The following is a 576,716-nucleotide window of genomic DNA, read 5'->3' as shown; positions in this document are numbered from 1 at the left end:
GGCTCCTCTCCTCATATAGTAGTAATCCTCACTATAGATACGGACCTGTGGGCTACCGCTGCAGGTGGATGTAGAGGATTCCGCACACAAAGACCAGCATCCTCTCACACAGGTGGCCAGTTGGAATAGTGAGCCACCGGAGGGGTCCAAGGAGCAGTGTCCACCAATTTATTGGAGCAAGGAGGAGGCAATGATGGATGTTTGGGAGCCAAAGTCCAATTGTCCACACTGGAATGGGGGTCCACAATGATTTCTTTCTTAATGGTCTGATTATTGGCATGTGTGAGAATCAAACACCAGCACAAATAAACATAATATATCATAAAAACACAGTTTTATATGGAGACAGATGTACATTATTTTGATAGTATTGTACTTGTTTCCTAGCACGGCGCCCGTCGGGTCCCATCGCATACCTTAACTTAAGGTATGCGATGGGACCCGCCCGGCCCGATTTTCGGGCATTAAACACGTTTTTAACGCACTTTGAAAATCGGTCGCATCGCATGCCATTATAATGGCATGCGATGCAATGACCCGATTTTTACATTGGAGCCAATGTTAAATGCCTCTCAGACCCGATTTTTAATCCCCCCATTGTTAACGTCACGCCACGATCAACGTGAACCCGAAGCATGGCGAGCGCAGCGAGCCCGCAAAGGGCAGCGGTATGCGTCCGCCGACCTTTTCATACCCCCACTATCCACATCGGCGTGGAGTTCATTTTATATAGTGTGGTGAGCGCAGCGAGCCACCGAGCCCGAACCGTGGCGAATGCACGCGTAATACGTCTGAAGTAATGCGCAGGTCTCGCTGTGCTCACCACGCTTCGGGCTCGGTGGCTCGCTGCGCTCGCCACACTATACATATTCAACTCCACGCCGACGTGGATAGTGGGGGTATGAAAAGGTCAGAGGACGCGTACCGCCGCCCCTCGCGGGCTTGCTGCGCTCGCCACGCTTTGAGTTGATGTTGATCGTGGCGTGGCGTTAGCAATGGGGGGGGGGCATACAATGAAAAATGGTGTCTGGGGGGGGGGCATTTAACATTGGGGCCAATGTAAAATCGGGTCTCGGGGACCATTTAACATTGGTTCCAATGTAAAAATCGGGTCGGTCGGGTCGATCGCATCGCATGCGATTTGGTTGCATGCGATGCGATCGACCCGATTTTTGCGACCCGATTTCATAGGAAACACGTACTGATAGTATTATAATACAATTGGTAAAAGCAGAAAATAAAATGAATAAACACACTTTAAGAAGATGTTAGTTTCTTATGAAAAGGGGGCGGGTCACATGATCGGCACCTATATTATGTGTATGGGTACCTTCTGGTGCACTTCTCGTAGGCTCGGAGAGGTTAGGAGAGATTCCGCTAGTAAATGTAGAGAGTTACTGCCACAATTAGATAAGAATATGAACATAAAACATAAACATAAAACATAAAACTACTGTTGAAAGTGCTTGGAACGCAAATGCGTTCAAACTGCGAATTAGAATGACTTCCGCCGTCATCCCGGAAGTATAGATGAAGCGGCGGGTCTGATAGTAATAGAACATTGTATTGAGTAAAGAGCGGGTGCTGGAACGCATATGTGCTCCACCCACCCGGAAGCGATGTCACTTCCCCCACACAATGAGGTTCGAATATAGAAGGTGTAATAGAACACTGTGTTGAAAAGAGAGCAGGTGCTGGAACGCATATGCGCTCCATCCACCAGGAAGCACCGTCACTTCCCCCCACATAGTGAGGCTCAAATATAGAAGGTGGGGGGCAAGTATATGTCATATGGACTAAGCTAGTCCATATGACATATACATGCCCCCCACCTTCTATATTTAAGCCTCGCTATGTGGAGGATGTGACGGTGCTTCCGGGTGGATGGAGCGCATATGTTCATAGTCTTATCTAATTGTGGCGGTAACTCTCTACATTTACTAGCGGAATCTCTCCTAACCTCTCCGAGCCTCCCAGAAGTGCACCAGAAGGTACAAGTGTACCGATGCACATAATATAGGTGCCGATCACGTGACCTGCCCCCTTTTCGTAAGAAATTAACATCTTCTTAAAGTATCTTTATTCATTTAATTTTCTGCTTTTAACAATTATATTATAATACTATACGAATAATGTACGTCTGTCTCCATATAAAACTGTTTTTATGATATATTATGTTTATTTGTGCTGCTGTTTGTTTCTTACACATGCCAATAATCAGACCATTAAGAAGGTATAAATACCCAGACTGGATACAATGTCAGACACCTTTGATAAAGCTGCAGTTGGCAGTGAAATGCATTAGGTGCTCCTTCCACGCTGGGGACCTATCATTGTGGACCCTCATTACAGTGTGGACAAATGGACTTCCCAAACATCCGTCATTGCCTCCTCCTTGCTCCAAAAAATTGGCTGACACTGGACCCCTCCAGTGGCTCACTATTCCAACTGGCCACCTGTGTGCAGAAGCCTCTACATCCACCTCCAGCGGTAGCCCACAGGTCCGTATATCTAGTGAGGATTACTACTATATGAGGAGAGGAGCCAATCACATTGTAATTGACACGTAAGAACGGTAAAGTGCACTTACCTGTGACCCAGTTCCAACCGGGCCCGAATACAAACCCCTTTTGTCCTGAGTCGTGAAAGTTGCTATATTACATTTATCCGATTTTATCTTTCATTGCATGTTTTTTATGTGATATATGTATTTATTTTAATTTGTTCCTTTTATGTGGTCTATTAATTCAAGTTAAGATATTGATTTTTCAAACACCAGCGATATAATTTATTTTATGCAATAGTGCTGCTCACATGGCTTGTGCATGATTGTTTGTGTCTTTTGTCTTGGTGGGGACTGACTGTACCCCCTCCTGAGCAGCTGCTTCCTTATAAATCCAGCTCTAGCTAAAGCGCCGGATTATTCCTTGTGGATTTTCCCTGTGTTATGGGAAAATAACCATATTTGAAGATATTTCCTAATAGAATCGTTCTTAGAACTAATCCACAGTTTTTACCTAAAGTTGTGTCATCATTCCACATTAATCAGGAAATAATATTACGATCATTCTTTACGCAGCCAAAGAATACAAATTAAGTGGATCTGCATACCTTGGATGTGGTCAGAGCAGTTTCTGTGTATTTAACCAGAGTTGAAAGCTTCAGAAAGGATAAGACTTTGTTGTTACTTTCGTTAGGGGTCAAGAAAGGATTGACTCCTTCAAAACAGACCATCTCTAGATGGCTTAAAGAAATTATTATTTTTGCATACAAGAAAAGGGGTCGTGAAGTCCTTAATAAAGGCACATTTGGCAAGGGCAATGGCGGTATCATGGGCAAGAGAGGCAAAGATGTCAGTGAAGGATATTTGTTCAGCTGCCACTTGGACGTCTGTGCACACTTTTTTAAAGCATTATGTTTTGGATGTGGCCAGAGAACACTTCGGGGACCATGTTCTTAGCCAAGTTATGGTTTAAGGTATTGTACCCACCCTTATCCTGCTTTGGTATATACCAATGTTAATGCTGCCATGAAGTAGGAAGAAGTAAATAGCGGATTACACTCACGATAATTCCTTTTCTTCGGAATACTTAAGGGCAGCCTATGATTTCCCTCCCTGGTATGTATTATGTTTTTTTTTCTAGGATCAAGGGAGGAGACATTCAAAGACCAGGGACGAAGGGGTGGAGTTTACCTTTTATACGTGGAGTGGGCGGATCCTAGAGAAAAAACCTGACCTATCTATAGAGAAGAAAGTGAGTAAAACCCAATGTTAAGGCTGCCATCAAGTATTCCAAAGAAAAGGAATTATCGTGAGTATAATCCGCTATTTTTACAGTCTTTATAGTCAAATGTGCTGCTTGATGGTGACTGGATCCTAGGTTTTCTACCACATTTCTGTATGATATTCTGTTTATTATCTTATATAACCTCGTACAGTTTAGTATGTGCAGGCCTTTAAGCAGTTAATTATTGAACAAATTTCTTACTGAATAGAGATTATGGCCTATATTAGCTTTCTCATGCACTTTTTGCAGCACATTCCACATTTATCTTTTACTGTCACATCTACGCATATAGACAATCTGACCTTCATCTGCACTATTATACACTGGCACCCTGTGCTCTTCACAGATAAAAGCAGGTTCACACTGAGCATGTGACAGACGTGACAGAGTCTTGAGATGCCTGCAACATCCTCCAGCATGACCAGTTTGGCAGTGGGTCAGTAATGGTGTGGGGTGTCATTTCTTTGGGGGGCCGCACAGCCCTCCATGTGCTCACCAGAGGTAGCCTGACTGCCATTAGGTACCGAGATGAGATTCTCAGACCCCTTGTGAGACCATATGCTGGTGCAGTTGGCCCTGGGTTTCTCCTAATGCAAAACTATGGTAGACCTCATGTGGCTGGAGTGTGTCAGCACTTCCTTCAAGATGAAGGCATTGATGCTATGGACTGGCCCACACGTTCCCCAGACCTGAATCCAATTGATCACATCTTGGACATCATGTCTCGCTCCATCCATCAAAGCCACGTTGCACCACAGACTGTCCAGGAGTTGTCAGATGCTTTAGTCCAGGTCTGGGAGTAGATCCTAGACCCAGGCGTTGTAGGAAGGTCATACAGGCACGTGGAGGCCGCACACACTACTGAGCCTCATTTTGACTTGTTTTAAGGACATTACATCAAAGTTGGTTCAGCCTGTTGAGTGTTTTTCCACTTTAATTTTGAGTGTGACTGCAAATCCAGACCTCCATGGGTTAATAAATGTGATGCCCATTGATAATTTGTGGGTGATTTTGTTGTCAGCACATTCAACTATGTAAAGAACAAAGTATTTAATAAGAATATTTAATTCATTCAGATCTAGCATGTGTTATGTTAGTGTTCCCTTTATTTTTTTGAGCAGTGTATTATACGTGGGCTTTTTGTGGTTAGGCCAGTCTTAGCCTCTTGTATACATTTCCGCATACCAACTCTTATGAGCAGTATATGTCCATGTAAAATACTGTAATTCTGGTGACGTTTTAGTTACTGCACAGACAGCTCAGCCATTTTCTTTTACTGAGATTATGACTTTTAAAACTTTTCTTTCTGCTGCCCTGAGCTCATACCCATTTACATAGGAGCAGTAAAATGTATAACCAAACAACTGTTTATGTATTATTAGGATCAAACACATGCTCCAATCTGGAAACACTACATAAACATAATAGGGCTAATGCGCAGTTGAATGTAATTTCATTTTTGTAGTGCAATTGAATGTTTTTATTCCCAATGTACATGCCAAGGAAGCATGCATATGCAACCACTGGCAATGCAGAGTTTATTGCATCTCATGCACACCTCCACTCATTACTACATAGGTGTAAATGAAATGTAATAGGGCTACTTGCCTACTGTACATTTATAGTTTCTTCTCAGAGCCCAGAGAGATGTAGGTGGGTGATGATGGTGGTAGGGCCTTGCTATTTGTTCCATTAGGATTCATCCCTAGATAGTACATTTACATGAATTCTTTATATTTGCATAGGGGATGGGATTACCATACTTTCACATGACTAAAGACCACCCAGTCTGCTCAGACTATGGATTCCCTATATTATTATCCCCATTCTGCCCACTGAAGTAGGCAGAATGCAGGAGCAGTGCCTACCCGTACATGGGTGTGAATGGCTACCCAAAAACTTGGGAGTCTTTTGCAGGTTCCATAAGTAAGGAGTAAGGAGTAAGGGCTAACCTCAGTGAGGACATGTCAATGGAATAGACACCGCAATTACATTCTATTTTATGTAAACCACAGATTACTATATTGTATAGTGTGCATTGTGTTTCAACACTGCTTAAATAAAAAAAAGTAATATTAAATTTAAAAAAAAAGGTTATGTTTTTTTTCAGAATATTTCAGTATTTCTCACCTCATGATATTTAAGCCCTACTATTCCCTTCTATTTCACTTATTTTATGTTCCAAAACTATAAACCTTGCAAACATCTTGGAAAAAAGAAATGTCAAGAGAAGTGTATGTGATATTTTAACAAGTTTGCAGCAGATGCAAAAACTGATTTCAAAACCTCAATCTTTCAAAAGAAAAAAAATACCCTAAATGTTAATCCCTTATTTAAAGGACACAGTACAGAAGAAAAAGGCACTGCTAGACAAGACAAATATAATTCCTTTATCTCAGATATTTGTGATATCTGTATTGTATTTGAACTCTTGTAAAGTATATATAAGCACAAATATTTATATTTATGTAAATAATGCTAATCTTTTATTTCCTATTCCTTTTTGCAGATAATTTTTAGAATTCCTGTACATGCAGCCATTGCGAAAAATATATAAAGTTTCACATAACCTGCCTTATATAAATGCTTCAGTGAAGTCTAAAAGTGTGCAGGTTTTTTTTATATATATATTACCACAATTGCTAACAAGTTCAGCCAATGATACCCTTACTTTTAATTGATGTATAATAATGGTACAGCCACATGTACTGTATGTGGATGGCTCTACAGTTGGAAACTCCCACAGCCAAATCAACAAAAAAATGCAGCACTTTAAATAACTCACACTCTTATGGCATTCCATTATTATCTACTTCAGACTTCCTTCATGATGACTCATGTTTACTCATGTGTTACAGTGGTTCCCAAACTGTCTGCTTATTCACCCTGGAGTGCCATGACAGTTTTGCGACAGTGCCTCTGTTTAGTGGTCAAGAACCAAATTAAATTATTTATAGTCAAAGTGAGAGGCAAAACTGTACTAACAGCTGCCATAAAGCATGTGGATAAAAAGAACAGCTGTGCAACAACACATAAAACTGACCGCAGGGATAACAGGTAGGCACATTTTATTTAATTTTATATATTTTAGAAATGTATCAAAAACCTTTTATCCTGGCAGTTACATGAAAGAAATGCTGATACTCTATCAGTGGCGCACGCAGGGGGGGGGTTCTGAGTACCCAGAAATGCCCCCAGGAGCCTAAGGGTCCAAGGCTGAAAGCTGGGGTCCCCTCTTTCCATGGGTACAAGAATTTTAAAAATCGGCCCTGGGGAACCGGAGATACCTGACTTCAAAGCAGTGGTCCCCATTCAAGCCTGTTAATTGCTCTTCCCAGTCAGATATTTAAGGTTCTGTCTGACGTCTGAGGGTATATTCCAAAAGCTAGTACTCTCCCACCTTGATGGACACTAGTAGCTTGTCTCTACTGTTCTCAGAACCAGAGATATCAGCCTTCCAGCAGCTGGTTACTGCTCCAGCTCCACACACCTGGTATGTAGTTTTATATTCTCGTTGGCAGATTGCTCTGCCTCCTGAAATCTGATCCCCTAGTCCCCAGTATCATTTGGTAGGTGGGATTCTCTAGTTTTTATTTCCAAAATCTAAGAAATCTATTTTTTGGAACTGGCAATATCTGCAGTCAAGCAAGCTGTCCTCCCACCAGAAAAGTATGAATAATAAGCCCACTCCACTATACACCCCTCCTCTGCATATTAAACATCCTCTACCACCCTGGAAGTTATGTATCAGGGCCCCTTTATTCAGCCCAATGCCCCCTTCTCCCACCATCTGTGCAGTAAAGGAGTAATTAGTGGAAATTACTGATCCAGGCCCTACATGCTGAGCAGTTGATATAATACCCCCTACCACCCACGGAACATCAAAGCTTCCCCGACCCCTACTGCTGGTGGATCGGTAGGGGCCCCAATACATTGCTATGCCCAGGGGTCTACACTGCTGTTGACACCCCTGTATGTATATATATGTGTGTGTGTGTGTATATATTTATTTATTTATTTACAGTTTCTTATATAGCGCAGCAGATTCTGTTGTGCTTTACAATAGTAGACAGTGATAAGACAAACTGGGTAACAACAGACAGACTTGGAGGTAGGAGGGCCCTGCTGCAAGCTTACAATCTATAGGGATATAGGGGGGAAACATAAGGACAGGCACCAGTAATAGCATACTACACACATATATATATGTACACACATATATATAGCAAATGGGGGAACCCTTTCTGCGCTCGAAAAAGTGGGAGCAGCACCTCTGGGGGGTCCTCTGTTAGGAAAGACCCAGAATAGAAATGGAAAAAAGGGGGGTTTTCAGAGGGCGCTATCCAATATCCAACAAGTACAAATCGGATTTAACCGTTTAATATAAAAATAGAAAAAAAAACCTTAATGGGGTATCACAAATACATATAGTATACACATACAAATAAAAACTGCTTAATACAGAAGATGGCGCATATGCTGTACAGATTCACATGAATATTGTTCAATTCAGTAGAAGATAGGCCACGCGTGGCCTATACGGTGGACGCAATAACGTCATTCTGTGTGATTGTCTGGAGACGGAGATCGAGACGGAGCGTGGAGACCAGCGTTATTTCAGCGTGAGAGGCTGTCTGAGACCGAGTACCTCCTGTGACCGTGTCCTGTGAACTCGTCCGTTCCTACATCACATCACTAGCTTGGCAAGCTGTTATATCCTAACCCACATGTATGTGAGCATATATTATCAGTAAAGGAACTGTGTTGTACCTTGCTCATTGTGCGCTTCTCCCTCTTTTTGCATATATATATATATATATATATATATATATAATTATTTATATACCTTTGGTCTATCTATAATACTTTAACTGACATGGCATATACTGGGTCAACTAAGTGTCCATCTCCGTGCTTTGCTCCGCCACTCTGGAAACCCCCTTCTGAAAATCCTGTGTTTGCCCCTGTCCATGGCTCCACAATTTAACAACGTTTGGGAACCACTGCTCTATTACTTAAGTCATAATCACTCTTAATACTGCAATTAATAGAAAGATTGGATATGTTATGTGTACTTATATGTTATGTGTACTTATATGTTGTGTACTTTCCAAGAAGCAGATAGTGTATCTAGTTTTGTGGAGTCCCACTAGTACTTCATGGTTCCCCTCAGGCAGGCAATGCTAACATAACAACCAAAAGTATACTTCAGGTAATTTTATTTAAAGTGCATTATCATTATAACGAGTTCTATATATGAAACAAAATGAAACAAAGTAGCATAGAACAAGAAATCAATCACAATGTAATAGCAGTTAGTTAGTTTGAAATCAATATTCAATTATGTGCTAACAGAACATAAAATAAATTGAAAGTCTCAATACACATATATTTAACACTGACAAATTAAGAAAGCATAATCTAGCATTCCTCTCATCCTTTTTTCCAAGCCAAGCATTGGGATAGTGTCAATGTTCTGAAAAAAGACACAATTAGGAAAGAGAAAACAAAGTATCTATTCTCTCTTTTAGTTAAGGTGCATACACACTGGGTGATTTTGCCCAGGGCTATGCACAGCGATGATGGGGAAAATCACTGGGATGGAAATCACTCAGTGCATACACACTGAACAATTTTCGCATGTCCAAACGATTTTCCCCAGGGTGGATGGCTTTCCATAGCTGAACGGTATGGAAAGTCATCTACCCCACTGCTCATCAGAAGCTGATGAGGTGAGAAGTGAGGTGCTTTCAGCTTAAAATCGCCCAGTGTGTATGGGCTTTTACACTATACATTGTACCGGTAACCTGCAATGTTAAAGAAAATAAGCATTGTCTATTTGTAAAATAAAAAAAATAGACTTCTATCATTAGGACAAAACAAAACACAGTGGGAGCGACAAAATTATGGACCAATCAAAATTAATGAATTAATTAATATCAATCCATTTAATAGAATAGGAGAGTATCAATATTGATGATACAATATATGTATCGACCGATATACAAAAAGAGAAGGGAAAAAAAGACTAAAAATATGGTTTCAAAAATATATAGTTAATCCACTTGATAATTAGAATTAATAATAGGAAAGAAGCTGTCTTAGTATGGTTAGTACAGTCGCAATGCTTCTTGAGAATTGCCAAGCACTCGCTGAGAAAAGGTTAATAGCTTGTTAGTATCGTTATCTAGTATTCAGCACTTAGAATAGAAAGATAAGTTATCTATTATTAGGATGCTTTTTCATTTTTATCTATGTATGTGAAGGGCAGGATGGGCATTTCTTGACTAATTTGGGAGCCCCTCATGTGTCAGCATATGATCTTCCAAAACGCCATTCTAAAAACCTGCAGAATGTTGGCAACCATACCACAAGGATTAACACCACCACTTAACGCCAGAGAGGACATGTACATTACACCTATCACATACTGCAGGACATATGCAATGACCTTTGCCATTTTCAAGACAGACCCCTTTCCAATATGAGTCACAAGTGACAACACAAAACAGTATGAGAAGTATAATGGAGTGACAGGCGGAAGCTACACACGAACTTAATGCCAAAATTGAGGCTCCTTTTTGCAGCATGTTGGTCTGCTGGCTACCAGACATCAGGGGTTAAAACCCCAGGCACAACACCTGTCCATTTCCCAGGCCACAGGGGCCAAATGGGAGGAGCACAACCCAGTGCTCCATCTTACTCCCTAGCCCACACAAAATAACACAGACTGTCCTGCTGTGAGAACAATATGTGCTTTGTTATACAGGTTGAGTATCCCTTATCCGAGTATCCATTAACCGAAATATTCCGAAAAACATACATTCCAGAAAGTGAAAATATATATATATTGTTTTTGCTAAAAACTTACTGGGGGCATTTGTAACAGCACTACTGGGGACATGATATGTAACTGCCACTATATATGTGCAGTAAAATGATTGCTTGGCATTCAAATTCAGTGCCTGTGATTGTACACAAATTTTGTTTCATGATTTGAAAACTTGTTATTTGAACAAATAAAATATATTTGTATTTATTTCATGTGGTTGATGTGTTTATACAGCATAAATGCAAGATACGTCAAAATACATAATTGAAATATTAAAATATTCCGAAATATGGAATAATCTGTTATCCAAAATTCTCCTGGTCCTGAGCATTTTGGATAAGGGATACTCAACATGTAGTTGTTTTTTTTACTGCACATACCATTTAAAAAATGATCATCCACAAACGTATGTGTTCAAACAGTACAGTAAACAATGTCAAATTCAAACATTGGTCCTTATTCTAGTTGGTGCGGATATGTCCGCGTGCGTTCGTTCCGCCGATGTTTTGTGTTTGCGCATGTGCAGAGGCATATCTGCGCATGTGCGAAAGGGACATACGTCCAAATTCCGCATGAATTGTTTACACTACGAACAGGGGGAGGAGAGGGGCGTGAAGGGCTGTTTGGCCTCATTAACATATGCATACACCCCGCGTTTCATGGGCGTTCCCATGAAAACGCTGGGCGTACATATGGTAATGCGGCCGTGACGCACGTGTAGGGGGCGGACATATGACATTGCCGGATGTCAGCTGCCCAGATCCCTGCTTTTGCACTGAGAAATGCCCGAGTGGTCTGAGCTCGCGGGAGCTGCCTGACCACTCGGTTCTGCATTCGATGGTCTGCGACCATCGAATGATGGGGGAGGTTCCCAGAGAAGGAGGAGGTGTATACATGAGAAATCCACTCGTGCTCCGTGCGGTCAGCGGCTTACCGCATTCGGACGGAGTGAGCGATCCGTACGGAAGGCAGGGTTTAGGACGCATATTCGGCTCCCGCCGCACAGACCAAAATAAGGCCCATTGTGTTACTTTTAACATACTATTTTTTTCTCCAATATGTTGAAGATGCCAAACATAATTGCTGTATTTTTAGTAGTATTGCTTAAAAATTCAGTAAAGTGCATGTCTGTGCTTAATGGCCTTTTATAGGCAAAACAGGTGAGCTATGGAGTGATTTTTTTATAGTTTCACATTTGAAACTCGCATCAAATAACTCTGGGGTATTTGAAATTATTATTATTATTTTTTTTACTAATTTTCGTGTATTATGACTATATTATGAATGTAATTTGGAATACAAATCAAAGTAAATTTGCTGTACCTATTAAAGTGTATGGAAAAATACATCTGAGTTCTATCAATGGTGTATTAATTGGTAAAGCTGTTTTCGGCTGAGTTTGCTGTTCATAAGCACAGCCATTCCTATTAATTTGTCTGTTTCTAAATTAGCCGAACACGTGTTTATGGACATATTAACTATGAATGGGTAAGAATGGATGCATTCATACCCATTCAATCTTAGTATATTGTTTTTGTAAAATACTCAATATTCATAACTTACTAGATAATGAGGTTTACAACAAAACAGTTTATGATCCCCACAACTGTTCGAAATTCATGCGTATAGCCACGTGGTTGCGCACACTCACATCAGGTGCAGGCCTGGTGCTCATCTTGAACCGTTTTGTCAACACAAACAGAGCTGAGGAACTCTTCTGTTATTTTTAGTGTATATTTTTGAGTACCACCAATGTGTTATGAATAAAGGGTCACAAGAAGGAGTTATAGATTGAAGAACAATCTGATATTGTCACTTTGAGAAAGGCAGGCTTTAGTTTACAACAATTCATCCTACAAGAGATTTCCCTTGGTGGAGTGCAGTCGACTCTGAAGAGACATGCTGGAACCAACATTGTGAGTGATTACCAGTGACCTGGACAGCCTTGTGTTGATCAGCCTTGTGTTGATATTACAGTTAGCAGTGGATGGGAAAGGTTCCAAACCGCCCCACTGTCCACAATGCACACATGACAACACAAGAGCAGAGTCCAAAGAATGCCAAAATGTGATCTAAAACATGGTTTGGCCACCCCAGAGTCCAGATTGTAACCCAATTGAACTCTGTTATAATAACAGAGTAATAACATTGACAGATGTGTTCAATAAGAGCAAATTATGAGTAAAGAATCATCTGTGGGAGGTACTCTTGAGCTCCAGCATATGCGAAGGACCTTCATGAAACTACCAACATTCCTGCATAAAGACTTTCCTCCTACTCCAAAGTTAAGCCCTATACACATTAAATGAGATTTTAAAAGATATATTTAATAATAAACATCTTGTGTGAATTCTCAATATTGTTAATGATGTTATTTATAAATATATCTTTTAAAATCTCATTTACTGTGTATGGTGCTTAAGATTGGAGTAGGAGGAAAGTCTTTATGCAACAGTTTTGGTAGTTTCATGAAGTTCCTTTGCATATACTGGAGCTAAAGAATTGCTGTGGGAATTCCAGGAAATACTGGAGTAATAGGTATCTGCTTATGCTGGTGGACCATGGAGCTTGGAATGACTGAACTAGACAAAGCCAGTGAAGATTGAAGAAGGTCTAGTTGTGACATGAGATGAGAGCATCATTAAGGATGCTGTCATCTGTGCATGTAGCTCAATCTGACTTGCAAGTGAATTTATGCACAGCAGCACACCCAGTGACGTCACTGAACAATATCGGTAACTGATATCTTTCAGTGTTGTGCACTATATTGTTTGACAAGCAGCATCCATGATATAGATATTGTTAACAATCTGGGCGCAAACTCACCGTTGGGGTACTGTGACAGGAAGGTGGATGATGGTGGTGGGCTGAGCCGCTGTTTAGGACGGCCACAGCGCACCTTACACTAACTCTATTGGCCTTCCATGACAGGTTACCGTAGACTGTGGATTTCTAGGCTTCTCCTGTAGTCGTTCGAAGGAGCGAGTTAAGCCCGCTCAAACCCATATGCAACCAGGTTTTAAGGTGTTTACAAGTCTACGGCGACGACCAGAGATAGAACCAAGAGGAGGATCTAACTACAGGCGCTAGCTTGACAGGACACCCTGGCTAACGGCACCACGCCAAGGACAAGGAGTGTACCTGAGTCATAAAGTAACGATACCCCAAAACAGGCGTGAACCCACAGCCGTGGGCTTCTCCGAACCACGGAGAGCTGAACAAGAACAATGACAATAACAACTAAGGAAGAAGGGCCACTTGCCCGCAGAGGTAAAGAATAAAGAACCAGGCTCCACTGGAGCACTTATGTTACCGGACCGAACCCACCGGCAGCACTGGATAGCAATGGGCACACCGGGAGTGAGTTGGCAGGACTGGATGAGGCCGCACTGACCAAGACGGAACTGGATCTTGACCAAGACGGGACTGGACACTGACTGCCGCAAGATGGCAGCGGGACAACGGCTGAACCACAGTTGCACGGTGACCGCAACAAGATGGCAGCTGGATACCAGCTAAACCACGGCTGAACGGTGACCATAGCAGGATGGCAGCTGAACAATACTTGGACCACAACCAGACCGAGACGGGACCCGGAAAGGACCGGATCAGGACGGAACCAGGACAGGATAGAGACTGGACTGTGACTGGACCAGGACAGTGACTGGACGATGATTGGACCCAGACTGCAGGGAGACTAGACACTTGACAGGACCAGGACAAGACACTTGACAGGACCAGGACTGAAGCAGAACAAGACTCTGACAAGAAGGACAGGGACAGACCAGGACAGGTTAAGACACCAGAGAACTCTCTGGATTCACCAATATCACTGGCGGGGCTGAACTGGGCCAGATCCCTTAAGAGGGATAGCGCAGCCAATCAGCCCCTGCCGTGCGCCAAGTCCACAGTGATTAGAATCACAGTCAGCTGGCTGGGCGCGTGCCACCCGGCGTCTCCTGGTTACTAAGCAATCGTCGGGCGACACAATCCCCGGCATCCCCTGTTGCCTGGCAACCCCTGGGCGGCTGCTGGGGAACGCCGAGGGCACTCTGTGCTGCTGCCCGGCCGGGCGATGACGAGCACCGGCCGGGCGGAAGTGACATCATCCGCCGGGCAGAGGTCCATCTAAGGCCAGTCCTTTGAACAAATCTACATTTACTTCCAACTCCTTTGAGGAGCACCGTTACTAATTATACTATCGATACAGCTGATAACACTGAAAGTGAGTTACTCCGTCCCATCTAAATTATTAATATATTGCTGGACTCAGTAGTTCAAAGGTTATAATCAGGAATTATCAATTTAATGCTTGACTTTTGTGATAATCAGATTATTTATATGTTTCTTTGGGAAGAATAGCAAATGTCAATATTTTTTATATATGTGATTAATTCTTTATGCTATTTTTTTAAGATATGCAACATTTAAACGCATTAATAAAATAATTTTTACGAGATATTTGATTTCCAATTATGTGGTGCTTTCTGTGTTATATGCAGGGGAGTTATCCTCTGCGTATAGACTAACTAGCTTGGTATATAATTTGATTATTTGGCTTAAGTAAGGCTATTGATCTGGCTTGGACAAGAGGTGGACACTTTTACTGGCTTGGTAAAGTAATAATTTGAGCCTCTAACATTTCTGAAGGAAAGTACCCTGACCAGAGCCAAAACTACATAAATAAGTATGAGAGCAACTGTATCCACAGAGCATTTGTGGATTGAGTTAGTAAAGCCATCAGCATCACCAACCTTTTTTTAGTGATTTAATTATGGCAGGAGTTTCCTGTTCTGTTCATTGGTCATTTATGGTAGCCAGGCAGTCCCTATCAAATTGTGGATAAAGAAGGCTATAGAAGTTGTAAATGGATTGACAATATATCTCTTTAAATGTGAATTATAATTATTATAGCAATTATAATTATAATTAGCAAAAGCATTAGCAAGATCATACAGATTACAAGCTCAACAGGGTTGATTAATTTGTCTTCTGGGGGTCATAATATATTTATTAAGCTAGGTGGTCACCTGCAATTTATATGGAAAAAATATTCTTTTAATAAATTGATATTATTATGCATAATTGTGTGATGGTAATTCAGAAAATCATGCACCCAGAATTTAAGCACAGTTTTTAGGTTAGCTTCCCAGCGCTGGTCTATTCTTCTAAATGTTATCCTGCAATCAATTCAGGATATATTCCCGGGGTGTGTTGCCCATGGGACCACACTGACCTTGGTGTTGGTCCCTATATGCAAAACAAGGTTTCTTTTAAGCGTTCCTCAAATCCGATCCCTCTGTTATACAGTGAAGTGGGATAAGTTGTGAACCAACGTGACTGACCTGATGGTTATTCCCTATATGCACATCATGGTATCTTTTATGTCTTCAAAAAACCTTCTGTTTGTTCTGCTATCCACCACTAGTAAGTTATAAAAACCGTACTGACCTGGCACCAAGGCCCTATGTTCATATCAGGGTTTCTTTGGTGTGTCCCAGGATGCGAAGCAGATGTCCAACATAAAACGTCAAAGGTTTCCAAATATTGAATGATTTATTTAAAACATGGTATAAAATTCCAAAAATCCAAAAAACAACTAATAAAAGTAAGTATGGAGAGGGACGGAAAAACTCCAAAACTACACCCAAAAAACAACTCACTCTTCCGGAACAGAGGAGAATGTCTAGGGGTGGGACCGATGGATTTGGTCTTTACCAGGAAGTTGTCCGTACCTCACCCACACCACACCAACGCGTTTCAAAGTAAATTCTTCCTCAGGGTGTGTTAGTGGTATCACTGCTTGTGGTTTATATACCCTAGCCACTCATTTGGGGGTGGGAACCATCCTGCCCCAATTCCGGGTGGGTATTGAAAACCAGGCTAGTACTACTTATTATGGATGCCCACATAAATAATATTTAACCCCTTCCCGACATTTGACGTACATGTACGTCATGGTCGGGAAGTACTTCCCGACATTTGACGTACATGTACGTCATGGCTTCTAACTGTCACTGCGTCTATAGACGCGGTGACAGTTAGGAGATGTCTGCTGTCCCTGACAGCAGACATCCCCCCTCGCCGCCCAGGGGGGGCAGGGGTGCCCCCCCCGGTCGGCGATCGCTGTGATTGGCTGTTCAGATTTGAACAGCCAATCACAGCGTTTCCTGTTTTACCGGCGGCTAAGCCGCTCGGTAACACAGAAAACGGTGGTGATCGGTGCAGCACCGATCACCACCGATGAGCAGCACCCCCCTCCCACCCACCCGACACTCACCCGGCAGCTCCGGGGCAGCAGGCTCACCCGGCTCCCCCTGCAGCAGCAACAGCCTCAGCGCACGCAGCGCTTCCCCCCTCCCACCCCCCCCCGCAAGCCGCAGCAGCAGCAGTAAAGAATAAAATTGAATGGAATGAGATATATATATATATATATAAATATATATATATATATATATATATGTGTGTGTATGTGTATATATATATATACACATATATGTATGTGTATATATGTATATATATATACACACATATATATGTATATATATATATATACACATATATATATGTGTATATATATATGTGTATATATATGTATATATATATATATATATTCCAAAGACAAAAAACCTTACGGTTTTACATGTCCCATTAAGGCTTCTTACACATGATCTGGCATTTCTGAACCCTGTTGTAACTCTTCCACTCAAACGCCAAAAAGCAATGAAATTCCGATCATTAAGGCTGACGCCTTAATGGACGTGTTCCTTGCGCAATACAGATATGGTACGCCATCACAGCCTGTGGGTAAGTGCAGATTCAGCACTCTCACAGAGTGAGATTGCTGTCACTCACACAATGGTGGAGCTGCTAATTCACAGATTTGTGTGCTCATTGGAATACACACATGCAGTCTATGCAACTGAAGGTCTGAGCAGTGATGTGGCGCACTCATCCTAATAAGTACCCACAATCATCTAAAACTGTCTATCCCACTGAATTACTATAGTGTTCATTCTAGCACCCGCCATCTTTGAAAACCCATGCAGTTCCTCTTCCCTGTCTGGGGTGTAGCGGTCTGCTGTAGTGCTTCTAGCACAGTGTGATCTGTATATCAGCGCTGCAAACCAGACCTGTGTTAGAAACACTACAGCAGACAGCAACACCCCAGACAGGGTAGAGGAACTGCATGGGTTTTCAAAGATAGCGGGTGCTAGAATAAACACTATTACTAGAGCTATCCCACTGAGGGTCCAACATCTTTCACACTCACTACCTATTTCCATTTCATTTAGTATTCACATACAGTTACCAGAAACATCTTTCATAATTGCAAAAACTATAATACTCCCAACTACTATGCATCTACACTTTCTTCTCCTATACGCCTTCATGCTGCTCTGTCTTCTCCGATACCTACTGCTGTGTGTATTCCCTCATCTGCACCAATGTGTCTTTCGCCATCTGCGCTGCCCTGTCTTTCCACACAGATGCCACTGTTTCCTTCTACCTGTGCCACTGGCTTCCCCTCTATTAGTGATACTCTGTCTCCCCCTCCATCCATGGCACTCTGCCCGCCTCATGCATGACACAGTTTCCTTCCATCTGTACTGCCGTCTCCCCTCTCCATCTGTACTGCTCTGGTTTCCCTTTATCCCCTTTGCTCCGAACCCCCTCCCCCATCCCTGCTGTCTTTCCTCCAACTGCTCCTCTGTTTCCCACCCAATCGCATCACTCTGCCTTACCTTCCCCAATCTGTGCCACTCTTTTCCACCCATCTGCTTCGTTAGTCCCCCATCAGCGCTGCTTAGCCTTCTACGCATTTCTATTCCTCCCCATCTGCACCACACTGCCTCCTACCCCAATCAACACCACTTTTACCCCATCCTAATGGCTCTGTTTACTGCTCAGACCTTCAGTTGCATAGACTGCATGTGTGTATTCCAATGAGCACACAAATCTGTGAATTAGCAGCTCCACCATTGTGTGAGTGACAGCAATCTCACTCTGTGAGAGTGCTGAATCTGCACTTACCCACAGGCTGTGATGGCGTACCATATCTGTATTGCGCAAGGAACACGTCCATTAAGGCGTCAGCCTTAATGATCGGAATTTCATTGCTTTTTGGCGTTTGAGTGGAAGAGTTACAACAGGGTTCAGAAATGCCAGATCATGTGTAAGAAGCCTTAATGGGACATGTAAAACCGTAAGGTTTTTTGTCTTTGGAATTTCATAGCTTTTTTTCAATTTATTTTTTTAAATTCAGAATTGTAAAATTTAACTGTAAGAATAAACATTGGATTTTTAAAAATGTTTAACAATAACACAACCTTGTCAACGAGCATTACCACTGGCTACAAGCATTACAAACCCCTGGCAATGAGTATGACACCCATCCCAGAGCATGGAAGCCCTGGCAATGAAGACACCCATCCCATGAAACCCCTGGCAATGAGCATGACACCCAGTGTGTAGAAGCTATACTGTAGGGCATAATGTATCACGGGCATTGCAGTGTGGGGCATATGGTGCAGGGGAAATTACTGTATGGGGCTTAATATGGTGAAAAAAATGTTCTTCCTGTGGTGGCAAAGGTCTGTAAGTGCAGGGCAAAAAACTGGGTTGTAAGGTAGTCTTCTCCGGTGAGGCCATGCCCATTTTAATGAGACCACGCCCCTTGCCTGGGGCAGAGAACAAATTACAAATGTATGGATAGGGTTAGGCTGCGAGTGTGTGTGTGTGTGTCTGTATGGACAGGGTTAGGCTATGGGTCTATGAATTGATAGGGTTATGCTGCAGGTGTGTGTGTGTATAGAGTGTGCGGATGGGCGTGTGTGCAGATAGGGTAGGCTACATGTGTGTGTGGATGGTGTTAGGCTATGTTTGTATGGATACTGTTAGGCTACGTGTGTGTGTATGGATAGGGTTAGGCTACATGTGTGTGTGTGCATATATGGATAGGCTATGGGTGTGTGTGTGTTTGGGAACCGTGTTATAACCCTGCACACACATACACAGAGTCAATGATGCCTATCCCTAGATATACATGACATGCTGACCCTACCAGGTCATGGATCAGCTGCGGGTGTGTGAGTATGTATGTATGGATGCATAGGGTTAGGCTACATATATGTGTGTGCACGCATATGTATGAATGTATGGATAGGATATGACTGTGTGTGTGTGTGTGTGCAGGGTTAGGATACAGGTGCCAGAGTCAATGATGCCTACCTGTACATGACACGCTGACCCTACCAGGACATGGAACTCCACCAGGCTGAGTGTTCCTCCCGGGGATGGCGATCAATCTGTTCCTTCTGTCTAACTTGATGGTTTCCCCACCAGCAGCGAGTTCCCGGTGTCCGCAGATGCTGAGCAGGAACACAGAGCCAGTCCTCCTTCTTCTGGCATGGCAGTGGTGCGGTCTCCAAAATGGATCGCCGGAGTTAAAGGGAGGGTCGATGGGGGGCTGCTGCGCATGTGCCTCCTCCCATGGTCCTCCCTGCAAAGGACCGTGGGAGGAGCTACACACGACTGTGCATGCGCAGCAGCCCTCCCGGAGCCATTTTGGCTTTCTGCAATGATAACATTTGTTTTTTGGGTACAATCAAATTCTAATAAGAGAAATGTGACCTATTTTAGTCTAAAAAAAAAGGGAGGGAGGCAGTGAGTCACACCATACCTCTGGTGCTACAGTATATTGAATAAAATAATAATAGCCAAGGAAAGCCGCATATGACAACAAGCAAACCAGCTTGTAAGAAATAAAAGATAACAATTGGAAAGCTGTCACAGCATTAGCAATTATACCTTTGATTAAAGTTAAAAATTAAATGTAATATAGGTCCCCCTTTTCAATAATAACACAAGTCTCAGTTCATTTCAAATAACAAAAATATTTTATAAACACATAATAAAATCATATACAAAAATATACATAAATCACATGTAATTAATTGTAAAACAATGGAACTTAAGGTGCTGGAGTCCAAATTAATTAAAAGAATTGAACATAGGAGCAGCAGACCTCACTTGAAGCTCAGGCAGGATGGTGATTGAGCCGTCGGAAAAGAGCTGGGTGTATGTATGGTAAGGGTTATAGGCTGCGTTGTGTGTATGGTTAGGGTTATAGGCTGCGGTGTGTGTGTATGGTTAGGGTTATAGGCTGCGGGTTGTGTGTATGGTTAGGGTTATAGGCTGCAGGGTGTGTGTGTGGTTAGGGTTATAGGCTGCAGGGTGTGTGTATGGTTAGGGCTGTTTCACACAGTACGGTTCCTGCCGCACGGTGAAATCCCGTACGGTCAGGGAGCCGCGCCGCACTCAGAATTTTATAATGGCAGGGATGGCCACAGCCCGGCAGCCGTCCCTTCCAGTGGGGGGATCCGGCTGCAGCCGTGCGGCCGGGCCGTGGCCGTCCCGTGTGAATGGACACAATAGTGTCCATTCACAACTGCTGAGTGCGGCACGGCTCCCTGGCCGTACGGGATTTCACCGTGCGGCAGGAACCGTACTGTGTGAAACAGCCCTTAGGGTTATAGGCTGCGGGGTGTGAATGGTTAGGGTTATAGGCTGCAGGGTGTGTGTATGGTTAGGGTTATAGGCTGCGTTGTGTGTATGGTTAGGGTTATAGGCTGTGGGTGGTGTGTATGGTTAGGGTTATAGGCTGCGTTGTGTGTATGGTTAGGGTTAAAGGCTGCAGGGTGTGTGTATGGTTAGGGTTATAGGCTGCAGGGTGTGTGTATGGTTAGGGTTATAGGCTGCGGGTGGTGTGTATGGTTAGAGTTAAAGGCTGCAGGGTGTGTGTGTATGGTTAGGGTTATAGGCTGCAGGGTGTGTGTGTATGGTTAGGGTTATAGGCTGCAGGGTGTGTGTATGGTTAGGGTTATAGGCTGTGGGGTGTGTGTATGGTTAGGGTTATAGGCTGCAGGGTGTGTGTATGGTTAGGGTTATAGGCTGCAGGGGGTGTGTGCATGGTTTGGGTTATAGGCTGCGGGGGTGTGCATGGTTAGGGTTATAGGCTGCGGGGGGTGTATATGGTTAGGGTTATAGGCTGCAGGGTGTGTGTATGGTTAGGGTTATAGGCTGCAGGGTGTGTGTATGGTTAGGGTTATAGGCTGCGGTGTGTGTGTATGGTTAGGGTTATAGGCTGCGGTGTGTGTGTATGGTTAGGGTTATAGGCTGCAGGGTGTGTGCATGGTTAAGGTTATAGGCTGAGGGGGGTGTATATGGTTAGGGTTATAGGCTGTGGGGGGGGTGTATGGTTAGGGTTATAGGCTGCAGTGTGTGTGTGTATGGTTAGGGTTATAGGCTGGGGGGGGGTACGGTTAGAGTTATAGGCTGTCGGGTGTGTGTATGGTAAAGGGTTATAGGCTGCAGGGTGTGTGTGTATGGTTAGGGTTATAGGCTGCAGGGTGTGTGTATAGTTAGTGTCATAGGCTGTGGGGTGTGTGTATGGTTTGGGTTATAGGCTGCGGGGTGTGTATGGTTAGGGTTATAGGCTGCAGTGTGTGTGTGTATGGTTATAGGCAGCAGGGTGTGTGTATGGTTAGGGTTATAGGCTGCGTTGTGTGTATGGTTAGGGTTATAGGCTGCGGTGTGTGTGTGTGTGTATGGTTAGGGTTATAGGCTGCGGTGTGTGTGTATGGTTAGGGTTATAGGCTGCGGTGTGTGTGTGTGTGTGTATGGTTAGGGTTATAGGCTGCAGGGTGTGTGTATGGTTAGGGTTATAGGCTGCAGGGTGTGTGTATGGTTAGGGTTATAGGCTGCAGGGTGTGTGTATGGTTAGGGTTATATCCTGCAGGGTGTGTGTATGGTTAGGGTTATAGGCTGCAGGGTGTGTGCATGGTTAAGGTTATAGGCTGCGGGGGGTGTATATGGTTAAGGTTATAGGCTGCGGGGGGTGTATATGGTTAGGGTTATAGGCTGCAGTGTGTGTGTGTATGGTTAGGGTTATAGGCTGCAGTGTGTGTGTGTATGGTTAGGGTTATAGGCTGGGGGGGTGTGTGTATGGTTAGGGTTATAGGCTGTGGGGTGTGTGTATGGTAAAGGGTTATAGGCTGCGGGGAGTGTGTGTGTATGGTTAGGGTTATAGGCTGCGGGGTGTGTGTGCGTGTATGGTTAGGGTTATAGGCTACGGGGTGTGTGTGTATGGTTAGGGTTATAGGCTGCGTTGTGTGTATGGTTAGGGTTATAGGCTGCGGTGTGTGTGTATGGTTAGGGTTATAGGCTGCGGGTTGTGTGTATGGTTAGGGTTATAGGCTGCAGGGTGTGTGTGTGGTTAGGGTTATAGGCTGCAGGGTGTGTGTATGGTTAGGGTTATAGGCTGCGGGGTGTGAATGGTTAGGGTTATAGGCTGCAGGGTGTGTGTATGGTTAGGGTTATAGGCTGCGTTGTGTGTATGGTTAGGGTTATAGGCTGTGGGTGGTGTGTATGGTTAGGGTTATAGGCTGCGTTGTGTGTATGGTTAGGGTTATAGGCTGTGGGTGGTGTGTATGGTTAGGGTTAAAGGCTGCAGGGTGTGTGTATGGTTAGGGTTATAGGCTGCAGGGTGTGTGTATGGTTAGGGTTATAGGCTGCGGGTGGTGTGTATGGTTAGAGTTAAAGGCTGCAGGGTGTGTGTGTATGGTTAGGGTTATAGGCTGCAGGGTGTGTGTGTATGGTTAGGGTTATAGGCTGCAGGGTGTGTGTATGGTTAGGGTTATAGGCTGTGGGGTGTGTGTATGGTTAGGGTTATAGGCTGCAGGGTGTGTGTATGGTTAGGGTTATAGGCTGCAGGGGGTGTGTGCATGGTTTGGGTTATAGGCTGCGGGGGTGTGCATGGTTAGGGTTATAGGCTGCGGGGGGTGTATATGGTTAGGGTTATAGGCTGCAGGGTGTGTGTATGGTTAGGGTTATAGGCTGCAGGGTGTGTGTATGGTTAGGGTTATAGGCTGCGGTGTGTGTGTATGGTTAGGGTTATAGGCTGCGGTGTGTGTGTATGGTTAGGGTTATAGGCTGCAGGGTGTGTGCATGGTTAAGGTTATAGGCTGAGGGGGGTGTATATGGTTAGGGTTATAGGCTGTGGGGGGGGTGTATGGTTAGGGTTATAGGCTGCAGTGTGTGTGTGTATGGTTAGGGTTATAGGCTGGGGGGGGGGTACGGTTAGAGTTATAGGCTGTCGGGTGTGTGTATGGTAAAGGGTTATAGGCTGCAGGGTGTGTGTGTATGGTTAGGGTTATAGGCTGCAGGGTGTGTGTATAGTTAGTGTCATAGGCTGTGGGGTGTGTGTATGGTTAGGGTTATAGGCTGCGGGGTGTGTATGGTTAGGGTTATAGGCTGCAGTGTGTGTGTGTATGGTTATAGGCAGCAGGGTGTGTGTATGGTTAGGGTTATAGGCTGCGTTGTGTGTATGGTTAGGGTTATAGGCTGCGGTGTGTGTGTGTGTGTATGGTTAGGGTTAAAGGCTGCGGTGTGTGTGTATGGTTAGGGTTATAGGCTGCGGTGTGTGTGTGTGTGTGTATGGTTAGGGTTATAGGCTGCAGGGTGTGTGTATGGTTAGGGTTATAGGCTGCAGGGTGTGTGTATGGTTAGGGTTATAGGCTGCAGGGTGTGTGTATGGTTAGGGTTATATCCTGCAGGGTGTGTGTATGGTTAGGGTTATAGGCTGCAGGGTGTGTGCATGGTTAAGGTTATAGGCTGCGGGGGGTGTATATGGTTAAGGTTATAGGCTGCGGGGGGTGTATATGGTTAGGGTTATAGGCTGCAGTGTGTGTGTGTATGGTTAGGGTTATAGGCTGCAGTGTGTGTGTGTATGGTTAGGGTTATAGGCTGGGGGGGTGTGTGTATGGTTAGGGTTATAGGCTGTGGGGTGTGTGTATGGTAAAGGGTTATAGGCTGCGGGGAGTGTGTGTGTATGGTTAGGGTTATAGGCTGCGGGGTGTGTGTGCGTGTATGGTTAGGGTTATAGGCTACGGGGTGTGTGTGTATGGTTAGGGTTATAGGCTGAGGGGGGTGTATATGGTTAGGGTTATAGGCGGTGGGGTGTGTGTATGGTTAGGGATATAGGCTGCGGTGTGTGTGTGTGTGTATGGTTAGGGTTATAGGCTGCGGTGTGTGTGTGTATGGTTAGGGTTATAGGCTGCCGGGGGTGTGTATGGTTAGGGTTAAAGGCTGCAGGGTGTGTGTATGGTTAGGGTTATAGGCTGCAGGGTGTGTGTATGGTTAGGGTTATAGGCTGCGGGTGGTGTGTATGGTTAGAGTTAAAGGCTGCAGGGTGTGTGTGTATGGTTAGGGTTATAGGCTGCAGGGTGTGTGTGTATGGTTAGGGTTATAGGCTGCAGGGTGTGTGTATGGTTAGGGCTATAGGCTGCAGGGTGTGTGTATGGTTAGGGTTATAGGCTGCAGGGTGTGTGTATGGTAAGGGTTATAGGCTGCAGGGTGTGTGTGTATGGTTAGGGTTATAGGCTGCGGTGTGTGTGTGTATGGTTAGGGTTATAGGATGCGGGGTGTATGGTTAGGGTTATAGGCTGCGGGGTGTCTGTGGTTAGTGTTATAGGCTGTGGGGTGTGTGTATGGTTAGGGTTATAGGCTGCAGGGTGTGTGTGTGGTTAGTGTTATAGGCTGTGGGGTGTGTGTACAGATGGAGCGGGTCTTATTGTTGCTGGCGAATCGCCAGCAGCACGTTGCTGGTGATCCGCCAGCAACACGGCGCTCCATCTGACTGAGACGTGCGTGCGTCCCCCCACGCACGCGCGTCTCAGTATTCGGGCGGCGAGGCAGACGCAATCCTGTCCGCCACACGCTTCAGGGTGTAGATACCGGGTAACCGCCGGCAGCACCGTCGGAAGAGGACGCGCGCGCACCTCATGCGCACGCGTCCCCTTCCGGCATACAGATGGCGCGGGGAAGGGGATGGCAGCTGGCGTCGCCATCCCCTGGATAGATAAGTCCCGCTCCATCTGTATGGTTAGTGTTATAGGCTGCGGTGTGTGTGTATAGTTAGGGTTATAGGATGCGGGTGTGTGTATGGTTAGGGTTATAGGCTGCAGGGTGTGTGTATGGTTAGGGTTATAGGCTGCAGGGTGTGTGTATGGTTAGGGTTATAGGCTGAGGGGGGTGTGTATGGTTAGGGTTATAGGCTGCAGGGTGTGTGTATGGTTAGGGTTATAGGCTGAGGGGGGTGTGTATGGTTAGGGTTATAGGCTGCAGGGTGTGTGTGTATGGTTAGGGTTATAGGCTGCAGGGTGTGTGTGTATGGTTAGGGTTATAGGCTGAGGGGGGTGTGTATGGTTAGGGTTATAGGCTGCAGGGTGTGTGTATGGTTAGGGTTATAGGCTGTGCGGTGTGTGTATGGTTAGGGTTATAGGCTGAGGGGGGTGTGTATGGTTAGGGTTATAGGCTGCAGGGTGTGTGTGTATGGTTAGGGTTATAGGCTGCAGTGTGTGTGTGTGTATGGTTAGGGTTATAGGCTGAGGGGGGTGTGTATGGTTAGGGTTATAGGCTGCAGGGTGTGTGTATGGTTAGGGTTATAGGCTGCAGTGTGTGTGTATGGTTAGGGTTATAGGCTGCAGTGTGTGTGTGTGTGTATGGTTAGGGTTATAGGCTGGGGGGGTGTGTGTATGGTTAGGGTTATAGGCTGTGGGGTGTGTGTATGGTTAGGGTTATAGGCTGCGGTGTGTGTGTGTGTATGGTTAGGGTTATAGGCTGCAGGGTGTGTGTATGGTTAGGGTTATAGGCTGCAGGGTGTGTGTACGGTTAGGGTTATAGGCTGCAGGGTGTGTGTATGGTTAGGGTTATAGGCTGCAGGGTGTGTGTGTATGGTTAGGGTGATAGGCTGCGTTGTGTGTATGGTTAGGGTTATAGGCTGCAGGGTGTGTGTATGGTTAGGGTTATAGGCTGCAGGGTGTGTGTATGGTTAGGGTTATAGGCTGCAGGGTGTGTGTATGGTTAGGGTTATAGGCTGCAGGGTGTGTGTATGGTTAGGGTTATATCCTGCAGGGTGTGTGTATGGTTAGGGTTATAGGCTGCAGGGTGTGTGCATGGTTAAGGTTATAGACTGCGGGGGGTGTATATGGTTAAGGTTATAGGCTGCGGGGGGTGTATATGGTTAGGGTTATAGGCTGCAGTGTGTGTGTGTATGGTTAGGGTTATAGGCTGGGGGGGGGGTGTATGGTTAGGGTTATAGGCTGTGGGGTGTGTGTATGGTAAAGGATTATAGGCTGCGGGGTGTGTGTGTGTGTATGGTTAGGGTTATAGGCTGCGGGGTTTGTGTGTATATTAGGGTTATAGGCTGAGGGGGGTGTATATGGTTAGGGTTATAGGCTGCAGGGTGTGTGTATGGTTAGGGTCAGAGGCTGGGGTGTGTGTGTATGGTTAGGGTTATAGGCTGCAGGGTGTGTGTATGGTTAGGGTCAGAGGCTGGGGTGTGTGTGTGTGGTTAGTGTTATAGGCTGGGGTGTGTGTATGGTTAGGGTCATAGGCTGGGGTGTGTGTGTATGGTTAGGGTTATAGGCTGCGGTGTGTGTGTGTATGGTTAGGGTTATAGGATGCGGGGTGTATGGTTAGGGTTATAGGCTGCGGGTTGTCTGTGGTTAGTGTTATAGGCTGTGGGGTGTGTGTATGGTTAGGGTTATAGCCTGCAGTGTGTGTGTGTATGGTTAGGGTTATAGGATGCGGGGTGTATGTATGGTTAGGGTTATAGGCTGCGGGGTGTCTGTGGTTAGTGTTATAGGCTGTGGGGTGTGTGTATGGTTAGGGTTATAGGCTGCAGGGTGTGTGTGTATGGTTAGGGTTATAGGATGCGGGGTGTATGTATGGTTAGGGTTATAGGATGCGGGGTGTATGGTTAGGGTTATAGGATGCGGGGTGTATGGTTAGGGTTATAGGCTGCGGGGTGTCTGTGGTTAGTGTTATAGGCTGTGGGGTGTGTGTATGGTTAGGGTTATAGGCTGCAGGGTGTGTGTGTGGTTAGTGTTATAGGCTGTGGGGTGTGTGTACAGATGGAGCGGGTCTTATTGCTGCTGGCGAATCGCCAGCAGCACGTTGCTGGCGATCCGCCAGCAACACGGCGCTCCATCTGACTGAGACGCGCATGCGTCCCCCACGCACGCGCGTCTCAGTATCCGTGCGTCGAGGCGGACGCAATCCTGTCCGCCACCCGCTTCAGGGGGCTGCGGGGACCCGGTGTAGACACCGGGTGACCGCCGGCAGCACCGTCGGAAGGGGACTCGTGCGCGCGCGTCCCCTTCCGGCATACAGATGGCGCGGGGCAGGGGATGGCAGCTGGCGTCGCCATCCCCTGGATAGATAAGTCCCGCTCCATCTGTATGGTTAGGGTTATAGGATGCGGGTGTGTATATGGTTAGGGTTATAGGCTGAGGGGGGTGTATATGGTTAGGGTTATATGCTGCGGGGTGTGTATGGTTAGGGTTATATGCTGTGGGGTGTGTGTATGGTTAGGGTTATATGCTGCGGGGTGTGTGTGTGTATGGTTAGGGTTATAGGCTGCAGGGTGTGTGTGTATATGGTTAGGGCTATCGGCTGCGGTGTGTGCGTGTATGGTTAGGGTTATATGCTGCGGGGTGTGTGTGTATATGGTTAGGGCTATCGGCTGCGGTGTGTGCGTGTATGGTTAGGGTTATATGCTGCGGTGTGTGCGTGTATGGTTAGGGTTATATGCTGCGGGGTGTGTGTATGGTTAGGGTTATAGGCTGCAGGGTGTGTATATGGTTAGGGTTATAGGCTGCAGGGTGTGTATATGGTTAGGGTTATAGGCTGAGGGGGGTGTATATGGTTAGGGTTATATGCTGCGGGGTGTGTATGGTTAGGGTTATAGGCTGCAGGGTGTGTGCATGGTTAGGGCTATCAGCTGCGGTGTGTGCGTGTATGGTTAGGGTTATAGGCTGCAGGGTGTGTGCATGGTTAGGGTTATAGGCTGCAGGGTGTGTATATGGTTAGGGTTATAGGCTGCAGGGTGTGTATATGGTTAGGGTTATAGGCTGAGGGGGGTGTATATGGTTAGGGTTATATGCTGCGGGGTGTGTATGGTTAGGGTTATATGCTGCAGGGTGTGTATATGGTTAGGGTTATAGGCTGCAGGGTGTGTATATGGTTAGGGTTATAGGCTGAGGGGGGTGTATATGGTTAGGGTTATATGCTGCGGGGTGTGTATGGTTAGGGTTATATGCTGCAGGGTGTGTGCATGGTTAGGGTTATAGGCTGCAGGGTGTGTATATGGTTAGGGTTATAGGCTGCAGGGTGTGTATATGGTTAGGGTTATAGGCTGAGGGGGGTGTATATGGTTAGGGTTATATGCTGCGGGGTGTGTATGGTTAGGGTTATATGCTGCAGGGTGTGTATATGGTTAGGGTTATAGGCTGCAGGGTGTGTATATGGTTAGGGTTATAGGCTGAGGGGTGTGTATATGGTTAGGGTTATAGGCTGAGGGGGGTGTATATGGTTAGGGTTATATGCTGCGGGGTGTGTATGGTTAGGGTTATATGCTGCAGGGTGTGTGCATGGTTAGGGTTATAGGCTGCAGGGTGTGTATATGGTTAGGGTTATAGGCTGCAGGGTGTGTATATGGTTAGGGTTATAGGCTGAGGGGGGTGTATATGGTTAGGGTTATATGCTGCGGGGTGTGTATGGTTAGGGTTATATGCTGCAGGGTGTGTATATGGTTAGGGTTATAGGCTGCAGGGTGTGTATATGGTTAGGGTTATAGGCTGAGGGGGGTGTATATGGTTAGGGTTATATGCTGCGGGGTGTGTATGGTTAGGGTTATATGCTGTGGGGTGTGTGTATGGTTAGGGTTATATGCTGTGGGGTGTGTGTATGGTTAGGGTTATAGGCTGTGGGGTGTGTGTCTGTGTGATTAGTGTTATAGGCTGAAGCGGGATGTATGGTTAGGCTGCGGAGGGGAGTGTATGTTAGGTTTAGGCTGTGGGGATGGGTGGGGTTAGGCTGCAGGTGGGAGGAGAATGGTTGGGTTGTGGGGAGTGGGATGTATAGTGAGTGTTAAGGTGCCCACAGACGCTACAATAATCGAATGCGTTTTGTACTTTTTAAGCACAAATTGCATCTTATGTACAATGATTGGATGGTGTTTATGGGCTTGTGCGATGTGATGCGCGTTCCCGGGAGCCCGATATTATATGTCTACAAAAGGACGTGCTGCACGTACTTTTTAGACTACACCTGAAATTTAACATTACAAACATGGGTTCATCACATCGCATCGCATGCATCCAAGTGCACATCGCATCGCAAGCTGGAAGAAAAATTGCATAGAACCATTGTACAGACAAAAACGCATAGCACAGTACAATTGTAGCGTCTGTGGGCACCTTTAGACTGCGGGGAGCGGGGTGTATAGTTAGTGTTAGGCTGGTGGGCAGTGGGATGAATAGTTATAGTTACCCTGTGGGGGAGGGGGGTATATAGTTAGAGTTAGGCTGGGGGGTGGGGGGATAGTGTTAGCATACCTTCCAACTGTCTCACAGTGTCCCGTGGTGGTGGTGGGGGGGGGGGTAGCAGTTGGGAGACGGCCGGGACGCGATGTGTCCCTCTTAATGGCAGGTTTGGGGAGGTATGGTGTTAGACTTCAGGGTGTATGTAGTAGCTACTAACCTGGCCCACTGTGTTTCAAAGGAGGCTGCTTTTTTGGGGGACACTCTGAATGATTCACCTCTCTGCAACTCTTCCTTTATCCTGTCCGGACCTCTGGTTCCAGGTTCCCCGCAGCCGTCTTCCCCCTCCTCCACTCCTCAGTGCACTCTCCTGAGCTTCCTAACCTTCTGCTGCTGGCACCGCGTGGTTCTCCTCTTCTGCTCCCCTCCAGCTGCCAGCATCGGGACTGGAACGGCACAGATCAGGGTGACACGTGTCCTGTGCAGGAGTAGAGACAATGAAGATATGCCAGATATGCCCCCACAGTGCTTGGTATGCCCCCACAGTGCCACACATATGCCCAGACAGTACCAGATATGCCCCCACAGTGCCAGATATGCCCCCAGTGCCAGCCATATGCCCACACAGTGCCAGACAGTACCAGATATGCCCCCACAGTGCCAGATATGCCCCCACAGTGCCAGACAGTACCAGATATGCCCCCACAGTGCCAGACAGTACCAGATATGCCCCCAGTGCCAGATATGCCCTCAACAGTGCTAGGTATGCCCCCCACAGTGCCAGGTTTGCCCCAGGTGTGCGATATGCCCCCCACAGTGCCATGCCCCCCACGGTGCCAGATATGCCCCCAGTGTGCCATATGCCCTCCCCAGTGCCAGATATTCCCCCCACAGTGCCATATATGACCCCAGTGTGCGATATGCCCCCCACAGTGCCAGGTATGCCCCCCACAGTGCCAGGTATGACCCCAGTGTGCGATATGCCCCCCACAGTGCCAGATATGACCCCAGTGTGCGATATGCCCCCTACAGTGCCAGATATGCCCCCCACAGTGCCAGATATGCGCCCCACAGTGCCAGATATGCGCCCCACAGTGCCAGATATGACCCCAGTGTGCGATATGCCGCCGACAGTGCCAGGTATGTCCTCCACAGTGCCAGATATTCCCCCCACAGTTCCAGATATGACCCCAGTGTGCAATATGCCACCCCCCCAGTGCCAGATATGCCCCCCACAGTGCCAGATATGCCCCTAACTTCTGTAGCATTTATCTTTGTATCGGTCAGCATAACTATAGATGACCATAGTGCATGTAGCCCTCGGATGTGATACAAAAGAGAGGTACTTACTCTGCTAGGGTTAACATGCTCTGCCAGGGGATACATGCTTGTTGTCATGGAGTTACTTGCTCTGCCAGGGGTTCACATGATATGCGTTTTTACTGTTAGTTTGTTTGCAGACAGTGACCAGTGAGCTCAGGCTTGCTGAGCTCCTCCGGCTCCACAGCACTTCCCCCCTCTCATGTGCAGACAGCATCCGGCCCCAGGCTACTGCAGTCTGCAGACACACAGTAAGACTCGAGTGATGATGAAATCATCATCTCGTGAGAGTGTCTCTGCAGAAGCTCCGCAGCGGTGGACGCCTCTGCCACTGTCTGCACACAGTGACAGGCTGCCGCTGTGCTGCTGACCCGCTCTCCTGCTCCAGATGAGTCCAATAATTAATCCTCGATCCCCCGGCACCCAGTCTTTTGGATCCCAGGGTGGAAGGTCCTGCATGGGGTTAGTCAGCATAATGTGAACTGCCTCATTAAAGCTTGATGCAATATGTCGATAGCCAGGGGCGGATTGGGGCCTAAAAGTGGCCCTGGAAAATATCTGGAAGTGGCCTCATGTGGGCAGAGCCAGCATAACAATAGGCGGCGCCACAACCAGCAGCACCGGGCCTTATATTTACTGCGGTGTATGGAGAAGGAGGTGGGGTGGGAGGAGGTGGGGACGCATCCAGCAGCAGGGCCCTGTGCGGCGTTGCCTCCACTGATACATTGCCCGTCAGGTGTGGCTCCAGAACACAATTACAGGAGGACACCATAACAGGGAAGGGAGGGGGGTTATTTGCGCATATTCCCAAAACAGTTGGCGTTGCCTCAAAACAAGGGCATGGCCTCAAAGGGAATGACAAGAGAGACAGTGGGTAACAGTGAACAGATGATTGAGAGAAGCAGAGGGTGATGTCTTGGAAAGGCAGAGTGACAGGAGAGAGAGGAAATGGGGAGATAGTACCACAGGGGAGAGGTAGATGGTGATGCAGTGGGTGATGGGGAGAGACAGAGAGACAAAGGTGGCTACAGGGAGAGACATAGGGAGCTAGGGAAGGTGGACAAAGGGATTGGAGTCAGAGTGGGGAGAGGTACAGGGGGTGGTAGAGGAGGAGAGGGGGTTTTAGAGGAGGAGAGGGGGTGGTAGAGGAGGGGACAGGGGTGGTAGGAGGAGGAGATGTGGGTGGTAGAGGAAGAGACGTGGGTGGTAGAGGGGGAGATGCGATGTAGATGAAGAGAAGGAGTGGTATAGGAGTAGAGGGGGGGGGTGTAGAGGAGGAGAGGGGGTGGTGGAGGAGGAGAGGGGGGAGAAGGGTGGTGGTAGAGGAGGAGAAGGGGGGTGGTAGAGGGGGAGTGGTAGAGGAGGAGATGGAGGGTTGTAGAGGAGGAGAAGGGATGGCAGAGGAGGAGAGGGTTCTTATAGGGGGAGAGGGGATGGAATAGGAGGAAAGGGGGGTGTAGAGGAGGAGAGGGGTGGTAAAGGGGGAGAGGGGATGGTATAGGAGGAGTAGGGGTGGTAGAGGCGGAGAAGGGGGTGGTAGAGGAGGAGAGGGGGGTGGTAGAGAAGGGAGAGCAGAAGCAGGCAGGTGTTTGAAAGTTACAGAAATTACTTTGCGCCTCCTAATCCTTCCTCCCCCTCAATCAAAGTGGAGAGTGTACCTCGGGCAGCTCTCCCTCTCTTCGGCGACGGACCTCCTCCTCCCACACCGGCGTGCCGGGCCTCTTGTCTGTTTTCCCCTGGTGCAGAGCCTCAACCTCCTATCTGCGGTGCAAGACTTTTTCTCGTGATCCCTGGCGCTGGGCCTCCTCCTTCCAATCCACGGTGACAGGCTTCCCCCCCGCTATCCACAGCAGTGGGCCTCCTCCTGATCCGCGGTGCTGGCAGCAGAGGGCTGCATCTCCTTGTTGGAGCATGAGACTGGGTTGTAGAGGAGACAGGGGTTAGAGGAGGAGACAGGGGTGGTAAAAAAGAGGAGGTGGTAGAGGAGGAGAGGGGTTGTATAGCAGAGGGGGGTGTAGGGGCAGGGCCATCTTAACAGCATTATGGGCCCCCGGGCAAAGAGGTGCAGTGGGGCCCCTACCTAAACAACTAGCGCCCCGGTGCCGGGGGGGGGGGGGGGTACCTGTCGTTCGGCGCTGTCTATTTAAATCTGGCGGCGGAGGCAGCGGGGGTCCCTGCAGTCCATTAAAAATCACGAGCGCTATCCGCCGGGCTATGCGGAAGCGCTTCTAGTGTGAAAACACTGGCAGCACGCTGATTGGCTGAGATCAGCGTGCGCCGTGCTGCCAGAGTTTTCACACTAGAAGCGCTTCCGCATAGCCCGGCGGATAGCGCTCGTGATTTTTAATGGACTGCAGGGACCCCCGCTGCCTCCGCCGCCAGATTTAAATAGACAGCGCCGTAGGACAGGTACCCGGGCGGCACAAAATGCCGCCCTCCAGTGGCCGGCGCCCTAGGCAAATGCCTAGATTTGCCTAGTGGTGGCGCCGGCCCTGCTTATATAGCACAGCATATTGACTTGCGCTTTACAATAGGAGACAGTGATACAACAAACTGGGTATTTACAGTCAGACAAAGGTATGAGGGCCCTGCTCACAAGCTTACAATCTATCAATTGATTTATTATTATGCAGCAAGCATATCACAGCACCTTACAAAGGGCCTGATTCAGTTGTGGATGCAGACATTTGCACAGTTTATTTCTGTGCAGTGATTTATTAGTAACAGCGGACGCAGATACAGGTACAGTAGTTTCTATTTGAGGGAGGGGATGGGGGCTGGTTTGTCAAACGCAGATGTGTTTCAAACATTAATTTGCAGTTGCACTGGCTCCAGCATCTTTGTTCTGATGGTTATTCTAAGCAACAATAGGGTTGCTCATATGTTTGATGTTGGCAATGTTGCATCTTTTATACTTAAGTGGTGGATTTGAGAGTGCAACTGCACCCAGCCCAACAAGATAAACTTAATAGAGGGAATATTTATCATTTCAGAAGCTTATTAGTGTATTCTATGCTTTGGTAACCAGTTTATTTTAAAAAATATCGAAACATCGGTTGACATCGGTTAACATCGGGTTCACAGTACCAATGTTTAGGTCTAAATGATGTTTTGCAACCAATGTTGAAAAACATCATTTGACCGATGTTTTCGTTCGATGTCCCATCCCTAGCGCCAGAAGCCACACTCTCACTTACTCACATGAGGAGAAGGGCACTGGGCAGTAGAACGAAGCAGCCTGTCTTCTGACACCACACCACCTTGGTCACCCACGTTGCCGACAGCCTGGACTGCGCCCGCCCTGCACAGGATTACTGGGAGAGTGGGAGGGGTCGCGGTCACGCGGCGGCGCGCTATCCAATGGCGGGGAGGCGGCCACTGCGTAACAGCGTCTCCTCCCATACTCCAAGTCCCAGTAATGCTGTGCGGTGCGGTAGCTGTTGGGTATCGGCGGCACCCGGGCAGCACCGCACACGCACCACACATACTGTGAAACTGTCTTGTTGTTGCGGCCGGAATCCGGAGGGGGGGGGGGTGTTGGAAGGCTTTGGGCCCTTAACGCTGTGGGGCCCTAGGGCAACTGCCCATAAAGCCCATGCGTTAAGACGGCCCTGTGTAGGGGAGGAAACAGGGGTTAGAGGAGAAGACGTGAGGTGGTAGAGGAGGAGAGGGGGTTTAGAAGAGGAGGAGATGGGGGTGGTAGAGGAGGAGAGGGGTGGTATAGGGAGAGAGAGGATGGTATAGGGGGAGAGGGGATGTTATAGGAGGGAAGGGGGTGGTAAAGGAGGAGGAGGAGAAGGGGGTGGTAGAGGATGGAGGAGAAGGGGGTGGTAGAGGAGAAGAGGGGTGGTATAGGGGGAGAGAGGGGGGTAGAGGAGGAGAGGGGGTGGTAGAGGAGGAGAGGGGGTGGTAGAGGAGGGGACAGGGGTGGTAGGAGGAGGAGATGTAGGTGGTAGAGGAAGAGACGTGGGTGGTAGAGGGGGAGATGGGATGTAGATGAAGAGAAGGAGTGGTATAGGAGTAGAGGGGGGGGGGTGTAGAGGAGGAGAGGGGGTGGTGGAGGAGGAGAGGGGGGAGAAGGGTGGTGGTAGAGGAGGAGAAGGGGGTGGTAGAGGAGGAGTGGTAGAGGAGGAGATGGAGGGTGGTAGAGGAGGAGATGGGGGGTGGTTGAGGAGGAGAATGGGGGGTTGTAGAGGAGGAGAGGGTTGGTATAGGGGGAGAGGGGATGGAATAGGAGGAAAGGGGGGTGTAGAGGAGGAGAGGGGTGGTAAAGGGGGAGAGGGGATGGTATAGGAGGAGTAGGGGTGGTAGAGGCGGAGAAGGGGGTGGTAGAGGAGGAGAGGGGGGTGGTAGAGAAGGGAGAGCAGAAGCAGGCAGGTGTTTGAAAGTTACAGAAATTACTTTGCGCCTCCTAATCCTTCCTCCCCCTCAATCAAAGTGGAGAGTGTACCTCGGGCAGCTCTCCCTCTCTTCGGCGACGGGCCTCCTCCTCCCACACCGGCGTGCCGGGCCTCTTGTCTGTTTTCCCCTGGTGCAGAGCCTCAACCTCCTATCTGCGGTGCAAGACTTTTTCTCGTGATCCCTGGCGCTGGGCCTCCTCCTTCCAATCCACGGTGACAGGCTTCCTCCCCGCTATCCACAGCAGTGGGCCTCCTCCTGATCCGCGGTGCTGGCAGCAGAGGGCTGCATCTCCTTGTTGGAGCATGAGACTGGGTTGTAGAGGAGACAGGGGTTAGAGGAGGAGACAGGGGTGGTAAAAGAGAGGAGGTGGTAGAGGAGGAGAGGGGTTGTATAGCAGAGGGGGGTGTAGGGGAGGAAACAGGGGTTAGAGGAGAAGACGTGAGGTGGTAGAGGAGGAGAGGGGGTTTAGAAGAGGAGGAGATGGGGGTGGTAGAGGAGGAGAGGGGTGGTATAGGGGGAGAGAGGATGGTATAGGGGGAGAGAGGATGGTATAGGGGGAGAGGGGATGTTATAGGAGGGAAGGGGGTGGTAAAGGAGGAGAAGGGGGGGGATGGTAAAGGATGGAGGAGAAGGGGGTGGTAGAGAAGAAGAGGGGTGGTATAGGGGGAGAGAGGGGGGTAGAGGAGGAGAGGGGGTGGTAGAGAAGGGAGAGCAGGCAGTTGTTACATAAATTACTTTGCACCTCCTAATCCTTACGAGTGAAAAAAGGGGTCGATTCAGACACATTATTTTTGATCCAAATTCGTCCCTATCCCTGATGGTCGGAGTCTGTACATGTGCAGGTGTGAGAATGCACAGACCCTGAGAGCCAATGAGAGGGGGGCTGCAACAAGCATCACTGTATCTCTCCACACCCCCAGCAGAGGTATTCATGTGCTGAACCAAACCTCTCTACCTCCCCTCACAATACACGCGGGGTACCCCTGTCACTAATGCTTTCGGCAGCTGGAGTATCTGTAATTAGCATCGACGGCAGTGGCTCCCAGTGCAGCGATGACAATGGGTCCCTGTCACAAGCGCAGATGGCAGCGGGTCCCGTTATTAATGCAGGCGGCAGTGTGTATTATCTTTACCACTGCACCAGCAGGTACCAGTCATTAGCGGCAGTGGGGGTACCTGTCATCGGGATGCGGTCATCTATTAGAATGAACTTAGGTCTACAGTCATTAGGTCTACCCCACTAGGTCGACTCCATAAAGGTCGACATGAGGAAGGTCGACTGGTCATAAGGTCGACATGGGTTTTTCACTGTTTTTTGAGCCGACATGTGCCGACAGGCGGTATTTCATGCCCTACCATCCACTAGGGCGTGGTGGGAGAATAAAATAGTGTGCCGAGCGTAGCGAGGCACCGTGCCCGAAGCATCGCGAGCGAAGCGAGTGATGCGAGGGTCCGGTTCTCATTGCCAACTGTGTCCATGTCGACTGTGTCGACATTCGGATCAAAAAACAGTGAAAAACCCATGTCGAACTTATGACCAGTCGACCTTCCTCATGTCGACATTTATGCAAATTCGACCTTAAGTCATGTCGACCTTCCTGCCAGTCGACCTAGTGGGGTAGACCTAATGACTGTAGACCTAAGTTCATTCTGACAGATGTCCCGATTCCCTGTCATCAGGGGTGTAACTATAACTTTTTGGGCCCCATAGCAAATTTTTTAAGGGGCCCCCCCTTACACTTAATAGCGCTCTCATTTATTCATACATGCATGCACTGTCGCTCTTATACATACATACACTGCCTCTATGATTCATACATACATACGCTGCCTCTATCATTCATACTGTACATACATGCACTGCCCCTATCATTCATACTGTACATATATACACTGCCCCTATCATTCATACTGTACATACATACACTGCCCCTATCATTCATACTGTACATACATACACTGCCCCTATCATTCATACATACATGCACTGTCGCTCTTATACATGCATACACTGCCTCTATCATTCATGCATGCACTGACACTCTCATTCATACATGCATGCACTGCCGCTCTCATTCATATATACATGCACTGTCACTTCCATTCATACATGTACTGCCGCTCTGATTCATACATACTTACACCATCACTCTCATTCATGCATACATGTACTGCTGCTCTGATACAGACATAAATACATGCACAGACAGCCTCGTTCATACATGCACTGTCACTCTCATTCAAATATATATACACGCACTGACTGCCTCAATCATACATACATACATACATACATACATACATACATACATACAAACATACATACGTGCACTGACAGTCTCATTCATACATACACTGCTGCCATACACCCCCGCGCCATGGCACACAGACTACTACCTCCTTCCCCCAGGAAGTTACTCCAGGCAGCCACTACTGGGGGCACCAACTCCTACCAACGAGGCAATCTTACCGCTGGGTGGGTTGATGTGGCATTTCAGAAGTTTGGATACAAACACACATGCATGCACCTGGGCCTCGGTTCTAAATCTTCATACACAATGGGCATTTTTGCCCAGCTTGTATGGTGAGAAATGATGGAGAAAATCGCTCGGCTGAAAAATGCTCAGTTCATACACAACTGAGCGTCTTTCGTCCATTCTAGCGATTTTCCCCGGGGGTGGTCGACTTCCCATAGCCGGACACTATGGAAGGCTGTCCACTCCATCACTCATCTGCTGATAATACCAGCAGATGAGCAGTGGTGGCCAGCGATGATGTGAGAACGTGCAGCAGCGCTCACCACTGATCACTGCCCCATACGCATAGGGTGGCTTTTGAGATGAAAGCAGCTATAGACAAACTGAGCTGCTTTCAGCTCAAAGTGAACCAGTGTGTATGGACCTGAAGACCAAATGATGGAGCACAGGGCAAAAATTTCCTTTGCTGACAGAAAAAAATAGCATACCTCAGTTTAAACATTGCGGTATGTGGTGCGCGGCATTACACAGTTCACGCATATCTGACCTCTGAGTTTGCTACCCCTCCTTTTTATTTTAACCCACATTGCATACCTTTTCCTGTATTTTGATGCTGAATTAAATTTTAGTGTATGAAGGATTAGTATTTGTACTGACTTCTTAGACCCTGCACTACATCACTGCCCCCTCTATACCCGCCACTACATCACTGACCCCTCTATTCCCGCCACTACATCACTGACCCCTCTATTCCCGCCACTACATCACTGACCCCTCTATTCCCGCCACTACATCACTGACCCCTCTATTCCCGCCACTACATCACTGACCCCTCTATTCCCGCCACTACATCACTGACCCCTCTATCCCCGCCACTACATCACTGACCCTCCTATACCCTACACTACATCACTGACCATCACTGACCACTCTCTACCCGCCACTACATCACTGACCCCTCTATCCCCACCACTACATCACAGACCCCTCTATAACCACCACTACATCACAGACCCCTCTATACCCACCACTACATCACAGACCCCTCTATACCCACCACTACATCACTGACCCCTCTGTACCCGCCACTACATCACTGACCCCTCTGTACCCGCCACTACATCACTGACCCCTCTATATCCACCACTACATCACTGACCCCTCTGTACCCACCACTACATCACTGACCCCTCTGTACCCACCACTACATCACTGACCCCTCTGTACCCACGACTACATCACTGACCCCTCTGTACCCGCCACTACATCACTGACCCCTCTGTACCCGCCACTACATCACTGACCCCTCTATATCCACCACTACATCACTGACCCCTCTATTCCCGCCACTACATCATTGACCCCTCTATACCCGCCACTACATCACTGACCCCTCTGTACCCGCCACTACATCACTGACCCCTCTGTACCCGCCACTACATCACAGATCCCTCTGTACCCGCCACTACATCACAGACCCCTCTGTACCCGCCACTACATCACAGACCCCTCTATAAGCTACACTAATGAACTCTGTACACCCTTGTACATCAATGACCCTTCTAAACCCACTACATTACATACCCTTCTAAACCCTATGCTACTGAACTAATATACTGTCCATAGTTACACATATTGTATATAAACACAAACACTCATATATACACTGTCCATAGGTACACATATTGTATATCAATATATATAGGCTTGTATATAAACACAAACACTCATATATACATATAAACCTTGGAATATACAGATTGTATACACATATACAATTACCAGAAACACATATACAAATGGCACATATACACACATAACTATTCCAGTTTATATATAGTTACAGATGCTAATATCTATATACAAGTACCAGATACTGTAACAACAGCCAACCCCCCCCCCCACACACACACACACACACACACACACACACACACACACACACACACACACACACACACACAAACAAACAAACAAACCACTGACATGTATTTTTCCACACAATCACATGCAGACACACACACACACATTTAATGAAAGCAACAGGGCCCACCCACATATGTTACACATAGTTTTACACACACAGAGACATACTTAGTCCATTCCACACACATAAGCACTGACACATGTTTCTAACATAACAACTATTTTGGGATAGCCCCAACCATGTCCCCTCACAAAAGCACTCACCCAGGCCAGCAGCTCCTGTGCTGTGATTTGTGACTGTGGACCGTGGAGAAGGGAGGAAGCAGTTGAAGCTACCCGGGAGGAGAGAAGAGGAGGAGCCTGAGGTCAGGACAGTGGACACAGGAGGGGAGGGGCTAGCCTGCGTGAGCTCAGTTAGCTCATTGGTGGCTGTCCCAGGCAAAGAGGGACTGCACAGTGACAGGTCCTGTCGTGACTGTGTACAATACAGTCACAGTGCAGCAGCACTTTGTCTCCCCACTGATGCCTGTCAGAGCAGTCAGGAGCACACGCTGCACTGCATACCGGCCACATGTCTACATGTGCACGGCACATCTGCAGCCACAAACAGTTCTATTGCAGTGGCCTGGGGGGGCAGCTGGCACCCTGCCCAGCATGCCGCCCCTGCCCAGCCCGCCACTGATGTTGATAACCGCCACTGCTGGCTCATGGAGCTGCGCTACTACTAGAGGAGGAGGCGGGGCAGTGGCGGGAGGAGGCTGAGACGCATTCAGCAGCGGAGCAGCTGCTGAATGATAAAATACCTACTGTACATGTGAAGGAGACTGTATTTCGGCGGCGGGCGGCCTCACTATGATCTGCCTCCTCCTGTGAAGGGACGGAGGAAGGCATGTAACTACGAGCGTGTAACCCTAATCTGTAAAGCGTGGGAGGCAGCAGCGGCGGCAGCAGGGGAGTCTCTCTGCATCTTGGGTTATGCTCTGCAACGTCAGCATCATGAACCCACTCTCACTGGCTGCTCCCTTAACTATCCACTACAGAGAGGGAAAGTCAGACATGCAGGTCACTATTGCTGGCTGGCTGACTGACACTGACAGAGTCACAGCAGTGTCTGCTGCTCCCACTGATAGAGCAGCACTGACTGTAAGATTTGAATTTCCCGGCAGTGCAGTGAATAAATTAATGACGTCACTCACTCAGTTTACAGCCGTCACTGGCACAGCACGGACCTTACAAAACTATATAATTACAGCCATGTCAGGGCTAATGATCACCCAGCACCCATCCTTACACCCACCCACACTCCCATGTATAACATAAACACTGCAAATTCCACTTACACAAAAGAATTTCTGTTTGCGAGCAGGAGTCGGCCATCTTGGTACACCCAAGTGAAGCCTCTCTGTGTACTCCCCCAGCTGATTGAATCTGCGGCTGCGCAACAAGTTGGAGCTCCTATCTTTATAATGGGGGACGTTTCACTAAATTATAAAAAAACTGTACCTATCTGAAAATCCTCAACCCCAAAAGGCACTCCACTGGGACAATATCTACCTAATAAAACAAACCCCAAGTCTCAATTGTTCCCCTACCCCGAGTTATGCCTTCCCAAAAAAACCCTCATAGACTAACATGGGTGACAAAGTGTCATTTCGCGAGTGTCAGAAAAAAACTGGCAGTTGGAAGTTTAGATCGCTCCCAATTGCTCATTTTTTAATATTTCTCCCTGAAATTTGGCACGCAGCACCGGTTGACGATTCTACGCGTACATGCCAAATTTCAGCTCAGTACGCCCAGTCACTTTTGAGGTACAGTCCCTCAAACACCATGCCCCCATCCGAAAAGTTCCCTATGGGAAAAATCCGTTCGTTGGATTCAGCCTTAATATAAGGGCACTACCGTGCCCTTATAATATATATATGTATGTATATGTATATATATATATATATATATATATATATATATATATATATATGCTTCCAGACAGATATTCCCAACATATGACGTATATATACGTCATGGTCGGGAGGTACTTCCCGACCGAAGACGTATATATACGTCATGGTTTTATAAACTGTCACCGCGTCTATAGACGCGGTGACAGTTTGGAGATGTCTGCTGTCCCTGACAGCAGACATCCCCCCTTGCGGCGATCGCTGCGATTGGCTGTTCAAATGTGAACAGCCAATTGCAGCGTTTTCTGTGTTACCGGCGGCTAAGCCGCTCGGTAACACAGTGATCGGTGGTGACCGGTGCTGTTAAGTACAGCACCGATCACCACCGATCGCCAGCCCCCCCCCCCTCCCACCCGGCAGCCCCCCTCCCTCCCACCCACCCAGCTGCCGCAGCGCCAGCACCCCTCCCAACCCCCCACCAGCCGCAGCGCCAGCCCCCCTCCCAAAGCTGGTGACCAAAATGGGGTCACATGTGGGGGGGTTCCACTGTATTGGTGCTTCGGGGGTCTTGCTAATGCGACATAGCACCCACCATTCATTCCACCACCAAAAATCACTCCTTCCCTTCTGAGTCCAGCCATTCACCCAAATGGTATTTTTGGGTCACATATGAGGCATTGCCGTACTGGGGAGAAATTGGGGCACAGATTTTGGGGTGCTTTGTCTCCTTCATTCCTTGCGAAAATGAAAAATTTTGAGCCAGAACTGCATTTTTGTGTAAAAAATTACATTTTTTTACACAAAAATGCAGATCTGGCTCAAAATTTTTCATTTTCACAAGGAATGAAGGAGACAAAGCACCCCAAAATCTGTGCCCCAATTTCTCCCGAGTATGGCAATGCCTCACATGTGACCAAAAAATACCAGTTGGGTGCATGGCAGGACTCAGAAGGGAAGGAGTGATTTTTGGATTTTGCAGCACAGATTCTGGTTGAATGACCCCTGAAGCACCCATACAGTGGAACCCCCCCACAAGTGACCCCATTTTGCAAACTACACCCTTCAGGGAATTCATCAGGGGGTATAGTGTACATTTCAAACCCCCAGGGGCTTCACCAATTTTGATACAACTGAGCTGTGAAAATGAAAAATTAAATTTTTTCATTTTCACAGCCCAGTTGTATCAAAATTGGTGAAACCCCTGGGGGTTTGAAATGTACACTATACCCCTAAATGAATTCCCTGAAGGGTGTAGTTTGCAAAATGGGGTGACTTGTGGGGGAGGTTCCTAACTTTTAGCACTTATGGTGCCTAGAAACCTACATGGTGCCTAAAAAAAAATCTCATAAAAAGGAGGCTCCAAAATCAAGTAGGTGCTCCTTCTATTATGAAGCCTGTGGTTTGGTCAACGTGCACACTAGGGCCACATATAGGATATTTATGAAAACAAAAGAATTGGGGGAATCAATTTTTAGTCACATTTCTCTAGTAAAATCTACTGTGTTCGTTAGAAAAATGTATTAAAATTGAAACTCTGCAAAAAAAAAGAAATTTTGAAATTTCACCTACACTTTGTTTTAATTCCTGTGAAACACATAAAGGGTTAACAAACTTCCAAAATGCTGTTTTGAATACTGTGAGGGGTGCAGTTTTTGAAATGGCATCATTTATGGGGGTGTCTCACATACAAGTCCCTCAAAGTCACATCAGAACTGAACTGGTCCCTAAAAAAATCAGTGTTTGAAATTTTCTTGAAAATTTGAGAATTTGCTATTCATATTTGAAGCCTCCTAGTGTCCAAAAAAATGAAAAGGAGGTTGAAATAATGATTGCAACATAAAGTAGACATATGGTCTTTGTTAGTTATTAACTATTTTGAGTGGTATGTTTATTTGTCTCACAAGCAGAAAATGTGACATTTTGCAAATTGCAAAACTTTCCATTTTTTCACGACATTTTGGTATTTTTCACAAAAAAACACAGACTGTATCGACCCAAATTTACCACTAACTTGAAGTACAATGTGTCACGAGAAAACAATCTCAAAATCACTGGGATAAGTAAAAGCAAAAAAAAGTTATCCCCACTTAAGTGAAACATGTCAGATTTGAAAAAAATGGCTCTGTCAGGAACGCAAAAACTGGCTCTGTCAGGAAGGGGTTAAAATCCAAAATTCATCAGCAATAACTTATGTGCAGACAATATAAAAGATATATAAAATACATCAGGAATAACATATAAAATACATACAATCCAATAGAATAACATTGTGCAAACTTTATAATGTATAGGAGTCCATCGCGGGTTTCCATGTATACGCAGTCATATCTTCTAGCGCGCCACTCGTTTGGCGCTGCTGCTGGCAGCGTGTGCAGCCTCACTGTAGCTTCCGGCAGGGAACGCATTCTTCTCCTGAACGTTCCGTAACCGGAAGTGCGGCCGCGTCATTTCCGCTTCAATGGAGCGCATAGTTGTACTTCATTTGACACGCAAGCCGCGTATTGCGGAAGTTCACTATAGCCCCTCAATTTCTCAATGGGGTTGTGTTACACATCATATAAAAAAGAAAAACAGAGTGTAAGTTATATAGATCGACAGTCTCAGCAATGATAACAAGTACATTGGGGCATTTTAGGGATTTTAAAACATTATCCTTACTGCGATGATATGTATGGTAGGCAGGATGAGAGCAATGGTTCAAAGGAACCATTTAAGCTCAAACTCGGCGTTGAGCCCCTGTGGAACCAGGGTCCTCAACTCATATATGGTGCGCATCTCGAGTTTGGCTAAAAGTGTGCCTCTATCATCCTGCCTCCATATTTTAGGTGCTGTTTTGATTCCACAGAAAAAAGATATATGGTTCACATCACCACTATGTACATTTTTGAAATGATTGGGGATAGTGTGTGTCTCAAGGCAATTTTTAATATTTCTAGCATGCTCTGCCAGTCTTATTTTTAATAGTCTCTTCGTGCGCCCCCAAAAATATGGATCGAGCAACTATGCTTTCTAACAACATAAGTACTCACCAAACTGGCAATTCTAATATACCCTTCATAACCCAATATAATTCCCAGTACAGACAAGTTGAGTCTGTGATTAAAAAACATTGGGGAATATTGGCTAAAGATCCACTATTGAAAGGTATGATAGAGGACAAACCAAGGTTTGTGTTTAGACGGGCGAAAAATATTAAAGAGAATATTGTCCGCAGTGCAATAAATACACCGAACCTAAAGGGTAATATTTTATCTACCGGGTTTTACCGATGTGGCATATGTAGCTTATGTAAAATTTGCAAACATAGCACAAGTAAAATAACACACTATAAATCCAATCAAACCGGTAAACAATATGAGATCAAAGATTTTATTACCTGTAATTCGAAATACTGCATCTATCTCATAGAATGCACATGTGGGATGCAATATGTGGGGCGCACGAAGAGACTATTAAAAATAAGACTGGCAGAGCATGCTAGAAATATTAAAAATTGCCTTGAGACACACACTATCCCCAATCATTTCAAAAATGTACATAGTGGTGATGTGAATCATATATCTTTTTTCTGTGGAATCAAAACAGCACCTAAAATATGGAGGCAGGATGATAGAGACACACTTTTAGCCAAACTCGAGATGCGCACCATATATGAGTTGAGGACCCTGGTTCCACAGGGGCTCAACGCCGAGTTTGAGCTTAAATGGTTCCTTTGAACCATTGCTCTCATCCTGCCTACCATACATATCATCGCAGTAAGGATAATGTTTTAAAATCCCTAAAATGCCCCTATGTACTTGTTATCATTGCTGAGACTGTCGATCTATATAACTTACACTCTGTTTTTCTTTTTTATATGATGTGTAACACAACCCCATTGAGAAATTGAGGGGCTATAGTAAACTTCCGCAATACGCGGCTTGCGTGTCAAATGAAGTACAACTATGCGCTCCATTGAAGCGGAAATGACGCGGCCGCACTTCCGGTTACGGAACGTTCAGGAGAAGAATGCGTTCCCTGCCGGAAGCTACAGTGAGGCTGCACACGCTGCCAGCAGCAGCGCCAAACGAGTGGCGCGCTAGAAGATATGACTGGGTATACATGGAAACCCGCGATGGACTCCTATACATTATAAAGTTTGCACAATGTTATTCTATTGGATTGTATGTATTTTATATGTTATTCCTGATGTATTTTATATATCTTTTATATTGTCTGCACATAAGTTATTGCTGATGAATTTTGGATTTTAAATATTATTTATGTTGGCATCCATAATAAGTAGTACTAGCCTGGTTTTCAATACCCACCCGGAATTGGGGCAGGATGGTTCCCACCCCCAAATGAGTGGCTAGGGTATATAAACCACAAACAGTGATACCACTAACACACCCTGAGGAAGAATTTACTTTGAAACGCGTTGGTGTGGTGTGGGTGAGGTACGGACAACTTCCTGGTAAAGACCAAATCCATCGGTCCCACCCCTAGACATTCTCCTCTGTTCCGGAAGAGTGAGTTGTTTTTTGGGTGTAGTTTTGGAGTTTTTCCGTCCCTCTCCATACTTACTTTTATTAGTTGTTTTTTGGATTTTTGGAATTTTATACCATGTTTTAAATAAATCATTCAATATTTGGAAACCTTTGACGTTTTATGTTGGACATCTGCTTCGCATCCTGGGACACACCAAAGAAACCCTGATATGAACATAGGGCCTTGGTGCCAGGTCAGTACGGTTTTTATAACTTACTAGTGGTGGATAGCAGAACAAACAGAAGGTTTTTTGAAGACATAAAAGATACCATGATGTGCATATAGGGAATAACCATCAGGTCAGTCACGTTGGTTCACAACTTATCCCACTTCACTGTATAACAGAGGGATCGGATTTGAGGAACGCTTAAAAGAAACCTTGTTTTGCATATAGGGACCAACACCAAGGTCAGTGTGGTCCCATGGGCAACACACCCCGGGAATATATCCTGAATTGATTGCAGGATAACATTTAGAAGAATAGACCAGCGCTGGGAAGCTACTCTATATTTTGTTTTTGTTTGTATCTTTAGGAGTGGTGCTCCTGGTTAGCGACCCAGCAGCGGTCTGGTTTAGCGCTGTTAAATCGAGGAAAAAATTGTTTGGAACAGTTTTTAGGTTGTTTAGATTCTTTGGAATTGGTGACCTGCTTTGTGCAGGTTTCATCAATTGATTAGGGGTGATTTCATAGTCACACTGTAAATCTGCTGCTAAATATTTGATTGACTATCAATTAGGGTTATAAACTGTTAAATCCAAGCATTATCCTGCTTAATTATTTATTCAGTGCTTAATTTTTGAGGGTAACCTCAAGGTTGTTTTTTTTCTTATTAAGTTAATTAAGAGCAGATTCCATATGGGCCAACTATTCTATTTATAAAACTCTACTCCTAAATGTATCGAACGCCTTGCCATTATGTTTCTGTTATCAGAGTCCTATTCTAAATATATAAGATACTATTCAAATAGTAGTAGTAGTGGGTTTATTTACTTCATTAAGAATAGATTGGAGAGGGACGAGGCAGGCAAGAGGTAACCCAGAGAGAAGGATGTTGCAGTAGTCGCCTTGACTGATGACAAGAGAGTGAATGAGAATTTTGGTTGCGTCAGTGGAGAGGAAAGGTCGAGAGGATGCGCGAGATGTTGTGGAGGTGAAAGCGGCAAGACTGTGAGAGAGCATGAATGTGGGGGGGTGAAAGAGAGGGAGGAGTCCATGATGACACAGAGGCTGCGCCTTTGTTTGGTGGAGGTGATCGCGGTTTCACCAATGCTGATGGAGATAGTGGGAGAAGAGTGGATGTTCGGGGGATGGAAGATTAGAAGTTCAGTTTTAGCCATGTTTAGTTTCAGGAAGCGTTGGGTCATCCAGGCTGAGAAGGCCGTGAGGCATTCGGAGACCTTGGACAGGAGTGATGGGGATAGTTCGGGGGAGGAGAGATAGATTAGGATATCATCAGCATAAAGGTGGTAATGGAAGCTGTAGGAGCTGATGAGGGTTCCCAGAGAGGTGGTAGGAGTAGGGGAGGAGGAGCTCGGAGTGGAGACGGAGAAGGAGCGATTGGAGAGGTATGAGGTGAACCAGGAGAAGACCGTGCCAGTGATGCCAAAGGAGCGGGGGTGTTGAGCAGGAGAGGGTTGTCAACAGTGTCAAAGGCAGCCGACATATCAAGCTGGATGAGGATAGAGAAGAGGCCTTTGGATTTAGCTGATAGAAGATTGTTAGTGAAACAGGGCAGTTTCAGTGGAATGTAAAAAGAGGAACCCAGATTGGAGGGAGTCTAGAATTGAGTTAGCAGTAAGGTGGCTTAGGAGATGATTATAGGCCAGACATTCTAGGACCTTGAAAGCAAAAGGGAGGAGGGAGATGGGCCTGTAGTTGGACGGAGAGTTGGGGTCCGGATTCGTTTTTTGAGAATTGAGGAGACAAGAGCGTGTTTGAAGGAGGAGGGGAAGATCCCAGATTATAGGGAAAGATTAAAGAGATGAGCCAGGTGAGAGCAGTCCGACGGACTGAGATGACGAATAATATTGTAGGGGATAGGATCGAGCGGGGAGGTGGAGGGAGAAGCGGATTGAAAGATAGAATGGACTTCAGCGGCAGTGGTGGGGTAAAATGAGGACAGGGGTGGGAAAGAGGGGAGTGGAGATGTTGGAGGGGAGGAGGGAGAGGGTGAGGTCATGGCAGCAGTGGTGGCAGTCCTGAGATAGGAGATTTTGGTTGAAAAGTAGGTAGCAAAATCAGCGGCTACAATGGAGGACGGAAGAGCTGGACGAGGGGGGGAGCAAGGAGTTGAAGGTGGCGAAGAGCCTGCGGGGGTTGGATGATTGGGAAAGGATGAGGGACTTAAAGTAGGATTCCTTTGCCAGAGCAAGGGCAGAGCTGAAGGAGGAAAGAATTTATTTGAAATGGAGATAATCCGCGAGGGAGCATGATTTCTTCCAGAAGCGCTCAGCAGTGCGAGAGCACTTTTTAAGGAATCGGGTGATAGGCAAGTGCCACGGTTGGGGGTTGGAGCATCAAAGGTGGATAGAGGAGAGAGGGCAGGCAGAGTCCAATGCCGAAGATAGGGTGTTGTTATAGAGGGAGGCGGCGAGGTTTGGGCAGGAAATGGCGGCGATTGGGGCGAGAAGAGGACACAGCGTGTCCGAGAAGGCAGCAATGTCAAGTGTGTTGACGTTATGCCATGAGACAATGCGCTTGGGAGAGGGGGAAGCAGTGAGGGAGAAGGAGATGAGGTGATGGTCAGAAAGAGGAAAAGCTGAGATAGTGTAGTCGGTAAGAGAACAAGAGCAGGAGAAGACTAGATCAAGGGAGTGTTCTTGGATGTGGGTGGGAGAGGGAGTCCACTGACATAGGCCAAGAGAGGAGCAGAGAGAGAGGAGTTTGGAGGTGCCAGGATTAGCGGGTTTATCCAAGGGGATATTAAAGTCACCAAGAATGACAGAAGGTAGGTCAGAGGAGAGGAAGTTTGGAAGCCAGGCGGCAAAGTTGTCAATAAATTGGGAGATAGGGCCAGGGGGACGGTAGATTGCAGCGACATGGAGGTGGTAGGGGTAGTTCAGACGGATGGAGAGAGACTCAAAGGAGGAGAAGAGCAGAGAGGGTCCAGGGTGAATGACACTGTAGGTGCAGGAGGCTGAGAGGAGAAAGCCCACGCCACCACTTTGGCGACCATCGGGCCTGGGGGTGTGAGAGAAAGAGAGGCTACCATGGGAGAGAGCAGATGGAGAGACAGAATGAGAGGTGGAGAGCCAGGTCTCAGTGATAGCAAGGAGGTGGAATGCACTAGAGATAATTAGGTCACGGATGGCAGGGAGTTTGTTGCAGATGGATATGGTGTTCCATAGGGCACAGGAAAGAGGGGGTGGGTTGTGTATTTATGTGGATAAGGTTTTTGGGATTGCAGAAGTGAGGGGGGAGGTCCTTGGGAGGGTGGGGGGGGGGGCGAGGGGTCAGGATAGGTAAGGGATGGGGGAGGTGCCGAAGGAGAAAGTGAAGTGGGGAGATTAATAGCCATGAGGACCAGAGGTGAGAAGGTAGATTAGTGAAAGCAGACAGAGAGCAGGGATTTGGGAAGACAGACAGCATCTGTAGTAGATAGCAAGGATATGGTAGATAGAGTGAGATAGCTAGGGATATGAAAGAGGAGAGAAGATAACAGGCAAGGAACAGCTGTCAGAAAGGAGACAAGTGGGTAAATGGATTAGACAGGTTGATTGAGTAATCCAATTAAGTATGAAGCAACAACACTAAAAGCATATCAACAATGCCTAAACATGTTTGGAAATTTTTATTTCATATCTTTAAAGTGGTAGTAACTCAACCATAAATTATAGTCTGAGAGTGGATTTGTAATAATTTATGGTACGATACAGCACTACACTCATATAGATACATTACTTCTCTGCTTCAACTTTCGATCCCTCCATGTCAGTCATCCAAAATCACAGTGCTCTGAGCACTGTAGTAATAACCTGGTACATCACTCCAAAACCCTTCCTTTTATACTGTCTGTCCAGTGTTTTAAAAATATCCTCACAAAAAGGTAAGTACAGTACATTATACATTATCCAATAACATAGTAACAAAAATCTAGAATTTTTAATTCTTGGTAAAAAAAAAAAATTAACACTACTAGGGTGAAATTTAATAGGATTAGAGATTCAGAAAGTGAGAGATTTGGTAAGAAATCGCCAGTTTTTTTTAAAGCGTCAATCATATACACTTCAAAATCAAGTTGGTTTTGCAGTGTAAATGAATACCGCTTTAAAAAAACTCTAATTTTCTGAATATCTCTTCCTATTAATTTATTTATTGTGTTATATTATGTGGAATAGTGAATCCCCTGTTTTTTTTTAGTTTTGTGTTTTAAATATGAGGATATTAAAAGTTACCAAAAAGAATACCTTTGTAATAGCTAACATTCATGAATCTAACAGCAATGGGATAATTTTTTCTGTATTTTCTTAATTAACCAAAAATATAGTATGCCTTAAAGCAGAAATATAAGCAAAACGTTATTATAATTTAGAAGAGAGGGACTCTTTCAAAATTCAAATAATTATTAATCAGTCAAATTAAGTAGCTAAATGTGTAACTCTAAAAAAAGATTTAGAAAATTGTCATTTAAAAAAGCTTTCATGGACATACATGTTCACCTATTTTTTCTCACCTCCTTCACCATGTTTCTCTGGTGCGAACACTAGAAATGGAGAGTAAAACACATTGTTTTTCAGCTGTTGCTATTTACATTTTTAAATATAGAGTATAATTAAAATGTATTACATTGAGTATATATATTATATTGATTACAATTAAACAAACAAACTAAATAGTAATACTACAGAAGTATTGTACATATGATACATTGATTTTATTCCCCAAAAACATTATTAATATAAACACTGAATAATTACAAAAATTATGTGTCTTCAGATCTTTATTAGATGTTTGTTAGATTAGATGTTTAGTGTTTTGATTTATTCAGTGTTGGTTAATAAATGTCCATATTTTAACTATTCACTGTTCAATTAAATTCACTTTCAGCCCTATATATATATAAAGTACATTCAGTACATACTACAAATGATGAACTATTGCAAATATACCAGTTGATTAAAAGTTGGAAAAAAATCAAATATAACAATTCATATAGCTCTTCACCATTTTCTATGCATAAATTATTGGGTTATGTTGCTTTTTTCATTCTGAATTCCATTTCCCATAATTTAGGCATCATATACATTTAATATATAATTACAATAAACACACTTAAAACTGAAATGTATTGTGATACTGTATCTGAAATCATAACTACCATACAATTTTATTTCAGTTATTTGACATGTTCATAGAAAAGCTTTATTTTGTTATTACAGTAATGCTATATTTTTAGAAGTAGTGTGGAGTCGATTTATTAAACTTACTAAAGAATAAATGTGTAAATGTATGAATTGTTATCAACCAACTGAATTCTAGTTATCAGTATTTGTAGACTCTGATTGGTTGCAATGGGTAACACTTCCACTTTTCCTTTTTTAGAATCTCTGGGGCAGATTTATTGAGCTCGGTGAAGTGATAATGTGGCTGATCTTTATCACCGGCCAATCAGCTCCTAACTGTGACGTTATAGGCTTGGTTTGAAAAATGACAGGTAGATACTGATTGGCAGGTGATAAAGACCAGACACTTTATCACTTCACAAAGCTTAATAAATCTACCCCATATTACTGTAAATCTACCCTTTAATGAGTTTGAGTAGAAACCTGCCATTTTCAGAACTAGAAGCTGATTAGTGCATTTAGAGTACACAAGCGTACCCTACATTTAACCATCCATTCATAACATTCTATTTAAAACTAGGTATTGCAGGGGAAAGCTTTCGCTGATCAAACCAAGAAGACCAAGTTAGATGTCTACATTTTTCTCAACAAAGACTGTAAAGTGTAGAGTTCTGAAATTTCAAAAGCAAAATAATCTAAAAATAACAAATGTGTGCAATTTTCATACAGTAACAATGCCACATACAGTAGCAGTTGACAACTATTATAAGAGTTTTTTATGTTAAAATTCCAGCAGAATGCACACTAGAAGTAGAAAACTATTAGAGGCGAAAGTAAGTTTAATGATAAACTATTCACATTTTAATTCTTTGAGGGCTGTGAATATATGACAAGAACACAAGTCCCTAATTCACTAAAACATAGCTACAGAGGTGTATAAAGAGCTAATTCATGAATATGTCACATTTTAGGTGGGATTACAGTGTGATTTGTTAGATACTTGTCTGCAATCATGAGACTTTTAGTGAGTCAAGTGATTACATTTGTAGCTGATAGATTGTTCTCATCTACTGCACCAGCAATTTCTCAGTCTTCTAATGGAGTTTTAATGAAAATTAGTTAGTAATGGGAATTATAACACTGAATATTGTACTTCATTTGTTCTTTATATTTTATAACAGTGACTGAGTCATAGCTTTAATATGTATTAACTGTTGAACAGCACGGGAAGACATTACATTCACTGAAGTACAGAAGCTCAGAACAAAACTTCACACATTTGTAGAAATATTGTCCCAACAAATGAAATGCAGCTTACAGTATGCACATTTAAGTCACTTGTGAAGTGAATTTTTTTTTTATTTCTAGGACTATTCCCTGCTAAGAGAGTCAAGAGCATGCTGTATTTCAGCATCTACCTATCCATCTGCTGATGTTACTTGCTTAAGCATTGCAGGAAAAAAAAGTTCTTATAAATAATGTACATTTTATACCAGGCTCTCAAAGTGTCTTAATGTACTCTCTCCACTGAAATCGAAACAGATATATCAGGTGGACAGGAAGAAATTAAATATCTTATCTTGAAGGCTGTGATTCTGGAAACTTCCTTCACAAACAGACCACAGATTGTTTAAGCAGCCACACAAACATTAATCTTTTTTAGTTCGGGCAAGTCAGGGTTTCAGAAAAGTTTAGTACAATAACTAGACATATATTTTTCACTAAAGCTTACAGTCTGTGGAATTGGATCAAATAACACAATTTAACCAATCTCTTTGTAAGTTAGTTTCTGTTTATTTCTTAAAGTTAATACATTGTATCTTCAAAATACATTTTTGTTGGACAACTGAAGTTTACTAACATAAATATAAGAATTTTATGTTAAGGTTCCTTATATTTATCATTATACTGAATGACTGAAAAAATAAAAACTACATATTAATAACTATTTATCATGAACTTAAATATTTAAATAATATTCAGTCTAGAGTGATTTAGAAAGTATACTAAAAAAGTTAAACCAACAGCCAAAAAACAGGATCATTGTTCAATTTGGGTGAGTACAATATGAAACATGGAAAAATTAAATGCGATTAGGTCATTCAGCAGTTGGATTTGGATTTCTCTAAGGCTTGAAAGACAACTGCACATCATAGAGGTAAATTCCAGCTACATTATTCCCTTTCCCTGATTATAACTACATATGTAGCGGCTCTCAGCCAGTGCTGGGAATTGACAGAATCACTGCATCTGATGGGGATATGCAAGCGTCTCACACGCATGCACGTCACCTGCACTCGGCGGCGGGGAGCAGAAACCCTGCCCATTTCTGCTTCAGGGAGAAAAGCAGGGTTAGTGAGGGGGTCTGGGCAGCTATGGAGGGGCAGCAGGGAGGCAGTGGAGAGCGGCTGCAGGCTCAGTCAGAATGGGGCATGCAAGCATCATGTGCACGCACACCCCTTCTAGTGGATGGCAAGTGGTGGTGGACAGTGCTAGAATTGCCAGGAGCAGCTCTAATGAGAGCTGTTCCATCTGTATGTACATTTTTAAAATATCAATACTAATACTGGATCATATGCTAGTTATCAACTGTGGTACTGCAATGTAATAAATTGATAATAGCAATATTTTATGTGTCAAAATAATTGCTCTCATTTCATACGAGCTACATAACCTCCCACCTACAAGGATAACAATCACTGGTTCCACTCATAAAGCACCTCAATATACCTGTCAAGACTCCATCGCTTTGCACTTTTTCACCCCAAAAATTACATGTAATTATTGGTCTATTAAAATTAAGTCAAAAATTTAAAGTGTCTAATTAGTCATTAGGTCATGGGGCTGGTGGTTATGGCCCAGGGGTTCTGACCAAAATCCCGACATTTTTACCTTCAATTAGAGATTTTCCCCAACTTTGCAACTGCTCTGAGTTGGTGAAGTTAAATTCACTGTAAAATTATTGTCAAGCTAATTAAATTAATTAGATTGCAACTAATTGAAAAGGGGTTTTAACAATGTACTGTACAATATCAGTTTTTCACAAGAAAATGGGTTATCATGACTAATTGAATATGAGTATTTATATAGAAATATACAATTTAAAGTACTCCCCAGGCTGGCAAAATTAGGATACCTTTCATTTTTAAAGAGAGAAGCGGTTGCCTAGGCAACGGAGACGCCAGGCAGCCGCCGGCAGGCGGGAAATAAGTGCACACATGGGGGGTAATTAATAAGAGGCCGGTCCCCGCTCTAGTTGATTGGTCCAGGCCCCTTTATATACCTTTTCCTGACCTCAGACCGACGCCGGATATAGTGAGTCTTCCTGGTCTCCAGTCTGTCTTGCTGAGTCGTGTCTGGCTTCCTGTGGGTCGTTGTTCTGCTGCACCGTCTGTTTCCTGAGACACCAGCTGCTTATATCCTGAGAACCTATCACCATCTTGAGTGTTCCATACCTGGGAAGGAAGCAGTGGTGCCGTGGTCCTTGTGTGTCCCTGTCTGAGACACCCGTCTCATCGTGAGTCCCGGTGGGACGCCCTCGGGGGTCCTCACAAATATATATCCTTTACTCTTGTATATATATTGGATATCATTGTTCTTATTATTGGTACCAGCTTTTAGCATTGTTGCTGTTTTCTATTGGGTTACTCCATCTAGGCCCTATAGTCTTTTGGTATTACTTTATAAGACCTATATTGTTGCGTCCACCTGTACTCCCCGTAGTCAGGTCATTAGGGGATCTACCACTGTGTCGCCATCTTCCTGTGTCGACCATTCCGCAGGGGCTCTGAGCTTCCCCGCCATTGCTGGTTCCAGCTAGTTTTCCCCTTGTCCTCTCCTGGCCTTGGCGGATGTGTTGTCCATACATAAGACCTGCCTGTAGCGGAGTGGGGTGGACCTAATTCGTCCTTCAGCCGAGACGGGCCCAGGTGAAGCCTAGCCTTGCACACAGCCGTCGATTCCAGCTTGAGGCAACGGAGTTAGGGTTGGTGGGGATACTCTCAGATCCTAACATTATATCCGGCCATACTGACACTATCACCTGGGAAGATGGATCCCTCTCAGTCATCACCTGCTCAGGTTCTAGCCGGCCAGATGCATAACCTTACACAGAGGTTGCAGGACCTCACCCTCCGGGTTAATGCACAAGATGAAAAGGTGGCCCATTCCCTATCTACGTAACGTGCAGTAGAGCCCAAGATTAATCTCCCAGATCGTTTCTCAGGAGACCGCTCTCAGTTCTTTAATTTCCGGGAGGCCTGTAAATTATATTTCAAATTGAGCCCCTTGTCGTCCGGCTCCGAGACGCAAAGAGTGGGTATAATTATTTCTCAGGGGATCCCCAGACATGGGCCTTTGGCCTCCCCGCGGATGCCGAGGCTCTATCCTCGGTAAACAATTTATTTTCAGCCATGGGTCTCCTATATGATGATCCAGATCGTACTGCCTCGGCTGAGGCTAATCTGCGTTCCCTTAAGCAGGGTCGGGGCCGAGTTCAGGAGGTGGGCAGTTGATTCCGGCTGGAATGATCCCGCACTTCGCAGCCAGTTCCGGATCGGACTATCGGAACGTATCAAGGACTCCCTTGTGCAATATCCAGCGCCCACTTCTTTGGATGAGTTAATGAAATTAACCATTAAAGTTGACCGACCCATGCAACTGGGGGCAATGTGGTTGACCATGGCTGAAAAGAATCGCAGAAGAAGTAAAGGTCTATGTCTCTATTGTGGTGGCCAAGGCCATCTGGCCATGAGCTGCCCTCTCAAATCGGTAAAAGATCAAGCCTAAGTGAGGGTGGGGAGCTTCACTTGGGTTTAGCAGGCTTCTCCCCCTTAAACTCTGTACTTGTGCCCGTAGAGGTTAGGTTTTCTGTAGTCACCAGGGAGGTCAATGCCTTTCTGGACAGTGGCGCCGCTGGAAACTTTATGGATTTAGGTTTAGCCTTCACCTTAGGTATCCCACTTCTATCCCTAAATTCACCTATCTCAGTTTGCGGTCTTGATGGTTTACCTCTCGTCAATGGAACCATTACCCAACAAACCCCACTTCTTAGATAATCCGTTGGGGCGCTTCATTCCGAAGATATTTCCTTTTTTCTTCTCCATTGCCCCATGGCACAACTGGTACTGGGGTTGCCTTGGATGAAAAAACATAACCCCAACATAAACTGGGAATCAGGGGAGATAGTCGGATAGAGTCCCAGTTGTCGAGAGAAGTGTCTGTCTCTTCCCCTTCGCCTTACTCAGCCTACTCAGCCTCTTCTTCCCATGTTACCTCCGCAGTATCAAGAGTTTTCAGATGTTTTCTAAAAAAGAGGCAGACACTTTACCTCCGCACCGACCGTTCGATTGTGCCATTGAACTTGTCCCTGGTGCTTCCTTGCCCAAAGGCCGCCTATATGCCCTCTCTATACCGGAAACCCAAGCCATGGATTCATACATTCAGGAAAACCTAGCCAAGGACTTTATTCGCCCGTCCAAATCTCCTGTAGGGGCAGGATTTTTTTTTGTCGAGAAAAAAGACGGGTCTTTACGCCCGTGCATTGATTATTGGGCCCTGAATAAAATCACTGTAAAAAATTCATATCCTTTACCCTTAATTTCGGTGCTTTTTGATCAAGTCCGGGAGGCGGTGGTGTTTTCAAAAATTGATTTGAGAGGGGCATACAACCTCATTAGGATCCGCAAGGGAGACGAATGGAAGATAGCATTTAACACGCATACGGGCCATTACAAATACCTCGTAATGCCGTTCGGGTTGTCCAATGCCCTTGCCGTCTTCCAGGATCTTATTAATGAAGTCCTCCGGCCCTTCCTAGGGCTCTTCACCGTGGTCTACCTCAATGATATTCTCATTTACTCTAAGAGCCTTCAGGAACATCGGCAACATGTGAAAATGGTGCTCCAAAAACTTTGTGAGAATGATTTATTCGCCAAGTTGGAAAAATGTGAGTTCGAGGTAGACCGAGTCGCATTTTTGGGATACATTATTTCCCCTGAAGGATTCTCTATGGACCCGAATAAGGTTCAGGCCGTTCTCTCTTTCGCTCGCCCTTCTAGTCTCAAAGCCATTCAGCGATTCTTGGGCTTCGCAAATTATTATCGCCGCTTCATTCGCTCATTCTCGGACATTGTGGCTCCTATCGTGGACCTAACAAAAAAAGGAGCTGACCAACAAAATTGGTCTTCACAAGCCATGGCCGCCTTTGAGACTTTGAAAAAAGCCTTCTGCTCGGCTCCCATCTTGAGGAATCCTGGTCCTAAGGTACCTTTTTTGGTGGAAGTAGATGCTTCGGAAATCGGGGCTGGGGCCGTCCTCTCGCAAAGGGATTCCGGGGACCTTAAAGTCCACCCTTGTGCATATCTCTCCCGTAAATTCTCCTCTGCGGAGAGGAACTACGACGTGGGCAACCGTGAACTTTTGGCCATTAAGTGGGCATTTCAGGAATGGCGTCACTGGCTAGAAGGGGCAAAACATATTGTCACTGTCATTACCGACCATAAAAATCTGGCCTATATTGAAGCCGCCAAACATCTGAACCCCAGACAAGCTAGGTGGGCCTTATTTTTTACCCGGTTTAACTTTGTAATCACGTTCAGGCCAGGTCCTAAGAATATTAAAGCGGATGCCCTGTCCCATAGCTTTTAGCCTGTCCAAGAACCCAGACCCGTTGAAGTACCGATTGTGCCACCTTCCATTATTATGGCAGGGCTCACTCAAGATTTGGCCTCTCGGGTCATAGCGTCTCAGACTCAGGCTCCTAAAAACACGCCAGCCGGACGCCTTTTTGTTCCTAAAAGTCTGCGCAAACTAGTCCTCAAAGATTTCCACTCCACCAAAGTTTCTGGCCATCCTGGTATAAAGAAGACTCTGGAATCCCTGTCCAGAGCCGTCTGGTGGCCTAGCATTCATCAAGATGCGTACCAGTTTGTGATGTCTTGCGAAATCTGTGCTCAAACTAAGTCCTCCAGAAGGTCACCTATTGGACAGCTCTACCCTTTGCCCATTCCTCATAGACCCTGGTCCCACGTCTCTATGGACTTTATTGTTACATTACCTCCATCTTCTTCCTACAATACCATCTGGGTTACCATAGATCGGTTTAGTAAGATGGCGCATTTTGTGGCGTTACGGAAAATTCCCAGTGCTCAAGAACTGGCTCACCTGTTCGTCCGACACATCTTTCGTCTCCATGGTCTGCCAGTGGATATAGTCTCAGACAGGGGATCACAATTTGTCGCCCGATTCTGGAAATCCTTTTGTACTACTCTGGGCATCCATGTAAGTCTCTCTTCCGGGTATCACCCTCAATCCAACGGCCAGACAGAGAGGGTGAATCAAACTTTAGAACAGTACTTAAGGTGTTTTGTCTCTAAATGCCAGAGTGATTGGGCGGAGCTACTCCTGCTGGCAGAATTTTCCTACAACAATTCCTGCCATGCAGCATTAGGAAAAAAACCTTTTTTCTGTAACACAGGGATGCATCCTAAACACAATGCATTTGAGGTCTCTTCAGATGCTCCTTCTTCTTCTTCTTCTTTTGTAACTCAACTAAGGAGGTCTTGGAAGAAGATTCATGCGGCCCTGAGACGGGCATCACTCGTCTCTAAAGTATACGCAGACAAGCACAGGAGACCGTGTCGGTTTAGGGTAGGTCAAAGGGTGTGGCTTTCTACCCAAAATATTAAGCTCCGTCAGACCACCTCGAAACTTGGTCCCAAATTCATTGGGCCATTTTTAATCCTGGAAAAAGTGAATCCTGTATCTTTCAAATTATTGTTACCACAATCCCTGAGGATCAATAATGTGTTTCACTCTTCTCTTCTTAAACCCGTGTTTTCCTCTACTCAGTCTAGGGTCAGACAGGTTAATAAACCCAGATCAGTCTTGGTTCAGGGACACAGAGAGTTTGTGGTAGAAAAAATTTTGGATTCCAAAAAGGTTCGGGGACAGCTTAGGTTTCTTGTACACTGGAAGAACTACGGGGTAGAAGAGAGGTCCTGGGTTCCGGAGAAATTCCTCCATGCTCCTAGGTTAAAAGAAGCCTTTTTCCAACAGTTTCCTGGGAAACCTGGCGTTAAGGGTTCATTGACCCCCTCCTCAAGGGGAGGGGGGGTTCTGTTGGGACCCGCTGCGTCAGTTTCCCTGACGCTCCGTCGGGTCCCGGAGTATGCGTCCCGACTGTTGCTAAGCAGCCGGGACGTCAGCGTACTTCTGGGCCCGAACTTCCGGCTGCGGTCGACAGGCAACCGCGACGCAGACCGGCTCCTGTCTCCCCGCTGCCGCAGCGGTTGACTAGGCAACGGAGACGCCAGGCAGCCGCAGGCAGGCGGGAAATAAGTGCACACATGGGGGGTAATTAATTAGAGGCCGGTCCCCGCTCTAGTTGATTGGTCCAGGCCCCTTTATATACCTTTTCCTGACCTCAGACCGACGCCGAATATAGTGAGTCTTCCTGGTCTCCATTCTGTCTTGCTGAGTCGTGTCTGGCTTCCTGTGGGTCGTTGTTCTGCTGCACCGTCTGTTTCCTGAGACACCAGCTCCTTATATCCTGAGCTCAAGAACTGGCTCACCTGTTCGTCCGACACATCTTTCGTCTCCATGGTCTGCCAGTGGATATAGTCTCAGACAGGGGATCACAATTTGTCGCCCGATTCTGGAAATCCTTTTGTACTACTCTGGGCATCCATGTAAGTCTCTCTTCCGGGTATCACCCTCAATCCAACGGCCAGACAGAGAGGGTGAATCAAACTTTAGAACAGTACTTAAGGTGTTTTGTCTCTAAATGCCAGAGTGATTGGGCGGAGCTACTCCTGCTGGCAGAATTTTCCTACAACAATTCCTGCCATGCAGCATTAGGAAAAAAACCTTTTTTCTGTAACACAGGGATGCATCCTAAACACAATGCATTTGAGGTCTCTTCAGATGCTCCTTCTTCTTCTTTTGTAACTCAACTAAGGAGGTCTTGGAAGAAGATTCATGCGGCCCTGAGACGGGCATCACTCGTCTCTAAAGTATACGCAGACAAGCACAGGAGACCGTGTCGGTTTAGGGTAGGTCAAAGGGTGTGGCTTTCTACCCAAAATATTAAGCTCCGTCAGACCACCTCGAAACTTGGTCCCAAATTCATTGGGCCATTTTTAATCCTGGAAAAAGTGAATCCTGTATCTTTCAAATTATTGTTACCACAATCCCTGAGGATCAATAATGTGTTTCACTCTTCTCTCCTTAAACCCGTGTTTTCCTCTACTCAGTCTAGGGTCAGACAGGTTAATAAACCCAGATCAGTCTTGGTTCAGGGACACAGAGAGTTTGTGGTAGAAAAAATTTTGGATTCCAAAAAGGTTCGGGGACAGCTTAGGTTTCTTGTACACTGGAAGAACTACGGGGTAGAAGAGAGGTCCTGGGTTCCGGAGAAATTCCTCCATGCTCCTAGGTTAAAAGAAGCCTTTTTCCAACAGTTTCCTGGGAAACCTGGCGTTAAGGGTTCATTGACCCCCTCCTCAAGGGGAGGGGGGGTTCTGTTGGGACCCGCTGCGTCAGTTTCCCTGACGCTCCGTCGGGTCCCGGAGTATGCGTCCCGACTGTTGCTAAGCAGCCGGGACGTCAGCGTACTTCTGGGCCCGAACTTCCGGCTGCGGTCGACAGGCAACCGCGACGCAGACCGGCTCCTGTCTCCCCGCTGCCGCAGCGGTTGACTAGGCAACGGAGACGCCAGGTAGCCGCCGGCAGGCGGGAAATAAGTGCACACATGGGGGGTAATTAATTAGAGGCCGGTCCCCGCTCTAGTTGATTGGTCCAGGCCCCTTTATATACCTTTTCCTGACCTCAGACCGACGCCGCATATAGTTAGTCTTCCTGGTCTCCATTCTGTCTTGCTGAGTCGTGTCTGGCTTCCTGTGGGTCGTTGTTCTGCTGCACCGTCTGTTTCCTGAGACACCAGCTGCTTATATCCTGAGAACCTATCACCATCTTGAGTGTTCCATACCTGGGAAGGAAGCAGTGGTGCCGTGGTCCTTGTGTGTCCCTGTCTGAGACACCCGTCTCATTGTGAGTCCCGGTGGGACGCCCTCGGGGGACCTCCCAAATATATATCCTTTACTCTTGTATATATATATTGGATATCATTGTTCTTATTATTGGTACCAGCTTTTAGCATTGTTGCTGTTTTCTATTGGGTTACTCCATCTAGGCCCTATAGTCTTTTGATATTACTTTATAAGACCTATACGCATTGTTGTGTCCACCTGTACTCCCCGTAGTCAGGTCATTAGGGGATCTACCACTGTGTCGCCATCTTCCTGTGTTGACCATTCCGCAGGGGCTCTGAGCTTCCCCGCCATTGCTGGTTCTAGCTAGTTTTCCCCTTGTCCTCTCCTGGCCTCGGCGGACGTGTTGTCCATACATAAGACCTGCCTGTAGCGGAGTGGGGCGGACCTAATTCACCCTTCAGCCGAGACGGGCCCAGGTGAAGCCTAGCCTTGCACACAGCCGTCGATTCCAGCTTGAGACAACGGAGTTAGGGTTGGCGGGGATACTCTCAGATCCTAACAGTATGAAGGGAGAAAAATGGAGTGTCACGAAAAATGACCTTTTAGAAATAATATATATGATAGGCTATATTCATGGAAGAACACCTTTGGTGCTATGTTCACTCTATTGCCTAAAGAATGAATTGTTCCTCAATGGTGGAGTACATTCTAAATATATGGATGTATGTTGGTGGGATGGTAGGTCTGCGGCAGACTGAGGAGAATAGAAGAAGTAATTGAAAAGAAGAGAAAATCAACAAGAGGGATCAACAAGATAATGAACATTATAATAGAAACTGGCAAGAAAAAAACACCTCATCCACAGAGAGAATGAAAGCTCACACTATATGGAATTAATATATATACAAGATATCTCCAGGAGAAGAGCAAATCGGGCAAGATTTTCTGAATGGACATTCAATCATCAAGAAAAGAAGATACTACACCACAAAGGCAAAGCTATGCATATAACAACAGAAAAAAAGATGGATACACACAAAGAATAAATAAAGAAGCTGCCAAACGAAGTAGGGAAAGGAAGGAGTGGACATCAGGAAGAAAAAAACAAGATGTACAATAACAAGCAAATGGAACACACCATAGAGCTTATCAATGAAGTAGAAGAGGTACACTACAAGAGATAAGAAAAGATCAGAGAAAATACATGATAACAGTACCCTACTTAAAGAGAAGAAAAATGAGGTAGGGCTAGGACCAATGAGGAGTTTGTAAATGCTTTTAACTATATCTTCATTTTAATATTTTATTTTGCATTTATTAATATTTTATGTGTACCAATAAATGTTAATTTTTCAACTAAAAACTCCTTATTGGTCCTAGCGCTACCTCATTTTTCTTCTGTTTTTAGCTCATTATTGGGACCTACTCAGTCTTACTGGTAGCTGCTTGACAGAGCACCCCTTGCCAGTGCCCTTCTAGCTACTCAGTAGCTTTCCTTCCATCCTACTTAGAGAGAGCTTCAATAATGGTGTAAGAGAAAGATCAGGCAGATCTGGATTCATATGCCTGCACCTTTATAAATCAGATTAACAACAAAGTAGAAAAAGGGAATCAAAGAGAAGAAGAACATACAAAAATCAGTATATTATCTGAAAAAAACACAGGGGTTATAGAGAACAGAGAAGGAAAATAAGGTCAAGTTTAAGAAAGAAAAGCAGGAAAGAAAAACAAAAACAATGAAGGAAAAAGAAAAAGGTGTCAATGAGACCCCAACCTAAGCAAACACCACCTTACATATACAGAAAAGATTGTCCTCTCAAAAAGGATTGAAGTTCGCACCCACAAACAGATTGAATAAAATTTATACATTTATTAACCTACAAACATGTATACACAAGATCACCTTGAGGAACATTCGCCCACACTAAGGCCTTTATTCTGGTTGATGTGGACGGACCGCGGGCGGACAGAACGGAGGTTTTTGTCTTCTGCGCATACGTACCATTCGCTATGCGCATGTGCGGCGACAGCACAACACTCAAGCAGGGACCGCTCCGATCAAAAAATGTTGGGCGTGATGTGGGCGTTTTTAGGGGAGAGGCCAGAAAAGTGGGCCAAACTGGGCGTATACCTGGGTGTACACAGGGATGTGCACTAAAACTGCAACCGCGTCGATCAGCCAGCGTACGGTGCATTTTTGGCCCAAAACAGTCGGACGCCAAAGAGTGCTCATTACCACTCTTAGAGTTTCCGCCTGAGTGCGGACGCCCTCGATCTGCTAATTAACGCCAAATACAAGTAAATTACATCCACCTGATTGCAATATTAACCAATGCTGCAGGCCATTTAGTTAAATACCTAATTTCAGTACCTGCAAGCCATACACAGCCCAGGAATACATAGGAAGGTTCTCTTTCTACACTTGTCACCATTTCAAGGTAGGTTTATTTTTATGTTTTATTACTCCAGATACACATGTTGCAATAAGTGAAATTTAGTTTTTTTGGAACCATCTACACCCTTAATGTGCTTATCATGTTCGGAAAAAAGGATACAATATTGATAGGAGTCGACATGTGTCAACTTTTCCACCTCAACACAAACATACACTTCACATTATTTATTTACACACCTCAATCACGTCTAACAGCAACAATGTGTCTTTGTTTCACCTTTTCTACTTGCAATGTTTGTTTAATGTGTTCTGCTAATGCACACAATTTTGCCCATGATTCTTACAAAAATTGATCTTGGACATTGATGTTTAAATAGGATATCTGCTCCTAATTTTATTTTTTACACTCTGTATGTAAGATGCCAGGTAGCACATTATTTACAAAACATATATCTTGCAAACATGGGAAGGGAGGACTCATATGTATTCCTCTCTTACAAATGTCTCATTAACACCATGGTTGCCTACCTGACCCTCTCCATGAGGGAGCCAATGCTCTGTTCCAGGACTTAACTGGTAATGTATGATTAACATCACCTGCATTGAAACACCTTTCTCAGCTATTAAGTAGCTCACTACAGGTGCTGGCAATCATAAATTACCTGGTAAATGCTGGACCCAAACATTTTTGTCCTCATAGAAATAATTTATATATAAAAAAGGCTACAGTGTGTCCTGCATTCATCTTTATACGGTCACCTAGTGTATAATTATCTATAATCAGCAGCGCAATTCACTCCTACCCCCCCTATCCATTTCTTCTCTCTCTGTGCGCATGACGGGCTCACGGGAGTGTATGCTGCAGCTGAAGGATTTCCATATGTAAACTCTTTTTTGATCTATCTAAATTAAAAATACTGGAATTGCCGAGCGCCAGGTAGTGTGTACATAGGTGCCTCTCTTAGGGCCACTCTATTTCACACAACACCCCTCATAGAGAGGGTCAGCTAGGCAACCATGATCAAGCCATCACTACATCCACTCAACAGCATACTCAATGGTGTGTATGTACACACAAATAATGTAATGATGTTACACAATGAAACACAAAACATCAAACACATTCATTTAATGTTTTAAAATAATATTTATTGCTGTTAAGCATCACAGCTCAAATATTTTTTAGATAAGAATGCAAATAATAATTAGACTGTTAATGTAAAAAAGCACCCAGACAGAACAAAAAGTGCCATTACATGGAACATGTGAGACACAGCAGGTGCATGGTGAAATCAAAGGCCACACCAGAATCCAAACTGCATCATCCAGGAATAATGCTAGCCAGGATCCACACCATCAAACCAATACTCAGCATTTCAAGAGTGAGAATTACAGATTGTAGTACCCTTTGTACGGGAATGAATAGAGTTCACATACAGGGAGTGGCCCACCCGAGCAAAGGACAAGATTTGGGGCAAACCACAGACAAAGACAATAAGGTGACACCACATAATTTCTTACCTCCTCTTTTCCCCTTGGATGGTGGGGGCTTTGGGGCAGCAGGTTTGCTTCCTTTTCGGACACTGGGCTGAGGAGCCTCGGCTTATGATGCAGGTGGTGGTGCAGCTTTGGGAGGGGCAGCTGATGGGATTGCTGCCTGGCCCGCCACAAGCGCCCTGGCTGAGGTGGCTAGGTACACCAGAATTTCATTCTGGCAGCTGGTTTGCTGGGCCAGGTTGTTAATGGCAGCCACCAGACTGTCATTCTGGCGGCTGAACTGCTATGACATAGTAGTCATGGCAGGCACCAGCTTCTCCGCCAATGCCAGCTGACGCTCATGACGGGTCCCAGTCTCCACCCCTTGCTGCAAGATGGTATTTAGCAGCAGGATCCTCAGCCTGTGTGGTAGCCTGTGATGGAGCCTGTGGTGGAGGCTTCTGTAGTGGTGGGCATGAAGAGGAAGCTTCGGGAGATTCAGGAGTCTAAACCTCAGCGATGGAGAAAAAATAATGTCACTATCACATCAATAAACAATGTATCTTACCAACAACAATCCAGTTTCCAAATTTACCTATTAATTCAGCAGCAAAAACCTCCACCGGGAGCTCACTATCCATGTTGGATACCCCCTGACCTCGACCTCATCGATGACATCTAAGGCCTCGGACTCAAGGGTGGTACACTCCAGGCTGGAGGGCATAGGGCAACTCCCGGTGGTCATGCTATGAATATAGCGATCACTCATCTTCCTCATCGTCCGATTTGAAATCCGTCCACCTAAAAAAAACAGAAAAGTATGTTTAGTTACTACATATCTCATGGACTCTGCTACTACACAGCATGACTACTGTTAATTTGTTATTGTGGCTGGTATAGTATGTATCTGTATACATTTGCAGGTCACACATTTCTGTAACCATTAGAAAGCATCACACTATCACATATTTAACTCTATTGAAGGATAACGGCAACAACATATATCTGTATGTTTTAGTAAGAGGATTCTAATGACACATTATTCTGATACTACATTTGAGACCCACAATTATGGAATACCCATCACATACTTCACATGACATCAAAAGCGGCCCACAACTCATCTCACACCAATGGTGCAGGTGTCACCTATATATGTTGCTTATCACAGATGCTGAAATTTAAATCTCTATTTAGGAAATCTATTCACCTCTAGCAGAGCACTCCCCTCTATGAATGCGTTCACATGTGTAATTTAAGTTTTCTAAATATCTACAAACACACCTATATATTTTAAATACTATAGACAAATTTACCATATTCTCACAAGTATATATCAGGAGAAACATCACACTTACCTTTTCCTCACAGACTTCACATCCCTCTGCAGTGGTGCCACCTTATTGACTTCATCTGTAATTCAATCCCAACTCTTGTCATTCGCAGAGGGGATCAGCTTCCTGTTGCTTAACTCTATCCATTCCCGTGCTCGGGGGACCAAAATCAGTAATTCTCGCTCCTGAAATGCTGGGTTTTTGGCTTTTTTGGTGGGATCCTGGCTAGCACACTTCCTAGATGATGCACCCCATTTCCTGGGGCGACCAGTCACCTCACCATGCACCTGCTGGTTCTGAGATGTTCCAAGCAATGGCACATCTTGTTTTGCCTGGTTGCTTGGCCCTGCTTGAGGCATAGCACTTGGGCCTGGTGAGCTGGTCCCTTGGTCTGGCTGGCTCATTTGGGTGCGGTTCTCTCTCCTCCTCCCCCGCTCCTCTGCCTTCCTCTCTATAGCCTCTGTCATGGATTGTAGCTTTGCAAGAATGACCTCATTCTCAGAGCTTGATACAGACCCAGAGTCTGGCATGTTAGCAGCAATTGTGCATTGAAGCTGGTGAGCTATATATATAGTGAAGACTCAGCCCCCTTTTTTTCCTACCTTGGTTTCATTGGATTTTAAAGGGGAAGGATTGATTGAAATTCCCACCGAAAGTTCTGCGTACAGTAAGTGCGGCATAAGTACGGTGTAAGTGCAGGGTAAGGACGGCGTAAATTACACGCCTATAATGTGGCCTATAATGTGCAAAATCCGGCGCAGTACGGGGGTTTGACAATCCGTCACTCAGCTCGAGCGGCGATGGTCGGACCTAAGGAGGAGGCAGCCTGAGCTGCTAGAGAGAATCCACCGTCATGTCCGCCACTGTAAGTATAGTATATACATTTATGTACATGCGAATGTTTGCAAATGTATGCATAATGTGTGTGTATGCATGTATATGTGTATATGCATATAAGTATGTATGTATATGTGTATATGTGTATATGTATATATCTATGTATATTAGGGCGGAGTGAAAAAACTGAAATTTAGAAATTCAAAATCGGCTAGTGTGGGAAAGTTGTGACTTGACCTGAATAAGAAACGTGCAAAAGCATTTTGATCTGAGTCAACATCTTCTGTTCTGGCAAGAGGCCTAAAGTTTCACCTTTTAGGAAAAAATGACGAAACCTATGAAGATGCTCCAATCTAGTTATAATTATGTCAGGATGTCTTAGAGTGGTTCATTAATATACTTTAGCATAGTAAAAAACAGTACGAGCTTGTCCTAGTGCAAAGTGACTGACTGGCGGGAGAAAAAATCCCTAATAATTGACCCATTTTCATGGTCACAATTGTGAATATTGTGTGTTTTCTCTTGAACGTGTTTATAATAGAAGAAGCACAAATACTCTAAATGGAATTTCATTGACACTGTGTGAAATATAACACTGCATAATAGCCCTTAATCAGACCTGATCGCAGTACAAATTTGTTCTCAAAATGGGCAAAACAAATGCTGCATTGCAGGTGGGGCAGATGGAACGTGCTGAGAGAGTTAAATTTGGGTGGGGTGTGTTGAAACTGAAATCTAAATTGCAGTGTAAAAATAATGCAGCAGGTATTTACCCTGCACAGAAACAAAATAACTCAACACAAATCTAAAGGTGGCCATACATCTACAGATCGATTGTCAGATCTGGCTGGTTGGAACAAATACCTGGTAATATCTGAATGACAGTTTTTGGCAGTTTTCCAGCATTTCAAAGCAAAGTGCTCTCATCCATTACCAGTATTTTCTTCCAAACAGACAGATCGGACAATAAATCTGTAGATGTATGGCCACATTAACTCCCTCTGCACATGTTACATCTGCCCCACCTGCAGCTGCATTACAGCATATAATTATGCCAAAGATAAGCCAATATATTAACAGTTAAATACATTAAAGTGCATTATGCTGTAATAAGTATTGCTGATCAATCCTGCCTAGCAGGGCTGTCTTTTTGTATGGGCTTAATGGGCACTTGCCCGGGGGCCCCAGGCGTATAAGGGCTCTATGTTGATAGCTGAGGATCCCCTTTTTCCAGGGATACCAGAATTTTGAAAATCGGCCCTGGGGAACTGCAGATATCCAACTTCAAAGCAGCAGTCCACATCCGACCTGTTAATTACAATTTCCAGTCATATTTCTCAGGTTCTCTCTGACACTAGCGGCTTGTCTCTATCATGCCCAGAACCAGAGATATCAGCCTTCAAGCAGCCAGTGCCTGCTCCAGCTCCAAATGTCTGGTGTAGTTTTATATTTTTGTCAATGAATTGCTCTGGCTCCTGATCTCTGATACCCAAGATCCCAGCACCTACTGAAAGTTGGAACTCTAGGTTTTTATACTAGGCTAAGAAATCTATTTCCAGATAATGGCGATATCTGCAGTCAAACAAGCTGCCCTTCCACCGGAAAATTACGAATATTAAGCCCACTCCATTATCCAACCGTCCCCTGTGTATAAAACACCCCCTACCTCCCTGGAAGTCATTTACAAGGGACCCTTCATTCAGTTCAGTGCCCCCTTCCGCTTTTTAGTGTTCTCCCTCCCACCACCTGTGCAGTAAAGGAGTAATTAGCAGAAGTTACTGCTCCAGGTCCTACATGTTGAATGGAAGATAGAGCACCCCCTGCCACCCGTGGGACATCAAAGCTGCTGCTGATACCACCCCCCACCCCTAGGAGGGGAGAATGGGTAAGGGCCCCAGTGCATTGCTTTGCCCAGGTGCCCACACTGCTGTTAAGACGGCCCTGCTGCCTAGAAATGAACACAGTGATTGGCATATATGTACTGCTGGACACCACTAATAGAATGATTAACCTGTTATTTTTTGAATCAATGTTCTTGTTTTTTTTCCCCAAAACATTAGATGTATTTGTTTATTTATTTATTTACAGTTTCTTATATAGATCAGCAGATTCCTTTACCCTTTACAATAGTAGACAGTGATAAAACAAACTGGGTAATGACAGACAGACTTGGGGGTTAGAGGGCCCTGCTGCAAGCTTACAATTTATTACATCATAATACACTTCAACGTATTTAACAGTTAAATTGGGCTGTAATGCAGCCCAATCATGTTCCCAGTATAGGGGATGCAACACTGTTTTTCTGTCAATAAACAGAAGTGATATGTAAAATGATACATTAGACAGTTTACACTTACTTGTAATACTTATTGTAACAGTTACTGTTTTTCAATAACAGACTGCAACAGTTATTTCTTATTTATATACACAGGATTGTCTATCTTTGTATATGCACTGCAAAGAGAGCAGCATAAATCCAATTTCATGTATTTCAGTGACACTGTGTGAAATATAACACTGCATAATGGCCCTTAATCAGACCTGATCGCAGTGCAAATTTGTTCACAAAATGGGCAAAAAAATGCTGGACTGCAGGTGGGGCAGATGTAACATGTGCAGAGAGATTTAAGGTGGCCATACATCTACAGATTTATTGTCCGATCTGTCTGGTTGGAACAAAATCCCGGTAAAAGATGAGAGCAAATGACAGTTGACCATTTGCTTTGAAATGCTGAAAAACTGTCATTCAGATATTACCAGCTGTTTGTTCCAACCGGCCCAATCTGACAATCGATCTGTAGATGTATGGCCACCTTTAGATTTGTGTGAGTTATTTTGTTTCTGTGCAAGGTAAATACCGGCTGCATTATTTTTACACTGTAATTTAGATTTCAGTTTCAACACACCCCACCCAAATTTAACTCTCTCAGCACGTTACATCTGCCCCACCTGCAATGCAGCATTTGTTTTGCCCATTTTGAGAACAAATTTGTACTGGGATCAGGTCTGATTAAGGGCTATTATGCAGTGTTATATTTCAAACAGTGTCACCGAAATTCCATTTAAAGTATTTGTGCTTCTTCTATTATAAACACGTTCAGGAGAAAACACACAATATTCACAATTGTGACCATGAAAATGGGTCAATTATTAGGGATTTTTTCTCCCACCAAAGTCATTCACTTTGCACTAGGACAAGCTCGTACTCTCTTTTACTATGCTAAAGTATATTAATGAACCACTCTAAGACATCCTGACATAATTTTAACTAGATCGGAGCATCTTCATAGTTTTCGTCATTTTCACCAAAAAAGTGAAACTTCAGGCCTCTTGCCAGAACAGAAGATGTTGACTCAGATCAAAATGCTTTTGCATGTTTCTTATTCAAGTCAAGTCACAACTTTTCCACACTAGCCGATTTTGAATTTCTCAATTTCAGTTTTTTCACTCCGCCCTAATGTATATGTATAAATGTGTATATGTATGTGCAGTGGCGTAACTAGATACATGTGGGCCCCATAGCAAAAGCGTGTAAGGGCCCCTTATTTATCACCTAATGCTGAAAAATATATACAGCACATGTAACTTTGACAGGCAAAATGGGCCCCTCTCAGCTCTGGGCCCCATAGCAGCTGCACCAATGATAGTTACACCCTTGTGTATGTGTATGGGTGTATATGTGTTGTTTGTTGCTATTTTATTTAAGTATGCTAATTTTCCACTTAATAATAGACTGGATTCTAAAGTACATTTATAAATGTAACAAATTATTTGTATTTAATTTTTTTAAAGAGGCAATCATTTGCACTGCAAAATCAAACTGGTTTTGCGGTGTAAATGATTGCTGCTTTAAAAAAAACTGGAGATTTCTTACCAAATCTCTCACTTTCTGAATCTCTCATCATATTAAATTTCACTTCTAGAGTTTATTTACTGGGATCTCTTCTGGATTCTTCTCACATAGGGACATTCCACCTCGCGTGGTTTCCTACCACTCACCCATGCCTGTCCTCTCCTAAGACTCACACCTCCCATCCTGCTTTTGGGGATCCTCCTGGTTCTCTTCCACGCCTGCTGTTGCTGCCTTTACACTGCAATCTCACTCTCTGAAGTTGCTGATTCCCATGTTACTATGCTCAGTTGCTGCTCTCGTCTCTGGCTGTGTGGCTCTGCGCAATGAGATGTGGTGAGAGGTCTTGCTGCACACGCTTCCGGCCGCACTACTACAACCCCACTCAGCCGCTCCGGGCTGCACCACCTGCCATCTATGTGAGTAAATGTGTGGGACAGCCAGTTTGGGGGGATGGGCATTTTTCTCTATTAGGGAGGCCAATCCTGGGATTTAAATAATGCCCCAGGATTTGCATCCCTAGTTACTACAAAGTGATTTGTTTTGCAGTCATTAATGATAATAAAAATACAAAGCATAGGTTTACTATTATATATTTACCAATGTTATTGTGTGGGAAATCTGCTGATGCCCTTTAAGTAATAGCTAGGGGAAACTTTCCTTTTATAAATAAACTGTTTTGGGGACATACAGTATGCAAAAAAAACGTATCCCCTAGATGTAATAAGAGACTACAGGTGGCATTAGGCATCCGGAGGTCAGCAAACCGCTAATGCAGAGCACAATCAGTTTACTATTCCATATTTTCTGGGATTTTTTATTTCTTATTGCTGTGATTAGAAATTTTAATTATTAGGTCTAAAACATAGAAACATAGAATTTGACGGCAGGTAAGAACCACTTGGCCCATCTAGTCTGCCCCTTTTTAAAACATGTTACCTTAAACCAGGCATGTCCAAAGTCAGGCCCGGGGGCCAAATGCGGCCCATGCTGTCATTTCAAGCGGCCCGCAGCCTCCAGCTGGAAGCGGGCAGAGCATCAGATGTGGGAAGCACAGCACAGGACACAAGGTGGGGCCCTGGCAAGTGTGCCTTTACCTTGCTGTCTGCTGCAGTGAAGAGGTGCCGGCCGCCACAGTCAGATGTGTTTGGTGTCCTACCGCTGCTGCAATCGTATATCACCCTACTCCACAATCACAGTGACAGCAGTGTTTGGGGAGGGGGGCTGCAAAGGGGAAGCTTGCTCCCGTAACATGCACAGTGGAGGAGGGCGGCAGCGGGAGCCCAATCATCTCCTGTCCTTGCAGTTCCTGCTTTGCCTCTCCATCCTCTAGCTCACACAAGGGGCTGTATAACATAAAGAGAAGGGAGGGGGCAGGCAGAGGGACATACAGTCAATGGGGGCAGAGTGGGGGACATACAGTGAAGGAGGGTCAGGCTGGGGTACATACAGTGAATGGAGGCAGAGTGGGGTACATAGTGAATGGGAGTGGCTGTCTGTCAGGGACTTCCTTTTATCCTGGCAGACAAGCCAGCCAATTTCCTGCCTGTCTCTTTAAAACTGTGCACGAGCGGCGCGCGCGCCCCTAACGAGCGCGTGCCCGCCGCGCAGAGGAACACAGGCAGCACGCGCTCTGAGCGTGCTGCTGCTGCATCTACAGCCGACGGCTAGGAGCGTGTCCCTGGAGCCTGTACACACTCCCTGCCGCGGCTACACCCGCCGCCGACCAGACCCCCGCCTCTGCCTGCACCACACGCGCCCCCGGACCCGGTAAGTCACACTAGGAGTCCGGAGGGCTGTGACATTACCCCCTCCCCTAGGGGTGGGCACCGAACACCCTAAGAATGGTTTTGTGGGGTATTTACAATTGAATTCTCGTAATAGCTTGGGAGCATGAATCTCAGAAGATTTAACCCAAGAGCGTTCCTCCGGGCCGTACCCTTTCCAGTCAACGAGAAATTGCACCTCCCCTCTAGATGTTTTGGAATCCAGAATCCGGTGGATCTCATATTCTTCATGACCCCCTACCACGATGGGTGATGGAGGTTGCCTGAGTTTGGAAAATCTATTGATGACTAGAGGCTTGAGGAGAGATACATGAAAAACATCAGGGACCTTCACCGATTTGGGAAGCTTGAGTCTGACAGCGACTGGATTAATCACTTGAAGGATGGTGAACGGACCGATGAATCTTTGGGCCAATTTCATGGACGGAACTCTAAGACGCAGGTGTCTGGTAGAGAGCCAGACCCTCTCTCCCGGTTTGTACCTGGGGGCTTCTCTTCTCTTTGAGTTGGCGGAACAACAGTAGCGGTCAGAGGTCCTCCTCAAACTCTTTTTTACCATAGTCCAGATGTTTTGAAAATTTTTAATTGTGTGTTGCACTGCTGGGAGAGCCTCATTGCCTTTGGAGAAGAATTCCGGTAGCTTGGGGTGAAATCCATTTTGAACAAAGAATGGAGAGAACCCTGATGACTCATGAAGAAGATTATTATGAGCGAATTCGGCCCAAGGGAGCAGAGATAACCAGTCATCTTGGCTTGCCGACACATAAATTCTCAAAAATTTCTCCAAGTCCTGGTTTACCCTCTCCGTCTGTCCATTGCTTTGAGGGTGGTAAGCTGACGAGAAATTAAGCTTAATATTGAAAGCTGCACATAAGGATTGCCAAAATCTGGATGTGAACTGGACTCCTCTATCAGAAACGATACTACGAGGGAAACCATGAAGACGAAAAATCTCCCTGATAAAAATTTTTGCCAACTCAGGAGCAGAAGGAAGACCCTTTAAAGGAATGAAGTGAGCTGCTTTGGAAAAGCGATCCACCACTACCCAAATGGTATTGTAGCCCTGACTGGATGGTAGATCCGCTATAAAGTCCATCGAAATATCTTCCCACGGATGATGAGGAATAGGAAGAGGATGGAGCAACCCGGCTGGAGCTTGAGTAGCGGATTTATGCTGAGCACAGGCACTGCATGCTGCCACAAAGTTTTTGACATCGACCCTTAGGGATGGCCACCAGTAGTCGCGTTTAATGAATTCAAAGGTTTTGCTGAACCCTGCATGGCCGGTGAACCGGGAGGCATGAAACCACTGCATGAGACCGATTCTGGACTTTGCCGGAACAAATGTTTTACCGGGAGGAATCTTGATCCTCTTGGTGGCTGCGATGAAACAGGAGGGCTTCAGAATGAGTTTTTGGTCACTTACTTCCTCTGACGTAGCGGAACCGTGAGCTCTGGAAAGAGCGTCTGCCTTGACATTCTTGTCTCCCGGTCGGTATGTTATAATTAAATGGAATCGGTCAAAAAACAGGGACCACCTTGCTTGCCGATAATTGAGACAGTGTGCTGTTTTGAGGTATAATAAATTTTTATGGTCAGTGTAGACCGTCACTGGGAATTTTGCCCCTTCCAAAACGTGACGCCATTCCTGCAAGGCCAATTTGATTGCCAATAATTCTTTGTCACCAACAGCATAGTTGTGTTCTGCTGGTTGAAATTTCTTGGAGAAGAAACCACAGGAATACCACTTGCTGGCAATGTCTTTCTGGGAAAGAACCGCACCTACTCCTACTGAAGAAGCGTCTACCTCCAAGAAAAAGGGTTTGTCAGGATCTGGGCGTCTCAGAATAGGAGCGCACATGAAGAGCTGTTTTAAAAGAGAAAAGGCTTGTTTAGCTTCCATTGGCCATTCTTTAGAATTCTCGCCTTTACGGGTTAACTTGATGATTGGTGCCACCACCGAAGAATAACCCCTGATGAACTGCCTGTAGAAATTGCAGAAACCCAGGAACCGTTGAATGGCCTTCAATCCCACTGGTTGGGGCCAATCTGCGATAGCGGATAGTTTTTGTGGATCCATTCGTAGCTCAGTACTCGTAACAATGTATCCCAAGAAGGGCATCTCCGGTTGTTCAAATGAACATTTCTCCAGCTTGCAATAGAGTTGGTATTTACGGAGACGGGATAACACTTCTCGTACTTGGTCTCGATGTACCTGGATATTCTCAGAAAAGATTAATATATCGTCCAGATATACCACCATGAATTTGTTCAGCAGGTCTTGGAAAATGGAGTTCATAAATCTTTGGAAAACTGCTGGGGCATTGCTTAACCCGAATGGCATTACCAAATATTCAAAGTGTCCGTCTCGGGTGTTGAATGCTGTTTTCCATTCATCCCCCTGTTTAATACGAATCAGATTGTAAGCCCCACGAAGGTCTAACTTGGTAAAGACCTGAGCTCCCTTGATTCTGTCGAACAGTTCGGAGATCAGTGGTAGAGGGAAGCGGTCCTTCACAGTAATGGCGTTGAGGCCTCTATAATCGATGCAAGGTCTCAAACCCCCATCCTTCTTTTTGACGAAGAATAGACCTGCTCCGGCTGGTGACTTGGACTCACGAATGAAGCCACGTTCCAGGTTCTCCTTAATGTATTCAGACACTGCTTGTGATTCGGTCAATGACAACGGAAAAACTCGACCTCGGGGAGGTGTCTTCCCTGGGATTAATTCAATGGCACAATCCCATTCTCGATGAGCCGGTAGTTTCTCTGCCTCTTTTTTACTGAAGACGTCGGCATACGCCCGGTAGGGTTCGGGCACTTTGCTTTCCGACATAGACCCTATTACGGGAAGGGCATACCGGAGGCGCTTAACCGGAGATATACAATGCCCATGGCACTCCTCTCCCCATGCGAGAATCTGAGGCTTTTTCCAATCAATAACTGGAGAATGTTGTTGGAGCCAAGGCAGGCCTAAAATGATAGGGTTTTCGGCTGAGGGAAGAACAAAAAAAGGAATGGACTCTTGATGCAGGGCTCCAACTTTCAGAATTACAGGTTGAGTTGAAGTCTGGATGCTGGTAAACGGCAATCGATTACCATCAACCCCGACGATGTGTAAGGGGGGAGTCAAGTCCTGGCAAGGAATCTCTAAATCCCTGACGGTTTGAGCGGTAATGAAATTCCCATCTGCGCCTGAGTCGATGAAGGCTTTGAGGAACCGGGAGGAATTTTGACTTTGGAGCGTAACAATAATGGTAAATTGGGTTGCGGGAGCTCGGGAAGGGGCATATGTGATGGTACCTAGACTGACCCCCTTGCCATCAGTTAGGTCCTGTCGTTTCCCGGCCTCTTAGGACACTTAGAAAGAAGATGCCCAGCCTCTCCACAGTACAGGCATAGATGATTTTTAAACCTGCGCTCTCTTTCAGCGGTTGGCAGACGAGCCTTCCCAATTTGCATAGGTTCCTCTGTGGATTGACTGGTAGTCGTCACTGGTGCTGGGACTGAACTGACCCCAGGAGGAATGAAACGAGGAGCCAACTTGAAGCTAAACTTGCGGGATTGCTCTCGCTCTCTCTCCCTCTCTCGATGGCGGAGGTCAATCCGATTACACAGTGAAATCAATTCATCCAATGAAGCTGGAGGATCACGAGATGCCAACTCGTCTTTGATTCGGTCGGATAGACCCTGTGTAAAAGCCGCAACCAAAGCCTCCTCATTCCAACCCAGTTCGGAAGCCAGGGTTCGAAATTGGACGGTGTACTGACCCACTGATTGAGTTCCTTGTCTCAGCCGAAGAATCGCTGATGCGGAGGACGTTACTTGCCCAGGTTCATCGAACACCTTGCGGAATTCGGTGATGAAGTCGGCACTCTGGTTGACGACAGCGTGGTTCCTTTCCCAGAGTGGGGAGGCCCAGGATAAGGCTTGACCGGTCAACAAGGAAATTATATAAGCCACCTTTGTCCTTTCTGACGGGAAGGAGGCCGCTTGTACTTCGAATTGGATTAGGCACTGATTTAAGAACCCACGACATTCCTTGGGATTACCGTCAAACTTAGCCGGGTTAGGAAATCGCAGGGATGATGCACCAGCTGTTACTGTTGGCGGGGCTGGAGCAGGAGGTCCGGGCGGGGGTGACTCTACCCGTTGCATCAAGGTTTGGAGACATTGCATAATCTGAGCTTGGTCTTGCTCCTGCTTCTCTACTCTCGCTAAGAGGTGTTCTAGGAGCTCTTTCAGAGATGGTCCTGTTGCGGGATCCATATTCGACTCCTTTTTGGGCCAGAGTATTCTGTCACGCACTCAATACCCTGAAGGCTCGGGAATTGGCTTGACCTATCACAGAGGCGCGGAGTCTAACCGTGCCGGTGGTGTTCTGCCAGTGACCCCTCCAATTGGGATTTGGGCTTTTGCGGCTTCCGACACGTCGGTCGCGGCCCTCTGGATAGGTTTCCCTTTTTAGAGCCTGGGTGCGGAGCGAGTATGGATGTGCCCGTCTAACCGGGTCGGAACCAGGAAGGCAGAGCGGGTACCTCAGGACGTGGCGTAGAGTAGTCAGGACTAGCCGGATCAGAACCGAATGAACAGGTCAGGTACACAATGACGTGGCGGAGAATAGTCGAGGCAAGCCGGGTCAATAACCGTAGGATCAAGCGAAAGCAGCAGACGGGTAACGGAGAGTCAGAATCAGGCAGGATCGGTACACGGGAGTTCACGTTCAAGTACAGGGGCAACACAAGAGAATAGTCAGGGAATAGCCAAGGATCAATAACACTGGAAGTCACAAGATAACTGGAACGCTGGAGTAGGCTAATGTGAACCTATACTCTGGCGCTGGCTGTCTGTCAGGGACTTCCTTTTATCCTGGCAGACAAGCCAGCCAATTTCCTGCCTGTCTCTTTAAAACTGTGCACGAGCGGCACGCGCGCCCCTAACGAGCGCGTGCCCGCCGCGCAGAGGAACACAGGCAGCACGCGCTCTGAGCGTGCTGCTGCTGCATCTACAGCCGACGGCTAGGAGCGTGTCCCTGGAGCCTGTACACACTCCCCGCCGCCGACCAGACCCCCGCCTCTGCCTGCACCACACGCGCCCCCGGACCCGGTAAGTCACACTAGGAGTCCGGAGGGCTGTGACAGGGACATACAATGAATGGAGGCACTGATGGACATTAAGAGAAGGGGAGCAGGCTGGGGGACAGAGTGAATGGGTGCAGAGTGGGGAACATACAGTGAATGGGGGACATACAGTGATGGAGGGGCAGGCTGGGGGACATACAGTGAATGGGGGTAGGCTGAGGGAAATACAGTGAATGGGGGCAGGCTGGAGGACATAGAGTGAATGGGGGCAGAGTGGGGGACCATTCTGATGTGATTAATGATTCAAAGAATGTCAGGCTGAATGGTCGGCCCCCACACATTTACACTTCACCAAATCTGGCCCTCGTCGCAAAAAGTTTGGACACCCCTGCCTTAAACCATATTTGATCCTTATTTTTTTGTAAGGATATCAATATGCCTATCCCAAGCATGTTTAAATTGTACTACTGTATTTGACTCTACCACCTCTGATGGGAGGCTATTCCACTTATCTACTACTCTTTCTGTGAAGTAATTCTTCCTCAAATATCCCCTGAATCTTCCTCCCTCTAGTTTCACTCCATGTCCTCTTGTTCTGTTGCTCCTCTTCTTGTGAAGAATGTCTCCCACCTGTACCTTGTTAAAGCTCTTGATATATTTGAAAGTTTCTATCATGTCCCCCCTTTCCTTTCTCTGCTCCAAAGTATACATATTAAGATATTTTAGTCTTTCCTGGTATGTTTTGTGATGTAGGCCATGCACCATTTTAGTTGCCCTTCTTTGTACAGTCTCTAGTGTATTTATATCCTTCTGGAGATATGGCCTCCAGAACTAAACACAGAACTCTAGATGAGGTCGTACCAATGACCTATACAGTGGCATTATTACTCTCCCTATGCAACCAATCATCTGACTTGCCTTCTTCATTGCTTTGTTACATTGCCTACCTGCTTTTAAGTCCCATCTAGATCCCTCTAGATCCCTCTCTTCCTCAGTAGTTTCCATTATAGTGCCATTTATACTATATGTAGTCTTTGGATTTTTGAGACCCAAGTGCATGATTTTGCATTTTTTTGCATTAAACTGTAGTTGCTATGCTCTTGACCATTTCTCTAATCTACCTAGATCAGGCACGGTCCTCAAGGCACACCAACAGTGCAGGTTTTAGTGATATGCAGGCTTCAGCACCGATGGTTTAATCAGAATCCCTCAGATACTAATTAAGTCACCTGTGCTCAAGCCTGGATATCTAGAAAACCTGCACTGTTGGTGTGCCTTGAGGACCGTGGTTGGGAATGCCTGACCTAGATCATCAATCATTTGTTTTACCCCTCCTGGTGTGTCTACCCTGTTGCATACCTTTGTGTCATCTGCAAAAAGGCACATTTTACCCTCAATTCCATTTGCAATATCCCCAATAAAGATATTAAAAAGCACTGGTCCAAGTACAGATCCCTGGGGTACCCCACTTGTAAAACCTGCTACTTAATAAATATTAACTGTATGCATGTTTGTGTGTATATATATATATATATATATATATATATATATATATATATATATATTTAAGTATGTACCTGTATGTATGGTTTTTTTTTCATCTATTTTGCCAACTTACCAAGTGTAATAAGTGCTAGTCCACCTTTCCTAGCAGGATGGGGCATGCAGTGCCAAGTGCTATTCCACCTATCCTAGCAGGATGGCGCATGCAGAACAGACAGCTACAGGCTAAAGACCAAGACAGAACTTCACTCTCCTGACATTTGAAGTGTGACATTTTTACACATAGTCATTACAAGAATGGATTATGACAATGCTGATGGCACTGTTGACTGCGGTATTTGAAAGTTGTAACTAGTGCTAGTGACACAATGTCATTGATCCTAAACAATACAAGATCTCGACCATTAAAGCATTGCCTAATGATGTAGCATTGTTTCAATCTATTTACCTTGAATGTGTGTGTAAAAGCTTTTCTATAGCCAGAAAGTTTAAAATGATTCTATAGAATAACCTGTAAATAATCAATGTATATTTCACAATTGAAATTTCATGCACAAATGTTCACTGAATGCTTAATGGAAAATAGCATTTTTAGAATTAATCATTAATATGTGTTAAACTTCTCTACCAATATAGCAGTATAGAATGTTGAAATCACTTTATTTTCCTAATATTGTGTCCAGGTTTTAGAATGTATACAATATATTCACACATAACTTTTTTCACATAGCACCAAGCATATATGGAACGTAACTTATTAGTTAAATATAGGCTACACTTGAAGATACACCACATTCGTTCTAGCATTTAAAAACACTGCATTACCATAAGAGCTTACAAGGCTACAAGCCCAGATCATCCTTACTGCAGTCACCAATTCAAACTTGTAATACTGCATGATAGCAAGAAGGCAACACACTGACATGCTGTATTGCAGGACGTAGTACAGTATAACATAAGAAACACACTTACCAACTGATGCTTCCCATGTAATAGGTCAGTATACAGCTTCTTGCTTATTGCAGAATGGTGAAACTGATTCTATGTGAGGCTCTGAGAGATTTAACTGTAGTTTCTATGTGGTAAACTCTCCCAGAGAATTCCCCAACATGTAACAATTTATTTCCAAGTTTCGTCTTGCTTCTGTATAGCAAACTCAAGCAGTGAGATTACTGACATATGAAAATTCTTCTCTATTGCAACCTGCCTTCATTCTGTTCATCGCTAACAAAGGGTCCACTAGTGAACTGATTTGCCATCCTCATTCTTCTGTTTCCTGTACCTTTTTGATTCATGCAATGAAAAGCAGTTTGTTATGTACTGTGCTACATTACTGCCCTCTTGTGGACACTTTAAAGAATGACACTAGAAGTTTAGCATTTTTAGGCAAATGAAAACTCAGCGTTGGAACAATACTTTGGGTGGGGGAGGGGGGGTAACCTGTGAAAAATGATTGGGAATGAAAAATGGAAATATTTCCTAATTTTTAGACATTTTTCAACTTTGGGGGGGGGGGGGGGGCAATATTATTAGGATGCCTGAATAACAGAAATTCTCGCGAAAACAGTTTCTGTGAAAAGCCTGATTTTGAAGTCACAGCCTGATGCACTCCCTTACCATGCTGCTTGTGCTCTATCACACTGACATGCTCCCTCACTCGCGGCCTGTGCTCTATGACACTGACATGCTCCCTCACCCTGTGGCCTGCACTCTTGCGCTCCCTACCCTTGCGACATGCGCTCTATAATACTGTTGAAATACCACACCCTGCACTCTATCACACTGATGCGCTCCTTCACCCTGTGGCATTAGATCTTTCACACTGACACACTCATGTCATATGAACATGCTTTAGACCTGGTGTTAATATTGCTAAGGCTTTTTGATACTGTGCCAGATACAGTATGCGCATGTGCCACGCATGGTCTCCGTAGTCGTTCTCACTAATACCGTACAGAAATGTCCACCGAATTGACTCTGGAAATATGGGCGTAATATGGGCGTAATATGGGCGTCATTCGGACTTACACAAGGGCGTGGTTTCAAAGTGGGAAAAAACTGGGAGTAAATATGAGCGTACACAAGGGAGTGCACTAGCTGTGGTAGGCGTGCATTGGGACAGCACACCGACTGCAAACGAACCAACACGCATGAAATATGCGGTCTTCATAAGCAAGTTTCACTTTGCGGAGACCACTTGTTCATGTGCTAGGCATTCGGTTCACCCAATTAGTACGCCCGCACCTGAAGCACTGTCAGCTGAACACAATACAATCCACTCCTCTACTCATTTGTCATTAATTACACTCTTTTCATTGCTTCAATTGGAAGCATTGCTGCCTAAATGGAGCATTAATAAATACACAAATATAAGCTAAAACACCACTGCATGTTTGCTATTTTACCCACATTTACACTGCAAGCAATGGACACAAATTGGTACCAATAATATAATTTTACTTTTACATTCAGCAATAACAGCACACATTTGGGGGTAAAAAGAACATTTATTAAATTGGTGGAAAACATATGATTTTTCTTGCATGTTATTTGTAGAGATGTGCAGGCTCTGATTTACTCTGATTTACTCTGATTTCAAAGCAGGATCTTATTGGCTATCAACTGTCAACAACTGTCATGTGATTTGGGATAGCCAATAAGATCCTGCTTTGAAATCAGAGTAAATCAGAGTAAATCAGAACCTGCACATCTCTAGTTATTTGGCACATGGCAAAAAAGAAAGGTAACATACAAATAATTCTCAAACAAAAAAAAATGTATACAATTTTTGCCATTTCATACATAGCCACAGCAGAATCATTAGGAACACATCAGGTGGCTTCACAACAAAAGTATATGACCAACACTTCAAGAACAGCAGACCGTAATGGTAGCAGAAAGAGGGCAACAGGGGAACCAACCAAAACATTCCAACCGAAGGAACCACAAATTAGTGTACCCTTTGCACGGGATTGGGTTGCACACATGAGGTTGACACACACAGCAAAATGAAAGATTTGGGAAGACATAAGGGTGGAGATTAATGCGGAGGCCACTTCACTTTCGTGACCGTTTGGCCCTGGTAGGGGCCTTGCCACATGCAGCAGCTCCTCGGCCACGGCCACGTTGTGATGGTGGGTCAGGTGGAGCAGATGATGTGGAAGGGGGGATGGTCTTCCCCTTCTGCCAGCAGGGAGTGCTGGTGGTGGGAATGCACCAGAAACGACTGACAATAGGGCCCTATTGGTGTTAAGTACCTCCGCCACAAGTTCATTATGGCGGAGGAGGAGGTCATTTTGGCGCAGGGCTTGATCTGCCAACACCTGCAGGCTGCCAGCTATGGCCTGCTGGGTGCCAGCCATGGCCTGCTGGGTGTCAGCGATTGTCTGCTGGCTCCCAGCTATTGCCTGCTGGGTGCTGACAATACCCTGCATGACCTCCTCGGTCCTAATCAGCCGCTCTGATGCTAACTCTCCCTGCTGGTGAATGTGGCTAAGCATCTGCAACCACCTGTCCACATCTTGTGTGGCCGTTGGCTGCTGCTGTTGCACATGGCTTCCACTGGTGGCAGGTGGCACTGTCTCCTCCTCCTCCTCCTTCTCAAGAGTATCACTCCCACACGTTGGAGATGGTGCTGAAAGAGAAACGTACAATTACAACACATTCCTTTAAAATTAATACTATAACTACTTATGCCATGTTAACAAATTATCTTCTAGTTTAGCCGCAAAAACTTCCACTGGGGCCTCACTGTCCATGTTGCTCACCCCCGGACCTCCTCAATAGCTATACAGTCCACAGCCAACTCCTCCAGGGGGGTGAACTTCAGTCACCCTGGCATGGGGCCAGCCCCAGTGGTGTGGCTGTGTTCCCAACGTGCGGTCATTTTCTTCTTGAGGTTGGATTTGAAGTCATGCCACCTGCAACCAAAGTGTAAATATTATTACATGTCACCCCTGACGTTTTAATTCGCATGCATTGTTATCTGCTACAGATTTTTAAGTCTGCTTCATTCCACATAACTTACATTAGTTTAAAGTTTCAAATAATCACCTTGAACATACATTCACACTCACCATATAATATATATTGAATAAGTGACATGGCAATCATGTCTGTTGCTCCTAGCAACGTGACCGGCCATTTAACAATTGCATCTACCTTCTAATACACACATTACTGGTATTGGTGAACTGTCATTTCAAACACTTGAACTTGCCTTTTTTTCATGTGCTCTGCCTCACGAACTTATGGAGCCACCGCATTAATCTCCACAGTTATGTCCTCCCAAATCCTCCATCTCATTGTGGGTGTCAACCTAACCTCGGTCAACTCAATCAAATCCCGTGCACGGGGTACAAGAATTTGCAGTTCCTCCAGTTGGAATGCCTTGTTCTTGGTGGTTGGTACTTCTGTTGGCCTCTTCCGGCCACGGCCACGGCTACCTGTTGCTGTACTTGAAATGCTGGCCAGGCTACTCTCTTGTGAAGCCACCTGCTGTGTTCCCAAATGTGAAGTTATCAGACTCACTGTAAGACTGTAATTATTATATTTTATTAGGTGTAGTGATTAATGTACTTTTTAGTCCGTCTGTACCCTCTTATTCTCCATAGATGTTTCTATCCCCCAAATCTGTGTGTATTTCCAGAACCATAGTATTAGACTGTATGTTGCCCAAATATGGTCGGACAGGAAATACCCAGGAAAGAATTCACCAAAAGGTTATGTCCAATTACCATACTATTGTTCCTGCTATCACAGGAGGGTGATAGCTGAGGGACAATCTTCACAGGGTGTGATCAGCACATAACGCAATCAGCTGGTTATTGTTCATTGTATTGATACTCCCTTGCATATCTCTGGTCACTAGCAGACTTACTGGAACCGAACCCAGCAGGGGGAGGCAGCAGCAGTAGCTGGGAGGGGGATATACCTGAATCTTGAATCCACCAATCAAGATCCACTGCAAGCCCACTTTTGGTTTGTGCACCGTGGGAATTTAGAAGTTTTTAAAATGACTTGCACACAAGCCAGGAGGAAGATTTTTGGACTGTCCTAGACTAAGAGGTTGTACTCTGTCTAGGTATCGTGTGGACTTATCTGCTATCACTGCTGTGTGGAGGAGTGATAGTTTTGTGTTTTGGAACTGCTGCTACAAGGAATGCCATTTTGGACTGCTACCCGATAACGTTTATATGCTACATTTGCCTCTTGTTCCTGTGTTTGTCTACGTGTGTGTGCTGTGATAAAAATAAACCATATTTTGGTTTCATCTGCTCGGTGTCTGAGTGATTGAAGAACCCGTATCTTCACATTTGGCGGCAGCGACAGTGGGATCATTCAGACACCAACCATCGAGCACAGAAAGCACAGAGTACAGAGGATCAGACCATATGTAAGGAAACGAAAAATGCACTAAGGTGAAGTTCAGCAAGGGAGCAGGTGTCATTCCTGTGAAAGGGAAAATGTTTCCAAGGAAAGAAAATTGATGCCACAAGACCCCTGGAGCAGAGGAGCTCAGGGATGGAGGTTCTTCAGTGTATCGGCAGGCTGGGAAGCCGGATCTGTTATTTATTGTCAGAAAAATGCAGTATATCTGGGAGTACTGGGAAGAAGCTCAGCAGATGATCAGCGGGTGGAGAGTATCCAGCATACAGGACAAGTTGTGTTACCTGGGGGATGCATTCCTGCACTGTAAAGGTGAGGCCACCTCGTGGAATCTGCTGGGGGAGCCAGAGTTTGTAGAATTTACAGAGGAAGTGATTGCTACAGTTACCCAGATGCTACAAAGAGGACAATATTCTGAGGCTGAAGGACAAGTCCAGAATAAATTGATGCCCCAGATAGAACCAGAGGAAATGTCCAGAACGGGGCTACTGCAATCTGGGCAGACAACCGAGGGGTCTGCCACAGAATTATTTGTTACCACAAGAGAAGGGTCGTTGTCAGGGGGGCCCCTAACTGCCCTTGAAGAAATGAGTATGGAGGAGCTGATAGCAGAATGTCAGCTGCGAGGTATACCCATCTGATCCTGCACTCGGGGGGAAATCCTTCAGCAGATCCTTCAAGATCAGGGGGATCCTACAAAAGCATTTACTGATTATCGGGCATGGATCCTCAATTTCGGTGCTCAGTTGAGTGTGTGGGAACAATTGGAGTGTCTGGAGGAGTGCTTCGTGGTGGCAGAGGAAGAGGCAATTGATTGTGGGCTCTTGGATACCCCAGCATGGCGAGACCAATGTCGCAGGGTGGCTGATGAAAGGCACCGCCTGCAACAGCTTCTCCCACAGCCTAGGGAAGAAGCTGCTCAGTGTTCTATACAGGGGGAGGTTATCCCCAAAATGAAGGAAGTGGGGCCTGTGAGCCAGGCACCCCAGGAGGAGCTGCACTACAGCTTCCCTTTTGCTGAGGTGGAAGATGGAGAATTATTATCCTGCTGCCAGGGGATCTATGAGGACTGCGTCCAAGAAGAGATCACCGTGGTTAGAGGAGTATTCGCAAACATCCAGGCCACAAGCATACCAGTCACAGATGGCATCTTGTTTCAGGCTGCCCAGCATATTCAGCTGGGGAAGGAGGTTGTCCAGGAGAAGGAGGTGTGCGCAGAAGTGGCTGCAGGTGAGCAACTGGCTTGTAAGGGGATAGAGCTGATACGGCCTGTCCTGCAGCCACCAGCGGAATTGTTCCTGATGGAGGGTCCCTTCTCAGCCCTGGGCATTGAGACCAAATGCTGTAGTGAAATTTGCCATGCCCCTAGTTTGGGTTTGAGGGAAGGATGTGACAGAGTGGCGGAAGTGCCAGGGCCAAAGTCCCTATATTGGCCTGCTGTTGGACAGCTGTTCCTTGTGCAAGAGGGGGAGGTGGAAAGTGCTCCCTGCCCCATTATGCCAGAGGCAAAAGTATTAGTACACCCTATAGGTGTACCCAGTGTAAAAGGTTACAATGTTGCAGAGGGGGGGTACCCAGCATCTGAAGAGGAGGAATTGCTAAATCCCTTGTTAGTTCAAATGTATAACTTAGATTGTGATATTGCACTTGCTGATTCTGCAAACCAGCCGCCTCTTACAAGATGGGTTTGGTATGATGTCACACTGTGGGACTCAGGTGGTGCGCCTCTAGCCCAGATTCTCTGCTCTGAATCACACTGCTCCAGGTTGCCTGAACAACTTGGTACAGGGACTAAAATAGTAGGGGAAGGAATGTGAAGTTATCAGACTCACTGTAAGACTGTAATTATTATATTTTATTAGGTGTAGTGATTAATGTACTTTTTAGTCCGTCTGTACCCTCTTATTCTCCATAGATGTTTCTATCCCCCAAATCTGTGTGTATTTCCAGAACCATAGTATTAGACTGTATGTTGCCCAAATATGGTCGGACAGGAAATACCCAGGAAAGAATTCACCAAAAGATTATGTCCAATTACCATACTATTGTTCCTGCTATCACAGGAGGGTGATAGCTGAGGGACAATCTTCACAGGGGGTGATCAGCACATAACGCAATCAGCTGGTTATTGTTCGTTGTATTGATACTCCCTTGCATATCTCTGGTCACTAGCAGACTTACTGGAACCGAACCCAGCAGGGGGGGGGGGGGGCAGCAGCAGTAGCTGGGAGGGGGATATACCTGACTCTTGAATCCACCAATCAAGATCCACTGCAAGCCCACTTTTGGTTTGTGCACCGTGGGAATTTAGAAGTTTTTAAAATGACTTGCACACAAGCCAGGAGGAAGATTTTTGGACTGTCCTAGACTAAGAGGTTGTACTCTGTCTAGGTATCGTGTGGACTTATCTGCTATCACTGCTGTGTGGAGGAGTGATAGTTTTGTGTTTTGGAACTGCTGCTACAAGGACTGCCATTTTGGACTGCTACCCGATAACGTTTATATGCTACATTTGCCTCTTGTTCCTGTGTTTGTCTACGTGTGTGTGCTGTGATAAAAATAAACCATATTTTGGTTTCATCTGCTCGGTGTCTGAGTGATTGAAGAACCCGTATCTTCACACCAATGATTCTGCTGAGGCAGAAGATGGCCCAGCTGAAGATGGCCCAGCTGAAGATGGCCCTGCAGCCTGGTCACCTCCCAATGGCTGGTCTCTGGTCAGGTGCACATTGGAGGTGATGGAGTCCAGCTGAGCTAGGAGGAGCTGATGCTCCTGTTCTCCCTCTGATTGTGAACCAGACATGTTTGCAGCACAATCTTGTTTTTCTTGCACACCTTTATATACCCATTTATGTAATTGGCGTACATCAGCCCCACCCTGCGTTCTGTGCGGCAGCGTACCGTACGGCTGCGTACACCGTGGTGTTTGTGCCGCGCAAACGCCACGCCCATACCAGCGGCAATTATAGTGTACAAAACCTGGCGTACATTCCAAGTCTGATTTAGTACAAATTTTCTGAATTTATATACAATGACCAGCTACAACTTTTGCAAGACATAAATGCTATATGTGAATGTTCATTTGTACTGTGCACTTGTTTTGTATGTACAACAAATGTTACTAACCCATTCCATATTTAAATCCAGTCCACAACTCATGCAATAGTAATCACTGATGGCATCCACATCTCATGTGATAGGCCTATAAATAGTGGCTTGATGCTAGGTACATTTGAATCCAGATCTCTATTGTGGCCCGGTGTAAGGTAAGGTTTGACATGTTTATTGTAGAGATGATATACATGTACTATGTTAGTGTACTCCTTTAGGCACAAGTTGTTAACATATCACACTCTATTTTTGCTGGCAATCGTTGTTAGCATAAATGATTCATGTTACCTGGCCACCCTTTAACACACAGGTGTTCAACCTGTGGCCCTCCATATGTTGTGGAACTACATGTCCCAGCAAGACCTGACAGTTTTGGCATGCTGTTATAGTTAACAATGTGGCTATGCATGTTAGAACATGTACTTTCACAACATCTGAAGGCGCACACGTTGATGACCCATGCTTTAACATCTTTAATTATTATAAATATTCATCCTTCATGTGTATGACTACATGATTTCACTAACTTTATGTTTTCAATATATTACTTAATGATTGTTTCAGTTTTACATGTAAGATACATATTTATATTACAATTGTTGTGTGAGGTTATATTATTTTTGCATAATTGTAGATCATTATGGATATTCGGGACCTGAGCGGGCGCCCTTCAGTTGTACGTATGGATCCATATGTTTCTACTATAGTTTATTGTGGGCCATTCTTTGCTTAGGTGTACCTATTTATTGTGGTAATTTTATTGTAGGCTCCACCCCCTCGTCGCCAAAGGAGGCCAGGACGTGCAAGAATCTTTTGCACACGGGTGACACTCTTTGGGATGCCTGATGATGAGGTACTTACTAGGTACCGGTTACCCCCACATGTCATTCTAGATATACTCTCTTTAATTGAGAGTGATCTAGAACCTCTTCATCGGCTCATGACGGCAATTCCACCTCACACTCAGCTGCTGGCGGTGTTGCATTTCTGCGCCTCAGGATCATTCCAACAAGTAGTGGCAGTACTTGCTGGAATATACCAGCCTGCTTTCAGCAGAATCCTGAGGCGTGTGATGTCAGCCATGTTTAGGCACAAGGGGCACTTCATGGCCATGTCTTTTGCACAAGAGACCCTTCACAGAAGTCAGCAGGCATTCCATCAAATTGCTGGCTTCCCTAATGTGATAGGAGAATAGGAGCTGTGTATGGCACCCATGTACCATTCGTGCCTCCATCACGCAGTGAGAAGATCTATAGGAACCGAAAAATGTTCCACTCACTCAACATGATGGTGGTATGTGGACCATCCATGGAAATTCTTGCCTTCAACTCAAAGTTTCCCGGAAGTGCCCATGACTCTCATGTTATCCGACAAACCGGGATTTGGCATAGACTCCAAGAGCTTGAAGGCCGTGATGCCTGGGTTCTGGGTGACTCCGGTTACCTATGTACGCCCTGGCTGCTTATGCTGTATAGCTCCTCAACACCGGGCCCACAGGAGGCATTCAATAGGGCGCATGTTGCCACCAGGCAAGTGGTGGAGTGCTCAATTGGCCTGTTAAAGGGTCGATTTAGAGTGCTCCACCGCACTGGTGGTGACTTACAGTATGCGCCTGAAATGGTGTTGAGGATTGTGGGATTATGTGTATTCTTTCATATCATAGCTGTGAGGCGTAATATCCCTTTTGATGAGTGGGAGGTACCATCTGAGCCGCAAGAGGCTCCCCTACGCCCATCCCGCTCCCCGGAAAGCCGCAGGGGATACCAGCTGCGGGACTCTGTGGTCAGACGTTTCTTCAGGTACATTTTTGAATGTTGCACAGACCATCCAAAATGTTTCCCAATTAAACCCATCAACTATGAAAAATATGTAATTATTGTGGTTTAGGAAGGAAACATTAGGCACCATGGCCTATTAATGCAAAATGCTATTGCACTATGTTTAATGTTTGAAGTGTATTGGTTTGACTCCAATATTGGAGTTCACATTTATACCTTGTAGAGGTATGTTAAACTGTTTAATTTTTTTCCAATATTTTAGCTGATGTTATCATCCATGTTTGGTGAGTATATTGATTTCCCTACTTCTTTCACCCTGCCTACTTTGTATGTTTTGGTGATGATTTAATTTGTGCACATATTATTTGGTATCACATATATATATCTTTTAATATATTTGAAGTAGCAGGCAGGCAGGCAGGCAGGCAGCCAGCTGAGGTCTATAATGTGTCCAATATAATGGTGTAGGCTGGAGAACTGCACGTATGTGTATGTGATTATTTTAATAAATGTACGTATATACATAAATGCATGCTGTCAGTCCATGAAGATGGACTGACAGCATGCCAGATATATCTTGAGTCCAATGGGATTGCTCCTGGTCCTGCAATACAGCTTACAAAATTCATCCTTACACACAATTATTTTTCCTTTGGCAAAGAAATATTTCTACAGCGCACCGGGACCGCCATGGGCAGTAAAATGGCACCGCAATACGCCAATCTGTTCATGGCAAAACTCGAGAGTGACTTCCTGGCATCCTGCCCAATAAAACCCTTGGCTTACTTCCGTTACATCGATGATATTCTGATCATCTGGACTGACTCTGAACAAGAACTCATACATTTCCATGAAAAATTTAACAGATTTCATCCAACAATAAACCTGACAATGAATTACTCATATACCGAGATAAACTTCCTTGACACCACTATAACAATTCAAAACAACGCAATACAGACAACCCTATACCGAAAACCCGTGGATCGGCCTTCATACCTCAGATGGGACAGCTTCCACCCGAAACACATCAAAAAATCCATTGTCTACAGCCAGGCCATCAGATATCATCGCATCTGCTCCAGCCCAGCAGATAGAGATGTCCACTTAAAACAACTTAAAGGGACTTTTTTAAATCAGGGATATCATCCCACATCAATCAACGATCAGATTATCAGAGCCATCAGGATACCCAGAAATCAACTTCTCCAATATAAAGAAAGAGAAAGAAACAACCGTGTACCTCTGGTAGTCACCTACAACCCACAGCTTGAGGTGCTAAGAAAAACTGCAAAAAAACTACATCACATCATACACAAAGATGACCGCCTGAAAACAATATTCCCAGACCCTCCACTACTGTTACCGACAACCTGCAAACCTGAAAAATATTATAATCCGAAGTTCACTGCCATCCATTACACAAAGAGGAACCTATCCCTGCAATGTAAGGAGCTGCAAAACCTGTGCCCATATCCTCACTACAGACAGTGTACGGATCCCCAACACACAACAGGACTATAAGATCCCAGGGACATTCACATGTTCTACTACCAATGTAGTGTACCTGATTCTGTGCACCAAATGTCCTATTGGGGGTCTGTATGTTGGAGAAACAGGACAAAAACTTAAGGCAAGGATGAGGTCCCATCGCCACACTATAAAGGAAAAAAAGACACACTTTCCTGTGGCCAAACATTTCTGCAGCCCAGGACACAATCAGGATCATATGAAAGTGATTATACTAAAAGGAAATTTCAAATCACAAAGGGACAGGAGGGTCTGGGAATACAAATTAATGACAACGTTTGACACCCTTAACACAGGACTGAATCTATCCGAGGGATTTATGGCCCACTACAACATCTGAGGAATCTGGCCCAGAGAAAGTGAGGGCATCGGAGCTCTAACTCTGGTCTGTCATCAACTTAGAGACAATAAAACTTTCACACTACTTATCTACAAACTAATTAAGGACTCAATTTACAAGCTCATTCTGTTATTTTGTTTTGTTTTGATCTTAAGAATGTCCATCTATCACATCTTGTTCCTACTCTGCTGTGTATATATATGTGTTTCTTCACACACCTTGTTATACCATGCCTGAGGAAGAGACCTAAGTAGTCTCGAAAGCTTGCATTTTAACAACATTTATTTTTGTTAGCCATTAAAAGGTATCATATTTGCTAGATTGCTATTTTGTTTTTCTCACTGAGGAACAATAAAACTTTGCATACAGTAAGTAATGCGAAAGACAGCTATGCGATGCCAAGCTATAGCAAAGCATTGTTTGGCGGTGTGATGTTTTCGCCGATTGTTGTAGCGCATACACACTGTTCCTGTAAAAATGATCAATAAAGTTAGTACCAAATAACAATCTTACCAACCAATTACAGTACATCAAAATGAAGTGTGTGGAGACTGTGATTCCCCACTAGATGGCGCTGCCACACTCAACAATTTCCACAATAAACTTTCAATAGAGAATTGCTTTTTATATATTCTTTCTTTTATTAAAAAACCATGGTATACATTTTTAAGATGAATAGTGCGCACTTTTACATATATATAATTACACTCAAATAGGACATACTAGACATACAACATATAACATATAAGGCTGTTTATACACGGGCTGGCTATGAGGCTCACAACTGCATGTGAATATTTATGAGACAATAGGCTTTTAAGCAAATATTTACCAGTCCACATGGATTGTCCCTCTAGGTGTGCTGGGTATCGATATGGAAGCCAGGTCCTATATCAGAGCCAGAGGTAGCTTTGGATCTCCACAGTGGGTGTCCACTCCGTTTATTGAAAGGAGTATGGATCCAGGCGCTGGTTCCGTTTGTAATCAGTGTCCCAATCCCAAGTGGGATATTTGTAATCCAAAACGATCGTGGTGGCTGGTAATGGTATGGCTCGAGCAGGCTCCAGAACGCGTTTCTCCGCCTTCAGTATAATCGGCGGCTTCCTCAGCTGGATGCCCTGTCTCTCCACTCACCGGTTTTTATAGTGTTTCCCTTCGCGGGCTTCCGCGACTTCCGCATTCCGCGGGTCAAGCCTCGTTTCCATAGTCTTATATTGCGGCGGCCATTTTTGCCTCAGACTTCCGCCTTCTGCGGGTCAAGCCTCACTCTCATTTGCGGTGGCCATCTTTAATTGAGCTTTATATATCAGGCCTATATTGATGTGTTCGTGACTTCCGCATTCTGCGGGTCACGCCTCGCTTTCATATTCATACTGCGGCAGCCATATCTCTTTTTTGTTGTTTGTTTTGTAAACCAGACTTATATAAACGTAATCGCAGCCATCTTTATTTCAATCAGCATACAACACCTCGGCGGCCATTTTATTGGTAAGTAATACATCGGCGGCCATTTTTCTGGTTTCTTCATGTAACATCCATCCTAATAATATAAGCCAATACACATGCAGTATTAATTCTTTATTTATACATTTATTTAGCCTCTCATGCCTCATGAATAGCCGCTCAGCCCAAATATTTGCTCATCTATTGTCCCATATCAACATGCCAGCTCCGTGTCTACACAGTTCCACATATCATAATTTTACATATTAAATATTAAATTTACACAGCTTAGCCCTAAAGAGTACATATATACACCAATCTCTTTTCATCAGCATTTTGTTGCTGTTTTTATTTTATTTTATTTATATTTATATTGGGGTGCATCTGTGTACTAATGGAAAACATCAGATTTATCTAAAATATTCATGAAATGAATATTAGTAATAATAAAAATAAGGATAAATATAAAAATAAATATAAAAACAATAATAATTCATAAATAACTAAGATAGTCATGAATCATATTATCTCAGTATACTAGTAAATGACCATGTATATTTTAATTTATTTCATTCCATTTAAAACTTTTTGTCCTAGTATACCCCGACATCATTGCATTTCTCTATTCTATATTTTTAGTATTGTTGGTGAGTATGGAGATCACTGAGTACATTAACTTGGGTCCTATCAGGATATATATATTCGAGACCAGATGATACCTATATATCTCAAATTTAACCATACTAAGGATGAGGAAGAGAAATGGGGGGGGGGAGAGGAGGGAAAGGGGGGGGGGGGAATTATAGGATTGGAGAGGGGGGAGGATTGGAGAGGGGGGAGGAGTATCAATAGGCGGAAGGATCCACCTATCTTCTGGGGAGGGAAAAACAGCTAGGAGACTATCCCTGTTTTCCACTCAACCACTCGGACAAGAACACAGAAATAGCAGAAGAGATCTAGCCCGCTATGAACCCTCTTAGACCGGAAATTTCATTACTAAGTCAATTTAACATCTAGTTATCCTATATGCCATTCATCTCAATCGTATCATTCAAACCATGTGGGGTCAATGTTCTCAAACAGAAAATCCAGTAGGCTTCCTTTCTGCACAACTGGGTATATCTATCTCCCCCCTCTGGCCGTATGTTTAACTTGTTCAATCCCTATCATTGTGATGTTTTTTGTTTCACCTATTTGACAAGTAGTCATATGTTTGTAGAGACTGTTGGTTCTTGACATTCCCATAATATGTCTTCTGTGCTCCATATACCTAATATGGAGGTTTCTTATTGTTCTACCGACGTATTGAAGCCCGCATCCGCAGGTCAATACGTATATTATGTAATCAGTTCTACAATTAATTAAATTTTTTATAGGGAATATTTCTTTTGTTGTTTGTGATTTGAAATTTACATATTTTCTATCTAGATTTTTACATGAAAGGCACTTTTCATTGCCACATACGTGGTAACCCACCGGTTTTTCGGGGAGCCATGATGGTTTTAGACTATTATTTTTATCTTTATACATACTGGGGGCCAGTTTAGTTTTCAGATTTTTTTGATTTTCTGAAAACTACTGTATTATTGATATTTATTTCCGGTTTAATATATTCGTCAAGTTCAAGCAGGTGCATATTTTTCTTTACAATCTTTTTTATTTTGTTGGCCTGTGTGTTAAACTGTGTGACAAAAAACGGCCCTCCTCCTCTTTCACTTTTTTGTTGTTTTTGTGGGTTAGATTTCAATAAATCCCCTCTCTCCATCTTTTCTACTACTTCAAGAGATTCTTTTAATAGTCTGTCCGGATAGTCCTGTTCGGCAAATGCATCATACAGATTTTTACTCTGGGCTTTGAAGGCAGTGTGTGACGAACAATTCCTTTTAATTCTCATGAATTGACTTTTGGGGATATTATTTTTCCATTTGTCATAATGATTGCTCTTATAATTCAAGTAACGGTTCTGGTCAACACTCTTCACATACGTTTCCGTAGTGATGACCCCTTCTTTTACAGTGAGAGCGATATCCAGGAAATTAACCTTCTCTTTGTGAAATGTGCTAGTGAATTTAAGACCAAATGAATTTGTATTTAAATTATTAGTGAAATAAGTGACCGATTCCAAATCCCCATCCCAAACAAAAATTAAATCATCAATATATCTGCCATAGAGGACCAGGCTCGCCCCCCAGTCCGCCCCCCCAAATGTGCCGCTCCTCAAAGCGACCCATAAAGAGGTTGGCAAAACTCGGGGCGAACCTGGTCCCCATGGCAGTCCCCCGTGACTGTAAATAATAATGTGAATCAAAAATGAAATAATTGTGTGTTAATATAAACTTAATTGCCTGTAAAATAAACGTGCGGAGTTGGGGTGTCATGTCTTTATCCATAGATAAATAATATTCTACTGCTGATATTCCTAAAGTATGATCAATGTTTGAATACAGTGACTCTACATCACACGTGATAAAATAATAACCTTCTTTCCACACCACTTCATTAATTTTACTTAAAAAATGTGTTGTGTCTTTGATATGTGAATTTAGCTCTATTACATACTTCTGAAGGTGGCTGTCCACAAAAAATGATAAATTGTTGGTCATTGACCCTATCCCGGCAATAATGGGTCTGCCGGGGGGATTAATTAAAGTTTTATGGATTTTTGGCAGAAAATAATATGTGGATGTGACCGGGTGCGGAATGAACAAAAAAGTGCTGGTTTCTCTGGATATCGCTCCCACTGCAATACCTTCATCTAATAGATGCCTAAATTCCCCCTGAAATTTAACCGTTGGGTTTTCAGAAAGTTTTGTATAATAATCTTCATTATTCAATTGTCTGTATGCCTCCTTGAGGTAGTCCTCCGTTTCCATGAGGACCACCCCCCCTCCCTTGTCTGCCTGTTTTATAGTAAGGTTAGGGTCGTCACACATTGCCCTCATTGCCTCCCTTTCAGGTTTAGTGAGATTATCTTTTACTTTCATCTTATCTGTTTCAGTGCATAACTCTCTAAACTCCTACAGGGTATTCTTGTAAAAGCTTTCGATAAAGGGCCCTCTATATTGGAGGGGATAAAATTCTGGGGCGAAATGTAATAGGGTGCGTTTTTTTAGACTAAAAAAAAATCGCACCAAATCGCACCTTTAAAAATCGCGTTTTTTGCCGCGAATTCGCATATGTAATGAGATGCGAATTAGCGGCAAAAAATGCGATTTGCCGCGATTTGCCGCGATTTTTAGTCATGAAAATGTGCGCATTTTCAGTCATGAAAATGTGCGCATTTTCATAAATGCGATTTTGTGCTAAAAAAAAAAAGTAAAAAAAAAAATGGCGTGGGGTCCCCCCTCCTAAGCATAACCAGCCCCGGGCTCATTGAGCCGGACCTGGTTCCAAAAATACGGGGGGACAAAAAGCATAGGGGTCCCCCGTATTTCTGAAACCAGCCCCGGACTCTTGGACCGGTCCTGGTTCCAAAAATACGGGGGACAAAAAATCTGGGGGTCCCCCGTATTTTGAAACCAGCACCGGGCTCCAACAGCCCGCGGTGTCATGCCACAGCCGGGGGACACTTTTTATACAAGGTCCCCCGGCCAAAACATGAGCACCGTGGCTGGTCAGCCTTGGACGGGGTACCTGGAGGAGTGGGGACCCCCCCAATAAAGGGGTCCCCCCCCCCCAGGCTTCACCCGTCCAGGGCTGAAGCCCGGGGCTGTCACCGGCGTCCGTGGCCAGTGGACGCCGGCCTGATAGGGTTAAATCCATCATACATATCATTACATTGCTTTTTACCGGCGAACTACAAGTGCCAGCAGACCTCCCCCGCATGCTGGGACTTGGAGAACCACAAGTCCCAGCATGCAGGGCATTAATGGGCCCGCTGGGACTTGTAGTCCACCTGTAAAAAGAATGTTTATAAAAAACACACACACAGAGAAGTACAAGTTTATTACACACACACACCTCAATTTTACACCAGCGTTACTTACCATTCCTGGATCCAGCGCTGGTCTGGCTGCTTTACAGCCGGCTCCCCCCGCACTGACAGGCAGCGGGGAGAACCGCTTTCTCCGTTGCCTGTCACCGGCTTTCTCCGTAGCTTCTGTAGCTCTGTCCCAGTGCTACAGAGGCTGAGAGCGTGATTGGCTGAGCTACAGTATGCGTCTCCATGGAGACGCATAGCTCAGTCCTGATTGGCTGAGCTATGCGTCTCCATGGAGACGCATACTGTAGCTCAGCCAATCACGCTCTCAGCCTCTGTAGCACTGGGACAGAGCTACAGAAGCTACGGAGAAAGCCGGTGACAGGCAACGGAGAAAGCGGTTCTCCCCGCTGCCTGTCAGTGCGGGGGGAGCCGGCTGTAAAGCAGCCAGACCAGCGCTGGATCCAGGAATGGTAAGTAACGCTGGTGTAAAATTGAGGTGTGTGTGTGTAATAAACTTGTACTTCTCTGTGTGTGTGTTTTTTATAAACATTCTTTTTACAGGTGGACTACAAGTCCCAGCGGGCCCATTAATGCCCTGCATGCTGGGACTTGTGGTTCTCCAAGTCCCAGCATGCGGGGGAGGTCTGCTGGCACTTGTAGTTCGCCGGTAAAAAGCAATGTAATGATATGTATGATGGATTTAACCCTATCAGGCCGGCGTCCACTGGCCACGGACGCCGGTGACAGCCCCGGGCTTCAGCCCTGGACGGGTGAAGCCTGGGGGGGGGGACCCCTTTATTGGGGGGGTCCCCACTCCTCCAGGTACCCCGTCCAAGGCTGACCAGCCACGGTGCTCATGTTTTGGCCGGGGGACCTTGTATAAAAAGTGTCCCCCGGCTGTGGCATGACACCGCGGGCTGTTGGAGCCCGGTGCTGGTTTCAAAATACGGGGGACCCCAGATTTTTTGTCCCCCGTATTTTTGGAACCAGGACCGGTCCAAGAGTCCGGGGCTGGTTTCAGAAATACGGGGGACCCCTATGCTTTTTGTTCCCCCGTATTTTTGGAACCAGGTCCGGCTCAATGAGCCTGGGGCTGGTTATGCTTAGGAGGGGGGACCCCACGCCGTTTTTTTTTTTATAAAAACACTTTTACACATTTTTATTAACAGAACCATGCACAGATCTCAATGTCAAATTCGCCTGTCAGAACCTGGTCTATTTTTTTTGCGATTTTTGGTAACATTGACCAAAAATCGCACCCTATTACATTTGCGAGTTGTATACTTTATAATGGGAAAACATCTGGATGCGAATTGAAATGTGACTAAAAATCGCACTTCTAAAAGTGCGATTTCGCGGTAAAAAGTGCGATTTTTTACCGCGATTTTCAACCTATTAAATGTGCGATTTTCGGAAAATGTGCGATTTCGGCCGTTTTTGACCAAAAATCGCACATGTCTAAAAAATCGCACTCTATTACATTTCGCCCCTGATTTCTTTTTAAACCTCATTCTTGAGGTACCCTCATTCAGACTAAAAATTTGGACATTATCTCCTTCTGCTTGATTATTTTCCTCAGAGAGGGTTTCCAAAATTTTTATCATTTCTGTATCCTCCTGATTTAGAGTTATAGAGAGATCCTCATTAACTGTAAATTTTTCCTTTTTAAGGGCGAAGTATCTTTTTTGGCTCAGTGACCTCGTAAACCTATTTAAATCGATAAAAAGTTCGAAGAGATTAGGTCTGTTCGCAGGGGCGAAATTCAGCCCTTTTTGTAACAGACTCTTCTCTTCCTCCGTCAGAATTTTTTTGGATAAGTTAAAGATCCCTTTCCCCTTTACTGTCTCTTTCCTCTTCCGTTTCCTTCCTCCTCGTTTTCCCCTTGGTCGTATTCCCTTGCTCTTTTTAGTGTTCCTTTTCGACTCTCTGCTCTGTACGGGGCATAATTCGATCTTGGTGTCCCCCGTAAAAAAACTGGTTTGTCTCTTCTATATGGAGTATAATTAGTTCCTTCCTTTCTCCTAGCTCCTCCTCTATCTTCCTCATATGACCTTTCAGTTCTTCTGTAGTTATGGCCATTCTCTTGATTTTTTGGGGTATCATATTCTGATAGGGGTTCATATCTGTTTTTTGTAACCAATGGATATTTCTATCTATCCTCTCCCATATATATATATATATATATATATATATATATATATATATATATATATTATATTGGGTATATGGAGCACAGAAGACATATTATGGGAATGTCAAGAACCAACAGTCTCTACAAACATATGACTACTTGTCAAAAAGGTGAAACAAAAAACATCACAATGATAGGGATTGAACAAGTTAAACATACGGCCAGAGGGGGAGATAGATATACCCAGTTGTGCAGAAAGGAAGCCTACTGGATTTTCTGTTTGAGAACATTGACCCCACATGGTTTGAATGATACGATTGAGATGAATGGCATATAGGATAACTAGATGTTAAATTGACTTAGTAATGAAATTTCCGGTCTAAGAGGGTTCATAGCGGGCTAGATCTTGTCTGCTATTTCTGTGTTCTTGTCCGAGTGGTTGAGTGGAAAACAGGGATAGTCTCCTAGCTGTTTTTCCCTCCCCAGAAGATAGGTGGATCCTTCCGCCTATTGATACTCCTCCCCCCTCTCCAATCCTCTAATTCCCCCCCCCTCCCCCCCTTTCCCTCCTCCCCCCCCCATTTCTCTTCCTCATCCTTAGTATGGTTAAATTTGAGATATATAGGTATCATCTGGTCTCGAATATATATATCCTGATAGGACCCAAGTTAATGTACTCCATACTCACCAACAATACCAAAAATATAGAATAGAGAAATGCAATGATGTCGGGGTATACTAGGACAAAAAGTTTTAAATGGAATGAAATGAAATAAAATATACATGGTCATTTACTAGTATACTGAGATAATATGATTCATGACTATCTTAGTTATTTATGAATTATTATTTTTTTTATATTTATTTTTATATTTATCCTTATTTTTATTATTACTAATATTCATTTCATGAATATTTTAGATAAATCTGATGTTTTCCATTAGTACACAGATGCACCCCAATATAAATATAAATAAAATAAAAACAGCAACAAAATGCTGATGAAAAGAGATTGGTGTATATATGTACTCTTTAGGGCTAAGCTGTGTAAATTTAATATTTAATATGTAAAATTATGATATGTGGAACTGTGTAGACACGGAGCTGGCATGTTGATATGGGACAATAGATGAGCAAATATTTGGGCTGAGCGGCTATTAATGAGGCATGAGAGGCTAAATAAATGTATAAATAAAGAATGAATACTGCATGTGTATTGGCTTATATTATTAGGATGGATGTTACATGAAGAAACCAGAAAAATGGCCGCCGATGTATTACTAACCAATAAAATGGCCGCCGAGGTGTTGTATGCCGATTGAAATAAAGATGGCTGCGATTACATTTATATAAGTCTGGTTTACAAAACAAACAACAAAAAAGAGATATGGCTGCCGCAGTATGAATATGAAAGCGAGGCGTGACCCGCAGAATGCGGAAGTCACGAACACATCAATATAGGCCTGATATATAAAGCTAAATTAAAGATGGCCACCGCAAATGAGAGTGAGGCTTGACCCGCAGAAGGCGGAAGTCTGAGGCAAAAATGGCCGCCGCAATATAAGACTATGGAAACGAAGCTTGACCCGCGGAATGCGGAAGTCACGGAAGCCCGCGAAGGGAAACACTATAAAAACCAGTGAGTGGAGAGACAGGGCATCCAGCTGAGGAAGCCGCCGATTATACTGAAGGCGGAGAAACGCGTTCTGGAGCCTGCTCGAGCCATACCATTACCAGCCACCACGATCGTTTTGGATTACAAATATCCCACTTGGGATTGGGACACTGATCACAAACGGAACCAGCGCCTGGAGCCATACTCCTTTCAATAAACGGAGTGGACACCCACTGTGGAGATCCAAAGCTACCTCTGGCTCTGATATAGGACTTGGCTTCCATATCGATACCCAGCACACCTAGAGGGACAATCCATGTGGACTGGTAAATATTTGCTTAAAAGCCTATTGTCTCATAAATATTCACATGCAGTTGTGAGCCTCATAGCCAGCCCGTGTCTAAACAGCCTTATATGTTATATGTTGTATGTCTAGTATGTCCTATTTGAGTGTAATTATATATATGTAAAAGTGCGCACTATTCATCTTAAAAATGTATACCATGGTTTTTTATTAAACGAAAGAATATATAAAAAGTAATTCTCTATTGAAAGTTTATTGTGGAAATTGTTGAGTGTGGCAGCGCCATCTAGTGGGGAATCCCAGTCTCCACACACTTCGTTTTGTCTTGCTGCACAGAGAAAACACAATCTCTCTGATAAGGTGGCAGCAGCCATACTCAAAATTCTAAATTAAATATTGGATGTCATCTTAGATCCCCAGTGTACCAGCCAGCGCTACTGAGTGAATCTTCTCACTCCCCCCCCCCTGCTTAATTACAGTACATGATTGTTTGTGATGCGCCATTGCTAACATGGCGACCTACCAACGAGCTGCACCATTCAGCACAGCTGAGCTGAGGGCCCTGGTCTCTGTCATGGAGACCAGGCTGGGGCGTGCGGGGCCCTTTATAACCAACCGCGATGCCCGCTGCCCGGCACCGAATTTTTGTGCGGACCCAGGTGCGGAGGTCCGTTGCGCAGCTCGAGCGACGCTGGTCGGATCTGCGCCGACGCCAGCCCGACCTTCTGCAGCGTCTAAGGCAGCAGAAAGAAAGATGTGAGTTTTTATGCAAACATTACATATTTACCAGTGAATGATTTAAGTAGATTATTTATGTAAATGTGGTTACATGGCTGTTAATGAGTAGAAAATGGCATACACTATGTGTATTATGTGTGTTACTTCCTCTTTGACATGCTGTCATGTGGATATAATATGTCATTGTTTTTTTTTCCATAAAATAATGACCCTTAATTGACACTCAGCCTTCTAGTTTTTTTAACAGCACGTGACCGAGCAAGGCAGGCCCGGGAGGAGGCTCACCAGGCCCAGGAGCCGTAGAACCAGGGGCTGGAGGAGGAGCAGGCCCAGGAGCCGGAGAACCAGGGGCTGGAGGAGGCTCACCAGGCCCAGGAGCCGGAGATCCAGGGGCTGGAGGAGGTGGAGCAGGCCCAGGAGCCGGAGAACCAGGGGCTGGAGGAGGTGGAGCAGGCCCAGGAGCCGGAGAACCAGGGGCTGGAAGAGGTGGAGCAGGCCCAGGAGCCGGAGAACCAGGGGCTGGAGGAGGAGCAGGCCCAGGAGGAGGAGGACCAGGCACAGGAGGCAGAGGAGGCCTGTGAGGTGCCGCAGGAGGACGAGGCCTGGGCGGATGTGATGGAGGAGTCCCCTCAGGAGGTGGAGGTCGTGGAAAGTGGTAGGTATACATAATGCATCATTGTCTTGTTTGACTACTGTTTATTATGTCGCAATGCTGAATTATTTGTGATTAACTATTGTAAAAATTATGAAAAGTAAGTGGGTAACAACAGACACACTTAGGGGTTAGATAGGGTGTGCAAATCATCACTATCATCCAGAACACATCTTAATTACACAGGTTCTGGGGATGGCTTTCACCTCGATTTAAAATGCCACAGAACCTGTGTAGTTAATCTGTATCCCGGATTAAAGGGATGAGTGGGTTAGTGCTGCAGCTTCACCTAACTGGCAATATGAAAATGATTAATGGAGTAGAACATCGGCAGCAAAGCCATCCGTTATTGCGCAAGCTTACTGTGCATTATTGAGACTTGACTAAGTCCCATGCCACGTTGCAGCAGAGATCATAGCCTGATAGGTTTTTTATGAGTTGAGATTGGTGGAGCTCAGTGCATGCTTCTCTGGTCCAAGGACAAAAGCTGAAGCAGCTTAGTCATGGGTGGGTTTGGATTCAGAGGGAACACTATGACTGTGAGGTCTCCTACAGAGTAAGTGTTAGAGTGACAAAACCAGCCTTTTCATGTGGTATGTATGTATGTATGTATGTATGTGTGTGATTATATATATATATATATATATATATATATATATATACAGGTTGAGTATCCCGTAGCCGAGTATCCGTTATCCGAATTATTCCGAAAACCATACATTCCAGAAAGTGAAAAAAAAAATATTTTTTTTGCTAAAAACTCACTGGAGACATTTGTAACAGCACTACTGGTGACATGATATGTAACTGGCACTATATATGTGCAAGAAAATGATTGCTTGGCATTCAAATTCAATATCTGAGATAGTACACAAATTTTGTTACATGTTTTGAAACCTTGTTTTTTGAACAAATAACATTTATTTGTGTGTATTTTATGTGGTAATAAAATATATTTGTGTGTATTTTATGTGTTTATACAGCATACATGCAAGATACTTTAAAATACATAATTGAAATATTAAAATATTCCGAAATACGGAATAATCCGTTATCCAAAATTCTCCTGGTCCCGAGCATTTTGGATACGGGATACTCAACCTGTATATATATACACACATACATACCTGCAGGTAACCATTGAGCAGTGACATGAAGGATTATATTTATGCAGAAATGTGAAAAGTTATAGTGGATGTAGGTTTATAGTACAATGGTGAGTTTTAAGCCATGACAATTCTGAATGAGGCTCAAGTGTTGGTGTGCTTTGGAAACATACATTGACAATGGTATAAGTAACATATTGTATAGTGTAAACCATTGTGTGTATGTCACCATCATAGTATTTATTTTCATTTGGGAAACTGAAGCCTATGTAAATTTGTGTATGTATGATTTATAATGCTGTAGGTAGTTTGTATTGAATTTTTAAATCACAATGTAAAATTTCAACATTATTATTATTAAAGTTTACCCCCCTTTAACATGCCCACAGATGACCAGAGGGAACGTCATGAAGGCGTCCGCAGAGCCCTCCGCCGGATGAGGGAGCACCTTCTGCTTGTAACAGCAGATCTGCATAAATAGTTCATAACAGTTAGAAGTTGTCTGTGTGTTTTTTTTTGTAATTTTACAGTATATGTGTAACTAGTTTAATATATTTCTCATTGTTTCCGATAGGAACAGGAGAATGTGCTTATAATCTAGGATTCCCTTTGTCTACCATGGATGAGTTCAGATGATCAAGAACAATGGAGACTGTTTGCAATGTAAAAGCAATAATTTGCAATTTATTTTTAAATAGACATTAATATTAAAAAGACATAGGCGGCCACCTAAAACATTTCATGTACATGTACAATATAAATATTAAAGGAAAAATGGAATGAAAAAGTGTCGACACAATGGTCAACACAAAAAATGTATACACTGATGGTTTGGTATAATATACTTTGTGAGATGGGGAAAGCCAAGGGACTTTCAGATAAATGTTCCACACTCAATGTAGTTGGAAGGTCAAACTATAAACGCCATATCTACATCAGTATAGGGAAAACTATACATTTAAAACAACAAGAGATGCCAAATTACCCCCCAAAGTTTTTTTAGGGAGTTCCCAGAGGAACGAAATTCTGCCCCATCCAAATCGATATGCCCCAATAAGGGTACACACACCAAAAAGAAATCGAGACCCAGAGGAACTAGAGGAGGAAGAAAACTTAGGAAGAAGACAGAGATACAATTAGAGGAAATAGGAATATTTAATCTCACATCCAAAACACTGAGTAATGAACAAATCAGACTTTTACAAAAGGGACTAAATTTTGCCCCCACAAAAGAATCCAATTTATTCGATCTGTTCATAGAACTGAATCAATTTGTATGTGGCCTATGTAGACAGCGCTATTTTGCATCAAAAAAGCTAATAAACAACGAAAAAGAACAAATTTTGCTAGATAGAACAGACTTAGAAACTCTAACACTACTAGAGGAAATGTGGGGTGAAAATAATACTATGGATACAGGAAAATTATCACCCAAAAAAGTGTACGATCTATCTGAAAAAAGTAGCCACTTCAAGTAAAAATCCAGTTTTTATCCAGACCAGCATAAATCCAATACCATTGTGTATTTTTATAAAAAAACATTGGAAGAACTCCAGAAAGTATGCTCCAAAAAATCCAAATGGAGCAATCTAACTAAAAGAGAACAAATAGCCCTGATGACCCTAAAACAGGACACCTCCCTAATAATAAAGAGCGCTGATAAGGGGGGAGGGGTGGTCCTTTTAGACCGAGCCTATTATGTGGATGAGGCATATAGGCAATTGCATGACAAAAAGTTCTACAGAAGTTTGAAAGCCGATCCAACTCAAGCATACCAAATTGAAATTAAGAATTTGTTTGATGAGGCTCTCCATGGAGATATAATAACCAAGGATGAATATAATTTTTTATTTATTAAATACCCCATCACACCTATTTGTTATCACATACCCAAGATTCACGAGTCACTTGAAGCACCACCCGGGAGACCTATAATTTCGGGAATAGGGGGTCTCACATCTAATTTGTCACAGTATATTGATCACTTTTTACAAAAATATGTTATTAATTTAAAATCGCACATTCGGGACACTATGCACATTTTGAACAAGATGGAGGAGATTGAGTGGCAATCTAATTATTCATTTATTTCAATGGATGTGAGTGCACTATACACTCACATTCCACATGGAAAAGGAGTAGAAACAGTAAACAGTTTTTTGAATACAGATACATCTATCTCAGACAAATTGAAAATCTTTATTTTGGATTCGATCTCCTTCATTTTAACCCACAATTATTATTTGTTTGATGAGCACTTTTTTCTTCAGGTGTTGGGGACGGCCATGGGTACCAGATTCACGCCAAGTTTTGCAAATCTATATATGGGGAAATTTGAGGATGAGTACATCTGGAATGGACCATTTGGCGCGGATCTGGTATTCAATGGCCGTTACATAGACGATTTAATTATAATTTGGCAAGGGGATTCAAATAGAGCACAGGAATTTGTTTCATTTCTAAACACAAACGACTATAATCTCACCTTCACTTCTTGCTTTGATCACCGCACTGTTAACTTTCTTGATTTGAACATCTCCTCGGAGAGCCTCACAAAAACAATTGTAACATCGAATTATAAAAAGAAAGTTGATACCAACAACTTTCTACATTTCTCTAGTGCCCATTACAAACCGTGGCTGACTAATATACCACAAAGCCAACTAAACCGGTTACGTAGAAACTGTTCAAATACAGACACCTACAGAGAACAAGCAGGACAAATGTGTAGAGACTTTGAAAGTAGAGGATACCCTAAAGAACTTTTGGAAAAATCATACAATAGAAGTTTAAATCTAGAAAGGATAAAGTTATTAATACCAAAGGAAAGGGAAAAAAACAAAATATTAGGACAAACCACAGATAATTCAAAAACCACTATGGTTTTATATGGTTTTATATCAAAATTAAATTCTAAATCAGACAAAATCAAAACAATCATAAAGAAAAACTTCTCTATAATAGAACAAGACCTGATCTTAAGCAAAGCCATTAATCCAAATGTGAAAATAGTATTCAAGAAAAATACTAATTTAAAATCCCTAATAGCGCCAAGTAATTTGAAAACAGAAAAAGGAGCTAAATTGGACAAAGATAAGGAATCCTGGATAAAAAGTAAAGCCCTTAAAGGAAGCTACAAGTGCAATCAAACAAGATGTCTGACCTGTAAATTTGTACCCAGAAAAACCACAGCAGTAGAGTCGTACGTAAATAAGAAAAGGTTCGAGATTGCCAGTTTCCTGAACTGTAATTCCACATATTGTATATATGTCCTACAGTGTGTGTGCGGCCTACAATACGTGGGCCATACCACACGAAAACTTAAAGATAGATTTAGAGAACATCAATTAAATATCTTGAAAAAATGTCCACATCATAGCGTCTCACGGCATATAGCAGAATGCCACCAAGGTAGTTTAGAGGGGTCCAATTTTTTGGAGTACACCAAGTTAGCAAAACTACAAGGGGGGAGACAGATATAGGGAACTGGCAGAAAAAGAGGCTTATTGGATATTTCAATTACAAACTCTAACACCTCTGGGGCTTAATGCCAATATAGATTTAGAATCATTTGTATGATATAACCCTGGTACCCTACAACCTTTTGTAGGTTGTAAGGGGAAAGTGATGTATCAAATACAGTCCCCCTATATCCCCATTTCCTTATTCCTTATTTCCTATTCCCTATTTCACATGGGTACTTTTTGTATTTATATAATATATAAAAAATTGTATATCAGTTATAAGTGTATGTTTAGTCTTCTACCCGGCTTTTGGGATGTTTTGACGTCAGGTGGGGGGGGGGGCACTGTGACTCCCATATCCTGCACCTAAAACCCCACAGATCGGCACTGTGGGTGAAGCTTGAATGGACCCACCTGACTAAGACCATCCAAAAATTCGGGGAAACCCTATAAAAAAAGAATTAATCACATGAAAAGTTTGCTCTGACCATCTATTAAATATGAAGATTCCCCTGTATTTTAAAATATGTAGACATGCCCAGAGGGGTATTATGAAATATGTGTATTGAATCATATGGACATGTTCCATTAAAATCCTCCACCATTGAATGTTTAAAACTGTTTGAAATTGTCTTATTATTCTTATAATGAGAAACACTCAAGTAAACTATATGGAAAAGGAAAAGAGTCCAAAGCACAGGTAGCTCAGTAGGTAAGGTCATGGACCTCAGCACAGTGAACCTAGGGTTCAAATCCAATGGAGACTGTTTTTATAACATATAAAAATGAAACAGAGTTTTTTTAAATTTGTTATATTATTTCATATATATTTTGATCATATTAATTTATGTATGTTTTTGGTTTATTCATTTTGGAGTTATTTTATTTTATTGATATGTTATCAGAGTTAAATCACATTATATATATTTTTGAAATAACTATTGTGTGGACGAAGGGTTAACGTGCAGCTGGACTCATTATAGTGCACACAGAGAACCCTGTATGGAGACACACCTGTGTAATTAAAATTTGAACCAATGAGAAACAAAGGAGCTGGGTATAAATAAGCATTTGCCACAAACGAAAATTATTCTTTGAAAAAGCCCCCTAGTCGGGCGAAACGCGTTAGAAGGTGGACCCAGCCTGCTTCTTTCAAGTGCAGACACAGCCCGTATCATTCCTGACAGCCTGTGGATGACATTTCACCTTACCCACAGACTGCATCATTTGTGTTCATCCAGCCGCAGCACAAACTAGGAGAACGCCAGGAGGAGGAGGTGCGGCAAACGTGAGAGGTACCTGCCGCCAGCGCCCGTCCACAAACCAGCAGCAGCGGGAGTGAGAGACCCGCTAGCTGCCTCCAACGCTCGGACTGGTACGCTGACCCCCCTCCCAGCGGGACACTCCATCAACCACAACCACCGGACTAAGGGTGAGATTCACGTGCTAAACGCACGCAATTGCAGCTAAAAACCCAGCAAACAAAGTGTCCTCTGGTGAGAAAAATTATTTTCCTTTAAAATCTCTGCATGTGGCTAACCTGACTTATTCACCAATAAGTCGGCACTTCCAACTACATTGAGTGTGGAACATTTATCTGAAAGTCCCGTGGCTTTCCCCATCTCACAAAGTATATTATACTAAACCATCAGTGTATACATTTTTTGTGTTGACTATTGTCACTTTTTCATTCCATTTTTCCTTTTTTTTTATATTTATATTGTACATGTACATGAAATGTTTTAGGTGGCCGCCTATGTCTTTTTAATATTAATGTCTATTTAAAAATAAATTGCAAATTATTGCTTTTATATTGCAAACAGTCTCCATTGTTCTTGATCATCTGAACTCATCCATGGTAGACAAAGGGAATCCTAGATTATAAGCGCATTCTCCTGTTCCTATAGGAAACAAATATATTTTTCTGTGTATTTCCACGGTAACACATGGACATACACAGCTTTTTGTACTCACACTAGTACAATTTTTGAGAATTGCAGCTAAATAAACAAAAATTACCAGTATTATATGAAATACTAATATATATATATATATATATTATTTATCTATATATTTTTCCTGTGTATGGTCTATTAGCGCCTAATCTCCCCCTGTTTCCCTGGGGTATTCTAATATATTTTTCACTTGCAAAAGGTCGATATTGTATATAGATGTGTGTTATTGTAGTGTGCACATCCTTGCAAAACACAAATGTAATATAATTGTAGTCCAAATAACATGAGGCAAAATACATAATACACACACTGTGATTATAACTGTAGGTACAGTAAGTGAGCTTTAGTATGTGTTAGTAATAATTAGCACATTGAAGCATATTGCATTTGACGTGCAATTATTATATAATATGCATACATAAAACATAGGTAAAGGGGTAACAGTGAATGAATAGCACTTCACATGATGTAAGGGTTAATGTAAAGTGGTAGTAATGTGTTTAAATATCAATTAGGATTTGATTTATGACAATTACAAACAATCCATTTTTTATGAGGTTGGCTAATTGCATAAGTGTGTCATGTATGAGTTCAGATAAGAGTCGTGAGTTTTGCGGACATACCCCGCATCGGTGCGTACGGGCAGCTTCCCGTCCGTTCTGACGCTGTAAGACCGTGCAGAATCTTTGTGTACCCATCGCACACGCACGGTTTGGATGTTGTCCGAAAACACACTCTCTTCTTAGAGAGTACGTCCGTCCGAATGCGGAGGACCTGTGGGCGTTTGTTCTTAGAATGTCTGCACAGCGTGGCATTCGGTCAGCTCCGAAAGAATTCAGAACGGACTGCACCAACCAGAATAACCTCCTGAGAGACAACTAAAACCGAAATATCTAAGAAGGAAAAGACAAAGTAAAGACTACCCTAACTATCCCCTGGCCAGATGAAGAAAGGAGCAGCAGGCAGAAGATGAAAACCTTACTTTGTTCCTGTTTTCTCATCTCTTTTCTCCCCAAGGTGTTGCGTGGCTACCAAAGGGTGGATAAGGAAAAGCGGAGTTCTGACAGCAGGTTGGCGGATCATAATCAAGCCATGTTAGGATCCCTGAGTAGTCCTGATATTTTGCTCAACCCTGAAGTTGGTAAGGAGTCTGAAGAATATTTAGGGTGAAGGTAATGTGAGGGGTTGTCCTCTGATGAATATTTGCAGGAGGGGTAGCCCTGATATGGAGGAAACTTGTATCCACACATGTCAACATAACTTGACAGCTGCCACAAAGCAACATCCTTTGGGCGAGTATCACTCGCTCGTAGGAAGAGTTTTAAATCAGACAGAATGTTGAGTATGTTCGCAAGTACCCCAGAAACGGAGTAGTAGGGAAACGGAGTAGTAGGGATCTAGTCCCATACCCTCTATCTCTGGCGGAAATCTAAGCAAAGGAAAATCCTTGCATAAGAAATACGTATGCACCAGGTCTCCTGCACTTGGATTGCAACCATATCAGGTAGACAAGTCCCTTATATGTTGGAAATTCACTAGTTCAAAGGTACAAGGGATATGGGAAGCGACATGGTATAATCAGACGATAACCTACTCACAGCATCCAGATGGAGAGCCAATAGACCAAGAAAATATTGTCAGAAATCCGCACAAGCAGAAGGCAGTATAAACATATCTAACCAGTGAAACAGAAGACTATAGCCAATAGAGTGCCTACAGCCAGACTCTTGTGCAAGTCAGGTCGGGAAGAAGGGAATGGGAATGTTCATGTGGATATTGTATAACAAGGTTATGAAATTCTCTGTACCTCACTTACTTCCAGATAACGTTTATTTTATTTGTGACAGACGAGCATCTAAATGTGCTCTATGAATCAAATTGGATGGTGTTATTTAAGTGGAGTGATGACCCTTACACATGACTCAATGGTAAAAATCCACGAATGTATACCCTCTCCTTGTACACACACTTCAAACAATTCCATAGAAAAGATATGAGTATTAGAAAGAAACCTCTAGCCTCAGATCTAGTCCATGAGACCTTCAGGTGTCAAATTCCCCTCGCATTAAATATCACCCATACTGCCAGGAGAATAATTATCTTTAAATACTTACAAGTATTGACAGACATAATGGAGACATATGATGACACATTCTGATACACCAGAAAAGAGCTACAAGCCTATAAAAGAATTGGTTCTGCACAGGAGGTTATAAACAGATTAGAAAAGGGACCTCCTGGTAGAGCCCAATGCATTGGTTTAAGAATGGTCCCACAAGATCATAGATAACATAGAGAAACTGTTGCTCTGTATCAGTGGTGTCATCATATTATTCGGCGTGTTATTTAAATGTATGCAGTGGGTAACCCGGGATAGAAAGAAACACACTGAAATAATGAGTATAAGGACGTGGTCCTATGGAAGACTCAGGACTTGAATATAATCCACAAATAGAGACCATTATCCAATAAGGGATACCATACTTAGAAATGCATGTCTGTTTTGTTCTCTTACTCTTATTATTATATATCTCCTCCTTTAAAATTTTCCCTTTCCTTTCGTTTTTATTCTAGTAGTGTAATGCCCCTTTCCCACTGCAGCTCAAAAACGGTAAATTGCCGATTTGTCAGTGCAATATACAGTTTAAGGCTGCAGTGGGAAAGTGCCAGAGTTGAAATACCTTTTAAAGTTAAATGGTATTTCAACCCGTTTTAAAAGCAGAGTCCTACACGCTAAAATAACGTTTTTGAGGCAGTGGGAATGCCTCTTAAACGTTATTTAGTGATAACAACAGGCTACAATTCAGGGTACTTGTTTCCTAGCACGGCCACACCGATTTACATCGGGGGGGTCGTGTCGGAAAATTCGGGTCGATCGCATCGCATGCGATTTGGTCGCATGCGATGCGACCGACCGATTTTGGACCCGATTTTTTTTTTTAATGAAATGTAAATCGGGTCCCTGGGACCCGATTTTACATTGGATTCAATGTAAAATATTCCCAACCCCCCCAAATTTAACGGCGTACACCGGACCCCACGATAGACGCCAACCCGAAGCGTGGCGAGCTATCCCCTACTATCCACGTCGGCGTGGAGTTGAGAATAGAATAGTGTGGCGAGCACAGCGAGCCACCGAGCCCGAAGCGTGGCGAGGGGCCGCGTATACCTGTGAAGTTATGCGCGTCCCCTCGCGGGGCTCGCTGCGCTCGCCACGCTTCGGGCTCGGTGGCTCGCCACACTATTCTATTCTCACCTCCACGCCGACGTGGATAGTAGGGGAATGAAAAGGTCGGAGGACGCGCACCGCCGCCCCTCGCGGGCTCGCTGCGCTCGCCACGCTTCGGGTTGGCGTCTATCGTGGGGTGACGACGGGGACATCTATAATGTGAAATGGGTCATATTGGCCCATTTCACATTTTTCAAATTTTCTCACTATTTCAATGTTAAAAAATATTTTAACATTGAAGCCTATGGAAAAATCGGGGGCATCGCGTCGGGACCATTGTTAATGGTCCCGACCGACGCGATGCCCCCGATATTTTACCTTTCCCGACACGATTTCAATGTTAAAATATTTTTTAACATTGAAGCCTATGGGGAAATCGGGGGCATCGCGTCGGTCGCGTCGTGACCATTGTTAATGGTCCCGACCGACGCGATGCCCCCGATATTTTGTCCTAGCCGGCCAAATGGACCTGATTTCAAAGGAAATCGGGTCCAACTTAAAGGTACACGATCCATACGATTGTGGCCGTGCTAGGAAACAAGTACCCAATTCAGTGATAGGCTGTTGACTGTGTTCTGACCCTCCCCACAACCAGGAAGTTTGTGGGGAGAAGATTGTAGAAGAGTGCACATGTTTTTGGAGCATTGCTGGTGATATTTAATTAATCAAACAGCAGAATGTAAGGAGCTGCAAGACCCTCTCACATGCTGAATCAATCAGCATTACAGCAGAAACAATGACAAAATCCACAGAGACATGTGCTCTGCCAGCCATGGTGATTGTAGGGATGGCCATCGACCATCGATGATTCAAAATCATCGATGGTTCATGGCCGATGTTGAATACTTTAGCCATCGATGGGGGAGAACCAGATGGTTTCCCTCCTTCGATGGAACAGCAAAACGATGTTTTGATTTTTTTTTAAGTGCCGGGACACGGAGCATAGCTCCGCCCCCGACACCCGCAAAGCCCCGCCCCGTGTTTTGATTGGCCCACAGGCCAATCAAACAAACATAATGGATGACCATCGATATGTAAAAATATCGATGGTCAACCATAGCATAGTTTAGCACTATCGATGGCCAGTTGCAGAATTGCCATCGATGGCAACCATCAATGACAATGGCAACGATGGCCATCCCTAGGTGATTGCTGCACTAATCCGTCCTGGCCCCTCCCCCTCCTTTTATACTGTGAAAACATCATAGGTGTGCCTTTTTAACCCTGAAAAGCCCATTTAAAATGACAGGCACTCATTTCTTCTGTAAAACGTTTTGAACAGCTTAAACGTTTTACCTGCAATGGGAATGGTACTTAAATGGTATTTAAAACGGTAATCTGCTGCAGTGGTAATGCCATTACCGTTTTAAATACCATTTAAGATTACCAGTACTTTAAACGGGTCTGCAGTGGGAAAGCAGCATAATAGGGTCCCTATGACTCCTCCTTGCTTTCTTCTTAAACCTGGAAAATTTAAATAAATGTAACACACGTTTTTATTTTGGTCCCCAAAATTTGTATATTATTACCCCTGGTCACCACTGAGTAAATTGTTAGGTAAATGTGCTCCCCATTTATCCATAATCTAGGATTGGACATAGCGCACGACGGTTTATTTCCCTTTTATGTATAATCCTGTAACTCAAATAATTTTATTAGGGTTATGAATTATTCTGTTTGTGTTTCCAGGTATTTTGAAATGTGAGTTTTATTTTACTGTCAAAGGGTGGACTGTGGAAAACGAAATTGCACCTCTACACTATTAACCCCTTACCGACGCAGCCTGTTTTTGCCTTCCTGACCGAGGCCTTTTTTTCAAATCTGACATGTATCACTTAAGTGGGGATAACTTTTTTTTGCTTTTACTTATCCCAGTGATTTTGAGATTGTTTTCTCGTGACACATTGTACTTTAAGTTAGTGGTAAATTTTGGTCGATACAGTTTTTTTTTTTTTTTGTGAAAAATACCAAAATGTCGTAAAAAAATTGAACATTTTGCAATTTGCAAAATGTTAAATTTTCTGCTTGTGAGACAAATAATCATACCACTCAAAATAGTTCATAACTAACATAGACCATATGTAAACTTTATGTTTCATTCATTATTTCAACTTTCTTTTATTTTTTTGGGACACTAGGGGGCAGCAGAGTCAAAATTATATACATAACACAGTAAACGCTGCAATTGGCTGTTCACATTTGAACAGCCAATTGCAACGATCGCCGATCGGGGGGGCATCGCTGCCCCCCCTGGGCAATGAGGGAAGATGTCTGCTGTCAGGGACAGCAGACATCGTCCCTCTGTCACCGCGTCTCTAGACAGGTGACAGTTTAAAGTCATGACGTACATTTACGTCATGTGTCGGGAAGTACATCCCGACCATGACGTAAATGTACGTCAAATGTCGGGAAGGGGTTAAGGTATTGCAATGTCCTTTTACGCCATTTTATCAACGCTATCTGCGTAGTTCTAGTTTTAATCAAAAAGAGTCGTTAATAGATCCAGGACAGACATAATGCATTAATGACTAAATCATAGTGATATTCATTTTTATATGTACATGTGTGTATTCCCCCAAAGTATTGGAATATGATCGTCCATACTTTATGTGTACTAATGTTGTAATTGCCGCCACAGATGCAAGGTCAGTATGTTGATTGTAATTTGATCACAATACATGACCTTAGATATATTTGGACTGTGTTAGCTAGTAAATCATTATGTGGGACACCAAACACAGGAACAAAGGAATTATCAGCCAAACTGGTTTTCCTCCTCATGGCCGGAATAAAGGAAACATCTACAGGAAATGCATCATGATAACAGGAAGATATCCCTGTGGAAAGAAGAGCCAATGAAGAGATGCCCAGTCTCTTTGTTTTACCCAATGACCACCAAGATTGACTCTCCCGCCCCTTACCTTTTCCCTTGACCATACTGTGTTGCTCAGTATCTCCAACTCTCTGATCTCACACACACACCAAAACGATGTGATCCAAGGAGGACTCTTTTTTCTTGTCTCTGTGGCGGTAATTGATATTCAAATGTGTGTCTACTTGTGTTAGGATGGCTGGCCTGCGTTCATTTAAGGTATTGCTGTAACCTTTTTATAGTCCAAACCATATTATGTAAAGTGTACTATGTAAATATCTGTTACCCTTTGTGAACCATTGTCCCATAAGGATTTATAAATATACTAACAAATGGGGTTATTCCTGTGATCTCAAACATAACTGTGTGTCTATGTGCATCATTTCTTTATAATTATAATGGCGTCTCATACGCTCTAGGAAGATTTATTATTATAAAGTGTGTATAGCGATTATCACTAAAAGATAATCAGCAGTAACCTGAAGATTGTATTGTATGGTATTTTTCAGTACATATATTCTTAGGAGACTCAGTTGCATTAGCGACTGAATCACATGCATAGTTACATGTGCGACTGCATTAGACATACAGTATAGGTTTATATCTGGATAAGCATATACAGTAGTAATGTGTATAGGTTTATTTCTCATAAAGCCATTGAATAGGTTAAACTAGATAAGGACACAATACAATAGAGTCTGTAGCATCTAGTCATATGCTAATGTCTTTTACAGCCATTCACATTGCCAGTGAATGGAGAAGCTTCACTTAGAACTACTGATTGCTAAAATCACAGTGGCAACCTGCAGTTGCCAGGGGTAACAGGATGCATTATTTAGAAGGTAAATGAATACAGCGTATTGTCCACTGGTCCATTAATATTATGATTTCAATAGAGGAGAATATACAAACTCCGCACAGTTAGAGCCATGGTGGGAATCGAACCAATAACCTCAGCGCTGTGCGGCACTAATGCTAATCATTACACCATCTGTACTGCCCACAGAAGAAAACTACTCTTGGAAAAAGAACCTTTGAAAGGGCGAAACGCGTTAGGAAGTTTACCCAGCCATTTGTACCCCCGATCACCAATCCGGAACTAGCTGATCCACACTTCCAATTCTTCCATGCTCGAGTGACGATCACCTACCATCCGGAAGACAGCATTGATCAGTCCAGCATTTTACACAGCCGCTTATGAGTCTGTAGAAAACACATGTGAGAGCGGAAGCACATGGCAGTGCAGGTGAGTGATGCAATTGCCGCACCTTCCGAATACCATCTTCCGGCAGCGTGGGTGAAAGACGTGTTAGCCGTACTATCCACACGGCAACTCCATAAGCCTCTCACCGGAGGGGCACTCTATTACAAATAGATCAGGCATAACAGTCCTACATGGCAGCGCAGGTAAGAGACACATCTACCATGTACAGATGGAGTGGCTCTGATCCTTGGGCGGGGATCGCCAGCATGACTGAGCTGGCGATCGCCAGCGCAGAGGCGCTCCATCTGACTGGCACGTGCGTGCATCTCTCACGCACGCGCGTCCCAGTTTCAGGACGGTGCCGCGGCAGCATCCTGCCCATCTCCTCTTCAGGGAGACGGGCAGGGATGGGGGGGGGGGGGGGGGGGGGGCGGCGAGGGGCACAGGGAGGCGGCGCTCCGTAGCCACGGTGCGTGCGTGAGCGTCTCGTGTGCCCCTGGCGAGAGCCGGACGCATGCAGGGGCTGATGATACAATCGCCAGCCCCTGCAAAGATGGAACCTGCTCCATCTGTACATGCAGCATTATTTTTGCTAAATCTTCCACTCTGGTGAACGGTTGTTTACTAAAAGACTCCCTGGTGTGGGTGCCGTGACCCAGCACCTCTGCAGGTACTGCTGGACAATTGACTTCCTGTATTGTAGTACTTGTTGAAATATAAAATGGCAAGTGTTTCAACATTCATCATTACAAAAGTAACAGTGTGAATGAATCTGTAGTTGGAATACGGACTTTATTGCAATTTATTTAAAAGCCCGCAACAGCCCATAGTACACCTGCATGTTGGTGAAAAATAGAAAATGTGCAGATATGTGTTTGAGGCCTGTTCCCTTCTGCACACTAGCTTCACGCTGTGACAAATGTGTATTTAAAAAAAAAAAAAAGCATATTTTACTGTGTAACATTGGTGTGTGCCAAAGCATTCAATAAACTTACTGTTGGAAAGTAACTGTGGATGTGGAGTCTCGGTTTGTTGCGTCACTTAAGGGGCTGCACTGGTGTCGGTGAAGGCACTGGTGACGCTGGACCCGGTGAAGAATGTTGCGACTGAAGTGACGTACTAAGGATGTCATCTTGCACTGAGCAGGAATCCATGTCACAACTGCCTGAGGCCTCCCTATCAATGGGTGATGCTGCAGCATTTTCATAGCACTCACTTGCTGCACTGTCGGCAAAACAGCTAGAGGAGGACAGTGAAATTGGGTTAGCCAGGGCTAAGTTACCAAAGATGATGTTGCACTGCTCACCACCACTCTTCCTCTGATTAAGGTCCTGAACCTTGGGGTACTGCTTATGAAGTGCTTTGAGTTTGGTAACTACCTGTTGCTGGGTATTAACCACTTCAGTGTTGGGGCTTTATAGGTAGCGCTCCCCACTGGTTGAGTTTTGTAGGGGGAGCACTCCCTAAAAAACCCCCACCACCATCTTTCCCGGGGCCGGGCAGCATCGCTGAGCACAATATCAGCCACTACCTGACCCTGCCAACCCTGGCTGTGTGCGGTGTGACGTTAGCAAGCCACGCCGCACACAGCAAGGGGGAAGGAGGTGGGGCTGGGCAGCCGGAGCCGGGCAGCACCACTCAGCTGATCGCTGAGCATCACCCGGCATTAAACATCACAGACAGTGGTAATCCCGAGAATTTTTCGGACTTGCCAGTCTCTGCACAGAAGCATAGCCTGGAAAATTCTCGGTAGTACCACTAAAGGGGTTAATGATGCTATGGGCAGACAGGATTTTTTAGATGTTATAGTACACTGTGGAAGCCTTCCCAGTGCCAGTCACTTTTTTTTTTATCTCCTCCTTCCCTCTCACAGCCAGCAGCTCCAAAGCTTCCTCATCCCTTAAGTGCGCCATCTCTGCGCTCCTCTCTGCAGCATTAACCCCTTCAGTGGTGTTTTTTTTTAGAGAGCGCTCCCTAAAAGAAACAACCCACCACTCTCTCCCTGGGTCCGAGCAGCGCCGCTGAACTGTCAATCAGCCGCTGCCCGGCCCTGCGCTAGTCCCTGCCCCCGGCAGCTGACTTGTCGTAAGCCGGCGCCAGAGACGTCAATAGAAAACCCGGAGGGGGGAGAAGGCGCGGCAGAGGGGAGGGAGCCGGGCAGCTCCGAAGCTGCCTGAGTTCAGCGTTTGAACTCAGAAGCGCCCGGCTCTAAACAGTGGCAATCCCAAGAATTTTCTGGGATTGCCAGACTGGGCACTGACGTACAGCCTGGAAAATTCTCGGGATTTCCTCTGAAGGGGTTAATGGGACATCATATGTCACCTGATTTCATTCCTCAATCAGCTTGCTTTTTCAGATCCTTTACCATGAAAAAATCTGTGTGAAATTACCGGGGCATTACACTCGGGAATTTCACTCACACGAGACACGACATGGAAATTTACCGCTTGCCCTGGCAAATACCTGGGTTTTTACATCAATGAGAACGGGGTATAACAGACGTTTTGAAACTGTTGATTTGGTGTGGGATAAGCCCAGAGTCCCATACACACTCCCACACCTCATTATGCACTTGTCTATCTGATCCTCTCCATGAGGGAAAAAAATGCTCTGTTCCTCGGCTTCCCTGGTAATGTAGGATTGCCATCACCTGTGGGGAGCTAGGTAATTGATAAGAAAGATGTTTCACCACAGGTGATGACAATCCTACATTACCAGGGAAGTCCAGGAACAGAGCATTTTCTCGCTCCTAAGCTGTGTACAGACGGGGGCGATAGGGGCTGAAATCGCTGGAAATATGGTCGCTGGTGACCATATTGCCAGTGATTGGAGTGTGCCCCGGCGATAAATCGCTGGGTGCGCGCTCCCGTTTTCAGCCCCGTTCGAATCCCTGCGACCAGCTGATTACCTCTGCGGCTCCCCTGGCAGAGGTTCCTTCTCATCAGCGACCATCTCTGGTGGCTGATGAAAAAGGAGAAACTGAGCAATGTATTGCTAGCAATATATCTCCCCCCGTGTGTACGCACCTATAGAGAGGGTCAGGTAAGCAAGTATGCTGCAGCCACAATATGACCATTGCTGCCCCACTGTCGCTTTCTTTTCCCCCTTGGCATACCGGACAATTTCTCAGTGTGGAGCATATTCTGCAGTTTCCAGCTGTGTTGAGTTCCAAAAAGGTAAAGCAATGCTTTTATTATCAAAATTCCCTGATCCTGAAATGTGGTCTGCACAAGGGTAATTATGTGGACACTAAACATGTGAAATTACACGATTTACAGAAATAACTAAAGCGGTTCCATTTTTATCAATAAATGTGTCAGCACTTTCCAGGCACACTAGAGCGCTCCTCTATCACCACATGGGCACACTAACAGGAGGACCCCCGCCGCAATTACTGTAGTAAGCTTCCTAATCCTTCTCCAATCTGCAGCCGAAAAGAGTAGATAAAGACTGGGCGTTCGCAGATAACACGTGACCCGCAGCTATACTTCGACCGGAAATGCTGGATATCCTCATCACGTGATGTAAGCACTGCAGCGGTACAGCCGGGTGATCTCGGACTGCTAGCTTCGGGGACGCCATGACTGAGATGTACCTAAGTAGAGCGGCCGCCGCTATGAGAGACACGTGTCCCGGTCTCTCCCGGCACCTGATGTGAGTACAGCAACTCGCTGTGTACCTGCGCCTGTAGCGCAGCGATATCTAAATTTGGTTTCATAAAGTTGCAAAACTGAAGTACGGCTCAGAAAAACTCACTGGCCGCATGTTATTCCGCCCACTGTGTGACCTATCAGGTCCTGCCTTCTTCTGATTGGCTTCCTTTGTATTGGCTCTGTGTTTACCCGGCAGCTGTGTCACTCATCAGTACTTTGTGTAATAGGCAAACGGAGCTACCGGGGATGAGATCTGACAGTGATGGCCATCGGTTGGCTCTAGGCATCGATGGTTAACTTCGAAGATCTAAAACCATCGTCAGATGAACTATCTCTGCACAGTTATTTAATTATTTATACCTATATATTATACTTGTGTAATGTAATATTTCCAGTTTTCTTTTATTTTATGTTTGTGTTTAATATACTTTAAATTTTATTTATTATTTTAATTTTATTTAATATACTTCTTTATAATGTACCTAGGAATCTTCTGAACTTTTCAGTATGGAAAGACTGTTACTCCTGAAATTATGTAACATGTACGCTCCCTCCCTCTAACTCCCCCTGAGCGTCCCTGCCCTTGCGCTCCCTCCCTCTAACTCTCAGATTCTCTGTGCTGTGCCTGTGCGCGGGAGCACTCATCATATCGCACCCAAAAAACGCACCGTGTATGGGCACCTTACCTCCCCCTGAGTGTCCCTTCCCTCGCGCTCCCTCAAACTCCCCCTGAGTGTCCCTTCCCTCGCGCTCCCTCAAACTCCCCCTGAGCGTCCCTGCCCTCGGGCTCCCTCCCTCTAACTCCCCCTGAGCGTCCCTGCCCTTGCGCTCCCTCCCTCTCTCTAACTCCCCCTAAGCGTCCCTGCCCTCGCGCTCCCTCCCTCTAACTCCCCCTGAGCGTCCCTGCGCTCCCTCCCTCTAACTCCCCCTGAGCGTCCCTGCGCTCCCTCCCTCTAACTCCCCCTGAGCGTCCCTGCGCTCCCTCCCTCTAACTCCCCCTGAGCGTCCCTGCGCTCCCTCCCTCTAACTCCCCCTGAGCGTCCCTGCGCTCCCTCCCTCTAACTCCCCCTGAGCGTCCCTGCGCTCCCTCCCTCTAACTCCCCCTGAGCGTCCCTGCGCTCCCTCCCTCTAACTCCCCCTGAGCGTCCCTGCGCTCCCTCCCTCCCTCTAACTCCCCCTGAGCGTCCCTGCGCTCCCTCCCTCCCTCTAACTCCCCCTGAGCATCCCTGCGCTCCCTCCCTCCCTCTAACTCCCCCTGAGCGTCCCTGCGCTCCCTCCCTCCCTCTAACTCCCCCTGAGCGTCCCTGCCCTCGCGCTCCCTCCCTCCCTCTAACTCCCCCTGAGCGTCCCTGCCCTTGCGCTTCCTCCCTCTAACTCCCCCTGAGCGTCCCTGCCCTTGCGCTTCCTCCCTCTAACTCCCCCTGAGCGTCCCTGCCCTTGCGCTCCCTCCCTCCCTCTAACTCCCCCTGAGCGTCCCTGCCCTCGCGCTCCCTCCCTCCCTCTAACTCCCCCTGAGCGTCCCTGCCCTCGCGCTCCCTCCCTCCCTCCCTCTAACTCCCCCTGAGCGTCCCTGCCCTTGTGCTCCCTCCCTCCTTCTAACTCCCCCTGAGCGTCCCTGCCCTCGCGCTCCCTCCTTCTAACTCCCCCTGAGCGTCCCTGCCCTCGCGCTCCCTCCCTCCCTCTAACTCCCCCTGAGCGTCCCTGCCCTCGCGCTCCCTCCCTCCCTCTAACTCCCCCTGAGCGTCCCTGCCCTTGCGCTCCCTCCCTCTAACTCCCCCTGAGCGTCCCTGCCCTTGCGCTCCCTCCCTCTAACTCCCCCTGAGCGTCCCTGCCCTCGCGCTCCCTCCCTCCCTGCCTCTAACTCCCCCTGAGCGTCCCTGCCCTCGCGCTCCCTCCCTCTAACTCCCCCTGAGCGTCCCTGCCCTCGCGCTCCCTCCCTCCCTCTAACTCCCCCTGAGCGTCCCTGCCCTCGCGCTCCCTCCCTCCCTCTAACTCCCCCTGAGCGTCCCTGCCCTCGCGCTCCCTCCCTCTAACTCCCCCTGAGCGTCCCTGCCCTCGCGCTCCCTCCCTCTAACTCCCCCTGAGCGTCCCTGCCCTCGCGCTCCCTCCCTCTAACTCCCCCTGAGCGTCCCTGCCCTCGCGCTCCCTCCCTCTAACTCCCCCTGAGCGTCCCTGCCCTCGCGCTCCCTCCCTCTAACTCCCCCTGAGCGTCCCTGCCCTCGCGCTTCCTCCCTCTAACTCCCCCTGAGCGTCCCTGCCCTCGCGCTTCCTCCCTCTAACTCCCCCTGAGCGTCCCTGCCCTCGCGCTCCCTCCCTCTAACTCCCCCTGAGCGTCCCTGCCCTCGCGCTCCCTCCCTCTAACTCCCCCTGAGCGTCCTTGCCCTCGCGCTCCCTCCCTCTAACTCCCCCTGAGCGTCCCTGCCCTTGCGCTCCCTCCCTCCCTCTAACTCCCCCTGAGCGTCCCTGCCCTCGCGCTCCCTCCCTCCCTCTCTCTAACTCCCCCTGAGCGTCCCTGCCCTCGCGCTCCCTCCCTCCCTCTAACTCCCCCTGAGCGTCCCTGCCCTCGCGCTCCCTCCCTCTAACTCCCCCTGATCGTCCCTGCCCTCGCGCTCCCTCCCTCTAACTCCCCCTGAGCGTCCCTGCCCTCGCGCTCCCTCCCTCTAACTCCCCCTGAGCGTCCCTGCCCTCGCGCTCCCTCCCTCTAACTCCCCCTGAGCGTCCCTGCCCTCGCGCTCCCTCCCTCTAACTCCCCCTGAGCGTCCTTGCCCTCGCGCTCCCTCCCTCCCTCTAACTCCCCCTGAGCGTCCTTGCCCTCGCGCTCCCTCCCTCCCTCTAACTCCCCCTGAGCGTCCCTGCCCTCGCGCTCCCTCCCTCCCTCTAACTCCCCCTGAGCGTCCCTGCCCTCGCGCTCCCTCCCTCCCTCTAACTCCCCCTGAGCGTCCCTGCCCTCGCGCTCCCTCCCTCTAACTCCCCCTGAGCGTCCCTGCCCTCGCGCTCCCTCCCTCTCTCTAACTCCCCCTGAGCGTCCCTGCCCTCGCGCTCCCTCCCTCCCTCTAACTCCCCCTGAGCGTCCCTGCCCTCGCGCTCCCTCCCTCCCTCTAACTCCCCCTGAGCGTCCCTGCCCTCGCGCTCCCTCCCTCCCTCTAACTCCCCCTGAGCGTCCCTGCCCTCGCGCTCCCTCCCTCCCTCTAACTCCCCCTGAGCGTCCCTGCCCTCGCGCTCCCTCCCTCTAACTCCCCCTGAGCGTCCCTGCCCTTGCGCTCCCTCCCTCCTAACTCCCCCTGAGCGTCCCTGCCCTTGCGCTCCCTCCCTCCTAACTCCCCCTGAGCGTCCCTGCCCTTGCGCTCCCTCCCTCCTAACTCCCCCTGAGCGTCCCTGCCCTTGCGCTCCCTCCCTCCTAACTCCCCCTGAGCGTCCCTGCCCTTGCGCTCCCTCCCTCCCTTTAACTCCCCCTGAGCGTCCCTGCTCTCGCGCTCCCTCTAACTAATTTTTTAGCATATGGAATCTCACAGGGTGATCTCCTTCTATGGCTTGTGAAATTTTTAGGGGTTACATTTTTTTGACATACGTACACACAGCATATACTGTGACGTGCAAATGCATGAAAGAAAGAAATTGATGTTTAAAGGGATTAAAAATAGTTTCCCTTAGGCTAGTTACAAATGATACTATGGTTTAATTAGGTCCTTGTGAGAGAAGAAAAGTATATCGTGTCCCTTCTTAGGGGTTAAGTCACCAATCAAGATGGGTTTATTTTACATCCCTTCTTGGGGATTCAGTCTCCACTCAAGATATGTTTATTTCATGTATTTTAGTTTGTCAACACTTTGGATAATCCCTTTTATCTACTGGATATTTATCGAAGGTTACATGCATATTCTTATTTGGTTACACAGAGATGATTTATTGATATCTGATGTGTTCACTCTCCTGGGCCTTCCTTTATCTGGATAGATTTCACCGAGCTATTGGTGCACCTAGATATGTGTTTGGCAGCTTTTCCCAGAGTTCCCACTCATCAATGGTTTTATTATCACTAAACTTAAAAACCATAACTGTTTAGTGATATTAAAACCATTGATGGAGTTGCTGTAGACAGAAAAATCCCAAACCGTATTGAGAGAGAGGAGAAAAAAGAGAGTAGAAAAAAATAGACTGAGGCCGGTTTCACACACTCCGGCTCCTGCCGGACGGTGAAATCCCGCACGGCCATCGAGCCGTGCCGCACACATTAGTTGTGAATGGACACTATTGTGTCCATTCACACGGGACGGCCCCGGCCCGGCCGCACAGCTGCAGCCGGATCCCGCCACTGGAAGGGTCGGCTGCCAGGCTGTGGCCATCCCCTACATGATAAACTACTGTGTGCGGCACGGCTCCCTGGCTGTGCGGGATTTCACCGTCCGGCAGGAGCCGGAGTGTGTGAAACCGGCCTCAGGCTGGTTTCACACACTCCGGCTCCTGCCGGACGGCGAAAACCCACACGGCCAGGGAGCCGTGCCGCACTCAGCAGATTACAATGGTGGGGATGGCCACAGCCCGGCAGCCGTCCCTTCCAGTGATGGGATCCAGCTGCAGCCGTGCGGCCGGGCCGTGGCCGTCCCGTGTGAATGGACACAATAGTGTCCATTCACAACTAATGTGTGCGGCACGGCTTCCTGGCCGTGCGGGATTTCACCGTCTGGCAGCAGCCGGAGTGTGTGAAACCAGCCTCAGGCAGTGCTGGGGATAATAGTTCAAAAAAATAAAAAAAACCTGGGCAATACTTGGCTTTACATCTAGTGTGTGTGTGTGTGTGTGTGGTCTTGAAATAACCGTCAGTGGTTTCTAAGTCTGTATTAGGGAGTGCTTCCCAGCTGGGTCTTTATCAGAGATCCAGAATGATATACAAGAACAGAGGGTTTTAAAAGCAATGGTTTCTCCTTTAGTAATCAATACGTTCAATGTCAACATTTCGGGCCCATAAGGACCTTTGTCAAGACCACAATACTCCAGTTACTGGAGTATTATAGGCGCAGCAGAACAGGCATATTCTTCTGTTTGAACTTTACTGCTAGGGTGGGCTTGAGCGCTGCCTGTGTGTGGGATGAGTGTTTAATTGCTGCTGTTGAATGGAAAGATGAGAAGAGAGGGTTTGTGTGGGCGATTGCTTTTTAATGTTTAATACAATATGGTGTGAATCATTAATAATAATAAAAAAAAAAAGTTTCTAAATGGGGTGTTCAATTGCTTGGTGTTTGTCGTACACATATTTGGGGTCCCCTGCGGAGGTTTTTTTTTCAGAGCAGTGTCACTTTCAGGAGATCCCCGACAGGGGTTCAGGTAACCTCTTTGGGGTTCCTTTATCCTCCGTAGGTCCCTTAGATTGGGATCTACGGTCTCCCTGGGTGCAGTGAAAAATGGAATTAGTTTGGGTTGAGAAAGGAACCCCTCTACAATCTCATAGGCTCTTGTGCCTATGTCCTTTCTCTCCTCCTGTGGGGAAATAGTATAGTCAGTATTGTCTCCACTGGGTTGTGGTGCAATTTCTGTGGTATGGTTGCTTGTGCTGAGTAGGAGAGAGCCTATGAAGGCTTCAGGCGATCAGGTTGACCCCTTTACAATCTCCTAGGTGTGTGCCTATGTGCTCTCCTCCTCGCGCTGTGTCTCAGTAATTGTTTGCGGCTCAGCCTGTGTTGTGTGTGTGTGTGTGTGTGGTGTAGGTGTTAAGTTCACACTCACGCTTTGCTGGGCTGGTTTGTTGTTATTGTGTCCCGGTCATCCGTGCTCGTTTCTAGGGAGATGAGAAGTCTCTGCCACCAGAGTTGACTGCGCCGCAGGCGTTCATGTCCCGGCTCGCGCTTCTTGATGATGTCACCTGGTGACGGAACTCTGCTGGCGGAGATCTGTGTCCGGCTGTGTGGATTGCAGACCTCCCTCCTGTTGGTGTGGGAGAGGTTTTGAGTGCATGTAGTGTCTCCTACACGTTTCGGCTTAGGAAAGCCTTTTTCAAGGATATTCTTCTGTTTCCACCTTAAGTATCTAGTACAGGTGGCTGCATGGGGCTTACATCCGCCAACACTGGAAGTTACCTTCAGGTCACATGCCAAAGGTTTGCATTCAGGTGACCAGAATTATTTTACTAATTTGTGCACTCATCCCACAAGTGCCTAGATCGGAAGTGCTCAGTCCGGTCGTCGGAACAATTCAAAAGTTTATTCAAAACACATCTCTTTACCAGGTTAAAGCCGCTTTGTACCTATTATGTGTCCATCTGTATCTTTAATGTGCACACTTAACCAGGCGATCTTATATTAGCCAATGCTCCACACTTCTGGTCAATCTTGGCTCCCCCCTACTGGCCATTGTATATATTACAGGTTGAGTATACCGTATCCAAAATGCTCGGGACCAGGAGAATTTTGGATAACGGATTATTCCGTATTTCGGAATATTTTAATATTTCAATTATGTATTTTGAAGTATCTTGCATGTATGCTGTATAAACACATAAAATACACACAAATATATTTTATTACCACATAAAATATACACAAATATATTTTATTTGTTCAAAAAACAAGGTTTCAAAACAGTACACAAATTTTGTTTCATATCTCAGATATTGAATTTGAATGCCAAGCAATCATTTTCTTGCACATATATAGTGCCAGTTACATATCATGTCACTAGTAGTGCTGTTACAAATGTCCCCAGTGAGTTTTTAGCAAAAAAAATATTTTTTATTCACTTTCTGGAATGTATGGTTTTCGGAATAATTCGGATAACGGATACTCGGATACGGGATACTCAACCTGTACTGTATGCGTCATTATTTTTAATAAATAGGTGTTACGACAGAATCTAGGATATACTCCCGTTGATATATAGAATCATATATACATATATAATGTTACAGACAAAAACACAAAAAGAATAAAAAAAAACAATTATTATTAAAATATTGATATTTTAATATATCAATATAATAAAGTGGTATATACGACTATTGAATATAATGATCGTTGGTCACATAATAATACATTTTAAGGAATTCTGAAAAGCAAATATCGATAGAAATTGTGATGCCTATTCAATAAATTCCAAATGCGATTTTTCCTTGTCTGATTTATTGATAAGCATATAGGTATCTTTTTCGGTTTATTAGATGTTATTTTATTGTAAATACTGGACTATCTGCATCTTGTAGGCACTACCTACATTTACTGGATATGTTGTTTTCCATACTATTATAGCATTAACCAAATCATAACAGACACCAGATACTCTAATTAAAGAAATGTGTTTAACCCCTTCCTGACAGAGCCAGTTTTTGCGTTCCTGACAGAGCCCTTTTTTTCAAATCTGACATGTCTCACTTAAGTGGGTATAACTTTTTTTTGCTTTTACTTATCCCAGTGATTTTGAGATTGTTTTCTCGTGACACATTGTACTTCAAATTAGTGGTAAATTTGGGTCGATACAGTCTGTGTTTTTTTGTGAAAAATACCAAAATATCGTGAAAAAATGGAAAATTTAGCGATTTGCAAAATGTTAAATTTTCTGCTTGTGAGACAAATAATCTTACCACTCAAAATAGTGAATAACTAACATAGGCCATATGTCTACTTTATGTTGACATCATTATTTCAACTTCCTTTTAATTTTTTGGGACACTAGGAGGCTTACAATATGAATAGCAAATTCTCAAATTTTCAAGAAAATTTCAAACACTGATTTTTTTAGGGACCAGTTCAGTTCTGATGTAACTTTGAGGGACTTGTATGTGAGACACCCCCATAAATGATGCCATTTCAAAAACTGCACCCCTCACAGTATTCAAAACAGCATTTTGGAAGTTTGTTAACCCTTTAGGTGTTTCACAGGAATTAAAACAAAGTGCAGGTGAAATTTCAAAATTTCTTTTTTTTTGCAGATTTGCAATTTTAATACATTTTTATAAGGAACACAGTACATTTTACTAGAGAAATGTGACTAAAAATTGATTCCCCCAATTCTTTTGTTTTCATAAATATCCTATATGTGGCCCTAGTGTGCACGGTGACCAAACCACAGGCTTCATAATAGAAGGAGCACCTACTTGATTTTGGAGCCTCCTTTTTATGAGATTATTTTTTAGGCACCATGTAGGTTTCAAGGCACCATAAGATGCTAAAAGTTAGGAACCCCCCCACAAGTGACCCCATTTTGCAAACTACACCCCTCAGGGAATTCATCTAGGGGTATAGTGTACATTTCAAACCCCCAGGGGTTTCACCAATTGTGGTACAACTGGGCAGTGAAAATGAAAAATTATTTTTTTTACACAAAAATGCAGTTCTGGCTCCAAATTTGTCATTTTCAGAAGGTATGAAGGAGACAAAGCACCCCAAAATCTGTGCCCCAATTTCTCCCGAGTACGGCAATGCCTCACATGTGACCAAAAAATACCAGTTGGGTGCATGGCAGGACTCAGAAGGGAAGGAGTGATTTTTGGATTTTGCAGCTCAGATTCTGGTGGAATTTTGGTGGGTGCTATGTCGCATTAGCAAGACCCCCCAAGCACCAATACAGTGGAACCCCCCCACAAGTCACCCCATTTTGAAAACTACACCCCTCAGGGAATTCATCTAGGGGTATAGTGTACATTTCAAACCCCCAGGGGTTTCACCAATTTTGATACAAGTGGGCAGTGAAAATGAAAAATTACATTTTTTTACACAAAAATGCAGTTCTGGCTCAAAATTTTTCATTTTCAGAAGGTATGAAGGAGAAAAAGCACCCCAAAATCTGTGCCCCAATTTCTCCCGAGTACGGCAATGCCTCACATGTGACCAAAAAATACCAGTTGGGTGCATGGCAGGACTCAGAAGGGAAGGAGTGATTTTTGGATTTTGCAGCACAGATTCTGGTGGAATGAATGGTGGGTGCTATGTTGCACCAATACAGTGGAACCCCCCCACAAGTCACCCCATTTTGCAAAGTACACCCCTCAGGGAATTCATCTAGGGGTATAGTGTACATTTCAAACCCCCAGGGGTTTCACCAATTTTGATACAAGTGGGCAGTGAAAATGAAAAATTACATTTTTTTACACAAAAATGCAGTTCTGGCTCAAAATTTTTCATTTTCAGAAGGTATGAAGGAGAAAAAGCACCCCAAAATATGTGCCCCAATTTCTCCCGAGTACGGCAATGCCTCACATGTGACCAAAAAATACCAGTTGGGTGCATGGCAGGACTCAGAACGGAAGGAGTGATTTTTGGATTTTGCGGCTCAGATTCTGGTGGAATTTTGGTGGGTGCTATGTCGCATTAGCAAGACCCCCCAAGCACCAATACAGTGGAACCCCCCCACAAGTCACCCCATTTTGAAAACTACACCCCTCAGGGAATTCATCTAGGGGTATAGTGTACATTTCAAACCCCCAGGGGTTTCACCAATTTTGATACAAGTGGGCAGTGAACATGAAAAATTACATTTTTTACACAAAAATGCAGTTCTGGCTCAAAATTTTTCATTTTCAGAAGGTATGAAGGAGAAAAAGCACCCCAAAATCTGTGCCCCAATTTCTCCCGAGTACGGCAATGCCTCACATGTGACCAAAAAATACCAGTTGGGTGCATGGCAGGACTCAAAAGGGAAGGAGTGATTTTTGGATTTTGCAGCTCAGATTCTGGTGGAATTTTGGTGGGTGCTATGTCGCATTAGCAAGACCCCCCAAGCACCAATACAGTGGAACCCCCCCACAAGTCACCCCATTTTGAAAACTACACCCCTCAGGGAATTCATCTAGGGGTATAGTGTACATTTCAAACCCCCAGGGGTTTCACCAATTTTGATACAAGTGGGCAGTGAAAATGAAAAATTACATTTTTTTACACAAAAATGCAGTTCTGGCTCAAAATTTTTCATTTTCAGAAGGTATGAAGGAGAAAAAGCACCCCAAAATATGTGCCCCAATTTCTCCCGAGTACGGCAATGCCTCACATGTGACCAAAAAATACCAGTTGGGTGCATGGCAGGACTCAGAAGGGAAGGAGTGATTTTTGGATTTTGCGGCTCAGATTCTGGTGGAATGAATGGTGGGTGCTATGTGGCATTAGCAAGACCCCCGAAGCACGGTGAAATTATGAACCTAATATTCCATAGATGTGTGGTATATTTTAAAACACTCCTTTATACATAGGCCGGGTTTGTCGGGGCAAGTGTCACACTGGAAAATAGTTTGCTTTCTTATTCCCTTTTTATAGCAAACTTTGCACCTTTTTTGTGTCCTGCCCTTTTTTCCAGTGGAGGGGATTTCATCAGGAAAATGCTGCCCTGGTACAATACGGGGGCCAGTACTAGAAGTACTGGGGCCCTCTGCCTGCTGGTTCCCAAATATTAGGCCCTTTATGACTTCCTCTTGAAAGTGCATAAATGTCCCCCTCTGGCCGGTAGAACGGAATAGCACGTAAGCGTTATACAGTGCCATCTGGATGATATACACGGCCACCTTCTTGTACCAGATTTTTGTTTTCCGCAGGGCACTGTACGGCTTCAGTACCTGATCTGAAAGATCCACTCCGCCCATGTACCTATTGTAATCCAGGATACAATTAGGTTTGGAGGTGTGGGTACTGGTACCTCGTACAGGGACGGAGGTGGTACTGTCTCCGTGAATTGTTGTCAGTATAAGGACATCCCTCTTGTCCTTATATTTGACCAACAACATATTTTCGGTGCATATTCCCCTGCTTTCACCCCTTCTCATTACTTGGGCAATGTGCGTTTTTGGGAGGCCTCTTTGGTTCTTGCGCACAGTACCGCAAGCTGCTGTACCTCTTGAACCAAGGGCCTTAAACAGGGGGATGCTGGTGTAAAAGTTATCCACATAGAGGTGATAACCTTTATCCAGGAAGGGGTGCACTAAATCCCAGACAATTTTCCCACTAACACCTATGAGGGAGGGGGGGCATTCTGGCGGTTCAATTCTTGAATCCTTCCCTTCATAAACCCTAAACCTGTGGGTGTACCCTGAGGTGCTTTCACACAGTTTGTACATTTTTATGCCATACCTTGCCCTCTTACTGGGAAGGTACTGGCGGAATTTAACCCTTCCTTTAAAATGTATAAGGGACTCGTCGATACAAATAAATTTTTCAGGGATGTACACCTCTTCAAATTTGGCACTGAAATGATCAATGACCGGCCTGACTTTGAATAGCCGGTCAAAGGTGGGATCATCTCTGGGTGGGCACTGTGCATTATCGGTGTAATGTATAAATTTAAGAATTGTCTCAAATCGAGTCCGGGGCATGGCCATACGGTAAAATGGAGTACTGTACAGAACATCTGTACTCCAATATTGCCTAATTTCTGGCTTTTTTACTATGCCCATATGAAACACCAGACCCCAAAACGTCATCATCTCTACTGCATCTACAGGGGTCCACCTAGCAAATGATGACGTGGGGTTTTGAGCAATAAACTGCTGGGCATATAAATTAGTTTGGTCCACCATTAAATTTATAAAATCATCAGAGAAAAATAATTTGAAAAAGTCAATTTCTCTGAGACCTGTGGAATCAAATTGGATTCCTGGCATGGCCAAAAACTCAGGAACCTGGGGCTCAAAATTGTCTGGTGGTGGGGTCCATACGAGATCAATTATTGGGGGGGGGGTCTCAGCTGCTCTACGGGGGCGTCTTTGAGGGGGTCCCTCATCACCAGAGGAGGAAGAGGAGCTTAAGGCGAATCCTTCAAATTCCCCGCTTGCATCACTGGCTGTGTCAGAGTCAGAAGCAAGCAGGGCATATGCCTCCTCCGCTGAATACATTCTCCTGGATGACTGGGAGGACATTTGGGAGGACATTTGGGAGGACATTTGGGAGGACATTTGGGATGCCATTTTTATTTTTGTGTTACTGGTAGTGAAATGTTTCAACACGTGTATAGTGTAGGGGGGGGTACAAACTTTATTTCAATCCGGGGGGTATGTAGTGTGTAGTGTGTATGTGGTGCAGAAAAAAAAAAAAATACTTTATACCAATAAAAAAAAAAAAAATGAAGGGGTTAAAAATAAAAAATTTAAGGGGTTAAAAAAAAAAAAAGGTCCTGCGCCAAAAATTGAGCACAGATGTTGGTCAGTAACGTCTGTCACTGAACAGCGCTCAAAGGCAACAGGAATTTGATCAAAAAAAAAAAAATATAGATCAACCCTGTACCGAAAAAGATGATCAGTGATGTACGTCACTGATCAGCGCACAGCGGCCACAGGACACCCACAAAATCACAGTGTGTGTAAAAAAAAAATTAAAAAAAGACCCCACAGCACACACACAAAAAAAAAAAAGGTGATCAGTGATGCGACACTGATTACCAGTGAGGTGCAGCAGGTGCACAACCTTTGGTGCAACTGACAGGTATATATAAAAAAAAAAAAACCTCTGTACCCCCAAAAAAGTTGCTGATCACCTCAGATATAGTGATCAGCACAAAAGGCGGGGGCAGCAGACAAAAAATTTAGCACTCTCTATCACTCTCTGTCACTATCTCTCTCTATCTCTCTATCTCTCACTATCTATCACTCTATGACACTGCAGCAGCAGCACTGACAGGTATATCTATATATAAAAAAAAACCTGCGCCCCCAAAAAGTTGCTGATCAGTTAATTTATACTGATCAGCACAAAAGGAGGGGGCAGCAGTCAGTTATATCAAAAATATATAGCACAATCTGTCACTATCTCTCTCTATCTCTCTCTCTCTATCTCTCTATAACTATCACACTGCAGCAGCACAAAATATAGCACTCTGTCACTAGGCCTCTCTATCTATCTCTCTCTCTCTATCTCTCTCTATCTATAACTATATCACACTGCAGCAGCACAAAATATAGCACTCTCTGACACTATCTCTCTCTATCTCTCTATAACTATCACACTGCAGCAGCACAAAATATAGCACTCTGTCACTAGGCCTCTCTATCTATCTCTCTCTCTCTATCTCTCTCTATCTCTCTATCTATCTCTCTATCTAGCTAGTACACTGCAGCAGCACAATTTCACAGGAAGGCACAAGTAGCAACAGGATCCAGGAAGCAGTGATGAAGCAGCGATCAGCACTCTCTGACACTATCTCTCTCTCTATCTCTCTCTATCTCTCTCTATCTCTCTCTATCTCTCTATCTCTCTATCTCTCTATCTCTCTATCTCTCTATCTATCTAGCTAGTACACTGCAGCAGCACAATTTCACAGGAAGGCACAAGTAGTAACAGGATCCAGGAAGCAGTGATGAAGCAGCGATCAGGTAAGTATGGAGCAAGCTATGGAGCAAGGTTCTGGTCAGTATGGCGGCAGGGAGGTACGGTGACCGCACTGCACGCTATTCCAGACCGGAATGGCGTCTGCAGTGCAGTCACCGTTAGTTTAAATCCCCCTCCTTGGCTGTGATTGGTCCGTCGGTCCGACGAACCAATCACGGCCTTTGGGGGCGGGCGGGGTGCGGTGGGGTGACACCAGTGTCACCCTCACACCCCGCGGTGATTGGTGCTGTACTTTACAGCACCAATCACCTCTGATCCCGTGTCACCGGCGAACGTTATTCGCCGGTGACACAGGAAAACGCTGTAATTGGCTGTTCACACTGAACAGCCAATCACAGCGATCGCCGACGGGGGGGCGGCATCGCAGCCCCCCCTGGGCATGCACGGACATGTCTGCTGTCAGGGACAGCAGACATGTTGAAACTGTCACCGCGTCTATAGACGCGGTGACAGTTAAATGCCATGACGTACATTTACGCCATGTGTCGGGAAGTACTTCCCGACCATGACGTAAATGTACGTCAAATGTCGGGAAGGGGTTAACTGAAGAGAGAACAATTCTTCATAATAATAATTTTGGTACTTATATGTTAGTTGGGCGCCCATTATAGTTAGTACGCTCATACCCCCACTATCCATGTCGGCATGGAGTTGATTTTATATAGTGTGACAAGCGCAGCAAGCCCGAAGCGTGGCGAGCGGACGCGGAAAACTAAGCAAATAGCTTAGTGGGCACCCAACTAACATATAAGTACCAGAATTTTTTCCCTTAAATGTTATGTGCCTTATAGTTGCCACCATCCTGTTTGTGTGGTCACTTACAATATGATAATTACCATTTTTTTATGTCTTTAATGTGTATATTTTTACTATTTATTTATTTATATCCTATTTTATTTAATTTCTCAAATTTTAAGATTTCACATGTATTTGTTAGCAATTTTGTTAAATATTAGACAAAAACATATATCAAATACATTATTAGAGTAATAAAGATTAAAAAAAAAGTATTTATTTGTATTCTTTGCTGTTTTTTCAGGTCCCTTTGCCCATCTCTCAAAAGTGAGTATGTTTGCACTGGTTGTGTGTGAGTGTGTGTGTGTGTGTGTGTGTGTGTGTGTGTGTATATCTATATCTATATCTATATATATATATATATATATTTATATATATATATATATATATATATATATATATATATATATATATATATATATATATATATATATATATATATATAATTATTTTTTTTTTCTTTTCTGGAACAAAAGAAAGACAGAGGGGGGCGCCTATTGGTTTAGCCGCTACCGTCATCAAAGGGGGCGGGCCCGGCTGTCGCCGTCAGCAATGGGGGCGGTCCCGGCCCCTCCGAAGTCACTGTGCTGCCGGGGAAGCAGCTGTGCTACGGCGTCGCTGGGCTTCCTCGTAAGGCTGTTTTAGCGGGGTGCTGCTAGAGGGGCAGGGCACATTTTGCCCTTTCAAAATTGGGCAGGGCGCAGCTCCCCGCTAAAACAGCATAGTGGGAACACTAATATGTATGTATGTATGTGTGTGTCCAGGCAGCACCCCACTGACTTATTTTAAAATGAAAGTGCTTTTATTCCATAAAGTGCTATCGACATATCAAGGCAAGAATTGCTTTTTCATCAGTATATACAGTGCATGAAAAGCAATTCCTGCCTTGAAACATTAATTGCACTTTATGGAATAAAAGCACTTTAACTTTAAAAGAAGTCCGTGGAGTGCCACCTGTTTTTGCCGGGACAAACTCCTACCATTATCTAATTATTACGAAGGCACGCCAGCTTATTACCAATTTTCACATATTTATAGATAGATACTGTATATACATAGCTATATAACAATATTTTCCCCTAAATAACGATTTGATATTAGTAATATTATAGCGCCAGCAATTTGAATTGCTTTTTTTATATAATGGAAATTAAAATGAGCTAAATTGTGTAAATTGAAATCAATAACTTGTTAGATATTTGTGATCTTAAAAACAAAATTAATAAAAGTAGACTAGCATTCTGTGTAGGATATAGTGTGAAATTCTTCCATTTATCTTTCACACTGGTAGCAAATGGTGCCTAAAGATTTGTCCAAATACATCTATCCTCCATGCGATACAAGTGGCTTAGCCACTTGTATTGTGTGAGCTCCGTGTGACTCTGTAGTGCTGGGCATCCTTTTTGCTAAATTTTCAGTTAAATCGCATGAAGCACAAGCAGCTTCTGCTGTTTTAAATAATATGCGCCATGCTTATATTCAGTGTATGACTACAGTTGTATCTGCATAAGAAATGGAACATTGCATTTCCAATGCAGTTACCACCTCAGTCGCTCCATTTTGCAAATAAGATGCTTTTTAATGGAAAAATATGCCTATCCATACCATGGCATGGTGTGACTAGAAGGGCTGCTTAAAGCTAAAGGAGGCTGATTGTACATGGACACCTCTGCACTTCTGATCTATACAGCATAATACTTGATGTTCATTTCAATCTGTTTTACTATTTTTATCTAGACCTCTTGTCTCAGAGTTGATAGACTTTGCATAAATTAAGGCTTGACATGAATTTGTCCACTTCTTGTAAATGCATATTAGCTAGTGTGCGCACAATTTAAATGGTGCAAATATTTGGAATTCTTTTTTTTAACCTTTTTAAAATTTAATTTTTGCTGTAGGTGTTAAAATTAAAGAAAAAGGAATTTGTACATTCTGCTTCCAAATACTCATGCCTGGTAACCACAAAGTTCGTCTAAGGCCAAAAATGAAAATAACACCACGTATTGAAAGGCTATTAAGAAAAGAAGCAAAAAGTCACAGAATGAACCTCAAGCAAACAAGGATCCTTACTAAATACAAATGTGCAAGGAGTGTCTTGGTAATAATTTATTAAACAATTCATTATTATCTGTAAATATATTTAATTGTGCAAAATGTTTCAAACCTTCTAAAGAGCTGACAAGCTTCCATTAGCAACCACACAATTTCTAGCTACCAAATATAAAGTGCATTCAATTAAGTAGGTACAAGCTGATTGGTTGCCATAAACATCTCCACTTTACAAAGTTGTTTTTTTATATACATTTTTCCCTAAACCAACCCCCTCTCCCCCTACTGTGTTTCCAGGGGCCGGGCAGCACGGCGCACTATATCGGCCGCTGCCTCGCCCTGCCCCCGGCAACCTGGCTTTTTTGTGGCGTGATGTTAGCATGGTCACATCGCACACAGTCAGGGGGGAAGGCATCAGGGCCGGGCAGCAGTTGAAGCTGAGCCAAGTGCTGATCTCAGCGCTTAACTCAGTGGCGCTGCCCGGAAGAAGGGAGCGCAGACAGTGGCACTCCCAATGCTTTTCCAGGTTTGCCAGTCTGGGCACTGGCACATAGCCCGGAAAATTCTCTGGAGTGCCAGTAAAGGGGTTAATATTATGCAACGCCAATAATAAAAGACTTAGCACAATGCCCTGCTGCAACTTCTTTGGTGTGGTTGGTGGGGCAAGAGGCCGTTATGACATGACTTACATAGTTCTGGTCACGTTTGCTGCAAAAAAACAGATCATTCATAGCTGTGCTACAAGCTATAAGTCTCTCAACAGTGTAATTTCTTATAAAATTGAGAGACCATATTCTGTAAAATGAAGGATCTGTTTCCTACATATAACATTGTCCTTGATTAAATTAAAGGTAACCATATCATTTATCTAAAAGTCCATACACACTGGGCGATTTTGCCCAGCGTGTATGGACAGCGATGACCGTTGTCATCGCTGGGGGAAAGCCGCTCAGTACATACCCATTGCCCGGCACTGTCAGCGGGGGGCAGATGGCTTTCCATAGCGCAGCGCTCATCGCTGCCCTGTACACACTGGGTGGCTTTCATGCTGAAAGCCGCTCAGATGAGAAAAGTGAGCGGCTTTCACATGAAAGTCGCCCAGTGTGTATGGGCCTTTAGACTGTAAAGCTCTGCCAAGCAGGTATTGCCATTTATAATATACCTTTGTTATATTATGAACATATGAATGTTTTTTTGTTGGATTTGAAGTAGTATTGTAGATGTACTTAGTTTTATTGAAGTCTGGTTGTGATTCTGCATTCTTACATTTGGATAGATTTTGTTGTTTTTGTGAAATAAAAAAAAAAAGTGTGATGTTTTTTGACCTTCACATACAGTACATAGTTAATCCATTTTCTTGGCGCTTATCTATGTAACATCCTTTTACATTCTCCATTTATGTAACTTGCGGGATGTCCGATTATACCAACAGGGTTTTCCTGCCAGATCAATTTTCATTAGTTTGACAGGCAGACATTGGGATCTCTCCATTCTCCTGTGTGTCAGTGTAATGTATATAGATTTCAAGGACAGATATGACTAGAGGGAACTTTCTTGTTTGCCACTCTATCATGACAATACATAGTAATGGTCAGTCTGTGTGTGTATCAGTGAGACATGTCTCCTCAGATTTCTGCATTTATATGTGGCATAATACTTTTTGTTTTCTTACCTAATTTTTTATATACCATTGAATATACTTATTTTACTTCTTTGCAGTAAGTAATCGTCTAATATAGCACAATCCCTAAAGCTGCACTCCTCTAATGTAACAATCTTAATAACTCTGCAGCCTTCGATAAACTGCATGCAGGAATCGGGTATTATAAATCCTCTTGATGGTGAAACTCAAAATAACAACAATAGGTTGCGTAGTTATACCAACATTTTAATGCTATATTCCTTGCATTTTTGTCAAGGTGCTTACAATGTTGTCGTTATTTTGAGTGTCAGCATTGAGAGGATTTATTTTTATAAAAAAAAAAAAAATTGTGTGTGCGCAGAACCCTTTTATCACGCTGTATTGGATAATTTTGCATATGTGGCTGCCTGGCCTACTTTGATTCCCTGTTGGAACCAAAAACAAATATGAACAACAATATTGGATTGGGGGAAAAAAAATCAGTTAAAAAAATAAATAAATAAAAAAAATGTTTTATTGCATTAACCTTTTTAATGAAAAGAAAATGTAATCCTGTTCTAATAATACTGTGGTGTGTGTGTGTGTGTATATGTATGTATGTATGTTTATGTGTATGCATGCATATATATATGTATATATGTATGTATATGTGTGTGTATATATATATATGTGTATATAAATTATCCACAATGGACCGGCACTCGGCGGGCTTAGAGTAAACAGCAAACGACCATACTGTGCTTTTGCAACGTTTCGAACTTTAATACAGTTCGTCCTCAGGCAGCGTACAGACAACAAATAATGCATAAAACTGACCTTATATCCCTGTGCTCGTCCATTCCTCCTTCGCGCCGGGTTGTCCACGCACTTCCTGTCCAGGTACCGGAAGTCCTTCTCTCCCCAGTGCAGCTATTCAGGGTTGCTATGGAGACCCAGCGTCCAGGTCCTGGGGCGAGAATATACAATACAGAAAAACAGAAAATCACCAAAGAGTGCCATATAAAAATTAAAAATATACACAGTGGCAGCTTCCTTCAATATGAATGCCATAAGGCTCTAATAGGTAAAATGTGACGGGCAGATAGTTGACACAAAGCTCCGTGTCCATCAATAAGGTTCTGTACTTAATGTCTACTAATAATCTATAAACACACATTCAGATTTAACTGGTCGTTGAGACCCCTTGGTTTTACAGTGTCCAAGTGATAAATCCATTTCGCCTCCAGTGCCAGTAATTTTTTATTTCTATCACCACCCCTGTTATCATCTGTTATGTGGTCTATTACCATATGCTTGAACGTAGCCATAGAGTGTTTGGCTTCGGGACACCGGTTGCTCCGATGGTTTCCCACCTAGTGCAGCCCTGATTGCCTCCCTGTGCAGAGCCATCCTCTCCCTGACTGTTCTAATGGTCTTCCCCACATAACAGAGACCACAGGGGCATTTTATAAGGTATATAACATGCGTGCTCAAGCACGACAAGGCATGTCGGATCTCTAATCTTTTTCCTGTGTGTGTGGGTGCGTAAAGAATCTTCCTGTAAGCATGTGGTTGCAGGTTGTGCATCCCACACAGGTGAAGCATCCTTTCTTTTTGGTCTGTACTCCTTTTATAAACTGCATGTGCTCCGTGACGTCAGATTTGACCACCCAGTCTCTGATATTTTTCCCACGCTTATAACATGGCATGATCCTGCTGTTCTTGAGGCTTCTCATTTTCTTTTCATTTTGAATTATTGGCCAGAGCTCACGGGTCCGTTGTTCTACTGTATCATGTGCTAAGTTGTAACTCTGTACCCATCTGACCACTTCTCTCTGTTCTTTCGTTTGTTTAGATGTAAGAGTGTCTTCTCTAGTGGTACTGTCCACCCTGGCTCTGGCTTCTCGGATCACCTTTTGTGTATAGCCTCTTTCTTTAAATTTTTCTTCCATGTTGTTCAAACTAGTAACTAGTGTAGTTTCATCGCTAGTTATTCTTTTGACTCGCAAAAGTTGTGAGTACGGGAGACTATGGATGGTTGCTCTAGGGTGACAACTGTCTGCCCTGAGCAGAGTATTTCTGTCTGTGTCCTTGACATAAATAGATGTCACCAACTTACTGTCCACCACAGAAATGTTGACGTCAAGGAAAGCTACTTTTTCTAGGCTTAGGGAGTATGTGAACTTGATGGTGCTGTCTCTGTTGTTAATATCCTCCATAAGATCCACAAATTCTCCATGTGAGCCTCTCCAGAAGATAATCACGTCATCTATATATCTTCTGTAGAAATATATCTTATCTCTGGTCTCTCTGTTGAAAAAGAAAGTCCTTTCTGTAGCATCCATAAAAGCATTTGCATATGTCGGAGCGACATGAGAACCCATCGCTACTCCCGCCTTCTGCAGGTAGTAGCGACCGTTATAATAGAAGTAATTCCTGTGGAGCACCAGGTATAGTAACTTCATGAAAAAATCAAGATTGGGTCCTGAATAATTATCATTATCAGTTAGTAGTGTCCTGATGGCTAACAAACCTTCCATGTGAGGAATGTTGGTGTACAGGCTGGAGATATCCAGAGTACACAACCAGGTGCCTGTTGGCACTTCTCCCATTTGCTGTAATAATAGTAGTAATTGGGTTGTGTCTTTGAGATATGACTCTCCAGCCTGTACACAGAGCTGTAGGAAAAAATCACAAAACTTTGATATGTTATCAAAAAGTGAACTTTTTGCGGATATAATGGGCCTTCCCGGCGGATCCACCAGACTCTTGTGGATCTTTGGGAGGCTATACAGAAGAGGCACTCTGGGAAAGTCCACCGTTAGGTAAAGTTTAGTGTCCTTGTCCAGGTGTCCTCTGCTGAAAGCATTCTCCAGCACTGCATCAACTTCCATTTTGTAACCAATTGTGGGATCTTTGTTTAGTCTCTCATAGACATCTTTGTCCGCCAGTTGTCTATTGATCTCACTGTTATATTTTTCCACATCCATCGCCACTATGCCTCCCCCTTTGTCCGCAGCCCGTAGGACAATATCTCTATAGTTACTAAGATCTTTGAGAGCTCCCCACTCCTCTTTTGTGAGGTTGTTACGGTGGGGTTCACGTTGTTGTTGGCTCACTGTAACCTGTACATCTAATGCCTTCATAAAGCTCAGGATAGATTGATTCCTGGTTTGGGATTAGATTTTCTTTTGAAGGTTTTCTGTGGTTCTGGAGCAACTATTGGTTCAGTTTCTTGTTCAAAATGTTCTTTGAGTTTAAGTTGTCTGAAGAGGCGGTACTGGTCCACTTTCCAATTAAATCCATCAAAATTATTTGTAGGTACATAACCCAAGCCTTTACTTAGGACAGATATTTCGGGCGCTGTAAATGTTCTACTGGATAGATTGTAGATTAAGTCCCTTTGCGACCCTTCTTTGTTTTGGCCGTTGTTCCGCCTGGTTTGGCCACCTCTCCTCGTCCGGCCCCTCCTGCTCCCCTGCCGGTTCGGGTTCTCACCCCTAAAGGGGGCAGTTGTCTTCCTCTGCCGGTACTGGTACTTGTCGTTGCTTCTTCACCAGAAGATGTTTCTATATCACTCCCGGAGCGGGCCAACCTGCGATCCTCATCATTGCGCCTCCTGAATCTGTTGCCCCATTGTCTGGGGTTTGACTGTCCAGATAGCCAAAGGTACACTTTTCCTTCTGCGTAATCTTTATTCACCGCCTCAAATTTTTGTCTTTTGAAGCTGGTTAATTCTTTTTTATATTCCGCTACTTGTTTATTCAGCTTTTCCATTAGTTGTACACCGGTGTCCATCGAAAAGGTAGTTTGGTGTTTAATTTTTATCTCGTTGATCTTACTTTGCATCACCGCCATTTCTCTAGCTGATTCTTCAATGACCAGCGTGATCAGATCTAGCGAGCATTTATTCAATACTGCAATCCAGCGTCTCACGAAGTCCTTATTGTACCGGCCTATTGTGGGCGAGTTTTTAACTCGAAAGCCCCTAGGTATTTTCTTTTCTCGCACGTATTCTGATAGTGTGATACCGTGCATCAAAAAGTCTATCTCCTTCTTTTTACATTTTAGCAGGAATGGTGGTCTCTGTTATGTGGGGAAGACCATTAGAACAGTCAGGGAGAGGATGGCTCTGCACAGGGGGGCAATCAGGGCTGCACTAGGTGGGAAACCATCGGAGCAACCGGTGGCCCGCCATTTTGCGGAAGCCAAACACTCTATGGCTACGTTCAAGCATATGGTAATAGACCACATAACAGATGATAACAGGGGTGGTGAGAGAAATAAAAAATTACTGGCACTGGAGGCGAAATGGATTTATCACTTGGACACTGTAAAACCAAGGGGTCTCAACGACCAGTTAAATCTGAATGTGTGTTTATAGATTAATAGTAGACATTAAGTACAGAACCTTATTGATGGACACGGAGCTTTGTGTCAACTATCTGCCCGTCACATTTTACCTATTAGAGCCTTATGGCATTCATATTGAAGGAAGCTGCCACTGTGTATATTTTTAATTTTTATATGGCACTCTTTGGTGATTTTCTGTTTTTCTGTATTGTATATTCTCGCCCCAGGACCTGGACGCTGGGTCTCCATAGCAACCCTGAATAGCTGCACTGGGGAGAGAAGGACTTCCGGTACCTGGACAGGAAGTGCGTGGACAACCCGGCGCGAAGGAGGAATGGACGAGCACAGGGATATAAGGTCAGGTTTATGCATTATTTGTTGTCTGTACGCTGCCTGAGGACGAACTGTATTAAAGTTCGAAACGTTGCAAAAGCACAGTATGGTCGTTTGCTGTTTACTCTAAGCCCGCCGAGTGCCGGTCCATTGTGGATAATTTGTATGCTGCACCCCCGACAAGGCACCCCGGCACGAGACGCTGTGATAGAGAGAGTGCCTGCTACTCGCAAGTTATATTTGTGTGTATATATATGTGTGTGTGTGTGTGTGTGTGTGTGTGTGTGTGTGTGTGTGTGTGGATATATATAGATATATATAGATATATATAGATATATATAGATATATATAGATATATATAGATATATATAGATATATATAGATATATATAGATATATATAGATATATATAGATATATATAGATATATATAGATATATATAGATATATATATATATAGATAGCAAACAGGAACACAATGGCGGCACTCGTAGGCTTAGTGACAAAATTCTTTATCAAAGCATTAGGTTGTGCAAAAGTATATCCGACGTTTCGGGGATCAACCCCGTTTTCAAGGTGCAGAAAAAAACAACAACAGTACAGCGTGTAAGATCTCTTACCTATGTAGGCTCAGAGAAGACTGAGGCGGGAGCCTGTCCCCCACGTCCGTGGCCGGCGTCTCACAGGAAGTCGCTGGTGTTGCGCTTCCGGTTCTTCCGCCGGACAACGCGACTAGGGTTCCCTAGGCAACCTGCGTAAACATATACACAATAAGTGACAGTGAAAAATAATCGTACCGCAGTGAAACAAATATTAAACATTAAAACAGCAGCGCTTAGGAGATGTTGCATGATCTGCAAAGTCAGTAGCTGAATGTACTCATTGTAAAGGTATGCGACGTATTGCGCATCTATGACATATATGTCCTATATTTGAAGTTGAGTCCCCATCGGATAAATAAGCCTTATAGTTAGTACTGCAACCTCTATGAATAAGCTAAAGTCCAGCTCATAGAGTGAATCAGTGGGGACATAGTTGGTCAGAAATCACTAGATATGTAAAAGGGGTTGTCCAGAAAATTGATTGAAGATGCGGGCTGGTATTGTTTCATTTAAGAAACACATTCCACGGCATTCTCTCATTAAGTCCCTGGGGATGGGTGGTCTTCAGCCTAAAGATCCAACCAGCTTCCGACTGAAGCAATTTGGTGTCTCTATCGCCTCCTCTTAATTGGGCTGGGATGTGTTCAATGATGAGGTGTCTAAGGTCATTGAGGGAATGGTCCATCTTGGCAAAATGCCTGGCCACTGGGTGTTCATATTTCTTGCCTTTGGTCTTGTTGGCCAGTGCTGTTTTTATTGTGGAACGATGCATTGCTGCCCGCTCCCTGAAGGGCCTAATAGTTTTGCCCACATAGCCTTTGATGCAGGGGCATGTTAATAAATACACCACATATGCGGTGGTGCATGTGACAACCTGGTTGATTCTGAATGTTCCTATGGCCGATGGTAATGAGAATGATGCCCCGGTCTTCATATACTGGCATGTTGTGCATTGAACACATTTGTAGCAGCCTGGAACCTTGGTGAGGAAAGTGCCACCTTTCTGCGCCCGCTGGATGTCTGCCGCAAAGCCTGTTATGTCGGTGTGGACAACTAGATCTTTAATGCTTTTGTTTCTAGTGAAACAAGTCATGGGCCTTTTATCTCTGAAACGGGGGAGCCCGCTGTCCGTACTGACAATAGGCCAGAGTGCTCGTGTTGCCCTTGATATCACCGGGCTGGTGGTTGAATATCTATTGGTCCAGGGAATGACTTTGGAGCTTGGCTTGGTATGGCCATCCAGTAATATTTGTCTGGGGGTATTTAATACCTCTTGTTTTTGTTTCTCCAATGTCTTACCATCGTATCCCTTAGCAATACATTTTTTAACCACGATATCCAGGGCCTCCTCGGTCCTGTCAGGGTTGCTGGTAATTCTAGCACTGCGAATCAATTGTGATTTCGATATGCCAATCTTCAAAGCCCTGGGATGATGACTCGAGGCTTTGAGCAGTGTGTTTTTGCTCGTGGGCTTAAAGTAGACTGAAGTGTCCAGCATTCCATTCCTTTTGGTGACAAGGACATCCAAATAGTTGATCGCTGTGTCCTCAATCTGTGAGGTGACCCTGATCGGAGAGTCTCTTGTATTGATGAAATGGATCAGTTCCTCAAGACTGGCCTTCCCACCCTGCCACAGTAGGAAGACGTCGTCTATATAGCGACAGTATAGGTCAATTTTGGACGCCCAAGCAGTTGTGGAGAAGAACATGTTTTGCTCCTCTTGCATGAACACATTCGCGTACGATGGGGAGACATTGCTCCCCATCGCACACCCACTGACCTGTAAATAATACTGGCCATCGAAGAGGAAATAGTTCCTTTTGAGAATAAGTTCCAGCAGTTGCAGAAACAGGTCGATGTCTACAGAGAGGCTGGGTTCATTGGTTAGAAACCTTTTCATGGCCATTAGCCCCTCATCATGGGGGATAGCCGTGTAGAGGCTACATATGTCCATGGTGCACAACCAGGTGTCCTCTTTAATTGTAGAGCAGCTCTGTATTCTTTTCAGGAAACTTGTAGTATCCTTAATGTGGTTAGGTTGTTTTAATATAAGAGGCTGTAGGATCCCGTCAAGGAAGGCTGAGATGGGATGATATAGGCCATTCCTGGCCGATATAATGGTCCTGCTAGGCGGGTGTTCACTGTCCTTGTGCATCTTAGGCACTGTGAAAAACACCGGGCAAATGGGGAAGTCCTGTTTGAGGGCTGCTACTAATTTAGAGGATATTTTGTTGTTCTTGCAAGCTTCGTCCAGTATGTGGTCCAGTTCGCCCTTATATTCCTTAGTAGGATCCTTAGAGAGCTTCTGGTAGGTTTTTTTATCGTTCAGCTGGAGGAGGGCCTCATTACGATAATCATCAGTATTCAAGATAACGATGCCCCCCCCTTTGTCCGCTGGACGTATGATGACATTTTTGTTGTTGCCCAAATTGCGAATGGCAGAACGCTCTTCATTGGACAAGTTTGAATGGGTGACTTTATTGGCTTCCGTGTATTTGGTAACGGAATCGCCAAGGAGCCTCATAAATGTTCTAATAGATGGATTCGTGGAGGGAGGGTCAAAGTTCGACCGCTTTCTGGCATTGATGAATGCTTGGTGGTTGTCAGCCATGGCTGGAGTTTCAGAGTGTTGAAAAAATTCACCCAGTCTTAATTTACGACCCAATTTGTAGGAGTCGATGCCCCATTGTAGGTCATTATGTTTGCTAGTGGGTATAAAAGACAGTCCTCTTTCTAGGGCAGATTTTTCAGCTGGGGACAACACGTGAGATGATAGATTGTAAATTACCGATTCCTCGGCGTGGATCTGGTTGGCGTGCCTTTTGTTTTGCCCGCCCCGGCGGGTGGCCTGCCTCTTCCTCTTGGAGTGGGTGTGGGTATATGCTGGTCGTCTCTTAAAGGGCCAGCCGTTGAGGACTCTGGAACTGTATCCATATCGTTATATGCAAATTCACTGTCGCTGTTGGATGTGGCGACTTCACGTCCTTGACCCTCTCGCCGCCTGCGCCAATGATGTTTGGCCCTGGCATTGTATGGGCGTTGCGTGGATTGTTCACCCCCCATAGCCCAACGATATACTTTATTGGTATCGTAATCTTCCGTTACAATGGCGTGTTTGGATCGTTTAAATTTAACCAAATCCCGATGGTATTTGTCGACTTGAAGTTGCAGTTTATTGAGCCATTGCTGGCTTGGGTCCTCCTGTGCTGCTGCCTTGAAGGTAGGTTCGACCTGGCTGATCTTGTCTCGGGTCAATGCTAATTCGCATCCTGCCTCCTCTATGACGAGGAGGACCAGGTCCAGACTGCAGCGATTTAATATCCCCACCCATTTGCTGCAGAATTCAGGGTTGTAACGCCCGATGGTCGGGACGTTACGAATCCTGAACCCCCTGGGAATCATTTTGTCTCTGAAGTAGTCCGACAACGCTATGCCATGCAATAGGAAGTCAGACTCCCTCTTCTTAAGGCGTAGCAGTTGTTGAAACAGGTCCTCAGCGCCCTTATTATCTTCTTGCGCTGACAGCTGGCTGGTGAATAGGACTTTGGATATGTCCTCCTCAGAGAATCCGTATGTGTAGCCCCTGGAAAGCTGAATATTGGTGTAGCCCCTTGTATCACTTGGTTGCTGCATGTCGATGACTGTAGACAGTTGACACCAAGTACTGGATGGTGTTGACTGGGAGATCCGGGGGTGCAGGTACTGCTATGCTGATTGTTACAGCCAGATGGTACAAAACTCTAAGGAGCTGCTGGTGTCCGTGAATGAGTGAAGGGAAAGTATTCCCTTATCCAGTAGTGCTGCCGGTGTGTCGACTGGTGCTGTCGACTATCACCGTGAAGTGAGCGGGTGCAGGTTAAAAGGTTGCTCCGTTCTCTGCCTTGTAAATGTTCTGAAGGAAAAATGGTCGGGGTGCCTTGTCCCAAGCGGAGACCCTGGAGGGGGGATCCAATCTGTACAAGTGTGGGGCGGACTGGCACTCAATTCCTAAGTGCATATAGATTGCTGCGGTGCCTTCCGATACATAGCATAGCAAACAGGAACACAATAGCGGCACTCGTAGGCTTAGTGACAAAATTCTTTATCAAAGCATTAGGTTGTGCAAAAGTATATCCGACGTTTCGGGGATCAACCCCGTTTTCAAGGTGCAGAAAAAAAACAACAACAGTACAGCGTGTAAGATCTCTTACCTATGTAGGCTCAGAGAAGACTGAGGCGGGAGCCTGTCCCCCACGTCCGTGGCCGGCGTCTCACAGGAAGTCGCTGGTGTTGCGCTTCCGGTTCTTCCGCCGGACAACGCGACTAGGGTTCCCTAGGCAACCTGCGTAAACATATACACAATAAGTGACAGTGAAAAATAATCGTACCGCAGTGAAACAAATATTAAACATTAAAACAGCAGCGCTTAGGAGATGTTGCATGATCTGCAAAGTCAGTAGCTGAATGTACTCATTGTAAAGGTATGCGACGTATTGCGCATCTATGACATATATGTCCTATATTTGAAGTTGAGTCCCCATCGGATAAATAAGCCTTATAGTTAGTACTGCAACCTCTATGAATAAGCTAAAGTCCAGCTCATAGAGTGAATCAGTGGGGACATAGTTGGTCAGAAATCACTAGATATGTAAAAGGGGTTGTCCAGAAAATTGATTGAAGATGCGGGCTGGTATTGTTTCATTTAAGAAACACATTCCACGGCATTCTCTCATTAAGTCCCTGGGGATGGGTGGTCTTCAGCCTAAAGATCCAACCAGCTTCCGACTGAAGCAATTTGGTGTCTCTATCGCCTCCTCTTAATTGGGCTGGGATGTGTTCAATGATGAGGTGTCTAAGGTCATTGAGGGAATGGTCCATCTTGGCAAAATGCCTGGCCACTGGGTGTTCATATTTCTTGCCTTTGGTCTTGTTGGCCAGTGCTGTTTTTATTGTGGAACGATGCATTGCTGCCCGCTCCCTGAAGGGCCTAATAGTTTTGCCCACATAGCCTTTGATGCAGGGGCATGTTAATAAATACACCACATATGCGGTGGTGCATGTGACAACCTGGTTGATTCTGAATGTTCCTATGGCCGATGGTAATGAGAATGATGCCCCGGTCTTCATATACTGGCATGTTGTGCATTGAACACATTTGTAGCAGCCTGGAACCTTGGTGACTTGTTTCACTAGAAACAAAAGCATTAAAGATCTAGTTGTCCACACCGACATAACAGGCTTTGCGGCAGACATCCAGCGGGCGCAGAAAGGTGGCACTTTCCTCACCAAGGTTCCAGGCTGCTACAAATGTGTACCGAGCCCGAAGCGTGGCGAGCGAATGCATATTTCTTAAAAAGTATTCTGTGTCCGCTCGCCACGCTTCGGGCTCGCTACACTCGCCACAGGTTTATATCCAACTCCATGCCCACTTGGATAGTGGGGAAAGGAAAAGGACCCCTTTTTCCCATTGAATTCTATGTTAAAATGTACTCAGACCATTTTAACATTGAATCCTATGGAAAAATCTTGACCATCGCATCGCATACGATTTGGTCGCATGCGATGCGATCCGATTTCTAAATCGGACGCCCAGATACTACATAAGTACATATATATATGTGTGTGTATGTATGTATGTATGTATGTATGTGTATGTATATATATATATGTATGTATGTGTGTGTGTGTATATATGTATATATATATATATATATATATATATATATATATATATATATATATATATATATATATATATATAATGCAGGAAAATCCGCACTCCCATCCAGGTAATGTCCACAACAGGGGGTGCTCCTAATAAGGAAAGTCACTTCCAAATACAAATGTACGGTTCCAGTGTAGATCACCAGAGAGGGCACTCACCACCAATAGCAGGTAAAAGAATTGATTTATTTGACAGAAGTCAGCATAAGATGTCGACGTGGTGGTAATTTTAGCGCACTCCGATAAAATATATTATACATGCAGAGAGGCACTAGAGGCAGAGATACTACCAACATATGCAACCAGGAGTGCTGACTCCAAAAAAAAATAAAATATATATATATATATGACGGGGTCGCAGTATAAGGGATATGCTGGTTAAATCCAACCTCACCCCGATCCCCACGGAGACGTTCCTACCTATCCGCAATCGAGGCTGTGTAAGATGCCCCACATGTGTCACCTGCAGCTATATGGAGCCAGGAATGTACGTTAAAAATCCACATTCTGGCCAAAAGCACAAGTTGAAACGGACCTTGACCTGCACTACGACATATATTATATATATTATCATCTGCCCGTGCGGACTCATATATGTTGGACAAACCATCCGGGACCTCCGTACTAGAATGGCCCAACATCGATCATCAATAGGAGCTCTACTGGAAGGAAAGGAATCAAAAGGAGTGGAACAACCAGTCGCAAAACATTTTAAATCATTGGGACATTCTTTAGTGAGTTTGTGATGCAAGGTCATATCGATCACGTACCCCCCTCATTCGGGGTGGTGACCGCCAAAAAAAAATTATCGCAATGTGAATCCAAATGGATACACACGCTTAATACACTGGTCCCACACGGCCTTAACGATAAATTCACTTGGAACATTTTTTTGTAACCTTTTTAAAACTTTTTCACGATTTTTTCTATAACTTGTTATGATGTTTGAACAGAACCTCTTTATTGCTATTTATATGTGTTTATATGTATTCAACTCTTACCGGCCGCACATGGCTGACCTAGCAAGATTATCCTTTATGGGTCAAATATCACTACATAAATTCAATATAACATTAAATATGCTTGGCGTCCGCATACAATTATATACAGCAGCCATAGTCACAGTGGCCAGGAGGGAAGATCCACATAAGTTGGAACCCCACACCGGCGTACCTGTTGGACGAAAAGACTGCGGGAGCTGACCTTTTTTCCTGTCATTAACTCATAATTTGATACCCCGTTAAGTTAGTGTTTTAATTTACATTAATTTTCTCTATATACATGTGTACTTCTTTATTTTCACTTGTTTTGCACAATTTTATGTATTCGTTTTAAGAACTGCATGTTTTTAATACACTTCTTATGTACACACAGAGCGATGTCTGGTGGTGTGATGACGTCACGGAGGCAACACCCACGGGGCGTCCCTGAGTGTCCAGCCTCCCGGAAGTCGGAGCGCCCCGGCATCGCTACTCCACGCTTCACGCTCCTACACCTTATATATATATATGTCTCATCGAGAGGTAAGAAACTGTTTATTGCCATTTTTGCACTGTATGCACGACCTGATGAAAAGACCGCACCGGTCTTGAAACGTTGTCTATCATGCTATAAATTCGTTTAAATATATTTGCACCTGAAATCAAACCCGTTGGAGTGCCGCTTCTTTTTCTCAAGCATCCCTGTACAAAGGTTTAGGCGAGAATCCAAATATATATTGATACTCTTTACCTAGAAGGGCGCCCGTCGCGGGCATCGCGGGTACATTTATGTATGGCCGCGACGCGACCGTCGCGATGCCCGCGATTTCCCATTGAAACCAATGTTAAACATGGAAATCGTGTCGGTCGCGTCGCGGCCGGCCATAAATGTACCCGCGATGCGATGCTCCCGATTTCCCATAGGAATCAATGTTAAAAGGCGCGATGGACCCGATTTTACTGTTAAATGGCTCAATCCTCCCGATTTGGCCATAGGAATCAATGTTAAATGGGCCACAGAGCCCATTAACCCTTAAATGTCCCCCCAAATTTTTAACGCCACCCCACGATCCACGCCAACCCGAAGCGTGGCGAGCGCAGCGAGCCCGCGAGGGGCGGCGGTACGCGTCCTCCGACCTTTTCATGCCCTACTATCCACTAGGGCGTGGTGTGAGAATATAATAGTGTGGCGAGCGCAGCGAGCGGACGCGGATACCTTCACAGGTAGACGCGTCCCCTCGCGGGCTTCACAGGTGTCCGCCTCGCCACGGACACCTGTGAAGCCCGCGAGGGGACGCGCATAACTGTGAAGGTATCCGCGTCCCCTCGCGGGGCTCGCTGCGCTCGCCACACTATTATATTCTCACACCACGCCCTAGTGGATAGTAGGGCATGAAAAGGTCGGAGGACGCGTACCGCCGCCCCTCGCGGGCTCGCTGCGCTCGCCACGCTTCGGGTTGGCGTGGATCGTGGGGTGGCGTTAAAAAATTTGGGGGGACATTTAAGGGTTAATTTGGCCTATTTGGCCCCAAATCGGGTCCATTGAGGCATTTAACATTAAAATCGCGGTCAATCAGCCGTTTTAACATTGTTCCCTATGGGAAAATCGCGGTGATCGCGGGCATCGCGATTTTTACCCCCGACGCCCGCGATTTCAATCGCTGGCGCCGTTCTAGGTAAAGAGTATATATATATATATATATATATATAATGACAGACAGACCGACAGACAGTGGATAGCCGCGGCACTGGGGACTTCAATGAATAAGACAGACAGCCCAGCTTGATCTGTGACGTTTCAGCCTTTAATACAGGCTTTTCTCAAACAGCTTACATGTTAAAGCAGTGAACACTCACCTCTTAAATACAGTGCGGCATCACCCTGGCTTCCAGGGACAGCGTGCGCTTCCGGGCGTCTGTAACCGGCGCCTGTGTCTGACGTCACTCTCAGATTAATGGTTACCGCAGTAACCATCCGATCTGTGAGCTAAACAAAATGGTTAATAAAGATTTGTTGAAAAAAAACCCTTGTTCCGTGCATACAATGGATTAAACACCTAACTAGAAAAAATGAAAAATACAAAAACTACTGTAATAGGCGCATAGCCCTACTGTAGAAACTCCGCTGTCCCTGCAAACAAAAGTGATACTGCAAAACAAACAAAATAATGTGAACAATATTAAATGGCAGCGGAATATCTAATGAGGCAGATGATTTGCGCCTGTGCTTCATAGTGAATGTGGCTAACAATATCAGACAAAATATTATAACCCACGAACAAGAAAATCTATAGCGAGATAGTGATAAATTACATACTAATAGACAACTGTGGACAAACATTGGTGAAACAAAAAAATGTATAATGTTAATTTTCACAGATGCTGGGTTATAACCCAGACTCTGTGAATGAATGAATAAAAAATAAATGACTGGATCGCACCTTAACAAACTCTAGGCATTATACCTGATTGTTATCCTGTACATGTTATTGTAATAAACCTACTAGATATATTGGTTAAACCCCTATAGGAAACGACAGAGGCCTAACTGTTCGTTTAACCCCTTCGGGGCCAAGGTGTCTAACTTAAATATCCACCTTGTTTCTAACTGGAGGAGTTTCTTCCCTCTGTCCCCTCCCCTGGGCAATGGTGGTACGTGATCTATAATCATACATCGTATGGAGGCCAGAGGGTGTCGAGCTTGGAGAGCGCCATTTTTTGACGTTTGGTTAATTGGTATCCCCTGGCAACGTACCGTGACACGGCGTTGAGGGGTGATGACATCACTCTGTGGAGACTGTGGGGCTGGGCATGGGCTTGACTCCCGCTTCACACAGCACACACTGCTATTTAAATCTCTTTCACTTGCCTATTTGTTAGCCTGAAGACCACATGTAAATGTTGAAACGTAGCTGAGAGCTAATTCTATTAAAACCACTGTTTCACAAGGCTGGAGTGCTGCATCATTGTCTCCTATACACGCTGTTCCAGTAGTGGATGCGGGCACCCGCCGAGAAATTTCTGACAGCTTTGGAGTGCCGGACATTAGATAGATAGATATATATATATATATATATATATATATATATATATATATATATATATATATATATATATATATATATATATATATATATATATATATATATATATATATATATATATATATATATATAAACACCAACTTACTCCAGCAGAGATATCTCTTCTAAATAGAGGACTATCGTTTGTGCCTACTCTGAGACAAGATCCCTTTTAAGTGGCAAATCGACATGTTCAAACTAGGACGCCAACTGCGACTTAGAGATTACTTTGCCAAGAATCCAACACCACCAACCATGTCGACCTACAGCGACACCCATCAACATGCCTTAAAGCGCAAAAGCACTTTTGACCCCCCCACACTGAATCCTTCAATCAATACTTTTATGAGGGTTCTCAAAAGGGACACCAACCCCTTTATCAATAACCAGAAAATTTCACACCACAATTTTAGCAAAGAAGAAAAAGATGCCATCAGGACTCTTTCGGAAGAGTGATCTTATCATTAGATCTGCAGATAAGGGAGGAGGTATTGTACTCCTGGACCGCGACTACTATGTAGCAGAAGCACTGTCACAACTCTCTGACGGAACGTGCTATGAAAAACTAGATTTTGATCCTACCTGGCAGTATAAGAAGCAGATTGATCAAATTATCATTCTGGGAAGAAACAACAACTATATCTTGAAAGAAACAGCTGATTTTCTAACACAGCAGCACCCTAAGATACCAATACTCTACACACTCCCCAAGATTCACAAGTCGCTTACATCCCCCCCAGGGAGGCCGATCATTTCGGCTAGGGACCCATTGTGCCAACCACTCTCTCAATTAGTAGACTTCCATCTACAACCAGTGGTTAAAGGATTGGAGAGTTTTATTGCGGACACCCCTGATTTTCTTAGAAAAATTAATGATGTTGTCGACATCCCAGTAGACACTTTGCTGGTCACACTAGATGTATCTAGCCTCTATACCAATATTCCACATGCACTTGGTATAGAGGCCTGCCGACAAAAACTGTCCAGATGCTCTGAGTATAGAGGGCCACCCATTGAATTTCTTTTGCTGTTGATTGAGACCATACTCACTAAGAACTACTTCTTATTTGAAAACAGATTTTATCTTCAGAAGCAGGGCACAGCGATGGGGTCAAATATGGCCCCATCATATGCCAACATATTCATGGCGGACTATGAACAGAAGCATATCATTGGCAATGATACATATAAAGATGATATCATGCTATATGTACGATACATCAATGATCTCTTCCTCTTATGGACTGCCGGTGAAGAGAAACTCCTTTCCTTTCTAGATCATTTGAATTCGATACCTGGCACCATCCGTTTTACTGCTACCTTTAGCAGGAATACTATCAATTTTCTGGACACAACCCTGACCTTGATTGATTCCACAATACAGACCAGCATCTACACAAAGGAGTCGGATAAGAACACACTCCTACATGCGACCAGCTATCACCCTGAACCCCTAAAGAAGGGCCTTCCATACTCCCAACTACTAAGGGTAGCACGGACTACCTCCAACATAGCTCTATTACCAGCGGCTTTCGAGAACATGAAATTGAAATTCTTGGAAAGAGGATATGATGGGAGAGAAATTGATGCAGCCATCACCAGAGTCCTAGCTCAAGATCGGAGTGATCTCATACAATCACGGGACAGAACGGACACTAAGGTTGACAAAAGACTTAACCTTTGCAGCACCTATACGGTGGCATCTAACCACATACGCAAGAATGTGAAAGAACATTGGCATCTGTTGTTCTCTGACCCTGTACTTGGTACAGAGATCTCCCAATTGCCTCGATTCGCATACAGACGGGGGCCCAATCTGAAGGACTTACTGGTAGTTACGGACTGTACAGCAACTAAACCCATCAAAAATAGCTGGCTCTATCGCAAAAAGGGCACTTACAAATGTGCCGGGTGTTCAAACTGTCCTTTTATGCTCACAGGCACTGAATTCACTAACCCAGGAGATGGGATCAAATATACCAGCAGATTCCACTTAGACTGCAATAGTAAATTTGTGATTTACGTTCTTCAATGCCCATGTAAATTGCTATACATAGGTAAAACTACGAGAATGATGAAAGAAAGACTAAGCCAGCATAGATCTTCTATCAAGAAGAGCTACACCAGCTTGAGCTCCCAGAACTTAAAAACTTACCTGTGGCCAAACACTTTTTGGAAAAATCGCATAGTATTAACCAATTACGTTGGGCACTGCTTGATCACATCCCACCTCTCAAGAGAGGAGGGGATAGAGATAAACTACTGTTACAGAGGGAACTCCAATGGATCTATCGACTTGATACCCTCTCCCCGAAGGGCCTTAATGAGGACTTCAAAATGGGATGTTTTCTCTAATTGATCATAATTCTTTCTGAGCGATTTTTCCATGTACTTTTGTCCCCTTTTTTTTCACTTAAACTATTTTCTATTATTCACCCTTACATTACCTATCCAGTTATGTGACACCGCCGCGTGCCACTGATCAAATGTCTAAACAGTTGACACGGGTTGTCGACATGTGACTCACCGCCGGGTGTGTCCAGATTGGGCTACTGCTATTTGACATATTTACATGCATGCTATCTCTGCCCAGATGTCTATTCAGTTGACATGGGTTGTCGACATGTGACTCACCGCCGTGTGTGTCTCTATTGGGCTATTTGAATTTGCCATGATGTTTGTGTAACCACTGCTACCTCTGCCCAGCAGACTGATTGAACCGCCGTGTGCTAAGTCTGTACAGTGTGCGAGGATCACCACGGGCAACGGTGGACTGACTGTTGTATGTCAGACCACTTTAATTGTCATGTAAAATCTGTAGACAGCAGCCTTACCATGCCCCCCTGCAACCCGCACACTTCCACTACCCCGGACATCCCGCTCCTGGATATATTATCCTCAACGCTAGTTCTCACGGTGACTACGGCATCAGCCGCAATCATTCACCTTGGATACTTTTAACACCACTTGTAACCATAGCCGTGATGCTGCAGCACACTACAACTGCTACTTTAACATCTCACACCACGGTCCGTGATAGCCATATCAGACAGTACGTCACTGTGCTGATGACGCTACAGGACCAATCCCGGGATTCCCTGTGACGCGCCCATCCACACGCCCCCTGTCAAGCGGCCAGAGTGAGGCTGCTGTCAGTTAGAATTTTGAAAATCTTGGCACAATTGATTACCTTTATAAGGGTTCAGCACCCTTTGTGAGGTGACCCCTGATGAAGACTGCCTGAGTGCAGTTGAAACGGCCGTCGGGCCAAGTAAGCTGTTTATGTTACTGCACAGCATGGAATAAAACTTCTTTTCTTCACCTACGTTTGTGTGCTGATCTGGATCCTTCACCAAGAGTGTGGGGGGTAAGTGCTTTCTATATATATATATATATATATATATTAGATAGAGATATATTCGTGTTGGCGGCACTTGGTATAATTGGAGACCACACAAGGTTTTACCGACGTTTCTGTGCCCAGCGGCACTTTTATCAAGGTGCAGGAACCTTGATAACCGTTCCTGCACCTTGATAAAAGTGCCGCTGGGCACAGAAACGTTGGTAAAACCTCGTGTGGTCTCCAGTTATACCAAGTGCAGCCAACCCCCCTCTACATTATCTGCTCCAGCTGATCAACACCCCAGAGGGCACCGGACTTTGTATTTCACTTCTACTGCGTTACCCTTTGATTCCATTGGAGTGCCTCCTCACAGAACTGTGTGTGTGTGTGTGTGTGTGTGTATATCTATCCAAGTTAAATTTCTTCACAATTATTTGACTCTCTCTCTGATAGAGATCATTATCCTCCTTACCTTATTAATGGGAGTACACCTAATATATTTTATCACGTTTTTCTTTTCACGTTATTTTTGCAGTGATCACAGTTTTTTCACAAAACCCCCCTCCCCCTCCCCCCCCCACCACCTTCCCCTCTCCTCTACCCCCTCTCCTCTACCCCCTGCCCCTCCCCATTCCCCCATACATAATATAAAAATATGTATATCATATCTAGGGGGGGGAATATAGATACACACAAACCCAATTTTTGTATCATTTGTATTTGGTTATAAAAGATAATCATAAAGTATGCACCTAGGAATATGTATAAGGATTAATGCACCCAGATAGACATTTGTGAACATAATATGAAATAATGCTGCTGCCACAATGTTTGTCTGTGTACATCTAATATAAAGGCATAAATCTGACAACACTATGCAGCTATAAAATATTACCACTACCAATCAAGATACCCCAAAAGAAAAATATACTATTAAGACATAAATGGAGAAATAAGCACTATAACAAAATACTTTATTAGCAATACAGATACGATATGGAGGATGACCAATTGGTAACATCACTGAAAAAACATTATAAAATACCCCGATAAATACAATTCATAGATTAAATGGAACTTTAGGGACTAAAGACAAAAGAAATAGCAATACGAAATTGATACTCAAAATGAATTATAATGATAAAAACCCGTTTTTGCAGAAATGATTAAAGTATACTGATTCCGGGGTTAGGGCTGAGAATAATATCATGACACTTGCGGGCAGGGCTGTGGAGTCGGAGTTGGAGTCTGAGGAAATTTTGCGCACCTGGGGTCGGAGTCGGCAAACAATGCACCGACTCCGAAAATTATAATTAATGACTTCTCTACTGTAAGAATAAAGACCAATGCATGCAGTGCCTCACGTAACCGCAAAACGAACATGTTAAGTGACCGTGAAAAAACATGCTTTTCATGTGCTTCACTATATGGCACGCAACGCAAATTTCAGAGCACCAATACTTATAATTGTATTCTCCCTTGTAGTTTACAACTTATTTCCAACGTACAATAAGGTTTTCAATACCTCGTTGGTAGAAATCACCTGGTGTAGACTCGAAAAATTCATTCAACCAAGCTCTCCCACCATACGCACAACATCTTTTTACGCGGATGAAGATCTTGTTTCATGCGTGGGGTCGTTTGTTTACCTTGGCTAAGCCATTCCTTACGCTGGTTCATATTGATGTACAGGCACCATTTTTCGTCGCCAGTAACAATTCGGTAAAGAAATCGTTCCTTGTGTCCATGAATTGAACGGTGACGAGCAAGCAAACCAGCGGATTGTGGCTCGTTGATTTTTGTTGTCACAAAGCATGCGGAACTCATGCTCCACACTTCTGAACCTTTCCTATTGTATTTGTTCCCAAAACAACCAAATAATGTGGTTTTTATCTTTGAACTGGTAAAGTTCCTGTTCCTGATGTTTATGCCTACTGCTACTATCCAGCCATTTAATTAATTAATAAAAAAATTAATAAAACTTTGTTTTCATTGTGTCCTTTGCTTAAACTGTTCAATACAATAGACTGTTGGCTTCCCAGCCTCTAGTTTCTGTAGTAATAATATGTATGTTGCCTTTCTTTCCTTCAAGGAATGTATCAAATACATTCGCATATTAATACAGAGGAGTCTGTGTCAGAAGTGCGTGAAGTCGGAACATTTATCTACCGACTCCACAGCCCTGCTTGCGGGTAGTCCCGGGTAAGCCCGATGATTGGACACCGGAGTCAGATGCTACATCACCTCACCGCCAACGTGATCTGCAATACTGATCACATGGGCGAGAATAGACAGAGCCCAAAATGACGCCGGACAATCACATGGTGTGACGCACAGATCACGTGATGCCGCCCACGTGACCATTCTGCGGACCATACAGACTGGGATAGACCAAGCCTGGGATGATGCCGGGCAATCATGTGACGTGACGCGGGACGCCTCCCACCTGATGCCGACAGGGGCGGGATTAACACCAAAGGAGGGAGTAATTACTCATGATAATGAGATCGAACAGGTCCAAGATTGGACATATTACACACGTGATATCCAGCTAACACTCTGATTGGTGAACCATTATGAATAAATATGAGCCAGCTGGGCCAGTCAGGTTGGACTTGACAAAGCTGTTTTCAGACCGTGAAACGTGCGCGTTGGCATAGACCCTGTCTGAGATGCATATTTATTTATTTCCAGTTTCTTATATAGCGCAGCAGATTCCGTTGCGCTTTACAATAGTAGACCGTGATAAAACAAACTGGGTAACAGACAGACTTGGGGGTTAGAGGGCCCTGCTGCAAGCTTACAAATTATAGCCTTACTAGAAATGTGATTGTTTGTTTGTAGCATTATTCTTAAACGGTCCCTAGAAGGCAGAAAACTAGTTGTGGAAATTAAACTGAGTGGAAGGTGCCTGAGAGAGCCCAGCAGTGGGACTCCAGGAACCTCTACTTAGTCCATATATATATATATATATATATATATATATATATATATATATATATATATATATATATATATATATATATATATATATATTTTATTGTATGCCTCATGATCAGGCTTATATGCCTGCTAAATGCACTTCTGATAGCTATTCAGCTACATATCATTAAAAATTATATGAAATACTGCTGAATGTCCAGCAGATGGCACCAAAGTTCCACTATATATAGACAGTGATAAACCCTGTTATACTATATTGGAAGTGAACTCTGGAACCATCCATTGTGAAGTGCAGTGTATGTGTGTTACTATACATATAACAACACACTTTGAAGGGGCCCAATACCTATGAAAAACCACTCACAGGCTATAATATAACAATTCATCTCTCAGACTGGTCTCTGTGTAAATTTTAAACACACTAATTTCTTTCTTTATACACATCTACTGTTCGTGTTTGTATGTCCATGATTTTACCTTCATTTTTCACTGTTGTGTCAAACTTTCCTTATTGAGATATTGAAAATATTAAATTAACCAATAAAGGTTATACTTTAATTCTGTATATTCTTTAGTGCGTTCCCCATCAAACAGTCCCTTTCCTTCTTTCTCTTACATTGTATAATTGACTGTGAGGAAACAGCACCCCCACAAGTTATACAAAAATTAGGGGTCTCTCCAAAAACACCACTTACAACCAACGGTGTGCAGACGCGTAACTCGCTCCCTAGAGGAGCAAAACAAGGGACAAATGTAATAGAGCCCAAGTTCAGCTGCCATGTGGGATGCCAACATATTCAGGCTTTTGTTTAAAGGGGCAGTCATTTATAAGGCAAAACCATGTATTGCAAATAATTGCTGCTTAAAAAAAGTCCGGGTTTGGCCAGCATCCTGCATGGCCGCCAAACTCGGACTCCATTACATTTGGGCCAAAGTCTTTTTAAATAAACCCCCAAAGGAACTAATTGTGGTAGACTTGAGCCAGATATGTGGATTTATGGATCATCCTTACCCATTTGGCCTGACTATTTTAGTATGTATGCTGTGTTGGAGCTGGCAAATGTAATGTGATATAATGTTTTTCTTAGAGTTTTTGTTTAATCATGTTGTATTCACAACTGATTTGGAAGTTTTTGAAAGCTACGTTCCTATCCGATTTCCATATTTATTTACATAAATTCCTAACTTTTTTACATTTTCTAAAGACTATACTTAAGGAATGTAATTTTTTTTTATTTTTTAAATGCAGTATGTTCAGTTTTAACAACATTTTTAATATCAAAACTTATACCTGCTTTATATAGCATTTTAGTGATCATTTTACTATTTGCAACTACTTTATCAGCCTTATATATACTATATATATATATATATATATATATACTATATACTATATATATATATATATATATATATATATATATATATATATATATATATATATATATATATATATATATATATATATATATATATATATATATATATACTTAATGGAAAATTGGTGTGAATATTTCAAATTTACCATCATTACATTGATAGTACTAGCTATGCTAATTGCCATTACAGTACAGCTTGCGTAATTTTAGCTTTTCCTCGCTTAATATTGACCCAATATGGTTTCCATCAATACTTCAATTTAAATGTGTGACTCTTGTCTGAATACCAGACAGAGCTGAGTGCTGAACTGATTCCTGAATACCTTTCTATATGATGGCAACTTTTGCTTCGGTATTTATTTTTTGTTGTGTTGATCATTTATGTTTATTTCTGAAATAATTTGTTTTGGTGTCTGGGCAATATGTCTGTTTATGGCAGTTGTTAATGTAGCATGATGTCTTAGTAGTACTACTGCAGACTTTAAGTTGTCACATTTTATTTTTACAGTAGTAACAACTTAAAAAAACAAACAAAAACTCTTCCTTCCCATTACTGTTTTTGTTCATTGTTTAATGTAATACATATTTTGTTTTAGGTGGTTACATGCAATACATGCAAAATGGTTTCCAAGTATCCTGGTGAGAGCAGATCTATTCTCTCAAATGGCGCTGGCACACCCAAGACTAAGCGAAGTTTCGGGTCTCCTGACTTGAGAACACCTGCATCAAGTAGAAAAGTAAACCTTTCATACAGTGATGAAAAGCTCCGCTCTAAAGGCAAGAGCCCTGTGCTTACACCCAGGTATGTAACAGGCTTTCTATATATAAACTGATATGGTTATTTCTATTGTTAAATATTGAATAGTTATGTACTTAACATCATTGTGATTATGGTTATGTTCTGCCACTGTATTTATGATGTTTACAATGGAGCAGTTACATACCTCCCAACATGACCCTCTCCAGGAGGGGACACATTGCTCTGTTTTGGGACTTCTTCTTTAATTTATGATTGCCATCACCTGTGGTGAAACACCTTTCTTATCTATTAACCTGTTCAAAACAGGTGATGGCAATCATACATTAAGAGGGAAGTCCAGGTACAAATCATTGTGTCCCTCCTGGAGGGAAATCTGTTGAAGAATGAAGTTATTTATAGCCGTGGTCCTCAACCATGGGCCTCTGAGGTATAAATTAAGTTGCCTGTGCCTAAGCCTGGATAGCCATAAAACCTAGACTGTTGGTGTGCTCTGGGGACCACTGATCTATAGGTACTGTTTTTCCAATAATTAATTTTCATATATCACTAAAGAATAATAATAATAATATATACACACACAAATACAGGGGGCCAGCAAACAGTCACCATAATAAACTAACTCCCCTTAATATACAAATAATCAAATAAATAATGGGGTTTTAGATCATGAATTGATCATTGCATTTAAGCTTGCAGCCCATCGCCAAGGGACCCCATTTCACTGCAAGTCCTATACTAACACAGTCTCTTAAGAAGATGGCAACTGCTGACACATCGTAGCTAAAATGAACATGTGTTTGTTTCTAGTTTAAAGCTCACCTGCCAATCACCTTATGGCTTTTAAAGGTTTTAAAGGTGAGACATATTATATATAAAAATATGATTTTTGCATGTTGTTGCTAATAGCCTATTGGGTAATACAAATATATGGCATATGTCTTAATAGTCTATTTTAAGCTATATCATTCTTGTATTGCATGGGAGATCAAAGTGTATGTCAAAAACCCAGCAGCCTCAATTCTTATACACCTGGCTTGTGTGTCCCCTACGGCACAGGTAATACTGCCTAAGCTTTTCTCCCTGTGTACTTTTTTTCCGAATTCTGCATATTTAATTCGCTAATAGGATATTAAATACTCGGGATTTGTATTTATTTTGTTGCAAAGGAAGTATAAAGTAGTAAATTAAGTAGCATATATTAAGAAAAAGTAGCATGACCGAGTAATTTTAAATGTTGGAATTATTGTGAAAGTGTTATAATTAAGCACATTTAGCATATAGTACCTTCATTTCCATCAGCATTGTAAACCTCACTGTGACAGCTGTACATCCGTAGTAACATGTAAAAAAGCTCTTCTATATTTTATAGGTCGTACATTATTTTGTTGGTTGCTCAATCTAATTATGTATTTTGGCACTTTTTTCCCTATTAACACTCATATATATATATTTTGTAGGTCATGTGCGTCTGCCCATTCCTCACCAGCTACAGCAGTAAAGTCTACAAAGAAGGGTAAATTTCAGTTTTCAAGATTGAAAATCCTTCTCGGTCAAGAGAAGAAGGAACCAAAAAAAAAGGGAGATTTGCAGAATTTCTTAACCTCTCTTTCCTAATGGATATACAGGAAATATAGTAATGAACATTTTACATTGTAAGTGATTTTCTAAGTGATTTTCGCCGTGTAGCAAATCACCACCTTTTCATGGAGAAGTGGAAAGTGAACTTTTAAAATAAAGTTGTTGTTTTACATTTGGTGTCAAACAATCTGGAATTTATTCTGTGAAGGGGCATGCTATTTTTATTCATGTGCTTATAGCACATGAATATATATTTAATTTAAAAAAATTTTTTTTTTTACACATAGCAGCCAGCAGGGGGCCTGGAGCAGAGAGCCGCTCATTACATATTTATATATTCACTGCTCCCGATCATTACATATGCACGATCGGGAGCAGTGCATATTTGGTCCCGGGGGGCAGCTTGTGCTGCCTGGCTTCCGGGGAGCCCACCTCCCCCCACATACGTTCTGGGGCAGGCAGGGAGACTTCCATCTCCCTGCCTGCTGCCGTCCTCAGGCTCCCTGCGGCGGTTCACAATCACCGTCAGGGGCAGCGAGCCCCTGCCTTGTTGAATACGGGGATAGCAGTGGGACAGCGAGGCTCCGGAACACGGTGACTGTGCAGCGAATCCTAAACAGGATTCGCTGCACGCCGTGAATATTTTCATTGAATACCGCCCTATGTATGAAAGAAAAAACGCCTAACAAAACAATAAAGCTACAGTACATGTTTTGATGTAATACAGATCACTATAGGGGCCCTCATTCAGTTAGTCAAGCAAGCTATACTGGGGTGCTCACCACTGATGTATAGCAAACCACTAATCTATAGCTTGTTAGATTTATTGTAACAATATTGTTACACTTTGAAACTGACAAGGATCCCTATACTATTTGGATCATTTTTACATTGCTCTGGGGAAATAGTGAAAGTGAAATATTTTCTACATTCTTCCTGATAGGTGCTTTCGGTACTCTTTACCTAGAACGGCGCCCACGATGTCCATCGCGGTCATCGGGGGTAAAAAATCGCGGGCATCGCATGCACTATAAAAACGGGTGCGACGCGATGCCCGCGATTTTCCATAGGGATCAATGTTAAACGTGTGATTGGACGCGATTTTAGTGTTCAATGCCTCAATGCCCGCGATTTTTCCATAGGAAACCATGTTAAATGGGCCACAGAGCCCTAATAGTCCCCCTGAAGTCTTAAATGGCCCCCACAAGTGTTAGCGCCACCCCACGATCAACGTCAACCCGAAGCGTGGCGAGCGCAGCGAGCCCGCGAGGGGTGGCGGTACGCGTCCTCCGACCTTTTCATACCCCCACTATCCACGTCGGCGTGGAGTTGAGAATAGAATAGTGTGGCAAGCGCAGCGAGCCACCGAGCCCGAAGCGTGGCGAGCGCAGCGGATACCTGTGAAGCCCGCGAAGGGACGCGTTTACCTGTGAAGGTATCCGCGTCCCCGCGTGGGGCTCGCTGCGCTCGCCACGCTTCGGGCTCGCTGCGCTCGCCACACTATTCTATTCTCAACTCCACGCCGACGTGGATAGTGGGGGTATGAAAAGGTCGGAGGACGCGTACCGCCACGCTTCGGGTTCACGTTGATCGTGGGGTGGCGTTAACAATTGTGGGGGCCATTTCAGACTTCAGGGGGACTATTTGGGCTCTGTGGCCCATTTAACATTATTTCCTATGGAAAAATCGCGGGCATTGAACAGTAAAATCGCGTCCAATCACACTTTTAACATTGTTCCCTATGGGAAATCGCGGGCATCGCGTCGCACCCGTTTTTTAGTGCATTTGATGGCCGCGATGCCCGCGATGGGCGCCGTGCTAGGTAAAGAGTACCGTGCTTTCTATTAATATTGTCTTGGATTGGTTTAGAATGTAATTCGATCTTCATGAAAAGTTATATCTCCCAAATATGTATTTTTATTATTTTGAATAAATTTTAAAAAATTGTACACAAGGGACTCTACTTTATTGACGATAAATTACCTGGAATTTATTAAGTTGCAGTCATTTTATTGTTTGGAAAAAGAAAACTTGTGGCGCTGAGGTATGTTAAACCCATTTGATTCTATAGAATTATAGACAAAGGACAATCAATCCATAATTGGTTTATAAAATAGTTGTGGCTGTAGCAATCACTCTTCTGCAGGAGCTTTGGGTGCAACAATTACTTGTTGCAAGTTGATGAGCTGGAAAACCAATTTATGAAAAGCTGCGCTGGTGGGTGATGATACAGGTGTTCCACAATATATATAGTAAGGTAAACAAATAAGATGTTTTGAAATTTCTATTGTACTGATTGCACTGTAAAATCAATATAATAACATATAAACAATGGAGGAGAATACAGCAATACTGCTGCAGAATCTCTCCATCTGTGTTTCAGTCACTGGCTACCACTAAAGCCGCTTCTTTGCGACCTGCTGCAACTGGCCAATTGTTTCATTTTCCATGCCGATGCACATTCAGTGCATCCTCCAGTCCCACACATCGAGCAGCTGGTCGTACCTGCATGCTGGGTGACAAACAGCCACCCCTGCAACCTCCCGCAGCAACTACATGCAGGAAGGAGCTCCATCTAGTCAGTGACTTTGGAGCACTCACAGAAAATTAGTCTAACCATCAATCCCTATAGATTGTACACTTGCGAGCAGGGCCCTCCTACCTTTTGACTGTCTGTAAATACCATTTGTTGTATCACTGTCTCCTTTTGTAAAGCGCAACGGAATATGCTCCGCTATAGAAGAAACTGTTATAAATAAATAATCCCGATCAGTGTCACAGCTGACAGTTTATGCTACTGTTCACTTGGGTACATTGGATAACAGCTATCCTACCTTGAGTCTTAATATTTACAATTGTAGGTCAACAACTACAGATATATATGTGTGTGTGTGTGTGTGTGTGTGTATACACACCTGTGAAAAACCTCTGAAAATTGATTTTATGGTGCAATCAGTACAATATTAATAACTCTTTTGATTTTATTTGTTAACCTTACTATATACACTCTGGAATACCTGTATCATTATTCACCCACCTGTTGATTAGATAAATTCAACTTTGCATTACAATTTTTTTTCCCCAATTAACAGGTGCAATAAAGTCCCATAGCCAGACCTTTTCCCTGCTATGTCCAATACTGTGCGAGAGTTGTAGGCAAGTATGGAAAAAATGCTGCAAAGTATAAGATTGCTTTCAAAAATGAAGTGTATATTTTTAGGAATTTACAAAATGCAAAGTGGATCAGAGATGGCTGGGAAGTACATTTAATTTGCACATGTAAATTGGGTCCCTTTTTTTTGCCATTTCTAGAACAGTGAGTGGGATATGGTTCATTGCTGAAAGAATAATACATACTGTATGTCCCTCTAAAGTTAAAAAAATCTGGACTTCCCGGTCTTCACCAACTTAAGTATGTACTATTGCATTCATACTAATACTAATTGTATATCAAAATTTGAATAAAATATGTTGAAACTTACTAATGTGCCAGATGTAAATATGATGGAAAAACCATTCAACACATACTAGCAGTTTAGTTTTTACTACTTGACTACAATAATCTTTATTATAATTAATCCTTTACAGTACATCTTCTTTGTTGTTCATATATGAGAATTGACATGAAAATCGGTGTACATATATGAGAATTGACATGAAAATTGATGCAGTGTAAAAATTTGTGTTAAAATAGAGGGTACTTGTGTATTAGCACGGCGCCCGGCTATGCTACGTTTTCAGCGTAGCCCAAGCTAACCTGTCAGCATAGGCCAAAGGCTGCCTAGCGTAGTAACTCTGCGGCAGCCCAATGGCTGCCTAGTGTAGTTAGCGTAGGAACTCCGTGGCAGCCCGGCTCTGTCCTTGTCATCCATGGCTCTCTCCCCATTGTCCATGGCAAGCCTAGTGAGTGCCGGTAACTGCCAGATCCCCTGTGCTGGCAGACACTGGAGGAGAGGCGCCTTTAGCTGTCTGAGACGCTCCTGCGTCTCAGTAATTATTGGGGCAGGGTATGGCAACGCTGTCCGTGTCTGCAAGTGCGTCTTATGCACAATAAACGAGGCATTTGCCAGTGCTCAATGTTACATATTGACAAATGCCTCCTTTTCAAACCCCCACTATCCACGCCAGCCGGAAGCATGGCGCGCGCACGTGTTACCCACACTATCCAAGTCCGCTTGGAGTTGATTTTATAAAGTGAGGCGAGCAGACACGGAACACATGTAAAGTAATCCGCGTGCGCTCGCCACGCTTCGGGCACTTTATAAAATCAACTCCACGTCGATGGTGGGGGTATGAAAAGGTCTGGAGGACGTGTCGGGCTGGCATGGATAGTGGGGGTGTTTCAGGGACACATTCACACCTGTAATGTCAGCCAGGTTTAAATGGTCAATGGTGCCCACACAATGTAATAAGCGCTGACTGAGTACGATAACTACGTAAGCTCCGGCTGGCTGCGAACGGGCGGGAACACAATGCTGATACGAACAGGGACGTCTGACTACGCTAACTATGTAAGCTCCGGCTAGGCGCAAACGGGTGGGAACACTACACTACAGTATACTGCCTGCGCTGGGCGTGTGAACACTACGCTGATTCTGACAGCACCGCTATGGGCGCCTTGCTAATACACAAGTACCAAATAGAGTACTAGTGTGCCATCACCGTGCAGCTACAATACTGGTCTCGTACCAAAAGTGCTATATATAATGAAATAAGTATGTTCAATAAACAGGTCTACGATTAAATACAAAACCTGATGTTTTAAAACAAGCAAAATACATCAGCAGAAAAAGCTATGGAACAAGCTACTTTTTGTTTAGTAAAAATACATTTCAGAATCTAGCTGTGGACTGGATTGCTGCTTATATACTGAAGAAGATATTGAAAGGATTACTACAATCTACAGTGAGCTCCTGTTCATTTGCCTTTAAAGTAAATTGGTATAATTCATATTTACTGTATATCTATTGGACACCATTCTTACAGTGGGCACGTCCACCAACTGTTAGCAAACTGTGCATACACCACACCATGCATAATGTACCCCAACCGAGATTCTGTGTGCATTTGTTTCTCTACAAATGGGCAGGAACTGGGTATCCTAACCACCAAAACCTGCAAAAGAGAAGGTAGTGCTAATATGCATATGCATGTTTTGCACCACGCATGGGTTAGGTATACGAGGTGTGGAAATACTTTTGATGACTGTAGGCGGAATGACTGTATGCCTAAAGTAGTATAATGGATGAATACCCACAGGTAGTAGCATGGAATAAATTTACTAAAGCTTCTAAAAATGAAAATAGTGATTTTGCACATGGGTGTGGTATGGTGGTCCGATAATCCCACCATCAGAATATCCTGACATCGGAATCCCGAATACCAGGAGCACTCGCCACGCTGCGGGCTCAGTGAGGATCGTGGACCCCTAAGGAAGAATAGCCCCTGTCAGCATCCCAACTGTTGGCATTTAACCAGTCGGGATGTCGAAGTACTGACAGTCATCTGGCACCCATTGCACATAGCAACCAATCAGACACTGACTTATCATTTTCTAGGATACACTAGAGAAATTCTAAATTCTTTTCACTTTTAGAAGCTTTAGTAAATTTACCCCCTTATAATTTGTGATTTGTTTACTAATAGTTTTGTTCAGTTACTAATACATTCTCACGGAGGTTATAGCCATACTACATGTACTTGTGCACAATGAACAGAGTACAGGTTATTTTGGGGAACTTTATTGGTGCTTACATGCTATTAAACCTACAATGATTAGGAACCATACAAATTAATATTTTTTTTAAATTCGCAATCTGTTGCAAAATATAGGTACACAGGAGCAGGACATGAGTTCACCGACACATTTAACTGTGTATGCACATGACTGTTTACACTCAGCCACTACTGATATGTCCATTCGGTATACAGATGTTTTTAATATGAAAACAATTCAAATGGCATTTCAAAATGCATGGTCAATATACTACCCTGAATAAAACATTATTGTATATATTATTAAAAAAATTAGTTTGTTGCCTAAAACCAAAAGCATCATATTATGTTAATCCTAAATCCATTTGAGAAAATTCTGTATTTGTCTTTCTGTGTGCAATTAAAATAAACACCAGGTGATTGCACTGATTTTCTACATGGCAACTATACATCCTAAAATATGTCATTGTAACTTTCTGAAACTTTGATACTTCTTGCAAACTGTATTCCAGCATCTACCAACTACTGATTGTAAAGATAGGGCAATTATTTGTATTCCTTTCACTTCCATCATTCAAAAAATAAGCAAATGAAATGTAAATCAATGGTACCTCTAACTTTGACATACTCCAGTTCTTCTGTAATTATCATTTGCAGAAAACATTGCATACTGTACATTTGAAAAAAAAATCTAAATAAATGATATTCTAAAAATATAAATTAAATCTTATATCATGATGTATTATTTTGTACTTGCTGAAATGATGGCATTGGTTATGCGGTATACATATAGATGACCGGCAGAAGCAATGGCAGCAGTATACTTACCTTCGCCCTGCCCACCCTAACTATCCCGATATCCAGTCAATAAGTTGGCACATGAAAAATGGTCGATAAGGAGAAAATGACACAATTTCTAATTATTATTACTTGTTCTTACTTCCCGATCCAAGTGGGAATAGAGGGAGAATATAACAGTGGGTCGATCGCAGCAAAGCTCTACACTAGTATGGTGTCCATGTTGTCAAATGTCGACACAGACACTAAAAACCTGTGTACAACTCATATCAACCTTTTTAAGTGTCGACAATTTCCATGTCAACCTTTTGTCAATATAGACCTAGGCCATGTTGACTGTTTCATGTGTCGACCAATAGTGGCAGACCTATTGATTCCCCAACCATCCCACCCTGCAGCCTAACCCTAACCTTCACCCAACAGTTCCTAAACCTAACCCCCCCCCCCCCAACATACTGCAGGATTCCAGCAGTTTGGATTCTGGCATCAGCATCCTCGTCAATGTCAAATTTCCAGTGCCAGTCTTCTGCTGGCAAGAAAGAGGGAAGGGAAGAGGGGAGAGGCCGAGGGCACTGGGCTATAATGACGGAGGGTAAGAAGGCGTACTCCAATCAATGTAATAAAGTATAATTGTATGTGATAGAGTTGTGGAGGTGCTCCCTGGGAGTAGGGTAATCGTAATAAAAAGGTTTGATATCCAAGAGAGGATATCGAAAAAAGACTCCCGGGTGGGGCACAGCCTTCTAGTGAAAATAGATTGTCTTTTGTTTTCTCTTGACCCATTATTAGGGCCATGTTTTAACTAATAAAGTCTGTATTAACAGTAATCTATTTTCACTAGAAGGCTGTGCCCCACCCGGGAGTCTTTTTTCGATATCCTCTCTTGGATATCAAACCTTTTTATTACCAGTCTTCTGCTGGCAAGATTGGATGTTTGGTAATTTGACTGCTGGCATCCTGTCAGCCAGGATGTTAACCACATCCCAATTAGGCAAAAAATGTCACAGCTACATTTTACTAAAATACATGCAAAGTTTATGCAATTCGTCTCTGAACAGCATATTCTGGAAATGGGAGTGAAGTAAAAACAAGCACATTTGTATCACATGGTTGGTGGAAAATTCATTATTTACAGCCATTAAATAATTCGTTGCATTGCACAATATATATATAAGAAAATAGTATTTGAAATTATTTTTTGTTATAAATATGCACATATTTAAAAACTTGTAGAACATATTTTAACTGAACAGAAAAACAGTAAATGAGTCAGTAGTTTACTATACTGTATTAACTGTATTGTGTTTTTAAATTAGTGTTTCTTATGTAGCTTTCACATCACACTTTTAAAACGGTATACTGCCGTTTTTTTGCCTTTTAAAATGTTAAAGGCTGCAGTGTGAAAGTGTCATAGTTGAAATACCATTTAAAGTTAACTGGTATTTCAACACGTTTAAAAAGCAGAGTCCTACCCGTTTTAAAGCCAATTCAGAGCCGTTTTTTGTGCTGTCTGAATGGCACTGAAATGGTATTTAGTAAAAAATAAAGGTTAGAGCACTGTGATAGGCTGTCCCTTGTCTTGTGTCCCTTCCCTGAACCAGGAAATAAGCTGTGGGTGGAAACGTGTTCAGAGGTTAAACGGCTTGACTGGTGATGTGAATGGTACTTAACCCCTTCCCGACATTTGACGTACATTTACGTCATGGTCGGGAAGTACTTCCCGACACATGGCATAAATGTACGTCATGGTTTCTAACTGTCACTGCGTCTAGAGACGCAGTGACAGTTAGGTGATGTCTGCTGTCCCTGACAGCAGACATCCCCCCTCGTCGCCCAGGGGGGGCAGGGGTGCCCCCCCCGGTCGGCGATCGCTGTGATTGGCTGTTCAAATCTGAACAGTCAATCACAGCGTTTCCTGTGTTACCGGCGGCTAAGCCGCTCGGTAACACAGAAAACGGTGGTGATCGGTGCAGCACCGATCACCACCGAGCGGCAGCACCCCCCTCCCACCCGCCGGGCACTCACCCGGCAGCAGCAGCAGCTCCAGCGGCTCAACCGCTACGTCCGGAGCGCACGCTGCGCTCCCCTCCTCCCCCCTCCCCCCCGCAGCAGCAGCAGCAGCATCATGCTGCTGCTGGAAAAGTTAAAAATAAAATAAAATAAAAAAATGTGCAAATGTGTGTGTATATATATATATATATACACACATATATATATATATATGTGTGTGTGTGTGTGTGTGTGTGTGCGTATACCGCACCGATCACCAACGATCGCCAGCCCCCCCCCCCCTCCCACCCGGCAGCCCCCCTCCCTCCCACCCACCCGGCTGCCGCAGCGCCAGCACCCCTCCCACCCCCCCGCCAGCCGCAGCGCCAGCCCCCCTCCCAAAGCTGGTGACCAAAATGGGGTCACTTGTGGGGGGGTTCCACTGTATTGGTGCTTCGGGGGTCTTGCTAATGCGACATAGCACCCACCATTCATTCCGCCACCAAAAATCACTCCTTCCCTTCTGAGTCCTGCCATGCACCCAACTGGTATTTTTTGGTCACACGTGAGGCATTGCCGTACTCGGGAGAAATTGGGGCACAGATTTTGGGGTGCTTTGTCTCCTTCATTCCTTGTGAAAATAAAAAATTTTGAGCCAGAACTGCATTTTTGTGTAAAAAATTACATTTTTTTACACAAAAATGCAGATCTGGCTCAAAATTTTTCATTTTCACAAGGAATGAAGGAGACAAAGCACCCAAAATCTGTGCCCCAATTTCTCCCGAGTACGGCAATGCCTCATGTGTGACCAAAAAATACCAGTTGGGTGCATGGCAGGACTCAGAAGGGAAGGAGTGATTTTTGGATTTTGCAGCACAGATTCTGGTTGAATGACCCCCGAAACACCCATACAGTGGAACCCCCCCACAAGTGACCCCATTTTGCAAACTACACCCTTCAGGGAATTCATCAAGGGGTATAGTGTACATTTCAAACCCCCCGGGGTTTCACCAATTTTGATACAACTGAGCTGTGAAAATGAAAAATTTATTTTTTTCATTTTCACTGCCCAGTTGTATCAAAATTGGTGAAACCCCTGGGGGTTTGAAATGTACACTATACCCCTAGATGAATTCCCTGAAGGGTGTAGTTTGCAAAATGGGGTCACTTGTGGGGGGGTTCCACTGTATTGGTGCTTCGGGGGTCTTGCTAATGCGACATAGCACCCACCATTCATTCCGCCACCAAAAATCACTCCTTCCCTTCTGAGTCCTGCCATGCACCCAACTGGTATTTTTTGGTCACACGTGAGGCATTGCCGTACTCGGGAGAAATTGGGGCACAGATTTTGGGGTGCTTTGTCTCCTTCATTCCTTGTGAAAATAAAAAATTTTGAGCCAGAACTGCATTTTTGTGTAAAAAATTACATTTTTTTACACAAAAATGCAGATCTGGCTCAAAATTTTTCATTTTCACAAGGAATGAAGGAGACAAAGCACCCCAAAATCTGTGCCCCAATTTCTCCCGAGTACGGCAATGCCTCATGTGTGACCAAAAAATACCAGTTGGGTGCATGGCAGGACTCAGAAGGGAAGGAGTGATTTTTGGATTTTGCAGCACAGATTCTGGTTGAATGACCCCCGAAACACCCATACAGTGGAACCCCCCCACAAGTGACCCCATTTTGCAAACTACACCCTTCAGGGAATTCATCAAGGGGTATAGTGTACATTTCAAACCCCCAGGGGTTTCACCAATTTTGATACAACTGAGCTGTGAAAATGAAAATTTTTTTTTTTTCATTTTCACTGCCCAGTTGTACCACAATTGGTGAAACCCCTGGGGGTTTGAAATGTACACTATACCCCTAGATGAATTCCCTGAAGGGTGTAGTTTGCAAAATGGGGTCACTTGTGGGGGGGTACCTAACTTTTAGCATCTTATGGTGCCTAGAAACCTACATGGTTCCTAAAAAATAATCTCATAAAAAGGAGGCTCCAAAATCAAGTAGGTGCTCCTTCTATTATGAAGCCTGTGGTTTGGTCACCGTGCACACTAGGGCCACATATAGGATATTTATGAAAACCAAAGAATTGGGGGAATCAATTTTTAGTCACATTTCTCTAGTAAAATGTACTGTGTTCCTTAGAAAAATGTATTAAATTTGCAAATCTGCAAAAAAAATGAAATTTTGAAATTTCACCTACACTTTGTTTTAATTCCTGTGAAACACCTAAAGGGTTAACAAACTTCCAAAATGCTGTTTTGAATACTGTGAGGGGTGCAGTTTTTGAAATGGCATCATTTATGGGGGTGTCTCACATACAAGTCCCTCAAAGTCACATCAGAACTGAACTGGTCCCTAAAAAAATCAGTGTTTGAAATTTTCTTGAAAATTTGAGAATTTGCTATTCATATTTGAAGCCTCCTAGTGTCCAAAAAAATTAAAAGGAAGTTGAAATAATGATGGCAACATAAAGTAGACATATGGTCTATGTTAGTTATTAACTATTTTGAGTGGTATGATTATTTGTCTCACAAGCAGAAAATTTAACATTTTGCAAATCGCTAAATTTTCCATTTTTTCACGACATTTTGGTATTTTTCACAAAAAAACACAGACTGTATCGACCCAAATTTACCACTAATTTGAAGTACAATGTGTCACGAAAAAACAATCTCAAAATCACTGGGATAAGTAAAAGCAAAAAAAAGTTATCCCCACTTAAGTGAGACATGTCAGATTTGAAAAAAATGGCTCTGTCAGGAACGCAAAAACTAGCTCTGTCAGGAAGGGGTTAAATGGTATTTTTAAATGGTAATCTGCTGCAATATGAACACTAGACCCATTTAAAATACCATTTAAAATTACAGTTTTTCAAAACGTTTCAAAATGTTTTATGTGATGTGAAAGCTACATCATAGAATCAACATTACTTCCAACACATGTTTTTACAAGGTTTAGAAATACAAAATTAATAGTTTGCAGATTTAGAGACAAAACACAGTTTTAAGACCAAACACAAAAACGCTACACAAGTTGTTAAAAATATAAGTTGTGACCGTTCACAATGTACTTGAAATATACTGTAGATGAAGCCAATACGCATGTAAACAATCTGCAAATGTAAAAACACGATAACAAAGAAAAAGCAATTTGCAGTATGAGAATGGATAGGCTTAAATAGTCTAGTACACATTGTAGAGGAAATCAGCACCATTAGAATGTGTTTCCATGTAAGTTTGTGGGGGAAATTTACTAAGATGGGAGTTCTATTTCACATGGGATGTTGTTTTGGGCAACCAATCAGATACTATCTATTATCTTCTAGAAGGTGTAAAATAAAATAAGTAAGTTCTGATTGGTTGCCCATCACAACATCCTATGTACTTATGTGTTAGTTGGGCGCATACTATAGTTAGTACGCTCATACCCCCACTATCCATGTCGGCATGGAGTTGATTTTATATAGTGTGGCGAGCGCGAAGCGTGGCGAGCGTACGCGGAAAACTAAGCAAATACCTTAGTAGGCGCCCAACTAACATATAAGTACCCTCCCATCTTATCACATTTTCCGCATATGTCTAGCACTTTTATACAGAAACAACAGTGCAATTGTAAAAGTAAAGAATTCTGCAGAAAATACACATCTATGGGAACATTGAATTGCCGGTGACTTGTTTGCACTGACTATCTCCTATGCCCCCTGCACTTTACTGCAACAGGATTTTGCTCAAAAGTGTTCACTCCCACATAGGGTAAAAATTACTTTTGAAAGAAAGAGATGCGAATTACCCACCAGCTATTGTCTCTTTCATCCACAATTGAATTCCCCCTTAGAATAGATATCCAGAAAAATGTTCTACCTAAAACTTGCAGGCTAACTCAGTTTTATGAAAATATATAAATATTTTAATAATTTTTTAGCCAACATCTAATTTGCATAACAGAATTACACATATGTCTACATACACCTTTCCCCATTCAGCTATATGGCCAAATTAGCCATGCAATGGAATTGACGATTTGGCCACTTTCCTGCCAAATGAAGCAAAAAGGGAAAGGCATAGCAGGACACATCTGTATGTATGTGTTCATTCTAGAGTTTATGGGGGAAATTAACTTAGACGGTTCTGTTTCAGATGGGATGCTGCTATGGGCAACCAATCATATTTTATCTATCCTAGAAGGTGCTAAATTAATAAGTAGATTCTGATTGGTTGCCCATAGCAGCATCCCATCTGAAATAGAACTCCCATCATAGTAAATTTACCTTTATGGCTCCTATTTCCTAAACCATTTCAGGGCAAAAAAACTTTGACAAAATGTATATTCAGCAAACACTGAAGTAGTGAATGCACCTGGAACACACTGCTTCCTGTATGATGCAGCCTAAGTATAGACAAAATTTATTTTACTTTATTTATGTATTTTTTGTGTTTGTGTGTGTCCTAATGCAAGTTGAGAGGGCATCCTTGTGAGTTTAATTATAAACGTTATACGATAAGTAATGTTTCGGCAATATGTCCTGGGGAGTACAACTGTATCTAGAACAAGCTGGCCAAAACAGAAACATTTTTGCAAAAAGTTATTTGATTAAAATTATGAGAATATCGGTAGTTTAATAAAAAATTACTTACACCCAAATTCCCTTTCACCTAGTCATATCTATGTCTATGCAGAAATTCAGTTACATAATTTACATTAAACTGCAAAAACATATGTTGATATACTGTACTCTGTACAATGTCAACTAAAGCAGTTCAAACCTATTACATATACATATATATATATATATATATATATATATATATATTATATATATATATACTATTCACAGCATAGTAGTACCATTTTTTGTAATCCATCATACATGTACAGTTCATGTGGCTTTTGACGATAATATAGATAACATTACTGTAACACAATGTGAAGGGTTTGCTTTATGTTAAAATTAAACCACACTTTATACAATATACAAAAAATACTAATAAGATTCACTTATTCAAAACCAGAAATCTTTAGCCATTCATCAGCTTCTTGTCAGTCATCATTGTAAAGATCCCCAGCATATGGCAAATGGACTCTGCTGCCTGTAACATTTGGAAGACGTGACAGATCTGGCAGATTTTGGATATGTAGTCGCAGCTCTTTTCGGACCAGGGATACTCTTGCTAGTTTGCGCTTGTATTCCTAAAAGCCAAACAACAACATAATGTCAGCAATATAGTATTGTGCAACTAATTGAAGTGTGAACACAATCTAGTTTTTAAGGCCTGTAATTAAAAAAGAAAATATCACTTATACAATATTATATTTATTTTGAGATTTACATGCCAGGTCACTTCAGCACCACCTCTTTCCATCCCCTCTTCAGTAGAAAGGTCATTAAAATATTAATGAAGTACAGTATCTTCCATGGTAACAGCAGTGTTATATGGTAATACAGCAGAAGGTGTCTGTTATGTAGATGCTTCCTGCTGCAGTAGTTATCTGACCTGTGTCCTAGGAGGCAGACATCGGATCACACTTACACACCTTCAGGCAGCTTGTGGCACCCATGATGATGTGAAGCTGCCCACTGCTTAGGCCAGAAAATAATCATGCAGCGACAAAGATCCTGGCCTCTACCCACCATCTAAATGGTGGTGATACACCTGTTTTCACAAATGGAGGCCATCACCACCCCCCAAACAACAACAGAATATAAATCATTGACAGACTGATGCCATCCCTGCATCACAGGACCCATTTCTGCCCATGCAGAACGTGTCCTGCACATGTGCAAAATACCAAATGTTCAATCTGACCTAAATGAGGTCCTATACTGGCCAATCCTCTCCTAGAGGATGGCTGTCTTGTTTCACGTAGTGGGAATCCCCACAACCATTTATTTTATAGATATAGATTGCATTCACTCCATATTGCTATATATTTATAATGCGTGTATAAGGTAATTACCACAAAGAACATTGAGCCTGTTCCAATTTGTTTGCAAAAGCCAATGTAGCTGTGAGTTTTGAAACTATCAACAACAGAAATTGCACCACTGCAAAATTTCAGAAACTGTGTACCATTAACAGCATTGATGCAAGTCCGAGGAACTTCAAATCTATGAGTGAGTCTATGGTCTCCTAGAATGCTAATGAAAGCTGCAACGCTGGCACCATGTTTTCTGCATATGTGACAAAGATGTAGGTAGAAACATGCCCTTAAATTGGTTATGATATGCCTATATTTTTGCTGCAACTCCACATTCCTTCCTAATGGTTTATGACCATCAATCGATGAGAATAAATGTTCACTGCAACCAGCCGTGCAAAGATACCTTGGCAGATGTGCAGTCTTCCAAGATTTGCCCAGTTGCGTAAATATTGGCACAAATGGAAATTATGCCTATTATATAATTTTGGGGTAGATCTGAAAGCTAAAAATGAAAGTTTTGATGTAGCCCATAGCAACTAGATTTACGTTAAGAGGACTTTGGTGGTCCACATTCTATGGTGAAGCTGCACGGACTCTAGTTGCGCCTTGTTTCTTATTTCTCATATCCTTAAGCTATCATTTCTCTATAGCAATCCACAAGATAGACATAACACTGGTTGCTATTGGCAACATCTTACATGTTCTTAACATGATCTTTACATGTTTGTTTTATATTTATATTTGTTTTTATACTAACATAAGTTTTTCCCGCAGTGGCAATTTGTGATCACAGGTGTCAATTTTTCATATAGTTTGTATATTTTTTTTAGAATTCACACTTTCTTTTGGAATAAGATGATAATGGTTATCAAAAGTGATACCTAGTGAAGCAACCTATGGTACTATTCCTTGGGTTTCCCACTAAACCATAATTTGTGGCTGTACGCTCATATGTACTGCATGTTCCAGCATTACACCAGAATGGCTGGAACAATTTACACAAAACTTGGTACACACATGATTTACAATCTGTGAACAAACACTGTGGGGAAACACACCCCTAGAACCACTAGGGGTGATGCAGTAGCACAGAGTATTTTAGTAGACAGCATAACTCTGGAATGACTGGAGCAATTTACACCAAAACTTGGTACACATATCAATTACAATTTGTGAACAAATACTGTGGGGGTAACATACGCCTAGGGGTGGGGCAGCAGCACAGACTAGGACATGCATGATATGTCAGTGATGACAGAGGTGCATATGACAGGGAAGTGACATGATGTGAGGAGGGAAAAAACATCATTTGTTTTAATAAATAGTTATTGATTAATACATGTGTATTGGATGGTAATTCAGACCTTTCCTTTGTATAAGCGCAGTGTTTTTGTTGTTCAGATGATGTGAGGAGGGGAATGGAGATAGCATGAACCCACACAACGAGTTATATAGTGGCAGTAACAGCAGGGCCGGATTATAATGGGGGCACAAGGGGTCAGTACCCCTGGGCCCCCCTCTATCTAGGGGCCCCCTGTGGTTGGCATGTATTTTTAGAAATAGTGCTGCAGCTTCACCTATCTGCCAATGGGCCTTATTCTAGTTCACTCTTTCTGACAAAATCCTTCTTAGATGGACAAAACCATGTGCACTGCAGGGGGGCAGATGTAAAAATGTGCAGAGAGAATTAGATTTGGGTGAGTTATTTTGTATCTGTGCAGGGTAAATACTGGCTGCTTTATAGATCTCACTTTGAAGTAAAACCACACCCAAATCTAATTCTCTCTGCACAAGTAACATCTGCTCCCCTGCAGTGCACATGGTTTTGTCCATCTAAGAAGGATATTGTCAGGTAAAGTGAACTAGAATATGGCCCAATGTGACAATGATTAATGGTGCTGAGCATAAGGAGTCAAGGCACACTGACTGCAAAAGTGTGCAGTGCATTACTTGGAGTTGACTAAGTCCCATAAGACATTGCACAAGAGGTCAGAGGCTGAGTGGCTTGTGCTGAGCTCTGCTTGGTGGAGCTCACCATATGGTTCTCAGGCCCATGAAGGATAGCAGCAGCAGCTGCCTTGTTATGGGAGGGTTTTTAATCAGAGGCAGCGCTGAGCCTGTCAGGGCTCCTACAGAGGGACAAACACAGGCTTTGCATGCGGTATATATATATATATATATATATATATATATATATATATATATATATATATATATATATATATATATATATATATATATATATATATATAGGCAGTAAAAGAAAAGAAAAAGGTGCGCTCCATAGTGCATTAAAAGAGACAAATTTATTGAGGAAATAAAAAATTCCCGGGTACAGCAATATAAAAGCCTCGTACCAAGTATTGAAGCTCTGTGGACTGGTTACCACATGACATGTACATACTATCCAAGGCAAGACAGCTCACACGATCAGCCCCTCTGGAACTCCCTTTCAGAACGCCGCCAGGCTGGATTGCCGTGCAGAGGACGGGGGAAGCCACCAGAGTACAGCGTCACAGGAGGGAAGGTGGATGAGCGACGTAAGCCACGCCCTGACGCGTTTCGTCACTAAGACTTCGTCAGAGGGCGTGGCTATTACGTCCGCTCGTTCGGGTTTTATGGTGTAATCACCAGAAGCCAGAGCCCGTGAATGGACAGCGGGAGATAACACAGGCGCGCGCTAGAGCGCGTCTGAGTAGTAACATATGTGAGGAAAATCATAGTTCCTAATAGGCCCAAGAGAGAGGGTGCGCCCGTAGGGTAACCAATGAGGAAGCTCAAGACCAGAGCTTTGCTGTGCACGGAACTATTTTGCCATGGATTTACAATAAAAAAAACTGACAAATTAAAAATATATGAAGTGCATACATGACATTACAACCATTAATACAATACAACTATACATATATAAAGTGCATTCGGTTTTGTATAAAAAGTTAGCAGCAGTAGGACATCGTAATTCAAACGGCACAGTATCGTTGAAAACATCGTAATTCAAATTAGCACAACATTGTGTGTCTAATGACGTTTTTAGATCAATTGAATATCAATCCAAGCCTGTAACACACAAATATACATGTACAGAGAATTTATAATATATGCAGAAAATATATATAGTCATATAAAAATCAACCAATAAATTGGCTCGTGTGGATAGCCCAATTTTCAATAAATCATGGACTATACAATAAAAAGGAGCAGCAATTGATAAAGATACAGTAATTAATAAGAGAACACACAAAATAAGCAGAAAAATTAATTAATGAAGGGTGTTACTTCATAACCTTCGTTTAAACCTGTGGGGGCGAGAGTGTTAAGTTTGAGGATCCACATAGTCTCTCTTTTAATTAAGAGTCTATCGTGGTCTCCCCCTCTCTTCCCTTTTAAAACAAGTTCAATCCCTTGAAAAGATAAACTACTCGGGTCGCAATTATGTTTTTCTTTAAAGTGTCGGGGAACACTATGATTAAGTACCCCGTGTTTTATGTTCCTCAGATGTTCGAGGATTCTCACTTTCAGGCAACGTTTAGTTTTACCGATGTAGAAATTGAAGTGTAGCATGGCTCCTCCCCCTCTAACCTCCCCTCAGACCCCAGTCTTAGTTAAGTGCCCGGAGAAGTCGGATCCCTGGGCTAGGGCTCCTCATAAAGGGGCTCTTATAATTTTTTATTTCATTCAAAGAAGTGTATACAGGCAGCCAGAGGACCCTACTGACTGCCTGCTCTGTGGGATGCCCTCTGGGGGGTCAGAACGGCACTGCCTGCGGCGAACACTTCTGACGCTGGTCACCAGCGCATTGGCGCTGGGGACCAGCCACAGCCTCCCGCGGCCAGCATTATGGGTCCGTGGCCGCGTCTCCCGCCGGAGGTGCAGGGGCAGAGCACGGGTGACGGCTGGACCAGAGTGCGCACTGGTCCAGCGAGGAAGGCAGATGTCACTCAGCGCCGCTGTTCACAGCACGCGCTGAGTGGAGCGACAGAAGGGGGCGGAGCTTCTCCCCTTCTCCTACACTGAGTGCCATTTTACAGCCCACGCTGCCTCTCCCTGCTGGTGTGCCTCGACGGATCTCCTGCACAGAGCATCAGAGCGCTTCCTCCACCTCATCGGCTGGTTCACTGCGCTGGGTGAGTGAAAGGGTTTCCCACTGGGATTCTTGCTGGAGTGTATTCTGTGTGTTGGGCTTAATTCGGGGAAAGTGGGCTCCTCTCCCCCTATTATTTCTTTCTCTCCCTCACTGCTACCTATCATTGTGTGTGGTCAGTTTGGGTGCTGTGAGATTGAGTGAGAACTCCTTGCAGTCATATTGAAAACAACAGACAAAGGCCTCTCAAAAACTGTTTGTATGCACCTAGTGCAATCTACAGTTTACTCAGCACATTAAGGGTGTAACCCTGTGCAGGTAATGCCATGAAGGGGAAGAAGCAGACAAAGACCATTCTCCCCTCCTCAATGTGGAGGGGGTCACTAGTGTTTTATCCACCCTGGCAGCAGAACTAGCTGCATCCTGCAGGGATAGGGAGGTGTTACACACCCAACTAGCTTCTATGGGTTCAGCTGAACCTTCCTGGGCCAGGGACCTTATCAAATCAGTGGATTCCCTAGTCAGGGCTACAACCACGCAGCCTGCAAGCACACCACCTCCACCTTTAAAAAGGAGTATTCCCTTGTTATTGTGGGAAGACTCATCTGGGGATGAGCAGGACGATCCCCTGGGGCATGTGCAGGATGACCCCCTCCCTCAGGCAGATGGGCGGGATGATGAGGTCCCAGAAGGGTCACAAGGTTTAGAGGCCCTTATACAGGCCGTTAAGTTCACTTTAAATGTAACAGAACCGGAACCCCCGGCCTTTGTCCCTATCTTTGGCAGGCCCACTAAGGCGGTGGTGTGTTTTCCTGAATCCATTGAGTTAGATAAGCCAATATTGGACGTTTGGAAATCTCCAGAAAAGAAGTTCCAGCTGTCTAAACGGTTTAAAGGAACTTATCCCTTCTCTCCAGAGAGGAGAGGGATAAGTGGGAAAATCCACCCTTAGCGGACGCTTTGGTGTCTAAGCTTTCCAAAAAAGTGGCCCTTCCTATATCAGGGGCAGTAGCTTTAAAAGACGCTCCAGATAGGCGTCTGGAAGCGGGGCTAAAACATATTTTTACCACAGCGAGGGTTACTTAACGCCCTATTTTGGCCATTTCCTGGGTTAGCAGAGCCATGGAAACATGGGCAGAGGAGTTATCTAAAGGTATTGAAGAACAAAGGTCTGTGGAGGACCTGTCCTTGCTATCTGCCCATATACGCGAGTCTGCTGCGTACATAGGGGAAGCCGCCAGAGATTCAGCGGCTTTCGTTGCCAGCGTTTCCACCTTGTCCATCACAGCTAGACGCTCTTTGTGGCTCAAGTCATGGCAGGCGGAAGCGGATATAAAGAAGGCCGTAGAGGGACTGCCTTTAACAGGTGACATTCTATTTGGTCCTGAGCTGGACAAACTGATTGCTCAGGCCACGGGGGGAAGTCCACCTTCCTTCCCACCTCAGCTCCGCCTCCAAAAAAGCCTTACCAAGGCCCTTCTTTCCGTTCCTTTCGAGGAGCACCGAAGTTTAGGGGAAAATCCAGAGGCTCCTTTACCCCTTCCAGAGGCAGAGGTGTCGGAGGCGCGGCCACTTCCTCAACTGCAGGATCCCGCCGTCCTGACACAAAACAACCAGACCGCAGCATGACTGTCTCCCATCCTATCTGGGGGATCCCAGAGTAGGGGGCCATCTGTGGGATATTCACCAGCACTGGATTGCGTCCTGTACAGACAAATGGGTTCTGTCAATTGTCTCTCAGGGCTACAAGCTGGAATTCGCTTACAAACCCCCCCTCCAATTTTTCACAATGGGTCTCCCTCATGTCGAAAACACCGCCTGCTTCTGCTCCAAGTGATTCAAAAACTGTTGGCGGCCCGAGTCCAAATACCAGTCCCGGCAGCTGAATGCACAGAAGGCTTCTATTCGCCTCTTTTTCTGGTGCCGAAACCAGACGGGTCAGTTCGCCCAATTTTGAATTTAAAAACTTTGAACAGGTACATAGCCTACCAAAAGTTCAAGATGGAATCGCTGTGATCAGTAGTCGCTGGGCTGGAAACGGAATATTTGGCTTTAGACATCAAACGTGCCTATTTACATGTACGTATACACGAGCATCACCAAAAGTTCCTTCGCTTTGCAATCAATTTTAGGGCACTGCCCTTTGGCCTGGCGTCCGCTCCGCACCTCTTCACAAAGATCATGTCGGTAATGGTATCTTTACTACACGCAAAGGGGGTGAATATTGTTCCTTACTTGGACGATCTTTTGATCAAGGCCCTGTCCAAGGAGCTGCTACTTCAGAGCATTCATGTTTGTTGTCAAGTATTACTGCAACATGGGTGGGCTCTGAATTACAAAAAGTCCCAACTGACTCCGTCCCAACGGATACTTTTCTTGGGACGGACTCTGGACACATCCTTCCGATGGACAAGATTCTCTCTCTTCAAGAGCTGACCAGACAGGTCCTCACAGAGTGTCAGTGCATCTGTGCATCTGCCTGTTAGGCAAAATGGTTGCCTCCTTCGAGGCACTCCCCTTTGGCTGTCATTCCCGGACTTTTCAGCTAGACCTTCTCAAACAATGGTCAGGTTTGCATTTATTTAATTATTCTGTCCGCATGCAGTCGACTATCACTGCAATGGTGGCTCCACACACCAAATCTGTTGGAGGGCTGCCGTTTCGGGGTCTGGGAATGGACTATTGTCACAACAGATCAGCCTCAGTGGTTGGGGGGCTGTTGTGATGGACCAACATTTCCAGGTTGGTGGTCTCCACTAGAGGCAAACCTCCCGATCAACATCCTGGAGCTTCGGGCAATTCAACTGGCTTTGCTCCATGCGGATCTGCTCCTGCTTGGACGCGCAGTGCGGATTCAATCAGACAATGCCACAGCTGTGGCATATGTCAATCGCAAAGGTGGGACCCGCAGCCGCAAGGCTATGCAGGAAGTCAGACGGATCCTCCAGTGGGCGGAACGTCAGGCCCTGGCCTTCTCAAAGGTGTTCATACCAGGAGTGGACAACTGGGAGGCCGATTACTTAAGCCACCAGGAAGTCCACCCAGGGGAATGGGCCTTACACCCGGAGGTCTTCTGGCAGATTGTCCACCGTTGGGGAGTTCCCCAAATAGACTTACGACTTGCTCCTGAGGAAGCTGGACTCAAAATTATCTGGGGAAACGCGTTGAGCCAATCAAACTATACTTGGACCCATCCATCCCAAGTGACCTGTCCATTCTCCCACCGACGTTCTCTACTCCAAAAAATACTGGACTGCTTACTGGGACTTGTGCATGTTCCTAATTCTAGCACAAAAAGGAGGTACAATACGCTAAATCGGGAGGCTCCCCATAGGGCACCCAAGGACACTTGCAGTCACTTCTAATGGACTCACAATATTCCAGCAGACCCAAACAGATGGTAATTGATCACACAATCCTATTATTTTCAAAAGTTGGAGGTTCTAATTTGCTCAAATTCTCAACTCTGAGTATTCTCTCCTATATTGCTCTTTTTAATCATATATGCTTTTATGATATTTGTTAGATGTACATTTAGTATGTTAGAATATATGGTACTTGTGAGTTATCCGGGCTGCCGATTTCTAAATCGGGTCGGATCGGGCACATCGCATCGCATGCGACCATCGGATGCGATGCGATGCGATGACCCGATTTTTCCATAGGAATCAATGTTAAAATGGACTGAGTCCATTTTAACATGGAATTCAATGGGAAAAAGGGGTCCTTTTCATACCCCTACTATCCAAGTGGGCATGGAGTTGGATATAAACCTGTGGCGAGCGTAGCGAGCCACCGAGCCCGAAGCGTGGCGAGCGTAGCGAGCCCCGCGAGGGGACACAGAATACCGGCCCCTCGCGGGGCTCGCTTCGCTCGCCACGCTTCGGGCTCGGTGGCTCGCTACGCTCGCCACAGGTTTATATCCAACTCCATGCCCACTTGGATAGTAGGGGTATGAAAAGGACCCCTTTTTCCCATTGAATTCCATGTTAAAATGGACTCAGTCCATTTTAACATTGATTCCTATGGAAAAATCGGGTCATCGCATCCGATGATCGCATGCGATGCGATGCGATATCGCATCGCATCGCATCTGATTGTATGCCTTAACTTAAGGCATACAATCAAAAAATCGGCAGCCCAGATAACTCACAAGTACCGAATATATTAATTATTAAAAATTATTAATTAAGAACCGTCTTGTCTTAATCATTGGAACGGCTCCACCTATTGCTAAGAACAACATCCTCTTCTATGATATTTACATGGCTTGGCAACAGATCAATAAACAGCTACACAGGAATCCACTCTATTCTCAAAAAATCCCCTTATGGGGCAACCCAGCATTCCCGCCCTCATGCTCAAACACTCTCTTTCAATCCTGGAGACTCCTCTATGGTTTTTGATCCTGGAGGACAATTGAAATCCTTTGACCAATTACGTACGGAATTCTTGTTGCCCCAGTCGAATTTTTTCATGTACCTCCAGACTAGACACTACCTGACGGCCCTCCAGCCGGGCATTATCTCTAGGACCCCCCCTCCTCTCTTGGATCCTCTACAAGACATTATAAATAAAGGTTCAATACACACATTCCGACTAAAGCCCCTATATTTGTTACTAATTTCCACATCCTCAGAGTCCAGATGGACCAAACTTAAGTTGCAGTGGTCGAGTGACATTATATCTATTGAGGCCCCTGAGCCACTTAGCAAATACTATACCCGAACAATGAGGTTCCAACAATCCTCCTATTTACAGGAGGTCCACCTCAAAACGTTGCAGCGGTCTTATATATCTCCAGCCAGATTAGCCCACTTTGTCCCCTCAGTTACGGGAGAATGCCCTAAATGCCACATCGCAAGGGCACCTTTTTTCCATTGTCTCTGGGAATGTGGAAAAGTCAAAAGGTTCTGGAATAAACTTATATCCACTATAGCAGGGATGGGGAACCTTCGGCTCTCCAGATGTGGTTGAACTACACATCCCAGCATGCACTGCAACAGTTTTGCTATTTGGCCATACTGAAACTGTTGCAGGGCATGCTGGGATGTGTAGTTCAACCACATCTGGAGAGCCGAAGGTTCCCCATCCCTGCACTATAGGGACCCAATACAAAATATGGATCGCTCCCAACCCCCTAGCTTGTGAATGTGCTAACTTTGACTCCTGGGTTGGAAAAAAAGAGGCTTATCCCTCTTCTTACCATTATAGTCACCCTAGCGAAAAAAGTCATACTCTCACATTGGGTCTCACCCTTCTCCCCCACGATGACTGAGTTGAACACTAAACTGCTTCAACAGATGTACTTTGATAGGAAATCAGCTATGACAAATATTGAAACTGGAATAGTTTCATTCTATAAAAAATGGGGTCTTTACATTGACACTCTGCCCCAACATACTCAGGATCAGGTTTTCTGAATATTTGAATCCACGGAATAGTATCTACATAGGCAACTCCTGACACATAAAGAATAAGTGGTTGGAGCTCCATTCCCCTTCATAATCCTCCTCTTCCATGGCCGACTGGATATATGACTCATATTTACGCGAGCCACCTAGCCTATGCCCGGGTTTTCCCAGCTTCTACCCCCCTTCCCCCTCCAGCATCCCTATGTGTCTTATGTCTGTTGTCCTTGTCTTGTCTTCCCCTATTATTATTGTCTGGAATAGTCCATATTTGTGTATTAGTGAAATGTATGCATGTCAAGCAATATTCAATTTAATGAAAAAGGTCATCTACCAAGACGGATGGCAGATAAGAAGATCACACTTCTACCACAACTCCTTCTTGTACACCAAGTATTATGTCTACTGTCATGTATACTCTCTTGTCATATTGTACCTACTCAATAAAAAGATTTAACAAAAAAAATCATTGGAACGGCTAGCGCTGGCACACCCTATATTTGTTCATATATATATTTTTTGGGTGTGACAACCTAGTGCCAGCTGCTATTGATAGCGCACCATCTTATTTCCATTGGAGTTCCCCAAAAAGATATGATGGCCTTGAAACATAATTGCAAGGTGCCCCAATATTGCTCCAGGTCAAGGGATCCGGCGGCAGTGGCAACAGATGCCCTAACCGCGGCCTGGGATTATTCTCTGATTTATCTATTCCGGCGGTTTCCGTTGCTGCCGCGAGTAATCAAACGGATCAAGAGGGAATCAGCAACAGTCATATTGGTGGTACACCGATCTTCAAGGGCTCCTGATGGACCAGCCTTGGCATCTTCCTCCAAGGGACGATCTTCTTCTACAGGGGCCATTTGTCTACCAAGGCTTACAGCGGTTGCGTTTGACTGCGTGGCTGTTGAAGCCACGCTGTTAAGCAGACGTGGTAGTCCAAAATCGGTCATTCCAACGATGCTCAGAGCCAGGAAGGAGGTCACTTCATGTCACTATTTTGGTATTTGGAAGGCTTATGTGGCATGGTGTGAACGCTTTATCTACCCACATCTGTTTTCTGTCTTTCACGGTGACTCCGATTCCTACAGGCGGGCCTCCGACTAGGCACGCTTAAAGTACAAGTGTCAGCCTTGTCGATATTTTTTTCATCGACGCTTGGCAGTCATTCTGGAGGTCCAGTCCTTCCTGAATGGAGTCCTCAGGCTCCAGCCACCTGTTCGGGCCCCGGAGGAGCCTTGGAATTTGCCTCTGGTACTTGATTATCTCGAGTCCAGTGTTTTGGAACCATTGGACTCCATTGATCTCCGTCTTCTCACGTGGAAAACAATTATGCTCCTGGCTCTTGCCTCGGCACAATGGGTGTGGGACCTTAGTGCCCTGTCGTGCCGGTCTCCTTATCTGGTATTTCACCAGGATAGAGCTGAACTTCAGACCAGAATGGATTACCTTCCAAAGGTTGTGTCGGCGTATCATCTCAACCAACCTATTGTTGTTCTGGTACTGACGGGTGATTCACAATCACTGGATGCAGTTCGCACTTTACAGGTTTATGTGAACAGAACCAAGGAGATCCGGAAGTCAGACTCACTCTTTGTTCTGTATGCTACTCCCAAGAGGGGTTGGCCGGCCATCAAACAAACTCTGGCAAGATGGATCTGTCTTACCATAAAGCAAGCTTATGTGCAGGCAGCTCAGGTTCTGCCTTCCAAGGTTTCGGCCCATTCCACACGTTCAGTGGGACCCTCTTGGGCAACAGCTAGAGGTGTTTCTCTGACTCAGCTGTGTAGAGCAGCAACGTGGTCTGGTCCAAACACATTTATAAAATTTTACAAGTTTAATACTTTTGCGGCCTCTCCTTCTAATTTCGGCTATACTGCAGAATGCCCAGTGCCTTCCCGTCCGTGGGGATGGCTTTGGGACGTCCCCAGCGTAGTGACTTTAGTGTCCCCTTGGATGAAGGAGAAAATAGGAATTTGGTACTCACCGTTTATTCCCTTTCTCCGAATCCATAGGGGACACTGAACGCCCTCCCGGGGCTATGGGTGTGTTCAGTCTGCATGTGTGTTTGGTTGTGCATGCGATTGTCTGCAGTTTACTCCTATACTTACGATATGTTTGCTGTTCTTAACACTCTCTCTCTCTCTCTCTCTCTGTCAGAGATTCCCTGGTCTCTTCTCTCCTCTCAGGCACAGTTAACTAAGACTGGGGTCTGAGGGGAGGATAGAGGGGGAGGAGCCAGGGAACCCGGTTCCCCGGGAACACAGAATATATCAGGAGATGCATATTGTGTTCCACTCCAATGTAAATTAATGAACAACTAATGTTATTTATACTGTTTCATAATTTAATTTATTTTTGTAAAAAACATTCTTAAAATCCCGGGCAACACCAGGTACTCCAGCTAGTACATAAATAAAATAAACAAAATGCACACAACAATACAAATAAATGAATAACATATTGTAAATTGCATAAGAGCTTTATAAAAACAACATTTTTTTTTAAGTAAATGCAGTAGAACAAATGTCAAAACAACTAGAAGATACTAACACATACTCCAAGCTGGCATCCAACCCAATGAATAAGTTTGCAAAAGAATTGGGGACCCTGTTGAAAGTAGGGCTGGAGATTATATAACTATTTAATACCAAAAAAAAAAACATCATACCAGTACTATACCACCTACCGAAAATCCATAAAGATACTGCAAACCCACCAGGACGTCCCATAGTAGCAGGCATTGGGTCTATTACTTCAAACCTGTCTGAATATATTGACCAGTTCCTACAACCAATCGTCACGAAACAGAAAGGGTACATCAGACACACCACGCATATTCAAACAATGCTAGAAGAAATAGAGTGGAAGGACTCCTACAGATTGGCAACATGCGATATAAAAGCATTATATACATGCATAAACCATCAAGACAACTGCAAAAAAGGGATTTTTGTAAGAACTTACCGTTCGAATCCCTTTCTCTGATATGGTCCTGGTGACACAGCTCAACATTGGGATGTAGGCGGGTCCGTAGGAGCCAGGCACCTATCCTAAAGCTTTTGGAGGGTAGGCTCCTCCCTTCTGCATCCCAGACTCCTCAGTTCAATCTTTCAAAGCCACTGGAATACATGAACTCAGTACAAACGCCTGCACATATTATATGCACAATTTCAAAAATAACTTTTCAACCATATATAACATGAAACATCATGAACACTGGCAGACTTACTGAGCGTAAGGGAGGGATCGCTGTGTCACCAGGACCATATCAGAGAAAGGGATTCGAACGGTAAGTTCTTACAAAAATCCCTTTTTCTCTTTCAATGGTCCTGGTGACACAGCTCAACATCGGGACATTCCAGAGCCGGTCCTTTGGGTGGGTATGCTCAGGTCTGCAGCTCTCATCACTGCTCGCCCGAATGATGCGTCCTCCGACGCGAACTCATGGAACCTATAGAATTTGACAAAAGTGTGAACAGATGACCAAGTGGCGGCCCTGCAAACATGCTCAGCTGTGGCCCCATGTCGAACCGCCCAAGAGGTGGCGACCGACCTGGTGGTATGCGCATTAATCCTGGCCGGCACAGGCCTACCAACCTTAGTATATGCAAAGGCAATGACAGAACGCAACCACCTAGCAATGGTCTGCTTAGAGGCAGGCCAACCAATTTTGTGCACATCATACAAGACTAGCAAAGTGTCAGTCTTCCTGACACCCTTCACCCTGTCCACATAAATGCGCAAGGCGCGCACAACATCCAAATTCCTCAATTTGTCCCTTTTTCTTGAACCCTCTGGGGGTTGAAACACAGGCAGAACTATCTCCTGATTCAGATGAAAAGCAGAGACTACTTTTGGCAAAAATTGGGGTACTGTTCGAAGAACAGCCCTGTCATCATGAAAAATAAGAAAAGGAGACTTGCATGACAACGCTCCCAACTCTGATACTCTCTTTGCTGACATAACAGCCAACAAAAAACAAAAATACAAGCTTCCATGTAAGGAACTTAAGGTCAGCCGACCTCAGCGGCTCAAAGGGTGCCTTTTGAAGACACTCCAGTACCAGCGATAAATCCCATGGAGCCACTGGTTGCTTGTAGGGAGGTTTCAATCGTGAAACCCCTTGCAGGAAAGTTTGCACCTCTGGTAGCAAAGCTATCCTTTTCTGGAAATAAATCGACAAGGCAAATATCTGTACCTTGAATGATTGAAGGCTTAACCCAGATGAAAAACCATCCTGCAAAAACTCCAACAATTTTGAAAGTCGAAACCGCGATGTATGCGACTTCTGCGACCCTATAATAGTTTGCTGAAGACACTGACTTCCTAGCTTTTACCATGGTGTTAACCACAGCCTCCGAGAAACCCTTGCTCTTCAAGATGGCGGTTTCAATAGCCAAGCCGTCAAATTTAGCCGAGCTGAATCCATGTGTAAGAACGGCCCTTGGTTTAACAGATCTGACCTCAGAGGTAGACGCTACGAGTCCACAGACAATCGCTGAAGCCTCGAGTACCAGGACCTCCTTGGCCAATCCGGGGCTACGAGAATCACCGGAATTCCTTGGGACAGGATTCTTTTCAATACTCTCGCCAGCATGGGAAACGGCGGAAAGGCATAAAGCAGATTCCCCTCCCAGGGAAAAGTCATTGCATCCACTGCTTCGGCCAGTGGATCTCTTGTCCTGGCATAGAACCTGGGCACCTGATGATTTAACCTCGATGCCATCAGGTCCACCTCCGGAGTTCCCCACTTCAGTGTAATCTGATGAAACACCTGTGGGTTCAGGCTCCATTCCCCTTCTAGCAGCTCCTCCCTGCTCAGGAAATCGGCCTCGATATTCTCCACCCCCGGGATGAATATCGCTGACAACACTGGAACATTCTGTTCCGCCCACAAGAAGATCCGGGAAACCTCCCACATGGCCAGCTTGCTGCGTGTGCCTCCCTGATGATTCAGGTACGCCACAGCCGTGGCGTTGTCGGTCTGAATCCTTAAAGGAAGACCCTGCAATCTTTCTCCTGCCAGAGATATCACTTTCCACACAGCCCGCAGTTCCATGATATTGATCGGCAAGGCAGACTCCTCCGAGGTCCATAAGCCCTGGAGGCGCAGGTCCAAAACCACTGCCCCCCAGCCCCTGAGACTGGCGTCGGTAGTGACTACCAGCCAGTCCCAGGACTGCAGAGACCGACCCCACTGAAGGGAATCCACCTCCATCCACCAATGCAGGGAAGACCGTGTCTCTGGAGACAACACTATATGCTCTGACTTCATGGTCTGAGTATTCCCTGACCAATATGTCAGGATGTTCCACTGGAACACTCGAGAGTGGAACCTGGCGAACTGTAGCGTCTCGAAAGTCACCACCATTTTCCCCAACAGTTTGAGACACCACCAAACCGATGGGCTCTGAGACGCCAGGATCTCCCGCACCAAGCTGGCCAGGTCCCTGGCCTTTGTCTCTGGTAGGAATACCCGATGTAGATGGGTATCCAGGACAACTCCCAGGAACTGGAGTCTCTGTGACGGCACCAACTGAGACTTTTGTAAATTTAAAAGCCAACCGTGAGCCTGCAAAAACCTGATAGCTTCTGCCAAGTGACTCTGCAACTTTTTCGCTGACTCTGCTTTGAACAGCAGGTCGTCCAAATACGGAATCACAGTGATTCCCCTCAGTCGGAGGGCCGCCGCCATTACTGACATTATTTTGGTGAATACCCTTGGTGCTGTGGCCAGACCAAAGGGCAACGCCTGGAATTGCAAATGCAGGTCTATCACAAACCTCAAGAGAGCCTGATATTCCAGATGGATTGGCACATGAAGATATGCGTCCTGGACATCCATGGACGCCAAAAATTCTCCCTGGTCCAGGCTTAGCAGCACAGACCGTAGAGATTCCATCTTGAAATGGTCTACCCACAGATGGAGATTCATGGACTTTAGATTTAAGATTGGTCTGAAAGACACGTCTGGCTTGGGCACCAAAAACAGAGTGGAATAAAAGCCTTTCTTCCACTCCGCTCGAGGGACCGGGATAACCACCCCTTTCTCTAAGAGAGATTGAGCCGCCGCCAAAAGAGCAACACAAAGCCGCGACTCCTTTGGCAGTGGTGTAGGAATGAATCTTCTCGGAGGAAGACCTTTGAAGGGAATTCTGTAACCCTGGGATACAATGTCTAGCACCTGGGAATCCCGGTCCAACAATGCCCACACAGCCCTGAACCATCTCAGACGCCCCCCCCCCCCCACCTTGACCACCGCTGGGGTATTCCCCAGGTAGTCATGCAGAGGGCTTGTCCTCTCCTTTGGTGCTTGGTTTCTTATGAAAGGAACTGAACTTTGACTTTGGGGCCTTGCCCCTGGAGGACTGAAACTTTCCCCTAAAAGACTGTCCTCGAAAGGACGCACCCCCTCTAGGTGAGGGCCGAAAGGATGGCCTAAAAGCAGAAAACCTTGAGGCCTGCTTAGCTGCAGGAGCCGGCAGGAAGGTACTTTTGCCTCCCGTGGCCTGCTTAATCATTTCTTCCAGCTCTGAACCAAACAACAGCTTTCCTTTAAAAGCTAATGCCTCTAAGGCCTTTTTTGATTCATTATCCGCCTCCCAGGCTTTAAGCCAAAGCACTCTCCTGGCCTTGACGGACACTGTGGAAACTCTGGAGGCCATTTTGAGAGCTTCCTCCTCAGCCTCAAGCACATACTCTGCAGCTGCTTTAAGCTTCTCAGCAAGCAGCAACACACATGGATCAGCATGTAAAATTGTACACAGGTCATTGGCCCACACAATCATGGCCTTAGAGACCCAGGCTGATGCTATAAGAGGGCGTAAAGTGTAGCCTACCCCTCAAATATTGCCTTGAGGTTACCTTCCAGCTTCTTGTCTATGGGGTCCTTAAAGGCTGCCCCCCCCCCTGGACAGGTAGCACCGTGGCTTTAGAAAGCCGTGCCACAGAAGCATCTACCACTGGAACTTTTTCCCAGAGGTCTGCATGAGCCTCAGGCATGGGGTATAGACTTAAAAATCTCCTAGGCATCTGCAGCCTTTTATCAGGCGTTTTCCAAGCCCCTTCCAATAAATCCTGTAAACCTTCATCTGCAGGAAAGGTAACAGTTTCCTTACGCTGCCTTTTAAAAACACCTTTTGCAGGAGTTTTATCCTCCACAGACAAGTTCAAAGCCTGTTTAACAGCAGTAATCAAATCCTCCACCCCTGAGGAATCCTCAGAGTCATCACCCTGATCCCAGGGGATGTCTGTGTACTCTCCCTCCTCTTCAGCAACAAGCAATGGCACTGAATAAGACCTTTTAGGGGTCCCCACAGTATCAGCATCAAATTTGTCTAACAAATCATTAAACCTGCTGATCCCCTTAGCAGTATCCTGCATGACCTGTAAGAAGCCAGGATCTGCTTGGGTCAGAGACAAGGAGCCAGAGGACTGCTGAGATGATGACATAGGTCTCGGGGAAGCTACCAACACATCACTCTGCCTGTCCAGCAATTGCACTAAGGCATTAACAGACCTGCCCAGGGCACTGGCCCACGCAGGTTCCGATTGCTCTACCCTCTCGGGTTCACTCCCCATGGGTCTCACAGCAGCGCAAGTAATACACAAGCCCCCCTTGAGCATCTGCTCAGGGACAAAATTCAGTGTACAAACACTGCAGGCGCTCAATGCATTAAGGGCTCCCTCCCCCAAAGCCACAGACTGTTGCTCAGACAGCGCAAAATGTACAGGCGTTTTATACAGAGCCAATGTACTCAGTCACTTATCTGTCTGAAGCGTTCACAGTGGGGAAAACGATACCCAGGAAATCCAATCACTCTGCCAGGATCTGTCAGCTAGCTCAGCTCCGCTGCAAGCGTTCCGAATGGCGCCAAAACAGAGTGAGGGAAGAGACCAAGTCCCTGCTGCTGCGGGGTCCGTGGCTTTTGGCGCCAACCACCCCCAGACAGCTGCACCCACTGCAGGATCTCCAAGTTCCAGTGTCTCCCCCTCTGCTGGGGACCACTTGGAACATGCCTGTAACACACTGCTGTCCTCTCATATAGGAGCTCAGTGTGTAAGCTCCGCAGAAAATGGCCGCCGCCATCACATAGCGCCTGCCCCCCATGATCCCAACCTAGCATGAAGCCGGTTTCAGAGCGCTCCGGAGCCCAGGCAGCTTCTTAATAGAAGCTGTAAGCGCTGCACAGGGAGACCAGACAGCTTCTCCCCCGTGCACAGTGAGCTGACAGGACGCGCTTCTGTCAGCTCCTGTTGCGCTGTCAGTGTGAGGATTCAGTGAGAATCCTCACACTGTGCCTACCTAGCTAGTGTAAAAGTTAATAAAATAAAAAAACTCCTAACTAACTCTAATCCTTTGGCTGCTCCAGCAGCCCTTTAGAATAGCACCCACTCCAGTGGGCACCTAACACGAACTGAGGAGTCTGGGATGCAGAAGGGAGGAGCCTACCCTCCAAAAGCTTTAGGATAGGTGCGTGGCTCCTACGGACCCTCCTACATCCCAATGTTGAGCTGTGTCACCAGGACCATTGAAAGAGAAAATTTGAGGAATAGACTAGAAGAAGATACTGATTTGAACCAGGCCCAAAGAGAATTTATCATAGAGGCAATACGCTTTATTCTAATGCACAACTACTTCTGTTATGGAGAGACCTTTTATTTGCAGTGCAGGGGCACTGCAATGGGGACTAAGTTCATCCCCTCATATGTGAACCTTTTCCTGGCCCAGTGGGAAAAAAGAGACCATCTGGAAAGAGGATGAAGACAGTGGAAACCTGATACTCTGGGCTAGGTACATCGACAATGTAATTATCATCTGGGATGGGAATGAAGAGGATCTCAAACAATTCTTAGGAATGATAAAAAGAAATTCAATCAATCTTGAATTTACCAGCACCGTAAGTGATACAACCATTAACTTCCTAGACCTCAACATCTTTATCAAAGATGGGAAAATTGAGGCCAAAACATACATGAAATCGACCGACTGCAACAGCTACCTTGAAGCAACCAGCAATCATCATCGGCAGTGGCTCAAGAATATCCCAGGGGGTCAACTAAGACGGGTCCGAAGGAAATGCTCTAGAACAGAAGATTACAAGATACAAGCATAACTCATCAATAACTTCAAGGAAAATAAGTTCGATCCAGGATTCTTGCAGGAAGAGAAGAGGAGAGTGGGAAAAAAATAAAAGGAAAGAACTGCTGGCTACTAGAGAAAATAAGAAGGAAAATAAAGAGGAGAGAAATAAAAGATCTGACCTTTATTTCAGAGTATTCTTCACAAAGTGGGTGGCTAGAGAAAAGCCTAAAGAAACATTGGCATATACTTCGAGTTGATGAAGAACTTAGAGAATTCCTGCCAAAATATCCTCGAATGGTCTACAGGAGAACAGGAAATATCAGGAACACACTTGTACGCAGTTACCTTAAACCAACCACAGACATGCCAACGACAAGAACTAGAATGATAGGAACAAGAACTATAACACGGACCAAAGGCTTCTCAAGATGCGGGGACTGCAATGCATGTAAGAAAACCCACAGTATAGACACTAAGATCGAGAATAAAGTTACATCATTCTCCAAAGGGAAAGTACACAAAATAGAAGATCGGATTACATGCAACACCACAGGGGCCATATATATGTTAGAATGCCCGTGCGGTATGCAGTATATTGGTAAGACCAAAAGAAAACTCTATGTGAGAATACAAGAACATCTATGTAATATCAAGAATAGCAAAGAAAATCATAGTGTCCCCTTGCACTACAAAGAAAAACATAACAGTAATGCTAACTTGCTGAAGTTTATAGGCCTGAAGAAAGTGACAACACCATGGAGAGGGGGCGATCAAGATCTACTACTGACTAAGGAAGAGACAAGACTTATATACCACATGTGAACCCTGACACCGAAGGGTATGAACGTGGATTTTGAGATTGCGGCCTTTCTGTAATGTGTACGATTACCGATAAAACAAGAACAAATAAAATCCATGTCAGAGACGAAAGCTATCATCAATTATGGCAACCCTATCACTACGCTTGGACCAAGATTACCCTGGTGGGTTTGACTACTCCTCTCTAGAGCGATACCACATCATAGATCTTGTTTAACCAATAAAATAGTTACAGCCATGCACCTGTTTTCAATATTCTCCCAAACTTATAGACAGAAAGAACAGAGGAATAGTATATGCAGATAACTTTTGTTACCAAAATATTATGTATATATTTATATTTTTTTTAAATAATGCTGGCCCACAACCATCACTGTTTTCCCCCTCTGTTAAATGTTCCCCCTACCTCCACCATCCCCCCTATTTTATAATTATGCTTATTTTCATTCATCATTTTTTTCCTTATTCCTCACCCTCATCTATGTTTTACACACTCAGTGAAATTACATGCATATTAGAATCTGTAACAAATAGACCGTACAATAATTGGAAAACACCCATATGGACTTGTTGAAAGTAAAACTGGGCAAAGTACCAAGGATATGTGCATAGGAATACCCGGGTGGAGTCTGGGCGCATATAGGAGAAATTTTGAACCTGCAGTCGCATGGCAGGAGTGGCGCGATCCCCGAGGGCAGGGGGGGGAGAAGTGAACGCCGATCTTATTGATATGAAAATGCGGAAGTGACATGACGCCCCTGAAAGGAAGAGTGAAAATGATGCCGCGACGTAAGAAAAGGACGTGACGCCCTTACAAAGGGAGGGCAGAAGTGACATCATGCGTCTGTGGAACACCGGGAACCACGAACCACAGAAGCACTGCAAGGGCGGAAGTGACTATATACACCGGGTGGAAGTAACGCCATGGCACACATGTAGGGCGGAAATAAGCAGTAATGAGTGGGGAGGTGGGCGTAAGCACAACCAATCCCCTATAAAAGACCTGGAGGAGGAATTTCCAGTCTCTGCAACCATCCTGAAGAAGCCATTCATTTGGTGAAACTAGTCGATGCGAGTACCCTGGACCCTTGGGACGCTGAAGTGCACAGAGACAGCGCGAAAGGGAGTCTGCTGGCAGACATTCCACCTCCAGGCCAGGAGCAAGGTCCCTTGCCCATTTGGGGCAATAAAGATCACAGACTTCCAGTCACCCATAAAGACCTGTCCAATTGAGACTCACATATCCATACACTTACACTGTCTGTCTGTTTCCCATCCCACCCACCCCTCTGTGTATGTCTACCGGTATTAGCAGGTCACATTTAGATTCTGGAACTCAATTTTGCAGCAAATGTCTCTCACATCATTTATTTTGAAATTTTAATTCATAACCATTTTTTTTAGATTTACGTTAACTTTTGGTTTATTTATTGTCATTTGTCGATGCTTTATATGCAAATTTTAATAGATCAATAAAAGATAATCTTTTTATAATCACAGTATTGGTAATTGTGCTCTCAAACACTAGTGGGACAAGTTTTGTTGGGTTCAAACAGACTGACACCATTAGGTGGGGATGCGGTCATTTGGTCTACAGCATTATGGTAGACAGTCATTAGGTCGACATGGGAAAAGGTCAACATAGGTCTAGGTCGACATAGGAAAAGGTTGACATGGTTCTAGTTCGACAGTGGTCTACATGGGGTTTTTCACAGTTTTTTGAGCCAACATGTGCTCAAAAAAAATGTCATGCCCTACCATCCACTAGGGAACGGTGGGAGAATAAAATAGTGTGCCGAGCGTAGTGAGGCACCGTTTCCTAGACGCATAGTGATCGCAGCGAGCGATGCACTTTAAACTGTGTCCATGTTGACATTCAGGTAGAAAAAACTGTGAAAAACCCCATGTCGACCTAGACATTTTTGACCTAATGACTGTCGACCATCATGCTGTAGACCAAATGATCCCAACCCCGTGAGGTGTACCCCAGTACTTTCCCATATTCTGCAAGGTATTAGTAGTATACCTAATATACACTCTGCCTCCCAAACATTAGCACAGTCCACAGCACAGCAGCTTCCCACCACCCTGCCCTCAAATGTCATAAACCATATTAAAAAATCAATAAGAATCCAAAAGGAAAGGTACAATCAATTATAAAAACACCTATATGGGTAAAATAGTAGAACAATAATAATGAATAATTATTAGAAGGGAGTATAAAAATTAACATTATCTGAACTCCGTAATACTGTATATGGTATCAACAACATTCATGAAGTATAACTTTCCCTAAATGATACATTTGTACAGGCTTCTGTAACTTTTCTCTTCTCTCCCCCCACCCCCTACCCTCCCTTTCCACTTATCTTCAGTGTTCTAAGGGTTTATTTCTAAAATATTTTATTTTTGGAGAAAAAGATAAACATGTTTTCTTGATGTTTATTGTGACTTGCTACTGTTTATTTTACAAAATATAAAGTTAAAAAATCTATATGTTCCTCTAAGAAAGGTTTTTTTTGGTTGTCCATATATTGACCTAGGTCAGTGATGGCTAGCCTTGACACTCCAGCTGTTGTTGAACTACACATCCCAGCATGCCCTGCTCCAGTTTTACTATTTGTCCATACTAAAACTGATTCAGGGCATGCTAGGATGCGTAGTTCAACAACAGCTGGAGTGTCAAGGTTAGCCATCACTGGCCTAGGTCAATATATGGACAACCAATCAGAATCTACTTCTATTTTATTTTGCACCTTCTAGAAGATAATAGAATCTGATTGCTTGCCGATAGCAACATCCCATCTAAAACAGAACTCCCATCTTAGTAAATAAACCTCATGGTATAAAAAAAATTGTATGGGCTATACAGATTCTTGAGTTGTTGGAAATAGTATAAACTGCCTCCAGGGTCAAAGATGTTCTGTATAGCTGCAAACCCTTTTTGTTTCCACAACAGGTAATGTGAAATTGTGAGGGGGGAAATTCAAAACATTTGAGTCTAAATGCTTATGAATAAAAGTCCATTCCAGGGCCTGTAAAGGTTCTAGGTGCCCTAGGCTAATACACATGTATCTCCCCTTGTAATGCTGCTAAACACCCGTGTATGGGTGCTCAGTGACTTCCCATTCATACTGTTTAGATGCATGTAACAAAGGTTATACAACTGGCATGTATGATCTAAAGCTTTTGGTGTTGAAGGAGACTTTGGCTTTAGGCTGCCCAGCTGGCACTGTAGCACAATGTACATAAAGTAATGGTACCATCAGTAAGTTACATTGGTACAGCCATCTGGCAGTCATCTAAAGAACTTTACCCCCCACAGTACATTGGGACAGGTGATAGCGAACAAACATTGAATAATTTAGGCCTTCATTTTATTCCTGGGATGTCACCTGTAAGGTGCCCCCAAATCAAAGAGCCAGAGGTTGCAGCCTTATCAGTCTATTGGTTAATCATACTGTTGCACGCAGCAGGCGTGCAGCGGGGAGGATGGGGCTGCGCTCCCTTCCGGCCACCTGTTCTTCCGGGTCTAGCGTCAGGTTGCCAGGCAACCAGAGACGCCAGAGAACAGAGCGGCTGGACGCAGTTTCCGCCCTCTCATCTCCCGGCAACCAGGGACGCCGGAATGCGGCCGGGGAACTGCCCCCTCACGGCGGCGCCGTTGCCTAGCAACGGCTGACGCCGCCAGGTTAAATAAAAGCACGGCCTCTATAAGGCCAAATAGCAGGCGGACCACAGGTGTCCGAGGGGCTGATAATTAAGGCTGGGCTCAGCTGGGATTGGCCACAGCATTCCTTTTAAGGGAGCCAGCCCAGTATCCCCTGCCGGTGATAGCTTCTGCTGACTCTTTCCACCTGCCTCAGCTCATTCCTGTGCTCCCTGTGGTTCTTCCCAGTGGAACGCTGTTCCTTCCGTTCTCCTGGTTCCGTGAGTTGCCCCAGCAGGGGGTTATATTTTGTTCCTTTATTCATTCCCTGCCTTGTTTATTCATTTCCTGCCGGTCAGGCTATTCTCTGTTTGTTGTGGGGCCTAGCAGGCATTTCCTTCCTGCTTTCCGTTCCCACGGGGCATCCCACTCCTTGGTTCTCCTTTATTGTGTATTTGCTTTTGTTGTTTGGTTTTATGGTGTCTGCGACAGGTGTCGCAAGTCGTAGTGACTAGGTCGCTGGTGCTTAGTGGCGTTAGCCAGGGTCCGGCAAGCCGCCGTTTGGTTAAACTTCAGTTAGGTTCCTTAGTTAGTTTGTCCGGTTGACTGTACCCTGGGGGGGTCCCCGGCTCCTTGTCCGTACCTAACACCTGGCTGTACCGGAGTTAGGGCGGGCTTAATTCGCCCTTCCAAACGTGACGGCTACAGGCGAAGACTAGAGCACCTGCAGGAGTCGGTCACCCAGCCTGGGGGGTACAACAGAGTCAGAATAGGGTTTTGCTGCGGCTGTCCTGAACAGCAGTCCCGGCTGCGGGGTAACACCCGATACCTAACACAGGCACCGGTCCATTCCCTGTATATATCCATAAAAATAAGCTGTTTGATCCCTTGCAACAATTTTGAACAAGTTAAATGAAGCAGAGCAAGGCATATAGAGCAAACAACTCCTCTTCTATGTAGTTTTGAAATTAGTTTGGTTTAGACACCAATCCGAGATGTACCCGAAGGCTGCAGCACAAGAAAAGGTAAAGATATCTGGAAGGCCTACCCCTTGGGTTTTTTGGGGAAAAGTAGACGATTCCTGTCAATTGCAGTTTTTTTTTTTTTACAGTTCTACAAAAAGTAGAATTATGCTAATTTAAGGAATAGGACACTTTTGATAACAGCCACCCTACCCAGCAATAAAAGAGGAAGCAAAATCCAATTATTAATTTTATGTAAATCTTTATTAATACTTTATAAGAAATTAGCTGAATAGATTTGTCGGATTGTTGGAGTGGTAAAAATACTGACGTATTTGAATCTCAAAGAAATGACTCTGGAAAGGAGTAAACATTGAGGCACCAATTCAGTTGTAGATATTGGGAGTACTTTGGATTTACTAACATTTATTTTGTAACTGGCAAATTAACTAAAGGTTGCAATGAGTTGCAGAATGGCTGGGATGGAGGGGACATGAAATAAACAGCAACACATTGCCATCAAATATTGATAATCTAAGTTATGGTATGACCACCCTGCTACCCGGAAATTGGGGGAATGATCTCAAGGAAATTGCTAAAGGTTTCAAAACTAAGTGGTGAAAAGGGCCAACCTTGTCTGGTGCCTTGTTTAATTAGATGGGGCAGAGATATACTTATTAACCATAATTTGAGAAGAAGAGACTGAGTTTAATGTACAAATGAGTGCCAAAAACTAGTAGGGGAAACCAAACCTGCGGAGAGACTCATAAAGGTGATCCCACACTACTAAATCAAATGCTACAGTATTTCTATGTCATGAAGGTCATTTATATTAACATCTTTAAAATGATGAATAACATGTACTTTGCAGCTATTAACTCCAGTCGGGTCAGGGTATACCAGACTGGGGGTCACCAATTTAGGTATCAATTAAAATAGGTATCACTTCAAATATCAATTAAATTTGGTCTTTGGCTAAACAAGGAAATGCGATCTCAAAATGCTGACTTGTTGGTCAGATTAGTGAGACTCTGTGAATATAATTTAGAGTAGAAACAATGTAAAATATGCAATATTGCAGAGCCTAAAGTCTGTATTGAGCCTGAATCATCAGTTAAGGCCAGGATGGCTGAGCTAGTTCTGTATCCACAAAGCAGGTTACTATTCTTGTTACCTTGTAAGTGAAGTTGAGCATCATTGAGAGATGGTGACAGCTACAGATAAAATATGGAAAAAAAACATCCCATACATCCCATTGTTAATGTTACTGTTAACTGTTATTAAGCAGCTGTGCTTTAGAATTTATTAAAAAATAAATTGTTACTAGTAGATTGTGTTAAAGGAGGAGCCCTTCAATGGAACATCTCAACTAAATGCTAAGTAGAACTTTAACTAAACATGAGACAAAAGACTAACGTAAATATAAAACATAAAAAAAAAGAAAAACCCAATATTGGACAAATTGTGAGTATAAAAGACCTAAGTTATACTTAAAACCTAAAAAACACAATATGATGAGAGATAATTATATAGGTAGAGTTGGTCCTCATTTGGGCTCCACACTAGAAAATGATTGTCTATTCAAAAGTCAAAGTTTCTCTATCTAGTTGATGCCGACACGTTTCTAGCATCCCATGCTCTTTGGAGCCTACCAATATGTTACGTATATCCAGAAGAACACTCGGTTTTCAACACCAGTGGCTCACAATTTTGCTTACTGTGTATGAGTGTGTCCCTTTGAATTTAAAATTATTTTGATACAAATATATTACTTGATCAATATTTGAAAGCTCATATGCAATATTTTATTTAATTTGTTTTTATTTTATTGTGTGCATATAATTTATATATCCATATCTTTTCAGAGTATATATTATGAATAAATGTAATGTGGGGATATAACCAGCACTTATGGGTCATTTATTTGTATGTGTCATTCTTTTAGGGATTAAATTATTTTAGAAAGTGAGATTGGGAACAAGAACACAAACTGCAGGAGGTTTTACATATATTCAATAATTTTTTTTTACTTCAATTTTAATTTATAGTGGGAGTTTGATCAGACTATCAACGCTTCAATGGACAAAAAACACTGCTAAGTAAGAATTCTTTTAAAAATAGAACTGAAATAGTTTATTTTATCAATTAGCAAAGTGAATGTACAAAAGATAAATTCAACATTTGATGTGGCCACCGTTTGCCTTCAAAACAACACATTCTTCTAGGTACCCTTAGGCTGGTTTCACACCCTCCGGCTCCTGCCGGACGGTGAAATCCTGCATGACCAGGGAGCCGTGCCGCACACAGTAGTTTATCATGGAGGGGATGGCCACAGCCCGGCAGCCGTCCCTTCCAGTGGCGGGATCCGGCTGCAGCCATGCGGCCGGGCCGTGGCCGTCCCGTGTGAATGGACACAATAGTGTCCATTCACAACTAATGTGTGCGGCATGGCTCCAGGGCCGTGCAGGATTTCACCGTCCGGCAGGAGCCGGAGTGTGTGAAACCAGCCTAACACACAGTTTTTGAAGAAACTTGGCAGGTAGTTTGTTCCAAATGGGTGTGGCATGACTACCAGACAATCAATATACCGACATTGGAATCCCAACTGCCAGTGCGCCAACAAGGAGGCGAGTGCAACAAAGCCCCTTGCGTGCTCGGTGGCTCACCAGATGTTCTGTTCTCCCTCTATGGGGGTGGTGGACCCCCACAAGGGAGAATAGCCCCTGTTAGTCAGGATCCCCCGTCAGAGCACCGGCAGTCAGGATTCCGATGTTGGTATACAGACTGTCAGGATCCCAATTGTCGGGCAGTCATCCAACACCCTTTTCAAACATCTTGGAGAAATAACCACATATCTTCTGCTGATGTAGGCTTCCTCAAATCCTTTTGTCTCTTTATGTAATCATAGACAATGATGGTAAGATAGTTCTTAAAGAGTGTGGGGCAGATGTATTTTAGCGGCACTTATCGTGCAGCTATAATACTTCCTCCTTCGCCTCATTAGCGACGCGAAGCTGGTGGGGAGACTGACAAGATGTATTAACATCTTGTCCGCCGAAGCGGGGGAGCGCTAACTTCCCCCTCTGGCGATGTCCCCTCCTAGAGATAGCGCATCAGTTTACACTGATGCGCTTATAGACAGGTGGGGTGGGACACCCTGCGCTTAGTAACCAAAATAAAATCAAGATGAAATTCCAAATATAAGTAAAAATAAAGAATAAAATTGCCTTACGCCGTAATTTGGTAAAACAAAAAGTGATAATTTATTTAAACTGGTATAGTGCACAATTAGCACAACATTTAAAAAATGATATTCTGGTAGCTCACCATTATGACAATCCTAGTAGAGTATTAATCTAAAACATCTAGTACCGGTATACAAGTGAACACATTAGGACTGGGGAACACAAACAAGACAATACATGCAAAAGTCCATTACCGGTTTCCTGGTGCAGCAACAGCTAAATATGACTCCTTTGGTGGAAGTGTACAAATGTCAAATAAGCGTGAGTACCTGGTATTCCAAGGTGCAGGGGTGTCTGCCGGCAGACTTACCCTTCTATGCCGTGTGTATGCAGCGGCAGTAGCAGGGTATCCACAAACATAAACTAGTTTCGCCCAAAGGCTTCCTCAGGATGGTGTGAGGGAGATGCAGTTAAAATCCCGGCGGTCGGGATCCCGGCGTTCAGAATCCCGACCGCCAAAATCCCGCCACTTTCTCCCTCCGGGGGTGTCGTGGACACCCCCGGAGGGAGAATAAATTAGTGTAGCGAGGCACCGGGCCCGCTGCGTGGCGAGCGCAGCGAGCCCGCAAGGGGGGGTGGGGCGATGCACGTCCCCCCCTTGTCGGGATTTCGGCGTCGGGATTTTGAACACCGGGATCCCGACCGCCGGGATTTCATACTGAATCCGTGTGAGGAAGCCTTTGGGCGAAACTAGTTGATGTTTGTGGATAATACTCTATTAGGATTGTCATAATGGTAAACTACCAGAATATAATTTTTTAAATGTTGTGCTAATTGTGCACGATACCAGTTTAAATAAATGATCACTTTCTGTTTTACCAAATTACGGCGTAAGGCAATTTTATTCTTTATTTTACTTATATTTGTAATTTCATCTTGATTTTATTTTGGTTACTAAGCACAGGGTGTCCCACCCCCACCTGTCTATACTCACATCTATCCGGTATTAAGTAGTGTACCCGTACACCCAGCTGCTATAACCAGAATAACAGGTCTGTGGCGCAGTATTCTCACCACCCACTCGAAACCTATACACTGATGCGCTGTCTCCTGTCCCCCGGCCGGCTGCACTGGATCTCGCTGCTCACGCGTGAACTCCAGCGCAGCCCAGACCTAACAGCAGGGACAGCGCTGTCCCTGCTGTTTAGATAGGGCTTCGCCAGCCTGCTGCTGGCGAAGCCAAAAGCAGCAGCGGGTGGAACAGCCAGCGATGCTGACCGTTCATACATTTGGCCTGCTATTATTTAGATAGCAGCGCCGATATGGACAGGGGCGCATAGCACCCCTGTCCATTACTGCACGCTGGCGCCATCATACATGGGGGAGAAGCGGTATCAGTGCACATAACGTGCGCTGATACCCTTCTCCCCCATATTGTCTGATCATACATTTGCCCCATTGACTGTAAGTTTGAAGTTTTGCTGCAGAATAAACTTGGAAGCAATCAGAAACTTCCCTGATGGTATTCCATGATAGATAACATTTATATGTATTTCTCAGCAATAATGACACCATTAATCCTGACCAAAGCCTCAGCTTCATTGCTAAAATGCAGCACCAAACTCCACCATACTTGATTGTTGCCTGCACACTCTCATTATTGTACTACTTACAAAATATCCTTTGCCAACCTCTGTGTCTATGGTTCTCAACATTGCCTGTTTATTTGTGCTTCTTTAACAAGCTTTAACAGCATAACTTGAAACCCCAGTCAGTTTTGAAATCTTTGCCTGGGGGAGTCCTTGCTGATGCGGTATCAGTACTTTGTGTCTTGTTGGTGTGCCATGGTGTTTGACCAGTAACAGGAAATGGTCTGCCTTTGTAGCAGAGATTGTATGTTCCTTACCTAGTTTTAAGCCTCAAACAGCTGTTTCTGTTTCAACTTACATATGAAAATAATGATCATTATCACCTGTTTGGAATGATTGGTTAGTCATACACCTGCCTATAATCCTACAAAATCCCGGACTTTGTGCAAGTGTACCAAGAAAACCTGATGATGTTTTGAAGGCAAGGAAGGTCACACCATATACTGATTTAATACCTCTTCTGTTCACTGGCTTTGAATTTTAACAATTATATTTTTTAAAACAATCTTACTTTGCAGCATTTTTTACACACATGATTTGTTCCTATTTTTTTATCCTCTCACACTGATCACCCATCCTTATATATTTTTATTGCGGTGTCATCTATGGCACTAACCTTGACACCTAGAGTAGGAAGGGTCTTCTATATACATCTAATTTGAAAAGTAGAATCTGTATCACTTTGGGGGTTTTCTAGTCCATTCTTTCTGACAAAATCCTTCTTAGATGGACAAAACCATGTGCACTGCGGGTGGGGCAGATGTAACTTGTGCAGAGAGAATTAGATTTGGGTGGGGTTTTTCTTCAAAGTGAGATCTATATTGAAGTGTAAAATCATGCAGTCAGTATTTTCCCTGCACAGAAACAAAATAACTCACCCAAATCTAATTCTCTCTGCACATGTTACATCTGCCCCCCTGCAGTGCACATGGTTTTGTCCATCTAAGAAGGATTTTGTCAGAAAGAATGAACTAGAATAAACCCCTTTATGAGGTTTGAGAATATTGTCTGTGGGGGACATCTACATGGAAAAGAAGGTCATACAATCACGGATACACATTATGCTGATTAAAGTGAACAACTGGTGATCAAATTTCACTAATTAATCTCAGGGTCAATTACATACCTCCCAACATTACCCTCTCCACGAGGGACACATTGCTCTGTTCCTGGACTTCCCTCTTAATTATGATTGCCCTCACCTGTGGTGAACAGGGTAATTGATGAGAAAAATGTTTCACCACAGGTGATGGCAATCAATACTTAAGAGGGAAGTCCAGGAACAGAGCATTTTGTCCCTCCTGGAGAGGGTAATGTTGGGAGGTATGCAATTATAAAGTAAATATGTGGGTAGATTCAAGATGTAATGTAGTAAATGTTTGAGTAACAATTGAGCCACATAGCAGATGGCCTGCTGTGGCTTTTTCTTATACTTTTAATAACTTAGTTGTACCTTTATGCATCTTGAAGTATGAAGCACAGACAAAACACATTGGGATGCCAATGGTTTGAACAGATACACTGTAAGTCTTATGTTTGCCGCTAACTATATGTCTGTTTTGTGTGCGCTTTAAATGGATGTTAAGTCTATTTAAATCATTAAGTATCTAATTATTATGACAAAGAAGGTCAACGGACGAAAAAGGTTGAAAATGCATTAGGTCGACAGGTTAAAATGGCTGAAAGGATCAAAAGGTCAACTCACACAAAAAGTCTAGATGGGTTTTTTTTGTGTCTGTTAACATAGGTCAACATGGACACTGTATAAGTATACTGCTGCACTCGCCATATTCCCCCTCCACATCCACTGGGGTGGTAATGTATGAACAAGTCCTTTTTTTTAAAAGAAAATTGAAAAACGCATGTTAACATTTTGACCATGTAGACCTAATGCATGTTGACCTTGTTCATGTGTTGACCTATTTCCTGACGACCAATTGTGGTCAACCTAATGACTGTCCACCTAAACCTACCGGATATATAACAAGCTGGGCGTTCCTCTGGGAACGCAGACAGGCCGATGCCTGATCGGGGTAGGCGGCTGGTGTCACATGACTTTACTATTACTCATGGTAGCATTTTTACATCTAAAGTTGGAACCAAAGAATGATTTCCCATTTAGGAGTTACTACCTGTACTTTATTACATACTGTAATGTAAACATTTTATATTTACTGAAATGCAGTAAGAACACCAACTACAACAAGAAGAGGCCCGCTTTTACGGGGCAATTGAATTGGGCGTTAGAATGCAATTTGGACTTACAGATGCCTATGTGAGAGTATCTGGTTTATGAATCACATCCGGCCTTCCACTTCCTTGCTGTAATGCATTTAGGTTTTTGTTTTTTTTTAAGGGAATTTCAAACAAAATTTCAAAACAGAGGAACAATCATTGACTGGAGAAGAACATTTGAAACAATTTAAAATATATACTAAAGTCTCGAAACACACAGGTTCAGAAATATTTGTAAGAAGTTGAATGCAAAGGCCAGTGGGTCTAGAGGGAAGCAGAAATACATTACATTTGACAAATTCCATAGAACCCTGTGTTTTGGTATAGAATACAGTACTGTATATATTAAATAATAAAAAATATATTTCCTTTAGGTTGGACTACACACTGTGTTTTAGCAGGAGGCAGTTGAACAGGAGCGGTTTAGCAGGATGCTGCTTCTTGTGTTCACACATGTGGACACATTTTGTTTTAGCAGAATGCTGTTGAACTGGAACTTTTTGGCAGTGAAAACCTTCTTGTGTTCGCATAATAGGGGCTATTCTGGTTGATTCTTTCGGATGCGAATTTGCATCCTTTCGATTCAACCAGAAACCACCGTGCAAATAATGGTAAGCCAGCCCACCACTGCGTCTGCATGGCATGCGGATGGATGATTTATATATACATTTATTCGCATGCCAGTAGGAACCTCCCACATCTTTCGATGGTCACCGACCATTGAAAGATGTGGTGTGCACATGCATATATAAATTGACCCTTAGGTCACTTTTATATGAATGTACGTTCTCGCTGAAATGGGTGGGCAGCTGACATCCATCGATGCCAGCTGGCTGCCCCCGGGGCCCATGTCACCGGATAACTACCATGGGAATGCCCAGCGATTTCATGGGAACGAGGCGTGTACCCTCAGCCCACCACCACCACCCCCCCCACCAACCGTGAGTGCATGCACCCAGCATCTACACATGTGCAGAAGCTAAACATCGCCCGCGTGTGGACGCCTATGCACTAACAAAGAGAATATGGTCCAATGTTTTTGGCAGGAAAAATGGTTGAGGGTCTCCCATATTTTAGCACCAGTACAGGACTCATGGAGCTGGTCCTGGTTCCCAAAATAAGGGCAACAAAATGAGAGGTCCTCCATATTTTAGGGACCAGCACCAGGATCCACTAGCAGGGGGTGTAACCCCATAGCCAGGGGACACTTTTCACCGGTTCCCATGGCCAAAGCATTATCCACCCTTACTAGTCAGCATAGGCCAGGAGTCTTTGGGAGTTTGGGACCCCCCAAATAAAGGGGTCCCCCCTCTCCAGGGCTCCCCAGGCCTGAACTGAAGACTGTGGCTATACCCCACAACCCTGGGTGTTGGTTGCGGGGTTGATAGCTGTTTTAAAAGTAATATTGTGTTTACAGTGGAGCTAAAGATCCCAGCTAGCCTGCCCCACATGCTGGCACTTGGGAGAAGCACAGGTTCCAGCATGTGGGGTATTTAAGGCCCTATAGCCCTCCTCTATAGGATATGTTAAAATTAAAACACACCACCTGTTTTTTAAATATTTTATTTATCTGCTCCTTCACCTATGGATGGCGGCCATTAAGCTCTTTATCATGGCTGCCGCCGCCCCAGGGCTTCCACTAGGATTCTTCATCTGTGTTTTTTACCCGGTGCAGCGGCCTTTTAAGCTCTTTTGCATGGTCGCCACCTCCCAGGACTTCAGCATCTACCTGAGCTCTTCTCAGCTCCTCCTCCGTCGTCGGACTGCCTGCCCCATATTGCGCTGGCTAATATAGCCAGTTCAAGGGATGGGGCATAATGCAGCAAGCCTTAATTGGCTAGTCATGGCCATTTTGAAATATAAAAAGCTGCTGCTCTTAACGCCACAAGGGGACAAGGACCATCAGCGCCGAGGATAATGGATACCCAGACTACTGCTGCTTTGGGACTCCAGGCCACTGCTGTAAATTCTTCCCCTAAAGTAGATGTGTTCACACAGTGTGGTACAGCAAATGTATATGTTCACCTTGAAATCATGCCATACCACATCCTGTCAAATTGCCACATTCTGGGGTAAGACCCTACTGTTGTAGCCCCACTACATGTGTGTGGGCGACCGCACAGGATACCATCTCCCTCCAGATGAGCAAATCCCGCTAAAACCCTACGTGTAGCCCCTGCCTTACATTCGCTCTTGCTTTCAAGGAGGTAAACTTGTAGCCAACAAGTACACCAAGGCAAGAGGAAGTTCTATTTGAAAAGTACACGTATTCCAATACATTTAAGAAACTTCTTAATCTGTAAATTCACAGGCTAGGACAATACTTGTAGAAACATTCCTACAATTGCTTCCAATATGGTACACCATCAAGTTATAGCATGTGCAAAGAGGAGCTATTGATTTCTTAGGGCCTTTAGGTTCCAATTCGAGCTTTACACACCAGTAAATGTGACATATATTGATACGGTTATGCAAGACCTCAAGATCAAGCAAAAAGGGGGAGAGATTGACACAGGAAATTGATAAACAAAGCTATGAATATAAAAATTGTTGGAGTAGGCAATTTGAACTCTGGACTGGAAAAAGAAATCAGCATAACTCCAAGAAATTTTAGTATGGCCCAGAACACAACTTGCAGGACAAAACTTTTATCAAGGTCAGTAACAAGTCATTGTTTCTTGCTCTTCTATAACTGTTGTCAACATAAGTGTTGCATATTCTGTAGACCAATGGTTCTCAAACTTGGTCCTCAGGACCCCACACAATTCACATTTTCCTGGTACACAGGTTTAATCATTACTCACTGACACATTTTCTAAAGGTCCACTAGTGGAGCTAATTATTTCACTTGTGATTCTACAGGACCTGCACGGTGTGGGGTCCTGAGGACCAAATTTGAGGTACTGTACTGTTCTTTGGATGTTGGCACAGCTCACTTTAAAATGTATATGATTATACACACTAACTAAATGTTGTATTCCATTTTTAATATGGGAAAGGCAGATGAGAGATTCTTTTTTTTCCTGTTATTAATAGATTTGAAAGAATACACATTAGGCATCTTTTAAGCTTGAAATGTCAAAAACATTTTATGGTACTTGTGTATTATCACGGCACCCACGAAATCGGCCGCAAATCGCATGCGATTTTGCGGCCGATTTTTCACCTTTTCCGGCCGATTTGCATGCTGTTCCATCATTGTACACCTTGCACTCCCCCGATTTCCATCGTAATGCATCGCAGCATGCCATGCGATGCATGTGAAGCGATTCGATTTGTAATTGTACAATCACCCTGATGGGTGCTTACAATGTTAAATGCACCCCCATTGTCAACACCACCCCCACTATCAACGCCAACCCGAAGCGTGGCGAGCAGTGGCGGTACATGTCCTTTCGACCTTTTCATACCCCCACTATCCACGTCGGCGTGGAGTTGATTTTAGATAGTGTGGCGAGCGCAGCGAGCCCGAAGCGTGGCGAGCGGACACGGAATACATGTAAAGTAATCCGCGTCCGCACGCCATGCTTCAGGTTCGGTGGCTGGCTGCGCTCGACACACTATCTAAAATCAACTCCACGCCGACGTGGATAGTGGGGGTATGAAAAGGTCGGAGGACGCGTACCGCTGCGCTCGCCACGCTTCGGGTTGGCGTTGATAGTGGGGGTGGCGTTAACAATGGGGGTGCATTTAACATTGCGAATCACATCGCATCGCATGCCAGTTGCTGGCATGCAATGCTATGCGATATTTAATTGTACAATCAGGGTCATCGCATAGTACCTGGGGGTGTGCAAGGATGGAATAACATGCAAATCGGCAGGAAATGGCCGAAAATCGAAAAAAAAAATAGGCCGAAAAATCGCATCACAGATCGAATCGGACAAAAAAAAAACCGGCCGGAAATCGTATGCGATATCGTATGCGATTTAGATTAAATCGGGCGCCGTGATAATACACAAGTACCCATTTTATAAATGTATTAACTTTATTTGCGTCATCCAGTCGCACATCATTATATCTTGCTGTATTTTTCCCTACTTCTAATCCTAAACAATCACTGCCACAGTCTAACCCTAACCTCCTTCTCTTGCAACCTATTCCTAACCTCCACAACCCAAGAAGGATAACTCTAATGGTGTGTACACACTTGTACAATGTGCATGAGATTTTGACTATATAGTCAAAATCTCATCTGGATCTCATGCAGATTGTATAGGTTTTAACCCTTGCAATCCCGATGAACGCTTCCGTATCACAGCCAGAAAGTCTTGGCTGCATAGACTATATAGTGCAGATCTGCACTATATAGTCTAAATTGTATGCAGATAGTCTAAATTGTACAAGTGTGTACACCACTTAACCCTCACCCTATTACCTAAACCTAACCCCAAGTGCAGTACTAACCTTCGAGATCCCATTGTCTGTTTTCTGACTGCCAGAATACTGCTATCTTTATTGTCACCAACGGGACCCCATTGTGAGTTAAGTGATCCCAACTGCTAGGATCCACACTAAATTCCCTCCAAATATCTCCCTTTTTTATGGTCCTGTCCTCCCTTTCTTGTTTGCCTCATTTAAATTATCTGGCCATTTGGGCAATCACCTGTTTTATCCTATTACTGGGGGTGATTTGAAATGTACAGATCTGTCCACATACATCCTCTATGCCATGGGTCTTCAACCTGTGGCCCTCCAGATGTTGTGAAACAACATGTTCCAACATGCATTGCCACATTTTTTCCTATAAGAGCATGCCAAAAAACCTCAGGGCATGCTGGGACATGTAGTTCCACAACATCTGGAGGGCCACAGGTTGAAGACCTGTGCTCTAATGCAATACTAGTCGTGTTATACATGAGCTCCTTGTGACTGTGTAGCACCAGTCTTTTTGAGCCAACATGCTGCATTTGATGCCCTACTATCTATTAGGGCATGGAGCAGAGGCAGAACTCTGGGAGGCAATGGAGTCATCTGCCGCCGGGCTCCTGCTCTCAAGGGGGCACCTCTCCACCACTGCCAGTTTAAATCCATTAATTGAAAGCTATCAAAATTGCTTCTGTGGCTGAGTTCTGAAATATATATATATATATATATATATATATATATATATATGTTCTCCCTCTGTTTCTGTATATACATACAGTATATAATATATATTTCATAACAGACTATATATATTTTGAATAACATTGTGTGTGTGTGTGTGGGGGGGGGGGGGGGGGGCACCAAGATTCATCTTGCCTCCGGGCATCTGGGACGAACTTACGCCACTGGCATGGAGGGAGAATAGAATAGTGTGCAGAGCATGGCGAGCAGAGCGAGCCATGCGAGGGGATGTGGCGCACCAACACAGTGCCCATGTTGACATTCCACAAAAAAGATGCGAAAAATCCATGTTGATCTTTTGACTGTCGACCTTCCCAAGGTCGGTATAATGTGTGTGTCAACCTAAGGCCCCTGTCGACTTAAAGCCATGTCAACCTTTGTCATGTATAGACAAAGCAACATTCCATATGAAATACAACTCCCATTTTAGTAAATTCCCCCTTATGTCTTACCACCCAATAGGCTGACCAGATTATCCTGCTGCCCTCTTTTGGTTAAAATCTCATTAATCTGTAGAATGTGTCAGTTAAGAATGAATGCAGCACATGTTTGAAAATGAGAGTTAAGCTCCATACACACAGATTGGTCAATAATCGATATATATCGCTCAGTAACCTGTTTTCATCAGTGACCATCGATGCTCACTGATGAAAACTAAACACTCTGCCGGAGGAAACCGCTGGTCTCTGGGAAACCGTGAGGGAGAAGCTTCTGATCACTTCAGGACTGGCCGCGGGAGAGTCGCTCAGTGACCATATCCATGGCGAGTCATGCTGAAATCACCCCGTGTGTAAGGGGCTAACGTAATGACTACACCTGTATACCATAGATATTGAGGACCAGTTTGGCCAGCACTTGTCTATAATCATCACCTAAAAGCTATTTATAATAGTTCTGACACATAAAATTATACAATGCCCAGTCATAGATATGTAACTAAAATGGAGAGTTTGTAACTCAACATGTAATGTATGGCCCCCTTGAATAATAATGGCTTACAAGAGGTCCTTGGAATGTTAATGTCATATTGCCTAGTACATTTATAAAGGAGGAAAGCTTTAGATAATTTTAGGATTAAAAAAGAAAAAAAAAATTTAAACATTCAACTGGGCGTATTTAAAATGTTATTTTTTATAAAAGTTTAAATTGAATGATTTTCCAGAAAGAGTATAACATATTACACAGTTCTACTGTTACAAACAGAAGGCAGCATGTGTGCAAGGATTTATGCTTTATTATGATTTAACAGGACTGGTGTTTATGAATAAATTATTTTTGTAGATATATCCATATTCACCACCTGCAATAGAATCTACGAGGGGTAAACAGAGCAAGAGCTTTAAGTGCTGTTCATACTTACTGTTTTGCAGAGCGGACCTGTGCTGCCTATCCTGAGTTTCCTTTGTGACTTTCGTTAACATAAACGTTACAAAGAACACTCATGGCTAGGCAGCACAAAAGTATAGTTTTTGATAAAAAAAAAAATAATTATAATGTGAAAAGAAAATACATGTATTATTGGTAAATTTGTGGCAGGTAATTAAATGTTTGAAGTTGGCAAGACTGCCTTGTGAGTCTGAATGTAAAACTATATATGCGTTACGGCCTGATTCAAAGGTGGATGCAGTTGTATTTGCTAATGTTGGAGATAGTTTCCTGACATGAAACAGGGATAATATGCAAATGCCATCTTCAATCTTGCCCTTTGTGCACCAGAGAGTATTAACACTGAAACACTCATTTATCTGTGAACAGAGCAACTAAATCCATGGTTCTGAAAACGGCACCATTGACACTTGCGACTAGCAGGGCCTGCTATATCAACCATATGTTCTGTTGCATGTACGTAATATATGTGCTGGCTGCTTCCTCCATGAATCGGCAGAACTGTGCAAGTCAGACTCCATGAAGCACCTGGGACTCCGTATAAGGCATCACATTTCATCTAAGCCAGTCCCCAAACTCCTGTGAAACTAGTCAATTGGAGTCTGGGCAGTGGCGTAACTAAAACATATTGCCCCCCCCCCCCCCCCCCTGTCCACTCCTTGCTCCAGCGTCTTATGCAAACGGCCCATCATAAAATGTCTGCCCCCATACAGCAGACACTTTTCTGCTGTATGGGGGCAGACATTTTTTGATAGTCTATTTGGTACTCTTTACCTAGAAGGGCGCCCACGATTTTGATCTTGGGCATCGTAAGGAAAAAAAATTGCGTCGGTCGCATCGCATGCGACCAAAAAAATCGCATGCGATGCGACCGACGCGATTACCCATAGGGAACAATGTTAAATGTCCCAATTGACCCCCCCAATTGTTAATGCCACCCCATGATCAACGTCAACCCGAAGCGTGGCGAGCGGCGGCGGTACGTGTCCTACGACCTTTTCATACCCCCACTATCCACGTCGGCGTGGAGTTGAGAATAGAAAGTGTGGCGAGTGCAGCGTGCCACCAAGCCCGAAGCGCAGCGAGCCCCGCGAGGGGACGCGGACACCTGTGAAGCCCGCGAGGGGACGCGTATACCTGTGAAGGTGTCCGCATCCGCTTGCCATGCTTTGGGCTCGGTGGCTCACTGCACTCGCCACACTTTCTATTCTCAACTCCACGCCGACGTGGATAGTGGGGGTATGAAAAGGTCGTAGGACGTGTACCGCCGCCGCTCGCCATGCTTCGGGTTGACGTTGATCGTGGGGTGGCGTTAACAATTGGGGGGGCCATTTCACACTTCAGGGTGGCTATTTGGCCTCTGTGGACCATTTAACATTGTTCCCTATGGAAAATCAGGTCAATTGGGACATTTAACATTGTTCCCTATGGGAAATCGCGGTAATCGCGTCGGTCACATTGCATGCGATTTTTTGGTACATGCGATGCCCGCGATGGGCGCCCTTCTAGGTAAAGAGTACCGTCCATTTAGATTAGAAGCAGAAGTCAGGAGGCCGGGACCACAGACAAATCTTCTGTGGGTCCCGGGCTCCGATCACGGGTGAGCTCCCGGCAGGCGGCAGTGGTATTACAATCGCCCTGCAGACCCCAGCGCACACACCTTTAAAGCTCCTCCCCGCCACCGCGGGGCTATTGTTATGCCAAGTCTGGGAATGGGCTTAGAAATAGGATGAGGCATTATACGGAGTACCGTGTGTTGGATGGCACCTAATGCACGCAATGCTGCTGATCCCCAAGGGAAACCATAGGGAGTGATAAAGAGGACACTGAGTCTAAAATTTGATCCTAACTAACATTTTTTTTAAATCCAACCTGTACCAGGGCAGGTAGGATATTACTTACTGGTATAGTGGAGTACCTATAATGGGTGCAGAATGTGCACGCCCTATACCCAATACTTACCTCCCGGGAGACCAGCGGCAGTGACACAGAGTATAAGTGGAGAGAGAGTAGGGATTGTCACAGGTGTGGTGCACCAAAGAAGAAATTAATTAATTGACTCTTAAAACATACCTTTTAATAGGTTCATTTAAAACTGCGAAATATACAAACTAACATAAAACATAGAACAGTGAGTACAGTGATTTTTAAAAGATGCACGTGCGGTATTTGCCCGCAATACCTCCTATCAAATAGATCACCTCTCCTAATACCGCCTCTTATTATTTCCCTTAACGTGTCTGGTGGCTGGGATAGCCTGTATGACAGATACCGTTGGGTGTGAGTACTTAAGGTTGGTATGGTCGGTGATCCTTGCTAGTGCCAATGGGTGTCTGAAATAATGCTACATGCGGTTATGTCCCTGAATATATGTCAGGGGTGACAGCAGTTGATCAGTATTACGCGAGGAAATTAATAGTAATGATAGTAAGCACAGATTGGTCAGATTTCCAAATCTCCTGGTGTGTGTGGACTTAATCCTAATTATACACCCAGATTGGAGATTCCCAATTTGTGTGCTACGTTGGATTAAATTTCCTTCTTTCTCAAAATATGTGGGTATGTTCTTATTCACACCTTACATATATATATTGAGTTTTGTTTGTTACAGATATGTGCACAAAAGTTGATTCTTGTGTGGTTAAGGTCTGAATTTTATAGGGGGGTTAGGTTGCCCTGAGGAAGATCTGCGAAGCGTACGCCGGCCACAAAGCCGTGCGGTCGCCTTGCTCGCATACCTCCTGCCTGTGCCTAGACTCAGTCCTTTTTAGGACTCCTACTGTTACATACTGTGTCTGAAATTTCTAGTCCTTATCAGGACTCTAATGTTATATTGTCATATTGCTACTATGCCAGCCTATCTATCACACACGCAAGGGACTCCGTTGAGCTCCCGCGAGTAATTTAGGATCTGCTCTCTCACCGCGCACGGCAGAGCTAACTGCCGTGTACAGCTTATATAGAGCGGTCATAGCCTTTGGTCATTATAACACTGTGTATACCTATACCCAATACTGCTCTGCCATCCGGGGCTAACAAACCCAGTACCCCTTATACCGACCGCTCGATTAGTTCAGAATGGGTCGAGTTATCTGCAGTTAACATTTATCTATTATATGGTGAACATTCCACCTATCAATTGCACATAACAGTATACTCTGAATGAACGGCAGTTGAAATTTACGTGGATACAGGTTGATATTACACGTACTGAAAGTCTGAAGTAATAAATGAGAGGGGACCCATCTGGGATAATTCTCCCCCCATATATATCTCTTAATAAAGAATATACCAGACTGCACATGACCTTTACTCGTGGTTAAACAATCCTTTAACCGACCGTTAGTTCAATTAACACAGAACTGGTTGGGCAATTGACAGATTAGCACCAATCAATTGAACGGTGTGTATCCCTTACTATAAATTGTGTGTATATTAATTATTGACCTAAACAGCAGTTGTTAGGTACTCAAATGTCCTAAAGTGCATGTTATCTAAACTGCACAGAACATCTACCTTTTTGAGATAGTGCAAATAATATGTAACAGTACATTAATACGGGACCCTATTGGGATATTCTTCCCTCCACACAAACTTCTGACTGCGCTCACGGTCAAATTTATCAGTGACCTATCCGCATGAGACCATTGCTCACTAAAACCTGCGGATTAACCAGCAGTCAAATACTGTTCCTTTTTGGTTCTTTTTTTTGTGTATGATGTATTAGTGCACGTTAAACTCAATCGCCGTATTTTAAAGGGGACCTGATAAGGATATTTCTTCCCCTTCATTACCTAGGCAAATGAGATAGTGCAAAATCAACACGGTCGTTCTAATACATGAGAGGGGACCCTTTGGGACATTCTGCCCCCCTATAAAATTCAGACCTTAACCACACAAGAATCAACTTTTGTGCACATATCTGTAACAAACAAAACTCAATATATATATGTAAGGTGTGAATAAGAACATACCCACATATTTTGAGAAAGAAGGAAATTTAATCCAACGTAGCACACAAATTGGGAATCTCCAATCTGGGTGTATAATTAGGATTAAGTCCACACACACCAGGAGATTTGGAAATCTGACCAATCTGTGCTTACTATCATTACTATTAATTTCCTCGCGTAATACTGATCAACTGCTGTCACCCCTGACATATATTCAGGGACATAACCGCATGTAGCATTATTTCAGACACCCATTGGCACTAGCAAGGATCACCGACCATACCAACCTTAAGTACTCACACCCAACGGTATCTGTCATACAGGCTATCCCAGCCACCAGACACGTTAAGGGAAATAATAAGAGGCGGTATTAGGAGAGGTGATCTATTTGATAGGAGGTATTGCGGGCAAATACCGCACGTGCATCTTTTAAAAATCACTGTACTCACTGTTCTATGTTTTATGTTAGTTTGTATATTTCGCAGTTTTAAATGAACCTATTAAAAGGTATGTTTTAAGAGTCAATTAATTAATTTCTTCTTTGGTGCACCACACCTGTGACAATCCCTACTCTCTCTCCACTTATACTTTGCTCAAAATTGTCTGTGGTTGCACACCCCTGTGTTTATAACTAACACGACTACCAATACTTACAGGGGGCCTATCTCAACATTGTAGATCTATATGTTTAAGTCTTGTGCGATCGAACCCCAAAAAAAACCCGATCTCGCAGTGACACAGAGCACTGGCTGGTGCAAAGGTCTCTCGGAAAATGATGCAGGGTCCATTTTACTGGCAATGTGTGTATGCACCGTAGGGAAAATTGCTATGAAAATCTACGTTGTGCCACTTTCCCGGTGACCTGCCTACCACCTACTACAATGTTGCTGCCTCCTATAGAAGAGGAGGCACAGACAGAGATTGCAAACGGGCCACTGCTTGTTCTTTATCTCTTTCCACGTTAAAACTGTTGCTCATACAAATTGGTCGAATTTGTGATTTTACCAATTTGAATGACTTGGTTTTGTCCATTTTCCATTGCTTGGGAGCATATGGTAGATTGTCACTTACTCTCATGCATTACTAGATTTTCTTTCCAACTAGCCAGATCTGGCAGATGATTTGCCAGATAATTGTGTAGTGTATAGCCAGCTTAACTGACGCATTCTACAGTTCCACAGGTGGTTTGTAAAATACTGTATGAACTGTTGGTACAGTAGATCTCAAGGACTCTTTGGTCACCCCTGACACAGACTAATCTAAAGGTGCATACACACGACGTGGTGATGTAAGCCCTAGTTCTAATGCTGCCCATACACGCCCTGATACGGGCGTGAGTTCCGTGCTTAACAAGCAGGGATCACATTGCATTGCATGTGCATGCGTTGTGCATGCAATGTGATGCAATGTGATGAAAACAAAGTACAAAAAGTATGTGCAAGCACATACTTTTTGTACTGTGCAATGAGGTGCCACAGGAGCGCGCACCTCAAAGCACAGAACGCACAGCCCGGCATCGCAGCGTGTATGGGCAGCTTATGTGTTCTCATACAGCTACTTGTGAAACCAGTGAAAATATCGCATACCCTGCCACTGTTATAGTGCATACTTTGTAGTGTTACTATATTGTAAAACATTCATATACAAAATAATAAAAAATATTATCATATAAAAATAAAAGCAAATGTTCTGGAATAGGCAATAATGTGTAGCATTAAGAAAATAGACACAAACCAATATGCAAAGTGGCTCCACAAAAAAAACCATGTCAACAAAATGCCCCAATATTTATCAAACTTTAAATAACAGACTTTTCCTACAGATCTACAGCACCCACAATTTAGACTTGGTTTGTAATTTTGAATTAATGTTGTGAGACATGATGGAGCTTATGTAAAAGTCCACGAGAGGCAGGCACAGGTGCAATTCAGTTAGCCTGTATTGTTAAAGCAGCAGTAATTAATAGATAAAATTAACCTGCCTTTTTTCTTCATTTACTGCAGCTTTTGAAAATACTGTCTCACTAGAATTACACACCTCTCTGCATCTCTCAGGTTACATCATTTCCAATTTTATTTAACATCCTTTTACTGTAAATACCTTTTGTTTCCAGCATTTGCGCAATAACGTTAATCTAAAACAACATTTGCTGTTACAAAGTACTAATTGTGGGTGTAGATGGGGCGTGGGTTGGCACAGGCTAAGAAAATGATGTATTTGCGTAGACAGTCAGAAATAATAATTAGTACTGACCAACATAGACAACAGCTATCCAGGAAAGACCTGATCAGAAATCATTGGTTGGTGGTGCTCCCAAAATTAGTTCAGAAAGTACACTGAAAAGGGAAGTCAAAGAGATGACTCAAGGGAACCAATAAGGTTTTTTGGGGCACACTTACAGATTTTTTTTTTTATTGTAATACGTAATGAATGGTAAATATTAAAATATAACTTTTAATGATAAGCCTTATTAAAATACAATTATGTTTAGAATAAATATAATCACACCTTGTAAGTAATTTGAAGAATATCAAGCCGATTTTCGGCTAATCACTTAGAACTTTTGGCGAAAATGATTAGTCGACTCGTTTGCCAAATTACCTTATTTATATATAATATTGGTAATTCATGAGTGGCAAACGTTTGTCACACTGTACACATCTCACCACCACTAAAACAAACATTTCAATTTGGGGTGTCAGTGCCGTTGGATTTAGGCAATGTAAAGAGAGGGGAGGATAGAGTGATAGGGAGATGGTGGGACTGCACCCTTGTAAACACAGCAAGCGTACTTACCTAGTGGTGAAATACAGCACCAGATATTCCCTATTGGTCTTCCATATAGGTACTGACCCAGCCTATCACTGCTTAGCTGCTGAGTTCGGATGGATTTCATGCGACCCAGTGAAGTATGGCTGTATGCTACCCTTCTAGGTGTTTCCGGTGCCAGTTAGGGGTGAGCCCAAGTGGGCTTCTGCTGTTCGTCCAGATCAGTGTGTTCCAAGCCTGATACCATATGTCATTGCAGGGGTGGTCGTAGAGATTCAGCGAATGAGAGAGCCCAGAATATGGATAGATCTAGAAAGGTGTGGTGCTAACAGGCATCATCCCCATCTCTGCGGTCCACCATCATACTCGTATTGGATGGTTAATGAGAGTCAGGGGGTCATGCGATAGCTCCTCAGAATATATAGTATGGAGAGAAAATAAATATATGCATGTACCCACGGTCCACACTGAGGGAAATGTTTTTCTGGTGTCCGTGTACAATCACATCGAACACCCAAGTCACACCGGGGTTTTAGGTATACTGATTGGGGATTGTTTGACTTTAGACAATAATTGTATAGTCCTTTTGTCCAGGGATACAGTGGATATCCGGTTTTATGTTAACATCAAAGATTAGTACCAGGAATTTATACCAAAAATTTTTTTACCAAAGTTTTTTGTCGTTTTGAAGAGTCTACCTTTCTAGTGTCGATACCTAGGTACGTTTTCACTAGGATGAGCATAGAAATACGTTAACATAAAAGATTAGTCCCAAGAATTTGTACCAAAATTTTGCAGTTTTGAAGAGTATACACTGCTAGTGTTGACACATAATTCAATAGTACAGAGCACCGCAATGCATATCTACACAATTATTTCCCAGCAGGGATACAGTGAGAGCAATGTATTCTAGAGTTGAGTGTTTCACTATCGCCCACTGGATGGTTATGCAAATAAACAGTTAGATAATGGTACTCTACTGGTTAATGCACCCAGTGTGATCCAGCAGGTAACCAACACCCGGTATATGTCAATTCCAATACCAACACTTGTCAGTGTCATCATTGCAAGACAGGAGAAAAAAAGTATACAGGTAGGAGAAAAAAAAAAAAAATATATATATATATATATATATATATACATATACACACACTGTATAATTTAGCCTTCACTCTGCTGTGTAGCAGAGAAACGGGCAGCTTTCAAATAGGTATGACAGTCAAAATTGGGTAACCAATAAAAATATTCTATGTCTATTCTGGCATAGACAATTCATACAGATAAATATCAGGAGGAAGGAATGCGCAGGGTTGCCCCCGTTACCTATGCCGGCTACGGCCGGCGGAGCTTCAATGCTGCTGTCTGCCCGAAGTTGGGAGGGCGGGTGAGGAAGTGTTACCCCTCCAGGCAGCGGGAGGTGCGGGTAGAGCTGGGTGACGGCTGGGTAATGGCTCTGATGTGCCGTTAGTGAGGTCTCATGGCGGTGGGTAGGAGAGACGGATGGAGCGCTGGTTCCATTTGTATCTCCTCTCTCTCTCTGACAATGTTTGGAGTGGTGGGGGCGTGTGTACAGGTGTGTCCTGACACGTGTTTCGCAGGTAGCTTGTTCACAGGGGTGTGTAGGAGGAAGGAAAGGGAAGGGGTATTTGAAGGTAGAGTGGACCAATGAATAAGCTAGTATGTCAATTTGCGCATTACCGTTAGGTAGTGCTGATGTTCTGGATAATGGATAACGCTGCCTAGAAGATATGTGTTGCCCGGTTAATGTTTATATTGCAGGTTGGTTGCCTATGTGTTAAAGACACAAACGGCCATGTCCGTTTGTGGACGCTTAATGCCTCCATTACAAATTGGAGGGTGGAGCGATTAATGCTCGGAGTTAGAATGCAGATAAGGGATATCATTAGGGTGGTTGTAGAATGGAGGGGCGGGCGGAGGGCAGGACGGCTAATGGCATCGATGTATATCTGATCCAGTGCTGGATGGGGTATAGCCTGATATGCCAGAGTGGGATAGGTCTGGAATAGCCCAAGTGCTGCTATTGGGATGTGGGGGATATTTGTGATGAATAAACAAACAGTGATGTCATGGGAAGATGTATGTGTGTTTAAAGGCGCGAGTATGAATATGCTAAGACTGGGTATAAGTGAGGATCACTGACAGGTTGCCTTGGTAATAATATGGGAGAGCCGGGCTGTGAAGTGAATAGCAGGAATACACTGGTCGCAGAGGTAATAAAGAAGGCAGCATAATTGATGTATAATTCGATCTTAATGACTATGTTTAATGTGGTATGATTGTAATAGGTTGAATGAGAATATAGAGGGGGTGTCTATAGTAAAGGGGTACTGAGCTAAATAATATATGTAACAACACGGATAGACATAGTGTGATGCATGAAAAGCAAAAGAATAAAGAGGTGTTACACATTATAATAATTAGACAAAGGTCTATGCGGATTGATAACCGCTGGGGAGGTGTAACCGCATTGTTAAATGTGGTTACAAAGAATAATAACTAGGTTATAGGTCATTGTGGTATAAATCTAGTATAGTGCAGAGAAGACAGCACAGTAGATTGTAGGTTGAACAGAGGCTGCATAGATCATATGTGTCACTCAGAGGAATTAAATTTGATTGTTACATATTTAATTGGTATACTTGTAACTTAATTTAATGAGCCGGAGAATCCTATTCAGGAAGGATTTTGGAATAGATATCATTCCCTTAGGAAAACAAGTTACAAGGACCAAAAAGTACAAGTGTGTATATACACATATACATGTATGTATGTATGTATATATACACCTGCACATACATGTGACATGGGATTCAAAGGAAGGCACTGAAATTGATACCCTCATTGAGGCCCTTGGGGGCAAGTGTTCCTAATTGGAAAATCCACCAGCTTTCCCTGCGAAGGAGTGCTTGATTAGTATCACCTCCTCTTCTGCCCAAATGGATTTGTTCCAGGCCTGAGAATTTCAGATCCTCGGTTTTAGAGGCATGTACTCTGTAGAAGTGTCGGGCTACTGAGGTGAGGGTTTTGAAATTCTCTTTATCCTTAGAGGCATTTCTGATGTTGCCTACATGCTCAAGGATCCTTTGTTTCAAAGGACGGGACGTCATCCCTATGTACTTCATTTGGCAGGGGCAGGTGATGCAGTAGATGATGTTTTGGCATTTGCAATTGTAGAACCCTCTGATTCTGATTTCATCACCATATCTGTCTTTGATGGTCAGGGTGTTGGTAATGTGTTTGCATGCCTTGCAACTGCCGCATGGGTAGCTGCCCACTACTGTGGGTTTTGTTGATCGTTTAGCTACAAAATTACTGCGGACCAGGTTATCCTTCAAGTTGGATGCCCTTCACCAACTCATGTCAACCTTGGAATTCAGGTTTGTGGCCAGATCATCATCAGTAAGGAGGATGTGCCAATGTTTTTGAATAGAATCTCTTACATCTTTCCATTCATTACAGAAGTCACCAACCATTCTGATGGTATGTGTAGTTTCTTCTTGTGCCTTTGGATGAAAAAGGATCTCTTCCCGGGTTTTCTGTTGGACAGCCTTCATGGATTTTTTGATAAGCCTTTTTGAGTAGCCTCTTTCATGTAGTCTATTGGTTAGATCTTTACACAATAGAGCATATGTGGCATCATCCGAGCAGTTGCGCCGTAGTCTGAGAAATTCTCCTTTGGGTAAGTTGGTGACTGTAGGAGGGAAATGGGAGCTACTCCTGTGTAGCAAACTGTTGGTGGAAGTAGTCTTTCTGTGTAGTTCTGCAGATAGGATATTGTTGGTACCTCAATATATGCGTAGATCAAGGAAAGTTATGCTGTCTGGGCTCCATTCGTAGGTGAATTTAAGATTGAGATTATTCACATTAAGGGGGGTATTCAATGTCAGAGGCACGGCTGTCGAGCTAGCGCGACAGCCGTGCCCCTGTCCCGTTCTCGCTTACCTCGACTGGAGCTCGGCAGTTGGGATTCAATGTCCCGGCCGCCGAGTGGCGAGAAGGGGGCGTGGTCGCGAGTTGCGGCCGGGAAGTGACGAGCTGCAGCCGGCAGCTCGTCACTTCCCGGCTGTTCTCGGCAGAACGAACCCGACAGCTAGAGATGTCGGGCTCGTTCTGACAGAAAACCCTGTTCAATGCTGTCGGGGAAGACAGCATTGAATAGGGCCCGTCGAGCATCTCCCCCACGGGAGATGCTCGACGGCGATTGAATCTCCCCCTTTGTCTTTGAATGAAGTTGACGAGATGTTCCGATGTTCCCTTCCAAATTATCAGGATGTCGTCTATATACCGCATCCACATGTGAATGCAATCAATATAGGTATCATCCTGTAGGACAACAAGAAAGGAGGTGAGTGGTGCGCTATCAACAGCTGCTGGCACTGGGTTGTCAGACCCAAAAATAATTGTATGAAGAAAAAGGAATGTGCCAGCGCTGGCTGAATAATTAGGAAGACCAGACGGTATCTCAAAAATATTGCACAAATTTATTTATACATATATAAAAACAATCAAGAAAAATAATAAACACATAAAATAAATGATTGGATAAAAATGAGCACAGGATGCTTAGCTGGTATTGCGGAGCTCCACATGTGTGGAATTTATGAAATAAAGTTAATGATATCTGTTGTACTCTGGTGTGAATGATGGGTGCACCAGGAAAAGGGTGATGATGGAGTCCCATATGATGGTTCCCTGTGAAGGGGTACAGGTGATTCTCCCTATTTGGCGTCTTCTCCTTTTTTGCTGGATGGTTAGGAACTTGGCTTGAGTCCCATAAAGAATTTGTAATCCAATGGAGTATTAGGAGATAATGGACGTCTGTGGGAGAAGGGACATCACTTGAAGAGATGGAAGATGGTAGATTATTCAGTAGCTCAACGCGTTTCCCCGGATGTTTGCTGTCCGGCTTCCTCAGGTGCAAGTGTATGAGGTGAGCTCTGGGCTCAGTTTAAATAGCAGAGAGCTAATTGCTCATTAGGTGCATCTGTGCATGGGTGCTCAGGTTTAAAAAACAAAATAATGCAAATAACAATTGAAATACAATAAAATGAGAACCGTCTGGATAATTGAATAAATAATCTAATGATATAGGTGGCAGCATAAAGAAATTGTAATCACTTTTAACACCTTTAGAGTGTGGGTACGGAGTATTGACCTTTGACCCGTGGGTCACATGACCCAAAACATAATATCATATGAGAATGTAAACGTGCATAGATCTAGCACACAGTAATGATCTTACTAGAATGGAGTATAGGGTTTGTTCCTGTGCTGGCTGAGGTGCGCGGGAGTCCCCCGCCCGCCGCCGATTGCCGGTATCGACGGTACGGGAGGTGAGATCCACACACGCATCCCCGCCAGCATCTGCCGCGTTGCTAGGTGACGGCGCCCGTATGACGCGACAACGTGTCGCGTCACACGGCGTCGCCCGGCAACTGAGCCTGTGCCCCGCCCGCCGCCCAGTCTACCAGGCGGGCCGTCGTGAGCCCGATCACATGGGGCACATACGTATGCGGTCCACCTGCTGCTAGGCAACGGGAAGGGACGCAAGCTGTGGTGAGATGTAAACACCACCCGGAGATTAATCCACCACGAGGGATTCAGGAAACAAAACATAGTGACTCCATAGAATGAATGAAGAAAGGCTGGATATAATGGGGAATAATAATTCACTGTACTAGTATTCACAAAAGGATATAAATAAAAAACATACAATAGAAAATTGGTGGAAAGATATTGAATATGTAGACAGAGAATGTATGAGATACATGGATACAATATAACATGACAGAGAATATACAATTATATATCGATAAATCGATTCTTTTACTTATAGTATATAGTTTAAATCAGGATGCAAATAAAGAAGTAACAGATATAAAATACAATTGAAGACATGTGTGTAACATATTATATAGAAAAGAGCGGTCTAGAGGACAGAATTCAATTCTATTGTTTCATTTAGACCCTCAGGATGCAGGGAATTGAATTTTAAGGTCCAATAGACCTCTCTTTTGCACAATAAGTTTTCTCTCAAGTTTCCAACTGCCTCGCTGCCATCTCTACCTGGATGTCTGAGCGATTTCTGAAGCTGAATATGGACAAAACCGAACTTATTATCTTTCCCCCACCCAGAGCTATGCCCCCTACTAATATCTCTATCACTGTTAACAACACCATCATCTCCCCTGTTCTCCAACTCCGCTGCCTGGGTGTCACACTTGACTCCTCCCTCTCCTTTGCACCCCACATCCAAGCCCTGGCCCATTCTTGCCGGTTCCAGTTACGCAACATTGCTCGCATCAGGCCCTTTCTCTCACAGAGTGCAACTAAGCTGATCATCCACTCATTAGTCATCTCACGGCTTGACTACTGTAATGCTCTTCTCACTGGCCTCGCTCAATCCCAACTAGCTCCTCTCCAATCTGTCCTAATGCTGCAGCCAGGCTTATCTTCCTCTCCCGCCGCTCTAACTCTGCTACTCCCCTTCAACAAAATCTGCACTGGCTTCCATTCCCCTACAGAATCCTCTTCAAACACCTCACACTCACATACAGGGCCATCTCTAATTCCATTGCTCCATATATCTCTAACCTCATCTCCATTCATACACCCTCCCGCCCTCTACGGTCAGCTGACGACTGTCGTCTCTCCTCCACCCTGATCACTGCTTCCCATGCTAGAGTACAGGACTTTGCCCGTGCTGCACCCCTTCAGTGGAACGCACTCCCTCGCTCCATTAGACTCTCCCCGACCTTGCAAAGCTTCAAACGGGCACTGAAAACTCACCTATTCATCAAAGCGTACCCTTCCACTGCATAAACCAGCTGGTTCTCCGACCCCTTGCCTGTTTCCTGTTTACATCCTGCTATCTAACCACCACCCCCTCGCTTGCACCTCTTGTAATCTGTCTGTCTCCCCTTCCTACTAGATTGTAAGCTCCTCCGAGTAGGGCCCTCTTCCCTCCTGTTGGCAAAGCCCACTTCTCTTCACATTTCACTCACAGCTCTCCTTTACTCCAAAACTCAGTGACCATCTTCATACTCATCTCCATCATTGGCCTCAAGCCTCTAGTTGTATGTTGATTGGGTCCTCACTACTTACATTTAAGCTGTAATGTGTATTGAACTGTGGTGCTCTTTATTTGTACTGTATTTTTGTTATTTATTCAATGTTATGCCAAGTTTTTGTCTCCCTGTATTGTTCCTTTGTACGGCGCTGCGAAACACTTGTGGCGCCTTATAAATAAAATTATAATAATAATAATAATAAGTTGTATCTGTCCCCTCCTCGTGCTGTGGAGGCAACATGTTCGAGACCTAGAATTTTAAAACAAGTGGGATCAGATGAATGTTCAGTTTTATAATGGCGAGACACGCTATGTAGCATATAACCCTTCAGGATAATTCTCCTGTGTTCCATAAATCTGGTACGTAGATTACGAGTTGTTCTACCAATGTAGGACAAGTTACAACTACATTTCATAAGATAAATAATATATGTAGAATCACAATTCATGAAACTTTTAGGTATTAAGGGAGGTTCCGATGGTGATATAATCACTGGTGTTTTGTTTTTAGGAACATGATTACACATGGTACAGCACGGATGGTGTAATGGTTAGCATTACTGCCTCACAGCGCTGAGGTCATGGGTTCAATACCCACCATGGCTCTAACTGTGCGGAGTTTGTATATTCTCCCCGTGTTTGCGTGGGTTTACTCCGGGTACTCCGGTTTCCTCCCACAATCCAAAAATATACTGGTAGGCTAATTGGCTCCCAACAAAAAAATTAACCCTAGAATGTCTGTGTGTGTGTGTACATGTGGTAGGGAATATAGATTGTAAGCTCCACTGGGGCAGGGACTGATGTGAATGAGCAACTATACTCTGTAAAGCGCTGCGGAATCTGTATGCGCTATATAAGAAACTGTTAATAAATAAATAAATAAATAATGGTACACTTGTTCTTCCCACATTTAAAAAAACCCTTTGGTTTATTAGGGAACCATGACAAACGGTCTTCTGTTCTGATGATAGTGTCAGGTTTGTTTTTGGATAGATGACTTGGAGCTAATATGGTTTTAAGTGTTTTGTTCTTTTTATAGATGACTACAGGTTGTTTTGGGATAATGTTAGACAGTACTTTGTCTTGTAACAACACTCTATAGTTGCGACGTACTATGTTTTTTATATCTTTTGCACAACTGTTAAATTTGCTTATAAATGCAATATCTCTTCCTTCCTGTTTCATCTTATTGTTAGGAATTTTGGGTCTCAGTAGAGTTTTCCTGTCTATTCCCAAGACTTGGCTATAGGCATTCTGTATCAAGTCTTCAGGATATTCTCTATCACGGACATGGATAGAGTTTGGGCCTGACTGATAAATTTATCTGTATTGGTGCAATTGCGCCGTAAACGCATGAATTGTCCCTTGGGGATGTTGGTTTTCCAAGGGCTATGATGTGCACTTTTATAGTGAATGTATGAATTTGTGTTGACAGGTTTAATATAATTAGAAGAAATAATTTTATCTTGACAAATCTCGAGAGTGACGTCCAGGAAGTCCACAGAGGTCTTGTTGAAAGTATGAGTGAAGGACAAATTATAAAGATTGGAATTAAGTGAACTAACAAATAGTGATGCTGAGTGAATATCCCCATCCCAAATGATAATCAAATCATCGATGTAACGGCCATAGAAGACCAGGCTCGCCCCCCAGTCGCCACCCCACACATGGGTCTCCTCCACCTCACCCATGTATAGGTTTGCATAGCTGGGTGCGAACCTGGTCCCCATGGCCGTCCCCATCGTCTGTAAATAATAATCACCGTGAAAAGTGAAATAATTATGAGTGAAAATATAAGTGACACTGTCCAAAATGAACCTATGTTCCGATGACAATGACTCGTCCCTCATAAGTCTCCTCTGCATAACTTCACATCCTAATTGGTGGGGTATGTGAGTATACAGGGCATTGACATCTAGCGTGAGGAAGGCATAATTTTCCCTCCACACAATGGGTTCCAATTTAGTTAATAGATCGGTCGTATCTTTTATGTAGGACTTCATAGTCGGAACATAGGGCTGGAGAAAAAAATCAACAGGTGGTGCAGAAAGACTTTTGTGTATTTTAGGAAGAAAATAAAAAGTGGGGGTGATGGGGTGTAGGGGTGAAAGAAATCTGTGTTCCTCCCTGGACGTCACTCCCGAGAGTGAAGCACCATCCAATAGAATTCCCAATTCTTTCAGAAAATCATTTGTGGGGTCTTTATCCAAAATTTTGTAAAAATTGGGATCGTGTAATTGTCTATAGGACTCTGATAAGTAGTATTGTTTATTGAGGAGGACAACGCCTCCCCCCTTATCAGCCTCCTTGATGACGAGCTGGTCATCATTTTGTAGTTCCCTAAGTGCATTTTTTTCTTTTTTAGTTAGGTTGGATGGTCTAAAAGTTTTTTTCTGTTCTTTTATGCAGAGTTCTTTGAAGTCCTCTAACGTGATTTTGTAAAAGGACTCAATGCTGGAACTCTTGGCGCTAATGGGAAAAAAACTCTGATGGATTATGAAAAGGAGTTCTGGAAGATGTTTTGAGATAAAAAATCTGTTTGGGGAGATCTTGTGAAGTAGTGTGGTTTTGCTCCCATAATTCTTCCAAACTAGACAAAAGTAGTTCATCATTTTTATCAAGAACAATTGGAAGTGAGTCATCATCTCGCATTTTTAGAGATTTTGATGCAAAATATCGTTTGCGACAAAGTGCGAACAAAGCGATTAAGTTCCACGAACAAATCGAAGATGTTGGGTTCACTTGTAGGGCTAAATTTTAGGCCCTTTTGTAATACAGACAGGTGACTTTCTTCCAATTGTTTGTCCGACAGGTTAAATACACATGGGATACTGGGGGATTTTAATGGTAATGTGGGTTTCTTTTTGAGGCGTTTGCCTCCTCTATTTCCCCTGGACTTCCTTCCCTTTGTCGTTTTGGGGAGTCTCTGATGTGTTGGGAATTCAGATCCCATCGGGAAGTTTTTGGGCGTGCCCCCAAAAAAGATTCTCTAGTGTCTTTTCTATTTTGAACTGGATCTAGATGGATTTTTTTGTTGTGATAAGGTGTAACATTTTGGGGCTTTTCAGTTTGTCCAAAATGGCATTTTTTATAACCATTTTGTGAAAAATGTGGTGAACGGTCTCTTTTATATTCAAATCTTCCCCGGCTATTATAGGTGGGTTTATATTGGTTATTCCCCTCTGCATCTGAATTTTCTCTAGTATTTTCCACACGTCTGTTATAAGTTCTAACTTTGTCATTCTGGTAATCGTACAGATCACGTTTGAACTTTTTTTGTTTAGTGAAGACAAGATCTTTTTCGAATTTTAGAACTCTGTCATTAATCAATTGATCTTTCTCCATAAATTTCTCGTCTGTCTTAAATCTGTCTAGTGATTTTTTCAGTTCCTCGATATCTTTTTCTAATTTGTTAACTTTATTCATTCTGTATTTAATTATTAACTTCATTAGTACAAATGAGCAAGATTCTAAAGCTTGGTCCCACTCAGATTGGAAAGAGGGATCATCATGAAAGATGGACAACTTCCTTTTCCCACCATCCAAGGAAGAGGTTAGCATATGTGGGCGCGCACGCGGCCCCCAATGCTGACCACGTTCCCTGGATGTAGTAATGGTTTTTCGAAAACAAAGTAGTTCTTATGGAGTACGAAATCCAGCAGATCTAATAAGAACTCATGGAACGGTGTAATGCCTTCTATCTCCAAGAAATAGCGCACATCCAATACGAGTATGATGGTGGACAGCAGAGATGGGGATGATGCCTGTTAGCACCACACCTTTCTAGATCTATCCATATTCTGGGCTCTCTCATTCGCTGAATCTCTGCGACCACCCCTGCAATGCCATATGGTATCAGGCTTGGGACACACTGATCTGGACGAACAGCAGAAGCCCACTTGGGCTCACCCCTAACTGGCACCAGAAACACCTAGAAGGGTAGCATACAGCCATACTTCACTGGGTCGCCCGAAATCCATCCGAGCTAAGCAGTGATAGGCTGGATCAGTACCTATATGGGAGACCAATAGGGAATATCTGGTGCTGTATTTCACCACTAGGTAAGTACGCTTGCTGTGTTTACAAGGGTGCAGTCCCACCATCTCCCTATCACTCTATCCTCCCCTCTCTTTACATTGCCTAAATCCAACGGCACTGACACCCCAAATGTAAATGTTTGTTTTAGTGGTGGTGAGATGTGTACAGTGTGACAAACGTTTGCCACTCATGAATTACCAATATTATATATAAATAAGGTCATTTGGCAAACGAGTCGACTAATCATTTTCGCCAAAAGTTCTAAGTGATTAGCCGAAAATCGGCTTGATATTCTTCAAATTACTTACAAGGTGTGATTATATTTATTCTAAACATAATTGTATTTTAATAAGGCTTATCATTAAAAGTTATATTTTAATATTTACCATTCATTACGTATTACAATAAAAAAAAAAAATTCTGTAAGTGTGCCCCAAAAAACCTTATTGGTTCCCTTGAGTCATCTCTTTGACTTCCCTTTTCAAAGTACTAATTGTACTTAACAAAAATCGCCACTAAGTGTATGTTTACAGTCACATTCACATATGGGGGAGTACAGTCACATCCTATATGGGGGAAAGCAAATTGAAATCAGAGGGAGTACGGTTTTCTTTATGTTCATTTATGTGCACAGGGGTGTAAAGTTGTAGTGGGCCCTGGAAATTTCTGTTGGATATGTCCTAATGGGATGCGGTCATTCGTCAGACTGCATTTAGGTCTACAGTCATTAGGTCGACCCCACTAGGTCGACTGGCAGGAAGGTCGACCTGACTTAAGGTCGACATGGGCCAAGGTCAACATGACTTAAGGTCGAATTTGCATAAAAGTCGACATGAGGAAGGTCGACTGGTCATAAGGTCGACATGGGTTTTTCACTGTTTTTTGAGCCGACATGTGCCGACAGGCGGTATTTCATGCCCTACCATCCACTAGGGCGTGGTGGAAAAATAAAATAGTGTGCCGAGCGCAGCGAGGCACCGTGCCCGAAGCATCGTGAGCGAAGCGAGCGATGCGAGGGTCCGATTCTCATTGCCAACTGTGTCCATGTCGACTGTGTCGACATTCGGATAAAAAAACAGTGAAAAACCCATGTCGACCTTATGACCAGTCGACCTTCCTCATGTCGACCTTTATGCAAATTCGACCTTAAGTCATGTCGACCTTGGCCCATGTCGACCTTAAGTCAGGTCGACCTTCCTGCCAGTCGACCTAGTGGGGTCGACCTAATGACTGTAGACCTAAATGCAGTCTGACGAATGATCCCATTCCGTCCTAATAGCTGGAGTTGTGGCCTTATGCCAACATACGTAAAAAAAAATTTGGTACTTATGTAATATCTGGGCTCCCGTTTTTCTTATGAGACCGCGTCCCCGCGCGGGGCTCGCTGCGCTCGCCACGCTTCGGGCACGGTGGCTCGCTGCGCTCGCCACACTATATAAAATCAACTCCATGCGTAGTTGGATAGTAGGGGTATGAAAAAATGGGGTGCATTTAACATGGGAGCCCAGATAATACATAAGTACCAAATTTTTTTTAGGCTGGGGGGGCTGATATTGTGCCCCTCAGCCTGGGGCAAGTACAGAGGGGGGTGCTATCAGTGTGACAGCTCCCCCCTTACCAACCCTCTCAGCACAGGAAGAAGGGACTGCGGCTTCTGCTAAACAGCAGCAGCCTCCTTGCACCAACACAGACCAGCCAGATGGAGAATGAAGCTGCTGCTGCGGCTGCTGGTGAGGAAGGCGGGCAGACCCAGGCTGCTCCATCAGGTGGCCGAACAAGACTAAACACATTTCTCAGTATTGATTGTAACATATGTGGCAAAAACTGTGGTAAGTACTTTATAGGCATGAGCTGAGATGGCACTTAAACCACCACTAAACCCAATTGCAACTTACAGATTTTGAACATAAATTGTTAAATTCTAAACATGAGGGCACCAATGAAATGTATGTTAAGCAAGGGCGTAAATACCATAGGTGCAAGGGGTGCAGCTGCTATGGGGCCCAGAGCTGAAGGAGCCCATCTTTGCTGTTTACATAATATGTTTTAAATACATTTTTCACCATCAGTTGCTAAATAGGGGGCCCTTACAAACATTTGCTATGGGGCACACAAATATCTAGATATGCCCTCTATACACATCTCTTATATATTTAGCCAGATCTGTCACTCATCCCCTGTGTATATAACGTTCCCGCCCAGCGGGATACACAAACCCGCCCCCCCCCAGGGAAAAGGCCAGTGTTCTATGTGTATAACGTTCCCGCCCAGCGGCATACACAAACCCGCCCCCCCCCTAAGGAAAAGACCAGGGTTCTACAAACCCCACCCCCTTGACATCACCTCCCCCCACCCAGCCAGGGCTACAGTACACACCCACCATCCACCATTACTCCAAAGCCACGGTACTTGTTTCCTAGCACGACGCCTGTCGTGGGTGATCGCATACCTTAAGTTAAGGTAACTTAAGGTATGCGATGGACGCAACCGAAGCAATATTTGGCTATTTTTAGCCTTTATTGCCGGCAATGAGAAAATCACGTTGATCGCGTCCATCGTATGCCATTATAATGGCATGCGATCAACCCGATTTTCCATAGGGAACAATGTTAAATGGGCCAATGGCCCCGATTTTTGATTGTATAGGCACCCTAATGGGTAATTTGTATTTTAAATGCCCCCACATTGTTAACGACAACCCATGATTAACGCGAACCCGAAGTAATGCGCGTCCCCTCGCTGCGCTCGCCACACTATATAATATCAACTCCACGCCGACGTGGCTAGTGGGGGTATGAAAAGGTCGGTGGACGCGTACCGCCGCCGCTCGCCACGCTTCGGGTTGGCGTTGATCGTGGGGTGGCGTTAACAATGGGGGGGGGGCATTTCACCCATGAGGGTGGGTATACAATGAAAATTGGGGTCTGGGGGGCATTTTACATTGGGGCCAATGTAAAATCGGGTCCCAGGGACCATTTTGCATTGGTTACAATGTAAAAAATCGCGTTGATCGCATCGCATGCGATTTGGTTGCATGCGATGGACGCGATTTTTTGGGTCCCGATGGATGCAATTAATATCGCTGACGCCGTGCTAGGAAACAAGTACCAAAGCCACCATCCACCATTACTCCCAAACCCCCCAGACCCCCGTGACACCCCCCTCCCGCGATTGGCGGGCCCCCCCGAGACCACCCCACCCGCGATTTGCAGACCCCCACAACCCCCCTCCCGCAATTTGTGAACCCCCTCCCGCGATTCAAGCACCCCCTCCCGCGATTTGCCGACCCCACCTCCTCCCGTTAATCGCAGATCCCTGCACCAAGATTCAAATTTTTCTAAGGTGCCGGGACACGGAGCATAGCTCCGCCCCCCACACCTGGAAGTCCCGCCACCGAGTTCTGATTGACCCATGGCCTATTCAGTCAGATATAATGGATGACCATCGATAGCTACAACAATCAATGGTTATCCAAGTAATATATGTTACTACTATCGATGGCAGGGTGCAATATCGCCATGAATGCCAACCATCGATGGCGTCTGCACCAATGCCCATCCCTACTCTGCAACAGCCAAAAACCTTTACTTCCCCTCATGCCCACAGCCTCCTGTTCTCCTGCCCCTTAACTTCCACCAGTGGGGACCCGCTCACCCTGTGTTGCCCATATTCCCCCTATCATGCTTTACAGCCTCCTGCTATCATGCACCCTAACTCCCACCCAGTAGGAGGAGACACTGACTCCTGCAGATGCACCGTCCTGCAGTGACGTGCGGTGAGGTTAGTGTTAGGGGAGGCAGTTGTTTTGGAGACAGCAGGGGGGACGCGGGGACAGTGACAGCGGGGGGGATTCGGAGAAAGTGAGAGCGGGGGGGATGTGGGGACAGTGACAGCGGCCAATGCGGGGACAGTGACAGCGGGCAATACGGGGACAGTGGGGTGGGTGCAGAGAAACTGAGAGCGGGGGGGGGGGGGCGTGGACAGTGACAGCAGGGGACAGTGACAGTGGGTCGATGCGGGGACAGTGACAGAAGGGGATGTGGGAGAGGGTTGAAGCACGATTTTCTTTTGAAGCTTACAGGGCTCCAGTGTCAGGAGAGCCGGGCCACCCAGCGGAGTGGATACAGCTGAACCGGCACAGCATGAAGAGAGCCAGTCTGGGCTGCTGCGGCGGGAGGAGGGATGGGAGCTGGGCCTACCGGCAGGGTCCGATGACAGTAAGACAGCCACCGCAGTGCACACTCAGAGCGAATGCTACAGCCGCTGCTTCAGGGGATCAGAGCAGCCGGGAGCTTACACACAATGCCTCCCGACTTCAAGATACAGCACACCTATGACCCCAATCAGCAGCATTTTAACGCTTCTAACATGCCCCCCCTTCTCCGCTGCACGGGATGAGCAAGAGATGGACAGCATCCACACGAATCCCCGCTGGCCTCCTACGCGCTGCTGCGTCCCACAGCTCGACACAAGGTGAGCAGGAGCCGGACAGCCAACACACTAATCCGCCCTGGTCTCCTTCACACTGCCCGACAGCCTCCGCACTAATCCCCGCTGGTCTTTCACGCTGCCACATCCCAGAGCATGGGCTCTGCCGACCTGCAGCAGCAGTAACGCTGCACTCTTTCCCACAGCTGCTGGAGCTCACCCTCCACTGGAAGCCCCCTCCCTATGCCCCTAATCCTATAACATCTGTCTCAGTGATGTGGGCTGACGTCCCTGTCACTGAGGCAGATGTGCAGGTGCCGCTTCCCCATTATTTTTTTTCAATGGGCTGCCCCACCACTGCTGACAGTTTTCCATGGTCAGCGTGAGGCACAGGTCCCTCTGCCTCCCACAGAGCATCTCACCCCATACACTGCAAAAAATATACCAATAAGATATTTACAGTATAACACAGTCTACAGGAGGCATGTCCAACGTTGGCCCTCCAGATGTTTTGAAACTACACATACCAGCATGCTTTGCCACAGTGTTGCTATTAGGGAATGCTCAAACTATTGCAAAGCATGCTGGGATGTGTAGTTTCAAAACATCTGGAGGGCCAACGTTGGACATGCCTGGTCTACAGTATCATCTTTATTTTTTTTTTGTGATTTATGACAGGTGAGGCACTGCCCCTTCCGTCCTGTACTCCTGTGCTGCCACGCTGGACCCTCACCCACTGGCAGAAGCTGCACAGTGTCCACCACCCTCCTCTTTATTCCCCATATGCCCACACAGCCCTATCACTACCCAGCTTCCTGCTCTCCTGAACCGTAACTTCCACCACTGGGGGTCACCGACGCTGTGTTGCCCACATACCCCTATCATGCCTCATAGCCCAGCCTCCTGCTCTCATGCACCCTAACTTCCACCCAGTAGGAGGAGACACTGATTTAGGGCCACCGTCCTGTACTCCTGTGCTGCCACGCTGGACCCTCACCCACTGGCAGAAGCTGCACAGTGTCCCCCACCCTCCTCTTTAGTCCCCCTTATGACCACACACCCCTATCACTACCTAGCCTCCTGTTTTCCTGTGTCGTGACCTCCGCCAGTGGGCACCCGCTGGCTCAAAAACACCATACTATACTATTGCACACACACATCTAAACACGCACACACCCCCCCCCCACCCACAAATGTCACTGTACCCTCCACACTATCAATGTACATCTTACTCTGTAACCACTTTTTAATTAAACAAAACAATACACACCCCCTTCAAAATCATACAGTTTGCTCTCTAATTTAACACATTTCACCTATAGCTCAAGTTGCAATACAGGCCATCTTTCATACAATTCTAATCATATTTCTCACAATACAAACTTTCACAAATTAAGGGGGAGCAGCCCCTTATGCCGGTGTGAAGAGCGCCCATAGGGCGCGATGAATCACCCAGTGATTTTTTTACGAACTGTTATAAGCAATATATGTAAATTACTTCTATACTATATGTTGCTATGTTAAGAGGGACATTATTTTAAAACATAGCACAAAACATACCCTTTTCACATCACAAAGTGTTGACGGACATGGGATTGCGATCCCGGGTCTGACCCGACTCTGGCATTTTCACATTAAATCTGAGTCGCCCATTATTCAGAGGGTGACCCGGGTTTATCCCTACTTATACCACAAGTCGAATTGCCGGCTCACCAACCTGGCAATAATCTGGGTCTGAGGTGTGATGTGAAAGGGGTAAGAGATTAGGCCACTTGTCATGGTTAAACGAACTGGCTCATAGGAGCAGGGTCACTGATATCACAGTAACCGAAATGCCCTGCTTATTGATTGGTTTCAGATTCCATCAGGGTCCTGGAGGATCTTCAATAGAGAGGAGATCTTTTAGTTTATCTCAACTTATTTTGTCTTCATAGTTCATATCTGAACATCTTAATTTTTTGGGTAATAGAAGTCCCTTAAAAATCTAGATGAAATCTAATAAAACTAAGCATGTTGCTTCCAAAAATTTGTAAAATATTTGAAAAAATATATTTTTTTACGCACTTCCAGCTGCTGTTCCTTTTCATCAAGGACCTCCTTTTGACATCGCAGGAAGTCGGAAAGCATTCGGGTTAGCTGTTTGCGGTCATCTATCTCTGCTGCTAGTCTTCCATTGTAATCAGCCAGCAACATGCAGGCATCATCCACCATCTTTGAGAGTTGATCACCAGAATTTTTATCTAAAAAAAACAGTAAAAAAATATATCTAATAATAATTTAATCCAGCGTGTCCCAACTGTTCATATTCCTCAACTCTATGTATGACAAACACCAAATACCAGTAATCTTGTCCAGAAGTGACACATCTTGTACTTCAACTGGTAAAGAGCCTATCCTCTGACGCACAGCTGCATCTCCGGAAGCTGCATTCTCCAGCTCCTGTAGCGCATGTATGAGATCTGTTGTCTAGGAGGAAGAGGAAAGCACATTCAGCCTTGGATGTAAAAATCTAGAGACTGTATCCTTGATGCAGAAAGAAACTAGCAGACACAGGAAGTTTATGTATTTTTTTTATTTTTTTAGGAAGGGCATAATTGAGTGTTGGCTTGGAACGATTTGGTTTCCTGTCATTTTAAGTCGATACAAGTATAGATCTGCTTGCAGGTTTCTGTTCTTTTTTCCATAACTTCTTATGTCTGTTAGTAAGTGGTTTTGCAGAGAAATGCTTCTCATAATAAGTGATATATACGGGGGAAAAAACAAAACATTTTGAGCTAAGTCCCCCAAAAATGTGTCAATAAAAATATAAGGAAGATATTTTGTGGTCTATACTTAAAGTGCATACACACGGGGCGATTTTCACCACATTTCTAAACAATCTAACTAGTTCACTTAGAAATGAAGAACTGATCGTTCCGGGTGCATGGCACCGTGCATCAGCATCATTCGCAGGGAAAGACACAGTCTTTCCTTCTAGATCGCGGGGCATTGCCTATAAACAAGATCGCTCAGCACACATCGTTTTATGCATGCGGTCGTACCATGATGTGTACTGAGCGATAATGCTTAAAACACATAGCTCAACCTCCCTGCACCCATGCCATTTGTACGGGGCTTTAAAGGTGCACACTACAGCGATTTTTCAGTCAATCGGCTGAATGTCAAGTAATCCGCCGACAATGAGCAGATTTTTACAGCGAATCGTTCGCAACCGCAAATGATCGTGTTCAGATGCGCACTCCCGTTGATCTTTAGCTGAATCTTTTGATCTTACATGCTGCAGGGAAGCTCAGAAGTTGCAGCTAAAGATCTGTGGGACTTGGGTATTCATGCATTTGGGAGTTGGGGCGCCCGGACGCGTCTGGCTGAGTTCGGGCACGTACGATGCTTGGATATTTGGGCACTTGGGTGCGCTCGGGTATTTGGGAGTGGTTTCGTATGGACGCTCAGGGACTTGGGTGTACTGGTGCATTTGCCCGTATTCACGTGATCAGGTTTTAGGGCGCACTCGGGCAATCATGGATTCCGGTGTTTGGTGCAATTGGGTATTTGGGAGTTCGGGCATGTTTGGCTGCATTTGTGTGCTTGGTTGCATTCACACATTCAGGGATAGGGGTGTTCGTGCACTCTGGTGTATGAGCACATTGGCATGGTCAGTAGAGTTTGTTAGCTTGGGCATATTTGGGTATTTGGGAGTTCGGGTGCTAGGACGCGTTTGCTTGCTCAGGTGAGTTCGGGCACGCTCAAACGCTCTTGGATGTCTGACTGCGATTGGGCATTTTCGAATGCTTTTTTTTTTCTCGAATGCCCGGGTAAAATCGGGCGCATTTGGGCACTTGGGTGTTCGGATACTCAGCTGCTCAGGTAAGAAGGCATGCTTGAGCGCTCAGGTGTTAGGGTGCTCGGACTTGTCCAGATGCTCGAGTGTTTGGGCTTCCGGGTCGATCAACGGGGGAGTAGCTTCAGGGTGGTAGTGTGCAGTGACGGAGTGAGCGACGTGTGTGTGGCAGAGCGACAACGGCACACACCTACAGGTCAGTGGCATGCGCCGGCAGCGTAGCTCAGGTCAGAAAATTTTCAGACATACCACCAAAGGTGTTTACATTTTTCTGAAAACTTAACATAAATCTTTTGCAGCTTTGCATGTGGACCAAAATAAGGTCCTAAATACACTTAAAATAAGGTTGGACAAACATCTATTGGGTAAAAACATCCAGGGGTACACACAACAATCATAATCGGTCTCTCAATAAATCAGAATACACAACGCATAATAAGGGATGTAGCAAATGCATCATAGGCTTTATTCGGCCTTAACTACTATGTAAGCAGTATGGATAGTGTAATGGTTAGCACTCACAGCACTGAGATCATGGGTTCGATTCCCACCATGGCCCTAACTGTGTGGAGTTTGTATATTATCCCCGAACTTGCGTGGGTTTCCTTCGGGTACTCCGGTTTCCTTCCACAATCCAAAAATATACTGGTAGGTAATTTGGCTCCTAACAAAATTAACCTTAGAATGAATGTGTGTGCATGTACATGTGGTAGGGAATATAGATCGTAATATACCATTATATGGACGGACCTTTACCTTAAGGAAACTTCTTGCGCAAAAAACAGTGTCGTTTCGGCACTCTGGACAAACGATTTCACTGATGGCCCGGTGCACGCCAGATCCCATGGGAATAGACAGTGTAGATGTAGCAGCGGCGGCACTCCCAGCACTTCCAAATAAACGATGCGGACACAGCGTGACTGCTCAACGTTTCAATCGATTTAATCGATTTTCGTCAGGAGGATATTATCCTCCTGACGAAAATCGATTAAATCGATTGAAACGTTGAGCAGTCACGCTGTGTCCGCACGGTTTTTTGGAAGTGCTGGGAGTGCCGCCGCTGCTACATCTACAATATATATATATATATATATATATATATATATATATATATATATATATATATATATATATATATATATATATATTTATTTGTGGTGGGCAGATTAACGCGTTATTATCGCGTTAACGCAAAAATATGTTAATGCCGATAATTTCATTAACGCGTTAACTCGTACGTCACGTGATCCGGCTGATCTCAGACCCGGAAGCCGGAAGAACAGCGCATTTTCGCGCCGACACAGCAGCCGAGATCCGCGCGCATGCGCATCGGCACTAGGAGGACGCCAGGACGTGTCTGCCGTGGTCCCAGCGAGTCTGCTGCAGCATTTAGAAGACGCCAGGATACCACTGCTGACATCCCCTTGCATGTGCTGCCGCACTTGGAAGATGCCAGGATACCGGTGCAGAGGTCCACGTGCATGTGCTGCTGCCGCACTTGGAAGACGCCAGGATAACACTGCAGAGGTCCCCGTGCATGTAACAGCAGAGGGGCTGCCAGATAGGAGGAGGGAGAAGATCTCCAGGTGCATAAGGAAAGACGCTGAATATCCAAAAGGGCTACATCATCATACCACCGTGAGTTTGCCTCAAGAGAAGGCTGTAATTACATGATTAGTATAAAGGGGGTCATTATGAATGTGAGCAAGGACACTGTGTAGTCTACATGAGGGGAGGATGTCACTGCAGGCCCATACCAGAGGGCTAACATGAGGGGAGGATGCCATACCAGAGGGGTACATGAGGGGAGGATGCTACTGCAGCCCCATAACAGAGGGGTGGATGCCATACCAGAGGGGTACATCAGGGGAGGATGCTACTGCAGCCCCATAACAGAGGGGTGGATGCCATACCAGAGGGGTACATCAGGGGAGGATGCTACGGCAGCCCCATAACAGAGGGGTGGATGCCATACCAGAGGGGTACATCAGGGGAGGATGCTACAGCAGCCCCATAACAGAGGGGTGGATGCCATACCAGAGGGGTACATCAGGGAAGAATGCTACTGCAGCCTCATAACAGAGGGGTACAAGCCACTAGGGCTGGGGTAATAGGGTGGGTACTGTATTTCACAGGGGATGGGGTGAGTACACAATTCTAAACAGGTCTATAAGTTTGCATGTCAGTGTCCAATCCCTACCTTAACATTCCAGCAAACTTGGGTAGAATGATAAAGTAGCAGTACTAAAGAACGGACAGAGTGACATCACCGCAGGCTGTCCGGCAAGACGCGCAATTCCCCAACTACTGACCAGCAGCAACGGGAGCATCGTGCAAGACTACAAGATATCTTCTGAGGTTGAGGTATGAAAAGGGGGTAATGAAAGTTGTAGCCTGCGGCAGCTTACTAAGGGCCCTTAATTTATTAACAGTTCATTATATAGCACAGCATATTCCATTGTGCTTTACAATGAAGATAGTGATAGAGCAAACTTAGTATTTACAGACAGTCAAACGTTAGGAGGGCCCTGCTCGCAAGACATTAATCAGTGTCACTGCAAAACTGGGGTATAAAGTCTACTTTTTTTTTTCTATATGATACAGTAACAGTGCTCTTATGTCCCTTTTTATCATCTGAGGTTAGTGTATGGAAAGGGGGTAATGAAAGTTGTAGCCTGCGGCAGCTTACTAAGAGCCCTTTATTTATTAACAGTTTATATTATATAGCACAGCATATTCCTTTGTGCTTTACAATGAAGATAGTGATAGAACAAACTGGGTATTTACAGACAGTTAAACATTAGGAAGGCCCTGCTCGCAAGACATTAATCAATAATCAGTGGCACAGCAAAACTGGGGTGTAAAGTCTACTTTTTTTTTTCTATATGATACAGTGGTCTTATCTCACTTTTTTTTTCTGTCCCCCCTCACAGAAATGACTAAATGGAGAAAGGAACAGAAATATTACATGGACATTTTCATTTTAAATCTCTTCCAGACGGCAGAGTTGATAAAACCAAAGTTGTTTGTAAACTCTGCAACGTTGAATTGTCTTATTACCGGAGTACTTTGAGTTTTTTTTTTTTTTTGTATAAACATTTTTATTGAGTTTTAAAGTTTCCACGCGTTTGCATATAACACAATCAGCATGTCCAAGATATTACAACAAAGTTCAGCATGGTAAGATATAAATGTTCAAGTATGAGAATAATACATAAGACAAATCGTAAGTGGTACAATTGCGTCAGGATCCTAGAGAGACATCAGTTTGGTTAGAAAATTGGTTAGAATGTTAGACCCATACCTCATATTATGCGGGATCAACATCAATTCTTATTGCATGGGTGTTTAGAAGTCTCATACAAATAATTTTAATATCCTATAACATACTAATCTAACATCGTCAGAAATACTAACTCTATTATAGTTATGATAGAGAGGATAAAGAGAGGATAGAGGGGGAAGAATGGGAGAGAGAGGTGGGGAGGGGGGGGGGGATGTCTAAGCGTAAGATACATCACAACTCTGCCGCGTCTCAGAGCTTTTCTACTATCTGTTAGTGTAACCCAGTCTCAAACCCGTTGATTGGGAATCGAAATAACATCTTAGGGTTAACATTGAGATTCCATTCCGTGTTGGGAGTTTAACCTTTTTAGTCTAGACCGTTGGTAGGTCCACATTTCATCTTTTTAATATCATAGACATAACACTTTAACGGTAAAGTAGTAAAGTAGTAGGAGACTGTTCGTCTTACAGTCTTGTACCGATATATCAGGCTGGTATGGGGTACGATACTTGGTTATAAAGAGGGGGTTAGTTATCATACGCCTCTTCTAGCGTGGGTGTCTGGTGGTTTAGGTCTGTGTATAAGTCAAAGTATACCAATCCGATACATCAAAGGAATTCAAAAGTCTATTTTTCAAATCAATGTCTAGAGTAGATATATATGGGTTCCATTTTTTGTCAAAGCATTGGGTGGGAGTGGGTAGCCGTTGTAACATAGGTTTCCTATCGTAATATAAATGTTGTAGCATCATCTTGTGGAGTTGGAGAGTTGATGGCGCCGTCTTCACTGTCCAGTGTTTTAGTATGAGTTTTTTTGCTATAGTGAATAGCATAGTAAACATTGGGTATAGAACCTTGGAGGTAGGGATATCGGCCCATTCACAGAAATTCAGGCACAGACTCGCCAGCGGAGAGGGCTTTAAAGACAGATTGAAATTGGAATTGATAAATAGATATACCTTGTTCCAGAAGCGTCGAATTTTTGGGCAATCCCACATACAATGATAGAAATCTGCCCGAGACCTCCCGCACCTTTGGCACGCCGCACCGACTGCTGGGTCAAAGTGAGATCTTATAGATGGAGACATGTATGCTCTATGTATCGTCTTTAAGTGGACTTCTTGTAGATATGCTGAGCCTAGTGTTTTCATGGATGTAGCGAAGTTATGTATTATCATATCAGTAGAGGTGATCGATGAGATATCTGTAATCCATGTTTGAGTAAGCTTTTTGAGGTATGGTTTGGAAGGGATGTTGACTAAGAGATCATAGATGTGTTTCAGTTTGCATGGTTTTGTGTGCCATTTTTGGAGTAGTCTTGTCACAGGGGAAGTGGGCTTAGAAGTCCGAAAATCTATATGAAGCGAGGTCACATAGTGTCGTGCTTGGAGGAACATGAAAAAATGTGTGTTTGGTAGGTCAAAATCGGATTTCAGTGTTGAGTAAGTATGTATGATGCCCCCTGGATCAAATATCTGATTCGCCGCGCACAGCCCTCTCTCTCTCCACTGCAGGAAAAGAGCATTTGAAAGGGATGGAGGAAATGAGGGGTTGCCCCATAGAGTGACATAACGCGAGGAGGAATGGTCGCTTGCTAAGCATTTGTGAAGTTTAATCCAGGCGTTGTATGTATCATGGAATAGGGGGTGTTTTAGTATATGAGGAGGAATGAGGGATCTTTTTGAGTGTAGGAGGGCGTTAGGTGAGTAAGGATGGAAGATTTCCTGATCTAATAGGTTATCTGTATATGAGCTTTTACCCAGTATCCAGTCCGCTGCACATCTTGCTAGAATAGAAATTGAGTAAGACGTAAAGTCAGGAGCTCCCGCACCTCCATTGTATTTGTCCATTACCAATTTGGAGTAAGCAATTTTGGGTTTTTTGCCATGCCAAACAAAGTGGGCAATGGCTTTCTTGAGGCGTTTTTCATCCTCAGGGGATAATGCAAGAGGTAATAATTGCATAATGTATAGGATTTTGGGGAAGATTATAGTCTTTATTACAGCTATCCTGCCCAATGTGGAGAGAGGAAGATCGTGCCAGCCTTGGATTTTGAGTATGAGTTTTGAAGTAGTCTCTTTGAAGTTTAGGGCATATATCTTGGTTATATCTGCAGGGATTTGAATTCCTAAATATTTGAAGTGTGAAGTATTAATTTTGAAGGGGAGAGCTAACACTGCCGGACTCAGGGGTGTAGACGAGTGGATGGGGAGAAGTTCCGATTTTGAAGTGTTTATTTTGTATCCTGCTGTTTGGCCAAATTCATTGATAAGTCTGAGTATCTCTTGGATGGATGGGAGGGGGTCGGAGATAAACAGGAGCATATCGTCTGCAAATAATGAGACTTTAATTTCCTTTTTTCCAATAGGTATTCCTTTGTATAAAGGTGAAAGGCGTAGTGCCATGGCCAATGGCTCTAGAGCAATAGCAAACAGTAAGGGAGATAGGGGGCATCCCTGTCTTGTGCCCCTGCCTATAGGGAAGGGGTCTGATAGAAGTCCATTGCAAGATATCTGGGAGTTAGAGTTTGTATAAAGGGTATTAAGTGTTCTAATAAATTGATCAGGGAAACCAAAGCGATGAAGGGTATGGTATAGATGTGGCCACTCTATCAGGTCAAATGCCTTTTCGGCGTCTAGGGAAAGGATGAAGGCATTGTCAGGATTGGAAGGTGGGTTTTTTTGGGTCAGTGCTGCTATGACTTTACGAACATTTATTGAGGAGTGTCGGCCTGCGATGAATCCAGTTTGGTCAGTGTGAATTATGGAGGGGACAATTAGCTTTAGTCTATCTGCAATTATCTTCGTTAATAATTTATAGTCTAGATTTAAAAGTGAAATGGGGCGGTAGGACCCTGGTAGTGAAAGATCTCTTCCTGGTTTGGGGAGAATCTTAATCACTGCTGTGTTGAAGTGTAGGGGTATTGTGCCTGAGGTCAGAATTGAGTTAAAAAGGTCTGTTAATATTGGAGAAACCTCATCTACCATTAATTTATAAAAGGAGCTGCAGTATCCGTCGGGGCCGGGGGCTTTATTGAGTTGTAAGTGTTTGATTGCAGATGTAACTTCCTCTGCGGTGACTGGTTTGTTAAGAAGAGCAGACATGTCTGCTGATATGGTAGGGAAATCAATCTGCTCCCAAATAGGTGAAGGGAGGGATGTGTGGACTGGTGTGTTTGGGGTGTTGCTGTCAGATAGTATGGGGTTGGAGAGGGTAGCGGCATAAAGTTCTTTGTAGAATAGTTGCATAACGGATGCTATCTCTTCGTTGGAGTTAGTTAGAGTACCTTGGGGAGTTTTTAGGGGGTGTACTATTGAGGGTTTGTTTGTACCTTTTAAAAGGTTTGATAAGAGCTTGCCTGCTTTGTTGCCGAATTTATGATATTTGTAGTTCACTGTAAATAGGGATTTGTTACCTACCTCCGCTATATAGTTTTCTAGATGTGTTCTTGCCAGTTGATATCTGGTTTTGTGGAGTGGGGTAGGGGATTTTTTATAGGCTTCAAAAGAGTCTGTTAATGTTGTTTGCAATGACAAATATTGTTTGGTGTAGTCTTTGTTAGAGGCGGCAGTAAAGGAAAGGATGGTTCCCCTCAAAACAGCTTTTAAAGCCATCCAATATAGAGGGGGGTTAGCGTGTCTATATTCTTCGTTATGAAGATGAAATTTTTCCACTTCTGTTTTCAGAAGTTCCTTAAATTTGGTAGATTTCAGGAATCTGGAGGGGAATCGCCAGGAGCGTGGGGTATTAGATTGATTAGTAATTTGTATTTCCATGGATACTAGGGCGTGATCTGAAATGATTATGGGGGCAATTGAGGATGCAGTGATCTGTGGGAAGAGGGAGTGGGAGACTAAAAGGAAGTCTATTCGAGAGAGAGAGCCATGCGCAGCGGACAGGCACGTGTATTCTTTATCTGTGGGGTGTTGTGATCTCCATACGTCTATCAGACCCAAAGTTTTTATTAAGTGGTTAACTCCGATTTTTGGAAGTGAAGGTGTAGAGGTCCTGACTGACGATCTATCCAATGTCTGTGAGGAAATCATGTTGAGGTCGCCCCCAACTATAAGGTTAGAATCTATGTGTGGAGTGAGTATTGCTATCAGTGTGCGGAAGAATTGTTTGGAGTAGGGAGGGGGTGCGTATATGTTGGCTAAAGTGTAGTGTTTACCTTTGTGTTTAACTTCAGCTATAGCATATCTTCCATCTGAGTCAGCGTCGGTGCGGGTAACCTCCAGCGCGAGAGATCTTCTGGCCATTATAACTACTCCGCGAGCTCTAGAAGAAAAACATGAATGAGCCAATACCTCCCATCCTAACATTTGCAGTTTTGGAATTTCTGAGGCTACCAAGTGCGTTTCCTGGAGAAATACAATGTCTACTTTAGACTTATTCAGGTATACTAACAGTTTCCTACGTTTCATGGGAGAGTTTACTCCTCCCACATTCCAAGTACTAATTTTTACTTCAGAAATCATGGTGTGTACCAATGAAAGTGTTGGAGTGGGGCATAATTTTTATTATCAACGCGTTTGGAGTAAAATCTATCTGAAACTATCAGGCATAGAATTATGACATTTTTGGATTTGTTATTTACACCTAGATTCAGGTGGCGGGGGAAGGGTAAGGTGGGAGGGAGGAAAGTGTTAGGAGTGAAGGAAAGAGAAAAGAATAGAGGAAAATACAGGAGTGTTAGTGTCCCACAGGTTGATATAACCGTGGGGTGACCTCCTAGAGTATACATAAAAACTAACTCTAACAAAGAGTTTTATCAAAATAAGATAACCGGTATCTAACAAGGGCCACGTGTGCCCCAACATTTTTTAACAATTAAACTTATCTAAGCCTTGCTTGTCTAAAGCCATCAGGGGGGGGGGGGGGGGGGGGAAGGGATGGGATGTGGGATAGACAGGACAGAATGCGGATGATTGGGGGTAACACCCAGTATCTTCGGGTGTCCCACCTTGGTTGTTACCATATATGCTTGACAACAGACATTAGAGCAGTGGTTGGGATAGGAAACTGTGGTTATAATGTCAAAGTAGAGTGGAACTTGACCATAAATTGTCGTCAGCATTTGGAGTTGTGGTATTCAATTTGTTGCCTTGTCTATTCGGATCATTCTCATGTGGATAAGGATCTTATTAGACTTTAAATGTGTTGCCGTCATATATTCTTAGCTTGGCTGGGTACAAGAGCCCGAATTTTCGGCCTTCTGCGGCCAGAGCTGAGCAGAGCGGGGAGAAAGCTTTCCTGGTTTTTGATAATTCTGCGGAGAAGTCTTGGAAAATGTACAGTTTGTGGCCTTCCCACATGAGATTTTTAATTTTGCGTGAAGCAGACCAAATTTCAACTTTATGCAAATAGTTGAGGCATTTAAAGAGTGTCACTCGCGGTCGCGGTCTGTTTGGGGTTGGTGGTGGGCCAACTCGGTGCACCCTCTCTATAACTAGGTCTGAGCAAACTTCTGATATGCCTAGAAGCGAGGGTAGGGTGTTGCGGACAAAATTAGCCAGAGCGGGGCCTTTTAGTGATTCGGGTAAACCCACCAATCTAATGTTGGACCTGCGTGACCTGTTTTCTAGTTCCTCAACTCTGTTCCAGAGTTGAAAGTTTTCTTTTGTCAGCTTTATTATGTCCACTTGTGCTTTTGATATATCGTGTGAGACAGCTCCTATCTGGTTTTCTGTGACTGTGACTCTCTGCGAAAGTTTCTGCAGCTGTGAGGTATTATCATCTACAGCTCTGGCGAGAAGAGGTGACATCGTGGCATTTATTGCTTCTACTACTTCCCGGTATGTAACGGGTGTCTCCAAGCCGTGTGATAAGTGTCCCCCTAGGGTGTTACCTTCTGCTGCCTGTTTCTTGTGCGCAGGGTATGGGGAGTCTGCAGCGTTGTCCGGCGCCATGTTGGTAGCCCCTCGCCGCTTGTCTGAGCGTTGCTGCTGCGGCGGCGTCTGTGACGGCTGCGGTGCTTGTTGCCGCTCCATTTGTGGGGATCAGCGGGTGTCTGGGGAGGCGATGTATAGTAGGGCTCGGGATTGAAGAAGCTCCAGGAGCCTTTTAGCGGTGTTTGTTGGGGCGGCGTGAGCGGAGCTCAGAGCGGGAGCTCCGTCCTCATCAGAGCCGGAAGCGGAAGTCACCGGAGTACTTTGAGTTTAAAGTATCATTTAAATGCAATACACAGCGTTGATTCCAGAAAATCACCCAACGAAACAAACAGTGCAGTGAGGCTTCGGCAGACTACGTTGAATACAACCATAGGCGTGCGCAAGGGGGGTGCCGGGGGTGCCCAGGCACCCCCTAATGATCAGCTCCCTCTTCATCAGACTACGGCGCCAGTAGCAGCAGGGAGCCAGCGCCTCAGTCTCTGTCCGCGGTGGCCACTTCAAAGATGGCCACCGCCTTGGAGGAGACAGACACTAGAGGTGGGCATGACCTCTAGTGTCTTCAGAGGATCGCTCAGCACAGCGCGCCCAGCGGGTGCCGCGCTACCCGGCTGGCGCGCTGTTAGAAAGAATCCTGTAGGTAACTAATCTCTTCATGGATATGAACTGCCCTGTCTCGCCCAGCAACCGCACCATGGATGAAGTGGTACCTCCCTGAGCCTCACAGCCACATCATGGGAGAAGCAGCCACACCGTGAAGGAAGCAGTTAAGTTCCTCCTATTTCTGCACAGGGCTCACTAGTACTTTCCTCAAGCAGGGCAGCGTTGTGGCACAGAGCTGGAGCCTATCCATGTGCTCTGTGTAAAGCCTGCATTCCTCCTGCCGCCGGCCTCCCCTTTACCTTGTCCCTGCATCCATGGGCCTCACTGACACCCTGCAACCCCCCCAGATTAGTGAGTGCCCAGAGATCGTTGTACCCACCAACCCCTCTTTGTGTGTGTGACCCCCCTACCTTTGTATGTGTGAACTTCTGTATATTACTATCCTTGTGTGCATGAACCCCTTATCCCTGGTGTTTGACCCCCGTGTACCCCCTTCATCTTTGTGTGACACCGTGTGTATGTGACACCATCTTTCCCAATTTTGTTGGTGTCTTATCCCCTGTTACCCTGATCCCTGTGTGTGACACCCTCTACACAAATACCCCCCTCTATGTGTGTGTTTGACCCTGTTCAACCCCCTATCCATGTGTGTGAGACACTATTCCCCCAACCTCACGCCTCTATCCCCTAATCCCAAGGGTATTACCCCTGTACCCTTCTCCGAATGTCTGTGGCACCCTCTACCCCCATCCTGTGTATAACACATGGTACACCCCCTACTTCTGTGTGTGTGACACTATCCCTGTATTTTTGAGGCACCTTTTATCCACACACTTCCCATGTCTGTGTCACCCTGCACCTCCCTTCTAAAAAGACTGGGGACCCGGTACTTGTTTCCTAGCACGGCCACACCGATTAAGATCGGGGTGGTCGTGCTGAAAAAAATCGGGTCGATCGCATCGCATGCGATTTGGTCGCATGCGATGCGATCGACGCGACCGACCGATTTTTGACCCGATTTTTTCATTAAATCCAATGTAAATTGGGTCCCTGGGACCCAATTTTACATTGGATTGAATGAAAAAAATTCCAAACCCCCCCAAATTGAAGCGCGTACACAGCGCCCCACGATAGACGGCAACCCGAAGCGTGGCGAGCGCAGCGAGCCCGCGAGGGGCGGCGGTACGCGTCCCCCGACCTTTTCATGCCCTACTATCCACTAGGGCGTGGAGTGAGAATAGAATAGTGTGGCGAGCGCAGCGAGCCACCGAGCCCGAAGCGTGGCGAGCGCAGCGAGCCCCGCGAGGGGACGCGGATACCTTCACAGGTAATCGCGTCCCTTCGCGGGCTTCACAGGTGTCCGCGTCGCCACGGACACCTGTGAAGCCCGCGAAGGGACGCGTTTACCTGTGAAGGTATCCGCGTCCCCTCGCGGGGCTCGCTGCGCTCGCCACACTATTCTATTCTCACTCCACGCCCTAGTGGATAGTAGGGCATGAAAAGGTCGGAGGACGCGTACCGCCGCCCCTCGCTGCGCTCGCCACGCTTCGGGTTGCCGTCTATCGTGGGGCGACGACGGGGACATATATAATGTGAAATGGGTCATATTGACCCATTTCACATTTTTTTACATTTTTACACCATTTCAATGTTAAAAATTTTTTTAACATTGAATCCTATGTAAAAATCGGGTGCATCGCGTCGGGACCAATGTTAATGGTCCCGACCGACGCGATGCCCCCGATATTTTACCGTTCCCGACAAGATTTCAATGTTAAATTTTTTTTTAACATTGAAGTCAATGCAAATATCGGGGGCATCGCGTCGGTCGCGTCGGGACCAATGTTAATGGTCCCGACCGACGCGATGCCCCCGATTTTTGTTTCCTAGCCGGCAAAATGGACCTGATTTCAAAAGAAATCGGGTCCATCGGGGTAATCGTGTCCCTTAATTAAGGGACACGATTACTTAAGATTGTGGCCGTGCTAGGAAACAAGTACCGGGGACCCTTTCAGAAATTTTGTTATGGGCCCACAAACTTCTTGTTATGCCCCTGAAGGAACCCCTTGGCAATGAGCATGTAGGTCCCCTTGGCAATGAGCATGTAGATCCCCTTGGCAATGAGCATGTAGGCCCCCTTATCAATGTGCATGTAACCCCCCCCCCCTTGGCAACTAGCATGTAACTCCCCCTAGCAATGAGCATATAATCCCACTTAGCAACAAGAATGAAACCCCTGGCACTGAGCTAGAAACCTCTGGCAAAATCCATGTAACCCCTGGCGTGCAAGAACTCTGGCAATGAGCATGTAACCCATGACAATGAGCATGTATGTACAGTAAGTGGCACTTATGTGGCATAATATGTACAAGGCATTACGGTATGTTGTATAACGTGTTATGGAGTGGCATAACTTGTAATGGGCATTATCGTGTGTGGCATTGTGGTGTTTGTTGTAATCTGTAATGGGCATTATGAAGTGGAGCATAATGTCTAAGAGACATTATGGTGTGGTATTACTTGTAATGGGCATTACAGTGTGTAACATAATGTATAATGGGCATTATGACGTGTGGCATAATATGTAATGAGTATTTAGGTGTGTGGCATTATGTCTAATGGGCATTATGGAGTGTGGCATAATGTGTAAAGGGCATTACAGTGTAAATATTTGCGTCGCCGCTTCAGTCACTACTTATTTAGTTTAAATTGATAGCCAGTAGGCGGTAATAGACACACCCAGTAGGCGTTGATAGACACACCCCTCCAATGGTGCACCCCCTAATAAAATGGGCTGCGCACGCCTATGGATACAACATATGGGAGAAGTATAAATAAAAAAAAGCAAGAAAAGCTAACAAATAACTTAGCGAAGTGGATAGCTACAAGCTGCAGGCCGATTAGTATTGTGGAAGATGTCGGTCTCAAGAACATTCTTAGGATCGCAACGAATGACAGCACATATGAGCCTCCCTCAAGACGCACCATCACAAGAAGAATACATGACTTGTATGAAAAGGAGAGGACTACAAAAGCGACAGCGTTACAACATGCACCACATGTTGCTCTCACTGGAGACTACTGGACATCGCTAGGTAACTATAATTACCTTGGAGTTACAGTGCATTATATAGATGAAAAGTGGGAGCTGTATTCACATGCTCGGACTGTAATGAAAACAAAGGAGAGACATTTTGCTGAACTGTGCATTTTATTCATGTTGCACAGGAGTGGGACATTTCAGATAAAGTCAGCACACTTAGCACAGATAGCGCAAGAAATTTGATTGCCGCTGCAAGACATCTGCCTTTTGAACACGTCCCCTGCACTGCACACAGTCTCCAGCGTTCTATTACTGTATCTTTACAGAACAGTGCATTTGACAATGTCCTGGCCAAATGCAGAAAGGTTGTGGGCCACTTTAAACACAGTCCATCAAATGCTGCAGAATTAGAAAAACCACAAATTGAACATGGACAAAAGAAGGAGTCGCTTATACAAGACATTCCAACCAGATGGAATTCGACTCTGGACTTGGTAAAAAGCGTCTGCAGAAATGAACAGCCACTGAGGGATGTCCTCACCACACACACAACACCAAGATTGCCATGCCAACTAAAGCTGAAATGGACAAACGGCAAAGGTTGGAAACGCTGCTGGAGCCCTGCAGGTATATTTTACATACATCATATATTTCGTTTTCTCACTGTACTGTCTGTAAAAGATGTAGCATGAATGGGATGTAGTTACGATGCTGGCTCTCGGTATCCCATCGGTGAAGATCCTGCAGGGAGGGTTAAGGGTAGGACGGTTTAGTATATTTACTGGGGACTGTCTGAGTACTAGGATGCCACTGTTGGTATCCACGAGAATTGTCAGAATTCTCCCATACCCAACAAAATGGGTTTGAATTTTTGTTTTACTGTTGCAGGTATGTGACGGAACTTCTAGGAGGAGAAAAGTATGTTTCATGCTCTGTGGTTCTACCTGCTTTTTGCCATCTCTCTCGGGTCATGGCGAGCTCAGATGATAACCCTGCCTACGTGGTCAAATTTAAGTCTACATTCATAACAGACCTGGAGACATGCAAGGGAAATGCCAATCTTGCATATCTGAAGATTGCTAGTGCATTGGATCCAAGATTCAAAGACCTCAAGTGTATACCCAGACCTGAGAGGGTTGAGGTGTGGGCCTCAGTCACCAACTTACTCAAGGAACAGAGGTTTGCTGCAGAGAAACTGGTGGAAGAGCACCAGAGCCACCAAATAAAAAATTAGCCCTATTGGCTGCTTCATCAGAGTCTGATTCTGAACAAGAGGAAGATTCAGTTGAGAATAGTGTGCGTCCTGTCCGTTTAGAGTGGTGGTGCAAACATGCAGGCTCACACAGCAGGCTGGCCTCTATTGCACAGAAGTACTTGGCCACACCTGCAACATCAGTACCCTGTGAAAGGTTGTTTTCTCTTGCTGGTCATATTGGCCCTTATTCTGGTTGGTGCGGCTGGTTCCGAATATGCGGCCAGGACCGTGCGTGCGAAACCCCGCCTTCCATACGGATCGCCAACTCCGTCCGTATGCGGTAAGAAGCTGTCCGAACGGACCGCACGTGTATTTTTCACGGAATACGCCTCCTCCATCTCAGGGAACCTCCCCCATCATTCGATGGTCGCAGACCATCGAATGCAGGACCGAGTGCTCCACCAGCTCCCGCAACCTCAGACCACACGGACATTTTTCCGTGCAAAAGCAGGGATCTGGGCGGGCAGCTGACATCCGGCGATGTCATATGTCCGCGCCCCCTACACGTGCGTCACGGCCGCATTACCATACGTACGCCCAGCGTTTTCATGGGAACGCCCATGAAACGCGGGGCGTATGCATATGGTAATGAGCCCAAATAGCCCTTCACGCCCCTCTCCACCCCCTGTTCGGAGTGTTAACATATCATGCGGGATTTGGCCGTACGCCCCGCTCGCACATGCGCAGAGACGCCTCTGCACATGCGCAGACACAAAACATCGGCGGGCCGAACGCACGCGGACATTACCGCACCGATCAGAATAAGGGCCATTGTGCAGAAGAAGAGAGTTTGTTTATCATCTGAAAATGTAAATAACCTGGTGTGTCTTAGCAACTGGCTTGGTGCTGAGGGCTAAATAGGTTACACACCTAAAAGATATCTGTCCAATCTGTCTGGAGGGAATAAAATCTGGTAATGTATGAGGGCATATAACAATCAACCTTTTCCTCCCAAACACTGGAAAACAGACAGTGGTCATTCATCATTCATTACATATGTTGTATTGATATAACAAATTTCTCGAAACAATTGTTTTTGTCTGTTTTCCAATGTTTGGGAGCAAATAGTTGATTGATGATTGTTCTTTGCTCTCATACCTTACAAATATTTGTTCCCAACAGATAGATTTGACAGATATCTTTTAGGTATGTACTCTAGTTGGAGGAATGGACAGTAAATGCCATCTGTGTATTCTTTTTTGGTGTGCTCGACCACTTCACTCTAACAGGGACACTTGCTACCAGGGGCGGATTGGCCATTATATTTACCGGGAACTTTCCCGGGAGGCCGCTGCTACTGAGGCCGAATTAGCCAGCAGGGGCAGCACTGAGCACAAATTACAGCTGAGCAGAGCTCAGTGCGGGGCCTGCACGCTAATCGTCACAGCCGGCCACCGCAGGGTTGTGGAGCTGCTGCCAGTCAGAGACAGGAAGTGTGTGGATGGGAGAGGAGCAGGGGAGTCAGCAGCAGCCAGGGCTTTCGAGGTTGGCCACGCCCACCACACTCCGTGCAACGTGCATCAGCCTGCTGCTCTCCCTGCTCTGTCCTGTCACCCGGCTGCTTCCCCCACCACCACACAGACTGCTCCCATCACCCTGCAGGGTCCCTGCACTCCCATGGAAGGAGCAACACAGGCAAGTGCTTGGGAGTGGGTCTGTGATATGAGGGAGTAACTGTGAGCACATGGTGTAATGTGTTTGTGTGGGGGGTGGGCTGTGTATATAATGTATTGTGTAATGTGTTTGTGTGGGGGGAGGGGGCTGTGTATAATGTATTGTGTAATGTGTTTGTGTGGGGGGGGAGGGGGCTGTGTATAATGTAATGTGTTTGTGTGGGGGGAGGGGGCTGTGTATAATGTATTGAGTAATGTGTTTGTGTGGGGGGAGGGGGCTGTGTATAATGTAATGTGTTTGTGTGGGGGGAGGGGGCTGTGTATAATGTATTGTGTAATGTGTTTGTGTGGGGGGAGGGGGCTGTGTATAATGTAATGTGTTTGTGTGGGGGGAGGGGGCTGTGTATAATGTATTGTGTAATGTGTTTGTGTGGGGGGAGGGGGCTGTGTATAATGTAATGTGTTTTGTGTGGGGGGGAGGGGGCTGTGTATAATGTATTGTGTAATGTGTTTGTATGGGGGGAGGGGGCTGTGTATAATGTATTGTGTAATGTGTTTGTGTGGGGGGAGGGGGCTGTGTATAATGCAATAAAGCGCGGACTGTTTATAATGTAGTATGGGTTGAGCTGTGTATAATGTAATATTGGGGTGTGTATAATGTAATAATGTGCTGTGTGTTATATGGCGTGGCTGTGTATAATAGACTATGGGCCTGATTCAGACCTGTTCACTGGGTTGCATATATTTGCAGCCTAGCGAGCAGGTAGACGCGATCCAACATCACGCCAACCCCCCCCCCCCCCCCCCCTGCGTGTGAATCCCCGCATTAGCATGAAAGTGGATGTGTACATTTACACATCACCTCGCATGTGGGAGAGAAATCCCTCGATGGTCGCTCCCCATGAAATGATTTATTTTCCCCTTCTACTGACTGACTCATCCTGGCCGAATTCAGGGCGAGAGCTGATGTCAATCGTCTGCCCCAAGCAGGCATAGTCACTCTTGCGTTCACAGGGTTACGTCCAGCGGTTTTATTGGCACACCCATAAAACACTGGGCTTTCCCCTGCTAGTGCCCTGTGTCCTCCAATACTGGAGTGAACGCCCCAGCGAGTGTGAAAGTCAGCGAAGGCATTCTACCAGGGGGGTTGCACATGCGCAGACTCCCGCCTCATTGGTGCTGCAATTCTACTAGCGCCTGGAATCTCCCTGAAACTGTTTTTCAAAAGTAGGCAAGCATGGTGTGACGTCCATTGCCCCTCCTCCTTGAGGATCCTCTGCGCCGCCCATCGCCATTGATCACTAAAATACAAATATGAGAACAGTACCGATGGGTCCCCGATCAGAGGCCGCCAACGCCGCACCCTTTGCACTAATAATGTCTGTGGCTCTGAGTCCTGGAGAACAGCTGACGGGAGGAGGCAAAGCTACAGACAATATTAGTGCACTGGGTGCGGCGTCGGCGGCCGCCGATCGAGGACCTGGCGGTACTGTTCTCATATTTTTTAGTTTATAATCAGGCCAGGCCACCACCAGGGTCACTCACAGGGTGGAATATATTTTAAACAAGAGAGGACAGAGGGTGGAAGGAGGCAGGGCCACTTAACAGGGCAGGTCAGGCACTAGTAGGCACTGTTCACCGGGCTTGGGAGTGTAAGGAGGCCTGTACTATTTAAGTCCCGAACGGATCTGTTAAATGGACCATGTATGGGCAGCTTTAGCAGCGCTACTACTGTCGGCAACGTGTGGGCATTAGGTATAAGAAGCGCTACTACTGTCAGACACTGGTGTGGGCATTAAGTAAAAGCAGAGCTACTACTGTCAGCAACTGGTGTGGGCATTAAGTAAAAGCAGCGCTACTACTGTCAGCAACTGGAGTGGGCATTGGGTATAAGCATGGATACTACTGTCGGCAACTGGTGTGGGCATATGTATAGGCAGTGCTACTAATGTCAGCAACTGCTGTGGGCATTACGTATAATCAGCCCTAATACTTTCTGCAACTGGTGTGGGCATTACGTATAGTCAGCTCTACTACTGAGGGCAACAGTGGGCATTATGTATAAGCAACACTACTACTGTGGCCAATAGTGGGCATTATGTTTAAGAGGCACAACTACTGTGGACATAATATGTGTGACTGTGGACATAATATGTGTGTGTGTGTGTGTGTGTGTGTGTGTGTAAGGGTTCTACTACTCTGGGCATAATATGTATAAGCAGCGCAACTACTGTGGACATTTTTTGTAATGGGCACTACTGTGAAGCGTAATGTGAGTAAGGGGCTCTAGGTGCTGTAAAGGGCAATAACTAGGTGTGTGCCAGTGGTGCCTTGCCCATTTGCACTGTGGGTACATCATGTGGTCCAGCAGCTGCAGTTATTGATTGCCTGTTGGACCAAAAGCTCTGATTGGCTCAAAACCTGGCGCCATATTTGAAAATCAATTCAGTGCCTCTGCAGGCTCTGCTGGGCTCAGGGCTAGACAGGACTGGATTACACAGTGAGCAGTACTGAAGGCATACTGCAATGGGCACTTCTCTGGGCATTGTGTAAGGGGAACTACTGGTGGCATTATGTGTATAAGCAGTAGTACTTGGGACATTACGCACAGCATAATGTCATATGGGCATTAAAGTGTGCAGCATATTGTGTAAGGGGAATTATAGTGTGTGGCACAAAGTGTAATGGGCATTATGTTGTGTGGCATAACGTGTAAGCACATCACAATATGTGGCATAATGTGAAATTGGCAGTAATGTGTGACATAATGTGTTATTGGCATTACCACGTGTGCCATAATGTATAATGGGCATACTGGTACAATTTTTTTTTCACTTTATTGAAACTTTTTATAAGCATCTCCATGTCATATTGCTTATATACCAATTCCACCTTTGATTGTACACCCGATGCAGCTAGCGATCAACCTGATTGACCAAAACTCCCACTCCGGACTCTGAGAACCACACATAACGGAGGGATGATGATACAGAGGTTTGGAACTTAAGTGAAGCGCATACTTCCGGGTATAGTGCTCTCCATGGAACCACCTATGGAACGCATCCTTCTGGTTACTATGCGTCCCAGTGACTTGAGCCGTAGAGACGGAAGTGACGTCATCAGGCTGGACATCGGCGCAACATCGGCGAAACGCTGCACCAGGTGAGTGTGATCTTCACTGTTTTAAGCCCTATTTAAAGCAGCTTTTACACTTTGTTATTACTGACAAAAAATCTGATAAAGATTTGAAACGTTGGAATCTACCACAGTTTGGTCGGTACTTGTGTATTATCACAGCGCCCAAGATTTTCATCGCAGGGCATCTCATGCGATGCGATCCGATTTTTAATTGTATGGATATGGCATGCAATTTTTTTATTGGACAAGCACCCTGATGGGTACTTACTATGTTAAATGCACCCCCATTGTCAACGCCACCCCTACTATCAACGCCAACCCAAAGCATGGCGAGCGCAGCGGTACGCATCCTCCGACCTTTTCATACCCCCACTATCCACGTCGACGTGGAGTTGATTTTAGATAGTGTGGCGAGCCACCGAGCCCGAATCGTGGCGAACACAGCGAGCCCGGCGAGGGGCGTGGATTGCTTCACATGTATTCTGCGTCCGCTCGCCACGCTTCAGGCCCGCTGCGCTCGCCACACTATCTGAAATCATCTCCACGCTGACATGGATAGTGGGGGGTATGAAAAGGTCGGAGGATGCGTACCATTTTAAAGGTCGGAGGATGCGTACCATTTTAAAGGTCGGAGGATGCGTGCCATTTTAAAGGTCGGAGGATGCGTGCCATTTTAACGGCATGTTGATGCTATGCAATATTTTATTGTACTGTGCGGGTGTTTTGACCCGAAAATTGCATTGCATCGCATACCACTAATTAAGGTATGCAATGCGATGGGCTCCGTGATAATACACAAGTACCGTTTGGTCTATTTATTTACTGACAAACTGGTTGAGTGCTTCCTGCTCCATATTGACTATTTTCAACAGACAAACAGCCTGGGAAAGGCACCGGGGCATGATTTCTGTCAAAAAAGGAGTGCCGGCCATATATATTTCGTCTTCATATATGCGGCCACAGCTTATGCTACAGATCTTATGTAGGACTCTAGGCGTACTATGTCACTACCCTGGGTCCACGCCACTACCCTCCTGTGTCTATTACCTTTAGAAAAGTTGTGGCAAGTGAAGGTGATCTAGTCAGATCACTTAGAAAAGGGTCTGAAATCGCCCCATGTGTACGCCCCTTAGGGGCTTTAGGAGGTGAGCTCATGAACATGTTCCCCCTCCCTGAGAGGTGCTCTCCCTCCTCCCATTATTCAGAATTATACATGGGCTGAAAACTTCATATACATATTTTTTAAGTGTATATATTCAAAGTAATCAGCCCTGTTTCCTGCAGTGTCCACGGCTGAATTGCTTGGGCGGCGCAACACTAGTGATTAGGTAGAAACACGTGCAGCTTCAAGTTTGACAGGTATACTGATGTAGTAACCCCGCCTACTGTTATGCTGGACACGCCCATTTTGGTTTGGTGCCACCCACATGAGGCCGCTTCCAGAAATTTTCCAGGGCCACTTTTGGTCCCCAATCCGCCCCTGCTTGCTACTGTACATAGGAGCAGATGTACTAAGTGTGAAGAAGGGATAAAGAAGTGATAAAGCAGTGAAAAGTGCAGGGTGATAAGGTACCAGACAGTCAGCTCCTGTCAAATCCATAATTATTGACCGGTGCATAATCACCTTGCACTTATCACTGCTTTATCACTTCTTAATCCATACCTCCCAACATGACCCATTCCAGGAGGGATAGAATGCTCTGTTTCTGGACTTCCCTCTTATTTTATGATTGCCATCACCTGTTTTCAACAGGTTAATAATGGATAAGAAAGGTGTTCTACAACAGATGATGGCAATCATTAATCAAGAGGAAAGTCCACGAATAGAGCATTCTCTTTCTCCTGGAGAGGGGCATGTTGGGAGGTATGCTTTATCCCCTTCTCCACGCTTAATACATCTGCCCCATACACTGTTTATACTGCTACGTTAGGATTGTGGACTTTGGACTCTGAGGGTAACGTTTCTCTAAAAAGCTAGCAAACAGCTAGCAAATAGCTTTGATTTTATATTTAAAATTTACCATTTATTTTACATTAATGCTAAAGAAATATTACATGCTAATGTGGATGTTAAAGCATACCTACCAACATGACCCTTTCCTCTAGGGGCAGAATGCTCTATTCCTGGGCTTTCCTCTTAATTTATGATTACTATCATCTGTGGTGAAGCACCTGTCTTAGGGCCTTATTCTAGTTCACTCTTTCTGACAAATTCCTTCTTAGATGGACAAAACCATATGCATTGCACATTTTACATCTGCCCCCCTGCAGTGCACATGGTTTTGTCCATCTAAGAAGGATTTTGTCAGAGAGAGTGAACTAGATCTAACCTGTTCAAAACAGGTAATGGCAATCATAAATTAAGTGAAAAGTCCAGGAGTAGAGTAGTTTGTCCCTCCAGGCATGGGTCATGTTGGGAGGAAATATTAGAATTATTTTAATTTATTTTATTCATTTCTTTTAAATGCTACAGTATGAGTAAATACTGCTGTGAAAAAGAACATTTTACTAAGTGTTTGCAAGCCAAATGTTATTGCATTGTTGTTCATATAGCAGTTCTTAATAAAAGTGTGCAATACACTACTTTTTGAATACGTTCTTGAATTTTTGCATATAAATCCGATTAATCGCAGTTAATCGCAAAAATTTACCGAGATCGTTGCCCACTACTAATATATATATATATATATATATATATATATATATATATATATATATATATATATATATATATATATACTGTATATTCGTCCAAAAACAAAACCGAGGCACTCGGGATGTTATCTAACTATAGATATATCTATCTATCTATATATGCACACACATACAGTATATAAGGAAGTCCCAGAACAGAAAGGGGCCAAAACGGTTGGGTACTGCTTACCTCTCCATTCCCTATAGGGGGGTTTCTGGTTGCCCGAAAACCCCCCTCCTCTTGGCAAGTGCCTTTAATTATGACAATAGCACTGGTACTGTATATAACATGATCAATAGAGCTGCGACCGCATCATGCAATGTAAGGGACAGAGCAGAGCTGCTGCACATGCCTAGTGTACCAGCTTCTTCTACCACATTTACTGTATGTGTAGATCTAAGCCCTTAAACATTGCATTGGACCAGAGAGCAGCTGTTAGGAGGAAGAGACAGAAGCCTTACCATGTAGTGGGAGATTGTGAGCTTAGAAAGTGCAGCACTGGTTCTATTATGTTTGTGTATTCATTTATTATATGTTTTACCTTTTCCTGACCACTTATCTTATTTAAATGTTTGAAACAGCCTGTAGTATAGACCAAATATAAAGTTAAATACTGTATTCCACACAGTATCCAGTGTATAAATAGATAAATTTTTAGGGCTGTTACTGCTCCCCCAGACTCCCAGTACTTACTCCAATGAACTGCAGTGTGGGAGATTTTGGATAACATTTGGAAACCTCCCTCTAAAAATCCTGCATTTGCCATTGCTACTGGCATCAAAACAGATAAGCGTGACTATTTCTTTGCTATTTTTACTGTTCATTTAATTTTTTGTGTGTATATGGTTTTAATAAATGTAATATTAGAAACAATATCACGCTATGTTCTTTTCCCTGGCTGGGAGAACTTTTTGGTTGCTGGTGAGTATGTAGCTTTCATGCTGGGCTTTTGAAACCACATTGTTATCAATAGAATTAAATAACTGGCCACTAACTGATATGATACCTGTGGAGGTTCTTCTGGGGAGTTCTTTGATGAATCATCATCCTCATCTTCATCATTGTCTACCTTTATTTCTTCATATGACCGCTTTTTGGGTTTTTGCTCACCATCTTAAAAAACAAAATCAAAAGGTTTAAAAAAATTACAACAGTCCGAAAAAAAAGCACTAATAAATGATTATAATAACATATTATAATGAGAGATCGCTCATATTTTGCTCTGCTTTATAAAAGCTGCTTTATTATAGCTACATTTACCAGGCACTTTATCTTACGTACAGTAGGCTTGATCCAGTATGTACACTGTGTCAGTGCTCATGTGGCATGAACATGTCCTTACTACAGTATGTGCAGGATAACAGAGATGAAGTGATTTATTCCTAGAGCTAAAATATGCAGGACCTGAATACCACTTTTATACCAATACCACTTTTACAACAAAATCCGGGATCCGCCTCGGTATTTGGAACACAGTTTTTATCCAGGTTGGATCCAGGATATGCCCCATTTACAATGCGGTGCCGACCCGGGATATTCCGTTTACAATGGGGTGCCTCTGTGCACCCCTAACCCCCGTCCGCGTGGTGAATTTTTTCTAACCTAGCGCTGAGCACTCTATTTAGAAGCTCTTAACCAGGATCACTATATCTATGGAGAAATACATACTTTTTCCTAATGCAATGGGTAGCAGCTCAATACATTTTTTATCAGCCAATTTCTGGGGTTCCTAAGTTATGGATAATAGAACTATACTTCAGGTAAGTACTTCTGGGGCCCAGAACTGAAGGGGGCCATCTTTACTTTCTAAGTAATATATTTTACATACATTTATCACCATCAGTTGCTAAATAGGGGGCCCTTACAAACTTTTGCTATGGGGCCTACAAATATCTAGTTACGCCCCTGCCTCCACCCACACAACTACACACCTCCAAACATTTTCATTATAGAAAGCAGGACACTTGCGCGTCAGAGCTGTACACATTTGCCCACCCAAAACGGGGGAATGTCCTATGTCCCATTTTTCGCCCCTATGGGTGCATGGGCAGTGCTCTGTGAGCCGCTGGCCATGCCCCCAGCCACTCTGTTTTTCACTGAACAGACACTGTACGCATGCACATGGAATCTATGGTACTTGTGTATTATAGCGGTGCCCATCGCATCGCATACCATAAGGCATGCGATGCGACGCGATATCGCGCGATATTGTACAATGTTAAAATTGTATGACATTGTGTATGGCATACAATGCCATACAATGCGATGCGATTAAAAATTGTATAAGCACCCTAATGGGTGCTTACAATGTGAAATGCACCCCCACTATATACGTGAACCCGAAGCGTGGCGGCGGTACGCGTCCTCCGACCTTTTCATACCCCCACTATCCACGTCGTCGTAGAGTTGAGAATAGAAAGTGTGGCGAGCGCAGCGAGGGGACGCGGATACCTTCACAGGTATCGGCGTCCCATCGCGGGCTTCACAGGTATCCGCGTGTGCTCGCCACGCTTCGGGCTCGCCACACTTTCTATTCTCAACTCCACGCTGACGTGGATAGTGGGGGTATGAAAAGGTCAGAGGACGCGTCGCCACGCTTCGGGTTCACGATTATAGTGGGTGGGTGGAGTGGGGGTGCATTTCACATTGTAAGCACCCATTTGGGTGCTTAAAAACCCCCTTGAGGGTGCTTATACAATGTTAGGGAACAAAAATCCCGTCGCATCGCATGCCATCGGGTGCATGGCATGCGATGCGATTCGATAACATTGCGCGATGTACATCGGGGGCGCCGCTATAATACACAAGTACCGAATCTATTTTGTGTGTTATATGGAGACTGTATTCTCATTACTACCAGTTACTTTAATAGCAGCCCTTAGGGTACTTGTTTCCTAGCAGGGCGCCCAGATTTCTTACGTATGCAAACCTAGTGATATCGCATTGCATGGTATGGTATGTTTTAACCGTGCGATGTGTGCGATGCAATGTGATATTTCATTGTACAAGCACCCATGCCATGAAATGTGATGGGTGCTTACAATGAGATGTGGTGCTATGTGATGTGATGTGTGCATAGTATGTGATGTGATGGGTGCTTACAGTTGTAAGCACCTACGCCATTGTTTATCGTCAACCCCAGTATCCACGCCACCCCGAAGCGCGGCGAGCACAGCGATCCCCGCGTGGGGTGGCGGAACGCGTCCTTCGACCTTTTCATACCCCCACTATCCACGTCGGGGTGTAGTTGAATTTAGATAGAGTGGCGAGTGCAGCGAGCCCCGTGGATTACTTGCCAGGCTTCAGGCTCGGTGGCTCGCTGCGCTCGCCACACTATCAACTCCATGCCAACGTGGATAGTGGGGGTATGAAAAGGTCGGAGGATGCGTTCTGCCACCGCTCGCCACGCTTCAGGGTGGCGTGGATACTGGGGTTGATGCTAAACAATGGCGTAGGTGCTTACAATTGTAAGCACCCATCACATATTACAGTATGCACACATCACATCGCATCACATCTCATTGTAAGCATCCATCACATCTCATGGCATGGGTGCTTGTACAATGAAATATCGCATCGCATTTGGTGCCATGTAGGGTGGCCAATCCCGGGATCGGGATCGGTGGGATCCCGGGATTTGGCCCTAAAAACACAGGGATTTCAATCCCGGGATTGGACTCTCCAATCCCGGGATTTCGGTATTAGACTGCGCATGCGCAGTCTAATGCCGGGCAGCGTCTGAGACCCTGCTCAGACGCTGCCCGGCTTCTCCCGTGCCCGGCAAAGCGTCTCTGCGCAGCGTGACTATGTCAGAGGTCACGCTGCGCAGGTCGCACAGCCCACCACGCTGATCGCACGGTTGCCCAGCTCCCGGAGGAGCAGCCCACCCTACCCGCCGCCTGCCCAGCTCAGTTTCCGGAGGAGCAGCCCACCCTACCCTCCACCTGCCCAGCTCCCGGAGAAGCAGCCCACCCTACCCGTCGCCTGCCCAGCTCCCGGAGGAGCAGCCCACCCTACCTTGCCTCACCCGCCACACATGTAAGTGAATATGCGGGGCGGCCGGGGCATTTTTTTTAATCAGGGAAGCCAATCCCGGGATCCCGGGAATCCCGGGATTGAGCATTTTTCAATCCCGATACCCGGGATTGAAAAAGTGCCCCGGGATTGGCTTCCCTAGTGCCATGCGATCCTATGCGATATTTCATTGTATAAACACTCCTGTGCAGTTAACATGGACATCGCATTGCATCGCACAGCACTATAGACGGTATGCAATACAATGCGATTTTCCTACGCAGAATAACACTCTAAGCTATTTGCTTAGTGGGCGCCCTGCTAGGAAACAAGTACCGCCCTTAGAACTAGTACCTTGCCAATATAAAATATAAATACAGGTCCCTTATCCAAAATGCTCTTAACCAGAAGCATTTTTGATAACAGATTATTCCGTGTTTCAGAATATTTTTATATTTTAATGAGGTATCTTGAGGACGAGACCCAAGTGTGAACACAAAATGCATTTATGTTGTATAAACACCTAAAATACACACACATATTTTGTTTGTGCATGAAACAAGGTTTTAAAATATGAAACAAAGTTTGTGTACTATGTCAGACACTGAATTTGAATGTCAAGCAATAATTTTCTTGCACATATTTAGTACCAGTTACATATTATGTCCCCAGAAGTGCCAATTACAGATGTCCCCGATACTGTTTTTAGCAACAACAAAAAAGGACATTCCAGAAATTATAGTTTTCAGAATAATCTGGATATCAGATATCCGGATAAGGGATATTTAATCTGTACTACCATTTCAACATGCTCCAATGCCGCTTTCCTCAGCCTGTATTCTGATGTCACCATGTGACCTACAGTAGGGTTAGATATAGTAAAGCCTCTAAAATTAAAAAGGGATTCTCTATTGCATCCTAAAAAATTAAAGACATTTTTATTTTTAGAAGCTTTACTAAATTTACCTCACATACTCTGTCTTGTCTTGCAACCCAGACTACCTCCCTCTTGAATACATGGCCACAAGTTTTCGCTTCCAATACTCACTGCATACTGCAGATATCCACATATTGCATTTCCCTTACCAAAGACTTTGCTCTATAATGCCAAATTGAGTTAAACGTTACTAGCACCTACATGAAACTCAAATGACTAAATGATCTTAACATGTATAGTTTGGAGCAGAGAAGGGAAAGGGGGGACATGATAGAAATCTTCAAATATATCAAGGGTTTTAACATAGTACAGGAGGGAAAGTAATAAGTAAAAAGTAGTAATAGAACACAAGGACATGCACTGAAACTGGAGGGAGGTAGGTTCAGGGGAAATGTTAGAAAGAATTACTTCACAGAAAGGGTAGTGGAAAAGTGGAATAGCCTCCCATCAGAGGTGGTAAAGGCTAAGACAGTAGAACAATTTAACCCCTTCCTGACAGAGCCAGTTTTTGCGTTCCTGACAGAGCCCTTTTTTTCAAATCTGACATGTCTCACTTAAGTGGGGATAACTTTTTTTTGCTTTTACTTATCCCAGTGGTTTTGAGATTGTTTTTTCGTGACACATTGTACTTCAAATTAGTGGTAAATTTGGGTCGATACAGTCTGTGTTTTTTTGTGAAAAATACCAAAATATCGTGAAAAAATGGAAAATTTAGCGATTTGCAAAATGTTAAATTTTCTGCTTGTGAGACAAATAATCTTACCACTCAAAATAGTGAATAACTAACATAGACCATATGTCTACTTTATGTTGACATCATTATTTCAACTTCCTTTTAATTTTTTGGGACACTAGGAGGCTTACAATATGAATAGCAAATTCTCAAATTTTCAAGAAAATTTCAAACACTGATTTTTTTAGGGACCAGTTCAGTTCTGATGTGACTTTGAGGGACTTGTATGTGAGACACCCCCATAAATGATGCCATTTCAAAAACTGCACCCCTCACAGTATTCAAAACAGCATTTTGGAAGTTTGTTAACCCTTTAGGTGTTTCACAGGAATTAAAACAAAGTGTAGGTGAAATTTCAAAATTTCTTTTTTTTTGCAGATTTGCAATTTTAATACATTTTTATAAGGAACACAGTACATTTTACTAGAGAAATGTGACTAAAAATTGATTCCCCCAATTCTTTTGTTTTCATAAATATCCTATATGTGGCCCTAGTGTGCACGGTGACCAAACCACAGGCTTCATAATAGAGGGAGCACCTACTTGATTTTGGAGCCTCCTTTTTATGAGATTATTTTTTAGGCACCATGTAGGTTTCAAGGCACCATAAGATGCTAAAAGTTAGGAACCCCCCCACAAGTGACCCCATTTTGCAAACTACACCCCTCAGGGAATTCATCTAGGGGTATAGTGTACATTTCAAACCCCCAGGGGTTTCACCAATTGTGGTACAACTGGGCAGTGAAAATGAAAAATTATTTTTTTTACACAAAAATGCAGTTCTGGCTCCAAATTTGTCATTTTCAGAAGGTATGAAGGAGACAAAGCACCCCAAAATCTGTGCCCCAATTTCTCCCGAGTACGGCAATGCCTCACATGTGACCAAAAAATACCAGTTGGGTGCATGGCAGGACTCAGAAGGGAAGGAGTGATTTTTGGATTTTGCAGCTCAGATTCTGGTGGAATTTTGGTGGGTGCTATGTCGCATTAGCAAGACCCCCCAAGCACCAATACAGTGGAACCCCCCCACAAGTGACCCCATTTTGCAAACTACACCCCTCAGGGAATTCATCTAGGGGTATAGTGTACATTTCAAACCCCCAGGGGTTTCACCAATTTTGATAGAAGTGGGCAGTGAAAATGAAAAATTACATTTTTTTACACAAAAATGCAGTTCTGGCTCAAAATTTTTCATTTTCAGAAGGTATGAAGGAGAAAAAGCACCCCAAAATCTGTGCCCCAATTTCTCCCGAGTACGGCAATGCCTCACATGTGACCAAAAAATACCAGTTGGGTGCATGGCAGGACTCAGAAGGGAAGGAGTGATTTTTGGATTTTGCAGCACAGATTCTGGTGGAATGAATGGTGGGTGCTATGTTGCACCAATACAGTGGAACCCCCCCACAAGTCACCCCATTTTGCAAAGTACACCCCTCAGGGAATTCATCTAGGGGTATAGTGTACATTTCAAACCCCCAGGGGTTTCACCAATTTTGATACAAGTGGGCAGTGAAAATGAAAAATTACATTTTTTTACACAAAAATGCAGTTCTGGCTCAAAATTTTTCATTTTCAGAAGGTATGAAGGAGAAAAAGCACCCCAAAATATGTGCCCCAATTTCTCCCGAGTACGGAAATGCCTCACGTGTGACCAAAAAATACCAGTTGGGTGCATGGCAGGACTCAGAACGGAAGGAGTGATTTTTGGATTTTGCGGCTCAGATTCTGGTGGAATTTTGGTGGGTGCTATGTCGCATTAGCAAGACCCCCCAAGCACCAATACAGTGGAACCCCCCCACAAGTCACCCCATTTTGAAAACTACACCCCTCAGGGAATTCATCTAGGGGTATAGTGTACATTTCAAACCCCCAGGGGTTTCACCAATTTTGATACAAGTGGGCAGTGAAAATGAAAAATTACATTTTTTACACAAAAATGCAGTTCTGGCTCGAAATTTTTCATTTTCAGAAGGTATGAAGGAGAAAAAGCACCCCAAAATCTGTGCCCCAATTTCTCCCGAGTACGGCAATGCCTCACATGTGACCAAAAAATACCAGTTGGGTGCATGGCAGGACTCAGAACGGAAGGAGTGATTTTTGGATTTTGCAGCTCAGATTCTGGTGGAATTTTGGTGGGTGCTATGTCGCATTAGCAAGACCCCCCAAGCACCAATACAGTGGAACCCCCCCACAAGTCACCCCATTTTGAAAACTACACCCCTCAGGGAATTCATCTAGGGGTATAGTGTACATTTCAAACCCCCAGGGGTTTCACCAATTTTGATACAAGTGGGCAGTGAAAATGAAAAATTACATTTTTTTACACAAAAATGCAGTTCTGGCTCAAAATTTTTCATTTTCAGAAGGTATGAAGGAGAAAAAGCACCCCAAAATCTGTGCCCCAATTTCTCCCGAGTACGGCAATGCCTCACATGTGACCAAAAAATACCAGTTGGGTGCATGGCAGGACTCAGAACGGAAGGAGTGATTTTTGGATTTTGCAGCACAGATTTTGGTGGAATGAATGGTGGGTGCTATGTTGCACCAATACAGTGGAACCCCCCCACAAGTCACCCCATTTTGCAAAGTACACCCCTCAGGGAATTCATCTAGGGGTATAGTGTACATTTCAAACCCCCAGGGGTTTCACCAATTTTGATACAAGTGGGCAGTGAAAATGAAAAATTACATTTTTTTACACAAAAATGCAGTTCTGGCTCAAAATTTTTCATTTTCAGAAGGTATGAAGGAGAAAAAGCACCCCAAAATCTGTGCCCCAATTTCTCCCGAGTACGGCAATGCCTCACATGTGACCAAAAAATACCAGTTGGGTGCATGGCAGGACTCAGAACGGAAGGAGTGATTTTTGGATTTTGCAGCACAGATTTTGGTGGAATGAATGGTGGGTGCTATGTTGCACCAATACAGTGGAACCCCCCCACAAGTCACCCCATTTTGCAAAGTACACCCCTCAGGGAATTCATCTAGGGGTATAGTGTACATTTCAAACCCCCAGGGGTTTCACCAATTTTGATACAAGTGGGCAGTGAAAATGAAAAATTACATTTTTTTACACAAAAATGCAGTTCTGGCTCAAAATTTTTCATTTTCAGAAGGTATGAAGGAGACAAAGCACCCCAAAATCTGTGCCCCAATTTCTCCCGAGTACGGCAATGCCTCACATGTGACCAAAAAATACCAGTTGGGTGCATGGCAGGACTCAGAAGGGAAGGAGTGATTTTTGGATTTTGCAGCTCAGATTCTGGTGGAATTTTGGTGGGTGCTATGTTGCATTAGCAAGACCCCCCAAGCACCAATACAGTGGAACCCCCCCACAAGTGACCCCATTTTGCAAACTACACCCCTCAGGGAATTCATCTAGGGGTATAGTGTACATTTCAAACCCCCAGGGGTTTCACCAATTTTGATACAAGTGGGCAGTGAACATGAAAAATTACATTTTTTACACAAAAATGCAGTTCTGGCTCAAAATTTTTCATTTTCAGAAGGTATGAAGGAGAAAAAGCACCCCAAAATCTGTGCCCCAATTTCTCCCGAGTATGGCAATGCCTCACATGTGACCAAAAAATACCAGTTGGGTGCATGGCAGGACTCAAAAGGGAAGGAGTGATTTTTGGATTTTGCAGCTCAGATTCTGGTGGAATTTTGGTGGGTGCTATGTCGCATTAGCAAGACCCCCCAAGCACCAATACAGTGGAACCCCCCCACAAGTGACCCCATTTTGCAAACTACACCCCTCAGGGAATTCATCTAGGGGTATAGTGTACATTTAAAACCCCCAGGGGTTTCACCAATTTTGATACAAGTGGGCAGTGAAAAAGAAAAATTACATTTTTTACACAAAAATGCAGTTCTGGCTCAAAATTTTTCATTTTCAGAAGGTATGAAGGAGAAAAAGCACCCCAAAATCTGTGCCCCAATTTCTCCCGAGTACGGCAATGCCTCACATGTGACCAAAAAATACCAGTTGGGTGCATGGCAGGACTCAGAACGGAAGGAGTGATTTTTGGATTTTGCAGCACAGATTCTGGTGGAATGAATGGTGGGTGCTATGTTGCACCAATACAGTGGAACCCCCCCACAAGTCACCCCATTTTGCAAACTACACCCCTCAGGGAATTCATCTAGGGGTATAGTGTACATTTCAAACCCCCAGGGGTTTCACCAATTTTGATACAAGTGGGCAGTGAAAATGAAAAATTACATTTTTTTACACAAAAATGCAGTTCTGGCTCAAAATTTTTCATTTTCAGAAGGAATGAAGGAGACAAAGCACCCCAAAATCTGTGCCCCAATTTCTCCCGAGTACGGCAATGCCTCATGTGTGACCAAAAAGTGGCAGGACTCAGAAGGGAAGGAGTGATATTTGGATTTTGCAGCACAAATTCTGGTGGAATGATGGTGGGTGCTATGTCGCATTAGCAAGACCCCCAAAGCACCAATACAGTGGAACCCCCCCACAAGTGACCCCATTTTGCAAAGTACACCCCTCAGGGAATTCATCTAGGGGTATAGTGTACATTTCAAACCCCCAGGGGTTTCACCAATTTTGATACAAGTGGGCAGTGAACATGAAAAATTACATTTTTTTACACAAAAATGCAGTTCTGGCTCAAAATTTTTCATTTTCACAAGGAATGAAGGAGACAGAGCACCCCAAAATCTGTGCCCCAATTTCTCCCGAGTACGGCAATGCCTCACATGTGACCAAAAAATACCAGTTGGGTGCATGGCAGGACTCAGAAGGGAAGGAGTGATTTTTGGATTTTGCGGCTCAGATTCTGGTGGAATGAATGGTGGGTGCTATGTGGCATTAGCAAGACCCCCGAAGCACGGTGAAATTATGAACCTAATATTCCATAGATGTGTGGTATATTTTAAAACACTCCTTTATACATAGGCCGGGTTTGTCGGGGCAAGTGTCACACTGGAAAATAGTTTGCTTTCTTATTCCCTTTTTATAGCAAACTTTGCACCTTTTTTGTGTCCTGCCCTTTTTTCCAGTGGAGGGGATTTTATCAGGAAAATGCTGCCCTGGTACAATACGGGGGCCAGTACTAGAAGTACTGGGGCCCTCTGCCTGCTGGTTCCCAAATATTAGGCCCTTTATGACTTCCTCTTGAAAGTGCATAAATGTCCCCCTCTGGCCGGTAGAACGGAATAGCACGTAAGCGTTATACAGTGCCATCTGGATGATATACACGGCCACCTTCTTGTACCAGATTTTTGTTTTCCGCAGGGCACTGTACGGCTTCAGTACCTGATCTGAAAGATCCACTCCGCCCATGTACCTATTGTAATCCAGGATACAATTAGGTTTTGAGGTGTGGGTACTGGTACCTCGTACAGGGACGGAGGTGGTACTGTCTCCGTGAATTGTTGTCAGTATAAGGACATCCCTCTTGTCCTTATATTTGACCAACAACATATTTTCGGTGCATATTCCCCTGCTTTCACCCCTTCTCATTACTTGGGCAATGTGCGTTTTTGGGAGGCCTCTTTGGTTCTTGCGCACAGTACCGCAAGCTGCTGTACCTCTTGAACCAAGGGCCTTAAACAGGGGGATGCTGGTGTAAAAGTTATCCACATAGAGGTGATAACCTTTATCCAGGAAGGGGTGCACTAAATCCCAGACAATTTTCCCACTAACACCTACGAGGGAGGGGGGGCATTCTGGCGGTTGAATTCTTGAATCCTTCCCTTCATAAACCCTAAACCTGTGGGTGTACCCTGAGGTGCTTTCACACAGTTTATACATTTTTATGCCATACCTTGCCCTCTTACTGGGAAGGTACTGGCGGAATTTAACCCTTCCTTTAAAATGTATAAGGGACTCGTCGATACAAATAAATTTTTCTGGGATGTACACCTCTTCAAATTTGGCACTGAAATGATCAATGACCGGCCTGACTTTGAATAGCCGGTCAAAGGTGGGATCATCTCTGGGTGGGCACTGTGCATTATCGGTGTAATGTATAAATTTAAGAATTGTCTCAAATCGAGTCCGGGGCATGGCCATACGGTAAAATGGAGTACTGTACAGAACATCTGTACTCCAATATTGCCTAATTTCTGGCTTTTTTACTATGCCCATATGAAACACCAGACCCCAAAACGTCATCATCTCTACTGCATCTACAGGGGTCCACCTAGCAAATGATGACGTGGGGTTTTGAGCAATAAACTGCTGGGCATATAAATTAGTTTGGTCCACCATTAAATTTATAAAATCATCAGAGAAAAATAATTTGAAAAAGTCAATTTCTCTGAGACCTGTGGAATCAAATTGGATTCCTGGCATGGCCAAAAACTCAGGAACCTGGGGCTCAAAATTGTCTGGTGGTGGGGTCCATACGAGATCAATTATTGGGGGGGGGGTCTCAGCTGATCTACGGGGGCGTCTTTGAGGGGGTCCCTCATCACCAGAGGAGGAAGAGGAGCTTAAGGCGAATCCTTCAAATTCCCCGCTTGCATCACTGGCTGTGTCAGAGTCAGAAGCAAGCAGGGCATATGCCTCCTCCGCTGAATACATTCTCCTGGATGACTGGGAGGACATTTGGGAGGACATTTGGGAGGACATTTGGGATGCCATTTTTATTTTTGTGTTACAGGTAGTGAAATGTTTCAACACGTGTATAGTGTAGGGGGGGGTACAAACTTTATTTCAACCCGGGGGGTATGTAGGTTGTAGTGTGTATGTAGTGTGCAGGAAAAAAAAATACTTTATACAAAAAAAAAAAATGGAGGGGTTAAAAAAAAAAAAAAATTGAAGGGGTTAAAAAAAAAAAATTGAAGGGGTTAAAAAAAAAAAATTGAAGGGGTTAAAAAAAAAAAAAAAAAAAGTCCTGCGCCAAAAATTGAGCACAGATGTTGGTCAGTAACGTCTGTCACTGAACAGCGCTCAAAGGCAACAGGAATTTGATCAAAAAAAAAAATATATAGATCAACCCTGTGCCGAAAAAGATGATCAGTGATGTACGTCACTGATCAGCGCACAGCGGCCACAGGACACCCACAAAATCACAGTGTGTGTAAAAAAAAAATTAAAAAAAGACCCCACAGCACACACACAAAAAAAAAAGGTGATTAGTGATGCGACACTGATTACCAGTGAGGTGCAGCAGGTGCACAACCTTTGGTGCAACTGACAGGTATATATAAAAAAAAAAAAACCTCTGTACCCCCAAAAAAGTTGCTGATCACCTCAGATATAGTGATCAGCACAAAAGGCGGGGGCAGCAGCCAAAAAATTTAGCACTCTCTATCACTCTCTGTCACTATCTCTCTCTATCTCTCTATCTCTCACTATCTATCACTCTATGACACTGCAGCAGCAGCACTGACAGGTATATCTATATATAAAAAAAAACCTGCGCCCCCAAAAAGTTGCTGATCAGTTAATTTATACTGATCAGCACAAAAGGAGGGGGCAGCAGTCAGTTATATCAAAAATATATAGCACAATCTGTCACTATCTCTCTCTATCTCTCTCTCTCTATCTCTCTCTATCTCTCTATAACTATCACACTGCAGCAGCACAAAATATAGCACTCTGTCACTAGGCCTCTCTATCTATCTCTCTCTCTCTATCTCTCTCTCTCTATCTATAACTATATCACACTGCAGCAGCACAAAATATAGCACTCTGTCACTAGGCCTCTCTATCTATCTCTCTCTCTCTATCTCTCTCTCTCTATCTATAACTAGATCACACTGCAGCAGCACAAAATATAGCACTCTCTGACACTATCTCTCTCTCTATCTCTCTCTATCTCTCTCTATCTCTCTCTATCTCTCTCTATCTCTCTCTATCTCTCTATCTATCTCTCTCTATCTATCTCTCTCTATCTAGCTAGTACACTGCAGCAGCACAATTTCACAGGAAGGCACAAGTAGTAACAGGATCCAGGAAGCAGTGATGAAGCAGCGATCAGGTAAGTATGGAGCAAGCTATGGAGCAAGGTTCTGGTCAGTATGGCGGCAGGGAGGTACGGTGACCGCACTGCACGCTATTCCAGACCGGAATGGCGTCTGCAGTGCAGTCACCGTTAGTTTAAATCCCCCTCCTTGGCTGTGATTGGTCCGTCGGTCCGACGAACCAATCACGGCCTTTGGGGGCGGGCGGAGTGCGGTGGGGTGACACCAGTGTCACCCTTACACCCCGCGGTGATTGGTGCTGTACTTTACAGCACCAATCACCTCTGATCCCGTGTCACCGGCGAACGTTATTCGCCGGTGACACAGGAAAACGCTGTAATTGGCTGTTCACACTGAACAGCCAATCACAGCGATCGCCGACGGGGGGGCGGCATCGCAGCCCCCCCGGGGCATGCACGGACATGTCTGCTGTCAGGGACAGCAGACATGTTGAAACTGTCACCGCGTCTATAGACGCGGTGACAGTTAAATGCCATGACGTACATTTACGCCATGTGTCGGGAAGTACTTCCCGACCATGACGTAAATGTACGTCAAATGTCGGGAAGGGGTTAAACATGCTTGGGATAGGCATATGAATATCCTTACAAAGAAATAAGGATTAAAAAGGGTTGAGATTACCTGAAGGGTAAAAAAGGGGCAGACTAGATGGGCCAAATGGTTCTTATCTGCCGTCAAATTCTATGTTTCTAAATGGTTGCATAGCATCAGAGCTGGCCCTAGCCTAAATTACGCCCTAGGCAAGATTTTGACTGGAGCCCAGGGGCGCTGGAACGTTTTTAGGTTGGGGGGGGGCAAGATATAATCTCATTTTGGCGCCCCCTAAATTGCTATATGTTACCCCCGGGCACTATACACACTGGCAGCGGCATATACACGTGGGCATTATACACAGGGCAGCGGCATATATGCATGGGCATTATACACAGGGCAGCGGCATATATGCGTGGGCATTATACACAAGGCAGCGGCATTTACGCATGGGCAGGGGCGGATCCAGGAGAAAATGACAGGGGGGGCACCAAGATAGGGGAGGGGGGTGTTAGTGGTGCCAGTGTCGAGAAATAGATAGAGAGAGAGATAGTGAGCGAGATAGATAGATAGATAGATAGAGAGTAAAAACAGACCCTGGCATTTAAAGTACACAGGCCCACCTTGGCGTAAATAGTGAAGGATGTAGGTGTGTGAGTACTGAAGGCCAAAATTCACATAATGCTACACGTTTTGAGCCAAAATTCACATAATGTTACATGGATTAAGCCAAACTTCAGCGCATGTTCCACAAACAGAGAAATTGCGCGCCAAAATTTTTGCACCATGATTTCCATTACACCTCAAGCCACACACCATAATGTCCATTACGTATTATGCAAAACTATCAGCTGGCCGAGTACACCTTGCAGCCAGCCCCTCACATGCCCGCCACTGGCATTAGGCAGGGAGTGCAGCACGGATGCGGGAGTCGGAAGATAAGAAGCATATGCCAGGTAACTGGGGGCAGTCGGCAGGATGGATGGGGGGTACCCTGTGTGCACAGAGGTAGGAGTGTTCGGGCACCCGGGTGATTGTGACTCAAGGAAAGGAGGGAGGACTCTTGTGACTCTAAGGAGATGTCATATCTGACTTCCAGAAACACCACAAACACACCTCAGTCATGGGTGGATTTTCATGTACACACTGTGAATGGTAGATGTATAGTACAGATGGGATATAACTGATGTCAAACTGAATAGTACTAAAAAACGTACTTACAGTTTGAATGATGGCACCAAGGTAAGTATGGTTGCAGGGGTGAAAGATGGCAGCGTTTGGAAGTGGATCATGCAGACAAGGGAGGTGAAGTCCCTTGCTTAGCCGCGGCTGGGACCCTCTCACTCTTCAGCCTGCACGTCAGCCACAGGCTGCAGCTTCATAGTCACAGACTGAACCGCTGCAGCCCAGCGCCGGAGGCTTTGACGGCTGCCACAGTGAGGAGAGCAGAGTCGCGGCTCCCGGCTATTTTAAATTCCGTGCTGCCGCGCCCGCGAGCCAATTGGGGCTTGCTCGTGGTCCAGCAGCCAATCAGGAGTGGTGACTCCTGATTGGCTGTCGGAGCGCGAGCAAGCTCCAATAGACTGGCGAACCCGGCATGCGGCCGCAGTAGCGAAAGTTTTAAAATACCAGGTCGGGTGCTAGGGCTGCTGCAGTAGGGATTCTCACTGTGAATACAGCCGGGCAGCTCACCGTTCTCTGCCCGGCTGTGAATTATTTCTTTCCGGCGGCAGCTCAAATAAAAAAAAATGTCAGAAATGACAGGGGGGGCTGCTTTAGCGCCTCAGTAATTTTGGGGGGGGCAAGCTGCCCCCTCGCCCCCCCCGTTCCGGCGCCACTGCTGGTGCCCCCTAGCACCGCCACTAGTTCCGCCTCTGACCCTGCTCCTCTTTCCCAGCACCATCAACCCTCATCATAGCAGTCATCATTTTGGTGCTCCTACCCGCAATATTTTAAATAGAAACAGTGCACACATTCAGTGCGCAGCCCAAACAAGGGTGTGTTCTTGCTGGGAAGGGGCATGGCCACACAATAGTAACCCTAATTCAAATTATGCCACACAGTAGTGCAACTTTATTCACATTATATCATGCGATGGTGTCCCTTAAATCACGTTACATCACACAGTAGTACCACTTTACCTTATATACATTACTCCTTACATTATTCACATTATACCCTTAGAAAAAAATCCTGAGAAATGATTGTATTTTCAACACCCTCCAAGGCCACACTGCAACCCAGCACAAAGCAGTGTGTGCTGGGCAGAGGAGAAGAGCCGCAGCTGCTGCTGTCACTTAAGGGGAGGGGGCCTGGGGCCCCCACTGGGCCCTTCCATCAGACTTTGGCCTGGGTAATTTGTACCTCTTACCCCTTTCTCTCGGCACCCCCGATAATACCACACAGTAATGCCCCTTACACATTACTCACATTATTAATGTCCTTATAACCATAATGCCCCTTACACATTATGCCAACCTTAAACATAATGACACCCGTAATGCCCCTTACACATATGTTGCACATTATTAATGCCCTTATACACATTACACACATAATGCCCATTACACATATGCCTAACACTATTGCACAACCAACCCACCCGCAGACAGCACTCGCACAGCCGCTAACCCTATGATCTCTGCCTCTGCTTGGATACAGATGTTTCCTCATATATCTTGCCTCATTAGGCGATGCAGCTCCTGGCCAGTTCTGCTAACGTTGGGTGCCTTTTTTGCTGAAAATGTGTCTTATTTGCATTGTTAAGTGACTAGGACACACAAGGAGCTTCCGATGATTAAAATGATATGTGGCATGAATATATTATGTCTGTGTGACTGTGGCTGTACCTGAATACGGAATGCTATGTTACAATGATTTCCCTGAATACACTATTTCATATGCAGATACAGCCTCACTCATACACAGAATATAGGCATGCTGCGTATCATTTTAATCAGCAGAAGCTGCTGGTGCCCCTAGGCATTCCAAATGCCCTAGGCAATTGCCCAGTTTGCCTATGCCTAAGGCCGGCTCTGCATAACATACCATGTAGCCTGGCATCCCCTGCATTGCAATATACCACTCCTGCACAGTGCCTTCTGCACATTGTAATACCACCCTGAACATTCAAAAGAGATGACTTACTGTACATTGCCCCAATGTCTACCTTGCTACACAAATACCCTTTTAAATTTTTATTGTTTTGTCAATTATACAAAAAAAAAATCAAATACAACTGGATTATGATAAAAAAAGAAAACTTAAGGAATACAGATGTCAAAGTTTTACTTACACAATGCAATCTTCAAAGGCTCCAGAATTTCATTTTCGTACACAGCCCTTTCTTCCCAAATAGATAGTACCCTACCCAAGTGTTTCTTACAGCTGTCATCTGTTTCACTGCAGAAATAGAGACATTTTAATTATTGTTCATTAAAAACTATTTCAAAATGACCATAAGCAAAGCATACCATTAAGAAACATGCACAAATGTACCAGTTATATAATTTTGTCCAGCACAGTTATCTTCCAACTAAAATGTTATATGCTCTACTGCATAAGGCTACATTACATATTTCTATGAAATAGTAATTACAGAGTAAGGCAGCTGCCTAGGGCGCCGGGATCTAGGGGGGCGCCATCAAAGTCTGCCTATCAAAAAATCAAGGATGCCTGTGAGGATCCTTGTCGTAGTTAATGCAGGTGGTTGCTGTGGAACCTCTATGACCTCACCTCCATACTTTCTCTTAAAGGCATACTTCCCTATATTGCTGCCCTCTCTTCCTGTACTCTGTTGTGGGTGGCAAAGGCGATGGCGCTGGGAGCCTCCAGAGAAAGCAGGTGTCTTGCCTACCTACCCGAGGGGCTGGGAAGACCACTCAATTTTGGGAGGCTCCCTGCCATTCCAGAATGTTAGGAAAGTATGCATTGAGGGATTGGAAAATGGTTATTGGTGGCAGTATGAGGGGGGGGGGGGGTATAAAAGGTATAAAAGACAACTGAAGTGCTAGAACAAAAACACAGTATTCAATACATTCAGTGCCAGGTTGACCAAGATCAATCTAATGTACATTGTAGTCAATAACTGTAGATATAAAATCTACAGCAGGTACAAAGTGATATCAAAGTGACCATTACTCTAATATTTAAAGTGGGCCCCACACACAGCACGATATTCAGGCATTTTCTGAGAGATTTTAACCAATCGCTCAGAAAATGCCTGAAAATGCATGTAAATCGCTGTGTATATAGCCCACACAGCGATTTACATGCGCGCCCCCGCCGTTCTGGATCTGCCCAAGATTCAGAAAGGATGGGTTGTACAATTCAGAGAAGTCGCTCAGAAAGCTCCTGCTCATCTCCCGCATGTGTGGCTGCGGGCAGATGAGCAGGGCCGAGCGACTGCGGACGCCACAGACCCGCCGCACCCCGCGCCGCAGAACCCGCCACCGCCACCACCCCTGATCTCCCTCCCCCACCAGCAGGAGCACCCATCGCCACCCCCACCTCACCTCTCCTCTCGGCGGCAGCATCGGGACGGAGATGTTAAAAAAAAATTCAAATTTCAAAATGGCCGCGGCCAGCCAATCACGGCTTGCCGCGTCATTGCCCCGCCCCCTAGAGCTGGCTATATTAGCCAGCTGGAGACAGGGTAGGGGCAGTCAGTCCGACGGCGGAGGAGGAGAGAAGAGCTCTTGAAGTCCTGGGAGGCGCGGCCAATGCAAAAGAGCTTAAAAGGCTGCCGCCCCCAGGTGAAGAACACAGATGAAGAGGCAGAAGCCCTGGGAGGCGGCAGCCATGCAAAAGAGCTTAGGGGGGCGCTGCCCCCCAGGTGAAGACGCTGCAGGAGCCCCCCTGGGTGAAGACCAGATGCAGTTTAATAAAATACTAAAAAATCTGTGTTTGTGTTCTTATTAAATAAAACATTTAAAACCGGTGTTTGTTGTTTTATTTTAATATTTCCTTTACAGGGGGGCTATAGGTACCGGCGGGCCTTTAATGCCCCACATGCTGGTACCTGTGGTTCTCCCAAGTGCCAGCATGTGGGGCAGGCTTGCTGGGACCTGTAGTCCTACTGTAAAAGACAATATTACTGTTAAACAAGCTATCAACCCTGCACCCACCGCCCAGGGGTGCAGGGGATATCCCCGGGCTTCAGCCCAGGCCTGGGATGCCCTGGAGAGGGGGGACCCCCTTATTTGGGGGGTCCTCACCTCCCCAAAAACTCCTGGCCTGGGCTGACTAGTTAGGGTGGGTAATGCTTTGGCCACGGGACACCATCAAGCGTGTCCCCTGGCTATGGCATTACACCCCCTGCTAGTGGAGCCTGGTGCTGGTCTACAAAATACGGGGTACCCTATTCATTTTGTCCCCCGTATTTTGGAAACCAGGGCCAGCTCAAGAGCCTGGTGCTGGTCCCCAAAATCCGGGGGACCCCACGCACTTTGTCCTCTGGATTTTGGGAACCAGGACCACTCAAAAAGCCCGGGGCTGGTCATGCCTGGGGGGGGGGGGGGGGAGGGGGACCATGCCTTTTTTTTTTTTTTTTTTTTACAAAATTATTGTCTGTATGACAGAGGACGAGACGCTGGACCCCGGACTTGGTAAGTATTTTTTTGTCAGCTCCCACTGTACCACCAACATTTAAAAGTTTGCATATGGGGGGGGGGGGGGTTCAGTTCAGGGGGAACCACTAGCCACCATGATTTAATTTTTTTATTTTTTTGGGGGGGGGGGGGGGGGTCCACTAGTCACCACCAATGATTAACTTTTTTTTGTGTTCAGTAATAATAACATTTTTGTGATGAAGTGCAGTGTTTTTACTTCACTTTCTGTGACAGATTTGAAATCTCCCGTGCTGAATCTCCCATTATGAATCTCTGACACAAATCTCTCTGTATGTGGCTCATTGTCTAAAATGAGTCACAAGAGTGAAATCTCTTGTGCTGAATCTCCCGTTATGTATCTCTGGCACACATCTCTGCATATGTAGGGCCCTTAACTGTATACAGCCCATCACTTTTACTAAAATGGTAAACTAAAGAAAAAGCTTGACTTGAGATCCAGCTTGTATGTAACAACTTAATTGTAATAATTATCCAAACTACAGTAGGACAGCTGTCACTCAGTTCAAACACAGTTATTGCGACCAGCAAATACCAGATAAATCTCTCTCTCAGGCTTTGGGTGGGATGTATTAATATACATCGCTGCCCGGCCGCCAAGAAGCCAGCGCATAGTACATATGCGACTGGCATTGTGGTGCGGTGATGAAGGCCCCCTGCCGCCTCCTGGTCCCCTTATGCTGGGACAGCTCAGCATGGCTGTCCCCGGCGCCTCCCCCTCCCCCCCCCCATGCAGCCGGAAGGACGTCCGGCTGCGTTACTAGGGGGTGGAGTAGGAGGACCTGGAGGAAGGTAAGTTGGAGGGAGAGGGGGGTCTGTGAGGCGGCAGGGTTGCGGCAGAGTTGGTGGGCGGCGAAAAGAAGCCTATAGGCTTCTATAGAGTATCTCCAGACAAAGGTGGCGATACCCTGCCCGGCGGTATCGGTGCGGCCGGGTTTTAGTACATAGGAAAATGCGGCAAAACGGGAGTTTTACTGCATTTTCCGCTTAATACATCCCTCCCCTTAATCTTATTATTTTGTGTCTAGGAGGATTCTAGTAGTTTCAACCTATCCTAGAGGCTTTTTAATTTAAAACTGATGATAGGAGCTCTAAACAACCTTAGATGTGCATGTGTCTTCCACATTATTCGATGGTCAGCGACCATCGAACGATGTGGGTGTTCCCCCGCAGGCTGCAATGGATGTTTGTGTCAAACATCCATTCGCAGCCAGTGCGTGCGAACACATGCTGCGACTGGGTGGCGGCCAGGCCACCATTCGCAAGTCGGGGTTTAGTGGACTTCCAAGGCTGCGAATTCGCAGGCTAGGCTATGGTCATGACATGGCATAGACATGGTCAACATGAATAAGGTCATGAATTTGACATTTTTGGTGTCTACACTCCCCATGCTTTGGGCATGTTGCCTCACCGTGCTCGGCACACTGTTTATTTCCATTTATTTATTTTTAAGAAAAAACATGAAAAACTCATGTCAACCTTTTTTATGTTTTTATGTTGACCATAAGCTTGAGCAGTGGCGTAACTACAGAGGGTGCAGGGGATGCAGTTGCTATGAGGCCCGGCCGCTGGCGGGGCCCGAGGGCCAAGCAGGCAATCCCCTGCACCCTTTTCAATAATTATGTATTTTTTTTTTTTATTACTATTCCATTGCAGCCACTGTTTCTTCCTGGCCTGCCTGTAAGGAAAGGAAGGAGGCAGAGTCGGGACCGAGCAAAGGCAAAGCCATCCGGGTACACTTCCTCACAGTAGAGGGTGCTGCAGCTGCTTTCTCGGGCAGTCACCTCTTCCACTGGACCTGGCGCAGAGGAATCTACCCTGTGGTATAGGCCCCAGCGGTAGAAGTTTGTGCATCGGGACCCCGACTCCCCCCCAGCAAGTGTTCGCTCCTGCTGTATGTGGATGGTGGACCACCACAAGGCCCGAACAGACAGCTGCTGGAGGAGTAGGCGGCATGCGGTTTGTTCGGGCCAGGCACAGCATGGAGAGACATTACTGTTTCTGGGACAGCGCAGGACCTCCTGACTGACATGGGACAAGGTGAGGCGGCCTCCTGTGCAGAAATAGGTGCTGCAGTGAGGGGGGAGGGGGGACCCAAAGCCCCCGCTCCCATCTGTCTGTGTCTATGGTATACATACATATATATCGCAATTTGTGTGTGTGTATATAGAGAGGGAGACAGTAGAGCCGTGGGGCTCTGTATAGGGCACTATTTGTACTGTATATGAATTGCTCATGGGGGTCCTCCGAGCTGGTTGCTGTCATTGGCGCCCTCCCAGCAGGACACCATTAAAACTTGCAATAACTTTTTCTTGAAACACATCACATGTATTGCACAGTACATGTATCTGCTGCACTGCATATATGGTGCATTTGTATACTCAGTGAAGTAACAGGGAATGCTACTACGGCATGAGGGCCCAGCAGGAAATACCCTTTTGAATAATTATATACAATGGTGGGTGGGGGGCCCTTTCAAGATTTCGCTATGGGGCCCACAGAGTTCTAGTTACGCCTCTGAGATTGAGTCAACCTTTTGTCAAAAGTCGACCTTTGGTATGTCAACTATTTTAAGGTGTCGAACTAGTCACTGTCCACCATTAGTGGTCGACCTAGATATTGGTCTACCCAGTGACTGCATACCTTTCTACTTACATCTTTGTTTTCTATAATGAGGGCAGAATAATTAACCAATAAATCTTCCCCCTTATTTTTACCACAAAATTTTAGTGTACGCTGCAGTCAAAATGTGAAAACATTTTATTTTTATAAATTGAATTTTTATTGAAGTTATATTTGAAACACAAGACATATAGATAGTTAAACAGATGTGTCAATATCAATTCTGAACAGAGCAAGAAATAAAAAGGTAAATAAAATAAAACATATACAAAAAAAATAAAAAATAACACCAAAAAGAGGAGAATGTACATAAAGCACATGCAGAATATGTCAGGTAAGTCATAAAGTCTACATGCCCATTAATGAACAAATCAGGCAGAGTGCACTCTATTAAGACAAAGTTACATCAGTGGTTACCGGTTGTGTGATAGTGCTAGGCGAGTTCAATACTGAAAGGTCAATAGAGGTGTTGCGGCCACATGGATGTCCTTCCATTTCCCTATATTCAATCCATCTGAACCATTTCATGTGGATTGAGGACGCTTTAGGGGAATAATCCACATCAGATGTTTCGAATAGGAAATGCTTATGTATCTTATTTTCAATCATTTGGATACTAGGAAGATCCGGGGACTTCCAAAATTGGGCGATGAAAGCTTTAGCCGCCAACAGGATATGCCCGAGGAGGTACCTATCGCTAGCTGGTAACATCCTTGGATAATAGTGAAAGAGTGCAACGAGAGGATTCATAGGCATATGTTGTTTGAGCACTTTAGTTATCAGATGAAATACCTCTCTCCATAAGGAGCTCAGGGCCGGACAGGACCAGAAGGTGTGTAAAATAGACCCCACCCCACCGCAATGCCTCCAGCATAGCGAGGAGACAGAAGGCCAAAACTTATGGAGACGATCTGGTGTAAGGTAAGCCCTTTAGACTAGCTTAAAATACATCTCCGAGTGATTAACACATTTTGAAACAGGAGCGAAAAATTAATTTCCATACCTCTTCTGAGAATACGTTTGGCAAATATCTTTCCACTGGTGTTGAGACGGGAACTTGTTATTCGAGCTAATAGAGATCAAATGTTTATACCAGCAAGAGATACCTCCCCTTGCGGTTGTGGCATCAAAGAATGACAGTAAGATCCTAGGAATGCTTAGCTTAACTAAGGATTTAGGGAGGAAACTGCTAAGCCAGTGTCTTATCTGTAAAAATTTGTAGAAGTCTCGTTTCGGGACCTTATTCTGCTGTTGAAGTTGGGAAAAAGGCACCACAATTTTGTCTGAGAGGATATCTTGTAACAACTGATAATACAGAAAATCAACTAATCAATAAATCTATGCTTTTATTATATTCTGTTTTCCTGACTGCCGCTATTATTGCTGCAGATGACTTTAGCTTGTTGCACACTGTACTATTCACTGCGTATGAGGCCTTCCCTTTGCGCTAAACAGTTATAATATCTAACATATTATAAAGCAGCAGCCATTTTGTTAGGCATGACTTGCATAATAATATTATTAAAATGGCTGATCATTCAGAACAGAGCTTTAAAAGTGATTTCTTATAGAATATTGTTTTTGGTTTTAGAAGCTTAAGAATGTGATGTTGACAGTATAATGTAGCAAGGACAGGAAGCTAGTCTCCACAAACTGAATAAGATGGGAACAAGGCCACACATGCGTAGACCCACAAGGCCACTGAAGTTGGGTGTTGGGTTAATTATGACATCATGATTGAAAGCAGAGCTTTCCAATAAGACTCAATGCTTATGAGTAATTAATTAATTAATGTGATAAAGGTTTAAATATCAGAGTGATAGAAGGAGGGACAAGGCAGTTGAGAAAGAACAAGGAAGCACAGGGGGCTGGAGATAATTATGAAGGAGGTTTAATCATGGCTGATCACTGTCCTTGAAAGGTGTCCATTTTGATTTGATTTAGAATTACTGTTTAAGTATTAGCTAATCAATTTTATGTTTCTTGTGTTAGTCTGCATTTGCAAATACCTGTAAATGAAGCTATTCTTTAAGTAAAGCATTGTCATACCTTTTATAACAAGGTTGTGTGGGTGTGCAATCATTTCAGCGTTGCCGTTATATTTAAAGGTAATAAAGTAAATAAATTTGGTTTGGGTTATTTATCATATCTAATCTTATCAGATAAATATCTGGTTTATCAGTTGGAGGCCCCAGCGAGATTCAATGATGTTGGTTTTCACATTTTATCAGTTGAGAAAATCAAAGTTTGAAAAAAAAAAAAAAATTAGCTATTTAAAAAAATAAATAAATAAATAAAAAAAATGTGTAGAAAAAATTGTAAAGTCAGTGCATTTATTTGTACCCTTATCTTTCTCAACATCTGTTAAAGTGTGATAATCCAATATTACTTGAAGCAACTTCGATCTTTAATTATAAAACCAATAGATCGTAATTTAAGGCATGGAAAGACAATGCTGCATTTTGCAGACTGTCAGCTTGCTAAACCCCCCCGCATCGCCCATTTCTTCTCTGTGTCAGAGAATAGATAAGGAGAGCAGCGAGAAACTTGGCAAGAAGTTGTAAACAACATTGCTTGGGTCAGGAAGAGTATTTCTTTAGTTTATTTGCAAAGCATGCAGACTATAGCAAGCATATTGGTATAAAGGTTATGCTGGCAATACATTTTCTACTTTTAAAAAAAAAAAAAAATATTCTTTAAATGACAGTATTTTTTTTTTGTTTGTTTTTATTTTTTGACCGCGGTTGGATTGTTTGGTGTATATTGTCTGCTGAGAATATTGCTGAAGTAACTAATCTGTAGCGGTTGTTTTGATAATTAGAGTTTCTTTGTTTGTCCAATCTATAAATTTTAAAGAAGTTGCATATATTTGTTATAGGTTTTCCCGTGCTTATAATTTGGTGATTAGAGATAGGTAGAGGAGATTGTGCATTTACGTTTCTTTCTGGTTGTCTGGCCAGCAACATGTGGAAAAAATGGAATGCATGATTTATCCATAATCTGTATTGTTTGGAAACCCTCTGATTTTCTACTGTATATGGTTTATATAAGAAAATGTTAATAAATAATTAAGTATACGTTGCATTGTTAGAGCTAGCAAGCAGTCTGATTACAATAACAGTTTGAGCTAATTTCTTTATATCCATAGACAGAGGTCCGTTAAAATACAGAGTTTAAAGGAGTAGACGCTAATATTGTAAGCCAAGTAACAGTTCATTTTTACCACCAGAATAAATAAAGTTAATTGGAATAATGTTTATAACAAAGAAAGTAAGATCGAGTTTATCTCATTGTAAAGTTTTTTTGGTCTCCTGTCTTGCGGAGATGAAGTCCGTAATGTAGGACTGATGTTTTTCTGCTATGGGTTTTTGATTTAATTTTTTTGGTTTATTAAACAAAGCAGCTGTGAGTTGGAAACTCTAAAGTGATGGATTCAGTTGATGTAATGCGAGATAAGGAGTTGTCCATGTTAGGTGAAGAAACAGGAAATGATCATGTGAATTCAATGTTTTTTCATTTAATGAGTAATACATTTTGGATAAGAAAAGTGATATATATATCGATGAGATATAAGTCCAATATAACATCTATTCTTAAAGGTTCATATTGATATATTAGACCATGTTTTCTGTTGGCAATTTCTATTGCCTATTTGCTTAATCTGGATACATAGATTGAATCAGATATACCTTGAGTAATGCGCAGATAAGTCCTGGGTTTATTTTTATTCTTATGAATGGAAGGTAATCAGTGATAACTGACTTAAGGCTGTGGGGTTTTCTTTAAGCCAATTTTTGTTTTGTTTTTGATTTGTGTTAATTTAATTTTGTTTGTTTTGAAAGGGGGAGGGTACTAAATTTATAGAGTATCTTAAGGGGTTAATACTGTGGCCACAGTTAGCTAAATAACAAGGGGAGATAGTGATCTAATCGTGTAATGATCACTTAGACAATGTGCAGATATGGTAACAAAGAATGACATATTGCATATAATTTTTTTCTGATTTGATGAGTTGATTTTTTCCTGTGAAGAGTGCTGACCGGTAGCGAGATTCACAGGGGGTATCTGCCACCTACGTACAAGGTAGAATATATGGGGAAAAATAATAAAAGAAGACAGGGTGGGGGTGGGACACGTGGAAGCGTAGGTGTGATAACATTGGGTGACACATAACGCAGCGTGGAAAGCGTAGGTATGATAACATTTGGGTGACATATAACGCAGCGTAGGTATGATAACATTTGGGTGACATATAACGCTAGGTTAGGTTTTTTTGGGAAATTTTTCATTTATTTTATTTACATTTTTGTCTTTGAAAGAGGTAACACCTTTTTAAGCATTTGTATGGGATCACAGAAAGTTCTGAGTATGTGACTAGTGTGAGCAAGTGAGAAGGAATAGAAAATACTATGCTGGTCATAGTTAAGTTGGAATTGGCGATGATGATGCACCTGTGAGGTAATGATTATTGGATGAGAGTGAACGCGCAATGGTCTGGTGACAGGTGGTGAAAGCTTCAAGAATTGAGATAGTATATCCCACTAACCCACATATGTTTGGAAAGATTGTACTGTCCCACTGAGGGGTTAATTCTGTTCAGTGAGAAGTGAGGAGAGGTGATATGTCTTTTAGAGCCTTAGGGAGAAAAAGAAAAAAATGGGGAAAAAAAAGAATAATTTTAAAATTTTTTGTTTATTTTTGAAAAAGTAGAAGGGAAGAATTTTTTTTTCCAGTGATGAGGTGAGAATAACATCAGAAATAACTCTGTAGGAGATTAAAGGCAGGAAATGGTTAATGAGATTGATAAGAGAGTAAAGTTTTATTCCTAAATGATGTGAAATACCCAAGGAGTGTTACAGAACTGTTTTCCATAACAAGGACATTTGAACAATTATGGGTTGAAAGATCTTAGAATTGAAGATATTGTTTACCCTTTTGAAAAAGCACAATGAATAGATTAAAGTTATTGCAATGTTTGTATGGGACAGTGATCAGCCATACCCAAGGATGACCTCCAGCCCCCTCCCCATTGCTTCCCTCAAGTGATAATGTTGTTTTGTCAACATCTGTTTAAAAACTGCCATTTTTTTTTTCCCAAATGACAAATGCTAATAGGATGTCTGAGCTTAATAATGCTATTGCTTTTGCTTGTTTTATTAATTAAATCCCAGCCAATAAAGGTGTGACCATTCCAGAAAAAAGATTAATTTACAAATTGATGCATTTCATTTTGCACAGAAAAAGCAAGTGTTTTAAAAAAATATTATTATTATTATTATTATTATTATTATTATTATTATTATTATTACTGAGCCACTAGAAATTATTTAGAAAAAATATTGAGTCTGCAGGTACCTCTGCAGAATCCTTATCAAAGCCCTTATTGAAAAATACAGATTTTATAGTGATTATTATAAGATGCATATTGAGTTGCATTTTTATGCTTACTGATTTATCTGATTGCATGTTGCCACTTTACTAGATCCATTGGTCATGCATATGAGCCCACAAATAAGGAATGGAGGTCACAATTAGGTGCAGCACTACTAGGTACTGCTATTAGTAATCGCATTTGCTGTACAACTAATCATGATATTCTCTCAAATATTTGTAATGATTTAATGATTATTTTTTTCTCAGAGTGGTTTGGAAGAAATTGTGTATTATTAACAGGAATCCATGAGAGACTGCTGTCAGAAGGCACTAACCGATATGAGGACCCTCACGGGGTTAGAGGATACGAGTGATGCTCATAGGGCATTAAGCAATTAGTATTTTGATGAGTTTTTCATTACTAATCATGTCACAAGTTTCTAAACATCTATGGACCACAAGAAATAGTTTTTTTTCCAGATTTTACAACAAAGCATATTATCTAATACCCATAGTATTTGCAACACTCTGTTATTGCAGGTTATCTGCCCAATGTGATTATTACAGTCATCTAATCATTGATTTATGATCTGCATATCTTTTACTATCAAATAGCAGATAGTCAGTACTTACTACATTTATTTACAGCACAGTCCAATATACGTGGACTCAATTAAGCCAAAGTTTTATGGACAGCCCCACTATGTCCCACAATGAGTTGCATGATTGCTACCACAATGCTGATTCAATATGTTTATGATCTAATGATGTGTTTAAATTCTTTACAGGATTCTCTTACTGACACCTTTTCTATTACTACTACTAAATCTAACTGACACAGAGCTGACAAAGTACAATATATTGACATAATTGCTTCATTTGAGGCTCTGATACACGCACTGACAGAAACCACAGCACTGGATATATCAGATTTATCATATACCTGGCTTTACTGTAATGAACAACAAGCAGCGGCCTTGGGAGTTTGAACACATATACATGGGGGTTCACATAGACCCATCAGGTACTACAGTTGCACATTTGACCGAGTGGCATCTGCTTTACCAACATGTTTAAGGACTGTGGCGGCTGCTGCAGCCTTTGTATAGAAATTACAGAACACCGCACATTATGCATTATGTGTCTCTAATGCTACATCTTTTCTAATGAACTCTTCACGGACAAGACACATTTCCAGTGCATGGTTCTCTCGTTGGGAACTTTTGCTCCCAGCGCCACATGACCTGACCATTGTCAGGTGTGGTACGCTAAATCCTGCTACTCTGCTACCTGGTGGGACCCGGGAGTCCCAGAGGATGGATGAGAGGCAGGATTTAGAACATGATTGTGAGGAATATTTAAAGCAAAATTTCTCCAATTAGACCTGATATCTCTGACACGCCACTGCCATCTACAAAGATTGTAGTTGTCACCAACAAGGAGACTCAGGATGGCCATATACGGGATATGCGGTAGTATTGGATTTAGAGATCCTCATTTTCCATCGTGATTTTGCTATGATATAATACGCTAATATCACAGCAAGTAAAGGAGCTCATTGAGGCTGTGCAACTCCCTGCAAAGGCAGTAGTTGTTAAGTGTCAAGCTCACATGTTATAAAGTGATCTTGTTTCACTTGGTAACAAAAAAAAATAAGATGGCCACTGTTGTGAATCACACCACTATACAATTTAATGTTTTTTTAGCAAAAGCTCATAAAGCATCAAGAGTTGTGTATTTAAAAGGAATGTGCCAATGGATGATAAATGGATGCAGTTAAAAGGCTAATGGCCTATGTAAAGATGGTGGGGGCAGATCAGTAGCTCCCCAAACCCCTCCTCCTGGCATATGCGGAAGCTGCCCATTGGATGACCCATGTAAGGAGAGAGAGGGCATGTATGTTGATTTCATCTTATGCAGAGGCCCAAACGCATCTGCAGAAGAATGAACTCAGGAAAATTATTCCTATAGAACCATCAAACATTTCTCCTACCACTGGTCCATTCCTAAGGTTAAAAAAATTAATTTTTTTGGGAATTTACATGCATTTAAAATTGTCATTATATTTAAATGGTATCTGATATGTTATCTTGATTAGAAGGAACATCCCAGCTGTCCCATGTACAGCATCCTTTACAGCAAAGAAATGTTTTGAGAAATTTGTGTTCAGATATGTTATCCCATAAGGTATATGGTATTAAAGAAATCATAGAGGTACATATTTGACAGGAAAGGTATTCTAAGGAATAAATCAATGTATGGGTATTGAAGGTTGGTTGCACTCACCATTCACTAAAAGGTTTTAGTCAAAATTGAACATGTTAACAAATGCATATTGAGAACACATAATTTAGGGTGGGTGTGGAAATTACCATGAGTTGACTTGAAGTTTTGTCTTCGGTTTTGTATGACATTCACACTACTCCTCAGCAGCCACTGAACCTGTCCCCTTATAAGATCATTATTTTAATTGATATATACATTTTTTTTGGGAGACCATCAATCCCTATTCAACATCCAGCAGCAGACTTGTCACTCTAATTCTCACATCATCTAAATACTTTACCAGAAAAGCAAACAAGCTTATGAAGGGATGTTGTTATAAGGTCCAGCCTGGAGACTATGCAATGGTGAGAAAATTCTTACAATTAAATGTCTCGTAGATCAAAGGCAAGACCCGTCCCTGTGAAACAAACCGATTGAATTAATGCGTCTCACTGCAAGAAGGTTTCCGACCTGGTGGTGATATCAGTTGAAAGAAATAGAAACTGATGCAGATAAATATTGTGACTGTGATTCTAACTTAATAAACTTATTTGATGATGGGCCTGTCCAGGGCACCCACACAGACCAAGACAAGGTCCACGGAATCGGGGGGCATCCTTAGTGGTGTCCCTGCGGGTTGTGGACAAGAAGAGGTCCACGGAATCGGGGGATACCCTTAGTGGTGTCCCTGCGGGTTGTGGACAATGATCCCCATGAGTGACCAAGTTTCCCATACATTAACTAACTGAAGAAGTCATTTTTGTTTTTTTAAGTTTTCATCTTTTTATAGTGAATGAGGGTTACCAGGGATTGGTTGCTGGCAAGGACAGTGTGTATAGTTATCAAAGAGGTAATACTAGAGTCATGGTGGTGTATTCTACTTCTGCTTTTAATTTTAATCCCACAAGTATAGTATAATCATAACAGACACACATATACATCATACTACTGATGCTCCCAGGTTTCGGTATGCATCAGAGGATGGTAATAAAATACTGATAGCCAATATGTTAAACTAATTAGAAGGTTTAAAATAAATATATGAGTAATAACATAAAAGTAACTAAGAACATCCAAACCAGAACCATTGATAGAATACATATAGTAAGGTATTAGTAAAGAAGAGGCATTCTGAGTAAGGATGGTAACAATGGTGCAAACATAATATCTATATGCAAAATGACATTTCTTCTTTAAGACGCTCATCATGAGCTGATAGAAAGAACAATAAGGTAAACTGATTGTTGTTTATATTGTCATCTACGGTATCACTCTGGTAATGTTGGGTTAATGGCTACTTATATTTGCAGTCAAATCAAACAACACTTAATTTTCTATGTAGGATTTACACAAGTGAATCTTATGAGGTTACTGACTCTCCCTAGGTTTAAAATTGGTAAAGAGTGTAATAACAGGAGATATTTTGGAGTACAACAAAACATGTAGTTATGTGACAGAGTTGGGTGTGCTAGTATAAAATCTAGAGAAAAAAGAGTACTCATTGAATTGTTTCTTATGATGTTTTCTCAAACATACTGTCTCTTAAGATATGGACATTACCACAAGGATTATATTATATTTACAAACATAAGGTTTCTAAATGGTTACAAACAAGATCTATTGTAATAAATTTTACTTTTACTAATTAATACAGTGGTGATTCAACATGGAGATTTGAAAGTAACACATGGTATATTAAAGAAACACACTTATTTACATTATCCCAAGTTTATAAAATTGTATTTGAATTTGTGAATATAATTAAAATATGGTACAAGCATCACAAATACTAAACTGATGACATTAAAAGGAAAGTTGAATTAAATTATTTGGGTTGAAAAAATTAGTTTATTGAACAGGTGTGAGTGATGTGATTCCCTACAGTTGGTTTATTTGGTTGAACCCCAATAACTGGTTCGCATAAGTCAATGTTATATATGCTTTAAGAAGTTTGATGTTTTTGCCAAGATAATATTATTGATTTTTCTGTATACTAGTGAAATGCTTCAAGAAGGTTTTCCGATGTATTAAGAGAGAAACAAATGATGCACAGTACGAGAGATATGAACTTTTTTTCGGAGATATGAAAAAAGTTGAGGATGGACTGATAATACAGAAAATCAACTAATCAATAAATCTATGCTTTTATTATATTCTGTTTTCCTGACTGCCGCTATTATTGCTGCAGATGACTTTAGCTTGTTGCACACTGTACTATTCACTGCGTATGAGGCCTTCCCTTTGCGCTAAACAGTTATAATATCTAACATATTATAAAGCAGCAGCCATTTTGTTAGGCATGACTTGCATAATAATATTATTAAAATGGCTGATCATTCAGAACAGAGCTTTAAAAGTGATTTCTTATAGAATATTGTTTTTGGTTTTAGAAGCTTAAGAATGTGATGTTGACAGTATAATGTAGCAAGGACAGGAAGCTAGTCTCCACAAACTGAATAAGATGGGAACAAGGCCATACATGCGTAGACCCACAAGGCCACTGAAGTTGGGTGTTAGGTTAATTATGACATCATGATTGAAAGCAGAGCTTTCCAATAAGACTCAATGCTTATGAGTAACTAATTAATTAATGTGATAAAGGTTTAAATATCAGAGTGATAGAAGGAGGGACAAGGCAGTTGAGAAAGAACAAGGAAGCACAGGGGGCTGGAGGTAATTATGAAGGAGGTTTAATCATGGCTGATCACTGTCCTTGAAAGGTGTCCATTTTGATTTGATTTAGAATTACTGTTTAAGTATTAGCTAATCAATTTTATGTTTCTTGTGTTAGTCTGCATTTGCAAATACCTGTAAATGAAGCTATTCTTTAAGTAAAGCATTGTCATACCTTTTATAACAAGGTTGTGTGGGTGTGCAATCATTTCAGCGTTGCCGTTATATTTAAAGGTAATAAAGTAAATAAATTTGGTTTGGGTTATTTATCATATCTAATCTTATCAGATAAATATCTGGTTTATCACAACACTAAACCTAGGGGAGCCCAGGAGTCTACATTCAAGTCAGGGATTAGGGCCTCTATGGATGTTAGGTTAAGTTGTGGGGAGGGTAGACAAATGTCTTCATCAATAGAGACCAACCCTTGCCATACCATAAGAGTTGTGCGGACCGCCTTACAGGTTGAGGTATGGGAAAGGGTAGCTGCTGGTGGTAGTCTAAGTAAATCTGGAAGAAGGAGGGGGGACATTAGAGCCTGTTCTATCGCAACCCAGGGTTTGTTATTGTCCGTCGAGAACCAATCTCTAGATTGGCTCAGGAGACAAGCTGAGTGGTATTTCTCCAGGTTAGGGTATGCTACGCCACCCTCATCTTTAGCACAAGACTGGGTGGTTTTTTCTATTTTGGGTCTGGCGCCCCTCCATATGTAAGAGGTCAACAGCTTATTAAATTTGTTACAGGTAACAGATGGAAAGGTTCGAGGGATAGTACGAAAAATGTACATCAGCTTGGGCAGAAGTACCATTTTCGCTGCTGCTATGCGTCCAACCCAGGACACTTCCTGTAACATCCAATCCTTAGTAAAAACATTGAAAGCACGTAGCAGAGGGTCATAGTTAATACCTAGGTATTTAATTGTCTTAGCCTTCCAGGTATATTTATATTCCTCCTTCAGGCTAGCGTACTATCTGGTATGTCTAATGGGAGAGCTTCCGTTTTAGTGGTATTCAACTTGTAGTACGAAATTTTAGAATAAGTATCTAGAATCGTATGTAGGTGGGGAAGAGAGGATGCCGGATCCTCGAGGCACAATAGGACATCATCCGCGAATAAACTAATCTTATGTGATATTCCCCCTATAACCGGTCCTTGGATGAGTGCCTGTGTACGAATTGTCTCAGCCAGGGGCTCAATCGCCAGAGCAAAAATCAAAGGTGAAAGAGGGCAACCCTGTCGAGTGCCGTTTGTAATATCAAAATGTGAAGATGAACAACCGTTCGTAAATACTCTTGCGCCCGGGGAAGAATACAGAGCCAGGATGGAACTGAGCATCCTTCCACAGAAGCCAAAGCGCTGTAAAGTGGAGCACAGGTACCCCCAGTGGAGTCTGTCAAATGCTTTTTCAGCAACAAGTGACAAGACCAAAAGGGGACGCCTACGTGTCTGGCAGTATTCTATGATATCAATAATTCTGCGGGTATTATCAGAGGCTTGTCTGCCCAATACGAAACCGACTTGGTCGGGGTTGATTAATTTTAGTAATAAGGGAGATATCCTATTAGCTATCATTTTGGCATATAATTTAATATCAACATTAAGAAGGGCAATGGGGCGATAGTTTTGGACACTAGAAGGGGGTTTACCGGGTTTGGGGATGGTAATTATGCGGGCTGCTAGCATTTCTTTGGGAAAGTTAGTAGTTGTGGAAGCTTCATTAAAAACTGAAACTAATATAGGGGACACCTTGGCTTTAAATTGCTTATAAAAATTGGAGGGATAGCCATCGGGGCCAGGGGCTTTGTCTGGGGGCAAGGAATCAATAGCCGACTCAGCTTCACTCAGCGACCATGGCCTGTTAAGAAGGTCACAGGTAGTCGGATCAAGAGAGGGAAGGGAGTGAGCTTGTAGGAAATCATTAATGTCAGCCAGAGAGGGCTGGGGCGTATTGGAGTCATTTTTTAAGTTATAAAGATGGGAGTAATACTCAGCGAAGGCCTCAGCTATTTCTGTGGGATCAGTGACCTTGACTCCCTTAGAGGTATGGATGGCATGGATGCGCCCTCGTAATTTACGAGCCAGGAGGCGACCCTGCAGATAGTACCTCTGATTGAGTCGGTGCAGGTTGCGCTGGACCTCAGCCAGAGAGAAAGAGTTAGTTAACCCTGTCCCTGGCGGCTAACAGTTTGTTATATAAGGCTTTATTGGAGGGATCAGCTTTATGGGCAGTCTCTAGTGTGGTCGCCTCGAGTTCTGCGTCAGCAAACCTCTGTTTACATAGTTTTTTGAGCCTAACTGCTATTTGTATCGAAGAGCCCCGCAGGACAGCTTTTAGGGCACACCAGTATACAAATATGGACGTATCTTCAGCGCGGTTGGTTTCAACATAAAGATCTAGGGAAGTTTGTATAGCCTTTTATGCCTCTGGCTGAGCCAAGAGATAGGCCCCCATCCTCCATGGACCGGGGGAAACCCTGCGTTTATTTACGTCCCATTGGATCAACAGAGGGGAATGGTCAGACCATGCAATTGGTAGGATGTCAACTCTATGGACTGTGGATAGAGTCCATTTGTCAACCAAAGCCAAGTCTATGCGAGAGTATGAACGATGGACATGTGAGTAAAAGGTATAATCCCTCTCAGAGGGGTGTTTTGATCTCCATAAGTCAAAAAGATCATACTCTGCAAGGACATTACAGAAGCCGGCTGAGCAGTCTCGTTGTCTAGCGTAACTAGAGGAGTGTAACGGTTTTGAATTATCTAAGGTGGGGTCGATAACCATATTAAAATCTCCTAGGATCAGGAGGGCCCCTTTGGCCTGTTTCTGGAGAGTATAAAGGAACTTCCTACAGAAGGGCACCTGTTTCATATTAGGGGCGTAGCAAGAGGCCAAAGTCACGACAACATTGTCCAACTGGCCCGTCAGGATGAGAAATCTCCCATCTGGGTCTGCATATTGGGAGGACAGAACAAAGGGACAATGCCGAGCGAACAGAAGAGCCACACCAGCTTTTTTGTTTGGTCCATTGGCGGTAAAACATTGAGGGTATCTATGATCTGTGAGTGGGTGGATTATGTTTTTGGAAGGGAGTCTCCTGAAGGGCGACTATTTGCGCTTTAGCTCTGTGGAAATAATTCAGTGCCAGTTTTCGCTTCTGGGGGGAGTTTAACCCCTTAACATTTAGGGAAATTACTTTTACCATAATCTAGCACGGAGGGTAGCAAGCATCGGGTATATTATTGCGGGGGTGGTAGAGACCTGACATAGATATGAGGATTAAATACCAGGACATAGAAGAGAGAAAAAAATGTGTAATTATAAACAAAAAATAGAAAAGGGAAGAGTGATCCCGCATGGGACCAAGGCCAGCCAGCACTAACAGGCGGCTGGGTACAATAAGGGCATGGGGAGGGTAGCGGCCAATCTCCTACCTCCCGTATAAGGGGGAAGGTAAAATGTCCTTCGCCGAAGGCATACCAACCCTGACCAACATACTTAGGGTTTAAATCCAACTACCTTAGCTTCTAGGTGGGTCCTACATTGGGGAACGGGAACAGCATAAATAACTCTAACAATTAAATGGCAGAGGGCAGAAACTAGGCCTCATGTTAATATACATAGAAAAAGTGAACACTAAAAATAGGTTAGTGTTAACACTTTAAACACAAACATGTGGATTGTATTAGGTGTCACTAACTACTTTGCGCATGGTCATCCAGTGCCCCGCACTGTGACCTGATTTAGGGTAAAACATAGACTAACTACATGTATCAGGAACAATTAGCACTTATATGTGACAGGGACCCTGGACCGACCTCACAAGTAGTAATGAATTAAGGACATATTTTGTAACCCGGCCAGACCTCACCCCACCGTCGACCAGTCCTGCTGAAGTCGTCGTGTGGAAGGAGAGCCCGCCCCGGGTTTGGGAATGTTCCATGAGGCTATAAGTTTCAGGCCATCCTCTGGGTTAAGGATAGCAACTGTGGAGCCTTCTCGGAAAACCAGCAACTTTGTGGGAAAGCCCCATCGATATGGGACATTCGCCTTTCTAAGAGCTGATGTGATTGGATAGAAGGAGCGTCTTAAGTAGCGTGGCTGCTGATAGGTCACCAAAGAGTTGAATTTCACCAAGTATGGCAGACGATTCAGCCGATGGTCTTGCAGCTTTCAATAAGGCTTCCTTGACATGGTAGTAATGCATTTTCAGAAGTACATCCCTGGGTGCATTATCGGGAGCGGCTCTCGCTTTAGGTAGCCTGTGAATTCGGTCAATAAGAAGGTCCGCCGATGTAACATGGGGAGAAGCTTCCTAAACAGATCCATGGCGTAGTCATGTAAGCTGCTATTTGAGATGTTTTCTGGAATGCCCCGCAGCTTGAGATTGGAGCGTCGGGACCTGTCCTCCAGATCCACAATCTTATCGCGTAACGATTTGACTTCTGCTTCCAGGGCATCATGTGAGTCTATTAACCCATTATGAGAGCCGACGACCTCCTCCATCTTGGTCTCGAGATGGTCAGTGCGGCTACCCAGTTCGTCTACAGCTTGTTGGCAGTTTTGAATTGCGGCCCTAATCTCCGCTGTAACTTCGTTCTTGAAATCTGTAAAGAGGAGTTTCAATGTACCCACTGTGATAGCGTCCGAATCCATAACTTGATCGGATGATGCATTAGCAGATGGAACATGGGGTGACGCAGTCATCGTGTGTGCACCTGGTGATTCAGGCATGTCAGAAGGCTTTTCTGTGCTCTTAGGGCGAGAAGTGTGTGGCGAAGCCTTAAAGAAGGGGATCTGGGAGATAGGCTGAGGTGGTATGCTTCTTTTGGGAGGCATATCAAGCGACTCTAGACCCAATAAAGTGCTGGTAGAGTAAGTACACTTGACAAACGTACGGTTCCACAGGAAGAGTTGCGATCAGGTCAGTCCTTAATAATTAACATGGGAGGTAGGAGAGAGAGGCGCAACTAATTGTACATGGTGGTGTTTCCAAGCCTAATCAAAGGCATGTTAGGTATTTACAAGTGGTGCTTTTAAGTGTGTTAAAACAACCGGCCACTAGATGGAGCTCCTTGGCCTGGGATGTTACTGTGCAGTCCTAAAGTGCAGGGAACTGGGCACCTGCACATCCAGGGCACCCCTTACAGTTATGCAGCTGTGGGATAAAAGCTGGAGGGTATATGGGGGGCACAAGCACAGGGATGCTGTACTGTGTGCACCCCAAGCTGCTCAGGGCAGCCTCAGGTATGACCCAGGGGAGTCCAGAATACTGCAGCGCGGGTGGTGGACGGGTTGAAGTGGTATGCCCCAATTTATTGCTCCTGAGCTGACCCAAGGGAGTGGGCAGCCAGCAGCAGGCAGCACGCAGGGCTCCCCAGGCAGGCACCACAGAGGGCTGAATATAGGGCAGCTGCACCAAGGCTGCCTGTATAGGCAAGATAAAAAAACAAGAGTTGTGTAGAGCGCCAAGGTAATTAATTACACTAAAAAATAAATTTAAATATATGAATAAATTTGATCAATTGGGTATCACAAAATAAAAATACATTTAATTATCACATCAATTAAAAACATATATGCAATATGAATGCACATATATTTTTGCCTAAAACATAATTATTGCACTTAGGAGAAATATGGCATACAGTTAACCACTTGTCAAATGAATAGAGTTTGTATAGGATACTTAAGTAAGTGAGTCCCACTTGTTCCAGGCACTGCTACCTTCTTGTTGGGATTTGGTGGTCCCCAATTGGAAATGGGGCTGGGGGGGGGGGGGGGCAATTGGGAATGGGGGTCCGGATTCGGCTTGTACTGGTGGGGGTCAGTTGGTCCTGCTGGAAGCCTTGGTCTCTGTTTCCACTGGTGGGTAAGATGTATATACCTCACTGCTCGGATAAGAGGCTCCAGAAATTAGCAGGTGTTTAGTCCCGATTTGTACATCCAAATTGGGGGTGCCGGCATGGAAAATGCTGAGCCCGTGGGGAATAAAATGGTAGCTGGTTCAAGGGGTAGTTGGTGTGGTATCCAAAATAATAATCACAAGAGTGCAGACAAGGGTTAACCTGACGCGTTTCGTTGCGCTCTGGCAACTTTCTCAAAGGTACCTTACCTTTGAGAAAGTTGCCAGAGCGCAACGAAACGCTCCGCAGCACGTCTCAACCCCCACACAAAGCTGGCGGGAGGCAAGGGGTGATGTTCCAGCTGGTATATGCGGCTTCTAGAGGTGTTTCTGGGGCTACAAATAAGGTAGGAAGCAGGAGCTTTGAAGTTCCACGTCTACCTGGGTATCCGGTCAGGCCACGCCCCCAACATTTTATTTCCCTGTGCACAAAAGCTATTTATAATTATTCAAGCAGAATAGGAGGATGTTCTGAAAAACTTAACTAACTAGCACAGTGGTTCCCATACTTTCTTAACCAGGGCGCCCTGTAATTCCAGCATTTGTTCAAGGCACCTCTAGTCAAAAAGTTTCTTATGGGTAAATAAAAAAATAAAGTAAATTGTGCTCAACTGTCACCCTAAGGTTCAGTTATGTGGTGGGGAACTGTGGTTCTAATGGTCAATGACTTATGAATGGCAGCCACCAGCACTAGATTTTCCTATCACTTTGAGCATAAATAAATGATTTGTTTTGGTCGTGAACCCGAGGCACCATTGCAAACACCCAAAGCCACCCCAGGGTGCCTAGGCACACAGTGTGGGAACCACTGAACTAGCAGACTGCAGTACAGAGTGAATTCATCAACAACAACCACCTTACTGACATTACATAAACTATTGTAATGTATACTATAGAGGACTGAGATGTAAAAAGACAACAGTACCTTGAAACATGTTTAAATGCTTCTACAATAACAGGTGCAAAGTCTTTTGTGAATTCAGGTCCTTTTCTCTTGCTATTCTGAATAACATCGTTTGCCAAATATAGAAAAGTCAGCTTTCTAGTGGGTTTTGCTAAAAGTATAAAAGAAAAAAAATTAAAGCATTTCAAATGTTTATACAATATCTGTATATGTTATATTACATGTAAACGTCAATATTTACAATAGGTCTACTAAAATGACAAAAATGTGTGCATAACATATTTAAAAAAACAACAACACTATACTACACATGTAGTATATGCATTTTTTATATGCATTGCCCTTGCTGTCTTCAAGGTTCTATGAATACCTCCAGCTTAAACATTTTGTGGAGGCTCTTTGCCAGAAAACAACCTTCCAGTAACCTCTTATGTCTCTGCTCTCTAATCACCTTGGCAGTACATTCATCTCTAAATGCAAGCATGATAGTAAATGGACTAGGGATTCCTGGGAGGTTACCAAGGTAGATGTGGTATCTAGCTCGATCTCCAGCATGGTTAAAGAGAATGCAAAAAGTACAAGGTTTATTATCAAATCTACCATAACCCTGTTAGACTTTTCAAAATGTATTATACTGCTTCTCCATTATTTAGTAAAACTTCAAAATAAAATAATCTCTAAAATAACTCAAATTGCTTATTGCATAGGAGGGCAGCTATCTTAAATCTTGGGCACACAATAGTTATAGTGAGTGAATAAAAAAAAAAAAACAAAAAAAAACAAGAAACAAAATCCACAGAAATCACAAGTATCACAGTATTCATACCAATGGCAAAAATATCAGTAAAGACAGCCATATACAGTAGGTCAAATGTATAGGTTAAGATTAGCAATACATGGTAACATGATAATATGATTACACATGTGGAGTATAAAATACAACCGTAATTTCCACATACGATTTATCCCAACTACCAAAATATGGGGTGAGGCAGCCATATTGGGCACAAAACATAGGTCAATTGTGAGTAAGAAAGAATATGCAGATGTAATTTTCCTTCGGTGCATATTACAAACCAAAATATACCCTCAAAGTATGATTTACACAAAATAAACAAGAATTACACACATCACTTTAAGGCAGTGGCTCCCAAACTGTGCGCCTAGGCTCCCTGGGGTGCCTCAGGACACTTGCAGGGGTGCCTCGGGTTGGTCATCCAGGACCAATACAAATTATTTATGATCAATTATTTCTGAACAAAACCAGTGCTGGTGGCTGCCAATCATAAATTGTGTACAATCAGAACCAAATCCTGCCCTTTACCACATAACTGAATCTAAGAAGCACATATAAACCCAATCAACTTAATTTGGTATATATTTTTGGGGGCCTAGGGTTGCCTTGGAAAAATTCTGATACTCTAGGGTGCCGTGATTAGAGAAAGATTGGGAACCCCTGCTTTAAGGGATTGTTTATCCTACCATGAGTATCAGATGATGCACTCAATGGTTGGGCTACACAGATTACTACAGATGAATTAGTAATACACAGATATGTGATACACACTGGAGCACAAATATAAAAAGAATTACATACAAAAAAGTGACCTTCTAGAGGGAAGATAAACATTAAATAAATACATGAAAACTGAAGGGGTAGCCGATTTGGGTGCACAACATTGTTAGAGGATAAAATCAGTATTACTTATAAACAGAGAAAGGTTCCAGCTAAAGTTGCCGTTGAAGGCAAAGGCCTTTTTGTGACCAGGGCCTAGGTGTTGTTGGATTTAATCTGTGGGACAAGATGTTGGTTTTAAAAGTAACATCACCGAGGTTTAGCGATTAACATTACACTGTGCTTCAACTGACTTATTTTACAAACATACAACATATGATTCGCTAGAGCCCCATTTATAATCCAGGTGCTGCAAAAGATGTTCCAGGCACTAGATCACATCAACAGCCTGATATAAATATGTAGACTAAAGCAGGATCAATTAGAGACCACAGGGTCAATTTGCTAAGATGGGAATTCTATTGAAGATGGAATGTTGCCCATAGCAGATGATATTTATTTAGCACCTTTTAAAAAGATAACATAAGTAGAATCTGAATCAGAGGCATTAGATACTGTAGATCATCCAAAATAGGTTTTGAATAGAAAATGTAATACACACACATACATATATACAGAGAGAGAGAATATATATATATACACATATATACACACACATATACATACATACATACATACATAATCACACACAGAAATGAGGCCACTCCCCAGACTGAAGCAATTTTCAAAATTCCACTTTTTATTTAGTTACGCTGCCACACCATTTGGTCAACGTTTCGGCTCCACAACAGAGCCTTTGTCAAGACATGTGTACAGCCATCAGTGCATCCATCTATACATGACACCATGTGATGACAATAACAAAGTGCACGCCATTAGCCGCGTTACACGTGGCTAATGGCGTGCACTTTGTTATTGTCATCACAAGGTGGCCTCATTTCGGTTTACCCTGGCCTCATTTCTGCACCCACGTATACATATTTTTTCTTTCACGAGGATTATTGAGTGAACACCCCAGCTTTAATGGACTCTGGTAGTGAGTGTCACCCATAACCCCCAAATATAGAGATAGATAGATAGATAGAGAGAGAGAGAGAGAGAGAGACAGAGAGAGAGAGATACACATATATACACACACACACACACACACACGTATACCTTTTCCTGCACATCTATAAAAATATTATGGTACTTGTGTATTTGCAGGGCGCCAACTAAGCTATTTGCTTAGTGGGCTATTCTGCATAATGAAATAGCATCGCATGGCACATTTTCGTGCCGTGCGATGCTATACAATCTCACTAGGTAATTTATTCAGTGCACCCTGGCCGCGGATCGGATGCAAAATCATCCAAAGCGTAGCGATCACAGCGAGCCCTGCGAGGGGACACAGAACGCGTCCTCCCAAGCTTTTCCTACCCCCCACTATCCACGTCGGCGTTGAGTTGATTTTATAAAGTGTGGCGAGCGCAGCAGGCCACCAAGCCCGAAGCGTGGCAAGCGCAGTGCGTCCCGCGTGGGGACGCGGATTACTTTACATGTATTCAGTGTCCCCTTGCGGGGCTCACCGTACTTTATAAAATCAATTCCACCTCCGACGTGGATAGTGGGGGTATGAAAAGGTCAGGAGGACGCGTAACCACATGCGCTCGCCACGCTTCGGGGTGGCGTGGGTAGTGGGGGTATGCAAAATAGCATGCACCGCAAATGGCATGCGATGCGATTCCGCAGGCAGGGGTGCACAAAAATTAACTGAGGTAAAACGCATTGCACCGCAAAATTGCATGCAATGCGATTTTCCTACGGTGCCGTACGTATGTAAATTGGGTGCCCTGCAAATACACAAGTACCAATATTATGTAATAACAGTATTACTATACTGTTTATTAAATCTTAGCTGCACCTTTTGAAAAGAACCCACCAGTTCGGATAATGTTAATCCTACTTTTAATGAAGAGGAAGCTTAGGTAGACAGTGTAATGGCTATTTCATAAATTTCCCTTTAAAAAAGTCAGTCCACACAGTCTCAAGCGCTCTCCCCCTGCAGCTGCTGAATCCCAGGTGAAAATATTCAATCAATGATTATTTCAATGGACAATCTCAAGAGAAAGACCCAAGAGGTTGAAACTAGTAGATGAGCAGCTGGAGATTGGAGCTCACAGAAAGGTAAAAAGCCGCCAGACACAAGGGAGCAGTACCGGGGTATATACAATCGCACCCCGAGAGGCTCACATACATTCAAGTGAAGCCTGGGAGAGGTATCCAGATAACATCGGAGCCCCACAGCATACATTTAAAGATCAGCGTCCTGGTGACCATGCCAGACTGCGAGCGCAGGCAGGAGCTGGCTGGTGAGAGGAACGCAGGCTGTGTGTTCTTTTTGCTCTAAGGATTACCTGTCCCTATCTCCTAAACACGAGGGAATACTTTATCCAAACACAGGGAAAACCCGAAGGGTCACCACAGTGGCAGTGTGGTGCCTGAAGGGAAGAGTACCAGTGAAGGAGCAGCATTTCATCCTGCTAAAGAAATCCCACTGAGAAACATCTAAGTGGTAGGAGATTCTGCCCCCGAGAGGTCCGGTGAGCCTATTTTAAAACTTTTTTTCTGCAAGGAACGAGACTGTATACTGTGTTTTATATTTTGTATTTTTTGCAATTTTTTATTCATATCTTTGGGAAAAGTTTTTTACTTATATCTTTGGCAAAAGTTTTTTTGCATATATATTGGCTTCATAAATAAAAGTTTTTTTAAGTAAAAGAAGAAAAAAACTTCTGGAATAATCTGTTATTTTTGAAAACCTGCGAACCCCATATAAAGAATTGCACATTAACCCAGCGCTGCAGATAATCCCTGTTTCTGCATAGAGATATTTCATAAATTTGTCACATACTGTATGTCTTCTAACTAAAAAAATAGGATTTTAATACCTACCGGTAAATCCTTTTCTCTGAGTTCTTATGGGATACAGGGGAGTCGTTCATAACGATGGGGAAAAGAGGGTATACGAAAGAAACAGGTGCTTATAAAACTTTATACAGGGTGTACTGGCTCCTCCCCTCTGCTCCCCTCCCTCTAGTCAGTTAATAGAAACTGTGCCGAAGGAGAAGAACAATATTAGAGGAATATGTGTAATGTTTAACGTGGTGAGATTCATCCAGCACACCCAACATAACTTTCAACATACAAGACCACTGTAGCAACCACGGAACATGTGAAATCTCAGGGCCTTAAACATTTGTAGAACTATCTGTTCCAACTGGAACAACTTGATAAGAAATATCACCCAAGTGATAACATACACTCGTGAACAGCTGAGGTACACGATGTAAACAATAAGGTTACCTTGGTAACCTACACCCTTATGACCGCAAGGAACACAGTGTAGCAGGAGGACCCAGTAGTGGTCCACATCTCACTATAGTGAGTAAGGCAGAACTCCGCACAGAGGCGGGCACCCTGTATCCCATAAGAACTCAGAGAAAAGGATTTACCGGTAGGTATTAAAATCCTATTTTCTCTTACATTCTTATGGGATACAGGGAAGTCGTTCATAACGATGGGGATATACCAAAGACATCAGAACGGGCGGGATTGTGCGGAGATTGCCGCAGCACCGCTTGCCCAAACTGAGTATCTTCAGAGGCCAAAGCATCAAATTTGTAAAACTTGACAAAAGTGTGTTGGCCTGACCATGTAGCGGCTCTACACAATTGTAAGGCTGACACTCCTCGGGCAGCCGCCCAGGAAGTCCCCACTGAACGAGTTGAGTAAGCTTTCACCCCAGCAGGCATAGGAAGCTTCGCTACCACATAAGCCTGTTTAATGGTTGCACAGATCCAGCGTGCAATAGACTGCTTAGAAGCAGGAAGCCCAATCTTTTGGGCATCATAAAGGACAAAAAGTCCATCAGTCTTGCAAATCCTCGCTGTTCTCCTGATGTATACACGGAGAATCCTTACCACATCCAAAGATGTCGGCACCTCAGAATGAGGCCCACTAGCAGGAACCACAATTGGCTGGTTCACATGGAACGCAGACACTACTTTGGGAAGAAAACGCGGATTTGTGCGTAATTCTGCCCTGTCTTCATAGAAGATCAAATATGGGCTCTTGCATGTTAACGCCCCCAGCTCAGAGACCCGCCTAGCCGAAGCTAAGGCTAGTAAGACCACTGTCTTCCATGTGAGATATTTTAACTCAATTTCCTCCAGTGGTTCAAACCAGGAGGATTTTAGGAACGTCAGAACGACATCCAAGTCCCATGGTGGAGTAGGGGCCACAAAAGGAGGCTGTATATGCAATACTCCTTATAGAAATGTCTGAACTTCCGGTATATTAGCCAGCTTCTTTTGGAAAAAGACATAATGCAGATACCTGCACCTTCAAGGAGCCTAAACGTAGGCCCAGATCCAAACCAGATTGAAGAAATCTGAGAAATCTTTCAAGTTTAAACTCAGCCGGAGTAAACTTTCCTTGTTCACACCATCCCACATATCTCTTCCAGATATGGTGGTAATGTGCGGCCGTTACCGGCTTCCTTGCACTCGTCATGGTCTAGATGACTGATGTGTGAAATCCTTTTTCTGTCAGGATCTGCCGCTCAACTTCCAGGCCGTCAAACGAAGTTTTTCCAAGGCCTGGAAGACGCACAGACCTTGCATGAGCAGGTCTCTTTGCAGAGGTAGGCGCCACGAGTCCCCTTGAAGAATTAGCAGATCTGGGTACCACGTTCTTCGTGGCCAGTCCGGAGCCACTAGAATGACTTCGGCTCCGTCTCTCCTTATCTTCCTTAACACCCGAGCCACTAAGGGAATCGGTGGGAAGACATAATTCAGGCTGTTGAACGTCCACGGTATGGAGAGGGCGTCCACTCCTTCTGCCTGAGGGTCTCTCGCCCTGGAGAAGTACCTGGATACTTTCCAATTGTGTCTTGATGCCATCAAGTCTACTAGTGGGGTCCCCCACCGAGCCACCAGAGCACTGAACACCTGGTGGTGCAGACTCCATTCCCCGGGATGGAGCTCGTGGCGACTGAGGAAGTCGGCTTCCCAGTTGTCCACCCCGGGTATGAATATGGCAGATAGAGCCCGACAGTGACTCTCTGCCCAGAACAGGATCTTTGTTGCTTCCCGCTTGCAGGGCCTGCTTTTGGTCCCGCCCTGCCTGTTCAGAAACGCCACAGTAGTGGCATTGTCTGATTGGATGCGGACCGCATGTCCGCTGAGGAGAGGGGCCGCCTCCAGAAGTGCATAATACACAGCACGTAACTCCAAGTTGTTGATGTGGAGGCGTGTTTCCCATAGGGTCCATTTGCCCTGAAAGGACTGACCCATGGTCACTGCACCCCATCCCAGGAGGCTCGCATCCGTGGTGACTAAGACCCTATCTTGGATGCCAATCCGTCGCTCTGCCAGTAGGTTGGGCGTGTGGAGCCACCACTGTAACGACAGTCTCGTCCGAGACGACAACACAATCTGCCGATGCATCTGGCGATGTGACCCGGACCACTTGCTCAGGAGATCGAGCTGGAAAATCCTGCTGTGAAACCTCCCGAATTGGAGAGCCTCGAATGAGGCCACCATTTTCCCTAAAAGGACAATGCACTGGTGCACTGACACCTGTTTTTTTTTTTAACAAGTCTGTGACCAGCTGTTGAATATCCACAATCTTGTCTTGTTATAGGGACACTCTCATGAGAGCCGTGTCCAGCATCATCCCCAGGAACTGGAGTCTCTGTGAAGGGATTAGAGAGGACTTTGCTAGGTTCAGGAGCCAACCGTGACCCGACAGGGTCTGTCTGGTAATCTGTTAGGCTGCCTGCAGTTCCTCTGACGACCACACCTTTACAAGCAGGTCGTCCAAGTATGGTATAACACAAATCCCTTGTTGCCTGAGAACCACCATCATCTCCGCCATCACCTTGGTGAATATGCGCGGGGCTGAGGACAGGCCGAACGGCAGTGCGCGGAACTGATAGTGATCGTTCAACAGCGTGAACCTCAGATATTTTTGATGATGAGGCCAAATTGGGATGTGAAGGTAGGTGTCCTTCACGTCCAAGGACGCCAGGAACTCCCCTTCCTCCAGTGCCGCTATCATGGCCCGCAAGGACTCCATCTGGAACTTGGTTACAGTCAAGAATGGGTTTAGGGATTTTAGGTTCAGTATCGGGCGAACTGACCCGTCCGGTTTTGGGACTACAAATAAATTTGAATAATAACCCTGCCCCCTCTCCAGGAGAGGGACCGGGTTATTACCCTGGCCTGCACCAGCTTTTGGATTGCTTGCTGCAAAACCATTTGGTCCCCTGGGGACACTGAAAGGCCTGATTTGAAAAACCTCTGAGGTGGTTGTATTGCAAACTCCAGCTTGTAGCCTTGCAAAATAAGAGCCCGTACCCAAGAATTGAGGCACGAGGCTTCCCAAACATGGCCAGAGAAAGCCAGTCTGGCTCCCACCTCGGCCGGAGCTATTGGTGGAGCCCCACCGTCATGCTGCGGATTTACTTGCAGCTGCCCCGGATGGCCGCTCTGTGGTGGCTGAAGCAGAAGGCTTCCTGAATTTACCTCGGGAGCCTCTGGCTGCATTTGAACCACCCCTGGCTTTTGGGCGGAATTTACTGGTCCGAAAGGACTGCTGGGTGTGAGATGGAAAAGGACGCTTGGGCGCCTGTGGGGTCGATGGCAGGAAGGTGGACTTCCCTGCTGTGGCCTTAGAGATTAACTCATCTAAATCGCTGCCAAATAACCTGTCGCCCGTGAAGGGAAGGTTTTCTACACTCCGTTTGGAGTCAGCGTCAGCTATCCACTGCCGGAGCCAGAGGAATCTGAGACCCGATACCGCCATGGCTGAGTTACGGCCGTTAATGGCTCCTAACTCTTTCTGCGCCTCACACAGAACTTTAGCTGTGTCCTGAATATGGTGTAACTTTTCAGACACCTGCGCCACTGTCATGTCACCCAGAAGGCCCTCCTGGATCTGGGAGGCCCATGTGTATATAGACTTTGCCATATAACAGCTTGCTAAGACTGGACGCTGACACGCGCCACTAGCAGTAAAAATGGACTTAAGGGTATTTTCAACCTTTCTGTCCGTGGCGTCTTTCAAAGAAGACGACCCTTGTACTGGAAGCACCATTTGCTAGATGAGACACAGAGGAAATCCACCTCCGGTGGCTCCTCCCACACCTTGCATCCCTCAGGATCAAATGGAAACGTGGCTTTAAATTTCTTAGCCACTTTAAACCTCATTTCTGGGTTTTTCCACGCTGACTTGAAAGTATTCTCCAAGTCAGTCTGCTCAGGGAAAACAACCTGCTGTTTTTTCTGCGTGGCAAAGAAAGAATCCCCTTCAGAGGACTCAGCTAAGGGAAGGTCAAGCACCTCCCTGATTGCCATAATTAATGGCTCTGTGCCCCGGAGCAGTGACTGTGAAGCATCAAGCTCCTCACCCCCGCGTCTGCATCTCCAATATCATCATCATCCCCGTCATCTGCACCAGATTCAGGGGTTTGAGAGGGTGCACTTCTCTTTCGAGTTACCCCAGGAGTAGGAGTCATTATATCAACTCTGGCAGAGAGGATAGTAAGCTCCCTCTGGGTCTGTGCTGCGGTAGCAGCTAACTGTGTTGTTACAGTTTCTAGCATGGATTTCATCCCTGCTGCCCAGGCAGGCTCCTTTGAGCTGTCCTGTGTGCTACTCTGCTGTCCAGTAAGCTGTGGGGGAACCCCACTACTTTGTGGGGACATGCATGGCCCACAAGTAACTTGTGATGAAGATGCTGGCACAAACTTATCACTGCACACCATACATGTAAGTTTCCTCACCATTGTGACAAACAAACAGTCTCCCCTCACACACAGAGCAAACACAGTGGATATGCAGTGTGATTTAGACAGATAATCACTATGTGTAGTACTATCTGAGTAGTTTATAGCTTAACAAGCTAGTGGGGTAGTGTACAGAGGGTAATGGAGGGGACCAATACACCTGAGCTCTCCAATTTTAAGAGCTGGTAAACAGTACAGTAATTCTAACAGTACTTTACAGTGTATGCAGGCAAGTGTACAAGTACACAAGCACTGAAAACCTGATGCTGTCTCTGCAAGCAGATTCCCTCTGTTCCACACCGCTGAGGAGTGTCTGGAGCAGTACAATGGCGTTTCCAGCAGCCAGGGAAAAAGCAGGAAGCAGGTTTTGGCGCCCTCAAAGAGCTATGGCCCCACTCTGGGTAAGCTCCGCCCAGTGTAATGGCGCCAGAGCTTACCTGCATTTTTATACTGAGACTGACATTGGAGAATGTCCAAACCCCTTGGTAAACTGCCCTGGACAGTACAGGAGGCAGTACCCTGTCCCAGTGTAGGCAGGGGGTTGCGCGGTCCCTGTGCAGAGCACCGCTGATACCGCCGCCGCCATCTTGCCGCACCGTTACCCGGCGACCCCACGGCGGGGTACCCCGGGGTAGTACTCACCACACGACATCTTCAGACTGGACTAGGGGTGTGCGGCATGCCAGGGGTGTGCGCGCTGCAGCGCAATGCCCACGGTAACATCACCCACGCAGGACAGTGGTCCTGTGGCAGGGACAGTTCGGTACCATGAAGTGGCCTGCAGCTGAACCCTTCCCCTAGTCTCCCACGACGCAGGACTGCTGTTGAGTCCAAAACAGCAGTCCCAAAATAATAAAGAAATTAAACAGAAGACAAAACTCTCTGGAGCTCTTCCTGATGCGTGCTTCTCCTGAGGCACATTTCTTAAACTGACTAGAGGGAGGGGAGCAGCCAGTACACCCTGTATAAAGTTTTATAAGTGCCTGTCTCCTTCGGATACCCTCTTTTCCCTATCGTTATGAACGACTCCCCTGTATCCCATAAGAATGTAAGAGAAAAAATGTTTTAGATTCATATCACTTAGATCAGGCATGTCCAAAGTCCGGCACGGGGTCCAATTGCGGCCCGTGCTGTCATATCAAGCGGCCCATAGCCTCCAGCCAGAAGTGGGTGGAGCATCAGATGCAGGACACACAGCACTAAAGGTGGGGCCCAGTGAGCATGCCTTTACCTTGCTGTCTGCAGCAGTGAGCAGGTGCCGGCTATCAAAGTGATATGTGTTTTGCGTATTTCAGGTAAGTATGCATCCAACCCCTGCAGCTGAAATTGTATATAACCCTCCTCCACAGTCACAGTGGCTGCAGTGTGTGGCGAGGGGGTGCAGCAAGGGGGAAGCTTGCTCCGGTAACATGCAGAGTGGAGGAGGGCGGCAGCGGGAGCCCAAGCATCTCCTGTCCTTGCAGTTCCTGCTTTGCCCCTCCGTCCTCTGGCTCACACAAGGGGCTGGGAAACAGAGAAGGGAGGGGGCAGAGTGGGGGACATACAGTGAAGGATGGTAAGGCTGGGGGACATACAGTGAATGGAGGCAGTGATGGACATTCAGAGAAGGCGGGCAGGCTGTGGGACATAGTGAATGTGGGCAGTCATGGGAGTCATACAGTGAATGGGGGCAGATTGGGGGACATACAGTGAATGGAGGAGGGTCAGGCTTTGGGACATACAGTGAATGGAGGCAGTGACGGACATTCACAAAAGGGGGGACAGGCTAAGGAACAGAGTGAAGGAGGAGCAGGCAGGGGGACATCCAGATAAAGATGGTCAGGAAGGGACAATATACAGTGAAGGGGCAGAGTGGGGAACATACAGTGAATGGGGGCAGGCTGGAGGAATTTACAGAGAAGGGGGGGCAGTCTAGGGAATATACAGTGAAGAGGCAGGCTGGGGGACATAAAGTGAATGGGGGCAGAGTGGGGGACCATTCTGATGTGATTAATGATTCAAAGAATGTCAAGCTGAATGGTCGGCCCCCCACATTTTCACCTCACCAAATCTGGCCCTCGTCACAAAAAGTTTGGACACCCCTGACTTAGATGTACCCAATAGTGACACATTGACATCCAACAAAAATTTATTAGAGCAATATTTTTCATATAAGAAACTTTACAATTCATTAGTAATATACATGCTCAATGGAATTTTGCCCAGCTTCTCCTGTCCCCGGCTGTACAGCTCTGTGCAGCGTGACAAGGTGAAAGGTCATGCTAAACTCGTTTTTTGCTCATTTCTTTACAAGCAACACAGTGTAATTGATGCTTCGCTTGTCCTGCATTCCCTTTTTAATAGTTATCTCACCCTATAGCGCAGGGCTGGGCAACACCGGCCCTCCAGATGTTAATGAACTACACATCCCAGGATGCTTTGCATTAGTTTTGCTATGTGGCCATGCTGAAGCAAGGCATGCTGGGATGTGTAGTTCATCAACATCTGGAGGGCCGGTGTTGCCCAGCCCTGCTCTAGCAGCAACAACCTGAAGTTATGGCCCATCTGCATATGTGTCAAGTGGTCATAGTAATTTGACCACTCAGTATATATATGACCCAGAACACAACCTTGGGTGACATCTACTGTCAGTGGAAGTGCAGGGGAGGTGGAGTCATGAGACAGAGGAGAGGTCAGAGAGGTAGAAAGACAGCCAGGAGAGAGAAGCATCATGCAGATCAAAGGAGTGAAGGATTTGGGGAGGATGGTCCACAGTATCAAAAACAGAGAGGTCATGAAGAATAAGCAGTGTCCCTAAGATTTGGCAGCATGAAGATCATTGCAGACTTTTATGAGGGCAGTTGCAGTAGAGTGGGGAGGAAGGAAGCCAGACTGGAAAGGATCAAGCAGGGAGTGGGAGGAATGAAATGCAGTAAGGCAGATATATACAATCTGCTCTAGGAGTTTGAAGGCAAAAGGTAGGAGAGAGATGGGATGGTAGTTGAAGAGAGCGTTAGGATCAAGGGTAATTTTTCTTAATAGAGGAGACACAGGCATGCTTAAAAGGCAAAAGGAGACAGTGCCACCTAAGGGAGAGATAGAGGTGATGTGCAAGGAGGGAGCAGGAAGGAGGTAGCGGAGGAGGCAGGAGGGGATAGGGTCCAATAAAGAGGTGGTTGGTGGGACTAGATGAGGGCCATTACTTCATCTTCAGATACAAGGGAAAAGTTAGAGTTAGTAAAATGGGCTGGGAAAGGTGATAAGGGAAAGGATGGGACAGGTTGTTGAGGGTCTGTTGGGATGTTATTTCCTGCCATTAGGTGTCAATTTTGCATGTGAAATAGATGGCAAAGTCAAGGACAGATAGTGAGGAAAGAGACAAAGTGGTGGTGGACAGATGAGAGAGTTGATGGTGGCAAAGAGACACTGGGTATTGAAAGATTGGGATGAGGTTTTGAAGTATGATGTAAAAGGTAGCACTTAATGATTAGAACATTACTTTGCAATGGAAGTCTGCTTTAGAGCTCAGCAGAACGTGAACATTTTTTCAAATATTCTGTAATTCTGTTGTGCCAGGGTTGAGTTAATTATTTGCAAGGGTGAATGGTGGTCAAAAGCAGGGGTAAGGGAAGTTATGTATTGGGAAGTGATTAGGAAGTTATCCGATTACTAAAGATAAAACCTTTACCTTGCAGTCATATTGGGATGACTGTATGCCATAGTTGTGTGCTAATCACTTATCTACACTCAAATCAAAGTTTCCCAACCCCTTAACATAGACCTTCCACCTCAATCCTTCCCTCCTCACCCTTGAGACACAGGCCACTCCACCAAAACGTCCACAGACTGCTCACCAACTCCAAGATCAATGCATTATCCAGCTTCACATGCAGTGCAGTTCTGCTCCTCACTCATGTCTCCTGCTTTTACTGGGCGTGGCCAGTGACACATTTTTGTTTGGGCATGTGTAGGTAAAAATGCTTACTATATACTTAAAAATATGGTTCATACTGAAACTAGAAATAGATGCATGCATTACATAGCTATGCATCTCCTTTGCCTAAACTAGTAGGTAAACTGACTCAACAAAAATAAACCATTTTGCAAGCAAGTTGTTTTGGTTGTAAAAAACACTTTATTCTTGTAAACATTTTGGAAAGGTTCCTTGCACCAGTGCCAGAAACATTTCAACCCTTGGGGCAAGAGGGAACCTCCTTCTGGGTCATCAATTTCGATGAGACCTCCTGCATTGATTTAAAATGGGATATATGAACCAGCTTGAGGTCTTATGGACCAAAGGCATAATAAAGCAAAATTCCCTCACATGTTCGAAAACAAACTAAATTACTTAGACGCCAATATGTTATCTACTGTATGTTATTATTATGTTATTTATATAGCACACCTATGCAATGATTCTTGTTGGATTGGATGGGCCAGAATTAGGCCCCATAATAATAGTGGGGGGTCTTGCGCATGCAGAGGAGTGAACGGCTTTGGCGAGATTCACAATTTTGATCTTTTGTGGACACAGACAGGAAAAAATGTAAGTATAAGACGTACTTATTCATAAAGAGAGAAATCATTTGATGAATGGCGACCATCAAATGATTTCTCTCCCCTTTGGCCGCATGTGAGGCGATGTGTTTGCGTACATCCCCTCGCATGATACTGAGGGGATTCAGCAGTGTGGGGGCAGGGGGGTGTTAGGCCAGGCGGCATGTAGCCGCTTGCTAAGCAGAGAACGACAGCTGTTTAGGAAGCGGTACAGTATTACCTCCCATATTCCGCATTTTACACATACATACATATATATCTATATCTATATCCCCAATATTCCAACTCGCGCTTAAGCCTACTTTACAAATTATTTTCAATACAAACTATTTTTCAATGATATACTTGGCAGCCTCACCACTAACTTCCCTGAGGGATAGGGAACGAACAAAGCCCAATGTTTTTACCCAATAGTGGTATGGCGCCAAAATGAGATTATAAATGTCCAAATACACTTTTGCAAGATCCACATCCAGTGAAGTGAACAGGAGATGTTTTTACAATATTTTTTTATTCGACTTCACGGGATTATCAAGATAAAAACGCTTGTAGAGAATTCCAACGCGTTTCGTCTCAGTGACTTCATCAGGGGAATATAACAGTCTTTTGGTCATGAATTATGAAACAAGTAGAACACTTCCTTCTTTGTAGAGAGGTCTCTCAGATTTTGCTTTCGGGACATGGTGTTCTTTGACCCTATATTAGGAATATACCCATATCAATAGGTTGGTTAGTAGTGTGCCAGTCTTATGTGGCCTATAGTGTAACAGGTCTTTGTATTCCTGTTAGACTCCTCTGTGACGGGGTTATAAAATTTAACCTAAAACGCGGATGATAATCCTTCATCCAGTAGTAAAATAGTGGAGATTTGGTACATGAATTGATCAATGCATTTAAGCCTGCAGCCCCCTTCACGGGACCCCACTTTTCTGCAGGTCCTAGCACTGTCGCTCAATATGGCTACAATACACATAGCTTTCACATGTTAGATTCCAGGCATGCTATCTGGTCTAAAGCTCACAGCAGACTGTGATTATATATATATATATATATATATATATATATATATATATATATATATATATATATATATATATATATATATATATATATGAGGTGAGAGCGCTCCATAGTGCAATATCATAAAAAACTTTTATTTTTTAGAACAAAGGTTTTCCAGTAAAAAGCAGGTATAAAGTGACGTACCACAGCAGGCGGTTAAACTACCGCGAGACAATCGCGTGTACTCGTGCCTCAGACACAACAAATGTAGGAGCGGTTACACTCAGTATTCTCGACACATCTGATTGACAGACTGCAATGCCAGGCCACGCCCCAACGTGTTTCGTAGTCACGTACTTCGTCAGAGGGCTGGCCTGGCGTTGGTCAGATTCCTCTTTTAAAGCCCGTGGCTGTCTATCAGCTGAAATCCATCAGGCACTTTAACCATCTAAGTGGTATTCTTAACAGCAACGCCCCTTAAAACTATTCTATCAACAATAATAAACAATTCATTACTCCATAAAATAAACAATATTACAATACATTCGGGTAGTATAACTTATAGAAATTAAGAATAAAAATAGAGAAAAAGAATTAACTCTTCTTTGTAAAACAATCGGTGATAAAAACATCGATGTCGGCAACTTTGTGTTACAAGCATTTTTTTGTAAACATTTTTGGCATTTAAAAAGGGCAACACTTTACATGAAACATACACAGTAAAAAATATACTCAAGATTGCATAAAGAAACATTCAAGAAAAAAAAAAAGAACATTCAAGAAAAAAAAAAAGAAGTTAACAGTTGTTCAATACGTTTTCCGTTTTCAGTAGCTATAGAGCACAATGACATTGCATCTCCCGGATCGGGCTGACAAATCTCTTTAACTTCATCGACAGGATTTTTCCGGTAATTGGGGCGTTTTTTACATCTGATGACCGAATAATGTTCCATTGATTTATAAACCATTGGTCCAGACATTTGAAAAGAAACAAAAAGCAAAGAGTGTATTCATTATTTGCTTATACCAGCATAACGAACAAGTATAGATTGGCAAGAAGTGAATAACATTTAAGGACCGTATGTAGTTTTACATATAATTTTGATACAAACGGACCCAGTAGTTGACAATACATAAATAAATGAATAAATGAATGTACACCAGAAGCAAAGTTCAGACCGATTCATCATAGAGTTTCAACATTATTCTATCACAGACAGATGGGACACTGCCCCATGAAAAAGTGTTTAGCACATCTATATAATAAGTTGAAGAGTCTGTGTGCGTGTGTGTGTCCGTCGCATTGCGGACACACCGTGGCACTCAGAGACACCAAATTTGGCAACAAGATACCTCTGGACCCGGTGGTGTGCACCTCGAAGCCGTTTTTGGGAAATTTCACTTAGAATTTTAAAAAACACCAAGTTTTAATTTTCCTTCATTGACGATCTGGGGAAAAGATCGACGATCTGGGAAACCGTGGACGAAGGAACAACTCCACACCTGATTGGATTGCTGTCATTGAGTATTACAGACACATTCTAACATTATGGTGAAGGCTTTAAACAATTAGGAAATAATTAAGGATATACATAGACCACACAACACACACAGTACACCACATACGCACACATAGCACACAAGACACACATTTATACGTAGAGCACCTCACACACTTAAGCTGTGTACACACGGGGGAGATAGGGGCTGAAATCGCTGGAAACACACCGCATGCAGTACAATACAAATCCATACACACTACAACACACACCCAAAAACAGTACAACAAACACACAACTCCTGGCTTCAATCAATTCTATGGAGACGGACCACAATAAAATGGCTGCCCCATAAAGCAGACAGTTCTCTGAAACTGCGGTATGGGGGCGGCCATTTTATCGTGGTCCGTCTGCATAGAATTATTAATTGAAACCAGGAGGGAAGCCGGGACGCGCAGACAGGTAAGCCTGCGGCGATGGGGGCGGGTGGCACCGGCGGCCGGGGTGGGAAGGGGGGGCGCCCCCCCATTAACGGCGGGGGTGGGGAGGCCGGCGGGGAGGGTGCCCCCCATTAACGGCGAGGGGGGGGTGCCCCAAACCAAGCTACGCCACTGTGAACACACACACTTAAACATTGCCAGGATATGCACAGCACACTACACACACATATATACGTAGCGCACCTCACAAACTTACACATTCGGCAGATATACACACAACACAACACACACACACATAACACACAACTCACAGTACAACACACACCAACATTCACTACAACACACACCCAAAAACAGTACAATACACAGAACACACACTTAAACATTGCACAGATACACACATAACATACCTCTAACAGCACAACACACACCCACATTCACCACACACACCCAAAAAACAGTACAACACACACAAAACACACACTTAAACATTGCACAAATACACAACACACACATACTGTATATAAATAGCACACCTCACACACTTACGCATTGGACAGATACATACAATATAAAACACAAAACCACATACATTACAACACACAAAAACAGTACGACACACACAAACACACAGAACACGTAAAAAATAATTTGCCGTTTATTTAACAGTCTGTACCGGCAAATAAAAACTGTACCTAATGTACCATTTCTACTTTGTTCCCCATATCCGTCTCTCCAGTCCTTCAGTTGCACTGAGAAATCTTTGTCCTGGCCAATGCGCCCATTGATCAATACAAAGTGGGTACACTGCACTCACCCTGTTAGTCAGTTGGATATCAGGCACTGCTCTGCCTTAGGGTTTCCCAGACTCTTTTGGTTCATAGATAATGTTTGGTTGATGGGCATGAGCGCTGCATGCATTTGTTTTAATGTTATGAGTGTAAGAAGTTGAAGAATAAGACTGAGATGAAGATTTGTCATGTTATAGTGACAAAAAATATGTGTACATAGAAGTACAATCAAGAAATGAAAGTAGGATTAAAAAATAAATTATGATTCAAACCGATAATTGTTTGGATGGTGGTGGGTTGCGAAACAAATCTATAGGTGGAGGGGGTATGGATATTGTGGGCATAATTGGTGTTTGGTACACCTACAGGGGGTACCCAGATGATGAGAAATTTTCACTACAGTGTCACCGTAGGGGGATTTCCAATTGGGGTTCAGGTGGTCTTTTAGGGACCCCTTTACAATTCCGTTGGTCTCTTCTCCTGGAGCCTATGGTCTCCTTCAGTGATTGACTATCATTAAGGGAGACCATAAGCTCAAGGAGAAGAGACCTACAGGATTGTAAAGGGTCCCTAAAAGACCACCTGGACCCCAATTGGGAATCCCCCTATGGTGACAATGTGACCGTGAAACTGTAGTGAAAATCCCATCAATTGAGGGCCCCATGTAGGTGTAACAAACACCAATTATGCCCACAATATCCATACCCCCACCTATAGATTTGTTTCACAACCCACCCCATCCAAACAATTATCAGTTTGAATCAGAACTTATTTTTTAATCCTACTTTCATTTCTTGATTGTACTTCTATGTACACTTACATTTTTTTCACGATTTATTGAGTAAATTGTACACTTTGTAACATGGCAATTCTTTTTCTCAGTCTTATTCTTCAACTTCTTACACTCAAACCTTATTAATGCACCCATTGATGATTGTGATGGCTGGATCAGTGGATTGGCTCGGCGGGTGTAGGGAAGAATTTGGCCCATTGCACCCATTCCCAGTGGGGCATTACAGTGGTGCGGGTAGCGTGCGTCACGTCATGACATCATGTGGCCAGGCCCGTGGACCTGCTCCCACACTCAGGGGCTGCCCCACTGTTTGGTAGAGATGCCCGGTGCATGTGCTTTACAGATCCCCAGACCTCAGAGACTGCTGCAGGTTCGGTGAGGGGAGTGGCAGTGAGCAGTGAATTTTTAATTAATTATGGCGGGGTAAGTAACGCCCACCCCGGTCCCTTCGCACTCAGTGCCTGTAATTACACACCCTAGAAACTGTACAATTTGAAAGTATAGAAATGGAGGTGTGGCCACGTCCCTTTCTGATTTTGTACCGATTTCTGACCCTCAGATGTTGGAGGATATGTCATACAGTAGGTGCTAAATCTCAGGAGTGGATGTGGAATTCATCAACACATACAAGTTATCAACTCAGGAGCGTTGTGTTTCAAACAACAACACCACACCTGATTTCATTGCCGTCATTGAGTATCAATGCAAACACATTCTAACATTATGGTGGAATCTATAACAAATTACAATCTTAGGTCTTTGGCACAGCATATTGTAAGATGACATTTTTCAGCAATTTTGGAATTAAAGAAACCCCAAGGGTTTCCCGGGCAACGCCGGGCGGGTCAGCTGGTATATAATAAGGCACACATTTATAGTAAAACTGACAATTGCAAAGAGTGTGTGCGCATATGTGGAAAGACCCATGTAGAAGACCCATATAATAAACCGAATTGTTGTGGACCACGTAGTCCCACACCAAACAATATTTATAGAGTCACTTTGAGAAAAGAGAAAGTAGTAGGGCAAGGGAAATAAATGCCAAATAAAGGCAAAGGGAAGGACAGAAGAAAAAAGAAAATATCCAGAGTAGTTTAGATATATACTAAGAATTTACGATAAGAAGGGCGTGATCTCCATTCCTTCATTTAATCCATCTGGATAGAGGGTTTTCATTGTATATATCCAGTATGATTTGCGTCTAAGCAATTGAGCGTCTCTGTCCCCCCCTCTTATGTCTAAACTGACCTGTTCCAGGCCCAGGAAGCGCAAATTTTTAGGATCACTAACCTGGCCTTCTTTAAAATGCCTGGGCACACTATGGTTCTCTACTTGGTTCTTTATATTTCTATAATTCTCTAATATGCATATTTTAAAAGCCTTTTTGTCTTTCCCACATAAGACTTTCCACATTTACAAGCCAACAAATACACCACATACACACTATTACAGTTGATGAAGCTCTTTATCTCTCATTTTGGTACTTATGTACTAACTGGGCTGCCGATTTTGAAATCGGGTCCATCGCATCCGACCATATCGCATGCGATGCACCCGATTTTTCCATAGGATTCAATGTTAAAATGGACTGAGTCCATTTTAACATGGAATTCAATGGGAAAAGGGGTCCTTTTCATACCCCTACTATCCAAGTGGGCATGGAGTTGGATATAAACCTGTGGCGAGCGTAGCGAGCCACCGAGCCCGAAGCGTGGCGAGCCCCGCGAGGGGACACAGAATACCGTCCCCTCACTTCGCTCGCCACGCTTCGGGCTCGGTGGCTCGCTACAGGTTTATATCCAACTCCATGCCCACTTGGATAGTAGGGGTATGAAAAGGACCCCTTTTTCCCATTGAATTCCATGTTAAAATGGACTCAGTCCATTTTAACATTGAATCCTATGGAAAAATCGGGTCATCGCATCGCATGCGATATGGTCGGATGCGATGCGATATCGCATCGCATCTGATTGTATGCCTTAAGTTAAGGCATACAATCAAAAAAATCGGCAGCCCAGATAATACATAAGTACCCTCATTTTTCCATCACCCCCTATGACACTTAGTTCCTTTTTTACCATGCACACACATCTTACACTTGCCGCAAGTATAAAAACCTTTTATTTTAGTGCCAAGAAAGTTTGTTTTTCAACTATCAGTGGTGATGTTAGGGAGAAGGCTGGGTGATAGCCGATTTTTTAAAGTAGTGGCTTTGCGAAAAACTAATTTGGGTGCTGGTGGTCGCTTGTCTCCCAGAACTGGGTCTGCCTTTATAATGTGCCAATTTTTATTTAACGCTTTTCTTATTAACCCATTATATACATTGTACTGGGTTACAAATGGGCAAAAAAAAGTTTTACTTTGTATCAATGTTTCTAGTTCTGGAACCTTATACTGAATAAGCTGACTCCGATCTAGTGCTTTTGCCCTGCTTACAGCTCTATTGATCAAATCTAGCGGATATCCTTTTTCCTTGAATCTTTTAATGTAAATTTCTGCTTGTTCATTAAATTTATCTAGTGAACTACAATTCCGCCTCAGCCTAAGGAGCTGTGAGTAGGGCAAATTTGTCTTCCAATTTTTGTAATGACAACTCAAATAATCGAGGTAATTGTTACTGTCAACTGGTTTAAAAAATGTACAGGTTTCTATGCCTAAACCATCATTTACACATTTTGTTGATAGCGTCAAATCAAGAAACTCTATAGATAATGGATCACACTTAGATGTAAGACTTAAGTTGAAATCAATATTATGTATATGCTTCACAAAATCATTGAACTGATCCTCCGTACCTCTCCAGATCACCAGAATATCGTCTATATAGCGCTTATACAGCGCTATATAGTCTTTAAATGGGTTATTAGCATATATATATAATATATATATATATATATATATATATATATATATATATATATATATATATATATATATATATATATATATATATATATATATATATATATATATATATACACACACACACCTTTTCTCCCACTCCCCCGAAAACAAATTTGCATACCCCAGGACGCAAATAGTACCCATCGCCGTCCCGTGGGTCTGGATATAGAACTCATCAAGAAAGGAGAAGTAATTATGGGACAAAACAAATTGTAAACAATCAATAATAAATTTGATTTTGGTTGGTTTTATTTCGGGATCATTTTGTAAAACAGTTGTTACGGACTCCAATCCTTTTTGATGAGGAATGGAGGTGTACAGAGAATTAATATCAATCGTGCTATATATATATATATATATATATATATATATATATATATATATATATATATATATATATATATATATATATATATATATATATATATATATATATACATATACATACATACATACATACAGAGAATCCCGCACTCGCATCCAGGAGAGTTGGATATACTGGGGTGCACCTTAAGGTAATCCTATCCAGACGACCAAAAATATCCACAAGTGCTTAATAAAAAGCCAGGGCACTCACCATTGCAGTCAGTCAGCTCTTGTTTAATTATACATAAGTATTGTCGACGTTTCGACCCTCTAGGGGCCTTTGTCAAGACAGCTCATATGCATCAATTGGCAAAACACAGGCAGGCAGAGTAATACTGACACATGTATGCAGCAGCCCTTAAATACCTCCCTGATCACCTCACCTTCAAACACCTGTCAAGAAATGGCCGCCATTGGCCACAATCAAACTGTCACAAGAAAATGCTGTTAGATAGTCATATCTCCATTAATCACTTCTATATTAGATAGCAAACATGCGCTTACCTTAAGAGACATAGCGGCTTTTAGGTGCTTAAAGCACCGTCCTATCTGCCAGAGCAGTGCGCACTTGGAACGCATACTTCCGGGTATGCGTTCCACACGTTGGCCCGGATGCAGGGTGCGCGCTCAGCCTGCGCGTCACACCAGTAGTTTTACAGAGCCTATCATAGACGGCTTTTACCCGTCTATGTCATCCGGCTTCCTGGGGAAGATGGCTGTGCGTTCCAGCCTTCCACGCTATTGGAACGCATAACAGCGTTATGTCTAGATGTTAGAAATAGGACAGGTGTTAGGTGATTGATCTGGGGGCATTCACTAACCGCTCTTTTGTTAAAAAACATAAAGACAAAAACAACCTATATTATACAAGACAAACTTGCATAAAAATGTATGAATTAAAGGAAACTTACACCAATAGGAAAGGAAAAAGGAAACTTATAAATGACAAAAATAATTCATTAATCGATGGTTCATAAATGACCAGTGGCTATTGTTAGATGACATACAATGGCATTGCCCATGCTGGCATAGCCGTCAGATGTCACCAAACAAAAAATCTTTTTTTATTCTTCATCTTTGAAGAAATATGTTCAAAGGATTGTGTTCATTCAATCCTTTCGGATCGATAGTGTTTAATCGAGCGATCCATCTTGCCTCAAGCTTCTTAAGCTGTAGTTCCCGGTTCCCACCTCTAGGATTTCTTGGTACATGGTCTATTAACATGCAGCGTAGGGTAGATACCTGATGTCCATGTTGCAAAAAGTGTCTGGCAACTGGTTTGTCCGTGCTGCCCGTAGTCAGTGCAGCCTTGATAGATGTCCTATGGTTTGCCATACGTTCACGAAAGCACCTCGTCGTGAGCCCAGTGTAATAAAGTCCACAGGGGCAAATTAAGATATAAATAACAAAATCCATGGTGCAAACCAACTTTTTCGTGATCCGAATTTTTTGGCCTCCATGTGGGTGTGGAAATGTGGCCCCAGTATTCATTGATCTGCAGGTGATACAGGTTGGGCACTTGAAGCATCCAAGTTTTCCACTGGTTAGCCAGGTGTTGGTTTTTAAAGATGGATTCATAGTTGGCCTCATCAGCATCTGACGAATGTTTGGGCCTCGTTTATATGCATCCATTGGCGGTAGCCTTGGGTCCAAAGATAGTGCTGGGTCAGTACCTATTATTGGCCACAGTTTTTTGTATGTGGCCTTAGTAGATCCAGATGTATGGTCATACGTAGTGACATGGACCATTCTGTTTTGTTTTGTCCTTACTGACTGTGACTGTGTAGTGCCTTCGAATTTTTTAATTGCCTTTTTTAGGCAGCGATCAACATTATGTGGTGCGTGTCCTCTCTCCAGAAATCGTATGCGCATTTCTTCAAGTTGTGCTGTTGCTTTCTCCCTTGACGAATTAATTCGTAACACCCGCAGGAACTGGGAAATCGGCAGGTTCTCTTTTAAGGGTGCTGGATGTTGGCTGTGCGCATGTAAAAAAGTGTTCCGATCAGTCTCTTTTTTGAAGAGAGTGGAGCCCAGTTTGTGTCCATCCTTGTAGAGTTTAACATCAAGGAACTCTATTGTATCTTTATTAATGTTATGGGTGAACTTCACCGGCTCATCAAGACCATTAAGTTGTAAAACCATTTGGAGGAATAAAGCCTCAGTGCCGGACCATAAGATAAAGATATCATCAATATATCTGTAGTAACGGAGCAGGTACTGGCCATATCTTGGATAGATGTATGTATGCTCAAACGCAGCCATATATAAATTAGCGTAGGATGGCGCTATATTCGAGCCCATGGCGGTCCCATTTTTTTGTTCATAGAACTCCGCCCCGTACATAAAGAAATTTTTTGTTAATATCAGTTGCACCAGATTCACCAGGAATTCAACTGGTGGATCTACATGTCTTGCCTGGACTAGGCTCGCACGTAGTGTATCCATTCCCTGTTGATGGGGAATTATCGTGTACAAGGACTGAACGTCCATTGTGCACAACCAAATATCATTCGGGAGTTCACCACTATCCATGACTTTATCAAGAAAGTCACTGGTGTCCCTCAAATAACTGGGGATCTCTTTAACAAGGGGTTGGAGGAACTGATCAACATATACCGCAAGCGGCTGGAGGAGTGAACCCGTGGCGGATATGATGGGCCGCCCGGGTGGGTCCTCCAACCGCTTGTGGATCTTTGGAAGCATGTAAATTATAGGCACAATCGGATAATCCACAGTTAGATATAGAAATGTCTTTTTGTCTATCCAACCCGCGTTCAAACCTATAGTCAAGAGGTTATCCACAAGATTTTTAGTCACCTTTGTAGGGTTCTGTCTAAGGTGCGTGTATGTTTGGGTATCACCCAACTGCCTCTGGACTTCGGCATCATATTGGGCCCAATCTTGCAGGACTATCGCCCCGCCTTTATCAGCGGGACGTATTACGATGTTATTGTTGTCCTTAAGGGCCTTCAGTGCGTGCCTCTCTGCCAAGGTTAGATTGTTATATCGGGGCTTGACCTTATCAATTTTAGAACACTCAGTGAGGGCCATTCTGGAGAATGTGCTTATACTGGCATTTCTAGAAACTGGATCATATGTGCTGGGTCTACTACAGGGTTTAGGTATCGATGTAGTCTCATTTGTGTCAGAGTAATGCTCTCTGAGCCTTAATTTTCGGCAAAACTTATAGTGATCCACTGTCCATAAAAAATGATCATGTGGGGTTGTGGGTATAAAGGACAGACCGAGTGAGAGAACCTTGTGTTCATCATCACTCAATCTATATGATGATAGATTAAAAATCATGTCTGTTTTTTGTCCCGAGGGTATCTTGTTCTTCCAACCGCCCCTCCTTTGGTGGTTCCTTGTACGTTTTCTTGGCGGTAGGGGGGGTTGCTGGGTGGACCCTGACCTAAAAAAGGTTGTCTCCGAGTGGTAGAGCTATCTGATGTATCACCCTCAGATGAGGTTGTACGTTCATTAAACGGTTGTCTATAACGACGTGGTCTCGGTGGGCGCCGTCCACGGCTATCTGAGGAATCACCTATAAGCCACCGGTACACCTGATGGTTTTTATAGTCGTTATTTACGGTGTCGAGTTTCTTACGTTTAAATTGGACTAGTTCTTGGTGATAAGTCTCAATTTGAGCTTTTAGTTTCTCTAGCCACGGCTCACTCTTATCGGCCGATAGTTTTTTAAGGTATGTTGTTTTAAAGCTCTCCAACTCTGAGCGAACCTTCTTCAGGTCACTTCCCACCTCTTCAATTACTAGTAGTATCAAGTCTGCGGAGCATTTATTCAATACTCCGCACCACTTGGAGCAAAAAGATGGATTATTGCGTCCTAGGGTTGGCACGTTTTGTACCCTAAAACCTCTAGGTATCTTTTTGTTCCTGTGGTATTCGCTGAGGAACTGACCGTGTAATAGTAGGTCAGTTTCTCGCTTGCGTAAACGTAGTCATTTATGGTACAGATCACTAGAAGTTTCGGCTGGTAGGTCTTTAAATTCAATCTGATCAAAATATATTTTGTCCGCATCATCATCTGTGAGCGAAATAAAAGTATTTTGTGCTGCCGTCAGCAGGTCATCATCAATGATGTTGACCCCAAATTGTGTCATATTTAGATGTGTATAAATTGCACATGCACATACACACACACAAATCACGGCTACCAAGTCCCAGTAACCTTGAGCAGTCCACACCACTGTTTTCCAGTTGTAATTATATAAGTAGGTTATAGCACAAAGTGATAAGTACTAGTGAGCCCTATTTAACTAGATCTCCCATAGGGTACAGACATATGTATCAATGGCTAATCTGTATAGACAGTGATATTAAGGCAGATTTTAGCAACCAACGTAAGACAGAGTCTGACAATCTTGCTTATACAATCTCTCATACAAGGCAAATCATTATGTCAACTACTACTTAACCCTAAGGAGTCTACAGTCCGGCATTGGGCATAGATGGTAATAATCACTCGTTTAGGATATACAAAGTAGAAAGAAATATATATATACTAATAACCCATTTAAAGACTATATAGCGCTGTATAAGCGCTATATAGACAATATTCTGGTGATCTGGAGAGGTACGGAGGATCAGTTCAATGATTTTGTGAAGCATATACATAATATTGATTTCAGCTTAAGTTTTACATCTAAGTGTGATCCATTATCTATAGAGTTTCTTGATTTGACGCTATCAACAAAATGTGTAAATGATGGTTTAGGCATAGAAAGCTGTACATTTTTTAAACCAGTTGACAGTAACAATTACCTCGATTATTCGAGTTGTCATTACAAAAATTGGAACACAAATTTGCCCTACTCACAACTTCTTAGGCTGAGGCGGAATTGTAGTTAATTAGATAAATGTAATGAACAAGCAGAAAATTTACATTAAAAGATTCAAGGAAAAAGGATATCCGCTAAATTTGATCAATAGAGCTGTAAGCAGGGCAAAAGCACTAGATCGGAGTCAGCTTATTCAGTATAAGGTTCCAGAACTAGAAACATCGATACAAAGTAAAACCTTTTTTTGCCCATTTGTAACCCAGTACAATGTACATAATGGGTTAATAAGAAAAGCATTAAATAAAAATTGGCACATTATAAAGGCAGACCCAGTTCTGGGAGACAAGCTACCACCAGCACTCAAATTAGTTTTTCGCAAAGCCACTACTTTAAAGAATTGTCTATCACCCAGCCTTCTCCCTAACATCACCACTGATAGTTCAAAAACAAAAACTTTCTTGGCACTAAAATAAAAGGTTTTTATACTTGCGGCAAGTGTAAGATGTGTGTGCATGGTAAAAAAGGAACTAAAAGTGTCATAGGGGGTGATTGAAAAAGGAGAGAGATAAAGAGCTTCATCAACCGTAATAGTGTGTATGTGGTGTATTTGTTGACTTGTAAATGTGGAAAGTCCTATGTGGGAAAGACAAAAAGGCTTTTAAAAATACGCATATTAGAGAATTATAGAAATATAAAGAACCAAGTGGAGAACCATAGTGTGCCCAGGCATTTTAAAGAATGCCAGGGTAGTGATCCTAAAAATATGCGCTTCCTGGGCCTGGAACAGGTCAGTTTAGACATAAGAGGGGGGGTCAGAGACGCTCAATTGCTTAGATGCGAATCATACTGGATATATACAATGAAAACCCTCTATCCAGATGGATTAAATGAAGGAATGGAGATCATGCCCTTCTTATCGTAAATTCTTAATATATATCTTCACTACTCTGGATATTTTCTTTTTTCTTCTGTCCTTCCCTTTGCCTTTATTTGGCATTTATTTCCCTTGCCCTACTAATTTCTCTTTTCTCAAAGTGACTCTATAAATATTGTTTGGTGTGGGACTACGCGGTCCACAACAATTCGGTTTATTATATGGGTCTTTTACATGGGTCTTTCCACATATGCGCACACACTCTTTGCAATTGTCAGTTTTACTATAAATGTGTGCCTTATTATATATGTGCTAAACACTTTTTCATGGGGCAGTATCCCATCCGTCTGTGATAGAATAATGTTGAAAACACAAAATGATGAACTCTATGATGAATCGGTCTGAACTTTGCTTCTGGTGTAGATTCATTTATTTATGTATTGTCAACTACTGGGTCCGTTTGTATCAAAATTATATGTAAAACTACATACGGTCCTTAAATGTTATTCACTTCATGCCAATCTATACTTGTTCGTTATGTTGGTATAAGCAAATAATGAATCCACTCTTTGCTTCTTGTTTCTTTTCAAATGTCTGGACCAATGGTTTATAAATCAATGGAACCTTATTCGCTCATCAGATGTAAAAAACACCCCAATTACCGGAAAAATCCTGTCGATGAAGTTACAGACATTTGTCAGCCCGATCTGGGAGATGCACTGTCATTGTGCTCTATAGCTACTGAAAACTGAAAACGTATTGAACAACTGTTAACTTCTTTTTTTTTTCTTGAATATTTTTTACTGTGTATGTTTCATGTAAAGTGTTCCCCTTTTTAAATGTTTACAAAAAAACTGCTTGTAACACAAAGTTGCCGACATCGATGTTTTTATCACCGATTGTTTTACAAAGAAGAGTTAATTCTTTTTCTCTTTATTTTTATTCTTTATTTCTATCATTTATACTACCCGAATGTATTGTAATATTGTTTATTTTATGGAGGAATGGTTTATTATTGTTGATAGAATAGTTTTAAGGGGCGTTGCTGTTAAGAATACCACTTAGATGGTTAAAGTGCCTGATGGATTTCAGCTGATAGACAGCCACGGGCTTTAAAAGAGGAATCTGACCAATGCCAGGCCAGCCCTCTGACGAAGTACGTAACTACGAAATGTGTTGGGGCGTGGCCTGGCGTTGCAGTCTGTCCATCAGATATGTCGAGACGCGGAGAATACTGAGTGTAACTGCTCCTACATTTGTTGTGTCTGAGGCACAAGTACACGCGATTGTCTCGCGGTAATTTAACCGCCTGCTGTGGTACGTCACTTTATACCTGCTTTTTACTGGAAAACCTTTGTTCTAAAAAATAAAAGATTTTTATGATATTGCACTATGGAGCGCTCTCACCTCTCTTTTTAGTGTTTGCACACCTGTGGAATTCAGGTGATCGAGAGCTTCCGGGATAAAACAAAGAACCCTTGGAGCTTGAAAAATTGGAACGGGACTTTTTAACAACCCCTTTGTGTGTGGATGATCACAGTACCATTTACTGTTAAAGGTTTTTTCAAATTTGCGCACTTATTTCCCATATATATATATATATATATATATATATATATATATATATATATATATATATATATATATATATATATATATACACACACATATACATATATATACATATATACATATATATACACATATACATATATATACATATACATATATATACATACACATATACATATACATATATATACATATATATATATATATATATATATACACACACATATATATATATATACATATATATACACACACATATATATATACATATATATACACATATATATACACATATATATATATATATATATATATATATATATATACACACATCTGCAGCGATGAAGTAACTACAGTAATCCAGATGGATGAGATGGTGACAAAATTCGAACAACGTGGGTATGAGCACCGGAGCCTAATAGAAGCCAAACAGAAGGCTTTATCCATCCCAAGAAAGGACACACTCAACTGCAAAAAAAATCAGCCAGTAAAAAAATACAATTTATTAACACCTATTCCAAGTGCCAGCACCGTTGGGACACTTAAAAAACTCTGGCCTATAGTCAATCATGATCCTGTCTTACCAGCATTGACTAATATCAACGTGATGCCCTGTTACAGAAGAGGTATTAACGTCCGTGAAAGGGTAGTGAAGACGGATGTCACTAATTTGGGCAAAAGTCATAGCAAACACTTTCTCTCACGTAAGACAGGCAACTACAGGTGCACTGGATGTGTAACCTGTGGGTACCTAGAGAGTGGCAATTCTTTTGTTCATCCTCATTCGGGACAATGTTTCAAAATTAAACAAGTACTGACCTGCTCCAGTCGCTACATTGTATATATAATCCGATGCCCCTGTGGGCTGTTATATGTAGGGAAAACCGGAACCTTCAAAGGAGCGTATGGCAGCCCATCGCTCGGCAATCAAATCAGCTCTAGAAGGGGCAACATCAGATCAGCCAGTAGCCCGCAACTTTAAGGATTACAATTATCCACTTCCTACCTTGAAGTATAAAATGATTGACCAAATCCCTACCAGCATCCGGGGTGGCGATTGCGACAAGAAATTGCTTCAGCTTGAAGCGAGATGGATATTCAGATTGAACACTATCTATCCGGCAGTACTTAATGAATATCTTTCATTGGGCTGTTTTCTTTAAGCATCTTATTTCTGTTGCATTCTATGTCTTTATTACAGGCCAATGTTCTCCTGTTATACTGCATTATTGTATCTCCAGTGCCAGATTCATTCGCTATATTTCTTATACATGCTTGTTTCTCTTTTCTGAATCATCCATTTTCTATGTTATGCTCTATTTTCCTGTGTGATTGCACACCCTCTCTGTGGGGGGAGCTAACTACAGTGTATGCATTGGCTGTGTCCTCTTTATTTACCCTTTTGTTTTACTTTTTTCAGCGTCAGCGCGTCTCCCTGGGAACGGAGGCAGCGGGCTGGGCGGAACAGCAGTGGATGGCGTCACATCTTCAGAGCCGCAGCAGCACGGGCCGGGCGACGCAACTGGCGTTCACATGGGTGTCTTTCTTCCTATATAGGTAAGTGTATTATGTATGTTCTGTGTCTTTGAAAACGATATTAAATTATTGAAACGTCAGCACCGGAACTGTGGAGTGGTCTGCAGTTTTTTATGCTTATTTGAAAATTCCACTGAGTGCCACCCCTGCACCGCTGGGTACACCTGGACGGATATATATATATATATATATATATATATATATATATATATATATATATATATATATATATATATATATATATATACATATATATACATACATACATACATACATATATATATATATACATACATATATATATATATATATATACACACACACACACACACACACACACATACATACATACAATTTTTTTTTTTTTATATCTGTCTGTTTTTATAGATCATGGTCTCAAACCTATTGTCAATCATCTGGACATTCATGTCCAGAAAACTGATATTAGTGGGACTACTTGCATGGGTAAATCTAATGGTGCCTGGTAAACCATTAAGGTATGTAATAAAAGAATCCAATCTCTCTGGCCTCCCGTCCACAAAAAAAAAAAAAAAAAGACATCATCAATAAATCTTACATATGATGAAATAAATGGTGAAAAAATTATATTGTTCAAAAGATAAGATGTCTCATAATGGTGCATTAATAAATTTGCAAAGGCCAAGGCCATGTTTGACCCCATGGCCGTCCCTTGTAACTGCAAATAAAAATAATCAAATAAAAAATTATTCTTATGAAAAATAAATTCAATAAGTAATAGAAAAAAATTCCACCGGGGGACCTGGATAGATTGGATTCATAGTAACGACTTTATGTCACACATGAACAAAATACAGTTAGGGGGTACAGTCTCAAGATTTTTAATAAGAGTCAAAAAGTCTGTGGTATCTTTAAGTATGTTTTCAATATTTTTTACTATTGATTGCAAAAAGTAATCAACAAATTGTGACAAGTTTTGACATAAGGAGTTCCTAGATTAAATAATTGGGCTCCCTGGTGGTCTATGGAGGGATTTATGCCTCTGAAATCTGTGCAACTCAATCTCACAATTAAAAGTTTTTGGTTTATGGGTATGTACAAAAGACAGGCCCCTAACTAGTACTTTTGCATTTCCAGTGGTGAGAGAGTGTAGTCAGAGATATTAAATACTGTCATTTTCCCCGTGTATTGGGGGGGGGGGGTTGTGTTTGATCAAACACAACTTCACACCCATACACAGGGGAAAAGAGGGGGTGACCATCATTTGACCCTTTTACAGAAAGAAATCTATTTTATTTACAATCTGAACTCGCGAAATCCCTCAGGTCTTAATGAGGAAATCAATATGAACAGATTTCTTTAGTGGGATTACTTGCAGGGATCTACATGAATATATGCTTTGGATAAAAAGGTGCCACTTGTGCTAAGACGTATAAAAAACAATAATAATTCCCTTGGTTATATAGGGTGTCTGCCAATTTTTAAATAAAAGTAATGGTATGTTACTCAAATTGACATAGAAAGCAATGTATAAAGATATCGGCGACTAATTACTGTGAAAGAGCTAATAAATATAAAAAAATAAAATTATATATATATATATATATATATATATATATATATATATATATATATATATATATATATATATATATATATATATATATGCAAATTGTAAATATAAAAAATTATTTTATTAGTTGACAAATTTGGTATACAAAGAAAAAAGGTAAAAAATGATCACTTAAACTTTTTTCTAAAAAATTTAAAAAAAAATTATAAGTAAAAAGACAGGATTCTGAATAAAATCAAATCAAAGAAAGGTGCTTATCTTGGAAGTAGGAAGGATTCCCCAACGCGTTTCGTCTAAGTGACTTCTTCTTGAAGAAGTCGCGTTGGAAAATCCTTTTTTAAAAAAAATTTTAGAATTTATTTTTTAAGTGATCATTTTTTACCTTTTTTCTTTGTATACCAAATTTGTCAACTAATAAAATAATTTTTTATATTTAATATATATATATATATATATATACAGTGCGCTGAACCTCTATTTGAACCAGGGACAAAATTAAAGTCCACAATCCGAAGTGAAAAAGTCCAGTGCCTTTAGAAATATATCACTCAGGTTCCTTTAACCTGGCCGCTCCGTATCTTACACACAAAGGTTTGACCTGTATCCAACAGGTAAGGATTTTCTAGAGAAAGAAGAGAACGGGCGCTGATAGTGCATGAATCAGTTTGAAAAAACGAATTTTTATTGTTCAGCACAAAGTAAAAGCAAGTGTGGATAAAACGTACCAACGTTGGCGGTTCTCATTCACCGCAGTCAGAGAGCATGAGAGTGGTGCGATGCACCTGATGGAGCCGGTTACACTCGTCTGGTCTCCAACGTGTAGCAGCAGTAGTGGGATTGATCACGACGCTAGGCCACGCGTCGTGATCAATCCCACTACTGCTGCTACACGTTGGAGACCAGACGAGTGTAACCGGCTCCATCAGGTGCATCGCACCACTCTCATGCTCTCTGACTGCGGTGAATGAGAACCGCCAACGTTGGTACGTTTTATCCACACTTGCTTTTACTTTGTGCTGAACAATAAAAATTCTTTTTTTCAAACTGATTCATGCACTATCAGCGCCCGTTCTCTTCTTTCTCTAGAATATATATATATATATATATATATATATATATATATATATATATATATATATATATATATATATATATATATATATATATATATATATATATATATATATATTTATTAGCTCTTTCACAATAAATTAGTCGCCGGGATCTACATGAATATTTAATTGCTGCATATTATATTTGTCTGGTATATTTTCTCCTCCCTTGACTTGAGATGTCATGTCCATTGGATATTACACATTTTATGTATATATCATTTTTAAAAAAAAGCTTTGATTTATGTATATTGTCACTTAATGGTGGATAGTTTCACCAGAATTGGTTTTAACTATAGGACCAGATGTCTACCATATTATATGCAACACTTGATCTTTAACCTGATTTTTGACTACAGTATACAGTAACCCATCAGCCAGTTCACTTTTACTAATTGTTGTTAGTCTGGTCACCCGCATGAGTTATCTCATTATTATCAGGCTGTTGCTTTAAATATGGCTGTGTGTTCCAAGGGCAGGACCCGGATACGCACACAGCCTGAGAGCACATGACCCAGAAGTTGGTGCGTGATTGGTAGATGCGGGAAACATGGAGGTGCGTTCCACGGCCAGTTTCACTGCGTCCCAGTGCTCGAGTATTTGTGTCTACACACTTCATTGTTTTGTTGACTTTGTATATGGTTTAACTGCCACCATGCAGTATTACTCAAATCTCCAGAGTGCCATCTGCTTACTTCTTAGATACAGATTTCCCTTTGTGGGAATGATTGGCACCCGAGTGGCTGTTTATTGTTTTATGAGTGCCGGGACCCTTCCTTCTTTAAGTATGGGCCAAAATCTTTAGAGTCCGATCAACAGATAATCATGGATTTGATAAATGGTAGCTTTAATTGGATATAATATTCACTCAATAAAATACATTTCTTCCAATATCTAATATTTTTTTGAAGGAAACTAAAATCTATGTACAATATACTAGTCATTTTGGATCTAATGGAGACACTGAAGGCCTGGGTCTGAATCGCACTGATACAATCACATCTGCATGCTAAATCTTCAGAATTTCTTCAGAACTAAGATACAAACTTACAGTGTCTTACATATTAACATAGTAATTAAGGCTGAAAGACATTAGTCCATTGAGTTGAACGTATGTTACTTACCGATTTTCCGGCAACCGTTGATCCGGAACCTCTTTTAATCCGGACAATTTTGCTCTGTCCGGATTAAAAGAGTTTAACTGACCTCTTTTAATCCGGACAGAGCAAAATTGTCTGGATTAAAAGAGGTCCGTTAAACTCTTTTAATCCAGAACACTTTCTGCGCATGGGCGTAACACGCAATAGGCGCAAGTTTCTGTGAGTACAGCTTCTGCGGACACTGCAGGTGACACAGGAAGCATCATGGCGTCTGAGGTGAAATCAAGTGACACAGGAGGCAGCAGTGGGGGTGATATGTCATCCAAGGTCCCGGCAAGTACCGCACATCGGCGGAACACACAACATAAGCAAGTTCCACTGGGTGCAGCTTCCAATCACTCTGCAGGTGACAGCAGGCAGCAGTGGGGGTGATATGGCGTCCAAGCCCTTGCAAGTACCGCACATGGGCGGAAGAGACAGCATGTTCAAGCGCCACTGGGTAAGGCTTCCAAGCACACTGCAGGTGACACAGCAGGCAGCAGTGGGGGTGATATGTCGTCCAAGCCCCAGGCAAGTACCGCACATAAGCGGAAGAGAAAGCATGAGCAAGTGCCACTGGGTACAGCTTCCAAAAACACTGCAGGTGACACAGCAGGGGTCATATGGCGGCCAAGGTCCCAGCAAATACTGCACATGGGCGGAACACACAGCATGAGCAAGTGCCACTGGGTACAGCTTTCAAAAACACTGCAGGTGACACAGCAGGCAGCAGTGGGGCTGTTATGGCATCCGCAGACAGTTCAAGTGACAGTAATGCTGCTAGGTACAGGTATAAAGCGTAAACAAAAGTCTATATCGTGCAGGCAAAAGTTGAGATATTACAAAAACTTGACCGTGGTGTGTCAGTGAAGAAGCTGTGTGATACATACAGTCTCGGTTCCTCAACAGTGTATGACATAAAAAAGCAAAGGGAGAAAATATTGCAGTTCTTTGCAGAAAGTAAATCGAAGAAGCAAATGAGCATTTGCAAAACTATGAAAACTGGTAAAAGCACTGAGCTTGATCGAGTGTTGCTGGAATGGTTTCGACAACGTCGGAGTGATGGTGTAGACTTGTCGGGCATCATGGTACAGGAACAAGCTAAGTTGTTCCATAAAGCACTAAACCTGGACTAGGAGTGTGATTACAGTGAAGGATGGCTGCATAGATTTAAGACACGTCACGGAATTTTGATGCGTAAAGTGTGTGGAGAAAAACGGTCTGCAGACCATGAAGCAGCTGAAGAGTATGTGGTTGAGTTTTCAAAGCTTGTGTCTGACAAAAACCTCACCCCCCAGCAAGTTTATAATGCGGATGAAACTGCACTTTATTGGAGATGCACTCCTAGGAAAACTTTATCAATGGAGGATGAAGAAGCCCCCACAGGGTTTAAACAATCTAAGGACAGAGTTACTGTCTTAGGCTGCTCCAATGCTGCCGGAACTCACCGAAGTAAGCCACTAGTGATCGGAAAAAGTAAATCCCCTAGGGCTTTAAAAGGTGTTAAAGTGTATCCTGTAATTTATCGTGCAAATAAAAAATGTATGGATTACCACTGAGTTAATGCTAGAGTGGTTTACAAAGTCTTTTGTGGCAGAAGCCAGAGCACACTGCACATCTGTAGGCCTACCAGAGGACTGCAAAATTCTTCTTAACCTGGACAACTGTTCAGCTTACCCTAGTGCTGAACTGCTGCACAAAAATAGTTTTTTTACCTGCATACTTACCACCAACCTGTACATCGCTTATCCAACCACAAGATCAAGGAATATTGCGCTCTATGAAGGCCAAGTATCGCACACTTTTCATAAAACACATGCTAGATGTGGTGAATTCAGGAAAGCCTATTCAGTCATTTATCAAAGACTTTAACATGAAAGATGTTCTTTGGTTTGTTGCTAGTGCCTGGGAGAATGTCAATTCATTAACACTAAAGAATGGATGGCATAAGTTGTGGCCTGCCATGGTGTTTGAAAATGCACCTGATGAAGATCAAAGTATTGCCTTCACAGGATTTCGTGGAGCAAATGAAAAAGAATGTGTTCTTGATTTACTTGAATCTGCAAAAAGATGTACAGGTACTGGAACTGCTGCCAACGATCTATCAAGTAGGCTGAACGAAGAAAACCTGGCAGAGTGGATGGAGGTTGACATTGTGGGGGGAATTTACTAAAGGAAATTTGTAAAAAATAGGTGTAAAAATAGGTGTATTTGTATCCAGAAATACACTTATTTTTGACATTTACTATCCCGAAAATACGGCAATTCGTATTGATGTTCTGTCAATACGAATAGCCGTCTTTTCGGGATAGTAAATGTCAAAAATAAGTGTATTTCTGGATACAAATACACCTATTTTTACACCTATTTTTTACAAAATTTCCTTTAGTAAATTCCCCCCTGTAATACCTGTTGTACGTCACTGTACTGACTCTGAAATAATAGATATGGTTTTGAATCCTGAAAAAATCATTGAAAGTGATGATGGTGAAAGTGAAGATGTAATTGAAATCCCCACTAGTATTGACAAACTGATTGAGATGACAAGTGAGCTAATCAAAGGACTAGAACAACGTAACTTTGTGACAGCACAAGAACTAATGCATTTTCAATTGATGAAAGAAAAAATGTACAGGGAAAGGTCAAAACTTATGAAACAACCTCAACTTGATGTCATGTTTAAGAAGCTATGTAAGAATGTGCCTCAGAGCAGAACCAGTACTCTAGCATCTCCAATTCCTTCAACTTCTACAACAGGCCCCTATTCCCCAGGCATCCCAGATTAAACTGTCCCACCTGAAATACTTCAATTCCAAGATGATGATTAGGTTGGAGGGGGATTTGGACTGTGGGAGGTTTCCAGGAAGTTATACGAGTTGGGCTGTGGAAGGTTTAGAGTTGGGCTGTGGAAGGTTTAGAGTTGGGCTGTGGAAGGTTTAGAGTTGGGCTGTGGAAGGTTTAGAGTTGGGCTGTGGAAGGTTTAGAGTTGGGCTGTGGAAGGTTTAGAGTAAGTGGTAAGAGGTGGGCTGTGGAAGGTTTAGAGGTGGGCTGTGGAAGGTTTACAGTAAGTGATAAGAGGTGGACTGTGGAAGGTTTAGAGGTGGGCTGTGGAAGGTTTACAGTAAGTGATAAGAGGTGGACTGTGGAAGGTTTAGAGGTGGGCTGTGGAAGGTTTAGAGTAAGTGATAAGAGGTGGGCTGTGGAAGGTTTAGAGGTGGGCTGTGGAAGGTTTAGAGTAAGTGATAAGAGGTGGGCTGTGGAAGGTTTAGAGGTGGGCTGTGGAAGGTTTAGAGTTCAGCTGTGGAGGTACGTACATATAGTGGGTGTTTGGCTGCAGGGGGGTTAGAGTTACTGTCATGCTGTAGGAGGTTTAGAGTACTGTACCTGTAGTGACTTTAATTCATACTGCACTTTGGGCCTTATTCTAGTTCACTCTGACAAAATCCTTCTTAGATGGACAGAACCATGTGCACTGCAGGTGGGGCAGATGTAACAATTGCATAGAGAATTAGATTTGGGTGAGTTATTTTGTTTCTGTGCAGGGAAAATACTGACTGCTTTATTTCTACACTGCAATATAGATCTCACTTTGAAGAAAAAACCCCACCTAAATCTAATTCTCTATGCACGTTACATCTGCCCCACCTGCAGTGCACATGGTTCTGTCCATCTAAGAAGGATTTTGTCAGAAAGAGTGAACTAGAATAAGGCCCTTACTGTTAATGTTTGTTCAAAATGTACCTGACACCTGATTTGGTTGTACAGCACGTACTACACTGTAATAAACAGTTGTGCATGCTCTACTGTGTTTATTCATTCATTAATATTATGCTGTTGCATATACTTTACTAATTATTGCTTTAGAAATGTGATGGTGTAAAATCACTAAAAAACTAGTCATCCATAAAACCTTCGATAATCCAAAAAAAAAAAAAAAAAAAAAAAAAAAAAAAAAAAAAAAAAAAAAAAAAAATCGATAATCCGGAATGGCACTGGAACCGATGATGCCGGAAAATCGGTGGTGTACCTGTACTAACTTGAGTAAGTCATTAACAGTAGTTGCTGTTCCAGAATTTACTGCTCTAATGGTGAAGAATTCTCGTCTTAATTCAGTTCGGAATTTATTTTCCTCGAGCCTCAGTACATGCCCACATGTCCTAAGTATAGGCCTGTTAGTGAACAAATCTCCCAGTTCCATATGATTCCCAATCCTGTGTTTGAAAATACCAAATCATATCACCTCTCAACCTCCGTTTCTCCAGTGAAAACATATTCAGCCTGGTTAACCTATCTTTGTAATCTAGTGATTTGAGACCGTTTTACTAGCTTAATTGACCTTCTCAGACCCTTCTCTTGCACAGACCCAGTACTGAAAATGGTGTCTAACTGCTCCAATATTGGTGTAGCATGTGAAACGGCATCAGGCCCTTTAGGTCTCCTTAATCTTGAGTTTTTGATAACCTTACGTATTATAAATAATCTTGTGATCCCAAAGAGGCAGTAGCTTTAGCTGAAGACTGTAGACTACACAGGGAAACAGTCCTATAGTAGTAGTAAAGGTTAAATTTTTAGAGATCATTAGATCCTCAGTGCACCCTAGAAGGTACTTACTTTTTCTTTTGTGGGTGCTATAGTAGTAGTAGTACGTTTATTTATAAGGCGCCACAAAGTGTCCGCAGCGCCGTACATAGCAAACAAACAACAAATTACAAGGTAACGTACAGGGTGTGTTGAAAAATACAGTATAAATAGGGGTATAGCTGGTAGAACTAAAATCAGCATCAGTTCAGAAGTAGGTGTCAAAATTGTCAAGGAGACTGAGGATGAAGTAGAGGAAGGGAAGAACAGGACAGGAGCACAGGTGAGGTAAAGAGGTAGGGTGAGTACGTGAGGAAGGAGGACCCTACTCATAAGAGTTAACATACTAAAAGGAGGTGGGTGGACGAACGAAAAACAATAGGAAAAAGGGATTTTTGTAAGAACTTACCGTTCGAATCCCATTCTCTGATATGGTCCTGGTGACACAGCTCAACATTGGGATGTAGGAGGGTCCGTAGGAGCCAGGCACCTATCCTAAAGCTTTAGAGGGTAGGCTCCTCCCCTACTGCATCCCAGACTCCTCAGTTCAATCTTTCAAAGCCACTGGAATACATCAACTCAGTACAAACGCCTGCACACATTATATGCACATTTTTTTCAAAAACAACTTTTAACCATATAACATGAAACATCATGAACCTGGCATACTTACTGAGCGTAAGGGAGGGATCGCTGTGTCACCAGGACCATATCAGAGAAAGGGATTTGAACGGTAAGTTCTTACAAAAATCCCTTTTTCTCTTTCAATGGTCCTGGTGACACAGCTCAACATTGGGACGTTCCAGAGCCGGTCCTTTGGGTGGGTACGCTCAGGTCTGCAGCTCTCATCACTGCTCGCCCGAATGATGCGTCCTCCGACGCGAACTCATGGAATCTATAGAATTTGGCAAAGGTATGAACAGATGACCAAGTGGCAGCACTGCAAACCTGCTCAGCTGTTGCCCCATGTCGAACCGCCCAAGAGGTGGCAACCGACCTGGTGGTATGCGCATTATTCCTGGCCGGTACAGGCCTACCAACTTTAGTATATGCAAACGCAATAACAGAGCGCAACCACCTAGCAATGGTCTGCTTAGAAGCAGGCCAACCAATTTTGTGTATGTCATACAAAACAAGCAAAGTATCAGTCTTCCTGACACTCTTAACTCTGTCCACATAAACGCGCAAAGCGCGCACAACATCCAAATTCCTCAATTTGTCCCTTTTCCTTGAACCCTCTGGGAGTTGAAACACAGGCAGAACTATCTCCTGATTTAGATGAAAAGCAGAGACTACTTTTGGTAAAAATTGGGGTACTGTCCGAAGGACAGCCCTATCATCATGAAATAAGGAAGGGAGACTTGCATGACAATGCTCCCAACTCCGATACTCTTTTTGCTGACGCCACTGCCAACAAAAATACCAGTTTCCACGTAAGGAATTTAAGGCCAGCCGACCTTAATGGTTCAAAAGGTGCCTTTTGAAGACAATCCAAAACCAGAGATAAATCCCATGGCGCTACTGGTTGCTTGTAGGGGGGTTTCAATCGGGATACCCCCTGCAGGAAGGTCTGTACTTCCGGTAATAATGCCATCCTTCTTTGGAAGTAAATTGACAAGGTCAAAATCTGTACTTTGAGTGACTGAAGGCTTAACCCGGAGGAAAAGCCATCCTGCAAAAACTCCAACAATTTTGCCAATTTAAAGCATGATGTGTGTGACTTCTGTCTTTCACACCATCGAATATAGGTCTTCCAGACCCTATAATAATTTGCAGAAGACACTGACTTTCTGGCTTTAATCATTGTGTTAACCACCGCCTCTGAGAATTCTTTACTCCTCAAAATGGTGGTCTCAACAGCCAGGCCGTCAAAATTAGTCGAGCTGAATCCAGATGGTTGAACGGTCCTTGTTTTAGAAGGTCTGACCTCAGAGGTAGACGCCACGAGTCCACAGACAATCTCTGAAGTCTCGAGTACCAGGACCTCCTTGGCCAATCTGGGGCCACTAAAATCACTGGAATCGCCTGGGCTTGTATCTTTTTCAACACTCTTGCCAGCATTGGGACTGGCGGAAAAACATAAAGTAGATTCCCCTCCCAGGGGATAGTCATGGCATCCACTGCTTCTGCCAGTGGATCCCTCACCCTGGCATAAAACCTGGGTACTTGATGGTTGAACCTAGATGCCATCAGGTCCACATCCGGGGTTCCCCACCTCAGTGTGATCTGATTAAATACTTGTGGGTTCAGGCTCCATTCCCCTTCCATCAGCTCCTCCCTGCTCAGGAAGTCGGCCTCTATATTCTCCACTCCTGGAATGAAATTTGCTGATAATGCTGGAACATTCTGTTCCGCCCACAATAAGATTTGGGACACCTCCCACATAGCCAGCTTGCTGCGTGTGCCTCCATGGTGATTCAGATATGCCACAGCTGTGGCGTTGTCGGTCTGAATCCTTAAAGGGAGTCTCTGTAATCTTTCTCCCACCAGAGAAATCACCTTCCACACAGCTCTCAGTTCCAAGATGTTGATCGGTAAGGCAGACTCCTCTGAGGTCCACAAGCCTTGCAGACGCAGGTCCAAGACTACTGCCCCCCAGCCCCTGAGACTGGTGTCGGTAGTGACTACCAGCGAGCTCCAGGACTGTAGGGACCGACCCCACTGAAGGGAATCCACCTCTGTCCACCATTTCAGGGAGGATCGAGTTTCTGCAGACAACACTATCTGTTCTGACTTCATAGTCTGCGTGTTTCCTGACCAAGTCGTCAAAATGTTCCACTGGAACACTCGAGAGTGGAACCTGGCGAACTGCAACGTCTCGAAAGATGCCACCATCTTCCCCAGCAGTTTGAGGCACCTCCATACTGATGTGCTCCGAGAGCCGAGAATCTCTTGGACGAAGGCGGCCAGATCCCTGGCCTTTGCCTCTGGTAAAAATACCCGATGTAGGTGGGTATCCAGAACAACTCCCAGGAATTGGAGTCTCTGTGACGGCCCCAACTGAGACTTTTGTAAGTTTAAAAGCCAGCCGGGAGCCTGCAAAAACCTGATGGCTTCTGCCAAGTGACTCTTCAACATGTCTGCTGACTCCGCTTTGAACAGCAGGTCATCCAAATGTGGGATCACCGTGATTCCCCTCAGTCGAAGCACAGCCGTCATTACAGACATTATCTTGGTGAATAACCTTGGCGCTGTGGCCAGGCCGAAGGGCAACGCCTGGAATTGCAAGTGCAGGTCTCCTATCGCAAACCTATATAGAGCCTGATGTTCTGGGTGTATAGGAACATGAAGGTACGCGTCCTGGACATCCATGGACGCCAAAAATTGTACCTGGTCCAGGCTTAGCAGCACTGACCGTAGAGACTCCATTTTGAAATGGTCTACCCACAAATGGACATTCAGTGACTTTAAATTCAGAATTGGTCTGAAAGACCCGTCTGGTTTGGGCACCAGAAACAGAGTGGAATAAAAGCCTCTTTTCCACTCCGCTCCGGGGACCGGGATCACCACACCCTTCTCTAAAAGAGAGTGAGCCGCTCCCAAGAGAGCTGTACGGAGCCGAGCCTCCTTTGGTAGTGGTGTGGAAATGAATCTTCTCGGAGGAAGACCTTTAAAGGGAATTCTGTAACCCTGGGATATAATATCTAATACCCAGGAATCCTGGTCTAACAATGCCCATGCGTCCCTGAACTGTGACAGACGCCCCCCCCACCTTGACCACCGCCGGGCAAATCCCCTGGCAGTCATGCGGAGGGTTTGTCCTCTCCTTTGGTGTTTGGTTTCTTATGAAAGGAACCAAATTTTGACTTTGGGGCCTTACCCCTGGAGGACTGAAACTTTCCCCTAAAAGACTGTCCTCGAAAGGACGCACCTCCTATAGGGGAGGGTCGAAAGGACGGCCTGAAAACAGAAAATCTGGATGTCTGCTTGGCTGCAGGGGCAGGCAGGAAAGTACTTTTGCCACCTGTGGCCTGCTTAATAATCTCTTCCAGTTCAGAGCCAAATAACAGCTTTCCTTTAAAAGCTAATGCTTCTAAGGCCTTCTTAGACTCGTTATCTGCCTCCCAAGCCTTAAGCCAGAGCACTCTCCTGGCATTGACAGAAACTGTGGAAACTCTAGCAGCCATTTTGAGAGCTTCCTCCTCAGCCTCTAGCACATACTCTGCTGCTGCTTTCAGCTTCTCCGCAAGCAATAACACACAAGGGTCAGCATGTAAAATAATGCATAAATCATTGGCCCATACAATCATGGCCTTTGAGACCCAGGCTGAAGCAATCAGAGGACGTAGGGTGTATCCCACCCCTTCAAATATTGCTTTGAGGTTACCCTCCAGCTTTTTGTCTACGGGGTCCTTAAAAGCTGCTCCCCCTTGCACTGGTAAAACAGTAGCTTTTGACAAACGTGCCACAGAAGCATCAACCACTGGAACTTTCTCCCAGAGATCCGCATGAGACTCAGGCATGGGGTACAGACTTAAGAATCTCTTAGGCATCTGCAGCCTTTTATCGGGCGTTTTCCAAGCCCCTTCCAATAAATCCTGTAAACCTTCATCTGAAGGGAAGGTAACAGCTTCCTTACGCTGCCGTTTAAATACACCTTTTGCAGGAGTTTTATCTTCCACAGACAAATTTAAAGCCTGATTAACAGCAGTAATCAAATCCTCCACCCCTGCGGCTGATTAATCCTCAGAATCATCACCCTGCTACCAGGGAATGTCTGCATATGCTCCCTCATTCTCATCAACCAATAAAGGCACTGAGTAAGACCTTTCAGGGGTCCCCACAGCATCCACATCAATCTTGTCTAGCAAATCACTAAACCTGTTAATCCCCTTTGCAGTATCCTGCATCACCTGTAGGAAAGCAGGATCTGCCTGGGTAAGAGGCAAGGAGCCAGAGGACTGCTGAGATGACATAGGTCTCTGAGAATCTACCAAGACATCACTCTGTCTGTCCAGCAATTGCACTAAAGCATTAACCGACCTGCCCAGGGCACTGGCCCACGCAGGTTCCAATTGCTCTACCCTCTGGGGTTCACTCCCCATGGGTTTCACAGCAGCGCAAGCAATACACAAGCCCCCCTTGGCCATCTGCTCAGGGACAAATTTCAGTGTACAAACACTGCAAGCACTCAATGTATCTGGGGCTCCCTCCCCCAAAACCACAGACTGATGCACAGACATGATGTTCACAAATAACACAGTCACAGCGCAAAATGTACAGGCGTTTACACAAAGCCAATGTACTCAGTCACTTAGCTGTCTGTAGTCTTCAGAATAGGGAAAGCGATGCCCAGGAAATCCAATCACTCTGTCAGGATCTGTCAGCCAGCTCAGCTCCGCTGCAAGCGTTCCGAATGGCGCCAAAACAGAGTGAGGGAAGAGACCAAGCCCCTGCTGCTGCGGGGTCCGTGACTTTTGGCGCCAACCACCCCCAGACAGCCACTCCCTTAGTAGGATCTCCTAGTTCCAGTATCTCCCCCTCAGCTGGGGACCACTTGGAACATGCCTGTAACACACTGCTGTCCTCTCATATAGGAGCTCAGTGTGTAAGCTCCGCAGAAAATGGCCGCCGCCATCACGGAGCGCCTGTCCCCCATGATCCCCACCTAGCGTGAAGCCGGTTTCACCGGTTTCAGAGCGCTCCGGAGCCCAGGCAGCTTCTTAAAAGAAGCTGTAAGCGCTGCACAGGGAGGCCAGACAGCGTCTCCCCTGTGCACAGCGAGCTGACAGGACGCGCTTCTGTCAGCTCCTGCTGCGCTAGCAGTGTTAAGATTCACTAATGAGAATCCTCAAACTGTGCCTACCTAGCTAGAGTGAAAAGTTTATAAAATAATAAAAAACCCCAACTACTCTAATCCTTTGGCTGCTCCCGCAGCCCTTTAGAATAGCACCCACTCCAGTGGGCACCTAACACGAACTGAGGAGTCTGGGATGCAGTAGGGGAGGAGCCTACCCTCTAAAGCTTTAGGATAGGTGCCTGGCTCCTACGGACCCTCCTACATCCCAATGTTGAGCTGTGTCACCAGGACCATTGAAAGAGAAAGTAGGAACGGATGGGAACGGAGGCAGGATAGGAGGATCAAAAGAGGTTAGGAGGAGGGATAGGCTAGTCGAAAAAAGTGGGTTTTGAGGGAGCGTTTGAAGGAGGTAAGGGAATCAGAAAGCCTGATGGGTGGTGGGAGGTTGTTCCAGTGCAGGGGGGCAGCGCGAGAGAGGTCTTGGACACGGGAGTGGGAGGAGGTGATTAGGTGAGAGGTCAGTCGGCGGTCAGCGATGGAGCAAAGAGGACGGGAGGGATTGTGGATAGAGATCAGTGAAGAGAGGTAAGGAGCGGTGGAGGAAGAGAGAAGGAAACCATTCTTAACAGGTAAAACTTTCCCCACTGCTGCCAGTTGATGGAGATATGCCACGTACCGTAACCTGAGAAAATTTTCCTCGGACATACTGTACTGTAGTAGCCTTCTCTGACTTATTTATATGCAAACCCAAACATTTTATTTGCATTGATCTAGGCTTTAGCTTGTGGTAGCGGATAAGGTATTGTGGCTGCAAGGAAAATTCATGCCCTTGTACTACATACAATTAAAACGTTTTTAGTTATAGCCACCTTTACTTGCCTAACAGAAGGAATGCTACTAATTGTAATGACTGGAATGCAATATTAACGATGAAATAAAAGATGCAGTATTAATAAGTCTATTATTTAAGACAAAGTCATCCCAAAGCTCCTCTCAATTTTGTTACGCAGCAAATTCTCTCAAACTAGTTAATTGGAAATCTACAGCTTAGTTCACTTGAAGAAACAATAAAAACCCTTTGGAAACAAGCTGGAGCTGGTCACTTCCGGGTAAAGAATTTGAACCACATTGCTGTTTATCACTTAGAGGAGAGCACCCATGGATGTTGTCCATCACTTTAGCTGAATAGTGGATTCTGGGTACAAACTGGGCCGTATATCATTAACGATATGCATGATACCATTATCAACGGGTGACCACACTTACAAATAGCGGTCAGTGTGTATACATTATCACTCTCCTGTGTGTTAACTATATTGCTGGTGCTTCAGAAATTGCGATATAGATATACTGTATAGGCTGAGGAATCGCCCAGTGTGTACCCAGCTTAAAAATAGGACCAAAGCTGGTGCTATTTGAGAATTTTATATATACAGTAAATCCCTAAATCAATTTTAATTATTATGATATACCACATTGGTAACCAGCCAGTAAAAGCCAGTTGCCAATTTTGATTTATTACCAGTTCTTTATGTAGCACACACATTCTGCAGTGCTTTATTAATTTAATTTAAATTGGAGCTAAATTAGCATTTTTGGAGTGTGGGAGGAAAATCTGTGAATCGTTTGTTCCACAGCATCACTGATATTAGTGCCGCATATTGTATAGTGTGTACAGGTCATAACCTCCGGCCTCAGTGCTGAGGCACTAATACTAACCATTACACTATCTTTGCTGCCCCAATGAGGTTTCTTACAGTAGACAAAAATTATAATGGAAGAATAAATTTGTTCCAAAATCCTAGATTTTTTCAAGGTCATTATTACTTTGTTTCTCACCATTTTTTTACAATTCTTTTAGCATCTGCAGTGTACAGTATTAGGAAGGATGGACAATCCCGGCCCAAAATTAGAGTGATTTCAATTCTGGGATTGGATTGCGCATGCGCAGTCTAAGGCCAGACGGCCACTGTCTGAGCAAGTGCTCAGATGCCGACTGCTCCTGTCCACGGCTGTGCTCTCAGCATGAAGTGTCAGAGGTCCCACTGCCCACCCTGCTTGTGGTTAGCCACCACACCACCTGCCCTCCTTTCAGACAGCCACCCCCCCCGGGCACTGTCCGCTCACCTGCCCGGCCACACCCGCCCATGTACATTGATATGTGGGGTGGCCGAATCCTGGGAATGAAAAAAATGCCCCAGGATTTGCTTCCCTATACAGTATAATAGATTTGGGCTTTACAAATTAAAGTTCATAGTAATTATGAGGAGTTGAGGATCTATATATGGTCCAAATACTTCTATATGCTGGGATTTTAATTGCACATATTTTAAGACATGAACAACTTAAAAACACAAATGCAGCTGCCTAGATTATATTTTTTTTATTTCAACATGCCATTATGTTGTTTAGATCTTAATAAACACCATTTTGGTATAAACATTGTCCCCAGGTTTCGATAGGAAACTTATTGATATGAATGGCTAAATTCTAAAACTTAATTTTATATTAAATGCTTCACTCACAATTTAGCTCTACAAAAAGGGAAACCGTAACACTTTTACATTTCATCCCTTGGAATTTTTTAGAAAGGTCAACTAAAACGGATACAAATATAGTTTAACTACGTATGTACAGATATTGTACAGATATATGCTGAGAACTCTTTAAATAAATAGTTACTTGGATGTGAGATACCGTATATACTCGAGTATAAGTCGACCCGATTATAAGCCGAGGCACCTAATTTTACAACAAAAAACTGGGAAAATGTATTGACTCACGTGGGACCCTCACTCGAGTATAAGCTGAGGGGGGATTTTTGAGCATAAAAAATGTTCTGAAAAAGTAGGCTTATACTCGAGTATATATGGTATATTGATCCTGTAGAATGCTGTACAGTGTGTAAAATAGGACACTCAAAAGAAAAGATAAATTCAGACAAGAAAACAAAAGCATGAACTAATTGGAAGAAGGCAAAGCTGACAAAATAGGGTCTCTCAGAGAGATCAGAACAGCGGTGAAAGTGCATTAATGTGGGGAGTATAGATATTTTCTAATAAAGTCATAGATTTGTGTAGAGTTCTCAAAGTTGATTTTGGCAAAATTGTTAAGGTGGACCAGAACACAGTCTCTTTACACTGCTCTATCTTAAAATGTTGTTGTACAAACATGTGATAAAAGACTGAAATTTGCCATAAAAGGTAGTTATGACACTTGCGGCAAGTGAAAAGGAAGTACAATACATTATTTAAAACCGCTTGGGTTGCATGCATATGAAAGCTTAAAAAAAAAAGTTTTATATAAATTATCCATTTAAAAAAGTTCATTGTATAGATTTAAAATGGACTAGATGAGCCGAATATATATTCCTGAAAACTTTAGTGGTATCCAAAAGGAAGGCAGACATATAAATAGGTCGATACCAGATGGGCGACAATCAATTGGTTCAAAAGGTCAACAGTAAATGGTTGACAGGTTTTTTCGTGATATTGAACACTCTTAACACAGCTGGTGTGTATTTAATATATTTTCAGAAGGATGTTTCAGGGTTGTGTGATATCCTTGTGTTATCTGCCCATTCCTTGCACCAATATTGTTCAGATGGTAAAAGAATGACAATCACTGTATATGAACTAGCATTTAATTAGAATTTTAATACGTATATTTTTTAGTATTTAATATCACTGTGGTCAATTATCTGAAAATACATTGTATTATTAAAATAAAAAAGGTCTTCCAAGTTCCAAATGTCAAACTAAGTGCACTGATTAAGGCAAAAAAAAAAAAAAGTGGCAATTACCAAGTTATTCTCAAGGGGGAACTGCTGTCACCACTTCTACCAGGACCATTTCGCGTGTTTATTTTTTTTCTGCTATCTCGCATAAACAGTTGATTTTTCTGCTGCTGATCTCATAAAACCTCTACATGTGTAGAGTCCTTATAGCAGCATCCCACTGTATATGATTGGCTGTGTCTAGATTCTTTTATTTATGTATTATTTTTTATTTACAGTTTCCTTTATAGCGCAGCAGATTCTGTTACACTTGTTCTTTGACGCTAGGGGCGGATGGAAGCAGTTCAGTGCCCTCTCAGCATTTTTTATTTTATTACTAATTTACATTAGGTGTAGGCATAGGCGTGCACAGCCCATTTGATTAGTGTGTGCACAATTGGAGGGGCGTGTCTACCGCGACCTACTGGACGTGTCTATCACATTAAAAATAAATAAAAAAAAAAACACCTTTCCCATTAACCCAAATTTGAAATGAAAATATCAGATTATTACCTGGTAATATGCTTTCCTCTTCTCCACCATGGCAGCCCTCACTCATGGATTCCTCCCCTCTGGGTAGTGCCTCAAAAAAAAAAAAAAAAAAGAAGAAGGACACCAGCCCCTATAAGAGGGTTCCTCCTCCTGAGTCCAGTGTCTTTGAATTATCCAGCTTTAACATAAACACAGTTATTCCACAGAACACAATTAATACAACATAGTGAGGGCTGGGAATATATGCTGCTATGGTGGAGTAGAGGAAAGCTTATTACCAGGTAATATTTCCTCTACCTCCCCCATGGCAGCCCTCATTCATGGGTCATATCCCAGCAGTAATATATTCGGGAGGGTCATACTCATATACAACTCAAATAAGAAACGCCATCCTGGCCTTAACTTAATGTAAATTAATAAACATCATCCTTCTTGTTCGTGTCACAATGCCGCGCTTAGGAACTCTCTGTATTGACGACTACCCTGCTGCTTTACAGTTCCACCACTGAAGCGGATTCTTTCTCCGCCCAAGATGATGCTACTGCTCTTGTAGAATGAGCTTTTAGCCCTTTTGGCGGCTCCTTTTGTCTTATTTGATATGCTTTGATATGCTTTGAGGATACAAGCCTTGATTCACCTTGCTAATGTCCGTTTGGAAGCCATTTGTCCCTTTCTGCTACCAGTCGTAAGGACGAACAGATTCCTGGATTTCCGAATTTCAGCCGTCCTTTGTATATACACATTCAAGGCTCTCACTACATCCAAGTTGTGTAGTCGTTCCTCCTTACTATTCATCGGATTGGCACAAAAGGAAGGCAACACAATTTCCTGGTATATATGGAACTCCGTTACTACTTATGGCAGAAAAAGTGGATTCGTTCTTAGAACTACCTTATTTCCGAAAAAATTAAGAAAAAGGTTCCTCCGCCCACAATGCCTGCAGTTCGGACACTCTTCTTGCGGAGGTTATTGCCACCAGAAACATAAATTTTCCATGACAGGAATTAATGAAATTTCCTGTAACGGTTCAAATGTAGCTTCCATAAGGACTCCTAAAACTAGATTTAAGTCCCACGGAGCCAGAGGACTTTGAAACTTCCGTCTTAATCTTTTCGCTGCCTGCATGAACCTAAGGACATCTCGATTACTCGCAACATCCCAATCCAACATAGATGCTAGGGCTGAAACTTGCACTTTTAATGTACTAAGGGATAACTTCAACTGTAATCCTTTCTGTAAAAAAAAACAATATTGTCGACACACTGTATGGGTTATTTTTCTCATCCTTGGACCAGGAAACATACTTGTTCCAAATTCTATATGATCTTGAAGTGGACCACTTCCTGGCTTTGAGTAGAGCAGGCATGTCCAACGTTGGCCCTCCAGATGTTGTGAAACTACACATCCAAGCATGCTTTGCAATAGCTTTAGCATTCTCTAATAGCAAAACTGTGGCAAAGCATGCTGGGATGTGTAGTTTCACAACATCTGGAGGGCCAACATTGGACATGCCTGGAGTAGAGTATCTATGACACTTATCAAAACCTTTGGCTGTTAGGCACTTTGTCTCAGCAGCCAAGCCGTCATTCTCCACAATGAAGGTTGTGCCTTCACCACTTTCCCCTGGACAAGAAGGTTGTGTGTTGCCGGAAGTGTCCACGGTCCTCCTATCGCTAACTGAAGAACTGTGGTAAACCAAGCCCTTCGTGGCCAATATGAAAGCACCACTATCACATCTGCTCATTCTCTTTGAATTTTCTTTAGTAATTTTGGGATCACTGTAATCAGGGGGAAAAAGTATGCCTGTGACATCCCCCATATTGCCGTCAATGCATCCACTTGAGACGCTTGCGGATCCTGGAACTGCGAGAAGAACATCGTAACTTTCCTGTTTTTGGCCGTGGCCATAAGATCGACTTGTGGTAGTCCCCATTTTTCCACAAGCATATTGAAAACTATGTTGTTGAGCGACCATTCGCCCGGAAGACACTCTCTTCCGCTTAGCTGGTCCGCCATCAGATTTTCTTTTCCAGCCAGGAACACTGCTGAGACGCAGCTTACGTGTCACTCGGCCCACACAAACAATCTGGTTGCGCCTTCCAACAGACTGCGGCTCCTTGTTCCGCCTTGTCAATTTATATAGGAAACCACGGCCTGGTTGTCTGATCTTACAACTAGTTCTTTGTTTTGTAGTTGACTGTGAAAGTGATGACAAGCTCTGACTACTGTTTCCATCTCCCTTAGATTGAAATGAGCCTTCTGCTAATCTGCTGACCAACGTCCCTGCGCTGTCTGTTGTTCCCAGGTTGCCCCCCAGCCTGTTTGGCTGGCGTCCGTTGTGACCACCACTTGCTCTCTTGTTGCAAACGATTTTCCTGCTGTCAGCCGATCTTCGTCTGCCCACCAGGCCAAATGTAACTTCGCTGATTTTGACAGAATGATTCTTTGGGATAGATCTTCGCTGTTCTTGTTCCACTGTAGCAGAAAACAGCTATGAAGCTTCCTGGTGTGAAATCTGGACCACGGAACTGTCTGCAGGGCCGCTGCCATAAGTCCCAATGTTTTCATACAATCCTGTGCTGAAACTACTGTCCTTCTCAACATCCATTTTGTCTGTTGCATCAATTTTGACTTTCTGACTTCTGTCATTCACTGAGAATTGATTACCACTCCCAAATATTGTATCTTCTGTGTGGGAAGTAAATGGCTTTTCTTTTGGATTATCAACCAGCCGTGATATTCCAAACACTGCACTACTCTTCTTGTAGGACGATTTATATGCTCCTCTGATCTTGCAACAATTAGGATGTCGTCTAAATATGGCCATAATTTTATCCCTTCCTGCCTCAATTTTGCGATAATAACTATTAACACCTTTGAGAAGGTTCGAGGCGACGTTGCTAGACCAAAGGGAAGTGCATTGAACTGATAATGGACTCCCTGAATGCGGAATCTTAGGAACTTTTGATGTCCTGAAAATATTGGGATGTGAAGGTAAGTGCCTTTTAAGTCTATGGAAGTCATAAAGTCGCCTTGACTATTTTGAAAGGTCTTACACGTACCAATTTGTTTAGACGTCGTAGGTAGAGAATGGTCGGAAAGCCTCCCGATTATTTTTTTACGACGAAGAAACGGGAAAACCAACCCTGTTTTTCCTGCGATTCCGGTACTATTCTGACCACTTCCTTCCAACATTTCTTTTAAACTTGACATTAGAGCATCTATCTCCTCCCTGTCTTTAGGTATTGGAGAACGCACCATAAGATTTCCTGGCTGTCTTGCGAAATCTATTTTTGTACCCTGTTTGGATTATTTATAGTACCCACACTTGTCTGCAGTGGATTCCTGCCAGGCACTCCAAAACTGAAGCAACCTGGCTCCTAATCTTTGTGAGCTGGCATCATTGAAGGTCCTTTCTGAAGGGGAACCTGCCCTCTGTTTCTTTGGGTTCGAAAAATTCACCCTGGATATCCAGGATCCTCTCCTGTAGGGCCTACCAGGTCTGTAGGCTCTCGCCTCCCTGTACTCCTGGGGTTGATATCTGTTAAATCTTCCCGGAGTCCTCTTCTTCTACAGCTTTGTCCTGTGGAAGCCACACGGACTTGCCCCCTGATATTTTTGTGATCACGTCATACAGTTGTTTCCCGAAGAGATAGTCACCCTGAAAAGGTAGTGATAACAGCTTATTTTTTGATTGGACATCAGTGGCCCATGGTTTCAACCACAGAGCCATCTGTACTGCTGCCATGGTGGCTCCTGTTCTTGCCGCCAACAGCACCGTATCCATTGATGCCTCTCAAATAAATTCCACAGCTAGTTGGATGTCCCGAGTGACTTTCAGCAACTCATTTTAATGCCATCCAAAATATCACTTTCTAGCTGCTGGCACCACCCCCTCAGCACGCGGGAGGTTACTGCCATTGTTGAAGCTGGCTTTAGTGATGCCCCTGCAATCAAATGCTGCTTCTTTAGATCCAATTCAATTCTTCTCTCCATGGGGTCTTTAAAGAGGTTAGCATCTTCTAAAGGTAAGGTTGTCTTTTTTGACAACCTAGCAACTGTCTCATCAACACTTGGTGCATTATCCCAAGAGGACACCTGTTCCTTTACGAAGGGATACATTTTATTAATTCTGCCTGGAATAGCTACCCTTTTATCTGGGTGTTTCCATTCCTCCGAAATCATTTCTTTCAGAGTTTGAGACAATGGAAAAGTCTTACCCCTCCTTTTCTTGTCTTTAAATAGCATTTCCTGCAAATTCAAATCCTCCTGAGGATCCTCTATGTTAAGGGACTTGTGAATGAGAACCAATTAGTTATCAATCATATCCGGATTGAAGTCGGCATCAGACTTATCCTGGAATTGATCATCATCCACATGATTAAATCTAGCCCTGGCAATTTTGCACTGCTGGATTGCTGGGCTGAATCATTTGAATCATCACTTATTACAACATGCTTTATTTTTGCTGACATTTTATTTAAATCCTCCTTAGTGACAAAGGTATCGGCCAATGCAGTCTTTAGCATTTCCACCAGTCTAGTCATCTGAGCCACTGGTAATTGCTGGGGGGCCTTACAAGCCTCACAGAGGTTGCCCACATGCTTGTCCGGTAATACTCTATCGCATGTGATACATTTATTCACATGTAGCCTCTTGTGCTTCGCTTTTAGCTCCTTGTCCTTGCTTGTCTCAGACCTATAGCAAGGCATAACATTTCTTGTAACCAAAAAACATATATAATGCTCAAACAAACAGCACCTGGTGAAAAAAACGGTCACCTAACACACAAGGCTTACCCTGACTTTCTAACTGTTGCTGATTATCTTCTTCCATTTTAAAGAGGTGTGCACTATAAAATATATGCATAAGTTTTCTCCTTTTGTTTTTCACAGGCAATACAACATATGTATAACTCCAAGTCTTTACCTGGCTCTCACAGAGTAACGCAGACCAGGAAGTGCTGCGGCCGAACGCTGTCCCACGCCGCCATTAGCAGACACTCCTGTGCATACCGCCTGTAGCTGCCCCCGTGGGGGTCCGCATGCAGCCACAGTATTACACTGCCTGGGGTTCAGCTGCCCCCTTCAACTGCTAAGAGCCAAAAGCTGCAGCAGGAAAGAAACAGTACTTCACAGGGTAAGCCTCTTACACCACACTACCCGAAAAAAAAAAAACACTGGACTCAGGAGGAGGGACCCTCTTATAGGGGTCTGGTGTCTTTTTCCTTTCTGGAGGCACTACCCAGAGGGGAGGAACCCATGAGTGAGGGCTGCCATGGGGGAGGTAGAGAAAATTAATAATTTCCACAATGATATCTACTTGCAAAGCATAGTGTAATGATTAATGGGGCTCATAAACCGTGAGATGCTGCTTTGCAATGCGATGCATGCTTCAGCACATCACAAACCATAAAAAGGACAGCAGCGCACCTGAATGACCTTTTGAAAGCTGTGACTCACTATCTTCCTTTACCATTTCTTTGAACACACTCATCCACCATAGCCTGCAGTAACCTCCCTGCACTGGATTACAATCTATTGAGGGGGACTACAGAACTACGGTGGACAGTAGTTCATACTCCTCTGAATACCCCTAAAATTGAGGGTGCTCACCCACAATACCTTCAGAGCCCATCACCCCAATTCTTGATGGCAGCTGGCAAACTGTGGCATTTCTCATGATAAACTGAGAGGGTGACCTCCCTAACCTTCAACGGAAACCTGCCCACTCTATGCCATAGGTATATAAAGTTAGGGTGCAGCATCCCAAATACAGGGTCAGTAAGATTTTCAATATCTATCCCTCAAAATCCAGTGCTAATTGAGATTTCCCACAATACCTGACAAGCCCACTATTGCATAGTGGAAGCTAGCAAAGGTTCTGGGTATTTTCTGATACAAGAGAGGAGGAGAAGAAAGAAGTACTCTGGGTGGGGGCACCCTTGTATCACAAACAAAAAAGGCTTGCTGGTATTGCTTGTTGTTTAAAACATAGGATTTTTTATTAGGGAGATTATTAAAACGGGGTATGGGTGGTATTGATCCTTGTCACAAACTCTGCCGACCTTGGAAGCTAAGCAGCAAAGGGCAAGGCTAGTACTAGGATGGGAGACCACCTAGGAACACCCGGTATCGTATTTCAAACTAAGACCTCTGGCGTCACTATATAATAATATATATGTAATTACATCACAATAAAGAAATGCACTATTACCTATTGTAGTATTTTTTATCAATGTTAAATTACACTATCTCATCACATCACTCATGTGGGCCTTAAAGCTGTAACACCTATATGCTAGATACACTTAATTTAGTTTATCACTATAGACCAGTGTTTTTCAACCACTGTGCCGTGGCACATTAGTGTGCCTTGAGCTGTACTCAAGTGTGCCTCCAGATCTAGAGATGCCCGAACTAGTTTACAGCCACCACCAGTTCTACTGTTATTTACTTGTCTCTTCTTTTCATGTAAAGGGCCAATGTATTTTATTTGTGTCTCCTGTGGGGACCAGTGTGATTTTTTTTATATGGGTGGCAATAGGTTTGTTTTTTTGCTGTGGGGGCCAATGTGTTTTGCCCTATGGGGATCTCATGGTGTGCCTTGGCAATTTAAAAATCTTATTTAGTGTACCGCAAGGTAAAAAGGTTGAAAATCACTGCTATAGAGGCATAACACACCGTGGTCCCTCACAAAATACTCACTTTCACTATAGTAGAAATAAAATAGCATGAGCACATAGGACTGGGCGCTGAATAAACCAATCTTGATGAATTGACATATCCCAACCATGCTCTTGCATGTAGAACCCTCTATGAATAATAGCTAAAACGAACTAACTGAAAGCTTTTTAACCCCCCTTTTTTAACCATGCTTTTTCAACTATCCTAATTAAACAAATTTTAGAAAAAAGAAAAAACCTCAGATATCCGCATCTGACAACCAGTGGCCAACCGCATTAAAGAACCCCAAGATAAATATGTAAACAGCATCTAAAGATCCCTGTAATAACCAAGACTCCCCACTGGCGTTATTTGAACTATTAATATAATATCATTAGAAAACGCCAAGTGTATAGCACATCCAGACCTACGTAATACGATTCAAAGGAGCATTATCTCAGAACCTGATAGGCTAGGGCAACCAAGCCCCCACATCCGATTGGATGGGACTGCCAGGATCTAATAGGACAGATCACGCTGTCAATTACACAATGAAGCCGATGATAGGCTGCTAATAACAATATCGGTTCTTATGTATTATCTTGACTCCCATGTTAAATGCACCCCATTTTTTCATACCCCTACTATCCAACTACGCATGGAGTTGATTTTATATAGGGTGGCGAGCGCAGCGAGCCACCGTGCCCGAAGCGTGGCGAGGGGACGTGGTCTCATAAGAAAAACGGGAGTCCGGATATTACATAAGTACCACAATATCTAACAGGGTTCCCCCAGCAGATGGCCACACCTCCCGTGACCAAGCGCCACCAGCGAAACGTACGTCCGGATCGCTGACCACGTGATGCACACACGTGACCAGCGCGCAGCTGAGAGACAATGGGACGGAAGCGAGCAGCGCAGCGGCCAGGAGCTCCGTGCACACATCATCACAGCAGGATAAGGTAACCGCTGGACTTGTCCAGCGGACCCCCTCATATATAGACACGTATGTTAAAAGGTGCATTTGTGCTCTAACTAGCCCGCTCACACGCAGTATTTCTTGCTCATCCAATTAGCCAGTACAGCCTTACACACTAGCAGATCTACACTCCAATCTGCTGCTGGTCAAACAGCAGCGAGATAGGGAAAGTGACACTCTGCATTCCACATGTGCCACTGGCTACCCTACCGTACTGTCTCTCCAGTGTGACCCATGATTATAATCCCCCAATACAATTTACCTGTTTGTTGGCATGACCAATTGTGGATATATGAGGATCACAAAATTGCACAACCTACTACAGACAAGTGTGTAATTAGCTGCCAGGCTGCCAAAAGCCTCACTATCCACTCATATTTTTGCAGAGCGCTTTTTCTTGTGACAAGGATCAATACCACCCATACCCCGTTTTAATAATCTCCCTAATAAAAATCCTATGTTTTAAACAACAAGCATTACCAGCAAGCCTTTTTTGTTTGTGATACAAGGATGCCCCCACCCAGAGTACTTCTTTCTTCTCCTCCTCTCTTGGAACAAATGTTTAGTTAATACATTATATACTCAGGGGAGCACCACTGGCAGTCCAACAAAAAGAACACCACCTATTCAAACCATTGGTGTTCTGGACCCATCTGTCCATTATAGGACTTGTCGCCAGTCTTTCACAGACTTGATATCATACCTTTACAACCTTAACAGTGGCTGATTACCACTGACCAGTGCGGACCTAAACCTCTCTAACTCCCTTACCCCCATTATTTCCCCCTACCTCATTATTTTCTGATACACAAAGGGTGAGGTGACTCCCCTGAGACAAACGGAATTTCCCACCTTTAGGTATATAAAGTGTGTTTTGAGTATCTCTGAGCAGGGCATTAAAGGGAGACTAATACTAAAACAAATGTAGCCCCCTCTCTTTTTACCTCTACCCGAGCCCCTTATCCTATCACGTATTCATTCTGGGACTTGCTGCTGCAGGACAAATACGGTATATATTTTGGTAATACAAATGTACATTACATATTACATGTATTGACTATCTATAACCTGTTTTAAAAATATTATCACCAGGGGATACTTATCTTTATTGTAGCTGGAATTCTTGAAACCAGCCTACAGCACTTCAACTTTAATCAATATCGGTATTGTTATATTTATTTAAAAACCACTACCTTGTGATATTGGTACTATTATATTTACTGGAAATCCATTATCTTGTGATATTATATAATTGACTGTTTGTTTTGAAAAAAATGATATACAAATCCTGAGATTGTCTGACATAAACCTCTGACCAACAGATTCTACAAATTGAATTAGACACAACGTTTCTTTTCTTTTTCAAAAGGCCTTGTGTAACACTCTGGATTGAAACACTTAAAACTTTGTACTCTTTCTATTCAGCAGTAATCGGAGTAGATCTAAGGTTTTTCTAAGAAATTTACTCATGACAGGAAACTTCTCCCCAGGGATCTAAGAGATGAGCTAGGTATTTTGTGACAATCTCAGCACAGTCTACGTACTCATATTTATATTGATTATCACGAAGTGTGGTTTAATAGAAAATGCTTTCTATGTTCTGTGTTCTTTGTGTGTCTTTTGTGTGTCTAAATTGTATACAATAGTACCTATTTTAATGGCAATTAGAAATAAAAGTACATTTTTATTACACGCAAATCCTCTGCTTTACACTAAAATTCTTATTTCCTATCTGTGATACTAGTTTGTTTTGACTGTCATTACAAGGGGCGCCTCTAGGGTACTCCTGTGTGGCATTTCTCCTTCCAATTTTCCGCATAATAATTGAACCGAGATTACATTTATTACCCTCTCCACAAGAGTGCTCCCAAAAAAGAGAGTCTTTCCTCTTTCTTGCTTGAAGTACCCCCATTACTCTCAAGGGTGCACCTCCACCACAATAAATTTCAGGAGAAGAAAATTCCTTCTCACATTGAACAGATTGGTGGACTAATATAATACCAACTTATTTCATATCTTATACAGCTCACAACAAATAAGCTTAACCTTTGCACCGGTCAACTTCCCCATTCCCCTTACCCTCATTAGCTTCTCAGTATTTCCCAAGCAGAAAGATGGCATTATCAATAAAGTCTCCAGTGTCCTCAAAGGGTACAACGCAAGAATGATCAGGTTTTATTGAATCCACATCAGCTTGAAAAGTTATGCAAAAACCTCATAAGCATTTCACATTAAAAAGGTGTATTTGAAGAGGACACTGTTGGACCTCGATAGATAGGTACTGTAATGTGTGGTATAGTAAGTATCCACCTCAATCTACCCATGCGCATTACAGCACATCCTGGTAGCAGCATGAGTATCAGTGGGATACGGTCGGTTGGTATACCATAAGTTGGTCGACATACTAAAAAGGTCAACATGGGTCTAGGTCATCAGGTTGACAATCATTAGGTCGAAAGTCAAAAGGTCGAAATTGGGGCTTTTCATCCACTAGGGCATGGTAGGAGAATGATCCACACCCCTATCAGCAGCAGCTGGACCTCACTGAAGAGGAAATGTTAAATACCAATAGCATATTCATTGGTATCCCCGTAATACAAAATTAAAATGTATTAAATTAATAAGACTCATTAATAAATGGGCCATAAATGTTTAGTTTTTGTGCAGTCCATTAAGTCAGCGTATCCCAACTCCAGTACTCCAGGGACCTCTAACAGCATGTTTCATAGATCTCCTCAGCATCACAATTGAATAGTTAACTTTGCCTATGGATTTTTTAAATCACGTCAACTAGTAATGAAGACACCTTTGGACGAAACAGTGTATATGTAAAATATGCACTGTTAAGGGTTCTTGATGGTTAAAGTTGAGAAACAGTAACATTATTGTATTTCTTACACTGACATACGAGGGTCATTTGATAAGTGTGGTAAATTTACATGAGATGGAGCCACAATCCCTTTGGTGATGCGATGCCTGTAAAATTCTTCTAATCCACCTCACCCACAGGCCAAAGTGAAGAGTTGTTCACTTGAGGAGTCGTTTGAAGTAAGCAGTTTCAGTTACTGTACTACAACAATGAACACAATGAATTCCATGCAGTGATAAACCATTTTATTAAGTTAAATTTACTAAATTTAAGTGTACAGCAGAGCAGATCAAAGCAGACACACAGACGATGTTCATGGGGACACTGCTCCTGTACCGAAGACAATTTCTGAATAAACTAATTTTAACATGGCCAAACTTGCACTGAAGACGTATGATCCAGAACATCCAAATGAGATAACCACGTCTGATGTGGTGTTCGCAGAGTGAAGGTACATGAGCTGTAGGCATCTCGACGGAAGGAGAGCATAATATTCTGCATGAAAAAATTGCAAATGACAACTGTGCTCCCGCTGTGTGCTGCGATTACTGAAACTCAAAAAAAATTAAAAAAAGACATTTCACTGCAGTATTTGGCAATGATTAAGTGTAATGATCCACAGGATTTCTCTGCCAATTTGTAATCGTCGCTGAAACTTTGATCCCACCGCTACACTCCTAAATCCAAGAAGCAGTCAAACAGTGGCCAATGCCTTGCAAAATGGTAAGCCATAACACCATGCTACGCAACATTACTGAAAACAAACTAAAAATACACGGCCAAGATTTGCACACAAAAAGGTGCTCTTCATCCAAGGTAACACGCCGTCCCAAAAGGTGAGCATCCAAATTGCAAAATGACACATCTTGGGCTTTGATTTGATTCCCCAATTTGTCCCCAAGCGACTTCTTCCAATTAACCAAATCGGTCACTGGGCAAGAGGGTGAGAGTTTCAGAAAGTGGGAGATTTTGGGAGAGTTTTCACCATTTTTTTTTTTAAAGCAGCAATCAATTACATGCCAAAATCAACCTGGTTTTGCAGTGTAATTGATTGCTGCATTAAAAAAAAAAAACTCTCACCCTATTACATTTGGCCCTCAGTGTGAAGAAATTCTCAGAAAATAATGAAGTCATCTGTGCAGTCAATGCACATTTTGCAGGCTTTGAGGCGCCCTACTTTTCTTAAAAAAATTGGAAACTCACTGGACAGAGTATATCGTTCCCAAATGAGACTATGGGGAAAAATTGGTACTCTTTACCTAGAAGGGCGCCCACGATTTTGATCGTGGGCATCGTAAGGGGGAAAAAAAAATCGCTATTTCCCATAGGGAACAATGTTAAATGTCCCAATTGACCCGATTTTCCATAGGGAACAATGTTAAAAGGCCCACAGAGGCCAAATAGGCACCCTAAAGTGTGAAATGGCCCCCCCCAATTGTTAACGCCACCCCACGATCAACGTCAACCCGAAGCGTGGCGAGCGCAGCGAGCCTGCGAGGGGCGGCGGTACGCGTCCTACGACCTTTTCATACCCCCACTATCCACGTCGGCATGGAGTCGAGAATAGACTATACTCGCCATGCTTCGGGCTCGCCACACTTTCTATTCTCAACTCCACGCCGACGTGGATAGTGGGGGTATGAAAAGGTCGGAGGACGCGTACCGCCGCCCTCGCCACGCTTCGGGTTGACGTTAATCGTGGGGTGGCGTTAACAATTGGGGGGGCCATTTCACACTTCAGGGTGCCTATTTGGCCTCTGTGGGCCTTTTAACATTGTACCCTATGGAAAATCGGGTCAATTGGGACATTTAACATTGTTCCCTATGGGAAATCGCGGTAATCACGTCGGTCGCATCGCATGCGATTTTTTGGTACATGCGATGCCCGCCCTTCTAGGTAAAGAGTACCGGAAAATTTACTAAAGCTTCTAAAAATTAAAAGACGTGATGTCGCCCATATCATCCAAACAGACTCGGTCTATCATTTCTGTTGCATTCTAGAAAATGCTAGACTGAATCTAATTGGTTGCTATGGGCAACATCACCTCTTAATTTTAGAAGCTTTAGTAAATGTACCCCTATGTTGAGAAATAAAGATAATCCCCCCCCCCCCCCCCCCAAAAAAAATGACCCGCTTTTTTCACCACACTTATCAAACAATATACTCTAGTGTAGGGGTAGCCAACTCCAGTCCTTGAGAGCTACCAACAGTTAACATTTTCCAGGTCTCCTCACAGAATCACAAGTGAAGTAATTAGCTCCACCTACCTGTGCATCTTTTAAAATGTGTCAGTCAGTAATGAGTGCACCTGTGAGATGAGCAGGAAAATGTTAACTGTTGCTAGCTCTCGAGGACTGGAGTTAGCTACCCCTGCTCTGGTGTAATGCAGTGCTTCTCAAACATTGTGCTCACACAAGTTGGTCCCTGTTTTGTCACTCACAATGACAGTGAAGTGATAAAAAACATTTTTTTGTATGCACTAAAGCCAATCAGAAGAGCAGGAGGAGGGATGGTGTCCCATACCACCCTCCCCTCCCCTGTTCGAAGGCATTCTCTGGGCAATCAGCAGAGCAAGGGCAGGAGAGTATGTTTTCCTGCTCTCCCCCGTTACAATGGATACTGCGTGGGCTTGTCAAAACAAAGTCACATCTACCCACTGGCTTTTTGCAGCATCAGAAAGAAGCAGGGAGCAGGCAACAGGTGTGGTATCGGGATCCTAACAGTCATTAGCACGACGTCGGAATCCCGCCTGGCCAGACTCAGACAGCATGGCGAGCGCAACAAAGCCCCTTGCGGGCTCGCTGCGCTCACCACAGTGTGGGCACGGTCGCTCACTACGCTCACCACCTATTCTACTCTCCCTCTATGTGGGTCGTGGACCTCCACGAGGGAGAATAGCCGGTGGCCATCGGGAACCCATCTATCGGTGTTTTAACAGTCGGGATCCTGATGTTGGGTAAATGACTGTCGGGATTCCAACTGTCGGGACCTGAAACTGGAAAGAAACGAAGAGCAAAGGAGCCCTAAGGTAGATAAATGACAATGGCTAAAGTAAACAGGGAGGGAAGGAGTGAAGTAAAGAAATTCTAGGAGTTTGAACTTTAGGTACAATAAGGTTATTTATATTTCTAGAAGTAAAATGTTATGTATCGTATGTGGATGTCACTCTTCAATGTGTCCCATAAGACGTTTGAGAACCACTACTCTAGTATCGGCATTATTTATGCTCCTTTCATCTTTTCTCACAATGGGGCAGATGTATGATCCGTCGTTATGGGGGAGAAGGGTATCAGCGCACGTTATGTGCACTGATACCGCTTCTCCCCCATGTATGAAGGAGCCGGGATGCGGTAATGGACAGGGGCGCTATGCTCCCCTGTCCATATCGGCGCTGCTATCAAAATGATAGCAGGCCGAATGTATGAACGGTCAGCATCGCTGACCGTTCCGCACGAAGCCGGGTTTGGCTTCGCCAGCATCAGGCTGGTGAAGCCCTATCTAAACAGCAGGGACAGCGCTGTCCCTGCTGTTAAGTCTGGGCTGCGCTGGGGATCTCGCGTGAACAGCGAGATCCCGCGCATGCCCAGTGCGGCCAGCCGGGGTACAGGAGATAGCGCATCAGTATTAACTGATGCGCTATCTCCAGAAAGGGACATCGCCGGAGGGGGGAGTTAACGCTCCCCCGCTTCGGCAGACAAGATGTTAATACATCTTGTCGATGTCCCTTCCTGCTTCGCCTCGCTATTGAGGCGAAGCAGGAAGTATCATAGCGGCGCGATAAGCGCTGCTATGATACATCTGCCCCAATATTTGTTACTGAAGAGTGGCCTCAGTTTTAAATACTGAAGTCCTTATTGAGAATGAACAGAAAAGTGTGGACTAATGTCTCAGTGAAGTTAAAACATTACTGCAATGTGCCATTCCAGCTTTTTATTAAATATATCACTACATTATTTATTATTTGTAATAGTATTTTTCATCTGTACTTTGAGACATCACTGTAAAATACTGTAGGGCATGAATGAAAAAAAAAAAAATTGAATACTCCCTTTCAAGACTATTTTTGAAAAGTGTGGTGAAAAATAAAAAAACTAAGACAAGCTTGATTAAACTGGGCATAATGGACAATGCATACTAGAAGATCAGTGGTGTCAAACTCATGGCCCTCCAGCTGTTGTGGAACTACATGTCCCAGCATGCCCTACCACAGTGTTAGCAATCCATTATATGAAATGTGTGGCAGGGCATGCTGGGATGTGTAGTTCCACAACAGCTGGCGGGCCATGAGTGACACCACTGTAGTAGATGGACCGTCAAATTAACGGACAATAGCCAGTGGTACAAACACCACAGCTGTTTTTTAGTCAGATTAGATGTACATCTGTGATGTCAGGAGCCCTGTCATCTGGGGCAGGGACATGCTATGGATCTCCTACTGGGCTAAAGCAAAATTGGTGTATGGCTGTGGAGAAGGCCATGACCAACATGCCGAGGAGATAACAGCATTCCAAAGAGATGTAGCCAGGGTTATAGAGAGCAAGAGGTGCTAGTTGAGGGCAGAGCCAGCTCTGCCATTAAGCAGCTGCCTAAAATGCCAAGATCTGGGAGTGCTACTGAGTCTGCCTATAATGAAATTAAGGTGGTTTAGAAGGACATCCTTGTTTTTTTAATGCAGGTGGCTGGTGCAAATGTCTATTACCCCTTTTCAACTGCAGGGCATACCTGGAAATTGGCTCAGTGGAAACTGCTACAAGGGAAAAAATTCCAAGTCTACGGACAAGATTGTTTTCTGGGCAACCAGCAGGGTGTTTAGCAGGTAAACGGAAATGGCTCTTATCAGGTTTTTATACACTGGTACATCCAAAAGCAGCCGATTGGCCCTTCCAGTGTGCTGGCTGCTGATGTAACCATTTTTAATGACATCCACAGGTTTTGCTGTGCTTTCCCAGGTTTTACAGGGTTCAGGGAAACCCAGAAGTGGTAAAAAATTCTGGGTCAGACCCGTGATTTTGGTGGAATAGAGGTATAAGATGGCACCTCCACACTTTTCACTTTAGGGGCTAGGAGGTGAATATTGGTGGCAATGTGGGGTTGGGGGCAGAAGGTTTAAATTTTGCCTAGGGTGCAGAGAAGCCTCACATGGCCATACCCAAGGGCCTGAAAATGACCAGCACACTGACTGGAGAATGTATGTGCAACAAATCAGCTCAAACCATTCTCCTGCAGAGGTAACAAGGTATATCTGATGTGGCAAGTACATCAACAGGATCAGCAGTGCATAACAGAGTCCTACAGAGGTCTGAAGGTATATGCTTTATGTCTGGGATAATATATGTAGCAATACATGGTTAATACTAAAGGGAGATTAATCCCTTCAGTGGCATGTTTCCCTGGGGCAGGACAAACCTTCCAGGGCAGGTTTTTTGTTCTTCGGGAGGCTTGCCACCTAGCAACAGCAGGTGGGTTAGGCAGCAAGCCTCCCGAAAATGCTGAGGGAGAGGAAATTAATTTTTTTTCACTTACCTCTCCCTATACAGCTACAGCGCCGCTGGTCAGATTTTTTCTGTCAGCAGACATGGAGGACAGTGTTTCTGTGTCTGCCACAGACTCACTCTATATGTCCTCCATGCCTGGCAGTATGATAGGGTAGAGAGGCCAGAAGGGCGCTGCCTCACTCCTCAACTGATTTATCCTCTTCTGAGGATATATTTATACCAAAAAGAAAGAAAAAGTCAGGTCAGACCGGTGGCACAGACGGACTCTGATTCTTAGGTAAATGAGTCTCCCCTGGAGGAGGCAGGGTCACCCTTCACCACACAGGAAAAGTCTCAAGAAGACAGATAAATGTAAGTCTTCTGATAAGGGGACCTGTTCATGTGATAAACCCCTCTTTCCTGGCATTGCCCGTAGCAGGCAACCAGATAGTGCTCGGAGCAAGCACACCTCCCCTGCCCGTAGCAGGCAGCCTGAAGGTACCCGGTCTCAGTATAAAGGGTCACCTGTAAAACAGTCACATCTCCCCCATAGGGAGTGTAACCCCCCTCCCTCAATGGACTGGGAGTCAGAAGAAGTAAACAGAATATCAGCTTCTTCAAAAAGGGGGGAATATAGTGACATTCAAATGGCTAGAGTGGCTCTTACAGGGAAGACCCCTCCACCTAAGCTATATGCTACCCACTGGGCACTAAAACAAAACTCTGAGGTACAGAAGTTTGCTCAGTTAGCATTCAGAGCAGCATTGATTAAGGAAGATGAGTTAGTGTTGCGCTCTCATACAGGGTTACCAGATGTACCCGCGCAATTTGCGCCTGGTATTGACCCAGCACTAATGTCCATAGTGGGTGAAAAAAGACAGGATGACACCACTGACCGTACCTTAAAAAAGATACAATACAAAATTGCAGACGCAGCTGGGCCGCTATTATTTGTGCTAGACAAGGCAGAGAGGGAAGGAGAATCCAGCGTCTCCTTAGATGCACTGGTAGCATCTAAAATGGCTCTCCTGAAAGCTATTAGCAGAGCAACACTGATTATAGGCCAGACCTTTAACCATATTACCAATACCCGCAGATCCAGATGGCTCACTACAGCAGGTCTGGCAGACTTGGCCCCTAAGTCACTAGAATTCCCCAATCTAGATAACGCCGATCTTTTCGGGCCCCAATTTATAGAAGAGGTAAAAATTCGCCATAAGGCACGTAAATCCTTTTCTGACCTCAAAAAAGGGAGTGAACGCTTCAAGAGGCCCTTTCCCCAAGGGGGTTGGACTTCAAGACCCGCAGGTCCGTCCCGAGAATACCAGGGCACAAGAAGAACCCAGTCTGGAGGTTTCGGCAACAGATCCGGCGATTGTCCAGCACTTTCGGGCTGGACAAGTCACTTGTTCCCCAAAGCAAAACAAGATGGCTCTGTAAGACCTGTACTAAACGTCAAAGGCCTAAACAGATACCTAAAAACCAAAAGGTTTCGTATGGAAGGCATATCAGACATTCCATATATTCTGACAAAGGACTGCTTCTGCATAAAGATAGACCTAAAAGAGGCTTTCCATTCTATATCCGTCCATCCCAACCACAGACGATTTCTCAGAGTTGTCTGGAAAGACAGTATATATCAGTGGACTGTCATGGTATTTGGCCTCTCATGTGCACCCTATGCATTTACACGGGTCATGAAGGCGGTAATATCCCACCTTTGCCAGCGGAGCATACTGTGCATTGTCTATCTAGATGACATATTACTGATGCACCAGGACATCAATACCTTGATAAAACACAGGGACATAACCCAATCTCTCCTGTCCACCATGGGCTTCACTCTACACACCCAGAAGCCAATCCTCAATCCTACCAAAACGATAACATTCTTAGGGTTCAACCTGGACACCCATTCTTTCTCCCTGGCAGTCCCTCCAGAGAAATGGTTAGATACACAGACTTACATCCACAATACATTAAAGAAACGCAGACTAACCCTACGAGATTTAGCTGCAATCATTGGGAAAATGATCGCCATGTCCCCGGGTTTTCGCCATGTTCGCCTTATGTACCGAGAGATGCAGGGTCTCCTCAGGTCTCTATTACACGCACATTATACATGGACAGATACGATATTCCTGTCTAGGAAAGCAAAGACAGAGCTGTCCCATTGGAACACTCTTCCTATCCCTCCTCCTCGTCCGCTGATAGATCCCCCACCGTCTATGACAATTACTACAGACGAATCCCTAACGGGTTGGGGAGGGGAGGCTTCTCACAAGACAAAGCAGTCCGGGGAGTCTGGTCAGCAGAAGCAGCTCAGATGTTTATAAACATCTTGGAATTGCGGGCAGCGAAACTGGCCATGAAAGCTCTAGTTCCCAATCACATGACGAACACCTGCATACAGCTGTGCCTAGACAATACGACAGCGGTGTCGTACATAAACAGAATGGGCGGCACAAAATCCATTTCCCTGTGCAGGGAAGCCCTAGAGATTTGGGAATGGGCAACACAGAGGGAGATTATCCTAGTGGCATCTTACATCCCAGGCCAACTAAACGAGCTAGCAGACTCGCTATCCCGTGAAAAAATCTCCCTAGACTCAGTGGCTTTGAAAAGCCAACTTTTTCAAAAGATAAGGGAATCCTTCGGAGACCTAGAAATAGATCTCTTCGCCAGTCCCACAAACGCCCAAACTCCACGTTTCGTATCCAGAATATGGACCGAGGGAGTCTGGAGGATGGATGCGATATCCTTCCCATGGACAGACCTTCCTCACCCTTACGCCTTCCCACCCCCAGCCCTCCTCCTGAAAGTCCTTCAGAAGATCAGGGAAGACCGGGTACCCCATATAGTCTTGGTATACCCCGTTTGGCCATCCAGAGTGTGGTTCCCCTAGTCAACCAACTACGAATAGGCCCCAAGATTCCCCTGGGGCTATCCAAGGAATGCTTCCAGGGAACTCCAGACATACTAGAGACCCTTCACCAATGCATGTGGATGGCAATATTACTGGGTTACTAACCGACCTGGCCCTAGAATCACCCACAAGGGCACTAATTAATGTGTCCTTAAGACCACGCACTAGATCCAGATACTGTGCAATTATCAAAGAATTCGAACTCTGGAGAGGCCAACGTAGCTTACAAACTCGGGGCTCACCTCTCCACTTAGCCCTGGACTTCTTGGCATCTAAATATCAGGCAGGGTTAGCCTCAGCTACAATAAGGTCATATGGCTCAACTTTGGCCATTTTAGTTCCTAACCTAACAAGCAACAAACTTTACCTCCGACTACTAAGAGGTATCCACCTTTCCAGACCCCTCACACCAAAATATTCTAATACCTGGGACATTGAGCCATTCTTAACTTTCTGGTCTTCCCAGGATACAGTTGACGACATCAGCTTACTTTCCCGTAAATTAGCATCCCTACTAGCCCTGGCCATAGCAGCAAGAGGGGCAGAGCTAACCCTCATACACATCGAAGATCCATGGTTGTCACGTACTCCAACAGGATACCATATCATCCTGAAAGGGCATAAAAAAACCTCTTCCTTTAATACCCCAATAGTGGAATTTGAAGTCATCGAAGATTCCACCGACCCCAATATTTGCGTATCATCATGTCTAGAATCGTACCTTGCCTTAATGGCACCTGTTAGAGAAAACATCTCGCAGCTATTCTTCACCTTTAGAAAACCCTTCCGTCCCGCTAGACCCTCTACCATCAGAGGGTGGATAGTAGCTTCTATGAGACAAGCGGGTATAGATACTGACCAATTCAAAAGCCATTCCCTGCGGGGAGCCGCTGCCACTAGAGCAGCTGTTAAAGGCATTCCTCTGCAATTGATTATGCGAGCAGCAAGATGGTCCTCTGCCCGTACCTTTGCAAAGCACTATTGGAGACCAACCAATCTTCAAAAGACCGAATTTCTCAGAGCAACCACCAGGTATGTGGTAGTCTGCCCACCTTCTGTTGCTAGGTGGCAAGCCTCCCAAAGAACAAAACACTGGTTTGCAGGAATCTATGACCTGCAAACCGGATTTGTTCTAGGGAACAGGATTGCCACCTAGCAACAGCGCCCAGCCGCCCACCCTTGGTTTGCACCAAATGTCGCTAGGTCTGGAGTTTCCTCGAATAAATTGGTTGGATACTAAAATTTTCCTCCTTTTTCCCATGAGACGCACCGAGGGACCAAAAGAAGCCGCAAGCAGCTGCCAATAAGGACCAGAAGTAAACTACATCCTACAGTCTGCAGTTAATATTCACGCGTCACCAGTTTCTTACCTGTTTCGAGTTCAGTCTTAAGGAATTCAATCATCCTTACAAAAGGATCGTCAACCCATTTAGTTAGCCCAGTTACTCAGAAGGGCTGCCGGTTTTTCAGTTTAATAAACCTTTCTCTGGTTTCAAGGCATTACTGGTTTGTGTCGTTCCTTACCTAGGTATTTTCCAGGAGTAAAACCAAGCCAGAAGGTCATAGATACCTTCTCATATACCTGGAGGACAGGCTGCCACCAGTGAGCTTCCGAAAATATGACCAGTGCTTGGGGGGCGCGCTCATGTGTGCGCGCGCGTGCACGTGATGTCCGCGCGCACGCACGCGCCACCAGCAGCGCTGTAGCTGTATAGGGAGAGGTAAGTGAAACATTTTTCATTTCCTCTCCCTCAGCATTTTCGGGAGGCTTGCTGCCTAACCCACCTGATGTTGCTAGGTGGCAATCCTGTTCCCCAGAACAAATCCGGTTTGCAGGTCATAGATTCCTGCAAACCAGTGTTTTCTGCCCCAGAAATACTCACCACTTAAGGAGCTGTCGCTGCTCTTCTGCGGCAGCCCCTGCTCCACCAGGGTAGTCGCTAGTTTATGGCGTTTTGTGCTGCTCTGAGTGGTTGTGCCCTCAGGTGCCCATGATGATCATCGACGGGAGTGATCGGCAACAGCAGAGGACCCCGGCATCTGTAGCCACAATGGGGAGGTGGGCGGGTGGTTTGTGCTGCCAGGTGGTGGTTTGACAGTGCTGCACTGATGGAAACAACACTGGCACACACATACATATCAGTGGATGTCCGCAAATTTTAAAGAGATAAAGTACCAACCAACTTATGTTATTTTTCTAACAGTCTGTAAAATGACAGCTCAGTGGTATTTTATCTCTCTCCAAACTGTGATAACTCTCCCCCAACTCTTTAAAAGTAGAAAATGGAGCCCAATTTATTGTAACTGCTTTAATTTGTTTGCACTAACATGATAGCACTTCACAAATAGTACTGTGAGACACCATTAGTCTATTCACAATAAATGGTCAGCTGTAAATCTAGATGATGGGTAAATCTCCCAGCACTAGGACCAGGGCCGGCGCCACCACTAGGCAAATCTAGGCATTTGCCTAGGGCGCCGGCCACTGGAGGGCGGCATTCTGGCCCCCGTGCCGCGGGGGGTACCTGTCCTGCGGCGCTGTGTATTTAAAGCTGGCGGCGGAGGCAGCGAGGGGTCCCTGCAGTCAATAAGAAATAACGAGCGATATCCGCCGGGCTATGCGGAAGCGCTTCTGTTGTGAAAACAATGTCCGCACGCTGATTGGCTGAGATTCAGCCAATCAGCGTGCGCCGTGCGGCCAGTGTTTTCACAACAGAAGCGCTTCCGCATAGCCCGGCGGATAGCGCTCGTTGACTGCAGGGACCCCTCTCTGCCACCAGCTTTAAATACACAGTGCCGCAGGACAGGTACCCCCCCCTCCCCCGGTGCGCCTGCTCCGGTGCCTTGCACCGGCCCTGACTAGGACATTTTAAAGATAACCATAGACCAGTGATGATACTACATAAGTTCTGTAGCGTAAGCGGTGGCCGCAAAGATGAGTAAGTACTGAAAAAAATATTTTAAAAAAACTGTTTTACATATCTTTAGGTTTAATTATGGAACAAGATTTGCTGTTGTTTCTGCACGTGTGTCTGAGACCACTAACCCGAGACATCCCTATAAGGCTCCCAAAGCATACAGTTTGGGAACCACGGCCTGAGAAGTAGAAATATCTGCAGTGAATGCAGCCAGTAATAAGAGGTTTCTAACGTGCCAATCTGTGCTCAGTGCTGGCTGTGTTACCGTATGTATGTACTTATATATGAAGGTACTGTAGGTGGGTGGTTTTAGCTGCCTGCTGCCTTACCTTTCCGCAGCTCCCTGTCCCACACGGAGACAATGACACGGGAATGCTTCCTATGGTGAATGAGCCACAGGGACAGGGTCTGCACGCTCTGCTGGGAGTTACTCAGCTCCGACAGCTTCTTCTCCAGCACCGCCTCGGAGAACGCAGACATGCCGGACGCTGCGAACAGTGGCCAGCGCTACAGGGAAGCAGTGCCCCGGTCCTCCCATGCAATGTCAGCGATACCCAATACCGACGTCCGCTCTGTCCATGTGGGCCCGCCACTAGTGCTAGAACTCAGCCGGGTTACGGATCTGTTGACAGCTGACGTTGCTAACGCCCCAATTACAGGAACCTGACATGATGCCGACGGAAATGTCGTCAATCAGTAGATGTGTCGCGTACCAATGGCTGCAAGATAGCCGCTTTTTACAGAATACCTTCCGTTCACTATCAGTGCTGCCACCAGGTGTCCGGCTGGTAATAATGCAGCGCCTGTTCTGTTTCTTTTCTTGCATGTACATAAAGATGGGATGGGCTAGAGATGGGCAAAACGGGTCACTAACGAAAGCTGGGATCCAGTAGATCAGCCCGTGTAAAAGATACGGATCTTTTGCACGAGTCAACGGTTCACTTTGAAAGAAGGGGTAAATTGATAATAACGAAGCATAATTTGTTTTACAATAATTTATTGCCATTTTTACGAGGCTGAAGTTGGCTTATTATTCGGCCAGCTTCTTATTCGAGCTCCAGCTTCTTATTCGAGTTCCAGCTTCTTATTCAGAACAATCACTTTTACAAGGGTTAATGAATCATGAACCACAAATTTGACTGCAGAAATCAACACAGGGGGGTCACGTACATATGACCCACTAGCAATTTCTTTTGACCAACAAGGTTTTGGGCAGAAATTGGGCACTAAAGTCGGCATGGGTCCCAGAATTCATCATTTTGAATAAGTAGCTGGTGTCCTGCAAGGGTTAAACAGCGTTGGTCAAAAAATCTTACACTTGGAATCCACACAGGGGGGTCACTTACATATGACCCACTTGCCATTTCTTTTGACCAACAAGGATTTGGGCAGAAATAGGGCAGTAAAGTGGGCATAGGTCCCAGAATCATCATTTTGAATAAGTAGCTGGTGTCCTGCAAGGGTTAAACAGCGTTGGTCAAAAAATATTACACTGAAAACCCGCACAGGGGGGTCACTTACATATGACCCATTTGCCATTTCTTTTGATCAACAAGGATTTGGGCAGTAATAGGGCACTAAAGTGGGCATGGGTCACAGATGTCATTATTTTGAATAAGTAGCTGGTGTCCTGCAAGGGTTAAACAGTGTTGGTCAAAACATATTACACTTGAAATCCACACAGGGGGGTTGCCTACATATGACCCACTTGCATTTTCTTTTGACCAACAATGATTTGGGCAGAAAATGGGCACAAAAATGGGCATGGGTCCCAGAATCATCATTTTGAATAAGTAGCTGGTGTCCTGCAAGGGTTAAACAGCATTGGTCAAAAAATATTACACTGGAAACCCGCACAGGGGGGTCACTTACATATGACCCACTTGCCATTTCTTTTGACCAACAAGGACTTGGGCAGTAATAGGGCAGTAAAGTGGGCATGGGTCACAGATGTCATTATTTTGAATAAGTAACTGGTGTCCTGCAAGGGTTAAACAGTGTTGGTCAAAACATATTACACTTGAAACCCACACAGGGGGGTTGCCTACATATGACCCACTTGCAATTTTTTTTTACCAACAATGATTTGGGCAGAAAATGGGCACAAAAATGGGCATGGGTCCCAGATATCATTTTGAATAAGTAGCTGGTGTCCTGCAAGGGTTAAACAGCGTTGGTCAAAAAATATTACACTGGAAACCCGCACAGGGGGCTCACTTACATATGACCCACTTGCCATTTCTTTTGACCAACAAGGATTTGGGCAGAAATAGGGCAGTAAAGTGGGCATAGGTCCCAGAATCATCATTTTGAATAAGTAGCTGGTGTCCTGCAAGGGTTAAACAGCGTTGTTAAAAAAATATTACACTGGAAACCCGACAGGGGGGTCACTTACATATGACCCACTTGCCATTTCTTTTGACCAACAAGGATTTAGGCAGTAATAGGGCAGTAAAGTGGGCATGGGTCACAGATGTCATTATTTTGAATAAGTAGCTGGTGTCCTGCAAGGGTTAAACAGTGTTGGTCAAAACATATTACACTTGAAACCCACACAGGGGGGTTGCCTACATATGACCCACTTGCCATTTATTTTGACCAACAATGATTTGGGCAGAAATAGGGCAGTAAAGTGGGCATGGGTCCCAGAATCATCATTTTGAATAAGTAGCTGGTGTCCTGCAAGGGTTAAACAGCGTTGGTCAAAAAATATTACACTGGAAACCCGCACAGGGGGGTCACTAACATATGACCCACTAGCCATTTCTTTTGACCAACAAGGATTTGGGCAGTAATAGGGCACTAAAGTGGGCATGGGTCACAGATGTCATTATTTTGAATAAGTAGCTGGTGTCCTGCAAGGGTTAAACAGTGTTGGTCAAAACATATTACACTTGAAATCCACACAGGGGGGCTGCCTACATATGACCCACTTGCATTTTCTTTTGACCAACAATGATTTGGGCAGAAAATGGGCACAAAAATGGGCATGGGTCCCAGAATCATCATTTTGAATAAGTAGCTGGTGTCCTGCAAGGGTTAAACAGCATTGGTCAAAAAATATTACACTGGAAACCCGCACAGGGGGGTCACTTACATATGACCCACTTGCCATTTCTTTTGACCAACAAGGACTTGGGCAGTAATAGGGCAGTAAAGTGGGCATGGGTCACAGATGTCATTATTTTGAATAAGTAACTGGTGTCCTGCAAGGGTTAAACAGTGTTGGTCAAAACATATTACACTTGAAACCCACACAGGGGGGTTGCCTACATATGACCCACTTGCAATTTTTTTTTAACCACAATGATTTGGGCAGAAAATGGGCACAAAAATGGGCATGGGTCCCAGATATCATTTTGAATAAGTAGCTGGTGTCCTGCAAGGGTTAAACAGCGTTGGTCAAAAAATATTACACTGGAAACCCGCACAGGGGGGTCACTTACATATGACCCACTTGCCATTTCTTTTGACCAACAAGGATTTGGGCAGAAATAGGGCACTAAAGTGGGCATGGGTCACAGATGTCATTATTTTGAATAAGTAGCTGGTGTCCTGCAAGGGTTAAACAGTGTTGGTCAAAACATATTACACTTGAAATCCACACAGGGGGGCTGCCTACATATGACCCACTTGCATTTTCTTTTGACCAACAATGATTTGGGCAGAAAATGGGCACAAAAATGGGCATGGGTCCCAGAATCATCATTTTGAATAAGTAGCTGGTGTCCTGCAAGGGTTAAACAGCATTGGTCAAAAAATATTACACTGGAAACCCGCAAAGGGGGGTCACTTACATATGACCCACTTGCCATTTCTTTTGACCAACAAGGACTTGGGCAGTAATAGGGCAGTAAAGTGGGCATGGGTCACAGATGTCATTATTTTGAATAAGTAACTGGTGTCCTGCAAGGGTTAAACAGTGTTGGTCAAAACATATTACACTTGAAACCGACACAGGGGGGTTGCCTACATATGACCCACTTGCAATTTTTTTTTAACAACAATGATTTGGGCAGAAAATGGGCACAAAAATGGGCATGGGTCCCAGATATCATTTTGAATAAGTAGCTGGTGTCCTGCAAGGGTTAAACAGCGTTGGTCAAAAAATATTACACTGGAAACCCGCACAGGGGGGTCACTTACATATGACCCACTTGCCATTTCTTTTGACCAACAAGGATTTGGGCAGAAATAGGGCACTAAAGTGGGCATGGGTCCCAGAATCATCATTTTGAATAAGTATCTGGTGTTCTGCAAGGGTTAAACAGCGTTGGTCAAAAAATCTTACACTTGGAATCCACACAGGGGGGTCACTTACATATGACCCACTTGCCATTTCTTTTGACCAACAAGGATTTGGGCAGAAATAGGGCAGTAAAGTGGGCATGGGTCCCAGAATCATCATTTTGAATAAGTAGCTGGTGTCCTGCAAGGGTTAAACAGCGTTGGTCAAAAAATATTACACTGGAAACCCGCACAGGGGGGTCACTTACATATGACCCACTTGCCATTTCTTTTGACCAACAAGGATTTGGGCAGTAACAGGGCAGCAAATTGGGCATGGGTCACAGATGTCATTATTTTGAATAAGTAGCTGGTGTCCTGCAATGGTTAAACAGCGTTGCTCAAAAGAAATGGCAAGTGGGTCATATGTAAGTGACCCCCCTGTGTGGATTTCAAGTGTAAAATATTTTGACCAACGCTGTTTAACCCTTGCGGGACACCAGCTACTTATTCCAAATGATGAAATCTGGGACTTATGCCCACTTTAGTGCCCTATTACTGCCCAAATCCTTGTTGGTCAAAAGAAAAGACAAGTGGGTCATATGTAAGTGACCCCCCTGTGCGTGTTTCCAGTGTAATATTTTTTGACCAACGCTGTTTAACCCTTGCAATACACCAGCTACTTATTCAAAATGATGATTCTGGGACCCATGCCCACTTTAGTGCCCTATTTCTGCCCAAATCCTTGTTGGTCAAAAGAAATGGCAAGTGGGTCATATGTAAGTGACCCCCCTGTGCGGGTTTCCAGTGTATTATTTGTTGACCAACGCTGTTTAACCCTTGCAGAACACCAGCTACTTATTCAAAATGATGATTCTGTGACCCATGCCCACTTTAATGCCCTATTTCTGCCCAAATCCTTGTTGGTCAAAAGAAATGGCAAATGGGTCATATGTAAGTGACTCCCCTGTGCGGGTTTCCAGTGTAATATTTTTTGACCAACGCTGTTTAACCCTTGCAGGACACCAGCTACTTATTCAAAATGATGATTCTGGGACCCATGCCCACTTTACTGCCCTATTTCTGCCCAAATCCTTGTTGGTCAAAAGAAATGGCAAGTGGGTCATATGTAAGTGACCCCCCTGTGTGGATTCCAAGTGTAAGATTTTTTGGTACTTATGTAGTATCTGGGCTGCCGATTTCTAAATCGGGTCGGATCGGGAGATCGCATCGCATCGCATGCGACCATGCGATTCGATGCGATGCGATGCGATGACCCGATTTTTCCATAGGAATCAATGTTAAAATGGACTGAGTCCATTTTAACATGGAATTCAATGGGAAAAATGGGTCCTTTTCATACCCCTACTATCCAAGTGGGCATGGAGTTGGATATAAACCTGTGGCGAGCGTAGCGAGCCACCGAGCCCGAAGCGTGGCGAGCGAAGCGAGCCCCGCGAGGGGACGAATACCGTCCCCTCGCGGGGCTCGCTTCGCTCGCCACGCTTCGGGCTCGGTGGCTCGCTACGCTCGCCACAGGTTTATATCCAACTCCATGCCCACTTGGATAGTAGGGGTATGAAAAGGACCCATTTTTCCATAGGAATCATTTTAACATTGATTCCTATGGAAAAATCGGGTCATCGCATCCGATATCGGATGCGATGCGATGCGATGCGATGCGATATCGCATCGCATCGCATCTGATTGTATGCCTTAACTTAAGGCATACAATCAAAAAATCGGCAGCCCAGATACTACATAAGTACCGATTTTTTGACCAACGCTGTTTAACCCTTGCAGAACACCAGATACTTATTCAAAATGATGATTCTGGGACCCATGCCCACTTTAGTGCCCTATTTCTGCCCAAAACCTTGTTGGTCAAAAGAAATTGCTAGTGGGTCATATGTACGTGACCCCTCTGTGTTGATTTCTGCAGTCAAATTTGTGGTTCATGATTCATTAACCCTTGTAAAAGTGATTGTTCTGAATAAGAAGCTGGAGCTCGAATAAGAAGCTGGAGCTCGAATAAGAAGCTGGCCGAATAAGAAGCCAACTTCAGCCTCGTGCCATTTTTTTTTATTTATTTTTATTTTAAAACAGTGAGCTGAACAAATAAGATCATACATGACCGAGTAAAACACTGATCGATGGCTGGATGCAGAATCGCCATTGATGGCGTCTGCACCGATGGCCATCCCTAGCAGCAGCAGCCTTGTTATTCTTTCTTTTACTTGCAGTCGCAGCACTGTACTCAGTCTCCAGAGTTAGTACATCTCAGTTGCCACAGGTGGCAGTGCTGAGATCAGGCAAATGCATTGTAAAGAAAAACTAAACTGAAAGTAAAAGAATGACGGATCTCACCATTTTGGGATCAGCGGCTCCCTCAGTCTTTTATGGGATCTGTTTAAAAGACCCTATTCGTTCGCAAATGACCCATCTCTAGAAACTGCCGCTACAACTGTCTCCGGTGCTTTATTGTACCGGGGCTTCCACCATCAACCAATAAGTCATAGTTGCCTACCCTCCTGCATTCTGCATGAAATAACACCAATCTCCCTCTCTCCCTTATTAGTCTAGCAAACTCCCTCATTTCACCTAGCCCACATTACACTGTTAACATTTTGGGGAAAAAGGCAGTGGTGGAACTTGTGAGTGGTTGGCCCAGGTGCAAAAATATAATTTAGGCCTCCCACCTCCACTCCAACCTAAGTTCACAATATGCCACACAGCAGTGGTTGGCAGCAGTGGGCCCCACCTGCTGCACCAATGGTAGTTCCGCCTCTGGAAAAAGGAATGAGAGATATATACAGTTACATTGAATCATCAGAGCTATTTCGTAGCACTTTACCAAGTATAGTATCTCTTACTAACTGCTTTGGGGCTCATCTAAATTTGGATATGTCATTTTAAAAGATTCCACTCAGATATAGCAGTACACACCCACAATTTTAGGTGCCTCATTTACAATTCCTTTTCACAAGCTCTGCATACATGCAACTAGACATGGGTGGAGCATGACACGCCCCCTCAATGGGGCGCTGTGCAAAATTCTATTACCAACTATAATCTCCCTGAAACTCATGTTCAAAAGTAGGCAAGTATGCAATAAGTCATACAGTAACGCTATCACACAAGTAATTTGCAATTCAATTAGCCAAGAACACTTCTAAATACACTAGTGCTGTGAATCACAGACAAAAAGCAAAGGATATCTTTGTATAAATCATACTTGCCTACTTTTGAAAACTAGTTTCAGGGAGATTATAGTTGGTGGTGAAATGTTGCACAGCGCCCCATTGAGGGGTGTGTCTAGTTCCATATATGGAGAGATCGTGAAAAGAGATTGGGAACATGGCACCTAGATGCGTGGTTGTGTACTAGTACATCTGAGAGTAATCTTTTAAAATTCCATATACAAATGTAGATGAGCCCCAAAGTGCTGGGAAATGGTGCTGATGATTCAATGTAAATGTATCTGTCTCATTCCTTTTTTTCCCAAAAATGTAACAGTGTAATGTGGACTAGGTGAAATAAGGAAGATTGTTAGACTAATGAGGGAGAGTGGGAGATTGATGCTATTTCAGGGAGTCTCCTGCAGAATGCAGGAGGGTAGGCAACTATGGTATAAATCAGGGTCGCCTACCTGAACCTCTCCTTCAGGGAGAAAATGCTCTGTTGCTGGACTTCCCTGGTAATGTATGATTGCACCTCTAGGGAAACACCTTTCTTATCAATTAACTAGCTCACCACAGGTGATGGTAATCATACATTACCAGGGAAGCCCAGGACAGAGCATTTCCTCCCTGAAGGAGAGGGTCAGGTATAAATTTGATCCCAAATAACCCTGGTATAAATTTGATCCTAAATAATGGAAATGAGGTGTGCTAATTATACAGCTTTCACATCGCAAAATGCAGGGTCGCACCTGGACTTTTAAGCATTTCAATGCTGACCTTACATTTTGCTCTCTTCACACGCCTTCATCAACCAGGTAATATTGCTGGGTCGCTGACATCATGCGGGGGTGGAGCATCATCAGGGGAGGCAGCGCTTGGAGCTGACACTGCTCCAATCACTTGCTCCTCCATCAGTGTGAACGGGAACCAGGTCTCTCGACCTAGATAATCCGTTCACACTGCACAGCAACATGACAATGAACTGGTAAGAACCCTGCTTTTTTAACGATTCGTATTGCCAGGTTGCTGGACCGAGTAAACCAGCAACAAACCAGCAGGAAACTGGTAATTAGGTGTGATATGAAAGGGGTATTAGAAAACAAATTGGGTACTTGTTTCCTAGCACGGCGCCCATCGTGTGTGATCGCATACCTTAAGTTAAGGTAACTTAAGGTATGCGACGGACGCGATATTTGGCTATTTTTAGCCTTTATTGCCAGCACTGAGAAAATCGCGTTGATCGCGTCCATCGCATGCCATTATAATGGCATGGGATACAACTGATGCGATTTTACATAGGGAACAATGTTAAATGGGCCAATGGCCCCAATTTTTGATTGTATAGGCACCCTAATGGGTAATTTGTATGTTAAATGCCCCTCCCATTGTTAACGTCAGCCCACGATTAACGCCAACCCGAAGTGTGGCGAGAGTAGCAAGCCCGCAAGGGGCGGCGATTCCCGATTCCCAGGATTTAAAAAATGCCCCGGGATTTTGCATCCCTAATCCTGAACATTAGGTGGCAGGTTTGTGAGCCTGGCCTAGAATGTGACATGCTGTGTTGCTGCCATTACCACACCTCACACCACCCAACTGATTTTTTGGGATGGTCTTGCTTCCCACTCGTGTCTGCCAGTGTCCTGTAATGGGTGGGGCAGTTGGGAGTCCCCCCTGCTACCCGCTGCTCTGCACGAATCCCTGTGCAGGCATGCGAACGGATGTCAGAATCGATCCCATATAGCCATCTCATTCAGCGCCCCCACCTCTTTTTTGCATTCTTACACTCTCCTCATACAATAATTGTTAAATAGTGCTAGATACACCCAATGTGTGGCACTAGACATGCCAAATAGGTAGTGTGAGATATGCCCATCTGATGGTGCACACCCTAATTAAATGTGCTGACCATGCCTTTGTGTGACACCATATAAAACAGACCTAGAAAGAAAGGTATCTAGGTCTCCTGAAGGCAGATAAGGATCTCATATCCAGAACCCCCCAATAAACTGGAGGGTAACATTTCCAACAAATAGACCAGGTCAGGAGTTTTACAGCCAGGGAAAGATGGAATTTCTATGATCAGTGGGCTACTTTCCCCTTCTGTATATCCTAAATCACAGGTACTTGGAAGTGAGGGGTTGATTCATTAAAGCATACAATGTCCAGAATTGAGCTAGTTAAAAAGCTAACAGTTAGGGGAGAAGGGAGTGAGCTGCAAGATATTACTTCACAACTCCATCAATGAGCATTATTCATTTCTTGAGGATTCAGCCATGAGTTAAGCCATTCACTTGTGAATTCCCTCACGTTGGAAATACCTAAGTTCTGTGGAAAACAAAAAATCTCTACGCCATTAAGGTATTACGACCGTCCTCTGTGCGATTCCATTACGCCATTTGCGTCTTATTAGCTTAAAAGTAACTTCCAAGGTCAGACGTGGAACATTAATGGTAAATTCTTTAAGATATGTCCCCTTTTGTTTTCTCTGTGTGGAACTCACTGATTAAACCCCCAATGTTGTTTTATTTAACTTGTTGCAATTGCCGTCAACAGCTGCAGAGGCCAGGGGGGGTGAAACAATTCACTATACACCTGCCCTCCCAGATACCTAAATCAAAGTAATCAGATGAACCTTTGTGTGTAGTGAAACCAATGACCACCCATCTAGTCCAAACTGGTTTCCTAGTCTCTGTCCAAATACCTGAACAAAGAAACAGCATGGTCTGACGAGATTCTCATGGACAGGAAATCGTACCCATGATGTGGAGGGCCAATGAAGAGCTGCCCAGGCCCCTTTCTTGTACCCAATGATCATTCAATCTGACCCCACTCCCCTTTGCTTTAAAAAGGACCAAGCGCGGGATCCAAGGGCATTATGTGATCTATCCAGAACACATTCCCAGTGACCTGGGATTTGTATCCGGTCATAGTAACTGCTCCTCTTGATGGTAATTGATATATTTCCTTATTTGTGCCAGTCGTGTATGTTAGCCGAATCTGTATTTATATCTATTGTAGTAATGTTTCTATTCAATGTATAAGCTGTACTGCACTATTCTGTAGTTTATACATATATGTATTGTGTGTTACTCTGTACCCCCCTTGCGTTCACTATGGACATCAATAATATAATGCACGGGGTCAGATCCGTGATCTCCATATAACCAATGTCTGAGTGTTTTATTTCTTCATCATGTTATCAGCGTTTTAGATGCAACATCAGGTCTAACCATAAGCAATTTGTATATTGATTGGTATAGTTAGTAATATTAATTGCCTAAACTGTAATTGAGAGACTCATACGCTGATGCATCTATATAGTACATTTTAATAGCCGTGCGGCTGCATTAGACATTATAAAGGGTATAGCTTTAATTCCTATACTGCAGAGAACTGGTTAATCTTGTAAGGAAATCTGTACCTGGAGTCAGCAGTGTTTATTCATATGCTAATGTGGTTTACAACCAGTTCCCATTGTCTGTGAATGAAAGAGGTTTTACACTGAAATTGCTGAAATCACAGTGGTAACCAGCCATTGCTAGGGGTAATGGATTGCATGGTTTAAATGGTAACACATACAGTATTATTATTAACCTCTTCCCGACATTTGACGTACATTTACGTCATGGTCGGGAAGTACTTCCCGACACATGGCGTAAATGTACGTCATGGCTTTAAACTGTCACCGCGTCTATAGACGCGGTGACAGTTTGGAAATGTCTGCTGTCCCTGACAGCAGACATCCCCCCTCGCTGCCCAGGGGGGGCAGGGATGCCCCCCCCGGTCGGCGATCGCTGTGATTGGCTGTTCAAATGTGAACAGTCAATCACAGCGTTTCCTGTGTTACCGGCGGCTAAGCCGCTCGGTAACACAGTGATCGGTGGTGATCGGTGCTGTTACGTACAGCACCGATCACCAGCCAAGGCAGCTCACCCGGCAGTCCCTCCTTCCGGCAACCGCAGCGCACGCAGCGCTCCCCCCTCCCACCCCCCCGCCAGTCGCAGCACAAATAAAATAAATAAAATAACATGCAATGTAATGAAATATATATATATATATATATATACACATATATATGTATATATATATATATATATATATATATATATATATATATATATATATACACATATATATGTATATATATATATATATATATACATATATATGTATATATATATATACACATATATATGTATATATATATATACACATATATATGTATATATATGTATATATATATATATATACACACATATATATGTATATATATATATATACACATATATATGTATATATATATATACACATATATATGTATATATATATATATATATATATATATATACACATATATATGTATATATATACACATATATATGTGTATATATATATATATATATATATATATATACACACATATATATATATATATATATATATAGACAGACAGATAGATAGAAAGATATTCCCGACATATGACGTATATATACACGTCATGGTCGGGAGGTACTTCCCGACCGAAGACGTATATATACGTCATGGTTTTAAACTGTCACCGCGTCTATAGACGCGGTGACAGTTTGGAGATGTCTGCTGTCCCTGACAGCAGACATCCCCCCTCGCGGCGATCGCTGCGATTGGCTGTTCAAATGTGAACAGCCAATTGCAGCGTTTTCTGTGTTACCGACGGCTAAGCCGCTCGGTAACACAGTGATCGGTGGTGATCGGTGCTGTTAAGTACAGCACCGATCACCACCGATCGCCAGCCCCCCCCCTCCCACCCGGCAGCCCCCCTCCCTCCCACCCACCCGCCTGCCACAGCGTCAGCACCCCTCCCACCCCCCCACCAGCCGCAGCGCCAGCCCCCCTACCAAAGCTGGTGAGCAAAATGGGGTCACATGTGGGGGGGTTCCACTGTATTGGTGCTTCGGGGGTCTTGCTAATGCGACATAGCACCCACCATTCATTCCACCACCAAATATCACTCCTTCCCTTCTGAGTCCTGCCATGCACCCAAATGGTATTTTTTAGTCACATATGAGGCATTGCCGTACTCGGGAGAAATTGGGGCACAGATTTTGGGGTGCTTTGTCTCCTTCATTCCTTGTGAAAATGAAAGATTTTGAGCCAGAACTGCATTTTTGTGTAAAAAATTACATTTTTTTACACAAAAATGCAGATCTGGCTCAAAATTTTTCATTTTCACAAGGAATGAAGGAGACAAAGCACCCCAAAATCTGTGCCCCAATTTCTCCCGAGTATGGCAATGCCTCACATGTGACCAAAAAATACCAGTTGGGTGCATGGCAGGACTCAGAAGGGAAGGAGTGATATTTGGATTTTGCAGCACAGATTCTGGTTGAATGACCCCTGAAGCACCCATACAGTGGAACCCCCCCACAAGTGACCCCATTTTGCAAACTACACCCTTTAGGGAATTCATCTAGGGGTATAGTGTACATTTCAAACCCCCAGGGGTTTCACCAATTTTGATACAACTGAGCTGTGAAAATGAAAAATTAAGTTTTTTCATTTTCACAGCCCAGTTGTATCAAAATTGGTGAAACCCCTGGGGGTTTGAAATGTACACTATACCCCTAGATGAATTCCCTGAAGGGTGTAGTTTGCAAAATGGGGTCACTTGTGGGGGAGGTTCCTAACTTTTAGCATCTTATGGTGCCTAGAAACCTACATGGTGCCTAAAAATTAATCTCATAAAAAGGAGGCTCCAAAATCAAGTAGGTGCTCCTTCTATTATGAAGCCTGTGGTTTGGTCAACGTGCACACTAGGGCCACATATAGGATATTTATGAAAACAAAAGAATTGGGGGAATCAATTTTTAGTCACATTTCTCTAGTAAAATCTACTGTGTTCCTTAGAAAAATGTATTAAAATTGCAAATCTGCAAAAAAAAAAAAATTTTGAAATTTCACCTACACTTTGTTTTAATTCCTGTGAAACACCTAAAGGGTTAACAAACTTCCAAAATGCTGTTTTGAATACTGTGAGGGGTGCAGTTTTTTAAATGGCATCATTTATGGGGGTGTCTCACATACAAGTCCCTCAAAGTCACATCAGAACTGAACTGGTCCCTAAAATTTGAGAATTTGCTATTCATATTGTAAGCCTCCTAGTGTCCAAAAAAATTAAAAGGAAGTTGAAATAATGATGGAAACATAAAGTAGACATATGGTCTATGTTAGTTATTAACTATTTTGAGTGGTATGATTATTTGTCTCACAAGCAGAAAATTTAACATTTTGCAAATTGCTAAATTTTCCATTTTTTTACGACATTTTGGTATTTTTCACAAAAAAACACAGACTGTATCGACCCAAATTTACCACTAACTTGAAGTACATTGTGTCACGAGAAAACAATCTCAAAATCACTGGGATAAGTAAAAGCAAAAAAAAGTTATCCACACTTAAGTGATACATGTCCGATTTGAAAAAAAGGGCTCTGTCAGGAAGGCAAAAACATGCTGTGTCAGGAAGGGGTTAAATTATCCACTGGTTTATTAAATTATCGTTTTTAATAGATGGCGCACCAACGTGGATTCTTCATACTTTGGAATCGGCACAGCAATCCAGATAGCATCTCGTCAAAGGGTGGACTTGACGCGTGAGTTTTTAGCCTTAGTGTCGATCAAGACGCATCTGTGCTGATGCCTGATTCAAAAGATGCTAGAATGAGGCCCAGGGACAGTGGAATAATTATACTGTTATACTGTAGCAAAATATTTTTGTATGTTTTCATTGGTACTATAAATCATTGTGTATTGTGCATAGAGTATAGTTAAAGTGCTGAACTTTTCCTTGCCACAAGGAAATAAGGTGTTATTTTCTATCGCTTGATGCTTGCATTGTATAGATTGATATTTTAAAGCCCGGTTTGTTAAGACGAATTGAGTTACAAAGTATTGTTAAAAACATACGCTAGCATATGAAGGTATAAAGTGTGGTTGTATTGTTATAGCATTGTAGGCTTTGTTCTAAAGCTCCTGCCAACTGGAATTGGGCCAAATAACACAGAGCGCAGAATCGTCTCAGACGCAAATTACGTTTCTGACAAAAGCACATGGTCTGGTAAGGTCACACGATTAATTTGACCGAGTATATAGTGTGAAAGTGACCAGGCAGAGCACATGTTGGTCGCTATTACACATACACATTAAGTAATATTTGTCACCACAGGAAGTGCGTGCACGCGTGTATCGTGCAAACGCTTGTCTCAAACGCATTTGCGTTTTCACCGCCTTGCTCGCTCCCGGTCGCAATTGCGTCCGTGTGCGCGTCTCAGACGCAACTTCCGGTTGCGTGAACGTGCCCGTTACAAGTGCACTTCCGCCTGTATCGACACGTTCGTCTGGTCCTGAGGCCTTTGCGCGAGTGCATTAGTGATGCATTTCCTGTAACAGGTATACATTGTGTATGTGAATCGGAACAAAACTGCCACACTTTTTTCCAGTATATATATTTTATTGTTATTATTTTAAAACAATTCAAGCATTGCTAGTACTTTAAACCTAAATTGTAAAGTATAATTGTAGGCATAGAGTTTTGGGGACTGAGCTATCATCCAGGGAATTAATTTTCTGTACAGAAAATAAAGTTTGTCAAAGTCAAAGATTTGTCACAGTAAGCATTTGTCACACGCCGCTGCGGCGCCAGGCCCGGCGCTGCCTACTCACCCCATCAGGTCCTCCGTTCCTGGCGCCGTGATGGTGCAGGTCTGGGTGGCTCTGGGGTGCGGGCTGGCATTGGGGCTCCCCGGGTTCTGGCGGGTCCGGCAGTAGCACAAACGCTGGCTCCCGGGACTGGGCGCCGCCATCTTGGCCGGGTCACATGACCGCAGCTCCCAGGGTGCTTTATCCCTTCCCCTTGAAAGGAGGCTGGCCTAACTTGCTGGACTGGGTATAAATCCCAGCAGGCCTAGTGTTTCAGTGCTGGTACAACTCTGAAGCAGCAGCATAGCTCTGCAGCAGCCTCTAGTGTTCCTTGTGTGATACTGCGCTCCCAGACTCTCCCTGTGTTCCAGTGTCTCACATCCCAGATTCTGTAGTTCTGTCCTTGACCCTGTGTATCCTGTTCCTGATCCGAGTTAACCCTTTCCTGGACCTCCAAGCCAAGTCGCCCATTTCAGTTATATTAACCTTTTCCTGGACCCTCCAAGCCAAGTCAGCCATTTCAGTTATATTAACCCTTTCCCTGAACCCTCCAAGCCAAGTCGGCCATTTCAGTTATATTAACCCTTTCCCGGAACCTTCCAAGGCAAGTCGGCCATTTCAGTTATATTTATTCCTTCCCTGGACCTCCCAAGCCTAGGCGGCTATCTCAGTTATAGTTATCCCACGGTCCTACTACTGATGTAAGGCTCACTGGTCTGTAGTTACTTGCTTCTGCTTTTGTGCAGTGGAACTACATTTGCTTTTCTCCAGTCCTCTGGAACTGCTCCTGTATCTAGTGACTGGTTGAATAAATCTGTTAATGGCGCTACCAACACATCTTTTAGTTATTTTAGTATCCTTGGATGCACTCCGTCTGGCCCCATTGATTTATCCACTTTCAGTCTTGTAAGTTCTGTTAGGACATTCTCCCTAGTAAATGTACTTCCATCTACCTTATTTTTATGAATGTCCTTGCAACTTAACTGTGGTCCCTTCCCTTCTCCTTCTATAGTGAATACGGAGCAAAAGTAATTATTTAGATGATCTGCAATTGCCTTGTCTCCCTCCACCAAATTCTCAGTGTCTGTCCGCAGTCTTATTATTCCTCCATTTGATTTTCTCCTTTCACTTATATACTTAAAAAAAGTTTTGTTTCCTTTGGCACGCCTGATCACTTTCTTAGCATCTTTGCGTCTGGCAAGATACACTTCTTTGTCATTATTATTTTGAGTCTGCTTGTATGTTTTAAAGGCCATCTTTTTTTGCTTTTACACTAGTTGATACCTCTTTAGTAAACCACACTGGCTTCCTTTTCCTGGTACTTTTCTTAACTCTTTTGATACAAAGGTCCGTTGCCTTTAGTATTGCACTTTTTAATTTTTTCCACCTCTCCTGCACTCCTTTCAAGTTTCTCCAATCCGCTAATGAGTCGATTAAACATCTCCCCATTTTTGCAAAGTCAGCCTTCCTAAAATCCAACACCTTCGTTTTTGGGTACTTGTGGAGTATCACGGCTCCCATCGCATGCCATATGTAGTGGCATGAGATGGCATGCGATGGGATGTGATTTTTACCGTTTTTTAAGCTATTTTTAGCAAAAATCGCATGCAATCGCATCGCATGCAATCAAATCGCATGCGTTTTTGCACTGAAAGGCATCCAAATGCATAGAAATGTGCAGCAAACATGTTAAATGCCCCCAAATGTCATTTTTTAGAGTGTACCACCCCCACTATTAACGCCAACCCGAAGCGTGGTGAGCGCAGCAAGCCTGCGAGGGGCGGCGGTACGCGTCCTTCGACCTTTTCATACCCCCACTATCCACGTCGGCGTGGAGTTGAGAATAGAATAGTGTGGCGAGCGCAGCGAGCCACCGAGCCCGAAGCGTGGCGAGCGCAGCGAGCCCTGCGAGGTATCCACATCCCCTCGCGGGCTTCACAGGTGTCCGCGTCCGCTCGCCACGCTTCGGGCTCGCTGCGCTCGCCACACTATTCTATTCTCAACTCCACGCCGACGTGGATAGTGGGGGTATGAAAAGGTCGTAGGACGCGTACCGCCGCCCCTCGCGGAAGCTTATATAATAAGTTTCCCCCGGCTGTGGCATTACCCTGCTGGCTGGTTGTGTCCGGTGCTGGTTCTTAAAATACGGGGGACCCCTAGTCATTTTGTCCCCCGTATTTTGTGAACCAGCGCCGGACCTTGAGCCTGGTGCTGGTTTCATGAAATCAAGGGGACCCCTATTTGTCGGGGACCCTGATTTTATGTCACCAGCATCGTCTCAGTGAGCCCGGGGCTGGTTATGCTCGGGCGGGGGACCCCGCGCTCGTTTTTTTTTTTTTTTTACTTTGCACTGTCCTGCAAACGTGCGATTTTCAGACATGAAAATCGCACATTTTCAGGACTAAAGACAGCGCACCACTTCGCCGCAAATCGCCCCTCTTCGCACTTTTCAGCCTCCAATGCGCATCACATTAAATAAGCGATTTCTGACTGAAAAGTGCGAATTGAAAAAAGGCGATTTGCGGCGATGTGGTGCGCGAAAAAAACATGCGCATTTAGCGCAAAGCATAGAAAGTCACCCTTCAGGTTCTGTCTGACTTAAAGTTTTTATGAGGATATATTCCAAAAGCTGTGACTCTCCCCCTTTGATGGACACTAGAAGCTTGGGTGACATTTATTAGAGATCGATGTTTGGTTTTTGGCGATTTTTCTCGCAAAAACGGCCGTTATCGCATTTTTTTCCTAAATCGACTACTTAATGGGTGTAGATTTGCGGCATAAATCGCACTTTTTGACGCTAATTCGCACTTTCTGAAGTGCCGATTTCCAACATCACATCCAGATGTTTTCCCATTGAAAAAGATACAAATCGCTGATTTAATGGGTGGCGAATTTGGAAATCGGCCTCAAAATGTGATTTTTTCCCCCCAAAAAATAGACCAAGTAGAGGGTGGCGATTTCATCAAAATTGCCAGCGTTTGAGCGTAACAAAGGTTAAACCTGTCACAGGTGACCCACATAGCAATTACTAAGTCCCCTACATATACCCCAACATGATTATGGACACCTGTGAGGCTGTTTGATATGGAGATTTTGCAGAGTGGACTGGAGGTACTAGTGTGTGAGCTGTGGCGTTTGGAGGAGCTACGCAGGAGGGATGATGCTGCCCACCAGATCCAGGTACCCCGACCACTCCGTGCTTCTCTTCGGTACCGTGCTAGGGTGTACCTGGCCTCCCTCTCTGATCAACAGGTGGTGGACATGTTTAGGTTGAACCGACAGAACCTGTTGAACTTATATGAGCAGGTGAGAGATGATTTGGACCCTTGTGTGGGGGCCAATTTTTGCAGTGTCTGGGCTGCAGAAATTAATGTGTGCCCTCCACTTCTTTACCACAGGCTCCACTCAGTCTGTGAGCTCATGGGCCTTGGGGGTGTCACAAGCCACTTTCTCTAAACATTTATCTCAGGTGTTAAATGCATTAAAGAAGCTGTGGCGGACATATATCACATTCCCACGTTGTGAGTCCGAGTGTAAGGACCTGAAGCTGGCATTCTATCAGCTCTCAGCAAATCCAAATGTGCTGGGAGCCATAGACTGCACCCACATTGGGATTTGGGCCCCGCACGTGAGGGAGCATGTCTATGTGAATCACAGGGGCAGACATTCCCTCAATGTGCAGGTGGTCTGTGATGCCAACCTCAAAATTCTCAGTGTGGTTGCAGGCTATCCCGGGAACTGCCATGATGCCTATATCCTGTGGCACTCAGCTCGGTACTCTTTACCTAGAACGGCGCCCATCACGGGCATCGCATGTACATCGCATGCCATTATAATGGCATGGGATGCGACCGATGCGATGCCCGCAATTTTACATAGAAATGCATGTTAAAATGTAAATCGCGTCGGTCGCATCGCATGTGGCCAAAAAATCGCATGCGATGCGACCGACGCGATTACCTCGATTTTACATAGGCAACAATGTTAAATGCTAGACAACTGGGGATGACAGAAATGATATCTGGCGCAATGCTGCCCTTATGTGCCCACTCACGTAAGTGTCACCCACACTTAAAATACTGTGCAAACAAAGAAAATTGTGAGATAGGTATACAATAAGGCGCAAATAAAATACTTAGAGGTACAACAAGGTATGATCTTCCTTTTGCTGTGCGTGATCTTTGTCAATGGAGTTTTTGGGGTCCGAACCGTTTTTTCATTTGCCGGTGTTATTCCCAAAAAAATAAAATAAAATAAAGATTATATTTAAACAACGTGTACAAGTGTCAATTTTTGAGTATTTCTTTTAGAGGATAGGCTGTGTGTGCGTACCAAACTCACGTTTGTATACGTTGGTGTAAAGCCTATCAAGGTATCTTTCTTGGTGATATTCAGAAGGCAGGAAATTTTTTGCTTGAAGCAAACGGTGAAACTTCCAGGATGTGCTCAAGAAGAAGAAAGATAAGACAATACAAGTGCCATGTGTAAGTCTATTAGTATATCTCAAAAATGTATCCAGATATATGTGAGGAGCTGGATTCGCGTACCTCACTCACCAATAAATGGTGTGCAAAACATATATAAAGGTTTCTTTAGTGGAAAGAATGGGCGTACCCCAACTCACGATATGAAAGGTGTTATTCAAGCGTATATGGGTATCTTTGTATTTCCTCTGGTTTGTGCAGGAAACCGGGGTTTATTTTGTTTGAAGTAAAAGGTGACTCTGGCGAGTAGTGCTCGAAAGGAAGAAGAGAGTACAATGTGTAGATCCAATATGTATTACCATTAAGTATGCAAAGGTATATGTGAGGAGCTCAAATTAGCGTACCTCACTCACCAATATATGACAAAAATAACATCTATAGCGATTTCTTTATGGAAGAAATGGGCGTACCCCAACTCACGGTAATTGAGGTTCTTTCAGACGTATATAGGTATCTTTATCTCCTCTGGATGTTGTGCAGCGTTCTTTCGATTAATCTCGGAAAGAAGTTTTGATATACCAGGGATCAGGATTTATCACAACTATACAATCTTGATTATCAAACTGAAAAACGTTTATGTAAGGCGGGCGTACCAAACTCACACTTTGTGTGCTGGGTCGTCCACTTATAAAGGTTTCTTTGTATTTCCCCAGGGTGTAAAGACAATGGGTGCTGTCACAGTATGTTGTCCAGGGACCATATAAAGAGAAAATATATATCCCCAATTTTGAGCTGACCACAATACAGAAAGGTTCTGAAGCAATATCAAGGGTACGTGACGTACCTTACTCACCACTTTAGGTGGTGGCTCTAAGCCTGTAGCGGTTTCTTTAAAGTTTTTCAACCCCACAGATGTCAATAGGCGAGGTTTTTTTTTTATAAAAGTACAAAAAGGCTTTAATCCAATAGATCCATATAAGACAGAAAAAGGCCCACCATGGGCTCAACAAGAGTTAAAAACAGTCCAATGAAAACACCACACTGGTGTAAAAAACAATTAAAAAGCGATTAAAAAAACAAAAACAGAACTAAGTCTGATACATACATCCGGGGGAGGTTGGTAGGCTGTTCACTCCTCTCCAATATCATCAACGCGTTTCGGTCAAGGACCTTTCTCAAGATGTATTGGAGTGGAGTGAGAAGCCGATATTTAACTGGTGAACAGCCAATCAACAGTTTCCAGGAAGTGAGGTCATGTGCAATCTTTACATCGTTATATTTTTATAATTTTACACGTGCACCATACACAAATAAACTATTTAAGCTTATTACATTATATTATATAGCAGTCCAAGGAAAATTATGAGCCAAAGTCCGTTTATTCCGGGTGTGTAAATCCGTTGCCATGGCAACGGATATGGCTTCCGTGTCCGGATATGTCTGTCCAGAGTGGATAAATCACGTTAGAGTTCATCAAAAGGTATGGGACTCAGGCGTAAGGAGGGCGCTATCCTGAGGTGTAAGGAGGGTGCAAAACTCTCACAACGGTGGCATGTAGAACGGGCAATCGTTAGACCCGGAAGTCACTGTATTGCAAAGTGACACGCACGCCGTCGGAAGTCCTCCTCAGCGATAGGGTGCCGTTGGAACGCAGCGCGTGATGCTGCTTCCGGTGTCTATCACGATGTGATGAGGGAGAACCTTAGTGACGCAGTAAGTCACGTGGAGCGGCATTGGAGACCATGTTAGCGTACGGCGCCCGCAGTGTTGCCATGGTAACGAATGTACACACTCTGTAAGGCAACAAAGAAAACATAAGAAAGCATAGATACAGAGACACAATAAAGACAGTGTGTTACACTGTAAATAATCCACTAGTGGAACTTGTATTAAGTAGCTTCATGTGGACAAACCTCCTGAATATATATGCAAAAACCATTTGTAATAAAAACGGTTATAACCAATGGCAGCTTAGGTCCTCTTAATAGGAGGCTGATAAGTGATATACAGTTTGGTCTTAGTGTTATAATAAGGATTATGCACTATGTTTGTATGTATGACAAAAGCTTATTGTCATAAATAATTACAGTGGGTGAATGTGGAGCTCCATGGTTACAAGAACCATTTGAGTTCGAAATCACTATTCAACCCATTGGGCAAAAGAGTGTTGCAATTAAAGATCAAATTCATTTCTGCTTTGGCTAAGGCTGTTGAGCAATCTGGTTGTCTCAAACTTCCTTTGACCAATTTCAGACCCCCAAAGTCCGTGATCTCATTAGTTGAGCTATTATGAACCTGTTTGAAGTGCAGTGCCAGGGCATGTGTTTCTAACCCCTTCTTGATATTTCGAAGGTGTTCTCCTAAGCGGGTTTTGAGGGGTCTAGACGTCCTCCCAATGTAAAATTTGTTGCAGCTGCACTTGACCATATATACTACATTTTTGGAACTACAAGAGATATACTACATTTTTGGAACTACAAGAGATAAATTCCTTGACTTTTATATTATAATTGTTGATAGAATATTCTTGTCTTTTATTATTGCCCATGCTTTTGGTGTTTTTGCATGCGAGGCAACTACCGCATCTATAGAATCCTTTGGATTTAATGCCTCCTGTTTGGATTTTGGTGCAAAAATTTCCTCCCACTAGATCATTACGTAAATTAGGGGCTCGACGGTAGATATGTTTTGGATGTTTGGGAACCACTTTACCCAAGATAGGGTCTTTAAGAATTATATTCCAATGTTTGCGGCATATTTGTTCAATTTTTTTGTGTTCCACAGAGTAAGTAGTAATAAAGGCATATGCATAGTCGTTTTGACCCTCAGTAATTTTATCTGGTGGAGTAGAATTTTGAATAGTGGGGGCCTGTAGATGATGCATAGCTGCCTTCATTCCCTTTTCCACTATATCTTCCTTGTACCCGCAAGATAGAAATTTATTTTTCATTTGGCCCGCTTGCTCACTAAAGACCTTATCTTCTTTACAGTTTCTCCGAAGCCTTTTGAATTGTCCAGTTGGAACCGAATTTAGCCAGTGGTCATGGTGACAACTGGCATAAGGAATATAGGTGCCCGAGTCGGTAGGTTTCACATAATTTTTGTATTTCAATGAGTTGTTTTCCACGTACACTGTGATGTCGAGGAAATTAATTTCTATTAGTTGTATATCGAAAGAAAGTTTGATATTCAGGTTGTTGTTATTAAGAGTGGTGCAGAAGGTTTTTAAGGTCTCCTGGTCACCCCTCCATACAAAAAAAAAAAAAAAAAAAATTACACCCTGGGGAAATACAAAGAAACCTTTATAAGTGGACGACCCAGCACACAAAGTGTGAGTTTGGTACGCCCGCCTTACATAAACGTTTTTCAGTTTGATAATCAAGATTGTATAGTTGTGATAAATCCTGATCCCTGGTATATCAAAACTTCTTTCCGAGATTAATCGAAAGAACGCTGCACAACGTCCAGAGGAGATAAAGATACCTATATACGTCTGAAAGAACCTCAATTACCGTGAGTTGGGGTACGCCCATTTCTTCCATAAAGAAATCGCTATAGATGTTATTTTTGTCATATATTGGTGAGTGAGGTACGCTAATTTGAGCTCCTCACATATACCTTTGCATACTTAATGGTAATACATATTGGATCTACACATTGTACTCTCTTCTTCCTTTCGAGCACTACTCGCCAGAGTCACCTTTTACTTCAAACAAAATAAACCCCGGTTTCCTGCACAAACCAGAGGAAATACAAAGATACCCATATACGCTTGAATAACACCTTTCATATCGTGAGTTGGGGTACGCCCATTCTTTCCACTAAAGAAACCTTTATATATGTTTTGCACACCATTTATTGGTGAGTGAGGTACGCGAATCCAGCTCCTCACATATATCTGGATACATTTTTGAGATATACTAATAGACTTACACATGGCACTTGTATTGTCTTATCTTTCTTCTTCTTGAGCACATCCTGGAAGTTTCACCGTTTGCTTCAAGCAAAAAATTTCCTGCCTTCTGAATATCACCAAGAAAGATACCTTGATAGGCTTTACACCAACGTATACAAACGTGAGTTTGGTACGCACACACAGCCTATCCTCTAAAAGAAATACTCAAAAATTGACACTTGTACACGTTGTTTAAATATAATCTTTATTTTATTTTTTTTGGGAATAACACCGGCAAATGAAAAAACGGTTCGGACCCCAAAAACTCCATTGACAAAGATCACGCACAGCAAAAGGAAGATCATACCTTGTTGTACCTCTAAGTATTTTATTTGCGCCTTATTGTATACCTATCTTACAATGTTAAAAGGCCCAATTGACCCGATTTTACATTAGGGAACAATGTTAAATGGCCCACAGACCCCAAATAGCCACCCTGAAGTGTGAAATGGCCCCCCCAATTGCTAACGCCACCCCACGATCAACGTCAACCCGAAGCGTGGCGAGCGCAGCGAGCCCGCGAGGAGCGGCGGTACGCGTCCTCCGACCTTTTCATACCTCCACTATCCACGTTGGCGTGGAGTTGAGAATAGAAAGTGTGGCGAACCCGAAGCGTGGGGACGCGGATACCTGTGAAGCCCGCGAGGTGACGCGGATACCTGTGAAGGTATCCGCTCGCCACGCTTCGGGCTCGGTGGCTCGCTGCGCTCGCCACACTTTCTATTCTCAACTCCACGCCGACGTGGATAGTGGGGGTATTAAAAGGTCGGAGGACGCGTACCGCCGCCCCTCACGGGCTCGCTGCGCTCGCCACGCTTCGGGTTCACGTTGATCGTGGGGTGGCGTTAACAATTGGGGGGGGCATTTCACACTTCAGGGTGCCTTTAACATTGTTTCCTATGTAAATTGGGTTCAATTGCCCATTTAACATTGTTCCCTATTTAAATTGAGTTCAATTATCCATTTAACATGTAAAATCGCGGCCATCGCGGTCATTCTAATTTAACATTATTCCCTATGTAAAATCGCGGGCATCGCGGTCAATATACATTTCACATTATTCCCTATGTTAAATCGCGGTCATCGCGCATGCCATTATAAATTTGCCGTGATGCCTGCGATTGTGGCCGTTCTAGGTAAAGAGTACCATATTTTCTAAATTGATCATTATGGCTTCCAATTCACTCGCCCTTTTACGATTCGAGAGCTTCAGAAAGGCTATCTTTTTAATAAATACCCCTCTTAAATAAGTCTTAAAGGCGTCCCACACAAAGATATTTGGGGAGGACCCTTCATTTCCTTCAAAGAACGCCTCTATCGTTCCCTCCATCTCCTCCAATTCCCCCCATTTGCGCCAACCAATATGCCTGCAATTTCCAGTATCTAAACCCTATCTGGGTCTCCAAGTCCATCTCCATTATAACCGGGGAGTGACACGAGATCCCTCGAGCTCTATAGTCCACATGTCTAATTTTAGTAAGGGCCTTATCAGAAACAAGAATCAGATCGATCCTTGAGAACGCTTTGTGGGAGGAGGAATAACAAGAGAACTGCTGGTGATCAGGGTTTCTCATTCGCCAGGGATCCTTCCACCCTATTTCTTCTATAAACTCGGAGAACCTATTTCCTTCGCTAAGGATTTCTTTTTCTGTCCTATTCCATCTATCAAGACGGGGCTGGAGAACCTTATTAAAGTCCCCCAAACAAATTACCATATTGTCTGGGTATGATGCTGCAAATTCCACCGCCATTCTCACCACATCGTAGGAGAATGGGGGTAGAATATAGACTGTAAGTATACAAAACCGTACATGATCAATTGCACACTCCATAAAGATATATCTTCCCCCCGTGTCAATCTTTATAGGACCTACTTCAAAAACCACTGATTTTTTTTTCAAAATTGCAACCCCACGGGAAGAAGTAGAGAAAGGAGCATGAAAACTGTGACCAATCCATGGACGTTTTAAAGAGCCCACCCGTTCCTTAGTCAGATTGGTCTATTGCAAACAGATGATATCAGTGTCCATGCTCCTACACTGCTTCAGGACCAAAGCTCTTTTTACCCTGCAATTCAGGCCTCTGACATTCCAGGTCATAAATCTAACCATTTGGGCTGTACCATAATAAAAGCCAAATTTTTACAGTTACGCCGACCTCTTTGACGGGAAAACAGTAGGCCACTCATTCTTAACAGGTAATCCAGACCTTCCAGGTATATTCTAAAGATTAAACTTGACTTATTCTTGCTGTGGACATACATTGACAAATACAAAGACATATAGACACATATACACACATACACACCCCCCTCCCTCCTCCCCCTCCCTGTATAACCACCTCCTGCGGCATACCTATATCCCTACCCCCCTACCACATAGAACCCCTCCTTTACACTGTAACCAACTGAACTCTTCTCCTGGGGCAATCAACTAATGGCCACCAAAGAAGCCTACCCCCTCCCCCATGCACTTGCACCCGCCATATACAGGATTCACCCCCTTGTATTACCTACAGGCTTGATATCACCTACTCCGCATAGAAACATAACATACTAATACTGGGATTGAAAACCTGTAGGATAAAGTTGCAGTTTAAGGAGAGACACAACCGAGAGAACACCTAATACATTCCAGGAGAAAGACCACAAAAAAAAAGTAATAAAGACCCCCATCAAGGATTTTGGCTTGATAATACCTGCTTCCTACCAGGATACGTGGTATCAAGCCATCTTGCTGCCTCCCCTGGAGTGAAAAAAAATGTCATAGCCCCATCCGCCACTACTCTCAATTTGGACGGATAGAGCATGGAATATTTTAGTTCCAACTCCCGAAGGCGACCTTTGATCTCCTTGAATTTAGCACGGTCCTTCTGAACGTCCAGGGGAAAGTCCGGGAAGGCAGAAATTTTCCTTCCATTATAGGCAAAGTCCATCTTATCCCTAGCCAGCCTTAACACACTGTCCCGATCTTTAAAATTAAAAAATTTAGCTATTAACGTACGGGATGGACCACCCGGAGGGGGCGTATCCCGATCCGGGATACGGTGAGCTCTCTCTATTACAAACTGCGCTGAGAAGGCCTTGCTGCCAAGCATCTGAATTAGTCACTCCTCCAGGAATTTTTCTGGGGCATTCCCCTCTATACGTTCCTCGAAACCAATAAATCGGATATAGTTCCGTCTGAGTTTTCCTTCCATGTCAGACATCTTATGACGTAAATCTGTCATTTAATCGCTCATGGATTTAACCTGTGACTGTAGTGGCCCAACGATATCCTCCACCGCCGAGATACGGTTCTCAGCCTCGGTCACTCTCTCACGGGTCTTTTGGGCATCATTTCTGAGCAGCGAAATATCAGACTGTACTTTATTTATCTGCTCAAGTAAGTGAGTCTCACGTGTATTTATTGCCTCAAGAACTTGTTGCAGCGTTACTTCTGGGGGTGCCAAATTTTTATTCTCCTTCGTAGGGGTGGATAGGGGAGTGCTTGTCTGGGAGCTGTTACCAGCTTGTGATCGTGCAAACTTCTCCAGTCTTGCCGCGGCCATGTTTTGGCCTGCTTTGGGCATGCTGTTTAAGTTAATTTATTCCTTCTTAAATATGGAAAAGCAACAAGTACAGTGTAGTCCCGCTAGCCCAGCTATGCAGACTCACCCTTAGGCTATTACCCACTATAATTGAGGAGACTTAGTTCACGCAGCTTAATAGCAATTTTTCAGAGGCTCACAGCCTCTCACTGGCACCTACTCGGTTCCATCACAGTCACAAAACACAGTCGCCCTGAATTTATCACTTCATACTGCACGGACTTTATATAACACAACTTCATGCAGGCTAAGCCCAGCAGGACTCACCCACCACCACCTCTTCTCTGTTCTCTGGTAGGTCTAAGTGATTGAAGCCTCAGGTTGCTTTAAAGAGTATCCTGCTGCAGGTTTCCTCAGTGAGGGGTCCTTAGTCCCGCTGCCTGTCTCGCACCCGGACCCGGGATGTTTTCTCCCAGACACTTGTGCCTCCAGACCCTATTGCCTGTGTAATCCTCCAGCCACCACAACAAATAGGCACTTCCCAAAGGTCCCCACAGCAGCTACCAGAGCCTTACAGGTGCTCTAATGTGCCATGGGGCTGCGTCTCTCACCCGCAGCTGCCTGGCCAATGTGCAGCAACTTACACAAAGTTTGTTTAGGCTTGTTAGGCTCACTTTTTTATCAGTCCCAGAGCCTTGCAGGTTCTCTAATGTGCCCCGGAGCTGCGTCTCTCACCCGCGGCTTCCTCATCCAATATGCAGCCGTTTACCCACAGTTTGTTGGGCTCACTTGCTGGTCAGGCTCTGTGACCAAGCTCCGGACTCCCTCTGGGCTGCTGCGTCTCTCACCCGCAGCACTCGCAACACGGGGTGGCGTTACCGGACCTTGTGGATGGTCTAGTGTGCCGGGCAGCTGCGTCTCCCACCTGCTGCTTCCTTGGGCAGTATACAGTGGTTCACACAAGCCGGCACGCCGTCCGCCACAATTTCGGGACAGCCTCTGTAGCGTGGCTCCGGACACCCTCCGTGCTGCTGCGTCTCTCACCCACAGCTCACGGAGCTTAGGACGGCGTCTGACGTCACTGAGTTTCGGGCAGGCGCCGCAATGGACAGACTCAGGAAGGACCCCCGGGCTCCGACCGCCGCCTCTCACACGAACACTCACACGAACACTCAGGCTCCGGACCGCTCCACCAGGTCAGAGTGCACTGTTAGGGATGACAGAAAACCATTACAAGAGTTTTTCAACAAATATATTGGGGCTGATTGTTACTGCAGCTGTTACAATCAAAGACAGGCAAAAGCATGATGTGAACTGTTCACATGTTATAAATGATTGTGCAATATTGGCAATATTTTAAACTGTATATTTTATAGTTAGTGTAAGTTGTATGTAATCAGGGAACCCAAGCTTATTTGATTCCGACGCCAATAACCTAGAATAACATAATTTTTTCTGCAGCTGCACTAGCCCACAAATTGAGTAAATTTTGTGCCTATTTGATACATCATTTCAAATATGTTGAAAAGGGTATGATGTGCCTGTACATATATAATATGAACGACGTCCAGCATCGCGGTTTTTACACAATTCCAACGCTAAACATGTACAGAGCACAAACTGAATATGGCCAGGCTTGTTCAATGTCAATACTGCATTAACACACGGTCTAACACGCGGTCTAACACATGGTCTAATTCAAGGCATAGCGTATAACTCAGGTGCTGCAAAGCAAATTGTTATGAAGCGACAGACAGGCATATTACAGGGTCCATTTCAAGAGCAAAATTTATAACACATAATATGCATTGCATTTTTGTAACATATAAATGCGGCATACATTGCGCAATATTACGCCTTCTGTTTGTAATAAGATTTAAAAAATAAATAATGGGGGCGTGGCCTAGCTACCATAGCAGAAGGCAGCACTTCAACTGGGCTCCCGCAAACCTTTCCAAAACCCACAGCCTAACACACACTGACCTCCGCCCAACAGGGCAAGAAGGATCCCCCTGCCCCTGCTCACCACTCCGGAGGGCAGTCGCGGGTGGCAGCGGAGTCGGGAGGCCTATTTATAGGCTTCCGCGGATTGCGGCCTACCCGCGACGCCGGAGCCGGGACCTCAATTTCGGACGGCGGCCGGAAATCGATCTCCGGGGCGGAGAGCGACGCCGGAGCTCCAGAAAAGCAGCCAGCGGGACTCCCGGACCCCTCAGCACACCCCCGGACACCCCTTGGAGCTGGGCCTGACGTGGTAGGTCCCCCTAGTCTCCTCCACTCAGCCCAGCATTCACTGCAGCATTGCGGCGGCCATATTGGTTGGGGCAGAGAGAAGCTCACGCAGCCCAGACATCCAGCTCATACACCATACCCCCGGGCTCCCCTCTGCCACCCACATCTCCAGACTAAAATCACCCCTGCCCTATCCCCACACCTCCCTGAGAACAGAGCCCTGTGGTGTAAGGGCACAGCAGCGGCGGCCCTTCAGCCCTTCGCTTTGCCCCCAGAGACAGGGGTGAGGTAGGTGAGACCCAGGTGCCCCTCAATATACCAACTCTGCAGGTGCCCACCCAGCAAAGCTTTCCCCATCTACCGCAGCTCCAGCACAGCAACGACGACCACACTGACCGCAGCACTTTACTAAATCACAGAAGATTGGAAGTGTATCCCCCTCCAACCCGGAGTACCCACTGCTGTCTATATAGCATCAACACTCTGCCTCTCCTAATCCTCAGCTCCAACCAGAACGGTGCCCTACCAGGGAGAGGAAGACCTAACTATACCCTCCTAACACTCGAGACCAAAGGGTTATCCAAACTAGACCCCTAAGATAACAGCCACCAGCTGCTACCCCTTCACAGCTAGACTAGTACCATCGACAACCTCACTGCCCTCCCGACCTACCGCCTCCATATATACACACAGGAGAAGGGATCAGATCTCACCAAAAAAAAAAAAAAAGACATGTAATCCTGCTCTACATGCCTAAAGCACACGGGGGGACCAGATGCCCCATCCGAATAATCACTGGTTCATACAGTAAATGTACCTATGAGATAACCAACTCAAGGGAGCTGTGCCTTATCTAACTCGTCTGTCACAGAGTGGGACTCCACCACCTTTCATCTACGCATCTACCTGCGCCAAAATGCCAGCAAAACGCCAAAAAGATGTGACCGGAACACCGAAATCCAGTTTCTTCAAATCCCCATCCCCAGTACAAGGGATAAAGGATAAAACCCCGACCACACCTCCCCCCCAAAAAACCCTATCTGCGCTCAGTGCTCCCTTCGATCCTGCCTCTGGGACCTCCACATCTTTATCAAATATGGGAGACAACGACCCCATAACAATTGGAGTCATGAAACAACTGCTGAACTCCTTTAAGATGGACTTCTCCCAGGAACTTAAGGCGGCTGTCCAGTCTTGTCAACAATCTATAGATGCAGTGGGACAACGTGTCGACCAACTGGAAACTAAAATGGAAGAGGTGGTGAGGTCCCACAACGAACTGATCGTCCTGCATGAAGAACTCCAGCAAGAGAACACCACTCTCCGTACTAAACTTGGTGACCTGGAAGACAGATCGCGTAGAAACAATATTAAAATTAGAGGCATACCAGAATCTGTTCCCAACGATGGCCTCGTGGAATATGTAACGGACCTGTTCACAAAGCTCTTACCGACGGTCCATATCTCAGACTTTCTACTGGATCGTATACACCGAGTACCGAAAGCCAAAACCGCGCCAAAAGAAGCCCCACGGGACACACTGATGAGGTTTCACTATTTCCATATAAAGAAACGTGTCCTCCGACCAGCGAGACCCACAGATGTCACCGACACTATCCTCGGAGATATCCAGATCTTCGGGGACCTCTCCGCTTCCACCTTGGCATTGAGAAGATCTTTTGCCCCAGTCACTAGATTACTCAGAAATGCGGACATACCATACCGTTGGGGCTTCCCAACCAAACTGATCGTCAGACGCAACGAGACCACTACCGTCATCACCTCCCCGGAAGCGGGAGTAAAGATCTTGACGGACTGGAATATAACCTCACTACTGCCCTCTGTCAACAAGGTTGCACAGGAATGGTCTACCGCTAACCATGCATCGTGAACGTAACGTACCCGACATATAAATGTTTGGTATTATAATAACTGTTAGCTTAAGATCCTTTCTTGAGATGTTATACATTCTTACCTGTTGCTTTCTTTCTGTTTTGGGCTCCGTTTGAGGGGGCACGCGGCTCTAGTACTGACCGGGCTTATATACCTGCTCGGCTCCTGTTGTGGCTACGTGCGCCCCTCACTCGGACAAACAAACTCTAAGTGAGGGAGATCTCACCACTTATTTTTTTTTTTCTCCTAGCCACGTTTAGATCGCATCTCCATCTTGGAAATTGACGTGGTCTGAGATTTTATTTTTGTTAATATAATAATTCTTTACATATCTTCATTAATGGTTTAGTATTTACCTGCGTTCTAGTATTGAACTGTCATTTCACTGTGTTATTGTTATTCATGCAACCACACAAGGCATAGTTCCCTTTAATTGTTAGCTACTGGGGGCCCCTGGTCTAGACCCTAGCTGAGGCCCCGTTCCCCAATGTGCTACCCAGTTTGGTGGCCCTCTTCAACACCTATATGGTGTGCGTTCCTAAATTTCTACCTCTATTTCTGTCCCTATCTACCCCCTTCCTATATCCAAACCCCACCTAACTTGACTCAGATACCAACCCACCCCCCCACCAATGACACTTACCCTTGCTATGATTACACTATACTTGAACTAAATCACGTCCCCAACAAAATACCCCCTTCAGGTTACATAACACTCCCAACTCCCGAGAACAGTCATTGCTCAGCAGCGCCCTATAATTGCAGAGTTTTTTTGGGGGGGGGATTTATACACCCCAGAACAACCACGTTCTAACTTTTTACTAAGAATAAACGACCCATCTCCTATCCACATATACAGTCTGATAAATGCTTAAAATATTATCCTTGAACGTAAAAGGCCTCAACTCCCCCACTCCCCCAACAAACGAAAATTAGCACTGTCCCACTTTGCCAAACTTAAAGCCCACGTAGTCGCAGTACAGGAGACACATTTTCTAGCCTCCGCTCCTCCACAATTTCATAATAATAAATTCCCGACATGCCTCACAGCTAATGGCCCTAAGAAGAAAGCCGGAGTAGCTCTTCTTTTCTCCCATCTGTGCAACTTCACACTGGAAAAACAAATTTCAGATCCAGAAGGCCGCTATATGATCGTTATAGGCCACCTAGATAACAACCTAATTACAATCGCCAATGTTTATGCTCCCAATACAAGACAAGTCCCATTCATAAGGAAATTCTGCTTGACCCTCCAATCATGCCACAAAGGCTCACTGCTAATACTAGGCGATTTCAATTTAGTTCTGGATCCCAACATGGATAAATCATCACCACGCCATCCCATTACTGCACCCACGCCGAAGAACCAGTCTCAAACATTCCAACACATCCTCTATGAGTTTGGTTTATATGATGTTTGGAGGGCAAGGAACCCTAACTGTAAAGATTATACCTTTTTCTCACCAGTTCATAGAACATTTTCTAGGATAGATCTGTCTCTGTCAGATGCGAGAACCCTCCAACAGATCAGGGCGGCAGATATTATATCGGTCCCCTGGTCGGATCACTCTGCCTTATTACTTAAATGGGACCTGAACATGGCCAGAATGCCCCCCAGACCGTGGCGACTTGGTGAGTACCTCCTATCTGACACGGACGCTAGATCCTTGGTAAACAAATCGCTCTCACTGTATCTAGACACAAACTCACCAACTGACACATCCCTGTCTACGCACTGGTGCGCCCTAAAGGCAGTGGCCAGAGGAGCCTTTATCCAAGCAGCGGCACAACACCGTAAGAAACTAACTAAGAAACGCAAGGAAATTGAATCTAGACTGTCCGATTTAGAACATAAACTCAAATTATCCCCTTCCAATAGAACTATCTATAAGGAACTCCTTAAAACAAGAGATGAATGGAACACTTTATCCATGACCGAAGTACATAAAAACCTATTTAAACTAAAGCAAAGGTTCTACACTCAAGGAGATAGAGCGGGCAGGCTTCTAGCCAGGAAATTAAGAGGGAAACAAGCGAAGGAACGCACAAAACATGTCACGAACCTGAAGGGAACCGTAGTCACGGACCCACTTTGATATAGCTAACGCCTTTGCCGAATATTATTCCTCCCTATATAACCTCCAACAAGACCCATCTACCCCCCAACCCACAACTGACACTATAGAGTCATTCCTGCAACATCTCAAAATCCCCTCATTAGACCAACCAACCCTACAAACCCTAGAGCGCCCATGGACAGCTGAAGAGATCCAAAAAGTAATTGATAAACTACCCACTGAAAAGGCCCCAGGACCAGACGGCTATACCAATAAATTCTTTAAAGTATTCAGAGACCAGCTAACCCCTCTCTTAGTCCCCCTTTTCAATGTAGCATCGACCTGTGGATCCTTTCCTACCGAAATGTTAGAGGCCCGAATAGTCGCATTCCCCAAACCTGGTAAAAATCCTAAGATTTTAACCAATTACCGCCCAATAGCCCTATTAAACACTGACGTCAAAATTTACGCTAAGCTGATAGCGAATAGACTTAACCCCCTACTCCCACACCTAGTAAACCAAGACCAAGTAGGCTTTGTCATGGGGAGACAAGCACCGGACAATACTAGGAGGATTATCAATGTCATGGATGCCTTCTCTGCATCATCGGAGCCATTATTACTGCTGTCGCTCGATGCAGAGAAGGCATTTGACAGATTACATTGGGGTTACCTATGGGCTGTCTTACAGAAATTCGGTATAAGAGATAGGGCCCTATCGTCTATCATGGCCCTTTACTCTAATCCTACTGCCAGAGTTTTTGTAAACGGTATGCTCTCGTCTACTTTTGGGATCTCTAATGGCACCCGTCAAGGATGTCCCCTGTCCCCATTGATGTTCGTCTTAGCGATAGAACCTTTGGCAGAGGCAATCAGATCCTCCCCCGACATTACAGGTCCACACCTTTTTGGTCATGCGTATAAGATATGCCTATTTGCGGACGACGTCCTTCTTACAATTACCAACCCCAAGTCATCCCTAGCAGCACTACATACGATCCTAAGAACCTACTCCTCAGTGTCATACTACAAATTGAATAGCTCAAAAACAGAGGCCCTTCCTATAAAAATACCCATGAACACTCTAGCGCATGGGTCCTCAAACTGCGGCCCTCCAGATGTTGTGAAACTACAAATCCCAGCATGCCTTGCCACAGTTTTAACACTCCCTTATAGCAAAACTGTGGCAAGGCATGCTGGGATTTGTAGTTTCAAAACATCTGGAGGGCCGCAGTTTGAGGACCCATGCTCTAGCGGAATTAAAGACAATCTACGATTACTCATGGCAGGCTGACAGCCTAAAATATTTAGGAATTCAGATTCCTCCTATAGTATCGGATTTAATTACTACAAACTACCTCCCTCTGCTGCATAAATTTTCCCAGATGACAAATGAGTGGATGCTCCTAGAAATTTCATGGTTAGGTCGTATCTGAGCTCTAAAAATGATTCTCCTCCCCAAGCTACTCTACCTTTTCAGAACTATTCCTATTCTCCTCCCAAAACAACTGCTGGCTAAATTCAACACGGTATTAATGAAATATGTTTGGAGAGGTAAGAGACCTAGACTAGCCAGACGCAAAATGTATCTACCAAAATTAAAAGGGGGCTTATCATTTCCCGATCTATACTCTTACCAAGTAGCATGCATTCTAGCTCCGCTACATGCCTGGTTTGCAAAAGATGATATTAAACCCTGGGCACTGCTGGAGCAAGGTCTCTCATATCCGATACCGCTAACTGATATTCTATGGCTGCCTCCCTCAGAAACCCCACTCTTACCAAGTAGCATGCATTCTAGCTCCGCTACATGCCTGGTTTGCAAAAGATGATATTAAACCCTGGGCACTGCTGGAGCAAGGTCTCTCATATCCGATACCGCTAACTGATATTCTATGGCTGCCTCCCTCAGAAACCCCAAAAGCAACCGCACGCTCCTCAATACTACTATCTACCAGACAATCTTGGTTATCACTAGTGTCAGCCATTCCAGAAATTTCACTCCCCTCCCCCGATCTGTCCCTGCAGGGAATAGCCCACTTGATACCGAATCTATCGCTTGACTCTTGGTCCTCCCAGGGCATCTCGTCACTAGGAACTATTCTTGCAGAAAACTCTCTGATTACATTTAGTGACATACAATCGAAATTCTCAATCCACCCCAAGGAATTTTACAAATACCTCCAAATACGGCATTGGGTACAGGCCACAGGCCCAACCTCCCATAAGATAGTACCAATTCCAAAATACATAAGCCACAGACTTACTAGAATAAATTCTAAGGGTTCCATCTCATGGTGGTACAACTTGCTCACAGATCCGCAGAATACTATTAAATTTAGCTCCCAACTCAAATGGGATCGGGACCTAGCAATCTCTATGACTGATGAGGAATGGAAAACTACTTTCCACAACTGTTTTCACGTATCTAAATGCCAATCCCACATTGAACAGTTTTATAAACTTATACATAGACAATACATGACTCCTGCCCTTCTCCATACGATATGGCCATCCTCCTCCAATGCATGCTGGAGACAGTGCGGTAACGTGGGTACATTGTTTCACATCTTCTGGTCATGCCCTAAACTGAAAGATATGTGGTCCAGGGTATTCACCCTGCTATCTGAAATTTCGGGGACTCCCATCCCCTCCCACCCGAAAATAGCATTATTCCATCTGTTCCCAGACAGTATCCCCAAGGATATTCACTATGTTCTGGGCCACGTATTGATTTCAACCAAATTGTTCTTAGCAAGACATTGGTGCACTCCCCTGGTCCCAACAATTCTAACTATTGAGGAGGCTGTTCAAAGCCACTTCCAATTTGAAACAGAAGGCTCAGCCTACGCACAATCCCCTAAACCACCTACAACAAAATGGACTGCCTGGATTGCCCATAAACTGGCAAATATCCCAAACATCCCCTAAATCAAATGGAAAAGCTGACAATACCAATAATTTCTGAATATGCATAAGTGTATGATGTAACCTTCCTGTGATTTGTTATGTGACGTGAATATATGTAAAAGTGTTTCCCCTCTCCCATCCCCCTCCCTCTTTTCTTATTCTGTACCCCCCCCTTTTATTTTTTCTATATACGAAAACTCAAATAAAAATTGAATCTTGAAAAAAAAAAAAATAATAATAATAATCCATACCGCTATATAGACATATTTAATATCCAATTGTTCAGAACGATATGAACTGCATCATTTTTGGAAAACATTGTGTATACAACAATGGCGTAATTAGTTATTATAATTCAAAGTATAACAAGGCAAAAATTGCTATCAAATGATGTACGCCAATTAGGGTGTGAACAGCTCAATAGAAAGAGGAGGGGGCATTGGTTAGGTTCTGCTATAAATATGAGAAATCACTGCTGATAGTTACTACGGGGAGAAAGCTTGGATTGGAGCTTCAAACCCGGCAGTAGCACAGATCTGAAAGAAGTTTGAAGTTCTCACTTACTCTCTACAGCGCTGCGACACATCTGAAAGAAATTCTGAAGTTGAGACAACAGCAGAGGTAATTATTAATATTATTAGCATAATTATTACCAATGTCGTTTATATTATCATTACAGCCATTTACGTCACTATTATTATTATTATAATGTTAGAATGCTTTATAAATGTTTATTTCTAGCCAAATAGCGGACAAAACCTACATAATGTTAGGGACACGGGTGACCTCGCCGAGCCTAACTCCGTTGTCACCTAGTGGAGTTGGCGGACGCGTGCAGTGCTAAGCTTCACCACTAATAGCCACGTCCGAAGGAGCCCGTTAGTCAGGCTCCGACCCCGATGCCACCTGGTCTTACAAGTGACAACGCGGCCGCCAAGGCCAGAGGTGAACAAGGGGAAAACTAACTGACAACCTATCGGCGAGGACCACCCGGCCCTACTGAGGAGGTGTGTGAGTGCCACACCCTAACTAAGATCCCCCTGGGGGAAATGCAGTAACCAGCGGTGTGACAATGCTCAGATGAGTACTTACTGAAAAGCACAGACTGGTGACACAAGAGTGGACAAAGTGTACAACGCAGGCAGGTGTAACAATACACAAACGCTGACTCAATATAAACACTGACTGGTGTAACAATACACAAAAGCTGACACAATATAAATCACTGGTTGGCGTAACAATACACAAAAGCTGACACAATATAAATCACAGGAATACAGGATAAGAGAACAGGGAAACCCCAACTTATCTGAACCCCACAAGCAGACTGTCGGGAGAAGATCAGCCAGGATAAGCAACCAGGAGATGGACACTGGAACGCTGAGGATGCTGAGACAGGGACCCTGCAGCCAAATGTATGACAAAAGGAGACAGGAGCCTGGAACCGGGAACACTCTAGACGCTGAGTCAGGAACTATAACCGGCGTCTGAATGCACCGGCCCAGAAGTTTAAATAAGGCGCCACAATTGGATCAGCTGCGAGCTGCGCACCCCTTCCTACCCGCGGCCGCCTGGCGTCCCCCGTCGCCTAGGCAACCGCTGCGGCAGGGGAGGAAGGGGTTGCGCCTGAGCTGCAGGAAGTACGTCCCTGCCCGGCGGAAGTGTGCGCCTAGTGACGCGGCGGCGTCCCGGCTGCCTAGCAACAGCCGGGACACGCCGCCTAGAGACTGCCGGGGACGCGCTAGCGTTGCCCATGCAGCTTCTCACAGTGACGCGGCGGCGTCCCGGCTGCCTAGCAACTGCCAGGACGCGCCACCTAGAGACTGCCGGGCACGCGCTAGCGTTGCCCGTGCAGGTTCTAACAGTACCCCCCCCTTGAGGAGGGGTCACCGAACCCTTCGACCCAGGTTTGGATGGAAAAGTTTTGAAAAACTCTGCTTTGAGTCTGGGCGCATGCAGGAATCGCTCGGGCACCCAGGACCTCTCCTCCTCTCCAAAACCCTTCCAATGGACCAAGAATTTGAGTTGACCCCGGACGATCTTGGAATCTAATATTTGTTCCACGACAAATTCTTTATGACCTTGAATGAAGACGGGTTTACGGTTCCGTGCAGGCCCAGACTGAGAAGTCATCGAGCCTGGTTTGAGAAGAGAACAATGAAAAACATTATTGATCCGTAATGTTCTGGGAAGCCGTAATCTGAATGCTACCGGATTGATCTGTTCCGTAATCAGAAACGGTCCGATAAACCTGGGTCCCAATTTAGGGCATCTCTGGCGTAGTTTAATGTGACGAGTTGACAGCCAAACCTTTTGCCCCACTCTGAACAAACATGGCCTCCTATGTCTGTCAAAAAAGATCTTAGAGCGTGCTGAAGCCTGTCTAAGAGCAAGATGCACCTTTTGCCACGACTTCCTGAGGAGAGACAGTCGAAGAAGGAGATCTAGAGGAAACTGTGGGAACAATAAAGGAGTTGCACTTGGGATGGAACCCATAATTACACAAGAAAGGCGAACTTTTGGAAGCCACATGATAGGAGTTATTATAAGTAAACTTGGCCAATGGTACCAGCTCTGCCCAATTGCTCTGACACTTGGAAACGAAACAGCGTAAATATTGCTCCAAGGCCTGATTGACCCTTTCGGTCTGTCCGTTGGACTGTGGGTGGTAACCAGACGAGAGACTGACCTGTATCCCTAAACAAGAACAAAAGTGTCTCCAAAACCTGGCCACAAAATGAGACCCCCTGTCCGAAACTATATCCACGGGAAGGCCATGTAGTCTGAAAATATGAGTAATAAACAACTGTGTTAATTCTTTGGCCGTGGGAAGCTTACGCAAAGGTGTAAAATGTGCCATCTTGCTAAAGCGATCGACCGTAACCCAAATGGTGGTAAAGTGAGCAGATGGAGAAAGGTCGACAATGAAATCCATGGAAATATGGGACCACGGCATTTCTGGGATGGACAAAGGAAGAAGTGTACCCACAGGTGAAATTCTGGAAGACTTATGACGAGCACAAATAGAACAATAAGAGATGAACCGAGCAACATCCTGTTTCATGGTGGGCCACCAGACTGCTCTGGACAAGTGTTCAAGGTTCTTAGTAATGCCAGGGTGTCCAGCAACTTTACTGGAATGAAAGTCCTTGAGGACCAATTCTCACAAGTATTTGGGGACAAACAGGCGATCTTGTGGAGTCTCTTGAGGAGCTGAAGGCTGAGAAGCGAGAACACGGGAGGCCAAATCCTGGGTCAACCCAGCGAAAATCATAGAAGGCGGAACAATGGGTGCTTCTCCCAACCCGGCACTCTGACAAGTCTGGAAACTGCGAGATAGTGCGTCCGCTTTGATGTTCTTGGGGCCTGGTCTGAAAGTAATGATAAAATGAAACCTGGTAAAGAACAATGCCCACCGGGCTTGTCGCGGATTTAAACGTTTGGCCGACTCAATGTAAGCTAAGTTCTTGTGGTCGGTGATGACGGTGATGAGGTGCTTGGCACCCTCAAGCCAATGACGCCACTCCTCAAAAGCCCACTTAATGGCCAATAACTCGCGATTTCCGACATCATAATTTTTCTCAGCTGCGGAAAACTTGCGGGAAAAGTAGGCACAAGGATGAATCTTTTGATCATGGACATTTCTTTGAGAAAGGACCGCTCCAGCCCCTACATCCGAGGCATCGACCTCAACAAGAAAAGGAATCCTGGGGTCCGGATGAAGCAAAATGGGGGCAGAACAAAAAGCTACTTTCAATCTGTCAAAGGATTCTACGGCACGCGGAGACCAATTTTCCGGATCTACTCCTTTGCGGGTCAACTCAACAATGGGGGCGATAATATCAGAAAAAGAACGGATGAATTTACGATAATAATTGGAAAACCCTAAAAACCTTTGAATCGCCTTAAGGTTGGTAGGGCGAGCCCAAGACAGGATGGCCTGAACCTTGCCTGGATCCATAGAAAAACCCTTGGGAGAGATGACATAGCCCAGCAAAGAGACTTGAGAAACTTCGAATTCACACTTTTCGAGTTTGGCATAAAGTTGATTTTCACGCAACTTCTGGAGGACCATACGGACATGTTGCCGATGTTCTGGAAGGGACTTGGAAAAAAATAGAATGTCATCCAGATAAACTACTGCAAATAAGCCCAGGAAAGGCCAGAGGACCTCGTTGATAAAGTCTTGGAAGACTGCAGGAGCATTGGCCAACCCAAACGGCATCACAAGATACTCGTAATGGCCCGTGTGGGTATTAAAGGCTGTTTTCCACTCATCCCCTTTTCTAATCCTAATGAGATTATACGCCCCTCTAAGGTCAATTTTTGAGAAGACCCTTGCCTCCCGAATTTGGTCAAACAATACTGAGATGAGAGGTAAAGGGTAGGAATTCTTGATGGAAATCTTGTTCAGAGCCCGATAGTCAATACAAGGACGTAATGAACCATCCTTCTTCTCTACAAAGAAAAAACCTGCGCCTACAGGAGACTTTGAGGGACGGATGAACCCCTTTTCAAGACTCTCCTTAATGTACGAATCCATGGCCTGGGATTCAGGTCCGGAAAGGGCATATAGACGTCCCTTGGGTAATCTAGCATTGGGGATTAAGTCTATGGCACAATCAAAGGAGCGGTGAGGGGGCAACGAATCCGCTTCTTTTTTAGAAAAAACATCGGTAAAGTCTCTGTAAGGCAAAGGTAGGGAAGAGAGGACAGACTGGACAACACGGAGAGGAAGAGAAAGACAATGGTCAGAACAGGAGGACCCCCAACGTGTGATCTCTCCCGTGGTCCAATCTATGCTGGGGTTATGCTTCTTCAGCCATGGTAACCCCAGGACGAGTGGCGTAAGTGGACAGTGGAACAACAAAAAAGAAATCTCTTCGGAATGAAGAGCCCCCACCGAAAGCTGAAGAGCAGGGGAGCAAGCAGTTATCCTGCTGTTAGAGAGTGACTGACCATCTAAACCACAGACCGACAACGTATTGGCCAAGGGAATGGGTTCGAGCCCCAGCGAACGTACCAAACCTTCGTCAATAAAATTGCCGGCTGCACCGCAAATCAACAAAAGCAGCGATTTCGATGGTGCGGTTACCACTTGAGACGGACACCTGAATAAGTATAGAATCTAGGGGAGATAAATGAGATAGGCCCAAGTGCATCCCCCCTAACTCACTTAGGCCCTGTCTTTTCCCGCCTTCAATGGACAGACAACAGCACGGTGACCCTGGCCCCCACAGTAAAGACAAAGACCCTTGAGCCTCCTACGATTCTTTTCAGCGGCAGACAAACGGGTGGCCCCAATCTGCATGGGTTCATCCCCGGCAACGTCCGAAACCTCTCCCTGCGGGGATGAGGGAAGTACTCCAAATTCCCTCTCTCTATGACGCTCCCGAAACCTCCGGTCCACCTTGATAGCTAATTCCATCACTCGATCAAGGGAGGTTGGAGTGGGATAGTGGACCAGGGCATCCTTGAGGTTTTCAGACAGGCCAATTCTAAACTGACTACGCAGCGCGGGGTCATTCCAACCCGAATCAATGGCCCACCTCCTGAATTGAGTACAATACGCTTCTGCGTTACCCCGACCCTGCCGTAACGCTCTGAGGTTAGATTCAGCAGAAGCGGCACGGTCCGGGTCATCGTACAGTACCCCCATAGCGGTAAAGAAGGCATCTACCGAGGAGAGGGCCAAGGACCCTGCAGATAGACCGAAAGCCCAGGTTTGTGGGTCCCCTTGCAAAAGGGAAATCACCATCCCCACCCGCTGGGTCTCAGAGCCGGAGGACACAGGGCGGAGTTTAAAGTATAATTTACACGACTCCCTAAAGTTAAAAAACTGAGACCGGTCCCCAGAAAAACGGTCAGGGAGACTCAACTTGGGTTCGAGGTTTCTTGGCGAGGATAAGACCCCATGTACCCGTTCCTCTTGTGAATTAACCCGAAGGGTTAATTCCTGGAGTTTTTGTGTAAGGGTATGCATCTGCCCCACCAGAGCGTGGCCCGCAGTTTGCTGAGCCTGATCCATGACAGCAAAACTGGAGCCTAGGGGTGAAGTATGGGGCCGGTTATAATGTTAGGGACACGGGTGACCTCGCCGAGCCTAACTCCGTTGTCACCTAGTGGAGTTGGCGGACGCGTGCAGTGCTAAGCTTCACCACTAATAGCCGCGTCCGAAGGAGCCCGTTAGTCAGGCTCCGACCCCGATGCCACCTGGTCTTACGAGTGACAACGCGGCCGCCAAGGCCAGAGGTGAACAAGGGGAAAACTAACTGACACCCTATCGGCGAGGACCACCCGGCCCTACTGAGGAGGTGTGTGAGTGCCACACCCTAACTAAGACCCCCCTGGGGGAAATGCAGTAACCAGCGGTGTGACAATGCTCAGATGAGTACTTACTGAAAAGCACAGACTGGTGACACAAGAGTGGACAAAGTGTACAACGCAGGGAGGTGTAACAATACACAAACGCTGACTCAATATAAACACTGACTGGTGTAACAATACACAAAAGCTGACACAATATAAATCACTGGTTGGCGTAACAATACACAAAAGCTGACACAATATAAATCACAGGAATACAGGATAAGAGAACAGGGAAACCTGGAACCAGGAACACTCCAGGAGCCTGGAACCGGGAACACTCTAGACGCTGAGTCAGGAACTATAACCGGCATCTGAATGCCCCGGCCCAGAAGTTTAAATAAGGCGCCACAATTGGATCAGCTGCGAGCGGCGCACCCCTTCCTACCCGCGGCCGCCTGGCGTCCCCCGTCGCCTAGGCAACCGCTGCGGCAGGGGAGGAAGGGGTTGCGCCTGAGCTGCAGGAAGTACGTCCCTGCCCGGCGGAAGTGTGAGCCTAGTGACGCGGCGGCGTCCCGGCTGCCTAGCAACAGCCGGGACGCGCCGCCTAGAGACTGCCGGGGACGCGCTAGCGTTGCCCGTGCAGCTTCTCACAGTGACGCGGCGGCGTCCCGGCTGCCTAGCAACTGCCGGGACGCGCCAGCGTTGCCCGTGCAGGTTCTAACACATATATAGATACATATATTACTTGGTTAGGTTTTTCACCCAACCAAGTCTCCAAGTTTTGAAATGTAAAAGTTTTGAATCAGGCTGTGTGATACTGGCGACACCTAGTGATGCATTTTGGTATAGCTGGTGCTCTTAAAGATTTATGCAGTATACATAGAGGGGGCCTGCCCCCTAATATGTCCCCTAATATACAGCTTTTGGAATGTCTTTTATTGATGCAGGTTGTCGAACTAATGCGGTATATTTAAAATTAACAATCCGCTTATATTTCTACAGAATATATTACTCAAGCGCCTGACATATTCTTGGCGTGTAAACATGCAGGTATGTTTCTTAATATCACTACATGCAGCATTGATAAACAGCGCCGCTGAGCACTTTAAACTTGTTGATTTAATATAAAACATGTTTGTTTAAATAAAACGTATGTGTTAAAGCATTTAAAAATTTTGCAACGTGTAAAAATTATGTGTAATTATTATGATCAAAAATATGTTTTCTTTCATAGGCGAATTATGAATTATCGGATGCGGATTGTATGGCATTTTTTTAAGGCCTTCCGCCTTACCAGCACCTCAGAAGTGAGTTGATTTCTATTTAATTATTTGTTATATGCCAAATAACATGTTGTTATGATTGTTTTTATAATTTATTTTGATATAAACAAGCTTTGCAACTTTAATCTAATTGAAAATGGCTAATTATCAACCAACAGATCCTTTAAACAACGCAGGCGACAGTCTGATGGGTATTTCCGATCCGGTCAGCACAAATCAAGCTTTTGAAAACGCATTTGGCTCATTGCAGAATCGCGCTACGGGGTGCGCCGACCCGCCGCAGTCCGAAAACAGTTGTAAGTACAAGAATGAACGGGGGTCTGTTATAACTGATGATATTTAAAAATGAATTTAAAGGACTTTAAGCTTGTAAGCTCTTATAGCCGATGCCGTTTATTACAAGGCCTTTAAGCTTGTAATCATCTGTAGCCAATGTCGTTTATTACACGTTTTTTACCTTTTATAATGGGCTCAGATTAACTGTATACTTTTTACTCTATTACACAATTAGACAGCCTAACAATCGGTCCAGAAGCGATGCAATTCATATTGCGGGATATGTTGAACCTGCGGCCAACGCAATCGTTAGAAGCACCAACAATTGGGACAGAGTCAGCCGATCTCATGTTGCGAGACTTTGCAAACCAAATTCCGTCGCAAAATCACATACAATCTAACCAGCAGCATTTTATACAAGGTGAGTTCAAAACAAATGGGGTTGAATGATGCCACATCTAAGATATTGTTTTTCCGCACCCACGGCCTGTGAATTATTAATTAATTTATTACGCCATTATTACAGTTGAGGCGCAAGCACATGATCCCGAGATGCCCAGGTGCAGCACAAATTCGGGTCAAATGATCAGACCAACGACAAGCAGGAAGCGGGAACAGCGTTCCTTCATGGAAGATGCAGAGAATCGTCTGATCTCAACACCGCTGAACAATCGACAAAGTTTAAATGACTCTGTGTCAACGGTTATGCACCAACAAAGCAGACAAGGCAAACCGAGCAAGAGGCGTCCAGGTATGGCACGGACAAAGCAAGCTGAGCGTGATTTAGGCTGTGATGCTTTCAAAAGGAAACTGGACTATAACGATTGAGTAATGCCTAAACGAAGGAGGTGTCGTGATACTTCACAACTATGTAATGATTCTGACGGCCCTGTACACAGTGTAAAAGGCGCTGGCACTAAATATGTGAACAAGGTTGCACCTTTGCCACAGTCTGATACAATCCTAATCCCCGATATACCGGAAAGGCCTGTTACAGAAGCACATTACATGCCTAGCGATGCTTCATTAAACTATATGAACGCTCAAGAGTTTTTTACAACGGTTGTAAAGTCAACAACTTACGGCTCTGAGAATAGTATTGTTGAGAACTATGCTGCGGTTTCAGGAATATCAGCTGTGTTTACAATGGCTATTCTTCCGATAACGCAGCGGACTGTTGATCTTGCAGCGTCTGTTAGCGGAACGACATCGAATAGGGACTCGACTGATGTTGCCCCGCTATCAAACGATGTAACGGTCAGACAGGAAAATGCTGATCAACTAGACTCAGCGGGTGAATTACAATTTTATGCTTTGATAGGCTGACTTTGTTCAGATATCAGATTCATGGAAAAAATAACAAAAGAATGACATAGCTGAATTTGGAAAGGAGTTAATGGGCGAATATGAAAATCAGCCGCAGGGTAAAAAATATAGTCTTGACAGCATTATGAACCGTTATATTGATGTAACAGTGCAAATTCTTGAATGGAATGCAAACACAGGGGATTTTGTAAGGGCTAATATTCACCAATTCCCAGGAATTGTTGAGACAGATACATGACTATGTATGAGGAGTAGCGGCTTGAAACGACTCTTAAATTTAAATGTCTGTAAGAAAAAATCAAGTATTAAATACAATGCATTTTACAAAATGTCAAATTTATTTCTACGTTCAAGTTTGAAAAGAGCTTTAAAACGGTTATTCAGTTTGAAAAAGATCAAACACCGCAGGGCTCGCAAATAGCCCGTGGCCTGCGGGTGCAGTTTGATCAACTAGAGCAGCCACAGACCGGCTGATGGGTCGCTGGCCGTCAATGCTGAACGGGGCGCGCAGCCCCAGACAAGTGACGATGTACACCGGTCCCCATCACCTGGTAATAACGATGGTCATCAGTCTGTATACTTAGAAGCAATTAATAGTTATGAACGACACCATCCTAATTTCAGAGCCATTGAATATCACAATCATTTTCGCTTTGTTAATCTGGATAGGGTTACATCATTTGTAGAGGGTGTGAGAGCGGTGCATGGTGCTATACAGACAATGCTAAATGGTTTCCTGGCTGGCGTTGACCCAAACGACCGGGTGCAGTTAAGGTTGGAGGGTGGTGGTTTACACAATGCCATCTATTCACATCGAAAGCCGCAAGAGACATTAGATGCTGTCAGTTTTTTTTAATCAGATTACAAATACGCTTCAAAGTAATTTTTAATATCAGACGGTTTAAGGTTTGTGATCAGTATTTTTAGAAATAGAGTGGGCGGGGCCCTAACAGGGCGTGGTCTTAGAAGAATACCCCACAGCCTAATCATTGAAAGGCGTAGTCATCACTTGTATGATTTCAAGAACATCGGGTCTAAATTGTGTCTAGCGGCTAGTATCTGCAAACTTCTGGATAAAAGTGATGCCACTGACCATGTGATTCAAGAGAGAGTGATACAGTTGCATAAGGTTTTGAATCTTCCGATTGATAAGGAACCCAGCTTTAGCGACGTTGTATTTTTTGAAAATCACTTCAAAGTGACAATCAAGATTTTATATTTTAACAATGGTGACTGGCATTATTTCGATTCAGCATTCAGATTCAGCGACCACACATTGGGCGGTATTCAATGAGCCTGATTCGCCATGTTTTTATGGCGAATTTGTGCTGTTTGGCGAATTTTGGACTAAAACGGTGAATCACCCTATTCAATGACTACATGGCGAATACATTTGAAGGTTTTTTTCGCCATGATTCACTGAGTAGCAATCGCTATCTTTTTATGGAGAAGTGGAATGTGAACTTTTAAAATAAAGTGTTTTGTTTTTTACATTTGGTATAAAAAAAATCAGGAATTTTATTCTGAGGAGGGGCATGCTATTTTTATTCATGTGCTGTAAGCACATGAATATATATTTAATTTAAAATTTTTTTTTTTTTTTTTACACAGCAGCCAGCAGGGGGTGCCGGAGCCGAGCCGCTCATTACATATTCATATATTCACTGCACCCAATCGTTACGATCGGGTATAGTGAATATACGGTCCCCTGCTGGCACCCCCGGGGGGCAGCCTGTGCTGCCTGGCACCCGGGGAGCCCAACTCCCCCCACAAACGTTCTGGGGCAGGCAGAGAGACTTCCATCTCTCTGCCGGCCACCGTCCTCAGGCTCCCTGCGGCGTTCATATTCGCCTGTCAGGGGCAGCGAGCCCCTGACTCGTTGAATACCGGAGCCGGCGAGGCTCCGGAACGTGGCGAATGTGCAGCGAATCCTAAAAAGGATTCGCTGCACCTCGCCGGTATTCTCATTGAATACCGCCCATTGTGCTATATCATGACCATCATTTTTATGGCATCACAGATATCAGAGCTTTTCTTGGTACAAGATTTTATTGCTTCCTGTGCAACAGTTCCTTCCATCATAGACACAATCACGATTGTGTTTTCTTTTGTAAGGCGTGTCACAGGCAAGATTGTATCGATGACGGTTCATCAATACTAAGGTGTTCGGTTTGTAGGATCTTTTGTCGTTCAACAGCCTGTTTAGAGATGCATGAAGCTTTAGCGCTGGATAACAAAATACCATGTCTTCAACATGTTTATTGTGACAGGAAATAGTTTAGTGGGCGCCGTTCTAGGAAACAAGTACCAATTCATAAGTGTCAGGGCCTAAAGTGCCCCATTTGTAAGGTAAATGTTGCTGGTTTTGCGGATCATCTGTGTTAAATACAAGTGATCAAACCAGAGGAACCCAATAAGAAACACATATTTTCTGATTTTGAATATATGCAGGAGACAGGTTTGCACATACTACTGTTACGCTCTAACACTAGCGGATAAGAGAACCTGGGAGTTTAATGGCGTTGCTTGTATCGAAGACTTTGTAAAGACATTCATGAAGCCTAAATTTGAGAATTACACATTGATAGCGCATAATGTGGGGCATTATGATGCGTACTTTGTCTTGCGCCAATTGATTAAAGAACGCCTGAAATTAAAAATCTTATCTGGTGGTGGCAACATTATGTGTATAACCGTTAAAGATGTGAAGATTCGATTAATCGATTCTCTAAATTTTTTACCAATGAAACTCAGTCGGCTCCCAAAATCCATGGGGTTTAACGGATCCAAAGGGCACTTCCCGCATTTTTTTAACACGGCGGCTAACCAAGATTACATAGGCCCAATGCCGTCGATAGATTATTTTGGACTAGAATACATGATGGCGGACGAGAAGACGACGTTTATAGACTGGTACGAAAAAAACAAGCACATGTCCTTTAACTTCCAGACCGAGCTTATCCGCTATTGTAAGGAGGATGTAAAGAATCTACAAAAAGCCTGTAGTTCTTTTAGAGATGCGGTTATTGCTATTACAGAACAGGAGGTTCTAATAACTGGCGAAGATGGACCCAGAATCGTTAATAGGCATGTACCGTTCTAAGTTTTTGCGGGAAAACACATTGGCCCTTGTGCCGGGCGATAATTATCACAAGACCCAGAAGCATTACTCAACACCAGCCGTTTAATGGTACAAAGAAGGGGTTAGCATAAAACACGCTTTACAAGGGGGTGAAAAGAAAGTCTGCAAGTATAGTCTGGATGGTTAGACGAATATAAAAATAATGAAGGGGTGTCTTTACGACCCGATCACATAGAAATTAACCCTGCAAAAAGGCAAATTTCAAAACTGTTTTTAAATTCGTTATGGGGTAAGTTTGGTCAACGTAGCAATCTGACCAATACGTCTCTAGTCACGGACCCTGACAAAGTTTTTACGATGCAGTGTGATTTGTATAAAATAATCAATTGCGCCCTTCCCAGCAGCTTGTTTCCTCCCTCCTACTAGTTCAATCTTCTAGTCAAGAAATGCAGAAAAAAGGGGGTATGGAAGGGGGATCACAGGCGCTTGGTCTGATGTATGAAAAATCCAAGTCCAAGTAAAAGTGAAGATATATTTATTGTTGTCACACTTAAAGCACAGAAAGAATAAAAATAAATTGTCTCCTTTGAAAAAAAAGAAACTGTCTATTTAAGGATACATTTAAAAATAGCACAATCCAAATAAATGTATCGTTCCAACCTAAGGTTTGAAATATCGGGTTCTTATTGCACTGAGAAGGGCACAGGGTGGGAAAGAGAAAATTGAAAGTTCGTACCTCCACTCCCGTCTCTGTTTTGTCCCAGTCTGCTTGTTTTGAAGAATAGTAGTTAGCCGCAAGGAGAAGATGGTCTCTTCACCGCCGCAGCCGTAGATCCGGCTTCCAGCGGTAGTCGGAGACGTATCTGTAGCAGGCTCCTGAATTTTATCCTGCCTGTCAATTCACAGACACTGGGAAAAGATGATGTCTTGCTTGCAAAAAAACAACCCTTACAAACTGTATCCTCTCGGGGTACAAAGTGACAGTACTGACACTTTGTAAGAATAGATACTGAGCTTCTGTAATCGAATATGCACTGTCACTTTATACAAATAAGAGAGACCGTATGTACAAAACTGTCATTTGATGCTACTTCCCTTGATTTCAGCCGTGTAGGTAAACATACATACAAACCATGGCAACGCAATAACAAAGCTGCGTAAGAACAGATATGACGTACCGGCTTACATACTCGGAGCGTCCGCAACCATGGTAACAACGGTGGAGACCTCGATACGAGACATCACTTCTGGACCGGAGTCCGGAAGCCAAACAGTTGACACCCGCTAACTATGGTGGTGATGTAAGGTAACTACAACACGTCACATCCGGGCTGGAGCCCGGAAGTGAACGGAACGCAGAAACTGACTGGTGAACTATCCATAAGGACAGTATATAAGATGGAATGGACACTCGGGTAAGACATACCCATTTGAGACTTTGAAAAAGACTCCAGAAGGAGTCGAAACGCGTCAGTCTGGAAGATCTATCTGATTGACTCAGGAGCGAGGCACCGAGACACAAGGGAGCTGATACCTGTGATTTTGTCCCGGGACATTCTCACATGCACTATATGAACTGGCGATTCAGTTCCACCGTATCTGGTAATTTCCCCACTGTTTTGAGTCATTTAAGAGACTTCCCACAAGGATTTTTAAATGTATCATCTTTTCACTGGAATTTTAACTTTGTCTGCACACTTCTGGAGGAATGTTTGTGACCTACCAGAAAGTGTGTTCATACTTCACTATATGAATGTTTTCCCTCTGCATGGTACCCTGAGTATACCAACGGCGGATAAGTATTATAGAAGTAGAACACATCAGCGCCTGTTCAAAACCTCAAAAATAGGCCCACAGCATCTGCAGAAGTCTAGTGCTGTACACAGGATTTTTTTTCTTCCTGGCTGCTACAGCAGACTGCAGCGTCCAAAGCTCTTCTTTCATCAACTACACGGACCCTCATCTCCGGCGCCAATGGATCAAATGTCAGCTTAGCATGTGAGGGCGGCGCAGTGGAAGACTTCCTCCCTGCGCCACATACTCACTGTGACATGGCATTTCCTCTGCGCCGCGTGATGTCCCAACTCTTCCGCCCACCTCCTCTGCTGCAGAAGTCTGTCTCTTGGTGTAAGGTCCCAGGCCAGGGGCAGGCAAAGGTTCAGGAGCTTCATAATGGCATCCGCCCGACTGACTTTTATCAACATGGATTGGCAGCCTAGAGCAGTGTCAGACATAGCGTACATCCAAGGTTCCCCACACTGCGCACATATTGCCCAAGCCTGCACACTCTACCACTACCTGTCCAGCCTCAGCAGGGCAAAGCAGTGCTCTGACTCGCGGGTGGGAAGAGGGCGGGGCCTAATATATGCACCATCACTAGATTTTAGGTAAAATATGCAATAACCAGTGAGAATGGGCAAAATATGCAAATGCATATGCAAATATGCAAATGCATATAATCCTGTCTCTAATCATCAGTTATAACAGACCCCCGTTCATACTTGTACTTACAACTGTTCTCGGACTGCGGCGGATCGGCGTACCCCGTAGCGCGATTCTGCAATGAGCCAAATGCGTTTTCAAAAGCTTGATTTGCGCCGACCGTATTGGAAATACCCATCAGGCTGTCGCCTGCATTGTTTAAAGGATATGTTGGTTGATAATTAGCCATTTTCAATTAGATTAAAGTTGCAAAGCTTGTTTATATCAAAATAAATTATAAAAACAATCATATCAACATGTTATTTGGCGTATAACGAATAATTAAATAGAAATCAACTCACTTCTGAGGTGCTGGTAAGGTGGAAGGCCTTCAAAAAATGCCATACAATCGGCATCTGTTAATTCATAATTCGCCTATGAAAGAAAACATATTTTTGATCATAATAATTACGCATAATTTTACACGTCGCAAATGTTTTAAATGCTTTAACGCATACATTTTATTTAAACAAACATGTTTTATATTAAATCAACAAGTTTTAAGTGCTCAGCTGCGCTGTTTTATCAATGCTGCGTGTAGTGATATTAAGAAACATACCTGCATATTTACACGTCCAGAATATGTCGGGCGCTTGAGTAATATATTCTGTAAAAATATAAGCAGATTGTTAATTTTAAATATACTGCATTAGTTCGACAGCCTGCATCAATAAAAAAACATTCCTAAAGCTGTATATTAGGGGACAGGCCCCCTCTATGTATACTGCATAAATCTTTAAGAGCACCAGCTATACCAAAATGCGTCACTAGGTGTCGCCAGTATCACACAGCCTGATTCAAAACTTTTACATTTCAAAACTTGGAGACTTGTTTGGGTGAAAAACCCAACCAAGTAATATATGTATGTATATATGTAGGTTTTGTCCGCTATTTGGCTAGAAATAAACATTTATAAAGCATTCTAACATAATAATAATAATAATAATAATGACGTAAATGGCTGTAATGATAATATAAACGACATTGGTAATAATTATGCTAATAATATTAATAATTACCTCTGCTGTTGTCTCAACTTCAGAATTTCTTTCAGATGTGTCGTGCGCTGTAGAGAGTAAGTGAGAACTTCAAACTTCTTTCAGATCTGTGCTACAGCCGGGTTTGAAGCTCCAATCAAAGCTTTCTCCCCGTAGTAACTATCAGCAGTGATTTCCCATATTTATAGCAGAACCTAACCAATGCCCCCTCCTCTTTCTATTGAGTTGTTCACACCGTGATGGGCGTACATCATTTGATACCAATTTTTGCCTTGTTATACTTTGAATTATAATAACTAATTACGCCATTGTTGTATACACAATGTTTTCCAAAAATAATGCAGTTCATATCGTTCTGAACAATTGGATAATAAATATGTCTATATAGCGGAATGAATTATTATTATTATTTATTTTTAAAATCTTATTACAAACATAAGGCGTAATATTGCGCAATGTATGCCGCATTTATATGTTACAAAAATGTGATGCATATTATGTGTTATAAATTTTGCTCTTGAAATGGACCCTGTAATATGCCCGTCTGTCGCTTCATAACAATTTGCTTTGCAGCGCTAATACGTTATACGCTATGCCTTGAATTAGACCATTCATACATCGACGTGTTAACGCAGTATTGACATTGAACAAGCCTGGCCATGTTCAGTTTGTGCTCTGTACATGTTTAGCGTTGGAATTGTGTAAAAACTGCGATGCTGTACGTAGTTCGTATTATATATGTACAAAAAGCCACACACCATACCCTTTTCAACATATTTGAAATGATGTAGCAAACAGGCACAACATTAACTCAATAAGAAATTTGTAGGCTAGTGCAGCTGCAGAAAAAATTCTGTTATTCTAGGTTATTGGCGTTGTTCTAGAATCAAAAAAGCTTGGGTTTCCAGACTACATACAACTCGCACTAACTATAAAATATACAGTTTAAAATATATGGCATATATATTTGTTATAGGTTTTCCCCGTGCTTATAATTGGTAATTTGATTAGAGAGAGGAGGTTGGGCATTTACATTTCTTTCTGGTTGACTGGCCAGCAACATGTGGATGAAATGGAATGCATGATTTATCCATAATCTATACTGTTTGAAAACCCCCGGATTGTCTACTGTATATGGTGTACATAAGAAACTGTTAATAAATAAATAAATATACGTTGCGGTGTTAGATCTAGAAAACAGACTGATTACAATGGAACAGTTTGTGCTGATTTCTTTATATCCATAGAGGTCCGTTGAAATGCAGAGTTTAAAGGAGTAGGCGCTAATATTGTAAGCCAAGTAACAGTTCATTTTGACAACCAGAATAAATAAAGTTAATTGGAATATTGTTTACCAGCTGACCTGCCCGGCGTTGCCCGGGAAACCCTTGGGGTTTCTTTAATCCAAAATAATGTTAGAATGTGTTTGCATTGATACTCAATGACGGCAATGAAATCAGGTGTGGTGTTGTTGTTTGAAACACAACGCTCCTGAGTTGATAACTTGTATGTGTTGATGAATTTCACATCCACTCCTGAGATTTAGCACCTACTGTATGAAATATCATCCAACATCTGAGGGTCAGAAATCGGTACAAAATCAGAAAGGGACGTGGCCACACCTCCATTTCTATACTTTCAAATTGTACAGTTTCTAGGGTGTGTAATTACAGGCGCTGAGTGCGAAGGGACCGGGGTGGACGTTACTTACCCCGCCATAATTAATTAAAAATTCACTGCTCCCTGCCACTGCCACTCCCCTCACAGAACCTGCAGCAGTCTCTGAGGTCTGGGGATCTGTAAAGCACATGCACCGGGCATCTCTACCAAACAGTGGGGCAGCCCCTGAGTGTGGGAGCAGGTCCACAGGCCTGGCCACATGATGTAATGACGCGACGAGCGCTACCCGAACCACTGTAATGCCCCACTGGGAATGGGTGCAATGGGCCAAATTCTTCCCTACACCTGCCGAGCCAATCCACTGATCCAGCCATCACAATCATCAATGGGTGCATTGATAAGGTTTGAGTGTAAGAAGTTGAAGAATAAGACTGAGAAAAAGAATTGCCATGTTACAAAGTGTACAATTTACTCAATAAATCGTGAAAAAAATGTAAGTGTACATAGAAGTACAATCAAGAAATGAAAGTAGGATTAAAAAATAAGTTCTGATTCAAACTGATAATTATTTGGATGGGGTGGGTTGTGAAACAAATCTATAGGTGGGGGTATGGATATTGTGGGCATAATTGGTGTTTGTTACACCTACATGGGGCCCTCAATTGATGGGATTTTCACTACAGTGTCACGGTCACATTGTCACCATAGGGGGATTCCCAATTGGGGTCCAGGTGGTCTTTTAGGGACCCTTTACAATCCTGTTGGTCTCTTCTCCTTTAACTTATGGTCTCCCTTAATGATAGTCAATCACTGAGGGAGACCATAGGCTCCAGGTGAAGAGACCAACGGAATTGTAAAGGGGTCCCTAAAAGACCACCTGAACCCCAATTGGAAATCCCCCTACGGTGACACTGTAGTGAAAATTTCTCATCATCTGGGTACCAGGTAGGTGTACCAAACACCAATTATGCCCACAATATCCATACCCCCTCCACCTATAGATTTGTTTCGCAACCCACCACCATCCAAACAATTATCGGTTTGAATCATAATTTATTTTTTAATCCTACTTTCATTTCTTGATTGTACGTCTATGTACACATATTTTTTTCACGATTTATTGAGTAAATTGTACACTATAACATGACAAATCTTCATCTCAGTCTTATTATTCAACTTCTTACACTCATAACATTCAAACAAATGTATGCAGCGCTCATGCTCATCGACCAAACATTATCTATGAACCAAAAGAGTCTGGGAAACCCTTAAGGCAGAGTAGTGCCTGATATCCAACTGACTAACAGGGTGAGTGCAGTGTACCCACTTTGTATTGATCAATGGGTGCATTGGCCAGGACAAAGATTTCTCAGTGCAACTGGAGGACTGGAGAGACGGATATGGGGAACAAAGTAGAAATAGTAAATTAGGTACAGTTTTTATTTGCCGGTACAGACTGTTAAATAAACGGCAAATTATTTTTTACGTGTTCTGTGTGTTTGTGTGTGTCGTACTGTTTTTGTGTGTTGTAATGTATGTTGTTTTGTGTGTTATATTGTATGTATCTGTCCAATGCGTAAGTGTGTGAGGTGTGCTATGTATATATAGTATGTGTGTGTTGTGTCTTTGTGTATCTGTGCAAAGTTTAAATGTGTGTTTTGTGTGTGTTGTACTGTTTTTTGGGTGTGTGTTGTGCTGTTAGAGGTATGTTATGTGTGTATCTGTGCAATGTTTAAGTGTGTGTTCTGTGTATTGTACTGTTTTGGGTGTGTGTTGTAGTGAATGTTGGGGTGTGGTGTACTGTGAGTTGTGTGTTATGTGTGTGTGTGTTGTGTTGTGTGTATATCCTGGCAATGTTTAAGTGTGTGTGTTCTCAGTGGCATAGCTTGGTTTGGGGCACCCCCCCTGCCGTTAATGGGGGGGGCCTCCCCCCCTCCCGCCAGCCTCCCCACCCCCGCTGTTAATGGGGGGCACCTCCCCCCCTCCCCACCCGGCCACCGGTGCCACCCCCCCCCATCGCCGCAGGCTTACCTGTCTGCGCGTCCCGGCTTCCCTCCTGGCTTCAATTTTTAATTCTATGCAGACGGACCACGATAAAATGGCCGCCCCCATACCGCAAACAGTTTCAGAGAACTGTCTGCTTTATGGGGCGGCCATTTTATCATGGTCTGTCTCCATAGAATTGATTGAAGCCAGGAGTTGTGTGTTTGTTGTACTGTTTTTGGGTGTGTGTTGTAGTGTGTATGGATTTGTATTGTACTGCATGCAGTGTGTTTCCAGCGATTTCAGCCCCTATCTCCCCCGTGTGTACACAGCTTAAGTGTGTGAGGTGCTCTACGTATAAATGTGTGTGTTGTGTGCTATGTGTGCGTATGTGGTGTACTGTGTGTGTGTGTGCGCGTGTACAATGTGTACGTGTGTGTGTGTTATGTGTGGTCTATGTATATCCTCAATTATTTCCTAATTGTTTAAAGCCTTCACCATAATTTTAGAATGGGTCTGTCATACTCAATGACAGCAATGAAATCAGGTGTGGAGTTGTTCCTTCGTCCACGGTTTCCCAGATCGTCGATCTTTTTCCCAGATCATCAATGAAGGAAAATTAAAACTTGGGGCGAGATTTATTGTGTTTACCGTTTTTGTCAAAATGCGATTTAAACTCAAATCGCCGTGTATCGCCATTTTTTTATATCGCATTTTCCCCCAGAAATCGCGTATTGAATGGCTGGCGCAAAGCCGCCTGAAAAGTGCAATACATGGCGATAGACGGCGATAAGGTGCGAATTGAGTCTATGTAATACGCCATAAAAGTGCGATTTCCGGGTTAGGTCATGTGCGTATTTGCGGCCAACCGGAATGCGATTTACACCAATACACCTGAACAGCCCATACAACATGCTAACCTATTGGCCCACCTTAGTCCCTTGCAATACGCATCACACCCCCTATATAAAGGGGCGCAGACGCCATTTTACCCTTTAAAGGGAGTAAGGCGTTTGAGATAGAGAGGAGGAGGTTTTGTTAGGTGCAGAGGAGGCAGAGGGGCAGCCAGCTTGGGCCCAAACACCCCAACCACTGGGAGAGGTAGGGGAGTGAGAGCCAGCACTGGCAGAGGCAGGACAGGGAGAGCCAGCATGCTCCCAGCAAGAGCTGCGCCAGGGAGAGGCCACATGGTGGAAGCTGAGCAGGTGGCTATGGAGGATGAGGAGGAAGCAGGCACAAGCCAGGTGTCCTCACAGGAGGAACAGAGTGCCAGGCACACAGAGGAGGAGCTGCAAGAGGGGTATTTCTCGGAGGTGGACTGGCCTGTGCAGGAGGCAGAGGAAGCTGAATTGGAGGTGCTGGGTGAAGAACCTGGACAGGAGGAGGAGGATGAGGAGGAAGAGGGTGAGGCTGGAAATGTGGAGGAGGATGATGCAGCTCGTACAGCTAGTGGGAGGAAAGTCAGGTTATCATATGAGGAGAATATGGCCCTGGTGCGTGCACTCCTGCCCCTGTATGACCGCCTACTTGGTCCTCACCATCATCGCACAAGTGTGGCAAGGAAGAAGGTGATGTGGGACAGTATCACCTCCGCGGTAAATGCAGTTAGCACACACAAGAGGAGTGTGCACAACGTCAAAAAGTGATACAATGACATCAAGCGCCTCCTCAAAGCCAAGCTTGCCCTGGAGAAGAAAGAGGCCTGTCGCACAGGAGGTGGCCCTAGGCACGAGGTCCGCTTTAAGGCCTATGAGAGGCTGCTACGCCGAATCATCCCACCGGAGGTGCTTCCCGGCATCCACATTGCCGACACAGACAGGCCACCCACTCCACCGCCAACTTGTAAGTGTCCACACATGTCAACGACATATTTTGCTATGTCATGTGCGCATGCCATTATGCTGCTATGCTTTATGTGTCCAAAAGATTGCTGTGTGTGGAACTACATATCCCAGCAAAATCACATTTTGCTACCTTGCATTGCTAAATAATGGACTCTGCATTTTGCTGGGTTATGTAGTTCCACAGATCCAATTAATGTGTGCTGTCCTAAACACTGTAGGCCTGCAGTGTACTTGATTGTTAATCCATATCAATCCTCTTTGTAGATGGAAAAGCACTTTACAGTCACTTTTACAGGTCTAATCTGCTGGTCTTTCCTGTTATTTGCAAGTGGATTCAAAATATCGTTCACAGTCATAATACTCAAATAACCACTTTAAATTCTTCAAATTCCGTATGTAATCATATCAGGGTCAAAAAGTTTGATTGAGGAAAAGTTTTTATCTGCATAATGCGAAAAGTGCCAGTTAGGCGCAAATGATAATAATATAAAATGTCTTCTTCTTTCAAACAGCTTCAGCTCTGGAGTCCCAGCCTGCTGTTGACCAACATCAGCCACATCCGATTGGTGACACTGTCCAGTCTGCAGGTGAGATATCATAGTGTTACACACACACATTGCACAAATCACACATGCCTGTCCCCACCACAGTAGCCTGTGCCAATGCATAATGCATGAGCAACACCTAACCATTCCAACTAAGGTAACATGACCCACCATATACCAATCTGCATAGCATACTTACCACTCTTTTCTCATGTGTAGGTCCTTCACAACCGATGCCTGAACCAACGGATCCCATGCAAAATATCGACAACATGAGTGAAATCATACTGGAGACGGTGACATTGTTGGAGCCTGCACAAAACCAAGCACACCCAGTCAATGAAGCCTCCTATACGCAGTCACATAGGCAGCAGCCCACAATCATTGCACCCACCAACACCCCCACTAGTGCGGAGGAGTTGGCGCAATCCATCCATATTTTTAAGGGGAAACAACTCGCTTTTATGGAGGTGCAGACCACCCAACTAGAAATGGTGAAGGGGTATGTGCGGAACATAGCTCTGCAAATGAGAAGAATTTCGCAAAGTGTGCAGGCTAATGTAGGGACACAAATTTGTCTTGTCTCTACATTAGACACACGCTTAGCAGAAATTGGCCAAGCAATTCAGGGTCAAACTACTAAGTTAAGAGGTCTAAATACCAATATGGTTGAACAGACCCAAGCAATTAATGGGCAAACAACTGCGTTGATGTCCCTACAAACGCAAATCAGCCTCAGTGCAACTACTTTGTTAGGTCAGCACCAAACCACATCTACCCAAAGCTGTAGTGTATCCTCCACACCCATGAGTGGGTCCCCCACTACTCCCCCACGGCATAGTGTCCGTACTAGGGGTGGTGGTGCCACTACTGGTAAGGGTGCTAATGCCCGGGGCAGTATTTAAACATGAATAATCTTCTTTGCATTTACATGTGTATCATGTTTATTCTTATTTGCATTCACTGTTGCAGTGATTGTTCCTGCAAATGTTTCATATGCTATGGCCTATGGCTAAATGTTTCTGCAAGTAAAAATTATTTGCATCCAGCCAACTTGTTGTCATTTTTTCCAAATGATTACCCACACTGTTCTATTATGTATTGTCAACTAGTGACATTTTAGCAGCCATGAGACTTTGGGTTGGGTGTGCTTATTAGTAATGGGATTTTAAGGAAATAGTCACATTTGAAGGGGATAAGCATTGGGAATTGCATATTGTATGTAGGCACCACTTGTTTTGCACCATTTCAAGCACCTGAGATCAATGATCCATGTCACCTCCATCCATGAAGCCTATGTTAATTTGTACAGAAAGAAATGACACCAGTTACCTGCGCTCACAAACAGAGATTGTTGCTGGAAATACCACAAAATTGGGATACCACACCCAAATGAACGCTGTGGAGATCCACTTCTTGTTGTCTTATGTTAATTTGTAGTTGCCAACATTTGCACACACTGAAAACTACAGTACTTACTTGACATTGTTATAGGTGTTATCATGTTGCCAGCCATAAAGTATGCTGTGGTGGGGTAGCTTTCAGGTGTTGGCCATTAGTGTTGGTCTGCTTCTGGGCAATTAACATGGACAGGGAAAAATGTAATGTTACCCATGTATGTGTGTTACAGGTTCCCCATTACTAATCATTGCACACACACAAATTACCTGTGAAATGCTGCAGGATCATCCGTGTACGAACCACATCCCCCCTCCATGTACTTCGCACTACAACATCAGTAGTTTGAGCTTCCTGCACGACTGCTGCAGGGGCCACATCGACATAATTTGGTTGACCCAAAGCTATATTATGCAGCATGCAGCAAGCCTGGACAACCAAAACCACTTTGGCAGGGTGGTATAGCAGTGTACCTGCTGACCTGTCCAAACACCGAAATCGGCTTTTCAGCACCCCAAAGGTGTGTTCCACTACATTGCGGGTAGCAATATGTGCAGCATTGTAGCGGTGCTGTGCAGGGCTTTGTGGGTTCCGCAGAGGTGTCATGAGCCACGAATGACACCCATATCCTGAGTCACCTAACATGTAAAGGTCACATATCATGTGGGTAATTGGTACATAATAGTAGCAGCCTATACTACATTGTTTGGCCTGGTATAAACAATTACAACAGAAATAACTCTTGATTAGAAGGTTCCACACATGGATGCTAAAGGTAAAGACATAGGTAAGCAAACAGCATGTAATCAGTGGTAAGTGACTTACCAAATAGCCAGCCCTCTGGCATGGTGTTGTTGTGGAAACGGTCCCAGAGAGCTGAGTGCCGCAGGATATAGGCATCATGGCAGTTCCCGGGGTAGCCTGCAACCACATTGAGAATTCTGAGGTTGGCATCGCAGACCACCTGCACATTGAGGGAATGTCTGCCCCTGCGATTCACATAGAAATGCTCCCTCACGTGCGGGGCCCGAATCCCAATGTGGGTGCAGTCTATGGCTCCCAGCACATTTGGAAATGCTGAGAGACGATAGAATGCCACCTTCAGGTCCTGCCACTCGGACTCACAACGTGGGAATGTGATATATGTGCGCCACAGCTTCTTTAATGCATTTAACACTTGAGAAAAATGTTTAGAGAAAGTGGCTTGTGACACCCCCAAGGCCCATGAGCTCACAGACTGAGTGTACTGTGTCAAACAAGTGGAGGGCGCACATTAATTTCTGCAGCCCAGACACTGCATAGTTGGCCCCCCCACAAGGGTCCAAATCATCTCTCACCTGCTCATATAAGTTCAACAGGTTCTGTCGGTTCAACCTAAACATGTCCACCACCTGTTGATCAGAGAGGGAGTCCAGGTACACCCTAGCACGGTACCGACGAGAAGCACAGAGTGGTCGGGGTACCTGGATCTGGTGGGCAGCAGCATCATCCCTCCTGCGTAGCTCCTCCTCACTCACACACTAGCACCTCCAGTCCACTCTGCAAAATGTCCATTTCAAACAGCCTCACAGGTGTCCATAATCATGTGGGAGTATATGTAGGGGAGTTAGTAAGTGGTATGTGGGTCACCTGTGAGAGATTTAACCGTTTCTACGCTCAAACGCTGGCGATTTTAAGCAAATCGCCACCCTGTACTTGGTCTGTATTTTTTTTGGGCAAAAATCGCATTATGCTGGCGATTTCCAAATGCGGCAGACATTAAATCAGCAATTTGTATCTTTTTCAATGGGAAAACATCTGGATGCGATGTTGTAAATCGCCACTTCAGAAAGTGAGAATTAGCGGCAAAAAGTGTGATTTATGCTGCGATTCGCCACCCATTAAATAGTCGATTTGGGGAAAAAAAAAAACTGTCCGTTTTTGCGATATAAATCGCCAAAAACCCAACAACGATCTCTAATAAATGTCACCCTTGGTGTTTTTTAAAATTCTAAGTGAAATTTCCCAAAAACGGCTTCGAGGTGCACACCACCGGGTCCAGAGGTATCTTGTTGCCAAAATTGGTGTCTCTGAGTGCCACGGTGTGTCTGCAATGCGACGGACACGCACACACACAGACTCTTCAACTTATTATATAGATAACAATATAGATAACAAATAAAGTAAGATCTAGTTTATCTCATTGTAAACTTTTTTTCTGGTCTTTTGTATTGCATAGATGAAGTATGTAATGGAGGACTGGTGTTTTTCTGCTATGGTTTTTTTTTTTTTTTTTTTGGTTTATTTAACAAAGCAGCGGTGAGTTGCAAACTCTAAAGTGATGGATTCAGTTGATCTAATGCGAGATAAGGAGTTGTCCAGGTTAGTTGAAGAAACAGGAAATGATAATGTGAATTCAATGTTTTTTTTAAATTTAATGAATAATACATTTTGGATAAGAAAAGCGAGATATATTGATGAAATATAACTCCAATATAACATCTATTCTTAAATGTTCATATTGCTATATTAGACTGTGTTTTCTGTTGGCAATTTCTATTGCCTATTTGCCTGATCTGGATACATATATTGAATCAAATATACCTTGAGTAATGCACAGATAAGTCCTGAGTTTTATTTTTATTCTTATGAATGGAAGGTAATCAGTGATAATGGACTCGATGCTGTGGAATTTTTTTAAGCCATTTTTTTGTTTATTTTTTTATTTGTGGTTAATTTAATTTTCTTCTTCCTACTTCATGGCAGCCTTTACAATGGGTTTAACCCCTTCTTCCCCAAGTATAGACAGGTAGATTTTTCCTAGGATCCTCCTCCTCTTCCTCCATCCTACATAAGCCAGCGCCACCCTCTCCTCCCTTAGTCTTTTTCCTGTCTCCTTCAGTCTAGGCAGGTAGTATGAGCATAGGTTTTGTTATTTTTTGTACTTACGGCTGGCTGGTTTTGCAGTCGTCCTGGGCAGCATAGGGATGGCGGAGCCTGTATCCCTTCATATGGTATCGGCCGGCGGCGATACCAAGGAAGAGAGTGTTAATACACTCGTAGAGGGGCACGCTGGAGCTAGCTGCCGGCTATGGTTTGCAGCAGTGAGAGCTGGAAGCATGTTGGCGTTCGCCTGTCAGCACGGGGACGCGGCGTCCGAATCGGCTCATGCGGCGCCAGTCAGTGAGTTACTATGCGTTCCAGCAACAGCGCTATGACACGCACGTCGGAGGGACGCTGCTTTCCACCGCAGTCAGCGTCCTATGATGACTTCCGGCAGGCTGTGTGGAAGTCGGAAGTAAGGCGCACGCTGACAGCGGATAAAAGATGCTTTGTGCAAGACAGCATGGCGGTTCTCACAGGAGAGTGGTTGGAAAGGATCGCTGCAATGGATGTTATGGAGGAAGCCTCTCAGAAATCACCTATATTGCTGCCCAGGTAGGTCCTCACAGAAGACTGGTTTATAACAGAGTTTTTTCTTTATGGTATTTAGTAAAGGCTTCTATGTTTGTTTTTTATTATAGTGTGCCTCCTGCACCTAGGAAGAAGCTGTGCAAGAAGAAGAATGTGAATAAGGTGTGTTTAGCATGTGATAAGGTGTTATCTGGAAATACAGAAGAAGCGTTATGTATGGCATGTTTAAAGCAGGGAGATGCAGAACCATCAGTATCGGATCAGTTAAATAACATGATGGACTGGATGAAAAAGAATTTTGTGTCTAACAATGAGTTTAATAGCAAGAGGTCTAGGTCTCAGACTAGCCTTAGCTATGATGAAGATATAGCACAGAATTTCTCTGATGATAATGGATCGTGTGTTTCAAGTGTGGAATCTGGAGAATTGGTCGAGGAGGACCGTCACTTTGATTTAGAAGTGGTGGAGTTAGTTTTGAAGAACTTACATAAAGCATTAAATTATAAGGAGCCTAGCAAGTCAGAGAGTGACGTGTTGTTCGAAGATAGAGGAAAAAAGAAGAGATGTTTTCCAGTACACAAGGTTGTGAAAGACATTATAATGAAAGAATGGCTTAATACAGATAAAAGAGTGGGTACGTTTAAAAGGTTAGATCGTATGTATCCGGTGCAAGATGAGGAATTTTTGAAATGGTGTGCCATCCCAAAGGTGGACGCAGCAGTAGCTGAGCTGTCTAACCGAACGACTATTCCATTAGAAGATGGAGCTCCGCTGAAAGATCCGATGGATAAAAGAATGGAGAATGCATTCAAAAGGTTGCATATAGCAAGCTCCATTTCCATAAAGTCTGGGGTTGCGGTTGCATCCATATCCAGAGCTCTTAGGTTGTGGTGTGGAGCATTGCAGGATGATCTTCAGGAAAAAAACCCTAGGGATCAAATCAGTAAGAAATTGACGCACATACAAATGGCGGTTGAGTACATGTGTGAGGCATCATTGGATGTGATTGACTATGCAGCAAAGGCTGTTACATCAGGAGTTGTGGCTAGGAGAGCCTTGTGGCTTAGGGCCTGGGCAATGTTACCCTATGAAGGCTCCTTTTTATGTGGTACTAAATTGGATGCAATGATACGGAGAATGTCCGGGGGGAAATCAGTCAGACTCCCTCAGGATAAAAGAGGAAAGTTTGGGAGTGTGTACCCAAGACAGAGCTTCAGGCAAGCAAGGTCATATAGACCAGGTCGCCCTTATAGGGACAGATATGCTCCAGCAACTTCTAGAGCATTTTTTCATCAATGACAATGACTGTCCAGCCCCCGTGGAAACTTTACCAGTAGCGGGGAGATTACAAAACTTTGTGAAAATGTGGATCCAGTCGGTTCAAGACAAATGGGTCATAAACATAATAAAAGAAGGATATCGTTTGGAATTCCTTACAAAACCAAGAATTAATAAATTTTTGGTGTCCAGACTTCCAGTATCCAGAGAGGAGAAAGAAGCTTTAAAAGAAAGTTTAAGGGGGTTAATAGACTCAAGAGCAGTAGAAAAAGTCCCTCTGTCAGAAGAAGGTTCAGGTTTTTATTCCCGATTGTTTGTAATAAAGAAGGTGTCCGGAGGATTCCGGACGATTCTAGATTTGAGAAGATTAAACAAAAACATGTGGAAGAAAAAATTCCATATGGAAACGTCAAGAACAATCCTTATGTGTTTAAGACAAAAAGACTATCTAGTATCCATAGATCTAAGGGATGCATATTTCCATGTTCCCATCCGAAGAGCAGACCGAAAATACCTGAGATTTTGTATCAAAGAAGAGCACTTCCAGTTCACATGTTTGCCATTCGGCCTCCCATCATCACCAAGAGTGTTCACGAAAGTTTTGGTAACCTTAATAGCATGTCTCAGAAGGAAGGGCATTATGATTTGGGCCTATCTGGACGACTTGCTAATAGCAGGTCGATCGGAAGAAGAAGCAGTAAAAGCATCAGAACAAGTGATACAATTTCTGCAGGATCACGGTTGGATCATAAATTGGGACAAAAGCCACTTAACACCGTCACAAACTATACAGTTTCTGGGGATAAAAATAGGACACAGTAAGATTTGAGATATCGTTGTCCGAAAGAAGGTGCGAAAAAATCCAGGAACTGCTTCAGGTGGTCATTTAAAAAAAAAACCGTTTCATTAGGAGTGGCTCTAAGTCTGTTAGGAATGATGGTTTCGGCCATCGACATCGTACCATGGGCAAGGTGGAAGATGAGACCATTCCAGTGGGCTCTTCTGAAGTATTCAAGAGGGCAATTTTCTATGTACAAAATGATAGAGATTTCTTGTTCAATAAAAGAATCGCTTCTATGGTGGGAGAGCGATCACCTGAGTCAAAGAACTTCTTCGTCCGCAGTTCAAGGTCATCACAACGGATGCGAGTGCAAGAGGATGGGGAGCGCATTTCCTGAACAAAAATTGCCAAGGATTGTGGTCCCCACAAGAAGCAGAATGTTCGTCCAATCTAAGAGAGTTAAGAGCAGTATCCCGTGCAATCGAAAATTTTCAGGAAGAAGTCAGTGGGGAACATCTTCGTATCTTTTCAGACCACGGTAACGTACATCAATCATAAAGGAGGTACGAAGAGTGCGTCACTAATGTTAGAAGTAAAGAACATCATGGATTGGGCAGAATTTTTTTTACTATCGATATCAGCTCTGCATATCCCAGGGAAGAAGAATCAGGTGGCAGACTTCTTAAGTCGACACTGTATCATTCCAGGAGAATGGGAATTGGACAATGCAGTTTTTCAGACCATAGTGGATCAATTCGGACAACCCGAAATAGATCTAATGGCAACTTCCATGAACAAGAAACTTCCAAAGTTCTTTTCAAGATATCCGACATGGGGCTCGTCAGGAGTGGATGCCCTGTCACAGAGTTGGCAATTCAGTCTGGGTTACGTGTTCCCACCATTTGCATTAATCCACAGGATATTGAAGAAAGTCAGGGAAGAACAAGCAGAAGTCATTATGGTCCTTCCGTACTGGCCAAGACGGGCTTGGTTTCCGGTAGTGGAGAGCATGTCGGTAGCACCCCCATTCGTGTTACCCCTGATACACAATCTCCTGAAGCAGGGACCAGTGTGTTATCAAGAACCGGAGGAATTACATTTAATGGCCTGGAGATTGAGAGGCAGATTCTGAAGAATAAGAATTTGTCATCGGCAGTAATCGACATCCTTCTGCAAGCAAGGAAGAAGGTATCGTCGACTATTTATTATAGAATTTGGAAAGTATTTGCAGAATGGGCAAAGGATAAGTGTGATTTCATGAAAGCAGAGATCCCTCATGTATTGAGATTTCTTTGTGATGGTTTTCACAAGGGTTTGGCAGTGGCTACATTAAAGGTTCATATCTCTGCGCTGAGCATCCTATTGGACATGAGACTTGCAGATCACGGGTTAATAAAGATAGTTCTGTCAAGCTATCAAGAGACTACGTCCAAGAGTCAAATCAATTGTTCCCCAATGGGATCTTAATTTGGTGTTGAATGCTCTGATGTTATCCCCATTCGAGCCTATGGATAGATGCAAGTTAAAATTTCTAACGTGGAAGATTGTCTTCCTGGTGGCTGTCACATCAGCAAGGAGAGTAGGAGAACTTCAGGCTCTGTGGGCAAAGGAGCCTTACTTAAAAAATTTTCATGACCGTTTGGTGCTAAGAACAAAGCCAGCTTTTTTGCCTAAAATAGTATCATTTTTTCATCTTAATCAGGAGGTTATCCTGCCGTGTTTTTTTTCCAAACCCAACAAATGAGAGAGAAGAGAATCTTCATAGGTTGGATGTCGTCAGATCCATGAAAATATATTTGGACAGGACGAAGAGTTTCAGGTCGACTGATTCATTATTTGTGGTCCCGTTAGGTGCAAGGAAAGGACTTACACCATCGAAGCAAACCATTTCTAGGTGGTTGAAGGAAACCATTACATTTACATATAAAAAGATTGGTCGTCAAGTTCCGAACATCATTAAGTCACACTCGGCGAAAGCAATGTCAGTATCATGGGCGAAAGAGGCGAACGTGTCAGTAAGAGACATATGTCAAGCAGCAACATGGTAATCTATTCACACGTTTTCCAGACACTATGCACTGGACGTTGCAAGGGACCAGTTCGGTGGAAAGGTCCTAAGTCAGGATATGGCCTAAGGTATAGTATTCCCTCCCATTTATGCTTTGGTAGGCTGCCATGAAGTAGGAAGAAGAAAACAACGGATTATGCTTACGATAATTCCTTTTCTTTAGAATACTTCATGGCAGCCCATAATTATCCCTCCCTTATTTTGTCGTTTTTTCCTAGGATCTATGGCGGAGACAGTCAAAGACTAAGGGAGTAGAGGGAGGAGCTGGCTTATGTAGGAAGGAGGAAGAGGAGGAGGATCCTAGGAAAAATCTACCTGTCCATACTTGGGGAAGAAGGGGTTAAACCCATTGTAAAGGCTGCCATGAAGTATTCCGAAGAAAAGGAATTATCGTAAGCATAATCCGTTGTTTTCTTTGTTCTTTTCAGGTTTGTTTTGAAAAGGGGGAGGGTACTAAATTGATAGTGTAGGTTAAGGGGTTAATACTGTGGCCGCAGTTAGATAAGAACGGGGGACGGGTAGCGATCTAAACGTGTTATGATAGCTTAGACAATGCGCAGATATGGTGACAAAGAATGACATATTGCATATAATTTTTTAGGATTTACTGTTCCTGTGAAATTGCTGACCAGTAGCAAGAGTCTACCACCTACATACAAGGTAGAATATCAAAAGAAGAGAGGTAACACCATTTTAAGCATTTGTATGGGATCACAGAAAGTTCTCTGAGTATGTGACTGGTGTGAGCAAGTGAGAAGGTATAGAAAATACCATGCTGGTCATAGTTAGTTGGAATTGGCGATGATGATGCACCTGCGAGGTAATGATTATTTGATGAGAGTGAACGCACAATGGTCTGGTGACAGGTGGTGAAAGCTCCAAGAATTGAGATAGTACAATCTTTCCAAGCATATATGGGTTAGTGGGATATACTATCTCACTGAGGGGTTAATTCTGTTCAGTGAGAAGTGAGGAGAGGTGATATCTCTTTTAGAGCCCTAGTTTAGTTTAAGGGAGAAAAAAGGAAAAAAAGAAAGAATAATTTTGGAATTTTTGTTTATTTTTGAAAAAGCAGAAAGGAAAAGAAGTTTTTTTCCAGTGATGAGGTGAGAGTAACATCAGAAATAACTCTGTAGGAGATTCAAGACAGGAAATGGTTAATGAGAGTAATAAGAGAGTAAAGTTTTATTCCTAAATGATGTGAAATATCCAAGGAGTGTTACAGAATTGTTTTCCATAATAAGGACACTTAAACAATTGTGTTGAAAGATCTTAGAATTAAAGTTATTTTTTCCCTTTTTGAAAAAACATAATGAATATATCTAAGTTATTGCAATGTTTGTATGGGACAGTGATCGGCCATACCCAAAGATGCGCTCCAGCGCCCTACCCTTTGCCTCCCTCATGTGATAATGTTGTTTTATCAACATCTTTTTAAAAACTGCCATTTTTTTTCCAAATGACAAATGCTAATATGATGCCTGAGCTTAACAATGGTACTGCTTTTGCTTGCTTTGCAAATTAAATCCCAGTCAATATAGGTGTGACCATTCCAGAGAAGAGATTAATTCATAAATTGATGGATTTAATTCTGCACAGAAAAAGCAAATGTTAAAAAAAAAAAAAATTATTATTGCTTAGCCACTAGAAATTCTTTAGAAAATAATATTGAATCTGCAGGTAACTCTGCAGAATCCTTATTAAAGCCCTTAATAAAAAATACAGACCTTATAGTGATCATTATAGGATGCATATTGAATTGTGTTTTATCCTTACTGAGTTCTCTGATTGCATGTTGCCAGTTTATTAGATCCATTGGTCATGCATATGAGCCCACAAATAAGGAATGGAGGTCACAATTAGGTGCAGCACTACTGGGTACTGCTACTAGTAATCACATTTGCTGCACAACTAATCATGCTATTATTTCAAATATTTGTAATGATTTAATGATTGTTTTTCTTTAGAGTGGTTTGGAAGAAATTGTATATTATTAACAGGAATTCATGAGGAGACTTCCGGGTACGTCATGGAGGAGTAAGCAGCATCTCCTCGTTGCTCCGTCTCCCGGCAGCTCGCTTTGTAAGAATACAGCACCCATTCTTGAGGAGAAACCTCCACAACATACCTTACGGTACACAGTCTTCAGCCGTGTGCCTCCCGCCCGACCAAACAGACATTACAGGCTGAAATCCGGGCTCAAGTCAGACTCTTGAGGCCTGCAGCGTATCGGGACCCGCTCGCGCCATCCGGCTGGAGGTGCGCAGCACGCAAGTGGGATCTGCAGCCCCGGAGCGACGCGCGGCACAGAGGTCCTGTGAGACACACTCCGAGTATACCGGCCGCCCGACCAGGCGATCACCTGTTCAAGCAAACACCGCAGGCTGAACCCCGGTCTCTAAGGTAGGCACCTGAGGCCCAGAACATATTGAGACTCGCTCGCGCCATCCGGCTGGAAGTGCGTAGCGTGTAGCAGAGACTTAAAGTATTATAACTTACAGTCCTGTGGCCCTGGGAGGCTCACTTTGAAACTGTTGCCCCCCGGAGCATATACACTGGAAAGCGGTGCAGCTAGCCTCAAATAAGACCCCGGTCCAACACAGAAACGCACGAGGCCTAGGCCACAGGGAAGCACGCACATCCCTTGGCCTAGCGATACTTATACCACCATACCCTATAATAGAAATAACATTTGCTCTATTCTGGGCTCATATCTGACGGCAACCCTGTCAGCGAAGCACAGACCCCGATCCCGTTCTCCCCGGAGAAACACTGGGGACATGGAGACATCTCCCGAACCCCAACAGCCTAGCAAACAAACGCCCCCATCACAGCCGCAACCACAACGCCAGGAAAAAAGGCGAGTGGAGCAAAACACACCTGCAACAATAGATAAAGCCCAGGGGAGCCCTGCAGCGAAAAAAACAATTATAGAATCTGTGACTCTGGACTCAGGTACCCATATAATGCTTAATTCGTCTAACGCTGCTCAAGGAGATTTAATCTCCATAATACAGGCCTCTATGGCACCTCTATTACAAAAGGTGGTGACAGACATATCGTCTCAGATTGATCGGCTTAGTGACAGAATAACAGAAGCTGAGAGCCAGATAAGCATAAACATGGATGATATCCAATCACTACAGCAGACAGTGAAAGGCCTGAAAATAAGCAACAAACAGCTTAATGACCGCTTAGAAAATGTTGAAAATAGGGCCCGACGAAATATTAGGATTGCCGGGATCCCAGAATCCATAAAAGGCCCCCAATTAGAAACTTTCGTCCGAAATACCCTTCTCAACTTACTGAAGATTGAATCTGCTTGCGCTGATATTGTAATAGAAAGAATTCACAGAGTGGGTGCTCCAACACCGCAGGATCAGGCCAAGAATAGTGATAATGAAAATACTCAATTTTCTCCATAGACAAATAATTTGGAACGCATCAAGGAAAGTGCAGCCGTTGAAATGGGAGGGTCATTTAATAAGGATCTTTCAAGACTTCTCCAGTGAGGTGTCTAAAGCTAGACGAGCTTTCTCGTATGTCTGCACCGCACTGATAAAAGCCGACTGTAAGTTCTCTATGCTGTTTCCCGCACGCCTTAGAATTTTTACAGATTCCGGGACTCATGATTTCACTGACGCTAAGGAGGCAGAGGATTTCCTCATTAAGAATCGTCTACTTACCCGTCAAGATATCCTGAAAGCGAACTCCACTAAGAAACCTGGCTGAAAATATTTATTTATTATAAGGCCTGATTACAGATTTCATGGAATCGACTTAATTCCTTTTGGAACAGGAGGAATCTAGGTGATTCGGTTGGGAGGTGGTTTGAGGTATCCCCCCCCCCCCCATCTCTTTTTTGATTGGTAAAGACATTGCTATGTTATTATTGTTTTGGTTGCTGAGTTAAATCTAAATAGTTTTCTATTATATAAAAGAGCTGCCGAGGGACATGGCAATGACGCTAATGTTTCACAGAGTATATTTCTTGTTACGGTTAATTATAGAATATTGCTATGTGCACCTCCACCTGCATTTAGCAATACATTGCCGGAGGTCCCCTGATGCATATGCTATAAAAGCTGCATATGTATATAGGTTCTTTCTTCCCCCTGTCTGTGTCTCAGAGTTTTATGTTTCCCTTATGTGTCTTCCCATTTGTGTTTTCCCAGGATTACAATGGCAGTTTGAATGGAGATATTTGAAAGTGTTATAAAATGTCTATCAATATTAGCACTTTAAATATCAGAGGCATCCACACTCCTATTAAACGTCGTAAACTGTTGATGTATTTAAACAAGCAAAAAGTTGACTTGATTTGTTTGCAGGAGTCACATTTAATGCCAGAAGAGGTCAAGAAATTAAAAATGCTGGGATGGGAGGTTTTGGGCTCAGCCTCACTTAATGCAAAATCATGTGGTGTAATCACACTAGCTAGAAAATCCCTGGGAGTAAAAGTTATATCTACTACCTCAGATCCAAACGGACGCTATGTCTTCACAAATGTAACAATAGGAAACTACACCTTAAACATTGGGAATATTTATGCCCCAACGCAATATAAAAAATCATTTTTCTCGGAATTACTTGCTAAACTCCACTCATATGACCCGACCACCCTAATATTGTGTGGAGATTTTAATCTCATTTCCTCAAATTATTTAGACAGATCCCCACCCTTCAAGAAACAGAAATCCCTTCCAAAAATAGGCGTCCCTTATATATTAAAAACTCTCAATCTCATAGATACCTGGAGAACCTTAAACCCAATTGAAAGGGATTTTACTTGTGTTTCTCTAACACATAAGACTTGTTCAAGAATAGATTATATATTAATAGCAGAACCCTTATTCCCAAAAGTTAGATCCACAAAAATAACCTCTCCAGTCCTTTCTGACCATGGTATGGTGTCTATTGAACTTGAACTTACGAAAGTAAACTATGTTAAACCCAATTGGAAATTCCCTTCACACCTCATACAGTCTAAAGGCTTACGTGATGCATTGATCAAAGCATGGCAATCTTATACAGCTGATAATGCTCAAGTAAGGGATTCCAACCCTACCCTATTTTGGCAAGCTGCAAAAGCAGTCATTAGAGGAGAAATTATAGCGTATGTATCAACAGTAAAAAAATATATAACAAGAAGTACACAGAAATACAAACTAACCTTTCAGAAAAATACCAGATTTTTAAACAGGGACCTACTGAGGAGACAAAGCGGGAATACCAGGTCGCAAAAATTCATTTTGAGGAATACCTAAAGACACAAGGTGACAAGTATCTTTTTAACATTAACTCCAAGTTCTATAAGTTTGGAAATAAAATAGGCTCCATGCTTACAAATCTTCTACAGGGCTCGAGAAAAAAGATTACGGTACATCCCTTGATTAAAGAGGATGGCTCTCTTACAAATTTAGACTCACAAACTGCAGAGATTCTGAGAGCTTTCTATGAGAAATTATATTCACCCCCACGAGAGGTCTTGGAGGGGTCAGTGAGTGCAGAGACGCCTTCTATTGATGGTGAGGGTCAACCGCCCCTGCCATCCTTTTGGAGCACTATATTCCTTTTACAGGTACCCAAAAGTCTTAAAAATACTTTAACTTCCCCTATCACATTGGAGGAGGTGACGAGTTCCATTAGAAAGTTAAAACTGGCTAAGGCGCCTGGCCCAGATGGGTATGCAAATGAATTTTTTAAATTTATGGAACAATACATAGCTGAACCATTGACGGCATGTTTTAATCATATAATGGAGCATGAAACCCTTCCATCCTACTTCTCTGATGCCACTATAAAAGTCCTACCCAAGGAGGGCCGAAACCTCAATTTAGCTGGTTCTTACCGCCCAATCTCTCTGCTAAATATTGATTATAAATTATTTGCAAAAATATTAGCAGAGAGATTGAAACAGGTCCTACCTTGGATAATTCACAAGGACCAAACCGGCTTTATAGCAGGCAGGCATTTGGTCTCAAACGTAACGCAGAGTCCTGGCAGCCATCCAGCAGTCGAATGCCTCCTCGGCATCTCAAAATGAGCAGCAGATGGTTTTAACATTGGATGCCGAGAAGGCATTCGACCTTGTCTTATGGCCACACATTTTTAGAACACTGCATCAATTTGGATTTCCCCCTAAATTTGTACAAATAATCCAAATGATATATACAGCCCCGAAATCAACAATATACTGTAACGGAATTACGTCTCCTGAATTTAAACTGGGTAGGGGCACACGCCAGGGCTGTCCTCTATCACCCCTACTCTTTGCAATTGCAATAGAGCCCTTGGCGGTGGCGGTTAGATCCTCCCCATTGATTCATGGCATCAAGATCAACTCTGAGGAACTTAAGATTGCTCTATTCGCAGACGATACTTTAATATTTGTCTCCAAGCCCTCGATCTCCATACCGGCGCTGCTGCATCTCATTGGCTCCTTTGGACAGGTCTCGGGGTATAAGGTGAACCTTTCTAAATCCGAAATATTGTTACTAGGCAAAACCAGCCAACACAATTTGCGACACCTGGATATTCCGTTTTCCTTTCACCAGCTCCCACTTTAAATATTTGGGAATCCAAATAAGCGCTAATTTATCCAATCTTTACTCATTAAATTTCTCCCAAGTCATTACTAAGCTCACGACAAAACTGACAGCCTGGAAGGATTTACCCGTCTCCTTACTGGGTAGGATAGCTATAATAAATTCAATAATCTTTCCTAAACTTTTTTATTTTATGCAGATGCTTCCTATTCAATTGCAAAAATCAGGTATGGCCCGTTTGGACTCATTATTTTCCAAATTCATCTGGCAAGGGAAACGTCCTAGAATTGCCAAATTGAAGTTACAAACACCTAGAAGTGAGGGTGGCTTAGGTCTTCCAGACTTGGAGAGCTATTCCTCTGCAATATTTTTTAGGTATATTAGCGACTGGATCCTAGGCAAATCCACGTACACTGATTCTGATTTGGATCGGGCTGCTTTCCACCCATACGCCCCAGGTGCATTGATACAAACAAAATATAAAGACATCCCTGTGAAAGTGAAATCACATATTTTATTTCAGGATACATACAAAAATTGGATAGGTATGAACAAGGTGTGTAATAGATACCCTCTTCTGTCCCAATTTATATCCCTATGGGGTAACCCATAATTTCCTCCCTCATTGATCAATGCTTCATTTAACATCTGGCGAAAGAAAGAACTGGAGACGTCAAATAAGATTTTCGACCCTGGAGGCTCCATTTCTACGTTCACAGATCTGGTGCAGAAATACTCCCTACCCAGAACACACCAGTTTATGTATTTCCAAGTGAGACATTTCTTGACCTCAATAAAGGCCCCTGCTCCTGATCCAACTCAAGTCATCTTACCTTCACAAATTTCCTCAATTGACCTACTTCTAAACTTTGTACAAACAAAGAAGTACAAGGTAAAATACATATATATGCTCTTGGTGAAGAGACGGTGTACAGAACACGTCCAGTGGAAGATTTTGAGAGATAAATGGGCCATTGATATACCCTATATCACTCAGATAGAAGATCTGACCGGTTTATGTGCTATTTCCTCCAAAGCATTACAATCGACATATTTACAGGAAGTTCATATACGTACTTTACACAGAGCATATATAACCCCTCATAGATGCAAATATATCATAGCAGAAGAAACAGGTGAATGCCCTAAATGTAGAGTTGCTAAAGCTGATTTTGCACACTGGATGTGGCAATGTCATAAGATAAATCGTTTCTGGCACAAAGTTATTAATTTCCTCTCTGATATGTTTCATGTACGCTTCCATGTGGAACCATTAGCGCTTATGGGTCTATCCTTTGACAAATGGCAAATGGATGGAGTCACAAGACAGAATATACCACTGTTGATATTAGTTCTAACAATAGCTAGAAAATGTATTCTCATCCACTGGACTGCAAAAACAGCACCGCAACTAGCTGCAGTTAAACAAAAAATGCTGCAAATCCTCTACTTTGAAAGAAGATACGCAAAATTAGATTTGACGCATGTATCGATCAGATTTTTAAAAAAATGGTCACTCTACATTGACTCTTTAGAACCTACAGTAAAATCTCATATGTCGGTTTTTAAAACAGATTAACAGTCTCTTTGCTTGGGATTCTCCTAGAGTCAACTGTGATGACTTAATTGTGGAATGCCTTGATATTCCACCCTTTTTGATGTATATTTGATACTATGTGTTGTAGTCATAAAGTTAGACAAGATTACATTTATAATTGTATATCAAAAGAAATTGAACAGCAAAGAAAGATTTGATATTGAATCTCCATTGTATCCTACCCCCCCACCCCCCCTCCCCTTCCCAGTACCCCCTCCCTTTTTACCCTCTCTACCTCTTTCATTTCACCCCACCCCCACTCTTGACAACCCCCCTGTCTGCGTCTCTTGTTTGTATGGCTAGGTCTATAGGCTATTTCCGTTTGTCCTATGCTATTGTCCCTATAGACTTAAAGAGTTGATAAGATGACACCTTGTCTGTAAACTCAGAATGGAGGCGTAGTATCTCTTCCACTATTATGAAGTCAATTGAAAATGGTACCATGTACTATAGGAAAGTTTGAATATCTTGTTAAACTACAAAGAGTAATTCCAGAACATAAGGTGGAATTGTTGATGTATATTGTACCGACTGTTATATTTCATTATACATTATGTCATGTAAAAATGTACATTTTGATGGCCTAACTATGTTGTCTTTAATTTTGAAAAATTTTCAATAAAGAAAGTTAAAAAAAAAAAAAAAAAAAAACAGGAATTCATGAGAGACTGCTGTCAGAAGGCACTAACCGATATGAGGACTCTCATGGGGTTAGAGCATACGAGTGATGCTCGCAAGGCATTAACAATTATTATTTTGATAAGTTTTTTATTACTCATCTTGTCACAAGTTTCTGAACATCTATGGAACAGTGACATGCAGGTTACATATATATTGAACCGAAGTGAGATGCCCAAAACTTCCATGGATTCCACAATGCCCTCTAAAATCTGAGGCAGAAATAGTTTTTTCCAAATTTTACAACAAGGCATATTATTTAGAACCCATAGTATTTGCAACACAGTACAAATTTTAGTACAAATCAATTCACTTTACAGTCATGACAGTATTACAGTCCTATAGTCATTGGTTTATGCTCTGCATATTTCTTACTATCAAATAGCACATAGTCAGTACCTATTGCATTTATTTACAGCACAGTCCAATATACGTGGACTCAATTAAGCCAAAGTTTTATTGACAGCCCCACAATGAGTTGCATGATTGCTACCACAATGCTGATTCAATATGTTTATGATCTAATGATGAGCTTAAATTCTTTACAGGATTCTCTTACAGACACCTTTTCTATTACTACTACTAAATCTAACTGACACAGAGCTGACAAAGTACAATATACTGAGAAATCTTTGCTTCATTTAAGGCTATGATACATGCACTTACAGTAACCACAGCACTGGATATATCAGATATATCATATACCTGTCTTTACTGTAATGAACCACAAGCAGTGGCCTTGGGAGTTTGAACACATATATATGGGGGTTCACATAGACCCAGTGCCAGATTAAGGTCTAAATGGGCCTGGAGCTGAAAATGATATGGGCCTATTATGCGCAATAATAGGGGTTGTGGCCAGCACCTAATAATGCGGGGGGCGTGACCAGCGTTCTGGTTGGGTGGTCTGCTAATGGGTGTGTCTATTTGTGTAAATACTTTCAACTAATTATTATATGGTACTTGTGTATTAGCACAGGGTCCACTTAGCTATTTGCATATATATATATATATATATATATATATATATATATATATATATATATATATATATATATATATATATATATATATATATATATAGATACCAGTGAAATCCGGCACTCCCAGGGTTAAACGCTGCTTTCAAATGCTGCGGTGCCTTCCTATTGGGAAACCCAGATATAGAGAAGCAACGGAGGCGGCACTCGTCAGTCTTTGCAAATAAAATCTTGTTTATTCCGACAGTTTCGGGGTAGCACCCCTTCGTCAAGGATAAGGCAGTACACACTGCCACATTGCACAGAAACACATTATATACATACACAGAACAAACACTCCCCCCCTAATCCCGCCCCACCCAGCATCAGAACACCACAAGGTCTCACCTGTTCAAATTCACACCGACCATGTCACGGCTAAAGGGCTGGATGGAGTCGTGTGGTGCACAGGAACTGGAGACGGACCAGGAGGAGTAGGATTGAAACGTGCCGGTTTAATAACGGATTTCATAAATGATAAACTTCACTCAAATACTTCTTTAAGTGACAGTTGGATAACTTAAATAGAGTCCAGCACAATACTAATAACGGGCAGGTAAATCTGGAAACGTATACTTGATGAGCCAGAGTACATAGAGGAAGATCCGGAAAGAGGTTGATTTGATGATAGAAGAAATGGATCCGGATGACTGAAAGATGATGGAATGAATGAGTTGAATGAAGAAGGACAGCGGAAAGCTGAGCAGGGTAATTCTGGGACACAAGCAGGAACAAGCACTAGGTAGGACTTGCAGCATTGGTGTCAGGAGAAAACTTCCTTGTAGAAAGATGCAGGGAGCAAGGCACCAGAGTCAGGAGAGAAAGAGCCAGGATCCAGGAAACAGCTAGGAGTTGTGAATGACTCCAAAGACTCATTGCACTGACACTGAACAGCCTAGGCAGATCCCCTATATCCCCAGGGGGCGGCTGCCATTGGCTGACAGCGCAGGAAGAGGAGGGAACCTCCACTCTGGGCCAATCTGTCTCCTGCCCTCAACCAAGATGGCGACGCCGGCCTCCCCTGCTGCCATCCCTACCTGGAGCTGCCCCTACTCGCACGCCGCAGCCTGGGACCTGCACACGCTAGCCGGCGGCGGGCGCGGACGGGTGAGTACTGTACCCGCCGCGCTCCGTCGCGGCTACGTGTGACAGTACCCCCCCTTTTCAGGGTGACCCCAGGGCGCCTATGGGCCTTGTGAGGATTTCTCTGAAGAAATTGCTTTATCAGCTTCGGAGCGTGAAGATCAATGGAATCCACCCAAGAGTTCTCTTCGGGACCAAACCCAACCCATTCCACCAGATACTGGGTACGAGATTTGCGGCAGCGAGAGTCTATAATGCGTCTTACCTCGAATTCAGCCCCACTCTCGGAGTTAATCTTGGGCGGTTTGGGAATCCTATTTTGATAAGAGTTCAACCTTAAAGGCTTGAGGAGGGACACATGGAAGGAATTCGAAATCCTTAGGGAAGGAGGAAGTTGAAGTCTATAAGCGACCGGATTAATGACTTGGATGATAGGGTATGGCCCAATGAACCGAGGAGCCAGCTTCATAGAGGGCAGACGGAGGCGTATATGGCGGGTAGACAGCCATACCCGGTCTCCGACTTTCAATCGGGGCGCTGCCCTTCTTTTTCTGTCTGCCATCCTCTTGTATCGGGCGGAAGATTTAAGAAGAGCGGTGTGGACTTCTGACCAGATTTTAGCAAAGCGTTGTAATGAAGTGGTTGCTGCAGGAACTTCGGAAGAGGATAATTCTGAGAAATCCGGAGACCGTGGATGTTTTCCGAATACTGTAAAGAAGGGAGTGGTTCCGGAGGAAGAGTGATAGGAGTTGTTATGCATATATTCTGCCCACGGGAGAAGATCCACCCAGTCATCTTGGGAAGACGAGACAAACAGTCGGATAAAGGCCTCCAAGTCTTGATTCACCCGTTCTGTCTGGCCGTTGGTCTGGGGGTGAAAGGCAGTGGAAAACTTGAGTTTGACCTGTACCGCGGCACAGAGAGCTCTCCAGAACTTTGCAACGAACTGTACTCCGCGGTCGGATACAATCTCTTTGGGCAGTCCGTGGAGTTTAAAAATGGTTGAGATAAACAGCTGGGCCAGTACTGGAGCAGAGGGGAGACCTTTTAGTGGGAAAAAATGGACCATTTTAGAGAATCGGTCAACCACTACCCAGATTGCAGTATGACCTTTTGAGGGAGGTAGTTCACAAATGAAGTCCATTGACAGATGGGTCCATGGTTCTGTGGGAATGGTTAGAGGGCGGAGAGGACCAGCGGGAGTTGTTCTGGGCACCTTATGCTGAGCACATCTCACACAAGAGGCGACGAAGTTGGTTACGTCGTGGCGGATGGTTGGCCACCAATAAGAACGTGACAGGAACATCAAGGTCTTTTGTGCTCCTGCGTGCCCTGCGAAGCGGGAAGAATGTGCCCATGTCAATATTTTCTTGCGGAGTTCGGGGGGAACAAACGTTTTACCTGGGGGAGGAGATGGCTGTATGGTTACTTGGGCGAAGACCACCGGATCGAGGATTGGACGAGGAGGTGTCTCTAGGTCAGAAGTCGTCTCAAAGGAGCGGGATAGAGCGTCCGCCTTAGTATTCGTGGTTCCAGGTCGGAATTTAATTTGGAAATCAAAGCGTTCAAAAAACATCGCCCAACGGGCTTGGCGGGCAGTAAGGCACTGAGCCTGTTTAAGAAAGGACAGATTTTTGTGGTCTGAATACACGGTGATCTTATGCCGTGCCCCCTCCAGAAGGTATCGCCACTCCTCTAACGCAGCCTTGACTGCAAGCAACTCCTGTTCCCCGATGGGGTAATTCCTCTCTGCCGGAAGGAATTTTTTGGAGAGGAAGGCACAAGGGTGTAATTCTTGATCCTCACCTTTTTGTGACAAGATGGCCCCGATCCCTTCTGAGGATGCGTCCACCTCGAGAATGAAGGGCCTGTCGAGGTCTGGTTGGAGGAGGATTGGTGCCGTCACGAATGCTCTTTTTAACTGCTGGAAGGCAGAGGATGCTTCGGGCGACCATCGGCTTGGATCAGCTCCTTTGCAAGTGAGAGCAGTGAGGGGAGCAGCGATAGTAGAGAAGTTCCGGATAAATCGCCGGTAATAGTTTGAGAACCCTAGGAATCTCTGAATTCCTTTGAGCGTTGTGGGGGCTGCCCAGTCTTGGATGGCTCTCACCTTCTCTGGGTCCATCTCTATCCCAGTGGCGGAGAGAATGTGACCCAAGAATGGAATGGACGTGACCTCAAAAACGCACTTCTCCAACTTACAGAACAGTTGATTTTGGCGAAGACGTCGTAGGACTTCGGACACTGTCTGTCTGTGAAGTTGAAGATTTGGAGAGAAGATGAGTATATCGTCTAGATAGACTACGATGGAGTGGTACAGCAAGTCCCGAAAGATATCATTTACAAACTGTTGGAAGACGGCGGGGGCGTTACAAAGGCCGAAGGGCATCACCAGGTATTCATAGTGACCGTCGCGCGTATTAAAAGCCGTCTTCCACTCGTCACCTGGACGGATCCGGATCAAATTGTAGGCCCCTCGCAGGTCCAATTTAGTAAAGATTGCCGCCCCTCTGATCTTGTCGAATAGTTCTGCAATAAGGGGTAAGGGATAGCGGTTTTTAATGGTGATGTCGTTCAGGCCCCTATAGTCGATACATGGCCGAAGACCGCCATCCTTCTTTTTCACAAAGAAAAACCCGGCCCCGGCCGGAGAAGTAGATGGTCGAATGAAACCTTTGTTTAAGTTCTCTTGAATGTACGAGGACATGGCCTCAGTCTCGGGTAGCGACAGAGGATAGATGCGGCCACGAGGAGGGAATTTCCCGGCCACCAGTTCTATCGGGCAGTCCCAAGGACGGTGAGGAGGCAGGGTGTCGGCACCTCCTTTACTGAAGACATCTGTAAATGAACGGTATGGTGCGGGTATAGACAAGGGTGGAGCTGAAGAGGATAAAGGACAGTTATCCTCATGTTGTGGATGGGTCTGGTAGACCGGAAGGATCTGAGGAATGCAGGTAGACTGGCAATCTGTTCCCCAGGCCTTGACCTCCATATTGGTCCAATCGATGTGTGGGTTATGTTTAGAGAGCCAGGGAAGGCCCAGGACCATTGGATGTGAGGACTGTGGAAGAATGAAGAATTCGAGGGTCTCTTGATGTAGAGCTCCTATGAGCAGTGTCACCGGGGTGGTCTGATGGGTGATTTGTCCACTACGAATTCGACTCCCATCCACTGCAGTGAGGACCAGCGAATGATCCAGGGGTTGCACCGGCAGGGCATGTTGGGTGACAAAAGAAGACGAAAGGAAATTTCCCGCTGCCCCAGAGTCCAATAGGGCCTGAACTCTTTTTCTCCCTTGGGGACACACAAGGGTAACCGGAATGGTGGAATCAGAAGAAGAGGGAGATGGAAGCAAGACTCCTAATCGGACCTCCCTCGTGGAGATTAGGAGCGGTCGTTTCCCGGCCGCAGCGGGCAGGAAGCCAACAGGTGAGCTGAGGAGCCACAGTACATGCACAGATTCTCTCGCCGTCTTCGGGACTTCTCTTCGAGAGAAAGACGAGAGCGGTTGATTTGCATGGGCTCATCTGTTGACACCGCAGGAGGCGGGGTTGGTCTGGAAGCGGGTGCGACATTGGAAGGGAATCGAGGGCGAAGGCGATCAGAGCGATTCCTCTCAAGTTGGCGTTCTTGGAGTCGCAGATCGACCTTGTTACATAATGAAATGAGTTCAGCCAGGGTGGAAGGAGAATCGCGAGTTGCTAACTCGTCCTTGATGCGGCCGGCTAGGCCATTCCAGAAGGCAGAGACGAGAGCCTCTTCGTTCCATCTGAGTTCGGAAGCCAGGGTTTGAAATTGCACAACATATTGTCCCACTGGGCGACTGCCCTGACGAATTCTTAGGATCTCCGTGGCTGCGGAGGACACTCTGCCAGGCTCGTCGAAGATGCGACGGAAGGAAGCCACAAATTCTTCATAGTTGTTGAGGATGGGATCCGCACGCTCCCAGAGGGGGGACACCCACTCCAGGGCTGGGCCCGCCAGTAGGGACACGATGTAAGCCACCCGAGTCTTGGGAGAGGGGAAATTGGAAGGCTGGAGGGTAAAATGGACGTCACATTGATTCAGGAATCCTCGACACCCCCTTGGGGACCCGTCATATTTACTGGGGGTTGACAGCTGCAGATGGTGAGGAGCAGCTGGCCCCGGAGAAGCAGCAGAGGCCGAAGCTCCGGAGGTAGGTGCTGCCGAAACTGAGGGAGCCGCCTGAGGTGGTGACAAGGTCTGGAGGAATTGAGCCACTTGACGCTGGGTAGCCTCTACTTGTTCCAAGCGAGCCATGATGCCTTGAAGAACATCCGTCATGGAGGCCTGTGCTTCACCCGATTCCATCGGGTCAGTGCAAACTGTCACGGCTAAAGGGCTGGATGGAGTCGTGTGGTGCACAGGAACTGGAGACGGACCAGGAGGAGTAGGATTGAAACGTGCCGGTTTAATAACGGATTTCATAAATGATAAACTTCACTCAAATACTTCTTTAAGTGACAGTTGGATAACTTAAATAGAGTCCAGCACAATACTAATAACGGGCAGGTAAATCTGGAAACGTATACTTGATGAGCCAGAGTACATAGAGGAAGATCCGGAAAGAGGTTGATTTGATGATAGAAGAAATGGATCCGGATGACTGAAAGATGATGGAATGAATGAGTTGAATGAAGAAGGACAGCGGAAAGCTGAGCAGGGTAATTCTGGGACACAAGCAGGAACAAGCACTAGGTAGGACTTGCAGCATTGGTGTCAGGAGAAAACTTCCTTGTAGAAAGATGCAGGGAGCAAGGCACCAGAGTCAGGAGAGAAAGAGCCAGGATCCAGGAAACAGCTAGGAGTTGTGAATGACTCCAAAGACTCATTGCACTGACACTGAACAGCCTAGGCAGATCCCCTATATCCCCAGGGGGCGGCTGCCATTGGCTGACAGCGCAGGAAGAGGAGGGAACCTCCACTCTGGGCCAATCTGTCTCCTGCCCTCAACCAAGATGGCGACGCCGGCCTCCCCTGCTGCCATCCCTACCTGGAGCTGCCCCTACTCGCACGCCGCAGCCTGGGACCTGCACACGCTAGCCGGCGGCGGGCGCGGACGGGTGAGTACTGTACCCGCCGCGCTCCGTCGCGGCTACGTGTGACAGACCAATGGCAGGATAGACAGCCCGTCACACCTGCCTGCTCCGTGCTTTTAATGAACAGCCAGGAACTCACCTCAACACGCTCATCCACGCCGCAGCTCCGCTGCCTAGGCAACGGCAGAAGCGGGATGACGTCATCAGAGTGCACCCGGAACTCCGGCGCGGCTATCACGCACGCAGCGCCTGCAGCCAATAGTAGCTGTCAGCCGTGCGTGCACTACGGCCCCAACCGGAGTCGGAGACCTTGCGCGCATGGTTGCCTAGGCAACCTGCATAACAATGAAAAAAACTATCGTGAATAAATATAAATATAGGTAACTGGTACTGCCATCATATAAACATTTAGTACATGCAAACAAGCGGTGCTGGTATGCCCAATACATATAATATATGAAATGCACACAAAACATAAAGAACAATTTTAAACAGACATCCAATATCCAAAAAAGAGAGGACATCTTTTTTGCCCTCCACTTCTTTACCACAGGCTCCACTCAGTCTGTGAGCTCATGGGCCTTGGGGGTGTCACAAGCCACTTTCTCTAAACATTTATCTCAGGTGTTAAATGCATTAAAGAAGCTGTGGCGGACATATATCACATTCCCACGTTGTGAGTCCGAGTGTAAGGACCTGAAGCTGGCATTCTATCAGCTCTCAGCAAATCCAAATGTGCTGGGAGCCATAGACTGCACCCACATTGGGATTTGGGCCCCGCACGTGAGGGAGCATGTCTATGTGAATCACAGGGGCAGACATTCCCTCAATGTGCAGGTGGTCTGTGATGCCAACCTCAAAATTCTCAGTGTGGTTGCAGGCTATCCCGGGAACTGCCATGATGCCTATATCCTGTGGCACTCAGCTCGGTACTCTTTACCTAGAACGGCGCCCATCACGGGCATCGCATGTACATCGCATGCCATTATAATGGCATGGGATGCGACCGATGCGATGCCCGCAATTTTACATAGAAATGCATGTTAAAATGTAAATCGCGTCGGTCGCATCGCATGTGGCCAAAAAATCGCATGCGATGCGACCGACGCGATTACCTCGATTTTACATAGGCAACAATGTTAAATGCTAGACAACTGGGGATGACAGAAATGATATCTGGCGCAATGCTGCCCTTATGTGCCCACTCACGTAAGTGTCACCCACACTTAAAATACTGTGCAAACAAAGAAAATTGTGAGATAGGTATACAATAAGGCGCAAATAAAATACTTAGAGGTACAACAAGGTATGATCTTCCTTTTGCTGTGCGTGATCTTTGTCAATGGAGTTTTTGGGGTCCGAACCGTTTTTTCATTTGCCGGTGTTATTCCCAAAAAAATAAAATAAAATAAAGATTATATTTAAACAACGTGTACAAGTGTCAATTTTTGAGTATTTCTTTTAGAGGATAGGCTGTGTGTGCGTACCAAACTCACGTTTGTATACGTTGGTGTAAAGCCTATCAAGGTATCTTTCTTGGTGATATTCAGAAGGCAGGAAATTTTTTGCTTGAAGCAAACGGTGAAACTTCCAGGATGTGCTCAAGAAGAAGAAAGATAAGACAATACAAGTGCCATGTGTAAGTCTATTAGTATATCTCAAAAATGTATCCAGATATATGTGAGGAGCTGGATTCGCGTACCTCACTCACCAATAAATGGTGTGCAAAACATATATAAAGGTTTCTTTAGTGGAAAGAATGGGCGTACCCCAACTCACGATATGAAAGGTGTTATTCAAGCGTATATGGGTATCTTTGTATTTCCTCTGGTTTGTGCAGGAAACCGGGGTTTATTTTGTTTGAAGTAAAAGGTGACTCTGGCGAGTAGTGCTCGAAAGGAAGAAGAGAGTACAATGTGTAGATCCAATATGTATTACCATTAAGTATGCAAAGGTATATGTGAGGAGCTCAAATTAGCGTACCTCACTCACCAATATATGACAAAAATAACATCTATAGCGATTTCTTTATGGAAGAAATGGGCGTACCCCAACTCACGGTAATTGAGGTTCTTTCAGACGTATATAGGTATCTTTATCTCCTCTGGATGTTGTGCAGCGTTCTTTCGATTAATCTCGGAAAGAAGTTTTGATATACCAGGGATCAGGATTTATCACAACTATACAATCTTGATTATCAAACTGAAAAACGTTTATGTAAGGCGGGCGTACCAAACTCACACTTTGTGTGCTGGGTCGTCCACTTATAAAGGTTTCTTTGTATTTCCCCAGGGTGTAAAGACAATGGGTGCTGTCACAGTATGTTGTCCAGGGACCATATAAAGAGAAAATATATATCCCCAATTTTGAGCTGACCACAATACAGAAAGGTTCTGAAGCAATATCAAGGGTACGTGACGTACCTTACTCACCACTTTAGGTGGTGGCTCTAAGCCTGTAGCGGTTTCTTTAAAGTTTTTCAACCCCACAGATGTCAATAGGCGAGGTTTTTTTTTTATAAAAGTACAAAAAGGCTTTAATCCAATAGATCCATATAAGACAGAAAAAGGCCCACCATGGGCTCAACAAGAGTTAAAAACAGTCCAATGAAAACACCACACTGGTGTAAAAAACAATTAAAAAGCGATTAAAAAAACAAAAACAGAACTAAGTCTGATACATACATCCGGGGGAGGTTGGTAGGCTGTTCACTCCTCTCCAATATCATCAACGCGTTTCGGTCAAGGACCTTTCTCAAGATGTATTGGAGTGGAGTGAGAAGCCGATATTTAACTGGTGAACAGCCAATCAACAGTTTCCAGGAAGTGAGGTCATGTGCAATCTTTACATCGTTATATTTTTATAATTTTACACGTGCACCATACACAAATAAACTATTTAAGCTTATTACATTATATTATATAGCAGTCCAAGGAAAATTATGAGCCAAAGTCCGTTTATTCCGGGTGTGTAAATCCGTTGCCATGGCAACGGATATGGCTTCCGTGTCCGGATATGTCTGTCCAGAGTGGATAAATCACGTTAGAGTTCATCAAAAGGTATGGGACTCAGGCGTAAGGAGGGCGCTATCCTGAGGTGTAAGGAGGGTGCAAAACTCTCACAACGGTGGCATGTAGAACGGGCAATCGTTAGACCCGGAAGTCACTGTATTGCAAAGTGACACGCACGCCGTCGGAAGTCCTCCTCAGCGATAGGGTGCCGTTGGAACGCAGCGCGTGATGCTGCTTCCGGTGTCTATCACGATGTGATGAGGGAGAACCTTAGTGACGCAGTAAGTCACGTGGAGCGGCATTGGAGACCATGTTAGCGTACGGCGCCCGCAGTGTTGCCATGGTAACGAATGTACACACTCTGTAAGGCAACAAAGAAAACATAAGAAAGCATAGATACAGAGACACAATAAAGACAGTGTGTTACACTGTAAATAATCCACTAGTGGAACTTGTATTAAGTAGCTTCATGTGGACAAACCTCCTGAATATATATGTAAAAACCATTTGTAATAAAAACGGTTATAACCAATGGCAGCTTAGGTCCTCTTAATAGGAGGCTGATAAGTGATATACAGTTTGGTCTTAGTGTTATAATAAGGATTATGCACTATGTTTGTATGTATGACAAAAGCTTATTGTCATAAATAATTACAGTGGGTGAATGTGGAGCTCCATGGTTACAAGAACCATTTGAGTTCGAAATCACTATTCAACCCATTGGGCAAAAGAGTGTTGCAATTAAAGATCAAATTCATTTCTGCTTTGGCTAAGGCTGTTGAGCAATCTGGTTGTCTCAAACTTCCTTTGACCAATTTCAGACCCCCAAAGTCCGTGATCTCATTAGTTGAGCTATTATGAACCTGTTTGAAGTGCAGTGCCAGGGCATGTGTTTCTAACCCCTTCTTGATATTTCGAAGGTGTTCTCCTAAGCGGGTTTTGAGGGGTCTAGACGTCCTCCCAATGTAAAATTTGTTGCAGCTGCACTTGACCATATATACTACATTTTTGGAACTACAAGAGATATACTACATTTTTGGAACTACAAGAGATAAATTCCTTGACTTTTATATTATAATTGTTGATAGAATATTCTTGTCTTTTATTATTGCCCATGCTTTTGGTGTTTTTGCATGCGAGGCAACTACCGCATCTATAGAATCCTTTGGATTTAATGCCTCCTGTTTGGATTTTGGTGCAAAAATTTCCTCCCACTAGATCATTACGTAAATTAGGGGCTCGACGGTAGATATGTTTTGGATGTTTGGGAACCACTTTACCCAAGATAGGGTCTTTAAGAATTATATTCCAATGTTTGCGGAATATTTGTTCAATTTTTTTGTGTTCCACAGAGTAAGTAGTAATAAAGGCATATGCATAGTCGTTTTGACCCTCAGTAATTTTATCTGGTGGAGTAGAATTTTGAATAGTGGGGGCCTGTAGATGATGCATAGCTGCCTTCATTCCCTTTTCCACTATATCTTCCTTGTACCCGCAAGATAGAAATTTATTTTTCATTTGGCCCGCTTGCTCACTAAAGACCTTATCTTCTTTACAGTTTCTCCGAAGCCTTTTGAATTGTCCAGTTGGAACCGAATTTAGCCAGTGGTCATGGTGACAACTGGCATAAGGAATATAGGTGCCCGAGTCGGTAGGTTTCACATAATTTTTGTATTTCAATGAGTTGTTTTCCACGTACACTGTGATGTCGAGGAAATTAATTTCTATTAGTTGTATATCGAAAGAAAGTTTGATATTCAGGTTGTTGTTATTAAGAGTGGTGCAGAAGGTTTTTAAGGTCTCCTGGTCACCCCTCCATACAAAAAAAAAAAAATAAAAAAAAAAAAAAAAATTACACCCTGGGGAAATACAAAGAAACCTTTATAAGTGGACGACCCAGCACACAAAGTGTGAGTTTGGTACGCCCGCCTTACATAAACGTTTTTCAGTTTGATAATCAAGATTGTATAGTTGTGATAAATCCTGATCCCTGGTATATCAAAACTTCTTTCCGAGATTAATCGAAAGAACGCTGCACAACGTCCAGAGGAGATAAAGATACCTATATACGTCTGAAAGAACCTCAATTACCGTGAGTTGGGGTACGCCCATTTCTTCCATAAAGAAATCGCTATAGATGTTATTTTTGTCATATATTGGTGAGTGAGGTACGCTAATTTGAGCTCCTCACATATACCTTTGCATACTTAATGGTAATACATATTGGATCTACACATTGTACTCTCTTCTTCCTTTCGAGCACTACTCGCCAGAGTCACCTTTTACTTCAAACAAAATAAACCCCGGTTTCCTGCACAAACCAGAGGAAATACAAAGATACCCATATACGCTTGAATAACACCTTTCATATCGTGAGTTGGGGTACGCCCATTCTTTCCACTAAAGAAACCTTTATATATGTTTTGCACACCATTTATTGGTGAGTGAGGTACGCGAATCCAGCTCCTCACATATATCTGGATACATTTTTGAGATATACTAATAGACTTACACATGGCACTTGTATTGTCTTATCTTTCTTCTTCTTGAGCACATCCTGGAAGTTTCACCGTTTGCTTCAAGCAAAAAATTTCCTGCCTTCTGAATATCACCAAGAAAGATACCTTGATAGGCTTTACACCAACGTATACAAACGTGAGTTTGGTACGCACACACAGCCTATCCTCTAAAAGAAATACTCAAAAATTGACACTTGTACACGTTGTTTAAATATAATCTTTATTTTATTTTTTTTGGGAATAACACCGGCAAATGAAAAAACGGTTCGGACCCCAAAAACTCCATTGACAAAGATCACGCACAGCAAAAGGAAGATCATACCTTGTTGTACCTCTAAGTATTTTATTTGCGCCTTATTGTATACCTATCTAACAATGTTAAATGGCCCAATTGACCCGATTTTACATTAGGGAACAATGTTAAATGGCCCACAGACCCCAAATAGCCACCCTGAAGTGTGAAATGGCCCCCCCAATTGCTAACGCCACCCCACGATCAACGTCAACCCGAAGCGTGGCGAGCGCAGCGAGCCCGCGAGGAGCGGCGGTACGCGTCCTCCGACCTTTTCATACCTCCACTATCCACGTTGGCGTGGAGTTGAGAATAGAAAGTGTGGCGAACCCGAAGCGTGGGGACGCGGATACCTGTGAAGCCCGCGAGGTGACGCGGATACCTGTGAAGGTATCCGCTCGCCACGCTTCGGGCTCGGTGGCTCGCTGCGCTCGCCACACTTTCTATTCTCAACTCCACGCCGACGTGGATAGTGGGGGTATTAAAAGGTCGGAGGACGCGTACCGCCGCCCCTCACGGGCTCGCTGCGCTCGCCACGCTTCGGGTTCACGTTGATCGTGGGGTGGCGTTAACAATTGGGGGGGGCATTTCACACTTCAGGGTGCCTTTAACATTGTTTCCTATGTAAATTGGGTTCAATTGCCCATTTAACATTGTTCCCTATTTAAATTGAGTTCAATTATCCATTTAACATGTAAAATCGCGGCCATCGCGGTCATTCTAATTTCACATTATTCCCTATGTAAAATCGCGGGCATCGCGGTCAATATACATTTCACATTATTCCCTATGTTAAATCGCGGTCATCGCGCATGCCATTATAAATTTGCCGTGATGCCTGCGATTGTGGCCGTTCTAGGTAAAGAGTACCATATTTTCTAAATTGATCATTATGGCTTCCAATTCACTCGCCCTTTTACGATTCGAGAGCTTCAGAAAGGCTATCTTTTTAATAAATACCCCTCTTAAATAAGTCTTAAAGGCGTCCCACACAAAGATATTTGGGGAGGACCCTTCATTTCCTTCAAAGAACGCCTCTATCGTTCCCTCCATCTCCTCCAATTCCCCCCATTTGCGCCAACCAATATGCCTGCAATTTCCAGTATCTAAACCCTATCTGGGTCTCCAAGTCCATCTCCATTATAACCGGGGAGTGACACGAGATCCCTCGAGCTCTATAGTCCACATGTCTAATTTTAGTAAGGGCCTTATCAGAAACAAGAATCAGATCGATCCTTGAGAACGCTTTGTGGGAGGAGGAATAACAAGAGAACTGCTGGTGATCAGGGTTTCTCATTCGCCAGGGATCCTTCCACCCTATTTCTTCTATAAACTCGGAGAACCTATTTCCTTCGCTAAGGATTTCTTTTTCTGTCCTATTCCATCTATCAAGACGGGGCTGGAGAACCTTATTAAAGTCCCCCAAACAAATTACCATATTGTCTGGGTATGATGCTGCAAATTCCACCGCCATTCTCACCACATCGTAGGAGAATGGGGGTAGAATATAGACTGTAAGTATACAAAACCGTACATGATCAATTGCACACTCCATAAAGATATATCTTCCCCCCGTGTCAATCTTTATAGGACCTACTTCAAAAACCACTGATTTTTTTATCAAAATTGCAACCCCACGGGAAGAAGTAGAGAAAGGAGCATGAAAACTGTGACCAATCCATGGACGTTTTAAAGAGCCCACCCGTTCCTTAGTCAGATTGGTCTATTGCAAACAGATGATATCAGTGTCCATGCTCCTACACTGCTTCAGGACCAAAGCTCTTTTTACCCTGCAATTCAGGCCTCTGACATTCCAGGTCATAAATCTAACCATTTGGGCTGTACCATAATAAAAGCCAAATTTTTACAGTTACGCCGACCTCTTTGACGGGAAAACAGTAGGCCAGTCATTCTTAACAGGTAATCCAGACCTTCCAGGTATATTCTAAAGATTAAACTTGACTTATTCTTGCTGTGGACATACATTGACAAATACAAAGACATATAGACACATATACACACATACACACCCCCCTCCCTCCTCCCCCTCCCTGTATAACCACCTCCTGCGGCATACCTATATCCCTACCCCCCTACCACATAGAACCCCTCCTTTACACTGTAACCAACTGAACTCTTCTCCTGGGGCAATCAACTAATGGCCACCAAAGAAGCCTACCCCCTCCCCCATGCACTTGCACCCGCCATATACAGGATTCACCCCCTTGTATTACCTACAGGCTTGATATCACCTACTCCGCATAGAAACATAACATACTAATACTGGGATTGAAAACCTGTAGGATAAAGTTGCAGTTTAAGGAGAGACACAACCGAGAGAACACCTAATACATTCCAGGAGAAAGACCACAAAAAAAAAGTAATAAAGACCCCCATCAAGGATTTTGGCTTGATAACACCTGCTTCCTACCAGGATACGTGGTATCAAGCCATCTTGCTGCCTCCCCTGGAGTGAAAAAAATTTTCATAGCCCCATCCGCCACTACTCTCAATTTGGACGGATAGAGCATGGAATATTTTAGTTCCAACTCCCGAAGGCGACCTTTGATCTCCTTGAATTTAGCACGGTCCTTCTGAACGTCCAGGGGAAAGTCCGGGAAGGCAGAAATTTTCCTTCCATTATAGGCAAAGTCCATCTTATCCCTAGCCAGCCTTAACACACTGTCCCGATCTTTAAAATTAAAAAATTTAGCTATTAACGTACGGGATGGACCTCCCGGAGGGGGCGTATCCCGATCCGGGATACGGTGAGCTCTCTCTATTACAAACTGCGCTGAGAAGGCCTTGCTGCCAAGCATCTGAATTAGTCACTCCTCCAGGAATTTTTCTGGGGCATTCCCCTCTATACGTTCCTCGAAACCAATAAATCGGATATAGTTCCGTCTGAGTTTTCCTTCCATGTCAGACATCTTATGACGTAAATCTGTCATTTAATCGCTCATGGATTTAACCTGTGACTGTAGTGGCCCAACGATATCCTCCACCGCCGAGATACGGTTCTCAGCCTCGGTCACTCTCTCACGGGTCTTTTGGGCATCATTTCTGAGCAGCGAAATATCAGACTGTACTTTATTTATCTGCTCAAGTAAGTGAGTCTCACGTGTATTTATTGCCTCAAGAACTTGTTGCAGCGTTACTTCTGGGGGTGCCAAATTTTTATTCTCCTTCGTAGGGGTGGATAGGGGAGTGCTTGTCTGGGAGCTGTTACCAGCTTGTGATCGTGCAAACTTCTCCAGTCTTGCCGCGGCCATGTTTTGGCCTGCTTTGGGCATGCTGTTTAAGTTAATTTATTCCTTCTTAAATATGGAAAAGCAACAAGTACAGTGTAGTCCCGCTAGCCCAGCTATGCAGACTCACCCTTAGGCTATTACCCACTATAATTGAGGAGACTTAGTTCACGCAGCTTAATAGCAATTTTTCAGAGGCTCACAGCCTCTCACTGGCACCTACTCGGTTCCATCACAGTCACAAAACACAGTCGCCCTGAATTTATCACTTCATACTGCACGGACTTTATATAACACAACTTCATGCAGGCTAAGCCCAGCAGGACTCACCCACCACCACCTCTTCTCTGTTCTCTGGTAGGTCTAAGTGATTGAAGCCTCAGGTTGCTTTAAAGAGTATCCTGCTGCAGGTTTCCTCAGTGAGGGGTCCTTAGTCCCGCTGCCTGTCTCGCACCCGGACCCGGGATGTTTTCTCCCAGACACTTGTGCCTCCAGACCCTATTGCCTGTGTAATCCTCCAGCCACCACAACAAATAGGCACTTCCCAAAGGTCCCCACAGCAGCTACCAGAGCCTTACAGGTGCTCTAATGTGCCATGGGGCTGCGTCTCTCACCCGCAGCTGCCTGGCCAATGTGCAGCAACTTACACAAAGTTTGTTTAGGCTTGTTAGGCTCACTTTTTTATCAGTCCCAGAGCCTTGCAGGTTCTCTAATGTGCCCCGGAGCTGCGTCTCTCACCCGCGGCTTCCTCATCCAATATGCAGCCGTTTACCCACAGTTTGTTGGGCTCACTTGCTGGTCAGGCTCTGTGACCAAGCTCCGGACTCCCTCTGGGCTGCTGCGTCTCTCACCCGCAGCACTCGCAACACGGGGTGGCGTTACCGGACCTTGTGGATGGTCTAGTGTGCCGGGCAGCTGCGTCTCCCACCTGCTGCTTCCTTGGGCAGTATACAGTGGTTCACACAAGCCGGCACGCCGTCCGCCACAATTTCGGGACAGCCTCTGTAGCGTGGCTCCGGACACCCTCCGTGCTGCTGCGTCTCTCACCCACAGCTCACGGAGCTTAGGACGGCGTCTGACGTCACTGAGTTTCGGGCAGGCGCCGCAATGGACAGACTCAGGAAGGACCCCCGGGCTCCGACCGCCGCCTCTCACACGAACACTCACACGAACACTCAGGCTCCGGACCGCTCCACCAGGTCAGAGTGCACTGTTAGGGATGACAGAAAACCATTACAAGAGTTTTTCAACAAATATATTGGGGCTGATTGTTACTGCAGCTGTTACAATCAAAGACAGGCAAAAGCATGATGTGAACTGTTCACATGTTATAAATGATTGTGCAATATTGGCAATATTTTAAACTGTATATTTTATAGTTAGTGTAAGTTGTATGTAATCAGGGAACCCAAGCTTATTTGATTCCGACGCCAATAACCTAGAATAACATAATTTTTTCTGCAGCTGCACTAGCCCACAAATTGAGTAAATTTTGTGCCTATTTGATACATCATTTCAAATATGTTGAAAAGGGTATGATGTGCCTGTACATATATAATATGAACGACGTCCAGCATCGCGGTTTTTACACAATTCCAACGCTAAACATGTACAGAGCACAAACTGAATATGGCCAGGCTTGTTCAATGTCAATACTGCATTAACACACGGTCTAACACGCGGTCTAACACATGGTCTAATTCAAGGCATAGCGTATAACTCAGGTGCTGCAAAGCAAATTGTTATGAAGCGACAGACAGGCATATTACAGGGTCCATTTCAAGAGCAAAATTTATAACACATAATATGCATTGCATTTTTGTAACATATAAATGCGGCATACATTGCGCAATATTACGCCTTCTGTTTGTAATAAGATTTAAAAAATAAATAATGGGGGCGTGGCCTAGCTACCATAGCAGAAGGCAGCACTTCAACTGGGCTCCCGCAAACCTTTCCAAAACCCACAGCCTAACACACACTGACCTCCGCCCAACAGGGCAAGAAGGATCCCCCTGCCCCTGCTCACCACTCCGGAGGGCAGTCGCGGGTGGCAGCGGAGTCGGGAGGCCTATTTATAGGCTTCCGCGGATTGCGGCCTACCCGCGACGCCGGAGCCGGGACCTCAATTTCGGACGGCGGCCGGAAATCGATCTCCGGGGCGGAGAGCGACGCCGGAGCTCCAGAAAAGCAGCCAGCGGGACTCCCGGACCCCTCAGCACACCCCCGGACACCCCTTGGAGCTGGGCCTGACGTGGTAGGTCCCCCTAGTCTCCTCCACTCAGCCCAGCATTCACTGCAGCATTGCGGCGGCCATATTGGTTGGGGCAGAGAGAAGCTCACGCAGCCCAGACATCCAGCTCATACACCATACCCCCGGGCTCCCCTCTGCCACCCACATCTCCAGACTAAAATCACCCCTGCCCTATCCCCACACCTCCCTGAGAACAGAGCCCTGTGGTGTAAGGGCACAGCAGCGGCGGCCCTTCAGCCCTTCGCTTTGCCCCCAGAGACAGGGGTGAGGTAGGTGAGACCCAGGTGCCCCTCAATATACCAACTCTGCAGGTGCCCACCCAGCAAAGCTTTCCCCATCTACCGCAGCTCCAGCACAGCAACGACGACCACACTGACCGCAGCACTTTACTAAATCACAGAAGATTGGAAGTGTATCCCCCTCCAACCCGGAGTACCCACTGCTGTCTATATAGCATCAACACTCTGCCTCTCCTAATCCTCAGCTCCAACCAGAACGGTGCCCTACCAGGGAGAGGAAGACCTAACTATACCCTCCTAACACTCGAGACCAAAGGGTTATCCAAACTAGACCCCTAAGATAACAGCCACCAGCTGCTACCCCTTCACAGCTAGACTAGTACCATCGACAACCTCACTGCCCTCCCGACCTACCGCCTCCATATATACACACAGGAGAAGGGATCAGATCTCACCAAAAAAAAAAAAAAAAAGACATGTAATCCTGCTCTACATGCCTAAAGCACACGGGGGGACCAGATGCCCCATCCGAATAATCACTGGTTCATACAGTAAATGTACCTATGAGATAACCAACTCAAGGGAGCTGTGCCTTATCTAACTCGTCTGTCACAGAGTGGGACTCCACCACCTTTCATCTACGCATCTACCTGCGCCAAAATGCCAGCAAAACGCCAAAAAGATGTGACCGGAACACCGAAATCCAGTTTCTTCAAATCCCCATCCCCAGTACAAGGGATAAAGGATAAAACCCCGACCACACCTCCCCCCCAAAAAACCCTATCTGCGCTCAGTGCTCCCTTCGATCCTGCCTCTGGGACCTCCACATCTTTATCAAATATGGGAGACAACGACCCCATAACAATTGGAGTCATGAAACAACTGCTGAACTCCTTTAAGATGGACTTCTCCCAGGAACTTAAGGCGGCTGTCCAGTCTTGTCAACAATCTATAGATGCAGTGGGACAACGTGTCGACCAACTGGAAACTAAAATGGAAGAGGTGGTGAGGTCCCACAACGAACTGATCGTCCTGCATGAAGAACTCCAGCAAGAGAACACCACTCTCCGTACTAAACTTGGTGACCTGGAAGACAGATCGCGTAGAAACAATATTAAAATTAGAGGCATACCAGAATCTGTTCCCAACGATGGCCTCGTGGAATATGTAACGGACCTGTTCACAAAGCTCTTACCGACGGTCCATATCTCAGACTTTCTACTGGATCGTATACACCGAGTACCGAAAGCCAAAACCGCGCCAAAAGAAGCCCCACGGGACACACTGATGAGGTTTCACTATTTCCATATAAAGAAACGTGTCCTCCGAGCAGCGAGACCCACAGATGTCACCGACACTATCCTCGGAGATATCCAGATCTTCGGGGACCTCTCCGCTTCCACCTTGGCATTGAGAAGATCTTTTGCCCCAGTCACTAGATTACTCAGAAATGCGGACATACCATACCGTTGGGGCTTCCCAACCAAACTGATCGTCAGACGCAACGAGACCACTACCGTCATCACCTCCCCGGAAGCGGGAGTAAAGATCTTGACGGACTGGAATATAACCTCACTACTGCCCTCTGTCAACAAGGTTGCACAGGAATGGTCTACCGCTAACCATGCATCGTGAACGTAACGTACCCGACATATAAATGTTTGGTATTATAATAACTGTTAGCTTAAGATCCTTTCTTGAGATGTTATACATTCTTACCTGTTGCTTTCTTTCTGTTTTGGGCTCCGTTTGAGGGGGCACGCGGCTCTAGTACTGACCGGGCTTATATACCTGCTCGGCTCCTGTTGTGGCTACGTGCGCCCCTCACTCGGACAAACAAACTCTAAGTGAGGGAGATCTCACCACTTATTTTTTTTTTCTCCTAGCCACGTTTAGATCGCATCTCCATCTTGGAAATTGACGTGGTCTGAGATTTTATTTTTGTTAATATAATAATTCTTTACATATCTTCATTAATGGTTTAGTATTTACCTGCGTTCTAGTATTGAACTGTCATTTCACTGTGTTATTGTTATTCATGCAACCACACAAGGCATAGTTCCCTTTAATTGTTAGCTACTGGGGGCCCCTGGTCTAGACCCTAGCTGAGGCCCCGTTCCCCAATGTGCTACCCAGTTTGGTGGCCCTCTTCAACACCTATATGGTGTGCGTTCCTAAATTTCTACCTCTATTTCTGTCCCTATCTACCCCCTTCCTATATCCAAACCCCACCTAACTTGACTCAGATACCAACCCACCCCCCCACCAATGACACTTACCCTTGCTATGATTACACTATACTTGAACTAAATCACGTCCCCAACAAAATACCCCCTTCAGGTTACATAACACTCCCAACTCCCGAGAACAGTCATTGCTCAGCAGCGCCCTATAATTGCAGGGTTTTTTTGGGGGGGGGATTTATACACCCCAGAACAACCACGTTCTAACTTTTTACTAAGAATAAACGACCCATCTCCTATCCACATATACAGTCTGATAAATGCTTAAAATATTATCCTTGAACGTAAAAGGCCTCAACTCCCCCACTCCCCCAACAAACGAAAATTAGCACTGTCCCACTTTGCCAAACTTAAAGCCCACGTAGTCGCAGTACAGGAGACACATTTTCTAGCCTCCGCTCCTCCACAATTTCATAATAATAAATTCCCGACATGCCTCACAGCTAATGGCCCTAAGAAGAAAGCCGGAGTAGCTCTTCTTTTCTCCCATCTGTGCAACTTCACACTGGAAAAACAAATTTCAGATCCAGAAGGCCGCTATATGATCGTTATAGGCCACCTAGATAACAACCTAATTACAATCGCCAATGTTTATGCTCCCAATACAAGACAAGTCCCATTCATAAGGAAATTCTGCTTGACCCTCCAATCATGCCACAAAGGCTCACTGCTAATACTAGGCGATTTCAATTTAGTTCTGGATCCCAACATGGATAAATCATCACCACGCCATCCCATTACTGCACCCACGCCGAAGAACCAGTCTCAAACATTCCAACACATCCTCTATGAGTTTGGTTTATATGATGTTTGGAGGGCAAGGAACCCTAACTGTAAAGATTATACCTTTTTCTCACCAGTTCATAGAACATTTTCTAGGATAGATCTGTCTCTGTCAGATGCGAGAACCCTCCAACAGATCAGGGCGGCAGATATTATATCGGTCCCCTGGTCGGATCACTCTGCCTTATTACTTAAATGGGACCTGAACATGGCCAGAATGCCCCCCAGACCGTGGCGACTTGGTGAGTACCTCCTATCTGACACGGACGCTAGATCCTTGGTAAACAAATCGCTCTCACTGTATCTAGACACAAACTCACCAACTGACACATCCCTGTCTACGCACTGGTGCGCCCTAAAGGCAGTGGCCAGAGGAGCCTTTATCCAAGCAGCGGCACAACACCGTAAGAAACTAACTAAGAAACGCAAGGAAATTGAATCTAGACTGTCCGATTTAGAACATAAACTCAAATTATCCCCTTCCAATAGAACTATCTATAAGGAACTCCTTAAAACAAGAGATGAATGGAACACTTTATCCATGACCGAAGTACATAAAAACCTATTTAAACTAAAGCAAAGGTTCTACACTCAAGGAGATAGAGCGGGCAGGCTTCTAGCCAGGAAATTAAGAGGGAAACAAGCGAAGGAACGCACAAAACATGTCACGAACCTGAAGGGAACCGTAGTCACGGACCCACTTTGATATAGCTAACGCCTTTGCCGAATATTATTCCTCCCTATATAACCTCCAACAAGACCCATCTACCCCCCAACCCACAACTGACACTATAGAGTCATTCCTGCAACATCTCAAAATCCCCTCATTAGACCAACCAACCCTACAAACCCTAGAGCGCCCATGGACAGCTGAAGAGATCCAAAAAGTAATTGATAAACTACCCACTGAAAAGGCCCCAGGACCAGACGGCTATACCAATAAATTCTTTAAAGTATTCAGAGACCAGCTAACCCCTCTCTTAGTCCCCCTTTTCAATGTAGCATCGACCTGTGGATCCTTTCCTACCGAAATGTTAGAGGCCCGAATAGTCGCATTCCCCAAACCTGGTAAAAATCCTAAGATTTTAACCAATTACCGCCCAATAGCCCTATTAAACACTGACTTCAAAATTTACGCTAAGCTGATAGCGAATAGACTTAACCCCCTACTCCCACACCTAGTAAACCAAGACCAAGTAGGCTTTGTCATGGGGAGACAAGCACCGGACAATACTAGGAGGATTATCAATGTCATGGATGCCTTCTCTGCATCATCGGAGCCATTATTACTGCTGTCGCTCGATGCAGAGAAGGCATTTGACAGATTACATTGGGGTTACCTATGGGCTATCTTACAGAAATTCGGTATAAGAGATAGGGCCCTATCGTCTATCATGGCCCTTTACTCTAATCCTACTGCCAGAGTTTTTGTAAACGGTATGCTCTCGTCTACTTTTGGGATCTCTAATGGCACCCGTCAAGGATGTCCCCTGTCCCCATTGATGTTCGTCTTAGCGATAGAACCTTTGGCAGAGGCAATCAGATCCTCCCCCGACATTACAGGTCCACACCTTTTTGGTCATGCGTATAAGATATGCCTATTTGCGGACGACGTCCTTCTTACAATTACCAACCCCAAGTCATCCCTAGCAGCACTACATACGATCCTAAGAACCTACTCCTCAGTGTCATACTACAAATTGAATAGCTCAAAAACAGAGGCCCTTCCTATAAAAATACCCATGAACACTCTAGCGCATGGGTCCTCAAACTGCGGCCCTCCAGATGTTGTGAAACTACAAATCCCAGCATGCCTTGCCACAGTTTTAACACTCCCTTATAGCAAAACTGTGGCAAGGCATGCTGGGATTTGTAGTTTCAAAACATCTGGAGGGCCGCAGTTTGAGGACCCATGCTCTAGCGGAATTAAAGACAATCTACGATTACTCATGGCAGGCTGACAGCCTAAAATATTTAGGAATTCAGATTCCTCCTATAGTATCGGATTTAATTACTACAAACTACCTCCCTCTGCTGCATAAATTTTCCCAGATGACAAATGAGTGGATGCTCCTAGAAATTTCATGGTTAGGTCGTATCTGAGCTCTAAAAATGATTCTCCTCCCCAAGCTACTCTACCTTTTCAGAACTATTCCTATTCTCCTCCCAAAACAACTGCTGGCTAAATTCAACACGGTATTAATGAAATATGTTTGGAGAGGTAAGAGACCTAGACTAGCCAGACGCAAAATGTATCTACCAAAATTAAAAGGGGGCTTATCATTTCCCGATCTATACTCTTACCAAGTAGCATGCATTCTAGCTCCGCTACATGCCTGGTTTGCAAAAGATGATATTAAACCCTGGGCACTGCTGGAGCAAGGTCTCTCATATCCGATACCGCTAACTGATATTCTATGGCTGCCTCCCTCAGAAACCCCACTCTTACCAAGTAGCATGCATTCTAGCTCCGCTACATGCCTGGTTTGCAAAAGATGATATTAAACCCTGGGCACTGCTGGAGCAAGGTCTCTCATATCCGATACCGCTAACTGATATTCTATGGCTGCCTCCCTCAGAAACCCCAAAAGCAACCGCACGCTCCTCAATACTACTATCTACCAGACAATCTTGGTTATCACTAGTGTCAGCCATTCCAGAAATTTCACTCCCCTCCCCCGATCTGTCCCTGCAGGGAATAGCCCACTTGATACCGAATCTATCGCTTGACTCTTGGTCCTCCCAGGGCATCTCGTCACTAGGAACTATTCTTGCAGAAAACTCTCTGATTACATTTAGTGACATACAATCGAAATTCTCAATCCACCCCAAGGAATTTTACAAATACCTCCAAATACGGCATTGGGTACAGGCCACAGGCCCAACCTCCCATAAGATAGTACCAATTCCAAAATACATAAGCCACAGACTTACTAGAATAAATTCTAAGGGTTCCATCTCATGGTGGTACAACTTGCTCACAGATCCGCAGAATACTATTAAATTTAGCTCCCAACTCAAATGGGATCGGGACCTAGCAATCTCTATGACTGATGAGGAATGGAAAACTACTTTCCACAACTGTTTTCACGTATCTACAGTAAATGCCAATCCCACATTGAACAGTTTTATAAACTTATACATAGACAATACATGACTCCTGCCCTTCTCCATACGATATGGCCATCCTCCTCCAATGCATGCTGGAGACAGTGCGGTAACGTGGGTACATTGTTTCACATCTTCTGGTCATGCCCTAAACTGAAAGATATGTGGTCCAGGGTATTCACCCTGCTATCTGAAATTTCGGGGACTCCCATCCCCTCCCACCCGAAAATAGCATTATTCCATCTGTTCCCAGACAGTATCCCCAAGGATATTCACTATGTTCTGGGCCACGTATTGATTTCAACCAAATTGTTCTTAGCAAGACATTGGTGCACTCCCCTGGTCCCAACAATTCTAACTATTGAGGAGGCTGTTCAAAGCCACTTCCAATTTGAAACAGAAGGCTCAGCCTACGCACAATCCCCTAAACCACCTACAACAAAATGGACTGCCTGGATTGCCCATAAACTGGCAAATATCCCAAACATCCCCTAAATCAAATGGAAAAGCTGACAATACCAATAATTTCTGAATATGCATAAGTGTATGATGTAACCTTCCTGTGATTTGTTATGTGACGTGAATATATGTAAAAGTGTTTCCCCTCTCCCATCCCCCTCCCTCTTTTCTTATTCTGTACCCCCCCCTTTTATTTTTTCTATATACGAAAACTCAAATAAAAATTGAATCTTGAAAAAAAAAAAATAATAATAATAATCCATACCGCTATATAGACATATTTAATATCCAATTGTTCAGAACGATATGAACTGCATCATTTTTGGAAAACATTGTGTATACAACAATGGCGTAATTAGTTATTATAATTCAAAGTATAACAAGGCAAAAATTGCTATCAAATGATGTACGCCAATTAGGGTGTGAACAGCTCAATAGAAAGAGGAGGGGGCATTGGTTAGGTTCTGCTATAAATATGAGAAATCACTGCTGATAGTTACTACGGGGAGAAAGCTTGGATTGGAGCTTCAAACCCGGCAGTAGCACAGATCTGAAAGAAGTTTGAAGTTCTCACTTACTCTCTACAGCGCTGCGACACATCTGAAAGAAATTCTGAAGTTGAGACAACAGCAGAGGTAATTATTAATATTATTAGCATAATTATTACCAATGTCGTTTATATTATCATTACAGCCATTTACGTCACTATTATTATTATTATAATGTTAGAATGCTTTATAAATGTTTATTTCTAGCCAAATAGCGGACAAAACCTACATAATGTTAGGGACACGGGTGACCTCGCCGAGCCTAACTCCGTTGTCACCTAGTGGAGTTGGCGGACGCGTGCAGTGCTAAGCTTCACCACTAATAGCCACGTCCGAAGGAGCCCGTTAGTCAGGCTCCGACCCCGATGCCACCTGGTCTTACAAGTGACAACGCGGCCGCCAAGGCCAGAGGTGAACAAGGGGAAAACGGCGAGGACCACCCGGCCCTACTGAGGAGGTGTGTGAGTGCCACACCCTAACTAAGATCCCCCTGGGGGAAATGCAGTAACCAGCGGTGTGACAATGCTCAGATGAGTACTTACTGAAAAGCACAGACTGGTGACACAAGAGTGGACAAAGTGTACAACGCAGGCAGGTGTAACAATACACAAACGCTGACTCAATATAAACACTGACTGGTGTAACAATACACAAAAGCTGACACAATATAAATCACTGGTTGGCGTAACAATACACAAAAGCTGACACAATATAAATCACAGGAATACAGGATAAGATAACAGGGAAACCCCAACTTATCTGAACCCCACAAGCAGACTGTCGGGAGAAGATCAGCCAGGATAAGCAACCAGGAGATGGACACTGGAACGCTGAGGATGCTGAGACAGGGACCCTGCAGCCAAATGTATGACAAAAGGAGACAGGAGCCTGGAACCGGGAACACTCTAGACGCTGAGTCAGGAACTATAACCGGCGTCTGAATGCACCGGCCCAGAAGTTTAAATAAGGCGCCACAATTGGATCAGCTGCGAGCTGCGCACCCCTTCCTACCCGCGGCCGCCTGGCGTCCCCCGTCGCCTAGGCAACCGCTGCGGCAGGGGAGGAAGGGGTTGCGCCTGAGCTGCAGGAAGTACGTCCCTGCCCGGCGGAAGTGTGCGCCTAGTGACGCGGCGGCGTCCCGGCTGCCTAGCAACAGCCGGGACACGCCGCCTAGAGACTGCCGGGGACGCGCTAGCGTTGCCCATGCAGCTTCTCACAGTGACGCGGCGGCGTCCCGGCTGCCTAGCAACTGCCAGGACGCGCCACCTAGAGACTGCCGGGCACGCGCTAGCGTTGCCCGTGCAGGTTCTAACAGTACCCCCCCCTTGAGGAGGGGTCACCGAACCCTTCGACCCAGGTTTGGATGGAAAAGTTTTGAAAAACTCTGCTTTGAGTCTGGGCGCATGCAGGAATCGCTCGGGCACCCAGGACCTCTCCTCCTCTCCAAAACCCTTCCAATGGACCAAGAATTTGAGTTGACCCCGGACGATCTTGGAATCTAATATTTGTTCCACGACAAATTCTTTATGACCTTGAATGAAGACGGGTTTACGGTTCCGTGCAGGCCCAGACTGAGAAGTCATCGAGCCTGGTTTGAGAAGAGAACAATGAAAAACATTATTGATCCGTAATGTTCTGGGAAGCCGTAATCTGAATGCTACCGGATTGATCTGTTCCGTAATCAGAAACGGTCCGATAAACCTGGGTCCCAATTTAGGGCATCTCTGGCGTAGTTTAATGTGACGAGTTGACAGCCAAACCTTTTGCCCCACTCTGAACAAACATGGCCTCCTATGTCTGTCAAAAAAGATCTTAGAGCGTGCTGAAGCCTGTCTAAGAGCAAGATGCACCTTTTGCCACGACTTCCTGAGGAGAGACAGTCGAAGAAGGAGATCTAGAGGAAACTGTGGGAACAATAAAGGAGTTGCACTTGGGATGGAACCCATAATTACACAAGAAAGGCGAACTTTTGGAAGCCACATGATAGGAGTTATTATAAGTAAACTTGGCCAATGGTACCAGCTCTGCCCAATTGCTCTGACACTTGGAAACGAAACAGCGTAAATATTGCTCCAAGGCCTGATTGACCCTTTCGGTCTGTCCGTTGGACTGTGGGTGGTAACCAGACGAGAGACTGACCTGTATCCCTAAACAAGAACAAAAGTGTCTCCAAAACCTGGCCACAAAATGAGACCCCCTGTCCGAAACTATATCCACGGGAAGGCCATGTAGTCTGAAAATATGAGTAATAAACAACTGTGTTAATTCTTTGGCCGTGGGAAGCTTACGCAAAGGTGTAAAATGTGCCATCTTGCTAAAGCGATCGACCGTAACCCAAATGGTGGTAAAGTGAGCAGATGGAGAAAGGTCGACAATGAAATCCATGGAAATATGGGACCACGGCATTTCTGGGATGGACAAAGGAAGAAGTGTACCCACAGGTGAAATTCTGGAAGACTTATGACGAGCACAAATAGAACAATAAGAGATGAACCGAGCAACATCCTGTTTCATGGTGGGCCACCAGACTGCTCTGGACAAGTGTTCAAGGGTCTTAGTAATGCCAGGGTGTCCAGCAACTTTACTGGAATGAAAGTCCTTGAGGACCAATTCTCACAAGTATTTGGGGACAAACAGGCGATCTTGTGGAGTCTCTTGAGGAGCTGAAGGCTGAGAAGCGAGAACACGGGAGGCCAAATCCTGGGTCAACCCAGCGAAAATCATAGAAGGCGGAACAATGGGTGCTTCTCCCAACCCGGCACTCTGACAAGTCTGGAAACTGCGAGATAGTGCGTCCGCTTTGATGTTCTTGGGGCCTGGTCTGAAAGTAATGATAAAATGAAACCTGGTAAAGAACAATGCCCACCGGGCTTGTCGCGGATTTAAACGTTTGGCCGACTCAATGTAAGCTAAGTTCTTGTGGTCGGTGATGACGGTGATGAGGTGCTTGGCACCCTCAAGCCAATGACGCCACTCCTCAAAAGCCCACTTAATGGCCAATAACTCGCGATTTCCGACATCATAATTTTTCTCAGCTGCGGAAAACTTGCGGGAAAAGTAGGCACAAGGATGAATCTTTTGATCATGGACATTTCTTTGAGAAAGGACCGCTCCAGCCCCTACATCCGAGGCATCGACCTCAACAAGAAAAGGAATCCTGGGGTCCGGATGAAGCAAAATGGGGGCAGAACAAAAAGCTACTTTCAATCTGTCAAAGGATTCTACGGCACGCGGAGACCAATTTTCCGGATCTACTCCTTTGCGGGTCAACTCAACAATGGGGGCGATAATATCAGAAAAAGAACGGATGAATTTACGATAATAATTGGAAAACCCTAAAAACCTTTGAATCGCCTTAAGGTTGGTAGGGCGAGCCCAAGACAGGATGGCCTGAACCTTGCCTGGATCCATAGAAAAACCCTTGGGAGAGATGACATAGCCCAGAAAAGAGACTTGAGAAACTTCGAATTCACACTTTTCGAGTTTGGCATAAAGTTGATTTTCACGCAACTTCTGGAGGACCATACGGACATGTTGCCGATGTTCTGGAAGGGACTTGGAAAAAAATAGAATGTCATCCAGATAAACTACTGCAAATAAGCCCAGGAAAGGCCAGAGGACCTCGTTGATAAAGTCTTGGAAGACTGCAGGAGCATTGGCCAACCCAAACGGCATCACAAGATACTCGTAATGGCCCGTGTGGGTATTAAAGGCTGTTTTCCACTCATCCCCTTTTCTAATCCTAATGAGATTATACGCCCCTCTAAGGTCAATTTTTGAGAAGACCCTTGCCTCCCGAATTTGGTCAAACAATACTGAGATGAGAGGTAAAGGGTAGGAATTCTTGATGGAAATCTTGTTCAGAGCCCGATAGTCAATACAAGGACGTAATGAACCATCCTTCTTCTCTACAAAGAAAAAACCTGCGCCTACAGGAGACTTTGAGGGACGGATGAACCCCTTTTCAAGACTCTCCTTAATGTACGAATCCATGGCCTGGGATTCAGGTCCGGAAAGGGCATATAGACGTCCCTTGGGTAATCTAGCATTGGGGATTAAGTCTATGGCACAATCAAAGGAGCGGTGAGGGGGCAACGAATCCGCTTCTTTTTTAGAAAAAACATCGGTAAAGTCTCTGTAAGGCAAAGGTAGGGAAGAGAGGACAGACTGGACAACACGGAGAGGAAGAGAAAGACAATGGTCAGAACAGGAGGACCCCCAACGTGTGATCTCTCCCGTGGTCCAATCTATGCTGGGGTTATGCTTCTTCAGCCATGGTAACCCCAGGACGAGTGGCGTAAGTGGACAGTGGAACAACAAAAAAGAAATCTCTTCGGAATGAAGAGCCCCCACCGAAAGCTGAAGAGCAGGGGAGCAAGCAGTTATCCTGCTGTTAGAGAGTGACTGACCATCTAAACCACAGACCGACAACGTATTGGCCAAGGGAATGGGTTCGAGCCCCAGCGAACGTACCAAACCTTCGTCAATAAAATTGCCGGCTGCACCGCAAATCAACAAAAGCAGCGATTTCGATGGTGCGGTTACCACTTGAGACGGACACCTGAATAAGTATAGAATCTAGGGGAGATAAATGAGATAGGCCCAAGTGCATTCCCCCTAACTCACTTAGGCCCTGTCTTTTCCCGCCTTCAATGGGCAGACAACAGCACGGTGACCCTGGCCCCCACAGTAAAGACAAAGACCCTTGAGCCTCCTACGATTCTTTTCAGCGGCAGACAAACGGGTGGCCCCAATCTGCATGGGTTCATCCCCGGCAACGTCCGAAACCTCTCCCTGCGGGGATGAGGGAAGTACTCCAAATTCCCTCTCTCTATGACGCTCCCGAAACCTCCGGTCCACCTTGATAGCTAATTCCATCACTCGATCAAGGGAGGTTGGAGTGGGATAGTGGACCAGGGCATCCTTGAGGTTTTCAGACAGGCCAATTCTAAACTGACTACGCAGCGCGGGGTCATTCCAACCCGAATCAATGGCCCACCTCCTGAATTGAGTACAATACGCTTCTGCGTTACCCCGACCCTGCCGTAACGCTCTGAGGTTAGATTCAGCAGAAGCGGCACGGTCCGGGTCATCGTACAGTACCCCCATAGCGGTAAAGAAGGCATCTACCGAGGAGAGGGCCAAGGACCCTGCAGATAGACCGAAAGCCCAGGTTTGTGGGTCCCCTTGCAAAAGGGAAATCACCATCCCCACCCGCTGGGTCTCAGAGCCGGAGGACACAGGGCGGAGTTTAAAGTATAATTTACACGACTCCCTAAAGTTAAAAAACTGAGACCGGTCCCCAGAAAAACGGTCAGGGAGACTCAACTTGGGTTCGAGGTTTCTTGGCGAGGATAAGACCCCATGTACCCGTTCCTCTTGTGAATTAACCCGAAGGGTTAATTCCTGGAGTTTTTGTGTAAGGGTATGCATCTGCCCCACCAGAGCGTGGCCCGCAGTTTGCTGAGCCTGATCCATGACAGCAAAACTGGAGCCTAGGGGTGAAGTATGGGGCCGGTTATAATGTTAGGGACACGGGTGACCTCGCCGAGCCTAACTCCGTTGTCACCTAGTGGAGTTGGCGGACGCGTGCAGTGCTAAGCTTCACCACTAATAGCCGCGTCCGAAGGAGCCCGTTAGTCAGGCTCCGACCCCGATGCCACCTGGTCTTACGAGTGACAACGCTGCCGCCAAGGCCAGAGGTGAACAAGGGGAAAACTAACTGACACCCTATCGGCGAGGACCACCCGGCCCTACTGAGGAGGTGTGTGAGTGCCACACCCTAACTAAGACCCCCCTGGGGGAAATGCAGTAACCAGCGGTGTGACAATGCTCAGATGAGTACTTACTGAAAAGCACAGACTGGTGACACAAGAGTGGACAAAGTGTACAACGCAGGGAGGTGTAACAATACACAAACGCTGACTCAATATAAACACTGACTGGTGTAACAATACACAAAAGCTGACACAATATAAATCACTGGTTGGCGTAACAATACACAAAAGCTGACACAATATAAATCACAGGAATACAGGATAAGAGAACAGGGAAACCTGGAACCGGGAACACTCCAGGAGCCTGGAACCGGGAACACTCTAGACGCTGAGTCAGGAACTATAACCGGCGTCTGAATGCCCCGGCCCAGAAGTTTAAATAAGGCGCCACAATTGGATCAGCTGCGAGCGGCGCACCCCTTCCTACCCGCGGCCGCCTGGCGTCCCCCGTCGCCTAGGCAACCGCTGCGGCAGGGGAGGAAGGTTTTGCGCCTGAGCTGCAGGAAGTACGTCCCTGCCCGGCGGAAGTGTGAGCCTAGTGACGCGGCGGCGTCCCGGCTGCCTAGCAACAGCCGGGACGCGCCGCCTAGAGACTGCCGGGGACGCGCTAGCGTTGCCCGTGCAGCTTCTCACAGTGACGCGGCGGCGTCCCGGCTGCCTAGCAACTGCCGGGACGCGCCAGCGTTGCCCGTGCAGGTTCTAACACATATATAGATACATATATTACTTGGTTAGGTTTTTCACCCAACCAAGTCTCCAAGTTTTGAAATGTAAAAGTTTTGAATCAGGCTGTGTGATACTGGCGACACCTAGTGATGCATTTTGGTATAGCTGGTGCTCTTAAAGATTTATGCAGTATACATAGAGGGGGCCTGCCCCCTAATATGTCCCCTAATATACAGCTTTTGGAATGTCTTTTATTGATGCAGGTTGTCGAACTAATGCGGTATATTTAAAATTAACAATCCGCTTATATTTCTACAGAATATATTACTCAAGCGCCTGACATATTCTTGGCGTGTAAACATGCAGGTATGTTTCTTAATATCACTACATGCAGCATTGATAAACAGCGCCGCTGAGCACTTTAAACTTGTTGATTTAATATAAAACATGTTTGTTTAAATAAAACGTATGTGTTAAAGCATTTAAAAATTTTGCAACGTGTAAAAATTATGTGTAATTATTATGATCAAAAATATGTTTTCTTTCATAGGCGAATTATGAATTATCGGATGCGGATTGTATGGCATTTTTTTAAGGCCTTCCGCCTTACCAGCACCTCAGAAGTGAGTTGATTTCTATTTAATTATTTGTTATATGCCAAATAACATGTTGTTATGATTGTTTTTATAATTTATTTTGATATAAACAAGCTTTGCAACTTTAATCTAATTGAAAATGGCTAATTATCAACCAACAGATCCTTTAAACAACGCAGGCGACAGTCTGATGGGTATTTCCGATCCGGTCAGCACAAATCAAGCTTTTGAAAACGCATTTGGCTCATTGCAGAATCGCGCTACGGGGTGCGCCGACCCGCCGCAGTCCGAAAACAGTTGTAAGTACAAGAATGAACGGGGGTCTGTTATAACTGATGATATTTAAAAATGAATTTAAAGGACTTTAAGCTTGTAAGCTCTTATAGCCGATGCCGTTTATTACAAGGCCTTTAAGCTTGTAATCATCTGTAGCCAATGTCGTTTATTACACGTTTTTTACCTTTTATAATGGGCTCAGATTAACTGTATACTTTTTACTCTATTACACAATTAGACAGCCTAACAATCGGTCCAGAAGCGATGCAATTCATATTGCGGGATATGTTGAACCTGCGGCCAACGCAATCGTTAGAAGCACCAACAATTGGGACAGAGTCAGCCGATCTCATGTTGCGAGACTTTGCAAACCAAATTCCGTCGCAAAATCACATACAATCTAACCAGCAGCATTTTATACAAGGTGAGTTCAAAACAAATGGGGTTGAATGATGCCACATCTAAGATATTGTTTTTCCGCACCCACGGCCTGTGAATTATTAATTAATTTATTACGCCATTATTACAGTTGAGGCGCAAGCACATGATCCCGAGATGCCCAGGTGCAGCACAAATTCGGGTCAAATGATCAGACCAACGACAAGCAGGAAGCGGGAACAGCGTTCCTTCATGGAAGATGCAGAGAATCGTCTGATCTCAACACCGCTGAACAATCGACAAAGTTTAAATGACTCTGTGTCAACGGTTATGCACCAACAAAGCAGACAAGGCAAACCGAGCAAGAGGCGTCCAGGTATGGCACGGACAAAGCAAGCTGAGCGTGATTTAGGCTGTGATGCTTTCAAAAGGAAACTGGACTATAACGATTGAGTAATGCCTAAACGAAGGAGGTGTCGTGATACTTCACAACTATGTAATGATTCTGACGGCCCTGTACACAGTGTAAAAGGCGCTGGCACTAAATATGTGAACAAGGTTGCACCTTTGCCACAGTCTGATACAATCCTAATCCCCGATATACCGGAAAGGCCTGTTACAGAAGCACATTACATGCCTAGCGATGCTTCATTAAACTATATGAACGCTCAAGAGTTTTTTACAACGGTTGTAAAGTCAACAACTTACGGCTCTGAGAATAGTATTGTTGAGAACTATGCTGCGGTTTCAGGAATATCAGCTGTGTTTACAATGGCTATTCTTCCGATAACGCAGCGGACTGTTGATCTTGCAGCGTCTGTTAGCGGAACGACATCGAATAGGGACTCGACTGATGTTGCCCCGCTATCAAACGATGTAACGGTCAGACAGGAAAATGCTGATCAACTAGACTCAGCGGGTGAATTACAATTTTATGCTTTGATAGGCTGACTTTGTTCAGATATCAGATTCATGGAAAAAATAACAAAAGAATGACATAGCTGAATTTGGAAAGGAGTTAATGGGCGAATATGAAAATCAGCCGCAGGGTAAAAAATATAGTCTTGACAGCATTATGAACCGTTATATTGATGTAACAGTGCAAATTCTTGAATGGAATGCAAACACAGGGGATTTTGTAAGGGCTAATATTCACCAATTCCCAGGAATTGTTGAGACAGATACATGACTATGTATGAGGAGTAGCGGCTTGAAACAACTCTTAAATTTAAATGTCTGTAAGAAAAAATCAAGTATTAAATACAATGCATTTTACAAAATGTCAAATTTATTTCTACGTTCAAGTTTGAAAAGAGCTTTAAAACGGTTATTCAGTTTGAAAAAGATCAAACACCGTAGGGCTCGCAAATAGCCCGTGGCCTGCGGGTGCAGTTTGATCAACTAGAGCAGCCACAGACCGGCTGATGGGTCGCTGGCCGTCAATGCTGAACGGGGCGCGCAGCCCCAGACAAGTGACGATGTACACCGGTCCCCATCACCTGGTAATAACGATGGTCATCAGTCTGTATACTTAGAAGCAATTAATAGTTATGAACGACACCATCCTAATTTCAGAGCCATTGAATATCACAATCATTTTCGCTTTGTTAATCTGGATAGGGTTACATCATTTGTAGAGGGTGTGAGAGCGGTGCATGGTGCTATACAGACAATGCTAAATGGTTTCCTGGCTGGCGTTGACCCAAACGACCGGGTGCAGTTAAGGTTGGAGGGTGGTGGTTTACACAATGCCATCTATTCACATCGAAAGCCGCAAGAGACATTAGATGCTGTCAGTTTTTTTTAATCAGATTACAAATACGCTTCAAAGTAATTTTTAATATCAGACGGTTTAAGGTTTGTGATCAGTATTTTTAGAAATAGAGTGGGCGGGGCCCTAACAGGGCGTGGTCTTAGAAGAATACCCCACAGCCTAATCATTGAAAGGCGTAGTCATCACTTGTATGATTTCAAGAACATCGGGTCTAAATTGTGTCTAGCGGCTAGTATCTGCAAACTTCTGGATAAAAGTGATGCCACTGACCATGTGATTCAAGAGAGAGTGATACAGTTGCATAAGGTTTTGAATCTTCCGATTGATAAGGAACCCAGCTTTAGCGACGTTGTATTTTTTGAAAATCACTTCAAAGTGACAATCAAGATTTTATATTTTAACAATGGTGACTGGCATTATTTCGATTCAGCATTCAGATTCAGCGACCACACATTGGGCGGTATTCAATGAGCCTGATTCGCCATGTTTTTATGGCGAATTTGTGCTGTTTGGCGAATTTTGGACTAAAACGGTGAATCACCCTATTCAATGACTACATGGCGAATACATTTGAAGGTTTTTTTCGCCATGATTCACTGAGTAGCAATCGCTATCTTTTTATGGAGAAGTGGAATGTGAACTTTTAAAATAAAGTGTTTTGTTTTTTACATTTGGTATAAAAAAAATCAGGAATTTTATTCTGAGGAGGGGCATGCTATTTTTATTCATGTGCTGTAAGCACATGAATATATATTTAATTTAAAATTTTTTTTTTTTTTTTTTACACAGCAGCCAGCAGGGGGTGCCGGAGCCGAGCCGCTCATTACATATTCATATATTCACTGCACCCAATCGTTACGATCGGGTATAGTGAATATACGGTCCCCTGCTGGCACCCCCGGGGGGCAGCCTGTGCTGCCTGGCACCCGGGGAGCCCAACTCCCCCCACAAACGTTCTGGGGCAGGCAGAGAGACTTCCATCTCTCTGCCGGCCACCGTCCTCAGGCTCCCTGCGGCGTTCATATTCGCCTGTCAGGGGCAGCGAGCCCCTGACTCGTTGAATACCGGAGCCGGCGAGGCTCCGGAACGTGGCGAATGTGCAGCGAATCCTAAAAAGGATTCGCTGCACCTCGCCGGTATTCTCATTGAATACCGCCCATTGTGCTATATCATGACCATCATTTTTATGGCATCACAGATATCAGAGCTTTTCTTGGTGCAAGATTTTATTGCTTCCCGTGCAACAGTTCCTTCCATCATAGACACAATCACGATTGTGTTTTCTTTTGTAAGGCGTGTCACAGGCAAGATTGTATCGATGACGGTTCATCAATACTAAGGTGTTCGGTTTGTAGGATCTTTTGTCGTTCAACAGCCTGTTTAGAGATGCATGAAGCTTTAGCGCTGGATAACAAAATACCATGTCTTCAACATGTTTATTGTGACAGGTGTTGTCTCTACAGCCAGCAAATAGTTTAGTGGGCGCCGTTCTAGGAAACAAGTACCAATTCATAAGTGTCAGGGCCTAAAGTGCCCCATTTGTAAGGTAAATGTTGCTGGTTTTGCGGATCATCTGTGTTATATACAAGTGATCAAACCAGAGGAACCCAATAAGAAACACATATTTTCTGATTTTGAATATATGCAGGAGACAGGTTTGCACATACTACTGTTACGCTCTAACACTAGCGGATAAGAGAACCTGGGAGTTTAATGGCGTTGCTTGTATCGAAGACTTTGTAAAGACATTCATGAAGCCTAAATTTGAGAATTACACATTGATAGCGCATAATGTGGGGCATTATGATGCGTACTTTGTCTTGCGCCAATTGATTAAAGAACGCCTGAAATTAAAAATCTTATCTGGTGGTGGCAACATTATGTGTATAACCGTTAAAGATGTGAAGATTCGATTAATCGATTCTCTAAATTTTTTACCAATGAAACTCAGTCGGCTCCCAAAATCCATGGGGTTTAACGGATCCAAAGGGCACTTCCCGCATTTTTTTAACACGGCGGCTAACCAAGATTACATAGGCCCAATGCCGTCGATAGATTATTTTGGACTAGAATACATGATGGCGGACGAGAAGACGACGTTTATAGACTGGTACGAAAAAAACAAGCACATGTCCTTTAACTTCCAGACCGAGCTTATCCGCTATTGTAAGGAGGATGTAAAGAATCTACAAAAAGCCTGTAGTTCTTTTAGAGATGCGGTTATTGCTATTACAGAACAGGAGGTTCTAATAACTGGCGAAGATGGACCCAGAATCGTTAATAGGCATGTACCGTTCTAAGTTTTTGCGGGAAAACACATTGGCCCTTGTGCCGGGCGATAATTATCACAAGACCCAGAAGCATTACTCAACACCAGCCGTTTAATGGTACAAAGAAGGGGTTAGCATAAAACACGCTTTACAAGGGGGTGAAAAGAAAGTCTGCAAGTATAGTCTGGATGGTTAGACGAATATAAAAATAATGAAGGGGTGTCTTTACGACCCGATCACATAGAAATTAACCCTGCAAAAAGGCAAATTTCAAAACTGTTTTTAAATTCGTTATGGGGTAAGTTTGGTCAACGTAGCAATCTGACCAATACGTCTCTAGTCACGGACCCTGACAAAGTTTTTACGATGCAGTGTGATTTGTATAAAATAATCAATTGCGCCCTTCCCAGCAGCTTGTTTCCTCCCTCCTACTAGTTCAATCTTCTAGTCAAGAAATGCAGAAAAAAGGGGGTATGGAAGGGGGATCACAGGCGCTTGGTCTGATGTATGAAAAATCCAAGTCCAAGTAAAAGTGAAGATATATTTATTGTTGTCACACTTAAAGCACAGAAAGAATAAAAATAAATTGTCTCCTTTGAAAAAAAAGAAACTGTCTATTTAAGGATACATTTAAAAATAGCACAATCCAAATAAATGTATCGTTCCAACCTAAGGTTTGAAATATCAGGTTCTTATTGCACTGAGAAGGGCACAGGGTGGGAAAGAGAAAATTGAAAGTTTGTACCTCCACTCCCGTCTCTGTTTTGTCCCAGTCTGCTTGTTTTGAAGAATAGTAGTTAGCCGCAAGGAGAAGATGGTCTCTTCACCGCCGCAGCCGTAGATCCGGCTTCCAGCGGTAGTCGGAGACGTATCTGTAGCAGGCTCCTGAATTTTATCCTGCCTGTCAATTCACAGACACTGGGAAAAGATGATGTCTTGCTTGCAAAAAAACAACCCTTACAAACTGTATCCTCTCGGGGTACAAAGTGACAGTACTGACACTTTGTAAGAATAGATACTGAGCTTCTGTAATCGAATATGCACTGTCACTTTATACAAATAAGAGAGACCGTATGTACAAAACTGTCATTTGATGCTACTTCCCTTGATTTCAGCCGTGTAGGTAAACATACATACAAACCATGGCAACGCAATAACAAAGCTGCGTAAGAACAGATATGACGTACCGGCTTACATACTCGGAGCGTCCGCAACCATGGTAACAACGGTGGAGACCTCGATACGAGACATCACTTCTGGACCGGAGTCCGGAAGCCAAACAGTTGACACCCGCTAACTATGGTGATGTAAGGTAACTACAACACGTCACATCCGGGCTGGAGCCCGGAAGTGAACGGAACGCAGAAACTGACTGGTGAACTATCCATAAGGACAGTATATAAGATGGACTGGACACTCGGGTAAGACATACCCATTTGAGACTTTGAAAAAGACTCCAGAAGGAGTCGAAACGCGTCAGTCTGGAAGATCTATCTGATTGACTCAGGAGCGAGGCACCGAGACACAAGGGAGCTGATACCTGTGATTTTGTCCCGGGACATTCTCACATGCACTATATGAACTGGCGATTCAGTTCCACCGTATCTGGTAATTTCCCCACTGTTTTGAGTCATTTAAGAGACTTCCCACAAGGATTTTTAAATGTATCATCTTTTCACTGGAATTTTAACTTTGTCTGCACACTTCTGGAGGAATGTTTGTGACCTACCAGAAAGTGTGTTCATACTTCACTATATGAATGTTTTCCCTCTGCATGGTACCCTGAGTATACCAACGGCGGATAAGTATTATAGAAGTAGAACACATCAGCGCCTGTTCAAAACCTCAAAAATAGGCCCACAGCATCTGCAGAAGTCTAGTGCTGTACACAGGATTTTTTTTCTTCCTGGCTGCTACAGCAGACTGCAGCGTCCAAAGCTCTTCTTTCATCAACTACACGGACCCTCATCTCCGGCGCCAATGGATCAAATGTCAGCTTAGCATGTGAGGGCGGCGCAGTGGAAGACTTCCTCCCTGCGCCACATACTCACTGTGACATGGCATTTCCTCTGCGCCGCGTGATGTCCCAACTCTTCCGCCCACCTCCTCTGCTGCAGAAGTCTGTCTCTTGGTGTAAGGTCCCAGGCCAGGGGCAGGCAAAGGTTCAGGAGCTTCATAATGGCATCCGCCCGACTGACTTTTATCAACATGGATTGGCAGCCTAGAGCAGTGTCAGACATAGCGTACATCCAAGGTTCCCCACACTGCGCACATATTGCCCAAGCCTGCACACTCTACCACTACCTGTCCAGCCTCAGCAGGGCAAAGCAGTGCTCTGACTCGCGGGTGGGAAGAGGGCGGGGCCTAATATATGCACCATCACTAGATTTTAGGTAAAATATGCAATAACCAGTGAGAATGGGCAAAATATGCAAATGCATATGCAAATATGCAAATGCATATAATCCTGTCTCTAATCATCAGTTATAACAGACCCCCGTTCATACTTGTACTTACAACTGTTCTCGGACTGCGGCGGATCGGCGTACCCCGTAGCGCGATTCTGCAATGAGCCAAATGCGTTTTCAAAAGCTTGATTTGCGCCGACCGTATTGGAAATACCCATCAGGCTGTCGCCTGCATTGTTTAAAGGATATGTTGGTTGATAATTAGCCATTTTCAATTAGATTAAAGTTGCAAAGCTTGTTTATATCAAAATAAATTATAAAAACAATCATATCAACATGTTATTTGGCGTATAACGAATAATTAAATAGAAATCAACTCACTTCTGAGGTGCTGGTAAGGTGGAAGGCCTTCAAAAAATGCCATACAATCGGCATCTGTTAATTCATAATTCGCCTATGAAAGAAAACATATTTTTGATCATAATAATTACGCATAATTTTACACGTCGCAAATGTTTTAAATGCTTTAACGCATACGTTTTATTTAAACAAACATGTTTTATATTAAATCAACAAGTTTTAAGTGCTCAGCTGCGCTGTTTTATCAATGCTGCGTGTAGTGATATTAAGAAACATACCTGCATATTTACACGTCCAGAATATGTCGGGCGCTTGAGTAATATATTCTGTAAAAATATAAGCAGATTGTTAATTTTAAATATACTGCATTAGTTCGACAGCCTGCATCAATAAAAAAACATTCCTAAAGCTGTATATTAGGGGACAGGCCCCCTCTATGTATACTGCATAAATCTTTAAGAGCACCAGCTATACCAAAATGCGTCACTAGGTGTCGCCAGTATCACACAGCCTGATTCAAAACTTTTACATTTCAAAACTTGGAGACTTGTTTGGGTGAAAAACCCAACCAAGTAATATATGTATGTATATATGTAGGTTTTGTCCGCTATTTGGCTAGAAATAAACATTTATAAAGCATTCTAACATAATAATAATAATAATAATGACGTAAATGGCTGTAATGATAATATAAACGACATTGGTAATAATTATGCTAATAATATTAATAATTACCTCTGCTGTTGTCTCAACTTCAGAATTTCTTTCAGATGTGTCGTGCGCTGTAGAGAGTAAGTGAGAACTTCAAACTTCTTTCAGATCTGTGCTACAGCCGGGTTTGAAGCTCCAATCAAAGCTTTCTCCCCGTAGTAACTATCAGCAGTGATTTCCCATATTTATAGCAGAACCTAACCAATGCCCCCTCCTCTTTCTATTGAGTTGTTCACACCGTGATGGGCGTACATCATTTGATACCAATTTTTGCCTTGTTATACTTTGAATTATAATAACTAATTACGCCATTGTTGTATACACAATGTTTTCCAAAAATAATGCAGTTCATATCGTTCTGAACAATTGGATAATAAATATGTCTATATAGCGGAATGAATTATTATTATTATTTATTTTTAAAATCTTATTACAAACATAAGGCGTAATATTGCGCAATGTATGCCGCATTTATATGTTACAAAAATGTGATGCATATTATGTGTTATAAATTTTGCTCTTGAAATGGACCCTGTAATATGCCCGTCTGTCGCTTCATAACAATTTGCTTTGCAGCGCTAATACGTTATACGCTATGCCTTGAATTAGACCATTCATACATCGACGTGTTAACGCAGTATTGACATTGAACAAGCCTGGCCATGTTCAGTTTGTGCTCTGTACATGTTTAGCGTTGGAATTGTGTAAAAACTGCGATGCTGTACGTAGTTCGTATTATATATGTACAAAAAGCCACACACCATACCCTTTTCAACATATTTGAAATGATGTAGCAAACAGGCACAACATTAACTCAATAAGAAATTTGTAGGCTAGTGCAGCTGCAGAAAAAATTCTGTTATTCTAGGTTATTGGCGTTGTTCTAGAATCAAAAAAGCTTGGGTTTCCAGACTACATACAACTCGCACTAACTATAAAATATACAGTTTAAAATATATGGCATATATATTTGTTATAGGTTTTCCCCGTGCTTATAATTGGTAATTTGATTAGAGAGAGGAGGTTGGGCATTTACATTTCTTTCTGGTTGACTGGCCAGCAACATGTGGATGAAATGGAATGCATGATTTATCCATAATCTATACTGTTTGAAAACCCCCGGATTGTCTACTGTATATGGTGTACATAAGAAACTGTTAATAAATAAATAAATATACGTTGCGGTGTTAGATCTAGAAAACAGACTGATTACAATGGAACAGTTTGTGCTGATTTCTTTATATCCATAGAGGTCCGTTGAAATGCAGAGTTTAAAGGAGTAGGCGCTAATATTGTAAGCCAAGTAACAGTTCATTTTGACAACCAGAATAAATAAAGTTAATTGGAATATTGTTTACCAGCTGACCTGCCCGGCGTTGCCCGGGAAACCCTTGGGGTTTCTTTAATTCCAAAATAATGTTAGAATGTGTTTGCATTGATACTCAATGACGGCAATGAAATCAGGTGTGGTGTTGTTGTTTGAAACACAACGCTCCTGAGTTGATAACTTGTATGTGTTGATGAATTCCACATCCACTCCTGAGATTTAGCACCTACTGTATGAAATATCATCCAACATCTGAGGGTCAGAAATCGGTACAAAATCAGAAAGGGACGTGGCCACACCTCCATTTCTATACTTTCAAATTGTACAGTTTCTAGGGTGTGTAATTACAGGCGCTGAGTGCGAAGGGACCGGGGTGGACGTTACTTACCCCGCCATAATTAATTAAAAATTCACTGCTCCCTGCCACTGCCACTCCCCTCACAGAACCTGCAGCAGTCTCTGAGGTCTGGGGATCTGTAAAGCACATGCACCGGGCATCTCTACCAAACAGTGGGGCAGCCCCTGAGTGTGGGAGCAGGTCCACAGGCCTGGCCACATGATGTAATGACGCGACGAGCGCTACCCGAACCACTGTAATGCCCCACTGGGAATGGGTGCAATGGGCCAAATTCTTCCCTACACCTGCCGAGCCAATCCACTGATCCAGCCATCACAATCATCAATGGGTGCATTGATAAGGTTTGAGTGTAAGAAGTTGAAGAATAAGACTGAGAAAAAGAATTGCCATGTTACAAAGTGTACAATTTACTCAATAAATCGTGAAAAAAATGTAAGTGTACATAGAAGTACAATCAAGAAATGAAAGTAGGATTAAAAAATAAGTTCTGATTCAAACTGATAATTATTTGGATGGGGTGGGTTGTGAAACAAATCTATAGGTGGGGGTATGGATATTGTGGGCATAATTGGTGTTTGTTACACCTACATGGGGCCCTCAATTGATGGGATTTTCACTACAGTGTCACGGTCACATTGTCACCATAGGGGGATTCCCAATTGGGGTCCAGGTGGTCTTTTAGGGACCCTTTACAATCCTGTTGGTCTCTTCTCCTTTAACTTATGGTCTCCCTTAATGATAGTCAATCACTGAGGGAGACCATAGGCTCCAGGTGAAGAGACCAACGGAATTGTAAAGGGGTCCCTAAAAGACCACCTGAACCCCAATTGGAAATCCCCCTACGGTGACACTGTAGTGAAAATTTCTCATCATCTGGGTACCAGGTAGGTGTACCAAACACCAATTATGCCCACAATATCCATACCCCCTCCACCTATAGATTTGTTTCGCAACCCACCACCATCCAAACAATTATCGGTTTGAATCATAATTTATTTTTTAATCCTACTTTCATTTCTTGATTGTACGTCTATGTACACATATTTTTTTCACGATTTATTGAGTAAATTGTACACTATAACATGACAAATCTTCATCTCAGTCTTATTATTCAACTTCTTACACTCATAACATTCAAACAAATGTATGCAGCGCTCATGCTCATCGACCAAACATTATCTATGAACCAAAAGAGTCTGGGAAACCCTTAAGGCAGAGCAGTGCCTGATATCCAACTGACTAACAGGGTGAGTGCAGTGTACCCACTTTGTATTGATCAATGGGTGCATTGGCCAGGACAAAGATTTCTCAGTGCAACTGGAGGACTGGAGAGACGGATATGGGGAACAAAGTAGAAATAGTAAATTAGGTACAGTTTTTATTTGCCGGTACAGACTGTTAAATAAACGGCAAATTATTTTTTACGTGTTCTGTGTGTTTGTGTGTGTCGTACTGTTTTTGTGTGTTGTAATGTATGTTGTTTTGTGTGTTATATTGTATGTATCTGTCCAATGCGTAAGTGTGTGAGGTGTGCTATGTATATATAGTATGTGTGTGTTGTGTCTTTGTGTATCTGTGCAAAGTTTAAATGTGTGTTTTGTGTGTGTTGTACTGTTTTTTGGGTGTGTGTTGTGCTGTTAGAGGTATGTTATGTGTGTATCTGTGCAATGTTTAAGTGTGTGTTCTGTGTATTGTACTGTTTTGGGTGTGTGTTGTAGTGAATGTTGGGGTGTGGTGTACTGTGAGTTGTGTGTTATGTGTGTGTGTGTTGTGTTGTGTGTATATCCTGGCAATGTTTAAGTGTGTGTGTTCTCAGTGGCATAGCTTGGTTTGGGGCACCCCCCCTGCCGTTAATGGGGGGGGGCCTCCCCCCCCTCCCGCCAGCCTCCCCACCCCCGCTGTTAATGGGGGGCACCTCCCCACCCGGCCACCGGTGCCACCCCCCCCCCATCGCCGCAGGCTTACCTGTCTGCGCGTCCCGGCTTCCCTCCTGGCTTCAATTTTTAATTCTATGCAGACGGACCACGATAAAATGGCCGCCCCCATACCGCAAACAGTTTCAGAGAACTGTCTGCTTTATGGGGCGGCCATTTTATCATGGTCTGTCTCCATAGAATTGATTGAAGCCAGGAGTTGTGTGTTTGTTGTACTGTTTTTGGGTGTGTGTTGTAGTGTGTATGGATTTGTATTGTACTGCATGCAGTGTGTTTCCAGCGATTTCAGCCCCTATCTCCCCCGTGTGTACACAGCTTAAGTGTGTGAGGTGCTCTACGTATAAATGTGTGTGTTGTGTGCTATGTGTGCGTATGTGGTGTACTGTGTGTGTGTGTGCGCGTGTACAATGTGTACGTGTGTGTGTGTTATGTGTGGTCTATGTATATCCTCAATTATTTCCTAATTGTTTAAAGCCTTCACCATAATTTTAGAATGGGTCTGTCATACTCAATGACAGCAATGAAATCAGGTGTGGAGTTGTTCCTTCGTCCACGGTTTCCCAGATCGTCGATCTTTTTCCCAGATCATCAATGAAGGAAAATTAAAACTTGGGGCGAGATTTATTGTGTTTACCGTTTTTGTCAAAATGCGATTTAAACTCAAATCGCCGTGTATCGCCATTTTTTTATATCGCATTTTCCCCCAGAAATCGCGTATTGAATGGCTGGCGCAAAGCCGCCTGAAAAGTGCAATACATGGCGATAGACGGCGATAAGGTGCGAATTGAGTCTATGTAATACGCCATAAAAGTGCGATTTCCGGGTTAGGTCATGTGCGTATTTGCGGCCAACCGGAATGCGATTTACACCAATACACCTGAACAGCCCATACAACATGCTAACCTATTGGCCCACCTTAGTCCCTTGCAATACGCATCACACCCCCTATATAAAGGGGCGCAGATGCCATTTTACCCTTTAAAGGGAGTAAGGCGTTTGAGATAGAGAGGAGGAGGTTTTGTTAGGTGCAGAGGAGGCAGAGGGGCAGCCAGCTTGGGCCCAAACACCCCAACCACTGGGAGAGGTAGGGGAGTGAGAGCCAGCACTGGCAGAGGCAGGACAGGGAGAGCCAGCATGCTCCCAGCAAGAGCTGCGCCAGGGAGAGGCCACATGGTGGAAGCTGAGCAGGTGGCTATGGAGGATGAGGAGGAAGCAGGCACAAGCCAGGTGTCCTCACAGGAGGAACAGAGTGCCAGGCACACAGAGGAGGAGCTGCAAGAGGGGTATTTCTCGGAGGTGGACTGGCCTGTGCAGGAGGCAGAGGAAGCTGAATTGGAGGTGCTGGGTGAAGAACCTGGACAGGAGGAGGAGGATGAGGAGGAAGAGGGTGAGGCTGGAAATGTGGAGGAGGATGATGCAGCTCGTACAGCTAGTGGGAGGAAAGTCAGGTTATCATATGAGGAGAATATGGCCCTGGTGCGTGCACTCCTGCCCCTGTATGACCGCCTACTTGGTCCTCACCATCATCGCACAAGTGTGGCAAGGAAGAAGGTGATGTGGGACAGTATCACCTCCGCGGTAAATGCAGTTAGCACACACAAGAGGAGTGTGCACAACGTCAAAAAGTGATACAATGACATCAAGCGCCTCCTCAAAGCCAAGCTTGCCCTGGAGAAGAAAGAGGCCTGTCGCACAGGAGGTGGCCCTAGGCACGAGGTCCGCTTTAAGGCCTATGAGAGGCTGCTACGCCGAATCATCCCACCGGAGGTGCTTCCCGGCATCCACATTGCCGACACAGACAGGCCACCCACTCCACCGCCAACTTGTAAGTGTCCACACATGTCAACGACATATTTTGCTATGTCATGTGCGCATGCCATTATGCTGCTATGCTTTATGTGTCCAAAAGATTGCGGTGTGTGGAACTACATATCCCAGCAAAATCACATTTTGCTACCTTGCATTGCTAAATAATGGACTCTGCATTTTGCTGGGTTATGTAGTTCCACAGATCCAATTAATGTGTGCTGTCCTAAACACTGTAGGCCTGCAGTGTACTTGATTGTTAATCCATATCAATCCTCTTTGTAGATGGAAAAGCACTTTACAGTCACTTTTACAGGTCTAATCTGCTGGTCTTTCCTGTTATTTGCAAGTGGATTCAAAATATCGTTCACAGTCATAATACTCAAATAACCACTTTAAATTCTTCAAATTCCGTATGTAATCATATCAGGGTCAAAAAGTTTGATTGAGGAAAAGTTTTTATCTGCATAATGCGAAAAGTGCCAGTTAGGCGCAAATGATAATAATATAAAATGTCTTCTTCTTTCAAACAGCTTCAGCTCTGGAGTCCCAGCCTGCTGTTGACCAACATCAGCCACATCCGATTGGTGACACTGTCCAGTCTGCAGGTGAGATATCATAGTGTTACACACACACATTGCACAAATCACACATGCCTGTCCCCACCACAGTAGCCTGTGCCAATGCATAATGCATGAGCAACACCTAACCATTCCAACTAAGGTAACATGACCCACCATATACCAATCTGCATAGCATACTTACCACTCTTTTCTCATGTGTAGGTCCTTCACAACCGATGCCTGAACCAACGGATCCCATGCAAAATATCGACAACATGAGTGAAATCATACTGGAGACGGTGACATTGTTGGAGCCTGCACAAAACCAAGCACACCCAGTCAATGAAGCCTCCTATACGCAGTCACATAGGCAGCAGCCCACAATCATTGCACCCACCAACACCCCCACTAGTGCGGAGGAGTTGGCGCAATCCATCCATATTTTTAAGGGGAAACAACTCGCTTTTATGGAGGTGCAGACCACCCAACTAGAAATGGTGAAGGGGTATGTGCGGAACATAGCTCTGCAAATGAGAAGAATTTCGCAAAGTGTGCAGGCTAATGTAGGGACACAAATTTGTCTTGTCTCTACATTAGACACACGCTTAGCAGAAATTGGCCAAGCAATTCAGGGTCAAACTACTAAGTTAAGAGGTCTAAATACCAATATGGTTGAACAGACCCAAGCAATTAATGGGCAAACAACTGCGTTGATGTCCCTACAAACGCAAATCAGCCTCAGTGCAACTACTTTGTTAGGTCAGCACCAAACCACATCTACCCAAAGCTGTAGTGTATCCTCCACACCCATGAGTGGGTCCCCCACTACTCCCCCACGGCATAGTGTCCGTACTAGGGGTGGTGGTGCCACTACTGGTAAGGGTGCTAATACCCGGGGCAGTATTTAAACATGAATAATCTTCTTTGCATTTACATGTGTATCATGTTTATTCTTATTTGCATTCACTGTTGCAGTGATTGTTCCTGCAAATGTTTCATATGCTATGGCCTATGGCTAAATGTTTCTGCAAGTAAAAATTATTTGCATCCAGCCAACTTGTTGTCATTTTTTCCAAATGATTACCCACACTGTTCTATTATGTATTGTCAACTAGTGACATTTTAGCAGCCATGAGACTTTGGGTTGGGTGTGCTTATTAGTAATGGGATTTTAAGGAAATAGTCACATTTGAAGGGGATAAGCATTGGGAATTGCATATTGTATGTAGGCACCACTTGTTTTGCACCATTTCAAGCACCTGAGATCAATGATCCATGTCACCTCCATCCATGAAGCCTATGTTAATTTGTACAGAAAGAAATGACACCAGTTACCTGCGCTCACAAACAGAGATTGTTGCTGGAAATACCACAAAATTGGGATACCACACCCAAATGAACGCTGTGGAGATCCACTTCTTGTTGTCTTATGTTAATTTGTAGTTGCCAACATTTGCACACACTGAAAACTACAGTACTTACTTGACATTGTTATAGGTGTTATCATGTTGCCAGCCATAAAGTATGCTGTGGTGGGGTAGCTTTCAGGTGTTGGCCATTAGTGTTGGTCTGCTTCTGGGCAATTAACATGGACAGGGAAAAATGTAATGTTACCCATGTATGTGTGTTACAGGTTCCCCATTACTAATCATTGCACACACACAAATTACCTGTGAAATGCTGCAGGATCATCCGTGTACGAACCACATCCCCCCTCCATGTACTTCGCACTACAACATCAGTAGTTTGAGCTTCCTGCACGACTGCTGCAGGGGCCACATCGACATAATTTGGTTGACCCAAAGCTATATTATGCAGCATGCAGCAAGCCTGGACAACCAAAACCACTTTGGCAGGGTGGTATAGCAGTGTACCTGCTGACCTGTCCAAACACCGAAATCGGCTTTTCAGCACCCCAAAGGTGTGTTCCACTACATTGCGGGTAGCAATATGTGCAGCATTGTAGCGGTGCTGTGCAGGGCTTTGTGGGTTCCGCAGAGGTGTCATGAGCCACGAATGACACCCATATCCTGAGTCACCTAACATGTAAAGGTCACATACTATACTACATTGTTTGGCCTGGTATAAACAATTACAACAGAAATAACTCTTGATTAGAAGGTTCCACACATGGATGCTAAAGGTAAAGACATAGGTAAGCAAACAGCATGTAATCAGTGGTAAGTGACTTACCAAATAGCCAGCCCTCTGGCATGGTGTTGTTGTGGAAACGGTCCCAGAGAGCTGAGTGCCGCAGGATATAGGCATCATGGCAGTTCCCGGGGTAGCCTGCAACCACATTGAGAATTCTGAGGTTGGCATCGCAGACCACCTGCACATTGAGGGAATGTCTGCCCCTGCGATTCACATAGAAATGCTCCCTCACGTGCGGGGCCCGAATCCCAATGTGGGTGCAGTCTATGGCTCCCAGCACATTTGGAAATGCTGAGAGACGATAGAATGCCACCTTCAGGTCCTGCCACTCGGACTCACAACGTGGGAATGTGATATATGTGCGCCACAGCTTCTTTAATGCATTTAACACTTGAGAAAAATGTTTAGAGAAAGTGGCTTGTGACACCCCCAAGGCCCATGAGCTCACAGACTGAGTGGACTGTGTCAAACAAGTGGAGGGCGCACATTAATTTCTGCAGCCCAGACACTGCATAGTTGGCCCCCCCACAAGGGTCCAAATCATCTCTCACCTGCTCATATAAGTTCAACAGGTTCTGTCGGTTCAACCTAAACATGTCCACCACCTGTTGATCAGAGAGGGAGTCCAGGTACACCCTAGCACGGTACCGACGAGAAGCACAGAGTGGTCGGGGTACCTGGATCTGGTGGGCAGCAGCATCATCCCTCCTGCGTAGCTCCTCCTCACTCACACACTAGCACCTCCAGTCCACTCTGCAAAATGTCCATTTCAAACAGCCTCACAGGTGTCCATAATCATGTGGGAGTATATGTAGGGGAGTTAGTAAGTGGTATGTGGGTCACCTGTGAGAGATTTAACCGTTTCTACGCTCAAACGCTGGCGATTTTAAGCAAATCGCCACCCTGTACTTGGTCTGTATTTTTTTTGGGCAAAAATCGCATTATGCTGGCGATTTCCAAATGCGGCAGACATTAAATCAGCAATTTGTATCTTTTTCAATGGGAAAACATCTGGATGCGATGTTGTAAATCGCCACTTCAGAAAGTGAGAATTAGCGGCAAAAAGTGTGATTTATGCTGCGATTCGCCACCCATTAAATAGTCGATTTGGGGAAAAAAAAAAACTGTCCGTTTTTGCGATATAAATCGCCAAAAACCCAACAACGATCTCTAATAAATGTCACCCTTGGTGTTTTTTAAAATTCTAAGTGAAATTTCCCAAAAACGGCTTCGAGGTGCACACCACCGGGTCCAGAGGTATCTTGTTGCCAAAATTGGTGTCTCTGAGTGCCACGGTGTGTCTGCAATGCGACGGACACGCACACACACAGACTCTTCAACTTATTATATAGATAACAATATAGATAACAAATAAAGTAAGATCTAGTTTATCTCATTGTAAACTTTTTTTCTGGTCTTTTGTATTGCATAGATGAAGTATGTAATGGAGGACTGGTGTTTTTCTGCTATGGTTTTTTTTTTTTTTTTTTTTTGGTTTATTTAACAAAGCAGCGGTGAGTTGCAAACTCTAAAGTGATGGATTCAGTTGATCTAATGCGAGATAAGGAGTTGTCCAGGTTAGTTGAAGAAACAGGAAATGATAATGTGAATTCAATGTTTTTTTTAAATTTAATGAATAATACATTTTGGATAAGAAAAGCGAGATATATTGATGAAATATAACTCCAATATAACATCTATTCTTAAATGTTCATATTGCTATATTAGACTGTGTTTTCTGTTGGCAATTTCTATTGCCTATTTGCCTGATCTGGATACATATATTGAATCAAATATACCTTGAGTAATGCACAGATAAGTCCTGAGTTTTATTTTTATTCTTATGAATGGAAGGTAATCAGTGATAATGGACTCGATGCTGTGGAATTTTTTTAAGCCATTTTTTGTTTATTTTTTTATTTGTGGTTAATTTAATTTTCTTCTTCCTACTTCATGGCAGCCTTTACAATGGGTTTAACCCCTTCTTCCCCAAGTATAGACAGGTAGATTTTTCCTAGGATCCTCCTCCTCTTCCTCCATCCTACATAAGCCAGCGCCACCCTCTCCTCCCTTAGTCTTTTTCCTGTCTCCTTCAGTCTAGGCAGGTAGTATGAGCATAGGTTTTGTTATTTTTTGTACTTACGGCTGGCTGGTTTTGCAGTCGTCCTGGGCAGCATAGGGATGGCGGAGCCTGTATCCCTTCATATGGTATCGGCCGGCGGCGATACCAAGGAAGAGAGTGTTAATACACTCGTAGAGGGGCACGCTGGAGCTAGCTGCCGGCTATGGTTTGCAGCAGTGAGAGCTGGATGCATGTTGGCGTTCGCCTGTCAGCACGGGGACGCGGCGTCCGAATCGGCTCATGCGGCGCCAGTCAGTGAGTTACTATGCGTTCCAGCAACAGCGCTATGACACGCACGTCGGAGGGACGCTGCTTTCCACCGCAGTCAGCGTCCTATGATGACTTCCGGCAGGCTGTGTGGAAGTCGGAAGTAAGGCGCACGCTGACAGCGGATAAAAGATGCTTTGTGCAAGACAGCATGGCGGTTCTCACAGGAGAGTGGTTGGAAAGGATCGCTGCAATGGATGTTATGGAGGAAGCCTCTCAGAAATCACCTATATTGCTGCCCAGGTAGGTCCTCACAGAAGACTGGTTTATAACAGAGTTTTTTCTTTATGGTATTTAGTAAAGGCTTCTATGTTTGTTTTTTATTATAGTGTGCCTCCTGCACCTAGGAAGAAGCTGTGCAAGAAGAAGAATGTGAATAAGGTGTGTTTAGCATGTGATAAGGTGTTATCTGGAAATACAGAAGAAGCGTTATGTATGGCATGTTTAAAGCAGGGAGATGCAGAACCATCAGTATCGGATCAGTTAAATAACATGATGGACTGGATGAAAAAGAATTTTGTGTCTAACAATGAGTTTAATAGCAAGAGGTCTAGGTCTCAGACTAGCCTTAGCTATGATGAAGATATAGCACAGAATTTCTCTGATGATAATGGATCGTGTGTTTCAAGTGTGGAATCTGGAGAATTGGTCGAGGAGGACCGTCACTTTGATTTAGAAGTGGTGGAGTTAGTTTTGAAGAACTTATATAAAGCATTAAATTATAAGGAGCCTAGCAAGTCAGAGAGTGACGCGTTGTTCGAAGATAGAGGAAAAAAGAAGAGATGTTTTCCAGTACACAAGGTTGTGAAAGACATTATAATGAAAGAATGGCTTAATACAGATAAAAGAGTGGGTACGTTTAAAAGGTTAGATCGTATGTATCCGGTGCAAGATGAGGAATTTTTGAAATGGTGTGCCATCCCAAAGGTGGACGCAGCAGTAGCTGAGCTGTCTAACCGAACGACTATTCCATTAGAAGATGGAGCTCCGCTGAAAGATCCGATGGATAAAAGAATGGAGAATGCATTCAAAAGGTTGCATATAGCAAGCTCCATTTCCATAAAGTCTGGGGTTGCGGTTGCATCCATATCCAGAGCTCTTAGGTTGTGGTGTGGAGCATTGCAGGATGATCTTCAGGAAAAAAACCCTAGGGATCAAATCAGTAAGAAATTGACGCACATACAAATGGCGGTTGAGTACATGTGTGAGGCATCATTGGATGTGATTGACTATGCAGCAAAGGCTGTTACATCAGGAGTTGTGGCTAGGAGAGCCTTGTGGCTTAGGGCCTGGGCAATGTTACCCTATGAAGGCTCCTTTTTATGTGGTACTAAATTGGATGCAATGATACGGAGAATGTCCGGGGGGAAATCAGTCAGACTCCCTCAGGATAAAAGAGGAAAGTTTGGGAGTGTGTACCCAAGACAGAGCTTCAGGCAAGCAAGGTCATATAGACCAGGTCGCCCTTATAGGGACAGATATGCTCCAGCAACTTCTAGAGCATTTTTTCATCAATGACAATGACTGTCCAGCCCCCGTGGAAACTTTACCAGTAGCGGGGAGATTACAAAACTTTGTGAAAATGTGGATCCAGTCGGTTCAAGACAAATGGGTCATAAACATAATAAAAGAAGGATATCGTTTGGAATTCCTTACAAAACCAAGAATTAATAAATTTTTGGTGTCCAGACTTCCAGTATCCAGAGAGGAGAAAGAAGCTTTAAAAGAAAGTTTAAGGGGGTTAATAGACTCAAGAGCAGTAGAAAAAGTCCCTCTGTCAGAAGAAGGTTCAGGTTTTTATTCCCGATTGTTTGTAATAAAGAAGGTGTCCGGAGGATTCCGGACGATTCTAGATTTGAGAAGATTAAACAAAAACATGTGGAAGAAAAAATTCCATATGGAAACGTCAAGAACAATCCTTATGTGTTTAAGACAAAAAGACTATCTAGTATCCATAGATCTAAGGGATGCATATTTCCATGTTCCCATCCGAAGAGCAGACCGAAAATACCTGAGATTTTGTATCAAAGAAGAGCACTTCCAGTTCACATGTTTGCCATTCGGCCTCCCATCATCACCAAGAGTGTTCACGAAAGTTTTGGTAACCTTAATAGCATGTCTCAGAAGGAAGGGCATTATGATTTGGGCCTATCTGGACGACTTGCTAATAGCAGGTCGATCGGAAGAAGAAGCAGTAAAAGCATCAGAACAAGTGATACAATTTCTGCAGGATCACGGTTGGATCATAAATTGGGACAAAAGCCACTTAACACCGTCACAAACTATACAGTTTCTGGGGATAAAAATAGGACACAGTAAGATTTGAGATATCGTTGTCCGAAAGAAGGTGCGAAAAAATCCAGGAACTGCTTCAGGTGGTCATTTAAAAAAAAAACGTTCCATTAGGAGTGGCTCTAAGTCTGTTAGGAATGATGGTTTCGGCCATCGACATCGTACCATGGGCAAGGTGGAAGATGAGACCATTCCAGTGGGCTCTTCTAAAGTATTCAAGAGGGCAATTTTCTATGTACAAAATGATAGAGATTTCTTGTTCAATAAAAGAATCGCTTCTATGGTGGGAGAGCGATCACCTGAGTCAAAGAACTTCTTCGTCCGCAGTTCAAGGTCATCACAACGGATGCGAGTGCAAGAGGATGGGGAGCGCATTTCCTGAACAAAAATTGCCAAGGATTGTGGTCCCCACAAGAAGCAGAATGTTCGTCCAATCTAAGAGAGTTAAGAGCAGTATCCCGTGCAATCGAAAATTTTCAGGAAGAAGTCAGTGGGGAACATCTTCGTATCTTTTCAGACCACGGTAACGTACATCAATCATAAAGGAGGTACGAAGAGTGCGTCACTAATGTTAGAAGTAAAGAACATCATGGATTGGGCAGAATTTTTTTTACTATCGATATCAGCTCTGCATATCCCAGGGAAGAAGAATCAGGTGGCAGACTTCTTAAGTCGACACTGTATCATTCCAGGAGAATGGGAATTGGACAATGCAGTTTTTCAGACCATAGTGGATCAATTCGGACAACCCGAAATAGATCTAATGGCAACTTCCATGAACAAGAAACTTCCAAAGTTCTTTTCAAGATATCCGACATGGGGCTCGTCAGGAGTGGATGCCCTGTCACAGAGTTGGCAATTCAGTCTGGGTTACGTGTTCCCACCATTTGCATTAATCCACAGGATATTGAAGAAAGTCAGGGAAGAACAAGCAGAAGTCATTATGGTCCTTCCGTACTGGCCAAGACGGGCTTGGTTTCCGGTAGTGGAGAGCATGTCGGTAGCACCCCCATACACAATCTCCTGAAGCAGGGACCAGTGTGTTATCAAGAACCGGAGGAATTACATTTAATGGCCTGGAGATTGAGAGGCAGATTCTGAAGAATAAGAATTTGTCATCGGCAGTAATCGACATCCTTCTGCAAGCAAGGAAGAAGGTATCGTCGACTATTTATTATAGAATTTGGAAAGTATTTGCAGAATGGGCAAAGGATAAGTGTGATTTCATGAAAGCAGAGATCCCTCATGTATTGAGATTTCTTTGTGATGGTTTTCACAAGGGTTTGGCAGTGGCTACATTAAAGGTTCATATCTCTGCGCTGAGCATCCTATTGGACATGAGACTTGCAGATCACGGGTTAATAAAGATAGTTCTGTCAAGCTATCAAGAGACTACGTCCAAGAGTCAAATCAATTGTTCCCCAATGGGATCTTAATTTGGTGTTGAATGCTCTGATGTTATCCCCATTCGAGCCTATGGATAGATGCAAGTTAAAATTTCTAACGTGGAAGATTGTCTTCCTGGTGGCTGTCACATCAGCAAGGAGAGTAGGAGAACTTCAGGCTCTGTGGGCAAAGGAGCCTTACTTAAAAAAATTTCATGACCGTTTGGTGCTAAGAACAAAGCCAGCTTTTTTGCCTAAAATAGTATCATTTTTTCATCTTAATCAGGAGGTTATCCTGCCGTGTTTTTTTTCCAAACCCAACAAATGAGAGAGAAGAGAATCTTCATAGGTTGGATGTCGTCAGATCCATGAAAATATATTTGGACAGGACGAAGAGTTTCAGGTCGACTGATTCATTATTTGTGGTCCCGTTAGGTGCAAGGAAAGGACTTACACCATCGAAGCAAACCATTTCTAGGTGGTTGAAGGAAACCATTACATTTACATATAAAAAGATTGGTCGTCAAGTTCCGAACATCATTAAGTCACACTCGGCGAAAGCAATGTCAGTATCATGGGCGAAAGAGGCGAACGTGTCAGTAAGAGACATATGTCAAGCAGCAACATGGTAATCTATTCACACGTTTTCCAGACACTATGCACTGGACGTTGCAAGGGACCAGTTCGGTGGAAAGGTCCTAAGTCAGGATATGGCCTAAGGTATAGTATTCCCTCCCATTTATGCTTTGGTAGGCTGCCATGAAGTAGGAAGAAGAAAACAACGGATTATGCTTACGATAATTCCTTTTCTTCGGAATACTTCATGGCAGCCCATAATTATCCCTCCCTTATTTTGTCGTTTTTTCCTAGGATCTATGGCGGAGACAGTCAAAGACTAAGGGAGTAGAGGGAGGAGCTGGCTTATGTAGGAAGGAGGAAGAGGAGGAGGATCCTAGGAAAAATCTACCTGTCCATACTTGGGGAAGAAGGGGTTAAACCCATTGTAAAGGCTGCCATGAAGTATTCCGAAGAAAAGGAATTATCGTAAGCATAATCCGTTGTTTTCTTTGTTCTTTTCAGGTTTGTTTTGAAAAGGGGGAGGGTACTAAATTGATAGTGTAGGTTAAGGGGTTAATACTGTGGCCGCAGTTAGATAAGAACGGGGGACGGGTAGCGATCTAAACGTGTTATGATAGCTTAGACAATGCGCAGATATGGTGACAAAGAATGACATATTGCATATAATTTTTTAGGATTTACTGTTCCTGTGAAATTGCTGACCAGTAGCAAGAGTCTACCACCTACATACAAGGTAGAATATCAAAAGAAGAGAGGTAACACCATTTTAAGCATTTGTATGGGATCACAGAAAGTTCTCTGAGTATGTGACTGGTGTGAGCAAGTGAGAAGGTATAGAAAATACCATGCTGGTCATAGTTAGTTGGAATTGGCGATGATGATGCACCTGCGAGGTAATGATTATTTGATGAGAGTGAACGCACAATGGTCTGGTGACAGGTGGTGAAAGCTCCAAGAATTGAGATAGTACAATCTTTCCAAGCATATATGGGTTAGTGGGATATACTATCTCACTGAGGGGTTAATTCTGTTCAGTGAGAAGTGAGGAGAGGTGATATCTCTTTTAGAGCCCTAGTTTAGTTTAAGGGAGAAAAAAGGAAAAAAAGAAAGAATAATTTTGGAATTTTTGTTTATTTTTGAAAAAGCAGAAAGGAAAAGAAGTTTTTTTCCAGTGATGAGGTGAGAGTAACATCAGAAATAACTCTGTAGGAGATTCAAGACAGGAAATGGTTAATGAGAGTAATAAGAGAGTAAAGTTTTATTCCTAAATGATGTGAAATATCCAAGGAGTGTTACAGAATTGTTTTCCATAATAAGGACACTTAAACAATTGTGTTGAAAGATCTTAGAATTAAAGTTATTTTTTCCCTTTTTGAAAAAACATAATGAATATATCTAAGTTATTGCAATGTTTGTATGGGACAGTGATCGGCCATACCCAAAGATGCGCTCCAGCGCCCTACCCTTTGCCTCCCTCATGTGATAATGTTGTTTTATCAACATCTTTTTAAAAACTGCCATTTTTTTTCCAAATGACAAATGCTAATATGATGCCTGAGCTTAACAATGGTACTGCTTTTGCTTGCTTTGCAAATTAAATCCCAGTCAATATAGGTGTGACCATTCCAGAGAAGAGATTAATTCATAAATTGATGGATTTAATTCTGCACAGAAAAAGCAAATGTTAAAAAAAAAAAAAATTATTATTGCTTAGCCACTAGAAATTCTTTAGAAAATAATATTGAATCTGCAGGTAACTCTTCAGAATCCTTATTAAAGCCCTTAATAAAAAATACAGACCTTATAGTGATCATTATAGGATGCATATTGAATTGTGTTTTATCCTTACTGAGTTCTCTGATTGCATGTTGCCAGTTTATTAGATCCATTGGTCATGCATATGAGCCCACAAATAAGGAATGGAGGTCACAATTAGGTGCAGCACTACTGGGTACTGCTACTAGTAATCACATTTGCTGCACAACTAATCATGCTATTATTTCAAATATTTGTAATGATTTAATGATTGTTTTTCTTTAGAGTGGTTTGGAAGAAATTGTATATTATTAACAGGAATTCATGAGGAGACTTCCGGGTACGTCATGGAGGAGTAAGCAGCATCTCCTCGTTGCTCTGTCTCCCGGCAGCTCGCTTTGTAAGAATACAGCACCCATTCTTGAGGAGAAACCTCCACAACATACCTTACGGTACACAGTCTTCAGCCGTGTGCCTCCCGCCCGACCAAACAGACATTACAGGCTGAAATCCGGGCTCAAGTCAGACTCGAGGCCTGCAGCGTATCGGGACCCGCTCGCGCCATCCGGCTGGAGGTGCGCAGCACGCAAGTGGGATCTGCAGCCCCGGAGCGACGCGCGGCACAGAGGTCCTGTGAGACACACTCCGAGTATACCGGCCGCCCGACCAGGCGATCACCTGTTCAAGCAAACACCGCAGGCTGAACCCCGGTCTCTAAGGTAGGCACCTGAGGCCCAGAACATATTGAGACTCGCTCGCGCCATCCGGCTGGAAGTGCGTAGCGTGTAGCAGAGACTTAAAGTATTATAACTTACAGTCCTGTGGCCCTGGGAGGCTCACTTTGAAACTGTTGCCCCCCGGAGCATATACACTGGAAAGCGGTGCAGCTAGCCTCAAATAAGACCCCGGTCCAACACAGAAACGCACGAGGCCTAGGCCACAGGGAAGCACGCACATCCCTTGGCCTAGCGATACTTATACCACCATACCCTATAATAGAAATAACATTTGCTCTATTCTGGGCTCATATCTGACGGCAACCCTGTCAGCGAAGCACAGACCCCGATCCCGTTCTCCCCGGAGAAACACTGGGGACATGGAGACATCTCCCGAACCCCAACAGCCTAGCAAACAAACGCCCCCATCACAGCCGCAACCACAACGCCAGGAAAAAAGGCGAGTGGAGCAAAACACACCTGCAACAATAGATAAAGCCCAGGGGAGCCCTGCAGCGAAAAAAACAATTATAGAATCTGTGACTCTGGACTCAGGTACCCATATAATGCTTAATTCGTCTAACGCTGCTCAAGGAGATTTAATCTCCATAATACAGGCCTCTATGGCACCTCTATTACAAAAGGTGGTGACAGACATATCGTCTCAGATTGATCGGCTTAGTGACAGAATAACAGAAGCTGAGAGCCAGATAAGCATAAACATGGATGATATCCAATCACTACAGCAGACAGTGAAAGGCCTGAAAATAAGCAACAAACAGCTTAATGACCGCTTAGAAAATGTTGAAAATAGGGCCCGACGAAATATTAGGATTGCCGGGATCCCAGAATCCATAAAAGGCCCCCAATTAGAAACTTTCGTCCGAAATACCCTTCTCAACTTACTGAAGATTGAATCTGCTTGCGCTGATATTGTAATAGAAAGAATTCACAGAGTGGGTGCTCCAACACCGCAGGATCAGGCCAAGAATAGTGATAATGAAAATACTCAATTTTCTCCATAGACAAATAATTTTGAACGCATCAAGGAAAGTGCAGCCGTTGAAATGGGAGGGTCATTTAATAAGGATCTTTCAAGACTTCTCCAGTGAGGTGTCTAAAGCTAGACGAGCTTTCTCGTATGTCTGCACCGCACTGATAAAAGCCGACTGTAAGTTCTCTATGCTGTTTCCCGCACGCCTTAGAATTTTTACAGATTCCGGGACTCATGATTTCACTGACGCTAAGGAGGCAGAGGATTTCCTCATTAAGAATCGTCTACTTACCCGTCAAGATATCCTGAAAGCGAACTCCACTAAGAAACCTGGCTGAAAATATTTATTTATTATAAGGCCTGATTACAGATTTCATGGAATCGACTTAATTCCTTTTGGAACAGGAGGAATCTAGGTGATTCGGTTGGGAGGTGGTTTGAGGTATCCCCCCCCCCCATCTCTTTTTTGATTGGTAAAGACATTGCTATGTTATTATTGTTTTGGTTGCTGAGTTAAATCTAAATAGTTTTCTATTATATAAAAGAGCTGCCGAGGGACATGGCAATGACGCTAATGTTTCACAGAGTATATTTCTTGTTACGGTTAATTATAGAATATTGCTATGTGCACCTCCACCTGCATTTAGCAATACATTGCCGGAGGTCCCCTGATGCATATGCTATAAAAGCTGCATATGTATATAGGTTCTTTCTTCCCCCTGTCTGTGTCTCAGAGTTTTATGTTTCCCTTATGTGTCTTCCCATTTGTGTTTTCCCAGGATTACAATGGCAGTTTGAATGGAGATATTTGAAAGTGTTATAAAATGTCTATCAATATTAGCACTTTAAATATCAGAGGCATCCACACTCCTATTAAACGTCGTAAACTGTTGATGTATTTAAACAAGCAAAAAGTTGACTTGATTTGTTTGCAGGAGTCACATTTAATGCCAGAAGAGGTCAAGAAATTAAAAATGCTGGGATGGGAGGTTTTGGGCTCAGCCTCACTTAATGCAAAATCATGTGGTGTAATCACACTAGCTAGAAAATCCCTGGGAGTAAAAGTTATATCTACTACCTCAGATCCAAACGGACGCTATGTCTTCACAAATGTAACAATAGGAAACTACACCTTAAACATTGGGAATATTTATGCCCCAACGCAATATAAAAAATCATTTTTCTCGGAATTACTTGCTAAACTCCACTCATATGACCCGACCACCCTAATATTGTGTGGAGATTTTAATCTCATTTCCTCAAATTATTTAGACAGATCCCCACCCTTCAAGAAACAGAAATCCCTTCCAAAAATAGGCGTCCCTTATATATTAAAAACTCTCAATCTCATAGATACCTGGAGAACCTTAAACCCAATTGAAAGGGATTTTACTTGTGTTTCTCTAACACATAAGACTTGTTCAAGAATAGATTATATATTAATAGCAGAACCCTTATTCCCAAAAGTTAGATCCACAAAAATAACCTCTCCAGTCCTTTCTGACCATGGTATGGTGTCTATTGAACTTGAACTTACGAAAGTAAACTATGTTAAACCCAATTGGAAATTCCCTTCACACCTCATACAGTCTAAAGGCTTACGTGATGCATTGATCAAAGCATGGCAATCTTATACAGCTGATAATGCTCAAGTAAGGGATTCCAACCCTACCCTATTTTGGCAAGCTGCAAAAGCAGTCATTAGAGGAGAAATTATAGCGTATGTATCAACAGTAAAAAAATATATAACAAGAAGTACACAGAAATACAAACTAACCTTTCAGAAAAATACCAGATTTTTAAACAGGGACCTACTGAGGAGACAAAGCGGGAATACCAGGTCGCAAAAATTCATTTTGAGGAATACCTAAAGACACAAGGTGACAAGTATCTTTTTAACATTAACTCCAAGTTCTATAAGTTTGGAAATAAAAAAGGCTCCATGCTTACAAATCTTCTACAGGGCTCGAGAAAAAAGATTACGGTACATCCCTTGATTAAAGAGGATGGCTCTCTTACAAATTTAGACTCACAAACTGCAGAGATTCTGAGAGCTTTCTATGAGAAATTATATTCACCCCCACGAGAGGTCTTGGAGGGGTCAGTGAGTGCAGAGACGCCTTCTATTGATGGCGAGGGTCAACCGCCCCTGCCATCCTTTTGGAGCACTATATTCCTTTTACAGGTACCCAAAAGTCTTAAAAATACTTTAACTTCCCCTATCACATTGGAGGAGGTGACGAGTTCCATTAGAAAGTTAAAACTGGCTAAGGCGCCTGGCCCAGATGGGTATGCAAATGAATTTTTTAAATTTATGGAACAATACATAGCTGAACCATTGACGGCATGTTTTAATCATATAATGGAGCATGAAACCCTTCCATCCTACTTCTCTGATGCCACTATAAAAGTCCTACCCAAGGAGGGCCGAAACCTCAATTTAGCTGGTTCTTACCGCCCAATCTCTCTGCTAAATATTGATTATAAATTATTTGCAAAAATATTAGCAGAGAGATTGAAACAGGTCCTACCTTGGATAATTCACAAGGACCAAACCGGCTTTATAGCAGGCAGGCATTTGGTCTCAAACGTAACGCAGAGTCCTGGCAGCCATCCAGCAGTCGAATGCCTCCTCGGAATCTCAAAATGAGCAGCAGATGGTTTTAACATTGGATGCCGAGAAGGCATTCGACCTTGTCTTATGGCCACACATTTTTAGAACACTGCATCAATTTGGATTTCCCCCTAAATTTGTACAAATAATCCAAATGATATATACAGCCCCGAAATCAACAATATACTGTAACGGAATTACGTCTCCTGAATTTAAACTGGGTAGGGGCACACGCCAGGGCTGTCCTCTATCACCCCTACTCTTTGCAATTGCAATAGAGCCCTTGGCGGTGGCGGTTAGATCCTCCCCATTGATTCATGGCATCAAGATCAACTCTGAGGAACTTAAGATTGCTCTATTCGCAGACGATACTTTAATATTTGTCTCCAAGCCCTCGATCTCCATACCGGCGCTGCTGCATCTCATTGGCTCCTTTGGACAGGTCTCGGGGTATAAGGTGAACCTTTCTAAATCCGAAATATTGTTACTAGGCAAAACCAGCCAACACAATTTGCGACACCTGGATATTCCGTTTTCCTTTCACCAGCTCCCACTTTAAATATTTGGGAATCCAAATAAGCGCTAATTTATCCAATCTTTACTCATTAAATTTCTCCCAAGTCATTACTAAGCTCACGACAAAACTGACAGCCTGGAAGGATTTACCCGTCTCCTTACTGGGTAGGATAGCTATAATAAATTCAATAATCTTTCCTAAACTTTTTTATTTTATGCAGATGCTTCCTATTCAATTGCAAAAATCAGGTATGGCCCGTTTGGACTCATTATTTTCCAAATTCATCTGGCAAGGGAAACGTCCTAGAATTGCCAAATTGAAGTTACAAACACCTAGAAGTGAGGGTGGCTTAGGTCTTCCAGACTTGGAGAGCTATTCCTCTGCAATATTTTTTAGGTATATTAGCGACTGGATCCTAGGCAAATCCACGTACACTGATTCTGATTTGGATCGGGCTGCTTTCCACCCATACGCCCCAGGTGCATTGATACAAACAAAATATAAAGACATCCCTGTGAAAGTGAAATCACATATTTTATTTCAGGATACATACAAAAATTGGATAGGTATGAACAAGGTGTGTAATAGATACCCTCTTCTGTCCCAATTTATATCCCTATGGGGTAACCCATAATTTCCTCCCTCATTGATCAATGCTTCATTTAACATCTGGCGAAAGAAAGAACTGGAGACGTCAAATAAGATTTTCGACCCTGGAGGCTCCATTTCTACGTTCACAGATCTGGTGCAGAAATACTCCCTACCCAGAACACACCAGTTTATGTATTTCCAAGTGAGACATTTCTTGACCTCAATAAAGGCCCCTGCTCCTGATCCAACTCAAGTCATCTTACCTTCACAGATTTCCTCAATTGACCTACTTCTAAACTTTGTACAAACAAAGAAGTACAAGGTAAAATACATATATATGCTCTTGGTGAAGAGACGGTGTACAGAACACGTCCAGTGGAAGATTTTGAGAGATAAATGGGCCATTGATATACCCTATATCACTCAGATAGAAGATCTGACCGGTTTATGTGCTATTTCCTCCAAAGCATTACAATCGACATATTTACAGGAAGTTCATATACGTACTTTACACAGAGCATATATAACCCCTCATAGATGCAAATATATCATAGCAGAAGAAACAGGTGAATGCCCTAAATGTAGAGTTGCTAAAGCTGATTTTGCACACTGGATGTGGCAATGTCATAAGATAAATCGTTTCTGGCACAAAGTTATTAATTTCCTCTCTGATATGTTTCATGTACGCTTCCATGTGGAACCATTAGCGCTTATGGGTCTATCCTTTGACAAATGGCAAATGGATGGAGTCACAAGACAGAATATACCACTGTTGATATTAGTTCTAACAATAGCTAGAAAATGTATTCTCATCCACTGGACTGCAAAAACAGCACCGCAACTAGCTGCAGTTAAACAAAAAATGCTGCAAATCCTCTACTTTGAAAGAAGATACGCAAAATTAGATTTGACGCATGTATCGATCAGATTTTTAAAAAAATGGTCACTCTACATTGACTCTTTAGAACCTACAGTAAAATCTCATATGTCGGTTTTTAAAACAGATTAACAGTCTCTTTGCTTGGGATTCTCCTAGAGTCAACTGTGATGACTTAATTGTGGAATGCCTTGATATTCCACCCTTTTTGATGTATATTTGATACTATGTGTTGTAGTCATAAAGTTAGACAAGATTACATTTATAATTGTATATCAAAAGAAATTGAACAGCAAAGAAAGATTTGATATTGAATCTCCATTGTATCCTACCCCCCCACCCCCCCTCCCCTTCCCAGTACCCCCTCCCTTTTTACCCTCTCTACCTCTTTCATTTCACCCCACCCCCACTCTTGACAACCCCCCTGTCTGCGTCTCTTGTTTGTATGGCTAGGTCTATAGGCTATTTCCGTTTGTCCTATGCTATTGTCCCTATAGACTTAAAGAGTTGATAAGATGACACCTTGTCTGTAAACTCAGAATGGAGGCGTAGTATCTCTTCCACTATTATGAAGTCAATTGAAAATGGTACCATGTACTATAGGAAAGTTTGAATATCTTGTTAAACTACAAAGAGTAATTCCAGAACATAAGGTGGAATTGTTGATGTATATTGTACCGACTGTTATATTTCATTATACATTATGTCATGTAAAAATGTACATTTTGATGGCCTAACTATGTTGTCTTTAATTTTGAAAAATTTTCAATAAAGAAAGTTAAAAAAAAAAAAAAAAAAAAACAGGAATTCATGAGAGACTGCTGTCAGAAGGCACTAACCGATATGAGGACTCTCATGGGGTTAGAGCATACGAGTGATGCTCGCAAGGCATTAACAATTATTATTTTGATAAGTTTTTTATTACTCATCTTGTCACAAGTTTCTGAACATCTATGGAACAGTGACATGCAGGTTACATATATATTGAACCGAAGTGAGATGCCCAAAACTTCCATGGATTCCACAATGCCCTCTAAAATCTGAGGCAGAAATAGTTTTTTCCAAATTTTACAACAAGGCATATTATTTAGAACCCATAGTATTTGCAACACAGTACAAATTTTAGTACAAATCAATTCACTTTACAGTCATGACAGTATTACAGTCCTATAGTCATTGGTTTATGCTCTGCATATTTCTTACTATCAAATAGCACATAGTCAGTACCTATTGCATTTATTTACAGCACAGTCCAATATACGTGGACTCAATTAAGCCAAAGTTTTATTGACAGCCCCACAATGAGTTGCATGATTGCTACCACAATGCTGATTCAATATGTTTATGATCTAATGATGAGCTTAAATTCTTTACAGGATTCTCTTACAGACACCTTTTCTATTACTACTACTAAATCTAACTGACACAGAGCTGACAAAGTACAATATACTGAGAAATCTTTGCTTCATTTAAGGCTATGATACATGCACTTACAGTAACCACAGCACTGGATATATCAGATATATCATATACCTGTCTTTACTGTAATGAACCACAAGCAGTGGCCTTGGGAGTTTGAACACATATATATGGGGGTTCACATAGACCCAGTGCCAGATTAAGGTCTAAATGGGCCTGGAGCTGAAAATGATATGGGCCTATTATGCGCAATAATAGGGGTTGTGGCCAGCACCTAATAATGCGGGGGGCGTGACCAGCGTTCTGGTTGGGTGGTCTGCTAATGGGTGTGTCTATTTGTGTAAATACTTTCAACTAATTATTATATGGTACTTGTGTATTAGCACAGGGTCCACTTAGCTATTTGCATATATATATATATATATATATATATATATATATATATATATATATATATATATATATATACACACACACACACACACACACACACACACACACACACACAATACCACGTGTAGGTGTCACTCAGGCCAATAAAAAGACAGAAGCGGCGTTTGCTTTATCAACGTTTCATTTGCGGAATGCAAATTTCATCAGGATACAAGCCAAAAGAAGTGAATGCGGTGCTCACCTTATACCCCCCGGTACAGCATGTCCTGATGTCATCACCGTGCGTCCCGGGGCTGACCGACCGCCGGCGTCGCCTGTCTGCCGCATCACCACGTCAGTGGTGACATCATGACGTCATCACGCTCCAGCCGTGGTCACCTGACTCGTCTCCGGACCGTGCTACGGGACAGGAGTATGCTGTAACCAAGGAGACAATAATAAACAAACATAACCAAAGTGCAAGTGCAATACAAACATAGAAAATACATAAAATGCATTGTAATGCATGGCAATTCATACTGTAATAAACATTGATGTAATCTGTAAATCATGTGCCTAGAAATATATCAATGACACCGATGTATTAAATTATGAATTCTTACAATAGCATCACAGCCTATTAGATAGCCAATGCATCTAAAAAGTCCAAATACAAGAGAACTAGTTATCTAAGAGTATAAACAAGGAGCTGTACAGAAGATGAAGCAGGATAAGGCAACAACATAATATATGTTGAATAGATATGTATGCCCTAGTCGTGAGATAGAAGAGTAATTTAATATAATCTTAGAAAAAACAAGACAAGGGTACTGTCTCGTTTAAGCCTTTAGGGTGGATTACATTTAGGCGGTGAATCCACCTTGCCTCGCAACGTAGCAAGGCAGCACCCCTATCGCCACCCCGAATGGATGGTTTGACATGATCGATCATGCGATAACGTAGGCTTGGTAGACTATGCCTAGCCTCGATGAAATGTCTGGCAACCGGTTGATCGCTAGTACCAGACACAAGAGCAGCTTTGATTGCCGAGCGGTGCCCTGCCATCCGCTCTTTAAATTTTCTGGTGGTCTTGTATACAGCTCCCCTGTCTTGGTCACCGGGGAATTGGTGGGCACCGGGTCTAAGCTGCAATATTGGAAGAGTGCTGGCTATATGTTTAAATACATTTGTGACAGCTGACTGCAAGGCTGTTCCGGAGCAAGGCACATGCACTAATTATTTTTCTTTGTTTGGAATCATCATACCCGATACAATTTTAAACGGATTTCCTTCCTGCTTGTGTGTTTTTTCAAACATCACCGTGGGACAGCACTGCACGGGTGATTATTGGTCCTGTGTGTTTTTTGGTGTACAAATACATTGCTTGAACCATGGCTGCCTCTCAAGGGCCTGAACAGGAGCAGTTCAATGCACTATTAGTCCCGATCCAGGAGTTTTTTAGTTACTCTGAATCTGACACTGAAGGCATCCTGAACACGCAGCAGTTGGTGGAGCTGGTGGAAGCAAATACACCAGAATTAATATATAATGAGCTGTTGAAGCTAAAAAAATGCGAAATTGACTATCAATTACATGCAATAACCTTGAGCGACTATTTTAGACAGAACAAAATCCCACGCGGTTTCCGCGTATGCAACTGTCCCACAATCGGACGCTATGATCCGGGATTTTGTTGCAAGTGGGTCTCAATCTTAAATAAGTGCTCCTCAGACTTAATGCTTCTAGTAATAGAGCATTCAAATAAGGAAATTGCATTATCTAAAACTAAAATTGAGGCGTTTGAAAAAATCAACCTACCCAATTTGATGTCCGATGCAGATACCAATTGGATAGAAAAGCTCAACAATCAGGTGACCAATTACAGGAAGGATCTGATCAAATTTAAACAAGAGAAGATGATGAAGGTGAATAAAGACTATGAAAATCATCAGGTCTACAAATGGCTTTCAGGTGATCACTCAGGTGAAGGCAGAAGACGTCCCCCATTTTTCCATCGACAGAGATACCCAAAGTCTGTCGTCGACACAGATACATCGGCAGAAGGAAACAGCTCTGCCAGTGATGGGGATAGACGAGTACGGAGACGAAGAGGACCCAATGCACCTCTCAGTATGGTCACCCGAACCCGCAGTCCGCCAAAAAACAACCAACCCGAAGGGGAGGCCAGTGGAAGCGGAAAGCAAAATACAAAAAAAACCGCCAGCGACTGGCAAAAGGAACTAATCTTCAACTTATCGAGCCATGAGTTGTCATCAGCGGAGACTTCACTTTTGTCTAAAGGTCTGTCCTATATACCAACGCAAGATTTCGACGACCTACGCTGTCAAGTAGAGAGACAAAAGCTTCAAAGAAAATTAAAACTTAAAGAATTTTTTAACAACCAAATTACGCCACCAACGACCCAACCACCAATTCCAGAAAAATTAAAGCAGTTTAAGAAACCGTCCAATTTCAACCCTCTGTCGAATAATGCAAGCATTAAGACTTTCATGAGACTGATTGAAAAGGACACCACTGGACTTAAAAGATCAGAACAGACCGTTCACCAGAACCTCACACTGGATGAACGCCGAGCATTGGCATCATTGAGCAAAAATAATTCCCTGGTTATCCGTCCTGCAGACAAGGGCGGGGTGATTGTCCTGCAGGACATCACTGATTATCGGACTGAGATCCAGAAACAACTGTCCGAACCAGGTGTGTACATTAAATTAAAAGGAGATCCTACTCCAATCTTCACCAGAGAACTCCGTGAAGCATTATTATTTGCTAAAGATGCGGCTATTATTACGGAAGAAGTATTTGACCTACTTATCCCTCAATTTCCTTTGGTGCCTTTGATCTACACACTGCCCAAAGTTCATAAGGGACTTCCACCACCAGGACGACCAATAATATCGGCCCGCGGGTCATTGTTCCAGCCCACTTCAGTTCTCCTGGACTCTCTCTTACAGCCATTAATTACTACCCATCCCCATTTCTTATTAGACACCACGTCACTGTTGCAAAAATTGATACAACTTGGACCACTGCCTGAAGAGTTATGGCTAATTACAGCCGATGTCTCAAGTTTGTACACAGTGATTCCACACAATGAAGGGATCATGGCTGTGAAGAGACTTCTACTTGCCTCTGGGAAATATGATGAGGAATCAACATCGATCATCATAAATTAGCTGGAAATCATCCTAACAAAGAATTTTTTTTCTTTTTTATAACGAGTTTTTTCTACAAACTCGTGGATGCGCTATGGGTTCCTCGGTGGCGCCAACATACGCGAACATCTTCATGTTCGAAGTTGAAGACAAACTCTTTTTTTCAAACCCACAGATCTCTGCTAAAAAAAATTTATTTACAAGATACATAGATGATCTGCTTATTTTTTGGTGTGGCACAAGTGAGGAGTTTGACACGATCATGCAAACCCACAATAAGAGTACCAGTCCTGTTAAATTTACATATCAGATGCATCAAACCAACATCGATTTTTTAGATGTTAGAATCTCTGTAGAAGCTGGCAAAATTGACACAACCGTGTTCATGAAGGACACCGACCGTAATACTTTTTTGCATAATCGAAGTTTTCACCCTACTAAATTTAAACTGAGTCTACCGTATTCGCAGATGCTGCGGATACTACGTATCAACAGCAATATTGATACAGCCTCCACCCAAATCGATGATTTAATCATACAATTTGTCGAGAGGGGGTACCACTTACGTGATTTGCTAAATACCAAAACTAAGGCACTTTCCATCCCACGTGAGCAGTTGTTATCTGGTAACACCAAGAAAAGAAAGAACAACATGACACCCATAATTCCATGGGTATGCCAGTATAATGTACACTCAGAAAAAATTAATAAAATTGCCAAAACCAATTGGCGCATGGTACAGTCAGACCCAGCATTAGGGTTAGAAAACACCAAATTGTTACCTTGCTTCTCTAGACCAAGAAATTTAAGAGACATCTTAGTTAAATCAGAAAGGGCAGTCAAAAAAATTTTTACAGCAAAAAAATGGGGTTGCTTTAAGTGTAAGTGCACAACGTGTAAATTTTTAATCACTGGTGACAAATTCCATCATCCACATGATGGCAATATATATCAGATTCGACACCATCTAACATGTGAAAGCAGCTTTGTCATTTATCAAATTATATGCCCCTGTGGTCTTGTCTACATTGGCAAAACCACCAGAAAATTTAAAGAGCGGATGGCAGGGCACTGCTCGGCAATCAAAGCTGCTCTTGTGTCTGGTACCAGCGATCAACCGGTTGCCCGACTGTAAGGGTTCTGGGAGTGTCCCCGCCGACCTACCTCCGTTGCCTCAGACTGGAGTTGGCGGGTGCGTGCAGAACTAGGCTTCGCCAATAATAGCCGCGTTCGAAGGAGACAGTTAGTCTGTCTCCAACCCCGATGCCACCTGGTCTTAAGAGTGACAACGCGCCCACCAAGACCAGGAGAGAGCAAGGGGACAAGCTAACTAATACCCTATGTCGGGGAACTCCCAGAAACCCAAAAGAAATACGGGCTGAGCAGGTGACACTGACTGGTAACAATGCAAGTGGGATGATATACAATGAAATGGCAACAATGCTAATGAGATGTTATATAATTAAATGGCAACAATGCTAATGAGATGTTATATAAAGAAATGACTATCATGCCCAGTGACACCGTGTGTCAAAACTGCGTAAGGAGAAAGACAGGGTAACCCCTGACTTATCTGAGAAGATGACGGAGTCCCAGACCACCACTTGCAGATCTCTTGGGCAGATGAGTGTACAGCCGGGCAGACAAGCTGAATCCCAGACTCAGCAGGACCAAACCAGGCAGGGCAGGACAGGCGTGGAGCAATAGGAAGGCTCCCAACAGGAACCAGGACCAGGAACACACTCTGACATAGGCTGACAGAACGCTGACTGAAGCAGGACAGAGTGGACTACAATGCAACTGAATACTATAACTGGCACCGGAGTGTGTGAGCAGAGACTCTTTATAGTGAGCACAATGTGGTGCTGATTACACATTGCCTAAAGGTGTGCACTGCAGGCTAGGAGCCTAATCAAGACACCTGAGTCCAGAACACACAGCACTGAAAGTGAGCTGCAATGGCCCAGGCTGACCACTGGATGCCACCAGCGAGTAAACACACACACATGCTGGGATAAACCCAGGGAGAACATGAAACTACACACAGAATATGTGAATCTGCGCATAACACAGATCCGCTGGAGGCGGATCCTAACAGTACCCCCCCCTTGAAGAGGGGTCAAGGGACCCCAATACCAGGTTCTCCACTACATGGAGAATACCAAACCCTGGAATGGGGGTATCAACCAACAAACAGGAACAAGCTGTGACTGCAGCTTGTAACAGTGCCCCCCTCTCAAAGGTGGCCTTCGGACACAACAAGACCAGACAACAAATATGACAAACAGGACAAAGCAAAAGGTCAGTGCATATACTTCTTTTTCCTTCTCTTAGAATGTTTGGTACGAGAAGATGTCCCTGGTTTTAAACAGGCTTCTTCATAAACCATAGGGCCTGTATACACCGGATACCCATCAATCTCAGACACAAATTCTGAGTCTGAATCTGAGAAAGCATCAAACCTGGATACCAGTGCTCTAGGTGGTAATAATTCAGGAAGATCTCTGTAAGAGGGAGACAAAAAGGCACACCCAGTGGTAATAGCTATGGGCTGGGCCCTTTGTATTGACTCTCCTAAACATGGAGTCTCTGCAGACAAGATGGTCGGCCCAGAGGCATCTGAACCACTTTTATTGGGACCAAATTTTTTCACTACAGCATCACTGAATGCTGGGAGATTCTTAAGAATGGGATCCTCAGATTCAAAAAATTTGCATGCCCATTCGAAAGGTTCACCTCTGAAGCAGTAAATTAAATAGAGCACCACATTATCTGAAGTGATACCTAAAAATGGTCTGGACTCCAAAATAGTGACAAAATGGTTAGTGAGCGCAACAAATTGGGTTAGGTCCCCATCAAAAACTATAGATGTAGAGATATCGTTCAAGGCATCAACAGTAACTTCATTATCAGCTAACTGACTGGACTGTATAGCTGGAATTATGGCCCTTGAGGCTGAGACTTTAGGGACCCCCTTAGAGGTTATGACCTCTTTCAAGTCTGATGGTCTTTCTGGTTGGGCAGCACTATGATGAGTCTCTGGCTGATCAGCACTGTGACATACTTCTAAGTGGGCAGCACTATAGTGAAACTCTGGCTGGGCAGCACCAAAAAGACCAACAGATGGTCCCTCCATTTTACCGACATGGCTGGAACTCTGCTCTGAGACAGGACAATCAGAATCCCTCTTAGGGACTGGATGGACAGAGTCCCCATCTGGGGCGACACAGGCTTGAACCCCCTCTGGGGCGACACAGGCTTGAACCCCCTCTGGGGCGACACAGGCTTGAACCCCCTCTGGGGCGACAACAACTTGAACCCCTTCTGGGGCGACAACAACTTGAACCCCTTCTGGGGCGACAACAACTTGAACCCCTTCTGGGGCGACAACAACTTGAACCCCTTCTGGGGCGACAACAACTTGAACCCCTTCTGGGGCGACAACAACTTGAACCCCTTCTGGGGCGACAACAACTTGAACCCCACTCGGGGCTGCGCACTTCGGGACCCCACTCGGGGCTGCGCACTTCGGGACCCCACTCGGGGCTGCGCACTTCGGGACCCCACTCGGGGCTGCGCACTTCGGGACCCCACTCGGGGCTGCGCACTTCGGGACCCCACTCGGTGCTGCGCACTTCGGGACCCCACTCGGGGCTGCCGCCTCCGGGCCCCCACTCGGGGCTGCCGCCTCCGGGCCCCCACTCGGGGCTGCGGCCTCGACACAGGCCTGACCCCCCTTTGGGGCTGCATCGGCCTGAACCCCTTCTGGGGCGACACCGGCTTGAACCCCACTCGGGGCTTCGGCCCTTGGGCCCCCGGCATCTGACCGGCTCGGCGGGCCCCCGGCATCAGACCTGCTCGGCGGGCCCCCGGCATCAGACCGGCTCGGCGGGCCCCCGGCATCAGACCGGCTCGGCGGGCCCCCGGCATCAGACCGGCTCGGCGGGCCCCCGGCATCAGACCGGCTCGGCGGGCCCCCGGCATCAGACCGGCTCGGCGGGCCCCCGGCATCTGACAGGCTCGGCGGGCCCCCGGCATCTGACAGGCTCGGCGGGCCCCCGGCATCTGACAGGCTCGGCGGGCCCCCGGCATCTGACAGGCTCGGCGGGCCCCCGGCATCTGACAGGCTCGGCGGGCCCCCGGCATCTGACAGGCTCGGCGGGCCCCCGGCATTAGACCGGCTCGGCGGGCCCCCGGCATCAGACCGGCTCGGCGGGCCCCCGGCATCAGACCGGCTCGGCGGGCCCCCGGCATCAGACCGGCTCGGCGGGCCCCCGGCATCTGACCGGCTCGGCGGGCCCCCGGCATCTGACCGGCTCGGCGGGCCCCCGGCATCAGACCGGCTCGGCGGGCCCCCGGCATTAGACTGGCTCGGCGAGCCCCCGGCATCTGAGTCAATCACCTGGGCTTTCCCCTTAAGGGTTTGCAACTCTGGCTTAATGTTAGCAGAAATACCATCATGCGGGGAGCACCTCCTCTGCTGATTCTTAAACTCAAAATGAGGTCTCCCAGCACTTAGACCAACGGTATTAAACAGAGTGCTTTTACTGGGAGACTCAGAGCGCTCCTCTGCCACAGTGAAGACAGGCATAGATCTGACAACCTGCCCTGACTTGGCCAGAGGAGACACCCTATCGCCACCACCAGGCCTGCACAATCCGCAAGCCTGGAGATAGTGGCCTGAATCTCCACAGTACAAGCATAAATTCAGGTCTCTACGCCGCTGACGCTCCTCCAGCGAAAGTTTTGGCCGTCGAACACTTTTATGCTTCTCCTGAACCTCCGGGTTTATGGACTCGCTGCCTAATAACTCTTTAGACAGGGTCTCATTAGGGGCTGAATTAACCCCAGTGACCTCGGGAAGGATCAGAAATATTTCAGTGAGGAGTTTTTGCAGCTGCAGTAGGGACTGCTGCAAAATCTCCAACCGCCCAGATTTAAAGGTATTAAACGCCAGATTTAGGGCCGCTAATGACTCTTGCATGGCCTGCATGATATGGCCGTACAAGGTTACTGTGCAAAAGACTATGACACAACACTGAGACAGGGCAAAAAATACTGTGACAAGACAAGACTGTGACAAGGCAAAAAACGACTGTGACAAGGCAAAAAAAAACTGCTGGACTGAGAGGGCAGAACTCAGCTCCAGAGTTTATCTGTTATGGCCAGTTATAATGTAAGGGTTCTGGGAGAGTCTCCGCCGACCTACCTCCGTTGCCTCAGACTGGAGTTGGCGGGCGCGTGCAGAACTAGGCTTCGCCAATAATAGCCGCGTTCGAAGGAGACAGTTAGTCTGTCTCCAACCCCGATGCCACCTGGTCTTAAGAGTGACAACGCGCCCACCAAGACCAGGAGAGAGCAAGGGGACAAGCTAACTAATACCCTATGTCGGGGAACTCCCAGAAACCCAAAAGAAATACGGGCTGAGCAGGTGACACTGACTGGTAACAATGCAAGTGGGATGATATACAATGAAATGGCAACAATGCTAATGAGATGTTATATAATTAAATGGCAACAATGCTAATGAGATGTTATATAAAGAAATGACTATCATGCCCAGTGACACCGTGTGTCAAAACTGCATAAGGAGAAAGACAGGGTAACCCCTGACTTATCTGAGAAGATGACGGAGTCCCAGACCACCACTTGCAGATCTCTTGGGCAGATGAGTGTACAGCCGGGCAGACAAGCTGAATCCCAGACTCAGCAGGACCAAACCAGGCAGGGCAGGACAGGCGTGGAGCAATAGGAAGGCTCCCAACAGGAACCAGGACCAGGAACACACTCTGACATAGGCTGACAGAACGCTGACTGAAGCAGGACAGAGTGGACTACAATGCAACTGAATACTATAACTGGCACCGGAGTGTGTGAGCAGAGACTCTTTATAGTGAGCACAATGTGGTGCTGATTACACATTGCCTAAAGGTGTGCACTGCAGGCTAGGAGCCTAATCAAGGACACCTGAGTCCAGAACACACAGCACTGAAAGTGAGCTGCAATGGCCCAGGCTGACCACTGGATGCCACCAGCGAGTAAACACACACACAGGCTGGGATAAACCCAGGGAGAACATGAAACTACACACAGAATATGTGAATCTGCGCATAACACAGATCCGCTGGAGGCGGATCCTAACACCGACATTTCGTCGAGGCTAGGCATAGTCTACCAAGCCTACGTTATCGCATGATCGATCATGTCAAACCATCCATTCAGGGTGGCGATAGGGGTGCTGCCTTGCTACGTTGCGAGGCAAGGTGGATTCACCGCCTAAATGTAATCCACCCTAAAGGCTTAAACGAGACAGTACCCTTGTCTTGTTTTTTCTAAGATTATATTAAATTACTCTTCTATCTCACGACTAGGGCCTACATATCTATTCAACATATATTATGTTGTTGCCTTATCCTGCTTCATCTTCTGTACAGCTCCTTGTTTATACCCTTAGATAACTAGTTCTCTTGTATTTGGACTTTTTAGATGCATTGGCTATCTAATAGGCTGTGATGCTATTGTAAGAATTCATAATTTAATACATCGGTGTCATTGATATATTTCTAGGCACACGATTTACAGGTTACATCAATGTTTATTACAGTATGAATTGCCGTGCATTTTATGTATTTTCTATGTTTTTATTGCACTTGCACTTTGGTTATGTTTGTTTATTATTGTCTCCTTGGTTACAGCATACTCCTGTCCCGTAGCACGGTCCGGGGACGAGTCAGGTGACCACGGCTGGAGCGTGATGACGTCATGATGTCACCGCTGACGCGGTGATGCGGCAGACAGGCGACGCCGGCGGTCGGTCAGCCCCGAGACGCACGGTGATGACATCAGGACATGCTGTACCGGGGGGTATAAGGTGAGCACCGCATTCACTTCTTTTGGCTTGTATCCTGATGAAATTTGCGTTCCGCAAATGTAACATTGATAAAGCAAACGCCGCTTCTGTCTTTTTATTGGCCTGAGTGACACCTACACGTGGTATTGTATACAGCTCCCCTGTCTTGGTCACCGGGGTATTGGTGGGCACCGGGTCTAAGCTGCAATATTGGAAGAGTGCCGGCTATATGTTTATATATATATATATATATATATATATATATAATTACAAATTCTGACACTCCCAGGATGCAGGGAGATATATTGCCAGGTGCCCTCCAAAGATGCACCCGCAGGATGCTGATGTCCTAAGATACTTGAGCGGTGAGGCGGCATTCCAGTTCTAAAAAATTACTAAAAGCCAAACCTTGGTAGACAACATTTCAGCACCTTTTATGTGGTTTACCACACCATATACCCCTTATACAAAACAGGCAACACAATAGTAGCCCCCTTATACTGTACTGGCCTCTTAGACATTATGCCAAATGGAATTAGCCAAAACTCACACTGACTGAGTCAAAATTCATGTTATGCCTCACAGATTAAGGCAAAATTCATATTTTTCCACATGGATTGAGCCAAAATACACACTATACCAAATCAATTGAGCCAACATTCACAATATGCTTTTCAAACAGGGACATTGCGCACCAAAGGTGTGCATTAAAAATGTACACCATAATGCCCATTACATGTTAAGCCACACACCATAATTTCCATTATTTATTATGCCAAACACCATAATGCCAATTAAAAATGATGCTACATAAGTGCTGCTTACCTACGTGCTCATTGCCAGGGGTTCCATGTTCGTTGCCATATGGGATTACATGCTCATTGTCAAGGGGGAATACATGCTCACGGTAACTGGGGGACAGCTGCCGCCAGGCAGAAATGACAGCCAGGCAGAGAGCGGGGGGCTGTCCGGTTGTATTCAGAGCACTGCAGGTCCCGGCTATTTGTAATAATACTCCTTTCACACCAGAAAATGCAGGGAGTTACCCGGGAATATGGTCCCAGGATCATGCAGGGACATTCCCAGGCTGGCCCTTTTTACACCAGCCTAGTCCCTGCATTTTCTGGTGTGAAGGGGAGAGAACCCCCCTCTTTTATCAGCTATATCGTTTAACCAGATATATCTTCGGAACCAACAGACTCATTTACATGAGACCAGTATCATATTTAAGAACTTTTAAGTGGGCTTGGAATGATTTTTTTTTACTTTAAATCTTTATTTCATTTTTCCAAAACAATTACAAAATGTATACATACGTATGAACATGCAGTGGTACAGATCATATATACATTTACAATCATGTAGTGGTACAATTTGTCATAGACTTTATCTAAGGAGGTCTGCACTGCTCAGCTGGCCTGAGTATGGCCTAGACTAGGTGGCCAAGAATAGGGTTAGAACTATCGCTGTAAGTAACAGAGAATATATCAGGACTCTCTCAGTGCCGGACAGGGAGGGGGTCAATTATCCATAATTGGGGTAGCTCGGAGTCATCAGTGCATTACCCTGTGTCAGCTTAGGTGGAACGTCACGTTTTGCTTTGCTTTTACTTCCCTGGTGAAACCAGGGTCCGATGTCTATATAAGGAGATAAATCGGAAAGAAAAGCTACTATCCCTGGGTATGAAGTCTCTACTAGGCATTAACATATTTCCTGCTCTGTCCCTGGATATTCGTAGTCTCCTCCTGGGCATTGCCCATCAGGGTGGTATTCTAATTCAGTGTTCTAATACAACGGTGTGGGTTGTGAAGGTGAGGTAACAAAAATTGTTGCCGTATAGGTGAGTGTGTGTTATCACCACTGCAGCATCATAACCATTCTAAGATGTCTTATTTATTTAGATACTAGCTGACCCGCCCGGCGTTGCCCGGGAAACCCTTGGGGTTTCTTTAATTCCAAAATTGCTGAAAAATGTCATCTTACAATATGCTGTGCCAAAGACCTAAGATTGTAATTTGTTATAGATTCCACCATAATGTTAGAATGTGTTTGCATTGATACTCAATGACGGCAATGAAATCAGGTGTGGTGTTGTTGTTTGAAACTCTAAAATTGATAACTTGTATTTGTTGTTGAATTCAACATCCACTCCTGAGATTTAGCACCTACTGTATGACATATCATCCAACATCTGAGGGTCAGAAATCGGTACAAAATCAGAAAGGGACGTGGCCACACCTCCATTTCTATACTTTCAAATTGTACAGTTTCTAGGGTGTGTAATTACAGGCGATGAGTGCGAAGGGACTGGGGTGGACGTTACTTACCCAGCCATAATTAATTAAAAATTCACTGCTCCCTGCCACTGCCACTCCCCTCACCGAACCTGCAGCAGTCTCTGAGGTCTGGGGATCTGTAAAGCACATGCACCGGGCATCTCTACCAAACAGTGGGGCAGCCCCTGAGTGTGGGAGCAGGTCCACGGGCCTGGCCACATGATGTCATGACGCGACGAGCGCTACCCGAACCACTGTAATGCCCCACTGGGAATGGGTGCAATGGGCCAAATTCTTTCCTACACCCGCTGAGCCAATCCACTGATCCAGCCATCACAATCATCAATGGGTGCATTGATAAGGTTTGAGTGTAAGAAGTTGAAGAATAAGACTGAGAAAAAGAATTGCCATGTTACAAAGTGTACAATTTACTCAATAAATCGTGAAAAAAATGTAAGTGTACTTAGAAGTACAATCAAGAAATTAAAGTAGGGTTAAAAAATAAGTTCTGATTCAAACTGATAATTATTTGGATGGGGTGGGTTGTGAAACAAATCTATAGGTGGGGGTATGGATATTGTGGGCATAATTGGTGTTTGTTACACCTACATGGGGCCCTTAATTGATGGGATTTTCACTAAAGTGTCACGGTCACATTGTCACCATAGGGGGATTCCCAATTGGGGTCCAGGTGGTCTTTTAGGGACCCTTTACAATCCTGTAGGTCTCTTCTCCTTGAGCTTACGGTCTCCCTTAATGATAGTCAGGGCCGGTGCTAGGGTGTCTGGCGCCTCCCTGCAACCTAAAATTTTGCGCCTTCCTTTCCATAGCCCATAAAAAAAATGCTAATTCTGCCGCTGTCCTGACACCCGCTAGTGCTACTTCACAGCGCTACGCTACTCTGCCAGCAAACCTTTTTTTTTTAAGCATAAGCTGTCCCAGTGCCGGTCAGGGAAACCGGCGCATGGGCAGAACACACAGCCGGGGAAAAGCGCACATCCGTTATGGGAGACAGCGTATCCTGGTTGAGTGGGGATAACGCACTTCCCATAACGAAAACGTAAGGTATGATACAGTACATTCGGGCGAACTGGGGTCTGCTTCACCACGAAAAAGTGGTGAAGCGAGGCTAGCAGCATAATGAACATTAGGGACATGATAATAAATCTACCCCAGAGGGAGGGAGCGAGAGAGTCAATCAGAGACAGGTATAGACAGAGAGAGAGAGAGCGAGGCAGGAAGGCAGAGATAGATATAGACAGAGAGAAATAGAGAGGGGGAGAGAGAGTCACACAGAGACAGGTATAGACAGAGGGAGAGAGAGAGAGGGAGAGAGAGAGAGTTACACAGAGACAGGTATAGACAGAGAGAGACAGGTATAGACACAGAGAGAGAGAGAGACAGAGAGAGGAAGAGAGTCACACAGAGACAGGTATAGACAGAGAGAGACAGGTATAGACAGAGGGAGAGAGTCACACAGAGACAGGTATAGACAGAGAGGGAGAGAGAGAGAGTCACACAGAGACAGGTATAGACAGAGAGAGAGTCACACAGAGACAGGTATAGACAGAGAGAGACAGGTATAGACAGAGAGAGAGAGAGACAGAGAGAGGGAGAGAGTCACACAGAGACAGGTATAGACAGAGAGAGACAGGTATAGACAGAGAGAGAGAGAGAGAGAGAGACAGAGAGAGAGTCACACAGAGACAGGTATAGACAGAGAGAGGGAGAGAGAGTGTCACACAGAGACAGGTATAGACAGAGGGAGAGAGAGAGGGGGAGAGAGATTGATAGCTATAGACAGACAGACATAAAAACAAACTCACTCAGTCAGTAAGGCAGGCAGCTCCTCTTCTGTAGGGTCCCGGACAGCCTCTCTCTCTCACCACTGATAAGGCCCCAGTTCCACACAGTGGGATCACATGGGAGCATCTAGTGGCTCCTAGAAGTACTGCAGAGCCTTCCTCTGCAGATCACATTCCTCTGCTCTGCCTCCCCTGACCCTCGTGCAGGACATCATCGGCGCGGCTGAGAGCATAATGTTACCGGCGCCTCTGTCTGTCATGGCGTGTGACAGGCAGTGGCAGCCGGCAGGAGCAGCAGGGTGCGGAGCAGGAAAAGCGCCTCTACTGGTCGGCGCCTACCTGCTTTGCATCCCTCGCTGAGTGGGTTGCGCCGGCCCTGATGATAGTCAATCACTGAGGGAGACCATAGGCTCCAGGAGAAGAGACCAACGGAATTGTAAAGGGGTCCCTAAAAGACCACCTGAACCCCAATTGGAAATCCCCCTACGGTGACACTGTAGTGAAAATTTCTCATCATCTGGGTACCCCCTGTAGGTGTACCAAAAACCAATTATGCCCACAATATCCATACCCCCTCCACCTATAGATTTGTTTCGCAACCCACCGCCATCCAAACAATTATCGGTTTGTATCATAATTTATTTTTTAATCCTACTTTCATTTCTTGATTGTACTTCTATGTACACATATTTTTTTCACGATTTATTGAGTAAATTGTACACTATAACATGACAAATCTTCATCTCAGTCTTATTCTTCAACTTCTTACACTCATAACATTCAAACAAATGCATGCAGCGCTCATGCCCATCGACCAAACATTATCTATGAACCAAAAGAGTCTGGGAAACCCTTAAGGCAGAGCAGTGCCTGATATCCAACTGACTAACAGGGTGAGTGCAGTGTACCCACTTTGTATTGATCAATGGGTGCATTGGCCAGGACAAAGATTTCTCAGTGCAACTGGAGGACTGGAGAGACGGATATGGGGAACAAAGTAGAAATGGTACATTAGGTACAGTTTTTATTTGCCGGTACAGACTGTTAAATAAACGGCAAATTATTTTTTACGTGTTCTGTGTGTTTGTGTGTGTCGTACTGTTTTTGTGTGTTGTAATGTATGTGGTTTTGTGTGTTATATTGTATGTATTTGTCCAATGCGTAAGTGTGTGAGGTGTTCTATGTATATATAGTATGTGTGTGTTGTGTCTTTGTGTATCTGTGCAAAGTTTAAATGTGTGTTTTGTGTGTGTTGTACTGTTTTTTGGGTGTGTGTTGTGCTGTTAGAGGTATGTTATGTGTGTATCTGTGCAATGTTTAAGTGTGTGTTCTGTGTATTGTACTGTTTTTGGGTGTGTGTTGTAGTGAATGTTGGTGTGTGTTGTACTGTGAGTAGTGTGTTATGTGTGTGTGTTGTGTTGTGTGTATATCTGCTGAATGTGTAAGTTTGTGAGGTGCGCTACGTATATATGTGTGTGTAGTGTGCTGTGCATATCCTGGCAATGTTTAAGTGTGTGTGTTCTCAGTGGCGTAGCTTGGTTTGGGGCCCACCCTCCGCTGCTAATGGGGGGGGCGCCTCCTCCCCTCCCCGCCGGCCTCCCCACCCCCGCTGTTAATGGGGGGGCGCCTCCCCCCTCCCCACCCCGGCCACCGGTGCCACCACCCCCCCATCGCCGCAGGCTTACCTGTCTGCGCGTCCCGGCTTCCCTCCTGGCTTCAATTTATAATTCTATGCAGACGGACCACGATAAAATGGCCGCCCCCATACCGCAAACTGTTTCAGAGAACTGTCTGCTTTATGGGGTGGCCATTTTATCATGGTCCGTCTCCATAGAATTGATTGAAGCCAGGAGTTGTGTGTTTGTTGTACTGTTTTTGGGTGTGTGTTGTAGTGTGTATGGATTTGTATTGTACTGCATGCGGTGTGTTTCCAGCGATTTCAGCCCCTATCTCCCCCGTGTGTACACAGCTTAAGTGTGTGAGGTGCTCTACGTATAAATGTGTGTGTTGTGTGCTATGTGTGCGTATGTGGTGTACTGTGTGTGCGCGCATGTACAATGTGTACGTGTGTGTGTGTTATGTGTGGTCTATGTATATCCTCAATTATTTCCTAATTGTTTAAAGCCTTCACCATAATGTTAGAATGTGTCTGTCATACTCAATGACAGCAATGAAATCAGGTGTGGAGTTGTTCCTTCGTCCACGGTTTCCCAGATCGTCGATCTTTTCCCCAGATCATCAATGACGGAAAATTAAAACTTGGTGTTTTTTAAAATTCTAAGTGAAATTTCCCAAAAACGGCTTCGAAGTGCACACCACCAGGTCCATAGGTATCTTGTTGCCAAATTTGGTGTCTCTCAGTGCCACGGTGTGTCCACAATGCGACGGACACGCACACACACACGCACACAGACTCATCAACTTATTATATAGATAACTGTGGTTATTTCGCACTGGATCACTGCCTAGTGGTACAAAGTACGTTTTTTTAAATAAGTAGGCAGTGTGGACTCCTATATCCTAATTAGTTAGCTTGTGAAGGTTAAGGAATACAATAGGGTAGGAGGTGCTCCCCTAAGTCAGAAATAACATAAAGATACACATAGAAAAAGAAGACTTGTGTTGGGGGCACTAGTAATGAAAAAAAGGATGTATTGGGTGTACTTAAACTTAACCTTTATTAGATAAATTTGAAAAATGCCCTATAATACCCCTTCAGCTGTAATTCTGAACCGGGTGTAGGAGCTAAGGAGGAAATATAATATTACCACAATTACATATAACATACAGACGAACTTACACATATAAAACACACACAGAGATTATATTGTTGTGCCCAATAATAACAATTAGAGGCAAAGAATTTCACAAGGAGATTCCTTTAAACTGTGCTCAATGGCTTACGATTAAAGGAAAAATTGGTCAATATCACTGCAAAAATCACAGAAAAACTTCCTTTTAAATTAGTTACTTTGCTGGGTTCCAATGATTTAGACAACACAGTTAATTTTTTGCTTCAGTTCACAGGAGGCTGTCTGCCGTGCACAGTAATCACATAGTTACCCCATTAATTACTTTAAGGGGTGGTCAGTAATTATATGATATATTTATGCTAGACCCAATCAAAATGAATCAAGTGGGGTGGGTAACAGGTAGGCGGATTATCTTGCTGATAGCTCCCTGTTAGCCCACAAATATCTGTCTCTAAATGAGTATTTGTAGTACTAAGTATTGCACAGGGTACCAAGCGGAAATAATGATGTTATAGTATTGTGCTATCTACCAATCAAATCTTCACTCTAATTTCTGTTACCCACCCCACTTGATTAATTTTGATTGGGTCTAGCATAAATATATCATATAATTACTGACCACCCCTTAAAGTAATTAATGGGGTAACTATGTGATTACTGTGCACGGCAGACAGCCTCCTGTGAACTGAAGCAAAAAATTAACTGTGTTGTCTAAATCATAGGAACCCAGCAAAGTAACTAATTTAAAAGGAAGTTTTTCTGTGATTTTTGCAGTGATATTGACCAATTTTTCCTTTAATCGTAAGCCATTGAGCACAGTTTAAAGGAATCTCCTTGTGAAATTCTTTGCCTCTAATTGTTATTATTGGGCACAACAATATAATCTCGGTGTGTGTTTTATATGTGTAAGTTCGTCTGTATGTTATATGTAATTGTGGAAATATTATATTTCCTCCTTAGCTCCTACACCCGGTTCAGAATTACAGCTGAAGGGGTATTCTAGGGCATTTTTCTTATTTATCTAATAAAGGTTAAGTTTTAGTACACCCAATACATCCTTTTTTTCATTACTAGTGCCCCCAACACAAGTCTTCTTTTTCTATGTGTATATTTATGTTATTTCTGACTTAGGCCCATACATACTAGAAGATTTTCACTTCAAAAGACTTTGCCACAATCTCTGAAAGATATTTCTTTTACCAAAGTAGTGCGTACACACTGAGCTATTTTCCCCAAAGAGCAAGAGATTTTCAGGAGGCGAAAGTCTTTGCTGAACATCTTTCATATAAAAGGCGACTTAAGGCCCATACACACTAGAAGATTTTGGTTTCCAAAGACTTTGCCAAAATCTATGAAAGATATATCTGTCACCAAAGTAGTGCGTACACACTGAGCTATTTTCCCCAAAGAGCAAAAGATTTTCAGGAGGTGAAAGACTTTGCTGAAAATCTTTCATATAAAAGGATATTTACATAATGGGCGGGGTTAGAATTCCAAGGGTGGGAGCAGGGGCAATTTTATTCAATGCATTTCTGTTTTTGGGGCCTGATTCAGAACTGATTGCTGGGCTGTGTATATTAGGAGCCAAGCGATCAGGTAAATGCCGCCCTGCCCAAGGAAATCCCACCCATGTGCATAGCTATGATTTTATTTGCAGCCGTATTGCCCCTTACACGTTATGCCACACATCATAATGCCCATTACATGTTATACACACCAGTACACCTTATGCCACACACCGCAATGCCCATTACACATTATGCCACACACCATGATGCCCATTAAGCCACATACCATAATTCCAGGGGCTTCATGCTCGACGCCAGGAGCTTAATGCTCAATCCCAGGGCCCTTCATGCTCGATCCCAGGGCCCTTCATGATGATGCCAGGGGTGGGGGTGATGTGCTTGTTGCCACGGGGGAGTTAAAGAGCATTGATAGTGGCAGCCCAGTCGATAGTGTGTATACATTGCTGCCATAAAAAATATTCATTGGTGACCAGTATTGCCAGTAATATATACATTGCTGGCATGTTCCAACAATGTATATTTTACTGCATTTAAAATAACATATGTGTCCATTGGTGCCACTAAAATATATATATATATATATAACGACTCCAGCTGTAGTCGTGTTCTGAGGAAGGGGGTCAAACCCCGAAAGCTCAACATTACACGTGATTTTGATTCAGTTTATCTGGTTGTTTCCTGAGTGCCTTATTTCTTTGGAGTCGTTATATGAATATTGTTTATGGCACCAGGGCAAGCTGCTATTTTTCCAGAGTGCCGGCAGGATTGGACTTATATATATATATATATATATATATATAAATTTATTTATTTTACTGGCTTATTAATTACATTGGTGCCCAGTGGTGACAGTAATATCTATATTGCTGGCATGTGCCAGCAATGTATATATTACTGGCAGTATATATATATATATATATATATATAGGATACAGTCCCAGAAATCCGGGGGGGGGGTGAGCGGCACTCACTGGTCTTAAGTAATAAGCAAGAAAACCAACAGCAGAGAGCTATAGCAAGATCAACGTTTCGGTTTTTAATAAACCTTTGTCAAGATCACCGAAATGCAGTACAGCACATACCTTATACCTTCACCAAGTGTCAGCTGCCCGCCTCCATCTTCCGGGACCCTCCTCCGTCACCCGCCGGCGACGTGCGCTCTCAGACGCTTCCTGATGACGTCACAACAACCTCGGTCAGTGCCGCATCATTCCCGGATATCTGGAGGCGGGTTGCCGAGGCAACCACTATATACAAAACATAAAACATACAAAAATCAAACACATGAACAAAGAATAAAAAAACCAGAACAAGGAATACATGGGCGCTAGGCATATGAGCAAGGGGAAGCGCTTAAACAGGCTAACATAGCGCTGCGCAAAACAATTATATAAATTGCACGATCTACCTGTGAGGTGCAAGTCAATGGCACCTATCCTCAAGGGGGGGATGCCAAGCAAGTCTAAACAACATGTATAAATGCTGCTGGCGAGCAAAGCGCCATGTAACAATGCATATCTAGTAAGGGGGGATGTTCAACTAAACAGCTGAGTAGACGCAGGTCAGAGTCATGGGAAAAAACAATCCATGCTCATTGTGAGCCATAATGGCATCCACAAACCAAAGAACCAATCTTTTTCATCGCTGCACAACCAAAATTCAAACAGACATATCCAATGAAAAAAAAGAAAAATTATACATTACATAAAAATAACAAGAAAAAACAAGAAAAAACAGCACATCATCATAGGAAGCAAGATAGAGGAAGATTCTCATTCAGCCCTTCAGGCACCACTGTTCTCAGAGTAAAGATCCATCTGGCTTCATGTTGCAGCAAGATCTTTGCTCTGTCTCCCCCTCTCAATTTCTTGGGGATCTGTTCAATATTTTTGTACCTTAATGTGGCAAGCCCGTGACCACATTCCCGGAAATGCCGGGCCACTGGTTGTTCGGTTTCCACTTTTTTGGCACCCAAAGACTGTCTAATAGAGGAGCGATGCATTGCCATCCTCTCCTTGAACTGCCTTGTGGTCTTTCCCACATAGAAAAGACCACAAGGACAGCGCAAGAAGTAGACGACATGCGTCGACGTACAGGTGACTACCTGTTTGATAGGGATTTTTCTCCCTGTGTGGGGGTGGCAAAAAAAATCCCCCTGTTTCCATAAAGCTACAGCAGGTGCAGCCTGTGCATCTATATGAACCTGGTTTTTTGGTCAAAAAATTGGGAGGTTGGACAGGTTTAAAAGGTGAAATATCATTATGGACCAACCAATCTTTCAGGTTCCGGGTCCTGGAGTAACTGGGCATGATGGAAAAATCCCTTAACCCCTTGATATCCCTGTCTGAGGTGACCATGGGCCATAACTCCTTAATTTTCTTATTAACCTCTTGGCTGCCAGGGTAAAATTTCTGCACAAAAGGAATTTTCTTCACAACTGAATTGCTAGATTTAGACTTAGGCTGCAGCGCCTGTAGTCTAGGAATGGACAGGGCCTTTTCCTTTGCCAACAATAAATCCCTAAGATGGTAGCCTCGTAAGAGAAATTGATCTATCATGGTGTCAATTTCAATCTCTGTTTTGATAAGATCATCAGAGATCCTGTGTATACGTAGAAATTGAGAGAAGGGTAATCCCTTCTTGGTGGAGACAGGGTGAGAACTTTGAAAATGTAAGATGGTATTCCGGTCAGTCTCTTTTTTAAAGAGACTGGTGCGTATGCAATTATTCTCCAAGGAGATGCAAACATCAAGGTAATTTACCTGTTTTTGGCTAATATTGTACGTGAACCTGATGGGGGTATCTTGACTGTTAACCTCCGCCATGAGGTTATGAAACTCTACCTCCTTTCCTATCCACAACAGTAGCAGATCATCAATATAACGTACAAAGAATGGGATCTTGGTGGCAATCTCCGGCTTAGCGAAAAACAACCCATGCTCAATGTCGAACATGAATGTGTTCGCAAAGGCCGGTGCCACACAAGATCCCATTGCACACCCCTGCAGCTGAATGTACCACTTACTGTCGAAAACAAAATAATTACGTTTTAACGTCAACTCCAACAACTTAATGAAAAAATCAAGATCAGGACCAGTATACAAGTCATGGTCAAAGAGGAGACGCCGGGCAGCCTGCACACCAGCATCATGTGGTATACTGGTGTACAGGCTGACCACATCCAGGGTACACAGAAAGGCATCAGCAGGCTGTGGTGGTAATGCCTGTAGTTTGGTAATCAAAGTCGTGGTGTCCTTTAGATAAGTAGCTTGAGATTGTACTACTGGTTGAAAAAATGAGTCCAGATAACGAGAAATGGTGTAATACACAGAATCTCTAGCCGCTATGATGGGGCGGCCAGGCGGTGTCACAGGGTCTTTATGCAATTTTGGAAGCGTGTATAAGACCGGGGCCACGGGGTTGGTCTGGAATAGAGCTCTACGGGTAGTGTCTGTAATGATTCTAGAGTCCACTGCCTGTTTCAGGAGAGCATCCAGTTCATTATTAAAGGTAAGCGTTGGATCTTCTGGGAGACGACGATATACAGAGGCATCCTCCAGCTGGCGGTAGACTTCTGCACGATATTGCTGAATGTCTTGTATGACAATCCCGCCCCCCTTATCCGCAGACCTAATGACGATCGATTGATCCTCACTTAGGCTGCGGAGGGTTTCCATTTCTTGTTTATTGAAGTTCCCACGAGTGTGATCATGATTGTTGACCAATGTGTTGCTCTGTTGTTCAACCACTCGTAGAAAACATTTGAGGGAGATATTGTTATTGGGGGGATCAAATGTGGTATGGGGACGGAATTTGTTGACTGGTTCTGTCAGAGACTCAGTAGTAGCAGATTGGGCGGAGAAGTGCTCTTTAAGGCGTAAGTTCCTGCCTAGTTTGTACGAATCCACTCTCCACTGGAACTTGTCCACTGGACACAATGGAACAAATGACAGTCCTTTACTTAAAATTGCCATTTCGGCAGCTGTAAGTGTCCTTTGGGAGAGATTGAACACTATTTCGCTCTCCTGCCCCTTGCTCTGCCTCTTCCAGAGCCGCCTGTTTTGGCCGCCTCTGCGTGTCGGTCTTTTCCTGTGGGATCCCGCTGAGCACGGGTTTGTACCCCTAAAGGGGGTTTACCTCTGGATGCTTGTCGTTTGGTTTCGTGGTCACTAGGAGAAGAGTAACCTCCACTTGAGGTTTCTGTGTCACCCGCGAACCTTTGGGCCCTACGCCTCGTGTAGACTTTTTTTCTTCCCTCTGGGTTATTCACCCAGGGATAAACCCGGTTTTCGGAGTAGTCTCTTTGCACCGTCTGTAATTTGTCTCGTTTAAATTTCACAAGATCTTTTTTGTATGTGTCAATGTCAGATGTTAATTTGTCAAGCCACTTAGTGTCACTGTCGGCTCTCAGTGACTCCAGATGAGCCAATTCAAAGGCTACCTTTTTCTCCTTGATTAATGCCAATTCCCTGGCCGACTCCTCAATGACAAGGAGGACCAGATCAAGGCTGCATTTATTCAGAATCGCCACCCACTTGCGGCAAAATTCCTGATTGAATTTACCGATTGTGGGGGCGTTTCGTACACGGAACCCTCTGGGGATCAGACCACTTCGGTGGTAGTCTGACAGGGTAACCCCGTGCATATAGAAGTCAAACTCCTTTTTATGTAACCGCAACAATTGCGTATAGAGCTGTTCATTGGACTCTGTCCCGCCACTGATCTGGAGATTGTCCTTAAAGCGTATGTTTTCTGCGTCTGTGTCAGAAAAACTCCATGTTTCACCAATAGGCAGAGGGACGTGTCGATAACCAGAGGTATTCTCCATGTATGACTGGTTAAATTAAAAACAGCAAAGTGTGTCACCCACACTGAGAAACACTTGACAATGGATCCAGTAATGTACCGAATAATGTTGTAATCCAATAAAGCTTGATAGTGAGGAGGGTGCCTGTGGTCCAAACCTGTATGGTCCCACCTATAGATTAGGCTGACCAATATCCAGGAATCATATATAATGCAACAACGACCCAGCACTCCAATATACAACTGATATGTGCCCTGGTGCCCCTCTGCGAGGCCAAACGGCCACAATACAGGATACAGTCCCAGAAATCCGGGGGGGGGGGTGAGCGGCACTCACTGGTCTTAAGTAATAAGCAAGAAAACCAACAGCAGAGAGCTATAGCAAGATCAACGTTTCGGTTTTTAATAAACCTTTGTCAAGATCACCGAAATGCAGTACAGCACATACCTTATACCTTCACCAAGTGTCAGCTGCCCGCCTCCATCTTCCGGGACCCTCCTCCGTCACCCGCCGGCGACGTGCGCTCTCAGACGCTTCCTGATGACGTCACAACAACCTCGGTCAGTGCCGCATCATTCCCGGATATCTGGAGGCGGGTTGCCGAGGCAACCACTATATACAAAACATAAAACATACAAAAATCAAACACATGAACAAAGAATAAAAAAACCAGAACAAGGAATACATGGGCGCTAGGCATATGAGCAAGGGGAAGCGCTTAAACAGGCTAACATAGCGCTGCGCAAAACAATTATATAAATTGCACGATCTACCTGTGAGGTGCAAGTCAATGGCACCTATCCTCAAGGGGGGGATGCCAAGCAAGTCTAAACAACATGTATAAATGCTGCTGGCGAGCAAAGCGCCATGTAACAATGCATATCTAGTAAGGGGGGATGTTCAACTAAACAGCTGAGTAGACGCAGGTCAGAGTCATGGGAAAAAACAATCCATGCTCATTGTGAGCCATAATGGCATCCACAAACCAAAGAACCAATCTTTTTCATCGCTGCACAACCAAAATTCAAACAGACATATCCAATGAAAAAAAAGAAAAATTATACATTACATAAAAATAACAAGAAAAAACAAGAAAAAACAGCACATCATCATAGGAAGCAAGATAGAGGAAGATTCTCATTCAGCCCTTCAGGCACCACTGTTCTCAGAGTAAAGATCCATCTGGCTTCATGTTGCAGCAAGATCTTTGCTCTGTCTCCCCCTCTCAATTTCTTGGGGATCTGTTCAATAATTTTGTACCTTAATGTGGCAAGCCCGTGACCACATTCCCGGAAATGCCGGGCCACTGGTTGTTCGGTTTCCACTTTTTTGGCACCCAAAGACTGTCTAATAGAGGAGCGATGCATTGCCATCCTCTCCTTGAACTGCCTTGTGGTCTTTCCCACATAGAAAAGACCACAAGGACAGCGCAAGAAGTAGACGACATGCGTCGACGTACAGGTGACTACCTGTTTGATAGGGATTTTTCTCCCTGTGTGGGGGTGGCAAAAAAATCCCCCTGTTTCCATAAAGCTACAGCAGGTGCAGCCTGTGCATCTATATGAACCTGTGAAATTTAAACGAGACAAATTACAGACGGTGCAAAGAGACTACTCCGAAAACCGGGTTTATCCCTGGGTGAATAACCCAGAGGGAAGAAAAAAAGTCTACACGAGGCGTAGGGCCCAAAGGTTCGCGGGTGACACAGAAACCTCAAGTGGAGGTTACTCTTCTCCTAGTGACCACGAAACCAAACGACAAGCATCCAGAGGTAAACCCCCTTTAGGGGTACAAACCCGTGCTCAGCGGGATCCCACAGGAAAAGACCGACACGCAGAGGCGGCCAAAACAGGCGGCTCTGGAAGAGGCAGAGCAAGGGGCAGGAGAGCGAAATAGTGTTCAATCTCTCCCAAAGGACACTTACAGCTGCCGAAATGGCAATTTTAAGTAAAGGACTGTCATTTGTTCCATCGTGTCCAGTGGACAAGTTCCAGTGGAGAGTGGATTCGTACAAACTAGGCAGGAACTTACGCCTTAAAGAGCACTTCTCCGCCCAATCTGCTACTACTGAGTCTCTGACAGAACCAGTCAACAAATTCCGTCCCCATACCACATTTGATCCCCCCAATAACAATATCTCCCTCAAATGTTTTCTACGAGTGGTTGAACAACAGAGCAACACATTGGTCAACAATCATGATCACACTCGTGGGAACTTCAATAAACAAGAAATGGAAACCCTCCGCAGCCTAAGTGAGGATCAATCGATCGTCATTAGGTCTGCGGATAAGGGGGGCGGGATTGTCATACAAGACATTCAGCAATATCGTGCAGAAGTCTACCGCCAGCTGGAGGATGCCTCTGTATATCGTCGTCTCCCAGAAGATCCAACGCTTACCTTTAATAATGAACTGGATGCTCTCCTGAAACAGGCAGTGGACTCTAGAATCATTACAGACACTACCCGTAGAGCTCTATTCCAGACCAACCCCGTGGCCCCGGTCTTATACACGCTTCCAAAATTGCATAAAGACCCTGTGACACCGCCTGGCCGCCCCATCATAGCGGCTAGAGATTCTGTGTATTACACCATTTCTCGTTATCTGGACTCATTTTTTCAACCAGTAGTACAATCTCAAGCTACTTATCTAAAGGACACCACGACTTTGATTACCAAACTACAGGCATTACCACCACAGCCTGCTGATGCCTTTCTGTGTACCCTGGATGTGGTCAGCCTGTACACCAGTATACCACATGATGCTGGTGTGCAGGCTGCCCGGCGTCTCCTCTTTGACCATGACTTGTATACTGGTCCTGATCTTGATTTTTTCATTAAGTTGTTGGAGTTGACGTTAAAACGTAATTATTTTGTTTTCGACAGTAAGTGGTACATTCAGCTGCAGGGGTGTGCAATGGGATCTTGTGTGGCACCGGCCTTTGCGAACACATTCATGTTCGACATTGAGCATGGGTTGTTTTTCGATAAGCCGGAGATTGCCACCAAGATCCCATTCTTTGTACGTTATATTGATGATCTGCTACTGTTGTGGATAGGAAAGGAGGTAGAGTTTCATAACCTCATGGCGGAGGTTAACAGTCAAGATACCCCCATCAGGTTCACGTACAATATTAGCCAAAAACAGGTAAATTACCTTGATGTTTGCATCTCCTTGGAGAATAATTGCATACGCACCAGTCTCTTTAAAAAAGAGACTGACCGGAATACCATCTTACATTTTCAAAGTTCTCACCCTGTCTCCACCAAGAAGGGATTACCCTTCTCTCAATTTCTACGTATACACAGGATCTCTGATGATCTTATCAAAACAGAGATTGAAATTGACACCATGATAGATCAATTTCTCTTACGAGGCTACCATCTTAGGGATTTATTGTTGGCAAAGGAAAAGGCCCTGTCCATTCCTAGACTACAGGCGCTGCAGCCTAAGTCTAAATCTAGCAATTCAGTTGTGAAGAAAATTCCTTTTGTGCAGAAATTTTACCCTGGCAGCCAAGAGGTTAATAAGAAAATTAAGGAGTTATGGCCCATGGTCACCTCAGACAGGGATATCAAGGGGTTAAGGGATTTTTCCATCATGCCCAGTTACTCCAGGACCCGGAACCTGAAAGATTGGTTGGTCCATAATGATATTTCACCTTTTAAACCTGTCCAACCTCCCAATTTTTTGACCAAAAAACCAGGTTCATATAGATGCACAGGCTGCACCTGCTGTAGCTTTATGGAAACAGGGGGATTTTTTTGCCACCCCCACACAGGGAGAAAAATCCCTATCAAACAGGTAGTCACCTGTACGTCGACGCATGTCGTCTACTTCTTGCGCTGTCCTTGTGGTCTTTTCTATGTGGGAAAGACCACAAGGCAGTTCAAGGAGAGGATGGCAATGCATCGCTCCTCTATTAGACAGTCTTTGGGTGCCAAAAAAGTGGAAACCGAACAACCAGTGGCCCGGCATTTCCGGGAATGTGGTCACGGGCTTGCCACATTAAGGTACAAAATTATTGAACAGATCCCCAAGAAATTGAGAGGGGGAGACAGAGCAAAGATCTTGCTGCAACATGAAGCCAGATGGATCTTTACTCTGAGAACAGTGGTGCCTGAAGGGCTGAATGAGAATCTTCCTCTATCTTGCTTCCTATGATGATGTGCTGTTTTTTCTTGTTATTTTTATGTAATGTATAATTTTTCTTTTTTTTCATTGGATATGTCTGTTTGAATTTTGGTTGTGCAGCGATGAAAAAGATTGGTTCTTTGGTTTGTGGATGCCATTATGGCTCACAATGAGCATGGATTGTTTTTTCCCATGACTCTGACCTGCGTCTACTCAGCTGTTTAGTTGAACATCCCCCCTTACTAGATATGCATTGTTACATGGCGCTTTGCTCGCCAGCAGCATTTATACATGTTGTTTAGACTTGCTTGGCATCCCCCCCTTGAGGATAGGTGCCATTGACTTGCACCTCACAGGTAGATCGTGCAATTTATATAATTGTTTTGCGCAGCGCTATGTTAGCCTGTTTAAGCGCTTCCCCTTGCTCATATGCCTAGCGCCCATGTATTCCTTGTTCTGGTTTTTTTATTCTTTGTTCATGTGTTTGATTTTTGTATGTTTTATGTTTTGTATATAGTGGTTGCCTCGGCAACCCGCCTCCAGATATCCGGGAATGATGCGGCACTGACCGAGGTTGTTGTGACGTCATCAGGAAGCGTCTGAGAGCGCACGTCGCCGGCGGGTGACGGAGGAGGGTCCCGGAAGATGGAGGCGGGCAGCTGACACTTGGTGAAGGTATAAGGTATGTGCTGTACTGCATTTCGGTGATCTTGACAAAGGTTTATTAAAAACCGAAACGTTGATCTTGCTATAGCTCTCTGCTGTTGGTTTTCTTGCTTATTACTTAAGACCAGTGAGTGCCGCTCACCCCCCCCCCGGATTTCTGGGACTGTATCCTGTATTGTGGCCGTTTGGCCTCGCAGAGGGGCACCAGGGCACATATCAGTTGTATATTGGAGTGCTGGGTCGTTGTTGCATTATATATATATATATATATATATATATATATATATATATATATATATATATATATATATATATAATCTCACTCCACGGCGGCACTCCAAGGACGGAACAAAAAAGTCGACACACACTGTATGTGTTCAACGTTTCAGTGCTGTGCACTTTTATCAAGAACAGTAAAAGTGCACAGCACTGAAACGTTGAACACATACAGTGTGTGTCGACTTTTTTGTTCCGTCCTTGGAGTGCCGCCGTGGAGTGAGATATAGATACCTGACCTCAGGTTTGGAGGAAGGCACCAGGCAAGATACAGCACTAAGCACTTTGGAGTGCCGGCCAGACGCCAGATATATATATATATATATATATATATATATATATATATATATATACACACACACATATATATACATATACACTGCATTATAAATATCATTGGTGGCCAGTGGTGCTATTAATATATACATTGCTGGCATGTGCCAGCAATGTATATATTACTGGCTTATGTGTCATTGGTTCCAAGTGGTATAGTAATATATATATTGCTGGCATGTGTCAGCAATGTATAGATTACTGCTTTAAATCAAATTCATTGGTGCCCAGTGGTGCAGTAATATATACATTGCTGGCATGTGCCAGCAATGTATATATCACTGCCTTAAAACGCCTTCATTGGTGGTCAGTGGGGTTATGCTCCACAAAGAAGTAGCAGGGAGCAAGCAAGTCAGCCGGGGGCGGGGCTTTCTGCTAGGGGCGGGGCATCCTGCTGCCAAGCTGTATGTCCGGCCGGGGGGAGTGGAGCAGAGAACCTGTCACTGTGCAGCAGCAGCGTTGGAGCCAGAGGACGGAGAGGCAGGCAGCGTTGGAGCGGGGAGGGGTGGGTATGAACAGGGGGAGGGAGCGGGCTGTCAGCTGGACTGAAAGACTTTCATCTTTCAGCCCGGCTGCTGTACACACTTGGCGATGATGGCTGAAAAACCAGCCATTATCGCTAGGTGTGCTGGTAAAACCAGCAGATTGCCCACCTCGTTAGCGATGATGCGGTAGCGCGCATCATCGCTAGTCGGCAATCTGGCGGGCATACACACCAGGCGATTTTTCAGTGGAAAATCGCTCAAAACGGCTGTTTTGAGCGATTTTCAGCTGAAAATCGTCAAGTGTGTATGGGCCTTTACATAATGGGCCGGGTTTGAATTACAAGGATGGGAGCAGCTGCCATTTTATTAAGTGCATTCCTGTTCTTGGTGCATGATTCAGAACTGATTGCTGGGCTCCATATATTCGGAGCCCAGTGATCAGGTAAACTACACCTGCTCCGCCCTGACCGGGCAAAATGCCACCCATGTGCAAGGCAAAATTTCATTTGCAGCTGTGCACGTAGGGAGAAATCCATTCAAAATATACATTGGGGGGCAGTGGCGGCGGTAAAATATACATTGCTGGCCTGCAAAAAATGTAAGGCATGGCTTTGTGGGACAGGGGACTATGCACTCCATAAAGCCCATTACACATATACCACATACCATAATGCCCATTACACATTATGCCACACACCGTAAAACCCATTACGCATATGCCACACACCATAATGCCCATTACATATAATGCTACATAAGTGTAATTTAGCTACATGCTCATTGCTAGGGTTTTCATGCACGGTGCCAGGGGTAACATGCATGGTGCCAGGGGTAACATGCACGGTGCCAGGGGTAACATGCATGGTGCCAGGGGTAACATGCTATGTGCACTGAATCCTTACGCTCACCTTGCCCCGCTGTCTGTCCCTGCCTGCATCAGTAAAGGAGACCGCCGGGCAGAGCGGTGGGGAAAGCCGACTGTCTCAGAGCAGGTCCATCTGTCCGCGACTCGCAGCCAATCAGGCGACGGTGGCTCGCGAGTTGCAAGCAGGCGTGTCATTCCAAATAGCCTCACAGTGGGTGGTTGGACCTGCTCTGAGATAGCCGGGTTTACCACCACTCTGCCGGCTGTCTCCTTTAACGATGCAGGCAGGGACAGACAGTAGGGCAAAGTGAGCGGACGTTCCGCCTCCAAAATGAACTGACGGAACGCAGTTCTGCCCCATTTTGGCTCAATTTAACTCATAGTGGGCAGTAATGCCAGTAATATATACATTGCTGGCATGTGCCAGCAATGTATACATTACTGGCTTACGATTGTCATTGGTGCCCAGTGGTGCCAGTAATATATAGATTGCTGGCACGTGCCAGCAATCTATATATTACTGGCTTACAATTGTCATTGGTGCCCAGTGGTGCCAGTAATATAGATTGCTGGCATGTGCCAGCAATCTATATATTACTGGCTTACAATTGTCATTGGTGCCCAGCGGTGCCAGTAATATAGATTGCTGGCATGTGCCAGCAATCTATATATTACTAGCTTACAATTGTCATTGGTGCCCAGCGGTGCCAGTAATATATAGATTGCCGGCATGTGCCAGCAATGTATATATTACTGGCTTACAATTGTCATTGGTGCCCAGCGGTGCCAGTAATATATAGATTATCAGCATGTGCCAGCAATCTATATATTACTGGCTTATAAATGGCTTATAAATGTCATTGGTGCCCAGTGGTGCCTAACATATACATTGCTGGCACATGCCGGCAATGTATATATTATTGGCTTAAAAGAGAAAACATTGGTGGCCAGTGCTGCTCCGTGTGGAGCAGGATGCAGGGAGGTGGGGGGTGCATCAGCTGCATGCCGGTACCGAGCGGCCGAGCATAGGCAGACTGTGTGGACAGTGGAGTGGAAAGGGGCAGACCAGCGCGGCAGCAGGCAGGGTGAGACAGGCGGGGGAGCAGGGCTCTTCACCAGCCAGCCGCCGCAGCAGCAGCCAGCTGGACGGACGAGTGAGCGGGGCAGCGAAGGCAAGTCCAGGAGGGTAAGTATATGACAGGCGAGGGGGCGGGGGGGGGGGGGGGGGCGGCAGGGCGTACCGCCGGGCTGAAAGTGGTTAATCACTTTCAGCCCTGCAGCGTACACACACAGCGATGATGGATGGAAAACCATCCATCATCGCTGGATCTGCTGGTAAAACCAGCAGATGAAAGACCTTCCTAGCGGTGATGCGGGAGCGCACATCATCGCTAGTCGGGGGTCGCTGTCCCATACTCACTAATCGATTTTCAGCTGAAAGTGTGTATGGGCCATTAGGGGAGCACCTCCTACCCTATTGTATTCCTTAGCCTTCACAAGCTAACTAATTAGGATATAGGAGTCCACACTGCCTACTTATTTCAAAATACGTACATTGTACCACTAGGCAGTGATCCAGTGCGAAATCACCACAGTTATATCTACGTATCTATTTATAATATAGCCCCTACGGTAGCACCTTTTCCTTATTTATCGTGATTTATATCCTGACAGAGGTTAGATTTTGCCCAGTGGTGCCAGGTCAGGTCAAATTTTGCCATAGTATTACGTCTCATATGTATAAATTTTTCTTGTCTATAGGTGTAGTTGACGAGTGACATCCAACTATTCAGATCGGGGCCTTTGTTGGACAGCCATGTCCTCCCAATTATTACCTTCGCCAAGGAGCAAAGGTTGTTTATATACAATCTATCATTTCCCAGGATTCTATCTCCGGCTATGCCTAGTATGCAGCACTTGACAGTGAAAACTTCCCTTAAGAAGCCGGTATCGGCAATAATTTGGATGACTCTACTCCAGAAATCCGCAAGTGCCCCACATTCCCAAAGCAAATGTATGAGGGTGCCCGGGAGGAGACCACACTACAGACAGGTGGCGGATTCTCTACTGGCAAATTTAGATAGTGTTGTAGCAGATATGTATGCTCTATGGAGTATATACAATTGTGTCTCTTGGGTACGTAGGGCACTTGTGGCTTTCGCCACTGATGACTTTGCCACTGCCCATTCTTCCTCACTCATGGTTCCCACATCTACCCCCATTTCTCCCTTAACTTACTCAACCCCTCTTCATATTTCTTTTTACCCAGGGTGTGATATAATCCGGAAACTAGTTTTTTTTCCTATTTTTCGATTTCAGTATTAATTTAATCAGGTATTCACTGAAGGATGGAAATTTACCAGGAAAGTGCTCTGCTAAAACACTTCTCAGCTGTAAAAAACGGAAAAAGTGTGTTTGCGGTAGTCCGAACTCCTCCTTCAGCTGCGCGAAGGATTTAAGGCCCATTACATTATACAAGTGAGAGAGGGTGGTCACCTTGTAAGGGTACCATACTTATTTAATCTGGAGTTCTTTATATTCCCTATTTAACAGTAGGGCTTCTATTGGATATTCCCGGTCTATAAAGTCAATTTCCATCATTTAATTTGCTTCCCGCCATATTTTGATGGATTGGACCAGGAGTGGAGGATCTGACACCATTTTGTTACTTTGTAGGATCCTATATAACGGGGTTTTACCTGGTGACGAAGAGGTCACTAGAGCTGTGGCCATATCACTACCATATAGCTCTTGGTCCAGCCATGGGCTTAACTGTGTTTATTGGGCGGCAATGTAGTACCTTCTTATATCTGGTAGATCCAAGCCTCCTTCCCCATTTGGCCGCATTAGATTATTTAACTGAATTTTAGGTCGGGCTCCGTTCCAGATGAATGAGGAAATAATACTGTTCAGTTTTGATTGATTTAGGGAGGTAAATTGGTGAATGTTGGATCACGTATAAAAATTTAGGAAGGACCGCCATCTTTACCAGATTTATCCTGCCTGATACTATCAGTGGAAGTTTCTTCCAAGATCTAACTTTTTTTCCCAACCAATCGAACAGGGGCTGAATATTCAGACATATATAATCCTTCGGGTCCCAGGACACGATAACCCCTAAATATTTGAAAGAGGTGGCCCATTGTAGTGGGAGAGATACCGGTGTTGAATAGTTTGCCGGGGGACTTGCCGGAAAAATAATCGGTAGCGCAGAGTTATAGTCCGACAGGTATATTAGGAGATCATCAGCGTACAATGAGACCGTGTCCCTTCGTTTGCCATGCGTAAATCCGATGGCCTCAGGATGTTGCCGTAATAAGCAGGCAAGGGGCTCAATCGCCAGAACGAACAGGGCAGGGGATAGTGGGCACCCATGCCTTGTCCCCTAGGCGAGTCGTAACGCCGAAGATATCCAGCCATTTACAGCCACCCGGCAGACGGATTGGAGTATAGCATTTGGATCCACTTTATAAAATTGGGGCCTAACCCGAAGGCCTTTAAAACTGCCCATAGGTAGGGTCACTCAACAGCATAGAACGCTTTAATGGCGTCTAAGGAAGTGATTGCTGGTTCCTTCTCGACCCCCTTTAGTAGCTGAAGATGGCTGTACAGCCTACGGAGATTTATGGCCGTGGACTTTCCGGGCATAAAGCCCGACTGGTCCGGGTGGACTAATTTCATTATGTGTCGGTTCAATCTCTTTGCAAGAATTTTTGCCAAGATCTTGGCTTCCGAAGATATTAACGAAATAGGTCTATATGAATCCAACTCTTTTGGATTTTTATCTTGTTTTAAGATTACAACAATTTTAGCCTCCATCATTGCATCCGGAACAGCGCCCGCTGTTAACGAAATAGGTCTATATGAATCCAACTCTTTTGGATTTTTATCTTGTTTTAAGATTACAACAATTTTAGTCTCCGTCATTGCATCTGGAAAACAGCTACCCAGGGTGTCATGTAGAAGGGGGCTAGGATTTTTATATATTTTTTGTAGACCTCGGCCGGAATCCCATCCAGTCCAGGAGCTTTACCGCTAGGCAGCTCATTAATGGCGTTTTTTACCTCCTCGATATTTATGGGGGCCTCCAGTTCTATTTTAGCTTCCTGATTTAGGCTAGGTAAGTCGATATTTTTAATGTAGGCTGAGATTTCCAGAGCGTTGTGTTTTAGCCGAGTCGCATAGAGCTGGGTAAAATAGTTTTTAAATGCATCCCCAATCAATGGGGTGGTGCTTACTAATGTCCCCAAGTCATCCTTAACAATACTGATTGTATTAGGGGGCTGCTCCGCTCGGGCCAAATAAGCTAGGTATTTTCCCGATTTATCCTAGTTTTCATAATTAACTTGTGACCTATGGGTCATGACCTTAATATTCTCTATTTTAACTGCGTCCAGCCATCTATTCTTCGCCAGCTGCCACGCTTGATAGGAGGCATCTGTTTTGTTTGTAATATATTCTTTTTCCCTGGCTAGTACTTTAATCTCTTTTACCTGTATTTCTTGCCTACTGTCTCTTTTTAATTCTGCTATGCCTTTTCTAAATGTGCCTCTCATATATGCCTTGAAGGCATCCCATAGTATGGGCGCACTAGTTGAGCCTTGGTTATGTGTCCAAAATTCTTGCCATTGAGCACCAAGATTGGTTTTACTTTCTAGGGTTCGTATCCAGTTGGGGTTGAGTCTCCAGAAGCTACATCCCCGATCGTCCTCTACCGATATTTCCAGGTATACGGGCGAGTGGTCTGATATGCCCCTCGATTTATGTTCGATCTTCTGAACTTGGGGGCTGAGGCTCCTTGAGACCATCATAAGATCCAACTTCGAGAATGTATGGTAGGAGGTGGAAAAGCATGTATACTGCACAGGGCTGCCAAGAGAAATCCTGGGCCCCGGTACAACAGCGTCACGGGGCCCCCCCTGGAGTGGCGAGCTACAGAAAAGAGGTGCATACCTCCCAACTTTGGCAGCGGACAAAGGAATATATGTGCGTGCCGCAGGCACACGCCAACAAATTTTGGGCGCCGTTTTGTCGCTGTGAGGGCATGGCCAGTGCTGTGTGAACTGCTGGCCATGCCCTCAGCCTCCCTGCCTTATTAGACGCATGCAGTGTTTAATTCCCGCAGGACCGTCCCCAAAAATGGGATGTCACACAAAAATCGATACACACTGACTATGCCACACCACATTGCCCCCCCCACAGTAAGGCTTCTAATAAATTATAAATTACCTGCTTGTTGCCAAGGGGGTTAATGTCCGTTGCCAAGGGGGTTAATGTCCGTTGCCAAGGGGTTAATATGCATTGCCAGGGGTTATTGCTTGTTGTCAAGAGGAGTTAATGTCTGTTGCCAAGGGTTCTTGCTCGTTGCCAAGGGGGGGGGGGTTAATGTCTGTTGCCAGGGGTTCTTGCTCATTGCCAAGGGGTTAATATGCGTTGCCAGGGGTTATTGGATGTTGCCAAGGAGTTATTTTTTGCCAAGGGTAAATGCTCGTTGCCAAGGGGGTTATTTTCCATTGCCAGTGGTTCTAGCTTGTTGCCAAGGGGTTAATCATACTTGCCTACTTTTGAAAACTAATTTCAGGGAGATTTGAGCTGCTAAAAGAACGCAATGTGTCACTGAGAGGGTGTGTCATGCTCTGCCCAGAGGGCGTGTCTAACTTCACCTATGGGCGCACCTATGGCCACTATGGGATTTTCCTGCAGTGGCAGAAGTAAAGAGAGCCAGTAGGCGCCTTCTGTACACTAAAAAATGTTTTAATCAACAATCAACATACAAGTATCACAATTCACAAACACATAACATGTACCTATGCATGCATGCAAAAGAGATAAAAGCTAAAAAATAAAAAATTAAATAAAAATAAAGTAAAAAGTCTGCATCAGATAATTACCGAGTCCTGATTGGATGGTGTGGATGCCAGTAATTATAATCCCAACAAGGGTCCAGAGCTGTGCAAGATGTTAGTGTCCAGAGATGTAATACTGAACAGTTTGTAATCCAAGGTAAGTAGACCACTTGCTTAGCACTCTCTGTTGGATGCCCGATATTAGTTGGTGGCGTCCGTACTGTGGAATACAGCACTATCACCCGCGGGGTCGACACGTCAGTATTGTTGGTATTCAATGCTGGGTAGTTGTCACTCCAGCAGTCCCGATACTCGTGGATGCGAATAGACTGAATCCCCTTGTGTTACCTTCTCACTGTCATGAGCTTGCGCCCAGTATTCTGTGTCGGCGTTACCGCACTGGCCTCAGTGTACGCGGCCGGCAGTAGTAGAACACGCCGCAGTGTCTGAAGGTGCCTATCTCGGGGATCAGATCCTTGCTGGTAAACGTAGCCGGGGACCGGTATTTAGAGGTCGGTCATGTGTCGCTGCTGTATCCCTTTGGGTGTCTGGCTGCTAGATTTGGGTGGGGTTTTACTTCAAAGTGAGATCTATATTGCAGTGTAAAAATAAAGCAGTCAGTATTTACCCTGCACAGAAACAAAATAACTCACCCAAATCTAATTCTCTCTGCACATGTTACATCTGCCCCCCCTGTAGTGCACATGGTTTTGTCCGTCTAAGAAGGGTTTTGTCAGGAAGAGTGGATTAGAATAACCCCCATCATCAGGTATGGTATGCTAAATCCTGCTACTCGGTTATCTTGTGGGACCTAGGTGTCCCAGAGGATGGAGGGAGAGTAGAAGGATTTAGAAGATGATTGTGAGGAATATTTAAAGCAAAATTTCTCCATCAGACCTGATATCTCTTAAGCCCCGTACAAACGGGGGAGATATATTGGTGAGCAATATATTGCTGAGCAATATATTGCTAGCAATATATTGCTCAGTTTCTCCTTTACATCAGCGACCAGAGATGGTCGCTGATGAAAGGGAACCTCTGCCGGCGGTACTACAGAGCTCCTGCGACCAGCGATTAGAACAGGGCTGAAAATGGAAGCGCGCTCCCATCACTGGCAATATGCTTGCCAGCAACCATATTTCCAGCGATTTCAGCCCCTATCGCCCCCGTATGTACACAGCTTAGCATGCCACTACCATCTACAAAGATTGTAGTTGTCACCAACAAGGAGACTCAGGATGGCCATATACGGGATATGCACTAGTATTGGATTTAAAGATCCTCATTTTCCATCGTGATTTTGCTATGATATAATATGCTAATATCACAGCAAGTAAAGGCGCTCGTTGAGGCTGTGCAACACCCTGCAAAGGTAGTATTGATCTTGTTTCACTTGGTAACAAAAAATAAGATGGCTACTATACAATTTTATGTTTTTACAATTTACCAGCAGAATCTTATAAAGCATCAAGAGTAGTGTATTTAACAGGAATATGCCAATGGATGATGAATGGTTGCAGTCAAAGGGCTATTGGCCTATGCAAAGATGGTGGGGGCAGATCAGTAGATCCCAAAACCCCTCCTCCTGGCATATGCAGAAGCTGCCCATGGGATGACTCATGTAAGGAGAGAGGGCATGTATGTTGGTTTCATCTTATGCAGAGGAGAAGGCCCAAGCAAAACTGCAAGAGAATGAACTAAGGAAAATTATTCCTATAGAACCATCTCACATCCCTTCTACCACTGGTCCATTCCTAAGGTTAAAAATAAATTAATTGAATTCACATGCATACAAAATTTTCATTATATTTAAATGGTATCTGATATGTTATTTTGATTAGAAAGAACATCCCAGCTGTCCCATGTACAGCATCCTTTACAGCAAATAAATTTATGTAGAAATTTGTGTTCAGATGTTGTCCCATGTGTTATTAAAATAAATCATAGAGGTACATATTTTTACAGAGTTGAGTTACTATTGGCCACGCCCCTTTTGCCTAGAAGCCCGTAAACCTATTGGAATAGCTTTGGGTGTTTAAATTCATCTGGCCACGCCCCTTTGTGTCAAAATGCCCTTGACATGGCTGAGGGTTGAGATACTTTAGGCCATGCCCCTTTGCCTAGAAGCCCCCAAACCCATTGAAAAGGCTGAGGGGGGTTAAATTTGATTGGCCATGCCCCTTTGGGTCCAAAAGCCCAGAATACCATTAAGAGTATAACCCTTGACATGGCTGAGGGTTGAGATACTTTTGGCCACGCTCCTTTTTCCTAGAAGCCCCTAAATCCATTGAAATAGCTTTGGGTGTTTAAATTCGTTTGGCCACGCCCCTTTGTGTCAAAACCCCAGAATGTCATTGAGAGTATAGCCCTAGACATGGCTGAGGGTTCAGATGCATTTGACCACACCCTTTTTGCCTAGCAGCCCCTAAAACCCATTGAAATAGCTGCAGGGTTTAAATTAGTTTGGCCACTCCCCTTTGTGTCAAAAGCCCATAATGTCATCGAGAATATAGCCCTTGAAATGGCTGAGGGTATAGATACTTTATCCTATGCCCCTTTTTACCTAAAAGCCCCAAAACCCATTGAAAAGGCTGAGGGGGATTAAATTCGTTAGGCCCCTCCCCTTTGGGTCCAAAAGCCCAGAATACCATTCAGAGTATAGCCCTTGACATGGCTGAGGGTTGAGATACTTTTTGTCACGCCCCTTTTGCCTAGAAGCCCCTAAACCCATTGAAATAGCTGAGGAGGTTTAAATTTGTTTGGCCATGCCCCTTTGTGAAAAAAATGCCCAGAATGTCATTGAGAGTATAGCCCTTGTCGTGGTTGAGGGTACATTTGACCACACCCCTTTTTACCTAGAATCCCCGAAAACCCATTGAAAAGCTGAGGACGTTCAAATTCATTTGGCCCCGCCCCTTTTGGTCCAACAGCCCAGATTGCCATTCAGAGTATAGCCCTTGACATGACTGAAGGTTGAGATACATTTGGCCACACCCTTTTTACCTAGCAGCCCTAATCCATTGAAATTGCTTAGGATGTTTAAATTAGTTTGGCTCCACCACTTTGGGTACAAAAGCTCAGCATGCCTTTCAGAGTATAGCCCGTGACATGGCTGAGGGTTGAAATACATTTGACCATGCCCCTTTTTGCCTAGCAGCCCCTAAAGCAATTGAAATAGCTGAGGGTGTTAAAATTCGTTTGTCTCTGCCCCTTCGGGTACAAAAGCCCAGAATGCCATTCAGAGTAGAATCCTTGACATGGCTGAGGGTTGAGATACTTTTGGACTCGCCCCTTTTGCCTAGAAGCCCCTAAACCCATTGAAATAGCTTTGAGGGTTTAAATTAGTTTGGCCAGGCCCTTTTGTGTCAAAAAGCCCAGAATGTCATTGAGAGTATAGCCCTTGACATGGCTGAAGGTTCAAATACATTTGATCACGCCCCTTTTTACCTACAATCCCCTAAACCCATTAAAAAGGCTGAGGTAGGTTAAATTCGTTAGGCCCTGCCCTTCTGGTCCAAAAGCCCAGAATGTCATTTAAAATATAGGCCTTGACATGGGTTAAGGTTGAGATACATTTGGCCATGCCACTTTTGTCTAGAATCCACTAAACCCATTGAAAAGGCTGAGGGGGGTTAAATTTGTTAGGCTCCGCCCATTTGGGTACAAAAGCTCAGAATGCCATTCAGAGTATAGCCCTTGACATGACTGAGTGTTGAAATACTTTTGGCCACGCCCTTTTACCTAGAAGCCCCTAAACCCATTGAAATAGCATTGGTGGTTTAAATTCTTTAAAACCCGCCCCTTTTGGTCCATCAGCCCAGATTGCCATTCATAGTATAGACCATGACATGACTGAGGGTTGAGATACTTTTGGCCACGCCCCTTTTGCCTAAAAGCCCCATAACCCATTGAAATAGCATTGGGGGTTTAAATTCGTTAGGCCCCGCCCCTTTGTGACCAGAAGCCCAGAATACCATTCAGAGTATAGACCAGGACATGGCTGAGGGTTGAGATACTTTTGGCCACGCCCCTTTTGCCTAGATGCCCCTAAACCCATTGAAATAGCATTGGGGGTTTAAATTCGTTAGGCCCCGCCCCTTTGGGTCCAGAAGCTCAGAATACCATTCATAGTATAGATCATGACATGGCTGAGGGTTTAGATACTTTTGCCCACGCCCCTTTTGCCTAAAAGCCCCATAACCCATTGAAATAGCATTGGGGGTTTTAATTCGTTAGGCCCCGCCCTTTTGGGTCCAGAAGCCCAGAATACCATTCATAGTATAGACCATGACATGGCTGAGGTACTTTTGGCCACGCCCCTTTTGCCTAGAAGCCCCTAAACCCATTGAAATAGCATTTAGGGTTTAAATTCGTTAGGCCCCGCCCCTTTGGGTCCAGAAGCCCAGAATACCATTCATATTATAGACCATGACATGGCTGAGGGTTGAAATACTTTTGGCCACGTCCCTTTTGCCTAGAAGCCCCTAAACCCATTGAAATAGCATTGGGGGTTTAAATTCGTTAGGCCCCGCCCCTTTGGGTCCAGAAGACCAGAATACCATTCAGAGTATAGACCATGACATGGCTGAGGGTTGAAATACTTTTGGCCACGTCCCTTTTGCCTAGAAGCCCCTAAACCCATTGAAATAGCATTGGGGGTTTAAATTCGTTAGGCCCCGCCCCTTTGGGTCCAGAAGCTCCGAATACCATTCATAGTATAGATCATGACATGGCTGAGGGTTTATATACTTTTGCCCACGCCCCTTTTGCCTAAAAGCCCCATAACCCATTGAAATAGCATTGGGGGTTTAAATTCGTTAGGCCCCGCCCCTTTGGGTCCAGAAGACCAGAATACCATTCATAGTATAGACCATGACATGGCTGAGGGTTGAGATACATTTGGCCACGCCCCTTTTTCCTAGAAGCCACTAAACCCATTGAAATAGCATTTAGGGTTTAAATTCGTTAGGCCCCGCCCCTTTGGGTCCAGAAGCCCAGAATACCATTCATAGTATAGACCATGACATGGCTGAGGTACTTTTGGCCACGCCCCTTTTGCCTAGAAGCCCCTAAACCCATTGAAATAGCATTTAGGGTTTAAATTCGTTAGGCCCCGCCCCTTTGGGTCCAGAAGCCCAGAATACCATTCATAGTATAGACCATGACATGGCTGAGGGTTGAAATACTTTTGGCCACGTCCCTTTTGCCTAGAAGCCCCTAAACCCATTGAAATAGCATTGGGGGTTTAAATTCGTTAGGCCCCGCCCCTTTGGGTCCAGAAGCTCCGAATACCATTCATAGTATAGATCATGACATGGCTGAGGGTTTATATACTTTTGCCCACGCCCCTTTTGCCTAAAAGCCCCATAACCCATTGAAATAGCATTGGGGGTTTAAATTCGTTAGGCCCCGCCCCTTTGGGTCCAAAAGCCCAGAATACCATTCATAGTATAGACCATGACATGGCTGAGGGTTGAGATACATTTGGCCACGCCCCTTTTTCCTAGAAGCCACTAAACCCATTGAAATAGCATTGGGGGTTTAAATTCGTTAGGGCCCGCCCCTTTGGGTCCAGAAGCCCAGAATACCATTCATAGTATAGACCATGACATGGCTGAGGGTTGAGATACTTTTGGCCACGCCCCTTTTGCCTAGAAGCCCCTAAACCCATTGAAATCACATTGGTGGGTTAAATTAGCTAGAACCCGCCCCTTTGGGTCCAGAAGCCCAGAATACCATTCATAGTATAGACCATGACATGGCTGAGGGTTGAGATACTTTTGGCCACGCCCCTTTTGCCTAGAAGCCCCTAAACCCATTGAAATAGCATTGGTGGTTTAAATTCGTTAAAACCCGCCCCTTTGGGTCCAGAAGCCCAGATTACCATTCATAGTATATACCATGACATGGCTGAGGGTTGAGATACTTTTGGCCACGCCCCTTTTGCCTAGAAGCCCCTAAACCCATTGAAATAGCATTGGGGGTTTAAATTCGTTAGGCCCCGCCCCTTTGGGTCCAGAAGCCCAGAATACCATTCATAGTATAGACCATGACATGGCTGAGGGTTGAGGTACGTTTGGCCACACCCCTTTTGCCTAGAAGCCCCTAAACCCATTGAAATAGCATTGGGGGTTTAAATTCGTTAGAACCCGCCCCTTTGGGTCCAGAAGCCCAGAATACCATTCATAGTATAGACCATGACATGGCTGAGGGTAGAGATACTTTTGGCCACGCCCCTTTTGCCTAGAAGCCCCTAAACCCATTGAAATAGCATTGGGGGTTTAAATTCGTTAATACCCGGCCCCTTTGGGTCCAGAAGCCCAGAATACCATTCATAGTATAGACCATGACATGGCTGAGGGTTGAGATACTTTTGGCCACGCCCCTTTTGCCTAGAAGCCCCTAAACCCACTGAAATAGCATTGGGGGTTTAAATTCGTTAGGCTCCGCCCCTTTGGTTCCAGAAGCCCAGAATACCATTCATAGTATATACCATTACATGGCTGAGGGTTGAGATACTTTTGGCCACGCCCCTTTTGCCTAGAAGCCGCTAAACCCATTGAAATAGCATTGGAGGTTTACATTCGTTATTCCCCGCCCCTTTGGGTCCAGAAGCCCAGAATACCATTCATAGTATAGACCATGACATGGCTGAGGGTTGAGGTACTTTTGGCCACGCTCCTTTTGCCCAGAAGCCCCTAAACTCATTGAAATAACATTGGGGGTTTAAATTCGTTAGAACCCGCCCCTTTGGGTCCAGAAGCCCAGAATACAATTCATAGTATAGACCATGACATGGCTGAGGGTTGAGATACTTTTGGCCACGCCCCTTTTGCCTAGAAGCCCCTAAACCCATTGAAATAGCATTGGGGGTTTAAATTCATTAGGCCCCGCCCCTTTGGGTCCAGAAGCCCAGAATACCATTCATAGTATAGACCATGACATGGCTGAGGGTTGAGATACTTTTGGCCACGCCCCTTTTGCCTAGAAGCCCCTAAACCCATTGAAATAGCATTGGTGGTTTAAATTCGTTAGAACCCGCCCCTTTGGGTCCAGAAGCCCAGAATACCATTCATAGTATAGACCATGATATGGCTGAGGGTTGAGATACTTTTGGCCACGCCCCTTTTGCCTAGAAGCCCCTAAACCCATTGAAATAGCATTGGGGGTTTAAATTCGTTAGGCCCCGCCCCTTTGGGTCCAGAAGCTCAGAATACCATTCATAGTATAGACCATGACATGGCTGAGGGTTGAGATACTTTTGGCCACGCCCCTTTTGCCTAGAAGCCCCTAAACCCATTGAAATAGCATTGGGGTTTTAAATTGGTTAGAACCCGCCCCTTTGGGTCCAGAAGCCCAGAATACCATTCATAGTATAGACCATGACATGGCTGAGGGTTGAGAAACTTTTGGACATGCCCCTTTTTCCTAGAAGCCCCTAAACCCATTGAAATAGCATTGGGGGTTTAAATTCGTTAGGCCCCGCCCCCTTGGGTCCAGAAGCCCAGAATACCATTCATAGTATAGACCATGACATGGCCGAGGGTTGAGATACTTTTGACCACGCCCCTTTTGCCTAGAACTCCCTAAACCCATTGAAATAGCATTGGGGGTTTAAATTCGTTAGGCCCCGCCCCTTTGGGTCCAGAAGCCCAGAATACCATTCATAGTATAGACCATGACATGACTGAGGGTTGAGATACTTTTGGCCATGCCCCTTTTGCCTAGAAGCCCCAAAACCCATTGAATTTAAGTATTTTATTGAAAACTTGCAACCAGAATAACTTCACACAAACATAGAGCATAACATCAACATAACAAAATAAACCCCAACTTCAAATAAAAAGAGAGTCCATTTCTCCCAGTCCACATTAGGAAACCCTTCAAGTCCTTAGGGTTTAACTGAAAAAGGGGTTACCAAACTATACAGTATATAAATAATATGTACATAATTACTATATACAATATATACACAAACGCAACACTATACACAAAAAACTATTTACAGACACAGACAACGAAGAAATGAGGGGCACACTCAGGTGTATGTAAAGCCAGATATTAGAGCATATATCAACAATTCTAAGGGGGTGTAGGACAGAAAAAGCCAAAGCCGGAAAGACGCCAGAATTTCAGCCACCTGCTCAAGGGGGCTTGAGGTGACGCCACAAACGGGACCACCCCACATCCTCCATCCGACGCCTCTCCAGATCCCTAATCTTCCACACCTCGTGCAAAATGCCTGACACCACCACCTCACAGGAGAGGACTTTTTGCCTGAGGGATACCTGACACCGTGCATTCCACGTGAATTATCTAACCACTACGCTAACTAGAAATAAAGTGGATAACTCAAAGTGACCAATCCTCTTGAATGCCCCATAGGCCCACTCAGGGTAACTAAGCCCCGAAAGGCACGGGATACCCATGGCACTAGACACTCTCTTATAAACTTCCACATTGAAAGGGCACTTGAGTAAGAAATGGTCCATTGTCTCCTTCTCCCCTAGACACTCCTCACGTGGGCAACCGCGATCATCGACATTTCTAAACTTCAAGTTCCCTCTCACGTAGAGCTTTTCGTGGAAAGAGAGCCAGGTAATGTCCTGAAATTTCAGAGGGATCCTCCGGGAGTTAACCAGAGCAAGCCCATCCGAAGACAAACTACCTGGGCAGTCTTTTAGCGACAGCGGTACCCAGAAATGAGACCTCAAAATTCTCCTCTCCAACTCCCTTCTAGAGGAGTTTTTGACTTCCCCCACCTCCAGGCCCCAACACTTTGTCACCTTCAAGCTCAAAGTCACGTAGGTCGGGAGGTAACCATGTCTAACTCGCATATTCTTTACGTTCCCTCCATCTAACCATGCATTGAGGAAGGGAGACACCCAGACTCTAAAGCCCTCTACCCATCGAGGAGGAGCCTCTAACTGAGGCTTTCCAGATGTAACTTAAGAAAGGTCGTCAAAAGGAATAGCACTGGGTTGACCATTCCCAGGCCTCCCTCCCTCCTCGACCTGTAGGTAACAGCTCTCTTTACTGGATTCAGTCTATTTCCCCAGAGCATCCGGAAAAACAGAGCAGAAATCCTGGTCCATCTAGATTCTGGCAAAAGGCACACATAACTGACATACAGAAAAATCGGAATCAGATAGGTTTTGATAAGGTCCACCCTTTCCCTAAGGGACAGCTTCCATTTCTTCTAGCATTACACTTTCCGATCGCAATTTTGAGTGGCATAATCGCCAGGACCAAATCGTATACCTAAAACTTTAATCTCCTGGCTCGCCTGGGGAAGGCCATCCGGAAGGTCAAATTCCTGACCTTCCTCCCCCATCCAGAAAACTTCACTCTTTTCCTGGTTGACCTGAGAACCCGAGGCTTCCGAGTACTCTTGGACAGCCGACACCACAGCATCTGCCTCTGATGGATCTGACAAAATCACTGTGACATCGTCTGCGTAAGCCACCACTTCCAAAGAACAATCCGGGCTCAGCTGGACCCTCTTCACAATGCCACCCTCTAACCTTCTAATGAAGAAGTCGATAGCAAAGACATATAAGAGGGGGCTTAAGGGGCAGCCCGGTCTGACACCCGAATTGACCGAAAAAGTGGGGCCCACCCAACCATTTATCAGAGGGAAGCTCTCGGCTTGCCTGTAGATAACCCATAGCCAATCAACCACCCTTGCTGGAAGACCGTACCATTCAAGAAGGGCCCACAGGTACTCATGGTTGACCCTATCAAAAGCCTTTTACTGATCCAAAGCCAGTAGATACTTTCCCCACCCCTCAGCCCGGCACCGCTCTGCAGCCTCCCGGATGCCAAGGACGGCACTAAAGGTGCTCCGGCCTTTCACAGTACAGTGCTGAGAGGGAGAAAGAAGAGACCCGGAAAATTCCATCAGTCTATTGAAGAGTACCTTCGCCAGAATCTTCCTATCCGTATTAAGAAGGGCGATGGGGCGCCAGTTCTCAATACGTGATGGATCCTTACCCTTGGAAAGTAAGATAAGAGCAGACAATCTCATGGAAGGAGGGAGCAAACCCTCACCCAGGCTTTCGTTAAATACTTCCGCAAGACGTGGGGCCAAGAGGTCACGAAAGGTCTTAGAAAACTCAGATGTTAGACCATCTGGACCTGGGGACTTCTTTATAGACAAAGAGTCTATAGCCTTCTTGACCTCATCCACTGTTATCTCATCTCCCAGAGAATCAAGAGAGCTGCCTTGACTCACAAGACCTGGCGTCTCCCTCAGAAATTGATCCATCCTCTCTCTGATAAGTGACTTCTCAGACAAAAGGCAGGAGTAAAAGGACTGCACAACTTCCAGAATGCCTCCCTTATCCTCCCGAAGGACACCCCGGTCATCATACAACCCCCTCACCTCCTTACAACTAACCGAATTCCTGCAGTTCTGGTAAGGATCAGGCGAGTGGTACTTACCATAATCCCTCTCCAGAACCAAGGAAGCAAAGCGGTCATATTGATACTCCTTCATCTGAGCCTTCACTCGGGAGATTTCCCCACCATCTCCTCGCTCAGAGATCAAGATATCCAACCTCTTTCTCAAGGCATTGTAGACATTCCTCTTTATCAAATTTCTTTTGGCTACAAGGTCACGAAAAAGATGCGAGCTCTCTTTTTGCATACCTCCCACCACTCTGACCTACTCCATCCTGCCTCCAAAAGGGACTCCTGAGATTCAAGGAAGTCTCTAAAAGACTGTCTAATCTCTTCCTCCTTCAGAAGTTCAGAGTTTAAGCGCCAAAGGCCCCGCCCCTTCTGAGGAGACTCTGAGGCGCTCAAGGATGCACACAGACAAACGTGATCAGAGAATTCTAACGGCTTCAGCAGAGGGGCTGAAGTTTTCGAACTCTCCTTAACAAAAAACCTATCTATTCTACTCCTACAACTACCTCTAAAAAAGGTGAAACCCTGCCGGAGGGGTCCAAATAACTCTGCCTCAGGTTGGGGGCTTTACATACCCCGGGCACTCCCCTTTGTGGAGGCCGGGGCGGCCGGAGATCACCTGCGCTGCCCGCGTACCTGGCACAGTCCCCCTATAAAGTGCCGGCGGCCATCTTTGTTGGGGCATAAGCTGGTGGAACAGCATAGCTCCCCCACTGCGTGTGCTAGGGGGCTCCTGAGTGGTGTATAACCCTCATCTAAAGGGATAGAAAGGCTGCCTGAAGAGGGGACCTGAAATTAGTAGCTGCTGCCCCAGGTTATAGCTATTATCCACTGTATTTAAACCCTTTGGGAGGGTATCAGGTTCTACAGGGCAGACTACTGTCAGATCGACCTGATACTGGTTTCCCCAACCCGTCCATGTTCCTGGAGCGCACAAGTTTTCTGATCTGAGCACACTTTCCTGCCATACAACATACAGAAGCAGTGCCCTGCTCCGCTCAGACTTGAGAATTAAAATTTGCTACTCTGACCAGCTCTAAGGATAACAGAGTCTGAAGCACCATCTAGTGACTCAAATAAATAACTACAACATTTAAATCCATACCCAATGGTAGAAAACATCTAACTACCGCCTAGAGAGTATTACAGCGACAAGTACAAGGACCGATTAGCTGTCCAATAGCAGTACGTCTCTGTCATGCCCGCTACAACATGTGAACCGTCCACCTCTGAGATGAACCACTAGCCCAGGCACACGTTTTAGGGGAATGTGACCTCCATTTGCTAACTGTCCTTTGGTTCTAATTGAGCAGATGACCTAACTTAGAAATCACGCAGACGTCTAATGGGCAAAAGCAGGAAGAGCACGCAGGGTACAGACTCTCGTTCCAAGTCTACCACTTCACAATCGTCACTTCGACCTTTTCTCTCTGCATCTCAAACCACAGACCGCTCCTTTCCCCCCCGATAGAGGATACTGAAACCAACGCACACGAGACACCCCTTTCCCCAACCACGATGGATCTTCAATCTCAAATGACACAACTGAGAAATGAAATCGGAGCAGTCCTCTCTCCAAAACTTCCCTCCAAACAAGATTTGCAGGCACTTGAAACACGCCTCCAGGACTCATTCCAATCCCAAATTGCCACCGTGCAAACTGATGTTAATCTCCTGGGGACGAGAGTCGAATCTCTAGAGGAGGAACGCGAACGTGATTCCGACCACCTCACCTCTATTACGGAGACTCTTTCTCAACAGGCGGCAGACCGGAGGACCCTTCAGGAGAGGCTGGAAGATCTGGACAATCGAGGCCGTAGAAATAATGTACGGGTGAGAGGACTACCAGAGTCTGTACAGCCATCAGGCATAATTGATGCCCTCAACAAAATGTTTGGTGAAATCCTAGGTCTCGCCCCCGAGACCTCCATTGAATTTGACCGCGCACACAGAGCCCTTAAACCTAAGGGACAACCATCTGAACAACCTAGAGATGTGATATGCCGCCTCCACCATTATTCCCAGAAAGAAGAACTTCTACGGAAAGTACGTGGCCATTGAATTCAACGGGATGCGTGTTCAGATATTTCAAGATCTTTCATGGCGCACACTCCAACAAAGAAGACTGCTAAAGCCACTTACAGATGCCCTCCGCAAATCAAATTACAAGTACAAGTGGGGCTTCCCCTTCTCTCTACAGGTCGCCTCTGCCGGCCGTCAATTCAATCTACGCTCTCCAGCCGACCTCCGGGATTTCTGCTCTAACTTGGGACTAGACGAGATCTCCCTGCCCGACTGGCAGGCCTTTCACCTACCAAACGTCCCCCCCTTACAACTCCAAAAGAGAGAAGTGGCAACAAGCTAGCGCCTCAAAGAGATCCAGAGGAATCCCCTCTCCTCGCTCACAAGATCCTACCTGACAAGACAACGAGTGGTAACATTAACTGCTGAACTGTAACTCTGCTTATTAACAAAGATTTGATGTCTACGTATTATTATATTGCCAAATAATGCTTTTCCCACTGCCTTTTTCTTCAAGTTTTTTTTATGCTCCAAGAACCAATATATGTTTTCTCTTCTACAGTTTTGTTCTAGAACACCTCAGTCAGTATTGTGGGGGCACGGCCCCCTAGTTCCCCCACCGCCAGTTGTAATAATTCTTTTGTCTTTCAACTGTTTTTCCTTCCGTGACATGGCTGCCACTATGGCATTTTCATTGTCCGGATGCGGTTATGTTTTTGATGCACATGTCAGATGTTCATGGTTATGCTACACAATGTTTTGCACACTAATGTATGCTCTACACCCAATTAATGTGACCCTTTACCCCCTCCTTTCACCAATTTCCTCAACCACCCTGCCCTTCTCCCCTATCCGATCCGGCCATCTCCCACTCACTTCTCAACTTACAATCTCCAAATGACCTCCTCTCTACGTATTTTATCCATTAATGCTAGGGGTTTAAATGTCCCAGAAAAAAGGACGCAGGCTCTCCATTCCTTCCATAAAGAAAGGGCAGATGTAGTATTAGTCCAGGAAACCCACTTCCGGCAAGCCGACCCAACCCCTCGACTAGGCAATCACTACATCCCTACCACATATTACTGCAATTATCCACACTCAAAATCCAAAGGGGTGGCCATTTTGTTTGCCCGACATGTTCCAATATCTGATGTACACACTCACATATTAGAAGAGGGCCGATGCTTGCTACTAACATGCTCGGTATATAACACAAAACTCACAATAGTTAATATTTACGCGCCCAACCAGGGACAACCGGCCTTCCTTCGAAAGACTTTAGACAAGGTTGATTTACTTAAGCAGGGGATCTTGGTGATAGGAGGAGATTTCAACTGGGCCCTAGACCCCCTCCAAGATGTAACGCCGGCCTCAAGCTCTCCCCCAACCTCCCGAACCAGAGAGGTTAAGCGCCTGCTCCACGCTCACAATTATCAGATGTTTGGAGGATTAACCATCCTACCGAACGAGACTACACTTACTACTCCACCCCCCATAAATCCTATTCCAGGTTAGATTATTTTCTCCTAAACCATAATTACCTCCACCTGATCCGGGACTCTACTATAGGCTCCATAACCTGGTCCGACCATGCCCCTATCTGTATGGACATGTCTTTAGAGATAACCCCCAGACAACGTTCCTGGCGCTTCAATGAATCTTTACTCTCCGACCCCTACCACAAATCCTAACTAGAAGAAGCCCTAGACACGTACGTGGAAAACAATGTCACTCCCGATGTCTCTGATATGATGATCTGCGAGGCACACAAGAGTGTTATGAGGGGGAAATGTATCCAATTGGGGTCACTCATTAAGAAACAAAAACAATGAAAAATCGATGACCTTCTCCAGAGGATCCACGTATTAGAAACCACACATAAAACATCCCTCTCCTCCACCACATTTGTAGAACTCACCTCCGCTAGATCAGCTATTAATACACTACTACTAGACAAAGTGAAACTGGCGTTTAGGAAATGTCGTAATCGATATTATCGCTGGGGAAACAAACCGGGCAAAATGCTAGCTAGGGAACTTCGAACCCAACGGTCCAATTCCTTCATCCCCTTCATTAAAAACACCCAAGACCAAACACTACACGATACTGATTCCATTGCATCTACCTTTTGCTCATATTATTCCTCCTTATACAACTTAAACCCTCCAAAGACCCCACATGAACTAGAAGAACAACAATGTCATATCAGATCTTACCTTACAAAAATTGGTTTCCCTACATTAACTAAGGAGCTTAAAAATGACCTAGAGAGGCCTTTCACAGAGTAGGAGCTGACCGAGGCGATTAAGACGACCCCCTCAGGTAAAAGTCCCGGGCCTGATGGTTTCACCATCTCCTACTACAAAGCCTTTATAGATTGACTCCTCCCATTATTGTTACGGGCCTGTAACACAGTAAGCGCCACTCACCCTTTCCCCCCTCAATCCCTGGAAGCCCACATCACGGTTATTCCTAAAGATGGCAAAGATCCCTCCCTCTGCCCTAGCTACCGTCCCATTTCACTCCTTAACATCCACGTGAAACTCTATGCCAAACTACTAGCAAACAGATTAAAACACCTCTTGCCAGCCATAATCCACAGCGACCAAGTGGGCTTTGTGCCAGGCCGTGAAGCCAAAGACAATACCACCAAGATAATCTCCCTGATACACCATCTTACGATCACTAAAATCCCCGGAATCCTTCTATCAACAGATGCCGAGAAGGCATTCGATAGAATTGATTGGGGATTCATGAGGGGGGTGCTGGACCACCTGGGCCTGGGTCCAATATGCCTACAACGAATATTAGCCTTATATACTTCCCCCTCCGCTAGGGTACGGATTAATGGTTCCCTGTCGAGCTCATTCGCTATCGACAATGGGACGCGACAGGGCTGCCCGTTATCCCCATTAATCTTCATCCTGTGCATTGAAGCTCTGGCCAGAGCGATCAGGGGAAATCAAAACATTAGCGGGATTGCAATAGCTGGGCAGGAATACAAGCTAGCCCTCTTCGCTGATGATCTACTGGCCACAATTACGAATCCCATGATATCCCTCCCCAACTTAATGTCTGAATTTCAATGTTTCAGCACCCTCTCTAATTTCAAAATAAACTTCACCAAGTTGGCGGCTATGAATGTCTCTGTCCCTCCGACCATAGTGACAAATCTTAAAGCCTCATTTCCCTTTATATGGCATGCCTCCCACCATATCCAATGATCTTACTAGACTGTTCGACCTCAATTTCACCCCTCTCCTACACAAACTCAGCTTAGACCATCAGTCCTGGAAATCTAGACCCTTTTCATGGTTCGGCAGAGTAGGGATCCTTAAAATGAACTCACTTCCGAAAATACTATACCTCCTCCAGACTCTCCCCATCAAAATCCCACCTAGTTGGTTTAGGGAGATTCAATCCCTTTTCCGGGATTTTATATGGGGAAACAAAAGACCCCGAGTGGGGCTTGCTCTGCTACAAAGACAAAAAAACGCTGGGGGTATTAGATTGCCGGACGCTCACGAGTACTACCAAGCTTGCCTCTTGAACAGAATAATAGATTGGTCGAGAATGCACACCAACAAGCAATGGGTTCAAATAGAGAGTCACTCACTTCCCTCTCCCATCAATATCACACCCTGACTCTTGCACTTACCTAGCTCAACACACCCCACAATAAACCCGACCCTGGCCTGTTGGAAGAATATTCGCAAATCCCCAACCATCTCCTCGCTTACTTCCCCTTACATGTCCTTTCTTTTTGATAAACGCTTTCCTCCAGGCTGCGAGCCCAATACCTTTCGCTCATGGTATGACCGGGGTTTGTTCCGAGTGGGCCAGCTGATGCCCGAGAGGTCTATAGCCCCTTTCACAGACCTTCAAGACAAATGGCGCCTACCTGCGAATGAATTTTGGAAATACCTCCAAACACGCCATTATCTCACATCCCTGAGCCATATCACCCCAAGACCCACCACCCTTACTCCCTTCAAGCAGCTATGTGAGGCGAAAGATCCCCCTCCTCGCCCAGTTTCCCAGATTTATAGTCTCCTATAGGAAAGTAAGAGCCAAGACCTTCCCCCTTTCGCTACGAGATGGAGCAAAGATCTGAAGGTAAATCTTAGGTACATGTGAGTTATCCGGACGCCCGATTTCAAAATCGGGTCGGATCGGGCACATCGCATCGCATCGCATGCGACCATCGGATGCGATGTGATGCGATGCGATGCGATGACCCGATTTTTCCATAGGAATCAATGTTAAAATGGACTGAGTCCATTTTAACATGGAATTCAATGGGAAAAAGGGGTCCTTTTCATACCCCTACTATCCAAGTGGGCATGGAGTTGGATATAAACCTGTGGCGAGCGTAGCGAGCCACCGAGCCCGAAGCGTGGCGAGCGTAGCGAGCCCCGCGAGGGGACACGGAATACCGTCCCCTCGCGGGGCTCGCTTCGCTCGCCACGCTTCGGGCTCGGTGGCTCGCTACGCTCGCCACAGGTTTATATCCAACTCCATGCCCACTTGGATAGTAGGGGTATGAAAAGGACCCCTTTTTCCATAGGAATCATTTTAACATTGATTCCTATGGAAAAATCGGGTCATCGCATCCGATGGTCGCATGCGATGCGATGCGATGCGATGCGATATCGCATCGCATCGCATCTGATTGTATGCCTTAACTTAAGGCATACAATCAAAAAATCGGGCGTCCAGATAACTCACAAGTACCAAATCTTAAAGAAGCTGATTGGGAAAAAAATTTCAATTTAGCACAAAACTGTTCTCCTAGCACGCTGGTAGTTGAGACGCAATATAAGCTACTGTCGCGATGGTACAGATGCCCTGACACACTCTCCAAGATGGGATTAGGCTTGCCCAATAAATGTTGGCGGTGCTCCGCGGGTCCGGGAGACCTCCTACACATCTGGTGGAGCTGCCCATCCATACAATCCTACTGGCACAATGTTATTGCCATCTCTGGGAAAATTCTGGGTGAACCAGCTCCATCGGACCCTCTGTTTTGGTTGTTCCATTACTGAACAAGCCAAATCTCGAGATATAAGAAATCTATTCTTTGCCGCCTAAACAATGCGGCAAAGGCAGTTATCCCGGTCCGGTGGTGCACCCCACTCCCTCCAACAGTTTCAGACTGGTTCCGCCGACTAGACTCATATATGGACATGGAAGATATAGTCTACTCCGCTGAAAACGAATACGCTGCCTTTAGAGACACTTGGACAGCATGGATAGATTTCAAGGAATCTCCCTCATATAAAGCTGCATTAACACCCTCCTCGCCAAGTGCCCTAATGCCATAACATCCATACCCCTTAAACTTCCTAGAGAGGTATTCGCCTATTGCTTATCACTTCCTAATGTTTTTTTTGTATTCTGTGTCGGATCTACCCCCCCCCTCCCCCTCTCGTTATCCATACCTCAAACCCCCCTTACCTCTCAAATATTCTAAACCTTCATATGTTCTTATATTCATCCAATCCTTATGTGATGTCAGATTATTGATAAGGAAAATCTACCGTACTATATTGATATCATTATGTACATTCCATTGTTAAGAATATACCTGTATACCCCTGTTTATTGTACTACTTTAAAACCCAAATAAACACATTTTGCAAATAAAAAAGGTGAAACCCGTGAGGTCTGGCAAATGGCGAACATGCACATCAACCAAACCCGATTGCCTGACCATACTAGCTAGATAGCGGGAATCTGAACCCAGAGTAGTCCTTGGACCTCCCCTGTCTTTTGGCCTAATCACGGTATTGAAATCACCGCCAAAGACTATCTGCCGGGTCATGAAGAGATATGGCTTTATCTCCCCGAAAATACACTTCCTATCCCTCGCAGTGTGGGGGCCATAAATGTTAACCAGCCTTAGGTCATGTCCCTTCAGGTTGACATCCAAAACCATACACCTGCCTACTTGAAGCTCAATAACCCGTTGGACAACCACTTTACCAGTAAAAAAGACTGCCAGCCCACTATATGGCTCGGCAGCAAGAGACCAGAATGACGGCCCACGCCTCCACTCGGCTTTCGCCTTGTGAAGATCTGCAAGCCGCCCCACCCTGGTCTCCTGCAAAAACAAAAAATCCACATCCAGGGCGTTAAAAAACTGAAAAGCCAAATGCTGAGCCCGCTCTGAAAGAATGGAGGCCACGTTTAAGGTGGCAAACTTAATGGGCTGGAGAGCCATCCTTCAGGGTTATTGAAGTAGGACCTTACTCACTTCTTCTTTGTCTGCCTTTGGGACTCCTCATCTGAGGAATCATACCTCTTACATTGCACGCCAGATGGCAAAAACTCCCCCTCCAACTCCACATCTGAGGCAGAGCCCTCACCATCTATTTGGGGGGAGACCACACCTGCCTCCCTAGCCTTACTCAACACCACCCCATCGGGGCAACCACTAGAGACCAATGTACCCTGTTGATCCGGAGGATCTGGTGGGTCTGGGATCACCAAAAGGTGCCACTACCAAGGGAACGGCCTGGGTGACTCCTCCAGCACCATTCCCTTCAGCCTCAGGCCCTCGATCCACAGGATGGACCAAGGAATCCGAGTCAGAGGCAGTATGTACCACCTTCTCTGTCCCCTCCACCTCCTCACAAAGCTCTGGTGACATGTTCTCCACAGTGACTACCTCCGACTCCAACTTCCTCCCCTCTACCAAAAAATCTTCACCCCTGCTTGAAACCTCCTTCCTTCCCTTCCCCTTCCCCAGGCAGCCTGATAGGGAGAGACTGCGTGTGGCCCCCTTTTTCTCAGCCTCATTACCCTAGAACTTAAGACCAGGTCCCCGTTTTTATCCCTAACTATCTCCCCCTCCCCCTCTTCCTCATCACTAGAGAAAGCCCCAAACCGATTTGACAGCACCAAACCCTCCATCTGGCTGACCCTTACCCTTCCCACCTTTCTTCTTCCCAACCACTAACCTGAAAGTGGACACCCTATAAAGTGGACACCCTATTATCAGTAGATACCCTCTCAAGGGACACACTAGGTACATTTAGCTCACTTTGCACCGCCTCTGCAATCACACTTTGCATTTCTTTCCCAACCCTTGCTGACATATCCTCCATTTCTTTCTCAACCCTCACTGCCACAGCCACCATCTCTTTATCTACCAGAGTTTTGTGAAAAGCAGATGGACACCTACTATACGGGTGACACCCACACAAATTGCCCATTATCACATCACAATCCCTAGCTGAATGGCCTAGCTTGTTACACTTTGAACATTTCTGTGCGGGGCAATCTTTACTGATATGACGAAAATCACCACATCTATGGCACATTCTGGGTTGCCCCGCATAGAAACACTGAATACGGTCAGTGCCTATGTAGGCAGCAGACGGAATATGTATCCCTTGTCTAAGTTTAACCGTGGCCGACCAGGCTCCCCCCCATACTCCTAAACCACCAGGGACCTTAACTAACGGCTCAACAATAGACTCCACGAACCTCCTAAGCCAAAAGGTCAAATCACATTCACTTAGGGACTCATTCCTAACCAAAATGGTCACCTTAGCAGTCTCCTTCCTAGTCACAGCATAAGCCATGTAATTCAGCCATGGGGCCTTAACCTTCAACTCTGGCCATTTTGACCAAAATGCCTGCAGGCCGTTATAAGTCTGAAAACTCAAATCATATTCATTAGACCCCACGGGATGGATGCAGGCGTAAATATCATTGACCACAAACCCTGTCTTCAAAAACTCCTGCAAAAAATCATTCCTATGAGGCGGAGGGTCACTACTGGTCCACTTTAGCTGGACCACATTCCGTCTCTTTGTACTTTGAACAAAACTATTTGGAGCCACCACCTGACTATTTCCAACAGCCCTTGCAGCGGTTCTTGTTACAGCCCCAGCATACGAGACCACCCCTGGCACCACAGGAGTCCTCGTTGCTTCATTAATTACACTCCCAACCCTAGTTACAGATGGAACCACTGCTAAACCATTTTGCACAGGAACAGACTTATCCCCTTTATTCTGCTCCCCCTCTAAAAGCTGCAAAGCAGCTCTTACTCTCACAGGAACCTCCAGATTACCAAACACCGTTTCCACAACCTGAAATTGTGCTGGACTTAAATCAGATTTTTCTAAAGCCGGCATTCCCTGTGCCACTTTATCACCCTTGGCCCCCGAAACCTTCCCCCCAAGGGGTTTACCCCCTACCACAGAAACTTTTTCTTTCCTTTCACTCACCATTTGTATCACTTCATCTGATATCAATTTATTATTAGCAGACCCTCCTTGCTCTACAGTACATCTACCTCCATTTGCCCACGCAGATCATCCCTCAATTCCTTTTCATTATTATCTACTACATCATTTGCCTTATCCTCTATTATCATATCCTGCACCACCACATTCGGAGGTAATTCAGAGGCCTCTGCACATAGCGGCAACAATAAAGATTTCAATTGATTATTGACTTCCTTCAAACGATCTTCCAACTCTACAAGTTCAGCCGTATAAACACCTCTGATTCTGCTAGAGACACTATTACGTTTTTTCCGTTTTGCTGATACCATTTTACCAAACCTTGAAACTTCCTTTTTTAACTCAGCCACTGTGAGCTGCTGCTCAGGCCGCACTTGCACAGCTTCATTAACCCTTTTTACATCAGCCTCAAGAAGCTGCAGCTCAAGCAAAGATTCAGTCACCTCCTGACTGGACATATTTACTTCAGACTCCAGAACAGTCATGTTTACACAGTTACTCATACCTGGTTCGGATGACACGGGCTGCTCACTGTTCCCATCAGGGCATACTGACTGCACCACAACTCCTACAGCCACATCGCCCACAGGATCAGCCACAATTTCTCCAGGATCAGGATCAGGTACAGCCACAGGTACACTCAGGTGAGTTACATCACACCTTTTTTTCACTGTTAGCAGCCTGAGGCTTTGTCACATTATTTGGCCCCACCATCACCTCTCCAATGACAGGCACACCAGTCACTGTTGCTTTAAATTTGCAAGCTTGGACATCAGGCTGATTTGCAGACACCGCTGCACCACCAATGCAGGAATCCACAGACTTATCTGCTCCAGAACTACAAGGTCCCACAGCAGGCTCCAGCTGCAAAGGCTTTCCATGCTTGTTTCCCACACTGGATACTGCAGGCTGCACCAGCACTTTCTCCTCTGTATGCACAGTCACAGGTGCACTCAGGTGAGTTACATCACACACCTTTTCATGCTCTGCAGTTTTTCCCCGAAAAGGGGGCAACATACCAGGTGAAATCAGCTTTCTTCCACTTGGCAGAACCATAGGGATTTTAGCCTGGGACTCCTCCACATCTTCCTCCCCAGGAGGGTCCATCATATTTGGGACAAACCCAGATGGGACACTACTTTCCTTTCTCTAACACTCTGAGAAAGCAGGAGCTCAGTTTCCATCTTCCTCCCCAGGAGGGTCCATCATATTTGGGACAAACCCAGATGGGACACTACTTTCCTTTCTCTAACACTCTGAGAAAGCAGGAGCTCAGTTTCCAAACGACCACACCTAACAGACGCTTTTGCCTAGAAGCCCCTAAACCCATTGAAATAGCATTGGGGTTTAAATTCGTTAGGCCCCGCCCCTTTGGGTCCAGAAGCCCAGAATACCATTCATAGTATAGACCATGACATGGCTGAGGGTTGAGATACTTTTGGCCACGCCCCTTTTGCCTAGAAGCTCCTAAACCCATTGAAATAGCATTGGTGGTTTAAATTCGTTAGAACCCGCCCCTTTGGGTCCAGAAGCCCAGAATACCATTCATAGTATAGACCATGACATGGCTGAGGGTTGAGATACTTTTGGCCACGCCCCTTTTGCCTAGAAGCCCCTAAACCCATTTAAATAGCATTGGGGGTTTAAATTCGTTAGGTCCCGCCCCTTTGGGTCCAGAAGCCCATAATACCATTCATAGTATAGACCAGGCATGTCCATCGTTGGCCCTCCAGATGTTGTAAAACTACACATCCAAGCATACTTTGCCACAGTTTTGCTATTAGAGAATGCTAAAACTATTGCAAAGCATGCTGGGATGTGTAGTTTCAAAACATCTGGAGGGCCAACGTTGGACATGCCTGGTATAGACCATGACATGGCTGAGGGTTTAGATACTTTTGCCCACGCCCCTTTTGCCTAAAAGCCCCATAACCCATTGAAATAGCATTGGGGGTTTAAATTCGTTAGGCCCCGTCCCTTTGGGTCCAGAAGCTCAGAATACCATTCATAGTATAGATCATGACATGGCCGAGGGTTTAGATACTTTTGGCCATGCCCCTTTTGTCTAAAAGCCCCATAACCCATTGAAATAGCATTGGGGGTTTAAATTCGTTAGGCCCCGCCCCTTTGGGTCCAGAAGCCCAGAATACCATTCATAGTATAGACCATGACATGGCTGAGGGTTGAGATACTTTTGGCCACACCCCTTTTGCCTAGAAGCCCCTAAACCCATTGAAATAGCATTGGGGGTTTAAATTCGTTAGGCCCCGCCCCTTTGGGTCCAGAAGCCAAGAATACCATTCATAGTATAGACCATGACATGGCTGAATGTTGAGGTACTTTTGGCCACGCCCCTTTTGCCTAGAAGCCCCTAAACCCATTGAAATAGCATTGGGGGTTTAAATTCGTTAGAACCCGCCCCTTTGGGTCCAGAAGCCCAGAATACCATTCATAGTATAGACCATGACATGGCTGAGGGTTGAGATACTTTTGGCCACGCCCCTTTTGCCTAGAAGCCCCTAAACCCATTGAAATAGCATTGGGGGTTTAAATTCGTTAGAACCCGCCCGCCCCTTTGGGTCCAGAAGCCCAGAATACCATTCATAGTATAGACCATGACATGGCTGAGGGTTGAGATACTTTTGGCCATGCCCCTTTTGCCTAGAAGCCCCTAAACCCATTGAAATAGCATTGGGGGTTTAAATTCGTTAGAACCCGCCCCTTTGGGTCCAGAAGCCCAGAATACCATTCATAGTATAGACCATGACATGGCTGAGGGTTGAGATACTTTTGGCCATGCCCCTTTTGCCTAGAATCCCCTAAACCCATTGAAAAAGCATTGGAGGTTTAAATTCGTTAGGCCCCGCCCCTTTGGGTCCAGAAGCCAAGAATACCATTCATAGTATAGACCATGACATGGCTGAAGGTTGAGGTACTTTTGGCCACGCCCCTTTTGCCTAGCAGCCCCTAAACCCATTGAAATAGCACTGGGGGTTTAAATTCGTTAGGCCCCGCACATTTGGGTCCAGAAGCCCATAATACCATTCATAGTATAGACCATGACATGGCTGAGGGTTGAGATAATTTTGGCCATGCCCCTTTTGCCTAGAAGCCCCTAAACCCATTGAAATAGCATTGGGGGTTTAAATTCGTTAGGCCCCGCCCCTTTGGGTCCAGAAGCCCAGAATACCATTCATAGTATAGACCATGACATGACTGAGGGTTGAGATACTTTTGGCCACGCCCCTTTTGCCTAGAAGCCCCTAAACCCATTGAAATAGCATTGGGGGTTTAAATTGGTTAGGCCCCGCCCATTTGGGTCCAGAAGCCCAGAATACCATTCATAGTATAGACCATGACATGGCTGAGGGATGAGATACTTTTGGCCACGCCCCTTTTGCCTAGAAGCCCCTAAACCCATTGAAATAGCATTGGGGGTTTAAATTCGTTAGGCCCTGCCCCTTTGGGTCCAGAAGCCCAGAATACCATTCATAGTATAGACCATGACATGACTGAGGGTTGAGATACTTTTGGCCACGCCCCTTTTGCCTAGAAGCCCCTAAACCCATTGAAATAGCATTGGGGGTTTATATTCGTTAGGCCCCGCCCCTTTGGGTCCAGAAGCCCAGAATACCATTCATAGTAGAGACCATGACATGGCTGAGGGTTGAGATACTTTTTGTCACGCCCCTTTTGCCTAGAAGCCCCTAAACCTATTGAAATAGTATTTAGGGTTTAAATTCGTTAGGCCCTGCCCCTTTGGATCCAGAAGCCCAGAATACCATTCATAGTATAGACCATGACATGGCTGAGGGTTGAGATACTTTTGGCCACGCCCCTTTTGCCTAGATGCCCCCAAACCCATTGAAATAGCATTGGGGGTTTAAATTCGTTAGGCCCCGTCCCTTTGGGTCCAGAAGCCCAGAATACCATTCATAGTATAGACCATGACATGGCTGAAGGTTGAGGTACTTTTGGCCACGCCCCTTTTGCCTAGAAGCCCCTAAACCCATTGAAATAGCATTGGGGGTTTAAATTCGTTAGAACCTGCCCCTTTGGGTCCAGAAGCCCAGAATACCATTCATAGTATAGACCATGACATGGCTGAGGGTTGAGATACTTTTGGCCACGCCCCTTTTGCCTAGAAGCCCCTAAACCCATTGAAATAGCATTGGGGGTTTAAATTCGCTAGGCCCCGCCCCTTTGGGTCCAGAAGCCCAGTATACCATTCATAGTATAGACCTTGACATGGCTGATGATTGAGAAACTTTTGGACACGCCCCTTTTGCCTAGAAGCCCCTAAACCCATTGAAATAGCATTGGGGGTTTAAATTCGTTAGGCCCCACCCATTTGGGTCCAGAAGCCCAGAATACCTTTCATAGTATAGACCATGACATGGCTGAGGGTTGAGGTACTTTTGGCCACGCCCCTTTTGCCTAGAAGCCCCTAAACCCATTGAAATAGCATTGGGGGTTTAAATTCGTTAGAACCCGCCCCTTTGGGTCCAGAAGCCATGAATACCATTCATAGTATAGACCATGACATGGCTGAGGGTTGAGATACTTTTGGCCACGCCCCTTTTGCCTAGAATCCCCTAAACCCATTGAAATAGAATTGAGGGTTTAAATTCGTTAGGCCCCGCCCCTTTGGGTCCAGAAGCCCAGAATACCATTCATAGTATAGACCATGACATGGCTGAGGGTTGAGATACTTTTGGCCACGCCCCTTTTGCCTAGAAGCCACTAAACCCATTGAAATAGTATTTAGGGTTTAAATTCGTTAGGCCCCGCCCCTTTGGGTCCAGAAGCCAAGAATACCATTCATAGTATAGACCATGACATGGCTGAGGGTTGAGATACTTTTGGCCACGCCCCTTTTGCCTAGATGCCCCTAAACCCATTGAAATAGCATTGGGGGTTTAAATTCGTTAGGCATCGCCCCTTTGGGTCCAGAAGCTCAGAATACCATTCATAGTATAGATCATGACATGGCTGAGGGTTTAGATACTTTTGGCCACGCCCGTTTTGTCTAAAAGCCCCATAACCCATTGAAATAGCATTGGGGGTTTAAATTAGTTAGGCCCCGCCCCTTTGGATCCAGAAGCCCAGAATACCATTCATAGTATAGACCATGACATGGCTGAGGGTTGAGATACTTTTGGCCACGCCCCTTTTGCCCAGAAGCTCCTAAACCCATTGATATAGCATTGGGGGTTTAAATTCGTTAGGCCCCGCCCCTTTGGGTCCATAGAATCAATCATAGAATCAACTTTATTGGCCATGTGTACTTGCGCACACTAGGAATTTTTTGTGGATTACAGTGCAGCATCAAGCAGGGATGAAATGGGGGGGGGGGGGGGGACGACGACACATTACATGCATACCAGTGAGACATTTTACACATTCCATTGAGGCATTAAACACATTACATTGAGAGCATTAAGACATCACTTGCGGGGATCACATGCCTGCCAAGCTGCACAGCGCCTAGGCAGCCATCAGCGGCGCACTGGTCGTTGCAGCAGCCAGGTAAGTAGCAATATAAGCAGGACAGTACATTTATCACATAAGGGACATGAGCCCGCCGAGCTGTACAGCGCCTAGGCAGCCATTGGCGGCGCCACTGGTCGTTGCAGCAGCCAGGTAGGTAGCAATATAAGCAGGGACAGTACATTTATC

At 44.3% G+C, this 576,716-nt stretch overlaps 2 protein-coding genes and 1 long non-coding RNA gene across 5 annotated transcripts in view; 1 reads left to right on the top strand and 2 right to left on the bottom strand.

Annotated features, from left to right (window-relative positions):
• LOC146079626 (uncharacterized) overlaps nt 1-81,363 on the bottom strand; it is a 518,301-nt gene extending 436,938 nt beyond the window's left edge. For both annotated transcript variants that reach the window (XR_014474659.1, XR_014474660.1), the window contains exon 1: nt 81,065-81,363. This is a non-coding gene — a long non-coding RNA (uncharacterized LOC146079626). The remainder of the gene's footprint in view (nt 1-81,064) is intronic.
• A 38,845-nt stretch (nt 81,364-120,208) lies between these two features.
• On the top strand, nt 120,209-164,428 carry RMP24 (ribonuclease MRP subunit p24). Its single transcript, XM_083188389.1, has 5 exons — nt 120,209-120,528; nt 134,856-134,878; nt 136,510-136,709; nt 161,595-161,800; nt 163,216-164,428. Exons 1-5 carry the CDS (start codon nt 120,455-120,457, stop codon nt 163,370-163,372), a joined length of 660 nt encoding a protein of 219 aa, XP_083044515.1. The 5' UTR covers nt 120,209-120,454; the 3' UTR covers nt 163,373-164,428.
• A 10,448-nt stretch (nt 164,429-174,876) lies between these two features.
• Nucleotides 174,877-373,966, bottom strand: RPRD1A (regulation of nuclear pre-mRNA domain containing 1A). 2 transcript variants are annotated; one of them, XM_083188387.1, is made up of 7 exons: nt 373,584-373,966; nt 302,537-302,666; nt 280,444-280,550; nt 263,981-264,087; nt 239,956-240,082; nt 239,681-239,856; nt 174,877-177,032 (listed from the first exon to the last, which is right to left on the bottom strand). In XM_083188387.1, the coding sequence occupies exons 1-7, from the start codon at nt 373,732-373,734 to the stop codon at nt 176,883-176,885; spliced, it is 948 nt and encodes a 315-aa protein (XP_083044513.1). In that variant the 5' UTR covers nt 373,735-373,966; the 3' UTR covers nt 174,877-176,882. The 2 variants fall into 2 exon arrangements, with proteins under 2 accessions (XP_083044513.1, XP_083044514.1); XM_083188388.1 differs by lacking the exon at nt 174,877-177,032 and adding an exon at nt 208,726-209,107.
• Between the last annotated feature and the right edge of the window lie 202,750 nt (nt 373,967-576,716).

Source organism: Crinia signifera, chromosome 5, assembly GCF_055691185.1.
Source record: "Crinia signifera chromosome 5, ASM5569118v1, whole genome shotgun sequence".
Taxonomy (NCBI): Eukaryota; Metazoa; Chordata; class Amphibia; order Anura; family Myobatrachidae; genus Crinia; species Crinia signifera.
Note: the sequence above shows the minus strand (reverse complement) of the source record. Positions and strands in the feature narration are given on the sequence as shown.

Bases quoted from the DNA above. Each gene is read 5' to 3' on its own strand.
- RMP24 (XM_083188389.1), top strand. From the start codon at position 120,455: ATGACTGAGATGTACCTAAGTAGAGCGGCCGCCGCTATGAGAGACACG. The intron at 134,879-136,509 runs GTGAGTATGTTT...TTTTTGCTGTAG, and splicing joins CCTTTGCCCATCTCTCAAAA to GTGTTAAAATTAAAGAAAAA. The intron at 136,710-161,594 runs GTAATAATTTAT...ATTTTGTTTTAG, and splicing joins AATGTGCAAGGAGTGTCTTG to GTGGTTACATGCAATACATG.
- RPRD1A (XM_083188387.1), bottom strand. From the start codon at position 373,734: ATGTCTGCGTTCTCCGAGGCGGTGCTGGAGAAGAAGCTGTCGGAGCTG. The intron at 302,667-373,583 runs GTAAGGCAGCAG...TTATACTTTTAG, and splicing joins GGACAGGGAGCTGCGGAAAG to CAAAACCCACTAGAAAGCTG. The intron at 264,088-280,443 runs GTAAGTAAAACT...TTGTTTTTTAAG, and splicing joins GCCTTTGAAGATTGCATTGT to ATGGTGAGCAAAAACCCAAA.